Source organism: Phacochoerus africanus, chromosome 11 (genome assembly GCF_016906955.1).
Source record: "Phacochoerus africanus isolate WHEZ1 chromosome 11, ROS_Pafr_v1, whole genome shotgun sequence".
Lineage (NCBI taxonomy): Eukaryota > Metazoa > Chordata > Mammalia > Artiodactyla > Suidae > Phacochoerus > Phacochoerus africanus.
The window spans coordinates 66129067-66700601 of NC_062554.1; the positions used below are offsets into that span (position 1 = coordinate 66129067).

At 47.8% G+C, this 571535-nt stretch overlaps 7 protein-coding genes and 1 long non-coding RNA gene across 31 annotated transcripts; 5 read left to right on the forward strand and 3 right to left on the reverse strand.

Moving 5' to 3' along the window:
• Positions 1-14335: 14335 nt before the first annotated feature.
• FAM72A (family with sequence similarity 72 member A) lies at positions 14336-28357 on the reverse strand. Of its 2 annotated transcripts, XM_047752478.1 has the most exons (4): positions 26835-28299; positions 24422-24499; positions 20168-20292; positions 14336-15528 (listed from the first exon to the last, which is right to left on the reverse strand). In XM_047752478.1, exons 1-4 carry the CDS (start codon positions 26984-26986, stop codon positions 15434-15436), a joined length of 450 nt encoding a protein of 149 aa, XP_047608434.1. In that variant the 5' UTR covers positions 26987-28299; the 3' UTR covers positions 14336-15433. The 2 variants fall into 2 exon arrangements, with proteins under 2 accessions (XP_047608434.1, XP_047608435.1); XM_047752479.1 differs by lacking the exon at positions 20168-20292 and having other exon boundaries at positions 15407-15528; positions 26835-28357.
• A 101-nt stretch (positions 28358-28458) lies between these two features.
• SRGAP2 (SLIT-ROBO Rho GTPase activating protein 2) lies at positions 28459-304692 on the forward strand. Of its 10 annotated transcripts, XM_047752473.1 has the most exons (25): positions 28468-28614; positions 30384-30992; positions 137605-137797; positions 171183-171345; positions 215758-215820; positions 224394-224609; positions 225484-225612; positions 233767-233991; positions 238532-238633; positions 239624-239821; positions 250711-250795; positions 253755-253782; positions 255077-255101; positions 262493-262553; positions 271533-271610; positions 272585-272719; positions 275347-275452; positions 286168-286392; positions 290798-290877; positions 292828-293008; positions 294791-294937; positions 298392-298430; positions 298667-298991; positions 299579-299673; positions 301331-301390. In XM_047752473.1, the coding sequence occupies exons 2-24, from the start codon at positions 30926-30928 to the stop codon at positions 299666-299668; spliced, it is 2961 nt and encodes a 986-aa protein (XP_047608429.1). In that variant the 5' UTR covers positions 28468-28614; positions 30384-30925; the 3' UTR covers positions 299669-299673; positions 301331-301390. The 10 variants fall into 10 exon arrangements, 9 of the variants coding, with proteins under 9 accessions (XP_047608426.1, XP_047608429.1, XP_047608425.1 ...); XM_047752470.1 differs by lacking the exon at positions 299579-299673 and having other exon boundaries at positions 28459-28614; positions 233770-233991; positions 301331-304692; XM_047752469.1 differs by lacking the exon at positions 299579-299673 and having other exon boundaries at positions 301331-304692.
• A 5787-nt stretch (positions 304693-310479) lies between these two features.
• IKBKE (inhibitor of nuclear factor kappa B kinase subunit epsilon) lies at positions 310480-335373 on the forward strand. Of its 9 annotated transcripts, XM_047752756.1 has the most exons (23): positions 310490-310863; positions 311442-311531; positions 313201-313287; positions 313600-313714; positions 314621-314761; positions 315168-315297; positions 316492-316673; positions 317209-317369; positions 318442-318552; positions 318846-319025; positions 319542-319738; positions 320976-321040; positions 321129-321220; positions 321364-321450; positions 322423-322498; positions 322642-322754; positions 325554-325630; positions 329327-329366; positions 330117-330218; positions 331813-331909; positions 332648-332760; positions 332900-332971; positions 334553-335373. In XM_047752756.1, exons 4-23 carry the CDS (start codon positions 313628-313630, stop codon positions 334584-334586), a joined length of 2157 nt encoding a protein of 718 aa, XP_047608712.1. In that variant the 5' UTR covers positions 310490-310863; positions 311442-311531; positions 313201-313287; positions 313600-313627; the 3' UTR covers positions 334587-335373. The 9 variants fall into 9 exon arrangements, 8 of the variants coding, with proteins under 8 accessions (XP_047608717.1, XP_047608718.1, XP_047608712.1 ...); XM_047752757.1 differs by lacking the exon at positions 313201-313287 and having other exon boundaries at positions 313580-313714; XM_047752759.1 differs by lacking the exon at positions 313201-313287 and having other exon boundaries at positions 313583-313714.
• Positions 335374-342795: 7422 nt separating this feature from the next.
• Positions 342796-345346, reverse strand: LOC125110693 (uncharacterized). The gene is made up of 3 exons (XR_007130691.1): positions 345178-345346; positions 344538-344617; positions 342796-343228 (listed from the first exon to the last, which is right to left on the reverse strand). It is a non-coding gene; the product is annotated as an uncharacterized LOC125110693 (long non-coding RNA).
• A 68-nt stretch (positions 345347-345414) lies between these two features.
• Positions 345415-425317, forward strand: RASSF5 (Ras association domain family member 5). Of its 3 annotated transcripts, none has more exons than XM_047752153.1 (6): positions 345415-345937; positions 372293-372414; positions 417966-418076; positions 419894-420191; positions 420930-421045; positions 422934-425317. In XM_047752153.1, exons 1-6 carry the CDS (start codon positions 345481-345483, stop codon positions 423084-423086), a joined length of 1257 nt encoding a protein of 418 aa, XP_047608109.1. In that variant the 5' UTR covers positions 345415-345480; the 3' UTR covers positions 423087-425317. The 3 variants fall into 3 exon arrangements, with proteins under 3 accessions (XP_047608109.1, XP_047608111.1, XP_047608110.1); XM_047752155.1 differs by lacking the exons at positions 345415-345937; positions 372293-372414 and adding exons at positions 389330-389434; positions 390176-390331; XM_047752154.1 differs by lacking the exons at positions 345415-345937; positions 372293-372414 and adding an exon at positions 389825-390331.
• A 3523-nt stretch (positions 425318-428840) lies between these two features.
• On the reverse strand, positions 428841-449573 carry EIF2D (eukaryotic translation initiation factor 2D). 2 transcript variants are annotated; one of them, XM_047752785.1, is made up of 15 exons: positions 449371-449573; positions 448277-448467; positions 446660-446743; positions 445603-445693; positions 442331-442438; positions 439937-440193; positions 439357-439474; positions 437109-437154; positions 436597-436700; positions 436327-436476; positions 435869-435958; positions 434876-434971; positions 433485-433605; positions 430580-430754; positions 428841-429046 (listed from the first exon to the last, which is right to left on the reverse strand). In XM_047752785.1, exons 1-15 carry the CDS (start codon positions 449424-449426, stop codon positions 428976-428978), a joined length of 1758 nt encoding a protein of 585 aa, XP_047608741.1. In that variant the 5' UTR covers positions 449427-449573; the 3' UTR covers positions 428841-428975. The 2 variants fall into 2 exon arrangements, with proteins under 2 accessions (XP_047608741.1, XP_047608742.1); XM_047752786.1 differs by lacking the exon at positions 442331-442438.
• Positions 449574-457147: 7574 nt separating this feature from the next.
• On the forward strand, positions 457148-468454 carry DYRK3 (dual specificity tyrosine phosphorylation regulated kinase 3). Of its 3 annotated transcripts, none has more exons than XM_047753004.1 (3): positions 457148-457465; positions 459380-459491; positions 466628-468454. In XM_047753004.1, the coding sequence occupies exons 1-3, from the start codon at positions 457389-457391 to the stop codon at positions 468200-468202; spliced, it is 1764 nt and encodes a 587-aa protein (XP_047608960.1). In that variant the 5' UTR covers positions 457148-457388; the 3' UTR covers positions 468203-468454. The 3 variants fall into 3 exon arrangements, with proteins under 3 accessions (XP_047608960.1, XP_047608962.1, XP_047608961.1); XM_047753006.1 differs by lacking the exon at positions 457148-457465 and adding an exon at positions 462400-462447 and having other exon boundaries at positions 459469-459491; XM_047753005.1 differs by lacking the exons at positions 457148-457465; positions 459380-459491 and adding an exon at positions 462454-462585.
• A 35479-nt stretch (positions 468455-503933) lies between these two features.
• On the forward strand, positions 503934-551256 carry MAPKAPK2 (MAPK activated protein kinase 2). The gene is made up of 10 exons (XM_047751970.1): positions 503934-504577; positions 544956-545095; positions 545273-545337; positions 545615-545694; positions 546170-546296; positions 547434-547509; positions 547900-548024; positions 548608-548693; positions 548798-548878; positions 549543-551256. Exons 1-10 carry the CDS (start codon positions 504260-504262, stop codon positions 549684-549686), a joined length of 1242 nt encoding a protein of 413 aa, XP_047607926.1. The 5' UTR covers positions 503934-504259; the 3' UTR covers positions 549687-551256.
• The last annotated feature ends 20279 nt before the right edge of the window (positions 551257-571535 follow it).

The window sequence follows — 571535 nt, forward strand, 5'->3', positions numbered from 1 at the left end:
TCCACCCTTTGATCCCTGGGCGCCTTCCACTACCAAATACGCTAAAGGAAGCAAGAGTCTTCTGTTAGCTCTGGTGCAGTGGAATTCAGGGACAACCACAAAGAATGCAGAGGCTATCATTGAGCGCAGCTGTCAGGCAGCTTGTGATGGCAGAAATCATTTTTCCTGGTGATGAGACAAGAAAGGTCTTCATAAAACCAGCAGATGTATCATTTTCACTTTTGAAAGTCCATTTTATAACAGATTTCTCAAAATGGAAAACAGAAATGAGATTTTTGAAATATTAAAAAATTGGATTTCCCGTCATGGCTCAGTGGTTAACGAACCCGACTGGCAGCCACAAGGACACAAGTTCGATCCCTGGCCTCGTTTTCAGTTGGTTAAGGATCCGGCGTTGCCATAAGCTGTGGTGTATATCACAGACGCGGCTCGGATCCTGAGTTGCTGTGGCTCTGGCATAGGCTGGTGGCTACAGCTCTGATTGGACCCCTAGCCTGGGAACCTCCATATGCCGCAGGAGCGGCCCTAAAAAGAGAGAAAGACAAAAAAAATATATATGCTCACTCTCCTTAGAATAAGTATACATAAAAATTACAAGAGCATGCCTAACAGATTGGCAAAAACTTTTAAAAGTGAATAACCTCCTCCACTGGCATTTTAATATAAAGGTGTTAGGAGAATAATTTGCTTAATGGAAGGCAGTTTGACAATATTTATCAAATTTTATAGTGCATAAAGCCTTGGGTTTTGTAATTCCACTTCTAGGAATTTCGCTCATAGATATTCCAGACATGTGCCTCAAAGAGGTAAATATAAAGGTATTTATTGCAGAATTATTTGTGAGAGAAGAAGGAAGGAAGGAAAGGAAGGAAGGAAGGAAGGGAGGGAGGGAGGGAGGGAGGAAGAAAGAAAGAAAGAGAGAAAGAAAGAAAGAAAGAAAGAAAGAAAGAAAGAAAGAAAGAAAGAAAGAAAGAAAGAAAGAAAGAAAGAAAGAAAGAGACGAAGAGGTCCATGAAGACTGGTTAAATAAATTAGTGAGCTAGAGTATATCCGTATAATTTGACACTATTAAAGAATAATTTTCATGATGTGCTGCTAGGGAGTAAGAGGGTACCAGAAATGCATATAGGTAATTCCATTTGTTTAATATTCATAAACTAGAGACACATGTTGCATCTAGGGAAGGAAATTAGAAAACAGTTTTTCTTTTATACCCTTATCCTTCATTGTATACTTTTTTAACCTTCAGATTTTGTACCATCTGTGTGTATATTTTCAAAAGTAATTAAAATTTCAACAGCTGCAAGAGTGACACACACAAAAAATCTATAGGAATAATAGCTTACACTCATTGAATTTTGCTGTATGCCAGGCACTGATTTTCTAAATACTTTGCATGTATTATTTGGCTTAAATCAACCAGGACCTTGTAAGGTAAGTACTAATATTATCTCCATTTCACAGAGGGGGAAAATTGTGGTAGAAAACGACTGAATAATTTGTCCAAGGAGTCCCACCTAATCAGTGACAGAGCTGAGAGTTTGAAACCTGGCACTGCTTTTTTGTTTTTGTTTTGGCTGCCCCATGGCATATAGAGCTTCTGGGCCAGGGATCAGATCTGAGCCACGGCCTCAAACCAAGCCACAGGTTCGGCAATGCTGGATCCTTAACCCACCGTGCTGGGCCGGGATGGCACCCACGTCCTAGTGCTGCCAGGATGGAACCCGTGTCCAAGTGCTCCCAAGATGCTTCCAATCCCGTTGCACCACAGTGGGAGCTCCGAACCCTGGCACCTTTGTTCTAAAACCAGAGTCTTAGCCACTATGTTACACTGCTTCCAAACAATCTTAGGTCTCCACGACGAACTCTTAATTACAGCATAGCCAATGCAAATCTTTTTCTTTTTACTTTTTTTAGGGCTGCACTTGTGGCATATGGAAGTTCCCAGGCTAGAGGTCGAGTCAGAGCTGCAGCTGCCATTCTACACCACAGCCACAGCAATGCAGGATCCAAGCCACATGTGTGACCTACATCACAGCTCACTGCAATGCCAGATCCTTAACCCACTGAGTGAGGCCAGGAATGGAACCCTCATCCTCATGGACACGACTTCTTGAACTGCTGAGCGACAACAGGAACTCTGACAATGAGAATCTTAGAAAACAAAGCCAGAGTCAGATATGCAAGAAAATTTATATTGCCTTTCAATCAACTTAAATCAGCTTCTGGGTCCCCATCCAGCTTTGTGTGCAGAAAATTTAGCCTCAGTGATGATTGGCGGTCCCCATTCCAGGGATTGCATGAGGTCCTGGGGTCTGGCCTGGCAGAGACCCTGCCCGTTGTCAGCTAACACTGGTTACCACAGAGAGATCTACTGACCCAGCCGCAGTGTGTAGTCTTACCTACTCTCATCTCTGCATTTCAAACTTCTTCATATCCTTGGGACATTTTCTCCTTCCCTTTTCCTGCTACCTTCAGAAGCATGGAGACTACTCTCTTCAGTGAACTCAAGTTTTACTCAACGTCTGCAAGATAATTCTGCAGAAAATCTCTAAGGTGAGGTATTACTGAGCGCCTATCTAACTTGCTTAGATCAAAGAGGAAGCGAAATACAGAAAGAAGACAGAGAAGTTCATAGCTGAATAAATGCTCCTGTCACAGGGTCAGAGCCACGGAAAACAGAGTAATTTTAGATTCGGAATTTACCTCCCTCATCATTCCCTTCTCTAAGTGTTTGGATTTGTGCGGTTCTGGAATCATGATTATAATATATAAACAAAACCATGTTTTCCATCGGTCGTATATTTGGACGAAGACACAAGACATTTAACCCCTGCAGTTTGAATGCAAAGGCATACAGAGCGTGTTTTGCAAAAGGGACCAAAAACCTGATGGGGAACTGAGATAGTCCCCCGTTTACACCTTAAAAGTTCTCAGAGACATATCAGTCAAATTCCTGGTCTCTGCTCAGCTAAGCAAGAACTCATAAGTGCAGGGGGTGGGGGGAGACAAGATTGGAATCTAAGGAAGGAAGTATTCATCCAAGGGCCTGGAATCAAAGAGATCCTATTTAAATAGAAACCAGGTTGATACCAGACTTTTCAGGTGGTTATCTCAGGAAAAAGACATATGATCTAAGCATAGGATCTTTGGATTACAGGAGCCTGGGTAAGAGGTCTGCCCCAAATTCCATCTGCCACCAATGAAAGCAGAAAGGAAATATGTAATGAGAGCCAAGCCATGCGGAACATGTCCAAGAAGGGTGTGCCTCTGTGTGTTTAGTAATCCTGTCCAGCTCAGCAAAGCTGAAGTTTTTTCTTCTTTGGATTACTATCCATTTTAATGAGCAAGGAGCATTTGATCTTAAGCCGTCTGAGAAACCCAAATGTCCCCGGGCCTTTGTCTAAGTTTTGCAGAGGAAAAGGAATGGCTGTCGATTCACTTGTGAGGGCTCCTGGCAGCTAATTCCTGGTCCTTTGCTCCACCTAGTGGATTTCAGTGCTAGAAAGTCTCTGAAAAGAGACCAGTGATGAGGAAGGTGTATGTTGTTGATAAATCTGAATTTCAGTCATTCTCTTTTCTTTTATGTGTTTAGGGCTGCACCCGCGGCACATGGAGGTTCCCAGGCTAGAGGGTGAAGGAGTTGTAGCCGCCATCCTACACCACAGCAATGCAGGATCCAAGCTTCGTCTGCAACTTCAACCACAGCTCACGCAATGCCAGATCCTTAACGCACTGAGCGAAGCCAGGGATTCAACCTGCGTCCTCATAGATGTTATTCAGGTGCATTTCCGCTGAGCCACAACGGGAACTCCCAGTCATTTTCTTTAGAGACATTACCCTGTTCCACCCCAATCTGCCTTTGTTCCTATTGAGTGAGCTCTTTCATTTATTTCCATTAAAGCCAAATGTGTAGGTGTGAGTCAGCAGCACCAAATGCATCCCTTTTCTTTCTTCCTAATATAGAAATAGCATTATATGATCAGGAGACACATATCAGCCCAGAAAAGCATATTCCATTCATAATGATTTCCTCTGATGGTCAAACTCAATCAAACCTCGATAGGGTTATTAATTAACTAATAGCTTACCTATTTTGTGTGTGTGTGTGTCTTTTTGCCTTTTCTAGGGCTGCTCCTGCAGCATATGGAGGTTCCCAGGCTAGGGGTCGAATCGGAGCTGTAACTGCCGGTCTACACCACAGCCACGCGGGATCCGAGCCGCGTCTGCAACCTACACCACAGTTCATGGCATCAACGGATCCTCAACCCACTGATCAAGGCCAGGGATTGAACCCACAACCTCATGGTTCCTAGTCGGATTCATTAACTACTGAGCCACAATGGGAACTCCTAGCTTACCTATTTCGCTAACTTCCAGGGGGCTCCTTTGAGCAATAATTCATTAAATAGTCATAGGACTTTTCAAGAAGTCTCATCTTCAATTATAAAAACAGAGGAAAACATTAGAAAGTACAGCAAAGCTAAGAATTTCAGGGACAAAGGGATTCACAGCCAATTCTTACCCCGAATCCGTACATGGAGATAAAGGTTAGTAGTCCTTGTGGATTTAAGCCAATGCAGTGTATAAAATAAATTCAACAGTCTATACTTATTTGCTAGCCGATTGTGCCCCCGTTGGTCATCAGCCTTAGCATCAGTCAAACACTTATTCTTTATTTCTTACCAATCATTGATATTTAATTGCTGTTATGGGTTGGATTGCGTCTTCCCAAATATTTATTTATTTATTTATTTAACCCCCAGTACCTCAGAATGTGACCTGATTTGGAGAAAGGGTCTTCACAGAGGTAATCAAATTAAAAAGAGACCATCATGGTAGGCCCTCATCCAGTACAACTGGTGTCCTTATAAAAAGGGGAAATTTGGGCGTTCCCGTCGTGGCACAGTGGTTAACGAATCCGACTAGGAACCATGAGGTGGCGGGTTCGGTCCCTGCCCTTGCTCAGTGGGTTAACGATCCGGCGTTGCCGTGAGCTGTGGTGTAGGTTGCAGACTCGGCTCGGGTCCTGCGTTGCTGTGGCTCTGGCGTAGGCCGGAGGCTACAGCTCCGATTCGACCCCTAGCCTGGGAACCTCCATATGCCGCGGGAGCGGCCCAAGAAATGGCAAAAAGACAAAAAAAAGGGGGGGGGGAATTTGGAGACAGACAGAGAGAAAGGAAGAACACCCATGAAGATGGAAGACAGCTATACAGAGGCCTGAAACTGATCCTCCTCTTTTTTTTCTTTTTTTCATTTTAAAAAACGTCAGTGAAGCAGAGTTGATTTACAATGTTGTAATAATTTCCGCTGTACAGCAGAGTGACTCAGTTATGCATATACACACATCCAATCTTTTTCAGATTCTTTTCCCATATAGGTTCTCACAGAATATTGACTAGACATCCCTGTGCAAGCTGATCCTTCTCTCACAGCCCTCAGAAAGAACCAACCCTCCCAACATCCTGATTTTGGGCTTCTAGCCTCCCAAACTGTGAGATAATAAGCATATGTTGTTTAAGCCACCCAGATGTGGTGCTTTGTTAGAGCAGACCTAGCAAACTAATACCATTGCCTCTGGCAAATGAATAAGAATCTCTCTGCACAAATGAAATTAATCCATAGGCTGCTAGACTTGGAAAGGATCTCAGAAGACCAATTGCTCAACCCCCCTGTTTTGAAATAAGATGTCTAAGGTCGCTCAGCCAGTTGGTGACTCAGTCACCCTTTTAGCTCAGCCTTCCGTCCTTTCGTCTCATAGTCTGCTGGAGAGTTCAGAGATGGTGGCAAAATCAGTCTATGGTGATGCTTAGTTCCAAAACTTTGTCGGAAAGAATTTCCTTGGGACCACATGCAAGCATAGGCCCTTTCTAAGTATTTGCTGCTGGAAGCACGTGCTAAATAGGAGAATTAATTGCCGGCAGGCTGCCAGCCAGAAGATTGATACCCAGTGGAACAGTGAGACAGGTATCTTGACCTATGGCTGGGCTGATAGGATCCATCATCTCTCCAGACAGGCCCTTGTTTGGGGTAAAGGTCTGCCTGGGGGATGGAGGGCTGCCCCCATCCCGCTGAGGATGATTCACCAGTGTGACTTCATCATCTGTGGGTCAGAAGCTAGGGTCATGGGAGATCCCATTATGGCTTAGCAGGTTATGAACCCCACTAGTATCCATGAGGATCCGGGTTCGATTCTTGGCCTCGATCGGTGGGTTAAAGATCTGGCGTTGCTGTGAGCTGCTGTTGTGTAGGTTGCAGGTGCAGCTTGGATTTGCTGTTGCCGTGGCTGTGTTGCAGGCCAACAGCTGCAGCTCCAATTTGACCCCTAGCCTGGGAACTTCCATATGCTGCAGGTGTGGCCCTACAAAGCAGAAAAGAAAAAAAAAGAAGCAGTTCAGGTTCATGTGCCTGGGGTGGGGGCTGGGGAAACAGAGCCTGAGTAATGCTTCATAGTGGGTGTGGAGACTTGTTCTAATAGTAAGCACGCTATTGATTAAAGTACCTGACATAAGTAATTGCTGGAGCTCCCAAACCAGCCATCACCTAGGATTATAGAGATCCAATCTAATATGAGACAGAAAGCCCAGTTTCAACTCTACAGCAGAAGCCTTTGAAAAGAGTCCAGGAGTAATTGGCATTTAATCAATGCAATCATTCTCCCAGCACATGGCTTCTGCAGCTTTAGGCCTCCTTGCAACCACTGAACTGCAAAAGGGTGAATATGTCCATTTCATTTCACCACCAACATTTGATTCACAGTCCTAGACAAGGGCTAAATGGAAATACATTCACATTTTTATATTTGAGAAACACAGGTTCACTGTCAGCAAGAATTCAGTCTCAAATTAACGACGGTATAAACAGCAATGGGTATTTTCCCTTTACAGAGGCCTGATCAGCATTAATTTTTTGACAGGCAGGAGAGAAAAAGCTGCAGCAGGCTGCTAAGCATTTGCTTTTCATTTACTCTTCTCCAAACCTTCCATGAAACATGGGGAAGGGTATGACGGCTCTTCTTTCCCTGAGATCTGGAAGAACATATGCCCCTTGTAACTAGGGGACAAATAAATATTGATTTTGCCTTTGGTTTTGCTTCATAAAGTGTTATCATTGGGCATCAAATTGGATATTTAAAGGAGAATATACTTCTCTTGGAGCAGCGATACCCTCCCTCCTTTTCCTGGCGGGGTTCGTAGTGTTCACTCATCCTATAGACGGCAACTAGAAAAGAGAGAAGGCCCAACTTTCGGCATCTCACAAGTCTTTCATGTATGGTCTGTAAGAGGAAGTGGGGAGGGAAAAAGAAGTATTCTTGAACTCAAAGACCCATAAATGGGTACTTAGATTTGTTTGTTTGTTTGTTTATGGCCACACCCGAAGCACATAGAAGTTCCTAGACAAAGGGTTGAATCAGAGCTGCATCTGTGACCTATACCACAGCTCACAGCAACACCAGATCCTTAACCCAATGAGCGAGGCCAGGAATCAAACCCGAGTCCTCCTGGATGCTAGTCAGGCTCATTACCGTTGAGCCACAATGGGAACTCTGGAGTCCTTAGATCTATTCTTTTTTTGGGGGGGGGTGGGGGGTCTTTTTATGGCAGCACCCTTATGGAGGTTCCCAGGCTGGGGGTTGAATTGGAGGTGTAGCTGCCAGCCTGTTATCTGCAACTGAACTCTCACTGATACAGAAAGCAACCAGAGACCAAATAGCAGACTGCTGCAGTAGGCCCTGGAGTAGAGGAAGATGTGGGGCGTATTTGAAAGAGCTCCAGCTCTCTGATGGATTGGAAGGGAGTAGGAGAGAAAGTGCAGAAGATGTGAATGATGGAATCAAGAATGATTCTAAGGGGAATTCCCGTCACGGCTCAGCGGTTAACGAATCTGACTCACATCCATGAGGACGCAGGTTCTATCCCTGGCCTTGCTCAGTGGGTTATGGATCCGGCATCGCCGTGAGCTCTGGTGTAGGTCGCAGAGGCAGATCTGACGTTGCTGTGACTGTGGTGTAGGCCAGCAGCTGTAGCTCCACATCACCCCCTAGCCTGGGACCCTCCATATGCCATATGTGTGGCCCTAAAAAAAAAAAAAAAAAGATGAATTTGGGAGCTCCCTAGTGGCCTAGCCATTAGGGATTTGGCATTGTCACTGCTGTGACTCAGATCTCAGATTTGATCCCTGGCCTGGGAATTTCCGCATGCCATGGGCGCAGAAAAAAAAAAAAAAAAAAGATGAATTTGGGAGGATGGAATGAAATTTGGGAAGGGTAGAATCTTCAGTCTTTCCTGCTTCCCATGTCTTTGGCTACCATCTCTCTTTGAGGGCTTGTTCTTCAGAATGCTGACAGCTTGATTTCTCTGGGTAACATCATGCAGAGGAAATTAGCTCAGTATGTCTTCGACCGAATTCCATCTGTAGCTCAATGGTTGAACGTATTTATGAACAAGGCTATAGAGCAATTTTGATAAGACAAGGCAATGTTCCAGTCTCTGAGAATATTTTTCCCCAAAAAACATTTTTTTTTAAAACAATGCCACCGAACAGCCTGGAAATCCACCCACACATGAGCAATCTCCTGCAATATCCAGAAAGCTTTTCAGGTGTCACAGTCATAATAGCAGGTGGTTCCTTTGGGCAGAAAAATTATGGCAAGGATATAGAGACACGAAAGCAAACTGTTTTGATATTCTGGGTACAGCTTTTCCCAAGTGAATCACTCCCATATGCCTACTCTTACCATGGGCCTCTTTCCAGAGGAAGAGGCTTGTGTGAATGGAGGCATAGAGATGCATTCTGGTGGGCCAATTTCGATGGTACTCATGTTTGGCAGATCCAATTAATCTTTAGATATTTGTCAACCCCCTCTTCTGCAAGTCTCAAAAGGCAAACATTGACCATGGATGTGATACCTGTTGTTGCTCTTTCATAAGAAATCCTTAATCTTGTAATGAAGCTTCAGGAATGCTCACTTGAGGCAAGACTGCTTCTGAAATTCCACATAAATAGATTTTAAATACATTAGCATGGCTGAGACTAGAGCAGTTTGCAAAAGGTGATCGTTTACTTCACTTTTCTATGATGACATATTTGGAGACATAGAAAGAGTATAAAGAACAGGCATTTACTCTTTAGTGAACTTTTGTTGCTGGTAAGATAAAAATTTGGACTAGTACAAGACTGTTTCCGTATAGAAATGCAGCAAAGCTGAGTTTTGCATAATTTTTTTTTTTCTTCTCTCTAGTGTATCAGCTTAACATCTTTATCATTTACAGGCGCACCAAGGTTTCCTTACTGGAAAGGGAGATGCTGTTGTTACCACCTTAATTTAACACAAAAATCAACCAGGGAAATATGTATACAGGAAGAGCGCAGATGGAAAACATACCTTTGTTTGGAGGGAAGATAAGTACATTGAAAAACAAAAAGGGAAACATAGTCATTAAGCTCATTAATTCAGGCTTTTCCGCATCTCAGAGTGGTGTCATTTACTAGCTGTGTGATGCTGGGCAAGTTATTATTATTATTATTATTTTGCCATTTTAGGGCCACACCCGTGGCATATGGAGGTTCCCAGACTAAGGGTCGAATCGGAGCTGCACCCCCGGCCTATGCCACAGTCACAGCAACGCAGGAGCCCCAACCCACTGAGTGAGGCCAGGGATCAAACCGGCAACCCCATGGATCCTAGTCAGATTCATTAGCTGCTGAGCCACGAAGGGAACTCCTGGGCAAGTTCTTCAGCCTCTCTACACCACAGTTTCCTCAACTCCATGGTGAGGGTAATTATAGGACCCACCTCTTAGGGTTGTTACATGTAAAGCCCTTAGAACAGGGCCTGGCTACAGAAAACCCTCCATAAATATTAGTTCGCTTTCTTCTTCCTCTTCAACAAAATGTTAGTTCCCAGGCAGGAGCTTTGCCTGATTTAGTTCTGCATCTTCAGTTTCTGTTTTGCTTATAGTAGGCATTCAATAAACATTCGTGGAATGGATTAATTAATGAGAGTAGCTAGGTTTTGAGGCTGTGAATGAGAATTTGTCCTAAGTTTTATAGTTAGTGAGGGAAAACCAGACTTTGGGTTTAAGGTAGGTGAAGGAGGTAGCAAAGAACCCTGAACTAAGATGAGAAGATCAGTTTAAATTCTTCTAACTCTCTGGGTGTTGAGGCTAAGGTTTCTTTCTTGGTTTGAAAAAATGTAACTCTCAAGGGTATTCTGAGCATTAAAATGAATTCGAGAACTCACAAGAAACTTTAAAGGTGTATCAATCATCAATATATACTGTTTATCGATATTATTTATTTATATTCCTCTAAAGTCATATGACTATCATATTATGAAAGCCAGCTAAACTAACCCTCCGTCTTTACGTTATCCCATTCTCTAGGGCCCGCTCTGTAAATAGCAAATTTTAGATGAGTAATTTCAGCCCTAGCCCTGATATTATTAATTTTTATCTCAGTAAATTCATCCATTGAATGACAATAAAATGATTCTATGAGAGTCTTGGAAGAAAGAATCTTTAGCTCAAGATTTAAGTACTAAAAATATTCAACCCCAGAGGTACCACAGACATAGACTAATTTTTTCCATCTGTGCAGTTTAGGGTAGATTTGGCATACACTCAATACCAGGCAAGAAAGAAACTATGGTTTAGGCTGCTTTTAAGGTTTTTTTAAAAAGGCAGAAAAAGAAACTATTTCCTTTTATAAGCATGAATGTTAGAATAGGGAAAGCCTTCATCTAGTAATTCACCTCTGAAGCAAAATTATTTGATCCATATCCCTCCTACTTTCTCCCTCTCCCCATTTTTGTTCTAATTCGTTGTTTTATGCATCATGATTTATGTATTATGATTGCTTCCTCCTCACCAAAGAAAAGTAATATAGATTATTCTTTATCAGCCACATGTGCTTAGAGGTCAAAAAATCAGCTCTTGGTGGGATAAATTTCCTAGATTAACAGTATTTATCTATTTCCTAGATAAACAGTATTTAAAATATTGTGGCTTTAAGATTAAGCCCCTCCCAACATGCCTTAATGGAGCCTGAGTTTGAGGTTGAGGAACTGACTTGAGGAAAACGATAAAGGAGCAGAACAACAACAACAACAACAACAACAACAACAACAACAACCACCACCCTGTAGTGGGTGAGCTGATGACTCACTGCCCCTTCCTCAACTTTCAGGAATGACACAGTGGAGTTGGGGGAGAGGCAGTGCCCCACATCAGAAGAGATGTTCTAAGAAAGACAGGAAAGTCAGAGAACTTAAAGACCTACATATGTTCTTCGGGTAAAGGCAACACACATAATTTCTGTGGTCAAGTCCTTAAGCTCATCAAAGAAAGGACACAGGGAAAACTAAACTTGATTACATTTTGCCATCAGCAGCTATCATCCTAAATCTGATCATTTTATTCTCCTGATTAAAAACCTCAATATCTCTCCATTGCTACTGGATCAAGTCGAAACTTGACAATGGCAGAGAATAATCTTCATAACATGATTCCATCCTGCCTTGGTACCTTCATCTTCTAATTAGCTCTTAATACATATCTTGGAAGGTATAGGGGATCCCTTAAAATTTATTAAATAAGCCAGACACTTTTAAACTCCAGTCCATTTGGGAGTTCCCGTTGTGGCTCAGTGGTTGATGAATCCGACTAGGAACCATGAGGTTGAAGGTTCGATCCCTGGCCTTGCTCAGTGGGTTAAGGATCTGGCGTTGCCATGAGCTTCGGTGTAGGTCGAAGACGCGGCTTGGATCCCTAGTTGCTGTGGCTCTGTCATAGGCTGGTGGCTACAGCTCTGATTAAACCCCTAGCCTGGGAACATCCATATGCTGCGGGAGCAGCCCAAGAAAATGGCAAAAAGACAAAAAAAAATTAAAATTAAAAAATAAATAAATAAAATAAACTCCAGTCCATTCATTTGTTTATACTATTCTCTCTGCCCAGAGCTCTCGGCCCAGCTGGCAAATCCCTAACTGGGTTTCAAAGCCTGGTTTCAAGTATAACTTCTGTGTAGCTTTCCCAACACCTACTCCCTGTGACTACTCAGAAAGATTGTTCTTTCTTCTACAGAGTCATTGAAGTTTAAGCATCCCATGCATTAATAAGACTCATAGGGCTCTATCCTCTTCCAAACCTATTGCATCTTCCATATGGGCAATTGCGCAGTTCTTGTGCACCATAGGAGCTTAATACAGGTCTGTTGAACTGAGTCAAATATTAGAAGAGGATCAAAGCATAAATAGGTTTTCTAGGCCTGGGAATTATGTTAGGACTAGAAGGTGGATGCTAAATCCACATATGAGATTCTGCTTTTGGTCTTACCAGAGAACATGTAACTAACTTTTATTAAAAAACAGTGTAGGAGTTCCCGTTGTGGCTCAGCGGAAACAAATCCGACTAGTAACCATGAGATTGTGGGTTTGATCCCTGGCCTTGATCAGTGGGTTAAGGATCTAGCACTGCCTTGAGCTGTGGGGTAGGTTGCAGACGCAGCTCGGATCCCAAGTTGCTATGGCTGTGGTGTAGGCTGGCAGCTACAGTTCTGATTTGACCCCTAGCTTAGGAACCTCCATGTGCTGTGGGTGCAGCCCTAAAAAGCAAAAAAACAAAAAAACAAAAAAAACAAAAAACAGGGTAATTTTCTCCTGTAAGTACTGTTCTTGCAAATTTGCAAGAACAAAAAACAAATTTGCAACAAAAACAAAAGAAAACAACAAAAAACAGTGCTATGAATGTATTTCTCTAAATGGAATATTTATTAATCTATTTTTGGCTTAGAATTGGCCTTCCCATAATCCAATTAGCCAAAAGTTAGCTGAGTAATTTGAAATATTCTCCAGCTGGAGTGGAATCACATTTATGGCTTGCTTCAATCATTGCATCTCTGTCTTTGCTCTTCAAAGAGCTCCCCAGTCAACCATAGCCTTTGAAGTCATGAGCAGAAAGGGAACCAGATGAATTCTGTTTTTAACTTGCCACATTCTCTATTCTAGCACTCAACTTATCTAATTGAACAAGTTAACTGAAGAAATATATAATGTAGTATCACTTTATTATTTTTATCCTGGCAATTACGTTACCTTGTTCCAGAAAGTCTTTTTTTTTTTTTTTTTTTAGGATTGCACCCACCGCTTATGGAGGTTCCCAGGCTAGGGGTCCAGTCAGAGCTGTAGCTGCCGGCCTACACCACAGTCTCAGCAATGCAGGATCCGAGCTGCGTCTATGACCTACACCACAGCTTATGGCAATGCTGGATCCTTAATCCACTGAGTAAGGCCAGGGATCACACCTACATCCTCATGGATGCTAGTCAGATTCATTTCCACTCAGCTATGACGGGAACTCCCAGAAAGTCTTTAAGAGAGGTTAAGGAGTAAACCCAACTAGTATCCATGAGGATGCAGCTTCAATCCCTGACCTCGCTCAGTGGGTAAAGGGATCTGGCATTGCTGTGAGCTGCGGTGTGGTCACAACCCGGCTCAGATCTTGTATCGCTGTGTCTCTGGTGTAGGCCAGCAGCTGCGGCTCCAGTTCGGCTTGATAACTTCCATATGCCGCGGGTGTGGTCTTAAAAAGCATTAAAAAAAGAGTTTAAAGAAAAAAAAATCCCAGATCCAAAATCAGTTGTTGCCCACTCAACTCTTTGGTGACCTTCTGTCAGTGTTGATGGTCAGGGTGACTTTCGGAAAAGGTTTCCAGTAGTAGTAGCAGCCTTTCCTGAAGCATCTTTTCTCTTGATTTATAGCAGATGATTCTGTCAATACTTTTACCTGAAGATCCAGCATGAGTTTGTTCAACCTTGAAATCAGTCACTGAGGCCCTCACCGTGGGTCAGCTAACAAGGGAGCTGTTATCCAGCATGTGTCCTGACTAAATAAAATCATAGCTGATTCATGCCTGAAGGTACTCCGGGGTACAGCATCAAGATTAAGAGCTGGAACTCCAGAGTCAGTCGGTCTGAGTTGAATCTGGCCACACCTCTGACTGGCTGTGTGACCTTAGACAAGCTACTTAACCTCTTCATGCCTTACCTGTCTTATCAGTTAAAAAAAGAAATAATAATGATACCTACCTCTCATGGGTGCCTTGTGTGGAATAAGTGAATTAAATGTGTAAAGCATTTAGAACAGTGTCTGGTATATGATAAGCATGCAATAAATGTATAGCTCTTATATTCTATACCTTTATGTTTGTAGGCAAGAAAAATGGGTACAATAAGAAATATTTTTTTCTCTATTTTTTAGGTAAGAAAAGTAGGTAAAATAAAAAATTAAAAGAAGGCTGGTCATTTTTAGAACAAAACTTTATTTACAAAACTGTAACATGGTCTGTTTTGATATCGCTGTTGACAAAAGGCCTATAGCTCTTCGTTAAAAGGATACATTAATTTTAGCTAAACATAAAACAGGAACCTAACATTATCCCAGTGTCTTAGTCCCTGTGTAGCTCTGAATGCAGCTCCAAACAAAACAAAATTAAGAAACCCCCCCACCTCTTTACAATGTACAAAGGCATAAGCAAGCCACTTCTTTCCTTTTTTTTCTGTCGAAGAATTGGAACTGAGACCACTCATCTAAAATTTGCTATTTACAGAGAAAGCCCTAGAGGATGGGATAAGTTAAATATGGAGGTTCAGTTTATCTGGCTTTCATAATACACTATCCATATGACTTTAGAGGAATGTAAATAAATAATATTGATACACAGTATATATTGATCATTTTCTGACAAATTTATACATCTAATATCATGCTGAGGAATCAAGAGGGTTTCTTCCGTCATTTTATTTTTAAAGTTTTAATTTATTCTATTTGCTGATTCACAAAGTCTTGTCCCATAGTAACATGGTTACCACCAGTATAACATATGCTAGCCAGTACCCATAGATACTGGACCACGGAAAATTCCCTGTTAAGCTTTAATTCCCCACTGAGCTTCACCCATATATGCCTGCTTAAATGCATGGTTTTACACATGGATTCATATAATGGATTTATGCATGGCGATATGTATGTGGTGGATAGTTATGCTGCTTATTTAGGAATGTAAAATTAACGGCATCTGGCATCTTGTTGTAAGAAAAACTTCCCCAGATTGGGAGATAGCTGAGTGACACATGAAAGAATCTTCTACTGTCTGAATTTAAGAATACACTTAAAAAAAAAAAGAATACAGAATACACTTATACCAAGCAGAGGGATGGATGGAAGAGAGAAAGGCTAGAAGTAGAAGCAGAAGAAAAGAACTACACAGGGAATTCATTCGAGACAATAAATAAATAAATCAACAAATGCCCCACTTTTTGTTTTTGGAAAAAAGAAATCACTGGCAAATTCTCACTAACAATTTAGAAATTGATCCATTAATACATATTTTAAATAGGAAAAAGTAAATTAGATATATATATATCATAATTCTATTCATCTAATACACTCCTCTGCTGAGATATCTAACATGTCTTCATCTGTACTCTCTTCTATCTCTGGCAAGTTGCCCCAAAGTAGGAAGTTTACGCCTAAAAAAAAAAAAAAAAGTCATAGCATTATTTGGTGCTGACTACTGTTATACCTCAGAACATGTTTATACAACCTTGTATGTGGGAGTTCCCTTGTGGCTCAGCAGAAACAAATCCGACTAGTATCCATGAGGATGTGGTTTCGATCCCTGGCCTCGCTCAGTGGATTAAGGATTCAGCATTGCTGTGAGCTGTGGTGTATAGGTTGCAGGCTCGGTACTTCTTGGATCCCGGGTTGCTGTGGCTGTGGTGTAGGCTGGCAGCTGCAGCTTGGATTCAACCCCTCGCCTGGGAACTTCCATGTGCTGTGGGTGTGGCCCAAAAAGCTAACCCCTCTCCCCCCAAAAAACCCTTCCATGTTCATGTTCTTATATTAAACAACAGTATTAGCAGTTAAGAAAAAAGCTATTCAAGAATGAACTGCAAATAAAATATCTAGATATTAAAAGTATCTCAACTACTACTAGATTTAGATACTAGTAGAACATCTAGAATATCTATTTTATTTTTGTTTTTTGTCTTTTTAGGGCCGCACCTGTGGCATATGGAGGTTCCAAATCTAGGGGTCCAATCTGAGCTACAGCTGTCAGCCTATGTCGGCATAGCATCATCGCCAGATCCAAACCGAGTCTGCAACCTACACCATAACTCACAGCAACACTGGATCCTTAACCCGCTGAGCGAGACCAGGGATGGAACCTGCGTCTTTATGCACACATACTAATCAGATTCGTTTCTGCAGAGCTACAACAGGAACTCCTAGAATATCTAGAACACAAACATTCTTTAAACCCTTTTAAGCAAGGGCTTGAGTTCTAACATCTTGGAACTCATCTTTATATTTTTAAATTTTTTTTTGCCTAAAATTATTTACTTATTGTTTGCTGCACCTGTGGCATGTAGAAGTTTCTGGGCCATGGATCAAACCTGTGCCACAGCAGTGACTCAAGCTGCTGCAGTGACAATGTCAGATCCTTAACCCACTGTGCCACAAGAGAACTCCTAAAATCTTGGAACTCTGAAGGATCTTGGGAGTCCATTTGCTCAAACCCTGCCTCCAGCAACATTGTGCCATAATCAGTCTACATTGATAATTTTCAAATCCATTTTAGTGATTTTTAAGAATGGCGATCTCACAAGATCTTTTTAGATTAAGTATCTCTTTGGAGGGTGCATGGGAAAGGCCTGAATAAGTCTCCTCATCTCTTCAACAAGCATGGAAATCGCTGGTACCTTTCTTCTGATTAAACAAAGCGAGGTTTCAGAGCCATTTATAATACCAATGGTAATCCTTGATATACGTGGGGGTTAGCCCAGAGACTGTCAAGGTAGAAATAGAAACTTTAGGACCAGGCTGTAGCTATCAGCACAATAAACAAAGCCTCACTGTGAAAGGACAGTCAGATTTCACATTAAAGAATCCAGTACTGGTATATAATACAAGATCACATATATAGTAGAGGATAATGAGCTGGTTTATTACGGGCACATATGATACTGTAACTGCAAAGCACTATGTTGAAAAAAAAAATTGACCTCTAAGAGAGCCAGGAAGAATGCAAATCTCAAGCTGTCCAGTCATCAGTGTGGGCACGAGGAGGACAGAGCAGCTCTAGATATGCACTCCACACGGACTGAGCTAGTGGCCAGGCCACATGGTGGAATGGAATGAGCCGGGATTTGGAGATTTGACTTGAATCCAGTTTCCACCACTACTAGTACACCATGAATGATTTTACTACTTTTAGTACAAATATATATGCAACTGCAGGCAATATATATTATTTTCTGTGTATTTAATTTTTCTTTGGCCATGCAACTGCAGGTAATTTTACACACACACACACACACACACACACACATAAAATATATATTATTTTTTGTGTGTTTAATTTTTTTTGGCCAAACAACTGCAGGCAACATTCCCTGGCCCGGGAACTTCTGGTATGCAGAAGTTCCCGGGCCAGGTATCAAACCCATGCTACAGCAGTGACCTGAGCCACAGAAGTGACCTGAGCCACAGCAGTGAAAATGTTGGATTGATCTTTAACCCACTGAGCCACCAGGGAACTCCTTGTGTATTTAAAATTTTTTACAGTATGGTATCATATGTATCTCTTCTAATTTGCTTTATTCATTCAAAATTATGTTTTTGAGATTTACCTATGTCCATACATATAGATTCAGTTCATTTCTTTTAATTTCTGTAGGGTATTCCATTGTGTGAATTAAAAAAAAAAAAAAACCCATATATATCTTAAATATGGTCCATCACTCATCCTTTGCTCTAATATTTCCTCTCATTTTGCACAGGGGCCCAAGGAGACATGCACAAGGATGTGCACCATTAAAACAGTGAAAACAGTCAATAGTCTCTTTTGGTTGAGATGCTGGAATTTAATCAGTCAAGAAAGTAGCATCTATTTGATGCATATTCATGTCTATCACATTATTTTCCATAATTTTTTTGTATTTTTTAATTGCTTACAATACAAAACACTCCTCCCCCACCCCCCTGCCCCAAGAATGGATGTGGTTCTGCTTTTGAAGAGATGACAGGCTAGTAAGGAATCACTCGGACAAAATCAAAGGGACAATTCGAACCCCAAAAAGTAAATGGGGAGCTGAAGACAACTTGACTTGGAGGGCATTCGCCAACCCCTGAGCACCTGAACCGAGCTCTCCCAGGCCTCCTCCGGAAAGTCTTGGGAAATCAGCTCTACATGTGAAGGCTGACCTAGAACATAGACTTCTTGGGACCCTTTCGGTCTAGACATTCTAGAATTTTCTAAAGCTAGTGTACATAGTCTTTCGCTGCTCCTCACTCGGATGCCTCAAGGACAGTTCCAGTGCCATGAGCAACCCTGCTTTAAATCAAGCATCCAGAAAATCTTGCTTTAAACCTCAGTATTAGGTTTACAAAGGAGAAGTTTGATATTCTTGGAGTCAGGATTCAGAGACACAAGGGGCTCAGCACAATTGGTTCAAAGGAGAAAAAATAAACCAAGAGCCTGGATCTGACAGAAGCAGCACCTTCCTTTCTCTGTTAAGAAGGGAGGAAGGAAATCCTGTGATACATCTGTTTCTCATGGATTAGATTCAATGCGAATGGAAGAATGCGGGGCTTTTATCTTTGAAAAATTGACCAATACGAAAAAGTAAAACAAAATTGAAAAATCTCCACCCTGTGTTTGGAATTCTATGAAGCAGGAAAAACAGTATCAAAGCAGAAACCTCCTTTCATGTGTGTTCTATGAGGGACACAAATATAAACTGGAGGCTTACATTCAGAGCCTCTCTCTCACTTAGGGAGGTTCAGGTAAGTCCTTGCTCAAAAATGGCCTTCTTAATGTACTAGAGTCTTAAATTAAGGCCTCCAGGAGTTCCTGTCATGGCGCAGTGGTTAATGAATCCGACTAGGAACCCGGAGGTTGTGGGTTTGATCCCTGGCCTTGCTCAGTGGGTTAAGGATCCGGCGTTGCTGTGAGCTGTGGTGTAGGTTGCAGACGCGGCTCAGATCCTGCATTGCTGTGGCTGTGGTGTAGGCCGGTGGCTACAGCTCCAATTCAACCCCAGCCGGGAACCTCCATATGCCGAGGGTGCGGCCCTAAAAAGAAGAAAAAAACAAAAAGGCCTCCAAATAATGGGTTGAGAGCCACAGTCGAATGCCAGGTGATTAAAAAAAAAAAAAAATCAGAGTCTATAAAAACCCAGATGTAATTGGAGGGTTTACAGCCTCTGATGACCTAGCTCACGATTCGTCATCTCTTAGTCTGTGAAGGAAAATCATACTTTAAAAAAAGGAATACATTTTAAGTTCTGAAGAGGACTAAAAACATACATTTGAAAACTTGAGCCTGTGAGTGCCAACTCAGACGTCAAGTTTTTTAGACTTGTTCTCTAAACTGAAGTTCTGTAAACTTCAGTTCCCACTTAAAAATTCCCACAAAGAGCCAACTTAGTGTATTGTGTAAATAGATTTGAGACAATGAGAACATGTGTCCTATAACAAAACTGACAGGCTCCAGACAATACAAAATGTATTACATACATATCTTTTAAGAATGGGTTGTATATTTTCCTACTAGATAATCAGTGTAACATATTGATATCAACTACATCCCCTGATTAAATTTTTATCATAATGTATTAATATAGATGCCAAGATGTCAATTTTTATCCTGAAGCAACGTCATCAAATGCAGAGGTTACCTAGTCATCTTTCCTCCCAACTCCCATAACCCCAGCCCCCCCTCCTCCCTTTTTACACACACACACACACACACACACACAATTGATTATTGACCTAAATTCTTCCCAAATTCCCTGGAGTCATGATATGTATCAAGTCACCAATTTGGAGCAATTAAAGTATTAATTTATAAAGGTCAAGAACTCCACCCAAGAAGTACGAGGTTCTTAAATATGATGATCAAAATAGAAAGGGCAATGAATTTTGGCTAGTAGTTTCCATAAGTAAGTGCTTGGGATGAAAGGATCGAAGGTTTACTCTAGTGAATCCACCCCACTAGAGAAGGTCTCAGTGGGGATCCTGAAATGATCTATGGAGAGGTTCACTCCATATCAAGCACTGATAGAGAAATGCTGTAGAGGAATGCCCGAGTCAATTGGTTCTTACCAGTAGAGTCGAGTCTGTTAATACCATAAACCGCCTGGCTGTGAAATATCCAGAAGTGTCCATTGTTGCAGGAAAGAAGGCAGGAACAACACGGAACAATCACATGATAACCTACAATATTCCCACTAAAAAAGAAAGTAAATAGTATTAGATATAAGGTAATGTCTGGCCATGGAAGCATTTTATATGCTAATGTGAGTAGATAGACCGTGTAAAAATCTCATTTCCTCCTAACAACCTCCATTGCTGGGATCTTTGGGATGGGATTTACTCTGATGATGGCTACAGCTCTACTGTTAAGGGGGAAAATAGTCCTTACGTGAAATAATAGGAATGCATTCTCTATTTCTTTGCTAGTATTGTTTTACGCATGCTCCCTTCAGAAATTAGTTTCCAGATGCCATAAGGTTGTGATTTGTTCTGTAAAGCACCCTAAATTGATGGGCTGGATGAACAAAATCTATGAAATAAACTCAGACCTGTGAGTAAAAGGTTTTTGTTCTCCCCAGGACTGCAAGTTGGATTCTTATATGTTCTAGTTCCATGCCAGCACCTAAAAACTGTTTCAACAGATGGAGGAGTAGGAAGACAGCGTGAGCCCATGAAAACTGAACACAAGCTGGCTGCTCTAATTTTAGTTGTAGTGTTTTTGAAGGAATTCAGAAATGAAGCAAATCCATAGCTTCTCGAGAAAGTTGCAAAAGTTTATTTATTTATTTTTTTTTACTCTCCTCAGGGTTATCTTTCTGATTAGAAATGCTTCGCTCCTCTAGAGGTTTTTGGTTCTCTATCTAGTCACCATTAAATAGAGTGTATACACAGGGAAAGTTTTAGCTGGTAATTTTTTTTAAAGGACAATATGAACTGCTTATACCATGAGTTGTGAAAATTCCTATTATAGCTTGTACCCACTCTGTGAAATATGAGACTCAGTTGTTTTTGTGAGGTCCTATAAGAAATACTATAAAAGATACTGGCCCACTTAAACCATGTCTTCCAATCACAATCTTCTTGATGAGCAAATAAATGAAAGCAAAAGTTGTTTTTGGACTAGGACTGACAGTTACTTGTAAGACTGTATTGCAAGAGTAAATTCTATGCTTTTAATTACCACCCAAATTCATTCATTCACTCAATCATTCAAGGAATGTTTATAGAACATCTGCTATGTGTCAGGGGCTGTTCCAGGTGCTAGGAATACAGCAGTGGACAAAGTCCTTGTTCTCATGAAGCTAACATTGTCGTAAGGACCCATCACACCACTTTGCTCCCTTGTTAAAACCCCTTCACTGGCTTCCCATTGGCCAAAAATGAAAACCAAAAAACCTCTTTATACCAAGGTCTAGATCTGTGCTGTTCAAAACATGGCTCTTGAGCACTTGCAGTTTGGCTGGTCCAAACTGAAATGTGCTCGGGTATAAAAATACACTCGATTTCAAAGACTAAGAATAAAAAAATAGATTGTAAGATATTTCATTAGTAATTTTTTATGCTGGTTACATGCTGATACGATAATATTTTGGCTATATTAGATTAACTAAAATATATGATTAAAATTTATGTCACCTGTTTCTTTTCACTTTGTAAAATGTGGTTACGAGACTTTTTTTTTTTTTTTGTCTTTTTGCCATTTCTTGAGCCGCTCCCTCGGCATATGGAGGTTCCCAGGCTAGGGGTCGAATCGGAGCTGCAGCCACCAGCCTACGCCAGAGCCACAGCAACGCGGGATCCGAGCTGCGTCTGTGACCCACACCACAGCTCATGGCAACGCCGGATCCTGAACCCACTGAGCAAGGGCAGGGATGGAACCCGAAACCTCATGGTTCCTAGTCGGATTCCTTAACCACTGTGCCATGACGGGAACTCCCACGAGACATTTTTAAATGACATAGGTGGCTTGCATAGTTCTACTGGATGTCGCTGCTCTAGATTATCTGGGTTCTGACCGCATCTCTAATCCACCCACATTACTCTCATCCAATACTTGTAATGTCTCAGCCACACTGGCCATCACCTTTTTTATTCCTTGAACATCTTCTTTTTTTTTTTTTGGCTTTCTGGGGCCACACCCGCAGCATATGCAAGTTGCCAGGATAGGGGTTGGGGTTGAAATTGGAGCTGAAGCTTCCGGCCTAACCACAGCCACAGCAACGCCAAGCCGCATTTGCGACCTACACCACAGCTCACGGTAACGCCAGATCCTTAAGCCATTGAGCGAGGCCAGGAATCGAACCAGCGTCCTCATGGATACTAGTCGGATTCATTTCTGCCACACCTGAGGTTCTTCTTGCCTTAGGTTTTTTGCCCTTGCTGTAACCTCTGCCTAGAACATTCTCCCATTGGCTCCTTCTTAACTTACCCTTTAAGATTCAACTGCAAGGTTACCTCCTTATGAGAAGGCATCCCTGACCAAGCTATCTAAAGTAGCTCTTACCCACTCCCGCAACCTCTTATTCTCTATTAATTATTATTCTTTCCTTTGGAGTACTTCCTACCACAGTCAAGATCTTATTTATTTAAATATCTTCCTGACTGATTGATTGTCTTCCTACTAGAATATAATGTCCAAAGGACTGTAACTTTGTTTTCTTTAAAGCTGGAGTTCCAGCCCCTATAACAAGGGCACATGGTAGGACCTCCGTATACAGTTTGAATGAGTGAATAAAAGAAATCAAATGGTCATGACCACATAAGAAGAGTTTGCTAATTTAAATGATTAAGATTATAATTTATAGGAGTTCCCACTGGGGCAGTGGATTAGGAATCTGACTGCAGGGGCTTGGGTTCAATCCTCTGCCAGGCACTGCTGCGGCCAGCACTGCAGATCAGCGGGAGACCCTGGAAGAGGGACAGCGTGGCCTAACAGACCACAGAAGATGCCTACATTTAGAAAAGTGGGGGACCAGGAGGCACTCCGTTCCAAAGAACAAAGGCCTCTAGGTTTCAGCACACAGGCCTTTTATTAGAGAAAGTGACATAGGTTAATGAGCAAAATCAAGTGCAGTTAATGATAAGGCTATCTCTTAGTGGTTGTGCTTTTGCCAAATTTGTTTCCTGCATCATTTAGCAGTTTCCATGGTCTCTAATGAGGCACAGTGGGTTAAAGGATCCAGTGTTGCCACAGATGCGGCACAGATTCAGTCCCTGGCCCAGGAACTTCCTTATGCCACAGGTGTAGCCATTAAAGAAAAAAAGGATTATAATTTATAATCCAAACTCCATTTAAATAGGAAATCTCAATTTTTTCTTTCTCTTAAAAAGGGCTAATAACACTCAAGTCTGTCATCTGCGTTATAATTTATAGTTTATTAAACTTTTTTTTTGTCTTTTGTCTTTTTTGTTGTTGTTGCTATTTCTTGGGCCGCTCCCACAGCATATGGAGGTTCCCAGGCTAGGGGTTGAATCGGAGCTGTAGCCACCGGCCTACGCCAGAGCCACAGCAACGCGAGATCCGAGCCGCGTCTGCAACCTACACCACAGCTCAGGGCAACGCCGGATCGTTAACCCACTGAGAACCTCATGGTTCCTAGTCGGATTCGTTAACCACTGCACCACGACGGGAACTCCGTTTATTAAACTTTTTTTCCCCCTTTTTTGGCCACCTCCACGGCATATGGAGTTCGCCAGCCAGGGATCAGATCCAAGCTGTAGTTGCAGCAGGATCCTTTAACCCACTGTGCCAGGCTTGGAGATCAAATCTGCATCCTGGTGGTGCAGGGGCACCACCAATCCCTTTGGGTACCACAGTGGGAATTCCTATCAAGCCTTTTAACCTTCATAATGTACTTGATCTTTAACAACCCTACAAAGTAAACACAAAAGATATTTTAATTTCTATCTTAAGATGACAACTATAGTCTTAGGATAGAAATTAAATAGGAAACAGAGGTTCAGAGGCTTAGAGGTTTAAGGCGTTTACTCAAGCTAACATAGAGAATAAAGGTAGGGCCAAGGCTCAAACCTGATTTTTATGACTACAAATCCAAGTGTTCTTTCTCCCCCCAAAACTACACTGCTTGTTTCTGAAAGTTAAAGCAGATATTTGTTAATACACTTGGAGAAACTGTAAAATCATATACACATGTAAAGTGCCACGAGACCCTTTTAAAAAACAGTTCTGTGTAACAAATGGTTTTTCAACGGCTCATCGCATGGGTGATAACCAGTGCTTGATGCAGTCCACTGAACTCTGTGCTTTGGTGTCAACATCCATCTCCTAAACCCAGGGCTATTTGGAATATTGCCACAAATTACCATTTTAAACATGCGATGTCCTTCAGTTTACATTTGCAGATTTCAGTGAAATAGCATCTTCCAATGAAGTCCACTGCACTGGAGAGGGAAAAGTGTAGAGATAGTCAAATGTACATAAAAAACATGTTGTAAAAAAATAATACAAAATGTACTAAGTTAACCATTTAAAAAAATATATATTAATTTGCTTTTTAGGGCCACACCTGTGGCATACGCAAGTTCCCAGGCTAGGCGTTGATCCCAAGCTGTGTCTGTGACCTACACCACAGCTCACAGCAACTCCGGTTCCATAACCCACTAAGAGAGGCCAGGGATCATGGCTATTAGCTAGGTTTGTTACTGCTGAATCACTACAAGAACTCCACCATTTTTTAAGTGGACAAGTTCATAAGTGTTAGGTGTGTTCACATTTTTGTGCAATGAATCTCCAGGCCATTTTCATTTAGCAAAACTGAAACTCTGTACCCATTAAATAACAACTCTCCATTTCCCTCTTCCCCTAACCCTCAACCACCATTCTACTTTCTGTTTCTATGAATCTGACTACTTTAGATACCACAGATGAGGGGAATCATGTAGCTTTTGTCTTTTAGTGACTTATTTCACTTAGCATAATGTCCTCAAGGTCCACCCATGTTGTGGCATGTGACAGGCAGGACATCCTTCCTAAGGCTGAATAATGTATCAATGTATGCATAAACCACATTTTTTTTATGAATTCATCTGCTGATGGACATTTGGGCTGTTTCTGCCTCTTGGTTATTATGAACATGCCATTTATTTTCCATTAAAGTGGCACCATTTTATATTCCCACCAACAGTGCACAAGGGTTCCGATTTTTCCGAACCCTTGATACAAAAAGTACTTTTGATTGTGATTTACATAAATTTTGTAAACCCAAAGAGCCAAAAGAGACTCTAAGAGAACTAAAGTATATTTTGTTAAGAGTTAATATTTGTGAGCTCATTATAAATGACAAACAAACCTTCCATGTAAAAAATCTTGTGTGTTCATTGACTCACGTCCATGTTAGCGCATTAATCCATCACCACTGTAACCATTATAAGGAAGAGTAGACAAGGGAAAAGACCTGATTATATTCCAGATTCTGGCCTAACCTTTAACAAGTCACATATCTGAGCCCTCCTTGTGACTATCTTAAACTTTCCACAGGTATTACAAAGACTAATGGGTTAATATTTAAAATTTTTGTTTCTGTATGTGCTACTAAAAAGAAAAATGCTCGATAACAAATCATAGAAACTTGGCAAGAGTAGTTTCTAGATTTATTGTCTACTACTGCTTCTTCTTCTTATAACACATACATACTCACAGAGGTACTTGAAATAATAACCCATTTATCTTTGCAGTAAATGAGGGCCTTTGGCTTTGTCATTAGGCATGACCACATTTAAACCAATGTAGATAGGATTTCAAGGAAGAGTCCACAGCTTTGAGTATATTTAAAAAAATTTAAAGTGTCTATCGTGATCATAAAATCCATTCGAAAGTATTCTGATTATTAGCCTGACTCCTCTGGCTCTGTGTCCAAAGAATAGCTGTCCAGGTATATTTTTGATAATTACTTTTTTGCTTTAATGATAAAGTTTCAATAAAGAGCATAATATTTAAAGTCATGTAAGGGCACATATAAGTTGACTATAGAAAGAGAAAGTACATTTTAGAACTAGAAAAAAGGTATATTTAAAGCAAATAAAATGGCCTTTGCAAATAAGAAGCTAATTCTTAAGGACTACCCAATAATAGGTAGTGACTGAAAACAGAATTTAAAAAGGATTTAAGTATGCAAACAAATACATAATGTCTCAAATAGGCTTTATGGGAGCCAAGGATCATTTTAAGGCTAAGTCTCTATTTCATCCCATGAAAATCAACACAAGTCTTTCTCACTCAGAGAGACAGAGGGAGAGCAGGAAAGAATACTGAATTAGATGGACAATTGATCTGATTTGACATGCCAATTGCAAATAATGGTAGAAAACTAGGGAAAGTTTTTTGGTGTAAAACTTCAAGGATAAAAATGAAAAACTCAAATGACCTCTCTCACCAACAATACAGAAAATCTTGCCTAAATTACCTAGAGTCTGGATCGTGGACTTGATCCAGTGAGAGGATGGTTAGGCAGCACACAGCTGCCAGGGATCCAACTTGAGAGATCACATGACTATAATTGAGCTAGCACATTACATCAGGACTTGACCACTCTGGCTAAACCACAGACTTCGTCCAGACAGTCTGCCCCCTTAGTTACACTCCCAGGGGATCATCAGACTGTTGGGAGTGGCTGGAACACCAAAATGATAACCTCCTTTGTTGACTCCCAGAAGTCCAAGCCAAACACTTTTCCCACTTAGTTAAAGGCTACTGTTGCCCGCCAATAGCATGACTTACTTGGTAGGAGGGATGTCTGTAGAGAAAAGGTCTATTTCAGTGTCGCCCAGCAAAACAGCCTTCATTCCTCTATAGCTGAGCACTTGTTTACAGAATTTGCAACACAGGATGGACACGCGGCGGTCCTTGAAACTACAACAGCTGGTAGACATGGCTTCCGGGGAAGGATGAGATGTAGGATTTTCAAAGTGGAAACAAGAGCTATTCCCCTCCTAGTTTGATGCCCCCAGGTTAAAAATCAAATTGCGAGGCCTTGAGCTTTTCTAGGCCCTAAAATCGAGAAGGGAATGAGTTCCTTTTCGATTTTCCCGTGGGAGGGTATAAGTAATATTTACTAAACAGGGACGGGAGAAATAGCAACTTTGACTTTCTCTTCAACTTTCGGGCAAGGGAGTGGAGAGGAGACAAAAGGCAAGCTGCCTCGGGAACTTTTCTGCAATATTCCCTTACTCCAGTCTGGAAGGATCCTTTACCCTTTAACTCCCGCCCCTTTGGCTGAATTCCCTCAGCTTCTCCCGTGTTTTATCTAAACCTTCCCTCTTAAGCCCCTCCCACGGAGAGCTCCAATTCCTCTCTCTGGGATCGCAGGCTAAGCTTCCCTACCCACGCCTCCTCTTTGGAAATCTTTCTCTTCTCCCCAGAATTCAGAAATCTCCTCAGCTTTCCCACTGGAAGGATCCCGGGTGCTCCTTAGGCCTCCCGCGACCCTCCTCTGTTGTGCTCGTTCGCAGGCCCACCGCTTCACTTCTCTCCCCGCAGCCCCCAGCCCTTAGCGTGCGGGCTCTCGCGCGGTTCCTCTCGCGTCTCCCTCCCCTCGGCTCTCCCTCGTGCCCCCCGCAGTCCCCTCAAGTCTCTCCCGAACGGCCGCTCCAGAGCGCGCGGTGGTATGGGTGGGGCGGGACAGAGGTCGCTTTAGGGGCTCAGACGGCGTGGAGGTCTCTGCCACCGATTGAGGTCTCTGCTACCGAACAGGTCGTTTTTTGCTCCCTCTTCCGCTCTCTGCCTTTCCAACAGGCTGTCAGTTTGAATTGCCAGCGTCGCGCACCGATTGGGAGAACTAGAGTTTGCCCATGTCCCGCATTGGAAGGCTTGGGAGCCTGCCCCTGGCGAGATCTTAGTGGCTAAGAAACCGTACGCCACGCCCCAGTAACGGTGCCTAGATCCACTCGGCTTTCTGGTTGGCGGATCTTGGCAACGCCCCCGATCCCATTGGTCAGCCCTGGGAGGTTGGGGTAAGACCTACTCCCGCCTCGGTGAGAGAAGCAAGGCACGCCCTTCGCGCTTTTTATTGGAAGAGATTCTAAAGGTTCCCGCCGGTCTATACTCTCTATTGGCTAAAACTCTCCGCAACGCCCCTCCTCTCTACCCCGGTCCAATTGGTCGTGCCTTCTCTCTGGAGTATGTGTTTGGCTGTGGGTTCCATTTTAATCCCGCCCATCAGTTCTACTTTGGGTTCGGCAACCCTGGGAGGAGCTTACTCTGTGACCACGCCTCGGTAGTGCTAGTCACACCCCCAAGTTTCGCCAGCTCCTCCTCCTCATTCCAGGCCTCTCGGGATCAGCTATTTCTATTGGCTAAGAGCCCCATCGGTCGATAGAAAACGGGTGGTGATTGGCAAGGGGGTGGGCTCTGCTTCCCGGCGGGGTCCTGCGGAGTTGGCGGAGGCTCCTCCGGGGACTAGGGGACCGATCTGCGTAGAAGCGGGTGGCGGGGAAGAGGGGAGGAGAACTCTGTGTGGGAAGCGGAGCCGGGGGCCTGGGACCCGTCGCGTCAGAGCCAGGTAAAGGCTCCTTCCCTCTCCCCTTTTTCTTCCCGGCCGCGGAGCTGGAGCCCTGACTGAACAAACCCGGGCAGGGGCGGGAAGGAGAGGGCGCGGATGCTGCTTTCGGCAACGCTTTAACATTGTCGCTTGGAATATCTCAGACCCCCTCCCCCCATGACCTACTCCCAGTCTCCCAGTACAGCCCATAATACTACTCAGGACTGCATCTCCGCCTATTACCATACTGCCTAGGACTCTGCGTTGGCTCACATGCAGCCGCGCAGTCCGCACCCAGCCCCTTCCCCAAGTCCTGCACATGGGCAGCCTCGGTCCACCTTTTGGCAACCGTCGGTGGCATCACTTGCAGCCATCAGCTGCCCTCTTACTCTGTCTCCAAGCCCCGGCAGACAGCCCAGTTACAGCTCTGGACCTAGAAGAATGGGTGTTCCGCACTGCTTCCGGGGCTCTTCCCCTGCCCGAGCCCCCAGCCGGACCTGAATGGCTCCTCTTTACGCGCTCCAGTTCCCAGACATATCTGGAACCGCAAAGTTGTTAACATCCTAGCGCTGCGTGTAGCATCGCGGCCCACAGTAGTCTCCTAACTTCCCCCCCAGCCCCTGGGTTATCCTCCCTTTGCCCTCTCCCCGCCTATCAAGCGCGTGCAGAAGCTCCAGTTATCCCTGGCTCCCGTGCAGTCTTAGGACCCCACCTCTCACCCCCCTCCTCTCTTCCTGCCGGCCTGAATCACCACGCCGCTTCTGCTCTCCCTTCCTCCCTCAGTGCGGCCCTTTCTTCAGGCGGGGGAAGTGGGAGACTCCCGGCGCGGAAAGGGAACCGGGCGGCCCAGGAGGGAGAGTCGCCGCTTACAGCGCGTCTTGTAGCGAGACTCCCGGCACTACACTCCGCCCTCTTCTCTCCCGCCTCCTGGGCCTGGGTCGAAGCGGAATCTCCTAGGGCACCTCCTGGTGCGAGGAGTCGGGACTGCTGCCCTCACTGGCCTTGCCCTAACCCCCAGCCTGGGATTGGGTGCGGTATCTGGGATCTCTGGGCTTGGGTGACCAATTAGGGGTGGCATTTAGAGTCACTCTTGTCCCTGACTTGGGACAGGCGGTGGCTGCCTTCCGTCCCCCCGTCCCCCCACCCCCGCCTTCCCGGTTTTCCCGACTCCGACCCTCGGCTCTAACCAGTTTCCTGCTTCTGCCGACCACATTGTTTTCCTGGATGTGTCCCGTGCCGAGCAGGCTTTTTCCTGCAGATCTACCCCCCCCCCGCCCCCCCCGCAACATTTTGCTGCCAAGAGAAGCTAGTAACCAAAAACAAAACAACTGAGAGGAGGGGCGGAGGGGAAGAAAAGTTGTGCCCGGGTGCCTTGTCCCTCCCCGGCTTTGATCTCCTTTGAAGTCCAGGGAGTTGTCCCAGCCCGGGTCGGGGACCGCGTCGGAGGCAGGGCCGGGAGAGTTCCCTCCGGCTGACGCTGCCCAGTTCGGGAGTCCGCCGAGGTGCCGCAGTCCCCGCCCGGAGCCCCGCGTTCCCGCCGCAGTCCCCACCCAAAGCCTTCTAAGGCGGCTGCTCCAAAGTGGTTTTTTTTTTTTCAGCCTTAAAACAAAATCCGGAGGGAGCTTCCTTCCTCCCCACCTCTCTGCGCCGGGCTCTGAGGGCCCGGCGGCGTTTGGCCGAGATGAATGGGCCCAGGCCAGCCTGGAAACGGCGTCCCCTACCCCACCCCCGCAGCGATTAGGATCTGCACTGGGGCTGATCGCCCCCTCCCCTTTCCCCTGCATTTACAGGCAAGTGAACCGGAGCAAACGACTTCCGATCCAGTCTACGCTGCTGCGGCTCCCGTTTGGGATTTGATTTGCAGCATCTTCGAGTCTGTGCAACAAAAAACCGCGAAGCACGCCCAGCCCTCCCCCAGCACCCAGAGACGCACCCGCTCCCTCCCGGGGACCCAGCTGGGCGCGTCCACACCCCCGCACCCCCACACCATGTTGTGCGGAAGGACTTCCACTCCCCGCCTGTGTCGTTGATGTCAGACCCCAGGCCAACCTCCGGGCGCTGCAGTTCTCCTGGCTAATGCTGAGGCTGCGGCTTGGGCTCTAGCACAGGAACCGACCAACGCCGCGCCCGGCCCCAGCGCCCACCGACTGCATGTGCCCGCCGTAGTCGCCTGCCCAACCCGCAGCCCGCGCTCCCCGGAGCGCTGGAGACCACCGCGGGGGGCCCCTTCTGCCCGCCGGAGAAGCGATCTTGGAGGTATTGATTTCGGTGGTTGGATTTTCCCCGTGGATCTATCAATTCACAATTCGAATTTGGAAGAAAGAAGGAAAACATGACGTCTCCAGCCAAATTCAAAAAGGATAAGGAGATCATAGCGGAGTACGATACTCAGGTCAAAGGTAAGGGCTTTGAAAAATAGCATAATGCATGTACTCTGTGGACCATTGAGACCTGTATTTCCATGATTTGCAGGATGTTCATTTCTTTGGGTGGAGCAGGTAGGGGGCAGGTGACCCTAGAGGTGGTTTCTTAGGTGAGTCTGAGTCTCTGAGGGATTGTCCATAGCAGGGGCCACAGGCTCTGGAAATGAATTTTTGGAGTTGGCTTTAGACTTGTCCTAGGGCTGGCCATTATTTTGGCAGTCCTTTCCTCCAGGCTAAGTGGGGTGGGGGAGGGGCAGGAGGTTCTTGGAGAGAGAAAGGCGGCAATTTGCCTCTGGGTGCCTGGGTCTGGTTTCCTTGAAGGACAGCTGAAATCTGACAGGTGTTTGGGAATTTATTTCAGAGGTGGAAGAGGAGTCCAGGCAGGAAAAGGCATACCGTGGAGAAGGTGTACCATTTGGAGAGCCCTGGGGGAGGCAGGGTTTTTTGGGGTTTTTTTTTGGTTTTTTTCCTGATGCACTAGATCAAAACATGACATTTGCTATGGCATCAGACCCAGAAAGTCTGTGGCCACCTTGGGTGGACCTTGTACCTGCCTGGTCTCTGGCTGTCTGCATTCAGTCAGAAGTCAGAGAACAGAAAGAATAAGGTCACTCACACCCCGTCTCCGCCCTCACCTAAACCTGAATGGAATTGGGATGTTGCTGGGTGGTGCTGATTCTGGAGACTGGGAAGACATAATTGTTTAACCCTTCTGTGTTGTCCTCTGCTCCAGAATACATGCTTTTAAAGGCCCATGTCTCTCTCTGCAAAAATGTGAAGGGTGAAGCAAAATGTGGACCTAGAGAAAACAGGTGACCAGTCGGGCATGTCTAGTTGCCTGACCGACTGAATTTGACATAAATCAAAACCTCTTTCTAGATAGCCTTTTTTTTTTTTTTAAACCAGCAGTTCCCATAGAAGGGGTTCCCGCCTGTTAAAGAGCCCCAGCATATGGTTGTGCAAGGTACTGTCCCTTCCTGGCCAGTGACTGGAAAAGCCATGTGGCTCTAGCCCATTGAGACCTCAGCTGGGGGGGGTGGGAGAGGTGGGTGGCCTTGAATGTTACACCACATGGTTGGAGCTCTGGGTTTTCCTTTGTTTCAGAGTACAGAGGGAGGGGCCCCTCCTTCTTTCCCTGCACCAATGCAAGGAGACCTTTTCCTATCATAGAGGACTTGGGAAGGGCCATGTCTTCCCTCTAATGATTGCTGGGAGTGAGGGTGGGGGTAGAGTTTGAAATGGGCAGCTACCTTATCCCTGGAAGGTTGGAAGGTAGTTTCAGGTCCCCATTGTGCCTGTAGGATCTTTTTAATGTCATCAGCTTGGTCAGTGCTGGAGGTGCCCTGAGGGACCTTCTATCCACTTGGCTGCAAATATTCGTGGGTTTATTACAGAGATGGGGGAGTTGACTGACGGATAGTTTTAGTTGAACTGGGGTTGGGAGAGGTGTGGTTGTGAGTTATAATTGAGGTCTTGGCCTCTTGTCACTGTTCATAATCCTGGCTTGTTTTTATAAACAATAGGCTATTGGCCTCAGTGTCCTGTCCAGATGCACTGCATTTTGCTCCTGGAATCCCCCCTGCAGTTTTAACCAGATATGTCATTCTTCTTTTTATGTATCCTATTCTTAACTGTTGCCATAGGGAGTGTTAATAACTTTGACTTTCTCAGATTTCTCTCCAGAAGCACATGCCGTTTGACTAAGGTGCAAAGTGATTTTACATGTTTATTTTTTGGAAGGTTCAAGGCTGATAGGTGTTAATAAAACTGTATCTGCTGATTCCTTATTGGTGAAGGAAATCTCACAAGTGTCTCAAAATTAAACAGTTCTGTGTATTTACAAACATTGTTCATTGAGATGATGTAATGCGCTTGGCTATTTGGGGTTTCTCGTCAACCTTGCCACAAGCAGGGGACTGTTTTGCTTTGCGCGGATGCTTTTTTCATTGACGCTATTCAGAATCATAGGATTTTATCAGTGGCTGAGCACGATGTCTTACTCAGAGAAGGTGCCCAATGAATGCTTATGAAACTGGTTTAGTCCCTCATTTACAGAGGAGGCAAGTACGGAGAAATTAAGAAGCTTGTCCAAGGTCACACAGCTAGCTGGTGAAACTAGAAGCAGTATACCAATTCCCAATTCTATTTTATTCATATTTACTATGAAACATCATCTGACTGGAGCAGGAAAAAAAAATCCTTAAGATGCCCAAATCTGTCTATGAATAATAATAGTATTAGTGATAATAATAGATTACATTTTGGGTGCTCAAAGCTCTCTCCCAAATGCTTTATAAGAATTGTCTCATTTAATCTTCATTTTAAACCTGGAGGTAGAGAGTCCTTCGTCCTCTCTTCACTGCATAAAGAAATTGAGAAGCCATCCCAAGGTCACACAGCCAAACCACGATAGCTGGACTCCACTCCTTTATTCATCAGCTAGTTGTTGAGTACCTTGAATGGGTTCTGGTGACTAGTGATGAAGCCATAACAAGACAAAGTCTCCCCCTCCCCCGCCATGAAGCTTAAATTCTAGAGTCCGTGTTCTCCATGGAAGGTCATAGAACTTGGAGACCAAGGACCTGAATTCTGGGTTGGATCTGTTCCCCCGCTAGCTGGAAGCCCTTGGTCAGATTTATGATGCTTCAGCATTTTATGTGTTGTATGGGACTCATAGGGCTGCCAGTCTGACTTCTCTTACAGATGCTGAGATAAAAAAGAAAATTGCGATTTTGGTCTGGTGGTCAAGAGCGCAAGTTTTTGAGTCAAAGGGATCCAGGTTTAAATCTCAGTGCTTTCACTCGCTTGCTTGGCTCTTTGGGCAAGTCACCGGACTTGTCCCAGGCTCAGTATCTGAATGTGGAAAATAGGCAGCATAACATCTATTTCCTAAGGTAGTTGTGAGGATTCAGTGGGATACTCTATCAAAATCATTTAGCACAGTATCTAGTACTTGTAAATGCTCCATAATTAATAGTCCAGTCTGCTCCTTCTGACTGAATTGGGGTGAATGTGAATGCTGTGTTGTCTGTTCACTCCAAAGTGGCAGCTATAATGGTAGGAAACAAGTCTAGGGATGAAACTTGTGTTCTAGCTGAAGTTCTACCAGAGGGTGGTAGCAAAAGGTTCTTGGGTCAGTTACTGAAACTCTCTAGACCTCAATTTCCCATTCTGTAAAATGAACAGGTAAATTGTTGAATCGTTGGCAGCTGTTCCTCCTCCCACAGCCCTGGGTCTTGCTTTACAGTCAGAATGGTTTGAATCAAGAGGGCTCCCAATGGGCTTTCGACCCTGTCTCGCCTGTGGTTTTGGATTTCCTTAAAACCACCTGCTTGCCTGTGCCCTGAAGGACTTCTGGGGCTGCAGCCCCAACCCTACCCCAGTGTGATTTTATGAGGGGCGTTCCTCCTTAGTCAGCCTGCCTTGGAGCCGCCTTCTTAAAAACCATCATTGTTTCTGGTTTGTGGGTGTTCAGATTCCTTTGAAAGTTCATGCCTTTCAATCTCTGACTCGAATGCAGTGATATTGTGAGTACTTGTACATGTCTCAGTTTACATAGCGCTTCATATACATTAATCTCTGGAAATTCTTGACAGATTCATGGTCAGATTCATGGTCATTAACCTGAAGCCTTTTGGCCTCTCGCCTACTAGTTTCTTTGGGGATTGGAACAGTGGAAGGTGGTAAGGAGCTGGGTATAACCATCGCAAGAGGTGGTGATGGGGCGGTATTCCGGTGAGTTCACGTCTAGGCCCACCTTCCCAGCTCTTGTCCTGTTCTCATTCAAGGCTTCCTTTCCTATACCCTTGCCATACCTTGAGTTTTCCCAGTACTCCCCCCCAACCCCAAGCTTGAGATTGACAGTTAATGCAAATATTCCAGGAGGAATCATTTGAAACAGAGTGGCACTGTGTGCTGAGCCTTCAATTCTCTTTCTTGAGAACATTAGGGGTCTTGTCTTTTTTTTTTTTTTTTTTATGTCTTAGAAGAACAGTGTGTGTGTATCACAGAGCTGAGAAGTGAAATTTTGTAATTTCCATCTGGAGCATTTTGATAGAAAAGCCTCAGGCCTTTGCCTGGAACAGTTTAACCCTTTCAGGACACTTTCTGAACAGGAGATGAAATTGAAAACTCTAGACACATTGTGTGTGCACACGCTGCACTTGGGAGTGCTGATGGCTGGTATTTAAACAAGCTTGTTCCCCCCGAAGGGGAGGTGTGAGCGGTTCTTCACTCCTGCCAGCAAAGGTCTTCTGCGGAGCTTCTTTCCTCCCAGCCCCCATTCCTCAAGGGAGCTTTAAATATAATCAGTTTGTGAAAAGCTGTAGTAAAACAGCTCGTTGGAATCCCCAAGCAGATGCTATCATCTTCCCGCTAGATGATTGAAGGCACCTCTTCCCTTGCTTAGGGAACACGGGACTCAGTGGTAAAGTGAGCTCCTGGAAGAAAATGAAGCTCTTGGAAAAATTAAAGCACCTTGCTCTGCATCCCAGAATTAAAAGGCCCCGGGAGGAAGCTGGTGCACAGGGATACTGTGTTCTGTGCAAAGCAGCAGTAGTTAGAAGCAGTGTTCGTGAGGACTCCTTCGCTCTTCCAGGTCCAGGCGTTCTCTTGGGGAACGGGTACAGAAATTTCCTTCGGAGAAGCCCATCTGGTAGCCGTGGCCACATCGTCATGCACTACACAGGTTAAAAGGCTGGAGCAGCCCTGATCATTTCTCTGCTCTGCAGTTTATGGAGTCTGGCCCTGATATGTAGGGTTCACACCCTTTTAAAATCAGCACGTGCTCAGCCCCTGACTCATAAACTTTTAGATAAACGTGGGCTGCCAGTGCACCTGTCGAATTCTCCTTCCAGAAGAGAGATTTCCTTCATGGGCATTGTGATTACCTTAGACCCTCGACCTCTGAGGGCTTCGTTTGGAAAATATGATGTCATGTGGCAGGGAAAAAAGAAGTTGATATTTAGATTTCTACTGGTAATAAAATTCTAGTTGAATAGTTTTAACCCTGGGTCAACTACAGAATTGGCCTTTTGGGGAGTCTGGGAACGTTACCTTCAGAATTGTTTGATTTAAAAAGAAATTATGAGAGCCCTTAAAAATGTTTTTTAAAAATTACAGAATTAACACCTCTCCTGATTTTACAATAATGAGTTAGGAACTCTCATCCCTCATTTTCTTTAATTGTGGCGAAATACCCATAATGTAAGGTTTGCCATCTTAATCATTCTTAAGTGTGCAGTTCAGTGGCATTAAGTACATTGACATTGTTGTGTTACCATCCCCACCATCCATCCACAGAACTCTCTTCATTCTGCCAAATTGAAACTCTGTACTCATTAAACAATGGCTGCCCCTGGAATTGGAGTTCCTGTTGTGGCTCAGTGGTTAAGGAACCTGACTAGTATCCATGAGGATGCGGGCTCCATCCCTGGTCTTGCTCAGTGGGTTAAGGATCTGGTGTTGCCTTGAGCTGTGGTGTAGGTCGCAGACACAGCTCGGATCCCACGTTGCTGTGGCTCTGGTGTAGGGCGGAAGCTACAGCTCCAATTCGATCCTTAGCCTGGGAACCTCTGAATGCTGCAGGTTTGGCCCTAAAAAGACAAAAGATAAAAAACCCCACAATAACTGCTCCCTCGTCTGTATTTGACAACTCTAGGTACCTCATATAGGTGGAATCATACAGTATTTTGTATTTGCCCTTTTGCGACTGGCTTATTTTACTTAGCATCATGTCTTCAAGGTTCATCCATGTTGTACCTTGTGTCAGAATTTCCTTCCCTTTTAAGGACATTATATGTATTATCCACATTTTGTTTATTCATTCATCCATCCATGGACGCTTGAATTATTTCTACCTTTTAGTTATTGCAAATAATGCTGCTATGAACATAGGTATATTCCAGTTTTTTAAAAATATCCTCTGAGAGTTTCTTGGTGGCTCAGTGGGTTAAGGATTCCGCATTGTCACTGCTGTGGCTCAGGTTAGATCCCTGGCCCAGGGAGTATCTGCATGTCGCATAATAAATAAATAAGTAAATAAATATCCTGTACACCAAAGTTTTACAGGCCTGTGTATAAATTTCTATATAATCCTCTGTCCTCTTAAAAATTTTTAGCATTAAAATTAAATATATATTTTCATATTTTCATGAGTATGTATTTATGTTCATAATATGAACATTGTATACTAATAACAATTTTATCTCTTGGTAATTACATGAATGACTCAACTTTTATTGTATTTTTAACAGCTTTATTGAGGTTTAATTGACATATAATAAACCACACACGTTTAAGGTACATTTGATAAGTTTTGACATGTTATCTACCTATGAAATCACCACCACCAAAATTTCTTCGTAATGTGTTGATGAATGAATAATAATAATATCACATTATAGAATAAATAAGCAAAAGGCAGTTATTACCCGGTTTTTAAATGTAATAAGTAACTAATTATTCAAGCCACCCAGATTGGTCCCTGGCAAATTTATTTAACCTTAGTGAATAAAGAGAAAACAGTCTTCCAGAGATGTCAGGCTAATAACTGTGTCTCAGCTATCATTATGTGTTTAGGAGGGAGGGTAGAATGTAGGGGAAGAAAGAAAGAGAAGAAAACCTTGGCTGTGTTACACGTTGAAGAGTGACAGTATCGGAGTTCCCGTCGTGGTGCAGTGGTTAACAAATCTGACTAGGAACCATGAGGTTGCGGGTTTGCTCCCTGGCCTTGCTCAGTGGTTAAGGATCCGGTGTTGCCGTGAGCTGTGGTATAGGTCCCAGACGCGGCTCGGGTCCCGAGTTGCTGTGGCTCTAGTGTAGGCCAGTGGCTACAGCTCCGATTGGACCCCTAGCCTGGGAACCTCCATATGCCACGAGAGCAGCCCTAGAAAAGGCAAAAAGACAAAAAAAAAAAAAAAAAGAGCGACACTACCTATTTTCCTTTAGTTCTTGCTTGAACCTGTCTCATGCCTCATGCCTCTTGTGAAGGGGTCACAAGTGAGCTAGATGCCAGGGGGAGAGGCTGGGGGCTCCCTTGGGAGGTCTGCTCCAAATGTTATGAATCTGGCTTCTTTCCTGTAATGCTTGATTCCCTATTGCGTGTTGAATAGAGACCAACTTTCTAAGGTGAACATTGCGTGGTCCTCAATCTGGCTGCAACTTACTTCAACCATACTTTTCATTTTACTTTAAAGAGAACTAGAGGCCATCTGGACTATTTGCTGTTCCCTAGACGCATGTACTATTAGCTAACATTTTGCTGTTTGTTTGCGGCTTAATGTACTAGGCGTTATGCTGAATACTCTTCATAGATTATTTCATAATTCTTACACCAACTCTAGAAGGAATATATTGTTATTATCCCATTTTGCAGATGAAGAGAGGTAGGCTATTGAGCCACTCACCCAGGGGCTGTAGCTGGTGAGTGATGGGACAGGTTTTAGAACCTCAGCCATCACCAGAGTGGCATTCTGTGTGCTGTTCATGGAATACCTCTTTCTCCCTGGCCAGCCCCTCTGAGATTGCACCCTCGTAAAGCCCAGCTTTTCTGGGATGCCTGCCTTGATCGCACTGATCAGAAATGACCCTTCTTTCTAGTTCACTCACATAGTGCTACAACATTGATCTTATATTGTCTTAGGGTTTTTGTTTGTTTGTTAGTTTGCTTTTTAGGGCATATGGAAGTTACCAGGGGGTCGAATTGGAGCTACAACTGCCAGCCACAGCCACAGCAGTGGGAGATCTGAGCTGTGTCTGTGACCTATACCATAGCTCACGGCAATGCTGGATCGCTGACCCACTGAGCAAGGCTAGGGATCGAACCCGCCTCCTCATGGATACTAGTCGGATTCGTTTTCATTGTGCCAAGACAGGAACTCTCAACCTTAGGTTTTAAATGTTTGTCTTTCAGAAAATCTTCTCTCTTCTCCTAGACCTCTGGTAGGAATGTTTTGAGCTTGCGTGATGCAATACAAAGAGCATAGGCTTTGAAAGTAGCCCTTAGGGGAATCTTGTCAGTATCACCTCCTTGCTCTATGTCCTTGTTCACTCAACTTCTTTTCCAAGCCTCCTCTTCTGTGATTCCAAGCCTCCTCTTCTGTGATATATAAATAACATGACCTACTTTGCTGGTTTATTGTGAGTATATGTAAAATGCTAGATGCATGTATGGCAAATATTAGAGGCTAAATAAGTAACTCTTATTATGGGGGTCCCTTCAGATAGTAAATATGTCTAGAATAAGTGGTGGCTCTTAGTAAATATATACTGGCTATAATCATGAGTGTATGAATGAATGACCTGGACTACGGCAAATACTTTTTTTTAGAAATAGTCTTAATTTGGACATTATTTGTGTGTGTGTGTATATACAAAAAATATGTATATGTATATCTTGATATATTGTCAAGATAATACTACCAAAGGGATTTTTTAAATGATTTTTATTTTTTCTATTATAGTTGGTTTACAGTGTTCTTTGAATTTTCTACTGTATAGCAAAGTGGCCCAGTCTTTCTCTCTCACACACACACATTCTTTTTCTCACATTATCCTCCATCATGCTCTATTGCAAGTGACGAGATATAGTCCCCAGTGCTACACAGCAAGATCTCTTATCCATTCCAAACGCAGTAGTTTGCATTAACACCAGATTCCCAGTCCATCCCACTCCTTCCCTCTCTTCCTCGTCAACCACAAATCTGTTCTCCAAGTCCATGAGTTTCTTTTCTGTGGAAAGGTTCATTTGTGCTGTGTATTAGATTCCAGATATAAGTGATAGCATATGGTATTTGTCTTTTTCTTTCTGACTTACTTCACTTAGTATGAGCGTCTCTAGTTCTATCCATGTTGCTGCAAATCGCATTGTTTTGCTCTTTTTTATGGCTGAGTAGTATTCTATTGTGTGTATATACCACATCTTCTTAATCCATTTATCTGTCGATGGACATTTAGGTTGTTTCCGTGTCTTGGTTATTGTGAATAGTGCTGCACTGAACTTTCAAGGAAAGTTTTGTCCAGATATATGCCCAAGAGTGGGATTGCTGCGTCATATGGTAGTTCTATATTTAGTTTTCTGAGGAACCTCCATACTGTTTTCCATAGTGCTTGTACCAATTTACACTCCCACCAGCACTGTAGGAGGGTTCCCTTTTCTCCACACCCTCTCCAGCATTTGTTTTTGCAGACTTATTAATGATGGCCATTCTGACTGGTGTGAGGTGGTACCTCATAGTAGTTTTGATTCCTTTTCCCTAATGATCAGTGATGTTGAGCATTTTTTCATGTGCTTGTTGGCCATCTGTATATCTTCCTTGGAGAAATGTCTACTCTTGCACATTTTCGGTTGTGTTTTTGTTTTTTGCTGTTGAGTTGTATAAGTTGTTTGTATATTTTAGAGATTAAGCCTTTGTCAGTTGCATCATTTGAAACTATTTTCTCCCATTCCTTATGTTGTCTTTTTTTTTTAATGGTTTCCTTTGCTGTGCAAAAGCCTGTCAGTTTGATTAGGTCCCATTGGTCTATTTTTGCTTTTATTTCTGTTGCCTTGGGAGACTGACCTAAGAAAACATTTGCGTGGTTGATGTCAGAGAATGTTTTGCCTATGTTCTCTTCTAGGAGTTTGATGGTGTCTTGTCTTATGTTGAAGTCTCTAAGCTATTTTGAGTTTATTTTCGTGTATGGTGTGAGGGTGTGTTCCAGTTTCATTGATCTACATGCGGCTGTCCAGTTTTCCCAGCACCACTTGCTGAAAAGACTGTCTTTTTCCTATTTTATGTTCTTGCCTCCTTTGTCGAAGATTAATTGATGGTAGGTGTCTGGGTTTATTTCTGGGTTCTCTATTGTTCCATTGGTCTGTATGTCTGTTTTGATACCAGTACCACACTGTCTTGATGACTGTGGCTTTGTAATATTGCTTGAAGTCTGGGAGAGTTATGCCTCCTGCTTGGTTTTTGTTTCTCAGGATGGCTTTGGCAATTCTGGGACTTTTATGGTTCCAGATAAATTTTTGGATTGTTTGTTCTAGTTCTGTGAAAAATGTCATGGGTGATTTGATAGGGATTGCATTGACTCTGTAGATGGCTTTGGGTATTATGGCCATTTTTACAATATTAATTTTTCCAACCTGGGAGAATGGAATAGCTTTCCCAAAGGCATTTTTTTTTTTTTTGAACAACCTTATTGTCTGCTAAGGTCATAGCATAAGAAGCCGTTTGCATCCATCACTTCCCATGTACCTTGCTCACACTTTCTATCACCAGAAAGCTAAACTGCCTCTCATTTCCTTACCACATTGCTATTTCATGCTTTGTTCTTTACCTTCTCTTTGGAATAGGTCCTTTTCCTTGAACCTGCAACACTGAACCTTTAAAACCCAGCTCAGATGTCACCACCTCTAGGAAGTCTTCCCTACTTATCCCTGCTCTCTGCATAGTGACCCTGTGCAGGGTCTCAAGCAGGATTCCTCAGCATTGCTCGCTGCACAGGGTTAATTCCTGCACCTAAGCTTCTCAGCAGTGTCTTTGTGTTTACTCCTCTACTGCACTCATCATATTACATTGTAATCTCTTCCTTTACACCTGGTTATTTACAGCTATCTGAGCACTTTGAGGACAGAATTGTCTTTTATTCCTTTCAAGGCCTCCAGCTTCTAGGCACATGGTAAGCACTAAAACACTTGCAAATCGAATGTGAACCTTTTCTGAGCTGAGATTGAACGTGACAGTGCCAAGACGCCTTGCTTCTACACTTCTCCGCCTACTCCAGTAACAAGCCTTCTCCTTATATATTTGAAAAATCAAAGTAGATCAAGCATTGTAAATATTATCCTTCTACAAGGACAAGTGCAAACTATATAGAACGATGGAGGCTCCCCACTGGGGGTGAATTTCTCCTTATTTACCACCCCAACTACCCTCTTTAGAATCGTTGCCCTAGAGTTATGTATGAGTTCTTCAATGCATCTCTTTCCTTGGAAACCAAGGAAAATATTAACTCTGAAATTCAAAGAGTTTAGAACAAAAGTGAGGTCTGCTATAATTGAAGCAAAACACATTCTACATTTGTCCAGGATTTTCATCATTTAAAACAGATTTACCAAGTCTAAAGTTGAGAGAGTTTAGGAGTTCCCCTCGTGGCTCAGCAGTTAACAAACCCCATGAGGACGTGGGTTCGATCCCTGGCCTTGCTCAGTGTGTTAGAGATCCGGTGCTGCTTTGAGCTGTGGTGTAGGTCAAAGATGTAGCTTGGATCTGGCGTTGCTGTGGCTGTGGTGTAGGCCAGCAGCTCCAGCTCCGATTCGACCCCTAGCCTGGGAACCTCCATATGTCCTAAAAAGACAAATACATAAATAAAATAAAATTAGAAGCGGAAAAGAGAATAGGGAGAGAGAGAAGAAAACCTTAAAAATAAATAAATAAAAATAAAGTCGAGGAAGGTTCCTATTTTGACAGGAGTTAAAACAGAATTGACTTGGAAGAGGAAGTGCTGTGATACTTGTTCGAAGCCTGGGTTTGGAAGGAGCTATTGCCTCATTGGAAGCAGCTGCATGATCTGTGGTAAAAGGGGAAGGAAGGTCTAAAGGGACAAACAGAAAAATTCTTCCCTCTGGTTTTTCAAGTCACTGGGTATTAAGTAGCTTTGACTTTATTTATACATTGTGAATGAATGGTTCTGAACTTGAAATATATATTGGTGAGGAAGGAAAAGCAGCTGGGAAGTGCGCCTCCTCCATTTCTGTGGGTATTTTAGGATGCCATCTGTTAGGGAGAAAGGCAGAGCTTTTTTTTCTTTTAACTTTTTCTTCTAAAAATGCACTAATTAGTGGGCAGGTGACCGAAAAGGCATCGTGAAAGTTCGGACCTTGCCTTTGCTGCCTGGACCCGGATTCTACATTCCGAATCCCAGTATGATGGGCAGGGGCTGAGTGCTGTCCCTGGAGAAGGTGACCTCACCAGCCATGGGTTCCACAGAGACGCAAAGCCCAGAAAACAAAGGGATCCAGGAGCATGAGCTGGCTGAGACATGATATGCCAAGGGCTGTAAGAAATACATCCTGTTTCTCAGGAGTTGGCAGCAATTTCTCCAAACATTGAAACCCTTTGGAGATCTGCTTCCTTCTTCCCACTAGACTTTTTTCTTGCACTTATTTATTTATCAATTGATTTACTTATTTGGGGGGGGGTAATTGGGCCAGATCTTATCAGATAATGAAGCTGCTCTTTGTGGAAGCATCTTGATCAAGGTGCCTATTTTGGAGCACTGTTTCTCTGGGGCCATGACAAATGGGGCGAGACTGCTGGATTTGGAGGCAGAATGCCTGGGTTCTTGTTTGGTGTTGCCATTTGCTACTGTGATTTTGAGGCTGCCTCATCTCAGGTCTCAAAATCCCTAGTTTCTGCATCTGTACAATGGGGACAGCGCTTCTTGGCTCTCAGTGATGTTGAGGATGATGGGGGTGAAGATGGCTAGCATTTAGGGAGTGCTTCTTATGTCTAAACTCTGCCTTATGTGCTTTATGTATAGGGTTACCTCACTGAAACTCCCAGCAGCCCTATGAAGTAGCTATTATTATTATTATTATTATTATTATTGTCTTTTTGCCATTTCTTGGGCCACTCTCGCGGCATAGGGAGGTTCCCAGGCCAGGGGTCGAATCGAGCTGTAGCCGCCGGCCTACACCAGAGCCACAGCAACGAGGGATCCGAGCCGAGTCTGCACACTACACCACAGCTCATGGCAATGCCAGATCCTTAACCCACTGAGCAAGGCCAGGGATTGAACCCGCAACCTTATGGTTCCTAGTTGGATTCGTTAAACACTGCGCCACGACGGGAACTCCCAGTAGCTACTATTAATTATCCCCAACGCACAGATAAGGCACAAGGAGGTTCAATAATTTACACCAAGGCACACAGCTAGTAAGTGATGAAGACAGAGTGTGAACCCAGGCCGACTCAATGCTGGTGTGAGGCGCCAATGAAAGAGTTCATTTGAGATGCCTTTGAAGCTGTGGAATGCTGCGCACGTTGGGTTGATTGTGCTCATTTCCTGCTGTCTTGATGCAAAAAGGAGTTCTAAATGTGGTGTTCTAAAGGTCTTCCTGGTACACACCTACCGGATCTGCCTACACCTTGGTTTTCTCGTCTAGGAAATTCAGGGTTCAATTAGGAAATTGTTCCCCAGGTTTTATGGTTCATGACTCTTGCTGATTTAAGACACCGAAGATGACAGTTTTGCCCCTGTTAAGCCAGGGCTACGGTTGTAAGTACAAAACCTGTTGTAGCTTCCGAAAGTCCCTCTCCCCAGTCCCAGGGCTTGTGGGCCAAGTCTGCATGGCTGCTGCACATAGACAGAGGGTGAACCCTCCCCCCCGCTCCCCATCCCCGTCCCCCGAGGTGGCACTGCAGCAGCAGGTCTGAAGATCAGTTGAGGACACCAGGGTCACTGTCTGATAGGCAGATGTACCTCACAGTTGGAGAAACTGAGGGGGAGGGATAGGTCCTTGATGGGCCTGGAGGTGGACTTGTGGCTGGATTCCTAGGGGCCGTAATTGCTCTCATCAGGATAAATACATTCAACCGAGGACCTCCGGGAAGCTCAGAGACTTCCAGAGCGAGACACTTGCTGTTACTGGTGCATGTGGTTTTCCTTAGTCATGTTGGTGGGCCAGAGATGAAACCTGGGTAACTCATGGTATTATAGACATTCATGGTGCGTGCAGAACTTGAATTTTAAAGAAAAAGAAAAAAGAATTTGGGGATTGTCTTTATTTATTTATTTATTTATTGCCTTTTCTAGGGCTGCCCCTGCGGCATATGGAACTTCACAGGCTAGGGGTCGAATCAGAGCTGTAGCCGCCGGCCTACGCCACAGCCACAGCAACCGGGATCCCAGCCGCATCTGCGACCTATACCACAGCTCACAGCAACACCGGACGTGTCTTTACTTTTTTTTAATTTTTATTTTTTTGGCTTTTTAGGGCTGCACCTCTGCCTATTGAAGTTCCCAGGCTAGGGGTTGAATTGGAGCTGCAGCTGCTGGTCTACACCACAGCCACAGCAATGCCAGGTCCGAGCTGGAGTCTACACCCTACGGAGCAGCTCACAGCTGGATCTTTTACCCAGTGAGTGAGGCCAGGGATGGAACTCGAGTCCTCATGGGTACTAGTCAACTTCATTACCGCTGAGCCACAGCGGGAACTCCCATGATTGTCTTTAATTAAAATGAAAGGAGTAAGGAAGTGGGGGGCTTTTAATCCCTGACATCTGGGCTGGGACAAACTGGGGGGAGGTGGCGTGGATGTGGAACTGGGTAAGGTTCATCTAGACAGCTGGGCTGTGGGGTAAGGAACTTTTAGGCTTTCTCAGGATGTAGGATGGCCTTTTGCCTCTTATACGCATTTCCATATGTTAAGCCCTTTGAGAACGAAGGGGTTTCTTTGTGGATTGTGATGAGGTATGTGGTAATACGGAGTTGAGGTTCCAAGGTTATGTTTGTTTTCTTTTCACCTAATGAATAGGCTAAGTAACCGTCTGTTGTCTTAAAATGAGTTCTATTAATAATGATGACAGCTCATATTTTGATCATTACAGCATGTAAAAAATAATCATTCGCAGGAAGGGTTGGAGGGCAATGGAGGGCTAGCTACGTAATGTTGGACAAGTCCTTCCACCTTTGGGATTCTCGGCTTCTCAGCTCGAAAGTAGAAAGATGGATTACGCGTTCCTTGCGTCGTCGTATTTGGGACACATGACTAACCCAAATGGTTATCTTCCAAGTGAGTTGACACCGAGTTTACATGTTGATAACTCTCCTGAGGGACGGCTGGAACCCAGGCAATAGACACCCTAGGTTCTTCCTCTTCATCTCTCCCATTCCTGGCTTCAAAATTTCATCTTTAAATGACATTAATAGGCTTTGTGTTTTAGACGGCCTCGGAGTCAGTTATGCCGTTATCTCTTGATCTCTCTTATTTACTCAGTGATTTGGGGTGATGTAAGTTATCCCACCTCTTTGCTGTCAGCAGTTTTAAACAAAACATCGAAACATTTTGGGTAGGTGCTATCTGTTGCTTTGATTAACGAGGGTGATCTGGATATTTTAAGCGCCGTGACAACACAATTTTAAAACATCTAGTATTCCTTCAAACTACAGTAGCGCTCCCGCTGCAAAAGCCTGAAACGGGTGGGGCCAGTTGGTTCTTTTCTGACAGTAAATGTGTGCCCATAAGCTTGCTTTCCCCTCTTGGGCCAGGGAGCACGACTGCCGATCCAGAAATGCTAGCTCTTCTGGATCCAGCAGCAAAAAGAGTTAATCATCATCCAGGCAGAAACAAACCTCCCGAGTTTTTAACCTTCCAGTGCCCCAAGTCCAAGTCTTTTTTCCCTGTTCCTCAGAGGAGACAAGGCACTTGTGGGCACACAGGCGTGCGCACACACACACACACTCACACTCTCTCTTACAGAACTTAATGTAAAACGATCTCATGTTTATGAGAGCTGGAATTACTTGGGAGCGATACTTATGTTCTGCAGGCTCAGTGATGTGAAAGCAGGGCTATTTGGCCTGTGGAGATGGCAGATAAGAGCGTGATATGTAATTGAGTAAGAATTTGAAAAATTATCCGATAACATTAGGCACAGCAAAGCACTCGCTTGTGCTTTTTTTTTTTTTTTTTTTAATGCCTGAAAACTATTTGGAGGAGGAGTAAGGAGCTAGCATTGTTTTCAGGGCGTGGGAACCCCCTCCCCACCCTGCAAGCCAAATCTGTTTGCCCAGGGAGAGAGCAAGGTCTCGGAGAGATCCTGACGGATCATTTATTTATTTTTTTATTATTTTTATTTTTTGCTTTTTAGAGTCACACCCTCAGTATATGGAGGTTCTCGGGCTAGGGGTCCAGTCAGAGCTGCAGATGCTGGCTGACACCACAGTCACAGCAACGCAGGATCCAATCTGCATCTGTGACCTACACCACAGCTCATGGCAATGTGGGATCCTTAACCCACTGAGCGAGGTGAGGGATCTAACCCGAAACCTCATGGTTCCTAGTTGGGATTTGTTTCCACTGCACCACAACAGGAACTCCCCTGACAGATCATTTTAGAACATTCTTCTGCACCTCCCTCCGGGCAAATTTTCAGGCTAATCATTTCAGGAAAAGGGCTGTCAGCTAACCTTTAACATCTTTTCCAGAAGAGTAACACCACAGCCTCCCTTTCCATCTTGTTCCACTGACCCAAACTAGAAATGGTCAATTCCTTCATTTGCAGAGCTTGAAACAGGATTTAAAAAAAGAAAAAAAGGAGGCCTGATGAATTGAACTCGTGTTTTTGCTGTTGCTGCCACACCCTCTGTACAGACTTTTGCTTCGTTTGGGTTTTAGGTGGCTCAGGGAAGGAGGAGGTAATTGACGAAACTTGTAAGGCCTGGCTCATGGCTGCTGGCCTGTTCCTCCCAGTTCCCGCCCCTCCTCACTGCCACCAGTTGTGGTCCACTTCTCATTGAATAAGGAAATCATGAGCAACATTTCACTCCAGCACCCATTTTTTTTTTTTCCTTTGTCTTTTTGCCATGTCTTGGGCTGCTCCCGCCGCATATGGAGGTTTTCCCAGGCTAGGGGTCCAATCGAAGCTGTAGCCACCGGCCTACGGCACAGCCACAGCAACGCAGGATCCAAGCCTCGTCTGCAACGTACACCACAGCTCATGGCAATGCCAGCTCCCCAACCCACTGAGCAAGGCCAGGGATCAAACCCACAACGTCATGGTTCCTAGTTGGATTCGTTAACCACTTCACCACAATGGGAACTCCAGCACCCATTTTTTTTTAATACCTGCTGTGAGCTTGGTATGCCCTAGGTTGTGCGCATATGGAGGTAAGTAGTGAGGTTTTGGTTTTCAAGGAGCTGGTCTATTCAAAGCAATGGATCGATGACTCAAATACAGAGATAGGACCACAGCTCAGGGATATAGAAAGCTCGGGTGAGAGTCTGACAATGAGTAACGTTGATGAGGCTGGTGGAGGAGGATAGTGATGGCACCTGGCAGTCTGGGAAGTGACTTTCCATACTTTATCTCTTTTAACCTCTGAATGGTACCCCAGCAGAGCAGTGTGATTTCAGGCCTTTTCGGTTTTTGTTTTTGTGATCTTTTGGGAAACATTTTATTTTGAGATGACTATACATTCACATGAGGCCATTAGAAATAATAGGTTTTTTTTTATATATATATCCTTTAATTAGTTTCCCCCAGTGGTTAGCATCTTGCAAATCTCTGGTACGTTATCACAATCAGGACATTTGATTGCATAAGATAGTTTAAATATTTATTTATTTATGTCTTTTTAGGGCCACACCTGCATGGCACATGGAAGTTTCCAGGCTAGGGGTCAAATTGGAGCTGTGGCTGTTGGCCTGTGCCACTGCCAACACCAGATTCTGAGCTGTGTCTGCAACCTACACCACAGCTCATGGCAACACCAGATCCTTAACTCACTAAGCAAGGCCAAGGATTGAACCTGCATCCTCATGGGTACTAGTCAGATTCGTTTCCACTGAGCCACAACGGGAACTCCTTAAATTTTAGTATACTCACATCTATCTGGATTTTCCTTGATTGTTTGCACTTATTTTAAAATGCACATACATATCACCTTTCCTCTCCCATGTGTTCTTCCAAGTTTTAAAGTTCCACTTCTCACATATCTACCTAGAATACATATGGAATTTATTTTTGTGGATGATATGAGGTAGAGATCAAATTTTATTTTGTATTTCATCTGGCTGACCATTTTTTCTGGTTCCACTTATTGAAAGGGGTTGTCTTTTCCCCCATTGATTTGTCATGTCACATTGGACATGTATTGAGTTTCCACATATTTGTGGGCAAGATGAGCTCACCATCATGCTGTGGTGGTTTAACACTGTGCCACCTGGCATGTGTGACAAGGGCCACTGCTGAAGAGTACATGTCTCCCTCCTGAGGTGGGCGGCAGTAGGCTGTCACCACCACTGCAACCAAAACAGCTCTGCTGGCATGTCTGCTCTATAGGGTGTCTACCTAAGATTTTATTTGAAGAGCTTCTTACATGTAAAAAAATTTTTAGGAGTTCCCGTCGTGGCACAGTGGTTAACAAATCTGACTAGGAACCATGAGGTGATGGGTTCAATCCCTGGCTCGTTCAGTGGGTTAAGGATCCGGTGTTGCCATGAGCTGCGGTGTAGGTCGCAGACGCGGCTTGGATCCTGCGTTGCAGTGGCTCTGGCGTAGGCCGGCAGCTATAGCTCATATTGGACCCCTAGCCTGGGAACCTCCATATGCCGCAGGAGCGGCTCAAGAAAAGGCAAAAAGACCAAAAAAAAATTTTTTTTTTAAAAAAGGTTTTAAAATTACAGTTTTAGCAAATTATATGATGGAAAGTGTTTCAGAGATCGACGGGGGTCTTCTCTGTCATCTTGGATTGGAGTCTAAGGGTAAGCCATGCAGAAGTCAGGACCTAGCAGTGGGGTGTGTGTGTGTCTGCCAGGTAAATAAATGGTTTTGTGGGGAGTTCCCGTAGTGGCGCAGTGGTTAACAAATCCAACTAGGAACCATGACGTTGCAGGTTCGATCCCTGGCCTTGCTCAGGGGGTTAAGGATCTGGTTTTGCCATGAGCTGTGGTGTAGGTCGCAGATGCGGCTCAGATCCCGCGTTGCTGTGGCTCTGGCGTAGGCCGGTGGCTGCAGCTCCGATTCGACCCCCTAGCCTGGGAACCTCCATATGCCGAGGGAGCGGCCCTAGAAAAGGCAAAAAGATAAAAATAAATGGTTTTGTGATTGTCAGTAGTCCCAAGTAAATCACTTAGGCCACCAGTAATTAGTATGTAAATTCCACAAGAGATTTAGAGCTGTCTAGAGTCTAGTCAATATCTTCTATGATCACATAAACCAGTGGGGAAAAACAGCCAACGTATACAAAAAGTAATACAAAAAATTTAACCCCTAGCCATACAAGAAATGACATCAGCCAGTGGATGACTGCAAATGAGTAGTGTTTAAGAACTTGAGGAATCCAGCGATGGGAGAGGTGTGGGCCAGAATGAATAAGACCTTGACTTCTGGAGTAGGATTTGGCTGACTGGAGAGTAGGAGGAGAGAACAGAGGCCGTGTGTGCGCCTCCCTCGGCGGTGATCCCACAGCCCTACCATGCACACCCCTCCTGCATCACTTCCTACACCGTAACACAATGATGGTTCTATCCGCCCTCACCCCACCCTGTGCCCCTTCCGGCAGACACACGCCCCCTTCCAGAAAGGCGCTTGTGAGTTCTTCGAGGGTGGATAGCCTTTCATCTCCATGTTCCCAGCAGCCAGCAGCATGTTGGCATGTGGTGGGCACCCCAAAAATGTTTGCTGAATGCGTGGACTCTGGCTGGACCAGAGGAGTCAGAGACTGGGCGGGGGCGGGGAGTGGGGGGGAGTAAGATCGGGCTGGATGGTTTTTGATGATTTTGAGGATCAGCCAGAGTCTGGCTCTGTGCTGATGCGGTGAATAACCAGAGGCAGCCTGGGTTGAAGAGAAGGCCGTTTCAGAGAGGACGCTGGGCTGGGAAGGGAGGCTTGATCCTGCTCACACAGTGTACACTAGTCTGTGCCCAGCCCGGAGGTGGGTGCTGTGAATATGTTGCTAAATGTGACCAATTCTTAGTGCCACCAAGGAGGGAAGTGTGATTCTCCATTTACTGAACAAGCGACTTGTGCTCAGACAGATGATCCAAGGTGACAAGTGACCTGGGTGGCGTGGTGACAGGGGCCCGGCCTGTTCGGCTCCAAAGTCCGATTATTCTTTACTGGTCGGTACCATGTTTATCCATATTACAGCCAGAGACACTCCTAAGGTAGGAAAATGGGCAGCAGAGATGGGTGTGGGAGCCGAGGGCTACGGTTAAGGCAAGAGGCAGCAATGCCTGAGGTTTCTAGCTTGGGGGATGGAGGGGATGATGATGTTTGTGGCAGAAATAGACAAGGGGAAATCACGAGGAGTCGCTGGACTTGGCGAGAGAGGGAGCCTTATTCTAGACATCCTGAGCTGGAGGGGATGGTTCCATTCAGGCAGGGACTGCGTCAGGCGAGTGACAATGCCATCCCTTCCCCACTCCTCCCACCCCACTTTCATTAATTCTGTCATTTTCCTTTCTTCTATATTGGGAATGTCGCAGAGAAACCGTGAAATAGACGACACCTCCTTGGGTACATGCCAGATACCTGACCTCATTTGCAGCTTCTTTACATTTCACTTTGAGATGTAAAGTGAAGGCAACTTACTGTTTGTGTTCAGGAGTTCATAGCGTTTTCTTTCCCCACTGCCTGTAGGAGATGAGCCTGGCTCAACATGGAAAAGAAAACCTCAAGCTGCCCTATTGTCCTATGATAAGCCTCTCTCCGGCCCTGAGACCCAGTTGGAGGCCCCTTCGGAGGGTCAGCCTGTGAATTAAAGGAAAGTGAAATCAAAGCCCCCACCCACCCACACACCTCTGGAGTGCCCCTGGTTGATGCAGAGCTGGCAAATGAACAAGTGATTTTCAAAGCACCCCAGGGAGTGCAGGAGAGGCTGAGTTCAGCATAGCAGGACTGGGTGGTACCCAGTGCTGTTGCGAGGTGTGGAGGCAGGGATGGCTAATTGTCCTAATTTGAATAACTTTGGGATGTGAGATAGAGGGCTTGATTGGAGATTGTCATGTGGGATTTGTTGAGAGAGGAGTTCAGGCTACAGCTATCTATGGGAAAATATATTTTCAATATTGGCCATTGAACCGAATGGAGTCCATCACCAGCCTCCAAAGGCTTTGCATTTTTAGTGTTATTTCTGTTTGGAACAGAATGGCCTCTGATTGCATCTCATCCAATATACTAGATCCAAGGAGACTGTAGGAATTATTAGTCTCCCTTTTTTGTTTCTATTTGAATAACAAAGATTACCCAGAGATGGTTTGGAAATTTTAAACTACCGAATTTTAAGCAATTTGGTAGGGAAAAAACACCCAAATGGAGGTTAGAAGGCTTCCACAGCAGTCCCAGCTTTGACCCTCCATTACCTGGGTAAACCCCTGACCTCTCCTGGCCTCGGCTTCTTCGGATATAAGATGACCATGTGGAGTTCCCCTTGTGGCTTAGAGGGTTAAGAACCTGACCAGTATGTATGAGGATTCAGGTTCAATCCCTGGCCTTGCTCAGTAGGTTAAGGATCCAGCATTGCCATAAGCTGTGGCGTAGGCCTCAGCTGCAGCTCCGATTCTACCCCTAGCCTGGGAACCTCCATATGGTACAGGTGCAGCCCTACAAAGAAAAGAAAAAGAAAGATGATCATGTAAAAAGCCTACCCAGGGGTTGCTGTGTTGATTAAGTGATAGAAGGCTTGTGCATCTGCTTTGTAGATTACACAGTCCAAACAAATAGACGTTAGAATTTTATTTGCTGTGACAGAAGATGGGGGACAGGTCTCCCGAAGTTTATTTTAATGGGACTTGACCTATATAACACTGACTCAGGATATTTGTGGAAGTGAATCACCCAATGCCTGCTGGGCCATACTTGAAATGACATGCCGTGTTATGGTGACCCTCCTTTGCACCACCCCGAGTTTAGGTTGCCTCTTACACAATTTGGGCGGGATTTACGCACACACCCATTTCTTCCCCCATAGGAACAAAACAGCGACTTGGGCAGGATAGATATCAGGAAAGTGGCTTGGCAGGCCAAACCTGTGATTAATCGTGTAGATTTGGCCTCCGTCTATGGATGGGTACATGACAAACAGCAAGCCTGCCAAGTAGAGCGTGTTGCAGAACCACTTGGGCTCCATCAATGCTTGAAGCGTGCTGTGGCCATGCTGTACCCCGGGTCCAACCCATGCATACCAGTCGCACTTATTTATGGGGACATCTTTCCGCCAACTCAACTGTGAGCTCCTTGAAGACAGGGTCTGTCCCTCTTGATGGTTGTTTTTCTGGTGCCTCGTGTGGTGCTTTGGCCCATTAGTGAATGTTTATTGGATGCATGCATGCATAACATGCCTTGCGCCTTTATTCCTTTCAAGGGGTTTTTGTGGAGGGGAGAGATGTGTGATTATTTGTGTTGTCATCTGCTAATTTTTATAGCTGGCTCAACTGTAGACCCTCACTGTGGGGGAGAGACCCATATTTATGCAAAGCTGGGTGCGGCAGCTGTTGCCTCCTTCATCTGCCTCCAGCCAAGCTGCCTCGGCCTGATGGAGCAGTGGTGAGCCAGCGCTGACTCAGCACCTGTGGTCTCGTAATAGAATCATGGTCCTTCCTCAGCCCCCCTCGCCTCTGCCTTCCTTCTGCCTCCGGCTGTCTTTCTCTTACACACGTTGGTCTTCTTCCTCACGCTTCTTCCTTCCCTTCTGTTTTTCCAGTGCTTATCTACTCTTCAAGGAAATCTTTTCAAACCCTTCTTGCTGATGGCATGTTCCTCTTCCCGAGTTCAAACGCAAGGTGAATACCCTCCTCTGACACACCTTAATCGTGGCAGATGAACTTGAAAAGCGCTAGTGATGGACCTGAAAGCAGGAAAGCCCCTCCACAAGCCTCTCCGAGAAATGAAAGCAATAAAGCACCAGGCTGTCCACGTTGAAAGTCTCTAAAATTGCCCCTCAGCCTCCTTTTGAATCCCTCAAAGTTTCCATTTACTTCCTTAGCTTTTGCAAATGAAATTTCTTTTTTTTCTTTTTTTTTCTTTTTTCTGTCTTTTCTGTCCTTCTAGGGCTGCACCCGTAGCACATGGAGGTTCCCAGGCTAGAGGTCTAATCGGAGCTGTCGCCGCTGGCCTACGCCACAGCCACAGCAGTGCCAGGTCTGAGACCCACACCACAGCTCACAGCAATGCCGGATCCTTAACCCACGGAGCAAGGCCAAGGATCAAACCCGCAACCTCATGGTTCCCAGTTGGATTTGTTTCCGCTATGCCACAACGGGAACTCCTGCAAATGACATTTCTTCTTTCTCAGGCTGCAGTCTGAAACAACAAAGCCAACAAAACCCCTCCACACCTATTTCTTATTCAGTTTTGCATCAGTGAAAAGGGAATGGAATTTGCAGTCTGAAGGCCAGCATTAGAGTCCTGTTGCCACTTAGTCACTCTGTGACTTTGAAGAAGTTTCTAGGCTTTCTGTGCCTCAGTTTCCTCAACTGTTGACGATATCACCATGTTCTACCAAATACCACCTGTCCACAGTGTCATGGTGAAGTTTATTTATTTGAAAAACTCCTCGTAGCTAACAAAGCACCATATGTACCATCAGGTATTTCTTTCCATAAACTGGTTTTTCTGTATCATGTTTGCTTTGCAGGGTACTGGGTATTTTAGTTACATTTTGGGCTAAGTCAGTTTTCTACCAGCCTGAGCTGAACTGAAACATTATCCCCTGCTTTTTACTGAGAAGTGTGTTTGTACTTCAAGCACATGTTTACGATTGATCTTATTATGCAACATTATTGGTAAATTGAGGGCTGGGTCTACACTGTTGAGTGTGGATGATGGGAACTCTAATCTGTACTTCTTTTGTACCTGCCCCTGATGTTTTACGTAGTGCTGGGCATTTAACAGGTGATTAAGGCATACTATTGTCAGAGTTCCCATCATGGCTCAGTGGTTAATGAATCCGACTAGAAACCATGAGGTTTCGGGTTCGATACCTGGCCTTGATCAGTGGGTTAAGGATCCAGCTGATGCCGTGAGGGGTGGTGAAGGTCACAGACACGGCTTGGATCCTGCGTTGCTGCGCCTGTGGCGTAGGCCAGCAGCTACACCTCCAATTCGACCCCCAGCCTGGGAGCCTCCATCTGCCGAGGTTGCGGCCCTAGAAAAGACAACAACAAAAAAAGACATACTATTGTCAATAGTTTGATAAGCAAGTTCTTTTTGGCCATGCCCACAGCATGCAGAAGTGATCCAACCTATGCCACAGTGGTGACCTGAGCCACAGCAGTGATAAGACTGGATCCTTAACCACCTGAGCCACCCGGGAACTCCAAAAAAGCAATTTTAATCATGACCTAGAATCATTCTTATTTGCAGCAAGCTCTGTGTCTTGACCCAATGGAAAACTGACTCATTTATTTTAGAGCCAAGAATGGGAAATTGGAGGACCTTCTTATATATCTATTTTGTCTTGCAACCTCTGAAGCTGGATACATTTGGGTGAAGAAAAGCAAATCTACTTGCAAGAATGTTGTCCGGAAGAATGGCATGCATGTGATCTTTTCTCCCCTTATTTAAAAGATGACATTCTTTCTTAATTAACCAAGGGAACCATTTCCCAACCTCTTATCTTGTTGGGGGTGTTTCGGAAACATATCCCAGTGTGAGAACCTGTAAGCATGGAGTTTATTCATCTGCTTGAAACCAGTTTTCCTTCAATTAGGTGACCTTTTATGTCGACCATTGTACTTCTGTCTACAGGAAACAACTCAAGTTTAGTCCTGTCCTACTCAAGTTTAGTCTATAGTTACAACTGAACTGGGCTGTAGCAAGCGGTTGCTCAAGTCCAACTGTAAGCGGTTGAGAGGTAGGATTGACATTAGGCAGAAGCCAGGTGTTTGTGGAGCAATAGAATAAAACTACAATGAAAGTCTGTTGAATACTATGTTTAAGGGAGTTAAAAGAAAAAAATATTTTTTTTTTAGAAAGAGTATGGGATGGGGGTGGCTGTGGGGTTGCTTCAGAGTGGAGGCAGAAGGCTAGACCATAGGATCTTGCAGCCTTGGTTCTGTTTCTGAAGCTTTCTAAATTTGCGCCAAAGTTGTGTAATGACATTCACCACTGTTGAATGTGTTCTTGGTTTGATTTGGTTTCACTGCTCCGAGGTTCCCTTTTTATCTTGCAAGCATATCACTGTGAATACTTAAATCATTAACAACTCATTAAAACTCTTCGGGCCATTTTCATTTTCTACCAAGCTGAAAGCAGGGTGTGGTAGAAACCTGTGCAGGCCTGCTTGGCTGGGCTGCACCTGAGCGGCTCCTGGCATCGTGGCTGTCAAAAGGCCACTGAGTAAACAGCCTGATGGCAATAGAAGAACCGATCACTGGGGATCCTTGAAAAGAAGGATTCGGAAGGCTAGTCAAGGATGCTTCTCTTCAACCTGAAGGACTCTTCAGCAATTAACACTTTGCCTCTCTTTTTATGCAGTGTCTATTTTTTTTCCCCCTTAGAGACCGTGTTTTTTTCTTTTTCTTTTTTTTGTCTTTTTTTAGCTATTTCTTGGGCCGCTCCCGTGGCATATGGAGGTTCCCAGGCTAGGGGTCGAATTGGAGTTGTAGCCACCGGCCTACGACAGAGCCACAGCAACACGGGATCCGAGCCACGTCTGCAACCTACACCACAGCTCACGGCAACGCCGGATCATTAACCCACTTTGCAAGGGCAGGGACCGAACCCGCAACCTCATGGTTCCTAGTCGGATTCGTTAACCACTGCGCCATGACGGGAACTCCTCTTTTTCTTTTTCTTTCAGGGTTTCTGTAGCTTTTTTTTTTTTTTCCCCCAGAGATTCAAAGTGCTTTTAGTTCTCTCATCACTGTCATTTAGTTATTCTCTGTAGGGTCAGGAATTAAGGTGTTGGTGGAGATGAAGTGGTGGTTACTGGCCTGACAGGTCCCTGTTCTGCAGTCAGTGGCAGTGGAAGTTCTTCTAATTACTTGTTGACCAATTTATAGGTAGAGAGATACCTAATACATACATACCTATGTATATGTATATACACACACACATATACATCTTACCTTATTTCAAACAGAATAGATGACAGTGTTACAGTTCAGTGTTTGCTAGAGGAGAATTTGACACATTAGTAATTTTTTGTATTTTTTTTGTCTTTTTGCTATTTTTTTTTTGGCCACTCCCGTGGCATATGGAGGTTCCCAGGCTAGGGGTCTAATCGGAGCTGTAGCCGCCGGCCTACGCCAGAGCCACAGCAACGCGGGATCCGAGCCGCGTCTGCAAACTATACCACAGCTCACGGCAACGCCAGATCCTTAACCCACTAAGCAGGGGCAGGGATCGAACCCGCAACCTCATGGTTCCTAGTCGGATTCGTTAACCGCTGCGCCACGATGGGAACTCCTGTATTTTTAATATCTTATACCACATAAGGGAAGGAAGAAAGGAAAAAAGAGAGAGAAAACAAGAAAGACTTTTCTACTTTTGACTTGAGTTGTTGAACTTTCCTGTCCCTTGGTAAGCTGATCAGTTGCCACTTGGATTGAGGGAAAGCTGGTCCATCAGTCGAAGTGTTTCTGCTGCATTGGCATGCTTTGTCAGGGAAATGAAACCGACAGCATGTTTTTGTCCATTTAAATGAATAGGTTTCCTTCAGATCGATGCCAGAGTTGGTAGGAGAGGTAACAGCCACCAATGCTCGTGATTAATTATGGAAACTCCTGAGGGAGGGGCTTGATTTTACCTCGGGATCTTCGAGATGTATTTCCTTGTTGGCTGAGTGTGTGCCAGCCTTGTCATTTCTTGTGAGTACAGGAGTGACCCAGGACACCATCTCTGTGGAGCCTAGCAGAGGCCCTTAGCCTGTTTTTAAAGACATTCACTTTGATTTGTTTGAAAGATATGAGTTCATTCATCCATTCTTTCATTTATACACCCAACACATGGTGACGATCCGTGTGTGCTAGGTACCAGGCTCTAGTCTGGTACTAGAGATAGAGTTACCAACAAGACAGAGCAACTCTCTGCTTTCATGGAACTGTACTATTAGGGGGAGAAATATATGATAAACTAGATAAATGGATCCATAGGGTAAAGTAAGATAGTCGAGTGTTCTATAGGAAATAGAAGTCAGCTGGTGGGCTCAAGAGTGGCTGGCAGGGGCTTGGGGAGGAGCTTACTCGATTCATGTGTGTGGTCAGGGAAGGCCTCTTGGAGGCAACGCCCGGGCTGACCTTGTAAGGGGAGTTCTGGGGGCAACGGAGCAGCAGGTGCCAAGGTCTGAAGGTGCACAGAACTGTGTGTGTTTGAGGAATAGCAGGAAGTTCTGTGTGGCCAGAGGTAGAGAGCAGATGGGATAGGGCCGTTGAGTGAGGTGGACTAGGCAGGCAGGGCCAGACCACACAACCTGGAGAGCACGGTCAGGATTCTGCACTGGATTCCTGGAAGCCACTGGAGGGCATCTGCAGGTGTGGCACATCTGCAGGCGTGACACATCTGGTTTATTTATTTCTTTAAGATCATGCTGCTGGGAATTCCTGTTGTGGCTCAGTGGGTTCGATCCCTGGCCTTGCTTAGTGGGTTAAGGATCTGGCGTTGCCGTGAGTTGTAGGTCGCAGAAGTGGCTCAGATCCTGAGTTGATGTGGCTGTGGTGTAGGCTGGCAGCTACAGCTCTGATTCAACTCCTAGCCTGGGACCTCCATATGCCGCGGGTGAGGCCCTAAAAAGACACACACACACACACACACAAAAATCACGCTGCTTGCTGGGTAGAAAAGAGATATTAGCGGGTAAAAGGTAGAAGGAAGGGTACTAGTTGGACTCTAGGCAGTAATCACATGAGAGATGATGGTGGCTCAGACTAGGTGAAAAGTGGGCAGATGTGAGACTTGTTTTCTCCACCAAATGAAACCAGAATGAATGGTGAAAAAAAAATGTATATATATGTATGAATGTATATGAATATATGCATATATATTCTTTTTTTCTGATTTTCTCCCATTATAGTTTATTACAAGACATTGAATATAGTTTCCTGTGCTATACAGTAAATCCTTGTCGTTTATCTATTTTAGATATGGTAGCGTGCATCTGTTAATCTCATATTCCCAATTTAATCTCCCTCCCTTTTGGTAACCATAAATTTGCTTCCCATAGCTGTGAGTCTGTTTCTGTTTTGTAAATAAGTTCATTTGTATTATTTTTTAGATTTCACATGTAAGTGATACGATACAATATTCATCTCTCTCTGTCTGACTGACTTCACGTAGTGTGATAATCTCTAGGTCCATCCATGTTGCTACAGATGGCATTATGTCATTTTTTATGGGCTGAATAGCATTCCATTGTATGTGTGTGTGTGTGCATATATACACATCGTGTGTATGTGTGTTTTGTCTTTTTAGGGATGCACCTGTGGCATATGGAGGTTCCCAGGCTAGGGTTGAATTGGAGCTACAGCTGCTGGCCTATACCACAGCCACAGCAATACCAGATCCGAGCCGCGTCTGCGACCTACACCACAGCTCACCGCAACGCCGGATCCTTACTCCACCGAGCGAAGCCAGGGATTGAACCTGCAACCTTGTGGTTCCTTGTCGGATTCGTTTCCACTGCACCACGACAGGAACTCCGTGTGTGTGTGTGTGTGTGTGTGTGTGTGTGTGTGTGTGTGTATTTTTATTCTGGGATACATATATCCCACATCTTCTTTATCCCAGAATAAATGGTATTCTTAAGATGGATTTAAAAGAGCATTTGCAAGGATGAGTGGCAGGAGTGTATGTGGAGCTCTGATTCCCATTCCTACAGGATGGACACACAACATTTCTGTTGCGGCTTAGAGCCCAGGCTCTGCAGGATGATAAGACCCACAACTCTGCAGGCCCACTTGAACTTCTTTGTAAATCCACTCAACTTATCTGGAACAGTCTCAAGCTTTAGTTCTCTGTTTGCCTGAGGCTGGGCAGAAAAGCACCTATTGGGTGTCATTTGGGGGCTCTTGTCAAGGTCCCTGTGGGGGGATGGGCTGAAGACGCCTCTTCCACTATTGGCTTTACCTGTCTGCAGTGGTCTCGTTCCTTACCTTACTCAAAAGTGCTATTTCTTTGTTTATACCTCAGTGTGAAATTGCCTTTGTTTCCATAAAAGGTTTCGGTAAGGGTCTGAGCCCGTTAGATGCCAAATTGGAGAAGGAGAGCATCTTAGGGGAAAGGGACTGTGTACACATGGCTAGAACTAGAAGGTTGAGGCACCTGCAGTTGAACCTCCTTAGCAGTTTTGCTTAGCCTCGAGCTCTTGCCCTCTCCGAGAATATTTTTGAACTTTTATAATGAAGGAGTCTGAGTCTGATCCAGTGATCTCAGGTCTTTTTAGCTAATTTTAGCTGAGTAGGTTTGTACCTAACCACCCAGGCTTCCAAGTTTCTTCCCTTTTGTCCTTCTGTGAAAAGATCCTGCATTGTCTTTCCTTTGTTTCTGCCCGAAGGTGCGCTGTGGCAATGTGTAAAATGCCAGCTCACTAATTTCCCCAGGAAGAGAAGGTTGCATGCTTCCAGAATGGTATCTGCCATGGTGTCTGCATTCGGGCTGGGCAGCTGTGCTCCGTGGCTCTGCTCCATGTTGGGGTGCTTATCTGTGGGGACCAGAAGGGCCTACGTGCCCACAGACTTTTACATGGTGAAGAGGTGGGCAAGTGGAAAAACTACTCAAGTCGAAGTTTTCCAGAGGGAAGATTTTTGCACCATCAGCTATTAAATAGAATGGAATTTCCCTCCACACCTGAAGATCATCAGGAAATATACAGCAAGGAGGTCCCCAGTGTTGGGGAGCAAACATAATTACAGTTACCGCATAATGGCTTAGCATTTTGTGCTTTTTGAAATTAGTTCACATTTATGATGTCACATGACCCTCAAATCCTGTGGGGTAAGCAGGGCAGAAATGATTAACCCCACTTAACAGATGGGAAAAGTGAAGTATTAGGGGAGTTCCTGTTGTGGCTCAGTGGAAACGAATCTGACTGGTATCCATGAGGATGCGGGGTCGATCCCTGGCCTCGCTCAGTGGGTTAAGGATCCGGCATTGCCGTGAGCTGTGGTGTAGGTCACAGACGCGGCTCGGATCCTGAGTTTCTGTGGCTGTGGCGTAGGGCGGCAGCTGCAGGTCCAATTCGAGCTGCCTGGGAACTTCCATGTGCTGTGGATGCTGCCCTAAAAAAAAAAAAGGTGAAGCATTTGGTAGGAAAGTGGCTTGTCCAAGGTCCCACAGTTAATAAGGGTGAATGAGAATTCAGAATGTAGATGTATTTCTTTTTCTTTTTAAAAAATTTTTTAAATTCTTTTGTCTTTTTGCCTTTTCTAGGGCCGCTCCCACGGCATATGAAGGTTCCCAGGCTAGGGGTCGAACCAAAGCTCTAGGCACCGGCCTACACCATAGCCACAGCAACACGGGATCCGAGCCACGTCTGCAACCTACACCACAGCTCACGGCAACGCCAGCTCCTTAAACCACTGAGTGAGGCCAGGGATCGAACCCAAAACCTCATGGTTCCTAGTTGGATTCCTAACCACTGCGCCAGATGTTTTTCTTTTTAAAACAACTTTACTTGGGTATAGTTTATGTACTAGAAAATGCACGCATTTAAAACCTAGAGTTCCTTGAGTTTTGACGAGCATACATACTTGTGTAACCACAATCACAATCAACATATTGAGCGTTTCTCTATCCCTCAGAGTTCCATCCTTCTCCTTTGCATTAATTAATCTCCCCCCAGGATCTTTTGATGTCTCATCCCATGCTGTCCTCACTATCCCACACTCTGATTTGACAGCCTTTTCAGCTCTATCCTGCTGCAGAGAAGACAGGCTGGCAGCCGGCCAACCGCATCGTGTTGAGCTATGAGAGTGAATGGGAAGCCAGTGGGTTGGTTACTCCATTGTTGGTCTCTCCCTTCCTTTCTTTTACCAGCTCCAGGCGACAGAGAGTTCGTGTGGGTTCTCCTTCTCAGGAGAGCTTGGAGAACAGGGCACCCCTTCACCTGTCTGTATTGGCTTCCCTGTAGTCTGCAGCGGGGAGTCGGAGGTGATGGGGTTGGTGGAGGAGACGACCTCTAGAGGATGTCCGGCTCCCCGATCTCCTGCTCAGTCTCCTCCGTGGAAACCAGCTCTCTGCTGCCTAGTTGCAGTTCCCCAAGGCCTTAAGCAATCCGAATCCCACATCTGAGGCATGAATGCCCAAGGGTGTTGAAGATCCCAGCTCTGAAAAATGAGCAAACCCTGAATTTCATAGCTGTGGAGGGTGGGTCTGAGGGAGAATGCTCCCTTTGCACCTGAGCTAGATTCTGAAGAGAGATACTTCCTGCTATGCTGTTCTCACATCCTGCATTCTTTTTTTTTTTTTTTTTTTGCTTTTTAGGGCCACACCCATGGCATATGGAGGGTCCCAGGCTAGGGGTCAAAATGGAGCTGTGGCTGCCAGCCTACACCACAGCCACATCAGATCTGAGCCTTGTCTGCAACCTATACCGCAGCTCACGGCAGCATCGGATCCTTAACCCACTGAGCGAGGCTAGGGATTGAACCCGCAACCTCACGGTTCCTAGTTGGATTCGTTAACCACTGAGCCACAAGGGGAACTTCCCCACATCCTGGATTCTGATCAGACTTGTTTGGCTCATTCCAAAGAGTCCACATGTCTGACCAGGTGCTGGGCCATACCTGCTCCCTGAAGTTGCTGTGAGTGGCATCCAGCAAAGGAAGGGCGGAAGGGACCTGCCTGCCACTTTTTGTAGCCAGCATTTCCCCCAGACCAGTGAGATAGAAGATGGTGTCTACCTAGCTGAACCCCTGGAGTGGCCACAGGGAGTGACCCAGAATGTAGTCTCTGCTTTCTAGGTGACACTGCTCCCATTTCACTACCCAGTTTGGGGACAGCCCATGAGCTGTTAGCAATGATGATAATCCTTCTCTTTGCTCGTTTTGGGCTGTGTGAGTTAACAGGGCTGTTTCCTATCCATTAATGTTCTTCTTGTTCTCAGTAAGTCTGGTACCCTCTGTGAGGGCAAAAGCCCCATCCCGTTTGACTAGGACAGCTGCAAGGGCAGAATGGATTCAGATTTTTCCTCTGCAAGGGCTCATCTTAAATCTGGGACCTTGCAGTACTGATTTTCTTCTAGTTATCTCTGCACATTTCTCTGGCTTTGCTGAAGGGAGAAAAAGTCACCAGGCTGCATGCTTGAGCTTCAGGTTTCTCCTTAGCGGGCAACCTCCCACCAGAAAAAAATTTCTTCTTTAAAGAATTGAGCCTCAGGCACTGGTTTTGCCTTGTAGGTCCTTAAATGTCTAGTTCTCGACAGCTGGTGGCCATCCCTCGCCTCCGTTTTTCGTTTGCCACCCACCTCAGCTTGGTGAGTCCCTTGACCTCGCTGCCCTCCTGCCGGGGCCTCTCCTACTCAATGGCTTTAGAAAACAGTGAGCTTCCTGTGTTTTATCTACTGGCAAAGCTGGCTACCCAAAGGCCCCGGTGACAACGCCGTGTGGCCGACACCAGTGTGCTGTGGGGAAGACAGTGTTAGAACAAAGCCTTAGTTGAGAGCCTCAAGTGTGCCCAGAGGTGGATGGGGTGCAAGGGCTGCTCCCGTCTGCCGAGGGAGGAACAACTCCAGTTGTGCAGAGGTTACAGACTGTAGGGATGCCGTCTCTTGCATTTCCCATTGGAGTTGGCGTTCTCAAGGGCCACGAAGGTTTCATTCCTTTTCATGCCCCGAGAGGGCTCTCCATAGCGATGAAAGGAGTGTGGGAAGCGGGGAGGATTTCAGATGGCCAAAGAGGGTGGCCGAGAAAAGAATGTCTTTAAAGGAACACTTTTTGGAGATGCCCTGTGGATGCTGCTGGTCCCCTGGGGAGGTGTTGGATTTATTTGACCATTCCCATCTTCCATTTAGGCTTCATGTGTACGCTTGTTTGGGAACTAGGGAGGGGAATGATACCCTCCCCAAGGATCTGGGGCTGAGCTTGTCATTCTCGGGACCAAATGGAGCTGCCACAGCTGGGAAGCCGATTGGCTCAGCTTTTTCCAAAGAGCCCAGAGCTGTGTGGTTATTTCCTGCCTTTTTCCCATTGGGTTTTCCTCTTTGGAGTGGGACGCTTCCCCTTCCACAGGAAGTCTTGGCTGCCTAAACCCTGGCTTTCCCTGGGTCTGGATGAACTGCCCTCTCTCTCCTTTTTCCCTCATCAGCTTCATCGCTCCTTTTGTCCTAAGCTTTCTCGGAGGGAAGTAGGGTTTTTGTTCACCCGCCTCTTGGAAAGGCTGCACCCTCCCAAGGCAGATGGCAGCCTCACCTATTTTTATCTGTCTCCGGGGAAGAGATTCCACAACCTATTTTGAAACCTGTTCTGCTGATTGACAGCTCTCAAATTAGGAATTTCTTGCCAATACCTGCCTTCAAGTTTGACAGCTGTCTTTGAAACTCATTTCCTTGGGAAGGAGAGGGATCCTCGAGGTTCTCAGAGCCTACCCCTAATGAAGAAAATTAGACCCACAGATTTCCTGACTCCCAATTGAAAGGGAAAATAGCTCCTCATCCCTCAGTGAGGATCCATCCCATCCGTTTTGGGCTCTGCCTTTGAAAGCACACATTTGGGTGCCATTGGGTGAGAATCAATTTAATTTTCAGGGGGAAAACAAGTGATTCTGGAGTTGCAATTGAAGATGTAGAATGCCTTACTTACTCTGTTTTGTTTCAAGTGAGAAAGTTAAATGATGCTTGTAGAATTACCTTGCCTCTGTTGGCAGAGGGAATAAAAATAAACTCAGCACTCCATATGCAAAGGCTTCCCCAGTTCTTCTCCCTCCTCTTGTACCAGTCCTTCGTCTTTAAAAAAAATAAAGTTTTGCTATTTTTCTCTCCTCCATCAATGGGATCCCCTATGTGAAATATCTCTTTTAAAAATATTGTCAGGAGACTGAAACTCTGCTGAGTCCTCCCTTTCTCCTCAGCTTTCTGCTGCTGCCTTTTGACATGAGGCCCTGCAGTGCCTCCCTTGACAGATTGTATCTTGATGGCATAAAGCTCTGGTGGAAAGCTAATGATGGCAGTTCAGTTTCAGTGCCTGGAACCTGGTTGCGTGGACTAGAAATCCAGCATTCTGTGCAAATGAACAGAAACGTATTAGACTGACTATCAAGGGGTCTTGGGAAGGGATCTCACTCCTCCTTGATAGTAGTTGTGTTTGTACTTGTGTCTTTTCTCAAGAAAACATCACCTGAGATGTGTCTCCTTGCAGACGTGGAATCACGTGCCCGGTTGGAATGTCAGATGCTAGAATTAACCAACAGGCTGTGTCCAGACCTGTGATCAAAGCTGAGGTGGCATTTGAGGCACCCCGCATCTCTTGATCCAGGCTTCAGGCTGCAAGTAGTCAAAGTGCAGCTCATGCTTACGAGGGCTGACATCCCAGTCTCTGGAAATATGGTCAAAATTCAGTATTTGCTCACACTTTGTGTATTTGAGAGACATTTAATGGGTCTTTTTTTGTGTTTGTTTTTTTGTTTTTTTTGCTTTTTAGGGCCGCATATAGAGGTTCCCAGGCTAGGGTTGAATTGGAGCTACAGCTGCCGGCCTATACCACAGTCACAGCAATGCCAGATCTGAGTCGTGTCTGTGACCTATACCACAGCTCACGGCACCACTGGATTGTTAACCCACTGAGTGAGGCCAGGGATCGAACCCGCAACCTCATGGTTCCTAGTCAGATTTGTTTCCACTGTGCCACAATGGGAACTCCTAATGGGTCTATTTTTTTAAAGCCCTAGACCAGCCTTTTTTCTGCTCCCTAGTTAGATTGGATCAAGGGAATACAAGCTTATTTTGCTATCAACCTAAGAGCAACAGGCAGGTAAAGTGAAGATACTTTCTAATCTGGTCAGTAGTTGGTCAGTCAGTCCCAAAAGTCAGTTACAGCAGAGAATCTTTTAAAAAAAAATTTTTTTTTTAGGGCTGCACCCATGCCATATGGTGGTTCCCAGGCTAGGGGTCTAATCAGAGCTGTAGCCACTGGCCTACACCACAGCCACAGCAGTGCAGGATAGGAGCTGAGTCTATGACCTATACTACCACTCACAGCAACACTAGATCCTTCATCCACTGAGCGAGGCTGGGAATCGAACCTGCTTCCTCATGGATGCTAGTCAGATTCGTTTCTTCTGAGCCATGATGGGAACTCCCAGCAGAAAATCTTAAAAAGAAAAGAAAAGAAAAAGATACAGTCCCTAAGCATTTTATTTAAACTTAAAAATAAATAAATGTACATACATTCACAAATCTTTTGATGTGGGCCAGGGCCAGGGCTTATTCTTGAGTGTGGGTCTTCTGAGTAGAGTTCTGCTGATTTTCTTTCATAAATGGCATCTTTCATACATGGTCTGTGATTTCCAGTTTCACTTTCTTTTTTTTTTCCATGTTTTGTTTTGTTTTTTGCCACACCTGCGGCATGTGGAAATTCCCAGGCCAGGAATTGAACCTGAGCCACAGCAGCTTCTGTAGCCACTGCAGGGACAATGCCAGATCCTTAACCACTGCACCCCACAGAACTCCCAGTTTCACTTTCTATATGTGGAATGAGTTCTTTAATACACTTGAGAAATAAAATGCATAACATTTCTAGATTTTTTTAGCTCTACCATTACAGCTTTTTTTTTTTCACCATTGTCTTGTTCATCCGCAATTTTTAGCACCTTGCCTTCATCAAGTCTTTCCAAGGCATTCATTTATTTTTCATAGAAATACCTTATTTTACACTATATTTCAGCAGTTTATATTAATAATATATGACTAAAATGATGAGTATACCTATTATGAACAGACCACTGACCCTGGGGATGCACCGAGCCTGGGCGATGGGGCAGAAGGGAGCAGATATACAGAGGAATGCCTGCTGCTAGCAGTGTAGCCAGTGTAGTGAAATTGAAGTGGGCCAGTTTGGAGTTCCCATCGTGGCTTAGTGGCAGTGAATCCGACTAGGAACCATGAGGTTGCGGGTTCGATCCCTGGCCTTGCTCCGTGGGTCAAGGATCCGACATTGCTGTGAGCTGTGGTGAATGTTGCAGACGAGGCTCGGATCTGGCATTGCTGTGGCTGTGGTGCAGGCCGGCAGCTACAGCTCCAATTAGACCCCTAGCCTGGGAACCTCCATATGTCTCCTCAAAAGACAAAAGACAAAAAAGAAAAAGAAGTAGGTTGGGTAAGATGACAAGTTGGTTAAGGAAGCATTGTCTGTATGTCTCTATCCTTTTTGCATCCATCGTTTGCTATAGGGGATTTTATCATCACATATATAATTGTAATTCCCTTTATTAGACTGTAAGCTTAGGGAACACAGGGCCCATGTCTTAAATGTGTGTGTATCTCTAGTTGCCTAATATGATGCCTGGCCCATGGTAGATTCTTACAAGTATAAATTGTCTTATTGATTCTATGTGTGTGTGTGTGTGTTAACACACATATTTTTTCATCATGTGCTGATTTTTTTAATTTTATTTTTTTATTTTTAAAAGGTTTATTGAATTATAGTTGATTTACCTTGTTGTGATCATTTCTGCTGTACGACAGTGTGATTCAGTTACACATCTACACATATCTATTCTCTTTCGGATTCTTTTCCCACATGGCTACCATAGAATATTGGGTAGAGTTCCCTGTGCTGTACAGCAGGTCCCCATCAGTCAATCATTCCATATACCACAGTGTGCATATGCCAGTCCCAAACCCCCAGCCCCCCCCACCACCTGTCCCCTTTGGTAACCCTAAGTTTGTTTTCAGAAGTCTGTGAGTCTGTTTCTGTTCTGCAGATTTAATTTTATTGGCGTATAGCTGATTTACAATGTTGTATTAGTTTCAGGTGTACAGCAAAGTCAATCAGTTATACATAGAAATATATCCATTCTTTTTATCCATATAGGTTATTACAAATTATTGAGTAGACTTTCCTGTGTTATACAATAGGTGGTCATTAATCATTGCGCACACGTATTTAGTGTAATGCTGTACACATAGTTGGTGAATAAATGGATCAGTATGTGTGTGTCACTGCACATAATGTCCTCAAAATCTAAACACAAACCATTAGAATAGCTGTTGTTTAGATTTTTGTCCTTATTGTTGTACTGGTTCCTTCTTTTTGCGTGAGAAGCTGACATTGACAATGGAGCTTTTACCCTTAGGTTAGAATAACATGTCTTTTGGGAAGGTACTTTCTTTCTTTTTTTTTTTTTTGTCTTTTTGTCTTTTTGCCTTTTGAGGGCTGCCCCACGGCATATGGAGGTTCCCAGGCTAGGGGTCGAGTCAGAGCTGTAGCCACCAGCCTATACCACAGCCACAGCAACGCGGGATCCAAGCCGAGTCTATGACCTACACCACAGCTCACGGCAAAGCTGGATCCTTAACCCACTGAGCAAGGCCAGGGATCGAACCTGCAACCTCATGGTTCCTAGTCGGATTGGTTAACCCCTGCGCCACGACGGGAACTCCCGGAAGGTCCTTTCTTAACAGTAATAATAACTATACTTCATTCTGAGAATAATTAAAATAATATCAATAATAATGTGTATTTACTGAGTACTGACCATTTGCCAGGCACTGTGCTGGGTATATATTCTCGCAGTTAATCCGCAACCCTGAAAGGAGACACAGAAAAGAATGTGTTGTTATTAGTCTTGCAGATGAGGACGCTTTGGAAGGCCTGGTCTTGGAATAGCTGAGAGATGAGTCCAGTTTGTTTTCAGGGCGCTGCTTCTTATTTGAGGGTGTGGGTCCCTCTAGGCAGGGTGAAAGGAGCCCTTGGATTTAAAAGAGCATCTAGAGGGAGAGGCTGTACTTGCTTCTGGCTTTCTGGGAACCCAGGTGGGCACTTTCTGGACTCCAGAGGATGAAAAGGATCCTTGTGACTGCTTAGAGTGTTTGAATAGCTCCTGGCCGGTGGTGAGGAAAAGCCAAGGTGACAGTGAGAATAAGCTACTGTGGGACATTGGATCCTGCTTGTCAGTTTCCTCCCAGGCCTCCTACTCGTTAGAGGACCCTTCTGAACTCCTGCTCTGCTGGTCTGGATGTGTGAGAACAAGTTGCTTGCAGGTGCCAATGCAAACTGTGGGACCCAGGAACCTGGGCTGGGAGCTGGGCAGAGGGCGGAGGGGCTCCTTTTTGGAGCAGTGATGATGGAAGTAATTTTCCTAGCTGTTGGCCTGAGATTGGTTCTGAGCTGAATTTAAGGGACAGGTAGGGTCTTTGGCCTGTCTACGCTTTGGGGGTCCGGGAGGTACCACAAACCTCATCTTCACAAATTCATTGACAGACAGAAGTGAATCTTATTTTTTTATTTTTTATTTTTATTTTTGGCTTTTAGGGCCACACCCTCAGCATATGGAGGTTCCCAGGCTAGGGGTCTAATTAGAGTGCTGGTCTACACCACAGCCACAGCAACGTGGGATCTGAGCCAGGTCTGCAACCTACACCGCAGCTCACAGCAATGCCAGATCCTTAATCCACTGAGCGAGGCAAGGGATTGAACCCTGCGTCCTCATGGATGCTAGTCAGGTTCGTTAACCGCTGAGCCACAACAGGAACTCCAGAAGTGAATCTTAAAAAGTGCTAGTCTTTGAGGCTGTTGTTGGTCAGAGGGCTGGACAGCAACAGCAGCAACAGACAAAACACCCATGGGCTGGCAAACGGAATTTCTTCTCAGGGCCCCAACTGAATGTCTGCTCGGGGACCCCTTTTTTTGTAGGTGAGAAGGAGACAGCATTCAGAGGGCCTCTTTTCCAGGTGCTCTTCTCAAAAGAAAAGCTGTAGCTGATTTTGTGGTTGGCTTTAAATTAATATAAAGACACCCTGGCCTGGAACTTAAGTGAAAGGATTCTTGATGTTCTTTCCAGCTAAGGGCTTTTATGCTGCTGTGTGGCCATTTTCTCTCCTTGGCTGCAGCGATTACAGTTTTTGACAGATGTCTTGACAAGAGTGTAGATTTTGATTGAGGAAGGTGATTTTATTTATTCACCAGGCTGATTTCATGTTAGAATGAATTCTCTGGATTCCTCTTGGGTTACTTGATGTTCCTTGAAAAGGAAGACAGTGACTCGTTTTGGCAGTTCTTAGGTTTTATTCTGAGCTGGATGAAGTTGGCCAACTCAGGGATGCTAGAGTAGGAAGAGAATTTTGGGTGGCATGGGTCATGTGCGTGGAAACGTGCAGTGCCCATCAGGGTGGAAGGCCTCTCTAGTTTGACCTTGAACCCGCAGAGGTGATTCCCTGAAACGCCAGCCTCTTAGCCACGCATGCAAGCGGAAATTGTTGACACCTAGGCCACATCTGGGTATGACTCTTCTTCGGCATTCCATCGGGTTTCTGCTTTCTTGAGACAAAATGACGTCCTACAGGTCCTCACAAAACCACTGGCCTTAAAAGCACCCCAAAACATAATCCTTACCCAAGCCTTGAGAGGTGGGTATTATTATGGCCATTTTACAGAGAGGACCCTGAGGCTCAGAGAAAATCCGTAATGTGCCCAAGGTCACATGGATCCTAGCGACTGAGATCTCTCGGATTCCCATGTATCATTGTCTGTGAAATGTGTAATCTGACTCAAAGTCTGTGCTTTTCCCACAGGGCTTCTGAACTTGACCTCAACCCTTTGCCATTTATGTCGCCTCTCTCATTCCTTGGAAATAAAAGAACTAAAATGGGTGCGAGAGAGAAAAGGAGAAACCTAACCATGGGCGTTCAGGTCGAGCTTGCAGACAGCCAGCCCTGTCATTGTCATTCACACTGACACACTCTCCTCCTCCTCCTCTGCTGATGGCCACTGGGTAGAAAGAAGGATGCTGCTGCACTGAGGAGAGGAGCTAAATGGGGCTTCCTGTGATTTACATAATAAAATTAGAATCTCCCCAAGGGCCTTTTCCTGTCTACTGGTGGCCATGATGGAGTGTGCCACCCTGGGGACAGCCGCACTTAAGGGCCTCCCTGGGGTCATCAGACCCACAAAGGGTCTTGGGATCAAATGTGCAGTTAAATTGATGAGATCAATTCATTAGGATAAAGACTTCCTCTACTTCCAAAGCAGCGTGGTGCTCCAGCCAGTCTCTCTCCTTTAGAAGTGAAATGTATAGATGAAAGGTGATGTGTTGGGAAGGATCTGTGCTGCCCTTTTCCAGGGCTTTGGTTATTTGAAGAGAGGGAAAGACTTCTTGAGCCTACATCAAAATATTCAACTTTGAAAGATGAATTTTTTTGAGGCTTGTTTGCTACCTGCTGTTTCTTTTAGAAATGATTGCGCTATAGGTTTAAAAGGTGACCCAAGTGACTTTTTTAAATCTGGGAGGAGTTTTATAGACATCATGTGTGTGCGTGTGCGTGTGCGTGTGCGTGTGCGTGTGTGTGTGTTACCTCCTTCAACTCTGACCACCTGGCAGTCAGCCTAATGTCTTCCCTCATCTCAATCCTTTAATTCAATATTTAATTACCTGGAGTTCCCGTCGTGGCACAGCAGAAACGAATCTAACTAGGAACCATGAGGTTGCAGGTTCAATCCCTGGCCTCACTCAGTGGAGGATCCGGTGTTGCTGTGAGCTGTGGTGTAGGTCACAGACATGGCTCGGATCTGGTGTTATGGCTGTGGTGTAACCCCCTAGCCTGGGAACTTCCATATGCCGCAGGTGCAGCCTTAAAAACCAGAAAAAAAACAAAAAACAAAAAACCTATTTTTGGTGCCCATATGAATTAGATTTTTTTTTCTTTTTCTGAACTCATACAAGACATTCCAGCCCCCAGAGGGAATAATACCACCCCCCACCCCCGACCCTAGTGAATACTCTTTTCCAAAAGTCAAATGGAAAATGGTTTGGGTTCATCCCATTTGCTTTAGTTCATAAAACACCTTCACTTCCTTTACTGCTGATGGTGTTGAACTTGCTCTGTAAGGAAAATCAATTGGAATCAAAGGATGTTAAATTGAGAGAGAAAAAGATGCCACCACACTCCCAGCTAGAGGCAGGCTTTTTAATCTGTAATTTCAGGCTTGTTTGATTATAAAGTGTAGTGCCCCTTCTCCTTTCCCCCCACCCCCTGCTTTTCTTTCTAGTTCTATAATTAAGAGCTTGCTCTTTCTAGTGTTATAATTAGTAGTCTGGTCTAAGATATAAGAACCTAGGGAGTTTCCATGTGGCTCAGCAGGTTAGGCACTGCTGTGGCTTGGGTCAGTCACTGCTGTGGCGTGGGTCATTGCTGTGGCACAGACTTGATCCCCAGGAACTTCTGCATGCTGTGGGTGTGGCCAAAAACAGATAAGAACATTAAAGTTGGTAATAGGAACACTGCTTACTTGCCTCAGTTTAGAGAGATGCCCCAAGCCTCTGAGTCATTCAGTCACTCAACAAACATCACTGAGCACTGACTGTGTGTGAGAACTGTGCTGGAGGCCAGGGGTTCAAAGACAAAACGAACACTCTTCCTGCCCCTGAGTATGTGTCATCAGATCACGAGGCCCACATACAAACGACCAGCCAAGCTCAGTGTGGGAAATGTTGTAATTGAGCTACATGCAGATTGTGTATTTTTCTATAGAGTAGCAGTTTTCACCCTGTGTTCTTCCTTCTTTTTTTTTTTTGCTTTTTATGGGCCCACCCTCAGCATATGGAGTTTCCCAGGCCAGGGGTGGAATTGGAGCTACATCTGCCAGCCTACGCCACAGCCCTAGCAACAAAGGATCCGAGCCGCCTTGGTGACCTACATGACAGCTCATGGCAACGCCAGAGCCCTAACCCACTGAGCGAGGCCAGGGATCGAACCTGCAACCTCATGGTTCCTAGTCGGATTTGTTTCCCCTTCGCCACAAGGGCAACTGCTCACCCTGTGTTCTATTTGCCTGTTACTCGTGAGCTCTTGAGGACCAGGAATGGTGTTGGATGTGGATGGATACAGATAGGGAAGGAATGAGGGAAAAGATATTTGTTACCAATGCCAAGCCTATCTTACAAGGGGTCCCATAACGAGCCTATAACTTACAGCTTTTAACTTTCCTGAAAAATGTTTTAGTTACTAAAGACTAATAGGAAGGAGTTCTCCTGTGGTGCAGCGGCTTAAGGATTGGATGTGGTCACTGCAGCGGCTCGGGTTGCTGCTGCTGCTGTGGCACCGGTTCAATCCCTGGCCCAGGAACTTCCATATGCCATGGGCGCAGCCAAAAAAAAAAAAAAAAGTCTAATAGGAAATGGTCATGGGTGGAGCTATCTGGGAAATAATGGATTTTGCATTCTTGCTCATTGCAAAATGCCTGATTCGCTTTTTTAGGATTCTGTTAGTTTAAGTCATATGAAATCCTCATTTTGTAGGTAGTTTCATATGGTTCACCTTAATAAAACGAGACCAATTTTATGGCCTTCTGGTCTTCTGTAGGTTTAGGACATCCACAGAGGTGAGTCTGGGCAGATCGAGGGAATCCTAAGCTTGTTGCCACTGAGTTCCCATCTCTGAGTGTGAGTCTCTCTTTGGGGCTTCAGAGAGGAAGCCGGTGCCTCAACCATCCCTGTGACACTCGGTTCTGGAGCGGAGTTCCTCCGGGCAGTGCCTTCTTGAAGACTGGACAGGGAATAAAACTGCTGCTCTGTGCCCACTTAAAAATATTTTTGTTTACCTTGGAAGATATGCAAGAACAGGGTTTCATGCATATATAAGAGAAAACAGCAAGTGAAAAGGATGTGTACACATGGGCATGAATGGTGCGCTATTCTTAGCTGGGCTCTAACCTAGAGAAGAAGAGGAAACAAGATGCTTTTAAATGTGGACTCCGGCTGCCCCAGGCGAGAGCCAAGGGGCTTCGAGTCATAGAGAAACTCCTGGTAGCTGCTAGTGTCCTCCAGACCTTCCTCTTTTGGTAGAAAAGGTTACACTTGTGTGTCCCACGCTGAGATGGAGGAGGGGATGGCTTTTTCTTTGAAGGGACCTAGAGAGAAAGGAGAGAAAGACTTGGGAACCTGTCCTACTTCTCAGAGGGACGATCTGCATCTACGTGGTAGATGGACCAGCCCTTCCTGCTCTGAGTGGTTTAGACTTTGAGAAAGAGGCTCAGGGGCTGCCTTGGCTGCCTGGATTAAACCTGCTGCAAGAACTGAGGTCTTCCTTGATTTGTTGTTCCGTCTCTCACGTTGGGGTCGAACCCGATTGGCCTTTGCAAATTAAAGACTGACTAGAAATGCCTGACGCATGCTAAAGCCACAATGCCTGCTGGCTACTTTCTGGTCACTCAGTGACTACCAGTTGATTTGAATATATCAGGGTCTGGAAGCTGGACCAATCACCCAGCTTCCCTGTCTGAAGGTGTGATTGGTAGGGAGGAATGCTTCCAGACAGCATTTTCCTGGATTCGGATTCGGATGGTATTAGCCAGCATCTGTGTGGTCACTGTCGCTCCCTCTGAATGATCATTATTATAAGCATACTTTGATTGGGCTCCAGCCCTTACCCAGTGCTTATAACCTAATATTGACAACAGCTACAAGTCAACCAAGAGCACATCTTTATTTAGAACCTGATATGAAATGCAAGGAGGATTTCTGCAAGAAGGGCCTGAAATTATGACATTACCTCCAAACCGACTCTCAGAAAGGGATCGGGCCTGGAGAGAAACCATTCCACTTCCTTATTTCCCTAAATGGAACAACAACAAAAAAAAGTCTCATTTCCTTTCTTTCTTTTTTTGCTCAGAACACCAAGGCCATTTAGCCACCCCAAAGGTTATTATGGCCAGGTCACCCCTCTTGAAAGAAAGAAAATTTTCCCTCCTTTAGAGGGATGCACAGGAACCTCAGGGTCTGCTTTTATCTCTCTCCTGATCTGATTAAGATTCATGTGAGATGAGTGTGAGGGAAAGCCCGGCTGGAGACTTTGACAACTGGTTCACAGCATGCTTCTCTTTGTGGTAACTCTGTGCGTTGACTCGCTGAGGTCCCCGAATTTTCCAGCTGTCACACTATGCCGCTGCCACAGGCTAGCCTTCGTAGATAAAACAAGTGCCAGTTAGCATGTCTGATGGGGGGAGGAGAGGAGAGAACAGAATTGTAAGCTTCTCCATGAAAGTGGTGACCCTGTCAGTGCCAGGCCTTGGAGACCTGGCTTGGAAGAGCGTGGAGGTTCCTGTCAAGGGTCCCTGTGGAGACCTCACCATCTTAGTGCTGAGTTTAAGGAGTCCTGCAGGCTTCAGGTAAAGTCATTTCCAGCGGATTGTGAGAATGTGCCCAGCTTGGTTTGGACTGTGTCGCATTTACTTTTGCTGGCTTATCTCCACTACTGATTTTTTTTGCGTGACTTCCCCCCTCCCACTTGCTATTGATGACCCTAGTGTCCATGAGGACGCGAGTTTGGTCCCTGGCCTCGCTCAGTAGGTTAAGGATCTGGCATTGCCGCGAGCTGTGATGTAGGTCGCAGGTGCAGTTTGGATCTGGCATTGCTGTGGCTGTGGTGTAGGCTGGAAGCCACAGCTCCCATTCGACCCCTAGCCTGGGAACTTCTATATGCTGCGGGTGGGGCCCTAAAAAGACCAAATAAATAAATAAATAAATAATTCCAAGAAGGTAACTTTCTCTAAGAGCTGCAAAAGTGAGAGACTAGAGATTTGATCTTGCCCTTGATCTGACGAATTGTGATCAGTTCTGTGGAATGTGGGCTGAGTTGTCCCTTCACATGTGGTCCGGGAAATGTGAGGTCTGACATGAGATATGCACCAGGGAAGCTGGACAGGGAAATGACTTCACAAAGTAAAATAAAACGTTGATGGGATCCCAGAGAACTTGCCTGTTGGGCTTCATGTTTCCAAGGTGCTGGATCTGTCTTCCGTGTGGTCCAGAATATGAAGCCAGCTGAAGCAAAGGGCTGTCTGGACGGGAGAAGTGATGAGATGAAGTGTTATCAGGGGCTAAAGGTCTTCTGTTGTTTTCTGGGAAAGGTTCCTCCGATGTGGAATTCATGTGTTTTGTCTAGCTAATTGGAATTATGGTCCGGTGTCTGTCCCTGAAAGACACTGCTGACGGCCTTGGGTGGCCAATGCTCTTTGCTCACCACCTTGATGACATCAGGAAGAAGGCATGAGACCTCATGTCTAAATATTAGTTTGGTTTTGGATTATAGGTCCCTTGAGTTCGGAAGTTAGCGGAGAGAAACCAAGAGAGGCAGTATGGTGTAACTAGGAACAAACAAAAGCCCGAACAACAAGCTTTAGTGTCAGAGAGACCGGAGTTCAGGTGGTGACTGTGCCATTCTTGTATTAGGTGTGTCGCTTGGAGCACATGGCTTAATCTCCTAGGACCTCCATGTTCCCATTAGAAAACGTGAGCAGGGGGTTCCTGTCATGGCTCAGTGGTTAACGAACCCAACTAGCATCCACGAGGACGCGGGTTCGATCCCTGGCCTCGTTCAGTGGGTTAAGGATCTGACGTTGCCGTGAACTGTGGTGTAGATCGAAGACACAGCTCGGATCTGGCGATGCTGTGGCTGTGGTGTAGATCACAGACATGGCTCAGATCTGGTGTTGCCGTGACTGTGGTGTAGGCTGGCAGCAACAGCTCCGATTCTACCCCTAGCCTGGTAACTTCCATATGCCGAGGGTGCGGCCCTAGAAAAGCAAAAAAGAAAAAAGAAAAAGAAAAAAAGTGAGCAGAACAACTGCCTGCCTTGTGGGGAGGTCGTGAGGTTAGAGTGAGAGAAGGTGGAATGCCTAGGGAGGGCCCAGTGTGTGGGAACACACATCGGCTCCAGCCGTTTCTGTTACTCCCAGGGGACTTCGGAATGTACGCCTCTGTCCCTCCATGCTTGCCATCTCTCCATTTGGAAGATGAACTTGACGGTTGCTACTCAGGGGTTGACAGGCAGCCAGGTGAAACATCTGAGCTGGTGAGGATGGACCCTGCGTCCCAAACTGGGGTTTACAAGTTGCGCTGTGTGTGTACGTTGGAGAACTATATTAACAACATGCTCTGCTCGTTTCCCTGTCTCCATCTCCTGTTCAGAGCACAGGGCTTGCCGGCCTTGTGCTTTAAATAGTCCTTGGAGGGTGACTTGAACAGTAAATGAACACGATCCTTGTGAATCCATTTGCCTGGTGTTCAGGACTTCTATTCTTAGACCACAATCGCCGGAATAGAAAGCCTTTGACCCGACATCCCACCGGAGCCACGTGTGCCTGGTAATGGATTCCTTTGGGAAGCTGGGACAAAGGACCAGGTCTGCTTCTGTCATTGAGTAGGCCAGGTAGGGGGCAGTCCGTGAAAAGCCAGTCTCCTCCTAATTGTCTGGAGTTTATGAGTCTGGCTTACCTGGGACATCTCACGTTATGATCCTCCTGAAAGTTCAGCCTGTTTACTCTGCTCCAGTCAAAGAAAGGGTTATAGGAGAATAAAAGCAGTGAAGATATTTATGGGTGAACCCTTTCCTGTTTCTTTTCTTTTCTTTTTTTTTTCCTGGATATGTGATTAAAGGATTAACAGCACTTGTTATTTATTGAGCAGAGCCCCAGGAGGGAGGAGGGTTTGGGTACTTATTTTGTTCCTTCCATGATCCCTGGCCTGTGCCTGCAACATTTCACATCTTTCCTCATTATTCTTAGCTTTGTAATACAGAGGTGGAAATTGAGGATCAGGACTAGCCCAGGAGTTCATGATCACGGCCCATCTGTTCTTTCATACCTTACACACCATCTGGCCAAATAGGTAACCATGGGGTCAGGTCAGGGAGATCTTGGTGATTTAAAAGCACCACCAAACGGTGTTTGCATGTTTACTGGACACTTGAATGTAGTTATTATACATGTGGGATTGGGTTCACAGTAAGGTCTTGACCTTATCTGCAGAGAGACTGGCCCCAACCCTGGGTTTGGCATTTGAGGCAATAGTTTGGTTGTCTAACTCTGGAGCCATGACTTGGGGAGCCTCCGTAGCGTGGAAGTGTTTCTAAGAGCAGCCTGATCTCTTTAATTATCTTACGAAAGACATTGCCCTCTATGTGTGGACTGTCTTTCTCTAGGAACCCTCTGGGGCTTCCAGAGACAAGATCTCAGCTTCAGAACATCCCTGTCCAAACAGGAGGGTCTGAAATCCCTGCTCTCCTTTACAGGGAGTGGGAAATCCAGGCGCAGATGGGAGACAGAGGCACAGAAGTTAAATAATTAGTCCAAGGTCACATCAAATGATTTCCGACTCAGCTGACAAATCCGCCTCGGACTGGGTCTCCCAAATGTTGCAGCTTCCCTCACCATGTAATTTGGTCTCCGCCACCTTGCATGTCATATCTTTCTTCCTCCTTTTTCTAATTTGGTAAATAAGATGTTTCTCACACCTAGTTCCTGAGTAATGTGGGGTTTTAATTTAGCTCTTCGAGATGATCAATGACTTCACTGAGAAATCTGCTGCCAGAATGTGGTTTATAAACACACCTTTGCTGTTATTTCTCCCTGATGCTGAATCTGTTTTGCACATTGTCAGTTTCTGTGGGTTAAGAACCTTGGGACTCTCAAGTATCACCTTGACAGAGAGAGGCGTCTGTAGTTGGGAACTGTCGCTTTTTTTCAGAGCAGTGCTATGGTGTGGGGGGAATGGGGGCGGGCAAGGGGGTGTCTAGAAATTCCTTTCCTGAGTTTCGAAGAGGAAGGGCAGCACATTAAAGAACAGCCTGGTCTTGTCAGAACAGTGCAGATTGGGCTTGTGTTAGTCCTTGTTGTTGTGATAATGTCATTATTCATAGTCATACCTTTCTAGTTACCCTCATGACTCAGTATTCATGAAAACACATGAGATTCCACATGAAGCGTTTCTCCCTATATTTTAGGTGGGAGGTGCTGAGGTTTGGTGATTACAAATGGCCCCTTATGAAGGTTCCTGTCGTGGCACAGTGGAAATGAATCCAACTCACATCCATGAGGATCCAGGTTCAACCCCTGGCCTTGCTCAGTGGGTGAAGGATCCGGCGTTGCCGTGAGCTGTGGTGTATGTTGCAGACGGGGCTCGGATCCCAAGTTGCTGTGGCTGTGGTATAGCTCCTATTGGACCCCTAGCCTGGGAACCTCCATATGCCGCAGATTCAGCCCTAAAAAGCAAAAACAAAATAGAACAAAACAAAACAAAAAAACCCACAATGGCCTCTTAGAGCCTCAGCTGCATTATGTGAAGTTTTCAGTCTGCTTCAGTACTTCCCACTGCCAAGTTACAAAGGGAAATTTTTTTACAAAACGAGATAGATTCACCCAGGCGAAAGGATCTAATTGTTAGTAAAATATGTCTAGTACCAAATGCTTTTTGTTTCCTGATGACCTATCCGGCTGCAGATGCAGATCTTCTGGCCTCATCACATATTCAGTCCCGCGATTATTCATTCAGCATTTTCTATATACCCCTTCTGTGTCAGGGACCCTGTTGGACACTGGATGATGGAGATGAACAAACACCTAAATCTTAAAATCTCCTGGTGGATGTTGGAATTTAGTGCCGTTCAGCTTCATTAATTCTGTAGTAGTTCCAAGATTTCCCAAGGTCCTGTCCCCTGGTGTCCTATTTCCTTCAGCGTGTGTCATCCCCTGGCGCCTCCCCCGCCCCGGCTGCTACCCTGGGCCCAGCTGCATCGTCTCTCACCTGGACTCTCACAGCAGCCTCCTAACGGGTCTCCTCGCCTCCACTCTTGCCTCCTTCCATCTATTCCTGACACAACAACCAGAGCAATCTTTTATGAAAAATGGAATTCACATCCTGTTGCTCCTTCGTTCAGACCCACTGGTGGTTTTTTCTTTCCAGACGTGATTGGGGCCCCTACTATCTACCTGACCTTGCCTTCTCCTGCTCTCCCCCTCTGACTCTTGTTTCTCAGTATGGGGTTCATGATGTTCCCTTTAATATGTCAACCATCCTAGCACAGTCCTATCTTTGCGCTCTGCTCTTCCTCTCTGCCTGGAACATTTTCCCCCTGGTATCTGCATGGCTTCCTGCCTCAGATTGCTGCTCAGAAGTTACCTGATCATCAGGTCCTTAAAGGACTGACCCCTCTCTATAAAGTATACTCCACCTTGTGCTTACTATTTGATTAATGTCTGACTCCTTCTTCCCCTCACTAGAATATGAACTCCCCGGGGGATGGGATTCTGCCCGTTTTGTTCACTGCTGTATCTCTGTTCCCTGGAAGGTGCTCAGTAAATACTTGGTTGAATGAATGAATCAGCCTATTGCTAAATCACTCAGGGCATGTCCTCCGTAGAAGGGGCTCTTGGACCAGTGGTGCACATCTCTCTGGTGCTTGATGTGGGGAGGATGTGATCAGATTGACTCTATGTGCAAGAAAGTTTTCCTTAGCATAATCCCAGCTGGCTCCTGTTGAACTTAAGCCACCTATTGAGTGTAACCTTACTAGTATCACTTTTTAGTCATAAAGTCAGAGGATGTTAAGATTGGGAGGGATCTGGGATACCCTTCCTTAGGTCTGCTTCTCCCTTACTGATGTAAGAATAAGAGGCTAGAGAAAGTAGGTGAGTTACCCAAACTCATAATGCTGGTCTGAAGTTAGGCCCCTGACCTCTGGTTCCATAATCTTTGCTACATCTGGTCTCCTCTGGCTGAGAGAGTTCACAGGCTTTCAGATTTTTTTTTTTTTTTAGGGCTGCACCCGTGGCATATGGAGGTTCCCAGGCTAGGGGTCTAATCGCCAGCCACAGCCACAGCCACAGCCACAGCAATGTCAGATCTGAGCCACGTCTGCAACCTATGCCACAACTTACGGCAACCACCGGATCCTTAACCCACTGATCGAGGCCAGGGATCGAACACACAACCTCAAGGTGCCTAGGTGGATTCGTTGCCACTGCAGCACAGTGGGAACTCGAGGCTTTCGCATTTGACAGTTTCTCTCCAGACTCCAAACAGGAGCTTTTGTCTGGACGTTCTGGGTTAGCGTAGATGGATAATGACCCTGGAATATGTGGAAAATCCCAAAGACTAACCCATGTGGACGGAAACTACCCCAGATGTGCCGGGAGCACCACAGGCGGGCTCGCTCTTCCGCTGGCAGGAGCTGTGTAGGGCGGAAAGGAAACCAAAATCAAGATCGCTTGCCGTTCCAGTTGCTTTATTCCATGTCACAGTCAGAACGTGTCTTCCATTTGAAATCAGTGTTTTTGATGAATGGCCAGACCAGCTGCAGGTCCTTTAGGACCAGAAGCCTTGATCTTGCCAACTGTTCATTCTCTGGATGGACTTCCTTATTTCAGGCGTTTGTGTCTAGCCAGTCTATTGTGGACTTGTCAGAGGGGTGGAGAGCCCTCTCTTTGCCACAGTCAGTTCCCCCCGTGCAGCATGTGTCCTGAAGCTGGCCTGCCTCCATCCTCTTTTGAAGCGCGTGTGTAGTGTGTGGTCTTTTGTTAAGCCGGGTGAAGTGAGAAAGGACCCTTAAGGAGAGAAAAACTCCTAGCATTTGCTAGCCCGCGTTTGTGATCTAACCAAGCTGTAATTGGGGTGGAGGGAAAAAGGCTTACATTTATTCATTTCTTGTCATCTGTTTTGTGATATGAGGTGCCCCGATTTGAGTTTAGAAGGCACTTTGATCACACATGAAGAATGTGTCATATTAGTTTCACTCTCAGTGGCGTCTTTGACGGTACCTACCAAACATGTGACAAGCCCATGTTTTTGCTGCATCTCGTTTTGCTCAAGCAGAGGCTCTAGACTTTCTTAATTTATTTCAACATACTTCCAGTTAGATGTGACGTGTACTCTGGGGATGCTGATTTCCAGGTAGCTGTTCTGGGGTCAAGGGAAGGTTACTCTCCTGAGTACAGACGCCATTTCACCTAGAAAATTACATTTTGGTTTAGTTACAAATTTTATTTTAGCTTAGGTTTCTTACATTAGGTGGGTAAAACAGTAAAGGCCAGAAAGTTTAGAAAGGTGCTCTAAGACACTTAGCAAAACAATAAGACCTAGAATTAGGAACCAGAGGTTACTCTATTTATAGGTTATTTCTTTTCACCATTGATTTCTCCCTTCTACAGCTTCAGATTTTTTAAGGTTACCCTTTTAGCCCTCTGTGACTTGGGTGATTCTGAGGTTCAGGTCACAGTCACTCGTGGGAGCCCCTGGTCCGGACAAGATGCATCTGGAATGGTGGAGTTCATGTAACCAGGGTGGGGAAAGGGTATTGCTTCTTGCTTGTTGTACATCTTATGATCAAAGAGCTAGAGGGGCAATCTCAAGGTTCAGGGGAACTCACCCTGATGTTTTGGGTTGTCAGGGGTTATGCTGGATTCTTACTTGGGTTCTGTCATCAAACACAGAATGCTCTGATCCTTAGGGGCAGAGGCAGCCTTTCAGCCTGTGGGTTCAATCACCAGGAAATGGAATCCTCCCCCTTCTTGTTTTCAATTAACTATGGTAGAAGTTACACTTTGCCATTTGGGCTTGCCTCTTTCTTCCTCTTTTTCTTTTTCCAGTAGCAGTTTTAAATGGGCGGTTCATTCAGACAAAAGCAAAAGCCTTGGAAGTAAATGTGAACCCACTGAGTCTTTTCCCAGCGTTTCTTTATGCGCGCTCTTGGTAGTATGTTAATTGCATTTTCTCCAGCAACTTCCCTCCCCCCACCCCCACTGTTTCTTTGGCAGACGTTATTACTCGAATTGGAAGAGCAGGTGAAGAGCTATTTGGGGGCTCTCTGGAAGGGAACAGTACAGATGACCGTCTCAGCTCATAGTCGCCAGAGCCAGGGGGCTGGGATCCGCCTGAGCTGGAATCAGTCCAATCGGCAAAGTGCTGACTCTGAGTGTCAGGAATACAAGTGACCACAAAGTGTTAAACGCATCTGGAAAGGGCATCTGACATCATCCCCAGCATCTGTGGGGGATACACACAGCCTGTAGACCTATTCCTCTTTGACCCTTTACAGATTCTTTAAAGAGGAATGCCCCTGAGTGGTTTTCTGGCCAGCTCACCCGCTCATTTATCTTGGAGGAGATGGAAGGAGACAACCTGCCGGTGGGGCTCCAAAGGCCCCAGAGGCAGATGGATTCCGCCTTTGAAAGTGCTGAAGCTAAAAGATCAGGACTTTGGGGGGCCCCCCCGTGTCTCCTTTTCCCCGGCTCATTGTCCCTACAGAACTTTTCCTGGCAGCCAGCACGGCTGTTTAGGTGGGTTGTTCTCTGCTGTTTAAGCTGTTTGGCAGTGGTGTGTCAGGATGCGGGTTTTCTGAATGCTTTCCCAGCTGGTTACTTGAGTGATGGTTAGGGCGGGGCTTTCTGAGCTTTCGAGGCCAGTCTCCCGTCTGGACACGGCTAGACGGGTGGGAGAGCGTCACCTTTATCCTGAGGCCTCTGGTGCTGTGCTGGTGGGTAGGGGTGAGTTGGACAAGGGGTGAGAGGTCTCTTTGTGTTGGTGAAGCAGTCCAGACTACAGGATTCAATGTGACTTTTACTCTTATCCTACGCAGACTTCTCTGCTAGCCCTTGCTGCTTTCCTCACGCCTATGCTTTCCCCAGCGCCTCGTGGTTGAATTTATTTAAGGGCTCCATGTCTGAAACCAAGCTTCTTTTTAGTTCCTGAGCCAGTTATGATGGAAAAGGAAGTTCTGGAAGCAGCCTCCTCTCCATCCCCTGGTAAACTGTGCTGCCCAGCAGACCTGGGATCTGGGATCCTAGATCAAGGGTTGGGGACCTTGATGCCCTGTAACTTAGCAGCTCCCCCAGTCCCTCTAGTTGGCTCAGCCCAACAGGGCTAAAGCTGCTCTTATATCCTGGTCTCTCTTAGAGGCAGAGGCCTTGCCTAAACCCTAAGCTGCTTGACTCCAGTTCTGAATTGCTCTCTTTTTGGTGGTGGTGATGACAGGGAGAGGGTTCAAATACGGACATAAGTTGGTAGGAATGTAAATTGGTACAAGCACTATGGAAAACAGTATGGAGGTTCCTCAGAAAACTCTATATAGAACTACCATATGATCCAGCAATCCCATTCTTGGGCATATATCCAGACAATACTTTCCTTGAAAAAGACACATGCTCATTGCAGCACTATTCACAATAGCCAAGGCATGAAAACAACCTAAATGTCCATTGACAGATGATTGGATTAGGAAGATGTGGTATATATACACAATGGAATACTACTCAGCCATAAAAAGAACAAAACAATGCCGTTTGCAGCAACATGGATGGAACTGGAGACTCATACTAAGTGAAGTCGGAAAGAGAAAGACAAATACCATATGATATCACTTATATCTGGAATCTAATATAAGGCACAAATGAACCTTTCCACAGAAAAGAAAATCTTGGACATGGAGAACAGACTTGTGGTTGCCAAGGGGTGGGGAGAGTGGGATGGACTGGGAATTTGGGGATAATAGATACAAGCTATTGCCTTTGGAATGGATAAGCAATGGGATCCTGCTGTATAACTGGGAATTATGTCTGCTCACTTGTGATGGAGCACAATAATGTGAGAAAAAAGAATGTATACATGTATGTGTGACTGGGTCACCTTGCTGTGCAGTAGAAAATTGACAGAACACTGTAATCGGCTATAATGGAAAAAATTAAAATCATTATTAAAAAAAAACAAATACGGACATAAGAAACATAACGAATCTCTATTTACTCATCACCCAGATAAAACAGTTATCCCCATTTTGCCAGATTTCATCTCCCCCAACCCTTAAACATTTACCGTTATACAGGAAAGACTAAATAAATACTTAATTCCAGGGGGTTCCAGTCATGGCTCAGGGGTAAGGAACCCAACTAGTGTCCAGTCCCTGGCCTCGCTCAGCGAGTTAAAGATCTGGCGTTGCCTTGAGCTGCAGTGTAGGTCTCAGACTTGGCTCAGATCCTGAGTTGCTGTGGCTGTGGTGTAGGTTGGCAGCCGCAGCTCCAATTTGACCCCTTAGCCTGGGAACTTCCATTTGCCTTGGGTGAGGCCCCCAAAAGACAATGAATAAATAAATAAATACATTCTTAATTCCCCACCCCATCCACCTTTTTTTTTCTTTTATAATGATTTTTATTTTTTCCATTATAGGTGGTTTACAGTGTTCTGTCAATTTTCTATTGCATAGCAAGGTAACCCAGTCACATATACATGTATATACTCTTTTTTCTCACATTATCATGCTCCATCACAAGTGACCAGACATAGTGAAGTAAGTCAGAAAGAGAAAGACAAATACTGTATGATATCACTTACATCTGGAGTAAATAATATATGGCGCAAATGAACCCATCCACCTTTTCAAATGGCTTTTCAAAATAATGAGTGAGTGACTTAGTAATCTCCAGTGGCACCCAACAATTTTTTTTGTTTGTTTTGTTTGGACTCTCATTATGGACTTAGGGATTTATTATGTAATTGATGTGCTTCAAGCCATCACATTCAGTATTAAGTGTTTTGGAGGTTCACATTGTCTCATCTTAGGTCAGGAGACATCCCTTTAAATTGATTCCCATGTTCTTTTGACATGACCCCAGTGACCTTTGATAGCTTCCTTGCTTTCTGGCATAAGATGTTCCAGGCTCTATATCCTACACCAGACATGGAATCAGCCATTTCTCCAGGGCGCCTTGATTCCTTGAACACAGTCTGAGCTCTAAATGTATTAAATTTTAGTAGGACTAAATTACTTTTGTCAACCATCAACCTCCTCCTCTGGGACTACCGGCTGCTCCCTGGCTAGTAGCCAGTGTGAGGTTCTTGCTGGAAATCAACAGATCAGCAGTCCCCCACTATGGGGTTCTGCCTTATTCTGGTAAAGATTCATCTCTGAGAATCTTAGGCTCTACCCCTGGTTCTGACACTTTTGCTTCAATCACCCTCAATTTTGCGAGCCATACATATGCTGTGTCTTGGACTGCCAAGCTCTTCTCACTGGTGCCAGCATCCCAGGCTAGAATAGTCATGCCAGCCCATGCCCTATACCCTATAAGCTAGAGTCTGTCTGGGCTCAACTTAACTTCTGCCCTCGTGGGCTCTGTGTTCTACCAGTTCCAAGCATTTCATTCATCTTCAGCTCTCCCTTTCCTCATCAAATCCTTACCTGGTCTTTAAAGATTTACTGCTGCTTCCTAGGTGCTGAAGAACCAGCTCAGGTGTTCCTGTTTCTGTTTGAGCATCTATAGGTCTCTCTCATGAGGTGAGTATCAACCCAGCTAGGATTAGGCACTGTTGGTGGGGTTGGGAGGAGGTGGTTAGAGAGTTGTTGGAGTAGCATGTGCCTGGATGACTTAGTCTCAACTTTTTCTTTCCCCTTGTATGTAATCCATGGTTTCAGCATCCTCAGAGTGGCGTTTGATAGGTTATCCTGTTGCCTTTGAGCCAGGAAGTAGGATGTTCTGGCTCCGAACTGTTGGCAAAGGGATTTGAGGATAGATAATAAGCTATAGTTTTGTTAAGTAGAACAGTATGAGAAGATGGCCTTGTAAAGAGGGTTGGCAGCGGGGCCCATTTGAATGGTCGGGTCTTGGTTTCCATATTGGCAGATCCTTGACAGGGATTTTGAATGGTCCCAAATCTGAAAGATCACTTGTACTTAACTTTAGAGGAAAGTCAGTTATCCTCAGGGATATTTGCATGGTATACTTATCCTGAATGTACTTTTGTGGATCTCTGGCTGTTCTATGTAAAATGATTATATGTACAATCATTTAACTATTTTAGTATAGCTTGTTTAGCTTCTTTACAGGGAGATGATAAACGCAGAAGAGAAGCAGACCTTGGGATTGAGAAAACCAGGAGCCTTGTTCCCTCCCATCCCCTACTGGGGTTCTGTGATTGGACCCATAAGTGAGTAGTGAGGAGCTAGGCTCAAAATGAAAATCCCAGATCTAGCCCTGCTTTGTGCATGCTCGGTCCTCAGTCAGATTTGCTTCCAGCAACTCAGAGTAGCACGTGGAGTGGTCATTCAGGACTGCACTAACTTGCACTTCATTATATATCGAATGGGAGACTCAGTAATTTATAGCCTATCCTTTCTGGAGTCTGGAGATGGCTTTGCTGAAGTAGATGTTATTACATCAGAAGAGAACCTAGCTGGCTGCTCCCAAAACCCAAAGCTTTTAGATGCTAAGTAAAGAGGCCATCTGAGGGGAACTGAATGACTCTGAAACCTAATCCCCCTCACCCACCCCCACACCAGAAAGAGAGTAATAACATTCTGGGTTGGCCTTTTTTTCATTTCCCTTTGATTTTGAGTAATAAATTCCTTCCCTACTTCCCAGCTGAATGGTGTTCGAGTCTGTATTCCCTAGAAAGACTCTGTGCTCACACCCATCAGACTGAATTAGGTGACAACTCCATGGCCTTAATGAATGTTGAAGGATTTCAAATGGCTCATGGAAATCCTTCTAGAAATAACAATTTCCATTCTGTTGGTAAGACAGTTCTGCAGAAATTCCTCAAATGTCTTGGGTTATTTTATACAGCACAACAGCCAGCACTGGGTTTTCTTTGCTAATAAGTGACAGAGAGAATGTGGACATTTGGAATTCATGGAGACTCCCCAAGTTGCATTTTAGGTCAGGTGTTATGTCGCCTTTCCTGACCCTTTTACCAGAGCTATTCAGAGGAAAGAGCATAGATAGATTTGCTTCATTTCTCTCTTTGCCTCCTCTTACCATTCTTTTTGAAAATGGTGAGTGGCTACCTGCCAGGGAGAATCTAGATGACAAAATCCAAAGCTAGATTCAGAATCGTAAGCATAACCAGGTTGTTTACAAAGAAAGAAAAGAGAGTCTTGTACATAGTCTTGTTTCAGCAGATTTACATTGGTACTTATTGAGTTACCCCTTTCTAATCTAGCATTGTGCTTGTTGCTGTGCCCACCCCCCCCCTTTTTTTTGTCTTTTTAGGGCCGCACCCACAGCATGTGGAGGTTCCCAGGCTAGGGGTCTAATCGGAGCTATAGCCGCCGGCCTACACCAGAGCCACAGCAACGCAGGATCTGAGCCGCGTCTGCGACCTACACCACAGCTCATGGCAACGCCGGGTCCTTAACCCACTGAGCAAGGGCAGGGACCAAACCCGCCACCTCATGGTTCCTAGTCGGATTCGTTTCTGCTGCACCATGATGGAAACTCCTGCTGTGCCCCTTTTGATGGATCGAGTTCATGCAGCATTTACGGAGCACCTCCAGAGTTTCCGGCCCTCTGCTGGGCCCCTGAAATGAAAAGTTGAACAAGACATGGTCCTTGCCACCTGAGCTCACAGTCTAATGGGAGAATATCAGAAAGTATGATAAGTCGTCTTGCCGCACACTCTAGGTTTGTACCCTAAAGCCAGTGGGGAACCGTGGGATTATTTTAAGCAGGGAAGTGACATGATTCAGTTTGTATTTATCTTATCTTATCTTATTTTAATCTTTTGACTGCTCCTTTGTCCTGTAGAAGTTCCCAGGCCAGGGATCAAACCTGCACCACAGCAGTGACAATGCTGGATCCTTAACCACTAGGCTGTCAGGGAACTCCCCAGTTTGTATTATAGAAAGATCTCTGATGGCAGTGAGGATACCAGTGATGAGAAGAGGTGAGGCTGGAGGCAGTAACAGTTCAAACAGTGGATGTTTACTGAGCCCCCCACCTAGTGCTAGGCATAGTACTAGCTGCTGGGAACCTAGGGGTAAACAGGTCACAGTCTTTGCCCTCAGGGAGCCCACATTGTAGCGGTGGTGTGAGGTCAGGTAGACAGACAATATACATGCAACAAATGATATTTTTCAGATGGTGACAAGTAATTTGAAGAAAATAAATAGAGCCATGGGAGTTAGAATGGGCCTCGGGGCAGGTGCTGACGTATTAGCTGTAGTTAGTGAGGGCTTCTCTAAGGAGGTGGTATTTGAGCTGAAGCAACTATAGGAAGATGTGGGGAAGAGTGGTTCCAATGGGAAGAATGACACAGGCAGGGACCCTGAGATGGGGACATACTGGCACAGTGTTTGAGCGCCAGGAAGGAGATCTGGGCGGCTAGAGCATAGAAGGAAGGGCAGGCGGTCCCGAAGTGAGGTTGGAGGGCTTGTGGGCCATGGGAACAAATTCGGATTCATTCCAGTGGGTGAGAAGCATGGCAGTTAATTGTCAGAGATTGGCCAACTGTGGTCCATGGGTCAAATCTGACTTGCTTGCTGCCTGTGTCTGTAAATAAAGGGAATTGGAACACTATCAGGCCTGCCCATTGGATTACGAGCTGCCTATGCCTGATGTTACATTCCCAGAGCAGAGCTGAGTGGTTGTGACAGAGAACGTGTGGCCCAGAACCTTTGAATATTTCCTTGCTGGCCCTTTACAGAAACAGTTTGCTGGAGTTCCCATTGTGGCGCAGTGTTAAGAACCTGACTAGTATCCATAAAGATGTTGGTTCAATCCCTGGCCTCCCTCAGTGGGTTAAGGATCTGTCCTTGCCCCAAGCTGCGGTGTAGGTCACAGATGCAGCTCAGATCTGGCATTGCTGCAGCTGTGGCGTAGGCTTCAGCTCTGATTCTACCTCTAGCTTGAGAACTTCCGTATGCCGTGGGTGTGGCCATAAAAGAAGAAGAAAAGAAAAAAAAAGAAACAGCATGACCTCTGAATTCAATGATCTAAGGTTTTTGTTTTTGTTTTTGTTTTTTAGTCTTTCTGTCTCTTAGGACCACACTCAAGGCATACAGGGAGGTTCCCAGGCTAGGGGTTGAATAGGAGCTGTAGCTGCTGGCCTGCGCCACAGCCACAGCAACATAGGATCCCTGGGCCACTGATCGAGGCCAAGGATGGAACCTGCATCCTCATGGATGCTAGTCAGATTCATTTCCACTGAGCCATGGCAGGAACTCCAATGATCTAAGTTTTGAGAAGACACTTAGGGTGCAATATAGAGAATGAATGGTGGGAGAAAGAATATATCTGAGTAGTTCAGAGAAGAAATAACTAGTAAATCAACTATACTTCAAAAACTTTTAAAAATGAAAAAAAAAGCATAGGGAGAATGCATGTAAGTTATATGCAAATATTATGCCATTAAAAAAAAAAAAAGAAAAGAAATAGCTAGATGTTAAGCACCAGAAGGCAGGGGCCAATCTCCTTTTATTCTTTTTTTCTTTTTTTTTTTGTCTTTTGGGGCCGCACCGGCAGCATATAGAAGTTCCCAGGCTAAGAGCTGAATCGGAGCTGTAGCCATCGGCCTACACCACAGCCACAGCAACGTGGGATCTGAGCCACATCTGTGACCTACACCACAGCTCACGGCAACGCCAGATCCTTAACCCACTGAGCGAGGCCAGGGATGGAACCCGTGTCCTCATGGATACTAGTCGGGTTCATTAACCACTGAGCCATAACAGGAACTCCTTTTTTTCTGTTTCAAAGCACCTACCTATCTATCCTTATGAAATATTGTTGAATGAATGATGAGATACAGATTAAGGCAGTGACAATGAAAATGAAGGGATATTTAGGGAGTTAAAAATCAGCCTGCTTCCTGATGACTAGGTGGGCAGAAACAGGAGCAAGGCAGAAAGGACACAGGATGCCCTTCAGCTTTCTGGTTTAGGTATCTTGGTGTCTGGCAGCGCCGTTAACTGAGGCAGGAAGAGTGGAGCTAGAAAGAGCATATGTTACCAGGGAGAAGGACATGGGACCCCCAGGACATCCAGCGAGAGATGTCCAGAAGATCACTGAAAGAGGTCAGGAGCTCTGTGGCATGAGGCTGGGCTGGTAGTGCCAGGGATGTTGAAGTCATCAGCAAACACTGGCTTTTGCGAGAAGAGGGCAGGGCTAGAGCTCAAGGCGTTTATTTCCCATATGGACTTGGATTGCAGGCAAAGCTACGGTGTGCATCCGTTAGTCTGGTCATCTCGTGACTATAGAGTGTTTTTTTGTTTTGTTTTGTTTTGTCTTTTCTAGGGCCGCACCCGAGGCACATGGAGGTTCCCAAGCTAGGGGTCTAATCGGAGCTGTAGCCGCCGGTCTACACCACAGCCACAGCAATGCGGGATCCAAGCCGCATCTGCAAGCTACACCACAGCTCACAGCAATGCCAGATCCTCAACCCACTGAGCAAGGCCAGGGATCAAACCCGCAACTTCATGTTTCCTAGTCAGATTCGTTAACCACTGACCCACGACGGGAACTCCTATAGAGTGTTTTTTTTCCCATGGAGACTGGCAGGTTCCCATGAGGACCTACTTTACCTGCTCTCCTGGATGCCAACCTCTTTCTCTTAACGGAGGGGGTGAGTAGGGCAGCGCCGGGGGCTCTTCCTTTCCAGACTCCCTGTTAACCTGGGAACATCTGTGGCCTTGCAACTCTGCAGTTGAGTCATGTCTGTGTTTATCTGGTTGAGGATCTGGATAGGTAGGAATATCTTAGTTGTCCTAGGAGTTTTGTTAAAGCAAGAACTCTCTGACACCAGGGTTAGACAATGGGCTGCATTTTATTCATTTTGGTGCCAATCCTCTTAACCCACAAAGCTAGATAAACCCCTGATCGGTCCCTCTCCTTCTCCCTTCGTTCTTGTCTGGGGAAAGGAAACCACAGAAGTGATTTATAAAAAAGCCCTTGTATTGAAAGTGGCCTTGAGATTGTTGTAATCCTGGACTTGGAGGTAAATCTCCCCTGTTCCTGAAAGTCCATTATGAAAACTTAAGAAGAAAATCAAGATTGTAAAGGAAGGCAGAGGGCCACTCTCGACCCTTTTCTCCCCCCATCCCCGCCGTTTTTAACACAGTGTCACATTTCTGCTGTTTGCACATTTTTAAAAGGCTGAGTTCACCAGCCTTAAGTACAATGTTCAAATTTTATGGGTCCTCATGTTTGATCAGTTTCTCCTTCTATAATGGGACAGTCAAGTCTTGTTACTCCTCTTACCTAAATTATTACTGTCCTGAGGAGTACCCGTCGTGGCTCAGGGGTTAACGAATCCCACTAGGAACCATGAGGTTGCGGGTTCGGTCCCTGCCCTTGCTCAGTGGGTTAACGATCTGGTGTTGCCGTGAGCTGTGGTGTAGGTCGCAGATGCGGCTCGGATCTGGCGTTGCTGTGGCTGTGGTGTAGGCTGGTGGCTACAGCTCTGATTAGATCCCTAGTCTGGGAACCTCCATATGCTGCGGGGGCAGCCCTAGAAAAGACAAAAAAAGAAAAAAATTATTACTGTCCTGAGGTTAGTGACTTCTAGCAGGCTCAGGTTAGAAATCTGACTCTTGGTCACTTGGTCCCCAAAGTGGAGAAAATAGAGACTCTTAACCCCTACTACCAAGTGAAATAGGTTTTAAATGTACATTAAAAACATGGACAATTATTTTTAAGCGTATATGTTGAGAAAAATTACTCTCATCTCAGTTCTGATCTGCACAGTAAACTGCCTGCCCTTAATTATATGCCATTTGATAGCTCTTATGTATCTGTCTAGTATTTCTTGGAGTAAATACAAGCAAGTAGGAATATATAGTCTTCTCCCCCACCCCTGATTCTCTTATACAAAAGGAAGCATGTTATATAATCTGTTCTGTAACTTGCTTTCTGTACTTAAATGTAAGTCTTGGGTGGGGGGTTGTGTTGATACAGAAGGAGCTTCCTCATTCTTTTATCAGAGCTACATAGTATTCCATTGTGTGGGTGGCTGCTTTTTAGTTTACAGAAGGTCCCTTACAAACGGACACTTGGTGTTGTTTCCAGTCTTTGTTGTTACAAGCAATACCTCAGTGAACAAAGACAGCTTTTTAGAGGCTTTTGTAGCACTACATGTGCTACTTAAAATGAGATTATTGTTCTTCATTCTTAGAATGCTCGTTGGTTTGATTGGCTGATAAATTCCCAGTTACCTATATTCATGAGTGAAATATTGATGATGGGACCGACATCCCTTTCTAACTGAAGAATCGTTCGTATGACTGCCCCTTGGCAGCCTACTCCTCCATTTCGGGTTTATTTTCATAATAAAACCTTTGGAAATTTTAATAAGGAAACCTACTTAAGGCCCTTTGCTCAAGAAGTCTGAATCACTGATCACTGCAATTACTGCCATGGCAGCTGTAGAGCAATTTAAAAGGATAATAGTGAATAAGATAAATTACACCTCGGATGGTTAATGGATTGATATGCAGAAGTATGCGAGGAAAGATGGGGGTGGGGGAGGAGCGCCTTTTGAATTTTAGCACATCACGTTACAAAATAGGGAACTGGGCCACTGTAGCCATTCCTGCTTGGAATGAGTCATTCTTTACCAACCTCTGGGGCTCTGTGGTGGGTAGAGCGTCCTGTTTATTATAGACGACAAATTGAGTTAATTCTCTTTGTTTGTGTGACTCTGTAGAGTGGGTGGAGATTCTAGGTGACTTGCTAATTGTCTTCTTTAGAATAGACCCCTTCCTACTAAAGAATTAGTGTCTTTGGTATGAGAAGAAGGAGGCAGACCAGTTTTACAAATAGCTGCTGGCCAGGGGAATAACAGTTTCTGCCAGGTGAGTGGTTAAAAAAAAGGCGGACTGGAAAAATAACTGTGGCAAGGTAAGTGTTCCCTTCTTATTTACGAGGCTAACATAGTCTGCCTGTGTGTCGGGCGTGGGGGAGGGGATGGATCAGTTAAGAAGTAAGTACAGTGCTTGCTTTGTGTGTCCTTCAGTTTGTGTGTAGGGGAGAAGTGTGGGGATGGGGATCACATGGGGGAGAGGGGCTTTCAGAGGAACCAGGGGAAGCAAATCCAGGAGACTTGGCTGCAGGTCCACACTTATGGACATTCCTTGGCATCTGCGTCACAGCGTGGATGCCTTAACATCTGGGGTGGTATGGATCTTGTACCTTCCTTCTCAGTACAAAAGGCTTAACACCCATTATCTGGTCCCTCCACACCTGAAGCCCTTGGAGCACAGGAGATGGGAGAATGAGGTCTTTTCTTTTTGAGGGTTTCATTAGCAGTAACCCACTGTAAAGTGCCATTGGCTTTGGAGTACTGCTTTGTTCCTATTTAAGCAGACTAAACTGTCTTGGAATGTAGAAAGTCCTTTTGGAAAAAGGATCAGGGGGAGGGCTGAGAGAGCCGGACAGGTAAGGATGCCCCTCTGAGCTCCTCAAATCCTAGTTTCCCCCTTGACCACATTATATAATTAAAAAAAAATTTTTTTTAAATTTTTATTGGAGTGTAGTTGACTTACAGTATTGTATGGCCAAATTATATAACCTTTCATTTATGATCCTTTTAATGTATAAAATAAGAGAATGATATCTACTCTGCAGAATCTTTTTTTTTTTAATGATTAAATGAGATAATAGGTGGGGGGCTGCTGCTGTTATTAGCAGAGAGTCGTCTAAAGGGGCTCCTTTGTAGATTTGGAGAGAAGGAAGGTGCTTTCTCTTGCCTGAGGAGACTGGTACTTCTGGCAGTAAATCAAAAGGACTGCCTTTAAGGTTGGGAAACATATTGACAGTTGGGAGGAAGGTGTTAGTTACCATGGCAACTTGGGAATTCATTTGGAGAGAGTTGTGACTGGAGGTTATCTCTCTATGAAAGTCTGACTGGTGGAGATAAAAAAGGCCCGTCTAACAGGAATGAAATCATGCCCTATATCAGCAGGAAATACCAAGAGACAGGCTTCTAGAGAAAGTTCTATACCTGGGTCAGACTGGTGTGCGGGCTTTCTGCGGTAATGAATGTGTGTGTGTGTGTGTGTGTGTGTGTGTGTCTTTGTGGGTCTAAATGCTGCTGCTAGTTTCTTGCTTTTTTCCACAGGCATTCCTTGGATAATAAATAAATATATGAATGGAATTTCAGTGAGTTTTTTTTTTTTAATCTGAACACACCTTTTCTTACACTTGGTTATCAGTTCCTAAGAAGGTTTCTCCTACAGACAGCAAGAGTACCAAGTGCATCTTAATCATTTAGTTTGTTCCTGAGGTAAATGACGTGATAAATACAGATATTTCCTCTTGATTGGGCAATTAAGATATATTTTTTTTTATAAAGGCTCTTCTGATAATATCACTTGACAACTGAATTGAAAAGCGTTTTTGGTATGATGTTTGAAATGTCCATTGTTAGTTCGATTCTTTGGTGCATCTGTTGACCTTTTCTAATCAATTGCAACCTTGCCCAGACACAGAGGAGTGGAGCAAATGAACCACCTTATAGCAACATGAGTCTAGATCTGCTGTTTAATTCTCCATAGGCCTCCAGTGCTTATATCCACTTCTCTTCTTCCCTTTGCAGTTAGGTGTGGCCATGTGACTTGCCTTGGCCAGCAAAATGTGGCCACATGTGGCACTTCTGAGCAGAAGCAATTGTCAGTGTGAGACAAAGCAATGTTCTCTTTTTCTATTTGTGACCAGGTAGAGCCTCTGTCAATCTGAGTCCTTGAACTACAGTGATGGACATATTCTCCCCTTTTAAATCATGTTGGACACAGAGTATAAGCGAGAAATGAGCTTCTGTTGTGTCAGGCCACTGAGATTTGAGGGATGTTTGTTACACAGCAGAACCCAGCCCATCCTCGCTGCTTCAGTGTTCACTTAATGTATATTTTTTGAATATTTGCAGCAGACTGGGCACTATTAGGGATAGTGAACAAGGCAGATAAACCTCTTCCCTCATGGAGTTTACATTCTGTGAGGGAAATAGACCATAAAAAACAAATAAATAAAGGTAATTATAAATTGAGATAATTGCTATGAAACAAAATAAACAAGTTCATGTGAAAGACAAGTCTCCAGGGCACAGAGAGGTCATGAGAAGGAAATGGAAATCTCTCAGAACCCTGGTTGCTTCCAGAGTAGTTTCACTTGCCTTGGAAAAGAGATAACAGTAGGTGAGAAAGAAATGTGTCATATTGCTTGACAGCATTGTGACAAAGTTAAGTAGCTGGTATATTCCAAAATGAATAGCCAATAGTGATATCAGTTTGCTTTTCATCTTTGAGAACACATTAATATCTCACTGGGTTTACTGGGAGATGAAATTTGAGTTTTGTTTATGTGTTAAGTCCCTCGCAGAGAGCACCCATCTTGAGCGGTCAGACTGTCCCAACATTTGATTGCTTGGTGGACACTGGTCCAGTCTTAGTGTCAGCCTAGCTCTTATCCTGACAAGAAGTAGAACAGAAATGGATTCATTGCATAATCCTTATATCACATCTAATGTAATTTTGGAAGAACTTAGGATGTTGAAATAGATTCCTTAAAATTTCCATAACTGTCCCCAATGAAAATTTTGAGACTTGTTATAATTTTTCTGAAAGAATCATAGAGATCGAGTTCAGGTCTGGTTGTTGAGGGACCTTTGTTTCATTGCCACTGGCAGTGATTTATTTTGTGTGACCATAAGACTGGAAGAGATCTCTTGGTGCAAGAGTGGGCAATACCTATTTTGTTTTGGGGTGAAGAAGTGTGAAAAGTGGTGGTTGGGAGTTGAAATGGGGGAAGGAGAGCTTCATCTGCTTTTGTTTTCTCCCTCTTCTTAGGGACAAACCAATAGGACAGGAGACATGTTTACATGATAGTTAAAAGGAAATCCGACTCATTAGAAGACTTTGGGCATTAGGAGAGTGTGAACTGCTGAATGCTGTGAGCAACTTCAGAAAAATGCTTTTGCAGCCTTCATGAGAAGGAATCCAGACGGCTGTGCATGGTGATGTTTGTCCCTCATCAGTCAAAGTAGTCTTGTGACCATCCTCAGAGGTAGACTGAGCATCTCTAAGCTGGAGCCCAGACATTTTTTTCCATCTTGAATATTTCACTCATCTCATGTTGGCACATACCCTGAAAATCCCATCTGGGTGAAACTTCAGGGAAGTAGGAAAAACGGATAAAAGTAAGAACTGCCCTGCATCCTTGCGAATATATGGGTATGTTGATCTAGTGTAAATTTCTGTGCCAGGAACACATGCCAACTATTTAATGATGTGTATAGCAAAGTTCCTTGTTAGCCCCATTGAGAAACCCTAAAATGAGTTGCAAGATTGAAAGTATTGAAGCCTAAGGCCAAAAACAACTATCATGTTACCTAGGGTCTCATGAATAATTCAGCTGAGTTTAATGCTTTTTCCATGGTGAAAATAAAGCTGAAATATTTGGCACAATGTAAGCAAATTATACCCCCTTTTGGCGGGAAGAATGGTTATGAGGAATGTGAGCAAGGGTGGAGAAAAATAAGGAATCCTTTCATATTTCTTTTAAGCAAATATATGGAATCTCTCAACAGTTCACCTCTAAAGAAGTAGATAGATAAAAATTCAAGTTGGGAGTTTCAAGATATTTCCTTTGAATGCTCAATGATAGCTGAACTTTTGGGTTGGGCTTGAGAAGCACTCTGAAAATTGCTCCTAAAGTCATAGAAGGATGGTCAGAGAAATACCGAAATGGAAGGAATGTCTGATATTGTCGGTGGTACGCAAGCCAAGGAGTGTTGGTCTGTTTCAGGAAAATAATAATAAAATAAGAGTCCCTGAGCATGATCAAAATGAACTTACAGATGTTTTTGAAAGTTGTGTGCAAATTGAGTTACTGTAAATCAAATAATAATTTAAAGGTATTAGGAAAACGTCATGTGAAGACAAGCTGGAAGATTAGAATTATTTTTCATAAAGTCAACATGTTTCCTTCTCTGCAACCTAATTTTTAAATCTAGGATTTAGTATATTGCTTTAACTTAAAATGAGACCTTAAAATAAAGCTCGGGACATTCTGTATCTTCAGACTCCAGCTCTTATCTCCTCAATAGCTGAATTCTCCTAATTTTCCCTACTTTTATCCTAATAAGAAGAAGATAAGTGAGTTAATAGAATCAAAGAATGTTTGAGCTGGAAGGAGCCTAGAGATCATCTAGTGCAAGTCACTTATTTGACAGAAGAGGCTTAGAGAGGTGATGTGACTTTTCCATAGTTTCCTGTTGCAAAAGAGAAGGTGATTTTTTATGAATAGAGCAATCCCCCCAAAAAAAAATTCTTACATATTAAAGAATATATGGAAAGGGAAATAGAACTGGCTGGCATGACCCATGCTCCATGTTTTTTATTGCCTGAAACATGATGTGATGCCTGGAAGTTCGGTTGCCATGTTATGACACAAAGTACTATGCTAATTCACTAAAGAAGAACAGGTGGAGCCCTGAATCTCTGATGACGTCATTAAGGTACTTTACCAGCTGTGCACTTCCTGCCTCCAGGCTTCTTCATAGGAGTGCTTCTGCATATTATGGACGAGGTAATTCCACATAGGCCAGCCAACAAATAAGACAAAATTTTAAAAATCTGTTTGAAATTGTGAAGAGCCAACAAAGCGGTTAAGACATTATGGGATCAAGATCCTGGAGAACAGGAAAACTCAAGAGAGTAGCACTGGGGGAACTTTTCTCTTAGGGGCACCTGGAAGATACAGCCGGAAGGCTGGGAATCTACTAGAAATTTAACTTATAGGGCTAGGGTAAAAAATCGTACTCAGAACCTGCCAAGGAGAGTGGGCTCTAGTAAATATCCTGAGCTTTGTGTTGATACTCTGAAGAGCTAAATTTTAGGATTAAGCATGAACTTTCTAGAAGCCCTCTCAGGGACTGAGGCTCAGCTCCATACCCTCTGACTGCCTAAAATTTTTTGATATAGAATATTCAGTAAACAATAAAAATAAGCAGGTATATGAGATGATACGAGGATATGATTTGAAAACAAGAGAAATAATAGATGACAGAAACAGAGCCACAGAAGATCCAGATTAATGGAACCATCAGACATGGATTAAAAAGTAGCTTTGGGAGTTTCTCTTGTGGCTCAGGGGGTTAAGGACCCAATGTTGTCCCAATGTGAGGATGTGAGTTCAATCATTGGCCTCTTTCAATGGATTAAGGATCTGGCATTGCTGCTAGCTGCAGCAGAGATCACACATGTGGCTTGGATCTGGTGTTGCTGTGGCTGTGGCTTAGGCTGCAGCTGCAGCTCTGAGTCAACCCCTGGCCTGGGAACTTCCATATGCCACAGGGTGGCCAAAAAAGAAAAAATGGGGGGAAAAAGTAGCTATGAAAATATGCTTAAGAATAAGAAAAAAATTTTGATTAATTTTGGCAGAGATCTGAAAGCTATAACCTGGTAAAATGACAGTTACAAACTAAAAAGTGTAACAAGTGAAAGTAAGAATGTATTGAATGGGTCTCATATAGTTGAAAAAAAATTAGTAAACTAGTGATATATTAGAAGAAAATATCTAAAGGAAACATGGAGGCCAAAATTATTTTTTAATATAAAAAAGAGTACTAGAGATATGGGGAATCACACATAGAAATATCTAAAGCACTAGCAGGTGGAGGCCCAGAAGGAGAGGACAGAGAGACCAGGATAAAAGCAATATTTACAGAGAGAGAATTCTGTGTTGTTTCCCAAAACTACAAAATATTCTAACTATAGATTTAAGAAGTTCTATGAAGCATTCAGCATAAATTAAGAAAACCATACTTCTGGCACATCATAGTAAACCTACCTAAGAAACAAAGACGAAAAGAAAATCTTAAAAAAAATATTGAAGTATAGTTAATTTAGAATGTTGTGTTACTTTCCACTGTATAGCATAGTGACTCAGATATATATATGTGTATATATATATTCTTTTCCATTATAATTTATCATAGGTTATTGAATATAGTTTCCTGTGCTATATAGTAGGACCTTGTTGTTTATCTACCCTTTATATACTAGTTTACATCTGCAAATCCCAAATGCCCACACCTTCATCCTCCACCCACCCCTCCCTGGCAACCACAAGTCTATTCTCTTTGCATGTAAGTTTGTTTCTGTTTCATAGATAATGTGTTGTATTTTAGATTCCAAATATAAGTGATATGATATGGCATTTCTCTTTCTCTTCCTCACTTACATCTCTTAACCTAATAATCTCTAGGTCCATCCATGTTGCTGCAAACGGCATTATTTCATTATTTTTATGACAGAGTAGTATTCCATCGTGTGTATATGTGTGTGTGTGTATGTGTGTATAGGAGTTCCCATCTTGGCATAGGGGAGACGAATCCAACTAGGAACCATGAGGTTGTGGGTTTGATCCCTGGGCTTGCTCAGTGGGTTAAGGATCCGGTGTTGCCATGAACTATGGTGTAGGTTGCAGACATGGCTCAGATCCCTCATTGTTGCGGCCTCTGGTATAGGCCAGCAGCAGTAGCTCTGATTAGACCCCTAGCCTGGGAACCTCCATGTGCTGCGGGAGCAGCTCAAGAAATGGCAAAAAGACAAAATATATATATATATATATATATATATATATACGTGTGTATATATATATATATATATATATACGTATATACATATATATGTATATATATGACATCTTCTTTATCCATCATCTGTTGATGGATATTTAGGTTGTTTCTATGTCTTGGCTGTTGTGAATACTGCTGCTGTGAACATAGGGGTGTATGTATCTTTTTCAATTAATTAATAGTTTTTCAATTTAATTAATAGTTTTATCTGGGTATATACTCAGGAGTACAATTGCTAAATCACAAAAAGAAAATCTTAAGAGCAACAAAGGAAAAAAGACCTATTCAATAGGACTGACAGCTAATTTTCCATTGGGAAAAGGAAAAAAACAAAAAAAAGGAAGTCAGAAAAAAAATGGATTGGTATTTTCAAAGTGTTCATGGAGTATAATTTAAGATAGACAAAAGCAAAGGTATAAATAAGAAAGAATAAAAGAATAATGTATATAAACTATATATATATATACTCTGACAAATAAAAATAAAGCAAATAAAAAGGAGGAGAAGGGGAGAAGGGATGTGTAAAAGACAGTATGATTGTCACAAAGTTAATAGATATGAGTCCAAGGGTTCATTAAAGCTGACAAGCCAACTCCAGTGTTCATCGCAGCACTATATGCAAGAGCCAAGACGTGGAAACAACCTAAATGTCCATTGACAGAGGAGTGGATCAAGAAGATGGGGTACATAGACACAATGGAATATTACTCAGCCATTAAAAGGAAAGAAATAACAGCATTTGCAGCAACATGGATGGACCTAGAAATTATCATGCTAAGTGAAGTCAGTCAGACAGTGAGACACCAACATCATATGCTGTCCCTTATATGTGGCATCTAAAAAAAGGACACAATGAACTTTGCAGAACAGATACTGACTCACAGACTTTGAAAAACTTCTGGTTTCCAAATGAGACAGGTTGGGGCGTTGGGGGCGATGCGCTGGGGGTTTGAGATGGAAATGCTATAATTTGGTTGTGGTGATCATTGTACAGCTATAAATATAATAATAAAATTCATTGAGTAATATAAAAAAAAAGCTGACAAGCCGAATAGTAGGAGATTAAGTAAGGAGAAAGGAAGGTTCTGAACATTAAAGAAGGTATTAATATGAAGATAAGCACTAGAACAAAAGTACCTCCTCTCTGAGATAGAAAAAAAAGGCTGTAAAATGAATACAGCATGATAGTAAGTAAAAATAATAAACAGTGTGACAGGGTTGAGACTGAATATGTCAGTGATATAAAAATATAAATGAACTGAAATTCATCTAAATGAAAGAAAAATATTTGCAGTTTGGCTCTCAAGCAAAATACAACTCTTTGCTGTATACGAGAGACATACCTAAAACAAAAAGGATCCAGAAAGACTGAAATTAGCAGGATGACTGAAAGACATGTACGAGAATGTTCTTAGGAGTTCCTGCTGTGGCCTAGTGGGTTGAGGACCTGGAGTTCCTGCTGTGGCCTAGTGGGTTAAGGACCTGGAGTGGCCGCAGTTGTGGTGTGGGTTGCAGCTGTGGCTTGGATTCGAATTCTTGGTCCAGGAATATCTGTATGCTGTGGGTGTGGCCGAAAAAGAAAAAAAAAGTTCAGACTCAACCAAAATGCCCACCGGAAGTAGAGCGGATAAATGTAAATTGTGTGTTTCCACAGAGTGGAATACTACTGTCATTATTGGTAAGAATATATAATGTAGAAGGACATGTAACAGCATGGATGAATCTCATAATCATACTATTAAGCAAAAGAGGCACAAAACGAGAGTACATAGTATCTGATCCCATTTTTAACATTTTTATTCCATTTTTATTTCAGGTTTATTGAGGTATAATTGATACATAAAATCATAATATACTTAAAGTCTACATCATGGTGAGTCGATAGAAGTATACATTGTGAATTGGCCCCCTGTATTGTTAATTAATACATCCATCACCTCCCATCTTTATCCTTTTTTGGAGGGGTTGGGGAGGGTGAGAACATTGCAGTTCTACTCGCTTAGTAAATTTCACTTGTGCAATACAGAGACATGTATGATTAGCATCACCATAGATTCATTCTGCATGCTTTTAAATGTCATATAACATATATTTATGTTATATGTGTAATATGTTATACATAACATGAAACTTCATATATGAAGTTTTTATGTATTTTCATATTATATATGTCTAATATGTAAATATAATAGGTGAAGTTTAAAAGCAGGCAGAACGAATGTATAGTGACAGCGATCAGGATTGTGGCCCCTCTTGGAGAAGGGTAATGGCTAGAAAGGGATGCAGGAGTTCCCTGACGACTCAGCAGGTGGAGGAGTTGGCACTGTCACTGCTGTGGAGCCTGTTCAATCTTTGGCCTCGGAGCTTCTCCATGCCAGGGGTGTGGCCAAAACAACCAACCAAACAAAAAATACAAAAAAATAGAAAGGGATGCAAAGGAGCTTCTGGAGCACTAGGACACTGTTTCTCCATCTGGGCACCAGTGGTGTGGTTTTATTCCCTTTGTGGAAATTCTTTAGGCTAGAATGAGGCTAGAATGTATCCTTTCTATATGTGTTACATTTTAATAAAAGGCCCACACTTAAAAATATAAACTATTTATAGGCAAAAGACAAAGTGTAGGGTAAAGTTTAATGGAATATTGGACTTAGTTGTTGGAGAGAGTGATTTTAAATTCCAATTTATATGAACACTGTCTCTAGGCTATTGAAGCCATTTCCTTTTCCTTAGATACGTAAGGTTGCTCCCTAGGTTTGTTTTTCCCATCTCCAAATTAAAAATAGAGTCTAGAAAAACAGGATAGAGAATCCAGAAGCAAATCTAAATCGCACAGGAATTTAGTGTAGAGTAAACCATGGAATTTCAAATTGGTGCGATGGGAGAGGAGAATTGACTTTTCAGTAGCTGGTTTTGAGACAACTGGTAGCCATTTAGAAAAATTTTTATTGAATTCCTATCTTCTTTATATGAAAGTAAACTTTAGCTAGACTAAAATATACATATAAAAATGAAACCATAAAAATACTAAAAAAATATGGGAGAATAATTTTTAAAACCATGGAATATAACCTAAGCATGATTCAGAAAATTCAGGAGCCATATGAGAAAAGATGGATAAATTTGAAAAGTTCTGCGTGGTTAAAAAATTTACAGTCAACAGGTAAACTGAGAAAAATATCTGCAGCCCAGACCTAGTTTAATTTCTTTTATAGATAACATACTTACAGACAACAAAATGTGAAAAAAATCAGAGTCCAAAAGAAAAAATGAGCAAAGAGCATTTGATTCAAACAAATAAACAAAAATCACAAAGACATTGCAGCATACAAACATACCGTGTAAGAAAAGATGCCCAGATCCCACCCATAATAGGAAAATACAAATAAAATCACAACTACAGCACATAATCATTTTCCTCATATTTGATAAAAACCTTTGCTGGTACATTGTGTTCTCAGGGTACAAGACCGCAGCCACTTTGACCCTGTTGGTTGGGTGGTATCTGAAAGAATTTCAAATGTGCATATCCTTTGACTTAACATTTCCCTGCCAAGACTTTATTCTGTAGCTATTTTCATATCTGCATTTAGAATGGCATTGTTTATGGTGGCAAAACCTTGGAAACAATGACAAGGACCAACAGGAGGGAACTAGTTGAATAAATAAAAGCACAGCCATCCAGCGGAGTGCTAATATGGAAAAACTCCAGGATAACCTGTTAAATGAAAAAAACTCAGTAGGGAGTCAAAGGGGAAAGATATATACACAGATGTTTGTATGTACATTGAATATTGCTGGAAGGATATACAAGAAAATATTAGCAGTGTTTCCTTAGAGGTATAGAACTTGAAGGCAGGTCAGGGATAGGAGGAAAACATCTCACTGTATTATTAGAAAGTGTTTGCCCCAGGTGAATATTATACCTCTTTAGGGAAACATAGGACAAAACTACTTCTTCTGTCCATAGTAATTCTTAGCAAAGATGCTGTTGGCATTTTGAGTGTCTATCTGTCCCTTTGGACTAAATGCTAGTAGCACTTCTCCAATCATTGTGGCAACCAAAAAATGCCCCTGTGGCTTATGAGCACCTCACGAGGTGGAGTGGTGCTGTTGGAGTTAAGAATTTAATTTCTGGAGGTTGCTGTTGTGGCTCAGCGGAAATGAATCTGACTAGCATCATGAAGGTCCCTGGCCTTGGTCAGTGGGTTGAGAATCTGGCATTGCCGTGAGCTGTGGTGTAGGTCGAAGACGAGGCTCGGATCCCATATTGCTGAAGCTGTGGTGTAGGCCAGCAGCTCAGCTTAGATCGGACCTCTAGCCTAGGAACCTCCATATGCTTTGGGTGTGGCCCTACAATAAAAAGTCCAAAGAAAAGGGGGGGGGGTTTCTCTGTGTAGTGTAAACAATGCTGAGATGAAAATTCTTAAAAAAAAAAAAATTTTATTTCTCAGTTCTTAGGTTCTGCTGACCTAGCAGAGTCTTTCTATGGGCAACTATATAGACCTTTACCTAGAGAGGGACATAAAGAAGCATCTCTTCGGTAACTCTGGCTTTTTAGCGCAGAAGAAAAGATACTGACCAGGGCCAGTGACTGGTAGAGGATTGGTTGTATCCCAGTAGGATTGGTCTGTTTTTCTGTGATGCGCTTTTTAGCTTTTTTGTAACCAAAAAATCCTCCTAGACTATTCTCTGCCAACAGAGTTTTTTCTGAGATGGAAGGCAACAGATGTTTCTGTTGGAAATTGGCATCTGTCTCTCCCCGCACTGCAGTGCCCTCCGAGCTGGGCCCATGTAGCACTGAATTCACATTAGAACCTCTCTCAGGAGACTCCTGATGAAGAACCTGTCAGACCCTAGTGTCCCTGGAGGCCACAAGGAGAAGAGAGACTGAGGCACACCTTTGCAGGGGCCAAGACTCTCCCGATATGGGAAGCCAGCGTTTGAGACATTTGAGAATCCTTCAGCCTTTAGGATTCTTTAGTCGACTAGGGTCTTATAGCCTGACTCGCCCAGGGGTAAAAACATCAAGGTAGAAATCTGTCTTCTCAGAACATACCCAGAAATAGTGATTCTCTATTTTGAGTCTTTCCTTGGGCAGCACACCAAACAGGTGCCTTCGGTTATAAATTCAGTTTTTTTTTTACATGTGCACACTAAATGCTAGGAAATTCCCACCCTTTCCCAACCCCCTCGATTGTCTCCTTTTTAAAAAAAAAACTTTCAACTTCCCATCCCCTGTTTCCCCCCTCCCACCCCCTCCCCCTAGGGCACCTCCAGAGACTGCCTCAATGCATTCTGGGTAGTGCTTGTGTGAATTTTTCAGAAACAGTTTAAGTGACATTTATTCCTTTTTTCTAATTAGGAAAGCAACATGTTTCTCATAGACAATCTGGAAAATACAGGAGAGCAAGATGAAGAAGATTATCAAGAGAGACTTAAACTTTTCTTTCAAACTGCCCTTCTCTCCATCTTTGCAGCCACACACTCTTTTGCTCCACATTTTGCATCTCTGACGGTCTGGGACTTGGCACACCATGCCAGACCGTCAGAGACCCGGAACCCTGTGTTAAAAGGGTGCCCAGGAGTTCCCGTTGTGGCTCAGCAGTTAACGTATCCACTTAGGAACCATGAAGATGCAGGTTCGATCCCTGGCCTTGCTCAGTGGGTTAAAGATCCGGCGTTGCCGTGAGCTGTGGTGTAGGTCGCAGACGCGGCTCGGATTCCGAGTTGCTGTGCCTGTGGTGTAGGGGGCGGGGGGGGGGGGGGGGGGCGCTACAGCTCCCTACAGACGTCTAGCCTGGGAATCTCCATATGCCGCCGGAGCAGCCCTAGAAAAGGCAAAAAGACCAAAAAAATAAAAAATAAAAAAGGGTGCCCAGATACAGTGGGCAGCTCCAGCTTGCCTCTGAAGCCTTGCAGAATGGGAGAAAGTACAGCATCCCTGGACGATGTTTGGCTCTGGTCCCCTCCCAAGGAGGGTGGTTGCTGGGAGGAACGACGAAGGAGTGGTGTGTACCACACTGTTGCAGGAGTTTGTCCTCCCCATACCTGGGCAGTTTTTGCTCTCAGAGGGGGGAAGAGGATGTCTGGGGGATGTGTGTTTTCTACCAGCATTCACGCTCTGTCACCTTGGCTTTCCTCCATGACCTTGCCTCTTTAGGGTGGAAGCTCTTTGTTGTGATACTCATTGTTCATGCCGTTGTATTTTTCTGAGAAGAACTGGGATCCAGAGTGAGAATCCTTCTGCCTGAAGCCTTTGCACTTGTGCTTTTGGCTAGTTCCCAGCAGATCATGACAGTAGCAATCAGTGACAGAGAGGTCTGATGTCATTTCAGTTGCTGACCGACCTAGGCCCTGGAGCAGCCCGTCTTGAGGACAGCAGTGTGAAAGCTCAAAAGAGACAGTCCTAGTTTTGATGACCTTCAGACTACAGGCTTCTGTGGGGACTTTTCATTTTCATAAAAACCCTTTTGTGTGGAGTTTCCATCGTGGCTCATCAGAAACAAATCTAACTAGCATCCATGAGGACGCAGGTTTGATCCCTGGCCTCACTAGAGGTTGAGGGTTCAGGATCCGGCATTGCCATGAGCTGTGGTGTAGGTAAAAAATGTGACTCGGATCTGGCTACACAGTTGCCTGTGGCTGTGGCCGTGGCCAGCGGCTACACCTCCCATTCGACCCCTAGCCTGGGAACCTCCATATGCCGTGGGCACGGCCCTGAAAAGACACACACGCACACACGAAAAAACCCTTCTGTGGTTGAGAGATGAGAACCCAGGAGCAGTTCCAATTGATTCTATTTTTGTGACATTAGGTATGTGTTTCTATGAAGAGAATTGGATCTTGGGCTTGGGAAGATATTCATCATGGGGCAGGAGCTTTGCAGAATTCCCTTGCTCCTGGTTTGTATCATTTTTGGGGGGGGGGGTGCGTGGCGATATGAAGTTCCCAGGCCAGAGATTAGATCTGAGCCACAGTTGTGACTTAAACCACAGCAGTGGAAATCCCGGATCCTTTAACGCACTGTGCCGGGCTGGGGATTGAACCTGCATCCTAGTGCTGCACTGATGTGGTCGATCCCGTTACACCACAAATGCGCATGCCAGTTTCTATGATTCCCTCTGAAAATTTTGTGTCTTTTAGAACAGAATAGGGGGAAAGGGAGAGAAACAGGCTTATTAATAATTACGGTAGTTAAAAAAAAAATTCTTGGTGAATAACCTCCCTTGCAGATTGTAATTTTTCAGAGAAGAATATGATGTAAATTTTTTTTTCTACTACCCTCTTGCCAGAACAGGTCATGGAGAAGCATGTATGTGTTCCCAAGTGATGCTAACAGCCATCTGATTTCTCTCTGCTTCTGCCTTGTCCCCTTAACTTACCTCTTTGTCCACTCTGGGGGTTGCGGTGACAAGTAGGTACAAAGAAGCCATTAAGAGTGACCTGGAGGGGAGTTCCTGTCGTGGCGCAGCGGAAGGGAATCCGACTATAGTTCGATCCCTGGCCTCGCTCAGTGGGTTAAGGATCCAGCGTTGCCATGGGCTGTGGTGTAGGTCGCAGATTCGGCTATGATCTGGCATTGCTGTGGCTGTGGTATAGGCCAGTGGCAACAGCTCTGACTAGACCCCTAGCCTGGGAACCTCCGTATGCCTTGGGTGCGGCCTTCAAAAGACAAAAGAAAAAAAAAAAGAGTGACCTGGAGAGAGTTCCCGTTGTGGCTCAGGGAGTTAAAAACCCCTGACTAGTATCCGTGAGGACGTGGGTTTGATCCCTGGTCTTGCTCAGTAGTTAAGGATCCGTCATTGCCGCAAGCTGCAGTGTAGGTTGTAGACGCGGCTTGGATTCACTGTTGCTAGGGCTGTGGGATAGGCCAGCAGCTGTAGCTCTGATTCGACCCCTCCTCGCCTGGGAACTTCCATATGCTGCAGGGGCAGCCCTAAAAAGCAAAAAAATTAAAAGAGTGACCTGGAGGTCGTCATGGGTTCTTTCTTATCTATCCCTAACCGAGAGCCTCTACTAGATTTGCCCCAAGTCCCCTTGTGGTGCCTGAATCAGAGCCTGCTGTGTTGTAGACTCATCAGGGCTCTGACCAGTCGTTTTTTTTTGGTCTTTCCCCACAGGGCATAGTCGTTAAGTGCTCAATAAAGATTTGTGCGATTAAAATGGTTTGCGTTAAATACGATTTGTATGTAATTTTATATTCAGTCTGTTCCCAATCTGAGTTACTTGTCAAATTACATATTGCGGCTCTGAAGATTGGCATTTCCTCAATTTTCCTTCTTTTGTTTTTTTTCATCCACCTGCTTCCATTGTTCCAAATTTAGGCATATTGGAAGTGAGACTAGGTGGGTGTGAAAATATATTCTGGCAGGGGAAGGGAGGAGAGATGGATTGCTAAAACCATCAGAGTCTTTTGTCTGGGGTTTAGGGTCAGAAAGTGGAAACGGCAATAGAGCAGAAAGCCCCAGAGTGACAAGAATACCTTGCTTTGCTTTACGTCTCAGTTTGCCTTAGAGCGTCGTCCATCTGCAGTCTGGGGACACCAGGCCTCCCAGAGACCTTGGGTTTAACACCACAGAGCTCCTGTGGGGCGGGGTGGGTAGGGAAATCTTTCCCTCTAAGGGGCCTTTCCCGGGCCTTCCAGACCTACAGCAGCCCTTTTCTCCTCCACTTTAACTCCTGGTACTGAGTTTCCCATGTCCATTCCCCCCGCCCCCACCCCATAAAAGTGTGGTAAAAAAGCCATTAGCTTTCTGTCTGCCCTGCTTTTGATCCCTTTCCCGGGACAACAGCAAGTGCAATCCCAGCCCCTTTCAGCCCCTTCTATGTGGGTGTTAGACGGAGTGTTTAACTTGTCCTTCTTTATGAAAATGCACATTAGCTATTCAGAGACTTAATCTCCTAATGATTTGTGTATGTTGGTAAAAAGGAAAAGTCATCATCCCTGCCTGGTATACTCAGATGTTCCCTTTGGTACACTGATGGCAGGATTTCAAAAGCGAAGGACCATTTAATTTAATTTTGCAGATGGCAGGAGGTACTACAGGAAGCTTGGTCACAATATGCCCCCTCCTGGGAGAGTGGCTTCAGTAAATTCAGGTTGCCTGAGGGGCTTAGATGTGAGGAAGCTCACCCTCTGCCTTTTTTCTGCCTCTCCTTTGTCATAAAATGTGTTTTGTGGGGGAGGAAGACGGAGAATAAAGAAAATCGCCTGGGTTGAGAAGCTGGTGACTGATGCGAGATTGCCATTTGCAGCGATGCTGCTCTGGACATATGGATTATGACCAGCTACAGATTAACCTGTTCTCTCTTTAATTGTTTTATGGCCTCATCCCTCTTGAAATTGCCCCCTCGTGGCCTGAAATCCTTTCTGGGGCTTTCCTTAGGCTGGGGACTATGCTTGCTGGTGGGAAATAAATCTACCCTTCTTCAGGGCACCAGCTCCTCAGTGACATGGAGAAGAAGACCAATGGGGGACTCTTCTTTTAACTTTCTTTATTTTTAGGGTAATACCTTCCCACAATTGTTATTGCGCAGCAGCTGGGTATTTGCTGCCAAGTCCTGTTAAATTTCAGGGTTGGAAGGAGTTCCCGTCGTAGCGCAGCAGAAACGAATCTGACTAGGAACCCTGAGGTCACGGGTTCCATCCCTGGCCTCGTTCGGTGGATTAAGGATCTGGCGTTGCTGTGAGCTGTGGTGTAGGTCACAGACACAGCTCAGATTCTGCGTGGCTGTGGCATTGCTGTGGCTGTGGCTTAGGCCGGCAGCTGTACCTCTGATTAGACCCCTAGCTTGGGAACCTCCAAATGCCGCGAGCGCAGCCCTAAAAAGCAAAAACAAACAAACAAACAAACAAAAATATATATATATATATTTCAGGGTTGGAAATCCAATCTGTTGGCTCCTAAGCCAGCCCTCGAAATGTTCACATATCACGCATAGGGCCAGTATACACAGCCAAGATCTTGGCTGCTTCATAGTCTGGCCATCAGATAAATCTGATTGCAAATCTTGCCCGAATGAAGGGAAATTATTCTTTATTTTCTGAGCCATATATTAGATACTTATCTGTATTAGATAAGTACACACTGTGTCCGAGTCACTTTGTTGTACAGCAGGAATTATCCTAGCATTGTATATCGAGTATACTTTAATAAAACTTTAAAAATGAAAACAAATAAATTACAAAAGGATAAGTACATACATATTTCTTCATAAATCATTCTAGAGGGAGCTGTAGACGCAGGGACTTGACAAAAACATCTTAAAACTTCTGTTTGTTCCTTCTCAGGTCAAGGTAAATAGAAATAGCTCCGTGGGTAAGTCGTGGCCTTTTAAAAGGTTCTGGTTTTCTATAAACATCTCTCCTTTCTTTGCGCTTGTCTTCTTTTGCGGTGGCTGTCATTTCCTCCTGCAGAAAACTATTGTTCTGTAAAAACAGAGGAGGATCTGATACTATTAATTTTATACTATTGCTTTGACCATTATCCTCCAGTATAAATGATCACTTGGGTTTCAGTCATGCATCTCCATCTGTGACTAGAAGGCCAATCCTTTGGTGGTGGTGGTGGTGGCATTGCACCTTTGGCACAGAAAAATTCCTGGGCCAGGGATCTAACCCACACCACAGCAGGGACCTGAGCTGCTGCAGTGACAATATCAGATCCTTGACCCACTGAGCTACTAGGGAACTCCAGAAGGCCTTGTTCTTGTGTGAGCCCTCACCAGGTAGGTGAAGAAAGAGTTGCCCTAGACTTATTCATTCCTTTATTAACTCACACATCTGTTCATGCAACAGATATTATATTGATCAGCTGTCAGGTATGAGTTACTGCTCTAGGTGCTTTGTTTATATCAGTTAATAAAGCAAAGATCTCCGTGAGTGAACATTCCAGTGGGGGAAAAGGAAGATAAAAATAAACATGATGGAGATAGGCAATGAGATCCTGCGATACAGCACAGGGAACTATATGCAGTCACTTGTGGTGTAACATGATGGAGGATAATGTGAGAAAAAGAATATGTGTGTGTGTGTGTGTATGTATATGACTGGGTCACTTTGCTGTATAATAGAAATTGACAACACTAACTGAACTATAATGGAAAAAATAAAAATCATAAAAAAGAAAAAGAAACATGATGGAGCTGTAAATTACTTAGTATTTAGCCAGTAATAAGTACAGTCAAAGGGGGTCAGGGTAGTGAGGTCAGGTTGCATTTAAAAGCACGGAGTTGGAAGCTTTTAGGTGAGGCCTTATAAAATTGGTCACATTTGTGCTAAGATTTGTGCAAAGATTTGAAGGATGGGAGGGGGCAAGTGGATACTGGGGAAAGAGCTTTCCAGGAGGGGGAACAGCCAGCGCAGAGCCCGTAGGGCAGGGCTCTGAGCCCCAAGTGTGCTTGGTGTATTTGAGGAACAGCAGGAAGGCCTCTGTGGCTAAAGCAGAGTGGTCTGTTGGGGTTGGGGAGGAATAGGAGATGAGGTCCTAGAGGAGGTCCTGTAGGGAAGCTGATGTTTGAGCATTTAGTTGTGTCATGCCATGTAGGCCACTGGCTTTTACTCTAAATATCTATGTGTACATCTCCATCATCTCCATCATCTCCATCTCCATCATCTCCATCTCCATCTCCATCTCATGGAGGTACCAGCAGATCTTATGGTTTTGTATCTATGCCATTCCTTAAGGTCTCTCTAGGAATTTGGGGTTGGGAAGGGAGATTGATTCTGAGGGAAGAAATAGAGAAACTTGCACTAAAACCTGGGCTTTTGGGGGGTTTTTGGTCAGGTTTTGTGGGGTTTTTTGCTTCTTAGGGTCACACTTGTGGCATATGGAGGTTCCCAGGCTAGGGATCCAGTTGGAGCCACAGCTGCCGGCCTACACCACAGGCACAGCAATGCCAGATCCAAGCCATGTCTTCGACCTACACTACCACTCACGCAACGCTGGATCCTTAACCCACTGAGCAAGGCCAGGGATCGAACCCTCCACCTCATGGTTCCTAGTCAGATTCATTAACTACTGAGCCACAACAGGAACTCCAAACCTGGGCTTTTTTGAGATGCAGTCCATTGGTAAGATTCTTCCCTCCCACCCTTCCCTGGCCCGCAGAACAGGAAGTCCACATTTCTCTTAACCCCGCTTCTCCCCTTCTTCTGCTTCAAGAATCTCACATATGATTTTTGGCATATTTGGTATAATTTTAGTTAGTTTATCAAGGTGTTACCTTACTGTTAACCCTCTTACCCCAGAGAGCATTCTGAAACATTTTTTTTTTTTGGCCATGCCTGCAGCATGTGGAAGTCCCAGACCAGTGATCAGACCCATGCCACAGCAGCAACCTGAGCTGCTGCAGTTTTAACACCATATCTTTAACCTGCAGCATCACAAGAGAGCGCCCTGAAACACTTTTCTGTACCACTGGCATGATACTTTCTAATTCTGGACAGGAACTTTCTAGAAGCATTTAAGTGAAGAAATTGATGGGAAAGCCTTTTGAAACTCAGACTCCAGGAAGAGATGGTTAGGCTGCATCACTCTCTTCATTACCCACCTTCATTCCCAGAAAAACACAGCCAGAGCATCACTGTTGAGGTGTTTCACTGGGGGGGACGTAGTTCTCTCTTGGCCCAGTTGGATATTAGGAATATCTGGATCCCGTCTAACTCTGACCTTTGTACCAAGTCCCTCTGTTTCTTTATGCTGAGAAGCCCAGTGATGGCATGGTTTTCCACAGGAAGATTGTGGCGTGGCATAGTTTGTTCTAGATGAGGATTTCATCTTATGTACCTGATTTTCAATGTGTTTTATTTTCAAGAGCTGTTCTGTTATTGCCTCAAATCTCCAAATAGATTTTGAAAACACTGACCAGAGACTTATCCACAGATAGGTTTGACTGTGTTTTTGACTCCCAGATTGTAACCCCTTTACCAAGCAGGTTGTGAAACCAATTCTGTCAACCACTCACTACCTCTTTGGAAATGTAAATAAAATAGCATTTAAAAAAAGGAGGCGGGGGGATAGAAACTATCAAAGTGCATTGGATGTAGAAAAGGTAAATATTGCATCAATTTTTTTTTTAGTTGTGTGTGTGTGTATTGGGTCACAGTGCAACATGTATTGCTCATGATAGGTCATAATCAGAAAAAATTAAAACATTGCTTTAGCCTACCCAAAAGTTGTATTTGCTTATTATGAGACTGGTGAAGAGAGAGAAGTGAGTGCCTTGGAAGGTGCTAGCTTTGTGAGATAGAAGTTGAAGTTGGGGAGTTCCCATGTGGTGCAGCAGGTTAAGGACCTGGCATTGTCACTGTAGTGACTGGGATCACTGCTGTGATGTGGGTTCAGTCCTTGGCCGGGGAACTTCCACATACTTCAGGCACAGCCCCCACCCCCACCCCCGCAAAAAAAGAAAGAAAGAAAAGAAAAAAAGTTGACATTGGAATGACAGTTCTTAGTTAAAAAGGAACCTGGATTTGGGCTGATTATTCTTCTATGAAGTTAGACATTATTGCGCCAGAACATTATGCTGTTCAGGTCAACAGGAACTAAGCTCGTTGTTTCTCTCCACACAAAGAGTTGTGCAATTTCCAGTGGGAACTCCCGCTGGAAGTGGAGAGGGAAGGGGAAGGAAGAGGGGAGAAAGAGGTAATTAGGCTCAAGTCCTCATTGTGAGTCTGGCTGCCCCAGGATCTGCACGTAGTTAACTCTGGGGCTTTGTCGGAATCTGCCAAAGATTCGTTGTGGAAGACAGGGAAAGCATAACTCATTTCCATTTATTTCAATTCAACATTTATGCCAGCGCTGTGCTAGGTGCTGGGATGTAACAATGAATAAGACATGGTCTCAGACTTGGGGCGCTCCTAGCCTGGCAGCAAAGACAGATGTAAATTGCTAATTACCACACATTGTGTTGAGTGTCATAGTACAGACTGTGTGTAAAATGCTCCGGCATAGAGCTTAGGAATTAGAGGAACTGTGCTCCCAGCCTTTCCTATGGAGAACTGTGCCATTTCATGATAAAGAGCTAGAATAGGGGTTTCTTTTCTAAAAGTTGCAGAAGTCACTCTATTGGAAAGGAAAATGAAATTTCTAAGGGAATGGGGATCATCCAGTCAGGCTACTGTGTAATTTCATGTCTTTTACTCTAAACATTATGTTCATATTTTCAAAAATATTTTAAAAGGTAAATTTGGACAGAATCCCTGCCTAAAAGTCTGGAGCTGCATTAAATAATTTAAGGTGATTTTCTAGAATGTCCTTTAAAAACCCTGACGACCAAAACAATAGGAACTGGATGTTTTTCTCGGATAGAACCCACAGCACAATGCTTTTACTTTCTCTTTGATGTTTAAAATCGGCAGTAACTTTTGGGGACATATAAAATCATGACTAATTCAACAACAACAACAAAATACAAAGCGGAGTTCCTGTCGTGGCGCAGCGGAAACCAATCTGACTAGGAACCATGAGGTTGCAGGTTCGATCCCCGGCCTTGTTCAGTGGGTTAAGGATCCAGCATCGCCGTGAGCTGTGGTGTAGGTTGCAGACGCGGCTCAGATCCCCTGTTGCTGTGGCTCTGGTGTACGCTGGCAGCTGTAGTTCTGATTCGACCCCTAGCCTGGGATCTTCCAAAAAAAAAAATACAGTGCAAGTTGCGGATCTAGAACCCCAGTCTCCCAAATGCAGGCTAATTTACTCAGCTGCAGGTGGACCAAGCCTGCCCCATAACTGTGGAAACAGACTGAATCAAGAGCAGAGTTTTAATGTCTTTAGTTTGTATTTTATTTGCTTTAGGTTTTTTGTGTTTGTTTTTTGTGGAGTTTTTTTGTTTTGGTTTTGTCTTTTTTGCCTTTTCTAGGGCTGCACCAGTGGCATATAGAGGTTCCCAGGCTAGGGGTCGAATCAGAGCTGTAGCCGCCGGCCTCCACTACAGCCATAGCAACGCCAGATCCAAGCCACATTGGTAACCTATCCACAGCTCACGGCAACGCTGGATCCCTAACCCACTGAGGCCAGGGATCGAACCCACAATCTCATGGTTCCTAGTCAGATTCGTTAACCCCTGAGCCACAGTGGGAACTCCCTGTTGTTGTTGTTGCTGCTGTTTTGTTTTGTTTTGTTTTTTGTCAGCTGACTTTACTTTGAATTTTGTTCCTGCTGACAAATTGTGAATACACGCCCATCTATGGGTTTGAACAGTGGCATGTTTTTTCAGGGGTGTGCAGTGAGATCAGACGGCCTTTTAACTGTACATTCTGAAGCATTTACTTCTTCTTGTCTGTGGGATTGAGTCAAAGTAGCTGGTAAAATCCTCCCCACTTAATTGTTTGAGACGTGGCCTTCAAACGGTGTGAGGTGGGTAGGCAGAGAATAAATACTAATCGCAGTTTCTCAGACGAGGAAAGTGAAACCCAGAAACCCAAATCTCACTCATGCAGATACCCTGCTGCCGCCTCTCATGTCTAAATGATGCTACAGATCTATTCAAAAGATCAGAGCCGGTGGTGGTTTTTTGGCTGATACTTGGACAGCCAGGCTCTTTGTGTTTTGTGGGGCATTTGCATTTTGCTTTCTTTGGAGTATTCAGGTTGAGGGAGCCATTATATGAAGAGTCTCAGAAGCCTTGAACCCTCCGAAAATAAAAAGTCTCACATTTCCTTTCTACTTTGGCTCTCTGTTGGAGTGGAACACTTAGGTCATTAAAAACACTGTAGTTTGCTTATCTAATTTCTACTGCATGTGTTAATGGTTTCCCATTGCTCTGAGGAAAAATTCCGCTCTTCTTCAGACTATTTGCAGTACTCTCCAGGGCTTGACCCCTGCCTCTTGTTTTAATCACTCTCATCTTTTCTCACCCTCTCACTTAAACTCTATATTCTTTGGCGTCTCTGAATTTCTCATATTATTTCAATTCCTTGCACGTGGCTTTCTCTGTCTGGCCTCTGGGCCTTTGCACATGCTGTTTCCTCTGGGCTGGAGTACTTTTCCTGCTTCTTCCTTTGGTTTACCCTGATTCTCCATGCCCTAGACCAGGCTAGGCTTTCTAGTGCATTTTCCTACTGTACCCTTTCTCCCGATTCTGGGCTCTTCACACTGCAATAACTTAGTCTTTCTCTGAGAGATTAGCTTCCTTGAAAAGGCAGGCTGAGGGTCAAGAGAAATGAAATTGGTTAAAATTACTGGAGTCTGACCCAAAAGACTTCTATATGAGACTAGCATTTTGCAACATTTTCAAACTTATGAACTCCTTTCAGAGTGAAATAATTTGCGAACCTCTTCAAGAATTTAAAAAATAATCTTGTTACTTTTATGAACTATGATAAAGAATTGAATTTAGGTAAAGTGTTTTCTTTTATATCAACATTATTGCAATTATAGTGTACAGTTTATTTTAACATAGACTTAAAAATTTAATAGCCTCCATTATATATAAAGATAATTTTTCCTTTTCTCATTTAGCAAGTGATGTGCGCAATTTAATTTATTTAAATAAATTATGAAAGAAGGCGTGTGATTTGTTAAAACACATTTGAAGATAAAAATATCGTGCTTAATTTGGGACCAACTTCATTAAAATGTGGTTGGAAATTTAATGACTTGCTAATACATTTTTAAAAAATAAGGTGGAGTTCCGTTGTGGCTCAGCAGTTTAAGGATCTAGGGTTGTCACTGCTGTGGCTTTGTTACTACCGTAGCACGGGTTCAATCCCTGGCCCGGGAACTTCTGCATGCTTTGGCCTGGCCAAAAAAAGAGAGAGAGCAACTTGATTTCTTGACCTAATGTTTGGAATTTTTGTATTTTGGACCCCCCCCAAAAAAAATGACTTAAATGTCGTTTTAAAATTTTATTTCTAAATGCGGGATACCATCAATGGTTTTAACTACATATTTCCCACTGCTGCTTCCTTCATCATCACAAAAAGAGCAGAAGAGGTAGGTAACACTGGAGCTGAGCATGTAAAGGCAAGACACTGAAACCATGGCCTGGCTGCTCATACCTTGACGTTGCCATTGGGCCCCAGTGCTCAGTGACAGGGGAGTGGCCCTCTGATCTCCATTTTCCTCAGAGCCTCTTGGGAGTGGAGGAAGCAGTTCATTCCACTTGCTGAATGACACTGCTGGCTGTTGCTGTGGGTTGGTTGGAGGGACAGGAACTTTTCCTGGGGGCATGTGTGTCACGGGTTTATGGGGGCCCTTTATCATCTTCTCACTGGCCCCTGTGATTCTGTGACCCTGATTATTACATGTTCAGAAGTGTCTCGTTATTTGAAAGTGACGTTTTTATTTTCTATGTATGTATTACCTAAGACCATCACGCTGTAGTTTGCAGGATGCTAACAGACTCTGGCATCTAGATTATGGCAGCAATATTGAAAAAGAATTACAGTGGGAAGTGATAGTTAGGAAAACTGTGCCAATTTTCATCTCACTTGGGAGCCTTGCCTTTGTACTCGTTGGTCAGCCCTAGGCAGTTAAAACTTTGGTTCCAGTAAAGTTTCCTCCTAAAAAGTTTCATTAATTATGAAAAATACCCTGTGGGCATTACATTGTGAACTCTTTGGCGGCTCTCATAAATAATGGGGCAAAAACACTTGTCAAAATATAGCAGAGCTGATTAGATAATGCATCCCTCCTTTGATTTTTGCTTGGTTTTCTCTTTTAACGTTTAAAGGAGTAGCTGTGGTTTGCTTATAAAATAGGAAAGGCTCATTAAAAAATCCAAGCAAAACTGAAAAGTACATAGAAGACTGCAATAAAATGCTGCAACTTCCATGACACCAAAAGAGATCTACATGCATTCATTCGATGAATATTCCTTGAGTGCTTTACTATGCATTTGGCGCTATGGCACCAGAGATCAGCAGGAAACAATGTGAAGTCCCTGCTGTCATGGGGCTTATGTTCTGGTGGGAGAATAAGCTGATAAACAAATCCGTAGATAGATTTATAAGTGTCTTAAAGAAAAAGAAAAGGGGCTAAGGGCATAGATAGTGTCAGGGGCTCTTTCAAATGGAGTGGCCACAAAGGTTGCTCTGACAAGGCAATGTTTGGACAAAGAATTGAGTGGAGAGAACTACCCATATGAATGTGGGGAGAAGTATGCTTCAAGCCAAGGGAAAGCATATGCAAGGGCCTTGGGGCAGGAGCATGCTTGGCATGTTCTGTGAACAGAGAGGCCGGTGTGACTGGAGACCAGTGAGTCAGGTGACCATAACAGAGAGGCCAGGGGCTGGGCCAATGTAAGGCTTTAGAAAGGTCCTACTGGGAACAACATCCAATCTCTTGGCATAGACCAAGATGGAAGATGGTATGAGAAAAAGGCTATATATATGTATGACTGGGTCACTATGCTGTACAGCAGAAATTGACACAACACTGCAATCAACTATACCCTAATAAAAAATAAAAATAAAAGCCATCAGCTTTTTTTCTCCAATGTGAAGCTGATGGAAGATGATGCGCAGGGACTAGACTGTAGGGGAGTGAGGGTGGTGGCCGCAGGAACAGTTAGGAAGCTGCCGCAGTAATTCAGAACGAGACCAAACTGAGTCGGACTAAGCTGGGATTGGCAGAGGGAAGAAGAAGTGGTTTAATTCTGGTTGAATTTTGAAGGTAGAGCGAAGAGGATTTGCACATGAATTGGAATGGAGAGAGAGAATACAATCAGTAATAAGGTTCTTAAGGTTTGGGGCCTGGCAGGTAAATGGTGTTGCCAATACTGAGCCAGGGAACATGGGGGAGCAGGGTGGATGTCAAGAGCTCAGGTTTGGGCATGTTAAGATCTAAGAGCCTGTGAGCCGTCCAAGAGGAAGTGTGCTCAGTTATAGGAGGCAGGGATTCGGTGAGAGGTCCAGACGGGAAATAGAAGTGTGGTGATCCACAAGCACCGAACTGGAAGAGATCAACTAGGAAGCAATAGAGATGGAAAAGAGGCCCTAGATTAAGCCCTGGGGTGTCAGCACTTGGAGGCTGGGAGAAGGGAGGAAGGTCCCATGGAAGAGATTGGGAATGTGTGTCCAAGGGTGTATCCGAGAGGGTGGCGTCCTGGAGCCAAGGAGTGATCACCTCTTCCAGTCCCGGTGGCGGTGGAGTCAGCCGGGTCCAGAGAATCGGACGGGCTGGGCAAGGTGAAGGTCATGACTGCCCATCATGAGAGTGGAGAAAGCAAGAGCCTGGTTACAAGGGGCTAGAGAGGAAAAGGGAAGAGAGAACGTAGAGGCAGGGGAGGATGGACAACCACTCTGAGTTTTACTGTAAAGAGAAGAAAAAGAGGAGGGAGGGGAGATCAAGGAAACTGTGTTTGTTTTTTAATTCTACCACTGAACCACCCATGGAGATGCAAACTATTGCATTTGGAGTGGATGGGCAATGAGATCCTGCTGGATAGCACAGGGAACTATAGTCGCTTGTGATGGAACATGATGGAGGATAATGTGAGAAAAAGAATCTGTGTGTGTGTGTGTGTGTGTGTGTGTGTGTGTGTGTGTGTGATGACTGGGTCACTTTGCTCTGCAGCAGAAATTGACAGAACATTGCAAATCATCTATAATAGAAAAAATAAAAATCTTTTAAAAATAAATAAGATGAGGAAAAATTAGCACATTCATTTGCTTATGGGAATGATCCGAGAGCGAGGGAAAATGCTGCTACAGAATGTAAGTGTGTAATTTCAGGAGCAAGGGCCTTGAGTGAGCAAGAAGGGGTGGGTTCTAGGGGGCGGGTGGAAAGATTAACTAGGCTAGGAACTGCGACGGGGAGGGTGGGAGGGGAGGTGGGGGCGGTGGATTTGGTGATGGGCATGTGGACTTTCTCTTCCAGTGCTAACATTCTGCACCCAGAAGCAGAAGGGTGGCTGGTGAGAGTGGAATCATTTTATAAGCATGGCATTGTGCCATATGCACTTTTTATACAAACTTTTTTTTTTTTTTTTTTTTTGCTTTTTAGGGCCGCACCTGCAGCATATGGAAATTCCCAGGCTAGGGGTCGAATTGGAGTTACAACTGCTGGCCTACACCACAGCCACAGCAACATAGGATCTGAGCCGCATCTGCGACCTACACCACAGCTCACGCGAGTGAGGCCAGGGATCGAACCCCCAACCTCATGGTTCCTAGTCGGATTCGTTTCTGCTGTGCCGCATCGGGAACTCCTAAAAATACAAACAATTGAATTGAATTTTCTTTGACTTTAACAGAAGAAAAAGAAACTGAGGCGAAAGTAGAGAAACTGGTGAACTTCAGATGAATGTTTCTTCTCTAGAAAAGCTCATAGTCCTATAAGTTCTCTCTAAGGTGCAGATAGCGCTTGTGAAAATCATTCGGAGGTGGAAGTCATTGCTAATATTTTTAACTACATTTTAAGCTCCATCTTCACTTTTTGACAGACTGGCTGCTTCCTTACCTAGAAATATTAGGAGATTCACATTCTTCACCTCCCTGGTACCTCTCTTTGCCATCTCCCAGTTTTTGCAGCTTATCTGGGTTTTGTTCCTTGACAGTGTTTCTGACGTGTACATTCTGACCTGCATGCTCCCATTTTGGGGGTCTTGGTGTTGTACTACTGTCTGTCCTTTGACCACGGCTTCTTTGTTCCTGTGGTTTGGCTTTGATTAGTCTCCCGGGTGCAGGATTTCTGGCTCTCAGGAGGCACTCATGGGTCTATACAGGCTGAGATCTTTCAAGTTGGCGAATGTCTGAGCCTTCTCCCCATCTGAATGGTGAATCAGCTTGCCATAGTATTCTCGGCTCACCTTTGCTCTCCCTTAGAATCGTCTTAGAACCTGGCTTCATTGTCTTCAGGCCTCAAATGTTGCTGTGAAAAAATCTGGGACCACCTTGATTCCCCCCCCCCCACATTTTGTCAGATAATTTGCTTTTTCTCCACTGATTTTTTTTTCTTTCTTTTTTTTTTTTTGGTCACATCCACAGCATGTGGAAATTCCCAGGCTAGGGATCAAACCCTTACCACAGCAGCAACCGGAGCTACAGCGGTGATGCTAGATCCTTAACCTGCTGAGCCACCAGGGAACTCCACTCTATTCTTCTTCTTTTTTTTTTTTTTTGTCTTTTCTAGGGCCATACCCATGGCATATGGAGGTTACCAGGCTAGGGGTCGAATTGGAGCTACAGCTGCCAGCCTACTCCTCAGCCACAGCAACTTGGGATCTGAGCCACGTCTGTGACCCACACCACAGCTCATGGCAATGCCGGATCCTTAACCCACTGAGCAAGGCCAGGGATCGAACCCTCAACCTCATGGTTCCTACTCGGATTCATGATGGGAACTCCTCGCAATTGATTCTTAAATAATTCTTTCTTTGTCTTTGAAGTTCAGAAATTGAAACACCATGTGTCTTGATGTTGGTTATTTTACGTACTTTTCCTGATGCATAGTCTCCCTTTTCTACTCACAGGTTTGTTTTTTTTTTTTTTTTTTTTTTTTTTTGTCTTTTTAGGGCATGACATATGGAGGTTCCCAGGCTAGGGGTCAAATCGGAGCTGTGGCTGCTAGCCTACACCACAGCCCAGCAACCCGGGATCTGAGCTGCATCTGTAACCTACACCTCAGCCCACAGCAATGCCGGATCCTTAACCCACTGAGCAAGGCCAGGGATCAAACCTGCACCCTCATGGATGCTCATCAGATTCGTTTCCATTGAACCACGATGGGAACTCCTACCCACAGATTTAATTTGCCCTTCATTTTAAGGAAATTGCTCTATATTAGATCTCTGTGTGTTTTTTCTGTTTTGTTTCTCTTCCTTTGCCTTTACTATGAGTCTTTTAAGCCCCTTTTTAAAATATGCCATTAATCATATTATTTAAAAACCTTTAGTTTCAAAAAATTTCAAATATGTATAAAACTAGAAGAGTGTTATGAAATCCTATGTACCCATCACCCTGCTTCAAAAATCCTCAGTTCACAGCCAGTCTTGTTTTATTTCTATCCCCTACTCCCTCCCACTCCCCTGCATCACTTTGAACCAAATACTAGACATTATTCATCCATGAATATTTCAGTATTTATCTCTAGAAGATAAGGACTCCTTTTTTTTTTCCCCAACTTAACCATGAATGTTTTGCCTATTCTGTTTACCATCTGCTTATTAACTGCTTTGTTGTGTTAGATCAGCACCTTCTTTGCTCTGAAGGTGCAATGGGTGACTTGACTTGCTGCACCTCAAAATCAGGAAGACGAAACTCAGCGGAGGAATTCTCCCTAATGCATAAGGATGGCACATTGGCTTGGGCAATGGTAACAGAAGTTGCATAGACAGGATGTGTCCGTTGTTTCCTTGGTGTTCTCTGAATTTCTAGTGTTCACGTGAACTGTGGAGGCGCTGAGAGGAGGACCCAGCATGTAGAGTTCCTTTTCCAGCAAGAAGTGAAACTTAAGCCCTTTCTGACTGAATAATAACGATGAATAAGGAGCCGAGGGTTTGAAGACTCTGTTCTAGTTCTGCCTTTAGTGGTCATGTGGTTTATTCCAGAGCTTTTTAAACCTACAGATTAAGATCTTCTACTAGGTCATGAAATCAAATTAATGGGACACAAGCAACATTTTTAAAAATGTCAAAATATCAGAGTTTATGGCATATGTATTGTTTCATGAAATTTTGTTTCGTGTGTGTGTGTGTGTGTGTGTGTGTGTGTGTGTGTATGTGTTGGCTGGTAAAAGTTAGGAAGCCACTACTTTATTCTATTCTATCACATACTGTACTTTCTTGTCTAGAAAGTTAAAGAATCAAAGAGCCCATAAGACAGACTTGACTTATGTATTTAGCAAAAACATATATAGTACTTGCAATACCAGGAACTATTCTAGTTACTTTACAAATATTAACTCATAAAAATGCTAAGAGGGATTTCCCTGGTGGCTCAGTGGGTTAAAGATCTGGCATTGTCACTGCTGTGGCTTGGGTCACTTCTGTGGTGTGGGTTCACTCCCTAGGCCAGAAACCTGTGCATGCCACGGGTATGGCCAAAAAAATAACCCCAAAAAACAAAAACAAAAACAAAAACAAAAAAACAAAAGAGGTAGGTACCATTATTAATGAACTTTTACACGTGGAAACATTGAAGCACAGAGAAGTTAAGTACTTTTCCCAGGGTCACACAGCTAGTAAGTAATGGAGCTGGCGTTTTGAGCCCAGGTAGTCTGTTTCCAGTTATAGACTGTCTGTTTTCCACTTATTGACAGGGATCAATAGTGATCACAGGTGCCATTCATTAAATACTATTTAATTAAAAAAAAGTATTTTTTGTGCCAAGGAAGCTCATAGAAAGTTGAGTGGAACTCTGATTTTGCTCTGCCACCTCTAGTTGATAGCTCTCTAGGTGGGCATGGACTTTTTGCTTATGTTTCCTTCAAGAAGAAGTGATATAAAGGTGTTTTCCCACTCCACTTCACCACAAATACTTAAACATTCAGAGATAAAGCAGTGAGAATGAGGATTTGTGTTGGAGAAGTTGGAGAAATTCAGGGATCTCTTTTGTTACCCAATCAGTACTGCCAACTTCATCCTAGAACTATGGGACTTCAGTATAAAAGGCGACCAAATGACTCCCTATCGCAGCTGAATTTTTAAAAATGTAGGAGAGGGGTTAAGAGCACGGATTTTGGAATTAAACACACCTAGATTTCGATCCTGTTGTGATCTGTAACTATCTGAGTGACCTCAGGCAGTTAATGAGCTCTCTCAACCTCGGTGGCCACCATCTGCGCAGTGGGAAGAATTATGGTTGACTTATAATGGAATCTGACTGGATACCCAGCATATAATAAACACTTTATCTGCATTATCTCTTCTACTCTTTATAACAATCCACTGGGGTGGCTGCTTTTACAAACTCCATTTTATAAGTAATGGAACAGACTTAGGGAGATTAAGTATCTTATTCAAGGATATACAGCTAGCATGTGGCAGAGCTAGAATTAAAGCCAGGTCTTTCCGAATGCAAAGTCTGTGCTGTTAACCACTCTGCTTTACTGCAAACTTATCCCACTGGGACTTTTCGAGGATTACGTAAGATAATATACTTTTATACGTGAATGTTGTCTCAACTTCCTATGAGTCACATAGAAAGTATTTAGTAAATGGCATCTGTGATCACTATTGATTGTATATGAAACACCTGCCCGTAGCTTTTGTAGAGACAGCTTACCTTTCCACGGAGGACAAAATGTAGCCAACTAAACCAGTTCTCATAACCAACCAAATCACTTCACAAATGCATTGAGTTCTTGAAATAGCATTAGCTCGTCTCCAGGATTTACCAATTGGATACTTTCACTGCGGCATAAATTTCATCGAGGAAAAGATGATCTCTCCAGCATTTAGAACAGTGCCTGGCACATGGTAAGTGTCTTAGTCGGGTTCCCTAGGAAAATAGAGCTCTTGAGGCAAAAGCTTGCACTTGATTTGTGGGAGCCATCGCCAGGAAGCAGGAATTGGGGGAAAGGGAAGTGAGAAAAAGAGGTAAGGAGAGATTTAAGGGCTGCTTATAGGCTGCCCACAGCTTCAAGAGAGGCTGACTCTTTGGGTTTGTGGGATATCGTCAGAGAAAATATGTGAAACCACTACATCTCTGAACGGTCCACCAGGGGAAGGAAGGGGAAGATTTCATTTGCCAGCTCCCGTCTCCTATTAGTCAGGGGTTGACATCGTGGAGCTTCAACTTCCCTTATGCGTCTTCATAGCATGGCTGGTGACTGAGCAGATCCCTCCAAATCTCACGCCTTAGTGGCAGTAGGGAAACCCCCGGGTGGGACTGGAGAGGCGTGCACAGGTACAAGGCGAGACACTGTCAGGCCAGCCCTCCCAACAACTGAAGGACGGGGACAGCCATTGCAACTGGAGCGGTATGGGCTGACCCAGCCCGCCAGCCAGACACTTGTATTCATCTTGGGTGATGTGTAGCCAACTCTCAACTGTGATAGGCTCTTTGCCAAGGTGAGCAAACTCTTTGCCCCACTGTCATTAAGTAATTTACAGTTACACCTTTGTGTAAGTGCAAAGATGTGCACCTTTGTATATCTTTTTTCATTCTCAGTCTACTTCCTGTCTCCTCTTTTGCTTTCCACCTAAATGGGGGTGGCCCCAGGCTTAGGTCTACTCTTTCATGCTACGTGCTTTCTTTAGGCAGCTGCATGCACTTTCTTTCTTTTCTGTCTTTTATTTTGTTTTATTTTATTTTTGTGTGTGTGCTTTTTAGGGCCGCACCAGCGGCATATGGAGGTTCCCAGGCTAGGGGTCCAATCGGAGCTATAGCTGCTGGCCTACGCCACAGCCACAGCAATGCCAGATCCCTAACCCACTGAGCGAAGCCAGGGGTCGAACCCTCAACCTCATGGTTCCTAGTCAGATTCATTTCCGCTGTACCATGACAGGAATGCCTTCTTTCCTTCTTTTTCTTTTTCTTTTTGTCTTTTCAGGGCTGCACACACAGTATTGGAAGTTCCCAGGCTAGGGGTCGAATCAGAGCTGCAGCTGCTGGCCTGCCACACAGCCACAGCAACGCAGGATTCAAGCTGCATCTGCAGCCTACACCATAGCTCACGGCAAAGCTGGATCCTTTAACCCACTGAGCAAAGCCAGGGATCAAACCCGAGTCCACATGGATACTAGTCATGTTTGTTACTGCTGCACCGTAACAGGAACTCCTTGCATGTACTTTCATGGCTAACTCCATACTCCTGTCTAGCTGCTGATGGCTCACAGATGTCTTCTTCCAGACTTGACCTCTCCTAAGAACTCCAGACTGGAGAACAAAACTGCATTTTTCCAACAGGAAGTTCCCTTTTAAAGTCCAGATGAATCTCATGGTCCTCTATAGTCGTCTTCGTTTGTCTCTTTTCCTGACAGCTCATAGGGGCTTGGTCCAGACTGGTGGAACTCAACTTGTGCCAGTGCCATATCCCAAGCTGGGTCCTACACAAAATGAAGTCAGTCCTCCAGTGCCAGCTCTCTAGGGATTTAGGATCTGGTTTTTAATATTGATCTGGTTTATTTGCCATTTTGTTGTGCTGGAGCCTTGAGCAATGCAGAGTTTGCCACGGTCCATTCCCACAGTGGACATGTTTAAATTGACATTTGGTCTTTTCAGGAGTGGATTGGTAGGGAAATCCTTGGGTTTTTGACTCTCCTTATGCTGCCCTTCTGCTTTTCAAGACTATCCCCTTGCTTTGGCCAGTTTATAGAGCCCTTTGGACCTGTGTATCTGACCTGCTCATAGAACTCGGGGGCCCTCTCTTGCTTCTCCAGCCCGCTCTTTCTCTCCATCGTCTTCGGAGTAAACCTTCACATCACCATGTTCTACTCACATATCCTCCTGAGCTGGATCAGCCCATTCCTGCCCCCTCATCTTTGAGGAGCCATCACAACCTCCTTCCTTCACCACCGTAACATCTCTACATCCTCAGACTAACTCAGGCCAACCCTGCTTTACACGGATGGCCTCTCTGAGCGTGGCCATGGCCTGGGAGCATGAATTTGGCTCTTAGCACACACAATCCTATTCAGCTGAATACTTTTGCATTTAGCCTCCTTTTTTTCCCCCAATTGGGTTGTAAGCCCTTTGAAAGCAAGACAGTGTCTTATATTTTCTCACGTGTTCTAATGATTTGCCGCTCAGATCTTGACACAAGTATTTGCTAGCCTTGACGGTTGATGATCACGGTCTTTGGCAGTTGACTTCCACTTGACCTCCAGCAATGCGTCAAGGGCATCAGACTAGGTGACATTTCCCAGAGGAGCTGTTGGTCACCTCATTCCAAACCTTTAGTTAAATTCTAGACTTTGGACCTTGGGAATTCTGTTTCTTAAACATCTCGGGCAAGGCCTTGGAGCTCAGATGACTACTTTGGCGTGTGATGTGGCCAGCTTGTACATTTGGGAGCCTTTTGTCTTTGACTTTCTCTTGAGTCACTTGAAAGAACTGAGGCGCCAGCCAAGAGCAATCCCGATGATTAAAGTTCCCTGAGATACTCCCCCTCACACCCTCTCTCATGCATATCAGCTTTACGAGGTTGCTTTCTGTGCCTTCACTTGGGGGCTCAAAAATGAATGAATGAATGTCCTTTGGAAACTCCTAAGGCCATTTTTCTCCTCCTCCTTCCCCCTGGCTAGTTTCTCTTTGTCTCCAAAGCTGCATGCACTGTTTTTAGGTAGTGTGGAGTTAATGCAAGCGGAGGAAGGGTTCATTCTTTAATAAGGTAGAGGTGACTAACAAAGGGCAGACCGTTTTAGAGATGGTCAAACTTAAAGTGCGACAGAGAGGACTTAGTAGAAGGAAAGCCAAGAGGCCAGCAGCCCAGTTGCCCTCACTCCTCCTTCCTCCCACCAAGGTGAACCAAGGGGAAGGTCTTAGGTTTTGTTTTGTTTTGTTTTGTTTTGTTTATCTTTTTAGGGCTGCATCCATGGCATATGGAGGTTCCCAGGCTAGGGATCGAATCAGAGCTGTAGCTGCCAGCCTACACCACAGCAATGCCAGATCTGAGTCGTGTCTGTGACCTACACCACAGCTCATGGCAACGCCGGCTCCTTAACCCACTGAGCGAGGCCAGGGATCAAACCTGTGTCCTCGTGGATGCTAGTCAGATTTGTTTCTGCTGAGCCACACAGGGATCTCCAGGTCTTACCTTTGAACCCAGTGATGGTTCTTAGCCAGTTTGCTCACCACTGTAGAGGGAGGGATAGCTTGGGCTCACTAGCTTTAGGATCACTGGCTTCAAGGTATGTATTATTCCTACTAATGATTGATGAGTGTTGGTATGTGCAAGGATTTTCCACTCCTGGAATTCTCCCACTCATTTTGACCTCTGTCTCCTTCAGCCTGGGTTGCTCATTCACGCTCACTCCATCTCTTCATTTAGGCCTTGGAATCCATCCAGCAGACCTCCTCCACTCTGATCTTCCTGCAACTCTGTTTTCATCCTGACACGAACTTTCACCAGCTCCATTTCTGGTCTCTTGAAATCCAAACTAGCCTGTTAGCTACTATATATAAAATAGATAATCTGGAGGTCCCATTGTGCCTCAGCAGTTAACAAATCCGGCTAGCATCCATGAGAACACAGGTCTGATCCCTGGCCTTGCTCAGTGAGTTGAGGATCCAGCTTTGCCATGAGCTGCGGTGTAGGTCACAGATGTGGCATTGCTGTGGCTGCGGTGTAGGCTGGCGACTTCAGCTCCAATTCAACCCCTAGCCTAGGAACTGGGAACCTCCATATGCCACGGGTGCAGAAAAAAAAAATATATATATATATATGTACATATATAATAGATAATCAATAAGGACCTACTGTCTAGCACAGGGAACTCTACTATATTCTGTAATAACCTAATGGGAAAAGAATATGAGGAGTTCCCATTGTGGCTCAGAGGGTTAAGGACCTGACGTTGTCTCTGTGAGGATCTCTGGCCTCGCTCAGTGGGTTAAGGCTCCAGCCTCGCCATACCTGCAGTGTAGGTCATGGATGCAGCTCGGATTTGATGTTGCCGTGGCTGTGGTATAGGCTTCAGCTGCAGCTCCAGTTCAACCCCTGGCCTGGGAACTTCCATATACCTCAGGTGCAGCCCTAAAAAGGAAAAAAAAAAAAAAAGAATCTGAAAGAATGTACATGTACACGTATAATTTAATCACTTTGCTGTACACCTAAAACTAACGCAAATTGTGAATCAAACAAAAGTCCTCATTCTCACTGCCCGACCTCTGAATGTTGAAGTTTTTGTGTGGGGCTGGAGTGGGAAAACAGCTTTATATCTTTTCCTCCCATTTTCTCTCTTTATCTCCTTCCTTCCACAAATTTGGAGGTGTACTGTATGCCAGGTATTTAGGAGTAAGTTGGTGACCCAAACAAATAATTTCTTCCTCTTAAGGAGTTTCATCTTTCTCAAGAAAGCTTATTTTAGCAATGATAGTCCCCACTGCTCTGAATCCTTAAGCTTTCACTTGTGTTTGTTCTTAATTTCATTCTTACAGCATATTATGACAGGAAATTTTATATATATTTGTATCTTGCATAAGTAGGTAATATATAAGCAATTATATATTTTGAAATATATATTGTATATAATATATAAATATATTTTTTAATTTATAAATCTCTATTTTGAAAATATATATTTTGATCACGTTTTCACAATTAGATGGTTAGTTCCTTGAGAACAGGGACCTTCATCCTTCTGAATACTTGAGAATCTGCCACACCATCCACTCAGACGCCTTCATTTGCAACGGACCAGAAACCCAAAGCAAACTATTTTAGGCAAACACTGAATCGGTTGGCTTGTGTGATAGAAAGGGCCAGGGATAGGGCTGGCATCTGGCCATGACTTGTTTCAGGGGCTCAAATTTCCTTGTCCCATGTCTTGGTTCTGCTTCCTCCAGGTGAGCTTGATGCTCAGACAGGCTTTGTACTCATGGTGGCGAGATGGCTGCACAGCCTCAGACTGACATTGTTCCCAGGTCTTGTAGCTCCTAAACAGGGCCTGGAGGTAACCACCTTTGGAGAGGCCAGAGGTGACATCTGCTTTATGAAAAGCACAGGGACCAAGAGTGAGGGAGGATATGGATGCAAGGAAGGAAAAAAAAATAACGATAAGTTATATCACATCCACATATTTGGGAAGCTTGGTAGCTATTTGTTGGTTGGTTGCTTGGATCAACTCACGTTTGTTTCTCTGTTGTAATCAGCAGAGCGAAGTAACAAGGAAAAAGGCCATCAATCACACTCTTTGAGGGAAAATATTTGCTGTTTTCCAGTTTACTAGGAGTGGTGTGATGGCTTTTTTTTTTTTTTTGGCATGCTGACTCCTCAGAGATAAGTAATGATGTCGGTCACTGAAAGACATGGTATAGCAGATGGATTGAGGGTGACATGTGCCTCATTTCTCTCTGCTCTCACGACACCGTGTACGTACCTCGTTTATTTGTATTCTTAGTTCATCTGGTTTGTTATAGTTTTTTCGCTTGTTTCTTCCTGACCACTCTGCTGACTTTGACAGAGGACTTTTGTCTCTGTCCTCTCAGAGCACCTGGAAGGGGCTCAAATAAATATTTGCAGTAAGAGTAAGTAAGAAAGAACTTTGGCTTAGGAACCCAGTGACCTGGATTCCAGGCCCCGATCTGCAGCTAAAGAGCTGTCTGACCTCCAGCAATTCCTTTCCCTTCTCCGGGCTTTGTGCCTCCCATCTGTCCCATAACAAAATTGTAAAGGCCCTCCTGTTCCTGAGTTTCTAGAAAGGCAAACCCGCAGGTCAAGAGCAAGACTTGGCAAGCCATTCTAGCATTTTGTTTCCTGGGGGACAGTTTTGAGAGGAGCTGATTACTGTGGCGATAAGAGGTCTTGGTAAGAGATACGGAGAGTGGAGCCTGGTGAAAGACTTGATTGTCTTCTTATATAACACTTGCTGGAAAGGTACAAGGAAGGAATATTCCTGAGATGGCAGAGGTGACGTCATGTGTTTATGAAAGGCTAAAAGCAGGTGAGGCAGATTTTGTGGAAAAAGACTGGCAGTCGGGCCCGGCTCCCAGTGGGGGAGCATGGGGGCCTGATCTCCTGCTCCACGGGCGCTGAACAGAACCTGTGGGAGTGACAGCTCTTGTCCCCTACATGCCAACGCATCAAGAAGGGAAGGACATGCCTGCGTCACTCTCCTGAAAAACTGCGTCTTTCCTGGCCTGCCCTCCTACCCTCACTCTCTCCTCAGAAATGTGGGATTCGTATGACTTAGAGAAAATTCCAGAAGAAGGAGATGAATTTTGAAAGAGGGAAAGGAGAGGGCTAATTGCTTTGGGTTGGAAGCACTAAGCTGAGCAAATTCCCCTAGTACTCTGCTGACTGATGAATTCCCTGGGTGTTCTCTGAGGTAAGGACAGTTTTCCGAGGATTATGTCACCTGCATTGGCAGGTGTTATATAATTTAGAGTCTCCATGATTGTTGCTGTGGCAGGGCCTTACTGTTTCTGTTAAATGATCGGTATCCTGTTAGGTCTAGTTTTTCTTTGAATTTCATCCATTTTGTGACCCTTCAGCATCTTTCTAAAAAGAAAATGAGCCTCTTTCTAACTCCCAGGACCGGTGTAGTTAGGCTCTCACCTGTGGCTACGCATGGACAAGGAGTCAGCACGTCCTACGGGGGGCTTTTCTGGATGTGTCTGCTGATCCTGGATTTGAACTCATGCATAAAAAGGGTCCTTGCCAGGTTTGGATGGGACACCATTTGGAAATGATGGAATGGTGATCTGCTGGTGGAGTTCAATGTCATGGCCAAGCTTTGCTGTCCTAAGGGACAGCTTCTAAAATTTGCTTTGTTCCCATCGTGGCGCAGCAGAAATGAATCCGACTAGGAACCATGAGGTTGCGGGTTCGATCCCTGGCTTTGCTCAGTGGGTTAAGGATCCGGCATTGCCGTGAGCTGTGGTGTAGGTCGCAGACTCGGCTCGGATCTGGCGTTGCTGTGGCTGTGGTGTAGGCCGGCAGCTGTAGCTCCGATTGGACCCCTAGCCTGGGAATCTCCATATGCCACAGGTGTGGCCCTAAAAAGCAAAAAAAAAAAAAAAAGTTTGCTTTAAGAATATTCAGTGCAGAACTGAAATTCAGCCCATACAAGTGGAGAAATGGAAACCAAGAATTCCTTCCTCCTTTTGGTGCCTGTTTGTTGGGCCATTTTCCCTTGAGCTGACAGGAAGGTGCTCAACAGGACATGCTGTTTTGCTGGGATTAAATTTTTTTAATGAGATATCACTCACATACCATAAAATTTACCCCTTTGAAGTGTACAATTTTGGGTTCTTTCCTTTCTTTCTTTCTTTCTTTTCTTTTCTTTTTAGTAGTCTCAAGATTGTGCACTCTCACCAGGATCTAGTTCCAGAACTGTGGGGTTCAATTTTGACTCAACTCTTTGAATGAAATACTAATCAAAGGTCAACTCTGATTTTCAGGAAACTTGTTCTAAAACGTGGGCCCCTTTTTCAAGGGAAGCTGTAGTTTTTATTCACATCATTTTTTATAAACAGGAGGAGTCAGATGACATTGAAATTTTCTCAGTATTTTTGCTTGATCTCTTTTGCCTGTTGCTGATAAGTTCAAAATATTTGGTCTTTCGGTGGGGGCTTATTACCTGACTGTGTTATGATAAAGAATATTTGAAGCAGGAGTTCCCTTCGTGGCTCAGTGGAAACGAATCCGACTAGGAACCATGAGGTTGCAGGTTCGATCCCTGGCCTCGCTCAGTGGGTTAAGGATCCGGCACTGCCATGACCTGTGGTGTAGGTCACAGACCTGGATCGGATCTGGCATTGCTGTGCCTGTGGCAAAGGCTGGCAGCTACAGCTCCGATTAGACCCCTAGCCTGGGAACCTCCATATGCCGCGAGTGCGACCCTAAAACAGACAAAAAGACCAAAAAAAAAAGAATATTTGAAGCAAAAGCAGTAAGACTGTCTTGCTTTCTTTTCCCTCCTCTTCTTGTCAAGTCATGCTTCCTGAGGGCAGGGCTTGGGCCTGTTTTGTCCTCTGTCACCAATACCTAGCACAGGGTCTGTCCTACAGTAGGACCTCAGTAAAGATTTGCTGCATAAATGGGCTGTATGAGGTGCCCGGGGAGCTCATTTTTGACTTGCATCCCTCCAGCATGGCGACCTTTGTACTTGGGCTTTCTAGATGGCCAGGGAATTCATTTGTAGTCCTGAGATGCAGCTGCTTCTAGAAAAAGAGACCTTGACTTCTTCCAGGGAAGTTCTAGGGACAGAACCTACAAAGACCCCATCATCCACAGCTCCCAGAAACTCTCATCCAACTATAAACTGGATTTGCAAAGGCTTCTTGAATCGGCGTGCTAGAGCCCAGTGTGGGTGGCGTGAGTTTGTGTCTTTGAGTGTACACACGTGTGCACGTGCATACTTGGCCTAAGCACGCTGGAACTGTGTGGATGGAACTGTGAGGATTCCTCCATGGTTTTATAAATCGCCCCTTTCTTCTTTCTACCCTCATAGTTTATTGGTAAGCCAGAGTGCACAGGGGCCTCCAGCCTGGGCACATGGCCCAGGCATGCTGGCATTCAGTGGCCTATTGTTTCCTGCCCCTTGTATGCAGGGCCAGAGGACTGGGGCTGGCACAGCTGCCTTCTTGGGGACCATTGTTTGTCTTTGCAACAGCAGTGGTGGCAAAAGCCTGAAGCAGCACATTTTGCCCCGGACAGAGCACCCATTCTGTCTTGGAGCTGCAGGCCTGGAGATGGGGGTGGTCGGACTCTCCGTTCCGTGCATGGGCTCTGAGGGTATGAGGGTGGGAGCTGGGGCGGCTTCTTCCAGGCAGGTTGTGGGGGAGGGGAGACGCTCTGTGTGCTGCATCACACAGTAACCAGAGTGGCAGGTGATATCTGTGAGCAGAACCTCTCCTTCTTCTGGATCCGGGTGGGGATGGTGCAGTCTCACTTCCTCCAAAGCCGCCCTGTGGAGTAGATCTAGGAAGCAGGAAGGGTTCCCGCCTGGTTGTGGACTCGTTGAAACATGGGCAGCTAAATGAGTCACCGGGCTGCTCCAAACTTGACTCTGGGGGCCTGAGTCACCACCCCAGCTGGAAGGTGGGGAAGGGGACATTCCAAGGGTGGGAGCCAGAAAACTATGAGCTCCCCAGAAAGACGCCGGAGACTCCAAACTCTTGTTCCATTTCTCCTGTTTCCTTGCCCCACTGTCAACCTCTTTGACAAGTCAAGGGAAACCTTAATTTGGCTTCAGCACCTCTTGCACCAAATTGTATGACCCTTTTGGTAAGTTACTTGGCGAGTCATGCTTCAGTTTTCTCATCTGTGCACCCAGGATAATTGGGGACACCTTAGAGGCTTGTTGTAAAGATGAAATGAGATGATGTGTATAAAGGCCCATCAAGGAGTTCCTGCTGGGGCACAACAAGATCAGCACTCTCTTGGGAGCACTGGGACGTACGTTCAATCCCCAGCGCTGCAACGTGGGTTGAGGATTCAGCATTGCTGCAGCTGGGCTTCGGTCGCACCTGCGGCTCAGATCTGATATCTGGCCAGGGAACTCCATCTGCCAAGGGGTGGCCAAAAAAGAGAAAAAATAAATAAATGCATATGTAATTAAAGGCCCATGAAAGGTGCTCAGTAAACGGAGGCTCCCCTTCTTTCCTTCCGGGACCCAGAGGGGATGCTTGAGGGCGGGGTCCGTTCGGGTAATGCCACCCATTCATTGAGGCGTCTGAGGAGGTCGGGATGCAATTCTGTGCAGGCTGGATGTACATGGGGCCTTCTTAGATTAATTCACTTATCTTAAAAGCCTCCTAGGAATTGCTTATGCCTCAGACAGGACAGCCCTGGGGTGGCTTCATGGTTGTCGTGGGAGGTTGCTTAGCCTCCCCTTCTTTGGGCAAAGGTGGACATCAACTCTCCTAAAGCATTCCCTTCTCTGCTCCCCTGGTTAGGGAGTTTATTGAGGCAAAGTCTTACATGAATTACAAGTGACTCAGGGAGGGCTGACAGCCCCTTTGCCTGTCCACATCCTCTTGTACATCTGTTACTGACTAGGTACCTGGAAAGCCTTATCACCCCAGACACTCTGATTCTTATTTAATGGACAAGTTGTAAGGAGTATCAGTGAGCCTTGTGAATGGCCTCTCCTCCCAGCCTGCCCACCCAGTGGCTACTATTGCCAGCTACTACCTCTGTCTGTCAAAGATAGAAGTGGGACAGGGAGTTCCCATTGTGGTTCAGTGGGTTAAGAACCTGACTAGTATCCGTGAGGATGCAGGTTCGACCTCTGGCCTCACTCGGTGGGTTAAGGATCCGGCGTTGCCACGAGCTGCAGTGTAGATCTCAGATGAGGCTTGGATCTAGCGTTGCTGGGGTAGGGGTGTCGGCCGGCAGCTATGGCTCCAATTTGACCCCTAGCCTGGGAACTTCCATATGCTGTGGGCTGGGCCCTAAAAAGACCAAATAAATAAATAAATAAATAAATAAATAAATGAGATAAAAGTGGGGCGGATGCCTCCTGGAGGAGGCGTCTCGACAAGGGCTGTTGCCTTTAAGAGGCCCAGAAATCCCTGGCAAGAGCCAGATGCCTGATGTGCCCTCTGCAGATCTTTCCCCCTACACCCTTGTAATCAGACTCCAAAAAAACAGAGAACAAGAGAGCTTTGATGAGTGATGAGGTAGGCGGCTTTTCTGCGCAGCCTTCTGTCTGCTTGAAACAATCCTCCGGTGCTCAGTTTCAGTTCAGGTGAGGTCACCCCAGGCCTGGTTGGCATTGATGGTTGGCCCGGGGGAGGCAGGGGGACGAAGAAGGGGAGAACTACATTTACAGATCACCTGAGATCACCCCCAAAGAACCAGAGGCAGTACATCCTGATATCTGTAAAAAGAAAGAGACAAAAATGAAGACCAGTATGGATGATGGACCCCCAGCTACTCCAAGGCAAGAGTAAATGCACCATGTACCCATCCCTTTTGCTTCATAGAAGGAGTGGTTGGCAGACTTTTCCACATCATAGCTCCATTCCTGGATTCACGTCTGATTTATCCACAGCTCAGAAGAAAACTCTGGATTCTGAGAATTCCTGTTGTGTGTGGATTACGAACCCAACTAGTTAGTATCCATGAGGATGTGGGTTTGATCCTTGGCTTCGTTTAGTGGGTTAAGGATCCGGCATTGCCATGAGCTGTGGTATAGATTGCAGATGAGGCTTGGATCTGGCGTTGCTATGGCTGTGGTGTAGGCTGGCAGCTGCAACTCCAATTCAACCTCTAGCCTGGGAACTTCCATACGCCACAGGTGCAGCCATAAAGGGGAAAAAAAAAAAAAAATCCCACACCCCCACCCCATGCATTGCCGAGCATAGACAGAAAGCATTGTTACAGTTCTGTTACTGGGGAATGAATTTGGTGCGTGCATAAGGAAAGGCATAATAATACAGGTGCTCTTTTTCCCTGGCAGTGGAGTCACTATCACTTCCTATGGTATTGGAGCTGAGCAGGCTTCTGGGGAGAAGGAGATGAAAGAAATGACTCCATTGTGACTCAGATGGAGATTGGGACATAACCTCAGGAAGATATGCATTGCAGGCCTTCCCTGAGCTGAAAAGCAGCCTGGCTTTGACAAGCTGCTTCCTGCAGGTGCCAGGTCTCTTGTCAGGAACAAATGCACTATTGCATTTGAGGCAGATCTGGTTGTATCTGAAGTGGCCACTGCTGCATTTCCAGAGAGGGTGCTTGCTAGTCCGGTATGAGGATGCTGGCCAGCCAGAAAGCTGCTGCGCTAGAGTAACTTCACCAGAAATACTTCCAGCTTTGACACAGCAGAAGCTCTGAGCATCCGTGAGGATGAAGCAACAGAGATATGAGTGATATTTGCTGGTGAAACTATCAGCTTCTTGAAGACTGATTTACATTCAAAGATATTGGAATGGAATCTGATTGACGGTGAGGTTTGCTTGCCTAGAAGTTGGGGGGAGGGGCTTGTTTCATTGTTAATTGCCACTGCCCTTCTATCTCCATTAAAATATCCCGACTCCTCCCCCTACTTAATGACATTGCAGAAAAACATTTTGAAATAATGGGAGAAAGTTTAAAGAGTTGGAGTTTGAGGAGTTACTGTTGGAGTTTGAGGAGTTTCTGTGCAGCAGAAATAAATCTGACTAGAACCCATGAGAATGAAGTTCTATCCCTGGCCTTGCTTAGTGGGTTAGGGATCCAGCATTGCCGTGAGCTGTGTTGTAGGTTACAGACTCAGCTAGGATCCTGAGTTGCTGTGGCTGTGACTGTGGCTGTGGCCGTGGCCGTGGCCGTGGCTGTGGCCGGCAGCTGCAGCTACGAATCAACCCCTAGCCTCAGAATTTCCATATGCCACGGGTGCAGCCCTAAAAAAAAAGCAAAAAAAACAAAACAAAAACAAAAAACAGTTGGAGTTTGGGCCCTTAAGTCACGCTGTGTGGGTTTGAATCCCAGCTCCACCACCTAGTAGCTTGACTTCCTCAAGAGTCGGTTTTCTTGTCTTTAAATTAGGGATGAAAATAGTACCTACCTCCTAGGATGAGAGAATTCATTAGGCGCCCTGCCAGAGGACAGCCCCGATTCTGACACTGCGTTGGAAAAGGAGCAGTCAATTGCTTCTTAAGTGGTAGCTCTGAATATGATTATATCTGATAAGCAGCTTCTCTTAAATGATTTATTTTTTAATTTTTAAAAAATTTTATGAGAGTATAGTTGGCTTACAGTGTTGTGTTAGTTTCAGGTGTACAGCAAAGAGATTCAGTTATACATATATGTATTTCCATTCTTTTTCAGATTCATTTCCCGTACAAGTTATTTCAGAATATTGAGTAGAGTTCCCTGTGCTATATACAGTATCTTTTAAATGATTTAGCTGATCCATGGTGTCATTGTTCTCCAAGGGTCTGAAAAGAGTTGGTGAGTTTTTGGTGATGCTTCCCATCACGTGGCCAGTATGGGCTTGCTTTTGTTTTTGCCTTTTTTTTTTTTTAATTAAAAGCTTTACGTTTCGCAGAGGTCAGGGAACAACTAAATGGAAGGGGTCAAGGTTGGCGTTCTGGTTTTTTCCAGGGATCTCTGTCTGACTGCCTCACCTGGCTTTTATTGCAGAGATCCGCGCTCAGCTCACAGAGCAGATGAAATGTCTGGACCAGCAGTGTGAGCTCCGGGTGCAGCTGTTGCAGGACCTCCAGGACTTCTTCCGGAAGAAGGCTGAGATCGAGATGGACTACTCCCGCAACCTGGAAAAGCTGGCAGAGCGCTTCCTGGCCAAGACGCGAAGCACCAAGGACCAGCAGTTCAAGTAGGGACCTTGGGAATGGGGTCCAGGATGGAGGGAGGCAACTGTATTCATGAAATGGGTGACCTAGTGACCTCACATTGGCTGAGGGTTGGGAGACCTCAAGAGCTTCTCTTTTTCCAGATCTGTCTTACGTGCCGTTTGACATCCTGGAGATATCAGAATAGATGATAAACCATGCTTATAAAATCAGCAAACAGCTTGATAGCTCTTCCTATGTGCCAAGCGTGGTTCTAAGGGCTTTTACATTTATGTTAATTCAATCTTCACAACTCCATATTTAGTTCTTCTTTTATTGCCAGCTAACAGATGAGGAAACTGGGTCATCAAGAGGTTAAGGAATTGATCAAGATACCTCTCTCTCTCTCTCTCACTCACAAACCACACACCCCTAGTAAATAAATACTCTCTCCCCTCTCTCTCACTCACAACTCACACACACCCCTGGTAAATAAATAACAGAGCTGGGATTCAAACCCAGGCAGTCTGGCTCCAGAGTCTGTGTTCTTAACCATTTCATCCATCTGTCTCTAATGGGCAGAAATGATGCTGCAGCCCTTCCTCTAAGTTGCTGCACAGACAGTTGCTGAGCTCTGTTCCTTCCACATTTACAATATTTTATACGACTGGCCCCTTCACTCTATTCTCACTGCCATTGCCCTGGTTTAGCTCATCATCATCTCTGCCTGAATGATTTGAGTACTTGCTGTGTCATCGATAGCAGAGGTTTTCAATCCTGGCTGCACATTAGAATTCCCTGGAGAACATTTTTTCAAATGCTGAAATCTGGGCCCCACTCCAGATCAATTAAATCCGAATCTCTGGGAGTAAGGCCTGGGTAACAGTGTGGTGTAAAAGCTTCCCAGATGATTCTAACAATCAGCATTGGGGACCACAGTCCCCAGCTTCTCCCCAGTCCAGTCTGCCTGGTGCACTGTTATCAGGTGTCATCTTCCTGGAACACACTGGGGATCAGGCAGCTTCTCTGTGCAGTGGCTCCCCGCTGTCTGTATTCTTGATACTCAAGATGTGTTCTCCCAAGATCAGCACAGCCTGGGTGCTGGAAAGGCAAAATCCCAGGTCCTATCCCCAGATCAGCTGTGACAAGATCCCCAGGTGATTTGTGTGCGCAGTTAAGTCTGAGAGGTGCTGCGCTATTCACAACACTGTACACCCCTTGGCTTGGTCTTCAAGCCCCTCTACATCTGGCTTGACTAGCTTTCCAACCTTATTTCCTGTTTCTGCTCCACTATACCATAGCCAAACAGAACAGCAACTCCACTGGGCCTTTGCTTAAACTGTTATTTGAACTGAAGGTGTCCATTCTTCACGTCTGCATGTCTAAGCAATAGTCATCTTTTAATGCATGTTGCATGCATTGCAAATGCAACTTGTTTGAAGAAACTTTTCCTATTCTCCCAGAAGAATAGTCTCCCTCTTTTAAATTCTTATAGCATTTTTGTTATTCTTGTTCTTTGTTATTATTGTTATTTTTGTCTTTTGTCTTTTTGGGGCCACACCTGCAGCATATGGAGGTTCCCAGGCAAGGGGTCAAATCGGAGCTGTAGCCGCTGGCCTACACCACAGCCATAGCAACACGGGATCTGAGTCACACCATAGGATCTGGCCTACACCATGGCTCACGGCAACGCCAGATCCTTAACCCACTGAGCAAGGCCAGGGATCAAACCTGTGTCCTCATGGATGCTCGTCAGATTCGTTTCCGCTGAGCCATGCTGGGAACTCCTGTTGTTTTTTTTTTAATTAGGATATCCAGCAGTGTCTGCCTTATATGACCCTCCCTTAGTGAACTTTGTGCGCTTTTCCGATTTATCTTCAGTCTCCCACAGTGCCTAATGTAATAGCTAATGCATGCTCCCATTGGATAATACATCCAGTGTTGTTGGATGAGTAAACGAATGAGTGAATTTGAGAATTAACGCCAAGTGTATCTTACTTCCCTCTATTTTCTGTTTTTGTTTACGTCCTAATAACTTGGGACACAATTTTATTTTTACAAGCCATCTCTGAGCAATGAATATGGAGGCTCAGATTAAGGAGAACATATGACACTTTCAGTAGAAGCCAGAGTGAGAATTTCTTCCAGATGTTTTGTCCTCAGAGTCCCTTATCTTTTCCAAGTCCTATTCTCTTTATGATAAGCAATCCTGAGAGAATAAAATGTTATTTTAGTATGTGATAAATGAAGGTTTGGGGAAGGAATTATTTGCTTTAGAAAACTGATTCAAAGTTGGATTTATTCTCTTGATAAACTCCTCCTAAGTCTAAAATAGCATTTGATTTTTCAGTACTATAATATATTCTTAGCTTAAGGATATATTTGCTATAAATTAAGGTAGAGATATGCTAAACTGCCCTGATCAAGATGACCTACAAGAAACAGTGTATTTTCTCCAAGGCTGGAAGAACTGATTTCTCTTCTGATAAAACTGGTACCTGACTTCCTTTGCCCCAAACAGCCAGTGAGTGTTTATTGAGAGCCAGCGATGTGCTCCATGTTGTACAAACACCAGAAGATACAAGGCACGTTTATTGTGTGTATTCATAGGGGGCCATATCTGGTGGGAGAGAAAAGATTGTTAATATAGGAAGCAATTAGAGAATAAAGACACTAATGGCCTCATTAAGAGATCATTGGTTTTCTGTAGACTATCGATGTGATAAGAGGTCAGTGATAAATCATCAGAGATAGATAAAGAATCTGGAGTAGTGAGGAGTGTTTTCATGAAGCAAGTGGGACTTAGGTTAGGCTTTAAAAGTAGATTTGTGTGGGAGAGCAGGTGCACGAGAGAGGAAGCAGAAATGTTTGGTGGTGAGGCAGGAGAGGGGCTAGTGGGCGATGCACCTCCATTAAAATGAAGGTTCTTGGAGTTTGCTTGTGGCTTGGTGGGTTAAGGATCCGGCTGTGTCACTGTAGTCGCTCGGGTCACTGCTGTGATGTGGGTTCAGTCCCTGGCCCGGGAACGTCCCCATGCTGTGCGTGGGGCTAAAAAAAAAAAAAAAATCAGACACTTTAACAATTAAAAAAAAAAAAAGGAAGGTTCTTATTCATTCAACAAATGTCCATTGCACATTCCTGAATTCCTTCAGGACAGACAAGTGAACAGTGTCTGGGCTGTAACAGTGAACAAGTACCATCTTCCACATGGCACTATAGCAGAATGAGGAAACAGGCACTGAACACATCACACAGATGAGTCAAGGGTAAGTGTTGCAAAACGAAAGGACAAAGGGCTGCAAGCACTCATAGAGGGGACTTCCTACCCCTTTGGCTGTCATTTTATGGCTAGGTTCCTTGAAGAGCTTCCTGTAGGATCTGATATTGAATAGCAATCTACTTATTCAGCAGACCCTTTTAAATGCCTACTGGGTACTGTGTTCTGTGCTGATTTCTGTAGCAACTGAGATAAGCTCTGGGATCTTGGCGCATAGGGAAAAGAGACATGGAAATAATACAGTGTCAAAAAGGGCTTTCACAAAGGTGTGTGCAAGATATTACGAGAACACGGTATTTTCAAAAGCAGTGGAAGAGAAGGTTTCGATAAGTAGAGAAGACCTCGTAGTGGTTCTTTGACAGCCAAGCAGGGGAGTTGCGATCTGATGTGACAGCATGCTAGTGAGCCCTCTGGGCTCTTGTGTGGGAAAGCGATAAGAGGAAAAATCGTAGAAGAATGTGTTTTTCGGCCAGAGAAGGCCAAGGTGGGGGTTGTGGGTGGGAGGGATAATCCAGGTACAGTGGGAGAGCAAAAAAGAATGGGGAGGAAGGGCATATAGTCAGGAAATATGCAAGACCCTGGAGAGGACTGGGTAACTGGGTAAAGAACTGTAAGGGTCAGAGGTGACGCCATGTCTCTAACCTGGTGACCTGGAAGAATGGGGCCATCTTGATAGAAGTGAGGATGTTGAGGGAGGACCTGCTGTGAATGGGGAGCCTGCTCTGGACAGGTTGGTGTTGGGGCAGTGGGAGGCCTTCACGTGGAGACGTGGTACTACTGAGGTAAGAGGTGATGACTAGGAATGGAGAGCAGATTCTCAAGTGTAGAAGTGATTATGCGAGATATGAAATGATACGAACTCAGGGAAGAGCAGGAAGAACAAAGAAACCAGGACCCAAGGCTGGGGCACATTCAACTTTAGGGAGTAGTAAGTGTTAATTACTAGGCGTTCCTTTGTGGCTCAGCGGTCATGAACCTGATTAGTATCCATGAGATTGTGGGTTCGATCCCTGGCCTCGCTCAGTGGGTTAAGGTCCGGCGTTGCTGTGAGCTGTGGTGTAGGCTGGCAGCTGTAGCTCCTGTTCAACCCCTAGCCTGGGAACCTCCATATGTCGTGGGTGCGGCCCTAAAAACACAAAAGAATAAAAGTAAATAGGAATCCCCATTATGGTACAGCAGAAACGGATCTGACTGGTATCCATGAGGATGCAGGTTTGATCCCTGGCCTCGCACAGGGAGTTGGGGATCTGGCATTGCCCTGAGCTGTAGTGTAGGTCACAGACCCAGCTCGGATCTTGAGTTGCTGTGGCTGTGGTGTAGGCTGACAGCTGCAGCTCCGATTCGACCCTTAGCCTGGGAACTTCCATATGCCGCGGGTGCAGCCCTAAAAAATAAAAATAAAATAAAAATAATTTAAAAAATAAAAAAATAAATAATTTAAAAAATTACTAGAAAGAGAATTTACCAGAAGGGGGTAAGGGAGGGAAGAAGGAGGGGAACCAAAGAAGGCGAGAGTGAAATTTTTTTTTAAGAACTTAAAAGGATGGAAGCTACAAGTTCCCGTCATGGCTCAGTGGTTAACCAATCTGACTAGGAGCCATGAGGTTACAGGTTCGATCCCTGGCCTCACTCAGTGGGTTAAGGATCCGGTGTTGCTGTGAGCTGTGGTGTAGGTTGCAGACACGGCTCAGATCCTGCGTTGCTGTGGCTCTGGCGTAGACTGGTGGCTACAGCTCTGATTAGACCCCTAGCCTGGGAACCTCCATATGCCGCAGGAGTGGCCCTAGAAAAGGCAAAAAGATAAAAAAAAAAAGATGGAAGGTAAAGTAGGATCGTGTTGTCTGATGGAAATGGTGTCTTTCAAATAGAAGATCTGTGAAAGTTAAAGCTAGTCATTCTTACTGGTACGCTCCCATTCTAAGGCCTTGTGAGAGAGGCAAAGATGACTAAAACGACCCTCAAACCCAAGAGCTTTCAATCTGTTAGAGTGAACCATGAGATTGCTCAGTTTGCGGGGACAAAACTGGTCACACAATGGCCGTTTCATGGGGTCCAGCCCAATAGACGAGGCCATGAGACATACACTTTCACCACAGGCAAGGCGGTAAGAAGGTCAGTGGGGGAATCCAGACAGCATCCTACCTTCATACATAATTTATTCCTAAAAACATATATGCGTTTTACGTGGAGTAGGTGGCTTCTGTTACTGTAAGAATATGTGTGAAATTCTGCATTCTCCCTCACCTGATGGTTCTTGGAGCATTTTGTACCTTGTCTTCAATGTTCTTTTTGCCACAGTTGAATCCGTGGTCTGCCTGCTTCAGTCCAGCTAGCATCTGAGGACGCCTTGGGGCTGATGGTTTCTAACCTTGTGCTGTTCATCCAGTGATGAGACTCGACTTCTCAACCTAACACTCGAAGCAGCGCTTGCAGTTTTCCACTGTCCCCTCTTTGTTGTAAGAGGGAACTCAGTGTTCAGGTGTTTGCCCGCACCAACGTTGCTGTGCCCAGACAAGCACGCAGCTAAAGCTGAACTGGCGCTTGGCAGGCTGCACCACCACCAGGCCAAGCTTGAAACATTTGTTAGCAACTGAAAATTAACATTTGGGGCCCAGGAAAGGCTTTTTAGGCATGTCTGTTTTGATTAGGGTATTGGTTTAGCAGTTCTAATAGATCCAAATAATAGTATCCCGTACAAGGTAGAGGTTGATTTTTCTCTCGTGTAATCATCTGGGTCTTAGCCATCCAGGGCTGTGTCGGGCTCCTTATTCCACCCCTGGAGGCTTTCCCTTGTTTGTGTGACCCAAGGTGGCTCCCTGCCACCATGTCCCCATTCCAGCCAATGGGAAAAGCACAAGAGCCAGGGGCAGGTACATCCTTTTCCTTTAAGGGTGCAGTCTGGAAGTGGCACATATGTCCCTCAGCTCACATCTGACTGGCATGCTTGTACTGAGCTGCAAGGGAGGCTGGCTAATGGTGATATTATTCTGGAGACCAGAGAGTAGTTTTATTAATATAGCGGAGGGGGGAACTAGTGGGGGACAGTTAGCAGCCTCTGCCACGTTGTCTGTGTGTGATCTGTGAGAGGGCAGGTGTATGAAAGAGCACTTCATTCCTCCACTTTGTAAAGCGTCATAAATGCACCGAGAAGAGAGGGCTTTATGGGGGTGAAGTTCACTGGATGGGAAATGGAAACATACCCTTCTTACCCTGGTGCCAATGCAAGGGATTGCTTTTGTAACTCCTTTGAGACAATGCAGAAATTGTAGAAGGGAGGGAAAAAGATCGGGAAGGAAGCCGTTGAGGCAGAGAGAGCAGTGTTGATACAGGCACCAGAGTTGCAAAAAACCAAACTGCTAGGTTAAGTCACCTGTTTTGCCAAAGAACAGGATGGTAAATGTGATAATGCCATTAAGCCTGGAAACCTTGGGAGGGATCACATTACAGTGGTCCATGAATGCCAGGTGACAAGAGTTTGGGCTTTATTCTGCAAGCCTGGGGGAGCCATTGATAATTTCTGAGCATCATTATGGATGGCTCTGCTTCGGAAAGGTAACCATGGCAACCGTGCATAAGATCAGCTGGAGCAGAGAGGCTGTAAGGATGGGATGGCAGTGGGCCTAAGGTTAATGTGGGCCGAGACTGCAGTCGTGCCCCAGGAAATAGAAAAGATGGGTCAAACGTGAGGGCAAGAAGCAGCTGAAGTTAAAGAAGCTGGGACAGAGGAAGGGCTGTCGGTTTCCTGGGTTTCTGGAGCCGCAGTTGTACTGTATTTTCATTCAGCCTGGAGAAGTGTGGCCTGATTTTGCTGACTCTAGGGCTGGTCCCTAGAATAGTTCATTCTCTGCCCAGAGCATCTCGGCGGGCACTCGTCACCTCCCCCAGAGCCATAGCAGCTGTTGGCCCAGCAATGCCATGAATTTGTCTCCCTGTGCTGCCAGGAGAGCAGCTGCCAGCGGCAGCCCTGGACAGACGCGTCTCAGGGACATGGAAACTATTCAACTTGGGATGGGGCAGGTTGGCCAGGGCCAAAATTGGTCTACATGGATTCGTCCCACCCTCTTCCAGGCCAGTTTCTCAACCTGGCTAGATTTCAGCCCCTCATACTGGGTTAGGTTGGGTGGCTTTTTTTTTTTTTTTTTTTTTTTTAGTTTTAAGTAACCACATTTAGGGACAAACACTGCTGAATGCTATTTTCATCTTCTCTTGGACAACTCCTTACCCTGGAGGCCATTACCCTGTTGCTCTTTGGCTTTGCTTCCTCTTCTGCTTTTCTCCTGCTCACCTTGTGTCCTCTCCCACACTGTCTCAGTGCAGACACCCTCATAAAGCTCACCCAACTCTGACTCCATTGCAGAGTCTCATCCCGGGTACCCACCCCCCTTTCTCTTCCCCCTACAGGTAGAACTCTAGCAATTATTTGTATCTGTCGTATTCTGCTTTGTTTAAGATGGGTAATAGGGCTTCCTCTGTCCCTTTGAATTGTGGGAGGGCCCTATTAATGTCTGAAATTCTATCTGCCTGGTTTGATGAAGAGCAGAGATATAATATTATGTGAGGGTAGGAAATCTTCCAAGGGAAGATGCTCTTGCATTTTCTTTGGCTCCTTGAAGAGTCTGAATGTATTCCTATTTGTCGCTAAGCCTTTGATTGTCTCTTTTAAGTGGAATCTGTGTTAATATTGCCCAGCAGGACTCTAATTGATAATGCGTTGGCTGTTTTTTCTTTTTTTCTTTTTCTTTTTTTTTCATAGACTTGCTGTAAATTACCTTTCAGTCATAGCTCATTTGGTTTTGATCTCCTGCTTTGAATAACTTAGTTCTTTCTTTTATTTTGAGGTAGGCTTTTTTTTTTTCCTGTTAAGTTTTTAGAGGAATACACTCTCATTTCTATCCCACTGTGTCCCTTACAGAGACCTTATGCTACTTTATAACCCATGGCCAACATCTTTTCTGTCTTTCTTCCAGCTTTTCCTTCTCAACAACAAATATTGGTTGAACTTTTTTTTTTGCTTTTTAAAAATTTATTTATTTATTTTTGCTTTTTAGGGCCACACCCGAGGTGTATGGAGATTCCCAGGCTAGGGGTCAAATTGGAGCTACAGCTGCCAGCCTACACCACAGCCACAGCAACACAGGATCCGAGCCACATCTGCAACCTATACAACAGCTCACGGCAACATTGGCTCCTTAACCCACTGAGTAGGGCCAGAGATCAAACCCAAAACCTCATGGATACTAGTTGGATTTATTTCTGCTACGCCACAATGGGAATTCCTGGTTGAACATTTATTTTTATTTATTTATTTATTTTTTTTTTTTGTCTTTTTGCCTTTTCTAGGGCCACTCCCATGGCATGGGAGGTTCCCAGGCTAGGGGTCTAATCGGAGCTGTAGCCACCAGTCTACACCAGAGCCACAACAACGTTGGATCCGAGCTGCGTCTGCGACCTACACCATAGCTCACAGCAACACCGGATCCTTAACCCACTGAGCAAAGCCAGTGATCAAACCTGCAACCTCATGGTTCCTAGTCAGATTTGTTAACCACTGCACCACGATGGGAACTCCTGGTTGAACATTTTCAAGGTCTTCCTCTAGACTCTTAGAGGAGAGAGATGCAAAGAATAAGACGTCATGTATCTTTCCTGCTTGAGTTTATAATCCAATCAGGGATAAATCATGCCTGACATAATAACACAAATCTTCAGTATAAGGCAAGATGGGGTCAGTACCAAGTATGTACTATAGAAGGTGGGATGCACAGTTGATGAGTCAGGAAACTTTCAGGGAGGAAACGGGATGTGAACCAGTCCTTGATTATGAATCGATTTTTGATAAATGGAGAGAGCAGAAAGGGGAAGATATTATAGTCAGGAGGAAAGTACAAGGCACTTTTGGGGTACAGTTAGGCGACTGGCTTGGTTGGGGTAATATGTATATATGGAGAGACTAGACAAAAGTAGTGAAGACCGTATCATGGCAAACGTTGACTCTTGACTAAGATTTGGGTCTATGCTGTGGACACTGGAAGCTGCTAGGGTCCAAGCTAAGGTGTGAACTCTGCTTAAGGAAGATTAACCTTAATGGTGGTGGTTTGCTCCATGGTGAAGAACTTGAGACAGTGAAACCAGTTGTCACAGGAGGTAGGAAGGATCTAAATTAGGCTGGGAGGGTGGGAACGAAAAGAATAGAAATTGATCCTTCAGTCCATTTAGCAAGTATGTATTGTGCTCTTACCATGTGCCAGACACATGCCCAGCAGACGGATCTGTTCCCTGTGCTCTTGGAGCTTACAGTCTAGGGACAAATGGAAAACACCTGGTGCAGGAAGAGTCTGCAGGAATTGCTGACTGATGGGATTTGGGTTTCAAGTAACCTTGGAGGCACAAAAGAAAGGGCTGCGAAGTTTCTTTTGGACTTGGGTGATTGGTAGATTAATAGGGCCTTTAATAGAAATACCAAAGTTAGGCGAAGGAGCTGGTTTTGAAGGGCTGGAATATGAGAAATCTGGGTTTTGGAAGTTGAGTTTAAGATATCGGAAGGAGGAGTTCCTGTCGTGGCGCAGCGGAAAGGAATCTGACTAGGAAGCATGAGGTGTCGGGTTCAATCCCTGGCCTCGCTCAGTGGGTTAAGGATCTGGTGTTGCCGTGAGCTGTGGTGTAGGTCGCAGATGTGGCTCGGATCTGGTATTGCTGTGGCGTAAGCCAGTGGCAACAGCTGCGATGATCCCTAGCCTGGGAATCTCCATATGCTGCGGGTGCAGCCCTAAAAAGACAAAAAAAAAAAAACAATATTGGAAGGAGATGGAAGCTGATATTTCTGTAACTGATGGAAAATGAAGGGCTGTATTCAGGACAAACGTGTGGATTGTTGAGGTGATGGAGATTTGGGCATATTCATAGAGAGACGATGGTTGAGGCTGTGGAAATAATGGATTTCCCACAGTAAGGGGTTAGGCATTATAAAAGGGAAGTATTCATTGTATCTGTGGTCCTCAGATTGCAGAGAGTGAAAAGGAATTTGAAAGATATATTTATTTGTCCATTCATTCAGGACACACTTGGGGGACCTAATTCTGTACCAGTATTGAGCTAGGTCCTGGGGATGGGAACAAGACAATATCCTATTCTTGCTCACCTTGAATAAGTAGTTTATTAAGGAAATGCACACGGAATGTGAATCTGCTTATCTGGCTGGTTCTGAAGTGTGTAACTATTGGAAGGGATGTGAGGGAGTAGGGCTTAGGTATCTCAGGAATCTGGTAGATGTTCAACCTGCAATACTCCTTTCCAGGGGAGGTTAGGTACACAGTTAATTAAAGAGAAATCCGTGTAGTGTGCACGTTCTTGGCCTTGGGCCCAGTATTTGAACGTGCACAGTCTCTGCAGTTACATCACCTCTCGCGGATGGATTTCTCCTCTGGAAGTGAGTTCAAAGTTGTTCATCAGCCTCCTAGGGTAGCATTAGTTTGAAAAACAAAGTTAGCTGGCCAGGGAGAATGTTATAGCCGTGACTGCCAATCAGGAAGGGGTGGAGGACCAGAAAGTTCCCCTTTGAGTATGGGGTGATTTGGGGGAGGGAAGCAGGAGGAAGCATGAAACTGCCAGAAGGTAGAACCCCTTACTTCCTGGGACCAGTGTGTCACTCATTCATTTGGGACACATTTGGGAGCTGTCTGTCCCTCTGGGGAAGGTTTTGCCCACAATTAGCATCTGGTATTGAGCAAAGCTTGGCTTTCTTTTGCCGTCGCTCAAGCTGACTTTATTTAGAGACTAACAAAAGGTCTGTTGGTGACTTTTTCACAGGCCTGGGCCATATAGAACCTTAAGTGACAGTTGGGTCCTTTTTTTTTTTTTTTTTTTTTGCTATTTATTGGGCCGCTCCCGCGGCATATGGAGGTTCCCAGGCTAGGGGTTGAACTGGAGCTACAGCTGCCAGCCTACACCACAGCTCACGGCAACGCTGGATCGTTAACCCACTGAGCAAGGGCAGGGACTGAACCCGAAACTTCATGGTTCCTAGTCGGATTCGTTAACCACTGCGCCTCAACGGGATCTCCGACAGTTGGGTCCTTTTTGGAAGAGTTGGGCAGTCTCCTCACATGGATGAAAGAGGGTGGATAGAAGAGACACAAGGCAGTTTGGGGGACCATCAAGACAGAGGGGTGGCCTGTCTTTTGAACAGAGAAAGAATTCATTTGAAAGCTCTTTGGAAGGCTTTGCGGCTTAGCAGAAAAAAACTGAGAGCTTTATTCCAGACACATTTGGATCTGCCACTTGCAGCTGTGTGACCTTGACCAAGTCACTTAACCTCGTCTCACTTCAGTTTTCTCATCCGTGAAATGTGGAGAGTCACCCTTGCCTTGAAGAGTGGTTCTAAAGATGAGATATAATACATAGAAAGCATCAGCCTAATGCCTGTAACTTACTAGATGCTCAAAAAAATAGTAGCTGATGTAATTATCATCACTGCAGAAGGTGATTGTCAAGATCACAGGTTCTGGAACCAGATTTCCTGGGCTTGTGATCCTGAATTTTCTACCTAGTAGCTGTGTGAATTTTTTTTTTTTTTTTTTTTAAGGGCTGTATATGGAGGTTCCCAGGCTAGGGGTCAAATCAGAGCTGTAGCCACTGGCCTACGCCACAGCCACAGTCACACCAGATCCGAGCCACATGTGTGACCTACGCCATAGCTCATGGCAACGCTGGATCCTTAACCCACTGAGGGAGGCCAGGGATCGAAACTGCATCCTTGTGGTTACTAGTCAGATTCGTTTCCCCTGAGCCATGATGGGAGCTCCAAGCCGTGTGATTTTAGATGAAGGCTTTTAGTTGCCCCAGTTTTCTTATCGGTAAGTTGTAATAACAGCATCCACCTCGTGAAGTTGTTATGCTGATTACATGAGTTAATGTATGGGAAGCCCTTCGGACAGTGCTTGACCCAGAATAAATGTAAGTAGCCGTGGCAGTTTTTCTTGTCCTCAGGAGTTGGGACCAAATATAGCTATACGAGCTAAAGCCCTGACGAATTAGACTCACCATTTATTCCCCTGCAGAGTTAAGCATTCTTAAGCCTGGCCTTAGGTAATAGAATGTCTGTCTCCATTTTCTTCGGTGACTCCCATGGGACCTCACGAATGACAGGCCCTCTTCCTGCCTCTTGATTTTTCTGATATGGCTGCATTGGGAGGAAGTATGTAATTATGTGACTCTCTATAATTGTACGTCCAGTTCTTAGAAAAACAGCAATTGTGTGTTTTGTCCTCTAAGCGGGCTTAGTCACAAGGTGTCATGAACTACCTTGAACCAGGTATTTAACCCTGGCCTGTTATTTTTAGATCCAGGCTCATCATCGTCCAGAGGAGGTAATTTGTCTCTCCGTCCTCTGATGTCCTTGTCCTCACGGAATTAATAGTTAGTACTAATTGCCAAATCATTAAAGGCACCGTATGGAGGTCCAGAGGTCCCCACTGCACCCTGGGCGAATAAAAGAATACATGTCGTGTTCAGCCTCCTGCAGGGGCCACCATCAAGACCAGCAGGCCAGGGCAGCACAAATCTCAGTGATGAGTCTAACAGACTGTGGTTTACGGGGTTGTTTGTCTCAGGAGGCCAAACAGAAAGCTTCCAAGCTTCTGCGTAAATGGCTTCATATTATCCTTTTAGGGCAGAGAATGATAGAGGGCAGACTGGGAGCAAAACATGCTTTTTATGCACAGTTGGGAGGATGTTGGAGGCTGGGGGCTTCCTGTGTCTCACAGGCTCTGCCGCTGGAATGTCAGCAGACACACCTCAGGCTTTCAGCTCGCGGGAGCCCTGGTGACCGTGTCCCTTAACTACAGTGCTGGGCACAGGGGAACTTTTAAGTATTCATTTCCTTGGCTCTTGTAAGCCCCTCATAATTCCACAGTAGACACAGGAAGCGATGTGAGGCGGGTTTGCAGGATCTTTTCCTTCTCAGGAATTCATAGCCAATTAAGTGAATTGACTTTGATCCAGTTCTCTTTTAAAGGCAGAAGCCATGTCATCTTTATTGGGAGCTGACTGTGGTAAGTGGGAGGGTTTACAAGATAAGAAGAAAAGACAGTCTCTTCCGTGAGGACTCTCATAATTGAAACGGGGAAAATCAGACAGGCTGGGAGAGAATAATAAGCACACATGTGCGCATGGGCACACGGATCTAAAAATAGGACCCCGTGTAAAGCAGGGTTCGGTCGTCACTGGGAAGCAGGGGGAAGAAGGTAGAGGGCTCGGGAGCGCTCACGCTTGGCTCTGCCAGGGGAGGTTAAGGATCACAGTTATGCTCTCTATTAGATTTCGCCCCAAGTTAATTGAAATAAAGACTTTCATGTCTAATTTCTGTACTGCACTGAAGTATCAGGCTCTGAAGAGAAACAGAGTCGTATGCAAAGAGCCCAGGGTTAAGCAAAGACTCAGGGAGAATGAGAAAAAAAGAAGGTTTTGGGTTTTTCAGAGATGAAATCCGTCTCGCCATCTCCTGTCCTGCTATACCCCCAGTGATGATTGGATCAGTGCCCCACGGGTTTTAATTCAAGGAGGATCAATGAGCACAGCTCTCCTTCTTAACATAGTTTGGGTACAGCTGGTTAAAGAACCAGGATTAGAAAATGAATCGAACAAACTAGGATTATCTTCAACGGGAGGATGCTGAGCCGTGTTTGCCGATTCCTGCTTAAGCAGTTGGGACAGGGCATCCTTGCATGAAATTCAGACATCCCTCCCTGGCAGCCTCTGTGTTAAAGTAGAGGTTGCAGAACAAGTCTGGCAGCTCTCAGCCTGAACCCTTGTAAACAACAGATGTTCAGAACCAAGTTCTGGGGGTGGGGTGGGGGTTTCTGTTGATGCTTGAAATTCTTTGCATTTATAAGGCAGCATCTCGAGGATTTAGCAAAGGAGGAAGTTGTGCAGAATTGATGCTGCAGCGTACAGGTGGAAACGATGCCTCAGACGTTTCCTTTGGAGGACAAAGCACAGGCATTGAATGGACAATGAATGGAGATCAGATCCACCTAGGAAGTCAGGCACGATTAAGAAAGATTTGGCTTCTTAGATTTATTGATTTTCTGCTCTTCTCACCACCCCGCCTCTTTATACATGGACTGGATCTGCCAGCCACCTCCTTGCTCTGTTCTCTCTGGTCCTGGGTAGAAATGTGTGCCCTTCCCTACCACCAAGTCCCCCCACCCCCCCACCCCCCGACACACACACACACACACACACACACACACACACGCACACGCACACACGCACACACATGCACTCATGCACACACTCAGGCAGGCATGCCCATGCTCTTCCCGGAGCACCTTCTAAAGCCATTCAGGAATTTCTAATACAGATTAACTGGTATTGTTAGGAGCTTTGTCTTGGATGCTAACCTGATTCTGGTACATTCTCAGTATTGGTCTTGCCAGGTCTTCAATACATCACTCATTGGAAGTGAGTGAAGGTAACATGGCTTATAAAGAATTCAGTGCTGGAAGTTCCTGTGTGGCACAGCAGCTTAAAGATCCAGTGTTGCTGCAGCTGTGGTACAGGTCACAGCTGTGTCATAGATTTGATCCCAGGCCCAAGAACTTCCACATGCCAGGGCCTTGGCCAAAAAAAAAAAAAGTTGAATTCAGTGCTGCCTTTTTTATTAACCCTCACCCCACTCCCAGCCCCCCAATACACATACTGAATTTCCAGACAGAGGATGAATAATTTGGAAATTTACTTTACAGCATGGTTCAGGGAAGCCATATGGAAAAAAATACATGTACATCTCTAGTAGGCTTTGTTTGTTTGTTTGTTTTGTCTTTTTGTCTTTTTAGGGCTGCACCCATGGCATATGGAAGATCCCAGGCTAGGGGTCGAATCGGCGCTCTAGCTGCCGGCCTACACCACAGCCACAGCAATGCAGGATCCAAGCCACGTCTGTGACCTACACCATAGCTCATGGCAATGCTGGATCCTTAATCTACTGAGCGAGACCAGGGATCGAACCTGCGTTCTCATGGATGCTAGTTGTGTTCGTTAACCTCTGAGCCATGATGGGAACTCCCTTAGTAGCCTTTCTTGATACCAAATTAAAGAGACTCTAGAAAAGTTCTAACCTTTTAATCAGGTGAAAAAAGGGATGTATCAGGTCTGGGCCTGTTTTTGAGCCATTCTAGCCAGGAAGAATTGGCTTGAAAATCTTTAATAAGATTTTGAGAGTTACCGTCGTGGTGCAGTTGAAACGAATCCGACTGGGAACCATGAGGTTGCAGGTTTGATCCCTGGCCTTGCTCAGTGGGTCAGGAATCCGGCGTTGCGGTGAGCTGTGGTGTAGGTCGCAGATGTGGCTCGGATCCCGAGATGCTGTGGCTGTGGCATAGGCCAGCCGCTACAGCTCTGATTAGACCCCGAGTCTGGGAACTTCCATGTGCCGCAGTTGCGGCCCTAAAAAGGACAAAAAGACAAAGAAGATTTTTCATCTATTATTTTGGAGGCTAGGAACATCCTTGTGCTATTATTTCTTCTGGAAAACAAATCCACTCCTAGCCCTTGTGTGCATTAGCCTAGGGTTTGGGGGAACACCAGTCCTGGTAGTCAAGGCTCATGTATTCTTTCAGCAAACATTTATTCAGCACTTATTCTAGGGCTTTTCTAGGAATTAAATATGCACAGAAGACTAAGCCAGTGTTCTAGCTTATAGAAATTACCATTCAATGTGAACTAGTTTAAGGTTGTGTATGCATGTGTGTGTTTGTGTGTGTGTGCATGCCCCGCCCCGTGCTCACGTGCATGTTCTGACAAAGTATAGAGTTCAAGACTGAGGAGCCGGAATTGCCGAGTGACCCTTTTAGTCACCTGGATTATATATGATTCAATAATAGGCACTTGGCTTCATCTTCTTCATCAGCAGTGACCAATAGGCTCTGGCAGGCGCTGGGGACACGAAGATTTATGGGACCCTGCCTCTGCCCGCAGGAGGCTTGTTGTGTCATGTGGGAGACAGAAGGTTTATATGAAAAAAGATAACACAAACTAGTATATATTGATTGCCAAAGGAAAATGGAAGAAATGCTTTCATTTTCATCCAGAATGGGATCTTTACAATTTTCTTGGACATCATTTTAGACTTACAGAAAAATTGCAAGAATAGTACCAAGAATTTCTGTATACCATTTACCCAGATTGTCCAAAAATGTTAGCGTTTGCTTTTTATTTCTTTCTCTCTCTCCGCACACAACTCACACACATACATATTTTGTTTTTCTGAAACTCTTGAGCATAAGTAACAACCAGATCCCCTTTAAACTACATACTTCAGTGTGTATTTACTAAAAATAAGGTTGTTCTTGAACCCGATGGTAGTAGAGTTATCAGAATCAGCGTGTTCATATTGACACAATAATATTATATAATTCACAGACTTTCAGGTTTACCATTTGTTCCAAATAGTTCCTTTTTGGCAAAAGAAAGTCCAAGATTCTGCATTTCATTCCCTTGTCTTACTTTTCAGTTTCCTTTAATGTGGAAAGATTTCCAAGTCTTTCTTTGTATTTCATGACATTGACATTTGGGGGGAACATTCAGCCCTGCTGTTTTATAGAATGTTCTCTAATTTGATACTTTTGTTCGTGTCTGACATTTCTTTATTCAGGTTATGTACTTTTGCGCAGGAATACCGTAGAAACGGTATTGTGTTCTTCTGTGTATCATGTCTGGAGGCACTGCTGATGCTTCGTCCCATTGCTGGTGATCAGTTGGTTAAAGTGGTGTCTGACACATTTCTGTACCATCAAGTTATTCTGTGCTTTGTAATTAATGCATAGATTTTGGAGAGAGAATTTGAGACCATGTGGATATCATGTTATTCTTCCAACCTTACACCCAGTAGTTTTTAGCATTTATTGATGGATTCTTGCTTGAGTCAGTTATTCTGATGATGGTTACCAAATGGTAGTTTTTCCAGGTTCCAACATCCCGTCTGCATTTATCAGTTGGGATTCTCCTGTAAGGAAGAGCTTTCTGTCTCCTCCCTGTGTCTGCCTGGTGGTTTGTTTATGTCAGTGTGAACTCCGGGCTTCTGACTTTATTCAACAGGTTATCCTCTTTTACCACCTTTATTTTAATGCTCATATTGTCCCCAATTTGGCTAGTGGCTTCAGGTTGGTTCCTGTGTCCTTTTGACATGTTCCCAGCAATCTTTGAGTATTCTTATACTTCCTGGTGCAACAGGTTATTTTAGGTACGTGTTGTACTTTCTTTGCCTCAGCTCTGGAGCCATTTCTTCAAAGAGCCCTTGTTTCTTTCAGTGAGGAATGATATTTAGAAACCATGGTGCCCTTTGTGACTGGAGTACCATGGTTTATGGTCCCCCTCATCCAGCAGAGGTAGGATATACCTCTCTGCAGGTGCACACACAGACACACACACCCACATACTTCTATATGTATTCCTTTATCTTTCTACATGTTATCTGTTTTGAAGCCTGTGAGATCACATGGATATCTTCCATTGTCTTATTCTCCTTTCTCCCCTTTCTGTATTTGTAACTCTTTTCTCTGAACCCTGAGAAACCTGGTACCCATGACCCATAATAGGTGTATTTAATTGCTCATTCCTAGAGTGTACGCAAAGTAGTTTCAGATTTGCTAACCCGCGCCTCTAAAAAAGGCATGGCTACTACTAATTTGATTTCAAAACTGGTTTGAAGGTCTTGGGTTTGTTTCTTGTTAGCCTTTCGGACCAAAACACAGGTTCAAAAAGCCAAAGTACACACTGAGCACCGTCCTGTGGACATTCCCCCCACCCCTGGGCCTGCCATGATTCTGGGAATGTCACCTTATGGACTGGGACCCCTGCCACTTTCTCCTAAGACTATCCCTTTCCTGTTCGCTCTGCTGATTCTTTTTTTTTTTTTTTTTTTTCTCTTTTTAGGGCTGCATTGAGGGCACATGGAAGTTCCCAGGCCAGGGCTCAAATCGGAGCTACAGCTGCCGGCCACAGCCACAGCCACATCAGATCCAAGCTGCATCTGCGACCTACATCACAGCTCACGGCAACGCCAGATCCTTAACCCACTGAGCGAGGCCAGGGACAGAACCCGCAACCTCCTGGTTCCTAGTCGGATTCATTTCCACTGCGCCACAACGGGAATTGCTATTCTCTCTGTCGTTCTCCACGATTACCTCCGTTGCATTTAGGGAACCATGAATCCAGCTTTCACCTCAGTTCTAGGCTATGGCTGTGAGGACTGTTTACCAAGTAGCTCATGCAATATGCCTGATGTAGGACCTTTGCATGCTCTTGATCTGGTCCCTTGGAGCACTGCTCGCTGACATGTGAACTTGCAGAATTTTGGCCCTGTTTGCTGGCTCCCAGTTCTGAGAGGCTTGCTGCTTCTCCTCCTTGGCTTTCTCACTCAGATGCTCTGGTCTCTTTAATAGCTCTCTTCCATCAGTTCTGACTTGGGCATTTTCTCTTCTCGGTCCAGGGATGGCTTCCAGATTCCCCTTCCTCTGCCCTGTTGAACCCGCTTCCTCCGTCTCCCACACATTCATTGTATGTCTCTCCTTCCTCCAGGCGCATGTAACATGGTCCATGCTGCTGATTCCAGCTGTTCTGAATCTTGCCTACAGCTTAAGTTCAAAAACAGACCAGACCCAAAGCATCCTAGATGCTGTGCCAATATCCACCACATGAAAACAAATTACTGAAAAGCATCAGGGAATTTCGGAATAGTTTTGAGGTTGGACTCTCTGTCTTAGTGTTCCTTCCTGTTCCTCCGTCCCCCCCGTCCCCTCTCCACATGATGCCTGCTACCTTTCCATTTCTTCTCTGAGTGCCTCATTTGGCAAGGGCTGCTCTCTACATCCTTAGTCCCCGTTTTTACTCTCCCTACATGCAGACAGGTTTAACCATTGGGATGAGATGGTGTTAATAATCAGACTGGATTGGAGTTCCCGTCGTGGTACAGTGGTTAACAAATCCGACTAGGAACCATGAGGTTACAGGTTCGATCCCTGGCCTTGCTCAGTGGGTTAAGGATCCGGCATTGCCTTGAGCTGTGGTGTATGTTGCAGATGCAGCTCGGATCCCGCGTTGCTGTGGCTCTGGCGTAGGCCAGCAGCTATAGCTCTGATTAGATCCCTAGCCTGGGAACCTCCATGTGCCGCAGGAGTGGTTCTAGAAAAGGCAAAAAGACAATAATAATAATAATAATAATAATCAGACTGGATTGTTGCTCTTTTTCTAATTGTGTGTGTGTGTGTGTGTGTGTGTGTGTTTTGCTGCCTGCAGTAGCTTGATGTGGCATCTCGGTTCCCAGACCAGGGATCAAACCCGGGCCACAGAGGTGAAAGCACTCAGTCCTAAGCACTAAGCCATGAGGGAACTCTCTGCTCTTTTTGAATCTTCCAGCAAGGGCTAAGGAATTTCTATCCTTTTGGTTGTGAACAGAAAAGTGAGGCTGGGTCTCTGTATCTTTAAATGTGGGTACCTTCACAGGTCAGAGAAGCCACTAACTTGGAAATAAAGTATATGTTTCTCTAATGACTTTATCAATAGGGGTGCCAAAAAGGTGCCACTTCCACAGGCTGTCCCTGCATACTCTAGACAGAGTGTGTTCCTCGGGCAGCAGTGACATCGTGCCTTTGCCATCGGCTTCATCCTGGTGTTCTGTAGAACATTGTTTAACTTCAACATTTCTCATCACCCTGAACATAAGAGGAAGAGAATCAACGTGGTGGGGCCATGCATCTTACAGGTGCATCATGTAGACACTGGCAGTCGTTTGCAGAGCATCGGGAGAAAGTTGTTGGCACAGTCCAGTGGCCATTGGGTGCCTACTGTGACCAGAGTACTAAATGCCAAAGGAACTGTCCCCAAGAGAAGTCCTCAGAGGACGGGCCTCCCGAAGTTCAGGGATCCCTGACTCACGCACCTTAAGATGTGCATATACATAAAAACCTCTTTTCTCTGTCCCTCTATCCCTCCCTCCCTCTCTTCTTCTCTCCCTCCCTCTTTCATTCCCTTCTTTGGAGGTGAATATTTGAAAGAGAATCTTCAGATTCTTAAAAGGGTCTGCGTATGTCATCACCGCCCCCCCTCAGAATATCTTATTTTCCAAGTCGGAATACACACACCAACATTTTTTTTTTTTTTTTGACCTCACCACGGCATGTGGAAATTCCCAGGGCAGGATGGAATCTGAGCCGCAGCTGCAACCTGCATCGCGGCTGCAGCAATGCTGGATCCTTAAACCCACCGTGCAGGGTCGGGGAGCGAACTTGTGCTGCCACAGAGACAACGCAGGATCCTTAACCTGCAGTGCCACAGCAGGACCTCCAGACCTATGTATGTTTTTACAAGAATAACTGAGAACAACCTTTTTGTAGAACAATACCTAGAGATCTTTGCTCTGTGTGATGTATTCTGATATTTTCTACTTTGTTCTGTGTTATGCTGTTCCACTGTTTGCTGTTTCATTTTTGGAGAAATGCTAGCTGGTGACCTACTAAGTTGGCTTTTTTTAACCTCACTAACGGGTTGTATCTCACAATTTGAAAAAATTGCTTTAAGAGGATTTGTTCTTAAAATTTTGGTGCATATAAAATTACCTGGGGGAGTTCTCTTGTGGCTCAGTGGTTAATGAACCCAACTAGGATCCATGAGCTTGCGGGTTCAATCCCTGGCCTCGCTCAGTGGGTTAAGGATCTGGTGTTGCCGTGAGCTGTGGTGTAGGTCACAGACGTGGCTTAGATCCTGAGTTGCTGTGGCTGTGGTGTAGGCCAGTGGCTACCACTCCACTTTGACCCCTAGCATGGGAACCTCCATATGCCACCGGTTCAGCCCTAAAAAGCAAAGCAAAAAAATAAAAAATAAATAAAATTACCTGGGATAAGTATTTGAATTGCAGACTTCTGGAGTTCACTGGTGACTCAGTGGGTTAAAGATCTGGTGTTATCACTGCTGTGGCTTGAGTTGCTTTTGTAACACAGGTTCCATCCCTGGCCCGGGAACATCTTTTGGCCTGGAGCATGGCCAAAAAGAAAAAAAAAAATTTAAATGCAGACTCCTGACCATCTTTCCGCCCCTAGTGAGTCATCAGTCATCCCTGGCAGGAATGGCACAGGGGTCTAGATTTTAAACAAGTACCACAGGGGATTCTGATGCAGGGAGATGTGGGGTCCTGAACATTCACACTTAGGAAAACTGCTCTCCATGGACTAGGATCTTGGCTGCTCAAGGCTTCAGATCACACCCTTGAGTGGAGGTGGTAGATATTAGTGGGTACCCTCTGAATCTAGATTGAGAATCTTCTCTTTATAGAGTAACCCCAGTCTCCCCACCCTCACTCCTGGACTTTTGCTGTCCTCTGATCATCCTCTTCTTCTTCTTCTTTTTTTTCTTTTGTCTTTTTTAGGCTCACGCCCGAAGTATATGAAGGTTCCCAGGCTAGGGGTCTAATCAGAGCTGTAGCCGCCAGCCTACACCACAACCACAGCAACGCTAGATCCAAGCCACGTCTGCGACCTACATCCCAGCTCATAGCAGTGCTGGATCCTTAACCCACTGGGCGAGGCCAGGGATTGAACCCGCAACCTCAGGGTTCCTAGTCGGACTCGTTTCCGCTGCGCCAGGGCGGGAATTCTCCGTCCTCTTCTTTTAATATCTGTTATGGCCCCTGTGAAGGCAGAGAAGGAGTTAACTGAGGCCGCAGAATAGAGAGCAAAGGAACTGAAGGGTCATTTTACAGAGTGGCTAGGGTGTGGCCCAGCCCTCCAGTAGGTGCCCAGAGCCAGTCCCAAATTAGAATAGGGTGGGATTCAGAACTGGTTTTCCTCTTCACTTGCCTTTCATGTGTAACCACATGCAGTGTGTCAACATGCTTTCCGGCGCCGTTAGGCACCAGCAGTTTTGCTCCCTCTGGGTTCATGGACCCTTGGTATTCCTGTTATGTGTTGTCTTAGAATAGCTCTGCGCTCTGGGGCGCTCGGGCAGCTGAGCTTGGTCCATTAACTCTTTCAGCACCAGTGCTTTAGAGATGCTAAGCGCATCTTAGTTGAAACAGAGCAACAACCACAATAAAAGAAGAAAATGATTGTTAATCAGGAGACCTGGATCCTTGCTTTGCTCTGCTTTTATCTTTGTGACCGCAGGCTCCTCAGGGAGCCTCAGTTTCCTCACTTAGAAAATCACAAGTGTGGGAGTTCCATCGTGGTGCAGCGGAAATGAATCTGACTAGTAACCATGATCGATCCCTGGCCTCGTTCAGTGGGTTAAGGATCTGGCGTTGCCCTGAGCTGTGGTATAAGCCAGCAGCTGTAGCTCCTCCGATTCAACCCCTAGCCTGGGAACCTCCATATGCCATGGGTGCGGCCCTAAAAAAAGACCAAAAAAAAAAAAAGAAAATGACAAGTTTGGGCTTGACTCTAGAACATCTTGAAAATCCCTTCTAGCTCTAAAATACCGTGACTCTGGTTTTTGTACCCTCTGGTGCTTCTTTTTGTGCTTTAAAAGTCTTTCCTTTAAAGCCCTTCCTAGGTCTCTCCAAAGGAGATCCACTGAGGCTGGGAATTTCCAGAGAACCAAGATGATAAGTTAATAGCAACAAAATACATTCCTATCTAGTTAAGTGTAGAGACAAAATACAACATTTATAAAGCAAGTTCATTGCAAATGTGGGTGATAAGGCCTGGGAGTTTGGGGCCATGTTTGTCTTTTCAGACATTGTCTAGCTACTCTGTGGGTGTAAATACATTGTACAGATTGTCAGATAATAACAGTTGTTATAACAATAATAACATATGATGATATGATTTGTAGGTATAGAACACTGTAATGTTTACGATTTTTTTTTTTTTATGGATATCACTTTGTTTGACTTCATCTCGATAATAGCCATGTGAATTAGGCAGGGCAGATCTGCTGTCCCCATTTTTTTTTTGTCTTTTGTCTTTTTAGGGCTGCACCCGTGGCATATGGAGGTTCCCAGGCTACCCCAGAGCCACAGCAACGCCAGATCAGAGCCACATCTGTGACCTACACCATAGCTCACGGCAACACCGGATCCTTAACCCACTGAGTGAGGCCAGGGATCAAACCTGCAACCTCATGGTTCCTAGTCGGATCTGTTTCCACCGCGCCACGATGGGAACTCCTTCCATTTATTTTTTTTAAGCAGATGAAGAAAATATTGAGGCCCATGGAGTTCCTGTCGTGGCTCAGCGGTTAATGAATCTGACTAGCATCCATGAAGACACAGGTTTGATCCCTGACTTTGCTCAGTGGGTTAAAGATCCAGCAATGCTGTGAGCTGTGGTGTAGGTCACAGACGTGGCTCATATCCTGCATTGCTGTGGTTGTGGTGTAGGCCGGCAGGTACAGCTCCAATTGGACCCCACGCCTGGGAACCTCCATATGCCACAGGTACGGCCCTAAAAAAACAGAAAAGAAAAAGAAATATTGAGGCCCAGAATGCATCTGTGACTTATCCAAGGTTACTGGCCAGCAGGTGACAGGATTAAGACCAGATCGTAGGTCATCAGCTTGGTTCAGGGTGCTTTCCACAGAGCACCACCTTGCTGAGATGGCATATCATTGTTCATCCAGATTCCTTACACATCTGTAGGACTCAGTAACCTGCTAACCCGGAAATTGACCAGGGCCTCTCTCACTCCACCCAGTCCTTTAAAATTTTACCAGCAAAGTATCATCAAGGTTAATACTATGCTGTAAATTAGAGCATACAAGCCAACAGACATTCACATCCAGTCACTCAACAGCCACCCAGATTCATGCTACAGCCGTTGATTAAGGCAAGATTGATGGAGGCTGAAGATATTAACTATTCATTAAATGAATCGTCTTACAGTGCTCAACACTTACAGGATTTCTGTGGCTGTGGCATCTGTCCATTAGCCAACACTGATTAACTGCCCACCCATTCTTGGTGTTGGATATACATTGACTGTTCCAAAGTCTCCCCTGTCCTCAAGAGAATTCCTTCTGGGAAGGCAAGATAAATATCAAAATAACACATGAGAAGTGATGATGATGCATGCAAGCTTATCTGATGACTCTTTAGGCTTCATTCCATGTAGCTCTGTAGTTTCTTAGAACGAAATCACATTACTTTAGTCCTCCTTTCTCATTGTTATCATGAGCCATCTAAGGAAACACACGGTCCCATTAACAGGTATTCCAATGGGGGAGGTCTGAGTCTTAGGGATACCCCTTCTTCCCAAGCAGCTTGTTGGTACTTGACACGTTTCAGGACCATTTGCCAGGCAGGAGGAGTTATTGGCTGTAGATCCAGCTTCCCTGCTCGTGCCTGGTACCAGAGAGATGCCTTGCACCAAGGTAGTGGTTACTGCTTTGAAAATAAGCATGTGGATTTCTGAGTGACATCATTCCAGTTTGGCAAAGACAGGTATTTATTTTTCTAGAATGAGCTACCAGGAGTGAGCCAGACTGTCTGTCTCAGTCATCTCCCAAGATTCCATTCATTTAAAAAATCTGCTAACACATCTGCGTGTATTTTTTTCCTCTGTATATTTGTCATGTGCGGTAATTACTTACGGGGTTTCTGGTGACATCTTAATTAACTCGAGAAGAAAAAAACTGAAGATATAATTGTAGAGTTGGCCACAGGTTATTCTATGGAATATGTGGATTCAATTGTAAATGTAGATGGTTCTAAAGTCTTTTTCAACTGAGAAATCTGTATTACTTTTTTGGTTTTGGTCATCAGTCATATCTTTGTTAGGTCTCTTGCTCCTGTTATGATATTTTCTTTTAATCAAGTCAGCTCAGACCTTTGATATGATCACAACCTATTTGGTAGAAGCCATCCGGGGAAATTTTAATACATGAGTAAATTTCTAGCCCTTGGCCCTACGGATCATATTGGTGTAGTTTTTGTTCTCCAGCATTTAGGTAATACCCAGAGTACACAGGGAGGGTTGTATAACCTCTTTGTTTATACCTCCCTGAGAATACTAGTGGCAAGACACGGGATGGAAATGAAGGGAACACCCCAGGTCTGCAGAAGCCATGAGTGGGCTGATGGGCAGGCAGCTATTCTAAGTCAGCTAAATCAGGGTTTCACAGTGAGTCATCCACGCCAGGGGACACCCAAGCATCAGGACCAGGGATAGATCTGGGGTATAGCTGATGGACAGTTTAGGAGGAGGAAAGTCCTGTCTTGGGTCCAAAAGGTCTGTGGACATGGGAGAAGCAGGTCAGAAACAAGAATTTTGCTCCCTTTGTCCCTTATGCCCAGAACAGTGCTTGGCTCATAGTAGGTACTCAATCAGTATTTGTTGAATGAGATAAGAAGATAAGATCAGGGGCTCAGAGAAGGAGCCTGGACAATAAGCTGTTAGAAGTCTAGGCAAGAAATACAGATGGAAAAATTCAAATCTTGGGTTGATCCCCTCAATCATGCTTTTTCTCACGGGGTCCCAACATGGGATCTGAACCACGTCTTCGACCTACACCACAGCTCATGGTAATGTCGGATCCTTAACCCACTGAGCGAGGCCAGGGATCAAACCCGCATCCTTATGGATCCTAGTCGGGTTCGTTAACCACTGAGCCATGACGGGAACTCCCACAGAGTTGTCTTGAATGAACCTCTAACCTCCTTTCACCACCATGAATGTGGTTGGGTGGGTGGTGTTTGAAGGGAAGGCTAAGTCTCTCACTTGACATAAATTGATGGAGCCATTTGCATTTAGCATCTGCAGTGGCTCAGATTTCGGAACCACTCCTGGTTCTCTAACCTCACTCAGAAGAACCTTGGTCCTACAGTCATTCAGGAAACAGTCATTAAGATGTCAGACACGTGCTAGTCCAGTCTTCAACTTCAAAGCAGATTCCTAAGCTCCCAGCTCTTGGATATGCCATTATCCAAGGGTGTGGCTGGGCTCCTTGGAACCAAGCCAGAGCCACAAGAATTCCCTTTCCATGCAGCTCTTCCCCCAAACCTGATTATAGGGGACAGTTTAGACTATTTTGAGTAAGGTGGCTACACCACTACTTGAATCCTTTCTAATCATCTGTCTAGGCTACTGAAGACAATTTGTGGTAGTAACTTGTCCCCAAAAATTTGAAAGCTCATTTCTCCATACGGAGAATTTTTGCCTTTGGCCTTTTTTTCTTTCTGACTCCAAGCTCTCCTACTCTGATCTCATTGTTGGCAGAGCTGAAGCTGTAGCTGTGATAAGCCCAGGGAAGTGTGCCTGCCCGCTCCCGCTCCCGCTCCCTGCTTGCTCACCCGCCTGTCTTTGAAAGATGCCTCCAGGCTGCCGCTGTACAGCTGGTTGTCACACAACCAGCAGCCACCATTATAGGCAGAATCTTTTTCAAGTCTGTTCCCACCTTGGTAATTTTTTTTTCCCCGCTCCTTCTTTTAACACCTTCCCCAGCAAATCCTATCCATCCTCTGGCTTATCTGGGTCAGCAAGGGTCTGATTTTATGCATGGCACTGTCAAGCCATAAATCCGCTGCGGCTTTGCCTCTCTATCCAGCCAGTCTGCTTCTGTCAGCATCAGCAAAATGCATAATAGAGAAAATAAGCCAGAAAGGCTAATAACACTCATCTGAATAAAATAATCTCTTTGGCTGCCCCAGTTCATTTCATTTTCATCAAGGTGCCAGGAAGGAACTTCGGTTTAAAAACCAGCCTCCTCCTTGTCACTAGTTTCCTGTCCGACTGTCACTAAATGATCCTTTTTGTTATGCATGTACCTTTTTCTTTAATCCTCCTCATAGCTGGGTACTCAGTAATCTATGTTGAATGATGTATTTATTCAAACTCCATTTGGGACTTTGTCTATCATCACATATACATCTATTTTTAAAAGTGAGAAACCACATTCTGGTTACGTGTATTGACGTTTGCCATCTTGAGATGCAGACTGGCAGGTTTGATAGGAATACTGAGAAAGGGGGACTCAGCAGAAGTTGCAGAAGCATCTATAGTTCTGGCAATCTAGGCTCCCTTTGGCTTCCGTCCTGTCTACCTCAGCACAGTTCCCGTGTGGAACGCCAGACTGATTGTTCCACCTTGCTCCTTAGGGGAAGGACACTGGAAGATTAAATTCTGCTCTCCCGTTGGTAGCTCTCTCACGTCTTCCCAGAGACTTACAGCTGCTTGGTTAATTGCCTGTTGCTGCTGTCTGATCCCAACCATTATTTGCCAAGGGCTGTGCATGTGCAGCAGGCTGCGCTCTTGGCCCTGGCCCAGGGCCGGGTGAGGAGCACGTCGGAAATGGATGAAAGCTGAATCCTGGTTTGTTTGGAAATAAAAATGATGCTATTTCTTCACATTTGTATAGTGCTTTACGGCTGATGTAATTCTTTTGCATCCCATATCTCATTTGAGACACACAAGAGCCCCGAGAGGTAGGCAAGTCAGAGACCACTGGTGCCAAAGGAAATGTCCCTCAGTGGAGCAATGCAGAAGCTCGGGCCATGCGGTCATGCCAGGCTTGTGTCACGCGGCCCATCTGCAGAGCTGTGAACTTAGTAGTTATTAATGAAATGCTACTTTGAGCCAGGAGAGCTTGCAGCGTTTTGCAGTCATGTTTTGAAGCTCTTTTGGGAGCCAGATGTGCAACGACAGGGCATGTGTCCATTTTATAGGTAAGACAACTGAAACCATCCAGAGGAGAAATGAAGAAAAGGGTACTGTTGAGGCCAACTTGGACCTTGAGGTTAACGCTTCACAGTAGGATGTTCTGGAGAAATCCCTTGAAGGATTGGTTGCTAAGTTTGTTGAACGGCCATAAATAGTCTGAAGTTGAAGGAGGAAAACTGAGCTAATGTATTTGAAGCTAATGATTCAGCTGTGCGGGTTTAGCTCGCTCAGTGCATTTATAATGACCATCTCTTCTGTGCATGCATAGCTGGCTCGGGACTTTCTGGGCCTCTTTTTTATTTTTATTTTTTATTTTTTTATTTTTATTTTTATTTTTTGACTCTCAAGCATAGTATTATTATTCTTGATCTTCCTCCTGAAAAAATAAAATGTTTAAGTAAGAAAAATACTTCTGGATATTTTGTCTGCTTTTTAGGGATTAGTGTTTGAGGAGGTTTGCAGCTGTTCAGCACATGCCTAAGGGATGCAGACCCTTTTCGTTAAATGCCCAAGTATTACACAACCTAAGACTCCGGGGGCGGAGAAAGTAAAGAAACTGTGCAAACAAATGATAGATGGAAAAGATATAAAGACAAATTTCAATCTCCTGACCAAATGACGCTCCCTGGGCTTGAGCGGCCCCAAAGAAAAATCAGGCTACAAAGCTGCTGAAGCAGGAAACCACTCTAGCAGAACCTTAATATGCTCCCTATGAAATCACGTCTCGTTGACTTGCTCATTTTCCAGCCCGAAGTGTGTTTCGCCTTTGTTCATGTTGGCGGGGAAAATTGTCTCTGCAGTGAATTTGTCTTCCCCTCCTACATCCCCACACCTCTCCTTCCCCACCACGATCCCAACATAAACAGATGAATTAATTAAAACACCTCCATTGGAAGGAGAAATAAGTCTGAGAAAGCACACAGACTCCCCGAACCAAAAATATTGCATGAAAAGCTGCACTAATAGTAAAAGAGAGTAGGAACCCCTAGGAGAAACAGGCAACAGAGTCTGATACTGTTTTTTCAGGGCCATGGGCTCCTTTTTTAAAATAAAAATCTTACCTGGAACTCCCTATATATGCAGCAGATCGGAGCAGTGCTTTATTGGTGTAAATCTCCTTTTAAAGTGCAAATGTACAAAGAGTACTTATGACCGAGTTAATCGTTGAGAACAATGAGGCTGGGTTTATGAACACAAGATACTTTTGAAGTCCAGATTATGAATCAGAGTTGCAGTTTTATATCTGTTTCAGCATCCGAATTCTTTCAAGTTCTGGTTTGGATTGCTCGATATGGAGAAAATCCCGATTGACATAGACAAGTTGTTCTGAGATCTTTGAAATTGATGTAGACGCTTATGAAAGAAGGAAGTTTTTGTTTTATTTTATTTATTTATTTATTGTCTTTTTGCCTTTTCTAGGGCCGCTCCTGTGGCATATGGAGGTTCCCAGGCTAGGGGTCGAATTGGAGCTGTAGCCGCTGGCCCACGCCAGAGCCACAGCAACGCAGGATCCTTAACTCACTGAGCAAGGCCAGGGATCGAACCTGCAACTTCATGGTTCCTAGTCGGATTCATTAACCACTGCGCCACGACGGGAACTCCCCGATGTTTTTGTTTTAAAGTTGAGTCACTAACCTTACCTAGCAGCTATTCCCTTTCTCCTTTCTAAGTATTAATTGAGTAAATGGAAATATATAATAAGCTTTATAGCCATTGAAAATGAAATGAGACGATATTGAGCGTGTACATTCTCACTACCCAACCGTGATCAACCGTGAACATAGCATAGACCCCTGAGCCTTCTGTGGCGTGTAATCGAACCCGGCCACTCTGTGTCAAATCATGTGCTCCCCTGAACAGCTTTACCCAAGGAGACACCCAGGTTGAATTAAAAACCTAAACCTGTGCAGAGCAACATCTTTTCTAATCAATAGCACATTTTTCAGCAGTTTGGATACACACATTGATTCTATATTATAGAGCTTGCCTATAACTGCACAATGAAGCTCACCTGGGCGGCCAACCGATGAGACATTGTGATGGTGTCTCCTCTAGGGAAGCTGGGTCCAGGTCCCTTACACTTTTCACTGGGGGTTACTCATTTGGGTGGGTGTGTTCTAGTTGTTTGAAATTAAACTGTGATTCTTTGTAATTCCATGCTTTAAGAGCTCCTGCTCACCGAAACCAGTAATAGCCGCCCTGCTAAGGTTGTAAAAATGGAAGTAAATACACGCATGTGGTCAAAGCACTTGTAGCCCCTTAGACGTTCTTAGTAAGTATACATTTATGAGTATCAAGTGATAAGGCATTTGAAAAGAGTCCCACTCCTGCCCATCCTTTTTATTAATTCATCTTTGTTTACTCAAGGGTCCCCTTGGGATTTATGCTCTGCATCCTTTCTCATGTGTCGGATTGGTTTTGCCTCTCCTGCCACCACTTGTGATCTGTGGTGTCCGTGCCTGAGCCTCTTGGCCCTTTGTTTGTACCTCTGATGTTCTGTTATATTATAGGTCTCTGCACACACACACACACACACCCACTGTACTGTGACATCAGGACTTTTATAACCACTAAAGCCTCTACTACTGTACTTTGTTCATTTAAGGTACAGAGGTCTGGAGTTCCTGTTGTGGCTCAGTGGAAATGAATCTGACTAGTAACCATGAGGATGTGGGTTTGATCCCTGGCCTAATTCAGTGGGTCAAGGATCTGGTGTTGTCGTGAGCTGTGATATTGGTCGTAGACAAGGCTCCGACCTGGCATTGCTGTGGCTCTGGTGTAGGCCAGTGGCTACAGCTCCTTCAGTCTCTAGCCTGGGAACCTCCATATGCTGCAGGTGTGGCCCTAAAAAGACCAAAAAAAAAAAAAAAGATACAGATGTTTATACATTTGTAAAATTGAATTGTAGTGTCATTTTTATGTGTGTAAAGTGCTTTGGAGAAGAACCAAGAGGGACCATCAACCCACGTTCACCCACAAGAAACAGATTGAAACCAGTTGTAAAGTTAAGGCCTTTTGAAAAGCAAGTCTATCTATCCCATGCTTACTGAGAATATGGATGTCTTGCCAACCAATAAAAATGTAAACTAAATTATTGAGAATTTTGTAACTGAAACTGATCTGGAATCAACTGGAAAGTTTTCTTACAGTGGAAACTTCAAATGTTGCCAATGCAACAATTGCTCACCATTTTGAGTTTAGGATTGTTTCTGGTTTACTTTTTTTTTTTTTTCAGATGCTAGGCATTTTTAAAGGAATGGAATAATTACATGTATCTCTTACCTTTAGCTAGTATATATTTAATTTCCGTGGAAATCTTTTTTTTTTTTTTTGTCTTTTTGCCTTTCGAGGGCTGCTCTCATGGCATGTGGAGGTCCCCAGGCTAGGGGTCCAGTCGGAGCTGTAGCCACTGGCCTACTCCAGAGCCACAGCAGTGCTGGATCGGAGCTGCATCTGCGACCTACACCACAGCTCACGGCAACCCCGGATCCTTAACCCACTGAGCAAGGGCAGGGATCGAACCCACAACCTCGTGGTTCCTAGTCAGATTCGTTAACCACTGCACCGAGATGGGAACTCCCTAATTTCCATAGAAATCTTTTAGTTTCCCTAGAAAGGTCATCGGATACCATTGTTGCTGCAGTGGTCAGCGAATACATCTTAGGGGTTTTGACCACAGTAGTGTGGTGCCCGGGGTCGGGGGTGGGGGTGGAGGACAGGTATAGAACCGTTCCAATTTGGACTCTAATATTCATTGGTTTGAGGCAGCCTCTTGGTGCTGGTTAGACAGATTTAATGGTCTGGTGTGTTCAGAAGCCAGAATAGGTGTGGCATGATTATTTATTAATAGTTACCTACGCCTGAATTGAAAGAGCCCTTCTAAGTTGAATTCCATGCTCTACAAGTCACAGGTGCCTGGCCGCCACCAGCCCCATGTGGAGGTGGTGCAGACTCAATAACCAAGCTGCTCTCGGCTCACTTTCTTTGCTTTAAGAATCTGACTGTAGGGAAATGGGAACAAACAGGTTGTGAGAACTTTGCAGTGATTTAAGAGCATGCTCTTTGCAATTACAAGGCGTGTTCTTGAATTCCAGCATTGCCACTTTTTAGCTATGTGGCCTTGAACAAGATAGTTCACCTTTTTTTTTTTTTTTTTGTCTTTTTGCCATTTATTGGGCCGCTCCCATGACATATGGAGGTTCCCAGGCTAGGGGTCGAATTGGAGCTGCAGCTGCTGGCCTACGCCAGAGCCACAGCAACTCGAGATCCGAGCGGCATCTGCGACCTACACAACAGCTCACGGCAATGCCGGTCCTTAACCCACTGAGCAAGGCCAGGGATCGAACCCGCAACTTTGTGGTTCCTAGTTGGATTCGTTAACCACTGAACCACGACAGGAACTCCAGATAGTTCACCTTTCTTAGTTCAACTTTCCCCATCTGCTGAATGTGGTTGATAGCCCCCACTTCGTCAGGTTTTGTAAGGTTCAAGTTAAGCAACATGAGTATAGGACCCAGCCAAGAGCCCAGTACACAGTAAGCCCTTGATAAATAGCCTCCTTCCTTTTGTTTCTCTCCTTAAAGAAATCCAACTTGCAGATGTGGAACTTTCTTAAGTTGCTTAAATTAGTGCTGTGAGCTGAGCAGATAATCAATAATCTTTTTGGATCACAGTGTTTTCCTAGGTGCTTTTCTGCTCCACTCAAGCTGTAGATGTCTTAGGAATACACATATTCAGATATGATTTGTGTTCTTGACTGTATGGAGCTTGAGAAGATGGCTTAGTCAATGAAATCTAACCTCCTTAGATGTGTTCTGTGGCACAGAGGAGTTTTTAGGAAATGTTTTCATAGCAGCTGCCTCTATAGTTGTCTTCACTGAATCCTTCAATAGATAAATGTGTGGATATTTAGTCTATAGCATAGATTTTGTCTAGAGACTAACTTTGGCTTCCAACCCTAGACACACATCAAATGACTTAGTGATTGTGGTTATGGACTTTGGAGTCAGACCTACTACAGTTGTTGCAGTCAGCACAGACCTGTGGTTCTAGTCCCTGGCTCCCTCTTACCATCTCTGGGACTCCTTACTAGCTGTGGGCAAGGGACAACCTCTCCAAGGTGTTTTGTTTGTTTGTTTGTTTTCTTTAATCAGTAAAATGGGGATAATGGTAGTTCTTTTCTGACAATGAAATAATGGCACTTAGATGCGATACTGCCTATCATATAAAGCTTTTCCAAAGCTTCTAGAGCAGAGTAGATGTTTAATAGATAATCCTGCTTTTTCTCCTCTTTTCCTTGTCCTCTGGCCTCCCTCTCCTTATTTTCCCCTTTTCTCCTCCACTGAGTTTTTAGAAAAAGGGAAAACTAAAGGTGCAGCTTCGGGAAAGACATCTTTATTCCTGGTTTGGCTCTGATCGCATGATTGTGTGACACGGACTGCTGTCATAGATGTTGGCCCTGCCTGCTTACCAACACTGATTTTTTTTTTTTCCCTTGCTGTTTCTTTGCAGGAAGGATCAGAATGTTCTCTCTCCAGTCAACTGCTGGAATCTCCTCTTAAACCAGGTGAAGCGGGAGAGCAGGGACCACACTACCTTGAGTGACATCTACCTGAATAATATCATTCCTCGATTTGTCCAAGTCAGTGAGGACTCAGGAAGACTCTTTAAAAAGGTAAAGAGCTATTTCTAGTCACTGACACAGTCTTGTAAATACGAAGAAGACTATCTTATTGGCCCACTTAAAATGTTTTTCTTTGGTCATTCCCTACCATGCACTTACGAAGAAAAAAAGTACTGGATTGGCATTTTTTTTATTTCCTCTCTGAGCTAAATTTATAGTAGCCCTGCGAAAGTGACCATTTGCAAGGTACAACCCCAGGTCTTGCAGCATAATGCATAACCTGCATATATTAATAATGAACATGAGTAATGTCCGTGTGTGGTCCATTTCCTTAAATGATACGTGAAGCTGTTGAGATTCGGGGACTTTTCAGTGTCACTTCTTGATTTCCTCTTCTAGTTCATTTACAAATTCAAGTCTGTTTATGTTTGTAGTTTAGTTCTCTTCCCAGGTTCTCATCTGGGCCAAGGTGAGGTCATGAATTTGGTTATTCTTATCATGACTTATCTTTGTCTTTGGGTCCCTGAACGCTTTCTGAAGCTCAGTTGTTTGTCACAATTCCTTGAGTGTATATCAAAAAACCTGACCTAGGAAAAACTCAAAAGTAATTGTGATAGTCTTTTTTTTTTTTTTCTTTTTGCCATTTCTTGGGCCGCTCCCGCGGCATATGGAGATTCCCAGGCTAGGGATTGAATCGGAGCTGTAGCCGCTAGCCTACACCAGAGCCATAGCAACTCGGGATCCGAGCCGCTTCTTTGACCTATACCACAGGTCACCCCAATAATGGATCCTTAACCCACTGAGCAAGGCCAGGGATCAAACCCACAACCCCATGGTTCCTAGTCAGATTCGTTAAACCACTGAGCCACGATGGGAACTCCAATTGTGATAATCTTAAGGAATTTATAGCAAATTCACCTTATCTGTCAGTAGTGGAACTAAACTCTTGGAAACCCAGGAAGCTCCTTTCTAAGCTCTCTCAACCTGAGCTCTTAATGGAGTCATTTATTTGTGACTTTTGGCTACAAATGGCCCCAACCCTTGTCCAGGATATACCATGTCTAACATTCAAGCTTTGGCATCCCCACAAGACTTTTTAGAAGGCAAATAATCTTCCCGCAAGTAACATGTAAAAAGAGGATACATAGGGCTATTTCATTGGTTTTGTGTATAGGGAATTCGTTGACTTCCAGTTGACAAAATCCAATGTTAAAATTTGAGGCTGGGAGAGGATGGACTTCAGTAAACAGGACTGTGGTCGCTAGTTACCTTAGCTCTTGGTCAGTTTTCCAATTCTTTTTTTTTTTTTGCTTTTTAGGACCATACCCACGGCACATGGAAGTTCCCAGGCTAGGGGTCTAATTGGAGCTACAGCTGCTGGCCTACACCACAGCCACAGCAACACCAGATCCGAGCTGCTTCTGTGATTTACACCACAGCTCACAGCAGCGCTGGATCCTTAACCCACTGAGCGAGGCCAGGGATCGAACCCACAACATCATGGTTCTTAGATTCACTTCCACTGAACCATAACAGGAACTCCTCCAATTCTTAACATTAGGAAGTTTTCCAGATCTCAGTAGGTTTGCAGTTGAACCCAGTTTCTTCTGTTTATACCAGCACGGCAAAATAACTGATTTAGAATCTTCCAGCTACATAACTGTGTCTGTAAAGAGGCTTTCCTTGTGTCTTAGAGACAGGACATTAGGGGCACAATCATCTGAGAATGAAAAGAAGGAAGAGAAAGGAGTTCACAGAGCTCACTGGCTATTTTTAGTGGCCCGGCTGTGTTGTGGTTGGGGCCACACTTCATTTAGGGTCGAGGGTATTTTCCACCATCTCCCCATGCTCTCCAGCATCTGCTCTCACTTGCCTGTCATTAACGTGGCTCTGGCGTAGGCTGGTGGCTGCAGCTCTGATTAGACCCCTGGCCTGGGAACCTCCATATACCGCGGGAGCGGCCCAAGAAATGGCAAAAAGACAAAAAAAAAAAAAAAGATGTGGTGTCTTTCCCCACCCACCATGAATGATAGTCCTAGCTGTGGTCTAAGCACTGACCGCCTTAAGCCATGCATTTCTATGCTGAGGGTGTAAGGACGGATTTCTGGTTCATCACAGGACGTTTATATATTACATTTCATTGAAGAAAAGTGCATATATCCTAGGCTTACAGCTCACTGCGTTTTTACAAGCTGAACACACCTGGTAACCAGCTCCCAAATCAAAAGACAGAATATTTCCAGAAGTCCCCTCATGCTCCGTTCTAGTCTTTGGGGGTTTGGGAGGGGTGGTTGCCAACCCCCAAGGGTAACATCAGTCTTGGCTTTTCACAGCAAGAGATTACTTTTGCTTGGTTCCATACTTTATATAAATAGAATCATACAGTACGTACTCTTTTGTGTCTGGTTTCTCTCATTCAACATTGTATTTCTGAGATGTGTTCATATTGTATAGGTGCAGATCATAGGACTCTTCATCTGTATAATGTTCATCAGTCAGATTACAGCTGATTCGAGTTATCCATAGGATTGTTGAATAGCCAATGATTACTACCCCACAGGGTGGAGAGCCTTTTTTCTCTCTCCCCTGGGACCCAGTGTAGGCAGAGAACTCTCAGGTAGAAGCTGGCTTGGCCAATTATAAAAGGAGATTAATTCTATTTAGCTGGGTGAGAGCCTCTCTGCTTTCTAGTCATGGACCAGAGAAGCATTCTTCCTCCATAACCTAGATTTTCAGTCTCTTATGTTTAGAGTGTGTTGCATGTGAAGAATGAGAATCTCACTACTTAGGCTATAGCGATCAGGTAAGAGAACCAAGGAATGTCCCTGGCCGCCCTGACAGTTAGGTTGAAGCTTCATGGGGCTTCCTTTGTACTGTTAAAATTAAAAAAAAAAAGCTAAGGAGTTCCCTGGTGGCTTAGTAGGTTAAAGATCCGGCATTGTCCTTAACAGAGCCCTTTCCCAAGGGACCCTTTGCTAGTAACTCTGAAACTCTGGACAATTACATCTCCTTTCTGGGCCTCACTTCCCTCAAGTTTAAAGAAAAGTGTTTGGGCGCTATGATCTCTGCCCTTGAAATCTAATACACTGTCATTGTATGATGACCAAAGCCTCTTCCACTCAGGGCTTCCATCTGGTTGTTGGGTGACCTTTGTTAAATTGCCGCAGGTAAGCTGTAGTCCCTGAGATAGGAGCTAAGAAAACTGGGTATGGGTATGGAGAAGGGGCCAGGTTCAGCGATTGAGGACCATACTTCCTACAGAATGCAGCATTGTTTCAGATTCTGTTACCTGTGACGGCCAGCAACCAAGAGACGCCACACTGGACTCCAAATATATGAAATAAAGACACCTCTTATTTTACCTGTAAATTTGGTTCCAGTAGCAAAAGGAAAACCCACATTGCTCTGGAGACACAGGCTTCAGAAAAGATCCCTTTATTTCCGGTTCAGCCGTGGACACCTGTGAAAATTTACCAGAGTTTTATGTGAATTTGAATCTGTCACTGGCAAAAATCACCAGTTTTCTTCCTTTAAGAAAAAAAATTTTTTTGGCTGCATCTAGGGCATGCAGAAGTTCTGGACCAGGGCTCAAACCCACCCCACAGCAGTGACCTGAGCCACAGCAGTGACAATGCTTAACCTACTAAGCCACCAGGGAACTCCTTAGCTTTTTTTTAAATTTATAAAACCTAACGATTCACTGGCAAAGGTTTTGATAATCAAAACCCAAATATTCTGAACCCTTTTGTGCCAGGTACAGTGTTAGGCACTTGGTATGCATTATCTTGATCAATCCTTACAGTACGTCTATAATGTCGTTATTACTATTATCCTTATTCTATGAAGGAAGGAATTTAGGCTTAGCGAGATGAAGGAACAAAGAGGTGAGGCCAGTATTTAAATACTGGCATTTGGCTCTAGATCCCAAAGTTTTCCACCTACGTGCGTGTTCTATTAGGCCTCTCTGTATGCAGAGGAAAGGGTACCTGGATTTTCTTGCTCTTCCCTAATAAATCCAGGTATTTCATTTCAGAATTAACCTAACCTTTTCTCTTGCACACAGCCCTTCAAGGGGTAGGGAGTCGTTACACATCAGCATTGGCTGGTTTCTCCTACCTGGTGTCTGGACAAGCAGCTGGAACTGAGAGTGAAATAAGGCGGCATGTTTTTCTCCCCAGGGGCAGAATCTCTAGTAAGAAGGAAACAAAGACTCATTAAATCTGAGAACTGACTGAAAATCTGGCGCACAGCTAACTCAGCTAATTTGGGGATATCAGGGTGGCTGCACAATTGGCCCCTCTATGCTACTGAACCCCCTTAAGGGCTGCTCCCTGCTGCCCTCTGGTTTGTGGTTATGTCTGCTGGGACATAGTTTACATGTTGCATGAAGCCACAGTAGAGATTCCTTTCGCTAAATTTAACATCTAGAGAAAGTAGCCTCCTGTCCACGCTTAGAAACAGGCCCACTTTGTCTGGAACTCAGGGGGACATGGAGCCCATTTGTGTTCCTGCCATCTCCTTTCATGTCATGAAAGCTCAGCCTGTCTAACCCCCGTTGGAACCAAGGTTTGGACAAATATTATTGCTGCCGCCTTCATTTGTTTAATGCGGTGGCTTCAAAACCTGGGGCCAAATACTGCCAACTGCTACTCCCACCTCCATCGCGTCTCTGTGAGAGGCATGTTCTAAAGAATCCCACCAAGAAGAGAAATCATTTTTCTCATTTTCTCCATTTAAACAGAGATAAATTTGGGTGTGCTTTTTCCCACTGGAGAGAAGACAGTCTTGTTTTCTCTTCCTCCCTTCGTGTAGTTGGAACGCACTGAAAGTACCTCCAACTTGGCTGTTCAAGTCACTGCTTCTAGCCCTTGACAGCTGCTCACGCTTAGGCTCGGAAGCCAGGCAATTCAGACAGTCCTAGGACTCTGAATTGCATGCTTCTTTTTATGGTATTTCAGGTAACCGTACTCCTGTTTTATGTTTATTACCCTATGGCAGAAAGTCAGGTTAAATCGAAAAAGCTATAGGTCAGATTCCCAGTAGACCAGTAGTTCTCAGCTTCTTTGCAAGAATGTCACTTGGGAAGTTTTGTTAAAAAATCTTCATGACCTTGAAGAGACAAAGATTTCTTAGGATATAAAAAACATGAAGAGGGGGTTCCCTGATGGCTCAGTGGGTCAGGAATCTGGGGTTGTCACTGCTGTGGTGCAAGTTCAGTCCATGGTCTGGGAACTTCTACATGCCAGGGATGCAGCCAAAAAAAAAAAAAAAAAGAGTCATGAAGATAAAATGGATTTCATCAATTCTTGGACTTTTGCTCTTGGAAACATATTGTTAAGAAAACGAGATACAAGCCACAGACTGGAAGAATATATTTGCGATGCATAGAACTCAATAATAAGATGGCAAAATACCCCAAATTAAAAAAAAATAGGCAGAAGGATTGAATAGACACATCACTAAAGAATATATATATATGTGTGTGTGTGTGTATATATATATAAATGGCTGATGAGCACATGAGAAGATACTCAATCTCTATCATTAAGCATCAGGAAAATGCAAATTAAAACTATAAGGAGATATGCTACATACTCATGAGAATGGTTAAAATTAAAGAGACTGACAATACCAACTGTTAGGACGGATGGAATTCTCATATGTTACTGGTGAAAATGTAAAATGGTACAACTGCTTTGGAAAATAGTTTGGCAGTTTCATATAAAGTTAAATGTGTGCTTACCATGGGACCCATCTATGGTAGGTATTTATCCAAGAGAAATAAAAGTATATCCCCACACAAAGACTCATACCTGGATGTTCAGAATAGCACTTGTTGTAGACGCCCATCCCGAAGACGCCCATGTCTCAATTCCTAGAAATGTGAAGGTTTGCTTTATCCATAAGTCTTTGTGTACGTGATGAATTCGAGGAGCTTATGATGGGATTTTATGCTTGTTTACCTAAGTGGGTCCTAAATGCAGTCACTTGTGTCCTTATAAGCGAAAAGTAGAGGCAGTTGCAGGCGAAAGAGGAGAAGGCCCTGTGAGAGAAGTGGAGGGAAGCAAAGTCACAGACAGAAGATGCTAGGCCTCTGGCTTTGAAGATGGAGGAAGAGGCCGTGAGCCAAGGAATGCAGCTCTAGGTGCTAGAAAAGGCAAGGAAACAGATAGTCCCCAAGTCCTTCTAAGGGAACATGGCCCTGTAGACATCTGATTTGGGCCCAGGGAAATTGGTTTTGGACTTCTGACTTCCTGAACCATAAGAAAATAAATGTGTGGGTTTTGGGGGGGGTTGTTTGGTTGGGTTTGTTTTGGGGTTTTTTTGTTTGTTTGTTTTGTTTTGTTTTGCTTTATAGGTCCGCACCTGTGGTGTATGGAAGTTCCCAGGCTAGGGGTCAAATCGGAGCTATAGCTGCCATCCTACACCGGAGCCGCAGCAATGCAGGATCTGAGCTGCATGGATACTAATCAGATTCATTTCCGCTGAGCCACGGCAGGAACTCCCCCAATTGTTTCTTGCATGTAATCAGGGCCGCCTGAGAACCACTGCTGTGGATGTACTGATTTCCATCTTGGGGAAAACCCAAGACCACAGAGGTACACCCGAAGCCATAAGATCCTGTCTCTCTGGATGTGAGGCATGTTTTCCCCTGTTCCAGACGATGGTGAAGCTTCCAGGTCAATTTGTCTAGGCAAACCATTGTGGTTTCCCTACTTTATTCTTAGAGGGTGACAAAGGGTGAATCTGGCCTCAGGTCAGTAGGTCAACACCTTAGAAAGTGGGAGATGCAAGAAGGGTGCTGAGAAAGAAACATAATGAGGCTCAATTGGTGTTCCCATCATGGCACAGCGGAAACAAATCCGTCTAGGAACCATGAGGTTGTGGGTTTGATCCCTGGACTCTCTCAGTGGGTTAAGGATCTGGCGTTGCCATGAGATATGTGTGGTATAGGTTGCAGATGCGGCTTAGATCCTGCGTTGTTGTGGCTGTGGTGTAGGCCGTCACCTATAGCTCTGATTAGACCCCTAGCCTGGGAACCTCCATATGCCCTGAGTGCAGCCCTAAAAAGCCAAAAAAAAAAAAAAAAGGCTCAATTAATAGTTTTCTCTGGAGCCCTGCGGTATTAAACATTATCCTTTTCCCATTAGATCAATCACAAGAGAATTGCCATGATCAGTCGAGTTTCCTTAGCACCAAGGAAATGGGTCTGACAGTGAAAGAGGATAAAGGCTATTTGAAGTGAAAAGCAGTTCTTGTTATCTCCCTACCTGTATATCCCCTTTGGGTGGGATTGCCTATGGAGTCTTTGAGTCCACGTGTCTGGCATATGTGAGGAGAAAGGATGAGGATTCGGTAAGGAGGCATGTCCTATGGTTTTGTTGTTGTAACTAAGAAAAGGAGAAAAAGTGACCCATGATGCTGGTATAGTTGATTGTCCCTGGTAGGTACCGTAGATTGAATGAATGGAGGAAGAATGGATTTCCAAAGGTTGTGGTGTGCCCTCTTGACAAAGGATTTAACCTGGAGACATCTCTGGGAGAAGGCGTGGACCATCGATTTACCCCTCCCTCTCTTCCTCAGTCCCACCCTCCCCTTGGAACTCAGTATCTGTTATGGATTGACTTTCTTCCATATCATAACATGGGCAGTAGCAGCTGCATTGTACAGCACTGTATAGCCAGGTGTTCCAATTGCCTAATTTATCTTGTTGGTATCAAAAATCTGTTCCGATTAATTGAGCTTTATTCTCCTATTTAATATCTGAGGAAGAGCTCCTTTATGGAAAAATGAATAGGATGTGAAGCTGAGCTTGTTTGAGTAGGGGATGGAAAGCTGCCAGCTACTTCAAAGGTATCTCTGCTGATAAGGGGCGTCAGGTTTGCTGCCAAAGGCAACACGGAGGGAAGCTCTGCAGCTAGTGCCGTGTGCGTGGCGTTTTAGCTCTGGTTTCTGCGACACTAGGTCAGCTGCATCTGTATCCTCCTCCTTGGGGCTGCTCCCTGGGTGGTCCAGTCTTTTTTTGGACTTAGGAAGATCCAGCTCAGAGGGAATGTGCACATCAAAGATGCCTGCTGTCTTTGGCTTAGATTAGCTTATATGTGTATATGTTTGCATTTTTGGTGTTTCAGTTCTCAGGTATCTGTCTGCCTCTTCTGAAACAGCACATGCTATGTTTGGGACATTCAAAGGCGTAGTGGTACTTCGAAATTGATAAATCAAAAGATGATGAAGAGAATCAGAAGAACAATTTAAAAATATGGAGGATGGAAAAGAGAGCTGCAGTGGACAGAAAACAAAAGGGTCCACATGCAACTTTGTACATATTTGTTTGCATTTCTCTTTTTCTTTCTCTTTCCTTTCTTTCTTTCTTTTTCTTTCTTTCTTTCTTTCTTTCTTTCTTTCTTTCTTTCTTTCTTTCTTTCTTTTTCTTTCTTTCTTTTCTTTCTTTTTCCTTTCTTCTTCTCCTTTCTTATTTTCTTTCTTCTTTCTTTCTTTTTTCTTTTCTTCTTCTTGGATTCTTTCTTTCTTATCCTTTCTTTCTTTCTTCTTTCCTTTCTGCTTTCTATCTTTCTTTCTTCTTAGTTTCTTCATTCTTTCTTTCTCTTATCTTCTTCTTTCCTTCTCTTTCTTCTCTTTCCTCTTCTCTGCCTTCTTTTCTCTTTCTATTTCTTCACTTTCTTCTTTCGTTCATCGAGTCTTTCTTCTTTATATCTTCTCTTGTAGTTTTCTTTCTTTCTTTCTTTCTTTTCTTTCCTTCCTTCCTTCTTCCTTTCCTTCCTTCCTTGCGTCCTTCCTTCCTTCCTAATCCTATCCGCTTCCTCTGCCTCCTCCTGCTAAAACCTCTATTCTCTTCTATCCTCTTATTCTTCTTTCTCTCTTTCTTTCTTTTGGCCACACCCTCGACATGCAGAGGTTCCTAGGCTGGGGGTGGAACCCATGCTACATCAGGGACCTGAGCCACAGCATTGACAATGCCAGATCCTTAATCTTCTGGGCCGCCAGGGAACTCCAACTTTGTACATATTTGAATACTACCCTAAACTTAAAGCATGTAGTCAATAAGTATTTTAGTGAAAACTATATATATGCATAGCATTATGCTAGGTGCTAAAGAGAGCTTAAAATCAAATTGAGGCATAAGATTTGCTCCCAGAGAGCTTAGACTTTTCTGTTCTTTTTAGTCCACTTAGGTCTCCCAAAACTTTCTGTAGGAGGAGGAGGAGAGGAGGAGGATGATAAAGATAAATAACAAGCTTTCATAAAATGCTTACTCTAAATATGATACACTCTAGTAGGCTCGAAATGTATTTTCTCTAGTCTTTTCATATATGTTACAAGGGGTTTTTTTCCTTACCTTTTTCCATAAGAGAAAGTGCACATGTTGTAAAGTATATGGGTCAATGAATTTTTACAAACAGAAAACAAGTGTGTCATTATTACCCAGATAAAGAAAAGTACCAGTATTCCATGAGTCCCCTCTTTTATCCCCTTCCATTCATTATCCCCTGAATGCTACTATCCCGACTTCTATACAATATAAGTATTTTCTGTTTTTGAAAAAATATATATATAAATGGAACTATATAATTCTTTCAACAATTCAAATATGCCGTTTTTTTCTTTCCTGGTTTCCAATGAGAATGGGTTGATTTCTCAGAAGAAATCAGCTGTGAGTCTTATTGTTGTTCCCCTGGATGTAATATCTGGGGACCTGAAGGGAGGGTGCTGCTTTTAATACCTTATATTTGGTTTTCAGCAATTTGACTATAATGAGTCTAATTATGATGGTCTTTTTTTTTTTTTTTGGTCTTTTTGCTATTTCTTGGGCCGCTCCCGCGGCATATGGAGGTTCCCAGGCTAGGGGTCCAATCGGAGCTGTAGCCACCGGCCCACGCCAGAGCCATAGCAACGCGGGATCCGAGCCGCGTCTGCAACCTACACCACAGCTCACGGCAACGCCGGATCGTTAACCCACTGAGCAAGGGCAGGGATCGAACCCGCAACCTCATTGTTCCTAGTCAGATTCGTTAACCACTGCGCCACAACGGGAACTCCCTTTTTTTTTTTTTTAATTGACTTGGATAAGTACAATATCTACATAGCCTGGATCTGTGGTAGAGGTTATTCCTCAATTTGGGAAAAATCCTGGCAAATATTTTTTCTGTCCTGTTCTCTCTTCTTGCTTTGACCCCAGTTGCATGTTTGTTAGACTGCTTGATACAGTCCCATAGGTCATCGAGGCAAGCTTTTTTCTCCCTGTGGGCTTCAGTTTAGATGATTTCTAAAGTTTACCAATCCTCTCTTGTGTTGTATCCAATCTGCTTTCATACTATCCAGTGATTTTTTTTTATTTCAGATACTATATTTTTTTATTTCAGATATTATATTTTTTTATTTCAGATATTATATTTTTTAGTTTTATGGTTTCCATCTGGTTCTTTTTTTATAGAGTCCATATAATTTCCCTTCTCTTCACCCATTATTTTCAAAACATATTGTGCAATTATTGAGAAATTCTTATCTGCTATACTCTACATTTACATCATCTGTGGTTCTGTTTCTATTTGTTGATTTTTCTCTTGACCAGGGATCTCATTTCTTTATTTTTCCACATCTACTGATTTTTTATGACATACTGGGCATCATAGATGTCATTATTGAGACTCTAAAAGTGTTTCTCTTACTCTGAAGGTTGCTTAGTTTTTTTCTAGGAGGCTGTTAAACCACTGGTTGATCACCTTGAGCTTGTGGGGAATTCATTTTATGCTTTGTTAAAATGGGCCCATTTTGGTTTTGCCTTCAGTCCTGGAACATATTCTGAATTACTTAAGGTATGGCCTTTCTGGGATTTCCACAGAAAGCCCAGGATGTTTCTGAAGCCCTCGAATCTGGCAGGCTTTGAACTTCAAATTCTATCTCCCATACAGTGTGCAGCAGCTAGAATGACCAGCAGTCCCATTTTGCCTGGGGATGAGGAAGGGGTTCCTGGCATATGAGACTTTCAGTTTTTTCATCCATTCTACTGTTAATGACTTTGGGATAAGTTCCCAGTTTGAGGCTCTTTTGAATAATGCTGCTCTGAACATTATATTGGAAGGTTATTTTTCTTCTCTCTGTAGAGTTGAAAAATTAAAGCTCACACTGGTAAAAATACTCTTTTGTAAGACCAAGAAGGGGTGACACTGGAATTTGAACTCCCATGTCTTTTTCCTACATCACTCTGCCACCCATGTTTCGGGATTTATAGGTGGTACCCTTAAAACGTAGTTATTGCCAGATCAGGTTGTTGAACCTGGTCGCAATCTGAGCTTTAAGGATAGTGAATTCAAGACCTGCTTCTCTCTCTGCCTGTTTCCCTCTTCTCTCCTCTCATCTCCCTCTCCCTTTTCTCTACCTCTTCTCTTTTTTCCTCTCTCTTCCTCCCTGCTCTCTCTTCATTTGAATAATCTTTTAAAATTTTGTAGCACATGTGCATCAGAGAAATTAGGAAATAGAAGAAGCAAAGATATGATAATAAAAAAACAGATTATGGAGTTCCTGTTGTGGCACAGAGGAAGCGAATCCGACTAGGAAGCATGAGGTTGCAGGTTCGATCCCTGGCCTCGCTCAGCAGGTTAAGGATCCGGCATTGCCCTGAGTTGTGGTGTAGGTTGCAGATGCAGCTTGGATCTTGCGTTGCTGTGGCTGTGGTATAGGCCAGCCTGCTAATTTCAGGATTTTTCTACCTGATCCTGCACAGCCCTTAGTTTTTGTTTTGCTTTGTATTCTTCATTGACTCAATGCTCCACAAATCATTTGGGTCTATCCAGCTTTTCCTAGTAGGTACCCACAATGAAACTTTCAGTTATGGGCTAATTTTAATTGTCTGCGCTGATTCTTGCCTTTGAGAGACCATAGGCACTTCCTCATGAACTCGTGAGCTCTTGGAATCATCCTCTTGTTGAGCTAAGTGGTTATTGTTAAGGCCCAGGGGCAAGACCAAGAAGCAACATTTTCTGGTTTTATTTTCTGTTTCCTTTGATTTGGAAACAAACAAAAAACCCTTTCGCTTAGGTTTTTTCCAGTTGTAAAATATGTAATTCATGTTCTTCCAAGACATTGTGGAGGAAACAAAAATAATAAAAAGAAAATAATGATTACTTAGAACCAGTTTAATATTTTGGTACATTTGCTTCTGATCTTTTTTTTTTTTTTTTCTATGCACACTTTTCTTTGGAAAATTTAGGACTACATTGTATATTAAGTTTAGTGTAACTTTTCCCGTTTACCATTTGAAATGAACATTTTTTCCATGTCATGGCATCCTCTTTCAAAACATTGCTTTTAATGACTAGATGACATTCCGTCTGCTGGCCATTCCACAGCTCAGTCATACATTTCTTATGGTTCCTTGGCTATGTTGTCTTGACTCTCTGCTGGACCGTGTTCTGATATGTCCAGAAGCAATCCGGACTCTCCTTGGCATCTTCTCAGAAGTCACTTGTTTAAGCAATGAGATCCTGCTATATAGCACTGGGAACTATATCTAATCACTTATGCATATTATGTATGTGTGCCTGGGTCACCTTACTGTACAGTAGAAAATTGACAGAACACTGTAAACCAGCTATAATGGAAAATATAAAAATCATTAAAAAGAAAAAAAAGGAGATCCCATCATGGCTCAATGGTTAACGAATCCGATTAGGAACGATGAGGTTGCGGGTTCAATCCCTGGCCTCGCTCAGTGGGGTAAGGAGCCGGCATTGCCGTGAGCTGTGGTGTAGGTTGCAGACACGGCTTGGATCCCACATTGCTGTGGCTGTGGCGTAAGCCGGCAGCTATAGCTCCAATTAGACCCCTAGCCTGGGAACCTCCATATGCTGCAAGTGCAGGTATAAAAAGACAAAAGAAAGAAAAAAAGTCACTTGTTTATAGGAAGCCTTGGTGGCCTGTGCTTTCATTTGGAAATACCCTACTTCCATTTGATACAAGGCAAGGAGAGAGGATTTCCCCTCTGCTTCTTTCCCCTTTTCCTCCCCTTCTGTCTTCCTCATTGTCTCCGATCTCAGACCTGGCTGGCTCAGTGGAGCGCCTTCACCATGTTAGGTTTCAGTTTCCTCATCTTTACCCTGGAGCGTGTTAGTCCATGCTCTTGCTCTTCCTTCCCAGAGTGGTGCACGACTCCGTAAAACCTGAGAAGAAAGGGCTCAGCCATTATCAAAAAGCCAAGAGATAAAAAATGTTGGTGAGGATGTGGAAAAAGGGACCCCCTATTCACTGTTGATGGGGATGTAGATTGGTACAGCTGCTGTGGAAAAGAGTACAACACTTGCTCACAAAATTACAAATTGAACTGCCTTATGATCCAGCAATTCCACTCCTGAAGGAATTGAAATCAGTATCCGATCAGGTATCTGCACTCCTGTTTTCATTGGAGCATTATTCATAATAGCCAAGATAGGGAAATAACCTACATGCCCTTTGACAGATGAATAAATAAAGAAAATGTGTGGTGTATGTGTATGTGTACAGTGTGCGTATATGTATAGGTACAATAGAATATTATTCAGCCATGAAAAGAAGGAAGTCCTGCCATTTGTTTTTTGTTTGTTTGTTTGTTTGTTTTTGTCTTTTGTTGTTGTAGTTGTTGTTGTTGCTGTTGCTATTTCTTGGGCCGCTCCCGCGGCATATGGAGGTTCCCAGGCTAGGGGTCGAATCGGAGCTGCAGCCACCGGCCTACGCCAGAGCCCCAGCAACGCGGGATCCGAGCCTCGTCTGCAACCTACACCACAGCTCACGGCAACGCCAGATCCTTAACCCACTGAGCAAGGGCAGGGACCGAACCCGCAACCTCATGGTTCCTAGTCGGATTCGTTAACCACTGTGCCACGATGGGAACTCCAGTCCTGCCATTTGTGACACCATGGATAAACTGGGAGGGCATTATGCTAAGTGAAATAAGCAAATACTATATGATGTCACTTATATATAAAATCTTTTTAAAAAAGTCAAATTTCATAGAAACAGAGAAGAAAATAGTCGTTGCAAGGGGCTAAAGGGGAAATGGAGTAAAGGGTTAAAGGACACAAATTTTCAATTATAGAAATAAGTTCTGAGGATCTAATGAATAACATATAGTTCATAATACAGTGCTGTGTACTTGAAATTGCTGAGTGTAGATCTTAAACCTTCTCACCACACACACACACACACACACACACACACACACACACAAAGAGTTAACTATGTGAGTTCATGATCTTGATCTTGGTAATCATTCTGCAATATATATGTATATCAAATCATCACTTTAAATATATGCAGGAGTTCCCTGGTGGCTCAGTGGGTTAAGGATCTGGCATTATCACAGCTGTGGCCTGGGTTTTCTGGCCCTGGAACTTCCACATGCCAAAGGCAAAGCCGAAAAATTTTTTTAATTATATAGTTATGTTTTTTAATTATTCCTTAATGAAGTTAAAAAGGAAACAAGGAAAGAAAGTGCTCTGCAGGGCTTTAGTCATGGCCAAGTAGAAGAGTGTGCCCCTGCACCATCTCCCTGCTGGGGTGGTCCTTGCCTCTCTAAGCTGATCTTTTTCAGCGATGTGTTATCATGTAAGGTAGCAAGGAAATGCAGAAAGCAAACTGGGAGATCCAGTCTCTAGCTTTAATCATGTTCTCCACAGCCAAGATAATCCAATCCTTCTGCCCACATAAGCATCGCATCCTTTCCTGCCTTGCCGCTTCCCATGACCTTGTTTTCCTTTTGATGTTCATTTCAAGGGTGGAGAGTAGAAAAAAGTTTTCTCTTTTGTGGCTCTGTGAGTCAGTGGCCTTTCTGAGTCTTTGAGTTCACCGGCAGGAAAACTGCAGAGTCCACCTGATTTTTCTTTCAGGGATTCTTTGTAAAGAGAGAGAGATGGAGTTCCCATCGTCACGCAGCAGAAACGAATCTGACTAGGAGGCATGAGGTTGCCAGTTCGATCCCTGGCCTTGCTCAGTGGGTTAAGGATCCGGCGTTGCCATGAGCTGTGGTGTAGGTCGCAAAGGTGGCTTGGAACTGATGTGGCTGTGGCTGTGGTGTAGACCAGCAGCTGTAGCTCTGATTCAACCCTAGTCTGGGAGCCTCTATATGCCATGGGTGTGGCCCTAAAAAGCAACAAAAAGAGAGAGAGAGAGCACTGCTTTTGGAGTTCCCACTGTGGCAGAACCTGACGCAGGTTCCTGCGGGTTAAGGACCTGACATTGTCTCTTTGAGGACGAAAGTTCCATCCTTGATGACGCTCAGTGGGTTATGGAAGCTGCAAGTATAGGTCACATATGTGGCTTGGATTTGGTGTGGCTGTGGCTGTGGCTGAGGCCTGCAGCTGCGTCTCCAATTCAATGCCTAGCCCCAGGAACTTCCGTAATGCCAAAGATGCGGCTGTAAAAAAATAAAGTGAAATAAATACAAGATTTAATAAATACTATTTGATTGTCTATAGCAACTCAATATTCAACATGGTGCTATTAAAGGGCTTCAGAACAAGCCTAAATCATGGTTCGGATCTTAGATTTCTTGCATCTCGGGTGGATAGACAGACCGTAGCCTCCAGAAGCAGGTTACAACTTTAGACAACAATTTAATGAATGGTACAGATAATTGGTTGTCTCTAGGGGTTTGGAAAATGCACAGATTCACAAAAGGTGAGTCAGGCAAGCTTCATACAGGGGAAAGGATCGGGCTGATGTTCTTTTAAGTATATGCTGCCAGTATGCCTAATTATCCATCAATTTTTTTATCTTCTGGAAATATCTTTTGAATATTTCCAAGTTACCTGGTGCCAACTTCCTCTCCTATCTCTTTGTCCCCATTAGAGGTGCCACCCTTGAGACCAGTCTGACAGCAGAAGAGACTTTCTATTGGCCAGCAAGGGGAGGAATTGCAGGGTGAGCATGGCGCCTAAGGGTCAAATCAGAGCTGCGGCTGCCAACCTACGCCACAGCCACAGCAACTCGGGGTCCAAGCCGCGTCTACAACCTGCGCCACAGCTCATGGCAATGCTGAGCTGGATCCCCGACCCACTCAGCAAAGCCAGGGATCGAACCCGCATCCTCATGGTTACTAGTCAGATTCATTTCCTCTGTGCTACAACAGCAACTCCCGAGTGTGGCAGATTTTTTGTTGTTGTTGTTGTTGTTGTTGCTATTTCTTGGGCCGCTCCCTCGGCATATGGAGGTTCCCAGGCTAGGGGTCTAATCGGAGCTGCAGCCACCGGCCTACGCCAGAGCCCCAGCAACGCGGGATCCGAGCCGCGTCTGCAACCTACACCACAGCTCACGGCAACGCCGGATCGTCAACCCACTGAGCAAGGGCAGGGACCGAACCCGCAACCTCATGGTTCCTAGTCGGATTCGTTAACCACTGCGCCACGACGGGAACTCCCTGGAGCGTGGCAGGTTTTGAATGCTAGCTCAGGGAGTTGAAGCCACTGCTCAAAAAGAGGGTTGTTCACATTTTAGTTAGGGCAGGTGAAAGATTGAAAACTGTGGTTTACAGTGGCATTGGTGGCAGTGATCAGTGTGGTTGGGGGTAGAAGAAACTGTTTGGGAGCCTAGTACAATAATCCAGGGGATAATAGAAACCAATTCTTGGATAATGGCAATGGAAATTGAAAGAAGGGGGTTTATTAAGAGGCATAGCCAACGAGGTGTATGTGGTGCAGAGTAACCTGATAGGAGGTGGAAGGAGGTAAGTGCTAGAGAGGATCAAAATTCCTTTAGTCATTCAACCACCATTTGCAGTGTGCTTCCCATGTCCCAGGCATGTGGTAGGCACTGTCATACAGCAGATAGTAAAACAGAGAAAGTCCTTGCCTGCATGGAGCTTACATTCTCGTCTGAGAAATAGACTGCACATATATTTATATATGTGCATATATAGCTCCCTGAGCTAGCATTCAAAACCTTCCACACTCAGGAGTTGCTGTTGTAGCACAGAGAAATGAATCCGACTAGTAGCCATGAGGATGTGGGTTTGATCCCTGTATATATATATGCATGCATATATATATATATGTATTATCCGTTCTTTTTCAGATTCTTTTCCCACATAGATGATTATAGAGTATTGAGTAGAGTTCCCTGTGCTATATGATGGGTCCTCGTTGGTTATATAATAGTGTGTATGTTAATCCCCAACTTCGAATGTATCCGTTCCCCTGCATTTCCCCCTTGGTAACCATAAATTTGATTTCGACACTGCCTGGGCTTTTAAACGTGATTCAATTTCATTGACCCCTGCCCCCGAGGCCACACAAGCCTTTCAAGCACTCGTAGGTCAACATCGGCCCAACCGCAGAGGGAGGTTTTCCGTGCTGGGTTCTCAGCAGTCTTTCTGCTTCAGAGCTGCAGGCTGAAGCCCCAGTGGAGTTTAATTGTGTCCTTCCAGTCCCCTTCACATAACCGTGTATGAAGAGCGGAATGGAAATTAATTGTACCTGCTGGCATTATTAAAGTTATCAGCGCATATCCTCTCCTGGGCCAGGAAGATTAAAAAGGGTGTTGTAATCAGAGCAGATGATTTTTGACACGAGGGATGGGCTTCCTTCCCCAGGTGAGATGTAAGGATGTGATCTGAGCGCATCGCCTCTGGCCTGACACCACACAGCTCGGGGCGATGCAGAATCTCTGCCTCCTCCTCCCACCAGCCTTCAAGGAAAGCCAGGCTCCTGCTCTTTCAGGATCAAAGGTCTCTTAGGTAGGAACCCAGCCCTCACTGAAGGCTGCATATTCCAGCTGTGCTTTCCCGACTGCAAGATGCCATCGGGCATCTTGGTTAGGCCAGGCCTGAGAGTCTCACCTTCTTCAGGTGCAACCAGAAGGAAGGAAGGAAGCGTGATGCTGCTGCTTCCTGGTGATTCAGTTCATTTTTGCCTTTTCTTTCTTTCTTTTTTCTTTTTTTTTTTTTTTTTGGCCTTTTAGGGCTGCACCTGCGGCATATGGAAGTTCCCAGGCTAGGGGTTGAATCGGAACTGTAGCTGCTGGCCTATACCATAGCTCACAGCAACGATGGATCCTTAACCCCCTGAGCAAGGCCAGGGATCGAACCTGCAACCTCATGGTTGCTAGTTGGGTTCGTTAACCACTGAGCCACGAATGGGAACTCCTGATTCAGTTCATTTTAACAAGTGCTTAGTAAATGTTTCCCCAAGCACCATGCCAGGCCCAGTTCTGCCTGCCTGCCTGCGTGCCGTGTTGTTTTGTTGGTTTGGAGGAGGGAGGCCTCTGTTGTAGTTTACAGATCAAAAAAGACCCTGCTCGGGAGTGAGGGTCTTGTCCCAGCTTTCACACTGACTCACAGTGCAACCCCACTTTTTAACCTTTCTAAGGCTTGGTTTTCTAATCTGTTAAAATAAGGGTTTGGATTCATCTTTCTAAGAAATACCCCTGAAATTCTGTAATGAAGTGTAGCAATGTTTATGAAAGTGCTTGGTAAACCATTGGATAGTATATAGATGTGGGTATTATCATGGTTTTAAGTGAAGGCAATACATTCGCTCAACAAATAGTTTTGGAGTTCGGACTCTGGGTTGGCATTGCCAGGGGCTGGGAAGGTGTCATGGCCAGGCCCCTGACCTAAGAGCACAGCATCTAGTGGGAGAACCAGACATGCAAATAAGCAGTGAGAATGCAGCGTAATAACAGGTTCTACAGTGGAGGAAAGCATGAGCTGAGGTTTGCCTTATGAAGTCCTTTGAGCCTTGGGGAGGAGAGAGCAAGGGGCTGGTGGTGAACAGCGATTCCTGGGAGATAGAACAGCTTATACAGAAGACAGGCAAACAGAGTTCCAGAACCCTAAGTGCTATGGGTGAGGATGGCTGAGCACAGGACCCTTGCAGGAGATGGCAGATGATGCAGCTGAAGAGGCAGGCCTGCCTTGCACACCTCACTAAAGAGCTTACACTCTGAAGCCAGCAAAGGGAAAGCCTCATAATGGTATTGTGGGTTTTTTAACTTTTCGTTCTCGGTCTTAGAGAAAAGTTGCCAAAAAGCTGTTCAAAAATTCCTGTATACCCATCACCTAATTCTACTTGTATTAAAGTCTCATATAACCGAAGTTTCCATTGTGGTTCAGCGGGTTAAGAAACCTCCATTGTCTCTGTGAGGATGTGGGTTCAATCCCCGGCCTCACTTAGACGGTTAAGGATCTGGTGTTGCCACAAGCTGTGGCATAGGTGGTGGGTGTGGCTGTAAAAAAAAAAAAAAAAAAAACCTCATATAACCACAGCATAATGATCAATATCAGGAAATGAACACTAGTGCAACACTATTACCTAATCTAGGGATCTAAATTGAATGTTACCAATTGCCCCCCTCATGTCCAGTTTCTGGCTCAGGGTCCAGTTCAGGGCTACCCGTTGTGCTAAATTTTACCATCTCCTTAGTCCCCTCTGATCGATAACTTTTCCCTGTCTTCCTTTATCTTTCATAACTCACACTTTTATTTTTTTTTCTTTTTTTTCTTTTTTTGTCTTTTTGCCTTTTCTAGGGCTGCTCCCATGGCATATGGAGATTCCCAGGCTAGGGGTCTAATCGGAGCTGTAGCTGCCGACCTACACCACAGCCACAGCAACACAGGATCTGAGCCACGTCTGCAACCTACACCACAGCTCACGGCAACGCCGGATCCTTGACCCACTGAGCAAGGCCAGGGATCAAACCCGCAACCTCATGGTTCCCAGTCAGATTGGTTAACCACTGCGCCACGAAGGAAACTCCTTTCATAACTCACACTTTTAAAGAGGGCTGGCCAGGTTTTTTTTGTAGAAGTTCCCTCGATTTTAGTTGGACTGCTATTTCCTCACGATTAGATCTGATTAAGCAGTTTTAGCAAGAATACCTTAGAAGTGATACTAGGTGTTATATCAGGAGCCACTTCCAAATGTCCGTCCGTCCCCCCCCCCCCCGCCCCCCCCCCCCCCCCCCCCCCCCCGTCACTGGTGTCATCATCCTGATCCCTTGGTTAAGGTAGATGTCTGCCAGATTTCTTTACCATAAGTTACTTTCTTACCCTTTGCCCTCCAAATATCTTGTGAAGAGAATCTTTGAGACAATGTAAATATCCTATTTCTCCTCATCTTTGCCCTTGTACTTTTTTTTTTTTTTTTTGGTCTGCCCTTGCAGCATGTGGAGGGATCAAACCTGCACCACAGCAGTGACCAGAACCACGGCAGTGACAATGCCAGATCCTTAACCCACTAGGCCACCAGGGAACTCCTGACCACTACTTTTTAGCCTCTGTAGATGCTTCTTAACTGAAACAGTTCAAGTAATGGGTCACCAAGAGAGTACTATGGACCAATTTGCCTTTGAGAAAGATTACTCTGAAACGTGTGGGTATGAGAGCAATTAGAAAAGCAAGAACAGGAGTTCCCATCGTGGTGCAATGGTTAACAAATCTGACTAGGACCCATGAGGATGTAGGTTCGATCCCTGGCCTCGCTTAGTGGGTTAAGGATCCGGCATTGCCGTGAGCTGTGGTGTAGGTCAAAGACGCGGCTCGGATCCTACGTTTCTGTGGCTGTGGTGTAGGTCAGCAGCAACAGCTCTGATTCGACCCCTAGCCTGGGAACCTCCAATATGTTGTGGGTGGGGCCCTAGAAAAGACAAAAAAGACCAAAAAAAAAAAAAGCAAAAACAGTTATAATAAGACTGTCTCCATTGTTCATGTAAGAGATGATGGGGTCCTGAATGAGGGCAGTGGGAAAAGAGGGGAGAGATATTCCAGCTAGATTTGGACTCAAAATGCACAGGGCTTACAGATTTAAATGCTGGAAAAATTCTGATAGGAAAAAAATTCTCTAGATAACTGCTGGGTTACTCTTCTAAGAGCTAGAGTAGCTGACTTTATTAAATATATTGACCTTATTAAATATATTGTACTCCTTAAATGAAGTTTCGCAAGTTGTTGCTTCTCCTCCTAGACAATGCTTGGACCTAATATGTTTGGTTCAACCCACAGCCGTTTCTAATCCCCAGTGCAGATGTGCTTGCTCTTTGGTTATAGGTTGTGATAAGACGAGGTACTGTTCTCCGTATCTCTGAGGCCGCATCCATTGGCTGTTTCCCCAAATTTCTGCCAACTTAGCTGGTACACTCTTTGGGGTTAGAATAAGTGCTTTCTTCCGAAACATAAAATCCAGGGCTAGAGGCCATGGTCATGATTTGACAGTATCAGGGAAGCATTTCTTATTAGTTTTTCCAGAAAAAGAAAAAAATGCAGATCAACAAAAAGAGGGACAAAGAAAGGGCAGAGGCTCAGTTCTTACCTTTAGAAGCCCCCTGGGGAAGATGTTTGTTTATTAGAGGGTAGTGAAATTTTTTAGCACAGCTTTGCAAGGGGGATGAAAATCATTTCAGTCTTTCATGGCTGGGGGGTTAATTGGGTTTACAGAATTACATGAGAATTTAGGGATTAGCCTAAGCATTTAGGGTTATTCCTGACCCCAGGCCAATTGCTTACTTGATCTAGGCAAGAGGAGATGGACTTGAACTCCAGGGTCTTTTTGCTCCAAAAGCTGTGGAGGATACACCCCTCTTTTGCTAGGTTTCTGAAAATGTCCTCATGGGTTGTGAAACAATAGTCCTTTGACTATTTTTCTGTCCATGGTGATGGGAGCTGATTAAACTGGCAAGCAGATAAATGGAGGGAATGGGTTGTATGTCCCCAGCGGGAGGTCATGACAAAATGGATCTGTGGTTGACGAGAGGAATTTCAACACATACCCAAATCAGTTCCTCAGCTAGGTTGTCTGAGTTCCCCAGGCCTGCCTCATGCCTTTCTTGAAATTGACTCCTGGCCCACCAGACTCAGGTTTCAGAGGCTCAGCTGGGCATCCACACATCAACTCAGGAAAGTGGTGATGAATAGTGAGGCCCCTTTGGGGGAGATACCATAGCCCAGGAAAAGAACCTCGGGATAGGAATCAGGTAACCCCGGGCAGGGACCCAGGGCTCCAGATGGGTTCTTTGTTTATTTTTCTTACTTGTTTAATTCCCGCCCACAATGTTGAGATTCAGTTCTGGCTGTGGTCTAGAGAAGCAGCAGAGAAAGGCACATCTGAATTAAAATCTGGCTTGTAGGTAAGGTTATGGACATTTTCAGATTTTTGCCAAATCATGGGGGAGTGGAGGGGAAACTAGGAGAGAACAAGCAGAAGTAACAGTGACAAGCTCTCTTTGCTAGTTCTGCATTCTGGAAACCGTGCTGAGGCATAAATCCTGGCTTTTTTCTTTTTCTTTGTTTTCAGTTTGGGTTTGGTTTGGTTTTGCTTCTGAGTGTCTGTGTGTTTGCCTAAGAAAATATTTCTCAGGCTCTCCAGAATATTTAGGGTTAATTAGAAATTAGAAGCGTCTGTCCCAAACCTACTGCCCTCTTTATGCCTGGGGTTTACACAGAAAGGTCGACATGCTCTGGCTTGGACATCCTGACCCCCATCCCCTCAACTCGCTGGTTTCAACCCTACATATTTTGCTTCGAAGCCTTAATGCCGCAAAGAATGCGGAACTGACGGGTCCGCTCCATCTACGAGCGAGGACATCTTGATTAAATTAGTGTCAAGGGGGGTGGAGAGAAAGGCGCAGTGACACAAAGGGCGTTTTGAGGAGCCCTGTAGCGCCTGTGAAGAATGAATGTTCTCGTTAAATATGGCCATGACCTGCATCTCCACACATGGCAGAGACACAGCTCAATTGTCCCCAGGAGTTGGGGTGGGGGGTGGGGATGATCAGGGGGAGAGGACAGCCTGGCATGGAAAGGCAGGAATGTGGGGAGGCCCGTGGTTGCTTTCTTTGGGCTCTAACTTCAGCAACTGATTCTTTGATCACAATCCTTGTTTGGGGGAGTTCCCGTTGTGGCTCAGCGGAAACGAATCTGACTAGCATCCATGAGGATACAGGTTCGATCCTTGGCCTCAATCAGTGGGTTAAGGATCCAGCATTGCTGTGAGCTGTGGTGTAGGTCACAGACATGGCTCAGATCCTGCGTTGCTGTGGCTGTGGTGTAGGCCGGCAGCTACAGCTCCGATTCGACCCCTAGCCTGGGAACCTCCATATGCTGCTGGTGCGGCCCTAAAAAGACAAACAAACAAACAAACAAACAAGACAACAATTCTTGTTTTTGGAGTGGACCAAAAAGTGCTTTCCTTTCCCCTGGGTCTTTGAACATTCCCTCTGCTTCTCTCTTCTCCTCCAGCTTCTAAGCCAACTCCTGAAAGCACCCATTGTCTTAAGCCTTCTTTCCACTCCCTTCCTTGGGGTTCCCCAAGAAGATTGCTGCCTGAACTCTGAGCAGTGCCCCCAAGACATGGCTCATTTACCCCCATCCTCATTCCATTCATTCTGAAGCCCCAAGACCAAAGCAAAGAACAGGTAGATCCTGCAAGGCTTCCATAGAGCCACCGCATGGGTGGGAAAGCAGGAATCAGTCACCCCTTGGCTCATTTCTGTCTGCACTGTGGCCAGGGTACTTCTTGAGACAAGTGCTTGCCATTTGCCCTTTGAACCACCAGCCCTCCAAATACAGCAAGTGGATTTAAAGCAAAGTTTTGGATTCTCTCCTTCTAACTAGAATACCCTAGCAGCTTCTTTTTATAGCTCTACCTGTATGATTCTCTTTGCAACAGATGGTATCATAACCTTTTATATATATATACCTGGAGTTCCCATTGTGGCTCAGTGGGTTAGGGATCCAAATTGTCTCTGTAAGGGTTCAGGTTCAACCCCTGGCCTCTTGAGGATCTGGCACTGCAGCAGGCTGGGGCATAGATCACAGATGGGGCTTGGATTCGGGGTTGCTGTTGCTGTGGTGTAGGCCTGCAGCTGCAGCTCTGATTTGACCCCTAGCCTGGGAGCTTCCATATGCCACAGGTGTGGCCATAAAAAGAAAAAAAAATTTTAATATATATATATACACGTGTGTGTGTGTGTGTGTGTGTGTGTGTGTGTGTGTGTGTGTATTGAGGATTTTAAAACCGATACATCAAGGATATTCTTTTGTCCAATCCCTCTCTTTCTTGCTGTGAAAGTTTATGGCCCTTCACCCTCTCACTTTCACTTAGTTATTGGGTACTTACTCTTTGTAAGGCATTGTACAAGATAAGGAAAATACAGATCTGACAAAATAGCATTGGACAGGAGTTTGTGGGTTCAAACTCTACCAAACTAACTCTACCGTTCCGTAGCTGTTTCCATAGACAAATAACTTAACCTCTCCAAGCTTTAGTATCTATACAATGGTGATCATAATAACTACCTCATAGAGTTATTGCAAAGATTAAATGAGGTTATGCCTATAAATGGTTGGCTTACGCTAAGCATTAGGTAAATGTAAGCTACAGTTAACTACTTTTATTAATTACTAATTGCAAAATATAGTCCAGATCCTTCGGAAGCTTAGGCTCTAGTTGAAAGGGAAGAAGACATCTGCCTAAAGAGCTCTTATCAAGGCATCGTAGATTGATATCACCAATCAATCATGGAACTCTTCCGGTTTTCTGTTTTTGAGACTTGAAATATAGATTTAGGAAAGTATGTAAATACATATGTGTATAATAAATGAGTAATTCTAAAGCAAACTCCGAAGTAACCAACCACACAGGTCAATACGTAGAACCTTATCAGTCCCTCAAACGTCCCTTCGAGGAGTTCCCGTCATAGCTCATTGGAAATGAATCCGACTAGGAACCATGAGCTTGCGGGTTCGATCCCTGGCTTTGCTTAGTGGGTTAAGGATCCGAGCTGTGGTGTAGGTCCAAGACGAGGCTTGGATCTGGTGTTGCTGTGGCTGTGGCGGAGGCCGGCGGCTATAGCTCCGATTAGACCCCTAGCCTGGGAACCTCCATATGCTGCGGATAGGGCCCTAAAAAGACAAGAAGGCAAAATAAATAAATAGGAATAGAATGCTAAACTGTTTCCCAAAGTAGTTATTAGTAATTTTCATGTCCGCCAGCACTGTGTGAGTGTTTCATTTTTCTACATCCTTGCCAATGTTTAGTATGGTCAGATTTTTCATTTTGGCTGTAGTGTTACTTTGAACTGTTTTAATTTTAGCTATTGTCACATCGGTTTTAATTTGCAACAGCCTCCTTACTAATGAGTTTTGAGGACCTTTTCTTATTTTTATTGACCATTTAGATGTATTCCTATGAAGTGCCTATTCTGAATATTAATCCTTTCCTTGGTTATTTGGGGAGACGCATATTCTTCTACACTGTGTCTTGTCTTTTTTTTCCCTTTTCGTATTTTCTACTGGTTATTAAAAGTTCATCATTTTGACATGATTGTATCTGTTTTTCTTTATGGTTAGCGCTTTTTCTACCATGTTTAAAAAAATCCTTCCTGCCCTAAGGTCTTGAAGCTATTCCATTGTATTATCTTCTAAAAGTCTTAGAGTTTGGGAGTTCCCATCATGGCTCAGCAGAAACAAATCCGACTAGAAACCATGAGGTTGAGGGTTCGATCCCTGACCTCACTCAGTGGGTTAAGGATCTAGCATTGCCGTGAGCTGTGATGTAGGTCACAGATAAGGCTCGGATCTGGCATTGCTGTGGCTGTGGCTCAGGCCAGCAACTGTAGCTCTGATTGGACCCCTAACCTGGGAACTTCCATATGCCGCAGGTGCAGCCTTAAAAAGCAAAAAGAAAGAAAAGAGAAAAAAATCTTACAGTTTTGTCTTTCACCTTATGGTATTTAAGCCATCTCCATGAAATCAATTTTTATACATAATGTGAGGTAGGACACAATTTAATTTTTTGAAAAGTAGACATGCAATTTTCATCATCACCACTGATTAAAAATTATATCCCCGCCCACAGCACACTTTCTTTAAAGAATATATAAGATTTATCATGTGCCAGGTACAGTGAATGCTTTACATACAGTAAGTAGACAGGTGAGTTTGTGTGTTTGTTTGTTGTCTTTTTGCCATTTCTTGGGCCGCTTCCACGGCATGTGCAAGTTCCCAGGCTAGGGGTCTAATCAGAACTGTAGCTGCCAGCCTACGCCACAGCTACAGCAACGTGGGATCCAAGCCGCATCTGCAACCTACACCACAGCTCACAGCAACACTGGATCCTTAACCCACTGAGCGAGGCCAGGAATCGAACCTGCAACCTCATGGTTCCTAGTCAGATTCGTTAACCACTGAGCCATGACAGGAACTCCAAGGTTTTTAGTGAGTGAAAACGATTTCATAATTAGAGACAGAGAAAGTGAGGAGTTTATGGGTGTGGCGGGGGAGTTAGAGTAGAAGGATATTCCATTTGGACGGGACAGATTTCAGGACAGAAGAGGGCACAGGAATCTGTGAGGACCCTTCCGAGGGTGGTGAGTAAAATCGTTTGGCTAAATCCGAGTGTTTATGAGGGGGGTACTTGAAACAAACCTGAGAAGAGCCCTGAATGTCCGACCAAGGAGTTTGAACTTTGCTCTGAGAGCCTTGGGAACCAAGGAAGATTTATTCACAGGAAAATGATATAAGAGAGCTGCTGTTTCAGAAAGACTGGGCCTCTAATCCAGGGCAGGGGAATGAGGGCCCGCAATGTGGTAGCCTGGCAGGAGCAGTGAAAAGCAGACAGATGTTACATATATCATGAAGGAAGAATCAGCAGCGTGTGGCCACTTACTGGAGAGAGAATCAGAAGCCAGTGCTTATTTTTTTCTCTTTTTATGCTAGTGTCACTTAAGAAAGGCCAGTGTGCTGGTGGGGAATTGGGGCTAGCTGAGGAGCTGACATTTTCACACATGTCCCAGGAACTAAATGGCCAAACCTCCTTCAGGCCCCAGATGGCCCCACAGAAGACTTTGGTATGTGCTCATTTTTAGAGCTTCGTGGGGACTTCCTCCCTTTGGTGGACTTTGGATTCCCAGAGAATGCCTGAGATTTAAATCTGGATTCTCAATCACTAACAGCTAATATCACATATGCCCTTCACATGAGGTGGATTCAGCCCCCTCCTATCCTTTGATGGATTGTGGTTTTTGAAAAGCCCCTAAGGAAGTAGTGAAGAACCATATTTAAAACCTCAGGCTTACTTCTCTCTTATTTTACCAGAATACTTTGGTTACCGTGTCCTGGGAAATGAACAACTTTAAAACACACATGTGGTAAGCCTTCACTTTCACCAATATCCATTTATTCTCTCATACAAAGCATACTAATTGGATATCCAACATTGCACTGGGCTTGGTGAGGGCTATACATAAATATAAAATAAAGTCTGTCTTCAGAGTTTAAACTTTGAGTTTTGCTACTGGAAATGGAAGTTTGGGTCATTCAGACCAGCCCTTCTGCTTCTTTGGAGCTGCTTTTGCCTGAGAGGCATCTAGAAAAGAAGCTGCATGGGGCTAGTAGCCCTAAGGCTAGCAGAACAGAAATTGGAATTCAAGGCCAAGGAATGGGAGCCCTGGTAAACCTTCCCAGGCTTTGGGACCCCACAGGGACACAATTTAGAAGTACGAGTGAATCAGAAATAGACCATGCAGTCTCACGAGGACTGAAACCTAGCTTCAAATTATCTTAATCTCTAATTGCATTAAGTTGATCTAGGATATCTAGTGGCTCTAAGCAAATTTAAATCCTCTCTAGTGGAAGGCACTATTGTCATCCTCGGCCAGTTGTGTGTTTTGTACACGCAATGCTGGTAAGAGAAACAACAGACCTACAGGCATGGATAGCCATTCTATGGATGGACATATAATGTCTGCCAAACTCTAAATTAATTATGTTTAATATATTTACGAAATCAAATATCATAATACCAAAAACTAGAAAGTGCAAAAAAAGAATCAAATAACTCAAAATGGGTCAAAGATATAAATGTAAGAACTAAAACTTTTAGAAAACATAGGCATAAATCTTTGTGGCCTAGGATTAGGTAATTTTTATTTTGTTTTATTTTATTTTTTGTCTTTTGTCTTTTTAGGGAGTTCTCAGGCCAGGGGTCTAATCAGAGCTGTTGCTGCTGGCCCATGCCACAGCCAGAGCAAGGCCAGATCTGAGCCGTGTCTGTGACCTACGCCACAGCTCACGGCAGCGCCGGATCCTTAACCCACTAAGTGAGGCCAGGGATCGAACCCACAACCTCATGCTTCCTAGTTGGATTCATTTCCACTGCACCACAAGAGAAACTCTGATAATTTTTTTTTAGATATGGCACCAAAGATAAGCGGCAAAAAGAAAAAAATACATAAATTGAAGTTCATCAAAATTATAAACTTCTGCAGAGAGTTCCCCTCAAGTTTTCAGCTCACCAGTACATGCATGTAAGCAAACTATTCAAGGACAGGAAAGAATAATCCAGAAGGCTAACAGAGAACAGTACATAGTGCTCCACAGGACTGGGTATAGTGTCTGTTCCTAGCCAGTCTGGAAAGCCTCATAATTTGTGGGGCATTGAATAGAATATTCAGAAGAGTCTTGTGTCTATATTTGGGAGTAATTATTGTTGGACTAAACACATTTGGAGTTTTACCTAACAAATATTAAAAGTAAGACCCCAAAAGGTCAAACTGCTTTTAAATAATTTCATTTGTCCCAGAAATTAATGCTGAAAAAAATGTATGGAATACAAATATATATGGCAGTATCTAACCTGGTAAGCTCATGTCTGGCATCAAATTAAAAATAACCAGGCATACAAGATAATACAACTTGTAAGGCAGAGGAAAGCAGTCAGTCTAACCCAAAACTTGCACGTTTATACAGATGTGAGAATTAGCAGACAGTGACATTAAAAGTTATTATAAATGTACTCCTTATGTTCAAAAGTCATATAAGGCACATAAAAATATATAAAAGACCACAATCAAATTTCTAGAGATGAGAATGTCTGAGATAAAAAATACACTGGGAGTAGATTGGTAGATTGGTAGATTGTGTTGCATGTGGAATGGTAGACTTGATATTGCAGAAGAAATGATTAGTTACCCTGAAGACGTAAAAATAGAAACTTTCCAAAATTATATAATGTAATAATTATAGTGTATTATTAGATTTGTAACATATGTTCAAACAACATTACTTATAATAGCAAAAAAATAGAAATAACCCACATGTCCATGAACAGATGAATGAATAAAAGTCGATATACCCACATAATGTAGTATTATCTGACTGTGGAAAGGAGTGAAATACTGATTCATGCTTCAGTGTGGGTGAGCTTTGAAAATATCATGCTCTATGAATGAATTCAGTCACCAGAAACCATTGTATTATTCCATTTATCTGAAGGGTCCATAAGAAATATATTCATGGAGACAGAAGGTAGATTGTGGTTCCCTAGACCTCAGGGAATGCTGGAGGGAAATGGGGATGACTGCTTTAAAATAATGAGTGTGTAGTGATGAAAATGTTCTAAAAAAAATGTTTTTGGAGTAATGAGAATATTCCTAAATTGATGTGGTATTTTTGCACAGCTATATGAATATAATAATTTAAAAAAAAAAAAACCACTGAGTTTAAACAGAGGAAAAACTTATAAATTCCTGCACTTCAAAGGACATTATCAAAAAAGTGAAAAAAAAAATACCTAGAGAATGGGAAAGAATATTTACAAATCATGTCTGACAAAGATCTGTATCCAGGATATCTGGAGTTTCCGTTATGGCACAGCGGAGGCAAATCTGACTAGGAACCATGAGGTTGCAGGTTCGATCCCTTGGCTTCGCTCAATGTGTCAGGGATCCGGTGTTGCTGTGAGTTGAGTTGTAGGTCACAGACAAGGCTCAGATCTGGCATTGCTGTGGCTCTAGTGTAGGCTAGCAGCTACAGCTCTGATTAAACCCCTAGCCTGGGAACCTCCATATGCCACGGGTGTGGTCCTAAAGGAGAAAAAAGAAAAAAAAGATCTGTATCCAGGATATCTAAAGAAGTCTTACAACTCAACAACAAAAAGAGGAACGATCCAATCTTAAAAAAGGCAAAAGGCTTGCATAGGCAATTCTCCAAACAAGGTATTCAGATGTCCAAGAACATGAAAAGATCATCAACATTGTTAGTCATTAGAGAACTGAAAATCAAAAGTACAGTGAAAGCCCACTTCACACCCACTAGAATGAGTGTAATTTAAAAATAAAAATAGGAAAAGAACAAACGTTGGTAAGGATGTAGAGAAATTGGAACCATCATACATTGTTAATGGGATTGTAAATGGTGCAGGTGCTATGAAAATCAGTGTGGTAATTTTTCAAAAACTTAAGCAAAACTTCAGCATAGAGCTACCCTATGACCAAGCAGTTGCACTCCTTGATATATATCCAAGATATTTGAAAACATGCCCGCACAAAAACTTGTATATGAATGTTCATAACAGCATTATTCCTAATAACCAAAAAGTAGAAACAATCCAAATGTTCATCAACTGATTAGTGGATAAACAAAATGTGGCATACCCCTACAGTGGAATATTACTTAGCTATGAAAGGGAAGTACTGATATATACTATAACATGGATGAAGCTTAGAAACACATATGTGTCCATTTATAGGAAATATCCAGAACGGGTAAATCCATAGAGACAGAAAGTAGATTAATAGTTTCCAGGAGTTGGAAGAAGGGGTCAAGGGAGAGAGGTCCTAATAACAGGTTTAAGTCTTCTTTTTTGGGTGATGAAATGTTCTGGAGTTAAATAGTGGTGATTGTTGCACAGCCTTGTGAATATATTAAAACCCCTGAACCATACCCTTTAAAATGGTGAATTGAGGAGTTCCCATTGTGGCTCAGCAGAAATGAATCTGACTAGTATCCATGAGGATGCAGGTTTGATCCCTGGCCTCACTCTGTGGGTTAAGGATCTAGCATTGCCAGGAGCTGTGGTATAGGTTGCAGACATAGCTCAGATCCCACATTGCTGAGGCTGTGGTGTAGGCCAGTGGCAATAGTTCTGATTCAACCCCAGCCTGGGAACTTCCATATGGTGCGGGTGCAGCCCTAAAAAGACCAAAAAAAAAAAAAAAGTGGGGAATTGAGTATTGTATGTGAGTTTTATCTCAATGGTTAAAAAAAGAAGAATCAAACAGAAATTTTACTATTGAAAAATACAGTAACTAAAAGAGTTCAGTGTGGATTAAACAGCAGGTTAGACAAAGCTGAATAAAGAATTAAAGAATTGGAAGATAGGTCAGGAAAAAAAACCCACATACTCAAGCTTAGAGAGAGAAAAGGGTAGAAAGTACCAAAAAAATAAATACATAAGAGATTTATGGGATATGAATAGGCCTAATATATATATATATTTGAAGTCCCAGAAGAAGAGAACAGAGAGAATGGGATAGACGCAATATTTGAAGAGATAATAGCTATGAATTGTCCCAAACTAAGACTTCAGGAGTTCCTGTTGTGGCACAGTGGTTAACAAATCCGACTAGGAACCATGAGGTTGCGGGTTCCATCCCTGCCCTTGCTCAGTGGGTTAACGATCCGGCGTTGCCGTGAGCTGTGGTGTAGGTTGCAGACACGGCTCGGATCCCGAGTTGCTGTGGCTCTGGCGTAGGCCGGTGGCTACAGCTCCGATTCAACCCCTAGCCTGGGAACCTCCATATGCCATGGGAGCAGCCTAAGAAATAGCAACAACAACAACAAAAAAGACAAAAGACAAAAAAAAAGAAAAGAAAAGACTTCAAGTTACAGGTTGAAGAAAAGAAGGGTTATGAACCCCAACCAGAATAAATACAGAGAAAATTACATGTACATTCATTATAGTAAAGTTGCTGAAAATCTCGACAGAGAGAATTCTTAAAAACTGCCAAAGGTAGGGGGTGGGGGGGAGGCATGTTACCGTCAAAGAAGCAACAGCAAAGTTGACAGCTGACCTCTCAATAGAAACAATAGAAGACAAGAGACGATGGAATGAAATAGCCTTCAGAAATGAAAGTGATTAAGCCCTTGTCTACAAACAGCTTATACAACACAACAGCAAAAAAAACCAACAACCCAGTCGAAAAATGGGCAGAAGACCTGAATAGACATTTCTCTAAAGAAGACATATAGATGGCCAACAGGCATATGAAAAAATGTTTGAAATCACTGATTATTAGAGATTGATTATTAGAGAAATACAAGTCAAAACTACAATGAGGTACCACCTCACACCAATCAGAATGGCCATCATTAAGATGTCAACAAATAACAAATGCTGGAGAGGGTGTGGGGAAAGGGGTATCCTCCTACACAGTTGTGTAAATTAGTATAATCACTGTGGAAAACAGTATGGAGGTACCTCAGAAAAGTAAATATAGAACTACCATATGACCTAGCAATCCCACTCCTGGGCATATATCCAGAAAAACCTTTCATTGAAAAAGATACATGCATCCCTATGTTCACTACAGCACTATTCACAATAGCCAAGAAACAGAAACAACCTAAATACCCATCGGCAGATGAATGGATTAAGAAGATGTGGTATATATCCACATTGGAATACTGCTCAGCCATAAAAAGAGCAAAATAATACCATTTGCAGCAACATAGATGGAACTAGAGACTATCATACTAAGTGAAGTAAGAAAGAGAAAGACAAATACTATATGATATCACTTATATCTGGAACTTAATATATGGCACAAATGAACCTAACAACAGAAAAGACACAAACTAATGGACCCAGAGAACAGACTTGGGATTGCCAAGGAGGAGAGGGTGGGAGTGGGATGGACCAGGAGTTTAGGGCTAGTAGGTGCAAACTATTGCATTTGGAGTGGAAAAGTAATGAGATCCTGCTGTGTAGTATAGGGAACTATATCTAATCACTTGTGATGGAACATGCTGGAGGATCATGAGAAAAAGAATGTGTGTGTATATATATATGTATGTATATATATATTATATAATGAGAAAAATGATAAAAAGAATGTATATATATATAAATATATAAAGAATGTGTATATGTACATATATATATATACACTTATGACTGGGTCACTTTGCTGTACAGCAGACATTGACAGAACATTTTAAATCAACTATAATAGAAATAATAAAATGTTAAAAAAAATGAAAGTGAAGTAGATAGTGTCAGACAAGAAAAATCTAATAGAACTTATCATCAGCAGAATTTGCACTAAAGAAATCCTGGATGGTATTCTTCAGGCAGAAATGAAATGCTCGCAGGTAAAGGCTTGGATATGCTGGAATGAATGAAGAGAAACAATAAGTATATGTGAGCGTACATCTAAATGAATACCAACTTTAAGAAATAATCTCTTATGGGGTTTTAAACATATGTAAAATTTATGTAAATGGCAACAATAGAATCCATGTCTAGGCAGAGATGGAGAAATGGGTTTGAAGGTATTGTTCAGCAAGTGGTAAGAGGATTAATTTATATTAGACTCTGGCAAGTCAAGGATGTGTATTTACTTTAGGGTTTTCACTAAAGAATTAGTATCTCTGCCAATCTAAGAGAAGGGGAAACTTGATAAATACAAAATAGCCTGAAAGATTCTGGTAAAGACAAAGCTATAGGAATGTAGGGCACAGCACTGGCTTTCAGGGGTTATGGGTGGAGGAGAGTTCAGCTACAAAGGGGCAGCCTGAGTGAAGTGAATGATGTCTATGTCTTAATTGTGGTGCTGGTTACACACTTGGGTACATTGGTCAAAACACGTAGAATAAACCAAAAAGAGTGACTTTCACTGAATCTTTTTTAAGTGGAAGGCAAAAAAGAAGGTAAAAAAATGGGAGAAAAGGGACCGTAGAGATAAGAAGAACAAATATCATAAACTATTAAGTGGATTTAAACCTAGATGTATAGGTAATTACAATAAGCACAAACAGACTCATGCAAAATTAAAAAACAGATTTTAAATAAACAAAACTGAAGCTTACATTGCTTATAAAAGTAGTACCATAATATAAAGATACAGAAAGAGTTAAAAAAAAAAAAAAAAAAGGAGTTCCTGATGTGGCTCAGTGGCAACGAATCTGACTAGGAACCTTAGGTTGCAGGTTCGATCCCTGCCCTCGCTCAGTGGGTTAAGGATCTGGCATTGCCGTGAGCTGTGGAGTAGGTTGCAGACGCGGCTCAGATCCTGCGTCGCCATGGCTGTAGCGTAGGCCGGCAGCTGTAGCTCCAATTCGACTCCTAGCCTGGGAACCTCCGTATGCCATGGGTGCGGCTGTAAAAAGCAAAAAAAAAAAAAAAGAAAGAGTTAAAGCAAAATGATAGAAAACGATAGTTCTGATAAAATCAGACCAGATAGATTTTAATGCAAAAAGTATTATTAGAGATTAAGAAGGACATTTCATAATAATTAAAGATTTAAGTTACCAGGAAGAAGTATATACTTAATGCAGCCTTAAAGCCTATAAATCAAAGAATGAACAGAGTTTAAAGGAAAATAGATCATCAACCCCAGTGAGAGATCTAATACACCTGTCTTAGTGAATGATCACACAACTAGACAAAAACAAACACAAAAAAAATGAGTAAAGATTTAGGAGATATGAAAAACAGTGAACAAACCCAGCCTACACGGCACTATGCCTAACAGTTGTAAGCAGATAGAAGTTCTTTGTGGTGTACCAGGAAAATTTATAAAGCTTGAATTAGGAAACATTTGAAGCAGTTAGGTGAGAAAACAGAGCTGGAGTCAGGTCCAAACTCTGGACATCCTCCTTCTCACAATTCAGGGATTTTTCACTTGGGATGAGGTACTGGCAAGGGAGACCACGGTACCTTCCCCCATGGATGTAGATTTTCTTAGTTGTATGTAGACTGCTGGGAGTGACTATGCACATGACATAGCGTGACAAAGACAAGAGGGTGCAGACCACTGTCACCAAGGAAACTGTCCAAGCTCAGAGCACCACCCCAGCCCCTGGGTAGTGCACTGCTCTGCTTGTCTCCCAGAATTGGCTTTATGCTCCTCTGGGTCCAACTGTGGCACCTGGACTGTCAGGAAACCCCATTTTCCCCAGTGGAATCCCCTGGAGCCTCCTTTGCTTTCTGGACAGTGAGAGTCTAAGGGAACTCCAAAAGTACTACAACTCAGTCTATGAACTGACTTTGCTGCTGGGTTCCTCTTTCCTAAAGTATCTAATCAGCGATTTTCCCAGTGCCTCAGGCATTTCCTGTATGGGTGCTGCTGACTGACTTACTTCCTACCAGGCTGCGTGGCTCCTTTCCCTGTTCACGCTGCCAACGTTCAGATGGACTTTATTAACTCTTGTTCTTCCAGCCTTCTCCCAGTCATCTGGGAGCCGCAGGGGTATTCTTCCCATCCCCCATCCCCTGGGAATTCCTTATTGTAGGCGGGCATATGCTTATACACATCCTATCATTCTGGCTTTTTTATTTCCCCCTTCTTGCCCAGTTGCAAGCCATGGATAGGCTGTTGTTTTTTTGGGGTTTTTTTTTGTTTGTTTTGTTTTTGTCTTTTGTCTTTTTAGGGCTGCACCCAAGGCATATGGAGGCTCCCAGGCTTGGGGTCCAATCGGAGCTACAGCTGCCAGCCTACGCCAGAGCCACAGCAATGCCAGATCCTAGCCACATCTGCAACCTGCACCATAGCTCACAGCAACACCGGATCCTTCACCCACTGAGCGAGACCAGGGATCAAACCTTCAATCTCATGGTTCCTAGTCGAACCTGTTTCCCCTGCATCACGCCGGGAACTCCCCATTGACTGTTTTTCTTCCAGAGTTCATTTTACAGCTGCTGAGAGATTTGTGCTTTCAGGTTGCCTGTTTGCGTTTGTGTCTTTTGTCCTGTGTCCCAGTCTACCCAAGGAGCCATGGTCATCAAGACACTGTTTTATGACTTTAGTGTCCTGCCTGAGACACGGGGTGATCACTCATCCTCAATATGACCTCAAGAAGTCCTTGGGCACTGGAGATCAGGGCCTAAAGACAATATTACACTCCCACTGAAATCATTATCCCCAAGAGCTAAAGATGGAAATTTGCCAAGAGAAGGATCACAGTGATGGTTTAAGAAATGGAGCCTCAGACTTGATTGTCTCTTTCCTTTTAGGGATGTTGCTTTCAGCTTATTTTCTTTTTTTTTTTTTGTCTTTTTTTGCTATTTCTTGGGCCGCTCCCACAGCATGTGGAGGTTCCCAGGCTTAGGGGTCTCACTGGAGCTGTAGCCACCGGCCTACACCAGAGCCACAACAACGCGGGATCCGAGCCGCGTCTGCAACCTACACCACAGCTCACGGCAACGCCGGATCGTTAACCCACTGAGCAAGGGCAGGGACTGAACCCGCAATCTCATGGTTCCCAGTCGGATTTGTTAACCACTGCGCCACGACGGGAACTCCTCAGCTTATTTTCTTAGCATTAGAATAGGCCATCCAAAAGATTGAAACAGCCATGGAGGGACATTCAGATGGTTAGAGGACCGTGTTTTAGACTGTGCCATCTAAGGTTTTGGGAGAGCAGAGGGCCTTCAACCTTGTCCTACTCCCTCACTCCCACCCCACCCCTGCCCCAGTCCAGTGGGACTCAGTCTTGTCCTAATCGTATGTTTCCCTGACAAGAGGCTCTGGTCGGTTGGAACAGCATGGTAAGCGGCCACGGGAGGTCGATGTTCAATCCACAGAGTTCACTGTCATGGCAAAGAGTGGATTTTCTCCCAGGGCTCACTTAGCAGTACTGTGGGTGATGAAGTCTGACTGCTCATGCATTCCAGAACTTCTGGGAAAGCCTTAAGGAAATGGCTTTCACAAACACAGGCCCTAGAGGAGAAAGCTCTTGGATTTCATTAAATCAGAAATTAGTCCTGGACATTTTTTTGTCTTCTCTGACCTGAGCAGTTGGGAGCGCCTACCTTTGGACATTTAATTTATGACCCCAATTGAACCATGTCCTGGTTGTGCATCTGAGAAGGATCGTTTCTGTTGAATCTACCCAGAGAGCTAGAAAGGAATTCTGTCCTTTTTTATTTTGCTCAACACACCTCTTCCAGTTTCCTCCTTGTGGCTAAACACCCCGTAGGAAATCTGCATATATCTTACAGAGTCATTGTTACTTTAGTTTTTACTGAAACTGGGGAGGGGACTAGATGGTGCCGCAAGAGCATGAGGAGAGCCAAAGATTCTTCTTCCCTGCGGTTGAGCGAGCCCCTTCCCTGGAGGGAGTTAGCTGCAGTCCTGCCTGGGGATTAACTTCTGGGGGCTCTACCAATTCCACATATCATGATCATTTCATGTTTCGAGGGTACCTACAGAGGCAGCCCAGTGTGGTAGAGCATCCAGTGGGTATTGAGAGACCTGGACCCTAGTATTAATAATAGCTAACATTTATTGAGCGTACCAAGTGCTAGATTCAGACTTAAGCACTTTACATGGATTATCACTTTATTATCCTCTTTTACAGACATGGAAACTGAGGCATAGAATAGTTAGAGATTTTACCCAAGGTCACACAATTGGGAAGTAGAAGCGGGATTCAAATCCTGCTCTGGAGCCTGTGTGTTTCACCCCTCTGAGTACAGTTATGTGACCCTGGAAAAGTTGTTTCAACTTTTGGGGCTCATCTGTGAACTATAACCTGAGGGAGTTCATATGGTTATCTTCTGATGGAGTTTCCACTTTCAATTATGTCTATGAATTAAATGCAGCTATATTATTTTATTCTTGTGATTATGTGAAAGCATAATGTTTCAGCCTAAAAATGTATCTAATTGGGAGTTCCTGTTGTGGCACAGCGAAGCGAATCTGACTAGGAACCTGAGGTTTCAGGTCTGATCCCTGGCCTCGGCTCAGCGGGTTAAGGATCTGGTGTTGCTGTGGCTTTGGTGTAGGCTGGCAGCTGTAGCTTTGATTAGACCCCTAACCTGGGAACCTCCATATGCCACAGCTGCAGCCCTAAAAAGCAAAATAATAATAATAATTTATCTAATTGATTTGACAACTGATTATCTTACACCTGCTGTGTACAAAGCAGTGGACTGGGCACCCTGGAAGATAGAAAGATGCCTTAAAAGTTGTAACCTGTCTCTTTCATTATTTTAGCTTTGGTACTTTTTTTAAGATTCAGTTCTTTAGATAATTAAACTGGAATCTAATGAAGAAACCAATTGTGTTTCAAAAGACAAATTCTGGGACAGGTATTGGGTCTCAGACTGTGTCAGGTTTCTGATATTTTCTTTTAAAATGTGACTCTGGTCCCTGAGAGAATTTAACTACACATTCTCTTCTGAGTGAAGAAGCAACTGGTGAGTTTTTAGTTTTATGGTACTGAGAAGCTCAAGGGATTCTTTAAAAATGAAATGTGATGGCTCTGGGAGTCACTTATACCGAAGCAGTATCATTATCACTTGAAATATCTATTAGTAACTTAGAAAGGCAAGTTCAAAGAAAGGATGTGCTATGTAATAGCAAGATCTTTTGAAATCCCATTTCTGTTTCTGGCAAGCTAGATTCAGCTTGCTCTGGAGTTAGGTTAAGTGTGGAAAGCTCTTGGCTGAGATTGAAAAAGAAATTGATCTTGAACTAGAAAAGCAGCTTAAGAAATTCCATTTCTAGTAATATTTTTGAGTCTGGAAGAGTTGCATGCAGATAGGCTCAAACATCAGCTTAATGTCCATCTTTCTCAGTAGATTATAAACTTTTAAACTATTTTGTATACATCTATATTTTCCATTAAACTGCAAGTGCTTAACACATCATAACGTTCAGTAAATATTTGCCATGGACTTTTTATTGATCACTCCTTAAAATTCAGCATTTCCCCCTTGCCAAGATCTAGTAATTGAACCTGCTTCAAAACATGCCATCAGCCACCTTAAAGGCCACGTTACTTAACACGTGTCTTGGTTGGTGGGCTTCAGTCAGTAACCAACTCTTTTCTTTAGTAATTCCGCAATTACAGTGTGCCCAGTCTTTTGAGGCCTGTGTATAATGACTCATTATTGATGAGTTGTAAAAGGAATTTAGTGAATTATGACTAAATGGAGGAGACAAGAATAGGAAACATCAGAATACAGTGTAAACAAAAAGTACTTTTACTGTAGACACAGATATTACATTGGATTGAAATTTTGAAAGTGTGGGTTTTTTTTCTTTTGTCTTTTTAGGGCCACACCTGCAGCATGTGGAGGTTCTCAGGCTAGGGGTCCAATCCGAGCTACAGCTGCCAGCCTACGCCACAGCCACAGCAACTCCAGATCCAAGCGGCATCTGCAACCTACACCACAGCTCACAGAAACGCCGGATCCTTAACCCACTGAGCAAGGCCAGGGATCGAATCCACATCCTCATGGTTCCTAGTCGGATTCATTAACCACTGTGCCACGATGGGAACTCCTGAAGTGTATTTTTTTTTTAAATCCTATTCTGCCTTATCTTCAGAAGGTAAAAGCACTTCAAATGTCCCTCTCGAGGCAGCTCCCAGCCTACCTTTCTATAAAAGTCTTGCAATTCAGTATATTTGTATTTTATGCTCCCGTGGGCTCCTCAGAGTATATAACTAGAGCACAGGCCTGCTAGAGCCATCATACGCTATCCTTTTTTTTTTCTTTTTTTTTTCCTTTTTTTGGCCATACCTGCAGCATGCAGAAGTTCCTGGGCCAGGGATCAATTGAACCTATGCCACAGCAGTAACCAGAGCCACAGCAGTGACAATGCTGGATCCTTAACCCACTAAGCCACCAGGAAACTCACATCATGGGGATTTTTGAGTGAAAGCGGTATAGAAAGAGTCCCCTTGCATAGATAGAAGTAGCTTGGCCCCAGAGGAATCTAGAAGTCCCTCCTGAGTTTTGACCCGCATGATCACACCCCCTGTACCCCTGCAGCCACATCCTGCACCACCTGTTTGGATGGGCTGAGTTGGGTTGGGGAGGGGCCAGACACAGTGCCCATTGTCACCAAGCACTGACCCTGGTGCCAGACAGCCACTCCTTTTAGCCTCGTCCTGCCCACCAAAAGCACTTCAGGCAAAGCTCCAACTCTTGAAACTTGGCCTCTTTGAAGTGGTGATCCAATGCCTCTGACACTGTCGCTCTACATCTGGTGACACTTCTGCTGCTGCCAGAGCCTTGTATAGCGTTCACGTCTCTTTCCCCTGAAATCTGTAAATGTAAATCCTATTTGAAACTAGGTTTTCTTTCTTAACAGTTGCCCTCAGAAGTGCCTTTGGGGTAGGGAGGGGGTGGGGCACTGGCAGAGAGAGATATATGCCCTTGAAAATTGGATTCTTTTTTAGAAAACTGCTGACACAGGCTAATCGGCAGAGAACTAAATGACCCTACTGTTTCTACCTGCTGACAGGCTCAGCCTTGGGACAGGGCTGAAATGAGCTCTCACCATACAGCAGAGACAGGCCTTCCCCCCCCCCTTTTTTTTTTTAATACAAATAAGGGGTAATTCTGTGCCTGTCAAATAATACAGCTCTGTAGTATAGATGGCCATTAAACAGCCCCTTCTCCCTAACTCGGAAAGCACACGCATGCTGAGCCAAGTACCTAGAGCATCAGATAGTAGGTAATCTCTCTGATGAGAGTTAAAAATGCCTTCATTAGCAGTGTTCTTTGGGAAAAGCTAATAGACAAACCCATCCAAGCTCAGGCTACGTCTCGCTCCAAAGATGAGTGACCAGCCTCGTGTCCCGACATCCTGCTCAGGCCACGGAACCTCACGTTTCCTTATATTTCTGCTGCTCTATCCTTTCTGGGAGTGAGGTGGTTCCGGAATGTGACGGTCTTGGGGAAAGGAGGCTGTGTGTTTCGGTTCTGTCGTCCATTGCTGTTATCTGTTGGAAAAGGAGGGTTCCCTGCCCCTTTGGTAAATAAGCACACAGCTGGCAGGAGCTGTTGCAATCTCACTGCCTTCCGATCAGCCCCGCCCCGGCAGCAGGCAGAGTGCCCCCCACCCAGCCCCCCCACAAACACACTGGCCAAATGGTTGTGGTTAGTTTCAAAATAAAAGCTCCTGCCTGCGCACCCCATGGCACTTCCTCTCTCAGAGAACCAGCATTGTTTAACTGTGCCACATCTCTGGTCTAAATTTAGGCATCTTTTTTTTTTTTTTCCAGGCAAAGATTACTATGCAGACATTTAAGAGCAAAACTTTGCCCAAAGTAATTTTTTCCCTCAACTTCTTTTTGGTTTCCTGCGATGTTTAGATGACTCATTCTCTTCCAAGAAATTTTAAAGAAAAGAGATGCAGGCTGTGTGATATGCATCAAGACTGCTCTGTAAATTCTCTTTCTCTTCCCTGCGGAGAGACCCCTTGCTGTTTTTTATAGGAAGCGGAAAGTCTGCATTGTCATGGACTCGGCCCCTTCAGGTCCTGTTGTTCCCAGGCCTAAATGTCCCCCTTGTCTTTGGGTGGAGCTCCCTTGTAGCTTCCCAGCTTTGACAACTGCTCCACAGCAGTGTGGAAGCCATTTTTGGGGTCACTGGGGCCACCCTCACCCCCAGAGGCACACAGTTCAGGTTTCTGGTGACCTTTTATCCTCTGGGAAAGGAGAGGTACAGACCATTGCCTGCCTCTCTTCTCAGAGTCAGAATTGCTCAAACGCTGGGGGCTTTAGCATAACTGTGACCAGGCTAGCAACACGTGAGTTCCCAGCCCAGCCCTTAGCCAGAGGGAGAATAAGTCAGAATCACTTCTGTAGCCTGTTCAAATAAACAGGGATAATAGTGGAGTCGGTCCTTTTCCAACTAATCAGTCCTCGAAAGGAAACACCTGCCTGGGCTTCATTGCTATTTTATTGGTTATGCTTTTTCTCCCGCTCCTCTTCCCACCTCCTCTGGGGCTAAGGTTATTGCAGTCGGGGCTAAGCAGCAGGGTAGAGGGATGGGAGCTTTCTCCTGTAACCTCTGCCATTTAAACACAGGGAGGTGTAAGGGAGGCTGGCAGGGGGCGCTGGCCTGGAGGCAGGAGGGCAGGGCATTTGGAAATGTTGCTCACGGCCACTTTCTGGCCTCGGTGCTGACTCTGGAGTTGGTGGGTGTGTTGTTTCCCTTCACCTCACCTCCTCGGACCTCTGCTGCTTTAGTGGAGCTCAGCTCTCCTCATCATGGGAATATGAGGTCCTGCATGAGAGGCCTTTGCTCTTGTGGTTTCTTCTAGTGGTTGACGGCCTTGCATGAGAGTCATTTGGGAAGAGTAAATTTAAGACCGGCAAGGGACTCCTGAAGCCAGCCAGTATTTTGTAGAGCAGCTCTGTCCCCAGAACTTGCTCAGTATCTTCTGCTCTGTGGAGGGAGGCCAACCCATGGGACATGGAAGTGGGTGGTATTTGGGTCTGATACAGACTCAAGAAGCCAGGTGAAGGATCACGAAGAATTATGATTGAATGGCAGACGTTGCGAAAGACCCTCGGAATATTTAAGCCGAAGACTTTCATTTTATAAAAGAGAAAACAGAGGTCCAGCGAAATGGCCCAGGTTGTCCAAAGTTATCTTCTTGATGGTGTGAGAGCTGGAAATAGAAGAGTCTTGTGATTGCTGATTCAGGACTCCTTTCATCCCTCTCCACACGGCCAGGTGTAAAAATTCATATCTACTTGCAACAAAGGTCACACATATGTTATGTTCCATAATTAATTCCTCAATAGAAAAACGGTAAAGCGTAAAAGAAAAGTGAAAATGACTGGTTAACATGGGGGGAAAAAAAAAGGTTCGGGCTCCCTAGGGTCAAAGAACTGTAAATTAAAATAGGATACCATATCAAACTGTTCAGACCCAAGAAAAGTAAAAAAACATTCTCATATGCTTCTGGAGGGATTTTAGATGGGTCCATTTTTTTTTTTTTCTCGAGGGCAGTTAATGGTATAAATTAGCAGTCTGACTCAGCAGTGTTACTTCTAGGAGAAAATAATGACAGGTTTGTGCATAGGTTATATACAGAGTAACTAAATACAGCATGTTTTATTATAAAAATTTGTAAGCAAAGTAAATGTCCAAGAATTGGACATTATATCAATGTACATCAATATAATCTATTGTAATTATAGAAGAATAACATGTAGAGAAATGTTCACAATAGACCTCGAGGTGGAAAATTTACAGTGTGTATAATGCGATTCCAATCCCATAAAAATCATAGAGAGATTAGAAAAATGTACAACAAAGTTTAAAAAAAAGAAAAATGTATAACAAAGTTTAGAGTAGTGATGTTTTAGGAGTAGGAATTAAGGGTTACTTTTGTCTTTTCAGGTTTCCTACAGTTTTCTGATGTATGGTATAAACACATATTCCTTTTGTAATCAGAAAAAAGAATTTTAAAGTCACATATCTTTGTTTGTTTGTTTGTTTGTTTGTTTGTTTTAGGGCGGCACTCGAGGCATATGGAAGATGCCAGGCTAGGGGTTCAATCAGAGTTGCAGCTGTCAACCTATGCCACAGCCATGTGGGACGCAAGCCGTACCTTGACCTACACCACAGCTCACGGCAATGCCGGATCCCCCACCCAGTGAGCGAGGCCAGGGATCAAACACGCATGCTCGTGGATACTAGTCGAATTTGTTTCCGCTGCGCCACAGAGAGAACTCCCTAAAGTCATTTATTTTGAAAAAAAGCAAGACCTTAAATGGTTATGTTTCTGATATGCAAAACCTCTTCCTTTCTTTGCCTGGGAGCCGAGCTATAGCAGTGAGTAGCATTTTACCTTCTGTTAGAAGGGCATTGCTGGTATCTGATTCTTAGTAGGAAAGAACTAGAAGGATCTGGCAGAAGATAAAACAAGGGTTTCCCCTCTCAATGACCCAGCGATGCCAATCAGTTTTATGCCCTGCTCTCATGGACTTGGCATTAAACACTCAGTATCCAAGGCGTGGCTCTTATTTCCTTCCTGCTTCCTTGTTCTTCTCTGTTTCTACCCTTCTCCCATGTAGTTAGATGCCAGCCCTGGGAAGCAGCGGTGAAGAACCTGAGAGCCACCAGGGCTTGAGATTAACCAATCAGACACCCCGTAACATATATTATCAGACTCGAGTAACATTAGCAACCAATCAGGATTGAGGTATCACTGCCCTGAGAGTTTGGGGTAGAAATAAAGCAAGTAAGAGGGATAACTTCTCCTTGCTTGGAGATTCTTATGGAGTCAGGTACTTTGAAGTCCTTGGATGTTTACGTACACATGCCTCTCTCATCCTCTTTCGCATCTTACTTCCCTCCGCAGTTCTCGGAATGCTTGACTACGAGGATCCAAGAAAGCTTGTCCACTTAACAACAATTGCTAAGTAGGGTGTGCCTTTCTGGCCTGCTCTTTGGGGACCAGTTGAAAAATCAAAGGCTTCGACCCATTTTCCCTCTGCATGATTTTGCCTTTGCTGGGCTCTAGAAGGGGCCCATTTCATTTTATTAAAGCTCTTTGAGTAATCTGACCATAGTTTGATCTGATCAGAGGGGTTATCTGATTTGCTGGGTTCAATGATGGGCCTTAATTACATCTGTGTTATTTGCGGAGCCAGCACTGCTCTTGCCTTGGTTGCCCCTCCCTCCTCCTTCTGTTGCCCAGTTAACCTTCATTCCTCTTTCTTTGCAGAGCAAAGAAGTCGGCCAGCAGCTCCAAGATGATCTGATGAAGGTCCTGAATGAGCTCTACTCGGTAAATCGGACGGGTTGCTTGGCTCTTTAACAAGCAGAGGGAAGCAGCCTTTGGCAGCTCATGGCCATTGTCACGTCAGCAGCAGAACTGAGCTGAGGTTGAGGACAGTGCATGGTCCCCACTGGGGACAACTCCACCCAATTCTTTTTTCGCCCTCTTATTTTCAAACTGGAATCAGCCCAAAAAAAATGCTTTCTCAAAATAAGATCCCTTTTCAGCTGTGCAAGCTAACGGTGGCTTCCTTTGGGGCGTAATCACCAGGGAGCAGCCAAGATCCTCGATCACCAGCACAACTGACCCTCATTAGCAGCCAACCAGGGACCCCGAGCCTAATGGCAAGGAGCATAGTGTGCATCACTCCGTGAATAATTTGTGCCCAGTGGTAAAGGCGCTGTTGTTCATAGATTTGCATCAGTTCTTGGACTGATGTAGTGGTTTGAAACCAGAGCAGGTGCTCTAGAGGGAAGCACAGAATCCTAAATGCCCCTAACATAAGGGACCAGTTCAGGCAGAGAGAGCCTTGCATCGACTCCCTGGGCTTTTAGAAAGGCCAAGCCTCAGTGAAGGGCCAGGTTTTGGGTTTGGAGAAGAAAACACAATCTGTTCTAAAGTGACTGGAGCTTCAGGCACATGATGCCTGTGGCTGTTGCGTGTTTCTTCATGCACTGGGAGGTAGAGGGGGTTGTTTTTCCCCCAGCCATGTTGCGTTAATTATAATTTTAAAAACACACACGCACACTAAGGAAATTCCTGCTGTCGTACAGGCACTGTTCCGATTGTGCTTCTAAAGCCATTCCAGGGCCCCCTTTTCCAGTTGGGCTGTGCCAGGCCTTGTGTCCTCTCCAGGGTTGCCCCATCCTGTTTTGGAGGTGAAATTGATTTCCTGTGTTTATTTGCTTATGCACTGCCCTTTTTCTTTTTTCTTTTTTTTTTTTTTTTTTTAATTCACAGGAAGACAGGCAGTGGCGACAAGTATCACAGGCATTTGGAATCAGAGAATTCCGTGTTCTTGATCCAAAAGCCTAGGTGTGGCCACTTTGTCCTGGCAACTGTTAAGCAAGTAAATAGGGTCGGGTGGTCATCGGCTTTGTCTCTAGTGATGCTCAGTTTGTTTGCAGTTTCTACTCTGTGACTCTTCTGCTCTGAAGCCAAGGAGATAGATGGTTCCCTTTGGTTCAGCTTCCACGTTTTCATTTCTTTCAAATGAAGTTAAGGCTTTTTAAAAATAGAAGCCTGCTGACGCGAAACATTTTCAGACTGGATGAGTTGCCTGGACCCCCTGGTCTTTTAAATGCTTTACTTCTGCTCTTTATTTTTAGAGCATCTTCTAGGCACCAAGAAGGGCTATGACTCCTTTCTCCTGGCAAATCATTCATCAGGATAGAAAATGACACATGCAGTCATTATACGAATCTCTTTATTTTCTCGCAAGTATATTGGGTCTCTGCTTTTACCATTCCTGGGGAGGAGGAGGGTGGATAATCAGCAAACCTCACATTAGCAGGCAGAGGCAAGCAGCATTTGGCAGCTGCTTCAACTGACTGGAATCCAGTGTACCACTTCTGCAGTGGGACTTGGGGCAGCAGAGGAAGAGCAGTGTCTAGGGATCTGTGAGCTTTCCTCAGAGCCCTAGGTCTCCTAATATGCTGTAATTTTTTTAAATAAATAAATAAGTGAAAAGGCATAATTTGTATGAGAGGAAGGAAGAGAATGCTGGAACTCACTGCTAAGGAGGGCTGAGCGGGCACCTCAAGCCACAGTCTTGAGGCAGTCTGACATTGGCCAGGACTTCACTGGTCACTGTGAGGCCACAGTCAAGGCAGAGCATGGAAGCTTTCCCATCGCTGGGCAAGCTGAGAACTGGCTAGGCATGGTGTCCTCTTCCGTTAGGTGAATTGGCACACACTCTCATAACCTACCCAAGGCCAAGACAAAAATTTGGCATTTTCCTCTAGTAGACAGAGGGAAGAGAATAGGAGTAGAGAATGCTGGAAAGTTCCATAGAAGGCAGAACAGTATGTGCAGTGATTCTCAAGCAAAGTGTATTTTTCATGCAAGGGGCTACCTGGAAACGTGTGAAGACATTTGTGGTTGTCACAACAACGGAAGTCGGGGGTGCAGGAGGTCAGGATGCAACAGATATGGTGGTGCACAGGACAGCCCCCACAACAAAGAATTGTCTGGCCCTAAATGTCCATAGTACCAAGACTGAAAAACTCTGGTATAATGACTAGTCTCCTGAGTTAGGCAACCCAAATTCTACCCGGTCCCCACCAGCTCTAAGATCCTAGGAAATGGGAGTTCCCGTTGTGGCTCAGTGGTTAACGAACCTGACTAGGAACCATGATGTTGCGGGTTCAATCCCTGGCATTGCTCAGTGGGTTAGGGATCTGGCATTGCCGTGAGCTGTGGTATAGGTCGCAGACGTGGCTTGGATCCTGAGTTGCTATGGCTGCGGGGTAGGCCAGCGGCTACAGCTCCGATTCGACCCCTAGCCTGGGAACCTCCATATGCCGCAGGTGCAGCCCTAGAACAGACAAAGAAAAAAAAAAATTCCTGGGAAATGCACCTGACTTCTATGACCCAGGTGTATACAGCACTCGTGTGCTGGTGTCTCTGTGTCCTGGGGGTTGGGGAGTTTGGAGGAGTCATGCTTCATGACATATCAGACTGTCGCTAAGGCTCAAATGAGTTTACAGTCTCCATAGACCATTAGAAAGTTCAGAGGCGGGAGTTCCCGTCATGGCTCAGTGGTTAACCAATCTGACCAGGAACCATGAGGTTGCGGGTTCAATCCCTGGCCTCACTCAGTGGGTTAAGGATCCGGTGTTGCCATGAGCTGTGGTGTAGGTCGCAGACGCGGCTCGGATCCTGCGTTGCTGTGGCTCTGGCGAAGGCCGGCGGCTACAGCTCCGATTCGACCCCTAGCCTGGGAACCTCCATATGCCGCAGGAGCGGCCCAATAAATAACAAACAGACAAAAAAAAAAGAAAGAAAAGAAAGTTCAGAGGCTTAGAAGTATGAATTGCTTCTCCTGGAGGGCGGGGTAAGTGTAGGGCTGGCCCGAGTAAGAAACCATGGCATTAGGATGACTAAGGATCCTGCTTTCCCTAGGACTGAAAGCTTTCCTGGGATATGAGACTTTCAGTGCTGAACCTAAGAAAGTCCGGGGTAAGCCAGGATGATAGGTCACACTGCCTGCAACAGCGGTTTCATAAAATAGGAACTTGGGACTATTGTATACTGGCTTTGGGGAGATAGGTGCTGTATATAGATCCTCTGTGTTTGTGTGTATGTGTGTCTGTCTGTCTGTCTGTCTCTCTTCCCGTTAGAGGAGTTAAGAAGAGAACAGCGGAGGACTTTTTATAAGGGGTTTTTTCTTTGATCTCTATAAGCAATAATAAGGGCCTCTTTAAGCAACAAAAGTTATTCGTGGGCTTGAGATAAAGGAAACAAAGAATGTAAGGAAGCTACCGTATTCAGTGCTCTTACTTGGTATCTGCTCTTAGTGCCACAAATACCTCTTTTGGGAAGACTGATTACCTATGGGTCGATACTTTAGGTACCTTTGACCTTTGAGGATCCAAGGGGCAGGACCCAAATAAAGATGCCTTTGAGCAAGAGGCCTGGACTCTCTCACCATAAATGGCCAGCTGTCCCCTCTGTACCTTCCTTTTTTCTGCCTGAAGGGCCTTTGACTTTTCTGACATGGCACTCCTTGCCAGGGGCCCCCTGCCACAGCTGCTCTTCAGAGAGCAATCCCAGTGAGCATTCTCCTCCACGTGCTTGTACCCCACATTGGGCTGGCCAGTTTGTAAGCAACGGCATAAGTGGTTTTCATTTTCTGACTGAAGCATCAGGAATGCCTTTGAAGTAGGAGCAGGCCGCTGCCCGAAGAGCTCCGGAATTCTCTGCCTCAGTTATGCTCAGAGGCTGTATCTGGAAAAGCCCAGCAAGCTCCCACAGGCAGCAGTGAAGGGCAGGGGGCCCTGAAGTCACATGGATTGCAAGAGAAGAGCCAGGGAACTACATCAAGAACCTAGAATCGAGAAAGAAGGAAGAGGTGTTGGAACCCTGGAGCTATTGTGGTCCTAGTGGTTTTAGGCTTCTGTCCCCTGTGTCCCCTTGATTTGGCACAGCAGCTGTCTGCTTACAGAGCCACTTCAGATTGGAATTTAGCACCTGCTCCCTCGAAACAATGTCAGTTAATAGTCCCCCAACTCTGCCTGCCTGCTTGTCCCCAGCTCTCAGCACTAGGGATACAAAAACATGTAAGATGTCCCCGAACTCAAAAACTAAATGCATTTCATTTTCATAGATGAGACAGAAAAGGAAAGCAGTAAGGAAAATATGAGATGATGACCCTTTTACATGTCTACAAAGATGAGGGCCATGAGGGCAGGCTCCTTGGAGAGATGTTTGCATTGACTCTTAATTGCCGAGAGTTCTTTTATTGTGCTCAAAAATGTTCCTTTTTTGTTGCATCTTACTCTTGTTTCGTGAGGCGATGTCTTTCCTTTCTCATGGGTCTCTCTAAGGATTTTAGTGATGGATTATTTTGGGGTTTTTTTGTTTTGTTTTGTTTTTGTTTTTGTCTTTTTGCCATTTCTTGGCCCACTCCCACGGCATATGGAGGTTCCCAGGCTAGGAGTCCAATCGGAGCTGTAGCCACCGGCCTATGCCAGAGCCACAGCAACACAGGATCCGAGCCGCGTCTGCGACCTACACCACAGCTCACGGCAACGCCGGATCCTTAACCCACTGAACAAGGGCAGGGATCGAACCCGCAACCTCATGGTTCCTAGTAGATTCATTAACCACTGCGCCACGATGGGAACTTCCTGGATTATTTTTGAAGTTTTCTTCTCTCTGTCTACTTTGTTTCCTCTCAATTGTTTTCGTCTTGGTCTTTCATGTTAGATAGTTCCCTTAAATGTCTGGTAAACTTTAACTGCCTGCTTATATTTTAAAGTGAGACACTTTAAAATGAAAAGCTGCTTGGAAATTTCTGTGTCAACTGCGTGTGTTTTACCAGAGAGTGATATGACTGGACTGTGTCCTTGGGGAGGCCTGATGTCAGTATTTATAGGTGTTTGATATCAGGTGAGCAGATTCCCCAGATAAAGCTCTTCTGATCTCCTCCTGCCTATGTCTGGGGGCCAAGTTGCGAAGGGACCTGGCCATCTCAGTATTCAGTACAGAATTGTCAGTTGATCTGCCTGTTTTAAGTTCAGTACCCTTATCCTTATCCTCAGTTGAGCCTAGCGTCCCCAGTCTACAGACCCTCCCCCCAAAAAATAAACCTCTTGTCTTGGGGAGGGGATGGGATCTAGGTGTCTAACTGTTCTTAGGTGCTCAGCATTTTCTCTTGTTTTTAGCTCTGCCTTCATCCCACTGCCACTGATACCTCTGAGGGCTTCTGTGATTTAGGTCTAGTTGCTTCTTGAATCTCCCTACTTTTGGTTTAGGATTCAGTAGGTCAGTTACTATTTGCCTTTCCCCTTTTCATCTTCTGCTTTCATTCTTTTAATTGTTTCTCAGCTTATACCTAAAAAATAATCATTAAAACACTTCTACTATTTCAATGTGGCTTGTGAAGGGAGCCGAGCTAAAGGCATGAATTCAATATTTAGTTTTTCAAAGTAGAGTGAATTTCCATTGTAGAATTGAGAATTTAGACTTGTGAGTTTTTCCCCCTAGTTTGTATTTGCCTCAGTATATGTTTCTCCAATGCCTGTGTTGATTCTCTATTTATCCAATTGTTTTGACATAAATTATTTGAGCTTCGGCCTCAGAATACCTCAGTTTTCCCCTTGAGTTGGAGGATACTAGATATACTTATCCTGTATTTGCACAGAGGAGAGATTAGTGCCATTAAATCATTTGGGCAGCCACATTGATTGTACGACTACCACTGTATACGTGACATATTTCTTAACTCTGGAGAAGAAAGGAGAACCCAAAAGAAGAAGTGTCTTCCTTTAAATATAAATGTATTTCCTTTAAATATAAATTCCTGAGGCATTTATAGCTTCTTAGACGAGATAGTGTTTCATTCTTCTAAAGAGAGTTCTTTAAATTCATTACGGGAAAGGAGCAATATAAATTGGTGATTTTTAATGCCTTCATTTGTTGTCTGTGGACACTATCTATGCCTTTGAGCCCTTTTTTTGTCTCTCATGTTCATTCATAGCATGTCCTCCTTATTGATTATGCATCTTCATGAAATAGAAAATCACTTTCTTAAAATCAATTCATGTTTATAGTTGTTCACTCAAACTGTCGAATCCCTTGGTCACATTCACATGAAAAGAGAAAAAGGAGCCTCCTGCCTACCCTTCTTCAGCGAGGATAATAGGTGCCTCTTTCTTGCTTCTTCGCCAACCTGGAAACCTGGAAGACAGTTTGAATTACTTAGGAAGGTTTGTAACGGTGTCAGTTGTTAAAGATTGCTTCTCTTGTATAGAGAAGAAACAGAGGAGATCTTACACTTATGGGAAATGATGTCAGGTTCAGAATAAGGTGAAGCTGATTTAAAACATTCTGCCTCTAAAATGAGAGGTTATTTAAACTCTCAAGTACATTGATTCTGTCCGTGTCTCAGTCTTCTCCTTTCTTCATCTCCAGCTAACAGATGAGCATACCCACAGAATCCTTCTAACCGAGGATTTCCCAGCCTCAGCACCATGGACATTTGTGGCCAGATGATGTGACAATTAAAAATGTCTCCAGACATGGGTCCCCTGGGGGCCAAATTAGCCTCCTTTTGACACTGTGGCTTTAACTCAATCCTCAAATGAAACCACATTCCCTTTTTAAGCCTCTCTTGACTAAATTTAGCCTTTCCTCCCAAGGAATCCAGCCTTGGTCCTATGCAGAGGAGAGACACTGGTGCCTAGTGGCTAAGAATGTGGACTTCCTGGTCTAACGAACTTGAGTTTGAGTCCTAATTTTGATTCATTTCCTAGCTGTGTGACCTTGGGTGTGTTAGGTAATCTCTTTGAGCCTCAGTTTCCTCATCTTTAAAAAATATTAAAACAGAAATAACGGTCCTTCCTAGACTTGTTGTGACGATTACATGAGGTGACATACAAAAGACTCCTGACACACAGTGCATACTAAGTGGTAGAGATTATTATTAATATTGTATTAGCATAATAATTCCCTGGCTCTCCTCAGCTGTTCAGTGCCCCCCCACAGCCCGCCCCCACAACTTCGACATTCTCTAGTTCTGCCTCTCATGGCCTCAAAATATCAGCACTCTTTGCTTTTTAGGGCCACACCCCTGGTATATGGAAGTTCCCAGGCGAGGGGTCGAAACTGAGCTGCAGCTGCTGACTTCCGCCACAGCCACAGTAGCATGGGATCCAAGCCATGTCTGCACCCTACACCACAGCTCACAGCAACTCCAGATCCCTGACCCACTTGAGTGAGGCCAGGGATCAAACCCATGTTCTCACGGATATTAATGGGATTCATTACCACTGAGCCACGACAGGAACTCCAGCATGTCTGCACTCTTGAACTTCAGCTTTCTTGGTTTGTTATCAACCATTTTCAATTTCCACATAGAAGTAGAGGACCCCCCCACCCCACCCCGCCTCCCCGTGGAAACGGAGAGTGCCAGCGGGAAGGATCAGGCACCTGGGGGCTGGAAATAGTATGTTTGGGAGGAAGCGAACACAAGTTCCAGGATTCCCAACCCCCTTATTCAGAAAAGGGACGAGACTCCCAGACGGTTGCTTTGATGGAAAATTGAAAAACTGTATCCTCTTCTTTGATACTACTTCCTTCCTGTGGCAACTCCAGTTCCACCTGATGTGGGTTCGATTCCTTCTCAGGCTCTTTCCTGAATTTTTCTGCAGGTTTCCAGTCTTCGTAGGGTTGTTGTCTAAATCACAGGATTGCCACAAGGATGAAATGAGGATGTGCTTGTGGGGCGCTTGCCACACGGCAGGAATATACTAAGTGCTCAGTAAATGGTAGTAGCTGTTGCTGTTCTTGCTGCTGCTGTTCCAGCTGCTGTGAAGGAGCGTAGTTGATCTGATAAAACAGACCAGACAGATCCCCAGGATGCTGGGCGGGTTTTAGAGCAGTTCCTCTTCCCCATTTTATATCTCAAAGTCCCCAAAGTCTAGGCTGCTCTGTGGGCTGTGCTGCCCTCTTCAGGGTCCTAGCCAGCCCAGGAAGGCTTTGCTCTCAGGCTCTGCGTGGTAGTGTTGCCCATCTTGTGTTGTAAGATGACTAACTGGTGGAAGTTACTTGGCTAATATGTAAGAGAAATGCTTACCAATGTTCAGATATAGAAGTACATGATACGTGCTGGAAGACATGGAATCATTTGAATAGCGACGTGTGGGCTCGGTTCCAATACTGCTTTCCTGTGTTTTGGAATGGTCTTTAGTAATAGACGGTGTGCTGAACCAAACACGCATTTTGAATTTTGCCCTGAAGGGGGTGGGGATGTCGCTTCAAGGAGGGAGGGGAGGTCCAGCTGTGTCTGGTGGTCTGTAAAGCAGAGAATTGACCCCCTTGGCTTGACCTGTGGGGTGGGGGCGGGGGGTGTCTTGCAGGTCATGAAGACATATCACATGTACAATGCCGACAGCATCAGTGCTCAAAGCAAACTAAAGGAAGCGGAGAAGCAGGAGGAGAAGCAAATCGGAAAATCCGTAAAGCAGGAGGACCGGCAGACCCCACGCTCCCCTGACTCCACCTCCAACGTCCGCATTGAGGAGAAGCACGTCCGGAGGAGCTCGGTGAAAAAGATCGAGAAGATGAAGGAAAAGGTGTGTGTGCTCTGGCAACCGTAGGGGCTGGGGAGGAACCCTCTGGAAGTCGGAACTGATAGGAATTTCCCAGCAGGCACTGTGGAGAGCAGAACTGGGAGGTATGTGTTCCTTTAGGGCCCAATGACTTTTGTTCTCGGCTCTGGATGAAGGCCTAGGTATTGGAAGAACTTGGCCTCCAAGTTTTTCACCTCTAGCAGCGAAGCAAGAAGAGTAAGTCGCAGAGTTCCCTTCGTGGCACAGTGGTTAACGAATCCGACTAGGAACCATGAGGTTGCGGGTTCGATTCCTGGCCTTGCTCAGTGGGTTGAGGATCCGGCATTGCCGTGAGCTGTGGTGTAGGTTGCAGATGCGGCTCGGATCCCGAGTTGCTGGGGCTCTGGCGTAGGCTGGCGGCTACAGCTCTGATTCGACCCCTAGCCTGGGAACCTCCATATGCCATGGAAGCGGCCCTAGAAAAGGCAAAAAGACAAAAAAAAAAAAAGAAAAGAAAAGAAAGAGTAGTTGCCCTTCCCAAGCCCAGGAAGGAAACTGTAGACCTAGAGTTTGGCTTCAGACCTCGGGTGTTCAGAGGGACATGTAGCAACACCTCCTTCAGGCCGGTGGTGCAAGGATGGAGGATGGAATCTGCAGACAGACCCAAAGTGGGACACGCATCGAAAGTAGGGAGCCTCATTAACCTTGCCTGGATTGATCTACATTGCGCCCTTGAATCTCATTAAACAGAATTAGAACCCAATTTAAGGCAGACGCGCATGGGGAGTCGCAGCACAATTGTGGTTCTCGAATGTACTGTACGTTCATCTTTGAGAGAACAATCTCCCCTTTGGAAAAAAAAAGAAAAAGTAAAATTGAACTTGTGTTCTCTTTTCAGCGCCAAGCCAAGTACACGGAGAATAAGCTGAAGGCCATTAAAGCCCGGAATGAGTACTTACTGGCTTTAGAAGCAACCAATGCATCTGTCTTCAAGTACTACATCCACGACCTGTCTGACCTTATTGATGTAAGTGCTTAAAGCAAGGGGCGCAGGGGTGCCTCTTTCCTGGTTTCAGAGATCTGGGCAGGAGGCCCCCAGTTCTGTTGCTCAGGCATCTTGGAGCCTTTTGAGAACAGTTATGGAGATGGAGGCCATGGTGCCTCCGGTGCCTGCCAGGTACCAGGTACCAGGTGAAGCACTTCGGACTTGTTTTTCATTCCGTCCTCACCAGAATCCTGGGAGGGAGGCATTATGACCTCCGATGTTACCGATTCAAATTCAGAGAGTTGAGATGACTTATCCAGAGTCAGCTAACCAGTGAGAGAGGTGAAATTTGTCCCTGGCTCTGATTGGTAAACACACCCAGGCTTATGACCTCGGTGCAGTTCCGTCCCCCAGGAAATATTTCCCTTGATCAGCTACCTGCACACAGAAGTGAGTGACAAGAGCCAAAGGGGTAGAATGTCCTACCCTATGTTTATATAAAGTGTTATAAAGCACTTACTGTTTCTCCATGTTATCTTTTTGGAGTGTCATGTCACCCTTGTGGATCAGAATTACTGTCTCCAGTTTGTAGATAAGGAATCTAGGTGGGGGGGTCTAGAGAGTTCTTGCTTCAAGTTAAACTGCAAATTAGGGTCTTGGTCAGGAAGGTATCCAGATGCCCCTGACACCTGGAGAGAAGCAAGATGCTAAGCACATGTATTTTGCATGGGGGCAGGCACGAGGGATAAGGGTTTGTCTTTGGTCTGATGGGTCAGCCTTGGCCTTATTTCTTCTGCTGCTTCTCCCCACACCTTGTAGTTCAGTCTTGCAATCGTGCTCACCTGCAAACCCCAGTCTGGCCCAGTTCTGAGCCAGCCCTGACTGCAGCTGCATAAGCGGGTCCTTTCTCACCTCTCCCTCCTGTCATCCAAGTCACAGGCTTGGGGCCGGCCGATTTAGCATCAGCCTCCCAGTCTCCAGGGCATCAGGCAGATCCTGGCCAGCCTGAGGCCTGATCTTTGCCTCCTGCTGTCGGCAAGCAGCAGCTGGGTTTTGCAAGGCTCAGGCCAGACCTCTTACACTTGCCCATCTCCCTTGGTTTCTCCATGAGCGAACCTGCCACACGTCACAATATCACGTGTGGTTCTGGTCTAAGATTCACCGTTGCATAACCAGCTGGGTGCTCTGGGGCTTGTCACTGAACTGGTTTGGAACCATTTGCCTCCCCCCACACACCCCCCGCCCCCGGGCGCTACATCACTGATACTTAAATCTGGCCTCCCATCAGAGCTGCTGGGGGAAAGTTTCTAAAATACAGATTGCTGTCTCCCTTCAGCCAGGGCTTTTGGATTCAGAGGTTTCAGCCTCGTCATGCCCTGGTGTCATCATCTCACTGAATAAGTGGGAGCCCTGATCCCTGTTCAGGCACCACTTTGTTCTCTCTGCTTCGTGATGCCAATCTGAACACTGTCCTTCAACGGAGGTCAGAGCCCTAGATGGGATCCTTTCTCCTGCTCAGGGGAACAGCTCCTCATGGGAGAGAGTCCTGTTCTCAAAATGAGGAAGAGAATCACTTCTCTCTTATGCTCAATTTCGGCAATTTCTCTCACATGCATTAAAAAAAAATCAGGCTAGGCATCCACCCTACCTCTGCTACTGGTTTGTCCTTGTCTCTTTCGTTTGCCCTCAGGGCAGCTTTCCCTCCCCTTTGACCAAAACTCTGACCTCGAGGGAAGTGAGGGGCCACTGCTATATCAGTCACAGACCCTCCATCCACAGATCCTCCGTCAGTCGTGCATAGGTGTCTTAAAACGGTCCAAGAAGCAGGTGATTTATTCTCATCATTAAAAGAAAAAAAAAAAAGTATGTTAAGAGCCTGTCTTCATAGGATGCTGGGTGAGGTGCTGTGAAAAAGAGTTCTGCACTCTGCCCGAGCATGGGTCAAGGTCATTGTGAGCAAGTCCAAGTTGGTAGCGTTCCAGGCCACATGGATAGGAGAGTTGCTCTGGTTTTAGTTTGTTTGTTTGTTTGTTTTTCCTGGGGTGAGATTAATTACTCTTTTTATAAAAAAAAAAAAAATGTTTGTAACATGATTCTGCTCTACAAATGTTAAGTATTTATTTGGGATGCGGCTGTGTGTTCAGTCTGTTGGATACAAAAGGAAGAAAGACAGCTCTTTCTCTAGAGACATTCGTAGACATCCAGACAGATAATTTCTGGGTAACTGGCTAACTGCAGCACCAGTGCCTAGAAAGCTGGCCTTAGAACAGTGGTTTTCAAACCGTAGGTCATGATCCATTAGCGGAGTCATAAAATCACAGTTATGGGTTTGACTTAATTTTTTAAAGGAATAAACTAGACTAGGATAAAATAGGTGTGTATGTGTGTGTGACAGCGTATTTCTTACTGTGAGTTGGAGATCAAAAAAAGTTTGAGAGCCACTGCACTAAGAACAGGTCTTTTTAGTCCCTATAAGCTCCATGAGGGCAGGAGCCAAGTCTGCTGTTTAGCTAAATACATGCATATACAGCGCATAAGCACACTTAATACATAACTTAATACATAGCTGAGCACATAGGATATTCATCAAAGGAAGAAAGGAATAGAAGGAGGAAGAAGAAGAAGAAAAATATGATATTCTAAGCCCAGATTGTTTTTCTTTTTTATACCTTGCAATACTGTTTTTTTTGGGGGGGGTTGTTTTTTAGGGTTTTTTTTAATATTTTTATGGAGAAGGTCACATTTTATTTTATTTTATATATATTTTTTGTCTTTTGTCTTTTTTGGGCCACACCTGCGGCATATGGAGGTTCCCAGGCTAGGGGTCCCGTTGGAGCTATTGCCACCAGCCTACCTACCGCAGATCCGAGCCGAATCTGTGACCTACACCACAGTTCACAGCAACGCCAGATCCTTAACCCCCTGAGCGAGGCCAGGGATCGAGCCTGCAACCTCATGGTTCCTAGTCAGATTCATTTCCACTGCACCACGAAGGGGACTCCTGCAGTACTGTTTTAATTGAGATCTAATTTGCACTTAAGTGTGAGATTGAGAGTTGTGATGAATCCTACCCGCTTGAAACCGTCATCTCTATCAAGATGTAGAATTATTTCCATCACTTCAGAAAGTTCCTCTTTTCTCCTCTCAGTCAATTCCCCACCCAGAAGCCACCACTGTTCTGACTTCCTTTACCATGAATTAGTTCTGCCTGTTGTAGAACTTCACAAAGATGGGATTCTTATGTCGTATATACTTTTCGGTAGCTGGCTTTATTTGCCCAGCATGATGTTTTTGAGCTTCATCCATGTTATTACATGGATCAGTAGTTTCTTCCTTTTTCTTGCTGATCTGTCGCCATAAAAATGGCCAAAAGGATGCTTTGGCCATGAACCAACAGTTAGAGCAGGAGTGAGTGGGGAGCCTGAGTACCTTGGCATTCTGATCTGGACAGTATCCAGAACTTGCTTTAAGATGTGGGACGAGGAGTTCCCTGGTGGCTCAGCGGGTTAAGGGTCTTGCGTTGTCACTGCTATGGCTCCAGTTGTAGCTGTGGGGTGAGTTTGATCCCTGGCCTGGGAACTTTCCCATGCCATGGGCATGGCCAAAAAAGGGGGGGAGGATATAGGATGAATCTTATTCCATTCCATTTCCATCTGTGTTATGGACACCCATCTGCCTCCTTCCTGGTGGTGTTGAAGCTCAGTGTGGGCTATGGCACCAAGGGTAATTGAAAGAATTGACTTTTTTTTATCAATGCCAAAATTGACGCAGTTGACACAAGGACTAGCCTTTTTTTTTTTTTTTTTGTCTTTTTGCTATTTCTTTGGGCCTCTCCCGAGGAATATGGAGGTTCCCAGGCTAGGGATCGAATCAGAGCTGTAGCCGCCGGACTACGCAAGAACCACAGCAACGCGAGATCCGAGCCACGTCTGCGAGCTACACCACAGCTCACGGCAATGCCGGATCGTTAACCCACTGAGCAAGGGCAAGGACCGAACCTGCAACCTCATGGTTCCTAGTCCAATTCGTTAACCACTGCGCCACGACGGGAACTCCAAGCCTTTCTAATTTATTTGGATTGTATGATTTAAATTCAGACGATAGGAATCCACGCGAGGCATCTGACACACACCAGGAAAACCTTGACTTCAGGCCAAAAAGACATCCTGAAGCGACTTGAGACAGTCTGAGAACCCTAGGCTCCTTGGAATGTGGCTCCTCTGCAGGAGCGGATGGACGAGTGAGTAACAGGAGGGTGTGAGTGAGGTGTACACGGGCAGAGAATCTGTGTCGCCACGTGCACCCAAGTCAGACAGGAGAGAACTCAGCTTTCTCAATAGGACATTTTATTCAGGGCAGTTATTTCTCACTTCTGTGCAAACTTGCAGTGGGTGATGTGTGATATGAAACATCATGTTTCTTTTCTAGGCCTTCTCTGGAGTCTTTGGGTGAGGCTCTCGGCTGGTAAAGGGTTAACGAGATGTCAGCTCAAGTCACCACACATCTGGATGGGCTATCATTAAATCCTTATAAAAATTTGATTTCCCCTGAGAGAGGTCTCATCAAACATTTATATAACCCAGAAATGGCCAGGGGAGCCCGGCATGGCCACAGAATTCATCAGAAGTCATGGAAAGCAGGCCTTGTCCCCATGGTGAGCAAAATAATGTGTTGCCTCTCCTCACCGGGACTCTACTGGGAACGCAGATAAAATATTCAGATCTTGTTTACCTAACCTTGCGAGAAATTGCATCTTTGCTGAAGCCTCAGTTTCCGGCTGTTGCCCTTTCAGCTGTGTGACCAGCCAAGACCCGGGAAGACCTCATCCAAATCTCCCTGGTTGATTGGAGGCATGGAGGAGCCAGAGGGCACACTGTGAGTCAGACCCCCACGTGCAAGCACCGAATAGCTACAGAGCAGTTATATCATAGAGACAGGGGGCTGGCCTGAGAGAGCCCCGAGCCTTCTGCAGGCCAGCCAGAGTGAGCAAAACAAAAAGCCTCGGGGGCCACATGTGTCCACTTGACTTAGATCAGCATCCATCCTAAGTGGATTATTTCCTGAGAGGCTAGAATCTGTTCTCCTGGCAGCCATCAATCAACTGATGTTCATTAAATGCCTGCTATGAGCCAGGCCTACCTACCGGTGAGGGAGGCAAAGAAGGAATAGGATACTGGCCACATCGGAGCTTGCCTTCTGGTTACAGTGACATGAAATAGCGAGTCACAGAATGAGGGAGGGTGTTCTGTGTGAGGTGAGAGCTGTGGATGAGCATCGTTCTGAGTGGATGCCAAGGTCAATATATGCCAGGGTTGCAGGGCTGGCCGGCTACCCAGAGGCTGGGAACTTGATTTGGATTTTGAAGATGGGGTCCAATTCCAACAGGGGGAAACATTTTAGGAAGAGAGAATGCTGGGAGCTGAAAGTCAATGGATTTGGAGATATTGGTGATTGGTGTTTAGGTGGCTGCATCGTGCCATATATATGTAAATATATGTCAGCCTCACAGCAACCTATAGGACTGGCCTTATCCCCACATGCAGCCCAGAGAGGTTAAGGAGCTAGCTCACCGTTACACAGCTGATTTGAGGCCCATGGTTTTCTAATACTTGGCCCTAAACAAAGAGTATGTCATTGGATTAGAACAGAGTCTGAAGAAGAGAATAGAGGGAGATGATGTTAGATGCTCAGATGGAAGACAGATGAGACTTTGTTCTGGCTGTTGACATTGTTTAATTTCACTGAGCCTCAGCTTTCTAGTCGGGAATTTTAAAATAATACTGGCCTCGCTGGAGTTACTATGCAGATTAAAATGTAGAATGCACAAAAAGCACTTAGCACACTGGCCTATATAAGCCCTCTTAGTAAACAGAGGCATTTTTAAATTTCCCAACTGAGGAAAGCGAATGTTACTTTAGAAAAAAAAATGAGAGCTATTATAGGTACTTCAGCAGGGGAGTAGGTATAACAAAAGCCCTATTTTAGGACAGTGAAGCAGACAGCACTTGTAAGATGATAAAAGTACAAATGGGGGGGGGAAGAGGGGGAGTTCCCATGGTGGCACAGCGAAAACAAATCCGACTAGGAACCATGAGGTTGCAGGTTCGATCCCTGGCCTCGCTCAGTGGGTTTTAAGGATCCAGCGTTAGCGTGAGCTGTGGTGTAGGTCGCAGACGTGGCTCGGATCCTGCGTTGCTGTGGCTGTGGCCTAGGCCAGCAGCTGTCGCTCTGATGCGACCCCTAGCCTGGGAACCTCCATATGCCACGAGTGCAGCCCTAAAAAGCAAAAAGCAAAACAAAACAAAAAGTACCAATTAGGGTAGGGTAGAGATCGTGAGAATGGAGAGGAATATGTAGAGGTTAGGAAGGCTGCAATCCTCTAATTCTCTTCTGCACTGAGCCCTGCCCCCCAGACCCCGCCCACACACTTGCTCATCCCTGTAGGCAGCGTGACTTCTGTTCATCAGACCTACAGGCGTGGAGTTCATCATCAGGGTCTACACAGAGCTAGTCAGGACGGTTTACAGGTTCAAGGGCAGCTTGGTGAGACCAGCAGCATCTCCCAGAGGAGGAAGGGCCGCTGCACGTGCAGCCTCCCAATCAGCCGCTTTTGTCTAGCTTTCATTTGCTCTTCCCTCCCAACTGAATGTAATGCCTTTCCATCATCCTCCGCCTCCAGTGAAGTCGTAACTGCTCTTCTTCCGCACAGCCAGGCACCTGCCACAGCCCACTGGCACTGAATCCAGAGCCCAGCCCCATGGCAGGCACTCCGTCTCGGAACATCTTGTTAGATGCTGGGAGGAGGAGGTGCAGCACGTGCTTATTTGTCCCCAGCAGTGGCTGCTCCCAATGTGATCATGAAGCGGGGGAAAGGCTGGGGGAAGGGTTAATTTGGTGGCTGCTTGGCTGCTTACCAAATGAAGTGGCAATCAGGCAGCGAGTCTTTCTCTATCCATGGGTTCTTCTCTGATATTTCTTCTCAGGTTCTGGACCTCAAAGCTGCTTAAGCAATGGAGGGGATAATGGATGGCCGAGGAATTTGGATCTCTGGGTCCTTCGGGAGGAATGGGCAATAGTGTCCTAGTTACAGAACGCCGTGACTGAAGCGAGCCTCGGGAATTATCTTTAGTCCGAGTATTTTCAGACTTTTTCTCTAGCAGAAGAATTCTTCCTTCAAACCAGGCCTTACCTGGAATCTTAACAGATTAAATAGAAAAAGAGCAGAGTTGGTTTGGGTTGAAGCAGGAAGAGGAGGTTCCAAGTCCTGCTAGTTGGTCTGCCCAGCTACCCTCTCTCCAGAGCAGCCTGAGCAGTGGCCCAGAACCTTAGAGCTCCAGGCCGCAGCTTGAAAACCATGGACCTGGCCAAAGCTGTTCATTTTACAGTCGAGGAAATGGGTTCAGGGAGTGGCTTTTACAAGATTGCTTGACTTCCTGTCTCCAGTGCTTTTTTTACACCGTGCCTCTTTCATACCATTTTTTTCCACTTTACTTCAGAAAATCAGAATCCTTGAAGTGATGTGAATTTTCCCAGGAAGACTTATATTTAGAAATGTTTGGTCTTATAAATGCTATTTCTGTTGAATAGGAACATTGGTGCAAAAATCCTAATCTACAGCTAAAGCCTCCCCTAGAATGTTGGGAGTTTTCAGGGAAACAGGGGGATCGGGGCAGGGGGTGTTGATGACTGACAGCCCCCTAGTCGCTTCTTTTCTCAGCTAGTTTTGAGTCTGTGTAAATGAATGGCTCTTGCCACACCTCTGATTTCTGAACCCTTACTGCTGAAATGGCCTGGCTTGGTTGTTTTGTGGTGACTAAACCACAGTAACCCTGAGGGAGCAGCAGGCTAAATTCTTATTGTTAAATTTTGTTGTAATGGTATCCCTGGGGGACCCTGAGCATAGAAGAAGATTCCCTTTAACTCTCCACTTGCTCAGATTGACTAAATAACATGAATAAATAATTTCATTTTGTCCCAATGAGTCCTCTTCCTTCTGACAACCTTACCGTCCTCTAAGGAGTCCTCCACATCGAACTGGGAGTCAAGAACTGAGAACTCTCACCCAGATCATGGAAGGTCAGCCTTCTTCCTGCTGCATCTCCTTGATGTAGTCGGATCTGCCCTCAGGGCTCCCCTCCATCTCTGCCAGGCCTGCGGCTCTCCACGGTTTGCTCACGCGCCTTCTCCGTTCCACAGCAGTGTTGTGACCTAGGCTACCACGCTAGCCTGAACCGGGCGCTACGCACCTTCCTGTCCGCTGAGCTGAATCTGGAGCAGTCAAAGCACGAGGGTCTAGATGCCATCGAGAACGCTGTAGAAAACCTGGACGCCACCAGCGACAAGCAGCGACTCATGGAGATGTACAACAATGTCTTCTGCCCACCTATGAAGTTTGAGTTCCAGCCCCACATGGGGGACATGGTGAGCCCTCTCCCCATCCCCTAGTCCCCAGGGGGCTTGAGCTCACTAGGTCTAGATTGACTGCACCAGGGCGGTGTTATTCTGGGGAGGGCGAGGCCTGGAGCCGGCTTCCTGGCAGGTGGGTAAAGTCCATTCCACCCATTCAGCTCATAGCTCCTGGTTGCCTGCTGTCCGCTAGGCTTGACTGTAGTTACTTTGGGGATTAGAGCCCTCCGAGGGCTTAGAGTCAGTGGAGCTGAGAGAACTATGCATAGGGAAGGGCACCCGAAGCGACCCTCAGGATCTCAGGATCAAAGGAGTTGAAAAATAGCCCATGTGTTCTCAAAACGACTAACAGTTCTACATGGTTACAAGGGAAAGAAGGAGGTGGAGGCCTCCAAGGGGCGCAACTGGAAGAAGTGAGTGCTGAGATGGGGCCAGATACTAAAGGCTTTTGATAGGGAGGGAGGGCTCAGCCAGGTGATGAAGTGGCCTTTGGCCATTTGGCAGAGTTCTGAAGGATCTTGTTCTCCTGGGTTTAGAAGATTGCGATAAAAGGTGTAGTTTTGTTTGGGTGTTGAGCAAAAAAAAAGTATGGGTACCTAGAGAAAGGACAAGAGCTAAAATGTCATCCCTAAGAAGTCCTGATACTGTCTGCCCAGGCAGGGGTGCATGAACGTGGGGCCCCCATTTCTGACTTTTCACCTCCATTGACTAAAACAAGAATGGCCTAACTAAACTAAAGTGAGAGGAAGGAGAAGCTCTTTGGTTTTCATTACTCTGAATCCTGTGGTTCTCCTTCTGGTGGTTGTATGTACAAATCAAAGCGAATCGTGTCCCTGGGCTAGGAGCCACTGTTTGACCTGTGGGTTAAATCAGTAGGAGGGTGTATAGGTTTATGTGATGGGAGAGCTCAGGGTGGATCTTCAGACCTGGTTGGATTTAGGAGTGGGAATTTTGTCAAAACTCAGTTTTTCTCTCTCTGCTCTATATCCTGTGTTGGCTCTATTCTCAAATAGACTTTCATGCCATGGGGGCAAGATGATTGTATTTCCAGCCTTCACTCTCTGTGGACTGAAATCCCGCAGAAGGGATATTTGCCTCCCTCCTCAGAGCCCCCACAAAAGTCTCATTGTGTCTCCTTGGTTCTGATTGGTTGATATGCTTATCCCTGAGCCAATCACCATGGCTGATATCTGCTGGCAGCTGATTGGCTTATGCCAAGGTCACGCACTGCATTCCTGAGTTGGGGAGTCCCCCATCCAAAGCACATGGCCTGAGTTGTGAGCAGAAGGTTCCTCCCAGAGGACAGTCAGTCTTTATTCCAGAAGAAGGAGGAATGAATGCTGGGTGACCAAAAAACGACAATGTCCTCTCAACAAGGGAATTGTGCTTCCATTAAGATTAGCATCCAGGAGTTCCTCTTGTGGCTGAGTGGGTCAAGAACCCAACATAGTGTCCATGAGGATGAGGGTTCAATCTCGGGCTTCACTCGGTGGGTTAAGTATCTAGCATTGCCACAAGCTGTGGCGTAGCTTGCAGATGTGGCTCAGATCCAGTGTTGCTGTAGCTGTGGTGTAAACTGGGAGCTTCAGCTCCCATTCTACCCCTAACCTGGGAACTTCCACCTGCCCCAGGTGCAGCGGTACAAGAAAAAAAAAAAAAAAAGATAGCATCCAGGAGTTCCCGTCGTGGCTCAGTGGTTAACAAATCCAACTAGGAACCATGAGGCTGCAGGTTCAATCCCTGGCCTTGCTCAGTGGGTTAAGGATCTGGCATTGCCAGGAGCTGTGGCGTAGGTCGCAGACACAGCTTGGATCCTGCATGACTGTGGCTGTGGTGTAGGCCGGCAGCAACAGCTCCAATTAGACCCCTAGCCTGGGAACCACCATATGCCACAGGTGTGGCCCTAGAAAAGGCAAAAAGACAAAAAAAAAAAAAGTTAGCATCCTGACCCTTTTTAGACATCCTGCTCCAGAATGACAACTGTTGCAATGTAACCAGTGGATTTGTTGTCATCAATAGGCCACAGTGGAGAGTGGGACATTTCTATCCTAAAGACAAAAATGTGGAGATGATTTCTTTCCTCTCCTTCTTGGGGAAAACCAAACCCTTTGCAGTTTGTTTGCATCGCTTAGGAAATGTCAGTGTCTGAACAGATGGGGACGGGAGATGACAGCGTGTGCAGTTAGAATGGGGGGAGGGGTGTCACCCAGCCCCAGGAAGCCCAGGTCCTCACCTGCCCTGGCTTCTGGGCAAACCTGCCTCCCAAGCCTCTTCTCCAGCTGCCACAGAGATTCCTTCCCAAGAAGCCGTGGAACTTGGGAAACAGCTGAGTGGTGTGATACATTTTCTGGTGTTGACTGAGCTGCCTTCTGAGCCAAACAGCTTGTCTCCATAAAGGGGGATTCCAAACACTGGGTGCTCAGGCCCCCATCCCAGCTCTGTCAGAGCCTCATTTCCATACTCTGGAGCACAGCTGGAATATATTACCTTGCACCCTGGTAGAGAACCACTGCCAAAGCATGCATCAGCAGCCCTGCTGACTCTTAAAGAAACAAGCGTGGAGGTGGGTTTCCCTCCACTCCTCCCTGCTAGGTGAACGTCACTTTAAGAAATCAGTCGTTCACTCTTCTGCCTAGGTCCTCACTTTGTGTGATGTAGCTCATCGGTGGTGGCTGAGCCAGGCAGGGGCCAGGACCAGTCCTAGATCTTGCAAAGCTTTTGCATTCCAGCCTCGCCTTCACGTGGAGTGGAAAATAAAAAAAGAGATGCGAGGCTGAGGCTTTCTTGGTCCCTGCAGCGGTCTATCCCCATCAGTGAGGGTTGTCTGTAAACTGTGGCGGCAACACGGGGGAGCTGCCTGGAAGTCCTTGAACTAGGGCCAAAGTTCGGGTGGCATTTTGACCGGAAGCCCTGAAATTGGCCAAAGCCCCACGCTGTTTGGTGTTCTGGGGCACTCAGCACATGAACTGATGCCAAGCACTCTCCGATGCACTGGGAGGAGGCGCTTGGCTCTACCCCTGATGCCCCCCGAGGCTTGTGGGGCTCGGGATGCCTGACCGGTGACATCAGGCAGCCAGAGAGTTTCACTCTTGGCACTAACCCATCCTGGCCACCGAGCTTTCTCCATTGTGTCTGCTTATCCAAGAGCCAGAATGAAGTCAGCTCTCTTTAGATCTGAGAGCTGGCTCAGGCCGGCCTCTCAGCTGGGGGAGGAGGTCAAGTCAGTTGAGCGCTTAAAAGCCAATGGAGGAAAAGGTCAAGTCCCAGCCTCTCCTCCATCTGAAGAGAGGTTTTGTCTTTTCAAGCAGGAGAATGGTCCGTGGGCATGTGAATATGCCCACTCGTCGCTGGGGAAGGAGGAGGCCGGTTCTATCCAGATGTCTCTCCACAGACAAGAGGCTAAAGGACACGTGGTGGCAAGGTGACAGAAACGGCCTCCACGTGGTCCTGCCTCCCAATCTGCCAGCCTTCTGTTCCTCATCTGTCATCCTGGGGACTGTAGGTGACCTCATGCCCATGCCATAGCCAGGGCTCCATCAGGAGACGGTGGCCCAGCTGTCCCCTCCCACAGCGGGGGGAGCTTATTGACAGGGGTGCTTGGGGGAAGGGCAGACTTCTCTCCCACACAGATCTGGTGCAGACCTGGAGCAAAATGAGGGCCTTTTGAAAATGCCAGGTTCCACCAGATTCCATGCTCTCTGGGGGCTCTCTCGCAAAGCCCACGGACTTGTTCCTGGCTTTGTGCTTTCTCTCACTGAGTCAGAGAGCTCATGCATGGCCCAGATTTATAAACACACGGCGGCTGCCAACAGCAGCACGTTAGCCTCCTGACCCACTTCTCTCGTGCTTTCCCTCTGGTGTATGATGGGGAATGAAGGAGGGGCCAGAGAGGTGGCCACTTGGACGTCTGGCAGGAAGTCCTCACTGTGCCAAAACATTGTGCATCTGGAGCCCGGGCTGCCCAAGGCCCTCTTCTGTGCCCTAACTCCGGCTTCCTTGGAGCCACAGGCCCTGTGGAGACCTGCCTCTGCAGACCAGGCTATCCCTGTATAGACCAGGCTGGAGATGGGCCCCGAAGAGAGAGACCCGGCCTTTCCAAATAGGTTCCATTTGGAAGCTCATTCCTTTCTTATGCTGTTTGGTTCTGGAAGAGCTCTACATACTTTGACTTTGCCTTTTGTCTTAATATAGAACCTATGAGCTTTACAGCTTGAGTACGAGTTTTTTTATTTTTTTACTTTTTATTATTTTCTTTTTTTAGGGCTGCACCTGTGGCACATGGAGGTTCCCAGGCTCGGGGTCAAATTGGAGCTGTAGCTGCTGGCCTACACCACAGCTCACAGCAACGCTGGCCTACACCACAGCTCACAGCAACGCCTTAACCCGCTGAGCAAGGCCGGAGATCAAACCTGCATCCTCATGGATCCTAGTCGGGTTCATGAACCCCTGAGCCACGACGGGAACTCCTGAGTAGTTTTATTAACAGTAATGGGACCCTGGAACTGACCAAAGAACCGTGTCCTTTTCCTGACCTGATATTGCTTTCTTTTGGCAGGCTTCCCAGCTCTGTGCCCAGCAGCCCGTCCAGAGTGAGCTGGTCCAGAGATGCCAACAACTGCAGTCTCGCTTATCCACCCTGAAGATTGAGAACGAAGAGGTGAGTTTCCTGCTTAGGAGACACAGAGCCACCGTCTGAGTTTCCCTGTTGAAGCTGCTGCCTGTCTGGGAGCAGGTGGAAGGAGCATGCGGAGAATGTCCGGGCTGCTGCAAACATTTCCTCGCCAAATGTAGGCTTGGATTTTCCCCTTCTGCTACATCCTGCCCTTGAACTCCAGGAAGTTGCTCTTGCATTGCCAAAGGTTGAGCTCTATTTTGAGCTTTTGCGAAATGCTTTTCCCCGCCTTTACACTTTTAATCAAAATGGCACTTGGCAGCTGTGTGAACAATATTGTGTCTCTGAAACCACCCCCTCATGCCTGGCTTTTTCCAGCATTTTCAAACAAACAGAGGCCTTTGACTTTGACGCTTCAAATGTCTCCGTCCTCTTAGCAAAGGGGGACTTTCTTCTGAGCCCAGCGTATTTGCTTTCAACAGCTCGTTCACAAGGGCAGTATGATTGATTATCTGCGCCTTTCTTTTGGGCTCATGTGACTTCTTACCTGGCATCTCAGTAAGGCTTACTTTTCCTAGTAAGATCAGGAAAGCCTGGGATGTGTCGCTTCATGTGCAAACAGGGGAAAAAGTTCATTTGTTGAAAGTCATGAAACAGAGCCTAGGGTATTATGGGACTGGGCCCAACATACACTTTTAACTCGCACTTTATATGATGGGGTTGTTTTGGATTTGTTTCATTCTGTCTCCCTTAGCACTTCCAGTATAGCCAAGACCTAATATTAAATGTTTGCATTAAACATGAAATAGCTGAGTCAAGCACGTGGCACAAGGGGAGTGGTGGGTTTTAGGTCCTTACTGGAGAGAGTAGGGGCCGTGTGATGTTCAGCCCTCACTTGACACTCTTCAGTCGGAAGCAGAGCTGTACCTCTGACAGCACCCTCCCTCCTTCCTCCGTCCACTTCTCCAAGCTTCATCATCACCCGCTGTTTTGCAGCCCACCCCTCACGCATTACGTTGGCCCTTATCTCGGCAGGTCAAGAAGACAATGGAGGCCACTCTGCAGACCATCCAGGACATTGTGACCGTCGAGGATTTTGACGTGTCTGACTGCTTCCAGTACAGCAACTCTATGGAGTCCGTCAAGTCCACCGTCTCAGAAACCTTCATGAGCAAGCCCAGCATCGCCAAGAGGAGAGCCAACCAGCAGGAGACAGAGCAGTTCTATTTCACGGTGAGGGGGCTGATGGCCTTGAAAGATCATCTCTAGACACCGCAGCACACAAGGGAGATTCGGATCCCTTGTCCAGTGTTTGCAGGGCAGTCTTTGAATATCCTGATTTGGAGCTGGGCATATCCAGAGACCGTCCCTATACATACATACACATATATGTGTATATGCACAAATATATACAAATTGTATGTCTAACAGGGACCCCAAGAGAAAATAGACCACCAAGAATGCTACCAAGAATATTTTCTTTTGGGAGATCTTTTAACAAGCTAGTAGGCTTTTGTTAGAAAGTTTCCTTCTCAGCCCTAGGGGTGTGAAAGGGGAACCGCATCTCTTGGTCCTTGGGAACGACATCGAAATATTTTGGCTAACACATAGCTTGTTTTTAAAGTCTGCAGTCTCTTCTAGGTGATATGGTGACATTATTTTATAATTTATGCCAATGGGAAATTATTTTTCATAATTATGGCTAACATTCAAAAGGACAGGTAACGTGTAGCGTTGTTGGTTTGCAGAGAATTCGAAAACATTGTATTGTGTTATTCATGCATCTCCCAGTCTTCTTTTAGACAGATGGACCCAATTTTTTTTTAAGTAGTGTTAACAGTCTATTGGAAGGTTGCTGGCTGGTCTTTAGTGCTATTTTTTAATAATTAAGTTATTTTGAGCTTGCCAAGTCGGATTTATTGCCTGAACTAAAATTTATTTCCTAATCTTCTGACGACCAAGAAAGGAGAAATTAAGTTTGCAGATGTGAGATGAAATATAGCCAGTGAATGTGCATACTCATTCTGAATGAGAGGAATTAACTTATTTTTCAGTCAAGGAACAGTCTGCATGTAGTAAATTGAATTTTTCCTCCAACTGGAACCATTTGTTTAATTCTTCTTTGAACGCTGCCCTTTCTCCATTAAGAACACGAGTCATTTGCTGTCTCTCTTAAAGAAGAAATCTGTTTTTTCACATAGTTAAGCTAAGAATTCTTCAAATGTATATATATTTTTTGAATCCTGAAGAAGACTGTTGAAAGGGAATGGTTTCACAGTACTATTCTTTTAAAATAACATTGTTTTGCTTACTATACAAATCAAAACTTGCTCATTATATAAAATTTAGAAGCAAAAAAGAAACTAAACATCATCCATAATCCCAAACACTTATAGAGATAATAGTATTAGAATATGTTCCCTCCTGGGTTTTTTTCTACACGTACACACATATGTGAGTGCATGTTTATAATTTTATTAGAAAAAAATGGGATACTGCTCTGCATATTGTTTTATAATCTGCTGCCTTCATTTAACAAATTATTAATATTTTTCTAAGTCATTTAATTATAATGTCCTTGAAATATATTTATGTGTAAAATACTCAAATCCATACAGAGAAAGACTAGAATGGCATTTTGACTCATTCGTTCATTTTTGTAAAATAGCACATTACCTGTTTTGTAGTGAGTGCTCAAAAATGCTGAAAATTTATTATCAGTATTAATGCATTCAATAAAAAGTAACTTAAATCCGTTAGTTATTTATTAAGGATCAGCTATGTACCAGACAGTGTGCTATAAGCTGGGAATGCTGAGAAAGTAAAATGCAGAGAGGAATGATGGGATTAGGTTTATGAAGGGAGAACTTTTTTTTAACTGTCTATATTTCTAAATAATTACAATAGGTTGATTTTTATAACTAAAAAGATAAATGTAAAAAATGTTAAGTGCATACATGCTCACGTTGAGAAATGGCAACCAGGATGGATGGAGTTGAGGTAACATCACACACACAGTGACTTTTGTACCCATCAGGCATGAATCAAGAGGAGAAGGGCATTCTTGGAGGCAAAAAGCATAAAGGCATGAAAAACCTGGAACAGACGTTAAGAAAACTTCTTGTCTATAATGAAGGTTGTGTACCTCCCCAAGCCTCTGTATCTCAGGAGGTTGTCTAATACTCTGGAGGCTTTTAATAATAGGATTGTCTGGCTGGTCTGTCTGGACTGCTTAGATATAACACTACTTAAATGACCCAAACCTGTTACATGGCAGAGGATTTCCATGTTTGGGATTAAATAAGAATTTTGGACATCCAAATCTCTATTTAAGACTGTCAGAAATTGCTTTTGGGCTTTAAATGAAGCTCGAACATTTGTATTTAAATGACCTTCAGGAGTGACCACATTCAAACTGGTGACCTCTCATATCCCGCCCACCCTTTCCCCTCTGAATGCACTGATGTCCTCTAACTCATTTCCTGTCCTTTGTGGCCAGAGTACTACTTATCAAAATTGTGTGCAAATTTCCTTGGCTAACAGGTACGTTTTTTGTCTGGGCTTGTCTAGTAACAGATTTACAAGAGAGTTCATCCCTTTCGTGATGGGTGTTTGGGATGCGTCAGATAATTCAATTCATGATAAAAGGACTTTTTGGGGGGGTGGCAGAATGGACAGTCGAGGGAAGGGGCTGTGCATGTTCACCAGGATGGCTGCCTGTGCTTGGCAAGCCCGACAAAGCCAACACCTCTGCCAATGTGCTTTTCTTTGTCTTTGGCCTCCACAAACCTTGCCCTTGTGCTTCCCTTTGCCCTTCAAAGACATCAGAGTAGCACATCCTAGAAGTTCCCTTGTTTGGGGAAGGTTGTCATGGCTTTGACCCTTAGCATGCACCTCGTGACCCAGAGGGCTGCGAGGAAAGCTTTTCCACCACTCTCGGCTGTCATCAGATTGATCTGCCCAGATGACATCAAGTAGAAATTTGAAGCATGACCTGGAAAGGTCAGTCATTTGCAAGAGTCCCAGGAAAATAAGCATGGAATTTTAAATCATCTAACTAAACCTTCTTATGTGAAAGATTAAAAAAAAAAAAAAAATTCAGGCGTTCCCATCGTGGCTCAGTGATTAACAAACTAGTTAACCGGCTAGTAACTATGAGGTTGAGGGTTCCATCCCTGGCCTCGCTCAGTGGGTTAAGGATCCTGAGTTGTCCTGAGCTGTGCTGTAGGTCGCAGATGAGGCTTGGATCTCACGTTGCTGTGGCTGCGGTGTAGGCTGGCAGCTGTCACTCCGATTGGACCCCTAGCCTGGGAACCTCCATATGCTGTGGGTGCGGCCCTAAAAAGACAAAAGACAAATAATAATAATAATAATAATAATGTTTTTTAATTTAAAAAAAATCCAAATCCAGTGTCCTCAGCAAGAGCTGAAACCAGAACCCTGGTCTTCTGGTGTCTGGCCACAGGCATTTTCTCTATGCCCTGCGGAGGAAGCTGAGGTGAGGGAAGCCTCAGAAACAGCTCAGCGGCTTTCTGCTCCTCTTTGCTCTCAGTGAGAAGATGTTTTCTGACCTCCTTGGCTTTGCCTCATTTGTCTTCTACCACACACAATCCAGCACTCTCCATTTTTTCCCATTCTCTTTTTTATTGTAAACGTTTTAAGGAAAAGATTTTTTTAAAGATGCAAAGATTACAAAAGAGCTTACAGAAAAAAGTCAGACCTCTACCCACCCCAACCCTCACTTCCTCTCGCCCCCACCAGTGTTTGAGACCAGTTTCTTCACTGTCCTTCCGGGGTATTCTGTGTGGAGACAACCACTGCTGTACCCTTCAACATAATATTATTACATTAGAAATGTAATGAAAAAATATAGAAATGCAAATAGAAGTATACCATTCCTACTGTTCTTCACTTTGCTTTTTTCACTATATTTTATGATTTTTATTTTTCCCATTATAGTTGTTTATAGTGTTCTGTCAATTTCTACTGTATAGCAAAGTGACCCAGGCTGTCAATTTCTACTGTATAGCAAAGTGACCCAGTCATATATATATATATATATATATATATATATATTCTTTTTCTCACATTATCCTCCATCCTGTTCCATCACAAGTGACTAGATATAGTTCCCAGTGCTATACAGCCAGATCTCATTGCTTATCCACTCCAAATGGAATAGTTTGCATCTACTAACCCCAAACTCCCAGTCCATCCCACTTCCTCCCCCTCCCTCGTGGCAACCACAAGTCTCTTCTCTAAGTCCGTGAGTTTCTTTTCTGTGGAAAGTTTCACTTGTGTCATATGTTAGATTCCATATATAAGTAATATCATGGTGTTTGTCTTTCTCTTTCTGACTTACTTCACTCAGAATGAGAGTCTGTAGTTCCATCCATGTTGCTGCAACTTAATTTATTTTGGATATTACCTTCATATTAGTCCAAAAAGATCTGCCTCCTTTTTATGGCTGCACAGAATTCTGTTGTAAGGATAGATGTACCATCATTTATTTAACCAATTCCCTGCTCATAGGCAGTAATGCTCACTGTCTTTAGCTAAGTACTGTCAAATCTATATAGGTTTTGGAGTTCCCGTCATGGCGCAGTGGAAACAAACCCGACTAGTAACCATGAGGTTGCAAGTTCGATTCCTGGCCTTGCTCGGTGGGTTAAGGATCTGGTGTTGCCATGAGCTATGGTGTAGGTCGCAGATGCGCTCGTATCCTGCGTTGCTGTGGCGTAGGCCAGCAGCTACAGCTCTGATTAGACCCCTAGCCTGGGAACCTCCTTTTGCCATGGGTGCAGCCCTGAAAAGACAAAAAAAAAAAAAAAAAAACCTATATAGGTTTTCCTTGTATGGGGGTTTGAGTATGGGGTTCTTGAGTGGAGGATGAAATGGAGAAGGGGGGATTACAGCGATAAAATAAGCAAAGCTAGACTGCCTAAATTTGGAGGAGCAGATTTGGGTAAGAGGTTGGAGAGGAGCCGGTTCCTTGGCCATTAAATGGGCATCACTCTAAGACCCCTAGACTTGGTGTGGTCCACGATCTTTTTTTTATCTTGGTCTCCTCCAAGAATAAACAAATACTAAATGTGTGCTAAGCAGGTACAAATGAATGAATGCCCCTGTCCTGTCAATTAAAATAGAGAGATATGCTTCTCTTGAAAGGTTTACTGTATTATGTATTCTGTCTGACAGCTGTTTCCTGCTTTAAAAATTGACAAGGAGGAGGGGAGATGTCAGCGTGCTTGAATGGTGGGGAAGCAACCACAGTAATGACATCTGGGTGTCTCTGTGCACAGGGCTGGCTGGGCATACTCATTCCTCCCACCCACCCCACCTTCTGGCAGCCGTGGAGGCTTATGGCCCTAGGTTCACAGATTAAATTCAAGGCCTAGGCGAGATCCCTGAATTTTATACCACCAGATAAGACTGCCCGAGGTTGGAAGAGTCAGTAAGTAGCATTTAAAGGGAAGCAGTATTTTAAAATTAAATTTGAAAAGCATTCTTGTGCCTCTTTTTTCTTTAAGCTCCAAAACCTGCTTTGATTGAGCTTTCTTAAATATTATCACAAAGCAAAGAGGCTTAAAGAAAGACTGTTTTAGGTTAACTGAGCAGGTGATTCTGTACAGGGAATAATTTTTTTTGGCCATGCCCAAGGCTGTGGAAGTTCTGAGGCCAGGGATCAAACCTGTGCCATAGCAGTGACCCAAGCCACGGTAGTGCCAATGCCAAATCCTTAACCGCTTAGGCCACCAGGGAACTCCCTAAGGAATACTTTTTGTTTGTTTGTTTGTTTTATTTGGGTTTTTTGGCCACCCTGCAGCATATGGAGTTTCTAAGCCAGGGATCTAATCAGAGCCACAGTTGCAGCCAGTGCCACTGCAGCAAGGGTGGACCCTTTAACCCAGTGTGCCGGGCCGAGGATCGAATCTGCATCTTGGTGCTGCAGAGATGCTGCTGATCCCACTGTGCCACAGCAGGAACTCCCCTAAGGAGTACGTTTGAGCATCGGCGCTATGATGCCAGACCCTGTGCTAACAGTCACAGTCATGCTTGTTATCTTATTTCATCTTACTACCCTTGTGGGAAAACACATTATCCCTGTTTTTCACATGGGAAACCTAGGGCGATGGCAGTCAAGAGACTGCCCGAGGTAGGAAGAGTCAGTTAGTGGTAGGACTAGAATATCCCAACCCAAGCTTCTCTATTTGATTGCAATAAAAATGTCTGTCAGGGAGGGCAGGCTCAGAAAGAAAAAATTTTATGCTAATCCTTTTCAATAAGGAAAACATCACTGACAGTTAATAACCAATTAGGAATTATTAAGAAAGCAATTAATAAGATCATAAAATTGAATTGGGGAGTTCCCGTTGTGGCTCAGCGGGTTATGAACCTGACTAGTATCCGTGAAGATGCGGGTTTGATCCCTAGCCTCGCTCAGGAAATTAAGGATCCTTCATTGCTGTGGCTGTGGGTAGGCCAGCAGTTGCAGCTCCGATTCTACCCCTAGCCTGGGAACCTCCATGTGCCTCAGGAGTGGCCCTAAAAATAAATAAATAAATAAATAAATAAATAAATAAATAAATAAATAAAATGGAATTGGCAGGTCACAATGGCAGAAACCAAACCCGCCCAATAGATGCTTGCCTTTCTTCCTGCTTTTGGAAGAAATTCTCAATTTTGATAATATTGAGTGAAAAATGGGAGGGGGCGGGGCACGGCAGTCAGAGGGAACAGGCTGTGTTTTAGGAATGTAATCTCATTCTGGTGATCTGGAATAGAACCTGAGCCTTTCTTTTCTCCTCCTTTGAGGACAATTCCAGGTTTTTACCTTTAGATGTCTAGGGGGGGAGTAGGGTACAGGGCATAGAATGAAAGGAAATTAATTACTTAATATTGGGATATGGTTTAAATAAGAAAAGTGGAGTTCCCATCGTGGCTCAGCGGTTAACGAACCGGACTGGCATCCATGAGGATGCGGGTTTGCCACCCTTGGCCTTGCTCAGTGGGTTAAGGATCTGGCATTGCCGTGAGCTGTGGTGTAGGTCGCAGATGCAGCTCAGATCCTGCGTTGCTGTGCCTGTGGTGTAGGCCGGCAGCTACAGCTCCTATTGGACCCCTAGCCTGGGAACCTCCATATGCCACAGGTGTGGCCCTAAAAGGATGAAATAAATAAATAAACAAATAAGTAAATAAATAAGGAAAGTGACCCTTATTGCCCAAGGAAGAGTTTTGAGATGACAGTAGATTGTTCTTTCCCTGGCCTCCTGGTCTCTAGAAATCACTGAAAGGCCACCTGTTTCTCCCTTGTCTTCGGCTCTCTCGGCTCCCTTGGCTGTGTGTATGGTCAGCAGCAGCTGGAGCCTCCTAGTTCAGTTCCACCAGAAGAGGCCGGGTTCCCTCTCCCAGCTTATGCCGTACAGATGAGCGCCAGTTTACAGGCAGGATGGGGAAGTGATACACGACATGCCTGCAAACTGTAGGGTGCTTCACCTTCCCGTATCCAGCCTACCTAGATGGGAAACTTCCAACCACTGTTGCCACTCTGAGAGATGCAGGTCATACCTTGACACAGTTTTTGATCCTTCAGGATTGAAAGGAAACTGAAAAGGTAATTCATCATACCTCCTGATCAGATTGCTCTGTATTTTAATGGTGCATGGAGCGACAGCTGGAGTTAACTGGTGAACTGTGAACACGAGTGCAAAAAAAATGATTTCCGGAATCACAGGTGTACACATGAGTAAGAGAAAGGAATTTGCGCCCATCTCCTTTGAATTTTGGCTGTTTTCTGAGCAGTCTGGTCTTATTTGTTAAGGGTTGCAGTGTCTGGGTGAATTTTTCCTCATTAGGAATCCTTTAGCGTCTCCTTGGGATAACTTTCCAGAGAGGGGCCCCTGATGGTTAGGATGTTAGCAGCGGACGTGTCCTGAAGGTGTTTCGCCTCCAGGCCCCGAAGGACCATTCCAAGCCTCACAATTAGGTGTTGGTTGGGGATTATTAGGATGTTGCCCGGGGAAGACTGACAGCAGGTGAGCTGGCAGCTGGAGCAGATGGGACAGGGAAGGTGACAACAGAGCCTCTTTTCATGCAGATGTTCTCGTGCAAAAGCACAAAGGAACTGAGGGAACGGGTTGTAAGTAAAGCAGCAGGAAGGATTTGGCACAGGGCTTGTTTTTGGTTTGTCTTCTCTTTAATTCAGAAAGTAGGGACACACTTGGGGGCTTGGTTTGCAACTTTGGAGGAAGCCTCTATCCAGAGGAGAGTGAGACTGTTTTAATGAGTAATTAATGCTTTACTCATTTTCAAGCATTATTGGAGTGTCCGCTACCTGCCTGGCACAGTCCTAAGCATCAGGGATGCAAAGAAAAATGAATGCTACAGTCTCTGACCATAGAGAATAGAAAATCTGGAGGGAAAGACACAGGAGCAGCAAAGCCTCCGTGACAGGGCTGGGTAGGAAGTGCTTGAAGGTTCACGCAGAAGCATCTAGGTGAACGTGGGAGCCAGAATGAGCATCCCAGAGAAATTGGTGTTTTTCTTTGTTTTTAACCAGAGAAAGAGGGAGAAAGAGAAATACATGCTCTTGGTTAAAAGTTCATACTGTGCAGAAAGGTACAGAATAAAAGTAACTCACATTTTTTCATCCTTTCTTTCTGCTTTTCCCCCAAGTGATAGTAGCCATCAAATCAAAGGCTTGGAGTTCCCGTGGTGGCTCAGTGGGTCAAGAACCCACCATAGTGTCTATGAGGATGCAGGTTCCATCCCTGGCCTTGATTAGTGAGTTAAGGATCTGGCGTTGCCACAGGTTGCAGTGTTGCTGTGGCTGTGGTGTAGGCCAGCAGCTGCTGCTCTGATTCAACCTCTAGCCCGGAATTTCCATATGCTGTGAAAGCAGCCATCAAAAAAGAAAGATAAAAAAAATCAAAGGCTTGACATATAATTATATATTTTTTGGTTAGCGTATTAAAAGAGAGACAGAACTATTTTTATTTTGTTTTATTTATTTTATTTTATTTTATGTTATTTTATTTTATTTTATTGTCTTTTGGGGGCCACATGTAGAAGTTCCCAGACGAGGGCTCGAATCAGAGCTACAGCTGCTGGCCTATACCACAGCCACAGCAATGTCAGATCCGAGCCACGTCTGCGACCTACACCACAGCTTAACCCACTGAGTGAGGCCAGGGATCAAACCTGCATCCTCATGGATGCTAGTCGGGTTCATTAACCACTGAGCCACGACAGGAACGCCTATTATAATTTTAAATGTTTTATCCACTTACTCCTCCAACTACTTCACATATCACCACATATCACCTTCACAGAGCCCACTCCGGGAAACACTGCCATTTGGTCTCTTGAGTTGAGACATGGGCTTCTGACCCAGCAGATGAACCATTGCATTAGGGGACAACCTAGGGAACCCGTGAACAGCCTCAGGGTAGGGTGGGCTGAAGACACTGCGTTGGGTCCCAAGACCTGGGATTCAGACTTGGCACTACCTCTTCCTAGACTGCAGCCATCACCACTTTATTTAATACCCTCTTCCCCTTCTCATCTGTAATAGGAAATACTGATGTCTTCCCTATGTGCTGTACAGAGTGATCACGAGAGCGGAGGACATGCTAAGGTGCTCTCAAAGCTCGTAAATTGCTGCACATATATACAGAATTACTACTGTGAACTTTTGTTCTGCTTCTTTCCTCCTGTTGTACCATAAGAGACAGACAGAATGGGTTATCATGATGGTTAAAAGCACACATTATATTGTCCAGATACGTATGTTTGGCTCCTGGCTCCATCACTCAGTCATCATTTGACCTAGAACAATTTATTTAATCTTCCCAAATCTCAGTGCCCTCTTCCGTAAAATGGGGATCATGATAATAATAGTTCATAGAGTTGTTTTGAGATTTTGATGAATTGCCCAGGGAAATACAGCCTCTCGCTGGACAGACAAGGGTGGAGAGAGGTCAGATCACAAAGTACACAGCCCAGCAATCACATCTTGACTGTCAGAGCCGATGGGATCGTATTTCCATAAACCTCATCTTGCGTTTGGAGCTGCCCAGATGTGTGTGTGTGCAGGTGGGGGGGTGGCAGCCCCTCCCTCTGTGTGCTCAGAAATCCCAAGCTTTCCACAAAGATTCCGTGCAGAATGGAGGAGGAGGCTGATTAAAATACGGTTCAGACAAAGATGCCGTGAGGGCCGTGCTTGCAGCCGAGGCAGCGGCTGAGCCTGCCCTCGACGTCACTCCTGGTGTGAAGGAATTGCTGTGTAGCACGGGGAACTCTATCCAATATTCTGTGATAATCTATATGGGAAAAGAGCTGGAAAAGAATGGCCGTGTGTACATGTAGAACTGAATCACTTTGTTGTACAGCGAAAACGACCACAACATTGTAAACCAACTCTACTTCAATAAAGCTTCAAAAAAATAGAACGAAAGAGGAGTTCCCGTCATGGCGCAGCGGAAATGAATCCAACGAGGAACCATGAGGTTGCGGGTTCAATCCCTGGACTCACTCTGTGGGGTTAAGGATCTGGCATTGCCGTGAGCTGTGGTGTAGGTCACAGATGCAGCTCAGATCCCAAGTTGCTGTGGCTGTGGTGTAGGCTGGCAGCGGCAGCTCTGATTCGACCCCTAGCCTGGAAACCTCCATATGCCGAAGGTGTGGCCCTAAAAAGCAAAAAATTAAAATAAAGAAAGAAAGGATGCACTCTGGGAGGGGCCAGGTAGGGCTGGATGTCACTGGAGGTGTACAAGTGTATATCCTCACACCAAGAAGGCGGGGCTCAGTGAGTCCATTCACCCCCTGCTCTTCTTCCACGGAGCTGAAAGATATGAATGGGGGACTCAGGAGATAGTTTCTGACAGCGGCCGATATGGGGCTCCCAGGAGGGTGTAGAGCAAGATACTAATCCACCAGGAATAACTAACGGCAGCTGCCCCGATGCTCAGGGTTTTCAAGAAATGAAAATCAGACCTAGTGGAAATTGGGTCAGAAACCAAAAGCCCTCTTAGAAAGGGACTTGTACAGCTGAGTGTCTGTGATTTTTTTTTTTTTTCCCCTTCAAGAGTCTGACTGTTCTTTGTCCTCTTCCTCTGTTCCAGAAAATGAAGGAGTACCTGGAGGGCAGGAACCTCATCACCAAGCTGCAAGCCAAGCATGACCTGCTCCAGAAAACCCTGGGAGAGAGTGAGTGTGGGCTCTGCTGGGGATTCGGCCGTGAGGGGACGGCTGAGCCCTGGGCCCTCGCGCTGAGCACACGCCTCCATCCTCAGCCCAGTGGCCCTGATCCGGTTATGTGCATGCATGGCTTTTCCTCGCTTGTCTGACGTGGGAGCACACGCCCCAAATGACTGCTTGAGTGATGGGGAAAGGCCAGCGCTTAATGAAGCACTAATGTGCATCATCTATTTGTTGCAATGGAGCATGTCTGTTCTCCACGCAGCCCCCCTCCCTCGCCTCCTCTGTCACTGCTGGAGCAAAGGAGCTGGTGGGTTATTTACTGTCCAGACACTTTGGTAAAACTCTCAGCTCCCCTGTGGCGGGACTGAGGCTGGAGCAAGACAATGGGAAGCTGTGAGGTGAGCTGCCCAGCAGCTCCAGGGAGAGGTGAAGATTTTCACGGGCAAGGCTGATGGGCAGACTGCTGCTGTCTGTGGCTTCAAGGTGGGGCAGCGGTTTCTTCCTGCTTTGAAGGTTCTGGCGCTAGGAGGTAGCCCTCCCCCTGCTTTGGCCATGCTGGAGCGGTGGTGCCAAATAGACCGTCTCATCTCATAGGATGATGTTAACCAGACCCTGGAAAGTAGCGAGGCAGAGGAACGGCCTGGCCCTCTCAACTTCCTCTCCTTAGCTATCAAACAGAAGGCCAAGGTTGAAAGAGAAGCTTTCCTGGGGTTTTTGGCATCCTGCCCAGGTCTCCTGCCCAGCTCTCAGCATCCTATGATTATGGGGATCCCCAGGTTGGGGGTGCCTCTCCGGCCCTGCCCCACCTCCCTCTGCCACTAATCTCCTCACTTAAAGATGAGGAAGGAGAGGCTGCAGGGAACAGAGAATATGTAATAATGCCAGTAAAAGGCAAAACCTGCCCTCACGCAGAGGCCTGGCATTCTCCAGTAAAGTCTTGAGCCCTCCTTAGACCAACTGCAGCATCTGGGAGAGTATTCAGCGCTCATTGGCTCAATGGCCCCAGGAATCAGAGCCCCACTTTTCAGACCAGAGCCTCCTACCCACCCTTCTGGCCCTGTTCTCCTGCCCTGAACAATTGATTCCCCCAGATGATTAATTCTTTTATCTCCAATGTCTTTGATCTTGTGATTTTTAAGGCATTTTCTTTTATGTGAAGAAAGCCTATTAAGTAACTTCTGTTCTCTTGCCTCCTCACCACCCAAGGGACTCAGGCTGAACAGGTTTAGGCATCGAGATCCAAACTTTGCTGATAGAAAATCTTTACTCTTGGGTTATCAGATTGCTCCGTGGGGAATCGGTAGAAAGCAAGCCCAGAACTATTTGAGGCAGGTTATAACTGTGATTTCTTTTTGCCAAGATAATCTAAACATGGCCCATAAATGAGATGGGAAACGGGGCCTCAGGGAGTGAGAGAGAGAGAGAGAGAGAATGAATGGGTTTGCAACATACATACCTGCCCCAAATGTGCTACTATGATGGGGTGAAGGTTAGTGACCATTCATTAGTGCTGCAAGTTTCATCTAAAGATGACAAGTTCTAGCTATAAGGGGAAAAAAATAGATCTTCCTGTGTGCAAGTCATCATGTCCCTGCCTTCTGTACGTATTTGTCACCGTAACGCAAGAGCCCCTTGTTCTTGCCACAGAGGGATAATTGATGTGTATGAATATTCCAGAATGGAAGTGGGACAGATGTTGGAAATAATGGCTCCGAATAATATTTTTGCAGATGAAAGCTGAGCCTTTAGTAGGAGAGGCTGTTAGGGGTGGGGGAGGGTGTTGCTCAAGATGTGCTGAACTGTAATCAACAATTAGCAACTTTTAAAGGCAAGAAAAAGCCCTGCCCTCCCCCCACCCTTGGAGTCGCCTTTCCAGGAACGTGGATGAGGAGCCTGGGAGCTGATCTCTGCTTCCCCAGCTCAGCGCCTGCTTCCGCTTTCCCTGGTCCCAGCTTGGTTAACTGTGAACCCAAAGAAAGCAACCCGGGTTACATGATGGCCCATGGGCACTGCATGTGTATTTTTTAAAAACATAACAGTACTTCAGATGGATGTTAAAATTTTCAATTCCACTTTTTTTTTCTGACTCTTTAGGGCCTCACCCATGGCATTTGGAGGTTCCCAGGCTAGCGGCTGAATCGGAGCTATAGCTGCTGGCCTATGCCACAGACACAGCAACTCGGGATCTGAGCTGTGTCTGCGACCTACACTACAGCTCCCAGCAACGTCAGGTCCTTAACCCACTGAGTGAGGCCAGGGATCGAACCTGCATCTTCATGGATGCCAGTCAGATTCGTTTCCACTGAGCCATGACGGGAACTCCTCCAATTCCATTTTTGAAGGCTGCCCATGATCCATTAAACTTAGTATTAGAGCCCACCTTGGATTGAGAATCACAAGCTAATAGCAGTATCAGTATTTTAAATCTCATATTTTTCCTTGTCATTTCAGCCCACCTTAATGGGAGTGAGAATTTAATATGGATTTAAAACTAGAACTTCCAGATACATTCCCTCCTCTACCCAAGTAACTATTCCTTCCTTCTTCCCCATCACCCTCAACCATGTGTGTGTGTGTTCACATATGAAGGGCAGGCAAGCTCATTCTTCTCTCCTCACCACACACACCTGGCAAACATACAGGAGAAGCTGAATTTCATCTCTGGGAGGGCTTCTAAGAATTTGTTCTCTAAAGTCTGACCTGCCTCGCTGGTGCTCCTATTTTCCCACTGGGAAGTAGAGTAGGCAAATCTAAGATTTCGGGACACCAGCAGCCCTGAGCTGGGAACAAGCATCAGAAGCAGCACTTGCCCAGAACCCTGGGGACGCTCTTCTTTTAGGCCAGGAAGGCATGATGCTAGCGGCTCCCTGGGGAGGTGGGCAGACTCGGTCATTCCTGGAATCAAGTCTACCCCTCTCACCCCTTCTGCTTCAACATGTGCTTTTTGCCTTTGTCTTTCCAACAGGTCAGCGGACAGATTGCAGTCTGGCCAGGTAGGTGTGGCCTGAGCCAGCCCTGGGAAGGGATACAGAGAGGCCGGCAGGGTAGAGCCATCCCAGCCTGGGAAAGAGCCAGGGAGTTGAGTGTTAGAGCTTTGGATGCCTTGCTGACCCCATCTGGCCTCAGAGGGAAATGGGATTTGCCGGACAGAGCTGAGTGAAGGGAGTTACCACTTGCTGAGATAGTCCCAGAGACTCCCCCAAACCACTGCATTGCAAAGAAATGCTGGATGCAGGAGGAGTCTGGCAACCTAACCTTAGCTTCCAGACTTCAACATATGGGTTTTGAGACCTCTCTGACCCCTAGACGGATGATCAGACGATAGCATTTGACCGGAGGTTTTTTTGGTGTTTTGTTTTTTTTTAAAATACACGGAAAAGATGACAGCCTCTAATTAGTGAGTGTTGCTAGATAATGCAATATTACATTGCATTACTTGCCAGCAGCATTGGTCCCAATCCTTGCCTGCTGTACAAATATGCAGCCCTCCTGATCTTTCCCCACGGCCCCGCCCTCCCCCACCCCGGCCAAATATTTTCTCTCTCGGTCATGGAGCTGCGATGAGAGAACTCGTGAGTTGGTGGAGAGCAAGGCATTCCTCCAGCCAGCGGTTCCAAGATGCCGAAAAATGTGCTGATTTAACTGGGGAAAGAGCCTTAATGGGCCGGACTCCGCAGAGACCCCGGGTTAGCCCATTATATAAACCACTTCTATCTGCCAACACACACAATAATCATGAGGCCATTTACAATTATAGGCTCATTATTTAAAAATAGCTTCATTTGGCTTTCATCATTTTGTCGTTGCGGATTACAATAAAGATCCCATTCATATACCAGTCTCGTTGACGAGAGGGAACCAGGGTGACGGATTTCCGTGGAATATATCTTCTTGGTGGTAAAGTTCACCTGAAGTCCCGTATCTACAGCACGTTCTGTGGGAGGGAAAAGTACTGAGTTTAATTCCCTTACGCTGTGTTATTCACTGTGCGACCTTGGCTGGCTCTTCCTGTTGTCTGACCCATATATATTTTGCTCCACAACGAGCCCGTTCCCTCCGATTCTGCTCTTGACTGGTGGCAGACATTAAAAAGAGACCCCCAAGCTTTGGTGAAAAGCGCTTTATTGGGCTTCGTGTCGAAGGTAAATTAGCAAGTCTCTCAGCCGTTTCTGGGACTGAACGGATTCATAGGACTCGTTTCATTAACCATCTCACAGATTGTTTTGCATCCCATTTCTCCCTTTCTCCTCCCTGTTGCTGGATCTGTCCATGCTGATTCAACCACAGGCGTAGCTCAACCGTGAGGAAACAGGTAAGGGCCCGCCCAGCAAGAGCCAGGCCTGTGGGCTGTGAGAATGGGTCCCTCCCAGACATTTGTGGAACTCCGCTGTGGATGGAGCAGACACTTCTGACTCCATGCCTGTGTTTGCAATGTACCGTATAGTCAGAGTGTGTCTACTACTATGGCACCTTCACTGATTTAGCGGTCAGGGGTGGGAGTTGGTGCATGGTCCTTCTGACTCATTCCTCTACCCTCTTCCATGCTAGAAATCTGCTTTGACTATAGCAGATTGTGCCAGAACTATCGCTGGCACCACTTCTCTACGAGACCCTGAATGAGGCCTCACACTTCATACATCCGTACCAACATGTCAGTCAGTAACTCAAAGCAACGAATCACCTAGACCAAATCTGCGGGTTTTTGTGTGTTTCCGGTGGCATGGTCATCCTAGATGTATTTCTAAGACTTGCTAAAAATGTAAAGCGGAGTCTGGTCTAGGAATGATAAGGAAGGGATGTTGAACTCTGCAGTTTTGTGCCTGATCTTCAGTGTTGTATTAAAATCTGGCACAGCAGTGAGCAGCTAGCTGGCCTGACCCACATGAGGAGGGATCTTAGCGCAGCATGGACAATCCACATCAACGGATCATCTCAACAGCACTTGTGCTTGTTTAAAAAAAAATTAATTGAAGTATTTTCTTCAGTAACCAGTTTGACTTCCTAATTATACATTACATATGGCAAATACTAGAATGGTTTTGTATCCCCTAAGCTCATACCAGCTATGCAGTGAGCAGGGAGGGGGTGGAGAGGGCTCAGAAATGTCTTTGTGTCTACTCAGGGGAAAGCTGATCCAGGCTTTAAAAAATCATTTGGGGAGTTCCTGTTGTGGCTCAGTGGTTAACGAACCCGACTAGGATCCATGAGGACGCAGGTTCGATCCTGGCCTCACTCAGTGGGTTAAGGATCTGGTGTTGCTGTGGCTGTAGCATAGGCTGGCAGCTATAGCACCGATTCGACCCCTAGCCTGGGAACCTCCATGCGCCATGGGTACGGCCCTAAAAAGACAAAAAAACAAACCAAAAAAAATCATTTAGGGTAATTCACAGTGGCTGTAGCCACAGGGAGATGATGGACTGTAGAGGGCAAATGGTTTCTATGGTGGTGGCATACCTGCAAGGGCTTCAGCTGGATGACTGCTTCCACTGGCTGGGCAGTCCAGCCAGGGAAGTTGATAACCTAGCCCTCAGTTTTCTTAGCTTCGATGTCAATATTTTTTCCTGCCTTCTCTCTTTTGGATTTCCTTTTTTTTTTTTTTTTTGTCTTTTTGCCATTTCTTAGGCCACTCCCACGGCATATGGAGGTTCCCAGGCTAGGGGTCTAATCGGAGCTGTAGCTGCAGCTGCCGGCCTACGCCAGAGCCACAGCAACGCAGGATCTAAGCTGCGTCTGCAACCCACACCACAGCTCACGGCAACGCCGGATCCTTAACCCATTGAGAAAGGCCAGGGATTGAACCTGCAACCTCATGGTTCCTAGTCAGATTCGTTAACCACTGCGACAGGAACTCCTGGATTTCCTTTTAATGAGAACACCATCGGATGCAATTACACAGTTTTTAAATTGCAAAAATTTCATTGCAATGCTCTTTCCTCCTGTTCCTCTGTTTCTTTCTTCTTCCCCTTTCTTTCATAATTTCACTTAAAACTAGAGAGGAATGGAGTGCCTCCCCGGGAGAATGTCTTCCATTTAAAATGAATAGGTGGATATCTTAAATAGGGAGCAAGCTTTTTTTTTTTTTTTTTCCTCCCTTCAAAAGTGAGAACAGGATTGAACTTGAAGTATGTTCCTTTTCAGTTTCTGGAATGAAACTGAGCCTCCTATGTATAGATGGAGCCTGAGTGGGAGGGCTTTGCAGCCCCCCTGCTGGCTGCACGAGTGCCAAAGGCCACAGTGTGACAGGTGATATGTGACCCTGGTTGGGCTCATCAGAAAGGAATGACGCCCTCCTGGTTTGCATCATGCTGTGCCTAGGCAGTTGCAGGCAAAATGTGTTTGCCTGGTGCTAGATTTATATAAGAATTCCAGGATGCACCGGAAACTCCAATCAAGTAATGACCCCTTTTTTATTCAGTTTCTCTCCAGTAGATCTAGAAATCTAATGCTGGCTCAGTGAAGAGTTTTTCTAAGATAGTCGGGAAGGTAAATAGTAAGTAATACATAACCAGGAAATAAAATTTGTTTTGGTTGTTTACGCAAATCAGCCAAGCAAGAGGTAGAATCCGGTTTTTGTTTTTGAGGGTCCCTCCTGGGTTCCAGTCATGTTTGACCCTTGAAAAGCCTAGGTTCAAACCACCTGACTTTCCTTTAAAAAAAGGGATGCCTCGGGAGTTCCCGTCGTGGCTCAGTGGTTAACAAATCCAACTAGTGAACCATGAAGTTGCAGGTTCAGGATCCCGCATTGCTGTGGCTCTGGTGTAGGCCAGTGGCTACAGCTCTGATTAGACCCCTAGCCTGGGAACCTCCATATGCCCCAGGAGTGGCCCTAGAAAAGGCAAAAAGACAAAACAAACAAACAAAAAAAGTGATGCCTCGTAGTTCCTATCATGGCTCAGCAGTAACAAAGCTGGCTAGTATCCATGAGGATGGAAGTTCAATCCCTGGCCTCCCTCAGTGGGTTAAGGATCCAGTGTTGCCGTGGGCTGTGGTGTAGGTGGAAGATGCAGTTCGGATCCTGAGTTGCTGTGGCTGTGGTGCAGGCCGGCAGCTATAGCTCCGATTCATCCCCTGGCCTGGGAACTTCCATGTGCAGCACATGTGGCCCTAAATTTGAAAAAAAAAATTTAAAAAGGGGATGCCTCAATTGCTGTTTCCATGCTTTCCCTGCTCCAGTCCAGTCCAGAATTCTCTTTCCTATTACTCCTGTATCTTCTTTGCTAGCTCATCTTTCTCTGTCCCTCAAAATGTACGCATTTCCTCAAGGCTTGGTCCTCTTTTGATTTTCAGCCACATTCTTTCCCTTGTCACTTTTGTTGCCTTAGCTAAATCTGTCTCTTCTCCCTCCTTCCCTAAGCGTCCACTTGTTCTGTGATGCTGTGTTCTGAGTCTTTGGCTCTAACTCCTAACTGATTGGCAGGCAGTCAATGCGCAAGAGTCGAGCTGGTACCTGCTTTCCTCAGCACCCATCCCCTCACCCGCCCCGCCAGGTTTTTGTTTTTTGGCCCCTCCCTACCTTCTCTACCTCTCACGGGGGAACCCTCCATTCTTCACAGTCCTTGAAGCCCTACGTCTTTTCTTGGATGTCTCTTTTTTCCTTGGTACATCTAATCAGGTGTCAAGACTTTAATTTCTCCCTTGGTAAAGACAGAAATTTAACAAATATAAGAGATCAGTACCTGGCAAAATCCCAACTTTCTCATGCATGAGAAATGATGCCAGACAGAGGTGGTTTTCAATCATTATCTGGCTACCATCACTGAACCCCTGCTTTCCTTTCCTTTCCAAGTTATGCCTGCTGCCTTTCTCCCTCTACTTTTGGTTTAAAGTTCCTTTAATCTGGAGTTCCCATCGTGGCGCAATAGAAACGAATCCAACTAGAAACCATGAGGTTGTGGGTTCAATCCCTGGCCTCACTCAGTGGGTTAAGGATCCTGCATTGCGGTGAGCTGTGGTGTAGGTTGCAGACGCGGCTCAGATCTGGCGTTGCTGTGGCTGTGGTGTAGGCCAGCAGATGCAGCTCCAGCTCTGATTTGACCCCTAGCCTGGGAACCTCCATATGCCACAGGAGCGGCCCTGGAAAGACAAAAGGCAAAAAAAAATTTTTAAATAATGAAGGCATCAATGAAAACCAAGACCTCTAAAATAATAATAATAATAAAGTTCCTTTAATCTGATTGAATGGGGTTTGGACACAATTGTCTTTAAAGGCCCCTCCCAACCCTGGGGTTATAGGACCAAAAATATTATGAACAAAAAATTTAACTGACATGGATTCTAACACTGGAGGATGAAAAAAGAGAAAAAGAAAGATCGAGACATGGAGTTCCTGTCGTGGCTCAGTGGTTACTGAATCCAACTAGGAACCATGAGGTTGCAGGTTCAATCCCTGGCCTCACTCAGTGGGTTAAGGATCCAGTGTTGCCGTGAGCTGTGGTGTAGGTCACAGATGCAGCTTAGATCTGGCATTGCTGTGGCTGTAGTGTAGCCTGGCAGCTACATCTCCAATTCGACCCCTAGCCTGGGAAACTCTATATGCCGCAGGTGTGGCCCTAGAGAAAGACCAAAAAAAAAAAGGCAAAAAAAATAAAAATAAAGAGAGAGACAGGCACTGAATGAGAACCATATAGGTACTACTTGGTTAACTATAAAATATTGGTGGTAAAGCGGGGGTCTTTGCCAGGGCACATCCTGAGGAAATGAATTCACTCGGAGCTCAGAAATGTTACAAGGAGAGAGTCTGAAGCCTTGGTGACTTTGCCCAGTTGTGTGTTTCCACTGGACTCTGTCTTAGGCGTCCCTGGCACAGCAGGGACTAGGAAAACATCTGTGCTAGGACAGGTTATCTCTGGCCAACTCTCATCGGTCACAGATCATTCTCTGGGCGACTTCTGACATGTTACTGGTACCCATGGACATACAGGTTAATATCTTTGACTCTTTGCTTTTTGCAGCCCTGCATGCTTCCTTTTAACTCCCATTGCTAGTCCTTTTCCCACAAGTCTAGGCAGAATTTTGCCTTCACATAACTTGTGGAAGCCAGTAACATGTGAATTTCCAACCTCCCTCCCTCTGGGTCTTTATTTTCTATAGACTGAGATCCAGGAAAACTTTAGGAGCCCTCATATCACTGTCCTCGTTATCACTGCTACTACTATTTATAAATGTAACATATAGGCGTTCCCTGGTGGCTCAGCAGGTTAAGGATCGGGTATTGTCACTGCTGTGGCACGGGTTTGATCCCTGGCCCTGGAACTTCCACCTGCCGAGAGCACGGCCCAAAAAAAAAAGAAAAGGAAAGTACAGTAACAATGTTTGTACATATAAAAAAAATGAGTTTTTTTTTATTTTTCTTAGTGGATTCCTGTTTCTTTATTAGTGTATGGAAAAACTGACAAAAATTCCTTCTCTAAGATCAGCCTAGGCTGACTGGTAGAATTCAGTGATAGTAGGAGAGCAGACACTGGCACCTGGAGCTGGAGGAAGCAGATGGGTCTGGGGGTCGTGAGATGAGCATTTGGGTTGCTGAGCTGCGCAATGGCACACTCAGTACTTCCTTTGGCAGCGTCCTGGGTTCCCAGCAGGCTTGGGAGCTAGAGGCCTTGCCAGCTCTCCTGTCAGCCTGGCTTCTTCTTGGACACAGGTGCTTCCCTAAAAGTGGCCAAACACCACCCCCAACCCCACAGCTAGAGTTGAAAATTCAGAGCCAGGAGTTCCCGTCATGGCTTGGAGGAAGCAAATCTCTCTAGCATCCATGAGGACACAGGTTCAGTCCCTGGCCTCGTTCAGTGGGTTAAGGATCCAGCGTTGCCATGAGCTGCGGTGTAGGTGGCAGACACGGCTCGGATCCTGCCTTGTGGTGGCTGTGGTGTCGGCCGGCAGCTACAGCTCCGATTCGACCCCTAGCCTGGGAACCTCCATGTGCCACAGGTGCAGCCCTAAAAAGACCAAAAAAAAAAAAGAGAAAGAAAGAAAGAAAGAAAGAAAGAAAGAAAGAAAGAAAGAAAGAAAGAAAGAAAGAAAGAAAGAAAGAAAGAAAGAAAGAAAGAAAGAAAGAAAGAAAATTCAGAGTAAGGGGAGGGCCACAGGCAGACCCATCCCACTGGAGGACCCAGCCTCTGTTCTGAACATTGAAAGCCCTTTCTAGCTAGATTTAAGGTCATTCTGCCTGATCCCTTTCATCCCTTGGAGTTACTGTGCATTTAGCTGCATTATGAAACCCTGCTGGCATTTTCAGTATTTGGGGTTCACACCTGGCTGTTGCTGAGCTCCTAGGATGCAGTGTGGGTGGTAGTGAGATGCTCCACCTCAGGAAGTCTGCCTGGGTTTGAATCCTGGCTCTTCCACTCATCACCCTAAGCAGCTCTTTCACCTCACTGAGCCTTCATTTCCACATTCATCAAGTGAGGATAAGAACAATACACACCCCACAGCGTTGTTACCAGGACCAGTCCGTCTAAAACACTTAGCACATGGCCCTCCATAAAATCTTTTATAAATGGCAAGCGCTGTGTTCATGTGCCAATAGGAAATATTACTCTCCTCACCACCAAGCCCCTCCCTGCATTATAGATGCCAAATTAAGGCCCAAAAAGGTTAAATTAAGTGTCAGGCTTGTGTGGTAAAATGGCAGAGCAAAGATTGCTATCTGTGAGGCCTGCTTCTTAATTTAGTACCAATTAGTTTCCACTATTCCCAAGAGTTAGGTTTTTTCTTTCTTGCCTTTTATGCCAGACAAATCCCCTTTCTGATGTGCCTATTGATTGATTCCACTACCTTCCACTGGTATGGATTGAGCACCTGCTCTGGGAGGTCACATGGCATATCATGACCAGCACTGGCCAACAAGAATTGACATTGGATGGCAAAGGCAAACGAATATTCATACACCCACCATCAAGGCATAATCAGGATGTGGGGCTGAGTTCAAGGTGCTGAAACCCCATAGACAAGGGCCCCCCAGATCATCTGGGGAGTCTGGAAAGGCACCCCCGAGGAAGTAATACTTGCACTGAGACCCTGGGGTCAGGGGTGTGAGGCGAGGCGAGGCGAGCTTTCCAGTAGCAGGAGCAGCTCATGCAAAGCCAGGGGCAAAGGACGACTCGCTGAGGAGCAGAAAGGAGGCCAGCGTGGCCAAAACAGAGACCGGGGGCAGAGCAGAAGAAGAGGAGCCTGGAGCAAAGGCAGGACCGTGGACACGCAAGGCTATGCACAGAGAGGGACAAGAATCCTGAAAGAGTTAGCCTAAGGAGGAAGCAATGGGATGTGTGCTTTTAAAGAGGCCTGACCACATGTGATGAAAGAAAAACTGGTTTGGAAGAGATGGGGCAGGGGAAGGGGGGGTGGAATGGAAATATTGAGTGATTGGACTAGGTTGGTGGCCGTAGAGATGGAGAGAAATCAGTGGATTTGGGAGGGATTTGGGAGGCAAACTTGACCAGGTATTTCTTGACTGGTGAATTGTATGGCTCAGGGTGGGGAGCTGGTTTGGGCTAAAAGATGATCAGTTCCATCAGGACCTGCTGAATGGAAGGCGTCTGCAGGGTATCCCAAGTAGACTGTTGTGCACATCTGCACAGATGATGCTTCTTTACGGTCCAGCCACTGATCCAGCTGAGACACGTTTCATACAGTTTAGCCTATTTTCTCTGACCCTGGGCTCTCCCTGTTTGCAGATTCTAATCTCATGTTTCTCTGGCTTTTTAGGATTCCAGCCAGGCAATTCCTCTGGTGGTGGAAAGCTGTATCCGGTTTATCAGCAGACACGGTAAGCAGGATTACAGCCTTGACCATATTTGTGCAATGTGGGGAAGAACTTCCAGGAATTCTCTGTAGAGTCAGAATAGAGATTGGCTTCCCATCCTGACATTCTCAGAAAAGGAATACAATCTTATTTGCTCACGTAATGTTTGCTGCCTCAGGATGGCCACGCTTACACAAGGAGCGAAAGACATCATATGTTTTGACCCCAAATCCCATTGCTACTTACCACACTCTCTTTTCTAGCTTGAGAGTAAGTTTTAAATTATAGCTGTTAGGTGATTAAGTCTAGCTGGTCTGATGCAGTGACGGTGGTTTTGCCATTACTCACCGTCTTTGCACGCGTTGGTATCTCCCACTGAACAGCCTGGACCATTATGTCACATTGGCTTTCTGCATCAGCTTGCTTTGGAAACAGACTGCTTTTATAATGTTGCCGTGACTCCTAGTAATATTCACTTTTTTATTATTATTATTCTGGTTTGATCTCACCAGATACAGCATCATCAGAGCTCAGTTAGTACCTGGTCTTAAAATTGTAGCCGACATTCAAGGGTCTGCAGGGGCTGGCTCCTTCTCAACCTAAGTCAAGTTACCTATCTTCTGTTTGGACAAAGCTGAATCTCATAAACTTCATTTGTCACCAGCTTGTCAGCTGGTTGGACAGAATTTAGGGAAAGAGATGAATTGCCAGAGAATCAGTCTCCCACTATAAGCATATATAGAAAGTGTAGATATCTGCAAGAACTGTGAAGAGTTCTTGGAACACGGCATCAGAAATTATTTTTTGATGCTGTTCTGTCTAGTTATAGGAAAAGTGACAGAATGACCTTGGTCATTGAAGGAGGTCTAAAGAGATCTATAGATGATTGTGGGTCTCAATTCAAAAGTAGTCATTCTCAGAGTTCCCATCGTGGCTCAGTGGAAACGAATCTGACTGGCATCCATGAGGATACAGATGTGATCCCTGGCCTCATTCAGTGGGTCACGGATCCGGCGTTGCCATGAGCTGTGGCACAGGCCGGCGGCTACAGCTCCAATTCTACCCCTAGCCTAGGAACCTCCATATACCATGGATGTGGCCCTAAAAAGACACACACATGCAGAGAGTAGCCACTCTCTCTTCCTTCCTCTCTTCCAGTAAACTGGGACATGGCTTGGATTCATTTTTGGAATAGTAATTATTTTAGCATGCTTACATCTTATCCCATTCTAATCAGCTACAATCTTTCCATTGTATCTCCTCCATTCACTAGAAGTAACAGAGTTGTATAGCGATCCTGAACAGTCAACAAATATTTACCAAGTCCCTGATCACGCTGGGCGCCACGCATTGCCAAATAGAAAAACAAAAACAGGGATAATATACTGTTCCTGTCCTTACCTAGTTTTATGGTGCAACTGGGAGAAAATAAATAAGCAAGTAAAAAAGTGAAATAAAAAGAGATAAGCTGTAGTAATTCAGAATAGTAGTCTCGGAAATTTCACAAGATGGTAATGATTAATGGCCAAGCAGTTGGCAAAGATAAGTCCAAACTGAGTTCAGTCCAAACTGAGTTCAGATGAGGAAGAATTATTTGTGCCTAAAGGACAGTAGGCAGAAGAGTGTCTGAACTCTGATCCTTTTATCCAAACATTCTGTTCATTCATTCAGCAAGTGCACATCTTCCTTATAATGGAGTTACATTCTGATAAACCCATTGTACTCTGAAGATATCTTAAGATAAAAATGCATTTAGGTAACAAGTGCTGGAGGGGTTGAGGAGAAAAAAGGGAACCCTCCTGCACTGTTGGTGGGAATGTAAACTGGTACAGCCACTATGGAGAACAGTTTGGAGATATCTTAGAAATCTATACATAGAACTTCCATATGACCCCGCAATCCCACTCTTGGGCATATATCCAGACAAAACTCCACTTAAAAGAGATTCATGCACCCGCATGTTCATTGCAGCACTATTCACAATAGCCAGGACATGGAAACAACCCAAATGTCCATCAACAGATGATTGGATGAGGAAGATGTGGTATATATACACAATGGAATACTACTCAGCCATAAAAAAGAATGACATAATGCCATTTGCAGCAACATGGATGGAACTAGAGACTCATACTGAGTGAAATGAGTCAGAAAGACAAAGACAGATTCCATATGATATCACTTATAACTGGAATCTAATATCCAGCACAAATGAACACCTCCACAGAAAAGAAAATCATGGACTTGGAGAATAGACTTGTGGCTGCCTGATGGGAGAGGGAGAGAGTGGGAGGGATCGGGAGCTTGGGGTTATCACATACAACTTGGAATAGATTTACACGGAGATCCTGCTGAGTAGCATTGAGAACTACGTCTAAATACTCATATTGCAACAGAACAAAGGGTAGGGGGGAAAAATGTATACATGTAAGAGTAACTTGATCCCCATGCTGTACAGCGGGGAAAAAAAAAATAATATAAAATAAAATGCATTTAGGGAGCTCCCGTTGTGGCTCAGCAGGTTAAGAAGATGGGGTTCGATCCCTGGTCTCCCTCGGTGGGTTAAAGACCCAGCATTGCCACAAGCTGCAGTGTAGGTTGAAGATTCGTCTCTGATCTCGTGTGGCTGTGGCTGTGGCATAGGCCTCAGCTGCAGCTCTGATTCAACCCCTAGCCAGGGAACTTTCATATGCTGCAGGTGTGACCATTAAAAAAAAAAAAAAAATCCATTGGGAGTTCCCTTTGTGGCTCAGCAGTTAATGATCCTGACTAGGATCCATGAGGATGCAAGTTGGATCCCTGGCCTTGCCCAGTGGGTTAAGGATCCGGCGTTGCCATGGGCTGTGGTGTAGATCGCAGACATGGCTCGAATCTGGTGGTGTTGTGGCTGTGGCTGTGGTGTAGGCTGCCAGTTGCAGCTCCAATTCGACCCATAGCCTGGGAACCTCCATATGCTGCAAGTGCGGCCCTAAAAATAAAGTCCATTTAGGAGTTTCCCTGGTGGCTCAGCAGGTTAAGGATCCAGTGTTTTCACTGCTATGACTCTGATTACAGCTGTGGCCTGGGGCTGTGGCCCGGGTTTGATCTCTGACCCAGAAACTTCCCCTTGCCATGGGTGCAGCAAAAAAAAAAAAAAAAAAAAATGCATTTAATACACCTAACCTACCTAACATTATACACGAACCTATATAGCTTCGCCTAGACTACCTTAAATATGCTTAGAACACTTATATGAGCCTACAGTTGGGCAAAATCATCTAACATAAAGCCAATATTTTAATGAAGTGTTGAATATTTCATGTAATGGATTGAATGCTATACTGACAGTGGAAAGCAGAATGGTCATAAGTGTATCAGTTGTTTAACCTCATGTTTGCATGGCTGGCTGGGAGCTGCGGCCCTTGCCTGCCGTCCAACATCACATCAGAGTACTAGACCGCGAGTATCAGTAGCCCAGGAAGAGAGCAAAATTTTAAGGAGTTCCCATCATGGTGCAGTGGTTAACAAATCCGACTAGAAACCATGAGGTTGCTCAGTGGGTTATGGATCCGGCATTGCTGTGAGCTGTGGTGTAGGTGGCTCGGATCCTTCGTTGCTGTGGCTACAGCTCCGATTAGACCCCTAGCCTGGGAATCTCCATATGCCGCGGGAGCGGCCCTGGAAAAGGCAGAAAGACCAAAAAAAAAAAAGAGAGAGAGAGAGAGATCAAAATTTTAAGTATCACTTTAAAACCATTGTAAAGTCAAAAAGATGTAAGTGAAACATCCATCATAAGTCAAGGATCATTTGTATACAGTACCTATGGGTTGCTCGTTGTGTGCCAAGAAAAAATGCCTGTCTTCATGAACCTCACTTTCTCCTGAAGGACCAATAAGCAGATGATCTGTTGATGTATTTATTTATTTATTTATTTTTGTCTTTTTGCCATTTCTTGGGCCGTTCCTGCGGCATATGGAGCTTCCCAGGCTAGGGGTCCAATCAGAGCTGTAGCTGCCAGCCTACACCAGAGCCACAGCAATGTGGGATCCGAGCCGCTTCTTTGACCTATACCACAGCTCACAGCAACGCCGGATCCTTAACCCACTGAGCAAGGGCAGGGATCGAACCCGCAACCTCATGGTTCCTAGTCGGGTTCGTTAACCACTGCGCCACAACAGGAACTCCCTGTTGATAAATAAATATACAATATATCCGATGTTGGGGTCATGAAGGAAAGTAAAGCAAGGTGGGGAGATGGAGAATGGAGAGCGGACACTGGTAGGCAGATTATTCAGGGGAAAGGTCTTATGTCACCTAAGAAGGTGATATTTGAGCAGTCCTAAAGGAGGTGAGGGGGTTAGCCATGTGGGTGTCTGAGGAAGGGTGTTTTGGGGAGAAGGAAGATCGAGTGCAGAGGTCCTTGGCATGTGCTGGGACCAGCTGGCAGGATGCCAGTGTGGCTGGACTGAGTGAATGAAGAGGCGAGTGGCAGGAGAGGAAGCTGGGGGCCAGCGTCTTAGGGTCGGCTACGGTCGGGGTTTAGATTGTATTCTAAATGAGTTGGGGAGCTGTCGGGGAATTATGCTCTTCCTAAAGGATCCCAGACTGCTGTATAGCGATCAGATCATAGGAGGAAACACGAAGCTACTGTAGCCCAGGGAAGATGTGGCAGTGGCCTGCCTACGGCATTAGCTGTGGAGTCATTGAGAAGTGGATGAGTTCTGGATATTGTGGCTTGAATGTGCCCGTCCCTGCCCCTCTACTGGCACAGCACAGGAGGAAGCCAAAACTTAGCACGTTTCTGTAGTGAGGCTCTGGAGAAACAAGAAAGCTCACATATTGATAATGGGAATGCAAACTGGTGTGACCCTTTTGGAGGAGAACTTGGCAACATGTAACAAAACTGCATATGCGCTAATCTTCTGATCCAGCAGTCCTTCTGGGAATCTACCGTGAAGATACATCTCCAACAATAGGAAAGTACACATACACAAGATTATTTATTACAGCATCATTTTCAGTTGCAAAATATTGAAAGTAACCTGGAGTTCCCATCTTGGCGCAGCAGAAAAGAATCTGACTAGGAACCATGAGGTTGCAGGTTCCATCCCTGGCCTCGCTCAGTGGGTTAAGGATCCGGCGTTGCCATGAGCTGTGGTGTAGGTCGCAGACGTGGCTCAGATCTGGCCTTGCTGTGTCTGTGGCTGTGGCCCCAGCTACAGCTCTGATTAGACCCCTAGCCTGGGACCCTCCATATGCCGCGGGTGCGGCCCTAAAAAGACCAAAAAGAAAAGAAAAGAAAGTAACCTAAATACCATACATAAAAGAATAGATGAATAAACTATAGTATAACCACACCCTGGAAGACTGCGCAGCCATAGAAAAAGAATGAGGAAGATCTCCATGAAATGACATGAAGAGATTTCCAGGCTATATTATCAAGTGGAAAAAAGCAAAATACTAAAGAGTATCTGTAGCATCCTGCCTTTTGTGTAAGAAAGAAGATGTAAGATGATACATGTGTGTTCTCACTTTGACAGGCAGGATGAATCTGGAAACTAATGTTTGATTGGTTATCTACAGGGACGGGAAAGGGTGAAAAAGAATAGGGGAATGGGAAATGGAGAGGAGTGACTTTTCTCTGTTTGCCTTTTGTGTAATTTTGACTTTTAAAATGACACTGGTGTTCCCATACTCAAAAGATAAATAAACAGATATTTAAAACAAGGATGTGGGTAAAACCCCAAAAGGAATACTAACAGTAACAACTAAACATAACTGAATTACAAGTGAATAACATAGCCACTGAGGAAATGAGGAAGAAAATAATCCAAGAGTCTTTGGAAAACAGTATTTTTGATGATACTCTGTAAGTCTAACACCAAAAAAACCCATGCAAATAAGGTACATAATTTTTTATCACAGGGTTGTGAGCTCGCAATTCTGAAGCCATTTTATATGTGTTGCGGGATTGAGGAAGGAAATGTATTGTTGATTCTAAGAAAGGAAAATAAAAGCTCAGTACATAGTCACTGTTCACAAAATGTTTGTTCAATTACATTGAACTTTTTCCCCAAATAGGGACTCAGGGTATTCCTGAACTCCTTGAAGATGATGGATAAAATGTTTGTATATGTACATTTAATGGGGACGGTGTCCATAACCTTTGTCAGCCCCTAAAAGGTCTGCGGCCAGAATTTACAACATCCTTGCTATCTTCATTTTCCCTGAGAGGTAGATGGGGTATGGGAGGTAGACCAGAAAGCTGAGGCTCTTCTGTAACCAGCACATAGGGATGATGGGGGAAGACTTAAAGCAAGACAAGGGAGGTGAGGAACAACTGAGACTCAGGATGCAAAACCCCCACCCTTCTCATGAGTCACGTGAACAGGGGGCGGTGCCATCATTTCAACAATCCTCCAGGAGAGCAACTCATGGCAACAGTTGAATCCATCCCACAATGGCAGGTTTTGTGCCATTTCCAAATAACTTGGCCAAGTCCGATTGGCTGTATACTTTGATGTGGGTGTGCACTAAGGAAGAATGAGAAAGGTCATGGATGTGTTAGCTTGGTTATGTGAGCTCTTACCTGCATTATAATAAAAAGGAGTTCCCATCGTGGCGCAGGGGAGACGAGTCCGACTAGGAACCATGAAGTTGCGGGTTTGATCCCTGGCCTTGCTCAGTGGGTTAAGGATCTGGCGTTGCCGTGAGCTGTGGTGTAGGTCACAGACGCAGCTCAGATCTGGTGTTGCTGTGGAGTAGGCTGGCGGCTGCAGCTCCAGTTCAGCTCCTAGCTTGGGGACCTCCACATGCCACGGGTATGGCCCTAAAAAGACAAAAAGACCAAAAAAAAAAAAGTCAGCCGCTTTTCCCTTTCACTTTCTAGAAACTGACCACTTATTAATGCTCCTACTTTCAGAATCATCAGATTAGACACTCTACAGAGTCTGGCTATTGAGCAAGAATATTTGTTGGGCCTTCTAAAGCATAGATTCTCAAGGGGAAACAGAAACCAGGCAGAAAGGGATCTCAGGCCTGCTGCCTGATTTCTAGTAAGCTCTCCTCTGATTTCTTCCTGTCCTGGGCCCAGGGTCCAGAGCAGCTTGTCCTTGATGCACAATCTACCAAAAAGGACCCAGATGAGCCTCTCTCAGCAAGCTGTTGGCTCCAGCAAAGACACTGAGTAGGCTGGTCCCTGAGATGACGTTTCCTCATATTATACTGTGTTTTCTGCAAGTCACTGAGTATGTGACTATTCCTATCAGAACCTTGCTGTTTACATGCTGTGTTGATATGACATGATCTGGCTGTTAACATCCCATTGGTAGCTAAGCTGGTGCTGTTCCACTGGCGTCTTAACATTGCCTGCCATTCTGTGAGGAATATTCTGGAGATTTCCTTAGAGGAACAGACAACTTAAGCCTCATTACAAGCCAGGCAGTTAAATTCCCCCTGCTTACTTCTTACCATTGCTTCAGTTGGATTCAGGCTTCAGTCCTGGCCTGTGTGGTTTACTTCAAAAGTCAACTGATAGGAGTTCCCATCGTGGCACAGTGGTTAACAAATCCAACTAGGAACCATGAGGTTGCGGGTTCGGTCCCTGCCCTTGCTCAGTGGGTTGACGCTCCGGCGATGCTGTGAGCTGTGGTATAGGTTGAAGACGCGGCTCGGATCCTGCATTGCTGTGGCTCTGGCGTGGGCCGGTGGCTGCAGCTCTGATTAGACCCCTAGCCTGGGAACCTCCATATGCTGCAGGAGCGGCCCAATAAATGGCAAAAAGACAAAAAAAAAAAAAAAAGACTGATAGAATTGAGTCACCAAGAGAGGAGTCCTAACACAGTGGGCAAAATGTAGCTTTTTTTTTTTTTCTTTTGTTTATTCAAAAAGGAAGTTTGTTTGAAATTCAAAATTTTCAATGGATTGTGCCATGTTGAAGAGACTCTGATCAAATCCCCAAGATTGAGCCACAGGGCTCTTGAGGGAAACTGGGCAGGCCTGATATGATGAAAGATGCTAATTCAGTCAGGCCCCCGGGCACATGCTGCCTGGATCCCTCCCAGTTTGGAGTTGGGCGTGTGGTGCTTTCGGTAACCAAATCCGCATTTAAACTGACAAATGGGATCCCTCCCTCTCGGCATGTTCCCTCCAGGAGTCCCCACAAGCCTGGCCTTGGGGAATGAGTACATGACTTGCAGCCAGGAGGCCTGGGTTTGGGTGCCGGCTCTGGTTCTCGTCACCTACATCACCTAAGGCTGGTCATCACCTACCAATCCCCTCACCTAGAGAACGGGCTGGCCAGTAACCTGTCTTACATGGCTGTAAGCACGTGAGCAGTCACCGCGCCACGCGTGTGTTAGTTTTCTGCTATTATTTTTATTCTAACAAAATTCAAAAAGACAGAGATTTCATGCACATTTTCCTAGGGTGGCATTCAGGCATATTTGCCTTTAGAGTCAAGCTATAGTCAAGGGCCAGTGGCTAGTACCATGCCTGACAGTACTCTCTGGTGACTGATCACCTGTCTGTTCATGTCCTCTCTTTTTCGTAAGCAGTGAAAGCATGGTCCCTAGAATAGCTGAACAATGTTGGAACAGCGAAAGCACTAATTATGTTCTCGGAGCTTATGAAACTCCAATGGTGTCTGACAGCTTGCCTGCCATGCTTCTGGATCGCATCCTTGATCCTGGGGGATGAGAGAGTACCAGGAGTCACTTCCCCCATTGCAGCTGGAGAGAAAGAGGCCCGGGAAGGAAACTGCCTTACAGAATCGGGAGTGGTGTAGGCATCTCTTTCCTTACGTCTCTGGCTCAGTGCTTGCTTTAGGCCAGTGCCTCGTGTTCATTCTAGTGACTTTCCCACCGTCCCTGAATGGGCTCCCCCACCCCACCCCCACCCCCAGACTGAAGAGACAGGATGCTTAAGTACACACTGGCTGGGAGAGGTAGACATTCAGCTGAGCTTGGAGCTGTGGTCACGAGTTTGCTTTTCTGCCTCCTTGATCCCTTCTCCCTGTCTTTCTAGGACTGCAGCATGAGGGAATTTTCCGGGTGTCAGGATCCCAGGTGGAAGTGAATGACATCAAAAACGCCTTTGAGAGAGGTGAGCAAACAGCCTTAACGGGAAGACCAAATATTTGCCAGCCCCCTGGGATACTGGCTCCAGCCTCACCCTCCAGAGGTATCCAGAGGTACCCAGAGGTTATTAGCAAGCCATCTTGCTTCCTCTTTAGCCCAGCATCTTCTCTCTTGTAGATACCCCATCACCACCACCACCACCACCACCACCACCACACACACCCACACACCCCAAACCCTAGATATGCAGGGAGAGGCCAGGGCCCATGCCAATGTCCTCCTTCTCAGCCCCATTCCTGCTGCCTCTCTCCTGCGGATGATCTGCGCAAACCCAAGTTAACTCTGACACCTGGGCCATTTATGGCTGTGTCCACAACCCTCTGTAGCAGGGCGAGTGCGCCTGCTCATCATAAGCCCATGTATTATCTTGTGGGCTATTAAGGTAATGGGCAAGCTTTGGCAGTTTCTGTGGCTGTGATGGATATATATGGTTTCAATTTGAGGCTAGTCCTATCATTAAATCTAATTACATCTGATATGAAATTTTCCATAGGGATCCCCAATGTGATTGTTCTCCTATAAGTGTATGTCCTTCATGGTGGGCAGAGAGGCATGGGACCTAGTCGGAGGGGCTGGCCTCCCCGGCCTCATTTCCCTCCCCTAGGCGCTCAATCCCAGCCTGGCTCCATGATGCTTGTGAGAGAACCAGTGGCAGTGTTCCATCCCCAGCCCACTGGGAATGTCCCAGAGCTAGACTGGCACAAGCAAGTTTATGTTAGTGGACTCTTGTGCCCCTCCTCTGACCCCAGGGCCCCTGAGCCTGAACAGTCATTGCTTTATCTAGTCCCTGGTTGCTCTCCTCATGGCCACCATGCTGGGCAGAGAGCTGATGGACTGTGATAAAGACTTAAAGAGGCCACTTCTTCCCTACTACCTCTGCTCCGACTTATGTGTTTTTACTTCTCTCACTCTTTTTTGCGGGGGGTTGCTTGTCTACAGGAGAGGACCCCCTGGCTGGGGACCAGAATGACCATGACATGGATTCCATCGCTGGTGTCCTGAAGCTCTACTTCCGGGGGCTGGAACACCCTCTCTTCCCCAAGGATATCTTCCATGACCTCATGGCCTGTGTCAGTAAGTGTCATCCTGGCCACAGATTGGCTTCTGGGCCAGAGCACCTCATAGCAACAGATGAGCAATTTCCACGGGCTCTACTGTACGGTTAAACCTCTATTGATCGGCACTATATTTTATTCCGTTTCTCACCCCATTAAAAGTTTCTGGCCATCGCTACTTGTTTTGGAATGGTGGGATTATGAATAGGCATTTGGCCCTATCTTGTGGGTTATTGGAATTGACACCTGACAATTTTACAAAAAGGTGTGTTGTTTCTTGGGGGTTTGTCCCAACTGTATAATTTTGTCATCGTAGTTCCTTTAGCAAATTCCAATGAGTTCTCATAGCCAGATGAGAGTTTGCGTAACCAAACTTAGGATAAGTTTATGACAAAATCATCAAGAATAAAGATCCCAAGTTAATGATAAAAAAAAGTAATTTCCACAGGCTCTTTTATTCTCATAAGCTCTACAGTAATGTCTTCCTTTTTTCCTTGTCCTCAGTGAGGTTCTCGTCCTTGCTCTCACCCATACCAGGCGATGAGAAAGTGACTTTTCAGGAAGAGTCTGGACCACCAGTCAGAACTCATGGCTTTTTTCTTTCTTTCTTTCTTTCTTTGGTCTCTTCTAGGGCCGCAACCGCAGCATGTGGAGGTTCCCAGGCTAGGGGCCTAATCGGAGCTGTAGTCACCGGCCTACACCACAGCCACAGCAACTCAGGATCTGAAGCCGAATCTGTGACCTACACCACAGCTCAGGGCAATGCTGGATCCTTAACCCACTGAGCGAGGCCAGGGATCGAACCCGCAACCTCGTGATTCCTAGTCGGATTGGTTAACCACTGAGCCATGACGGGAACTGCGCTTTTTTTCTTTCTAATCCCCCTTAAACTCATTTGCTTTGCTAGGTCTTATCTTTCTTCAGTCAACTGCATTTATGTCCATATGTAAGACACAGTCCTTTTTAGCTTCTGGAAGCTTATATATTAGTATTTGTGCTTTTCATGATCCAAAAGGAGAATACATAAGTGTTACACACATTTCCTACGTGTTACTTTAAATATGGCATGGTTTACCTGCTAGATGTGTTAATATGTGTTCTTCCAGGAATAAAAGCCCTCTCTGCACATTCAAAATAGGATCTTTTCCCAGAGAAAGACAGTCTCTACTTAATCTTTAGATAAAGTGGATTACCTTAGAGATGCTCTGCCTCTTTCTCCAAAATCTGGGTCTCGGAAAGCTATTTCTGGCCATTTTGTTTAGCTCTTTACACTGGGACACCCGCTCGTTTGCTGTCCACAGAAACTTGGACTATAACATTAAGTCATCCTGGAAGCGGACCCCATTGAAATGCTGGCTTCAGAGGCTGGAGGAGGCAATGCCTTTGAAATTAAGAAAAGCTTTTCTTCCCAGATCAGCCAGGTCTTCATGTCCCCCGAGTTTCCAGTTTGATTGCTTATATGCCCTGAGCACTGTCCATCTCAGTATTCCTTTTTTTTTTTTTTTTTTGCTTTTTAGGGCTGCACCTGCAGCATATGGAGGTTCCCCGGCTATAGGCTGAATCGGAGCTATAGCTGCCAGCCTACGCCATAGCCACAGCAATGCCAGATCAAAGCCACAACTGTGACCTACACCACAGCTCATGGCAATGTCAGATCCTTAACCCACTGAATGAGGCCAGGGATCGAACCTGCATCCTTATGAATACTAGTTAAGTTCATTACCACTGAGGCACAGTGGGAACTCCCCATCTCTGTTATTCTGAGAGAGAGGCCCAGAGCACTCAGGAGGCTCGCTCTCTTGTTTACTGGTTTACCCACTATTTGTGGGAGTCCTGGTGGAAATGAGTTCTGTGGGTGCCTGACTCTATGCATGCTTCGTGCATCCGTGTCTTTTTCCAGGACTGGGCCTAGGTGGAGCGTCCTAAGTGCATGGGGGTTGTCAAGACAGTGCAAGAGACCTTGACTGCCCAACCCTCCCCTTGAGAGGTGCTCCTGATCCAGTACCTCCCATTTCTTTTTCACGTAAAGGCTTTAGTAGAAAATGACAACATCTACCTGCTACACTGTGTAAGTGGGGAGGCTGGCCCTGAGGGAGGCACAGGCCTGGGGCCATACCTGAAATTAATCTGTCCACAGCACAAGAATCAGGAAAGTTCTCCGATTTTCTCCTTAGATATCCTTGCTTACACAGGAGCTCTGGCCACATTCTCCTCATCCCCACTGCACATAAGGGACGGAGAGATAAGCCAGACTTATCCCCAGGGTGAGGTGAGGCACAGGCAGCATAGGACCTGCGCAGCCCCCCCCCTCCCCACACAGCAACCCTGCAAGACTGGGTGTCCATCGGTCACCATGATTCCGGCCAGCTCCTCGTCTGTGAGGCCGTAATAAGAGGATGGTAGATGCCGGGGGGATTATTACCAACCCCTCTGGGCCCGAGGAGCACATAACCTTATGTCCACCCTCGGTGAAGTACCTGGAGCCCCCATGGGCCCGCCCAGGGCACCACGGCGATGGAGCTCCTTAGGTGGACTTGACCTGGCTGCCCTCTGGGATGCACCTGCTGCTACGCAGGGCTCTCTGACCCCCCTACTCCCTGAGATCACAGTCACCGTGGAGGATAACACACAGCTTTCTTCTTTCAGCCATGGACAACCTGCAGGAGAGAGCTCTACACATCCGGAAGGTCCTCCTGGTCCTGCCCAAAACCACTCTGATTATCATGAGATACCTCTTTGCCTTCCTCAATCAGTGAGTAGATGGCCCAGGGAGCCACCGGGTCAGGCCTTGGCTTCGGCCGTGGGATGTTGATATAGGGACCTCTGTTGATTCATCCAGCACAACAGATACTTACTGAACACCTGCTACGTGCTGGGCATGGTTGTCGGATGTAAGAATATATTGTGAAATGAGACAAAAGCCTGGATACCACGCGGCTCATGTTCCAGCAGAGCACACAGACCATAATAGACTCGTCAGGTAGCAATAAGCGCTTAGAAGAAAAATAAAATATAAGTTAAGGAATTGGGGGCAGGGGCGAAAGAGGGAGAGACTCTGCAGAGGGGTGGGCAGCAAAGCCCTCTCTGGGGGGACGTGGCCAAGCAGCCGCCTAAATGAAGTGAAGGAAAGAGTCCAGGGACCATCAAGGCCACCAAGCCCCGAAAGTCATGGCAGCGATGCATTTGGATCTGAAGAAGCCTTGGGAAAGTTGTAAGCAGAAGAGAGTTGTAATCTGATTTTTTTTTTACATGATTTTTATTTTTTTCCATTATAGCGGTTTACAGTGTTCTGTCGATTTTCTATTGTAGAGCAACGTGACCCAGTTACCCATACCTATACACATTCTTTTTCTCACATTATCTCCCATCAAGCTCCATCATAAGTGACTGGATAGAGTTCCCAGTGCTATACAACAAGTGATTTTTTTTTTTTAGGTATTTTTAAAAACCCGCCAGCTGCTTTGTGGGACAAGTACTATAGAGGAACGTGGAGAGAAGCAGGAACACCTCACCGGAGGTTATTGGACGGTCTTGGCTGGGCCTAGTGTGGCTTAGACCTTAGACTGGGGCTGTAATGATGGTCAGGTCTGGGATCTATTTGGAACGGAGCTTCGACGGGCCCTGCTGATGGGGAGGACATAGTATGGAAGGAAAGAGAGGAGTTCTGCATTTTTGGCATGAGCAGCAGGGAAGTCGTGATGCCGTTTATGGAGCTGGGAAGACAAGGTGTGAGGGAGGGAATCAGGACGAGATGCGGATGTGTTAACTTGGGGAACCTTTCCGCCCTCCAGGTAGAGATCGTAAGTGGGCAGCTGATCACAGGAATCAGATGCTCAGAAAAGAAACGTGGGGCGGAGGATCCGTGTGGAGTCCTCCAGTACTGATGGTAGCTGATCAGCCAGGGCATGAGTGTAGCTTGAAGAGGGATCTGAGGACCACAGGGGCCTTGGACCTGGCCAGGGCATTTCTCCCTGGCTAAGCGGTGTGTCCTCACCCAGGGCAGGCATGGGGGTCCCCACGGGACAGCAAGGACAACAGACCAGAACCTGCAGTGCTTCTCCCTTTAGCACCTCTGTCTGTCCCCATTATTTTCACTACAGCATCTCCTGCAGTGGCCTAGCCTACAGTTTATAAACGGGCAATCCAGTGGCCAGGTAAGGTTCATAGATATCTTCCCTTTAAGTCCACTGTCTTAGAAACATTGAAACCTTTGAATATTGGGAGGTTTTACTTTCTTTAAAAAAAAAAAAAAACCTCACTTTTTAGTTTCTCTTGAAAAAAAAAAAATCCCGGAGTTCCCATCGTGGTGCAGTGGAAACAAATCCAACTAGGAACCATGAGGTTTCGGGTTTGATCCCTGGCCTGGAAGGATCTGGCATTGCCGTGAGCTGTGGTGTAAGTCGCAGATGCGGCTTGGATCTGACGTTGCTGTAGCTGTGGCATAGTCCAGCAGTTGTAGCTCTGATTCGACCCCTAGCCTGGGAACTTCCATATGACGGGTGCAGCCCTAACATGCAAGGAAAAAAAAAATCCCTAGTTTTGGCAGTATGGGATTTGCACGCCCATGTGGCTGCAGTTCCCTGTGGAAGAAGGGCTGCTGCCTAGGTGAGGTGGTCAGGGCTCCCCATTTCAGTCCCCAGGTTTCCTCAGAACTCCCCAGTGTCAAGGCTGAATTCAGCTGCTATTATCATCACTCGTGCTTTGTAGTTTTTAATATAGTGGAGGAACATTTCTCCAGACGCACAAATCTATTTAAAAAAGGGAAAACGATAAATAAATCAAGGGACTAGGGTGTTTTAGCTCATATCTTTGTGAAAATGAAGAGTCTTCCTAGTGGACTGGTCTCTAATTCAAAGAAGTACAAATTCAGAGGCCATCTCAGGAGCCTTGACCTACCCTAAAAGCATCTGAGTTAGCAGCCCCCACCTGAGACCTTTCTGGGGCCACCACACCATCCTCTAGCCCTGTGGCTGGCCCTGCAGAGCGACAGAGGGTCCCGGCCCTGCAGCGTGCTGCCTCCACGTGGCTGTGCCTGCACCATTCATCAGCCAAGCTCTGAATAAGCACCACGACTGCCTTTGGTTGAGAGCCCCTTATGACTCACTCACATGCTGCCCAGAGATAAACTTTGGTAATGACTCTCATTCGGTCACCCCGGGGCCACCAAGCCTTGTCTACCTTCATGGATCAATACCTGCCTTCAAAGAGCCTAGTCTGCTCCCCACAAGCGAGGAGCCTGATGGTCCTGGGTAACCAGGCAGGAGAGCAGACAGGTCCTGGGGAGACCATGTTCATAAATAAGCACAGTGGCCTCGTTCTCTTCCCCATGTTTCCTTCCTGCTGAGTGGAGGGGTGGGAGGAGACAACAGAGCAGGCATCATAAGAGCTGAGATCGTGGCCACTATCAAATTGGTGGGAAAGCGCACCAATCCAAATGACGAATTTTGTTTTGCTTTTTTTTTTCTGGTTAAAAAAAAAAAGATGAACTTGCTATCAAAGTATGTCATTGAAAAGATGCAGCATTGATAACCACAGTGTTTCCTAAAATAATCAGTGGGGTGCAGGACACAGGGGATAGGGAAAACTACCTGCCTGCATGGGAAGGTGACGGGTGATAAATATGCACTTGCAGGAAGGTGTAGGCAGAGTTAGTAGGTAGCTCTTTGTGAAGACTCGGGCTGGGCCCAGACTTTTAGGACCCTTCTCCTTTGTTGTTATAGGTCCTGAGGATGTGTGAACTTTATTTCTGGCCATGATCTTTTGGGGGGTTGTACACATCCTCCATCTCAAGGAACCCCCAAAACTCATATATATATATATCTTCCTTATTTGGTGCACTATGTTGCGTGGACCTGACCAGGTTCCTACATATCTTTGGAGCTAGTATCCAATCCACTGTATGAACCTTGGGTATCTACCTGTCCAGCAGGCCTTGTTAATTAGTAACATTATATTTTTTTTAGCATCTGCATTGATTATCAATTTCTATGTAATAAATGACCCTAAAACCTAGCAACTTAGAACAGTAAGCATTTATTAGTATGTCACAGTTTCTGTGCATGAGGAATCTAGGTGCACCTTAGCTGGGGGACCTCTGGCTCCAGGTTTCATGAGGTTGCAGTGAGTGTATTGGGAGCAGGGCTGTGGGCTCTTCTGAAGGCTCAACTGGGAAAGGATCTGTTTCCAAGCTCGCTTACGTGGTGTTGGCAGGATTCAGTTCTCTGCCGGTTGTTGCTCTAAGGACCTCCTTTCTTGGCTGGCTTTTGGCCAGAGGCCTCCATCAGTTCCTCACCACATAGGCCTCACCATAGAGCTGCTTGTGACATGGCAGCTGGCAACCAAGCAGCAGAGTGAGAGAGCAACCGAGAAAGACAGCACCCAGTCCTTGGAACCTCATCGCAGAAGTGACATCCCAGCACTTCTGGCGTATTCCATTCACTAGAAGTGAGTCACTCAATCTAGCCCACCCCCAAAGGGAGAGAACCGCACAAGGGCGTGATTACCAGGAGGCAGGACCAGGGGGTTCATTGTAGAGACTGCCTGCCGCAGCATCTGACTCCCCAGTGGGTGTTTGCCCCACCACCAAGTGTAGATAGCCCCCCTCACTACAGCTGGCTCTGCTGCTTGCCTTTTGCAACCTGATTTCTTCAGATGTCAGACAATACCGTCTAAAATACTAAAAGTCTCTTGCTAATCAAGGGCGGTCCACAGACCAGTGGCATCCACATCTTTTGGAAAAGTGTTAGAAATGCCGACTCTCGGCCCCTCCCCCACCCCACCCCCAATGACCTATGAATCAGAATCTGTATTTTGACCACGTCCCCTGGTGAGTCATAGGCACATGCAAGTCCAAGAAGCATCACTCTATGTCCTCACATATTGCTTCATAATCTAAAAGAGGGACTGAGTGGTGCTTCTCTCATGGTTAAGACGCCCCACTGTTTTCCAGAAAAGCCGAGTCCTTCCTTTAAACCTCACCATCTTAGGTGCCTCCTGGTTTGCAAAGATTCTGTCTGCACTGCTCTCTTCAGACGTTCACAAGGAGGGTTTTAATTTCTATTTGCAAATGGACCAGTAGAATTGTGGCCAGATTATCTTAGAGATCGCAGATGCTCATGCATGTATTCTTGTATTTATTGAACATGTATTTATTAAGCATTTACCGTGTGCTTGGCCTTGTTTTAGTTGCCGGCTATCGAAGATGACACCAAACGGCCAAGGTCTCTGCCCTCATGGAGCCTACATAGCACATAGAATTGGCAGAAGACAGGCAAAAGTAATAAGTACACATGTCATATGTTAGAGGCTCAGGGCTGTGAAGAAAATTAAAGCAGTTTAGGGGACTGAAGAGTGTGAGGGGTGGACGTGGGGGGTTGCTCTTTAATATGCAGTGCTCAGGGACACCTCCCAGAGCAGGTGGCAGTGGGCGGTGGTGTGAGAGAAGGACTGAGACAGTGTTCCAGAAGCCACAGAAAATATTTCAAAGAGGAGAGTTCCCATGGTGGCTCAATGGAAACAAACCTGCCTAGTATCCATGAGGATGTGGGTTTGATCCCTGGCCTTGCTCGCTCAGTGGGTTAAGGGTCCAGCGTTGCTGCAAGCTGCAGTGTAGTTCACAGTCATGGCTCGGATCCTACGTTGCTGTGACTGTGGTGCAGACCTGCAGTTGCAGCTCCGATTCAACCCGTGGCCCAGGAACTTCCACATGCCACAGGTGTGGCCATAAAAGGAAAAAAAAAAAAGTATTTCACGAAGGAGTATGATAACCAATGTCATACGATGAAGGGTCAACTAAGAAAAGGCCTGGATCAGCAACATGGATCTCCCTGGCCTTGAGGAGTGTTGTCTTGCTGGAGAGGAAGGGGGCAAATCCTGATGGGATCAGTTCAAGCTAGAAGGGGTGCTGACGATGGATAAGCAAAATGCAGTAGATCTGTACAGTGGGATAGTAGTCAGCTAAGTGCTGCTGAATCGTGCACTTGAAAATGGTTAAAATGGGAGTTCCCATCATGGCGCAGTGGTTAACGAATCCAACTAGGAACCATGAGGTTGTGGGTTCGATCCCTGGCCTTGTTCAGTGTGTTAAGGATCCAGCATTGCCGTGAGCTATGGTGTAGGTTGCAGACGTGGCTCAGATCCCATGTTGCTGTGGCTCTGGTGTAGGCCAGCAGCTACAGCTCCATTTTGACCCCTAGCCTGGGAACCTCCATATGCTGCAGGAGCAGCCCTAGAAAAGGCAAAAAGACAAAAAAAAAAAAGAAAGAAAGAAAGAAAGAAAGAAAAGAAAATGGTTAAAATGGTAAGTTTCTGGTGCATATATTTTACCATTTTGCGGGGTGGGGGGTGGGGGGAGTTCCCTGGTGGCCTAGCAGTTAAGGACTCAGTATTGTCACTGCTCTGGCTCTGGTTGGATCCCTGGCCAGGGAACTTATGCATGATGCAGGCACACACACGCAAAAAAAAGACAGGGAGGAGAAAGAGAGAAGGTGTGAGTCTGCCGAGGCTGCCATAACACAATACCACAAACAAGGTGGCTTAAACAACAGAAATTTGTTTTCTCACAGTTCTTCGGTCTAGGAGTCCAAGATCGAGGTGGCAGCAGGGTTGGTTTCTGGGGACACCTCTCTCCTTGGATGATGGACGGCCACCTCGCTGCATCCTCACATGGCCTTTCTTCTGGGCACACACTTGGAGAGAGAGCACTGGTCTCTTTTCCTCTTCTTCTAAGGACGCCAGTCCTGTAGGGTTTAGGTCCCAGCCTTATAACCTCATTTAACCTTAATTATCTCCTTAAAGGCCCTTTCTCCTAATACCCTCATTCTGAGGGTAAGGGCTTCAACAAATGAATGAGATGAGCGGCAGACAAATTTAATCCATAACAGAAGGGGTGAAGAAGCAGCAGAAAATCAGGGTCAGCAGGTACAGACAGCCCTCAAAGAATTTTATTACAAAGGAGAGAAGAGGAGTTCCTGTCATGTCTCAGCAGTAACGAACCCGACTAGTATCCATGAGGATGCGGGTTCGATCCCTGCCTTGCTCGGTGGGTTAAGGATCCGGCATTGCTGTGAGCTGTGGTGTAGGTTGCAGACACGGCTTGGACTTCTCATTGCTGTGGCTGTGGTGTAGGCCGGCAGCTACAGCTCTGATTCAACCCCTAGCCTGGGAACTTCCATATGCCATACCTGCAGCTGTATAAAAAAGACCAAAAAAAAAAGGGGGTTGGAGGAGAAGAGAATGGGACAGTAATTTTGGTGTGGATATGGGTTAAGAGAGAACTTCATTTTTAAGATGGGTGGTATTATTGCACATTTGTGTGCTGGTGGGGATGACCCAGTAGAGAAGAACTGATGATGGAGAGAGTAAGGTTAAGTGTTGGAGTGATATTCTCCAGGGGGTGGGAGAAGGTGGGATTCGCCACTTAGGAGGAAGGCAAGCGGGTTGATAGATGCGGGGAGCATAGAGGATGGGGGCGGGTGGCCTTGTAGGCCAGGAGGCTGAGGGAATGCCTTTGAAGGATCATCAGGAAGAGTCAGCCAGAATCCCCTTCCACTTCTTACCTCTTAAGGAATGTCCTGGGGAGTTCCTGTCGTGGCTCAGCGGAAGAGAATCCGACTAGGAACCATGAGGTTGCAGGTTCGATCCCTGGCCTCGCTCAGTAGGTTAAGGATCTGGCGTGGCCGTGAGCTGTGGTGTCGGTCGAAAAAGTGGCTCGGATCCTGTGGCTGTGGTGTAGGCAGGCAGCTGTAGCTCCAATTCGATCCCTAGCCTGGGAACCTCCATACGCCGCAGGTGCAGCCCTAAAAAACAAAATAAATTTAAAAAGGAATGTTTTGAGGAAATCTGTTAAGCCATGGATTTACAGATTCTCAACCCCACATTTCACCTGGGGCCATGGTGAAGAATACAATTTCTCTTCATCCCTTTCAAACCCCAAATCAACCCTGATGCATAATATCTTACCTGTGGTCTATGGGTTGTTGCCACATCAAACCTCTGGGGCCTGTGAAGTTGAAGGTTTTTAAGTGAAATGTCATATGTGTAAAGCAGTCTGTTCAGAGCTTCCTGCTCTCCCTGAGGATTTAAGCTTTTGATGCAGGGATGCAAAGCCCTCAGCATGTTAGATAATGCCTGCCAGGAGAAGATGGGCGGACTCCTGGAAATCAGTGACTGCCAAACGTCGGCCAGCCCTCTTTCCATTCCCTGACTGGAATCCAGAGTCCTGTGTCCGGAGGCACACAGGACATTAAAATGACAGAAAATATATACATTGATCATCACCTATGTGCCGGGCACAGTGCTAAGTGCTTTGCATCTATTGCTTCATTGAATCTTCACAACAGCCCATCACTGCCCCCATTTTTACATTGAAGATACTAGAGAATTAGAACAAAATGGTAGCCCTGGTAAGCCATGGAGCTGGGACTCAAAAGCAGGGCTGCTGGACGCTAACATCTTTGGGGTATTTTGTTTTATCTTTTAAAATGTCATCAAAGATACAAATGTGCATCATTAATAAGTAAAAAGTCCAGAAAGTACATCATGAAAAAACAAGTTTCCCACACCGATCCTGATTTTCTCATTCCCCCCAAAAAAGTCTGTGTTCCTAACCACTGCATCAAACCGTTTTAAGATGCGCAGAAGAGGATGGCTTCGGTCAGAGCAATTAGGACTTTCCTCGTGCAATGGACAGGAACTAAAGGGATAGAGCCCTTAGAGGAGATGGCGTGTAGAGAAGTCAATACCGAAAAACAATTTTTAAAAGAGAGAGCTTAAAAAAAAAAAAGTTCCCATCGTGGCTCAGTGGTTAACAAATCCTACTAGGAACCATGAGGTTGCGGGTTCGATCCCTGCCCTCGCTCAGTGGGTTAAGGATCTGGCGTTGCCATGAGCTGCGGTGTAGGTTGCAGACACAGCTCGGATCCCGTGTTGCTGTGGCTCTGGCCCAGGCCAGCGGCTACAGCTCTGATTGGACCCCTAGCCTGGGAACCTCCATGTGCCCTGGGAGCGGCCCAAGAAATGGCAAAAAGACCAAAAAAAAAAAAAAAGGGAGCTGTTGCCAGTGTTACTCACTTTAGATATCTCCCTTTTTTTTTTTTTTTTGGTTTTTGTACGTGGTTTGTTTGTCTTTTGCTTTTTAGGGCTACACCCACGGCGTATGGAGGTTCCCAGGCTAGGGGTTGAATCGGAGCTGTAGCTGCCGGCCTACACCACAGCCATAGCACCTCGGGATCCAAGCCACATCTGCAACCCATGCCACAGCTCACGGCAACGCCAGATCCTTAACCTACTGCTCAAGGCCAGGGATTGAGCCCACATCCTCATGGATACTAGTCAGATTCGTTTCTGCTGCACCACAACGGGAACTCCAGTATTTCTTTAAAAGTAAAAAAAAGCATTGTTTGAGGTCTTATACTAGGTACAGACTGCAGAGTCTATAAGGATTATTAGTGTCATTATATTATACACAAAATTGTGTGCATTTGTTATATGCTCAATATATGCATTTCTCTGGGGAGAGACGCTTTAGTTTTTGTCAAAGTCTTGAAGGAGCCTGTGTCCCTTAAATAGTTGAGAATCATGGCTTTAGTTCCTAAACTGAGGTGTTCCCACTGTAGAAGGGTAGAGAGAGAAGGCTCTTGGCCTGTGTTTTAAAGGGAGTAAGAAGTGGACCTGGACCCATGAAAAGTGGACTCCACTCCACAGGATCATGTCCTCTCTGGCCCCTGGTCATTGCAGCCACCTAGGAGTGGAGCAGTCTGTTGCCTTGGAAGCCTGGACAAGATTCCTCATCTCACAGAGCTTAGCCTGGGACACTCCAGAGCTGGAGATTATTTCCCTTTGGTCACCAGGCTTCCTAGAAATTGCTGGTTCCCTTCCATGTCACCAAAACATTGTCAGATCACACTAAAGAAACAGGCCTTCCCCCTTCTTGTCCCTCTGTGACACCAGCACCAGCCCAGTCTGGGAAGAGCTACAACTCTAGCCTTTTGGTTTCTCATGCCTTCGCTGCCCCTATTGAGGTTCCCAAGGTAATTTTCTCGCTTCTCTCTCTCCAGGTTTTAATTTGACCAAGAAGTAGGTTGGGAAACGTCTTCCTGCCTTTTCTGAATCTCTGCTCTCTTTTAAGTCAGAAAGGACTTTGAAAATTAAATCATTAAGACCTCCTATGAAGCAGTCCAGCCACTGAGATCCATCACTCACCCCTCGTTGCGATCCTCCCTGCATTTGACTCAATCCAAGAGAGCAGGGAGTCTCAGCCATGGCAATTGCTTAGCTCCTCTGTTTTGCAGTGATTCTCTAAGGAGGACAGGGGACATATCTGAATCTTTATTAGAAGAGAGAATCCTTGAGTTAGAGAGAGATCACCTTAGTCATTTGAGTCTGGATGCTGGATGCACTAGAAATAAACTCTGCCCAATTCTGAAGAACAGCTATGCAGATGAAGACAGCTGAGTCCCTGGCCTCTGGTTCAGCATGAGAGGGCTTTGGTCTCCTTTTAAGATCTGTCAGAATCCCGTCCAGATGCCCCTAAGGGAGGCAGAAGCCCTTGGCAGAGCTCACCGTTCTGCAGACTGTTGGGGGCGGGGCTGTATCCAGAGCTAGCCCTGCCTTCAGTGCCTGGCCAGAGACCAGCGGGGACTCATCACAGAAGGGCTTGCTCGGGTCCTTGGCCAGGGTTGGAGAGATGGCTAGAGCAGCTTCTGGCTGCAAGTGGGGAGTTCCTGGGATAAAACACCCAAGAAGGAACTCAGGCTGCATCCAGGGGAAGCCTGAGCAGAAGCTGAACTGCATGCTGACCTTTTTCTGAATAAATCCTGAACCTAAGAGTAGAGGAGGCTATTATGGAAATGAAAAACAATTGCATGAGCTGTTCCAGAAAGAAATTCACGGGCTTGATGGAATACAAAAGCTCATCAGCTGGCTATTTTTTAAAATAAGTCTAGAGCTTAGAATGGAATAGCCCTAATAATTGGATCATTTTGCCATGCAAGAAGGCACACCACGCACAACAGCCGGGTCTCCTGACCGTGTCATTACCAGGGCAGCCCAAGGAGCTCCGTCTGCTCTGTCAGCCCAGCGGGTTGGTCTGTGGGAGCGTATCCAGTCTGCCGAGTGGCATGTCCTCCAAGCAGGGGGGGATTTGGTGGAAAAGATCTCAGATGTGGGTGGGAATCGGGGGCATGGGGGCTAAGGAGATTTGAACAGGGAGCTAGAGAAACAAGACAGGTGAGACCTGCAGGGAGGGACCTCCGCTTTGCCTTTCCTGGGCTCCTGAGCGACTGTCCTGGCGGTCATTCTCTTCTCTCCCCCCGCCCATGAACTTTTCTGGAAGGGCTCTGACGCCCAGAAAAGCAGGTGGCCATTTGTGGCCCTTCTGTTCATGCTGCCGCGGTGCCTGCTGTAGTTGTGATCACTGGGCTTTTGTGCGCATGCTCCTCAGCTTGCCCCCTTTCCCTCTTCCTCCAGTTTATCCCAGTTCAGTGAAGAGAACATGATGGACCCCTACAACCTCGCCATCTGCTTCGGGCCCTCGCTGATGTCGGTGCCTGAGGGCCATGACCAGGTGTCCTGCCAAGCCCACGTGAACGAGCTGATCAAAACCATCATCATCCAGCATGAGAACGTCTTCCCCAACCCCAGGGAGCTGGAGGGCCCCGTCTACAGCAGAGGAGGGAGCACGGAGGATTACTGGTAGGGGGCTCGGGGCTGGAGGAGGGATGGCGTCACCCACACACCCTGGCATGGGGGCCAGATGGCTAGGCGAGACCCAGGGAAACACCCAGCTCCTCCCTGCTGCCCACTCCGAGCTGCCCAGCTCTGGGGTCACTGCAGGCAGGTCCTCCACCTGGTCCCAGCCTACAGAGCAAATGCCACTTCAAGCCACCTCCCTTTTTGACAGGGGAGTTCTGGGGCGGGGGGGCGGCATACCGAAAGAGGATGACGACAATAACAGGAACCTTAGTAATCTCCGGGAAAGGAAGTTTGTATCGAAGTTGCCGTTCACCAGGCAGCAGCGTCGGTCAGGCTCCCGCGCTGAGCTGGCTCGTGTGAGAGCCACAGTCCTGCGTCCCAGGGAGTTTCTTTCTTATGGGGAAGAGTTCAGATGTGAGGCATGATTTCCCGACTAGGAGTTTGCACAATGATGATTTCCTCATGATCTCGGACACCTGTGACAAGAAAGAGGGGTAAGGTCCATTGGAGGCAGGTGGGGGCCAGTTCTCCCCACTTTCATGGCTTGGCTGGGAACAGGAGTAAAAAGAATCCCTAGAGCACATCTTTATTAGACCTTTTGATGAGACAAAGAACGAATCACTATTTCCCTTCTACAGATCAAGTCGCTGCAGTTCAGGGAAGCCAGGGACAATCGTTGAGGCCACCCCAGTGGTGGGGATTCCAGCCCTGACCCCTTGACTCTCAGTACAGGGCACCACCCACTGCCCCACACTGTCCCCAGTGTGCCACGTACAGGTCATCTTTCCACTGGACACAAAGACAACTGCCTCTCTTACTCCCAAACATCCATACCTCCTCCTCCTCTCCTCCCCTCTTCTCCTGAACAGTGTGTCAGCCTGGGCTGAAAGCATAAGCCATCCCCAATCGGATTCCATCTGAATTCAACATCTGGAACCAATTCGGCCAGCCCCATTGCTATAGACTGAGGTGGGGCAGACAGGGGAGGTTGCTTACTTAATTAGAGGCCAAGTCGGTCCATGCTTCTCCCTGATTCCCACAGAAAAAGCCTCCGACCCAAAGCATGAGGAAAGCTCTTCCCATGAGACGATAAACATTAAAACACCCGTGACATCGCTGGGTTCAGTCTCCTCCACTGGCCTGCCCGTTGCAGCATCTGGGGCCGAGCTGGAGAAACCCAGGCTCGCCACTAGGAGCGCAGGCTTCTGATCACTGACAGATGGCTGCAGGGCACTGGGGGGTGGGGGGTGGTTCAGGGCCCCACCTACTGGCTGGTGGACTCCATCCAGGGAGCTGCCTTAGTGCCTGTGCCTTGAAGGTTTGGAATGTGGAAGAGTGTTCCTGATTCCTGTTTGACCTCCCTTTTCATATATGAAACCACTGCAGGCTCTGGACTGGTTCCGGGACACAGAGCCCCGCCCCACCCCCAGCCCTGCTCCCCCAGTCCCTGCCTAGTGCAGCAGAGCCCTGGCCGGGACAGCTCAACAGGCGCAGATGGGCGGGCACCTTCCCCCCCAGTTCTCTCCAGGGTCGTCTTCTAGCCCCAGTATCAGTTGTGTGTCTAATGTTTATTAGGAGCTTCTGGGAGAACCACAAGATTAGTCAGGAGATGGTGGAGTTCCCATTTGTGGCGCAGCAGAAATGAATCCAACTAGGACCCATGAGGTTGCGGGTTCGATCCCTGGCCTCGCTCAGTGGATTGAGGATCCGGTGTTGCCGTGAGCTGTGGTGTAGGTTACAGACACGGCTCGGATCTGGCGTTGCTGTGGCTCTGGCGTAGGCCGGCAGCCGTAGCTCCAATTCGACCTCTAGCCTGGAAACCTCCATATGCTGCGGGCACAGCCCTAAAAAGACAAAAGATTTAAAAAAAAAAAAAAGATTAGTCAGGAGATGTTGCTACCATAGCCTGGGTGGGAGGCCAGAAACACCCTAGGAGTGAGAGTTAATGACCTTGGGTAGGAGGGACCATCTGACCACTGGGTTCACAGCCACTCAGAAAGCTCCCAACCTCTCCTTTAGGAGAGAGAGAAGTTGCCGGCAAAGCGAGTTAAGACAGATGGAGGAGGGGAGGGAAGAGTAGCAAAGGGGTAGCCAGGACCCAGGGATCCTGGAAATCGGCCATGAGACCAGAAGAGCCAGGAAAAAGGATGCTTTTGGCCTCCCCGCATCCCCACTGCACCACGATTACCAGCCCTGAAACCAGAACCGGGTTTTCCGGGACAGCCTGCAGAGTGGCACGCTGGGCTGCTTCTGGGACCCCAGGTGTCAGTGGGCCTGGGGGCAAAGCTGGAGTGAGAGAAGCATAGGGCTTCAGGGCTGGAAAGGACCTGATAGAGCATCGTCTTGCTTTTACTTTAGGGCAGTGGTTTGCAAAGTGGGGTCTCCGGACCAACAGCGCTTTGCATCACATGGACCAGTTAGGAAAGCAGGTGCTCTGACTCCGCCCAGACCCGGTGAATCAGAGATTCTGGGGGCGAGCAGTCTGTTTTTATCAGGCCACCCAGGGCTCCCTGGAGTTTGAGAGCTGCCACCTTAGTGGACGGCCACATAAATGAACTCAGAGGCCTGGGGAAAAACGACCCTTTGCCCTGCGCACCCCTGGGGCCCTGAGGGTTTCCAGAATGTCACCAAACTCATCAGAGGGCTTTTAGGCCCAGAAATAGTGTGCCCACATTTTTCAATAAAGAGAAATCCCTGCTGATGTTTTCCCATAATATTCTCTGGAGCCTGGAGAGCCTCCTTGGAGCTGACTTGCTTCATAGAGCATGAGTTCTTTGAGGAACTTTCTAGGACTGAAGGGCCCATCCCATGAGGAGGGAGAGGCTTTAGGCTCAAAGGCAGAAACGGAAGCCAGAACATGGGGCGGAAGGAGGGGGGTGGCGAGATGCTTCCACAGAACTGCCTGGAAAGGCTCGCAAAGGCTCGCTTATTAGTACCTACTGCCAGAGGAAGAAACTTTAGAAATGAACGAGGGTTCTCTCTACATTTCAGAAAGTGAGAACTTCCTGGCGATCCCAGGAAGTTCTCACTTTCTGAAGTCCAGGAGTATCAGGTTGAGAAATGACTTTTTTTTCTTTTTTTGTTTTTTTTTTGGCTTTCGGTTTTTGTCTTTTTAGAGCCGCACCTGCAGTATATGGAGGGAACCAAGCTAGGGGTCTAATCAGAGCCGTTCCTGCTGGCCTACACCACAGCCACAGCAACGCCAGATCCAAGCCACATCTTCGACCTACACCACAGCTCATGGCCACACCGAATCCTTAACCCACTGAACGAGGCCAGGGATTGAACCCGCAACCTCATGGTTCCTAGTCGGATTCGTTTCCGCCGCACCACGACGGGAACTCCAGAAATGATTTTTCTAGGAACCCTGCCCATTCTCAATTCTCCACCACAGACCCATGGATGATTTTAGCCTCCATGAATTTTGTCAAGATCTTAAACCCAGCTCCCATCCCCGGCCTCTTGCAGAGTCCAGCCTACAGCAGGCTTTTCTTCCCCTGCTCTTGTTTTCCACTCATTTCTAGACTTGCCTCCCACTTTCTCACCAGTTATACAGACTGACCCACACAGCAGCCAGAGGCCTTCAGCACAATGAGAAAGAAGGAAAGCACTTGCCATTGGTCAGTCCCCTCCTATGTCACTGCATCTTCACACAACCCTGTGAGATAAGATAGACCATTATCTTCAGAGTATAGTTTAGGTAGCTGAGGCCTAAAGAGATGACATTGGAGTTCCCGTTGTGGCTCAGCAGAAATGAACCTGACTAGTGTCCTTGAGGATGCAGGTTCGATCCCTGGCCTCACTCAGTGGGTTAAGGATCAGCCTGGCGGTGAGCTGTGGTGTAGGTCGTTGCTTCGGCTGTGGTGTAGTCCGGCAGCTTCCACTCCGATTCAGACCCTGTCCTGGGAACTTCCATATTGCTGCACCTGCGGCCCTGAAGAAAATTAAATTTTTTTAAAAAAATTAAAAAGAGTAAGTCATTGCCTGGGGTCATGTGGCTGGTTTTCGAAAGATCCACTTTGTGTCTGTTTCGAAAGCCCAGTGTTTCTCTTCCACCACCCTCCCCCCAGGAACTAATTCACCTAGAGAAACAGTCCTTGAGGAGTTGAGTTGTTCTGTATTTTTCAAAAGATTTACAAGGTCCCATGGGATTCCCTTTGTCAGAAGATGTTGTACGTCCTACGTAGTCTCAAGTAGTTTTTGTAGCAAGAGCTGGCCTGGAGAACCCCAGGCACCTTCTTTTTCATTCTGAGCATCTGTCTGTAGTGTGTGATCAGGATCTCGAGAGCCCTGGGATCGATCTCAAGCCCTTGCTCCAAGGAAGCCTTATGAATGAGAAATACAAGAATGTTGGTGAGCCAATGTTGAGGTCCCAGGTCTGTGGCTTCTCTTGCTTCTGTTGCAGTGACAGCCCTCACGGTGAGACTACCTCGGCTGAAGACTCCACCCAGGACGTGACCGCAGAGCACCACACAAGCGATGACGGTACGAGGCCCGAGAGGAGGGGTGGTATATACTGTATATAAGCTGCCTCCCGCCTTCATACCTTCCCTTTCCTGCAGAGACAGCCCACGTCTCAGACAGCACAGTCTCTGTGTTAAAAACCAGAAGTAAAGAGCGGGACCTTAGCCCTTCAATCTTCTCTCCCCAACTCCCTGCCGTTCGCCCACCTCCCAGATCCTGGTGTCATGTGGCCAGCATCAGTCCCCTGGCACAGCCCAGGTGCCGGCCAGGTAGCTGGAGACCCAGGTGCAGGAGAACTCACTTGAAAATCAGGGAGCCCCAGGGAATAGTGAAACTGGGGGCCAAGAAGCTGGCAGAAGCAAGCCAGATGGGGGTGGGAATCAGGACACAGGAACCATATGCCCTCACGCCCGCCGACTGGAAAAATTGACCCTTTCCAAAACCCAGACATGCGCTGCGCGGCCTGGCGGCCGTGCCTCAGAGCTGGAATGCACAGCTGTCGTCCGAGGGCCTCGGCGGTGGCCATGATTTATTAGGGTCCGTCCAGCCAGCACATTCCCCCTCCTTCCAGCACTTCTGCACCTCCATTCCCGGATCACTTGGAAGTCTCAGCAGCTGACAAGGGGCCTCAGAATTTTCTGGGCACGAGAACGAAATGGCAGAGTCTGCAGAGCGTTCCCCGCTCCCTGCCTTGCTGAGACGTCTGCAATCCTAGGCCAGCTTTGAAAGGGGTGGCGGAGGGGGGGTGGAGAAAGAAAGAATTAGGACTGCTTATGTGGCTCCTGAGGTCAGATGGATCAAGATGACAATGTGCCACACTGCAAGAGGGGCAAATTCGCATTAGGTGTTGTCAGAGACTTTGTGTGTCTTCTGTCTTCATCCCTAGTAGAATAGATCGAGATGCTATTTTATAGTTGAGGGAATTGAGGCCCGCGGGATCGAGTGCCAAACCCAAGGCTGTACAGAACTGAAATCGCAGTATTTAGACAGGTCTCCTGTAATGAAGTCTGCAGGGCTGCCCGTTCAGGAGCAGACCTACCACCTCAGTGGTCTAGGCATGAGTCTCCTTCGTAAGCAGGCTTTTCTCTCCACTCAGAATATCTGACTTTAACCTCAGGTTCCTGATGTCCGAGAGCCTTCTTTTTGCTCTCTGACCTCTACCTGTAGACCAGAGCAGGCAACAACCATAATAACCACGGCTGACACATACGCAGCATTTAATCCAGGCCTGGACAGTTCTGAGCACTTTTTCAAATTGTTCTTTATGGACTCCTCATGCCAACTTCATGAAAAAGGCACTACTATTGGTTTCATAGATGAGGAAACGGAAGCGCACACAAAAGTAACACTACATTGCTTTTGCACATCCCTTTGAACTTTTCAGATCACTTCCATGTGCATTTTTCCATGTGTTAGCCCCAAAATATATTTCCATATTTTACTCCTTGGAAAGTTGGTCGGGCAAGTTATTCTCTCTTTACGGAGACTAAAAGCTCGTGTTCTAGTAGGGGGAATGGATAACGTGAATAAATTACTTAAAATGCAACATGATAAGTATTCCACATGAATGGAGTTGTTTTATAGTCAAGAAGGAACTTAGGGTTACAAGTTTGGGACGGCAGGTTCAGGGATGGGGTTGGCATAAAGAGGGACGGCAACACCAAGGAAGTTGCTATAGAAAGCCAGTGATGTTTGAGTTAATGATTCAGTGTGTTTCCTCAGGCAGGTGAGAGAGAGAGGGATTCCAGGGAGGGGAACAGCATGAACAAAGGCAGGGAAGGGTATATAAGTGCTCTTTCAGGGGTTTGCACGGACTGTGTGGAAATTGCCCACTTCACAGATCATCCATGACTTATTTTCACAGAGGTTATCTTCTCACTGCTGTAATTTCAGCTAATTGGCTTTTCCATCCAGTTTCCTGAGTCCGTGGGTCCCAGCAACATGTGTTTCCTTCTCTCTCACTCCTCTCAGAGTGTGAGCCCATTGAGGCCATTGCCAAGTTTGACTACGTGGGCCGGACAGCCCGAGAGCTGTCTTTCAAGAAGGGGGCATCCCTGCTGCTTTACCAGCGGGCTTCCGACGACTGGTGGGAAGGCCGGCACAATGGCATCGACGGACTCATCCCCCATCAGTACATCGTGGTCCAGGACACGTACGTTGGGCCCCCTGCACCTTATGGGTCCCTGGCCATGCTGTGGGAGTGAGACTTTATTTCTGGAACCAGGAGGATGAGGGAGACCAATCCCCAGGGGGTGCCAACGTGGTTGTTGAAGCTTAAGCGTCCTTGAAGTTTCCCCAGATTCAGCGGAAAATATTTTTTTCCAGGTTTTTGTTTTTTGGGTTTTGTTTTTGTTTTTGTCTTTTTAGGGCCGCACCTGCAGCATATGGAGGTTCCCAGGCTAGGGGTCCAATCGGAGCTGTAGCTCCCTGCCTAGGCCACAGCCACAGCAACGCCAGATCCGAGCCACGTCTGCAACCTACACCACGGAGCGAGGCCAGGGATAGAACCTGTATCCTCATGGATGCTAGTCAGGTTCTTTAACCGCTGAGCCATGACGGGAACTCCTGGAGAATTGTTTTTTTAATCTCTCCACTCTCCGCTCCCCCTATCACATCTCCACTACCCTCCCCAACCCCCAGTCATTTTAGAAACTTGCTCATCCACATTTATACCTGATGAGCGATAAAACTGGGTTATGATTTGACCACTGAACCTTTCCTGTCTGGAAAGATCAGGTGGGGAAAGCATTTGGATTTCTCTTTTTTCTTTTGAAACAACCGTGCTCACCCCATCTGGTTGGGCCGCTGATGGCACTTTTCTACATGCAAATGAAAATGTTGAGTTCGTTTTCTAGGAGAAATCCAGTTTAAGCAGCCTGGCGGAAATAACCCAGTTCATTTAACCCAGATGAGGTTGACTTGGGAAAGGATGGGGGAGAGGAGGGGAAAGGATGCTGGGAGCAAGGGGAATGTGGACTGGTCCCAGAAAGACTTCGTCATGTGGGCTGTCCATTGGTTCCCACTCTTTGAAGCAGGATTTCCCCATCAGGAAGGCTTTTCCCTGTGGTCTCCCCAAACCCTCCCCCTTGCCCCCTGGCCCTGCCTCCGCCCCGACTCCTCCCCCCTTGGATACAATGCTGTCAGTGTTTTTAGTCCTTCCCTTAATATTATTTTTTAAAGGTTGATATCCTGAATGAGTCTGCACCCTCCCAGCCTCTCCCCGGCTCGTCCTGCGGGGAAATCCTCCCTCTGTTGATAACATCGCTTTCCTGGTGGCCATCTGTGCGTGGACAGGACCCTCCCAAATTTAGCGTTATGACTTCACTGCAGGACCAAGAGAAGATGAATTGTGGGGGAGAAGGGGCTTTCTTTGTCATCAGTAGCCAGAGGGGCCAGGAGAGCCGTGGAGAGACCGGCTTGGATGCTCTAAGTGGGGCTCGACGCGCTGCGACAGAGTGTGGCAGGGTCCTGCCTCAACGCCGGCAGCTCCAGAGCCACGGCAGAGCGGACTGTTCTTACCCGGCTGTGCTCGGGACCTCAGCACATAAACCGCCATCCTGCAGGAGGTGGCCCCGGCACAGCTGCCCCAGGGAAGCAGCAAGGGCTGGAAGGCAGATGCCTCGAAGCCAGGTGTCCCCTAGCCCAGCTTTCCGGAGGAGCTGAGGACCCCGCAGGACTCAGCAGGATTATTTATTTTTATTTAAACCACCCTCCAAAGGCCTGTAGCTCTCCTTGCCTCTGCTCCCAAAGCTAGCCCAGCCAGGCATCGCTGCCACCTCCAAGCCGTTGCAGGGTTGTGCGCTCATGCGTGTGTGTGTGTGTGTGTGTGTGTGTGTGTGTGTGTGTCGGGGGGGCCATCCTGCCGATTTAACACTGCTTTTTGTGTTGTTGTTGTTTTCCCCTCCTCCCCGCCTGCCTGCCCCTTCTGCCCCAGCGAGGACGGTGTCGTGGAGAGGTCCAGCCCCAAGTCTGACATTGAGGTCATTTCTGAGCCACCTGAAGAAAAGGTGACAGCCAGAGCGGGGGCCAGCTGTCCCAGTGGGGGTCATGTAGCCGATATTTATCTTGCAAACATCAACAAGTAAGCTCTGCTTTTCATTTTCTGCTCCCCTGAATGACTTGCGACACCCAGCCTCACCCTCTGGCCTAACCGCCCCCTCCATTCCTTTGCTGGGCATAGGGCCCCCCTTGCTCCCCAGCCTGACCAGCTTGCATGTGCTCCTGGCTGCTGCAGGGCGGACAGGGCCAAGGAGAACATCCACAGGCCTCGTCAGCAGGCCCAGGTCTCCGGCAGACGGCCGTAGCGCTAGGGACAGCTGTGCCCGTCTGTCCGCTCAGACCTTCCAGGCCGTCTGACCGCTAAGACTTTGGCCAAAGCTTTCGTCACTTCATGCAACTTGGTTTTGTACTGTTTCTCGAGAGGTGCCTTCTCTTTTCCAATTCTGACTCAAACGATTTCTGTGATGTCTTCCTTGGCCCTTGTTTGTCCGAAGATCCAAAGTCTCGTGTGTCTTCTACCAGGTTCATGTTACCCCCGATGGTTTATTTAGATCTCACGTGTCTGTTTCTCCCTCGCCCTGCATTCGCTCCCCTGGAGGAAAAGAGACCACTGCTCCCCACCCCCCCCACCCCAATGAAAGCATTGTCCTGAGCTCTTTATTCATTGCCTAACCCCCGGCTCTCATTTTTCCTGCCCTTTCACACCAGTAGAAATAATGTGCCATTTTTTTCCCCATTGCTTGAGCCCTGTGTATTATTCTTCCCTATGAGTCCCTTTGCAGATTCCCACTTCTGTCCAGCAGGCTGGTAACTCTGCCCCCACCCCCAGCTTTCACTGTGGCTGTTAGCAACATCCTGGGGTTTTCACTCCACCCACACCCGATCTGGCCGTCTAGAGGGATTCCACGCCTGTGCTGCTGCCTCCCCTAGAGACATTCAGGTTACTGGAGAGCTAATCTCATCTCAAGGGGCCAGACACCAAGTCCCAAAGCCTACAGACCTCTTTCCGCCAGACCCTGAAACTTGGCCCAGTGCCAGCAGGATGACAAGCCCCAGGGCGCTCCCGATGCATATGGATTGGAGATGATGTACAGTTTTTAATTCCCCTCTGGCTCTGGAGGAATGAAATGATTTGCACATTGAAAACCTGTTAACCGTAGCCTCTGGACACTGAAACTGGAAGGAGAATAAAGGATGCTTGTTGTTTTTAAACTGCACCAGGTCGCCCAGATCTCTTGGCTTTTTTCCAACCAGACGGTAGCTGGGGGAGTGGTTGGGGCACGTGGCTCTTTTCCTTCTCTCTCACCCTCTAGTCTGTAGAGTAGCTGATTCAGCTGGCGCAGCGTAGTTGTAATTTAAGGCAGACCGGTAAAAAAAAAAAAAAAAAAAGATTGAGGGTTTTCTTTCTTCCCCCCCAGCACAGTGCCCTGTTGGGAGGGCAAGCTCATAAAAAGTTAACTGCGGGCTCATCACATCTTCTTCCTTATTTGCAAGTCTATGTTAATTATAAGCCTGTAATCATCAGGTCGTAAGCCTGTAATTAACCCAGAAACCAAAGGCGAGGTCATTGGAGGGAGCGTGAGCCATCATAGATTTGTTGCCATTTGTGCAAAAGAATCATAGCGAGTCATGGCTGGAAGAGTCAGAAGAGGAACAGGTGGTAGCAAGTCAAGGCAGACCCCATAAACTCCCTGCTTGGTGGTATCAGGATGGGGTCTTGGAGGACATGGTCTGCCCCGGACACCAGCTGGTCGGTGGGTGAGCGACAGCCCCCAGGCATGTCCTGCCGTTAAGACTGCCTTCCAGCCGCAGCTCCCAAACTCCCTCTCTTTCCTGAACGCCCTGGGTCCTCTCCCTCCTGGATCTTCACATCTGTCTCCTCACCTGGTCAGCTCCTCTTCCTTTAAGACTCCATCCGAAGATTTACCTCTTTGGGGAAACCTTTCTGACACCCCCCGCGTTCCTCCACGCTGGGTTAGGTGCCCTTATTCTGTATGCCCGAGACAGTCTCGGGACTCAGGCCGCACTCGGATCCCCCACCAGGCTGAGCTCCCTGAACCCTGGAGGTCTGTCTTCCTCCCTACACGTCCCCAGGGCCGGGCGCACACCAGCCATTCCATGAGCCTGCCTTCTCAGCAGTTTGGGCCTCGTGAGTCAGCCTTCCTCAAGTGGAAAAAGGAAATCAGCAAAGAGTTATTAGGGTGTGGCCCTTCGACTCAATTCCACACATGTATTGAGCACCTACTGTTGTGCCAAGTATTATTATTCAGAGACAAATAGGATGATCCCTGGCCTCGGAGCTCACAGTCAGGCAAGGTGAATACCAGATAGACAGGTGACTCAGAGTTCCCGTCGTGGGTCAGTGGTTAACGAATCCGACTAGGAACCATAAGGTGGCGTGTTCGGTCCCTGCCCTTGCTCAGTGGGTTAAGGATCTGCATTGCCATGAGCTGTGGTGTAGGTCGCAGACACTACTCGGATCTGGCGTTGCTGTGGCTGTGGCGTAGGCCGGCGGTTACAGCTCCGATTCAACCCCTAGCCTGGGAACCTCCGTATGCCGCGGGGGTGGCCCTAGAAAAGACAAAAAAAAAAAAAAAGACAGGTGACTAAAAAGGGGTCTCTAGAGACACTGAAGGAACAGGGGTGAACAAGGCTGCCTGCCTAGGAGGATGGGTGTCAGGAAGACTTTGTAGAGGAAGAAAAGTCGTTTCAGCTGGGCTGTATAAGACTCTGAGAACATCCTTTATCCACTGGAGAGTGGGTGACGGCCAAGGCTAAAGCAGCCGAGCAGGCAGCTTCAGGGCATGGCTACTTTGTGCCATCCCAGACCTGGCCCCAGGGGTATATGCTAAGAAAGCCCTCCCCAGGGAACAGGACTTCGAAGGACATTGGCCCTGCCACAAGGCGGGTGTCCTATCTTCAGGTCTTACTCCTTTCCTTCTCAACCCCCACCTCGGCCTCAGGGGCCCTTAGCAGATTCAAGATCAGAGCTGTCCAGCGGCCACCCCAAACCCAAAGTTTCGCTGCCTCTTAAATTAGGCCCTTTAGGATCTGATGCCAAGAGATAATGAAATGATTCGGCAGCAGACAACGCCCATAGGAATAGGATTCTGCCCAGCCATTTCGTCTGAGAGCCTTCGTGGTCTGAAACACACTGACTCAGAGTCCGGGTTCGGCCCAGTGCTGGGTGACTTAGGGTCACATAGATGTATTTCCCCAAAATGCACAAACCTGGCCCAGATGCTGCAGCCCTGCAGCCTCTTGAAAGATATTCTGTTCCATGTCTGCAGAATAAGCGACAACTGCCTCTTGCCAAAGCCCAAACGAATTAGTCTTGTCAGTGGACTTAGAAGCATGCTAAAATTTGGAATCGTCAACTCTCCTCTTACCAGCAATTCCGCACCTCCTTGGTGATGAGGAGACTTTTTCTCCTACCTGGGGCCTGGTTTCTGTCCCGAGCAGGTAATGGAAGGTGCCTTTTCGCCAATCTGTCTCCCATTAGAAACTTGAGCTTAATCAGACATTTTTCCTGACAGCACCTTACATGTTGAGGACTCAAAGCCCACGACCACCAAGTAAGTATCCATGGCTCCTTTGCCCAGGTCGGGGTGGGAGGGGAACAGAGACGTGGAGGAAGCACGGGAAGGTGAAACAGGAGAGAATGAGAACGTGCTCTGTGTCCTCTCCTTCCAGGCATCCCTGGGGGCCAACATCTGTCCTCTCCACCCCCACCCCACCCCGCCCCGTCATCTGAGTTGCCTCAGAGCCAGGGCTCCCCCATCACCCTGCCCCTCTCTGTTTGTCATTAAAGGCAAAGGAAGCGGCCCGAATCTGGGAGCATCCGGAAAACCTTTCGGAGCGACAGCCACGGGCTGAGCAGTCCCCTGACTGATCCCACCTCCCCGGGGGTGGGGGCTAGCTGCCGCCCGTCTTCCCAGCCTGTCCTGAGCCAGAGCCTCCCAAAGGAAGGGCCCGATAAGTGTTCCATCAGTGGGCATGGGAGCCTCAACTCCATCAGCCGCCACTCATCCCTGAAGAATCGGCTGGACAGTCCACAGATCCGGAAGACGGTGACAGCAGGAAGGTCAAAAAGCTTCAATAACCACCGGCCCATGGACCCAGAGGTCATTGCGCAGGTAACTGGGGGCTCTTGGACAAACAGCTACCGTGGGTCTATGCTTGACATGGATTATGAGCGGACTTGAAATAGAACGGTGCTATATGTACAGTATACACTGAGTTCAGGGACCACTGGACATCTGGACCCAGAGTCTCCCCAAGAAGAACTCCAGGACAGAATAAAACAGTGCAGGCTTCTTGCTCACCTATGGGCTATTTGCAAAGCTATTGTAAGTTTGAAAGCCCGTAGTTAACAGATTGAAGATTTTCGGTAGATCGTTCAGCCCAAGTTTTGCATCTTAAAACCCTAGTAGGTGTCAGCTACGCTGCCCAAAGAGGTGCAGCTCAGAGGTAGTTCTGGCCACATTTTCGTGTCACTGTGCCATGCCCATCATCCCGAAGCCCAATTCCCTGGTCCCTAGTCATAGATCAATCCATAGTCTGCTCCTGGTCTTGAAGACCCTAAAGCACCCTGTGGGTTTGGGTACCAGAAGGGTTTCCAGCCCCAGCCTCCAGAGGCAGTGGAGACCAGCCCCCTGGTTACGGGGTCTTCCGTCCATATATGCACCACACTGACGAGTCTCTGTTTTCCATGAAATATTAGAGATCCAACCCCACCTCTAAAAATCCGACTCCCGGGGCCACTCCAAGCAGTTCACTCAGACGTCTCTCCCAACTCTATAATTTTCATTAGACCAGGTAGGCATTAAGGGCTCGTTGTTGCCCTTTTATGTCTCAACCAAGTTGAGATTCTCCTCACCCCAACCTCCAGGGGGCAATAGAGGCTGGGTGTGGTCTCTATTGGCTTAATTGTGGTGCTCTGCTTAGGGAAGGTGTACCTGGCAAGCACAGTATTAAGCTATGGGCCTGAGATGTCTTGCTTTGCTGGCTAGCCTTCTGTTTCCGTGCCTCTCCTTAAGCGCTCGGCTGCAACTTGCCTTGCACCACGGGAATCCTCCCAACTCCCTCTTTGGCTGGGTGTTAACAGGATGTCAGAGCAGGTCCACAGCTGGGACAGACTGTAGCTGCAGAGCAGGACTGAGGAGGAAGGTGGCGTTCTTCCTGAGCTTTTTTTTTTTTTTGCCTTTTTAGGGCTGCACCCGCGGCATATGGAGGTTCCCAGGCTAGGGGTCCAATCGGAGCTGTTGCTGCTGGCCACAGCCACAGCCACAGCCACAGCAACTTGGGATCCGAGAGGTGTCTGTGACCTGCACCACAGCTCACGGCAACGCCAAAGCCCTAACCCACTGAGTGAGGCCAGGGATCGAACCTTCATCTTCATAGATGATAGATTCATTTCCGATGAGCCACAACGGCAACTCCCTGAGCATTTTTAAGGTGTTTGAGAACATCAGGGGGATGAATGGAATTGAACCACTGACAGCGGAAAGGGTGGCTCACCCTGTAGGATAAAGAAGCCTTAACCAGAGGCCTTTGCTTGAAACATACAGTCTTTCCACATGAGTTTAATCCCAAGGGAGGAGTCCTGTGGCAGTTTGGGGGTGCCAGACTCAGTGTGTGGAGAGGAGGGGAGGGAGCTGGGAGGTCTCCCTGGGAGGCAGCTGGCTGCATACAAAGTCTTTGGTTCTGCCTTGAGCCCCTGAGCTAGGGCTGCTGTTTCCTCAGCTCTGGAGTATTCCGCGGTGACTCACCAGAGATTCTCCTTTATGGGCTCTGACTCCCCCTCCTGGTCACTCCTTGGTCCCCTTTCATGGTGATGGGTAGAAATGGCTTCCCTGAGGGGTGGGGTGGGCTAGGGGTGGGGGGTGACCTGAGGAATCCCTAGGGCCTGGGCTCTCGAACCTTCCCTCAGCCCTCAAGGAAGAAGGACTAACCTTAATCTTTAGCCTTAAAGTCCAAGATGACAAAGGTCATAGTTCATGTCTACTACTTTTGAAAGGGATGGTTTGTTATGTATAGTCTCAGGCATATACAGAAGTAGAGGAAGGTGGGTCATGAATCCCATGTACTCGTGACCAAACTCCCGGCCACTCTTAGTTCACCCACCTTTCCCCTCCCCACTGGATTGTACGTCATTTCATCTGTAAAGAAGTCAGTGATATGTCTAAAACCTGAGGACTATTTGGAAAGCATCTCAACCACACTATCTCAAGAGGAAAAAAAAAAACCCTCATGAGAATCAAAGTCCCTTTGCCCCTCTTCCCTCCTGTTCCGAACAGCCATGTGTTCAAAGATTGGGGCCGAAAGAAATCATCTGGACATCTCTTTCCAGTTGGTTTCTCCATGATTTGGCCCAGGTTGTTGAAATAGCGCCCCCCCCCCGCCCGTCCGCCCCAGGGGGTGGGGGGGGCCTCTCCCCGCGTGAGCCTCACTCCCTCCCTTCTCCTGTCCCCAGGATATTGAAGCGACCATGAACTCTGCCCTGAACGAGCTGCGGGAGCTAGAGCGGCAGAGCAGCGTTAAACACACCCCGGATGTGGTCCTGGATACCTTGGAGCCCCTCAAGACCTCCCCCGTGGTGGCCCCCACGTCAGAGCCCTCCAGCCCCCTGCACACCCAGCTCCTCAAGGACCCCGAGCCGGCCTTCCAGCGCAGTGCCAGCACCGCTGGGGACATCGCCTGCGCCTTCCGGCCCGTCAAGTCCGTCAAGATGGCGGCCCCGGTCAAGCCGCCAGCCACGCGACCCAAGCCCGCTGTCTTCCCCAAAACAAATGCCACTAGCCCCGGTGTCAACTCCTCGGCCTCCCCACAGTCCAACGACAAGTCTTGTACTGTCTGAGGGATGTAATTTAATTGTTCTAGACAAGGGGACTGGAGGGACTGACTGTTATTAAAATCTTCCTATTTAACTAGCTTGGGGACTTCAGTTGAAAATTAGATTCTAAGTTGTTCTTGCAGGATTTAGCCTTCCCGTCACCCCAAACCTTGCGAACGGAGCCCTCGTTCTTGCCCTGCCCTCCCCCTCCCTTCCCGCTGCCCTCTGCTTCCCCCAGTCGTTGTAATCCAGCCAGTACATACTGTTCTTAGGTTAGCCAGAGATAGATTTTTCCATTATCAGGTCACTGTGAAATCTGGCGAGGCAAGTCAGGGGGCAGTGGGCTGAAGCCTCCGTCCCCGCAGATACAGGGGATGCCTAACCAGATGATTGGCTGGGGACAGCCAGCTCTCAGTGGCATCTTGTTTTGGGTACTGATTATAGAGAATCATATACAGTCCATTCTCCGTTTTACACACACACACACACACACAAACACACACACGTAGATTTTTCTAGTCTCTGGCATGTGTAGCCTCTCCTGGTCCTAGATAGACCAGTCTCTTTGTAAGTTATTGTGGCAGTTCACACAGGAGCCACCAGGGGTCTCTGTTTCCGTTACAAATCTTGTTCTGTCTGGGCCAGAGAACCTAGCCTTTGAAATCTCTCCATCATTTGAAATTTAGCAGGATGGGACTCAATCCTGCAATCTGTTTGGGGTTGGGGGCTTCCTCTCTGTCTTATTTCTATCGGTGTGAATTGGTCATTGGTGTTTGCTTTTGCTCTCTCCATTCTCTAGAACTGCAACCCAATCCTACTATGGAACTTCTGAAGTTTTTCTGAATGTATAGACATTTCTCGGGTTTCTATCTTCGTCTCTGATGGACCATTTTCCACTTAAGACATTTTCCTGTATAAGACAATTTTATTTATAGTTGGTTCCTTTTAGGGTAAAGAGTCTTAAGAGAGTTTTATTGTGTTTATGGCAGGCTTGGAAATGGTAAGAAATGGGTCCTTCTTCCTTCCGCTTTTTTGGGTACTTAAGACATAAAATTCATTATCCTATTAAAAATTAAATGCAGCTTTTCTAACCTTAAAATTGTTCCCAGATGAAAATCTACTCTCAGTGGATCCCCTCATTGGGTTAATCTACAGGGTCTCTCTTCAGGGACCAGTGGGGGCTTAGGGAGCCCTAGTTAGATTAAAGAGAGACTTCGCCCCTTAGAATTGGTTTATTTATCCAGACAAGGACAACTAAGAGAACTTTGGCCCCATGGGCTCTAAAGTCTTTCCAAGGACTGAATCGAAGAAAATTAAAAATTGTGCTGAATATTTGGGCCTTCCTTTGGCCTTTTTTTCTGGGTCCTCTCCCAAAAGCAAAAATGACACCTTGACTGCTTTAATTCCCTCTCCAGATCTGAAGCCCATGGTCCCAGCTCTCCTAGCATCATGTGGTCCCAGGAGGTCCAGGGCTGGGACCACTCACACCCCAGGCTGCTGGGTCTCGGATAACTACTTGAGTTAAAAACTGAAATGCATTCCTCTTCTCTGTTTTCTGGTTTTAAAGCTGTGCTTTTTGCCTTATTTTCCACAGTTCAGGAGAAAAGTGGGTTGCCATTCGGATAGGAAACTGAATTTTCTTATCTTTGGCCTAGAAGATCCTTTTTTGGACCAACATTGGGAAGTTGGTAGTTGGCTCTATGGAACACAGTAGAATTTTCCTCATTCTGTGCAAAGGAAAAGAGGAGCATGGTGGGAAGTCACTGGTTAGAAGAGTAGGCTGCAACACCAGGAAAACCATCCCAAGAGCTAAGACGGGGAGATGAAGAACGCCTTCAGTGAGTCGGCCTGTGAGAGGCAACCCACGGTCCTCTGGATTCTTGACTTTTGTTGCTCTGTTGAGTGCCTGTCCTTGTCTGTCACCTGGACTTACACAGGTCCTGAGCCAACAGGGGACTTTCATCCCCAGGGATCTGTTTCCTTGCCGACAATGAAACCCCACCCTTCATCTGACATTCCTTTTGCTCCAACTAGTCAAAATGGGTGCCCATAGCTGCCCTTCTGCCCTTGCTCCAGCTCATCCTTCTTTGAGAAAGGAAAGGCAGGGCTTCCTTAGGGACGCCACCTTGGGTCTGTTCTGTTGCTCTGCCTTATTTCTCTTGCAGCCCTGAACCTGACTTGTGTTCACCGTCCCCTTGGTCAGGGTCCGTCTGCTGATGTGCATCACGAACTGGACAGTGTGTGCGTGGTCACCTGCTACCCCCCGATCTGGGAGTCAAGCTGTCTTCCCACCTCTGGTGCTCCTGCCACCTGTGAGAGGGTCCCGTCCAGGGGACTAGGAACCCCAGGAGGAGAGTCCTTCCTCGGCAGAGCTCATTGCCATCAACTGGAATTGAGGTTGCACACTGTGATTTTTACACCGAAAAGCCAAACGGAGCTGGCCCCCCAGGGCCTAGGGAGACCAGTCTTCCTCCAATATGCTTGCCTAAACCAGCATGATGCTTCAGAGAGCCCCTCTCTGCCCCTAGAGGCGTGGATTCTCTTCCTGATGTGGACTCTGATGGGTTGGTCTTTGGGAGACAGAGGTGGGGTGGGGCTTCCAGCATCCCAGTTTGGAAAAGAGAGGAGTTTGCAGCCAGCAGCCTGGAAACTGGAAACACTGGTCTCAGCCAACCTCCTCAGGGCACACCCTGGTTTCTCCCCAAAGAGTTGAGGAGAGATGACGCCAGCAACAGGAGGAACCCACCACTGGAAGGGCTGGTGTACATGTACTTCATGTTCAGAAGAGAAGTTAGATCTTCCAGGGAATTGCAATGTTGTGGCGTCTGGCTTGTATGTCACGTTTGTGTAAAATGGTATATTCTTTAAAATAGTGTTGATAACTGGAATATTGTATGTATGCTTGGAGATGCTTTGTGTGAACCTAAGACTGTCACTCAACAGATGTTGGATTGGGGAAAATCCAAAGCACAACTTCGAAATAAAATACGTTTTTAGGTTTCCATGCTGCAGTTTATATCCCTTCTCCTCTCCCTGGAATCGCCAATCCAGGAGTCCCGCTGCCCAGGAGGGATTTTGATTCGTCCGTGGTAATGGAGCCCTGCCCAGCAACAGAAGGAGAGATGGGGTGACCTCAGGAGCCAACCATCTCCTCCCTCCCCCAGCAAGACACAGCAGAGGTGCATTTAGAATGTGGATTCCTCACACACACACCCCACCAGCATTTTCATTTAGCCCATGTGGGGAACCTAAGAGATTGTGTAGCAAGTCTTCCTGCTCACGATTGGGCTGCCTGTTGCCATGGGAACCATTTCCTCCACTGAATCCACCTCTCCCCGCTCAGGGAGGACTGTTCTCATTTCTGTCTCTAAGTCAGATTTCCCCACTTGCAAGAGTGGAGCCTGCGAAGTTGCTTGGAAGCTTTGCCAGCCACAACCAAGGGGGACTGATGATTTTCTTTCTTCCACGACCAAGGCCGTGGGTGATTCTGCCCTGGGCAGCCCCCAGCTTCTGGAGGAAGAGCTTCGCCTTGTGTTTATGCTGCTCGCTGGTGTTGAGTATGGGCGTGGGGTGGGGCACAGGGAATGCTTTCTCTCCTCTGGGTTTTGATTCCAGCAGACTCTAAGTTTGAGAGTGGGGAGTTCCCATTGTGGCTCAGTGGTTAACAAATCCAGCTAGGAACCAGCTAGGTTGCAGGTTCGATCCCTGCCCTCGCTCAGTGGGTTAAGGAGCCGGCGCTGCCATGAGCTGTGGTGTAGGTCGCAGATGTGGCTCGGATCCCGCGTTGCTGTGGCTCTGGTGTAGGTCGGCAGCTACAGCTCCGAATAGACCCCTAGCCTGGGAACCTCCGCATGCCCGGGTGGGGGCGGGGGTGGCCCTAGAAAAGACCAAAAAAAAAAAAGTTTGAGAGTGAAGTTATCCAAAGGTAATAATTTGAAGTGCGTCTTGGAACCCCTAGGACCCACACTTATGTTTAGTGGGTTTATTCTAACACCAGAAGCCCCTGGGGGTGGATCAGATGTCTCAGACCCAAGAGAGGGCGCAGAGTTCAATGATAATGGAAGGCGTCCTACCCCAGCCCCAGACTAGACATGTCCCATCCTTCCTTAGGCTTGCCCCGCCCCCGTTATTTGTGTATTTTTTATTCAGCTTTCTCACGCCCTTCCGCCCTGTCATCTCTCCTTCCTCCCTCACTTTATGGTAGAGCTCCATCCTCTTTGGATGGTCCCTTGGTCTTGGCTGAGTCCAACCTGGAGCCATTCTGCCACCCTCTGCCGTGGATGAGTTTTCACTCCTGGGTTTAGGCGACAAGCTGCGAGGTGGAGCTAGTGCTTAAGCTGTGAGCAGAGGACCCCAAACCCCTTCCAGAGAGTCCTAAGGCGAAGGTGAGCCATGGGGGTCCTTTTATCTCATTTCATATATTCTGATGAGATCTTGATGGAATCTAGTGACAATGAACACAGTCAAAACAGACCCACTTAATCCATATGGGAACCAGGAAAGGAGACCAGGTGGATATGAATTTAGGAAATGGTCTTTATGATTCTCTAACCTAAACATTTATCTCCTTAGGCCTATGAAGCTTCCTTTTACTCAGGAGTTAGAAATGCTGGCATATTACAGATGCCAAAGACTCACTTGTTAGTTAATTAAGCTTCACTGTGTGCCGAGCACTGTCATACAGCATTGAACACGAGAAACAGACAATGGAGTTTTCTAGTTTCGGGAAGAATAGATAAATACGCAAAAAAATAGATAAATACTCAAACGGTGAAACAACCAGGCTTCCCGCTGTGGTGCAGTGAGTTAAGGATCCAGCGTTGCCCCGCTGTGGTGAAGGTCGTATCTGTGGCTCCAATTCAGTCCTTGGCCTGGGAACTTCCCTATTCCACTGGTGTGGCCAAAAAGTAAAGTAAAAATGAAACGATGTAATAAGATAGTGCGTGCTTGGGGAAAGAAGCAGTACAATTAGTCAAGAATTCTGCTTATCCTGGTAACGTTGAGGTGACTATTAGACATACAGGTGGAAATAGCAAAACTCTTGGATATATGAGTGTAGAGTTTGAGGGACAGATCATACTTGAAAACAAATTTAGGAGCTGTTACATTATAGATGTATTCAAACTCTGAGATTCCCAGGAAACACTACCAATGGGAAAAAAGCGGGGGGGTGGTCCCCCGTCATTAAATAAACAGCAGAGTTGAAGAAGCCAGCAAAGAGGGTAGAGGGAGCTAGAGACAGAGGTCGGTGGCCAGGAGATCACAGCGTCACAGCAACACAAAGAACGAAAGAGTTCGCTAAGGAGGATCAGTTGTCAAATGGCCACAGGATAGGATGTGGGGCCAGTGCAGAAAGGTAACCATTGGACCTTTCGGAAGAGGGAAGTGAGCTGATTGGAGGGGCTTGGGTAGCACGTGGGAGGGGAAAGGAGCATCAAACTCTCAGCAACTCATTCAAAGACTATGCTTTGCTTGGGGAGCATCAAAAGGGGTCGACACCCCAGTTTCTGTTTTGAAAATGGACAGTGTTGAAATGTGTGTGCTCAAGGGCAGGACCTAGTAACATGAGGGTGAATTACTGAGCAGAGATGGAAGGGAAGGCCCGGGCCAGAGAAAAGCCGCTTCCTCCACCTTAGGGGAGGGGAGGCAGCCAGTGGATGTAGGGTGAGAAGATGAGGGAGTTCCCTCTTTTTTTTTTTTTTTTGGTGTTTTTGGTGTTTTTGCCATTTCTTGTGCTGCTCCCAGGGCACATGGAGGTTCCCAGGCTAGGGTCCAATCGGAGCTGTAGCCGCCAGCCTACACCAGAGCCACAGCAATGCAGGATCCGAGCCGCGTCTGCAAGCTACACTGCAGCTCCTGGCAATGCCGGATCTTTAACCCGCTGAGCACGGCCAGGGATCGAACCTGCAACCTCATGGTTCCTAGTCGGATTTGTTAACCACTGAGCCATGACGGGAACTCCGAGGGAGTTCCCTCTTGATCCCCCCTCTTTAATTTCAGTGAGGTTGAAGGCAAAGCCTTTAGCTGAGGGCGCAGGAGTGAATGGTGGGTAGGCGGCTGGAAGAGTTAGGAGAATGAGCAGAGTACTGGCTTTTCCTTACCGAGAAAGACAGCCACCTGTGGCCTGGTGCTGGGCTCACTGCCCGGGGGAGTGCCAGGTCTTGCTGTAGGGTCGGTCCCTCCTTCCCCATCCAAAGCTCCTGGCTGGAGCTGACCGGTGAAGGGGACAAGGGGAAGAGCTTGGAGACTGAGACCTGGTCACTCGGCCCTTCAGAAACACTTGGGCATCATGAGGACACACTGCCCACCTTCCGAACAGCCACCAGGCCTCATCCTTCTATCCTCGCTCCTTTCACACACTGGACAGGTGAGGCAGCCATGACAAACAGGCTCACGCCAGGCAGAGGCAGAAAAGGCAACTAGTATTTATTCAGGGCCTATCGGATAACAGGCACAGCGTGTCATTTCGTTTTCCCGCCAAATTGATGAGAAGGGTTGAGTGACTTGCTCATGGCAGGTCGTGGAGTCAGCATTCAATCCCCTGGTGGTAAAGCCCTGCCCTTCCTGAGACACCACCCGGCTTCCCTCTGGAGAAGGCAGACATGGGCTTTGTCCCCAGCAGCTGCCATCGAGGACCCCTGTGCCCACCCCCCTGCCTCATTCCTGCCTCTGGTCCTTGTATTACCTCTGAACTGCCACTTCTACGTCTATGACTCCTGAGAGCCACTCAGGAAGATGTGACGAGGCCACTTACCAAACTTCTCTTCCCCCCAGGAGCCGGCCAGTCGCCTGTGCCTCCTCAGATGAAATAAGGGCCGTGCAGCCCAGCTGGGACCAGCAGCTTAAAACCACAGACAAGACATGTGCTCATTTTGTCCACACAGAGGATGTGACCTCACAGAAGATGCCCAGCAAAACTTGGTCACCAGCTCACCTCCCAGCTGTGCATTTTTCCCACAGCCTGGAAGCTCACACCTCTGACCTACCTCCCTCTCAAGCTTGTTTGAGTATCTTTTCTCCTCACAAGCCCTTCTTGGTCAGCAGCACCACCACCACCACCCCCCAGCCATCCCCCTCTGCCAGGTTCACAGAGTCACTCCCTGCTGAAGTATAAACCTCATAACAGGAGTTCCCATCTTGGTGCAGTGGTTAATGAATCCAACTAGAAAGCATGAGGTTGCAGGTTCGATCCCTGGCCTTGCTCAGTGGGTTAGGGATCCAGCGTTGCCGTGAGCTGTGGTGCAGGTTGCAGACGCGGCTTGGATCCCGCGTTGCTGTGGCTGTGGTATAGACCGGTGGCTACAGCTCTGATTGGACCCCTAGCCTGGGAACCTCCATATGCCGAGGGAGCAGCCCTAGAAAAGGCAAAAAGACAATCAATAAATAAATAAACAAACAAACAAACCTCATAACATTCACCATGCTGTCCTGAACAGCTCCGGGGGGTGCCTAGGTCTCCCCTTTGTGTCCTTAGCACACAGTGCCTGCTTCCTAGTAAATGCTAGACACACAGGCTCATCGCCTTTGAGGGTGCCTGAGACCCTAGGAAGGGGATCAGGCTTGCTGCAGAGAGCGCCGCGGCATAGGGGGTGCTGGTGAGCCCTGGGCAGTTTCATGGGGGGTGGGGAATGAGTAGAGCTTTAGCGATAGGGTAAGTTAGGTTGCACAATTCAGTGGCTTAAAACAACAAAGGTTGATGTCTCACCAAAGCAACGTGTCCCCTGTGGGCCAGCAGACGGGTTCTGCTCGACAGGCACTCAAGGACTCGGACCGAGAGGGAAGTCACAACTTCTACCAGAATCACACTGTCTGTGGTGGGAGTGTCTTGCATCAGCAATTAAATGCTTTGGTTAAGAAATCACATGGCCCCGCTGAATCAGAGGGTGCCAAGGAAGTGCAGCTCGATCGTACACCAGGCAAGGGGGAAGCCAGGAAGTCCATTGAAGAACAGGCCTGAAGGATGCTCCTTCTCCTGGGCCTGCTGGGAGAGCAGCTCTGGCTGCCGGAGGGGATGTGGTTTATCAGCCAGTGCCAGATCCGCAAATGTGAGCACAAGGCCATTCTCAACTGGGCTCCCGTTCTGGTGTCACTGTGCTAGGGGTGGGGCTGCCGGAGGAAACCACCAGGTGTGGCCATGGGAAAGTCCCTCCGACTTTCTATTGAAACATGGAATTTCCTGGCTTTAACCACTTCTTATCCAGCTGCCATCTCGGAGCTGACCAGAGCAGGACTGACGGACTTCCAGCCTCCGAGGACACCTGGTTTGGGGCATTGAGTCCCACTGGGAAGCTGGCACACCTGGGTGCCAGCCCCAGCCATCTCTGATGATCATGGGAAAACTGCTGCAGGTGTGTGAGCCTCCATGCCCATCTGTAAAGCTCTTTCCTGGTGCCCGTGCATTTCCAAATATACTGTCCCGTGTCACCCACATGAGCAATAGAGTCAACATTACCACCCTCATGCCTTGGATGAGAAAAAACTATCTGGCAGGGGTCGTGTGCTATGCTCAAGGCCACACTGGAAGCATGGCCCGGGTTCCAGTGCTTGCTCTCAGACCTCTGCAGGCTCACTGGGAAGATGAGCCGGAGCCAGATTCTCCTAGAAGTGGCTGCTCATTGGCTCTGAACCTCCCTGGGGCTCCTGGGGGTGTGGGAAGTTGGTTTTCCCAGGCTGCTCTGCACTTGGATAACTGGCCCAACCTGCTCTGTAGAGTCCAGGCTGAACGCTACACTTCCCTGCTCGGGTGAACCACAGGAGATACAGAAATAGCACCCCGCAGCCCACCACAGCCACTCAGCCTCAGTTCCCAGCCTCTTTGTGGTTCACGCCCTGGTCCTATGGCCTCCACTTGGGAACTCAGAGCATCCTCTTTCTCCTTCCTGCCGGGGGGTGGCGGCAGCCCAGCTGCCTCTGTCTCTTTAAGAGAGAGAAAGAACGAAATCAGGAAGTGTGAGAGAGCTGAAAGCCGGCAGGCAGGGAGCTGAGCCAGTGCTGGCCTTTGCTCCCAGCTCCCCTAGCTCCCCGGAGTGGCACCGAGCCACTTCAACTTCAGATCCCCAGGGTTGGTGGCCACCAGGATGTGATGAGTGCTGCCTATGAATGACAAAAAGCCCTGACATCTCTGCGGGCGCCACGCAGTCCCACAAGCCTGCATGCCCCACAGCCGAGATGGGGTGAGTGTGCTGAGTCCACTGGGGGGGTTGAATGAGGGAGCCTGGGGGGCCAGGCAGCTCAGGGTCAGCACTTAGCAGAGTGCCCGGGTGCTGGCCCTGTCAGCCGAGGCTCATGGCCCTCCCTCCATCTCTCTGCGGCTGCTGCCCCTCCCCCCAGAGATGCCCTGTGCTCCATCTCCGGTGGGTACCCAGACTGCTTAGAGGCCCATGGGGGGGGGGGGTGTGTGTGCGTGGAAGAGAGCTGCTACCACCTACGGTGCTCCTTTCCCAGGCTCGGCTTCCCAACACCTGAAGCCAGCAATCAGCTCTGCCTCCGTACTTTTCTTCTGCTTCTGGCGCCTGCCCTCAACAATCCTGGGGGCCTTCTCACTGGCCCAGGTCTGGGAGGCGGGGGTGGGAGTGGCCAGGAGAATCTCCTAGAGCTGGCGAATTGGGCTGGAAACCCCCAGCTCTGTAGGGGAGGGTGACAAACAGGAAAGGGTTAAAGGGCTGGGGCCGCAGGGGGGGCCTTTGATGGAGGCTGAGAATCACACAGCGCCCAGGGGTGCCTCTCATCCGCCCTCTTCTTTCCGGTGTAGCTCAGCTCCTGGACTTGCCACAGACAGAAAACATAACACACACTCGCCCAGGAGAGTCTTTGCCTGATCCGGGACGGCTCAGAGCACGGGGTAAGTGCTTCTGGCCACAGTAGAGCCTGGAGGAGGAGGAAGAGGGGGAGGAAGGTGGGTGGGGCGGCAGGCTCAGGGCTCCACCACCCACCCTCCTTCATTTGAATACCCCTGGAGGACAGTGAGAGCCCTTGCAGCACAACCGCTGCGGGGCTGGCGTCAGAGAGCACGCACAACTGACCAGCTGCACTGTCCATCAGCTCCCAAGCACAGCAGCAGGGCCAGGAGCAGAGCCCAGGGCATGCTACCCTGTCCAGGACTCTGCCCTTTGTGCCACACTGCCCATGCCTCAGAGCTTCAGCTATGCATCTGCCCCAGTGCAGCCCTGGGGAGGGTTTTGAAGGTGGTGACCTCTCCCCTGGCTGGGCCCTAGGCCTTGATTTCAGGATGCTCTACCTGATTTTACACTGCCAGGCCCCACTGGCTGAATCCTCCCCAGCCTTCGAGGGGAAAACCTCACCAGTTCATCCCTGCAGAGAGTTTCCCAGCCCCTCAGGTGCTTCTGTGAAATGCAAACACTAATCTATCTTCTGAAATTGGAATTGACCTCTGATCTCTTGAAATGACCTCTGGCTCAAGGAGTTGACCTTCTAAGATTTTGATTTTGATTTTATTGAATATTTATTTATTTATTTAGGCAGGCCACATCGGAGGCCTATGGAAGGTCCCTGGGCCAGGGATCAAACCCAGGCCACAGCAGCAACCCGAGCTGCTGCAGTGACAATGCCAGATCCTTAACCCATCACGTCACCAGGAAACACCAAGACTTGAATTTTTAAAAAAAGATTACTGAGGAGTTCCCCTGGTTAACAAATCCGACTAGGAACCATGAGGTTACGGGTTTGATCCCTGGCCTTGCTCCGTGGGTTAAGGATCCAGCGTTTCCATGAGCTGTGGTGTAGGTTGCAGACGCAGCTTGGATCCCGAGTTGCTGTGGCTCTGGTGTCGGCCAGCGGCTACAGCTCCAATTAGACCCCTAGCCCGGGAACCTCCATATGCCGCCGGAGCAGCCCTAGAAAAGGCAAAAAGACAACAACAACAACAACAAAATTACTGAGAGAAGGCTTAAAGCTAAGGAACTGTGGGATTCTAGGCATAGTGACCTGAGGGTTGACAACCTTTAAGATGAGAGAAGAGGCAGCAGCCTGTCTATTTCAGCCTGATTGGAGGGTATTTAAGGGGTGGCCCTTCTTCTTATGCCCAGTCATCCCATAAAGACCAGCCCTCGCCCTGCTCTTCAGCAAAGCGCTGAATTTAACTCCTGAGGCTACATCCTCTGGCCAACTGCTTTAGCGGAACTGGCCTTTGGAGAGAAGAGAATGGGGGCAAAGATGGGGAACAGAGTTGTAGAGGGGTTTCAGATCCTCCTGGAGGCTCCTGAGCCCTTGGATTTGAGGGTCTCCTGCCTCCCCCAGGCCCTCACACAGACACACTCATACACACACACTCACTCACACACACGCACATACACAGCCCTCTCCACAGCAGCACCTTCCTCTCCAGAGCAGCACTGACCTGGCCAGGCTGGCCTCCTGAAGCTCTGTTAGCTCACAGCAGCAGGAAGTGGTGGGCCCCGGCGAGTGGTGGGGAGGCTCCAGGCTCGTGTTGCAATCCTGGAGATTTGTGGTGATGTGGTTGACACGATCTGACCTGGGGCCCTTCCTTCAAGCACTCTTTCTGCTTCCTGGGACAATCCCAGGCCTGGATGCTCAAAACCCAGAACTCCCAGTGCCTGCGAGAGGTGACAAAGAAAAAGGTTTGTCTGTGCAGCCTGGCCTGTCTGGGCAGGGGGTTGAAAGGGGATCTAGGGAGCAAGGCCGGCTAGAATGCCCTGCTGTGGGACAGGCCCAGGCTGCGGGTTCAGGGCCCGGGGGCTGTGGTTCTTTGGGGGGAAGTTACCTGAGTTACATTCTGTGCTTTCTGCCTCCCCTGCCCCCTTGCCACTGGAATAGCCACCTGGAGCCCTTCCTAGGGTGGCCTCGGGCATTGCTACACTAGTCGGGTCACCAGTATCCGCCCCAGGTCAGGGGTGGAATCCTGGACCCCAGCAGGTACTTCTTCTGGGCAGAAGGTGGCCAGCCAGCCGGGAGCAGGAGATGCAGAGCACCGTCAATTACCTGTGGCACACGGACGACCTGCTGGGACAGGGGGCCACTGCCAGCGTGTACAAGGCCCGAAATAAGGTAGTGTGCAGCCCAGCCCACCTGGGCCCCCTCTTACCAGTGGGCATCAAGGGTGGCGTGCAGCTGGGCAGAGCTCTCTGACTTGGCTCTGCACACTCTGAGGTCGAGCAGAGGTGCGGTGACCCTCGGAATGACACTTCTGTCAGGCGGGGTTTAGGGGTGTTGGGGAGGAGGGGAAGGAGATGCAAGCCAACATCCAGGGGAAGTGGCAGCAGATCTAGGGATAGCAGAGGTGGAAAGTGGAAAGTGGGACGTGTTTGATTTATCCTGCCTTTATTCTTATTGAGAGCCGTACTGAGTACATGAGACGCACTGCACAGTATGGAACTTAAGAACTGAAGCCAGACAGAACGGTGCTGCTAAGCCCAGGGAGGAGTAGCAGCCATTGAAGCTATTGGTTTTTTGGTTTTGTTTTTGTTTTGTCTTTTAAGACCACACATGCGGCATACGGAGGTTCCCAGGCTAGGGATCGAATAGGAGCTGCAGCTGCCGGTCTACACCACAGTCACAGCAACTCGGGATCCAAGCCATGTCTGCAACCTATGCCACAGCCACAGCAATGCCGGATCCTTAACCCACTGAGTGAGGCCAGGGATCAAACCTGCATCCTCATGGATGCTAGTTGGGTTCGCTAACCACTAAGCCACAACGGGAACTCCATTGTAGTTATTATTAACAGCAGCAAACCATCCCCTGCAGGGTGTCCGGTGTGCCAAGCTCTTGTCATCTCCTGGTGCCACAGCACCTGCTGGGTACCCTCTGAGTAGGGGGAGGAGCCAGAGGGGGGAGCCCCTCCCCAACCAGGCTGCCTGTGCTTAGGTTGGCAGGAGAGGCTGAATGGAGGCCAGGGAGCGGGGGTGCATTTTCCAGGTCAGAGGTGTGACATACATTATCCCCCTGTGGCAGAAATCCGGAGAGCTGGTGGCCGTCAAGGTCTTCAACACGGCCAGCTACCTGCGCCCCCGCGAGGTGCAAGTGAGGGAGTTTGAGGTCCTGCGGAAGCTGAACCATCAGAACATCATCAAGCTCTTTGCGGTGGAGGAGACGGTGGGTCCAGTGCTGGGTCAGAGGAGGATGGTCTTGACCTTCACAGGCTGGGAGGAGTCAGGTCACATAATAATAGACATGTGGGCACATACTCGCCAGCAGGTCTGCCAGCAGGTCCGCAGGAGCAGCCCCCTGTAGGGAGGAGCAAAGAATGTCAGGGGGCTGGGGACAGGGCCTGGTGGGAAGTGGGGCCTAATCAAAGAAGGCTTCCTGGAAGAGGTGACCTTGAGCTCAGGTGTGTGGGATCAGTTTGAGGACAAAGGAGGGAAGGCCATCTAGAAATTAGAGCCCGGCAGGGCGTGTGTGTGTTGAGGGGTGGTGCTTTGGGCTCTAGGCTGAGCCACCGGTCTTGAAGAAGGGGAGGGGAAGTGCCCTCCTCCCCAAGCCCCCCTCTGTCCCACCACAGGGGGGCAGCCGGCAGAAGGTGCTGGTGATGGAGTACTGCTCCAGTGGGAGCCTGCTGAGCGTGCTGGAGAGCCCTGAGAACGCCTTCGGGCTGCCTGAGAACGAGTTCCTGGTGGTGCTGCGCTGCGTGGGTGAGCGGTCCTGGACTCCCGCCGCGGAGCCCCCTCTCCCCTTCAGGCCCAGAGGGGTGTGGCATTTCTGAAATAAGTATCCAAACACAGAAGAATTCACAGACCTGGGACAGATGCTAACGAACAGATGGAACCCATGTGTCCGATTCCTGCTCCTCAGTGGTTTAACATCCTAGCTTCAGAAACAAATTTAAAATAGGTTGCATGCAAATATTCATAACAACATTATTCACAATTGCCCAGGCAAAAACCACCCAAATGTCAGAGAGAGATGCATAGATGAACAAAATGTGGTAGATACACCCAATGGAATATTAGTCAGCCTTGAAAAGGAAGGAAATTCAGGCTCATGGATGGACCTGGAAGACATCGTGCTGAGTGAAAAACACCAGCAACACAAGGACAACCACTATATGAGTCCTTTTATATGAGGGACCCTGATGGGTCAAATCCATAGAGACAGAAAGTAGAATGTGAATGCTGGGGGTGAGGTGGGGATGGGAGGGATGGTTTAGTAAGATGGACGGTAGTGATGGTTGCACACCAATGTCAATGCACATAATGCCACTGATGTGTACACTTTATTATTATTATTTCGTCTTGTCTTTTTAGGGCTGCACCTGCAGCATATGGATGTTCCCAGACTAGGGGTCTAATCGGAGCTGTAGCTGCCAGCCTACACCACAGCCACAGCAACATGGGATCCAAGCCATGTCTGCGACCTACACCACAGCTCACAACAATGCCAGATCCTTAACCCACTGAGTAAGGCCAGGGATCGAACCCGCATCCTCATGGATACTAGTCGGGTTCATTAACCACTGAGCCGTGACAGGAATTCCTACACTTAAAAATGGTTCAAGTGTAAATTTTATGTTAGGTAAATTTTCCCACAATTTAAAAAAATAATTAAAGAAAGATAGGGAGGAGAGTGACCTCCTCTGGGACGCAGAGTCACCACCCCTCTCAGTTTTTCAGGGGATCTCAGGGAAACTTGACACCCCATATCTTTGGGACCCCCATCCTTTCCTCTGCATGCATCTCTGTTCTGCTATTCTGGTGGCCCTGTTGACCCCTGGGTTTTTGGGTTGTCCCTCTCTGTCCACGTGGGCCCAAGGACAGCCTTCCCCCGAGATGAGTCTCCCCTCTAGGCTGTCCCGGCCTGATCCACTAGCAGCCTTCCCTCTGTCGCAGTGGCCGGCATGAACCACCTGCGGGAGAATGGCATCGTCCACCGAGACATCAAGCCCGGGAACATCATGCGCCTGGTGGGGGAGGAGGGGCAGAGCATCTACAAGCTGACGGACTTCGGGGCCGCCCGGGAGCTGGACGATGATGAGAAGTTCGTCTCCGTCTACGGCACCGAGGAGTACCTGGTGAGTGGATGCAGACCCAACTGAGGGCCTCCCCCGAAGCTGGGTGCCCCTTGCCCTGTGACTCCCAGAGCCCCTCTGAGTGACTCTGTCCAGTCTCCCTTTGTCCAGCGGGAGAACCCTGACCAGAGCAGTTCATTCTGCTAAGGCCAAAAACGCAATGCTACGGCCTGCCCAGACCCCCTTCACAGGCCCCCTGCCCAGACCCCCTGACCAGACCCTCTGCCTAGGCTCTGCTGCCAAGGCCCCCGGCCCAGACTCTGTGCCCAGGACTCCCTGCCCAGGTCCACCTGCCCAGACCCCCCTGCCTAGGCCTCCCTTGTTAAGTCCTTGATCTGATCTTCATGGAGAATGGAGCACAGTTGGTCACCACCTTCCTCAGGGCAGAGGCTGGGGGGCGGCGGGGGGCGGGGGAGGGGGGGAAATACGCTCTGGGTGAGCATGTGCCACACCTGCAAAGGAAATGCATTCTGGTTGTTCCATTTTCACCTCAGGCCCCTTCCCTTCCATGACTGCTCTCTTGCTCCCCCTCTGGCAGCACCCGGACATGTATGAGCAGGCAGTGCTTCGCAAGCCCCAGCAGAAGGCTTTCGGGGTGACGGTGGATCTCTGGAGTATTGGGGTGACCCTGTACCACGCAGCCACCGGCAGCCTGCCCTTCATCCCCTATGGAGGGCCCCGGCGCAACAAGGAGATCATGTACGGTGGGCTTCGGGGCCTTGGGTCCCTGCTGTTTCCTATTTTTTTTTTGTCTTTTGTCTTTTTTGTTGTTGTTGCTATTTCTTGGGCCGCTCCCGCGGCATATGGAGGTTCCCAGGCTAGGGCTTGAATCGGAGCTGTAGCCACCGGCCTACGCCAGAGCCATAGCAACGTGGGATCCGAGCCGCGTCTGCAACCTACACCATAGCTCACGGCAATGCCAGATCCTTAACCCACTGAGCAAGGGCAGGGACCGAACCCGCCACCTCATGGTTCCTATTCGGATTCGTTAACCACTGCGCCACGACGGGAACTCCTGTTTCCTATTCTGATTTCGACTCTATGGTCCTCGTGGTCCAGCCCCCATGAGAACTCCCTTTAGATCCTTGGTTCTCAGTGCCTCAAACAAGAAGCTGAGCCCTGCCCCCGGGCTGTTGGGAGTCCTTGTCTCAGTTCAGGGGTTCCCTAGCCCCGCCCCACCCCACCCCCTATTTGTGGCTCACCCTATCTCAGCAGAGGCTCCCACAGCCTGCGGGGGGGGGGGGGGGGTGTCAAAGGTGCAAGAACCCAACCTCCTGATCCCAAGTTCCAGATCCTTTACTGTGGCTGCTCCCGCTGCGGGCACCGCCCAAAGCAAAAGAGATTTAAGGTGGATTTCAGAAAGGTCAATGCCCCTTCAGCTCAGGGGTCAAGCTGAGCTGTGGTGGAACTGCAGTAGATTAGGGGAAGAAGGAGGAGACTGGCTCAGTTGGAAGCTGGATTTTGAAGGGAGGGGCGGTGGGAATAGTGAGAGGGAGGGGAGGCCCTAGGGGCCAAGCACTGCGCAGGCGCACGTCTGGAGGCCTGGATGTGTGGTGAGGGATTAGGAAGTGGATGGAGACGAGAGCCTGTGGAGCCGAGAGCTGTGTGCCTAGCTGGGGAGTAGCAGGACTGCGAGCCAGGACTCCCGAATTCCATTTTCAGGCTGCCTCAGAGCGGGAGGAGCTGGGTGGCTGGCCCTCCAAGCTGAGTCCGTCCTCCCTTGGAGTGGGATGGGCTGGGGGTCCTGCTGACCTGGCCCTGCCTCCCTCAGGTACCGGATCACCTCGGAGAAGCCAGCCGGGGCCATCGCAGGCATCCAGAAGCGGGAGAACGGGCCCCTGGAGTGGAGTTACACCCTCCCCGTCACCTGCCAGCTGTCCACGTGCGTGGGACCCTGTGGGAGGGACAGACACAGAGCTGCGTGTGGGCCAATGTCCTTTTCTCAGCTGAGGGGTCCCTGGGTGCGGTCGGCTTGGGCACACCACTCTGCCTTTCCCGCCTCGATTTCCCCGCCTGGATGCTGGAAGACCCTCCCAGCTCTTCCTCCCCATCCCACCCTGCCCACCCCCACGGTCCTGGCTCTTTAGGATGTTCTCACGGAAGGACCCCCATCACCTGATCAAGGAAGACGAGGCTGGGCCCTGGCCCCTGATAGTCTCCATGTCTTGGGTGCAGGGGGCTGCAGAGCCAGCTGGTGCCCATCCTGGCCAACATCCTGGAGGTGGAGCAGGCCAAATGCTGGGGCTTCGACCAGTTCTTTGCGGAGACCAGTGACATCCTCCAGCGAGTCATCGTCCACGTCTTCTCCCTGCCCCAGGCCGTCCTGCACCATGTCTACGTCCACACACATAACACGTGAGCAGGCATCAGCCTCCTCTTCCCAAGCACAGGGGTGTGTCCTGGGTAGTGCTCTGTGGGGCATGGAGATATGGCAGCTTCTAGTTCTGATCTTTGTTTGGAAAAATATGAATTCTAGCACGTGAAACAGGCCTCCTTGCTGCTGGACTTGAGAAGTTCAACAAACTTTACAAAACTAATGTGCATAAATCTCCTGAGGGGTGTGTGTGTGTATGTGTGTGTGCAGTGCATTTTCCCAGTGTATTGTTCATAGAACACTTTATTTCTGGAACTAGGGACTAGGTGAGATTTAATGGGAGCATGACAGAGAAAGGTGCAAAGGCAGAGGCTGGAGCTCTGTCCCCACTCTGTCTCCATAAGATACAAGCCTTTGTCTCCCCATCCTGCGTAAGAAAACATCACCAAGTCCCTTCCTCTGAAAAGCAGAGCCCAAGGTCTTAGCTGGGGTTTGGGTCCCCCTAATCCCGTATCCAGCCTCTGACCTGCCCCCCCTCCCCCCTGGCCATTGTCTAGGATAGCCATCTTTCTGGAGGCTGTGTACGAGCAGACCAACGTGGCCCCCCAGCACCAGGAGTACCTCTTTGAGGGTCACCTCTGTGTCCTCGAGCCCAGCCTCTCAGCACAGCACATCGCCCACACGACAGCAAGCAGCCCCCTGACCCTGTTCAGCGTGGCCAGCGAGATCCCCAAGGGACTGGCATTCAGGGACCGTGAGTTGGACCCACCAGGCTGGATCTTTTCTCCTCCTCCCGTTCTCCTCAAGGGGCAGGGGTTTACAATATAGGATTTGTGGGTGTTTCTTTGGGTCCCCAGGGTGAGCAAGGCAGATCTGGGTTCTAGTTCTACACATGCCTCTGAAATGCTATGGGATTCAGACCTGTGACCCGACTTCCCTGCTTCACAGCATCCACGGATCTATGAAAGATACTCCAGGAGTTCCCGTCGTGGCAGAGTGGAAACAAATCCGACTGGGAACTATGAAGTTGCGGGTTCGATCCCTGGCCTCGCTCAGTGGGTTAAGTATCTGGCATTGCCATGAGCTGTGATGTAGGTCACAGAGGTGGCTCGGATCTGGTGTTGCTGTGGCTGTGGCATAGGCCGGCAGCTATAGCTCTGATTGGACCCCTAGCCTGGGAACCTCCATATGCCACAGGTGCAGCCCTAAAAAGACAAAAGACAAAAAAAAAAAAGAGAGAGAAACTCCAGTGGAACAGGGAGATGTGGATTTTTTTTTTCTTTTTAGGGCCACACCCATGGCATATGGAGGTTCCCAGGCTAGGGGTCCAATCAGAGCTGCATCTGTGACCTACACCACAACTCACAGCAACACTGGATCCTTAACCCATTGAGCAAGGCCAGGGATCCAACCCGCGTCCTCATGGATGCTAGTCGGGTTTGTTAACCGCTAAGCCACGGCGGGAACTCCGAGATGTGGATTTAATATGCTCTCCACAGTCCATGATTGGTGGGGAAACCTCTGATAGTTTGAGTTTGAGGCGGGAGCCCAGGCCGTTTGGAGAGAAGGGAAGGTGGTCAGGGGTCCAGAGCTTTGTCCTTCAAGTTCTAGCAAAAATGTCACTCCTTCTCATTTGAATAATGTCAATTTCTGCCTCCTGCTCAGTACCTACAAGGCTGGAAGGGGCATTAACCTTGAAACCCCCAGGCGAGAGGGGTAGTTTGGGCCCCTTTCCTGCTGTTGAGATGGGGCCTTGGGCATGAGGCTGTAGTTCTCCAAGGTGAACACAAGGGGGCAGTGAGGGAGCGCAATTGTAAAGAAGCACAGTAAGTGCATTGAAGGCTTGGAAAGTGGGGGTTTCAGGCCAGTCCGGAAGCTTGAGGTGGAAGATAGGTGGTGATGGCTGAGTGTGAGCTGAGAATAGGAAAGATGAGCTAGACCTTATCTAGGGCCGGATAGGCAGCCCCCTCAGACTGGGTCTTTATCTGCAGCTGCTCTGGACATCCCCAAGTTCGTCCCCAAAGTGGACCTGCAGGCAGATTACAACACAGCCAAGGTGAGGGGTGGCCCCCAGGCGGCAGAGAGGGGAGTTCACACAGAGGAAGGGGGTGCAGGACCTGACCCTGCCCTCCTGCATGTCTCAGGGTGTGCTGGGCGCTGGCTACCAGGCCCTGCGGCTGGCACGGGCCCTGTTGGCTGGGCAGGAGCTGATGCTTCGGGGGCTACACTGGTTTGTGTGAGTACCCTGAGGGCTGGGTGGAGAGGGGGAGGCAGAGGAAAGCCGGACCTCATCCACGCTGCCCTGGGGCTGTGGCCACGGGCATGGGTGCCCTGGGTCCCCTGGAAGAAGGTGGGTCTGACTTGGGCTCCCCTCGGCAGGGAGATACTCCAGGCCACGTGCAAGCGGACGCTGGAGGTCACGAGAATGGCCCTCCTCTTCCTCAGCAGCAGCCTGGGCAACGAGAGGTGGGTGTCCTGCCCAGGGCGGGGGCTGCAGGGATGGGGCCCGCTCAGACCCCTCGGTCCTTCTCTCTGTCTGTTCCTCTCCCCTAGTCTTCCCAAACCATGCATCTTGCCTCCACCCACTTCTTTGCCACGCTGGGAGAGAGGGGGTGCTCCCATCCTGACCCTCACCCGCCCCCCACCTCCCCCTGGTCCTTCACCTCGGGGGGGACAGGCCTGTGGGGGCACTGCCCCTCTGGGTACTGGGGTAGCCTCCCTGCTCCAGGAAGGGGCCTCTGTCTTATGAGACCCCTCTCTGAAGATTTAGATGGCTCACCTGCCCCAGACCCTAAAGCACTCGCACCCACACGTGGTGCCCTGGACTTGACAGGAGGGAGATCTGGGTGGTCTCACCTCCACCCTCCTCCTCCTGCTTCCTCGAGGCCTTCAACTGTCCTCACCTCTTTAGGATTCCCTGCTCCAGTCCTCGGAACTCCACAACCTCCATTCCTCTGACCTGGGCTAATTAGGGGTGATGGGTTGGAAAAAGGGAGAAACTGGGGGAGTTCCCCTTGTGGCTCAATGGGTTAAGGATCTGGTATTGCCATGGCTGTGGTGTAGGTCACAGATGCGCTTCAGTTTGACCCCTGGCCTGTGAACTTCCATATGCTGCAGGTTGGGCATAAAAAGAAAAAAAAAAAAATCCTACCACCCAGAGGTGGGTTGTCACTCTTTAATAGTATATATCCTCCTGGATCGTTTTCTGCTATACGAATGTGTTAGCCAACATGACATATTCTTGGACTTTCTGAGCTCTGCCCTTTCCATGTCAGAACCTTTTCATCCCATCTGTAGGACCCATCCATATTCGAATTTCCTTAGTGACTCTCCACATGTTTTTTCCTAGCTGGCTTCATCCAAACCAGGATCCAATCCCAGACCACACTTGGTGTCTGGCTGTGGTGTCCTCATGTCTGTTTTCATCCTTCTCCCGAGGTCCAGCAGTGTGGCTGGGGTACAGGAGATCCAGGAACTGAAGAGGGCGGCAGAGATGAGGTCCCAGCTACGGACTGTGAGTGAGGCTGGGGTTGGTGGCGGGCTGTCAGGAGCAGAGCTGAGGCGCGGGGGTGGGGGGGGTGGGCAGTGATCCAGCCAGGCCTCCCATCAGAGCCTCGAGCTGAGGACCCCACGGGGGGCTGCCTTTGTGTCCCCCAGCTGGCTGAGGTCCTCTCCAGATGTTCCCACAACATCACAGAAACGCAGATGACCCTGAGCAACCTGAGCTCGGAGCTGATGAAGAACCGGGATCAGGTACATGAGGACAGAAGGTCTGTGGGATTTTCTTCTTGGCCGGGGTGGGCGGAGCATAGAGCGCAAAAGCCCCCAGTGGCCTTCTCGGGAATCAGCCTGCTTTCTCCCTGACCTTGGCAAGGATGCCGAGGCCTGGGGGGTGGGGGGGGAGCGTCCAGGAAGGTCCAAGACCTTCTCGTGGGACTGGCCAGAAGGAGAAAAGGTTACGGGGTCCTGCCCCCATCTGGGAGTTAGAGAACTAATTACAAATATTAGCAGGTGCAGTAGTTCTAACTGAGTGATTTCGTTCCTTACCGTTCCTGAATCCTTGCTCTGTATCAGACCCTTGACTAGTTCCTCTTACTTCTAGCTCATTTAATCCTCAAAACAATAATAACACAACTACTCTTAAGCTCCTTTTCTTTTTTTAAATATAATGTCTGTTTTTATATATATATATTTTTATTTTTTGTCTTTTGTCTTTTTAGGGCCACATCTACAGCATATGGAGGTTCCCAGGCTAGGGGGTCACATCAGAGCTGTAGCTGCCGGCCTACGCCAGAGGCACAGCAACTTGGGATCCAAGCCAGGTACGTGACCTACACCACAGCTCACGGCAACGTTGACTCCCTAACCTGCTGAGCGAGGCCGGGGATTGAAAACTGCGTCCTCATGGATACTAGTCGGGTTCCTTAACCACTGAGCCACAATGGGAACTCCTTATGCTCTTTTTCTAGATGAGGAAGCTCACTCAGGGAGGTTAACTGGGCCCGAGACACAGCCAGTAAATGACAAATGACAGACACAGGGCTCCAAGGTCTGATCTGCCAATATCCAAAGCCTATGTGTTTGGGCTACTCCAGGGATTTACGGCCCTAAATCCCAGTCTTCTTTTAGCAAACATAAAGATTCTCACCCACCCCGCAGCTTGATGTGGGCAGAGCTGCTGCCTCCCTTCCCGCTTTTTTATTTTTATTTTTACTTTTTGGCTTTTTGCCTTTTCTAGGGCCGCTCCCTCGGCATATGGAGGTTCCCAGGCTAGGGGTCCAATTGGAGCTGCAGCCACCGGCCTACACCAGAGCCACATCGACGCGGGATCTGAACCACGTCTGTGACCTACACCACAGCTCACGGCAACGCCGGATCATTAACACTCTGAGCAAGGGCAGGGACCGAACCCGCAACTTCATGGTTCCTAGTCGGATTCGTTAACCACCGCACCATGACGGGAACTCCCTCCCTGCCCACTTTGACTGGGACGCAGTCACGCTCCTCAAACCTACCGCCTTTAGTGCTGGCCTGGAGCCACCAGCCCACGTTCTCAAGTCTGAAGCCAGAAAGCTCTGAACACCATAGGGCTTTTTCTTCACTGTTTTGGCTGCACAACCTGACCTAAACTGAAGTGTAACCCAGGTTTCTCTCCTGTTCTCTGAAGACCGAGGGCAGGTGTTGAAGGGGTACTTCACGACATGGGGTGTGTAGACACAGCTACCTCTCTCAAATCAGAAAACAGTTCTGAATTTGGAACACCTCAGGCCCGGGCCATTTTTTATTTTTATTTTTATTTATTTTGGTAATTACTCAGTGGATTTTATTACACTGATAGGTGTACAACGATCATCACAACCCAATTTTATAGCATTTCCATCCCAAACCCCCAGCCCATGCCCCTACCCCCCATCCTGTCTCCTTTGGAAACCATTAAGTTTTTCAAAGTCTCTGAGTCAGTATCTTCCTGGGCCTTTTAGATAGAGACCGGATGTGGGGTCTTGTCCACCTTGGGTACCAGACAAACAGGGGCCCAGGATCCACAGAGGCCTGGGCACAAGAATCCAGCTCCAGAAATAGCTGAGATGGAGCCACGAGAAGGAGCTGTGGGGAGGAAGTGAAGCTAAAGCAGCCTGAGGATGAGGAAGACTCCCCACCTCCCGAGCATCTTCAACCGAGTGTCTGAATCCTGAAAAGGGGAAGGAAGAAATAATAATGACCTTAAACCCCAGGCCAGGAGGGTTGGGAGGTCGTCTCCCGAATTCCCCTGCCTATAGGCAGGACCAAGAACCTCAATTCATTCTTGTTTGTTTGTCTTTTTAGGGCTGCTTCCTGTGGCATATGGAAGTTCTCAGGCTAGGGGTCCAATCGGAGCTACAGCTGCCCCTCCGCCTACACCATAGCCACAGCCCTTGGGGTCCAAGCCACGTCTGCAACCTACACCCCAGCTCACAGCAATGCCGGATCCCTGACCCCCAAAGCAAGGCCAGGGATTGAACCTGCATTCTCATGGATACTAATCGGTTCGTTTCTGCTGAGCCATGATGGGAAGTCTTGTTCTAACCAAGAGTTGTTGACTCATGTTGTTCCTTCTATGTGCCGGGGTGTTGGGTGTCCTCAGAAAGCGTGACCTCTGCCCTTGCCGGGGGACAGAAGAGAAACTCCTGCTCCGTTCCCACGCGCAGCTGCCTTTGCCAGACTCCCCTGTTTCGGAGGCCAAGGCTTCTTCTGGGAGCCTATTCTCAAGCCCTCTTGTGGAGCAAAGGCCACACTCCTGTCGCCTGCCCTGCTTGGCTTCTTCTCTATCTCATCTCTTATTAAACACTGTGTGTGCGAGAGAGAGGAGAGAGAGAGAGAATAAACATAGGAATGAGAGATGGCTCTCTAGCCCAAAGGTGCCTCACACAAGCTTAGAAACGAGTCACCCCACTCCCAGACTGGCCCCCAGAACTGTGGCAAGGAGGCTCCTTCTGCAGGAAGGGAGCGCCCTCTTCCTACTGCCATCCCCTCCCCCCCTTACCTGTGCCCTTTGACTCTTCCGTCACCTGGTCCCTGTCTCCTGCCCACAGCATCCAGCAGATTCAGTGCTCTTTGGACAAGATGTGTCTCATCTACAAACAGTTCAAGAAATCCAGGATAAGGCCAGGTGAGCCACCGGGAGAGCCAGACACTCCTTGCGCTCTCCCCTCCCTCCTTCCCTTCCCCCTTTCCTCCCTCCCTCATTCCCTCCCCTTTCCTCCCTCCCCCCTCCCTCCCTCCTTCCTCCCCCCTCCGTCCCTCCTTCCCTCTCCCCCTCCCTCACCTCCTCCCCCCCCTCCTTCCCTCACAATAGCTGGTTGTTCCTAATACTTCACCCACTGTTGATGCCGAAGCCCACTATGCAGAGGGCGCTCTGCGGAGCCCCATGTGGCTGGTCTAAGGCAAGGTTGCTGCCTGCAGATGGGTGAGGAATGTGAAGCCCTTTCACTGGTGCCTGCGTTTCCACCTGAGGGCCCAGCTGAGGCCCGCAGGCTGTAGAAGAGGTGGCCTTGAAAAAGACCACTCATCCTTGCAGGGCACTTTACAGTTTAAGGAGTTTTTCTCTACCCGTTGTGTCTCTGGCTCACTAAAATAGCCCAGCTTTCCAGAAAAGGGAGGAGCTGGAGAAATACCTGTTAGAGTCACTGGTCCAGGCACTTTGCCTGCATTATCTACCAGTCTTCAAAAAGACCCTCTGGGCAGGTTTGGGGACAGAAGCTTCTCACTCTTCATTGGGTAGGGGAGGGTCGAACCCAGGGGAGGGCTGGGGCTGGGGGTGGGGAAAGCTTGGGGAGACCCCAGTTGACTTTGGGGGTTGAGGAGCTAACGCACTCCAGGAACAGACCCTCTCGCCCACCCCCACCCCCAGCGCTTCCTAATGTGCAGGAAATCCACACTTAGGTCTTGAGTTTGATCACAAAGTTCTCTTCTATCCCTAGGATTATCTGAAAAACACTGTCTCACATGATTCAGGCACATTTGTAATTTTAAGTTCGCTAGTAGCCAAAATTTTAAAAGCAGAGAGGAGTTCCTATTGTGGCGCAGCGGAAAAGAATCCGACTAGGAACCATGAGGTTGCAGGTTCGATCTCTGGCTCTCACTCAGTGGGTTAAGGATGTGGCATTGCCATGAGCTTTGGTGTAGGTCACAGACTCAGCTCGGATCTGGCGTTGCTGTGGCTGTGGTGTATCTAGCAGCTGTAGTTCCGATTCGATACCTCCATATGCTGCAAGTGCAGCCCTAAAAAGAAAAAAGAAAAAGTAGAGAGAAACAGGTGGAATTAATTTTAATATTTTATTCAACCCAATATATTCAAATTGTTGTTGTAACCAATATGAACAGAACTATTTGAGATATTTTAGATTCTTTTTTGTGCTAAGTGTTCACAAGCCCGTGTGTATTTCGTGCTTTGGCCCATCTCTATTCAGAAGTTAATTTTTTTAACAAAATGAAATGTACTCTTATCAGAACAGAAAGCTGTGTTTGATAGGAAAGCTTAAATTTTTAAATTTCATTGAATTAACTTAATTTAATTAGCCATATTTCAAGTACTCGGCAGCCGTGTGGCCATGTATTGAACGTACAGATTCTAGATTGTCATCTTCTCTCCTTGGGTCGTGCCTCTGGGTCTAACCTTGGAGGGAACACACCACAGGAGACGGGAAAGCAGAGATTCTCCTGTTCCCCAAAGCCAGTGGTGCCTTGGGCTCAGGAGGCCTGGCCTGACACCCACCTTTGTGTGACTTTGGGAGACCTTCAGTGGTTTTTCTGCCTCCATCACTGGGAATCCATTATCCTATAACCACTACATTTCTGAGCATCTCTCATGTGCTGGGCACCATCCCCTGGGCTGTGCGTATTCTTTTTTTTTTTTTTTTTTTTGTCTTTGCAGGGATGCACCTGTGGCATATGGAGGTTCCCAGGCTAGGGGTCGAATCAGAGCTACAGCTGCTGGCCTACTCCACAGCCGCGGCCACACCAGATCCTAGCTGCGTCTGCAATCTACACCATAGCTCATGGCAACGCCAGATCCTTAAACCACTGAGTGAGGCCAGGGATCGAACCGGCAACCTCATCGTTCCTAGACGGATGCGTTAACCACTGCATCACAACGGGAACTCCTGTGCGTGTTCTTTGTTTAATGCTCATGAAACTCTGGACACTGTTACCCTCCCCATTTCAAAGATGAGGAAGCTGAGATTCCAGAAGTTCAAGTAGCCCAAGCGCTCTAGTCCAAGTGCATTTAACCACCCCATTTGACAGCCTCAAAAAGAGTTTCCTTTCTACTGGCCTGCAAGCATCCTTTATTAAATGGGAGTTCCCATGGTGGCTCAGAGGTAATGAACCCGACTAGTATACTTGAGGATGCCTGGCCTCGCTCAATGGGTTAAGGATCCGGGGTTGCCGTGAGCTGTGGTGTAGATTGCAGACATAGCTCAGATCCTGCATTGCTGTGGCTGGGGGGTAGGCCAGCAGTTGTAGCTCTGATTTGACCCCCAGCCTGGGAACCTCCATGTGCCGTGGGGGCAGCCCTAAAAAAACACACACACACATGCAAAATTGAAACTGGACCAGGAAGAATATCACTTAACTGCCAACACCTGGGGTGTTGAAAGATGCTAGTCTGGAAAATGCTTGATCATTTTCAGGGCACTTCCTCACTTTACCCTCCTATCCGTCCTGTGTGTTACATGTGATGGATGAGGCAAAATTACTTGGTTACATCCCCCTGCTCAAGGGAGGCAGGGCTAGACCTTGTCCCAGATCACTTGGACTTCACAAGTCAGCTGGCTGAGCACAGGGATGAAGAAACCAGGAAGGGAGTTCCCGTCGTGGCACAGTGGTTAATGAATCTGACTAGGAAGGTTGTGGGTTTGATCCCTGGGGTTAAGGATCTGGCATTGCCCTGAGCTGTGGTGTAGGTTGCAGACGTGGCTTGGATCCCGAGTTGCCGTGGCTCTGGAGTAGGCCAGCGGCTACAGCTCCGATTGGACCCCTAGCCTGGGAACCTCCATATGCTGCGGGAGCAGCCCAAGAAATGACAAAATAATAATAAAAATAAAATAAAATAAAATAAAATAAAATAAAATAAAATAAAATAAAATAAAGATTAAGCGCTCATTTTAAAAAAAGAAAAAAGAAACCAGGAAGGCGATTCTGCAAATTAAGGGAGTGGTGGGGTGGGCTACAAGGTTAGCCTCTTCATCATTTCATTCTGGGGAAGCCATTAACCGGAGGCCATTCCCTTGAAGCCCAGAAGGGGGCAGCACCTCCCTAGTGCAGAGCGCATCAGGAAGCAGCCTAGGCGGTGAACGATGAAGGCTTCAGCCCTACTGGCAAAAAAAGTTCTCCTTCTGGCTGGACTGAGAAGGGGAGGTGGAGGGCGGAGACCTGGCTTATCCAGCTCATTGCTGCAGAGCCCAGATGGCTCTGCCTGCAGCCTGAATGCTCAGGGATGGAGTCCACAGGCTTCAGGCATCAGCCACACCGGGAGGGATGTTGAAGGGTCCAGGGCCAACTTCACATCCTTCAAGTCCCATCTCATCCACCACTGCCCACCTGACGTGTTCCCTGAGTGCGCATCCCTCCACCCCCTACAGTGCAGTCTTACCTGGCCCAGGTGGATACCCTACTTTGTCAAAATGCAAATGTCTCGGATGCTTGTTCCCTCTGTCCATCCTTCCTGGCTCTGCTGGGCTGTGAGCTCCATGGAGCTGGGCTTGGGCCTCTGCCTTCACCTCTGTAGTTGTCCCCCAGCCTCTTGCACCGTTCTGTTCTGTTCACTGATTGAAGAGGTGACCTCAGCCCTGTCTCTTTCCTTCAGGGCTTGGCTACAACGAGGAGCAGATTCACAAGCTGGATAAGTGAGTGGCCTGTCCCCCGGCAGGCGGGTGAGCAGGAGGGTGGGTGTCATCAGGGCAGAACGAGTCTCTGTGCCAGACAAGAGGTGGGGAAGGGCCCTGATCCCAGACCAGAGCTGGGCAGGAGGAAAGGGGGGTAACTACCTCTGGGGCAGGTGATCTGGGGCTGGGGAGGGAGGTATCTCAGCAGCAGTCTTGATGGACCTGGATTGACTTCCTGTTTGAACATGATTGTAGGAGTTCTTTGCTTAGCTGTCCTTGCCAACTTACCACCTACCACTTCCTGCTTCTGACCTCGGCCTGGGCTCTCCTCTGGGCATCCTCTGCTCCTCTGTTTCCTGGACACGCTCTTCTTCTAGGAAGCCCTCCCTGATTTAATGCTTATTTGAAGACTCACTCCCCGAGTTCTAGCCTTGCCCCTGCACCCTACACACACACAGACGCGCGCGCACGCATGCACATACACACACACACACAAACATATCTCCTGACCTCTGGGGACTGAGCTGGAGAGCGTGTGCGTTCCCTGATGTCCTCCTATCTTTCTCCTACACCCCTTGTTGGAGTATGCTGCACACGGGCCACGCTGAACTCCCTGATGCATGGGGGTGAGAGTCACCCCCTCCTTTAGAGAGGCAGCCCTGCTGTGGACCCAGGGTCTGGGCCTCGGGGTGGTGGAGACTCAGGGAGGGCAGGCTTGTGCACAGGTGGCTCTGGCTGCTCATCTCTGTGCCTCGATTTCTCTCTTTCCAGGATGAATTTTAGTCATTTGGCCAAAAGGCTTCTGCAGGTGTTCCAGGAGGAGCGTGTGCAGAAGTACCAGGCGTCCCTGGTCACACACGGCAAGCGAATGAGGTAACCCTGGCCCTGCCCCCCGAACTTGTGATCCCCAGGACCCCCTGGCCTGGCCCTTCCCAACTTCCAACAGCCCTGGGCTTTGCAGAGCCCCGACTGAGCGGAAGGTGACAGTCAAGGAACAAAGGCAAAGAAATGGGTGGTTTTGTGACCTGGGGTGGACCAGACAGTCTAATTTCTGTACACTAGCCCATCTGACTCCACAATATCCACCCTATGCAGTGGAGACTCTCGCCCCATTTCACAGATGAGGAAAACAGAGGCTCAGAGAACGGGTTGCTTCCTCAATACCATGTCATAAATAGCAGACCTGGGACTAGTATGTGGGTATGACTGCCTCTGAGATCTGGACCCTTTCCATGGTCCCAGGTGGTGAAGTTAGGGAGCCCCCTCTTTGGGGAAAACACAAGGTCCCTCTGGGATGAGGATGAGTGCTCTGGGGAGCAGGGCCAGACAGAAGCCCTTAAGTAGAACCCCCTCCTCCACTGTCCCCTGCAGGAGTTTGGCTTCTCCTTCTCGGACCAACCCCTCCCTCCTTCCCTGCCCCCTCCTGAGACAAGAGGGCAGGTTCCCTGGTGCTGCCCGTTCTGAGGTCCTTGTGACCTGTGGGCTTATTGAGGGGCTTATTGAGATCCTCAGCACTGGAATACCAAGCCGAGTGCCCCCACCCCACCTCACCCCAAGTTCTGATTGAACTGGTCTGGGGTAGGGCTTGACTGTCAGTATTTTAATGCTCCTCAGGGGATTCTAATGTGTTGCCAGGGCTAGGACTCAACCACTGGTTGGACCACCCCAGGACTTAGCATCCTTTTTGTACAGTGGAGAAATATTATTGCTCACTCCCCACCTTAGAAGGGCAGTCGGAGCAGCCTATTGACTTTGATTTGCTCTGGAAGTGGGAGCGTCTCCAGGTCCCATTTTATTTATTTTTTATTTATTTATTTATTTATTTTTTTGTCTTTGTTGTTGTTGTTGTTGTTGTTGCTATTTCTTGGGCCACTCCCGCGGCACATGGAGGTTCCCAGGCTAGGGGTCGAATCGGAGCTGTAGCCACTGGCCTACGCCAGAGCCACAGCAACGCGGGATCCGAGCCGCATCTGCAACCTACACCACAGCTCACGGCAACGCCGGATCGTTAACCCACTGAGCAAGGGCAGGGACCGAACCCACAACCTCATGGCTCCTAGTCGGATTCGTTAACCACTGCGCCACGACGGGAACTCCCAGGTCCCATTTTAAATGCCCCAGGGCCGGCTGTCTCAGCCTCTCGGGAGCCTGGCCCCAGTCCTTGCTAACTGGCATGTGTGATACAACCCGAAATGGCCTTGTTTGCAGCCCCAACTGTGGTTCTGCAGGGACCCTCATAGGCCTGGGTCAGAGTGCTCATCAGCATCCTTACCGTGGGACAGGGATGAGTCAAGGGCATAGCTGGAAGGGCAGAGGCAGTGAGGGAGCCCTCGCACCCGCTGAGCCCACCAGCTCCAGCCTCTGTGGTCTGGAAAGCCCCTCCTGCCTATCTGTGGTGACCAAACTGCTAGGTGGGCCCCGGTGAGAGCCAGCGGGCCCAGCCCTGACGTTTCTCTGCTCTCTTGAGGTTGGTACATGAGACCAGGAACCACCTGCGCCTGGTGGGCTGTTCCGTGGCCGCCTGTAACACCCAAGCCCAGGGAGCCCAGGAGAGCCTCAGCCAGGTGGGGAGCTTCGGGGGCGGGGCTGCCGAGAGCCAGGCCAATCAGGCACCTGGGGGGCATCCGGGCCACACCCCCACCTCGGAACAGAGCTGCCCTAGACCAAGACGAAGCACTTTGGTGTGGGTTGGAGGTCTCTGGGCCACCAGTGTGGAACACACTCCCTGGCATTCCTCAGCCTGAAGGCCACTCCTTGCAGGGCAGAGCTTCCCGAATGCGGGGACATCTTCCTCACAGCCCTGTACAGTCTGGGAGCTTCCTTGAGAGATGGGACACGAACACTCCTTGGTCCTCTGATCTCCTTTCTGCCAAGAGAGCAGCTCGGGCAGCACTGAGAAGCCACCTGCTTTGCCAGCAGGGATAAAGGAGTACGGTTCTTAGATGACCAAGCCCACGTGGTTCCTCCTCCCCGCCCAGCACAGGGCACATCCTTTCAGAGACTGGTGCTGGGCTGTGCCCGCCCCTTCTCTGCAGCTCCTGGCTCACACAGTGTCATGACAGGGACAGGTCAGACACGAAGGGGAGCTTGGCAGACTGGACCCCTAAATGCAAGCACAGACAGCGATGGCCAGTTGTGCCAGCCTGGCTCTCAGGATGAGGGGCCCGTGAAAGGCCTGAGTGTTCTGGACAGTCCAGGGATGTGGCATTTCATCCCCCATTCCTTACCCTTCCCCACGCCTCTGGGCCCCGCCCCCCACATGAGCAGGCTTTTCCCTTCTGACTAAAGTGTGGTTCTTTTAGATTCTTGACCAGCTAGCTCACCAGCTCCTTCAGGACAGAACACGGGGGGCTCAGGCCTCACCACCCCTTATGGCTCCTTATCCCAACCCTGGACTAAAGGACCTGGTTCTACAGTAAGTGCCAGAGAGGGTGTGTGTGTGTGTGGGGGGGGGTGTTAGAGGTCTTGGGGTGGGAGGGGGATCCCTGGGAAAGCTCTGGGCAGAGGGGATGGGCCTTGACCACAGCCGCCACTCTTGCCTTGGCCTTGGACAGCATGCAGGAGCTCTGTGAGGAGATGAAGCTGCTGGCGTGCGACCTCCAGGACAACAACCGCATCATCGAAGGGTGAGGAGTCCCCACTGTGCCAGGAGGCAGGGAGGCTGGTCCTTGGGCTGCCCTCGCTGCCGGAGCACAGGCCCACACAGGTTTGATGACAGGGTCCATTTGCTAAACAGTCCCAGCAGAGCTTCGGCCCTGTCCTCACTGGGTGTAGGCTTTACGTAGTCAGGAGACTATGGGCTGCAGGGCAGTCAGGGATGGGGGCTGGGAGGCGCATGGCCTTGCAGGGATGCCCAGCACTGTGCGAAGGTGGACTCTGCCTGACGACTCCTTTAACCTTCTAGACCAAGGGTCTACATCCAAGTCACGCACCAGGCAACGCAGCGCAGAGCTGGGGCGAGCTGCCTGGGCTGCTGGCCCCATGTGAGAGACTCAGAGTCATCACCTCCTTGGAGGCCCTTCCCAGGGGTGGAGGGGATGCTGGTGGAGGCAGCAGGGCTCACTCAGCCTTTTGGATTTTGTGCATCGGTAAAATTCACAAAAGCATCCAGCTTCTCCAGTTAGCAAGGAGGCACAATTGAAATGGAAGAAAACCCTGATGTCTGGAAATCCCACTTTCTGAGGCGCATTTTCCCACCAAAGAAAAGGAAGGACACAGTCTCAGACTCAAGGATGATCCTCGCTCTGGAAGTCGGGCCTGTTTACACATAAACACACATGCGCATGCGTCCAGGCACCCACCCCCACACACAAACATCCTCCCCATCATCCTTCTGTCCATCGCTTCCCCATTTGGGAACCAGCAGCAGGGTGGAAAGAGTCTGCAGAGATTCTGACAGGATTTGACCCTGATGCTGCTCCTTCCCAGCTGCATGACCCTGTTAGGTTTGTTCAGCTCTGAGCTGAGCAAATAGGCACAGTGACTCCGACCTCCTGGTGTGAATGCAGGGATTAAATAGGATGGGATCTGTGCTGTGCTGGCGAGGGGAGGCTGCACAGGGCAGGTAGGTGTTCCGCAGAGGTCATGCCAGCCTGGGGTGCCAGCAGGTGGGCCAGGAGGTAGGGACGCCAGGAGCGGAGCTCGTGGTTGTCCCCAGAGCTGCAGAGGGCCCTTGGGTTGCAGAGGTAGCCCGTGTCCCACTCTATATCCTCTTAAATAACCACAAAGATGAGATGTGACAGCTTCGTGGAAAGACTTTCCAAAACACCCTCATGGGCAGGAAGTTCTAATTTTAGTGCCGACATAAATTTTTCTTGCTCTGATATGTCGCCTGTTTACAGAAAGCTCGAAATTTTATTTCAGTGCGTTTTTTACTTCCTTGTTCAGAGCTGTAACCAAAAAGCCCAGAGAAACAATTTGAATTCCTTTTTCCCTTCTCTCAACCCCTGGCTGCACTGGAGTCACCAGGGGAGCATTTTGGGTGCGGCTTGGAAGTTGGGGGTTTTTACAAGCTTCCTGGATGACGCTAATATGTAGTCAGAGATGAGAACAAGAGGGCTCTCGTCAGGGGACACAGATGCCAAAGAGGAGAGCTGAGGGCTTGAATGGCTTGGTGCTTCTGGAAGCTGATTGTGTTGGGCCCTGGGGTATGGTCTGTCAGCCTCTTTACCTGGGTGGGGGAAGCTCACCTGAGCCTTTCTTTACAGGTTGAATAGGGTCCCGGCGGCTCCTGACATCTGAGCTCTGGGAGGTACGCGAGGCATCCTGAAGCATTAGACTCCTTCAAACACTGCTTTCCTGTCTACACTGTGGGACCCAACACGGGACGATGCCTGGTCCCATCTCATCAGCCTACCTCCCTCCTGGCTGCCAGCCAGGAGACATCGCCAGCATTACCTTCCATTGCCTTCCTGCAGGAAGCAGCACAGTGGGACCTGGGGCACAAGGCCATGCCCAGTGGGCTTGCAGACCACTGCCTGGGATGACCTTGACATTTCGTGCAGGCTCGGGTACCGCACCTCTGTCACCCTGGCCTGTATGGCTGAACCTGGCCCAGGCCGCTGGGAGAAGGGGCTCCATCCAAGAAGCACCCCCTCCACCCAGCCGCTCTGGTGACAGGGCTTTGCTCCTCAGGGAACAGAAGAGGAAGCCTCCTGGGGTTTCCCAGCATCCTGGGTCAGGTGACCTCATGTCAGTCCTCCTTCTTCAGGGTTCTTCACGCTGAGCACACAGCCCTCTCCCCTCTCTGTTATCGCTGAGGGTTCCCGTGTGGCTCCAGGCATGACAGAGCCTGATTTCCCTTCTCTGGTCTGGCCGAGCCTAAAGCTGAGACAGCGGGTGGTCAAGGCCCAGTGCCAGTGTCTCAGGGATCCTTCCTCCTTCTGAGGCACTGCTAAGTTCAGGGGTTTGCAGGCAGTGGTGCCCACGGCAGCCATGCCCATTAGCACAGGCCCAGGAGTCCCAAATCTGGAAGACGTCAAGGTCCACACCTTCAGGACGTGGAATAAACCTGACAATCTTTTCTATTCTTGAGTGGGTCCGACTGGGCTGTGTCTGGGAGGTGGGAAGGGTCCCAGCTGGGTGTGTGCTTGGCACCCAAGCAGGCACCTAGGCCAGGGATGTGTGAAGAGGACTGGGAAATGGAGAGGGGACTGCTCACTTCTTTTTTTTCTTTTTGCTTTTTTTTCAGGGCCGCACTTGCAGCATATGGAGGTTCCCAGGCTAAGGGTCCAATCGGAGCTGTAGGTGCCGGCCTACACCAGAGCCACAGCAACGCGGGATCTGAGCCGCATCTGCGACCTACACCACAGCTCATGGCAATGCCAGATCCTTAACCCACTGATCGAGGTCTGGGATCAAACTCGCAACCTCACGGTTCCTAGTTGCCTTCGTTTCCACTGCGCCACGATGGGAACTCTGACTGCTCACTTCTTGATTCCCACCTTTCCCCCAAATGGGCCCTGATTTCAGGGAAGAGCCCAGGGACGATGGCCTCCTGTTGGGAGGCCTTGCCTTCTCGTCCTTTCTCTTTTCCTGCTCCCTGTCATTTGCGGAGCTGTGTAAGGAACTTAGGGAAAAGGCTCTTTATTTATTTATTAATTTTTAAACCTCAGACCCAGCATCTATGTGCCTTCCCCCCGCCCCCACTGTCTGTCTCCTAAATATATAAAAGCAGAACCATGGATCCTTGTGAATGTTCCCTCACTTTGCCTAGAAGCTAGCAGGGTGCCTGGGGGAGGCCTTCGGATCTGTGCCGATTTAGTCTTTCCCCTGCAGTATGTCCGGCTCTCCCTTAACCACAGCTGGACAACCCACCAGGCCGAGGGCTGGGGGAAGGGGGTGCAGAAAAGTCACCCCAGCCGGGGGAAGGAAAAGAGTGAGAAGCCATACTTTGTGCTTTGAAGCATGAAGCTAATACTAGGCTTTACCCTAAATCGCCCTAGAAATCCTTCCTGCCCATCTTTTTGAAGCCTCCCCATCCTCAGAGGCTGTTCTGTCTAACGACCCAGCAGGGCAGAGGTGAGGAAGGCTGAATCCTGCAGACGGACATCCACTCCGCTGCTTCTCTGTGCAAAGACCAGCGCCCTCTAAAGACTCCAGGGAGAGTTGCTGGGTTTGCATGCATCAGGCCTAAGTGGCTTCGTGTGTGCTATTTAGGCCTCATGCTATGGATCACTTGAGCCCGGTGGGTTCAGATTCTGGGGCCCCAGGAGCCAGCTGCTGCCCTGATGCTGCTGGGCCACCTCTGGTCTGCTCTGCCTGCAGGAGTTCAGGCTGACACTCCTGGCTCGTCAATGGCCCTGCAGGAAAGTCCCACCATGGATTTTCCCTGGCAGCTACGGCTGCTTCTGGACCCCACATGCTTGGTGGAGCACAGCAAAAGAGCCAGGGGACCCCTGAAAGCCAAATGCAGATTGTTGGGGAATGATATGATCCAGGCTCTATGATCTCATGAGCAAAGCCTAGCTGGGGTCATACTCAAAGGGCTCGGTCTGTTCCTATGCTTCAGAGCCACTGACATGGGTGCCCCGCCCCATAGCTCTGGAGAGCTTCCGATTCCCTCTCAAGGAGGGAGCGAGGAACTGGCCCAAGGTCATGGACCTTGTAAGACCCTCAGGTTGTCTAACGACCTCTATGTAGTACGACACAAAACAAAAAGCCTGTTCAGTTGCTCAGGTGTGAATGGGTGCCCGCAGTGTGCCAGGCCCCGGGCAAGGTGCTAGACTGCACCCAAGGAGCTCACCTTGATGGGGAAGGCACCTCAGCATCACAGGAGCATGCAGCGATGGGGCTGCACAGCTCAGGTGTGGAACCGCATCACCACCATCACTGGGGAGGGTGCCCGGGGTGCCAGGAAGGGGTCAGGGAAGGACTTAGGGAGCAGGCCACTCCCCAGTGGGAGCTTGGCAGGTGAGCAGGTTTACCTGGCAGAGAAGGCATGGAAGGCATGCCTGGTGCTGGGAACACCACCAGCCTAGGCACGGAAGGAACTATGAGTATGTGTGTCACCGGAGAGCAGGTTGAAGTGGGAAGTGGGCGTTGAGGAAAGGGAGGAGCCAGACCCGAAACCTGCCTGTAGACCACGAAGGAACTTGGGCTTTACAGAAACAGGTTTTAGGCTAAGTCCAACTGTATTTTATTTTATTTTGTCTTTTTAGGGCCACGCCTGCAGCATACGGAGGTTCCCAGGCTAGGGGTCCAATCAGAGCTATAACCGCCAGCCTCCACCACAGCCACAGCAATGCCAGAAGATCCAAGCCGCATCTGCGACCGCGACCTACACCACAGCTCACGGCAATGCCAGATCCTGAACCCACTGAGTGAGGCCAGGGATTGAACCTGCGTCCTCATGGATGCTAGTCGGGTTCACTGACCGCTGAACCATGATGGGAACTCCACCACCTGATATTTTAAAGATACAACTCTTTGGCGAGTTCCCATCGTGGCTCAGCAGAAATGAATCTGACTAGCATCCATGAGGATGTAGGTTCGATCCTGGCCTCGCTCAGTGGGTTAAGGATCTGGCGTTGCGGTGAGCTGTGGTATAGCTCGAAGATGCAGCTGGGATCTGGTGTGGCTGTGACTGTAGCTGTGATGTAGGCTGGCAGCTACCCCTAGCCTGGGAACCTCCATATGCTGCCGGTGTGGCCCTAGGAAAAGCAAAAAAGAATCATATGACTCTTGGTTCCTGTGTGAAGGTTGGATTGGAACCCTGTGCCTTAGTTTCCTCTTTTATAAAAGGGGGATGATCTCTTTTAAAGTTATTGGTAGGGATAGGTTTAGTAGTTCCACAAGGGGCCTGAAGCACTGCGTTGGTTCTCTGGGCACCCTCCCAGACCCTCCTCTGTGGCTGAGGCCGATGTGGGGGGGATGAAGAAATAGGAGCTCTTGTCTCAGAACGGCTCAGTCAAGGGTGGGGTCGGACAGATGACAAATACCTGGGAAGAGTTCATGGTGCATTCAGATTTGGATTAAAACAGGCCGGCTCAGTTCAAAAGGGTCTAATTGCAAGGAAGCAGGGCGCTATCCAGCTCCCCAGGGGGAAGTGCAGCCCTGGAGGGCCCAGTGCCTCTTTCTACGCCCTGGAGCTGTAGGAGGGCCATAGTTTTGCATCCCTCTGAGACTATGCAGTTTCCTCTTTATAGACGCATATATATATATATGAATTCTTTTTTTTTTTTTTCTTTTAGGGCTGCACTTGCGGCATATGTAACTTCCCAGGCTAGGGGTCTAATCAGAGCCACAGCAGCTGGCCTAGACCACAGCCACAGTAATGTAGGATCCCAGCTGCATCTTCGACCTATACCACAGCTCACGGCAATGCCAGATCCTTAACCCACTGAGTAGGGCCGAGGGATCAAACCTGCATCCTCATGGGTCCTAGTGGGGTTTGTTACCATTGAGCCACAATGGGAACTCCCTATAGACGTGTTCTTGCTCGACACCCAGATTCTAGGACCCCACTCACCTCCTGATCCCAATCGGTAAGGGTATGGCCCAGGAACCTGCCTTGTTGATGAGCATCCCTGGGGATTCTCCCACAGCTGAAGTTTGAGGGCACCAAGCCAAAGTTTACAATGTCCAGCCCAGGACATGGGAAGGCCCAGCATAGGCCCATGGGCAGTGGGTGGCACACGGGTCTAGGGTCCACTCCCAACCTGAGGATAGGGAAGCTGGTCTAAGGAACAGCCTAGGTACCTCAATAGCCCGGGTTCCCCTTACTGGACCCCCATTTGCTTTCTCGAGGCCGCCTCCCTGCCTCGGGGCAGCTTGGAGGATTGCTACAGTTGCTCATCCGGGATTTACTTCCAAACCGCTGCAGCGATTTTGTAAAGGGTGGAATTCCTGGCTTCATGTCCCTTCATTTCACAGAAACTCCGTAATCAGGCAACCCCGTGGGGAGGTGGTAAGGAATGGGCCAGCGTGACCTGAAGTCCCTTCAGTTTGTTCTCCTTGGAAACTCAGAATTACAGCAGCCACTTGAAGCCATCTGCTTCTTTCCCTGCACCCTTTGCTAGAGAGAGAGAGACAGACAGACAGACACAGAGATTCAGAGAGACAGAGAGAATAGAGCTAGGAGAGAGGAAAGGAGAGAGAGGAAGGAGGAAAGGATGGAGAGGAAGGGAGAGAAAGAGATGGAGAAGGAATGACGATGAGTGGGGAGAGGGCTGCCAGCCTCAGTGATGGGCCCAAAGCTGGCCTCGTACTGGAACGTCCGTGGCTACGGCTTGGAGCCTCCCCTCTGGCTGAGGGCAAAAGCTGCTGACGAATCTGTCTGGAATATCTGAGTTTTTCCAACATGGAAAGAAGAAACATGTACACACACAAACCAATCTTATCATATGCCTGCCAGAGTGGTCGGGGATGGAAAAATTCCATAACTGAGATGCAGAGGGAAGAGGCGCCTCTCAAGGGCTGGAAAACAAGCCCCACTCGCCCCCACCCTGGAGGGTGACACTGCTCTGGGAGCCTTCATGTCCCTGCTTACATTCCCACCCTGGTTTGGCCTTCTGTCCCCCAGCATTGTCCAGGACTTGGGTGACCACCACAGGAGCACTGGAGTTGGGTGGCACAGAAAGCCCATCCCCCCAGAATGGTGCCCAGGAGCTGGTACCCTGCCTGCCCTCACCCCTGGCTGGGTACGAGCACCTGGAGGCAAGAAATCTACCTCAATGACCAGCAACTTTGGAGAATGTACATGCAGCTTAAATGGAGCTTTAAATATCACCCCGCTTCTACCCAGCCCCTGCAGGGCATCTTCTAGTCTCCCTGGACCAGACCATACTTTCATCTCCCCCTCCCTGGGTGAAGGAGCCATGGCTGGAAGGGGTATTAAGAGATCAATCCTGATTAGGTACAGGTTGGGAGCCTACGATTGAGTTCACGTCACTAAACATTCAATGAGCACCTCCTATTTGCCCTGCACTGTGGGATGGAGAAGACCGACAAGCCCTGAGCGAGGGAAGCAAAGACATACAAACATCACGATGTGAGGATCATGGTCAGTGCCAAAAGCCCAAGCAACTTGCTGTGGGAGCCCAGGAAAAAGAGCAGTGAATTCAGCCTTTACTGGGAAGACTCCGGAAGGCATTGGAAGTCACCTGAAATCCCTGAAGCATTTAGGGACCTCCCAGGGATTCTGGGAGTGCCAGATCCTTAACCCACTGAGCGAGGCCAGGGATCGAACGCACATCCTCATGGATCCTAGTCGGGTTTGTTAACCGCTAAGCCACGAAGGGAACTCCCAGGTCTGTGTTTAAATGTCTGCTCCCCAGAGAGGTTCTTCCTGACACACACACCAGCCCCTATCTAATACCATGGCCCCTGTTAACTTCCTACCCCTTACTGTGCTTTGTTGGCCATCATAGTGCATGTGACCCAATGCTCTATTACACTTGAGTTTGCGTGTCTGTTATCTGGCTCGTGCATAAGAAATGTGAGTTTCAGAACACGACCATTTCACTGCTGCACCTTTAGTGCAACAGCACCTGAGATGTAGTGGAAGTTAGACAATCACTTGTGAAATGAATCATTGCTCTGGCCCTTAAAGACGGCAGTGAGCAGTCATGAGCACCACTGGCCAAATATTTCCAGCTCTCTCCCCACTCTGACATGTGGAAGATTGCACATCTTTCTCCCCCTGTGATGAGTGGGCTATGGAACAGGTTCTGGCCAATGGGTTGTGAGCAGAAATGACTGGGGCTTTTCTGTGCTGGGGGAGGTGCTCTGGGCTTTCTTGGTTTCCCTCTGGCACGGTGATGGGCACCATTTGAGGTGGTGGCTGCTCCATCAGCATGGGTCCCTGGGTGACCTTGATGTCCAAAGTCCCCCTGCCAACAGGCAAAGAGCATGGAATGTGAGCAAGGAAGAAGCCCCTGGTTTCCAGGCACTGGGACGGGGGCTTGTTTTTCACTGCAGCATAACCTAACTTGTCCTGACAGATCCAGGGATCCCTTGCAGACAGCTGTACTGTCAGAATCACTGGGAGGTCCCTAAATGCCTTGGGGATTTCAGGTGACTTCAAATGCCTCAAAGCCAAACAAACCCAGAAACTTCCCCTTCAGAAAGTCAGGCCATGTTCTGTCCTCCCCTTTTCCTTCCTACTCGAAAGCTCCCGGAGGGTGAGGGGACGGCCTCGAAACAACTCACCCAACAGGGGGGACCACCTGCCGGTCTCTGGGACTGCCTCGGAAGTGACTTCACACACTGACCACACACTCAAACTCACTGTCATCATCTTTCCCGGTGGTCAAAAATAAAAACAGCACACCCACTCTTCTGGGAGTGAGTCACAAATGGAAAAAAAAGTTAATGGCCCTGAGCCAAGAGGATCTGCTAACAAGGGGGGAAAAAAACCTCCCAGTGGAGGTGTCTCAGCAGCCACTGTGGTCTCACCCTTGTGGCCTGCATGACCGAAGACAAATTTATTTATTTATTTGCTGTTCAGTTTGTGATTTTTAAATAAGATTTCTCAATAGACTGAAAAAAAGTGTAAGGGAAAAAGAAGCAAAAAAATCAAAGGCCATGCAGCAAATACAGCCATGACTTTGATATAGTATCTATCATTCATTTTCACCATCCTGGTGGATTTAGACAAGATTTTTGTAGGAGGTTATACCCTATACAATCACCGGTCAACAAAATATGCTTTTTGCAGAGACTTTTCAGGATTTAGGCTTCTACTGGGGTTAAAGTAGAAACACCAGATTCAGTCCTCTTAAAACTCTGGGTACTTTTGTTCAAGGACGAAGACAACTTAGAAGTTCAAGCATCAGACACGACCCCGGGCGTTGTCTTGACCCTACCACGAGATTAGAGTTTATTTAGTACTTCTTCCCTGGGAAAGGAGGAATGAACTGCGTGTGTGTGTGTGTGTGTGTGTGTGTGTGTGTGTGTGTGTGTGTGTGTGTGAGTGATTGGAGAAGATGCTCTTACAGGGAAGAAGGGGACTGGGCTGGCCAATCCGGCATCAGAAGAGGCAAGACTCAGGCAGAGAACCTCCTACTGGGGTTTGGAAAGTCAGCTAACTCCCTTGACCTCCATTTCTTAGCTCAGGGAGATGAGCCTTAAGATAAACTTGATGAACTTTTTGGATGGGTTACATGAAGTTATGTTATCTCCGTTTTCATCTCTATTCCCATCCCAGAAGCCAAATGGAGGGCTCTGGCCCTGCCCGATCTCTTCCCTGCTTCAGGGCTGAGAGAAGCCCCAGCACTCCTCCAAATTGGAGCTAAAGAGAGAAAACAAAACCTGAGCATTTTTTTTTTCTTTTTGGCTCTTTTATTAAGGGCTGCACCCGCGGCATATGGAGGTTCCCTGGCTAGGGGCCCAATGGGAGCTGTTGCCGCCAGCCTAGGCCAGAGCCACAGCAATGCCAGATCTGAGCCGCATCTGTGATCTACATCACAGCTCATGGCAATGCTGGCTCCTCAACCCACTGAGCTAGGTCAGGGATTAAACCCACAACCCCATGGTCCCCAGTCAGATTCGTTTCCACTCCGCCACGACGTGAAAAACCTGAGCATTTTTTTCTGGACAGCTCAGGAACTGGGAAAGGGGCTTATGCCCAGCTGCTCCAGAGGGTCGTCAGTTTCCCAGGGCTAGAGGAGACACTCATCCCATGAGCCTCTCCATCCTGGGAATCCAGGCTGAGCTTCCCAAATTCATGCTTGGGGGGAAGGGGATAGAGATGGTGACTATTGGCAATTGTTTCACAAATGGCATTTCAAACTTGGCCTTCCAGTGAGACGCTCTTTGCCAGGTCCCTTCTTCTTGCCACACCAAGCTGTCACCAGAGCTCAGGCTTGGTCCACACCCTGGAGCTCACCCAGCCCACTGCCCTCCCAAAGCTGGAGGGAGCAATCTCCGAACAGGTCTCAAGCCTGTGAAGAGATGGATGGATAACGGAGGGTGGATACAAGCAAATGTTTATATGCAATACAGGTTTCTGCAACAACCCTGAGAGAAGTGCTTGCAGAAAAAGTGGAAGCGATGAGAATAAGATATCACAAAGGCAAACTGCGCTTTCTTTTGTTAACACGCAGCAGAAAGTATTGCGAAATAGCTCTCTATTGGGTTTTTCTCTGTCATGTCCCACTGAACTTCACCTGCTTGGGGGGGCGGGGCCAAGGCAGAAAAGCCCCCTTCTCTTATCACCACCTTCCATCTAAAGAAGTAGGGTCCTTGGACCAGCATATCAACACTGTCTGGGAACTTGTCATAAAAGCAAAATCCCCAGCCCCAGATAAACTGGCTCAGAAACTCTGGGGTTGGAGCCCAGTAATTAGTGATTTAACAAGCCCTCCAGGTAATTGTGAGGCACGGCAACATTTGAAAACCACTGATGCAGAGAAAGCAGGGTTCAGGCAGCTGCGAGGCAAGGTGGAGGAGGGGAGCAGACGAGGTGACCCTGGCTCATTCAACCCCATGGCAACTCCTGCTTCCCAGCATTGTGGTGTGGGCTCCTGTGGGCCATTCTTCCCATGCACCCAGAAGCCACCTCACCAGGTGAGGAGCACTGGCCTCTGGTGTGACCCAGGGACCAAAGGACGCTATGATCGCTAGCCCTGCGGGGGAGAAGCCATGGGCCAAAAAGCTGGCTGGGAATTCCCTGGCTGCTAAACTCTTGAAATTTTAGGAATTACCTAAAAATCACCTCCAAGGGGAAAACAAAAAGCAAAAGCAAAGATTCCCCTAGGAGACACTAGGGGGAGACCCATCTCTGGCCTGGGAAGAGGAGGCACCCTCTCTCACGTTTTTCCAAAGCTGATTTACCGGTGACTTCTGTTAAATTAACCAAACTGAACCCCAAGTCTTGAGAGACCAGGCAGTGATCAGGGAGTCAGAATGGTGAAAGTGGAGAAGGTGGGAAAAGCATCCATCTGTCTCCCCACTCCCGGACAATTTAGTTAAGGAAACTGTAGCGGCTACAGCCAGGGTCAGCAAGTCTGTGGCCAGACACACAGGTTCAAAGCTTCAGCAGTTCCGTTTCCTCACCCATGAGAGATGGTCACGGTTATGCAATGTGTGGGACATTGAAAATGCCGACCTTTTGTTCCAAAAATTATTAAGGCTTTCAAGGCGGTGATAGCAGGGCATTAAACTCGAGGGGTGGGGAGAGGTTACGAAGCCTGTCCTGGAAGCTGGTAGAAGGGGATCTCTCTTTGATCCCACTGGGTGAGCTGTCCTTACCAGGTACAAGCAAGGCGTCTGCGGGCAGGGGACAGCTGCGTCGGCGGCAGCAGTATTTCCACAGTGAATTACGATGGCAGCTATGAGGAGAAGAGGGTTTGACTTAGGAAGAAAAGCCCTTCCAACCCACGGGGCGCTGGAGTGTTCTCACAGTCCAGGGCCCAGGAGCGCTATAATTCCCAGCCTTCCGGGAAAGGAATATCCTACCCGACGGGGCTGCTGAGAGAGGGGAAATCAAACAAGAGTGAAAGTGGTGCGCGGACAGCCCTGACGGCCGCGCGGAGGCGGCTTCTCGCCACCGGGGTGGGAAGCGTCCCCCGCGGCGCGTCCCTCCGCGTCACGGGACTCTGCGCCGCCGCCAGCGCGCGAGCGGGAGCCGGGTATCCGCGACCCACGCCTGGCTCTGTGCGCAAGGGAGCGGCGGGTGATGGCGAGCGGGAGGGGGGCGAGCAAGCGACCACCGGGAGGGTGGCGAGCGGATCCTGAGCTTGTAGACATCTCCCTACACTCCATCATCAGCTAGTTCCTAAGCTTCTTCATCCGGTCCGAAGCCCTCCCCTGGGCGCGTTGGGGAGGGTCGGGGTTGGGGGAACTGGTGGGAAAGGGAAGGAGGCAGGGCTGAGGGCGGGCGTCCCCCTACCAAATGTCTCTTCTGAGTTGTCCTGTGTAGAGCTTTTCGCATACGCAATCCTTGAGCTGCCCCAGCTTCCCGAAGACTCCTCTAAATCCACACTCTCTCAGGAGCCCCTCCACCACAACCCCCGCCGCTGGGTCGGTAGGTGGTTCCCTCGGGTCGTCCTTCCCGCCTCTCCGAAGTCTCCCCACCCCCGCCCCGCCCTGCAGGCTGCGGTCCCTTTAAAGGCGCGCTCGGCTGGGGCCGCCCTTCTCTCGAGGCGGACTCGGGAGGAGCGCCACGGCTGAGAGCCGCCGCCACTAACCCGGCATGGCCATGGCGTCCCCGGCCATCGGGCAGCGCCCGTACCGGCTACTCTTGGACCCGGAACCGCCGCGCTATCTGCCGAGCCTGAGCGGCCCCGAGCCGCCACCGCCACCCCCGGGCCCGTCCTCGCGCCGCTGCGCCCCCGCGCCCCTGTCCACTGCGCCTGGGGCGCACGAGGGGCGCGGCGCCCGGAGGGCTGCTCGAGGAGACGTGGAGTCCCAGCCTCGCGCCTCCCGACCCTCTCGCCCTCTCCGGCCTGGTCTGCAGCAGAGACTGCGGCGGCGGCCTGGAGCGCCCCGGCCCCGAGACGTGCGGAGCATCTTCGAACAGCCACAGGATCCCCGCGTCCCGGCGGAGCGAGGCGAGGGGCACTGCTTTGCCGAACTGGCGCTGCGGAGCGGCCGGGGCTGGTGTGACCTGTGCGGACGAGAGGTGCTGCGGCAGGCGCTGCGCTGCGCTAGTGAGTGTGCGGGCAGGGAAGGGCAGGGCAGAGGAGGGGCGCGCGGGAAGACTGCAGTCCATGGGCAAGCCACTGCGAGGGGGCCGGGGCAGGCAGAGAGGGGACATTGCCGTCTCTGGCTCCAGGGGAGACCTTGACTTTGACTGCGGGAGACACTCTTTTCCCTAGTCCCCTGCCCGCTATCCTTCAGTAACAGCCACTGCCCAGGTACGGTTACGTGGTATTTTACGACTACCTCTTCCCTGACAGGTGTGCGCCTCGCACCTCCCCAGACACACACGTACACACACAGACACACACGCAGGTTGGGTTGATGGCTAAAGCTACAAGGTCATTCCGTTGTCTGCTGTGCACTGTCTTGCTTTTGTTGTACGTTCCTGACCATGGGTTGTGAGGCTGGTATTGAGATGATCATTTGACCCTTACTCATTAGGGTTAATGGCAAAATGAATTGTCACCTATGGTACAGGCCCATGGTGCATACCTGCCTATGGTCACCCTCCTACAGGGTGACCTGTTGTGCCGGGGAGGGGACCTGATCAGGCTTTGGATGGAAAGGGGCTGTGAGGTTGAAGAGAGCCTGAGGTGACCCTGGACCTGTGTCCCCTCCTGCCTTCCACCTCTGGTCCCTCAGACCTTTGGACTCTGCTCTGATGTTTTTCTGTGCCCTGCCTCCCCCTCCTCCTCGTCCTAGGTTATAGCACCAGTCATCAGGGTCAAAAATTACCCAACTACTTGCGCTGGCCCTTCTTCCTCAGAGCTCTCGGGTCCCTCCAGCCTCCTCCTGAGCCAGACTCTTCTCAAAGCCTAACTATTAAAGCCCTAGGCATCCAGTGTATAGATTTTTCTGAGGAAATTTGCAGTCTTCTTGGGGGTTTATTATTTTTCTCTTCCAGCAGTTAGGTGTGTGTGTTTCTTTAGTGGATGTCCCCTTCCCACCCCCCACGCCACCCCCATATTTGCCACGTTTGGCAGAGGATATCCCTGCCCATATGTTTATGTGTTTGTATAGATATTCCAGATATTGTATAAATATCTGAAGCAGAAAGCACAGACAGTGATACAACCTCTAGCAAGCATCTCTGGAAATGGCCTGTGGTTTGCATCTTTCATCAAAGGCCCTTCCCAGATGCCAGCAGCCCCACAGCTCCCATCCAGCTACAGCACTGGACAGCAGCAGCTACATCCACATCAGGAAAACCCTACCTTCCCTCTCTCTGCCATCCATACCCAAGGCTGTGTGCCGTGTGTGCCTCTCACTGCAGCTGGCTTCAGGGAAGGAGAGCCCAGACTCTAGGTCAGGGTCAAGTGGAAGAGGAAGATTGGAGGGACAAATGGGTGCTGCTCCGTCCACCACCAGAACTCAGTTCAGGTGCTAATTGAAAAGGAAGGAACACAAGCTGTAAGAGGTGTGTGATGTGGGTGGAGGGCTGCTGTCACTTGGTTAAATGTCCCTGACCTTCCGGGGAATCAGATCAACTTTCCCACAGATGTCTTGGCAGCTTTTGTCCTCTCAAGGGTCCTGGAGTACTTACCTGCCTCCACCAACCCTGGAAACACACAGAGAAGCAGTATCTTCACTGTAATGGGTTTTATTGTGCTGGAATCCCAGGAAATCCGCTTCCCTGGAATTCTAGTTTGTATGAAGACATTGGAGAACTGTATCAATTGTTGAATGTTTGGCATAGAGTTTTATGATTTTCAGAGGGTATTGTTGATAATGGAGTCTGTGTGTATGTGTGTATATGTGTGTGCGTGGTACTCCGTGATTAAGTGACCTGATGTTCACTTCACGTTAGAATTGTTTCCTTTGATTAGTTCATCCATAGGTTCTGGCGGCAGGAAGTCTCAGATGCACAGGCATGTCCTCTGACTCCGTGTGTCAGTTGGTGGCCCCCGGCGAGGTAATTTAATACTGAACGTCAGAGAGGGAGCAGAGTTGGACTCAAGGGGCTACAGGGAGGAATCTCTGTTTGTCGTTATTAATATTTAACTGATTTTGGACCTGTGGCTGGATGGGAACAGTTGAGAAATGTTCTGGTGGCTGGTAGGGAGAGGCCACATTCACCAATCATCTTTCTTTTAGTTGAAGTTCTAATTCCACGGTGGGGTTGGTTTGTTTTACCTTTGTTTTGAAAAGCAGGGGTCATAAACATGACTTTTTTTTTTTGGTCTTTTGTCCCTTTAAGGGCCGCACTTGTGGCACATGGAGGTTCCCCAGCTAGGGGTCTAATCAGAGCTACAGCTGCCAGCCCACAGCCACAGCCACTGCCACAGCAATGCCAGATCCAAGCCTCATCTGCGACCTACACCATAGCTCATGGCAATGCTGGATCCTCAACTCACTGAGCGAGGCCAGGGATCGAACCTGCAACCTCATGGTTCCTAGTCAGACTCGTCTCCCTACCACCCCACCCCGTGCCATGACAGGAACTCCAGAAACATGACTTTTAAAAGGCAATACTCTGCAGTGACAAAGAGAACAGCTTGGAACCAGAAGGCTTGGGCTTGACTCCTGACTCTGCCACGTTGTTCCTGTGTGACCCTGGGCACCTCTGTTGTTCCACTTCCTTGTTTTAAAAAGTGGAGATGGAGTTCCCATTGTGGCGCCGTGGTTAATGAATCCGACTAGGAACCATGAGGTTGTGGGTTCAATCCATGGCCTTGCTCAGGGGGTTGAGGATCCAGCGTTGCCGTGAGCTGTGGTGTAGGTTGCAGACGCGGCTTAGATCCCGCATTGCTGTGCTGTGGTGTAGGTTGGCGTCTACAGCTCCAGTTGGACCCCTAGCCTGGGAACCTCCATGTGCCGTGGGAAGTGGCCCTAGAAAAGGCAAAAAGACAAAAAAAAGAAAAAAAAGAAAAAAAGTGGAGATGATAACATTACCTTCTTGATGATGTTAATACGAGGATTAAGCAAATGAATAGATGGAAAGTGGAGTTCGCTGGTGACCTCCCTGTTAAGGTTTGACGTTGTCACTGCTTGCTGTGGCTCGGGTTCGGTCCCTGGCCTAGGAACGTCTGCATGCGGCTGGCATGGCCAAATGTATCTATGGAAAGCACTTAGAACGGTGCCTGGCAGAATGCAACATAAACATTTCACGCAACATGAATGTTATTATTAGCCCTTCCCCTCTGGCAGCTGTAACAATTGGTTGGGATCCTGACACTTCTTAGGATCATCATTCCCAGCAGTGAGTGCAGCTTTCCAACTCTGCTTGGTGCCAAGCTGAGTGGGAAAGAGGGTGTGCCGAGCATCTTCGTCCGTGTGGACATTAGTGGTCCTATCGCAATGCCACTCCAGCCAGGATGCAGCTGGCTTAGAGGTCACCACCACCCTGGCACCAGGTCTTTGGACCACTTGCCCCCGCACAGAGCACAGTCTCAGTAAGTAGTGGTTGATGAAGGTGGCAGCCTGTTTTTACCATCAAATCTCCCTGCCCCTGGCAGTGAGTGGAAGGGCAGCGAGTATGAGCAGGAGGCTGACACCGGGTGGGAGCCGTGTTAGCGAAATGGGCTTTTGACAAGGGAAACTTTTAGGCACCTTCTGCCTGCCATTTTATTTTATTTTATTTTATTTTATTTTATTTTATTTTGTTTTGTTTTATTTTATTTTATTTTATTTTATTGTCTTTTTGCCTTTTCTAGGGCTGCTCCCACGGCATATGGAGGTTCCCAGGCCAGGGGTCCAGTCAGAGCTGTAGCCGCCGGCCTACACCACAACCACAGCAACGCCAGATCCTCAACCCACTGAGCAAGGCCAGGGATGGAACCCGCAACCCCATGGTTCCTAGTCAGATTCATTAACCACTATGCCACGACGGGAACTCCCTGCCTGCCTTTTTAGTGAAAATCCCTCTAACTTAAGCTTTCCCCGACTTCAAGGTCTGTAACTGAGCTCTGCTTAATGTCGGATTTGCCAACAGGAAAAATTCAAAGTTACTATTAATTTCCAGGATTAGAGAAATCGTGTTTGTTAGAGAGAGAAGGAAATCCAGTGGGGATGGGGTGGGGAGGTGGGGGGGAGAGGGAGTAGAGAGAGAGGTAAATTATATGATTCATGTGGGGCGGGGAGTGGGGGGGTGAGGTGGAGGCCAGTGGCCGTGGTGAGAATTCATTGCCATCATTCCGGAGGTGGGGAGAATGGTCAATCGCAAACAACCCTTGAAACTCTCATGGGCCAGCTTTGTTCTCAGAGAATGTCCCGTATACGTTGTGGACCCCTTCTTCTGCAGGAAGCACCTGGAGTTGATTTTTTTACCTTCCACCTCGTTTTGGTGGCTGTGGTAGCCATCCTGGATCCGGGGATGGTCTGGGAAATGGAGAAAGCCAAGTCCAACTCATCACTCAAGAAGGGGTGCTTGGGCTTGCCTTCCTTATTGCGAATGGGTGTCTGCTCCTGGAGCCGGTTCTCTTGGGAGGGGGTGCTGTGCAGAACTGTGGAGTGTTACCTGATTGGGATTGTGGGATGGAAAGGGGGGGCCTGGGGGCTCATCATCCTGATCTCCCCCTCCTGTGATAGGCTTGAAGTATGTCTTTTCTTTTTTTCCTTTTTTTGGGGGGGGGTCTTTTTTTAGAGCCACACGTGTGGCATATGGGGTTCCCAGACTAGGGGTCTAATCAGAGCTGTAGCTGTGGGCTTACACCACAGCCACAGCAACGCTGGATCCTTAACCCTCTGAGCAAGACCAGGGATCGAACCCACAACCTCATGGTTCCTAGTCAGATTCATTTCCTCTGTGCCACGACAGGAACTCCTAGACTTGAATTATGATATGTGAGTGTTTACTGATGAGCCTGAAAGGATGGAGACAGGGATCTTCTTGGTGAGTGAGGCTGGCATCTCACAGAGCCCCGTGTCCAGCCTTTCTAGCCCCATCTCGTCATTGCACAAGTGGTCATACTTAACCCACATCTCTGCACAGACTGGCCCCACCCATGTGACAGCCAGGATCCTGCAGACCCACCCTCTGTCACGGGTTTTTTGTAAAAGAGGTTACTGGGAGCTTGATGTCGCATCTCCTTGTAGCAGCACAGGAACCTAGGACACATGGAAAGTGTCTTATTTGTCCGGGACACCCAGCAGCACTGAAGAATGTGGCTTGAAGTATTTTCATTGATTCAAGCTCATGCGTGGCTTTGGAGGTTAGGAGAATTAAGTCCTAAAATGGACATTTTTTTCATTCAGGATTGTGGAATCCCCCACCGCCCGTCCCTCCCTGCCCCTGGCTCTGGTTGGGGTCTTCTTCCTGGGGAAAGTCTTGGCGGAGTGTGTAGGGGAGGGAATGGGGGCGGGGGACGGAGAAAGGACCTGGAATGCTTTGACAGAGGCCATCTGAGGTCCCCAAGCTGTATCCTCCGTTTCCTCTCCTCCCTGCTTCCTGTATTTTCAAAAGATGAAAGCGAAAGGATTTAATGTGGCTTTAATTTTTCCCTCTATTCATCAGAGCATGAAATTTTCTGATTATGGAGTGAGAGGGGCTTGAATCCCAGGTACAGTCAAAAATGATTAATGCCACTTGTCTGCCAGCCTAATTAGACTTGGTAATGAACGTGTGTGTTCTCCTGCTGATCCTGCAGCGTTATTAGGTGGAAGTGAATTGACATCTCCCCTCAGCACTGCGGGTTTGATCTGGGATCCTCTCTCTCCCCCCAAGTTTACCAGCGAATTCAGCCGATGCCAAGCCTGGCAGGTAGGCTCTCAGTGACAGGGAAAAGACAGCTCCCAGCCCAGCCCCAGGGCCCTGCCTGGCTGGGAAAGTGACCCTCCTGCCTCAGGAAGCCACCGCCTGTGTGGCAGCTGCATGGGGACAGGGGCCAGAGGCTCCGGAGAGTGGCTGAGGCTCAGGGCAGGCCCAGCCTGGCTCTGAGAATGAGCACAGAAGGATTCATCAAAAGCCCATGGTGCCTTTTTTCTGAACAGCCCAAAGTGTTTTCATGCTGCTGCCACATTCATCCTCAGAATAGCTTCTTGAGGTCGGAATGTGGGGAGGTTTCTGCCCAGGTCTCATGTGGAAGGGGGTTGTCTGTCCATCTGGCTAGGGGCAGGGCATGTTAGAACCTCACGGAGGGCAAGCCCGGCTGGCCTTGAAGCCTGGGCTGTCTCAAGCTGTCAGGCCATTTCCTTCCTTTGGGCCATGCCCAGCATCTCTGGGTCAGAGGCGGGGCCCCCCGATGGGTGGGCCGTGTTCCCAGGATGCTCTCCAAGGACCCTCCCTGGCTCCCGACACCCACCCAGTCTCCCCGTGGAAGGAGCTGCTTGGCCGCTGTAAACATATCCCTGTCCTGATCCAAGGCCCTTCCTGTTCGCATTCCTCAGACGGCAAGGTGAGGATGCTTGGGCAGGTGAGTGTTTGCAGGCGTGTAAAGCATGTGGACAGAACATTCCCCCTCCTCCCACCCCGCCTTCCATCAGCACCAGTGCACGCGGGCCCCGCCCTCCCCATGCTCTCCCCACCCCATCCTCGCCCCAGTGCCCGTTGCAGGGTGCTTTTTGCCTCGTCCTGACTCCCCACACACCTCCCGGCTCTGTCCCGGCTCTCCCATGGCTGCGTCGTCGGGAAGTGCTGACGCTGGGGAGGCCAGCCCTGACTGGGGAGATGGTTGTGCATTTAGTCACTTACATTTTTTTTCCAAGAGTTTTGGCAAGCTTCTCTCTACATGTTCAGGGCCGGATCTCGGGGTTGGGAGGGGAGCTGAGCCAGCTTTAAGGCCCTGGGGAAAGAGCAAGGAGGCCGAGGTGATGATGTCAGGCAGGGCAGCAGGCTCGATTCCCTGCGGGCGATGGTTGAAGTGGAATAAAATCTCTTTTTTTTTGCCTTTTTTTAGGGCCGCACACTCGGCATATGGGGGTTCCCAGGCTAGGAGTTGAATTGGAGCTACAGCTGCCAGCCTACCCCACAGCCACAGCAACATCAGATCCGAGCCTTGTCTGTGACCTACACCACAGCGCGAGACAATGCTGGATCCTTAACACACTGATCGAGGCCAGGGACCGAACCCTCAACCTCATGGTTCCTAGCTGGATTTGTTTCCGATGCTCCACGACAGGAACTTCAGTGGAATAAAATCTTAAAATCGATGCCGGGGAGTAGTCATGGGGAGCACCACCCCAAGGTCAAGACTCTCTTGACTCGGACCTGGCAGGTGATATTTGGGTGTTCTCTGAGGCACCCCAACACCATGCCGAGGAGACATGAGCAGAGCCTGGGGGACCCCGAGCCCTCTCCATGATGTGGTATTGGCCAAAGTGGCCAAGTTCATGCAGGGCCTGTTCTAGCCTGCCTGTGCTTCCTGGCATAGAGCACATTCTTGAGAGATGCACCCACGGGGAATGCTGTGACGTCTGATCCTTTTTTCACCGTTTTTGGAGCAGTAGGAAGAAAAGCAGCTGCTGTCTGTCCTGGCACAGGAGGCCTGTCCCCAGCCTCCTGGTGGGGAGTACTCTGTCTTGGCGGAGAGGTAGTGACCTCGGCTTGCTGTAGCCCATCCCAGGTTTTCTTCAGGATTTTCCTCCCCACACCCCTCGCCCTGGCCTCACTGAAGGCACTGGGGGCTGGGGGAGCACAAACAGACGTGCTGAGGGCTTGTAAGAAGGGTCTGTTCATTCTCGTGTGTCACAGGGCAGGAAGGCAGGTGGCCGGCTATGTCACTCACCTGTGACCACAGCGGGGCCAGGTCATGTTTACCCTTCAGGAGAGGGCCTGCATGCCACCTTTTGCTCCTCCTCCCTGTTTCTTGAACAAATATTTCCAGGGCGGAGCAGATCTTACCCAGCCGTCTGCCATGGCTGTTGGCTAAGGCTGGTACAACATGAAACCTTGGCTTCCATGAACCTTTCTGAAATCAGACCACAGGTTCACAAAAAAAAGTCAGGCCTGAAAGAAGAGTGATGTGCTTTGCCTATGTTTTATTTATCCTTTTATGTTTTGTTTCTACCGAATGCTGGATCTGGGAAAGAATTGGCCTGGTGTTCCCTGAAGATACAAATTGGTGTTATATGAGCCTGCAAGAATAGGAATATTCATGTGGAGCAAGAAAGGCTCATATAGGACAGACTCATGTTTGCCAGAGGAAGGGGGAGGGAGTGGGATGGATTGGGAATCTGGGGTTAGTAGATGAAAACTCTTGCATTTGGAGTGGACGGGCAATGAGATCTGCTGTACAGCACAGGGAACTATATATTTAATCACTTGTAATGGAACATGTTGGAGGATAAAGGGAGAAAAGAATGTGTGTGTGTGTGTGTGTGTGTGTGTGTGTGTGTGAGTTCTCGTCATGGCTCAGTGGTTAACACACCCAACTAGTAATCCATGAGGACGCAGGTTTGATCCCTGGCCTCGATCAGTGGGTTAAGGGTCTGGCGTTGCCATGAGCTGTGGTGGAGGTCACAGATTCGGCTCAGATCCCACATTGCTGTGGCTGTGGCGAAGGCCGGCAGCTGCAGGTCCGATTCAACCCCTAGCCTGGGAACTTCCATAAGGCAAGGGTGCAGCCCTAAAAAGACAAAAAAAAAAATGTGTGTATATATATATGACTGGGTCACTTTGCTGTACAACAGAAATTGACAGAATATTGTAAATCAGTTATAATAAAAATTTTTTTTTAAATGCTGAGAGTGGCCAAGAAATTGTGAGAGCAGAGATAACTTTCAGCTCAAGATGAGTTGGCTATATCTGAAGTGTTTTCTTGGAGTTCCTGCTGTGGCTCAGTGGGTTCTCCAACATAGTCTCCATGAGGATTTGGGTTCGATCCTTGGCCTGCTCAGTGGGTTAAGGATCCAGCGTTACTACAAGCTTCAGCCTAGGTAACCACTGTGGCTCAGAGCTGGTGTTGCTGTGGCTGTGGTATAGGTCAACAGCTACAACTCAGATTTGACCCCTAGCCTGGAAACTTCCATTTGCCGCAGATGTGGCCTTAAAAAGAAATATAAAACTAAATAAAATCAGATAAAGTATCTTCTTGCCTGCTGGCTCTGCTGAGCCCTGCAGCACCCTTGCGAGGAAGGCAGGGCTGGCTGACTCCTGGCCATCTCCCAGACGAGGAAACACAGCATTCAGGGAGTCAGCGGCTTCTCTGAGATGACCCAGATCATTAGCAGCAAAACCAGCTCCAGAATCCAACATAACCTTTTGCCCTATGAGCTAATGCCATTGAACAGGCAAGGTGGCAGAGTTTCCTCATTCATCTGCCTGCCTTCTGCCAATGAATGCTGCAATGTCCAGGAGTTCTCTTACACAAAGGGGGTTTTAAAGATTCGGCATTGTCACTGCAGCAGCTTGGGCCACTGCTGTGGCGTGGGTTCATTCCCTGGCCTGGGAACTTCCACATGCCCTGGGCATGGCCAAAAAAAAAAAAAGGAGAGAGAGAGAGAAAAGAGCCAGAGGATGGGTAAGCCACTTGTTGCAAGCTAGAGGATCCAGTATTGCCTGGATCCTTGAGGTCAGCCTGTTTTTAGAGTTTACTTTGTTCTTCTTCTTCTTCTTCTTCTTCTTCTTTTTTTTTTTTTTTTTGGCTTTTTAGGGCTGCCCCTGTGGCATATGGAAGTTCTCAAGCGAGGGGTCCGATCGAAGCTGTAGCTGCTGGCCTATACTACAGCCACAGCAATGTGGGATCTGAGCCGCGTCTGCAACCTACACCACAGCTCACAGCAACGCCGGATCTTTTAACCCACTAATCAAGGCCAGGGATTGAACCCACGTCCTCATGAATACTAGTCAGATTGGTTTCCACTGTGCCACAACAGGAGCTCCTAGTGTTCAGTTTCTAAATAGATTTTCAGCATGTGTAAATCAGGAGGTCTCTAAACAAAAGGTGAGGCTTTTCTAAATCCCAAAATAAAAGAAACAGGCATGTCTCTCCCCATGCCACCCCACTGGTATTAGGTGTGTGTAGGGGAGTGGGTGTGGACATGCAGACTCAAGATCTTTTCCTGACCCAGGCTCAGAGTGGATGACACAAGACCTGACCAAAGAGAAGTTAGGTTGTGTCTCAGAGGGGACAGCTGTGGGGGAGAAGAGTTGGATCAAGATTGGAAAATAGCAGAAAGCCAAAAAAAAAAAAAAGAAAGAAAGACTGGAAAATAAACAGCTTTGCACAACAGACCTCCAGCTTTGTCCCAGGCAGTGGCGTGGCTGCGTGGGGAACAGCGAATGTGGGGAAAGCCCCCCAGTTCCACCGCAGCTCTGACTGTGTGTCTCCAGGTCAAGCTCCTACTCGAGTATTGTCACTTAGTTTCCTTGCTGACCTGGAGGAAGCTGTTCTTTTCCATCCAAGTTGAATGGAAGCTGGAGGTTTTGTGGTTTCTGTTGAAATAATTATGTCCTTTCTGCAACCCAGGAAAGTATTAAAAATCCAAAAAAAAAAAACCCTCCAAGATGCTTTATTATTTAAATGGAACAAAAGATTCCAGCTGTAACTTGAGAATTTTTAGGAAAAAAGGTGAGGATACAGTAGGTACATGTCTGTTCTGGGGATACATGTTTTAAAGAACCTTCTAGAAAGATCTTTATATGACTCGCATATTTCAAGGTGAGCATCTGTTGTAACCCCAGCGTGTGAGATGGTGAAGCCTGTTCCTTCAAATTATGTTGGCCTTGGCTGGACTCTGTCTTCAGCAAGGAGGTCATAGGGTCAAGGCATAGACAGTGGGGCAGCAGGAGCTCATTGTGTTCCTCCTAAAATATCCCTGCAGTAGAAACTCTATCCAAGTTTTCAAAAGGACAGGAGTGAAGATTCTAGAACTTGCCAAAGCCCCATCGGGTTTCTTGGCCAGTTCTTTCCAGCTGGCTTCCCCCATGGCTTAAACTGTCCAAAAAACCGTCTCTGTGATGAGGAAAAGGAGAAGTGAGACCAGTACATCCTCGAGCCCGAGTGGGGGCATTCAGGAGGGATTTTCCCCCGTTACCCATGACTCATGATGTAAAATTCCCCCGGCATGTGCGTGTCCTCTCGTCTGAGCCTGGGAGCAGGAATGCCGCCCTTGCCTGTGCCCGGCCAGGAGGGAGTCCCAGGGCCCTCGTGGAGATCTTTTGTCCCGGTGGGGCAAGGGACCTGGGCTCCCAACCATGTATGATGCCCCCGGTGTCACTGCAGGATGTGACCTCACTCAGTGGGCCTCGTCTGTGCAGAGCTGTTGGGTAAACTAGAGGGTCAAAAAAAGACCTTTGGCGGAAGTTCCTGTTGTGGCTCAGTGATAATGAGTCTGACTAGGAACCAGGAGGATGCGGGTTCGATCCCTGAGTTTGCTCAGTGAGTTAAGGATCTGGCGTTGCTGTGAGCCGTGCTATAGGTCAAAGACACAGCTGGGATCTGGTGTTGCTGTGGCTGTGGCGTAGGCCAGCAGCTGTAGCTCCAATTCTACCCCTAGCCTGGGAACTTCCATATGCCGCAGGTGCAGCCCTAAAAAGCAAAACGCCACCAACAAAAAACCACCATTGGCACCACCTCTCCCCCAGGAAGCATTAGGGAGATAGAGCCAATGTCGCAGCCTGAGGAAGGGAGCATTTGGGGGCATTTCTATATGAAATAGATGACTTGTAAATAATGGGCTTTATTGTTGCTGCATGGAGTACCAGGGGCCTCAGCAGTGAGGGGTGATCTAGATGGGTCCTCCAGGACAGAGTTCTTGTGAGGGGGCAATGATAGGGGACCCGACCTGGAGTGTCAGGGGCAGCTTGGGTTTGTTCTACCATTTTCTCTCTGTGACCCAAGGCCCTGGCCTCTGGGCTAGGATGCCATGCAGTGTTCTCTGTGCACTCGGCCTTTGTGGTACCTTTCCCTGGGTTCAGGAACAGTGCCCCTCCTTCCTCTGAAGCTGGCCCCCGTGGGCGGTTGGTGGATGAGTTCTAGAACCTCTGGGCAGTGTGGGGGCAGGTGTCCCTCTCCAGTGGCTTTCGTGGAAGGCTCTGCTGCCTATCTAGTGCCAGTCACCCTCTTGGCCTGGGTGACAGGGCCTCCCAGAATGCCCCCACCAGGACTCGGTTGCTTCTGGAAGTCACTGTTGAGGGGATACCCTGTAAGCCCCATTTTAGGGCAAGAGAACAATATTTCTACCTCCTTCATGAGTGACTCTTCTTCTTACTTTTTTTTTTTTTTGGTCTTTTTGCCTTTTCTTGAGCCGCTCCCACAGCATATGGAGGTTCCCAGGCTAGGGGTCCAATTGGAGCTGTAGCCACCGGCCTATGCCAGAGCCACAGCAATGCGGAATCCGAGCCGTGTCTGTGACCTATACCACAGTTCACGGCAACGCCGGATCCTTAACCCACTGAGCAAGTGCAGGGATCGAACCCACAACCTCATGGTTCCTAGTCGGATTTGTTAACCACTGAGCCACAGTGGGAACTCCTGTTCTTTTCTTCTTTTCTCACTCTTCCTCCTGTGCTAGTCGCCTCTTCACTGCTCAGGTCTCTGTTCTCAGATGAATGGTCTGATCCTCTTAAGGCAACACCACTTCCTATGGGTCCGGGCGGCTAAAAGCTCTTCCCCGACCCTGGGCTCAGCAGGAGAGGATGTGAATGAGCCCAGTTGTCCCTTAGGAGCCTGTACTGCTGGTAAAGCATTATTAATCCAACATCCCCAAAGAAATCCATTAACGAGTTCCTGGGCCGGGCATGCAGGGCAGGTAACCGATCACTTCTGTTGTCTGTTGAAACTTTGGAGACATTGATTTTTTAGACTCACAGGCGCTACTGCGAAGTGAGGCCCAGGGCAGCTCTTTCTGCAGCCTGTGCGGTGGGGGCATGTTTATCTTATCAAGCTAAAAGCCCCAAGAATAGAAAGTTTTCCGCTGGGGGAGGTGGAGGGGATAGGACCTCCGCTGGGAAGAGGGGGCTGGTGCCGGCCTCAGGTCCCCAGTGCCATGGCTTCCTTTGGAGGAGCAGGGAGGCTGTGCTGATTTGAGCAAAGCCTGGGTCACACGAGGCCTGGAGTCCTCCTACGGCCAGTGACTGCCCCCTTCATCACTCTGGCCCCGACGCCAGGCCTGGAGAGAAGCTATTGATCTCCTGCAGCCCCGCGGGATGACCGAGGGCCGGGCCGAGGAGGCGGCCTCTGCCTGCTTCGGAACAGTCGCCGCGAGCCTCCAGCGGCTGTTCCGCAGGCTCCCCAAGAGCCACCTGGGATCAATAAAGCTCCAGACCCTCCAGAGGTTCCGCCACGAGGCCCGGCTGGCTCGAGGTAGGTCCCGTTACTCCAGCTCAGGGCGTTCAGGGGATGCTTAAGTTCTGAGGTCTCGGCCTTGTGGTCTTTCCCGTGGGGAAGGAGGTGCAGGAGGCTTCTGGCAGCCTGGAGTTTAGTCCTGAGCTCAGCATCACTCCTTGGGGCTCTCCTGACTCCCCAGGATCAAGGCTCAGGTGCTGCCACCCTGCCAGGTGTAGGCGGAACTTCAGAGGCCTGTGTTGGCCGTGGTTTTAATAGCCATTCCTTCGCCGAAAATTAGGGCCAAGCAGTCATCCTCATCTGGTGGGTGGACAGTAGACGGATGACTTGAGTGGCTGCCGTTTTCCATTCTGCCCATCCTATTGCTCCCGGGGCGTCAGACCTTGTCCAGCTGCTGAGTCAGCCTTCCGAGGACCTCAGAGCAGTGAAATGTCTTAGGCAAGGGCTTCTCGCCAGCATGGTTAGTGGAGGTGCCCCTGGGGCCCCCACAAGTAGGCTGTGTGGGGCTGGACGGAACACAGCAGGTAGTGACTGGGTCGTGGCTTTCTTCCCCGAGCACTAATTAGGGTGAGAACAGACCTCGCTGCGGAAGGATAGCAGGACAGTGTGGGGTCAGTGAAAGATGAGGAGAGACTGTAGCAATGCAATTCTCTTAGAATCATAGGTCATTTACTCCTTTTTTTCAAACAAAGGAGCCTGAGGCCAGCAAAAGTTGGTGGCAGCTCCAGGACCTGGATCTCAGACACCAGCCTTCCTGCTGGATCAGACTATCTACAGCAGCTTATATTTTTGCAGGGCTCTTTTGCTAAAGATCCAAGACATTTATGTTTGTTTGGGGTTTCTGTTTGATTGGGAATATCATTTAGGAAGTTCCCGTTGTGGCATAGCAGAAACGAATCTGACTCGTATACATGAGGATGTGGGTTCAATCCCTGGCCTTGCTCAGCGGGTTAAGGATCTGGCGTTGCCATGAGCTGTGGTGTAGGTCACACACTCGGCTCGGATCTGGCGTTGCTGTGGCTGTGGTGTAGGCCAGCAGCTGTCGTTCCGATTGGACCCCTAGCCTGGAAACTTCCATATGTAGCGGGTGCAGCCCTAAAAAGCAAAAAGAAAAAGAGAGAGAGAGAGAGAGAGAGAGAAAGAGAGAAAGAAAGAGAGAAAGAAAGAAAGAAAGAAAGAAAGAAAGAAAGAAAGAAAGAAAGAAAGAAAGAAAGAAAGAAAGAAAGAAAGAAAAGAAAAGAAATATCATTTATTCCCTCCAGATCCTTGTATGGTGGGGGTGGTAAAGAGGGTTATTCTATGTCACAGATGAGGTGGTCCAGAGAAGTGAGATCCCCTGGCTAAGGGTCAGAGCTGCACAGTCAGGCCTGGAGTCCCTCACTGCCAGGTCCTACTCATCTTAACTGACCTCCAGCTACTTCTCTTTGATGGCTGGATCTTTGCAGCATAGAAGCTTTGCTTGGGCTCCCTGCCCCGTTTGTCTCCTTGTTGTTTTCACGTGCACTCAGGGATGGGTGGGTATCTGGGTGGATCACAGCCCTGAGTTTTAGGGATGGAACCAAACTGAAAAGTCATCTCTGGGCTAAGGTTTTGAAAGCAGACTGTAAAAGGCAGTACCCTCTTAACTGCGGAAATCAAGAGTTTTCCTGAGAACAGTGTTGCATCTTGAAAAGTGGGAATTTTAATTCCACCAGATCTACTCCCCATTTGGAGACATGTAGTCTTTAGCCAGCCTAAATAATTTAGCCTCATCAATAGCCTGATACGTACTGTGACCCTTATGGGAGAGGAGAGCTGGAGACTGAGTTCCTCAATTGAAATGTTCGCTCGTTTCTCCATGTCCGTTCTTTCTCTTCCATCCACCCCCCTTAAGAATTATTCAGAGCATCTCCTGCTCCTTTGCTCTTCAGCCCAAGGAGTTATAGATTTAATAAAATCAATCAGGCTTGGAGTGGCAGCATTAAGTTCAGGGCAAATGCTGCACTGCAGCTACTGCTCGTTTAACTGGTGTTAGCATGTGGATGGAATTGATTGGAAGAGGAGGGGCGAGACAGGATGGGCAAGGATGATGAGAGCCGTGGACTGCAGACCATGGACTCTGGAATAGCGCCTCTTACGTGCAGGACTCTGTGAGCGATCTGCAGTGTGGCATTTGAGAGAATGGGCTTGGATGAAGTTCCTGCTGTGGCTCAGTGGGTTAAGAATCCCAATGCAGCAGCTCAGGTCACTCTGGAGGTATGGGTTCTATCCCCAGTGGTTAAAGGATCTGGCGTCGCTGCCGATGTGGCATACACAGGTCACAGCTGTGGCTCAGATTCAATCAATCCCTGGTCTGGGCCGCAGGGATGGCCTTAAAAATTTTAAAAGAGAACGGGCTTGGAGCCAGGGCACCTTGAGTCTGGATTTTGGATGCCTGGAGGGGAGGCTTTCCTTGGACCAGGTCAACTTTTCTGAGCCTCCGTTTTTCCCAGTGTAAAATGGAGCAAAGGAGCCCTACCTGGTGGTGTGGTGTGGGTGTTAAATGGGTTAAACATGTGTTAATGTAAACCAGCCGCCATGAGGCCAGTCACACAGCTGGCCCCTCATTGGTAGCTGCCTCCAGTAGGACCTTTTTTTTTTTTTTTTGGTCTTTTTGCCATTTCTTGGGCTGCTGCCGTGGCATATGGAGGTTCCCAGGCTAGGGGTTGAATCAGAGCCGTAGCCACCAGCCTACGCCAGAGCCACAGCAACACGGGATCCGAGCCGCGTCTGTGACCTACACCACAGCTCATGGCAACGCTGGATCCTGAACCCACTGAGCAAGGCCAGGGATCAAACCTGCAACTTCATGGTTCCTAGTCGGATTCATTAACCACTGTGCCACAACGGGAACTCCCCCAGTAGGACTTTTAACCATAGCTCCCAGTGGGTCATCTGGGCAAGCCCTCAGCATGCTGTCTGCTCTTGCAACTCACCTAGGCCCAGGTGGGCCACCCACATCTCAGTGAAGGAGATAGGATGTGAACGGTTGTCCAGGCAGAAGTCGAAGAGGGGCATGCCACTCTTAAACACATTTCTCTGAAAATAATTCCTATCACTGAGTTTACCACCCCACTCAATGAACAGGCAGAGATGGATTAGCCCACCGGGCATCATTAGGAGCTAAGCAAGCAGGTTGCCAAGGAGCAAGTCATATATCATTTGAAAGGGCTGCTTGGGGGTCAGCGGGATACAGGCCTGGCTCTCTCCAGGAGTCTCTGGTGGTCCTGGCTACAGGGATCCTGCTGTAAAGGCGTCTTTGTGTGTCTCCCACAGAGAAGGCCTCAAGACGTAATCTGTTTACTTTTCTCCTCGCTGTAAAAGCCTCCTTTCACCCAGTTGGTTGGTGTGCAGTTGGTGATTGGCACGCTGAATATAAGTGACATCAGAGCAGGTGTGGAAAAACCAGTTGGATGCAGCCTGGCTGTCCCAGAAAGAGCCAAACCTCTTGGCCTCCCGTGACCTCCCGGGCCTTGCAGTGGGTGTACCTGTGCTCACACACCTGTGTGTGCATTGCCATCGAAGCTTCATTTGTTGAAGCATTTGTGGAAGCTTCATCCCCCGCCCTGTGGTCTGCAAACGCCCAGGTGGGACTTCTTGCAAAACTCTTTGGCTGTCCTTTTTTCGGGGTCTGTGGAACACTCCTGAAACTATACTCAAGCTTAGAAAAAGGCTGGGCCACCCTTGACCCCCTCTGAGAGGTGGTATTTACTTTCAAAACAAAAGCAAAATCCCCGGGTCCCTCAAGCTCCTTATTCCATTTCTGCCCCTCACTGCTAGATCCATGTCCTTTCTCTGCCAGCTGCCCAGGCTCCTCTTTGTGTCTCCTCAGAGGCCCCAGGGATGGCTGGAGGGGGCCCCAAGCCCAGGGAGGGTGTCCCCACCTGCTTTGTCTCTCCTACACCCAGAGCAGAGTGACACATGCCCGGGGGAGGCAGAGGCCCCTCCTGAGCTGACCTGAGCCGAGAGGGCATCTGGCAGCTCCATGCTGGCTTTGGATCTCATGGGTTTGTTGCTGGTTGTTAAATTCCCTTAAACCCAACTGTCTACAGTGTTTTAAAATAGTTTTTCTTAAGGGGCTCGAGCAAAAGGATTTATTTTTTCCTGTGGTGATAATCAAAATAGGATTTTAGGGACTACCCTGGTGGCCTAGCAGTTAAGCATCTGGTGTTGTCACTGCTGTGGCCCAGGTTCGATTCCTGGCCTAGGAACTTCCGCCTGCTGCAGGCGTAACCAAAACAATTAGGATTGTCATATCTGTATGGCTCTTTGCACAAAGATGTCACCTGCCTGTGTCCAGCTGCCCACCTCGCCAGTCCGTGGAAGGGCCAGCATCTCTGACCTACCACTCCTTTAACCCTTTCTGCTGGTTTCCTGGCTTGCATTCTGGCACAGTCTGTGGTGTGTGTGTGTGTGTGTGTGTGTGTGTGTGTGTGTGTGTGTGTGGAGTCGGGGCTGTGTGGTGGGAGGGGACAGTTGTGTGTCTCCAGGCCGGGGATGCTGGGTGCCTTCAGGAGCGGCCTGTCCTCTGAAACAAGGACCTATATTATATGATCCTGAGAGGACTGTGGTGCGGGCCCCTCCTGGAAACCTAAAGATGCACGTGTCTTGAGCTGGATGCCTGAACCTAGGAACGGAGAGTTTCCATTCTCCTGCTGCCAGCCTCACTAGAAGTTTAAGCAAGAGTATGAAAAAGTTACAGATTGTGTTGATCTTGGCAACAGCCACAGACCTCCAAGCTGGACAAATCCATCTCTCTACCTTCCCTCTCTGCAATATGACCCATCCTCTCCTGTCCCTGCCTCACTCCCCTCGGCCACCAAAGGCAGGGCTGGAGCCTAGGTAGGGACAGGTAGGAGGAACGTGGGTGAGCAGGAAACTTGCATGATTCCTTTTACTTAATACATTGGAATAGGGCCCAAAAGGGAGAGATCTGGGGTCTGGCATGACACATGGAGTCAACAGGAATCCGGGTACGCAGACTCAGGAGTCCCTGTGTTGAAAATGACAGCTACCATCTGTTGAGCACTTTGTTGCAGGCACTTTTGGGTGCTTTATCTACATGCTGTCTCATGTTGGCAGTGAATCTGCTGGCACGGATGATATCAATACTTCCATTTTGCAGGTGAGGACATTGAGGTTGAATACAGATTCCATATTGTACTAAGGTGGAGTAAATTGTCCTGGCATCTCATAGCCCATTAGAAGCAGGGCTTGCGTTCAAACCCAGATCTTTGTGGTTCTAGGGGCCAGATTCTGTCATCTCTGAAGCTCCTGATGAAGTGCTTTGCTGTTTGCACCCTTTCTCAAAGACCTCTAGCGTACAGGATAAGCAGGGTGCTTCAGGGCACCCCACAGCTCATGTCAGGATTCCTGACTTACAGCTGCCAAGTGGGCGCTTTGATGCTCGGAGCCCGTGTCGATTCTGATTGTTCTCCCGCGACTCTCATATCGCCAGCTGATTGGGTAGTTGGCTCTATTTGGTGTCATGGGAAACAGAGTTGCTGAGGCCTCTGAGTGGTGCAGGCTGAGAGCCCACTCTTCATGGACCTTGACCTTGGCTGAAGAGCTGGCCTCTCCGGTGCTCAGGGAGGAGCTCAATGCAGGAACCCTTGGCTGCTGCCTGAGTAGTCGATAGTCTCCCAGAGATGAAGGGATGTTCCCAGGGATGGAGAACCAGTCCAGAGCAGGCGGATGGTCCAGGTGGGTTCTGCAGCTTCCAGGCTGAGGGACTTGGCTGAGCTGGGACTCGAGCTGGGAACTGGCACTTCCCAGGATGAGGCAGGGGCCTTGGGGAGGGATATTCTTGCTGTTACCTGCTAAGGGCAGTGGAAAAACGCCCTCCTCGCCCAAATCTCTTTGACCCATGCTCTCTTTTGGCCTTTCACCCCCCTAACCCCCACCCCTGATGAAGCCTGTCCCTGGCCTCAAGTAGTGCAGGGTAGGGAGGACCAGGACCGGTTTCTCAGAAAACAGGGCTATTGAGAAGCAGCCAGGTGTGATGGATTTCCACTCCCAATTCTGCCACTCACTAGCTGTGAGGCTCTCGACAAGTCTCTTAACCTCTCCAAGCCTCAGTTTCCTCATCATTAAAATAGGAGTAGAACAATGGAGCTGGAAACTCACATCCTCAGGAAAACCTGCGTGCAGATGTTTTATGGCAACTTTATCTGTAATCGCCAACACTTGGAAGCCACCAAGACTTCCTTCATCAGTGAAAGGCGTACATACACTGTGCGCCATCCAGACAATGGAACGATATTCAGACCTAAAAGGAGGTGAGCCATCAAGTCATGAAAAGACAAGGAGGAAGCTTAAATACATGTTACCAAGTGAAACAAGCCAATCTGAAAAGGCTACAGAGTGTATGATTCCGGCTCCGTGACATTCTTGAGAAGGCCCAACTATGGAGACAGTAAAAAAAAAAAAAAAAAAAAAATCAGTGGTTACCAGGGATTAGCAGGGAGGGAGGGGCGAGTAGGCAGAGCACAGAGATTCTTAGGGCAGTGAATCCACGCTGCGTGCTGCTATAATGGTGGAGACATGTCATTATGTATTTGTCCAAACCCAGAGAATGCATGGCACGGGGTGACCCCTCATATAAGTGGTGGACTTAGGGTGATAATGACGGGTCAGTGCAGGCTCATTGGTTGTAACAAATGTGCCACTTTGGTGGGGGATGTTTGTAATGGGGGAGACTGTGTATGTGGGGGGCAGAGCAGAAAGTCTCTGTACCTTCTGCTCAGTTTTGCTGTGAACCTAGAACTGCTCTAAAAATAAAGTCTACTTTATTTTAGCTTTTTGGGGCCACACCCACAGCATATGGGGGTTCCCAGGCTAGGGATCCAATCGGAGCTGCAGCTGCCAGCCTACACCACAGTCATGCAATACAGGATCCAAGCCGCATCTGCGACCTACACCGCAGCTCACAGCAACGCCAGATCCTTAACCCACTGAGTGAGGCCAGAGATCGAACCTGCAACCTCATGATTACTAGTCAGATTCGTTTGCACTGTGCCACAACAGGAACTCCAAAGTCTATTTTTTTAAATAATAGGTGTAGAAACACGTATCATAGAGGCATAGTATGGATTGTGTGAAATCGTGTATGTAAAGTGTCTGGCACATTGTAAGTAGTGACTCGTGACACTCCCCTGTCATCAGAATGTGAGTCCGTGATTTTTCTTTGTTCTCTTTTCCATTTGTAAAGAATATAAGGAGTTCTCGTTGTGGCTCAGTGAGGTAAGGATCTGACATTTGTCTCTATGAGGATGTGGGTTCGATCCCTGGCCTCGCTCAGTGGGTTAAGGATCTGATGTTGCTGTAAGCTTCAGTGTAGGTCACAGATGTGGCTCGGATCCAGCATTGCTGTGGCTGTGGTGTAGGCCTCCTATCTGACCCCTAGCCTGTGAACTTCCATATGCTGCAGGTGCAGCAGAAAGAGAGAAAGAGCGAGAGAAAGAAAGAGGGAGGGAAGGAAGGAAGGAAAGAAGAAAAGAAGAATGGCTATTTATTATAAACATGCAGAAACAATAAGGAGAGGGAAAACACCTGAAATCCCATTACTGAGAGCGAGTGTGTCACTTTCCTTCCAGCTCTTTCTCTCTGTGCAGAGGGTATATGTAGGTATGTGTCTGTTTTTATTTAATTAGGACCAGAAAACGCCACCTTTTCCTCTATCAATGATATGCTTGTGGACATCTTTCCAAGTTGGCCAATCTGCATCATTTTATATATAATGGTTAAATAGTATTCTGTTTTCAAATATATCATAACTGTCACTGGCCCCCATAGATGTACGTGGGATATTTCAGTTCTATAAACAACTGTGTGATGAACCTCTTAGTGGAGATATATTTAGATACAAATAATTATACACAGCTGAGATAAATTCCTACAAGAAATTGGTACCGTGAATAAGGCAAGAACCTTTTCATCCACGATGACTGGTGTCACATGAAGGCACAGGCACCCGGGAGATGGCCCTGTAAAGATGGAGGCAGAGATTGAAGCGAGGCTGCTACAAGCCAAGAAACACCAAAGATTGCCAGCAAGTCACTGGGAAGGAGCCTCCTGCAGGCTTCGGAGGGAGCATGGCCCTGCCAAGGCTTTGATTTCAAACTTCTAGCCCCAGAACTGAGAGACAATACATTTCAGTTTTAAGCCACCTAGTTCACGGTGCTCTGTTATAGCAGCGAGGAAGCCAATACAGCCCGGGTCTGAGGGTGGCCCCTGGGAGCCCCCTCCCTATCCTGGTGCAGAGCTCCTTCTTTGGAGAAAGCCCTTTCTGTGGCTGTGACTCCACCACTCATCCTAAAATTAGCCCCTTCTGTGTCCATAGGCCCCTCTTCCTAAACCTGGAAGCACATTTCTTTTCCTTAAAAAGTCCTTGGAAATGGGGACAGGGCCTGTGGCTGGAAGGGAAGGGTGGGGAGGGGAAGGGATAATTTTGTTTGATAGATGAAAATTCTGAAGTCAAGAAATGCCAGGAGTTCCCTGGTGGCCTAGTGGGGTAAGGATCTGGTATTGTCACTGCTATGGCTCAGGTTTGAACTCTGGCCTGGGAATTTCCACATGCTGCAGGTATGGGGAAGGAAGGAAGGAAGGGGAGAAGAAAGGCCACTTCTTCCTAAGACAGCTGCACTTAGGACCTAGGAGTATCGCTCCCAAGTTTCTCACTGCTTTTTGCTGGGGAGATGCTTATCCTGTGCATCCTTCAATGTCAGAGTCCCTGCCTCCTTTCGGCCCCTGCAATGAGTGACAGAAGCCTGATCCATTCTTCAAGCTCCCCATAGCCTCCTCCACTAAGAAGCCTTCCTGACTGCCATGGCCAGCAGGTGTCTGTGTCCTCAGAATGACCTTCCTAGATCTGGGCCCTGCTCTGGGCTTCCTCTCTTTATAGTTACCTTTTCACCTGTGAGTCCTGTTGGTCCAGCCCACTGGGCTCCCCCTGGGACCCTGTCTCATTCATCCTCACCCTCAGGAGAGCACGGGAAAAGTCCGTGCTCAAGACACCGACGTTGTTGCCAAAGATGAGGTGCTGGCTGTCCAGGGGAGGCTGAGCCCCGTGCCACCCAAGCCCCTGTCTCTGTCCTCATCCAGACTGAGCACCAGCTGAGGGCCATGGGGGACATGATGGGACCAAGGACACGGGTTGGCTTGGCAGCACCTCGAGAGGAGCTATCTTGTGGGAAAGATGGCCCGTGCAGGTTCAAGCACTGAGTCCCAGTGGAATGCGACCCTGCCCTGGGACTCTCACGGGTGTCCCCACTCAGAGCACGTGAGGCGGGGCCTGCCTTTGTGTGCAGAGCAGGGCATGGGGACTCTGACTTCATCTCGGCTGGCCTAAAAGCCCAGGGCTTAGTTAGCATTTCTAGGGGCCGGGAAATATCAAGCCATGCTTCAGTGGTTTTGCAACAGTCTGTGATTACATGGTCAAATGGGACAGACCCACTAGTTCTCAAATGTGCTTTTTATACAATCCCGAAGCACCCCTCTTGGAGTCTTCTGGGTCCTAACTCTGTCCAGCTCAGCATCAGACCTGTTTAAAAAAACAACAACCAAAAAAAAAAAAAATCTCCCAAGGGTTTTGGTGCTGTTTTCAGAATATGTGTGTGTGTGTATGTCTGTGTGTGTGAGAGCGAGATAGACAGACATGGAGAGATTCAGTTGCACAGATGGACACAGACTGCCTGCTGACATGGAATTGAAAGAGGAGACAGGAGAACTTTCTCCTCTCCCCAGACACTCTCCCCTTTGGCAGCTGGTGGCAGCTCTCACTCCTTCTTCCCACTTGGCATCCGCAGAGCATTCTTCATCGCTCAGAGCGCGTCCAGGAGCTGCACAGGTGTGTCCCCGGAGTGGAGCCGGGAACAATGCTGCCCTGTGTGGGTTCTGGCCTTGGCGCTCCCTTATCAAAGCCCTGGCATTTCTGGGCACTGTGGGCAGGGAAACTTGGCCTGCACAACCCCCCGTGCCCTTCACCCGGTGCCTGGGTCTCCTGCTGGGGGCCCAGGAATGCGAGTGGGTGCTGGCAGGGGTGCGGTCCTCCACCCACCCCATCTCCAGTGGGAGCACAGCTTCTCGGGAGGAGAATCAGGAAGCCTAGACAAGGTTGGGGTCAGAAGGAGGGGATGTCAGTGGACTTGACCTGCAGGCACAGGGGAGGTGAGCGGTAGGGCTTCTAAATGCCACCCTAGGAAGGTGGTCAGGACTTCAGACCATTGAGTCAGAGGGTTGCTGGGTTCTGGGATCCCTTCCTGTCCCTGCATTGGCCAGGCGCTCCCCTGAAAGTATTAAGATCAAGAAATGTGATCCGGGTGCTCATCTTTGGGGAGGTAAGAAAGGGGGCAGCTGGGGAAAGTGGGGTTCTCCTTCCAAAACGCTCCAAAAGAGTGGGGAGACCCACCCACTGCCACCCTAAGAAAGACTGTGCTACAGCAGCTTTAAAAAGATGATCCAGGGAGTTCCCGTGGTGGCGCAGTGGTTAACGAATCTGACTAGGAACCATGAGGTTGCGGGTTTGGTCCCTGCCCTTGCTCAGTGGGTTAACGATCCGGCGTTGCCGTGAGCTGTGGTGTAGGTTGCAGATGTGGCTCGGATCCTGCGTTGCTGTGGCTCTGGCGTAGGCCGGTGGCTACAGCTCCGATTCAACCCCTAGCCTGGGAACCTCCATATGCTGCGGGAGCGGCCCAAGAAATAGCAACAACAACAACAACAACAATAACAACAACAACAACAAAAAGACAAAAAAAAAAAAAAAGATGATCCAGGGAGTTCCCGTTGCGGTGTAGTAAAAACAAATCCAACTAGTATCCATGAGGATGTGGGTTCGATCCCTGGCTTCGCTCAGTGGGTTAAGGATCTGGTGTTGCTGTGAGCTGTGGTGCAGGTCGCAGACAGCGCTTGAATCCCTTGTTGCTGTGGCTGTGGTGTAGGCGAGCAGCTGTAGCTCCGATTGGACCCCTAGCCTGGGAACCTCCATATGCCACAAGTGTGGCCCTAAAAAACAAAAACAACAACAAAAAGAGGGTCCCCAGGTGCTGTGGTTCTGGAGCTTGTTAAAAGGAAGGAAAAGAGGGAGCTCCTTGGTGGCCTAGCAGTTTGACCCCTGGAACTTCTGCATGCGGCAGGTGTGGCCCAAAAAAAAAAAGGAGGGGGGGAGTTCCCTTCATGGCTCAGTGGTTAACGAATCCGACTAGGAACCATGAGGTTGCAGGTTCGATCCCTGGCCTTGCTCAGTGGGTTAAGGATCCGGCATTGCTGTGGCTGTGGTGTAGGCTGGCAGCTACAGCTCCGATTGGACTCCTAGCCTGGGAACCTCCATATGCCGCAGGAGTGGCCCAAGAAATGGCAAAAAGACAAAAAAAAAAAAAAAAAGGAAGGAAAAGAGTGTCAGGAGACTGAGCCCAACGTAAAGCTGTCCCTTCGTCCCCAGATTATCCAGACATGTCCAGGCTGTCTCCTGCCACAAGCCCCGCCCACCCCAGCCCACCCCTATGTATCGGGTGACACGGTCTGGCAACCTTCTCATTAAGACTCTGGCAGCCTCCCTCAGCAGGGCCTTCTGGCTGAGCTGTGGCACCTCCAGGGCTGGTGACCCTGATGGGCCCAGCAGCTTCTGTGGGAACCAACCTCCAGCCTGAGCCTTGTGCCTGCTGATGAGCTTGGACGGATTTCTTTCACTGCCAACCTTTTTTTCTCTCCCATCCTCCCTGCCTTCACCCGCTCCAACCTCTCGGCCTCCTGTCCCCTTCAACTTCACCTCCCTTCTGCCAAGGAGGCTTCAGAGAGGGCCCTTGGGGAAGCTGGAAACTGCTTGCAACCTTGGCTGTGCCACTGAGCCGTGTGTCATTGGGCACCGTGCTTTACCTCTCTGGGCCTCAGTTTCCCCATCTCTGAGGTAACCCCCCCATGGTCTGCTGAACGCTGGTCATTGTCTTACTTCCATGGACGTGAAACAAATGTGTGCTTTCCTCCAAAGCCTCATTTGGAATGTTGTCTGCAGGCCATGTCAGCCAAGTTAGAGGAGCCACCTCGCATTTCTAGATGGCACAGTGTCAGAGAGAGGTGACAGCCCTTCCTGTTGGTGATCATGCCTTTGTTCCTGGAGAAACCTTTAATTTGTTGGGGTTCTTTTTGTTTTTTGGGTATTTTTTTTGTTTTGTTTTTTGTCTTTTTAGAGCCTTACCTGTGGCATATGGAGGTTCCCAGGCTAGGGGTCTAATCGGAGCTATAGCTGCCGGCTAATGCCACAGCCACAGCAATGCAGGATCTGAGCCGTGTCTTCGACCTACACCACAGCTCACGGCACGCTGGATCTTTAACCCACTGAGCGAGGCCAGGGATCGAACCCGCAACCTCATGGTTCCTAGTCGGGTTCATTTCTGCTGCGCCACAACACAGGAACTCCCACCTTTAATTTGTTAAGACCTGTTCTCCTCTATAACTGTAATCATCCTTGTGCACCAGGCAGGGCCATTATTACCTGTTTTACAGCCTGCAAAACAAGGCGGGGAAAAGTTAAGTTCTTCCACAGGGATCCGGGCCTCTGATGATTAACATCAATTAGTAGAAAGAGCGCCAGCCTGAAGCCAGATGATCTGCCCTTGAGAAAGTCACCCTAGGCCCCAATTTCCTGTCGGCAAAGTGGCGGTAATCATGGTTGCAGGGTCACGCACAATAATGGAGGTGGAAATGGTTTACATACTGGGAGCTCCCATTGTGGCTCAGCGGTCATGAACCCAACTCATATCCATGAGGATGCAGGTTCAATCCTGGCCTTGCTCAGTGGGTTAAGGATCCGGCGTTGCCATGAGCTGTGGTGGAGATGGCAGATGCGACTTGGATCTGGAGTGGCTGTGGCTGAGGCTGTGACGAAGGTCCACAGCTGCAGCTCTGATTTGACCCCTGGCCTGGGAACCTCCATGTGCCATGGGTACAGCCCTAAAAAGAAGAGGAAGACAAAAACAAAAAGGAGATTGCAAATTCTAAACAAAAACCAGATTGCAAACTGTAAAGCACCTATTCACCTTCCCTACTCATGGTGGTTCAGAGAGAGCGAGTCATTCTCATGGTGTTCTTCCCCCTCCACCGCCCTCCAGGAGCTACATGCCGCCTCCCAGGGCCTTTTTCTGGGCCTCCTGTCTGGCCCCTAATCCCTCTATGGTTCTCTCCCTCCAGACTGCAAATTCACCTGCCACCCTGAGTGCCGCAGCCTGATCCAGCTGGACTGCAGTCAGCAGGAAGGCTCCTCCCAGGACAGACCCTCTCCAGAAAGCACCCTCACTGCAACCTTCAGCCAGGTAGGCGGGAGGGCTTGAGCTCCAGGCTGGTGACAGCCTCCTGAGGTGCCCCCAGGTTCCCCTGTCCCTCCCAGGGGCTCTAGGGAGCATGGGTGGCGAGAGTGTTCCATGTACGCTGGATGTTGGGGGTCCCCTTCTGGCCAGTTGGGGTCCATAGCACACTCTTCGAGTCTGCACCCAGTTCCAATGTGGGGGGTTTCCCCACACCACCACCCTCTGACACCCAGTGGGTGCCCTGTAGTTCAGCTCAGTGCTGCACTCTGCACCCCCCACCCACCACCTCAGATACCAGTTGTAAGAGTATGTTGTCACCCATGCTTCAGACCAACAGGCTATAGGTGGGAGGTTGCCACAGCTCTGTCTTTGGGCTCAATGCATTTGCTAGAGCAGCTCACAGAACTCAAAGAAACATTTGAAACTTACTAGATCACCAGTTTATTATAAAAGGATATAACTCAGGAGCAACCAGATGGAAGAGATGCAGAGGGCCAGGTGGGGGAGGCGCACAAACTTTCATGTCCTCTCCAGAGGTGCCCTCCCTGCTCCTCCCCATGATCCCCAACCCAGAAGCTCTCTGAGCCCCAAACTTCTAGGACCTTACAGAGGCTTCATTATACATACATGATTGATCAAATTGTTGGCCATTGGCGATTGATCCACCCTCCGGCCTCTCTCTGTTCCCCAGAGGTCAGGGGCGTCCATCTGAAAGTTCTAATCCTCTCATACTTGGTTGGTTCTCCTGGCAACTAGCCTGCATCCTTAGGTGGGATCCAAAAGTCACCTCATGGAGTTCCCATCTTGACTTAATGGTTAACGAACCAGAATAGTATCCATGAGGACATGGGCTCAATCCCTTCCCTTGCTCAGTGGGCTAAGGATCTGGTGTTGCCATGAGTTACGGTGTGGGTTGCAGATGTGGCTCGGATCCCACATTGCTGTGGCTGTGGTGTAGCTACAGTAGCTACAGCTCCAATTCAACCTCTAGCTGGGAACCTCCACATGCCGTAGGTGCGGCCCTAAAAAGACAAAAGACAAAAAAAATTTAAAAATAAAACCGACAATTTTAATTTTAAAGAAGTCACCTTGGAATTCCTGTCATGGCTCAGTGGTTAACGAATCCAACTAGGAACCATGAGGTTGCGGGTTCGATCCCTGGCCTTGCTTAGTGGGTTAAGGATCTGGCGTTGCCATGAGCTGTGGTGTAGGTTGCAGACGCAGCTTGGATATTGAGTTGCTGTGGCTCTGGCGTAGGCCAGCAGCTACAGCTCCGATTCGATCCCTAGCCTGGGAACCTCCATATGCCCCAGGAAGCGGCCCTAGAAATGGCAAAAAGACCAAAAAAAAAAAGTGACCTCATTAACATCACAAGAAATCTTTGGTGCTCTCATCATTTAGGAAGTTCCATTGTGCCAAAAATGGAGACAGAGATCAAATGTGTATATCTCTGATTATTAATCACAGTATCAGAGTTCCCGTTGTGGCACAGCAGAAACAAATCCGACTAGGATCCACGAGGGTGCAGGTTCAGTCCCTGGCCTCGCTCAGTGGGTTAAGGATCTGGTGCTGCCTTGAGCTGTGGTGTAGGTCACAGACGAGGCTCAGATCTGGCATTGCTGTGGCTGTAGGCCAGTAGCTACAGCTCCGAATCGACCCCTAGCCTGGGAACCTCCATATGCTGAGAGTGTGTCCCTAAAAAAAAGGCAAAAAAAAAATCACAGTGTCACACATCTTTTCCAAGAGGCTGGGGAAGCGGAATAGCATCGGTGACACAGGGAAGCCTGTCATTATTCAGAAGTGCCCTCCCCGTGGCCCACTCCAAGCACAGAACCTGTTTTGGCCTAACGCTCCAGCCATAGGTGTGGGTATGGTCAATCCCAGAGAAAGCTCCTGGGGATCCTTGGAGGCCTCCGAGCCCTGGGGCAGTGGGGATGCTGGGGCTGAGGCTTCTGGGCACATTGTCCTGCCAGCCAGACCAGATCAACGTCAGAGGGCCTGGACAGATGTCCTTTCTCTGCGTCAAAGGACCAGGAAGTTGATGCCCAAAACAGCTCTTGGTCTGGGCTTTGCCAAGGCACCTGAACCAGGATGTGTTTGATTTTTGATGTCAAGGATTTGGGAGGAAGACAGGAGAGCATTGTTTTATATGTGTGTGTGTATATATATAGATATATAGATATATATATAAAATGATTTTTATTTTTTTCCATTATAGCTGGTTTACAGTGTTCTGTCAATTTTCTACTGTACAGCATGGTGACCCAGTTACACATACATGTATACATTCTTTTTTTTAATTCTTGCATTGAACATTGATTATCAAACACTGGTAAGAGTGGGAATAAAAAATGATACACCACAGTTCTTGTCTTCAGAGAGCTTACATCCTGGCTGGGCAGGCAGAATACAACCAAATAGGACATAATGTGATGTTTGCTTCAACAAACACACGAATCAAAGAGTTTTTTGCTTTTTTTTTTTTTAAGGAAGAATAGGTGATTTACAATCTTGCGTTCGTTTCTGGTGTACAGTAAAGTGATTTAGTTATATGTATATATTCTTTTTCATTAGTTATATGTATATATTCTTTTCACAAGATACTGAATACAGTTCCCTGTGCCATACTGTAGGACCTTGTTATTTAACTATTTTATATACAGTAGTTTGTCTCTACCAATCCCAAACTCCTAATTTATCACCCCCGCCCTACATAAGTGTTTTGAGTATACAGTGCAATTGTTTCTCTTGGGAGAAATCAGGGACTACTTCCCAGAGGAGGTGACGTTTATTCTAAGCCTTAATGTATGAGTCAAAGGTTGCTGGTCAAGGAAGTAAGGACATCATCCAGGTATTTATTTGATAAATATGTTTTGAATATAGACCATGTGACAGGCCCTGGAATGCCAGGGGCTTGGTGATGCAGTAAGGGACTTGGCATCCCTTGGTGATGCCAGGGATTTAGGAGAGCGAGACTAAGTAAACTCCATGTGTCTGAAGGAAAAGGCCCAGGTGCTGAGAGACACATAGATGCGAATGACTGGTTATTTCCTCAAGAGAGCATGAGTGGGCCTGGGGAATCAGGGTCCAGTCCCAAGTCCCCAGACCAGCCATCCCCACGCTTTTTCTGGCCATGAAGTATGAGTTCAACAATGCCCAGTCGCCTGGCCCCGCTTCCCATGGGTGCTACCAGCCTCCTGCTATTCCCCAGGCCTTTTTCTCCCACTGGGAAAGCATTGATAGAAAACAAATATGATGTATGTTTTTATAAGAATGGTAGACATTCCCATCGTGGCTCAGTGGTTAACAAACCCGACTAGTATCCATGAGGACACGGGTTCGATCCCTGGCCTCGCTCAGTGGTTTAAGGATTCGGCGTTTCCGTGGCTGTGGTGTAGGCTGACAGCTACAGTTCCAATTCGACCCCTAACCTGGGAACCTCCACATGCCCCTGGTGCAGCCCTAAAAAGACAAAAAAAGAAAATAAATAAATATAAGAATGCCATTGAATGGGTTCTAAAAAACATGCTTTGACGTACACCCTGACACGCTCTGGAACTGGAACCATTTATGATGTTGCCTGAATGGAACTGAGCCTTTTGGGAGGGGCTTGGCCCCTCCAGGGTGAGAAATGGAAGGGAGACAAATCCGACCCCCCCAAAGCTCTGGTGAATGATGCAGATTTTTGCTGAAGATTTTCTTCAGAAGGTGGAGGAGGGAAATTGCAAAGGCACACCACACAACAACCTTTCCTAAAAATCGTATTGAAACAACTCTTTGTTTTCCCAGCTTTCTCTCCCATTGGGACGTCTCCAGCCTCTCTTCTTTCCATTCGCCTTGACCCTACCCATCTCCCATCCTACTCCTGCCACCTGCATCCTGGATTTCTACTTTAGTCTCTATTTCTTCCTCTAGAGCAGCAGGTCTCAAATGGGGGCGGGAGGGGGGAGCACTTCAGCAATTACTAAAGACACTTTTGGTTGTCACAGCCTTGGGGAGGTTACTGGCAATAGCAGGTAGAGGCCAGGGATGCTCTAAACAGCCTCCATCACCTAGGAAAGTGCCCCCTCAACAAAAAATCATCTGGTCCCAAATGTGAACATTGCTGAAGTTGAAAACCCCTCCCCTGGAGTGGCTTAGCCAGTTCGCAAGTGTGTGGGGGTGGCGAGAAGGCCCCAGAGCAGGGCCCGGGGTTCACTGGCTGCCTTGTCTCATCCTCAGAATGTCAGCAGTGAACCGGTGCTTTCAAGAAGTCTGCGTATTTAACAGCAGAGTGACTCCCTTCTTTCTGCTGGGAAGACAGGTCCACCTTGGACTCTTCTGGCAAGCTAAATCAGGGCTGCATCTAGAGCAGAAGCACCACTGAAATGTAGAAGGAGCTACATAGAAGGAGCCAAGAGTCCTTGGTGGGCATGGAGCCGGCAGTCAGCCTGGAGTACGGGCTGCTCCCGGGCCGGCTGGGTTGGGCTGCTGTGTTTGCCTTGGACAGGCCTGGCTGCGTGCTTCAGCGCAACTGGGGTAAGACTAGCCTTCTATCAATAAAACCTGGGCCCTGCTCCAGGCTCACTCTTGCCTTTTCTAAAAAGCTTGCTTGTGCTGATTTCCGTCCTGGCTGCGACGTTCTCTTGCATACCAGGATGCAGCGATCGTTTACTTGACTTCGTCAGCTGGCCTGAGCTAACCAAACGTGCGAGGGCCATTTTGCAGGGGGATTTGCTCTGGCCCAGGCCCTGGTCGGAGCTCAGCTAGTCTGGGGGTATGTGGCTGTTAGGAGGCCTCAGCTTGGTGGCATCTCTCCGATCTGCTCTTTAAGGAAAAGAAAATCACGACTTTTCCTCCATCCGGAGGGAACCACTGTTAGTTAACATTTTCATATTTTCTTCCTGGACGTGCATACATTTTTCAAAACATGGTTGAGATCCTCCTGTAGATAAACATTGGGCCTCAATCTTTGAAAAGCAGCAATCCCAGAGTCCCCATTGTAGCTCAGCGGTTATGAATCTGACTAGTATCCGTGAGGATGCAGGTTCCATCCCTGGCCTTGCTCAGTGGGTTAAGGATCTGGCGCTGCCGTGAGCTGTGGTGTAGGTCACAGACGCGGCTTGGATCCCACGTTGCTGTGGCTGTGGTGTAGGCTGGCAGCTGTAACTCCAATTTGACCCCTAGCCTGGGAGCCTCCATGTGCTGCTGCCCTTAAAAAAAAAAGAAAAAGAAAAAAAAGAAAAGAAAAGCACCCATCCCAAGGTTCTGACTGTCGTCTCTCTGCTGCAGGAGGCAGGGCGGGAGGAAGAAGGGGCGGCGGTGTGAGGGGCAGGGATGGGCTCAGAGCCCCTGCTGCACTTACAGGGCGTATGGGTCATGCCTGTCTGTTTCAGCTGGAGAAACAGCTGGAGGAAGGGTGGCTGGATCTGTGTGTGCTTTTGTCAAGTGGTTTCAGAGTCTCTCCTATGAGCGCTCCGAGGTCTGTGAGGTCTGACTTTTTCAGACAGGACGTGGTCGCCATTGGCTGGAGGTCACAACATGTTGTCCCCACAGCTGTCATTCCTTCGTTTGGGGACATGCCCCAAAGACTATACTTCGGGTGGTCCTAAGGGTGCCCCTATCCTGTGTCCCCTGTGATGAAAACAATCCCCAGGGGCTCCCCATTGTCCACCCTCAGGATGAAGTGAGACCTCTGCTGCCTTGGTCCCCTCCTTTCCTTGCCTTTGGGGAAGCAGATCCCAAGAGAGGAAGTCCTTGCCCACAGCTGTTGACTCTCATCACAACTCGTGCAGCCTAGGGGGATCTGGCAGCTCTGTCCCCTTGGCCTTTGGTGCCACTTTCTTGGTACATGGGCTGCACAGACTAAAGCATAAGCGCTGTTCCACTCAGATCACTTCAGCCAGGGACTGTGTCTTTTTTTTTTTTTCTTCTTTCCAGTGTTAAAATTATTCTCTTATTTGTGTTAAAGAAAATAGTTATTCTGATGGGTGGTATTTGCCTGAATTCCTTTTGTCTTCTGTCTCTCTTTTTTTTTTAATTAGAGTTGATTTACAATGTTGAGTCAATTTCTGCTATACGGCATAATAACCCAGTCATATATATATATATATATATACTCTTTTTCTTCTTATTATTATTTTTTTTGTCTTTTTGTCTTTTAGGGCCACACCGGTGGCATATGGAGGTTCCCAGGCTAGGAGTCGAATTGGAGCTATAGCCACTGGCCTACACCAGAGCCACAGCAATGCTAGATCTGAGCTCCATCTTCGACCTACACCACAGCTCACAGCAAAGCCAGATCTTCAACCTACTGAGCGAGGCCAGAGATTGAACCTGTGTCCTCATGGATGCTAGTCAGGTTCCTACTGAGCCAGGATGGGAACTCCTATTTTTTTTTCTTATGTTATCTTCCATCATGGTCTATCCCAAGAGACTGGATACGGTTCCCTGTGCTGTGCAACAGGACTTCATGGCTTATCCATTCTAAATGTAATAGTTTGTTCCTGCCAAACCCAAACTCCCTGTCCATCCCACTCCCTCCCCCTCGGCAACCACAAGTCTGTTCTCTATGTCTGTGAGTCTGTTTCTATTTCATAGATCAGTTCATTTGTGCCCTTGAATCTTACATCCATCAGGCCCAGATTCCATCTCCTCTTCCTGGCCCTTCAGAACTCAGGAGCAGCGTTCAGAAGCCAGGCTCCCAGCCACCCCCTATAAATTCCAGTCCCTCCCACAGCAGTTCCCAAACCTCACTTGGGCACCTTCCACACTTAGGATTCTGGCCATATCAATATTCCACCTGTGCTATTATTTACTTAAGATTTCTCCTTTTTTTTTCAATTTAAAAAATGTTTATTTATTTATTTTTATAACTCAGTTTTAATCGATTTTAGTGAAGCAAAACATATCACCTTTAGGAAATTTTTACTACTTAGAACAATAGAATTCAGTATATTTTAGAAATTAAAAATTGTATTTGTCATAAGCTGATTTTATGGGGTTTTTTATTATTTTTTTAATTTTTATTGAAACTTTTTTTATAGCTTTTTTTTTTTGTCTTTTTGCCATTTTTTGGGCCGCTCCCGAGGCATGTGGAGGTTCCTAGGCTAGGGGTCGAATCAGAGCTGTAGCTGCCAGCCTACACTAGAGCCACAGCAACACGGGATCTGAGCTATGTCTGCGACCTACACCACAGCTCACAGCAACGCCGGATAGTCAACCCACTGAGCAAGCAACCTCATGGTTCCTAGTCGGATTCGTCTACCACTGAGCCACGAAGGGAACTCCTGTTTTTATTTTTTTAATAATGATTTTTATTTTTTCCATTATAGCTGTTTATAGTGTTCCGTCAATTTCCCACTGCACAGCAAGGTGACCCGGTTACACATGCATGTATACATTCTTTTTTCTCACATTATCATGCTCTGTCATACGTGACTAGTTATAGTTCCCAGAGCTATACAGCAGGATCTCATTGCTTGTCCATTCCAAAGGCAATCGCTTGCATCTCTTAACCCCAAATTCCCAATCCACCCAACTCTCCCCCCCGCGCCCCCCGCCACCTTGGAAACCATAAATATGTTAAGATTTCTCTTTAAATAGATTTATTTTATGAAACTTAAATGTATGTTAAAGGAAATTTTTAAAATCCTTGAATCTCCTTTGATGTGTTTAGGATTTTTTTCCTGACACACATGAAATTAATATTTAATCTCTAAAATGAAAAGTATGTCTAAGATTCCTTCCACAGATAGTTATTGCACCAGGCATGGTTCTAAATCCTTTCAGGTGCTCTCAGTGGGAAATGCTGCCTCTAGAGCACTGGCCCTCTGATCATCTGGTGCCCTGACTACCCTTGGATCCAGACCCTGCCTGAGGGGCACTGGGAGCAGTGGAGGGAGCTGCGGGGGTGCCGGGAAGGAAATTCCGACCACCAGCACTAAGACCAAGGCGCTTTGCCAAAGGAGGGATGGAATCTGTATGTATTGACAAGGAATAGTGCCAAGAGAGCCACGTCACCCAGTGGTACTACAGGACGAGTCCATGTGTACTTTGTACGTGTGTGTGTGTGTGTGTGTGTGTGTGTGTGTGTTTGTAAATGCAGAGTGAGGGCCCGGAGGTGCCCAGCCAACTTTTGGAAGTGATTTCACCTTGAGAGGGGGAAGGTGGTGACAGAGGTTGAGTAGGAGATCTCTTGACTTTTCTTTTTTTTTTTTTTGGCCCCACCCCTGTGGCCTGTGGAAGTTCCTGAGCCAAGGTTCTAACCGGCACCACAGCTATACCCAGAGCCACAGCAGTGATATCACAGATCCTTAATCCACTGAGCTACGAGGGAACTCCAAGAGCTCTCAACTTCTGCTATTTGCTTCAGTGCTGTTTGAATAACCAGATGGTATCATATGTTTCTGGTGCAATATTTCTTTTTTTCTTCTTTTTTCTTTTTTGCTTTTTAGGGCTGCATCCGAGGCATATGGAGGTTCCCAGGCTAGGGGTCAAATTGGAGCTACAGCTGCCAGCCTACACCACAGTCACAGCAACACCATATCTGAGCTGTGTCTGTGACCAACACCACACAGCTCATGGCAACACCAGATCCTTGACCTGCTGATCGAGGCCAGGGATCAAATCCACAACCTCATGGATCCTGGTCAGATTCATTTTCCGCTGAGCCATGATGGGAGCTCCTAGTGCAATATTTCTAAAAGGCAATGAATCTTTTCCTAAAGAAAAGAGAGAACCCTGGCCTCTCTCCTGGGGAACAGGAGAGCTAGGTTCTAACTCTGCTTGTATAGATTGTATAGATGACATTCTTGGCACGTGACCAGGGACAAGCTTCCTAGTTTCTCTGAACCTCAAGTTTCTCCTCTGAGAAATGGGTATCACGCAGGGTGGTTGTGTGGCTCCAGCGAGATGTATGTGAAAGCATGCCAGTATTGCCGGGTAGCATTCCAGGGCCATCTCTAGAGCCTCCGACAGCCTTACTGGATTTTTTTTTAGCATATATCTTATGACGGCTTCCTAGTACCCTCAGAATCCGTCTAAATCTGGGTTAGCACACAAAACTCTTCATGATCTGGCTCTGCCTGCTCTCCCCAGTACAAGAAAGATGGATTACTCTCCTGGATATAAAACCAGGACACTATGACTTCGTGGTTTGGCGGGCACTTTGCTACAAGGCTTACGATTATCCCCTCTTTTGTGGCCTGAGTTATTGCTCTGCTCTAGTTAAAAAGGCCAGGCAAGACCCTGTCCCCATTCACCAAAGGAACAGATGCTTTCCAGGGTGGATCAGCGTGGCCTGCTGGTGTTTCAGCCCCACAGGTCAGGTGGCTGCTGCCTCTCTGCCTGGGGCCCCCATGGCCACCCCCAGCCCACCCCTGTCATTCTGTAGCAGGGCCCCCACTGGAATCACCTCTCTCAAACCCTGCAACCACCGAGCAGTGACTCAGCTGGCGTGGAGAGCCGAGTTTCCTGGCTTCAGGCCCTGTGCTCCCTCCTGCAGCCACGCCACTGTCTCCTACCAGGGGCTCTGCCTTTCCAGAACCCTTCAGAGGAGGAATTTCCCCCGCTTGTCCAGCCTCATCCCTCAGCCCTCAGCCCAACGCTGCTTGCTGAATCCAGAACGACCACACGGGGGAGCCAGGGAGCCAGAAGGGGAGAGCCTGGGGAACTGGGTCTACGCCTGCAGAGAGGCTGGGCTCCTTAACTATTCTTGACAGATACCTGAACACCTCTCCAGGGATTCTGGTCCTGTCTCCTCTGAAATGCTCAAAAAATGTTTATCACACTGAATTGTGACTGATACCAACAGTAGCGAGTATTTGTTGAGGCCTACCATGTGTTCTACTTGTTTTATCAATTATTGAGAGAGGGGTGTTGAAATCTCCAACTATAGTTGTGGGTTTACCAATTTCTCCAAGTTCTAGCTTTTATTATGCGATGCATAAACCTTTCAAATGATTATGTCCTCTTGATTCCTTGACCCTTTATCATTACGAAATAACCTTTTTTTAACCCTGGAAATATTATTTGTACTGAAATTTACTTTCAGTATATTTCTGATGTTAATATAGCCACTCTAGCTTTCTTGTGATTACCATTAGCATGATACTTCTTTATCCTTTTACTTGTAGGCTATTTGTGCCTTTATATTTAAAGGTCATTTCTTTTTTTTTTTTTTGTCTTTTTGCCATTTCTTGGACCGCTTCCCGCGGCATATGGAGGTTCCCAGGCTAGGGGTCGAATTGGAGGTGTAGCCACCGGCCTACACCAGAGCCACAGCAACACAGGATCCGAGCCGCGTCTGTGACCTACACCACAGCTCACGGCAATGCCGGATCCTTAACCCACTGAGCAAGGCCAGGGATCGAATGTGCAATCTCATGGTTCCTAGTCGGACTGGTTAACCACTGAGCCATGACGGGAACTCCAAAAGGCCATTTCTTATAGAGACCAGATAGTTGGAGCTTGTTTTTCTTAATCCAGTTGGATCATCTCTGCCCTTTAACTGGGTTATTTAGCTCATTTGCATTGAATGTGATTACTGATATAATTTGATTTTAAGTCTGTCTCCTATTTGTGTTCTATTTGTCCCATCTGTTCTTTCATTTTTCTCTTCTTCCTTCTTTTGGATTAATTGAAACCATTTTCTGTCATTTGTTGCCAGCCCATCCTCAGATACCAAAGGGGGAGCCAGGCCCCAGCAGCACTGCTCCGCTCTGGCTCTGAGACAGTAGCTCCACTTTCCACAGATTTGCCTCCACGCTCTAGAAGCCAGAAGTGCTGGCCAAAGCTGTCTAATCGACTCCACTAAACAGCTGCCTCTATCAGGAGCCGCCCTAAGGCCTGTCTGACCAGCTCGGGCCAAGCCAGGAGAGCTCGGTTCTGATCAGAGTTCAGGCTTCCCAACCAGAAGGCACTTGATATCCTGGCTCCAAGGAGGGGCAGGGCTCTAGGGTTTATTCTCTAGAAAGCCTTAAGCACTGGAGACGTTTCTCAGTGCTCTTTACAGCCCCACCCATTCTTTCTATCCTGGAATCAGTGGGTGCCTGAGATGACCTCTAGCTGGGCCAGGTGGTCCTGAGGCTCCGAGGTGGCAACAAGACCCCCTTTCTCTGTGTAATAGTACAAGAGTTGGTCACCTCTCATGCCTGTGACCACAGTATCCTGGCTGCTGGAAGACTGGAGAGGGCCATGTGAGCGATGGGGTTATTGATCAGAACCATCATTTATGATTCACTAGTTTCCTTAAAGGAAGGCAATTGGAAGGCAGATGCCCTGTGCCTGACTCAGACCCAGCGTGAGCTCTTCAGGGCTGATTTCGCCTCCTTCAGTGTTTCTAAGTGTCTGGGCCCCATGGAAGCACTTAGCCTGGCAGTTGAGCAGGAGGAGCGTGCAGTGGGCTAGGAGCCTCAAGAAAGTGAATCTCCTGTGAGTCATCCTAAAGAGTGTGCAGCCATGTACCTCTTACACAGGAAGTCCCCTGGGGAGAAACAGAGCTCTGTGCTGTGCGCAGTGGTTTAATGCTGTCAGAGGCACCCTCCTAAGGATAGAGGGTGACATTCTGAAGATTCACCCCCAGAGAGGACCTTTGGGGAATTTTTTTTTTAATCTTTTTAGGGCCACACCCATGGCATATGGAGTTTCCCAGGCTAGGGTTCGAATTGGTGCTGTAGCCACCAGCCTACACCACAACCACAGCAATGCAGGTTCTGAGCCGCATCTGTGACTTACACCACAGCTCATGGCAACGCCAGATCCTTAACCCCCTGAGCAAGGCCAGGAATCGAACCTGCGACCTCATGGATGCTAGTCAAATTTGTTTCCACTGAGTCACGAAGGGAACTCCTAGAGAGGACCTTTGGGAAAGGCTACTTCTGAGAGGCAGCGGGAAGGTGGGGGCCGAGTGGTCGTGGCTGCTGAACCTCGTGAGTCAGGAGGTGGGGAGGATGCAGGAAGATTTTGACAAGCCCAGGAGACCGCGAGAACAAGCCCACGAGAGGGCAGGGCGGCAGCTGTGAAAGTGAATCCAGTGTGTGTGGCTGTGAGGAGGGATCCCTGATTGTGACTGGAGATGGGCCTGACCTGTTGGCTGGGCATGTGCAGTGAAGGGCTTTGAAGGACCCGCTCCGGCGTTCGGGATATGGCCGTAGGTATCGTTGGGGAGTCACCGGTGGAAGGACAGCTGTGATGGCAAATTTCAGACCCAGAGGCTGAAATGTACCTGCTCCGTGACCTTGGGTAAATGCCCCATCCCGAGTCTCAGTTTACTCATCTGTTAAATGCGTTCCTGCTGGCCTGTGAGGATTAAGTGTGTAAGGAAGTGCGTGTGAGAGCTCAGTAACTCTAATGTGACATCTTATTTCATGTCGTTCTACGAGACTGGATGTTAAGAGAAGGCCGGGAGCATGTCTTCTTCAGGCCTGAACGTGAACCCCGGTCTAGTGCCTGCCACGTAGGAAGGTGCTCAGTGATTATTTGTTGAATAAGTGAGTAAGCTTGATACAAGGTCTTGATACTCAGTCCTTCTTCAATAATTATTAGTTGGAATTCGAATGGAAAGGTTTTATGGCAGAACAACCCTGATCAGATCTTGGTCTGGAAGGGTAACTTTGGCAACAAAGGCATGGGCAGTTTGGAGGAGGCAGAGATGGGAACAGCAGAAACTACTGGAAGGCTTTGTAGTCATTTATGCCAATGGCATTCATTAAGACAGGAAATTCTTTTTTTTTTTTTTGCGTCGTTTTAGGGCCACACCCATGGCATATGGAGGTTCCCAGGCTAGGAGTCCAACTGAAGCTGAAGCTACTCGCCTATACCACAACCACAGCAATGCCAGGTCCAAGCCACGTCTGCGACCTACACCACAGCTCACAGCAACGCCAGATCCTTAACCCACTGAGCGAGGCCAGGGATCGAACCTCCATCCTCATGGATCCTAGTCAGATTTGTTTCCGCTGCGCCACAGTGGGAATTCCTCCAAGATAGGAAATTAAAGGAGGGGGAGCAGGTGGTGGGCAAGGCCAGGAATGGTCAGCTCAGTTTGGACCTGTTGAGAGGGAGGCTGCAGTGGGGAGGGTTGGGTACCCAGCAGGTACAGGTGTCCATCTGGGGCCACCTGGGGTGAGAGAGAATGATGAGACACGAGTCTGTCAAGTGTGGTTGGTACCACTGGCAGAGTGAGACCAAGTTCCCCGGTAGAGCACGGGCACGTGGCGTGGGGGTGGGTATGTGGCTGAACCTTGGAAAACCTCAGTGAGCCAAAGGGAAGAGAGGGGCGTAGGCAGACTGAGAAACCAGTTCCTGACTTGTTTGTGACTGACTGCAATTTTAGGCAGCATGGCTGAGATGGGACATGTACTCCATACTCTGTATGTAGAATGGTCAAGGGCTAGGGTTCTGGAGTCAGACCAGCTGGGCTGCTGGGCTGATTACAGCTCCACCATGAACTAGCCTGTCTGACTACATGCAAGTTACTTAACCTGCCAAAAGCTCCTTTCCTCTCTGTAAAATAGAGATACTGGGAGTTCCTGTTATGGCGAAGTGGAAATGAATCTGACGAGCATCCATGAGGATGCAGGTTTGATTCCTGGCCTCACTCAGTGGGCTGGGGATCTGGTGTTGCCATAAGCTGTGGTGTGGATCTCAGAAGCGGCTTGGATCCCACGTTGTTTGTGGCTGGGGTGTAGGCTAGCAGCTGTAAGCTCCGATTCAACCCCTAGCCTGGGAACTTTCCTATTCCATGAGTGTGGACCTTTAAAAAAAAAAGCAAAAAAAAAAAAAAAACCCAAAACAAAACAAAATAGAGATACTAACTGTAGCTTCCTCAACAGCTTCTTGTAGGGATTAAATGAAAGGATGCATATAAAGTTTGTAGGACAGCACCTGAACACACCGGCTAATACTGATTTCAAAATAGGTTTCAAAGGTGGGTTGGCAGCACACTCAGTTTCCAGCCTCTGAATATGTTGGTCAGTCGTGAGACCCCAGACCTGATTTCTGAACCTCTCAATGGGACAGATGAGGAAGGCTGAGGTCCAAAGTTGCTCAAGATCCCACATCAAGCAGCAGTTAGAGTTAGGACGAGAATTCCAGCTCCCAGCTTCCATTTCTGTATCGCAGCTTTTCTGGAACACAGACCCGCAGGGTGGCTTTAATAAGGGGAGCTGGCCACATGTTGGGATTGCATTTGAGAAAGGAAGAAAGCTTAAAATGATACCTTTTATCATCCGACGCTCTGGGCCAGGGAAGTCGCCCAGCCACCATTCAGTGGGGCTCGTTGAACTGCCTCCCCCCATGACGGTGTGGCTTTGAGGCTGCAGCTTCTGGTCCAGACTCCTCTTCCTGGGACCAGGGATGGGAACAGCCAGTTCCCATCCTTTGTGTGTTCACTTCAAAAGGCTTAAAAGGCTGTTTCTTGGGTTCTTCCCTGCCACCTGCTCCCCTCCCCCAGCCAGGTTATCCCGACGGTTGATTATTCACAGGGCAACGGTACAGACAAGGTCATAGGTGAGAAGAATCCAGCCTTTCTCCCTTTGGGACTGTGGAGCTATGGTCTGGATATTTCCTCCTGGAGGCTTTGTATCGTATATATGATCTTGGCAGAGTTCTTCTAGCCCCAGGGTCCTCACCACCACAGTTTCCGTTTTGCCGGCTTCTTCCTTCCAACCTCAATTCATTGACAGGTGGGATCAGGTAGAGAACAGAGACATATGAGGCTTTGAAAGTATGTAACAAGCTGTGATGGGACATGTTGCTTCCCTCAGTTTCCTCATCTGTAAAATGGGGGTAATACCTGCTCCCAAGCTTGTAGAGCCACCTAAGGGTTACATTAAAATGGCTTTGAATGGGCCTATTCAGGGGTCAGTTTTCACAATATTTGAACTGGCAGGGAGCTGCACCCTAAAAGAACACCGTGTCCCTTAGCGCTTTTCCTAAGCAGGTCTGGCATCTAGCAGGCGGCTCACAGGGAGACTCAAGCTGACTCCTGGGGTGCTTTGGCTTGCTGTTCAAAAAGCTTGTTATCAGCTGTATTTTAAGAGTGCACATTTTGAATGTGTAGCACTGCAGTTGCTCTGCAGAGGTTACTGTGTGACTCCAAGGACACAGTGTGGCCACAGGGACTCTGGGGACCTTTTTTCCCCCTAAATATTGGATTCCCACTGAGCAATGAGGCTCCTTGTATAAAGAAACGTGTGTTCCTTCACTGGCGGGACAAAGTGGGTAGGCTGTTACCATTGGCCCACAGGTCATGCCGAGCCCTGCAGCATTCATCATTCTGGCACTGGCCTTGGAGCTGCCGGTGAGGCCAGTACCAGCTTCCTTTGCCTGGACCACTGTCTCTGAGAACCATCCCCTTGCCACCCCCACCCCCCTGCTCCCACCTCCCACCCCCAACGACCTTTTAAATATTCACTTGAAGAAAAGATCACTCCAGACAAAATTAGAACCTACTTTCAACTCCACCAATGTGAGTTCTTCTCTGGAAACCCCCATAGCTCCTCCAGCCCCCACCCCCAGCTGTTTACCAGCTGTTTAGTATTTCCCTGCCAAGGGAGGCAGCTACCTGTATTGACCGTTCTCCAGAGCTGAAGGCCGTCAGCCGGCTGGAGCCCTGGCTCTCAGCTCTCTCGTGTTCATGCCTGCCAGGCTTCTGGGAAGAAGATTGCGTGGGATGATGGAGCCAAACTGGGCTGCAGTTTGAAGCCATCCTGAGCGCTGACAGATTTGACTGAGGTGGGGGAGGAAGAGGGTTCCACACAAAAGTAGCCAGAGTTTAAAATGGAGTTGGCAGCTTGCTTGTCTGGGGGCTGAGTCTAACCTGCCACTCAGCTTGTGCCCCAGGACTGGACTTTTTTCCAAACTGCAGGAGGCGCAGACTCGGGGAGAGTCCTGATAATCCCCCTTGGCCACTCTCAGGGGCATCCCCGGAGTCCCCCCAGGGATCCCCAGGCCCTCGGACTCCATGAATATGGTACCTCTGGCATTGCCAGTCTCTGGAGGCTCGTTTTTTTTCCCTAGAACTCCAGACCCCGGAGTTCCCGTCGTGGCTCAGCGGTTAACAAATCCAACTAGGAACCATGAGGTTGCGGGTTCGATCCCTGGCCTCACTCAGTGGGTTGAGGATCCATCCAGCATTGCCGTGAGCTGTGGTTTAGGTTGCAGACACGACTCGGATCCCGCGTTGCTGTGGCTGTGGTGTAGGCCAGCAGCTACAGCTCCGATTGGACCCCTGGCCTGGGAATCTCCATATGCCACGGGTGCGGCCCTAGAAAAGACAAAAAGACAAAAAAAAAAAAAAAGAACTCCAGACTCCATTCTACTGAAAGATGACAGTGTGCACACCAAAACAGCACCATCACTCCTGAGAGACGGGACATCCCAGTGGCGAAGAGCAGAGGCTCTAGAATTGGACAGATCTGGGTCTGAGTCCCAGCCCACAGGTCCTACTTGTGTGACCCTGAGCTTCAGTTTCCTCATCTATAGAAAGGGAATAATAATCTCTTTGTCAAGGTTATTGGGAAAGTTAAGTGACAGACTTCAAGTAAATCACCAGGCACAAGCAGTAGTCACTCCAACAATGGTAGCTCTAATTACTATTGCTGCACAAACTGGTCTGAGAAGTTGTGGGGTGTTGCCCTAATTGCTTTGAAAGATTCAGCCCTAGTCAAGGAAGGTGTTCCTTCATCCAGTCCGATGGAGAAATAATTGGACTGTCCTTAATGGGAAAAACAAGATCTGTCAAAGACCCCCCTTGACCAGATTGTTGGGGAAAAGCACCAGTCACCCGGGGGCTGTCTGCAGGCTCCTTTAGTAACCTGAGGCTTCCTGAGGGCCAAGTTCCGCGTGTGGGTGGAAGGGCAGGCTTGCTCTCCAGGTTGCCATAACTTTGCATATGATTTGCATATGCTTACAGGGCCCCTGCAGTTTCTTCTAGCATTTCCGAGTTAAAATATTGCTGCTTTTCCAGGCAGGCCAGATATTGATTTTTCTTCTTCTGCAGTCACTTCTCTAAGCACTCTGATTGACCTGTCTCCTTCACCCAGTGAGTGGGGAATGAGAGGGTGGGACGAGGCAGTGGATGGCGGGAGGGAGGAGGGCTGGTGTCGACCTTAGAGCACATTCTCCTCTGAGACCCGAGCCATCGTGGGTGATGAGAATGAGCTGCTTCCAGGAGGATGAAGAGAGGACAGGAGGAATTTTCTCCCTCGGGTCCATCCTGGTCTATTCCGGCCCCGCATCCCTAATCTGACCCGTGATGCCCTCGGTTCACTTGCCGACGTGGTCCAGCGGCGGGCTGGGGAGGCGCAGGCGTAGGGCAGGGGGAGGGGGAGGGGCGCCGCGACAGCCAAGCGGCTTTGAGGAACCTTGCGAGAGGAAGTGGCTTCCGAACTCCTCTGCGTGCAGTGCGAGGGGCAGGAAAGGCGAGGGAGGCGGGGGAGGTGTCGAGATGGCGCTCTGCGCGCGGGGCGGAGGGGGGAGCCGGCGCGGAGGACCTGAAACCGCAGATGCCGAGTGAGTTGGGGACAGAGGCGCGCGAGGCGGCGTCCAGGTCCGACTCCCCTGTGTAGGCACCCACCCAGGAACAGGTGACCCCGCCGCCCGAGCCACTGGGGCTCCAGGGTGAGAAGCCGAGACAGCTGGCACTGGCTCTGCCCGACCCGGTAACAGACTCGCTCCTGGCGGCGGCGGCGGCGGCGGCGGCGGCGGCGGAGGGGCTCGGAGCTCGCAGCCTGGGGAGGGGTCCCCACCTCCCGCCGCCGCATCCTGAGTCTGGCCCCATCAGATGCGCTGGCTGCCTCGGGCCGGGGCCCCGGGCTAGATGACCGTGGACAGCAGCATGAGCAGTGGGTACTGCAGCCTGGAAGAAGAACTGGAGGATTGCTTCTTCACTGCCAAGACCACCTTTTTCAGGAATGTGCAGAGCAAACATCCTTCGAAGGTAAACATAATAATATAAAAGCCTTTCATTGTGGGAAATAACCTCTGTGGGCTAGAAGAGAAAACATGCTCCTGGCAAGCAGGTAGAGTCGTGTCTTAACCAGAGTGGGTGGGCAGTGGTTCTGAGGACCTTCTTGAACTTGTTGGCTGAGCAGACCAGGGGTTGGATCTGGAGCCCTTCAGGGACCACCGGCCAACACTATTTTCTTTTTAATGCCCTTTTCAACATCTCCTGTCCCTGGACCTTTTCAAAATGGCTCTCTAGGATTTGGGGACAGCTCTGGGCTCATGCTTTGGTGGCATGCTCCCTTGGGAGGGGCCCCCACATTTGAGTTTTGAAGCTCTAGATGGAAAGTGGCTGGCGCGCAGTCCCTCGGTAGGATAACCACTCATAGTTTGACTTCCGTCTCAATGAGGATGGCGAGAAACCATCTTAAAACATAGTGCAGCAACTTTGCAGAAGTCCAGAGTGTTTTTAGAAGCAAACTAAAACTTCTCCCCGAAGTCATTGTCCTACTACCATTTTGACTTCCTGGGTTAGTTGGGGCAACCTAGAGTTTCCATGTGTTCTCTGATGGGGTTGTGTGTGCTAGACACCCAGCTGGCCCGAGTCCCCTGGCCGCACCCTCCTAGCTGTGACCCTGTATCTGCCATGTTTTTTGGTGGGAGTGTTGGCTGAGCTCTGTTTATTTGTTTCGTTATTTAAATGAAAGGGGCTCCCAGCCAGGTCCTTGGAGTGGTTGCACAAAAGGGCCTGTTTGTGGACAGCAGCAAGCTGTTAAATTTCACAGGCGTGTACAGGCTCATCATTGACTTAGCAGTCCTATACCGAGTAGCATTAACCAAAAACTTCCCCATGCCTGACGCTGGGGCCCCCGTGGTTAATAATTTATCTTGCCTGTAGGCCCTGCTTTTGCTGGATTCTGACGTCAAATGCAGTGGACCTTTCCATTGTGACAGGATGCCCAAAACCAGAGGGGAGGTTTTGATTTTAGTGCTTGAAGGAATCGACTGAAACAGGCCCCTGGAACCAGCACCCGTGCTCTGCCCCCCCCCCCTTCTCCAGGCTTCTTGTGGGGTGGGGGCAGGGGTAGAGAGGGTTCATGCAGAAAGCATGGCAGCAGAGGGGAGGGGTCCAGCTCTCTCTTGGGGTTCTTGCCTCACGATGTGGACCCCCCAACACACACAGGCACATGTATACATACACAGAAGGACACTCCAGCTGTCTGTCTGGGGCACCCCAGCTGTCTGGGATTTGTATTTAGACCAGTGGTTCTCAATCTTAGCTGCACACTGGACTCACCTGGCCAGCTTTAGCAAATGTGAATACCTGAGTCCGATCTCCTTGGTCTGAGGCATAGCCTGGGCATTGAGATTTTGAAAAGCTCCCCAGGTATGCTTTTGATATGCAGCTGAGGTTGAGAACCGTTGCTCTAGAGAGATTTGCTCCCGCCTGGGAAGGAAATGGTTCCTGTTTTCAAAAACAAAGTTTAGCTGTTACCCTCACTGTAAGCCCTTGGTCTCAGAAGGTGGGCTTTTTGCCTGATGGGGTAGAGGAAGGGGCGGTTTCTTTCACTTGGCAAGTGAAAAACGTAGCAGTTTCTGGCATTTCTTGGGAGAAAGAAAAATATCTGAAAATATAGTGGGGAGGGGATGCGGGGGCAACTTGTACTTGACCCAAATAGCCTTCTCTCTTCATTCTCCCCCAGACTCCCCTTTCCTAGCATCACTCTTGAAAATACACATTCGGTTGGGCACCTCTTTGCTTTGTCTGGTTCTTGAATCCATTGCTTGTGCTGAGGTCTCTGCAGGACTCCCTACCTTAAAGCCCTCGGATGGCAGAGGGGTTGGGGGTGCATGCAGGGTCGCATCTCCTGGGGGAGCAAGCACTGGGATGGCCCCGACTTTGAAGGGATGCCTGCAGCTGGCTTAGGAGCTTCATCCATACCTTTCAGCCCCTCATCCTTCTCTGTGGTGTTCTGCCCCTAATAAGGTTTCAGCTCCCACTTCTCCCTTGGAGCCACTTCTGGAAAGGGAATCAAAGAGATCGGCCGTATCCTGAGCCCATGCTGACCTGTCACAGTGCTTTTTTCCTACCCAAAGAGAGATCCCATCTGAGCTCCTGGGAGAATTTCTCCTTCCTGTCTCCAAGGAAAGGCCTTTAAGTGTTTCCTGGTCTCTGAGAGACTGAAGCCCCCATTCAAGAAAGGCTGAGCTGGCTTCTATAAATAGCCTTGTCAGAACAACCTGTATCTGCCCCTGGGCAGCGGCTGTGGGTGCCAGGCTGGAGCAGAGCTGCAGGGAAGCCTCCAGCTGATCCTGGAGCCTTCACTGGCCTGGCCTCCAGGGAGTTCTGGAGACCTCTCTCCAGCCCCTTTGGCGGGAGATGCAAGGGTAGGGAAGTCGTCCCCCACACCCCATTCACAGAGAGGAGCCCCTGAAGATGGAGAGGCAGCAGGAGAGGAAGTGGGATGAGGCCTTGGGCCCCAGCTTGTGCTCTCCTTTTAGAAAACAGCAGCTTCCTGGGGCCTTGGGCCTCCTCCGAGAGGAGCAGGGAGATCTGGTTGTCAGTCTCAGGTTCAAGGGGCCGAGGTGGTGCCCTCTGAGGATTTTCCCCTTGGCTGCTGGGCACCATCAGATCCCCTGGGAGAAACCCAGCTTTATGCTCAGAGAAGGGCCCACACGCAGTCACCCAGCCTAAGACATTGGAGTGGGGGTGGGGGTCATTCAAGGTCACATAGCAAGTTCATGAGGGACCCAGAGCTGAAACCTACATCTCTCATCTCCCAGCCCAGAGGTTTTCCTGCTTCAGGCCCCCAAAAGGCAGGCTTTGGTAACATGCAGGTCTGGTGACTGGGACCTCTGGCCATTGCTGTCAGGTGCCCCTCTCTCCCCGTCTGGGATCTGACCCTGGAAGTGACGCCAACTTCTGCTCCCATTGGTTCCCCAAATGCCTACAGGAGGTGGCAGTTTGGGGTTTTGACCTCTGGGCTGGGACATGGGCACTCTGAGCTGTCTCTGCATGTCCCATGGATTCCAGGACCCCAGGACTCTGGAGCCACTTGGGGCGTCGGGGTGGGTGCTCTGGGGACACAGAAAGCCTGCTGCCTGCAGACTGTCAGAGCTGGAAGGAGCCAGCTCTAGCAGCTCACTGTACAGATGGAGAAGCTGAGGCTCCGAGAGGTGGGAGGATGTCACCAGGTTGGCGAGTGGAGCAGCACTCACAGTCGTCAGGGGCACCTTGTCAAGCCCTCTTCTTGGTCTTCTTCACTCAGTGGGTGACTGAGGCCAACTGCAGTCCCTGTCCCCTCAGCATCTTCTACAAATGGAAAGACCAAATCAGCTCAGGTTAGGAAAGGGCTGCTGGTCCTTATCATCCCTCCACTCCTACGGGCCACCCCGTCCCTCCCTTCCTAAGGCGCCTTGGGCCATGGACCTTCACTCTGCTCTTAACACTAGCAGAGGTCCCTGTTGTCAGTCCCAGAAGCCTGCAAATTTAGTCATTTGAAAGTTCTTCTTACGGAGTTCCCGTTGTGGCCCAGTGGTTAACGAATCCAACTAGGAACCATGAGGTTGCGGGTTCGATCCCTGGCCTCGCTCAGTGGGCGTTGCCATGAGCTGGGGTATAGGTTGCAGATGTGGCTCGGATCTGGCGTGGTTGTGGCTGTGGCCGGCAGCTGTAGCTCCACTTGGACCCCTAGCCTGGGAACCTCCATGTGCTGCAGGTGCAGCCCTAAAAAGACAAAAAAAAAAAAAAAAAGGAAGAAGGTTCTTCTTAGTATCTATCTAGAATACTGGTTGCTGTACTCTAGGCCCTTCATCATGTATGCTTTCTTTGTGGATATGGAGGACAGACGGTTGGTTCAATCTGTGGTTAAATATTACCTTGAGCACAGCTGGAACACTCTCCCATCCACCCCTACCCACCCAGCCCCCATACCCTGGCCTTCCCTGGTCTATAGCAACATCCTTGATTCTTGAAAAATTCAACGATGATGGGAAAAGGAAGGGGGGGAGTGGTCTCAGAGGTCAGAGTACGAAGCCACTCCCGCTTCTGTTCCTGTACTTGTCCCATCTCTTGCCTGGCCACTCGGCCCCTCCCTGGACACAGCACTGTAGCACTCCGGGAACGTCATCCAAGCCTGACGGCCCTGGGACCCTCGGAGAAATCCCCATCTCTCTGCCGGCAGCAGGCACACCCAGGCCTCAGGCTCAGCACCTGCCCCTGTTCTTCTTGCCGTGAGGGAAAAGAAAATACTAAAAGCAAGTTAGTTCTAAATATGAGCAATAAAAAGAAAATAAAACCTTTAGAACCATTGGACCACATAACTGCTTTTTTTTAACATGCTTTCTCAGAAGCCTGCCCAGCCCAAGACTCCCTCAAAAGACTCTTTGTGCTGGTGCAGCCACACCACAGCTTTCCTTTGGGGCTGTGGTCTCCACTTCTCCTCTGTGCTGCTGCTTCTCTGGCCCTTCCCAGGGTTGCTTTTCTCTGTGAAGACAAACCCTGTCCGATCAGAACTCACATCCCCATCGGGTGCAACACAATGCCAAGGCGTGGTTGCAGAACAGGCTCTGGTTAAATGCTGGCTGAACTGAGTTGTTACAGCATCTTTTTTGCATCCTATATAATCAGGATGGACTCACTGTTGTAAGTGTTGTTATTTTCGGCCTTTGGGCAAAATAGAAGTTTATGGCCCTCTTTGGGTAAACTTACATGGGCAGGTGGGGCTCAGAATGATACACGGGACATTTTGTGGGCCAGGCCCGGAAGTGGTGTGTTTTATACCCCCGCGCCATTGGCAGAACTCAGTCACGTGGCCACTCCTAACCACAGGGAGGTTGGGAAATGAAGTACAGCTGTGAGCCCAGGTGGACAAGGAAGCCAGTTGTGGTGAACACTTAGCTGTCTCTGCCACGCATCCGTCCTGCCACCCTATTGGCCCAGCCACCTTTGGAAGCTCTGCTCTGCTTTCTTGGTGAAGGGCCATAAGCTCTGTCTCTTTGACTCTGCATTTCTCTCCATCTGTCACCAAGGATACACTCTTCCTGGGACTGGGGGTGGGGAGGTTCTGCCTCCCCCAGCTACACTGGCAACTTTTTGAGGACAGATGCTTTTCCTTACTCGCCACTGCTCTGGTTCCTCTGTGGCATCTGAAGCCTTCAGTGGTGCTCCAAGGTGGCCCCTGGCCGCTGCCATCAGACTTGCTCTTTGGATCACTTTGTGGCAATGGAGGGGCAAGGGCCCCCCTCTAGACTTCCTGGCTCCTGAGTCTTCAGAGATAGGACCCTCAGATCTGTTTCGGTTTTGTTTTTTGTTTGTTTGTTTGTTTGTTTTGTCTTTTTGTCATTTTCTTGGGCCACTTCCGTGGCATATGGAGGTTCCCAGGTTAGGGGTCTAATCGGAGCTGTAGCCACTGGCCTACGCCAGAACCATAGCAATGTGGGATCCAAGCTGTGTCTGTGACCTACACCACAGGTCTCAACAACGCCAGATCCTTAACCCACTGAGCAAGGCCAGGGGTCGAACCCGTAACCTCATGGTTCCTAGTCGGATTCGTTAACCACTGAGCCACAACAGGAACTCCTCAGATCTGTTTTTAAACACTCCCCCCCCCGCCCCCACCCCAGGTGATTCTCAAATGTACTGAAGTCTGGGAACCGCCTGTTTAGCAGTATTTGGTAATTGATGACTTCAGCGGGAATGCATTTATCTCAGATTCCAGAGAGGTTCTTCAGGAAGCCCAGAAGGTAAAAGGATTGGTCCCTGGTCACATAACTGAGGAGAGACAGAACCAAAGACTTGGGGACCCAGGGGCATGAGCTGTCCCCATTACTCTCACCCCAACATGCTGAGCGAGGATGTTGAGTGGACTGCCCATGGTGACTGTGACCAGTGCGTGACCGGTAGTACAAGCAGCACAGAACTGTAAGGAAGTCTTGGCTTCTCATCCCAGCACAGCTCTTCATTGAGGGGATGTGGCCAGGGCGCTTCAACCCTCTAGATGCAGATGCTTCACCTCATCCTTCAGGGAGTGTGATTTGAGCCTGTCCTTTGTTTCTTCTTTCACTGAGAGGCCATCACCCCTGTGCATGGAAACAGAGCCTTTCATAGCAGTTTCTCGTGAGACTGGCAGGGATTTGGGACCTGACTTCCAGGTTCTCTAACTTGTAAGGATGTCCCGAGGGTGGGGTGGGGAAGAGGACCTGAATGGCTGACCTGAGCTCCCTCTGCGAGACCCCCTGGGCTTGACCTAAGAAATCCTTGCCGCCGTGTTCCTGATTCCTCTCTTCCCACCCACCTCTCTTTCTTCACAAGTTTAGACTCTGTGTCCTGAGTCAGCTGGCACTTCCCCTAAAGTGATTCCAGTTACAGCTCAGGGCATGTGCAACAGCCATCCACCCATGCAGTTTAGGGAGAAAGGAAGATTTTATGCTGGGATGAACCCTGAATCCCAGCTCTTACTTCAAGCTGTCAGTCTGGACTCTGGAGTCCAGGCTATGAACCTGACAGGAAGGCCCCTCCAGACCCAGCCTGGGTGCCCAGCAGTCTGTGCTCCATTCCCTCTTCTGCCTTTTTTTTTTTTTTGTCTTTCTGTCTTTCTAGGGCCTCACCCGTGGCACATGGAGGTTCCCAGACTAGGGGTCCAATCAGAGCTATGGCCACCGGCCTATGCTGCAGCCACAGCAACATGGGATTTGAGCAACATGGGATTCGAGCCACATCTTTGACCTACAGCACAGCTCATGGCAACGCCAGATCCTTAACCCACTGAGCGAAGCCAGGGATCGAACCCTTGTCCTCATGGATGCTAGTCGGGTTTGTTAACCACTGAGCCACGATGGGAACTCCCTTCTTCTGCTCTTGATTTGACTCTTCCAGGGAACCTGCCCTGGAGCTTTCTGGCTTTGGGATCCTCCTGGGTGGACTCCGGGCTGTCTTCATCCAGGAGCTCTGTTTCCTCTTCCAGCTGGCTCAATCTCCACGTAAAAGGCATAGGGACCCACTCCTGGCATGACATATTTCTTAGGGACAAGAGGACCAGATCAGTTTGCCAAGAATCAGGAGCATTTCATTTTAAGGCCAGGAGCAAGAAGGGCGCTGTAGTGGCTGAAAACGTCAGGTTTGACTCACTGAGCTGGTGGCTTCTGTCCGTGGTGCTATCCTGGTCCCTCTTTTTTCTCCCACAAACCCTAGCTTTATTTATCACCCTCCAGCCTACATGCCCCATCTCCCCTCTCTTCTTGGCTGTAGAACAAAATTTCTATTGCCCACTGGAGGTCCCTATGTCCTTGAGGTACCTAAAGCTTAACATGTTCAGAACCAACTTCTAGCTTCGCTGTGATTGATGTCTCTCCCTGTCTCTGCCCCACCCTCCTGGTCTCCCACCTTTGAAGCTCAGGGGTCTCCCCCATCCTTCCTGCCATCCAGTCTGTCACTGTGCGGTCTGCCTCCACAGCATTGCAAGATGTCCACCTGGTCCTTTCTGTCCCCTGCTTGTCACCTCTCCCCTAGATGCTCCAGGAGATCACCTAACTGGTCTCCATCCTGCTTCTTCCCCTTCTGGGTACCCTGCATTTGATTGCCAAGGGCGTATCATTCTGGTGCACCAAAGCCTTCAGAGCCTCCCTTTTGCTTCCAGAGCAAAGCCCACACTTGATTCCTTCTTGTTTTATAGCAGCCCAAACCCTGCAATACCTGGCCTTGATCAAGACATTGTTTTTAACTTTCTTACAGCGCTGGGCACTGGAGGCTGGGGATCCAGAGATGGATAACATGCAGTCTCCTTACTTAAAGACCTGTGACCCCAGCCACACTGTGCGATGAGTGTTGCTCCTCTTCTCCATCCATGATGTGTCTGGGCAGAGGGCCCCTGGGCAGAGGGCCATCCAGGGGGAAGACGCTCTGTGTCCACCCAGCAGCCACATGGCTTTTACCAGGACGTGGCAGCAGCTCCCGAGTCAGAGGGGATGGAGGGGCTGGCTCCCAGAATCAGGGAGCTTGGGCATCAATAGCCTGGAAGGGGGCTTGGCACGGGCTGGCAGTGACGGAGCTGCAGCAGCCCCTGGGAGGATTGGAGGAGATTTCCTTCCCCCTCTGAAAAGCAGAGACTCCTAGAGCTGGAAAAGACTGTTAGGGGTCATTACAACCATCCCCCTGTTTCCAAGCAGGGCTGCGATTACCCATTCCAGGCAGGCGGAGGGAAGCTGTGCTTGTTGCCACCATTCTTCTTCGACCCATTCCTTGTCCACGGTGCTATACAGTGTGACTCCAGCATATCCCGGGTTGGGATCCTTGCTGCCTGTGAGGCTACAATCCTAAGCACCCCCCCCAAAAAAAGAAAAAGAAAAAAGGAGGGATGGGGGCGGCAGAGCCTTTACACCTGGTGGATCACACTAGCAGAATTTCTGCTGCTATCAAGCCAAAAAGCAGGCATGTTCAATGAGGTAACATGTGAGAGGGGCTTAGCCAAGGGTGAGGCCCCCACCGCTATGCTCGTCCAACCCCCAAACACCTGCTCCTCCCCCATGCACATGGCATTTGGGTGAGAGCCAAGTTTCAAAAGGCTTCACATAAGCTCAGATCCCCCACCTCTCATCTGGTGAGCTGCCGGAAGGAAGCTGTTTGTCTCCCTCAGCCAATTTCCTGCTGCTAAAATCCAGGCTGCCTTTTCCTGTTCTGGTCCTAAGAGACCTGGGTCCCTCTGCTCTAGCCCACGTCATTTCATCTGCCTCCAGTCCATGAGCCCCGCCTCATCCTTCTCATCCCCTGACTCTCCCCTAGAGTGAGAAGTGCTGTCAGGCTGTCCGCCACACCATCCCCCACACCGTGATGATGTGGGTGACAAGGGAAGCTGGGGCTGCAGGGCCCCAGCCTTGCAGTGGAGAATGTGAGGCAGGGGCCTCTGTTGGCTGGAACACGTGGAGAGGCAGTAGGCGGGTTTAACCTCCATGGCCACACATGGCTGGGAAAGTGTGGGTTGGCGAGGAGGATGTGGGAGCTACTGGGTCTGGGGTGTTTACAGCGCATTTCTAGTTGCAATTTGATGCTCCCTTCTTTGAGCTCCCAAAATACCGGCAGCATCTTTTTCCTATCCCTCATTTTGATGGGCTATACTTTTCTGGATGAGGGATCCTATCTTGTTCATCACTGTGTCGCTGGCACATGGTAGGCACTTAACACACGTTTGCTAAAGGAGGAGTGGGTTTGAAGGTTCTTTCCGTAAGAGGCGGTGGGGGCTCCCTGAGGACACATGCACAGCGCTTTAGGCAAAGTATGTGAAAGCTGATCTCAGCACTGCATTCAAGGGAAGCTTGCTAAGATTCTGGATGCGGAATCAATGGATTTTTCCAGTGACTCTGGAAAGAAAAAAATTCTCACTGAGTGAGCAGAAAATGCAAGGACAACCTTCCAAACAGAGAGCGCCCCCACCCCCACTCCCACCCCATCTGTGATTGCTCAGCTGTCTGCCCTGGAGGATGAGGGCAGGCAGGGCTGGGTCACTAAGCAACCGGGCCCTGGCACCTGCTGGCAAGAGTTGGCGTGGTCCTTCCTCAAGTGGGGCCTCCCCGGGGGCTTGGGGCAGAGGGGCCCACGTGGGGAGGCGGGAGAGCCCACTCTGATGGATTTCTCCTGTCTGCCTTTCAGCCACGGCGGCTGGCAGGTTGAGAGAGAAGGATCCAATGTACTTCTCACTTGTTTCATGTGCCCGGTTTAATTCTGAGCAAGTGAAGATCCCGGTTTGGTGATCCTCATCATTTGAGCATCCTCGGACAGACCAGGTGGAGAGGGCAGGGGCCCCAGACCCTCAAGGGAGTCTCACACTGGGCCTGGGAACCCAAGCCCCAGCTTTCATTCCAAGTGACCTCAGGAAGCATGCTCGATACTCTCAGCCCCACTCTTCTCCTCTATAAAATGGGGAGACGTGCCTCTCCAGTGCAGAATAACTGCTAAAGGAGGGCCCTCTCAGTGCCTCTGGCTGTGAGAATGCGTAGAGCTCTCCTGGGCTTGAAGGGATGGAGGCCATTTCGAGAAAGGCAGATGGGTGTTGAATTGCAATGTGAGGAGGTGGGGTTCTTGACTGGGATGCCTGGAGGTATAAGGCTCTGTTCACAAGGCCAGAAAAAAGGGCAGGAGCTAGGAGTCTGCTGGGAAATGGTTAGAATGTAAAATAATAATAGGAGTTCCCGTCGTGGCTCAGTGGTTAACAAACTTGGCTAGAATCCATGAGGATGCAGGTTCGATCCCTGGCCTTGCTTAGCAGGTTAAGGATCCAGCGTTGCCTTGAGCTGTGGTGTAGGTCACAGACACACCTTGGATCTGGCATTGCTGTGGCTGTGGTATAGGCTAGCAGCTGTAGCTCCAATTGGACCCCTAGCCTGGGAACCTCCATATGCTGTAGGTGCGGCCCTAAAAAAAAGACAATAAAGTAAAATAAAATAAATAGTTAACTATTGGACCTTGATGTGTGCTAGGCGCTGTTCTAAGTGTGTAGCCTCATTTAATCCTCACAGCGGCTCCAGTTGACCCTTGAGCAATGCAGGTTTGAAATACATGTGGCCCCTCACATGCAGATATTTTTCCATAGCAAGTACCACACCATCTGTTGTTGGTTGGGTTGGCAGATGCAGAGGAACCAAGGATGCCGAGGGCCCACTATAACGTTATGTGCAGGTCAACCCTAGCATTGTTTAAGGGTCAGCTGTAGATATGTTTCTATTGAACAGTGAGGAGATTGAGGCACTGAAGGGGGTCAGGTAGCAAGGGGCAGATCCAGAACTTGAGCCCAAGTAATCTAACCCCAGAGCTGCCAGCCCCTCAGCTCCACTGCCTGGCCTGCAGCTCTTTCCAGAGCTCCCCAAGTAGTGGAAGCCCCAGGAGGGAAGCCAAAAGCTGCCCAGAGGCAGCCCCATGTCAGCAGCATTCATCTTTGAGTCACTGAGGACAGTGCACTTTGCCAGGCCATTTAGGGGAGAGAAGAAACCAGATATCCCTGCCCCCTCACCTTTATGACACAGTTGAGAGGACACACACATGGAAAGATTCAGAGCTACTCAGTAACCGACTAAGACATGTTTCAGAGTCACAGAGTAATCCCCAAGCACCAGGGTGGGGTAAGGGTGGCAGGGCAGGCCACACAGTGACCAGAGCCGGGGTGTGGCCAGTGGAGAGGCGCCCGCACCCAGCACCAGCCCAGCTTGCAAAGCTGAAGGCACAGGTGGGGCTTCCAGTTAGAAGGGAGCCCAGAAGTCCCTGTCATGGCTCAGCGGAAACGAATCTGACTAGTATCCATGAGGGAGCAGGTTCCATCTCTGGCCCTGCTCAGCGGGTTAAGAATCTGGTGTTGCTGTGGTTGTGGCGTAGGTCGCAGATGCACCTTGGATCTGGCGTTGCTGTGGCTGTGGCATAGGCCAGCACACAGGGGTCCTATTCGACCCATAGCCTGAGAACCTGCATATGCCACGGTGAGCCCCCCCCCCCCCCGCCAAAAAAAAAAAAAGGAGAAGGGAGCCAAGAAGGACCCAGTCCCCCACCACAGCAGGGAGGCATAGCTGGTGTTCCAGCCACGCCCCTTCACCAGCGCTCATGGGCAGTGCGGGTATGATGGGAGCTGGGTGCTGGCTCCCTCGCGCTGCTCACCACCTCGGAATCCACGAAATCTCTTAAGATGCTGAACACTGTTCGGCGGGAGGCACAGCTGGAGCCAGCACCGGGTGGGAGGAGATATGCCTGCTATCCTAGGGCCCACATCTTGGGAAAGGGCCTGTGATTAGAACACACTAGCTGGACTGCTAGAGCCGCTCATCTCTCACCGCCCAGCAATGCTGCAGGGCTTGACTCGATGGCTCTTGGAGCTCTCGGGACCCCACAGTGAGGCTGAAGAAGCCTGTATTCAAAGCATTCTTGTGCAGAGAGTGAGGAAGCCATTCATAGGTGGGGTTGGAAAACTGAAGGCGAGCCAGTACCCAGCCCCAGCTTGGCAACTTTAATAAGAGTATTCCCACTCTCTGGCCTGCAGAGGAAAGACAGTCTTGCCCCAAATCTAACTTTGCAGCCACAGCCACCTCTAGGGTGTGTGAAGTTGGAAAGCCAGGGTGGCTCCTTGCTGCCGCCTGCGTGATGGGGTGGGGCAGGAAGTACCTGAGCAGGTGGAGAAGTGCCCCCTGCCTGGGCCACCTAGATACTCCGCTTTCTGCAGAATGTGGGTTTTTTCGACCGGTCAGCTTGAGGCCCTTTCCAGATCCCTGAGCCCAGGCTTCTGTGTATCTGAGCTCCCCTCTGGATAGTCGCCTGAGAAGCTATAAGCCCCTCACCTGGCTGCCTCGGCTTGTCTGGGCTGGGCTGTCTGGTCCATCCCTAGGCTTCAGCCTTCTCTTTGTGGACCTGGCAGGAGAGTGTCCCAAGCCTAGAAATAGAGCCTGTGCCTGGGGGTCCCCAGGTGAGGACCAAGTTGCTCAGAAGTAGGATTGACCCCCACTCTCCTGGAATATAGAAAGTAAGGGGCACTCCCAACTTTATGGGAAGCAGATGAATCCAGCTGGTTACATGGCCTCCGGGTGCCCCTGCCCTTGGAATCTTTTTTTTTTTTTTTTGTCTTTTTGCTATTTCTTTGGGCCGCTCCCGTGGCATGTGGAGGTTCCCAGGCTAGGGGTCGAATCGGAGCTGTAGCCACTGGCCTATGCCAGAGCCACAGCAACGAGGGATCCGAGCCGCGTCTGCAACCTACACCACAGCTCACGGCAGCGCCGGATCGTTAACCCACTGAGGCAAGGGCAGGGACCAAACCCGCAACCTCATGGTTCCTAGTCGGATTCGTTAACCACTGCGCCACGACAGGAACTCCTTCTTTTTTTTTTTTTTTTATTGCAATCAAATATATATAGCATAAAGTTTACCATTTTAACCATGTTTAAGTGGCATTAAGCTCTTTCGCATTGTTGAGCAACCGTCATCGGCATCCTCTCCAGAATTTTTATATCTTCTGGACTCCTTGCCCATCAGATATGAACGCCTCATTCCCTTCTCCCCACTGCGCCTGGCAACCCCTATCTTACATCTTATCTCTTTGAGTTTGATTATTCTAAAAACCTCCTATAGGTGGCATCGTCAAATATGTGTCCTTTTGTGACTGGCTTATTTCACTTGGCATAATGTCAAGGTTCGTCCCTGTTGTAGCTTGTGTCAGAATTTCCTTTTTATGGATGAGTAATATTCCATGATCTGTATATACCACATTTTGTTTATCTGGTCATCCATCAGTGGGTTGCTTCCATGTTTTGGCTACTGTGAACAATGCTCCTATGAACATGAGTGTACACATCTCTGTTCAAGTTCCTGGCTCTCACTTCTTTGGGGTATATATCCAGATATGGGGAGTTCCCTTCATGGATCAGTGGTTAACGAATCTGGCTAGGAACCATGAGGTTGCAGGTTTGATCCCTGGCCTTGCTCAGTGGGGTAAGGATCCAGCATTCCTGTGAGCTGTGGTGTAGGTCACAGATGCGGTTCGGATGTGGCCTTGCTGTGGCTGTGGTGTAGGTTGGCGGCTACAGCTCTGATTAGACCCCTAGCCTGGGAACCTCCATGTGCCACGGGTCCAGCCCTAGAAACATACAAAAAAAGAAAAAAGAAAAAAAGACAGATATGGAATGGCTGGATCATCTGGTCATTTCATGTCTCATCTTTTGAGGAATCACCACACTGTTTTCCTAGCAGCTTCACCATTTTCAATTCCCTCCAGCCATGCACACAGGTTATTTTCTATGTTTTTGATAATAGCCATCCTAATAGGTATGAGATGTTATCTCATTATGGTTTTCATTTGTGTTTCCCCAATGACAGCGATGTCAAGCATCTTTTCATGTGCTTGTTGGCCATTTGTGTATCTTCTTTAGAGAAATGTCTGTTCAAGTCCTTTGTGCATTTTTAAATCGGGGGGGGGGGGGGGGGATTGTTGCTTTTTTTGGCTGCCCTACAGTATAGGGAGCTCTTGGACCCAAGGATCAGATCCAAGCTGCAGTTGTGACCTATGCCACAGTTGGAACAAAGCTGGCTCCTTAACCCGCTGTGCTGGGCCAGGGATCAAACCTGCATCCCAGGGCTCCAGAGACACCACCCATCTGGTCGCACCACAGTGGGAACTCCTGCTTATTTATTTATTTATTTATTTATTTTTGTCTTTTTGTCTTTTCTAGGGCCGCTCCTGCAGCATATGGAGGTTCCCAGGCTAGGGGTCTAATCGGAGCTGTAGCCACTGGCCTACACCACAGCCACAGCAATGCAGGATCCGAGCCGCATCTGCGACCTACACCACAGCTCATGGCCACACTGGATCCTTAACCCACTGAGCGAGGCCAGGGATCGAACCCGCAACCACATGGTTCCTAGTCCAGTTTGTTAACCACTGATCCACGATGGAGAACACTGTCCTGTTTATATTTTTAGTATTGAGTTACAGGACCTCTTTATTGATCCCTTGTCAGACATATGATTGGCAATGGAATCCTCTTGAAATTGATTCTAAAAGAGTCAAGTCCAGCCTTTGGAGAGACTGGAGTCTAGGATGAGGCACTGGGACCCACTTACCCTGCTCACCACCCTCCCTAACTCACCCACAGTGCTCTGGCCCTGGGTTCTCTGAGAATACAAAGATGGGAAAGGTACAATTCCTGGCACTGGGGTGCTCATGGTCTAATGTGGGAGACAGGCTCAGACACAACTCATGCTTCTATATACAGGATGAAACTAGTACCAGAATAATTGGGGCATAAGTTGATGTCTTTGGAGAATCCACTAATTCTAGACAGAAGTGGGGAATTGAGACGAGTATCCCCCAAAGATATGTCAGTTCCGGGGGAGCAAATTCTCTCAGATGAGGAGGAAGATTTCTTAGGCTGAATGACAAAACTCTGGAGTCAGGGAGACTGAAATGAGACAGGAAACTAGGTGGAAAACTAACCTGAAAATAGACCTTCTCATGCCTTGGAAACTCTTGAGAGCACGAGAGCGTGCCCCACGGGAAAGGACCTGAGGCCACTGCAGTAGAATGGGTGTCTATTCCCTATTCTGCATAGATTCTCACTTTAGACCCCCTGAGCTAAAAGGGGGGTGGGGGTGGGGGGTGGTTCGCGAAGCTCCCAGGGAGGGAAGAAGGGAAGCAAAAGGGGTTTGCATCATCTACCCTTAAAGACAGAGTACAAGGAGTCTTCTCTGATTTCTAGTTATTGTCTCAGAAGCAGATAGGTGCCATGGACCAGGAATCCTAGAGAACCCTTACCCAATTCTGGAACTTTTAATTTCCCTAGATTTATTTTGGGGTTTTGTGTGTGTGTGTGTGTGTGCGTGTGTGTGTTTAGGGCCACACCCACGGCATATGGAGGTTCCCAGGCTAGGGGTCCAATCAGAGCTGGAGCTGCTGGCCTACACCACAGCCATGCCAGATCTGAGCCACGTCTGCAACCTACACCACGTTCACGGCAACGCTGGATCCTTAACCCATTGAGCGAGGCCGGGAATCAAACCTGCATCCTCATGGTTCCTAGTCAGATTCATTTCTGCTGAACAACAATGGGAGCTCCACTTCTTTGTGTTTTATTCAATTCATTAAAATATTTCATGGTGCTCCTGTGTGCCAGGTGGTGTCCTGGGAACTGCATCAGTGAATAAGGCAGTCTCTGCCCTTGGGAAGTTTATGTTCTGTGACCAAGCTGCAAGGCTGTGTGCTGATCTTGAGAGGCAGCCAGAGCATCTGTGTCCAGGCCACAACCAGGCAGCGGGAGGGGTGCAGGGAGGGATTCTCAGGAAATTCTCCAGGGTAGAGTACAAGGATGCAGCTTTACAAGGACAGAAGAGCAAGCAGTGTCCCGCAGCAGACAGAAAAAGAGAGAGAGAGGAGGGAGTCCATCTAGGACTGAGAGTGTCCCTGGGCCTGTGGTAACCAAACATGCTGGTTTGCCTGGGGCCGTCTTGATCCGGGCACCGAGAGTCCTGCATCCTGAGAAAACTCAGTGCCAAGCAAACTTGGACTGCTGGTCGCCCTACTTGGGACTCAAGAGCTGAAAGCACCACCGTCTTCTCTGTGGGACACAGTAGGCATGTGGTGGTAGGGGCCCACAAAAATGTTTTAATTTCTTGTACAATCAGGAGAAAAGAACTTTTCAGCTGAAGAAAGTATTCGATTTTATACCAATGCTATAAATCATAACATATAATTTCTAATAGTTTTTTTTTTTTTAATGGAAGAAGGGGCCCATAGTCCCAAAGATCAAGGTACTTAGGATGCACAAGGGCCGGGAGGTGACCCAGGCTGAAAGGCCCACCAGGGGTCAAGGTTAAGGCAAGAGGACTCCCACATGGGGTTGATCCCCCCTCAACCAAACTCGCTTTTGCTCTGCCAGACAAATAGCTACTGAGGCTGATGGTGGTGACCGTGGCAGTGCACTAGCCACCGTTTATTGAGTATTTATATGGTGCTGAGCACTTCCAGGTGCGTGATCTCATTCCATCACTGCCATGAATGTATAAAGAAGTCCTTCATAGGAGTTCCTGTCGTAGCGCAGAGGTTAACGAATCCAACTAGGAACCATGAGGTTGCGCGTTCGATCCCTGGCCTTGCTCAGTGGGTTAAGGATCTGGCGTTGCCGTGAGCTGTGCTGTAGGTTGCAGATGCGGCTTGGATCCCATGTTGCTTGGCTGTGGTGTAGGCCAGTGGCTACAACTCTGCTTGGACCCCTAGCCTGGGAACCTCCATATGCTGCCCTATAAAGACAAAAAAAGAAAAAAGAAGAAGTCCTTCATATCTGTATTTTGCAGGCAAAGAAATCCAAGTCTTAGTGAGGATGACTTGCGCGTATTGACGGAAGACCAAGGGTCTGGTGGGCAAAGGCCAACATGTGACCAGCTGTGCGGGCAGCAAACCTACCTTCCTTGCTGAGCTATCACAGGGATTAAATGAAATTGTGACCTCGAAGCCCTGAGAGTGCCTAGCTGTTGAGGTTTCTATCACCATGATGAAGCAGGGCAGGGCCTGAACCTGGCTGCATAGCTCCAAGGCCACAGAAGTCTCCCAGCCTTCTGTGTGGGCCTCCTGCTATGCCAGATGACCCGCTTCTGCCTGTAGACTGAGATGGCCACGGGAAAGATCAAGGGACACTGTACCCAGGCTCCAGGACATGCTGACAGCCCAGAGAGTCCACTAGCTTGACACCCATACACATGGAGCTGGGCCGGGCAGCCTGCAAAGCCTCTGAGGCTCAGCCCCAGCTTACGACGTCCTTGTTCCAGTGTCCACAGCAAGTGTGTCTCTGTCTTCGCTCCTCACATAAGCTGTGGGCTCCAAGGACAGGGACCACACCCCATCAATTTCATGTCCCAAGGTGCCTTTCCCAGTCCTCACCTCATAGTCAGTTCATTCAGTTACTGTTGGCTGACTCTCTGCATTGACCATCTGCTGTATATTTTTGTCTTTGGGGACGTCAGTCTCTTTCCAGTTTCTCAAATGTCCCCTCCCCTTTTGTCCCTGCTCCTCCCCTATCTCCCCCCAAAGCAGCTCAGATGCCACATGGCTCTGCTTGTCTGGATGGCTGCATGCTTCCATCTTTCCTCTGCTGAGAATAACCTAGCAAAGAATACAGGTTAGGAGTTTCTGATTCGTTTATTTCGGGACATTGGACAGCTCCATAGAGGACTGTCTGGGAATCAACACCTTCAGTGCCATGGGCACAGCTGGACAAGCCATTCCAGAACACGGCCCCATCGGGACCAGGAGGGGTCCCTGGGATGAAGCCCCGTGGGGCTTCCTCTTTCCCATTTGGTTGAGACCATCACAGAGGGGCCAGTGAGCCTTGCGCTCTGGGCATCGAGCAGGGAGTTCTGAACCCAGCCCAGATGGACAGTGCCTGCCCCTTCCCTTCGGGGGCCCCTAGTTAGGACAGGCCCAACAGAAATGCGGGGGGCTTGGGGTCAGCCCAGCCGCTGGGCAGCAGGATGGCACAGAAGGCACCTGCAGGTGGTCGTTGTCTTGCAGCGATGCCTGGGGCCTTCCTCCCTGACCGAGGCCTGGAGATGGTTTCCACCCAACGGGCAGGAGAATTGCTGCTGACAGATTTGCTAAGAGCTAAGAAAGAGGAAATGTGGCAAAGGCTCACGGTGACTGGCTTCCGGGGTCGTTTTTGTTTTGTTTTCTTGAACTGTTTGAGCTCAATAGATGTGGACCTACTCGAGCTTGGTGAACGTGAGGTCTGGCAGACGAGTTCAGAAAGCCAGCAGCAAGTAAAAAGAAAAGTCAAATTATAGAGAAACGTCCAAAACGGTCTTAGTGTGTTTTAGGCCAGTCATCACTGCTGCAGTTCAGCCCAGCCCAGCGTCCAGCTCTCCTCCGAGAGGCCCCCTCCCCACACCCAGTTCTCTGAAACAGAAGAGGAAGCAGGAGTTCCCATCGTGGCGCAGTGGTTAACAAATCCGACTAGGAACCATGAGGTTGTGGGTTCGATCCCTGGCCTCACTCAGTGGGTTAAGGATCCGGCATTGCTGTGAGCTGTGGTGTAGGTCGCAGGCGTGGCTTGGATCTGACATTGCTGTGGCTGTGGTGTAGGCCAGTGGCTATAGCTCCGATTAGACCCCTAGCCCGGGAACCTCCATATGCCACGGGTGTGGCCCTAAAAAGACAAAAGACAAAAAAAAAACAAACAAAAAAACAGAAGAGGAAGCAGTGAGGAAGGAAACTACCCTATCCTATCTTCTGTGTAAAACCATAGAGCTGCAGAGGGCCTTCGACCTTCTCTGGTCTGGCTTCATGATTTCACAGATGAGGAAACTGAGGCCCTGAGACGGGAAGTGACTCACCAGAGGTCACAGGTCATTTGATGGTCTTGTGTTCATTCTCACCAAGAAACTGCAAAGAGCTTAGCCAGGGAGTTGGCTTCCAGCCAAAGCCCGCAGCCCCACACAGCCAGCAGCTTCTCAGTGGCCGCCCCTTGGGGTACAGGTCAGTGTGAAGTGCCCTTGGACCTGACTGGTGCCCATGCCAGGCTCTGGGCTGAGAATCACCCAAGCTGGTCTGCCCTTTCCCTGCCACCCAATCAACAGTTTTTTTGTTTTTTTGGTTTTTTTTTTTTTTTTTGGTCTTTTTAGGGCCATGCCCGCAGCATATGAAGGTTCCCAGGCTAGGGGTTGAATCCTATAGCCGCTGGCTTACACCACAGCCACAGCCATGCCAGATCTGAGCCTTGTCTGCAACCTACACCACAGCTCACAGCAACGCCAGATCCTTAACCCACTGAGCAAGGCCAGGAATTGAACCTGCAACCTCATGGTTCCTAGTCAGATCCATTCCCGCTGCCCCAGGACGGGAACTCCTCAATCAGCCGGTATTTATCTGACACATCCTTGCAGGTCAACCCAGTACTCACACATCCCCGCAGGGGGTGCAAAGGAAGCGCAATCATCAGATATCACGCATGACTCCCCTCCAGGGAGCGTCTTATTGGGGAGATGGAATTAACACATGTGAAACAATAATTAAAACAATAAAAGGCAGCATATAATTAGATGCTAAATGTAGCTGTTCAGGCTGTGAAGGCACCTCCATAGACCCTTGAAAGCGTGGAGGTAACTAATGTTAGCAGGAGCTGCAGAGGTCCATGGCCTGTGGGAGTTTGCAGGAATCTGAGGCTTTGGGGTTATGGGGCTTTCGTTTGGGAGTGAGTCCCTGGGCCAGTGAGTGAGTCTGGCTGCCCACCTGCATCCTTCCTCGGCCAGCTTGTTGTCTCCTCCTTGGGGAAGGGAGGAGAGAAAGCAGAACTCCAATGAAGCTATAAAGCCTTTGTCTATTTGTGAAAAGTATCTATTAAGAGATAGCAAAATGGTGCAGCGGAAAAGTATCCATTCAGTGAGAGTGAAGTTAGGAGTTCCTGTTGTGGCTCAACACTAGTGAACCCGACTACTATCCATGAGGGTGTGGGTTCAATCCCTGGCCTTGCTCAGTGGGTTGAGGATCTGGCATTGCCATGAGCTGTGGTAAAGGTCGTAAATGTGGCTGGGATCCCACATCACTGTGGCTGCAGTATAGGCTGGCATCTGCAGCTCAGATTCGACCCCTAACCTGGGCACTTCCTTATGCTGTGGGTGCGGCCCTTAAAAGACAAAAACAAAGCAAAACAAAAAAAATTTAGAAAAAAAAAAGTGAGAGTGAAGTTACCAAAGGCCCATCCACGGGTGACAGGAGGAAATATACAGGAAATATCTGATTCTTGAGGCAAGCATGCTATCAGGAGAAAGGCAAGGACCAGTGCAAACCTGTACATACCTTTCTCCACTTGGGAACTAAAATATCAGGTATCTAGGAGGTTAGGAGAGCAGAGAATGAGGGGATTGCTGTGGGCCAGAGAAATATCATCAGGAGATTACACAGGGAAGGTGGAGCGAGGGAGAGGGGGGCTCTATGTTCTAGGCAGAGAAACTGCACAAAGAGCAGTGTAGAGCAGAGGTGAGCAAACTACTGTCCATGGGCCAGTGTCCATAAATAAAGTTTTATTGAAACACAGCCATACTCATCCTACAGTCGCTCTCTGCCACAATGGCAGCTGTGAGTCGTTGCAATGGAGACTGCCTGGCCCTTTACAGAAAAAGTCTGCCAACCACTAGTGTAGAAAGAGGAATGGATAAACCCTGTGGCAAGAGGATATAAACCCTGTAGCAGAGGAAGTGATCCAGGAAAGTGAAAAATGAGATTAGGACTTTCTGTGCCTGGAGTGATGGTCACAGTACCTGCCCACTCTCTCATGCGTCCATCCTATGAGGCAATAAAGGATTGTTATAGATGAGGAAACTGAGGCTTAAAGACATGATCTGACTCTCAAGTTCACTTAGTTGGTAATGGGGGTCAGACCCCAAACATAGGCTTCTGTTCATCCTGCAGGTCTTGCCTGAACCTCTGCCAGGTGCCTGGCTGGACTGGGGCTCTGGGACTCCGTGGTGGACCAGACAGGTGCTCCTCTCCCAGAACTCAGTCCAAACTGGAAACCCAAGACTCACTGCACTGTAATTGCTCGCAGACAGGAAGACTGTTTTGCTCCCCCTGTAAGCAGTGGGGGACCGTGGAAGGTTCCTGAGCACGCATTTATTTTCTGCTTCATGCTCAGAGCCACCAGGCTTAGAGAAGAGAGGGAAATACAGTCTGAGTCATTAAGGAACTTCAGTCTGGTTGGGAAGAAAAATCTGGGTGGTTGGTCTGCTTGGAGGATAGTATACATAGATGGATATTGAAGTGTAGGATAGTTGAGTGTTAGCTTTAGATATAGGTTAGCTTTAACCTCCTGGGGCTCCATTTCTTCATCTGTGAAATGGGCATAATTAGTACATTCCCCATAAACTTGTGGTCAGGATGCAATGAACTAATACATGCTAAGTGAGTAGAAGGGTGCCTGGCGCATAGTTAGCCAGTAAATAATAAACGGGTCATTGTCATCATTGTTCAGGGCTGGGGTGGTCAGAGAGGCCTTGCCAGATGAAGGACCTCAGACAGGGGGACAGGAGTAAGGTGAAAGCAGTGCAGGAAGAAGAGGCTGACTCGTTTAAGAACAGGGAGAGTGAAATTTCTGGCAAGAAAGAAAAAAAAATGAGGTTTGTGTGCTGTAGGTCCAAAGAAAACTGGGCATGAATGTATCTGATGGTTCCTGCACAATCTCCTCAGCCCACTCGTCACCCTGGGGGGTCCCCCTCATTGCTGGGGCTTTTTGGTGGGCTGCCCTGTGCTCAGGTGAGGAAGTTAAAACCACAGATCATGGCACAGCGGAAACGACTCTGACTAGGATCCGTGAGGGCACAGGTTTGATCCCTGGCCTCCCTCAGTGGGTTAAGGATCCAGTGTTGCCATGAGCTGTGGTGTAGGTCGCAGACACGGCTCAGATCTGGCGTTGCTGTGGCTTTAGTGTAGGCCAGAAGCTACAGCTCGATTCAACCCTTAGCCTGGGAACCTCCATGTGCCGTGGGTGCAGCCCTAAAAAAACAAAACAAAAACAAAAACAAACCAAAAAACCCCACAGGCTTCACTCAGAGTCTCTTTTTCTCGCTCCTTGGGTCACTCTCCAGTGACCCAAATTAAGACTACACATGTCCTTGATTTTTTTCTTTTTAATTTTTCCTCTTAGGGCCACACCTGCAGCATATGGAAGGTTAGGGGTCAAATCGGAGCTTCAGCTGCTGGCCTACACCACAGCCACTGCAATGCCAGATCTGAGCTGCATCTGCAGTCTACACCACAGCTCACAGCACTGCTGGACCCTTAACCCACTGAGTAAAGCCAAGGATCAAACTGGCATCCTCATGGATACAAATTGAGTTCTTAACTCATTGAGCCACAACGGGAACTCTGCCTGTCATTGATTAGAATGCAGAATTAATTCGCCAGTGTTTGGGGTGTTTTCTTAAAGTATTATTCAATCTAGGGTAAATCTTCTCTGAGACAGACCTGGGGCCACAAGAGGATGGTTCTCTTTATTTGGTGCAATGGGTACTTTAACTGAAACGTCTGAAGATCACTGTTTCAGGGGGCATCTCTGCTCTGGCCCTTAGCACCCAGCCTCTCCACTTGGCTGTACCCCAGGAACCCTGAGAGTGAAGGGAAGACATAGCCCTTTCCATGGCTTAGGACCTGGGAACACAATTCTGCTTTTCACCAGTGCCCTAGATGCGCTGGGTGCATTGGGAACAGGTCAACCATCTGCCACCCATGCCAGGGGCTGAATCAGAGCAGATGTAGCCCATGCCAGATGCACGGAGGTGTGCCAGCCTCCTAGGAGAGACACCTCAAGGCCAATGTCTATATCTTTACAATCATAACATAGTGGGTTCTCCATTCTGTCTCCATATTGGGCCACCCCAGAAGACAAATCTCCCCACTTTCTTTTTTTTGTTGTTTGTTTGTTTTTGTCTTTCTAGGTCCGTATCCGAGGCATGTGGAGGTTCCCAGGCAAGAGGTCTAATCAGAGATGTAGCCACCAGCCTGCGCCAGAGCCACAGCAACATGGGATCCTTAACCCACTGAGCGAGGCCAGGGATCAAACCCGCAACCTCATGGTTCCTAGTCGGATTTGTTAACCACCGAGCCACTACGGGAACTCCTCTTCCCGCTTTCTAGCTCTGTACCTATAGATTGAGGACTTGGAGGACTTGAAAATCTGGCAGGGGAATACAAATCAAAGTCTTTGACTTATCCTCTGAAGATTACCATATTAGTGATCTGTTCACACCCTGGGTACTGCTTTCTCAGTAAAACTTTGGGGCAGGAGTTTCCGTTGTGGCTCAGCAGAAATAAATCCGACTAGTATCCATGAGGACGCAGGTTTAATCCTGGCCTCGCTCAGTGGGTTAAGGATCCGGCGTTGCCATGAGCTGTGGTGTAGGTCGCAGACTCAGCTCGAATCCCAAGTTGCTGTGGCTGTGGCTGTGGCCGGCAGCTACAGCTCCAATTCGATCCCTACGCCTGGAAACTTCCATATGCCGCAGGTATAGCCCCCCCCCCCCCAAAAAAAGGAAAAAAAAAACTTGGGGGCAGTAGATATCTGTGGGTGCCAAAGTGTTAACTCTGCAGCCAGATGGGGAACCCTCAGGTCTGAAACTGCTGGGCGGGATCTATAGCAGTTCTTCTCAAATGTTACTGCACATTACAATGATCTAGGAGATTTTTTTAAATCCTTATGCCCAGGCTGCACCCCAGACTAATTAAATCAGACTCTCCATGATGGAGCCCGGGCATTGCATTGCTGAAGATCCCCCGATAAGTCCACGTGCAGCCAAGTTTAAGAACCACTGGCCTAGATTTTCTACCATCTCTTGGACGGGAAAGGCTTAGCAGGCTGCCATGGCTGTGGTTGGCTGGCTGGCCTGCTTTGGAACGTGATTCATTCCGTCCACGGGTCAGATCTCGTCTGCCAGATCTGGTGTGGGCAGCAGCCCGGGTGCTGCCATCCCAGGGTGAGAGATGCACTGTGGTGGCCAGAAGGGCTCCTGGCACTGCCCTATGAGGCAGAGGTTGGGATGGTTATCTGCTATGTCAGTCCTGCAAAGGGTGCCCACCCATGCTTGCGTCACTTCCCCAGGTTTGTGGTGGGAAGCGGGAGCAGATGGGTTATCTGCTGAGGAAAGGAGAACAGGAAGAAAAAAAACCTTAGGTGAAAGCAACTCTAACTCTTGCTGTTTTCAAAACCAGGCTGGGATCCTGGCCTTTGAGAGCCATGACGCAGCTGCCTCTTATAGGGAAATGGCTGTAGCTCACTTGGAAACTATGAGAGATCTTCCAGGAGCTTCTAGAATGTTTTCTCCATCATTTAACTCTTTCTTATTTTTATTTTTTGTCTTTTTGTCTTTTTAGGGCCGCACCCGCGGCATATGGAGGTTCCCAGGCTAGGGGACCAATCAGAGGAGCTACAGCTGCCAACCTAAGCCACAGCCACAGCCACGCCAGATCCGAGCCATGTCTGTGACCTACACCACAGCTCACGGCAATGCTGGATCCTTAACCCACTGAGCAAGGCCAGGGATCGAACCCTCATCCTAATGGATACTAGTCGGGTTTGATAACCACTGAGCCAAGATGGGAACTCCTTTCTTTTTTATAGATGAGCATGAGAAAGCTATCAACTCCTAAGGAGTAACAACCTGCATGCTTCAGAGAGGGACAGAATGGAGTGGTTGTAATAGTAACTGGACTCTGATCCTTCTGACTCGAAGCTCCCAGAGGGCAGCAGGCATGTCTGGTCCCATAGAGGTGTACCCAGCCGGGTGGGGGCTGGGAGGGAGGACGAGGAATGAGAAGCTCCATTGTGAGGGTCCCTGGATTAGTAAACCAACAGCAAATGAAGACAGTCTGGGCAGCTCACGCCACTTGCTGCTCATCTCGAGGGGACGGGAGTACTCCCGGTGGCTGGTCCCCATGGAATCAGGATCCTATTCCAGAGACTTGAGTGGCCATGTAGGACAAGGGCAGGCCCTGCATCTTGGTGGCTCTCTCCCCCCTCAGAAGGTTAGAAGTCCCTCCTTGACGTTTTTGTAGATGACACCGTGGCCCCAGGTCCTGAGGCCTCTGGGGACCCACCGATCAGATATACCTTGGATGAACATTTCACAGGTCTCATAATTTCTAGGCCTTGGTGTGATGGCTGCCCATCCCAGTCCCATGGCCTGTAATTTCAGTGACCACTCTGGGAGTGGCAGGAGCGGCTGTCCTAGGGTGGCCGCATGGTAAATTGAGAAGAGTGTGGTCTCCAGGCTTCCATGGACTCGGTTCCAGACCAAGCATCATGCACATGCTCACTAGCGGTGGGACCACATGCATGTTTCTTTTTTTTTCTTTTTAGGGCCGCACCCACGGCATATGGATGTTCCCAGGCTAGGGTGGAATTGGAGCTGTAGCCGCTGGCCTACGCCACAGCCACAGAAATGCAAGATCTGAGTCGCGTCTGCGACCTACACCATAGCTCACAGCAATGCCGGATCCTTAACACACTGAGGCCAGGTTTTGAACCTGCATCCTCATGGATGCTAGTCAGATTCATTAACCGCTGAGCCACGACAGGAACTCCCACATGCATGTTTTTAACCTCTCTGAGCCTCTGTCTTGTAGTCTGTAAAGTAGGAATAATAGGAGTTCCCTGGTGGCTTAGCTGGTTAAGGGTCCAGCATTGTCACTGCTGTGGGGGGCCATTGCTGTACGATCCCTGGCCTGGGAACATCTGCATGACTTGGTGTGGCCCCCCAAAAAAAAACAAAAGAGGGGATCCTGTTTTGGCTCAGCAGAAATGAATCCAAGTAGCATTCATGAGGACACAGGTTCGATCCCTGGCCTCGCTCCGTGGGTTAAGGGTCTGGCATTTCTGTGGCCAAAGACATGGCTCAGATCCTGTGTTGCTGTAACTGTGGTGTAGGCTGGCGGCTACAACTCTGATTCAACCGCTAGCCTGGGAACCTCCATATGCTGCAGGTGTGGCCCTAAAAATAGGAAAAAAAAAAAAGAGGAATAGCATACATGGTGTCTAAGAGAAGGTCTGTGAATGTACAGGGCTGCTCTGATCAGGATCCTCGAGGAGGACCACAGAGCCCAGCTGACAGGCCAGCGGAAGATGCTGTGATGGAAAAAGGATGCCTGGTTTCCAGGCTGAGGAGCAGGGTAGGGGGGAGGCCACAGCAGCCACAGAGCTTGACATCTCATCGGCTCTGTGAGATGGGAAAGGGGGAGGAGGAAGTAAAGGCAGACTGCTGAGTGTGCCATGTCGCCCACAGGCGGGCTGGAGGGACGGAAGCCGGGTGGTGGTGTAATGACGGCATGGCTGTGAAATTCCCCAACCAAACCAGGCACCCATAGGACGGTGTTAGGTGGTGTCAGGGAAGCGGCTCAGAGGACGCGATCGCCCCTCCCCAGGGTGGGGGCGCAGCTGTGAGAAGTAAATCGTGATGTCATGGGAAGAACACAGCAGAACGAACTGGAGTCGCTTTCCGTTCTGCACAGATGGACTGGGGGACTCTAGGCACGTTCCTACACTCCTGTTAGTCCCGGTTGTCTCACCCGTGACGTGTGGTAATAAACTCTATCTTGCCGTTTGGGTTCTGAGGATGAAATGAGATAGTGCGTGCCAAACACATGGCATGGGTGCTAAGTAAACAGCTGTCCCTGTGCTGCAGCAGAGGTTTGTCCCCTCGATTAGCCGAGCAGGCTGCAGCCCCCTGCCCCCACCAGTTCCCGCACCCATTTGATAAATATCTATATGTATGTGTATATGTGTCTATATGTTATTATGTGCAAAGCGCTGTGGCCAGTGACGTGGGGCCTGAACGGATGTCCATGTGCCCTTGGTCCTCTTGATCTGGGAGAATTACTGTCAGTCCCCTCAGCAGATGCTGGGACCACATGTACATGTCTGTCTCTCCAGCTCTATCGTTACTTCTTGAGGATATGGACCATGGCTTGCATTTCTTTGCATCTCCCATAGCACCTTTTTTTTTTGTCTTTTTGCCTTTTCTAGGGCCACTCTGAGACACATGGAGATTCCCAGGCTAGGGTTCCAATCACAGCTGTAGCTGCCGGCCTATGCCAGAGCCACAGCAACGCGGGATCCGAGCCGCGTCTGCAACCTACACCACAGCTCACGGCAATGCCAGATCCTTTACCCACTGAGCAAGGCCAGGGATCGAACGCGCAACCTCATGGTTCCTAGTCAGATTCGTTAACCACTATGCCATGACGGGAACTCCTCCCATAGCATCTAAATGCATCTTTCCATAGCCACCCTCCTTAAGCAAAACAGCTCTCCTCTTTCGCCAGATTCATACCCAGTACCTGTGTGCCAGGCCCTTTCACACGCATCCTGCAACAAGCCTGGGGGTAGGTCTTACCCCCATTGCACAGGTGAGGAGACTGAGGCTGAGAGTGATTTAAGTGACTCCCCCAGCGTGGCTGGCTAGGCAGTCGCACAGCGGGATTTGACCTTCGATTGTTCATAGCCTGAGTCCATTCCTTTCACTGCATGGGGCCAGTGCTCGCCTCTTCGTGGTCAGAGAGGCCTTTGGGAGGACAAGGTCCATTCTCTTTCTCATCCTGAGAACCACTGCACGTCCACCCTCACATCTGTGTCTGTTGCAGAATGTCTGCAAACCCGTGGAGGAGCCGAGGTGCCCGCCCACGCTGCAGGAGATCAAGCAGAAGATTGACAGCTACAACACCCGGGAGAAAAACTGCCTGGGCATGAAGCTGGTGAGCGGACCTGCCCCCCTCCCACCTCCCCACTGCCATCCCCCTCTCTCCACCCTCTCCTCCCCAACCCTCCTCCTGGGTTCTGGGGCCACCCCCTGGAGCTCCCACCCCTTTCTTCGGGCCTCTGGAGGCTTCTGGGTTGTAGGATTGGTGCCAGGCTGGGAGCCTGGGCTCTCAGAGGCTTCTGCATGCTTTAGGGAAATAGAATGGGCTTTATTTATTTTTTCTTCTTTCCCTTAATTTTATTGAGGTATAATTGACATCCAGCACTGTATACAGCTTTAAGGTGTACAGCAAAATGTTTTGACGTACATAACATCAGGAAATGGTTATCACAATATGTTTGGTGAGCATCTATTTGGATACCAAAGAAAAGAAAAAGTCACCACACATGAAGATTTCATTATTATTGACTGTAGGCCCCGAACTGTACATTTCTTCCTTGACTTTCTGTAGTTTGATAGCTCATTTCTTTTTTTTTTATGAGAGTACAGTTGATTTACAGTGGTCGTTTCGATTTCTGCTGTACAACAAAGTAACCCAGTCATACATATATATGTGTGTGTGTATATATTCTTTTTCTCATACCATCTTCCATCATATTCTACCCCAAGAGACTGGAGTAGTTCCTGTGCTGTGCAATAGTAGAGTGGGTTTTAGAATATGATCCAGAGGACTTCCCATCTTGGCTCAGTGGTTAATGAATCCGACTAGGAACCATGAGGTTGCGGGTTCGATCCCTGGCCTTGCTCAGTGGGTTAAGGATCTGGTGTTGTGGTGTAGGTTGCAGACGCGGCTCGGACCTGGTGTTGCTGTGGCTCTGGCACAGGCTGGTGGCTACAGCTCTGATTAGACCCCTAGCCTGGGAACCACTGTATGCCGCGGAAGTCGCCCAAGAGATGGCAAAAAGACAAAAAAAAAAAAAAAGAATAAGATCCAGATCCAGTCTCTGGCTTTTCCTGGTTTTAACCTGTGGCTTTGGGAAACTTTTGTAACCTCTTTGAGCCTCACTGTAAGATAGAGATATCAATTCTCATTTGTCGAAGCGCTTGCGGCGATTACATGATACACTAATGACTCAGGAGCCCAGGAAGCCCTGGGCAAGGGGAGCACGCAGCTCCTCCTCGCTCCCCTCTTCTTACAGCCTGTGATTGCACACTTACAGCCTGTGTCTGGAGAAGCCTCCTTGGACCGTACAGAGCCCAGAGAGGGGAGGGCACCAACTTTGTGCCAGGTTCAGGAAGACCATCTTCAGTAGAGAGAGGAGAACCCTGCCCCCTGCTGGTGGCTGGAAGCAACTGGCTTCTTGGGGCTTGGGCCGGATGGAGCTCCAGAAAATCCAGTTGCGGGTTGAAGTCTTGCAGGGATGAAGACTTTGAAAAGGGATGCAGGAGGAGATCCAGTGTGCTGGTTCTCCAGGGATCTTATTACACAGCCTTCCTGCTCCTTCCTGGTTTGGAGGGGCAAACCAGACACCAGGCCTCTCCAGACACCACTCTGTGCATGGGGACTCACCTAGGGCAATAGAGCATTTGGGACAAGCAGCCCCAGCCTCTCAGAAAGGGAAGCCACAGCAGCGTCACGTGTATGTAGCTGGGTCCTGGGGGCCTTCTCCTGGTCCCATGGAGAGGAACAGGGTCTCCTTTCTCCAGCACCTCCAGGTCAGCAGAGGCAGGAAGGAATTCAGGGAGACAGGTGAGGGACTGGGTTGTGGTGACACCACGCCCCCTGGATCTGAGGCCATGGGCCAGAGTGGCAGATAGGAATCAAGTAAGACAGACCCGCCCTGACCCCACATGACCTCCCCCCACTGGCAGAGTGAAGACGGCACCTACACGGGTTTCATCAAAGTGCATCTGAAACTCCGGCGGCCAGTGACGGTACCTGCTGGGATCCGGCCCCAGTCCATCTACGACGCCATCAAAGAAGTGAACCTGGCGGCCACCACGGACAAGCGGACCTCCTTCTACCTGCCACTCGATGCCATCAAGCAGCTACACATCAGCAGCACCACCACGGTCAGTGAGGTCATCCAGGGGCTGCTCAAGAAGTTCATGGTCGTGGACAATCCCCAGAAGTTTGCACTTTTTAAGCGGATACACAAGGATGGGCAAGGTATGAGAGAGCAGAAACTCCCTTTCCTAATTCTGTCTCTGCTCCCCGACTGGACCCCTGCCACACGTAGGTGGGAGGAGTGGGCTTCTCCTAGTGCCGCAGTCTGGCTGTCTACGTGGCATCAGGTCCGTGGAAAGGCCACACGCCCGTTCTGCTCATTCCTGTGCCCCTCCCTCTGTGTGTGACTTCAGGAAAACCACACCCTGGGCTCTCACTTCCTAATCTGTGGGATGGAACAGAAGCCACCCCACCACTCCTACTAATCTTTTGGGGGAATGACGTGAATGGAAACATGTTTCAAACACTAGCAGGTTCAAGAATTAGGTTGAGGAGTTCCTGTTGTGGCGCAGTGGTTAACAAATCCGACTAGGAACCATGAGGTGGCGGGTTTGATCCCTGGCCTTGCTCAGTGGGTTAAGGATCTGGTGTTGCCGTGAGCTGTGGTGTAGGTTGCAGACGCGGTTCGGATCCCACGTTGCTGTGGCTGTGGTATAGGCCGGCGGCTACAGCTCCGATTAGACCCCTAGCTTGGGAACCTCCATATGCCACAGGAAGCAGCCCTAGAAAAGGCAACAAGACAGAAAAAAAAAAAAAAAAGAATTAGCTTGAAAGGGTGGCTGCTTCCAGTTAGAAGCACCCACCTCTGCATTTCCAGTTGGTCCCACCCATCCTGGGCCCCTCCCCCCCTCCGGCCCTTCTTTCCCAAGACAAGCGCCCAGCCCCCTCTCTTGTTTGCAGTGCTCTTCCAGAAGCTCTCGGTTGCTGACTGCCCCCTCTACCTGCGCTTGCTCGCGGGGCCTGACACGGATGTGCTCAGCTTTGTGCTAAAGGAGAACGAAACTGGAGAGGTGGAGGTAGGCCCGGGACCCTTGCCTTGTTGCTCAAACACACACCCACTGGGTGGGCGCGGGTGGGCGCTGGTGGGCATTGTCTTCACCACTCGGCAGAGGTGGGGGCTATGCAGCAGCAGCAGAGCAGGAAAATGACTTGAGGAGGGTGCAGTGGGGGGAGTGGCAGGCCGAGGTTTGGTATTTAATCCAGGATTGTAAGCGACCTGGGGGAACAAGTCAGGGCCTGTGTCTGGCAAGGCCTGTGGAAAGACAGGATTTTCATGTGCTTTATTTCTTTTCTTTTTTCTTTTTTTTTTTTTTTTGGTTTTTAGGACCACACCCGCGGCATATGGAGGTTCCCAGGCAAGGGGTCAAATCCGAACTACAGCTACCGACCTACACCACAGCCACAGCGACACAGGATCCCAGCTGCGTCTGCAACCTATACCACAGCTCAAGGTAGCGCCAGATCCTCAACCCACTGAATGAGGCCAGGGATCGAACCTGCAACCTCATGGTTCCTAGTCGGATTCGTTTCCGCTGTGCCACGACGGGAACTCCTCATGTGCTTTATTTCTGAAAACTCAGGGTGGAGGGGTGCTGAGAAACTCCTTGCGTTCTGGCCTGAGTTCTTCTGCTTCAGGATGGCCTGAGGCCCAGCACGCTCCCTCCTTGGGCTTACCGGGTATGGATAGTTTTGAGCCAGTTGTCTCTCCTTGGGTCTGAAAAACTGACCTCGCTCCCCCAAAGGGAGCAAACTGTAGTCGTCTTTGGAATGGAGTGGGGTGAAACCAGGTCACTGCTCCCTGCGGCCTGGGCCGTGTGGGAGGTTGGGTCATGGAAGAATGACCAAGAGCAGGGGTGTGCCTGTTTGTCATACTGCATCCAGTAGAGGCCTGGGGTTTGAGGGAGCAGTCTTGGGAGTCACTGGGAAGATTTGGGGGATCTAGGCAGGTGAGGCCCTGTCTTTTTCTGCTTCTACCAGGCAGCTCTGCTTCCATCTGCTTTATATATTGGAGTGAGTGGAAGGTTTTATTTAGAAAAAGGATCCCACTAGGAAAATGTTTGAACACTGCTGGCCTCTTGAAAACTCACAGGGCTGGGGATTTAGAGGTTCTGGTTTTGCTGCTGGAAGCTCTGTGACTATGGTTATGCCATCTCCCCTCTGTGGATTTCAGTGTTATCATTTATAAAATGTGAGGATTAAACTAGATAAACCTTAATATACCTTTGTGCTCAAAGAGCATAGCAGTCAAAATCCCTGGCCCCACAGGAGCCGAGGCTCCTGGGTCAGCCTAAGAGAAGTCAGATTGCCTTCTGTCCCAAGAGGCCAGGTCCCAGGGGGCAGGCCCAGGCCCGCAGGCTCTGCGGAGCTGTGCAGGTGACTCAGTACCTGTTCTGCCAGCCCAGGGAGGCAGGTGCCCTAATTCCACGGCAGATGAGAAAACAGGCTGGGAAGCGTGGAGTTATGTACTCAGGGTCACACAGTGGAGTCAGGCTGAGACCCAGTCTCCTGAGTCCAAGTCCAGCTCTCCTCCAAATGCCAGCCTGAGGGGTCTGCACATTGGGAGCCTGTCACTGATCACCCCAAAGCAGGCAGCTGGAGCAGATCACCAGGGACCCCGGGCAGCTCCAGCGTCACTGCTCAGATCTCAGCTGCTACAGAGAAATGTAAGATTATTGATTCTCCAAAAAAAAAAAAAAAAAGTGGCTCATGGACTAATAACTCTTGGCCATGAGATGCCAGGATTTGAAATTGTGTTGCTGGTATGACATGGAAACTGGGAGCTTGGTTCATCACATGTGCCTATTTAGCAGCAAGTGCAAACTAGCAACAAGGCCCCTCAGATGGTGCAACTTGTAACCTGTTTCCTCTTCTGTTTTTCCCTCCAACCTCGCTCTCTCCTCACAGTGGGACGCCTTCTCCATCCCCGAGCTCCAGAACTTCCTAACAATCCTGGAAAAAGAAGAGCAGGATAAAATCCAGCAAGTGCAAAAGAAGTACGACAAGTTTAGGCAGAAGTTAGAGGAGGCCTTAAGAAAATCCCAGGGCAAACCTGGCTAGCCGGTCCTGCCTCCCCTTCTCCCAGTGCCCGTGGATTTATTTTTATTATTAATTATTATTTTGCAACAGACACTTTTTCTCAGGACACCTCTGGTGGGTGCACATGTGCCCGCCCAGCAGTTCCAGATTTCTGAGGAACACAAGTGTGTGCACGGGGTTGGGGCCTGCCCGCTGCCCACTGTGCCCCCTACACCGGAGCAACCCTCGTGTGAAAGAACCACCACATCCTCTGGCCATCCGCAAGCCTTTCACAAACCAAATAGTTGCCTCTCTGGTCACTGAACTGGAACTCTTCACAACCAGCCGTCAAAGGAAAGAGAAAACAGTTTAGAGATACATGTTTTCTCTGGGTTTTGTTCTTCAATTTCTCTCTTTCTTGCCAGCCATAGTACCTTTATTTATGAGTCCAGAATGGTAGCATATTCCTTTAGCAGGTGTGAGCTAAGCCCTTGAAAGCCGGACAGTGCTCCAAAAAGGATGGTACCTCCCTGTCCCCAGGTGCCCATTGTTCATGCTTAAGGGAAGGTCATAAAGCCACTGGCCCCAGACGCTCAGGTCAGGGAGCAGCAAACCTGAGGCTGCCTGAGAGAATTCCAGAGAAGCTGCAGCTAACCTTGCCCTGATTGCCCAAGAGTCTGTGCACGTGTAAACCCAAAGGTATATATATATATATGTGTGTGTGTGTGTGGTCCTCAGCCACATCGTAGTCAACAACTGTTGGTTTTTAAGTTGCAACTTTGAATGTAATGTTGCCATCATCCTCATGTGTTTCCACCAAAGGGAAACCAGCCATTTACCATTTTTAAAGTCTCCTGCTGAGTGTGGAAATCAGGCAGTGGAAGCCAAAAAGTGTTGCAGATGAACAAGGCCACGTTGTCTTCAAGCCTTCCCCGGGCTGGAGCAGGGGAGGCCTGGCTGCCTTGGTTTTCCCCTTGGCCTTCAGCACTGCCTCTCCCTCTACCCCGGGACTCCGGGATCTCCTGGTGCTGCCAGAGGAGCTGCCTCGATTCGAGGGGAGAACCTCCAACTCAGCCCACTTGAAGTCCTTGGGTGTTGGACGTGTGCCCAGCCTGCTGTGCGGTGAGCCCATGGGCTGGCCTCCCGCTGACCTCAGTGCCTTTTTGTTTTCAGAGAGGGGACAGGAGCAGGTGCAGGGCATTTGCTGGAAGCTCTGCAGCTGGCTTGCTCCTGCCAGGAAGGGGACCGCGGTGGTGTCAGGGACAAGGCCAGGAGAGCCTTCCCTCCAAGGGGGGGACGAGGGTCTCGGACCTCCTTCTCCACTAAGGTCCTGGGCCCTGCCTTCCAAGAAGGGAGCCCAAACCACCTGGATGGGGGGGATCAGATTCCCACCTCTACATGTGTACTGCCTCCTTGCTTAGGTTCAAACTTAAACTTGCCAAACCATTCAAGCCTGTAGCCAGGAGTGCAGAGGGAGGACTTTCCAAGCAGGGCCAGCTTTCCAACCCAGCCTCTGGGAGACCCTTTCTTTTTGCTGTCCTCTGCCTCCCCAAGTCCCTTGGGTGGGTTGGAGCCGGTGTGTCTTTGTGTAGCCTCAGAAGTTCCCTCCCTGACCCTCGCTGAGTCCACACTGCCCCTGATCCCAGAAGGGATTAGGACCCCTCTCATCAGGCAAACCACTTCGTCTTCAGAGCTGCAAACACAGGACAAGCTAAGCAGCCTGAAGATTTTCAACATCATCAAAACCCCAGTTATCTGCCATCTCCAGCTCAGCCTTATCACCTCCTTCCCTTGAAAAATCTCTCCTCCTGCTGTAGAGCTATGCGGTGGGTGCAGAGTCCTCTTCCCTTCACGCTGCATGTCTTTAACGTGAATAGAAGGCACGGCTCCTGCTGCAACCGCTGTGAATGCTGCTGAGAGCCTCCCTCTGATGGGGCGGCTATTTTATTTTTGAGAAGGAAGTCATGTACATATATACATAAAAGCATATCGCTATATATAAAGAGATAGGGGTGTTTATGAAATAAGAAGACTATGGGGGAAATTCAGACTCTATCTAAAGCACAGGACCCAGACGGAGGTCCGAGCCTCCGAGATGGTCGTGCGTAGGAGCGACCCTTCCCTCCGGGGTGGGCCTGACTGCTGGCAGTGCCTTCTGTTGTTGTGTTGCCCACTGTGGAAGTGTTTGTTTTGAGGATATTTTCTTTTTAAATGTCTTTCTTATATGGGTTTAAAAAAAAAAAGGAATAAAAGCTTGTTGCAAAACTGATTCAGACGGGAGACGTGCTCCTTGAACTTGGCCCTGCTCATAGAGATCGGGGGCTGGGAGAGGGTGGGAACAGAGGAACGCGCACGCTTCGTGGCTGAGTCAGATTTTCGTTTGTCCACGAACAGGGGGATGAAGGCGACGGACTGTTTAAATCATTTTGAGAAAACCATTCAAAGGCATGGGCTGGGGTGCTCCCTAACTAGGTGGCTGGTTACTCCGCACCCCCAGAGCAGGAGGGGAAGGGGACTTACTCAGAAACGAGGAGGTGCTTTCTGGAGCTGAGGATGACGACACTCCAGGACAGGCTACTGAATTACGCAACCATTCTTCTACTTCTGGAATTATTTAAAAATTAGAGGAGTTCCCGTCGTGGCGCAGTGGTTAACGAATCCGACTAGGAACCATGAGGTTGCGGGTTCGGTCCCTGCCCTTGCTCAGTGGGTTAAAGATCCGGCTGTTGCCGGGAGCTGTGGTAGGTCGCAGACGCGGCTTGGATCCTGAGTTGCTGTGGCCCCGGTGTAGGTTGGTGGCTACAGCTCCGATTGGACCCCTAGCCTGGGAACCTCCATATGCCGCGGGAGCAGCCCAAGAAATAGCAAAAAGACAAAAAAAAATAAATAAATAAATAAAATAAAAATAAAAATTAGATAGGAGGGAGTTCCCGTTGTGGACCAGCGGTAACAAACCCACCTAGTATCCATGAGGATGCAGGTTCAATCTCTGGTCCCACTCAATGGGTTAAGGATCTGGCGTGGCCGGGAGCTGTGGTGTAGGTCGCAGATGCAGCTCGGATCCCGCGTTGTTGTGACTGTGGTGTAGGCCAGCAGCTATAGCTCCGATTGGACCCCTAGCCTGGGAACCTCCATATGCCGCGGGTCTGGCCCCAAAAAGATTAAAAACAAAAAAAATAGGAATGCATTTGAAAGTTTAAAATCATCTCACCTGGAGGAAGGGAGCTAGATTAGATGACTGCAAGAGCCCTTTCACTTTGACTTCCATCAAAGGAACATCTCAGCAATCATGGCCATAGCCACATCAAAGTTATTGAAAAGAAAGTCCCGCCAGCCTTCCGGTATTGATCACACAGGGTGCAGTGAATGGGGGCCCTCAGAGCGCATCCAGTCCACACCCTGCTTCTCAAGGAGAGCACACCCTGCCCAACAAATATTCTTAAAAGTGCCCAGGAATGGGGCATGTCTGTAACAGTTGCTCACCTAGACTGCCAAGAAGTGTATCTTTCAGTAATTGTGCCAAAATCCAGAAATGAACCAGTTTCTGCTCTTTCCTGAAACTCACTTGGTTGCAATATGGGATTAAGTTCAAGGTGTATCTCTGACCTTGATATAGATATATTTAGCTTAGTACATAGGAAAAAGAACCTATTGCATAACTTAACTCTCCCCTGCCTTCTCACGTGTACCTATGGTCTTCACGAGGAGGAAAGGGACGATGAGTCAATGCAAATGTGTTACCATTACTGGAAAAACCATTCAAAGCACAAAACTGTATCACAGCAGAGTTCTGGGTCAAAACACAGTGACAAGGGGATGTTCATTTCAGACCCAGCCCCACCAGTTACTGGCTTGGTGTTTTTTGTTTGTTTGTTTGGTCTTTTGCCTTTTCTTGGGCCGCTCCCGAGGCATGTGGAGGTTCCCAGGCTAGGAGTCAAATCGGAGTTGTAGCCGCCAGCCTACACCAGAGCCACAGCAATGCGGGATCCGAGCCGCGTCTGCGACCTACACCACAGCTCATGGCAACGCCGGATCCTTAACCCACTGAGCAAGGCCAGTGATTGAACCCACAACCTCATCGTTCCTAGTCGGATTTGTTAACCACTGAGTCACGATGGGAACTCCTGGCTTGGTGTCTTTATCAGGGATTAACAAGGCAAGACACCACCTGTCCGATCTGCCAATCCCTCCAAGATTGTGCAGAACAAATCGTGGTTGTGAAAGAACTTTAGAAAGTACTACATCTTCTCGATGTTCATATGTGGACCACACTTCATGATTACTGTACATACTGTGACCCCTCAGATCAAACGGTCCGTCCAAGGGTTCTGTGGTCACAGGAGCTGGTTTGGGGTCAATTTCTAGAAATCCCTCTCTCAGTTTCATATGCTTATGTCAACAGAGAGTGGGTTGGTAAAATTAGGGAATTACAGGGAGTCACCAGTGAAAAGGCCTGTTATTCAGGGCCTAATAACAAAAGGCAGGGGGGCCTCACGCACATATTTTCATACTCATCCATTTCTTCCTTTTCAAGTTCCAGATGGGGTACTTGTGAATACTGTGGGTATTTTCAAGTCTCTTGTTTTTTTTTTTTTTAATACAATGAGAAAAAAAAAAAGAATTGTAATTGATTTTTTTGATGGTAAAACCAAAGAACTCTGAAGGAATTCGGTTCAGCCCTCTCTTTCCCACAGCACATGACAAGGAGGCTCAGTCCTCTTCCTGCTGCACAAGGAGGGCTCTGGTACAGAACCGACTGCCACGAACTGAGCAGGGGTTCTGGACCTTTCTGGCATCATGTGATCCCGTGGGGAATCTGGACAAAAGCATGGTAACCTCTTTTAGGAAAAGGATCATACAAAATCTGCACACCATTTCAGAGATGTTCAAGGATTCTCAGAAGACCAGCTAAAGACCACTTCTCTGAGCCCCAGGTGAAGACGAGTGAGACTAAAGAAAATGTGTGTTGGCTAAGACTCTTCACGGTAGCACAGCCATCATCTTGCAGCTGCATCACAACTTCTGGCTACTAGTGGCGGCATGCCAAAGTTGGGGAAAATCACTGTCCTATGGAAACCCACGTCCTAATGTGCCAAGATTGTTTCTTATTTCTATCCAGCCTCAGCTCTGCTACAGCTTATAGGGCCACCCTTCCTTCTTTTGCCTTGATTGATGACAAATATAAATATCTCTAGGGAGTTCCCGTCGTGGCTCAGTGGTTAATGAATCCGACTAGGAAGCATGAGGTTGTGGGTTCGATCCCTGGCCTTGCTCAGTGGGTTAAGGATCCAGTATTGCTGTGAGCTGGGGTGTAGGTCACAGACGCGGCTCGGATCCCACGTTGCTGTAGCTCTGGTGTAGGCCGTGGCTACAGCTCCAATTGGACCCCTAGCCTGGGAACCTCCATATGCCGCGGAAGCGGCCCTAGAAATGGCAAAAAGACAAAAAAAAAAAAAAATATATATATATATATATATATATATATATATATATATATATATATATCTCGCTATAAATAATCCTTTAGAGATCTGAAGGAATGATTTTTGGGCTATGAGGTTACTTAGATAATAATAGCGAAAGGCTGATGACCTTTAAAAACAGGAAGGCCCCACCTGCCTGAACTCAGGATAGGCTATTTGGCCTTGAAAGCAGAGGATACATAAAACTGATAGAAACCACATGAATGGAAAAGAACTCCATTACTGCCTCTAGTGTCCATTTTAAACGGCTTCTGACCTGAAAACTTAGTACAACATCTGAAGCTAAGTGGAGGAAACAAGAGGGGGAATCAAATTTAGATGAGAATAAAAATTTATTTTGGTAAAGAATTATATATTTTTTTAATTCGCAAAAGCTCAAAATACTCATATAAATTACCAGGCCAGAGCTTGGATTTCCACTGGATCGACCACATGAAACAAGAGTCTGTCATTTCTTCTTGCCATGTTTGGGGGCCTTTTCCAGGCCTTGGATGTATTTTCGAGGAAGCTGATACTCATCTACAATCCAAAAGGTAGAGACTCCTCAGTGAGGTCTCCTCCTGCCCTCCCCGCCTTCCTCTCTGCCTCACCATCACCCTCCTTGGCCCCCATGCTTCTGGTCCCAATCCACACAGCTACCTCCCAGCCCCCTCCCGCCACTGTGTGCTTGTTCCTGCTGTCAAGCCTCAGTTCAAACCACTTCCATCAGGAGACCTGCTCTTCTACGCCCAGCTCAAACTCAACTCCTAGGGGAATGGACCATTTATCCTCACACCTCGAGGCTCAAGTGTGTATATCAGCAACTTTTCCATTGATAGCCACTTTCTGATGCATTTCAGGCATTTATAATGTTCTCACAAGAGAGAATGTGTGAGTATGTGTTTGAGTCCAGTCATGTGCTTATCTTTTTTCCTCTGTATTTCTTCTGAGTACCTCATATGGGGCTCTTCATTTAAAGGGGCTCAACTCTACAAGTTAACGTGTACTGCCTGAGACCATAAAATGCCTGAGACCATAAAATGCCTTTGCTTATTGAGCATTTACTATGTGCCAGGCCCTGGGCATGAAGCAAGGATTAAAAAGGTAAGGTCTCTGATTCAAGATGCTCAGTCGAACAGGGAGTTCAGACAACAGAATAAATCAGCCAAGCTGTAGATACTAACCAGAAATATTCACACAATTGGAAAGTGTAATGTTAGCAGTTTTTAAAATGTTAATTTAAGGAAACAGAAAAAAAAAAAAAGGGACATGTTCTAAGACAGGCTTCCTGTGACCCTGAGCTGGGCCAATGAGCCTTTTAAGGCTGTGAAAGGCCACATGACACAAAGTGAGGGGACAACAGGGAGGAAAGCACCCAGGTGTGGACGTGCAGGTGCACGTGGGCCACAGCAAGAGGACCTGCACGGTGGAGGCTTGGTGTGGGGGTGGGTCAAGGACCCGCCAGAGAACCCAGATGGAATACTGGGGCTGGACGGGGAGGGTCTTTTTATTGAGCTTATGAGTTTATTCTGAAGGCACTGAGGAGGCGTAAAAAGTTTTTTAGAGAGGAATGATGTGACCACATTTGTTTTAGAAGAGAATGACTCAGGCAGCTTAAACTGAGGACACCCTGGAGGCTGGGTGACTCCAGGTAGAAAGAACCTAGGCTCTGGAGTCCGACAAATCAAAGTTCAGAGCCCAGCTGCAGCACTCAACAGCTGGATATTGCAGCGCAAAGTACTGAACCTCCGTTTCCTCATCTGCAAAATATGCAGCATCATTACGATGAAAAGAAATCGAGCCTGCGAAAAGTCCAGCAAGGTGCCTGGCCCAGTGTGGGTGCTCAGCAAAGGTTTTATAAAAAGAGGAAACCAAGAAGAAAACTATTTAGTCTGGTGGAGAGAACATGGGAATTGGGGGGCGGGGGGCGCTAAAGGATTTGGTTCCAACATTAGGTCTACCCTGTGCTGGCTGCTAAAAACTAGAGAGACCATATAGAGAGTGAGTTTCGTTGGTGGGAAGATCTTTGCCAAGTTAGACCAGTGTCTCGGCTTCCTCATGGGGGATGCTCACCAAGCAAGAGCCGGCCGAGGTGGTGGACCTGGTTTCCCTGAATCTGGACCTGCAGGCTGTCCTTGGCCCCAGGGGCAGGAGTGACAGTGGTGCTAGCCTGGCATCGCTGCTGGAGGATGGCTGCCACTGAGTACGGGTCCAGACCGTAGGCCTCCAAGTTCCTGACCACGGTCACCTGGGGGACAGAAGACTGTTGGTAGCACAGACCACATGCCCTCCCCTCCAGAAGCCTTCGGGGGCCTCGGCAGCTTCCTCAGCCCCTATAGTCAGCATCCCTACAACCATACCTTTTCATTCAAATACTTACTTTTTGTGCTTCTACATTGATTCTTTCTTTCTACCCCATCCAAATACAGGCACACCTCAGGGATATTGTGGGTTCAGTTCCCAAGCCACCATAATAAAGCAAGTCACATGAATTTTTTGGTTTCCCAGTGCACATAAAAGCTATATGCACATGGAGTTCCCGTCATGGCTCAGGGGTTAACGAACCTGACTAGCATCCATGAGGACGAAAGTTCGATCCCTGGCCTTGATCGTGGGTTAAGGATCCGGCGTTGCCATGAGCTGTGGTGTAGGTTGCAGACGCGGCTTGGATCTGATGTTGCTGTGGCTGTGGTATAGGTGGGCAGCTGCAGCTTCAATTAGACCCCTAGCCTGGGAAGCTCCATATGCCGCAGGTGTGGCCCTAAAAAGACAAAAAAAAAAAAAAAGTTACATGCACTATACTGTTAAGTGTGAGATAACATATGTCTTAAAAAACAAAGTACATACCTTCATTAAAAAACACTTTATTGCTAAAAAATGCTACCCATCATCCAAGTCTTCAGGGAGTTGTAATCTTTTTCACAAAAGCGATATCAAAGATCACTGATCATAGATCACCATAATAAATATAATAATAATGAAAAAGTTTGAAATATTATAAGAATTACCAAAATGTGACACAGACACAGGAAGTGAGCAAATACTGGAAAAATGGTGCTAACAGACTTGCTTGTCAAAGGGTTGCCACAAACTTTCAATCTGAAAAAAACCCATTATCTGTGAGGCACAATAAAACAAGGTGTGCCTGTATAAGTTACATATTAAGTGAGATAGATAATCTCACTCATTGATAACACATGCTTTTCAAAGTTTTTTTTTTTTTTTGGATAATTTAAAGCATAAATAAAAGTATGGGAGTTCCCATTGTGGCTCAGTGGAAACATATCTGACTAGTATCCATGAGCACACAGGTTCGATCCCCGGCCTCGCTCAGTGAGTTGCAGATCCGGTGTTGCTGTGAGCTGTGGTGTAGGTTGCAGACGCGGCTCGGATCTGGCATTGCTGTGGCTGTGGTGTAGGCCAGCAGCTATAGCCTCGATTCGACCCCTAGCTTGGGAACCTCCATATGCTGTGGGTGCAGCCCTAAAAAAGACTAAATAAATAAATGAAAGTAGACTAGCATAACGAGCTCCCATGTAACCACCACCAATTTCAACAATTATCAACTCATGACCAACCTTGATTCAGCGCTCTCTCCACCCACCCCACTTCCATATTACTTAAATGCAAGTCCTCCTAGATATCACATCATTTGGTCTATAAATATTTCAACATGTCACTCTGAAAGATAAGGGTTCTCTCCTTTTTTCCGGCTGCACAGAAGTTCCAGGGCCAGGGATCTAATCTAAGCCACAGCTGCAACCTATGCCACAGCTGTGTTAACATCAGATCCTTTACCCACTGTGCCACAGCGGGAACTCCTTAAGGGCTCTTTTTAATATAGAGATGAAACCATCATCACACATACGCACACATTCAAGAAGCAGGATTGTTCTTCACGTTATCATTATCAGTTCTCATTGATTGAATGTGTACCTGCCAAGGACTATTCTAAGCCCTTCACCTTCATATACTCCTTCATTTGATCCTCACAGTGCCTTTTGAGGCAGGTATTATCCCCATTCTTCACATAAGGGAACTCGAGCAAATAGATGTTAAGGAACTTGCTTAAAGTCAAGCAGCAAGACAAAGGCCATATTTGAAGCCAGGTCTCTAATCTCAAAGCCCACGCTCATAACCAGGCACTGGAAGGTTATTTTGAACCCAAGTCTGTTTTCTTGGGATTTCTATCCAATAATCCTATTTCTGTCTTCTCAAGGCATACAAAGTAAGCGCACTCCTTTTCCCAAGGACAGCTTTTCACATATTTGAGGACAGCTGTAATCTGTTCCCTATGACCGTGTGTTGCCAAGCTAAACGCGCTCGGTTCCTCCAGAGATTCTTTACCTTCTTCGCCAGTTATTTGCATTAAGCAAGGCCCAGGAGGCAACAGAGAGTAAGAACTGAAAGACCATACCAAAGTTCTAAGAAAAAAAATAGAAATAAGATCTTGTTTACTTTTGGAACAGGTTCTAACAAGTTCCTTAGCACAAAATCCTAGAGGACACTGAGGAAAGGGGTCAGCTGTACCTGTTTTACATAGGGCCCAATCCGGTCACAAACATGGGTGTTCCAGAAAACAACTTTTGAGGTGTTTGATGCCAATCTAAAAACCTCCAATCACATTAGAGAGACTAGAACTTAACAAAGACATTAAATCACCAAGTTCGTCTTATAAAACATACCTTTTTGGGAGTCCCCACTGTGGCTCAGCGGGGTTAGAAACCCGACTAGTATCCATGAGGATGTGGGTTTGATTCCCAATCTCATTCAACAGGGCGAGGATCCGGCGTTGCCGAGAGCTGTGGTGTAGGTTGCAGATGCGGCTTGGATCCTGCATTGCTATGGCTGTGGGGTAGGCCAGCAGCTATAGCTCCGATTCGACCCCTAGCCTGGGAACGTCCACATGCCTCGGGTGCAGCCTTAACAAGCAAAACAAAATAAAAATTAAAAAAAATTTTAAAATACTAAAACATACCTTTTTATTAGAAGCTCTCTGTGCTAGTGTGATGTCGATTGGGCAGATTTTGCCTTTCTTCACAATGGGCTCTTGTCCCGGAAAGGTTACTCGATAGGCAGGCTGCAATTTTTCCAAACATCTGAAATGGGAGTTAATGAGCTGGAGACTGATAAAGCCAACAGCAAGCACATCCTTATCCCCCACTCCCAGCAGGCGGCTGGGCGGAAGCTGATCTTACAGGCAGTGGGTTGCCTTTGGCTGCACAGTAGAATCATTCAAATCACTAGGGGCTGCACCCCAGACCAGTGAAGTCAGAAACTCTGAACAGGAAGATGTGCAGCGACAGTCAAGACCCCCTGATGCAGGGAAGGGAGCATCAATGACTTGAGCCCCTGGGAACTGTTCCCTGGCTTGACCTTCTAAAAACCAGCCCAGGCAGCCTTGTGGAGTTTACTAACAGCCTCAAGACCCCATCTTACCCAGAATAAAGCGCTGCTTCACCTTTCTGATAGGTTCCAATCATACATCCTTTACAGACACACTTACCACAAGGAATTTCTGCCTTTTGTCCAACCAGATTTTCTTCTGCTATCATTTATATTGGGATTGACAAGCTTTTTCTACAAAGGGCAAGATGCTAAATATTTTAGGCTTTAATGGCCATATGGTCTCTGTTGAAACTACTCAACTCTGCTATTTAATTCAGCACAAAAGCACCGAAGACAATACATAAACGAATGGGTGTGGCCATGTGCCAATAAAATCTTATTTATAAAAACAGGTAGCTGGCCAGATTTGGCCCAGAGGCCGTAGTTGCTAAATAACTCCTGATATAAATTATTTTCAGTTTTGGTTATGTGGAAAAGAAAGGGTATAAAAACAATTCTTTTGTTCCTTTTTGTTTGTATATCTTTTTGAAGTTTTTTTTTTTTAAGGGCCACACCCACAGCATATGGAGGTTCCCAGGCTCATGGTGGAATCGGAGCTGCAGCTGCTGGCCTACGTCACAGCCACAGCAACGCAGGACCTGAGCTCCATCTGCGACCTACACCACAGCTCGAAGCAATGCCAGATCCTTAACTCACTATGCGAGACCAGGGATCGAATCCACATCCTCATGGATACTAGTCGGATTCATTACTGCTGAGCCACGACAGGAACTCCTGGAGTTCTTATTTTTAATTAAAGTTCTTTTCTCTCTCCCTCTCAAGTTCTCCTATAATGCATTGGCTCAAATTGTTCCAAAGACCTTCCACATTAGAATTACCCACGCTTGTGTTTATATAGACATGGTGTGAATTATGGAAAGAAGGTCAGAGGCAATGCCAGTGACAATTCTGAAGTCAAATATGACAGACATTAAGGGGAAGGGACAGACACATTGGAGAGGGGCTGCCAGTCCCCACTACCTGCTCAGGAGACTGTCCCATGGAAGCTTCGTGACTGTGTGCTGTTCATTTTTCTCTAAGATGCAGTCACATAGGATGGGATCCAATTTCACCAGACTAAAGGGAAAGAAGAGGCAACAAAGAAATCCTAGTCCCACCCCTTCTGATCAGGATTCATCTTTTTTCTTTTCTTTTCTTTTTTGGCTACCCCGTGGCATATGGAGTGCTTGGGCCAGGGATCAGATCTAAGCTGCAGCTGTGACCTACACCGCAGCTCGGGCAATGCCAGATCCTTCACCTACTATGTTGGGCCAGGGATCAAACCGCGTCCCAGCGCTACAGTGACACCACTGATCCCGTTGTGCCACAGGGGAACTCCAGGATTCATCTCTTATGTGTTATTTATAGTCATTCAGGATTATCAGGACCAATTAGGGACCAGAGTCCATGAAGCAATGTACCCTCGGGATGGGAGGTCACACATATGTTTTCCTAGAACAAAGAAGCAGGCGGGGGAGGGGAAAGTGGGATGGGAAAAATCCCAAGACTGGGTTCCCTGGCTTAGTTCTGCTACTAACTAACCACAATTAAGCCAGTAGTTCCCAACTTCTTGATCATGAGGGTGTCTTCTGAAGTTAAAAAATTAATGGAACACTCTTCATTTAGTAGCTTGCCTTCTGCATCCACTTACTAAGAAGATAGAGAATACCAAAAAGCTAAGATGACTCTGGTAAAATTTTGTAAAGGTTGCATTTTATTCCTCACAATAGCACCTGCATTTGAAAATCAGTAGTAGATACACACGAGACGATGCTCCCTCAGGCTCCGTCAACACTGACAGTGAACGTGGATCTGAAGACCCTAGGCCACAACTCCGAGTGTTTAGAAACCACTGGCCTCGATTATTTCTCAAAGGCTGGGATCTCCTGCGCCCTCTCCAGCCCGGCCGCCCCCCTCGAATGTCCGCATCTGCTAGAGGCGAGCTCGGGCAAGCTCTCCTCCCCATCCACTCACTTCTTGTTGCCTGCATCAACCAGGTCATGTTTCTTGGCGTAGCTGATGACGATCGTTCGGACCTCGCCGCCCTCCAGAATGCTCCCCTTCCTAGGTGAGAAGGGACCGGGGCGGTTATTCGCGTTGTGCCAGGGGCGGGGGGGTAAACTGCAAACACCAAGACTCACTCCCTGCTCGGCAGGGCGCCGTCCTCGGCTTCTCCGCGTTCTTCCCTTTTCCTGCCTGAGGCCAGCAGGGCCATGTGGAGAATAATTACAGGTAGAAAAGGGAGACCTACTCTCTCGTTCATTTAGTCCAGAGACACTTCCCTGGGGAAGGAGGCTTGAAGCTGGATCTGGGGGGAGGGAGAAGAGGGGGAAAGCGGGTGGTGCCAGTCACAGGAGAACACGACTCGGGCTGAGAGGACTAGAGGCCGGAACACCAAGCAGGCAGAGAAGGGCTGCTCTCCAAAGACTCACTTGTGGCCAGACTCCTGGAAGAGCAGGGTCATGCTGGCTGGGACACAGTAGAGGGATTTTATATCTGGAGGGTGATAGGGCTGTTCCCTGCTACCCTCCTGGACTGTCTGAGAGGTCGGGGAGGGCTCGGGTATGACGAAAGATGTGATCCTAAAACCCAGCAGAAGGAAAGAAAAAACACATTTTATACTCGTGCCTCGGTGACTCCCGGTCCGTGGCCCCGGTGCCCTGGGGCGGGCTGAGCTGCGGTGACCAGGCCCCCGCACTCACCTCGGGTGCTTCCAGTCCACAGCCACAATGCTCTCCACCCCTTGGCTCAGCTCCTTCACCTGTATAATCTGCTCCTGCTGCATGTGCTGCAGGAACTTAGAGAGCTAAGGGAGAGAGGGCCGGTGGGAGGGACCTCGTCGATGGCGCGCACACACTGAGCACCTGTGACGTGCCAGACACCAAGCCGGGAGGGTCCTAGGGAGGGACGTGGGACGGTCCCCGTCCTCATCCAGCTAGGAAGTGGGAGGCCCCCACCCTGAGGGTCAGGGACTAACCAGTGAAGCCTTTCGGGACTCTGATCAGACGGACGGGGGTGGGAAGGACAGAGGGGAGTTGGCGCCCACCCAACTGCCTCAGCCCAGGGAGCTGTCCTCCCCCGCTATACCTGGAATCAAAAAGCTTAATTCTAGCCTCAGCCCTGTGGACAGGGCTTTCCCAGTGTCCAGCCAGCTCACGCCATGTGTGCCCCACACAACTCTCTGCATGGGTGTGCAGAGCAGGTTCCCGCTTACCTTTTTGTAGCTTGACTTCTTTACGTCCAGCTGTCGTCCCTCGGGGCTGATGGCAGATGGAAAAGGCGAGTTAAGCTAACACGGCGGTAGTGGCGGGGCCTGCCTGACACTGAGAGGAGGGCATCTTTCTCAGCCTTCCTCCTATGTGTTTGGAAAGAAGCCGCTGTTCCAGAACTCTCGGCCCAGTGGCAGCACCAGAGAGTGATAGAGATGTCAGGACACTCTAGGTGCTTGCTGTCTGATAGACCTTTCCCTAAAGATGGAGTGTTCTCTGCAATCAAATGTGGTCGCCACGAGCCACACGGGGCTATTACGTACTCAAAATGTGACCAGTGTGACAAAGGAACTGAACTTCAAATTGTATCCCATTTTAACTACTTTAAATAGCCACACGTGGCTCCTGGCTACTGTGCTAGATACAGCTTTAGATTCCTCTCAAACTAAATAACCTCCTGTGGCCTCAAAAGCTTCACCAAGCTCACTGCGGTGGTCAGGCTGGAGCAGAATTTGGCAAACTACCTCCTGCAGGCCGATTCCGGCCACGCCTGTTCATCTGCAGTCTACAGTTGTCTTAGTGCCACAAAGGCAGACTTGAATGGCTGCAAGGGATGGTAGGGCCTGAGAAGCCTAAAATAATTACTAGCTGACTTTTTTTTTGTTTGTTTTTGTTTTTGTTTTTTAGGGCTGCACCAGAGGCATATGGAGGTTCCCAGGCTAGGGGCTGAATCAGAGCTACAGCTGCCAGCCTACACCACAGCCACAGAAACACGGAATCCAAGCCTCGACCTACACCATAGCTCACGGCAACACCAGATCCTTAACCCACTGAGTGAGGCCAGGGATCGAACCCACATCCTCATGGATCCTAGTCGGGTTCGTTACCGCTGAGCCACAAAGGGAACTCCTAGATGACTCTTCACAGAAAAAGCTTGCTAATCCCTATCCTACCCTCCTGGTTTCGGGGGTGAGGTCCCTAATGAAAGCTATGGGCATTCCGTCTCCCTAGAACGGACATCTTTTCTCAAATGTGACAAGCAATAGCAGTGGGATTCACAGGGAGCCCTTCTAGAACCCACCCTAGGTTAGGAACCTCTACCCTGGAGAGTATTCCAGGATCCCTTTTGTTAGTTACTTGTGGCCCAGCAAGGTCAGGACAAATTACCAAGTAACCCTGGCACATACTTCAGGCCCCACACGTGTATAGAAAGCCTTAAGGAAGCTCACATGTAAAGAGGAAGACAATTACATTAAAACTACTTTAAAAAAAAAAAAAAAAAGAGCAAAACTCTCAAAAAGAAATAAGTTCAGATTTCAAGTAAAAATCAATGACCAAATCTCCTGACCTGATAATATTTACGGGGTGTGTATTAAATGTTAGGTTGTTTGATCCTAACAGCAATCCTTCAAGTGTTGGAAATTAGGGCTCAGAGAAGCCTGGTGATGGGTTCAGATCTGCCTTGCTCCAGCACCCTGGGGAGCTGGCATTGAGCCCTGGTGGCTCTGTCTTCAAAGTCAGGTTTCATTTACATGTAATACTCCCTCTCCCAGTGGCTTCTGTTTGGTAGGAAGGGGGAGGGGTTCACACTGATTTTTCCTCCTGATACAACCTAATCTGTCCCACTTATTCTTCAGAAGAGTATGAGGGGACTGAACAGTCCAGAGGAAGCCTCTGGACAAAGAGGCTGCCCGGGACTCTTCATGGACAGGACATGCCTCCTGATTCATGAGCGAGCCCAGAATCGCCACAGCAGAAGCAGTACTCAGAGCATCCTGGGAACCTTTTTTTTTTTTTTTTTTCCTTGTCTTTTTAGGGCTGCACCCTCGGCACCTGGAGGTTCGAAGGCTAGGGGTCCAATTGGAGCTGTAGCCGCCAGCCTACACCACAGCACAGCAATGCAGGATCCTAGCCACGTCCATGACCTGCACCACAGCTCACAGCAACACTGGATCTTTAACCCACTGAGCGAAGCCAGGGATCGAACCTGTGACCTCATGGATGCTAGTCGAGTTTGTTAACCACTGAGCCACAATGGGAACTCTGCATCTTGGGAATTTTAACCTTCATTTCCTCAACATCCTTTCACTGCCTAAAACTGAAGTTTTTAAAACACAGTATTAACCAGATCAATCCTCCATTTCACTCTTTCCTCATTATGTCCCTCAACAGCCAACGCCCCCATCAGTCTCCACCAAAAGAGCAAAAGAGAGACCCAGGCCCCGGGCTCCGCCCACACCACACCTTCCATACCAGCAGGAGAACATGTGGCTGCCCAGGAGAGTGCTGGTGAGTAAAGGGAGGTCGGCCTTTTTGAGTCGGCACTTCAAAGCATGCAGGAAGCATCTCTCTAACAGTTCGTCCATTTGCTCTGTAAGGAAAAGGCAAGAACCACGCCCTTCCTGAGGGATGCAGAAGACCTGCGTGACACCATAAACTCCCCGGGTAGCCACAGCCCGACCTCACCCCTCAGCTCTGGAGCAAGCCCATTCCCAGACACCAAAGCTTCCAGACTCTCTGGAACAGAGCCTTTTCGGAGGAGTCAGGCCACAGGGTCCCACCCCGCCAGGCGCACATCCTTCTCTGGTAGAGAAGTCAGAGCCAGAAGAAACCTGAGAGGGCTGTGTCCAAATGGTGGGGCCGATGGGTACCCACGGGACAGTGACTCATGTGGAAAAGACGGTGGGAGGGCAAAGGGCTGTCGCACCACCCCCACCAAAAATAAGGGCTTGGCCCTTCCCGCCGCGCCAAGCCGCGGTGCTGCTCTAGCCAGAACACGTCAGCCTCCTGCACGGAGAGGAGATGGGCCCTTCTACTACTCCCAGAGCTGTACCTTGAAGGGTCTTGCCGTCCGTGGGGTCTGGGTTCAGGCCCCCGACACTGGGGTCTTCTGCGGCTTCTGACAGGGACTTCTCCGCACACCTCTGCTGAACCTCCCCAACCTCCTCCTCCTCTCCCTCCAGGGTCAGGTGCCTCATGTCTCCCTGAAGGGCAGCATTCGCCTGGACAGACCCCTTCTCTTCACTGGGATCGGGGGGATCCAGGGCCAATGGAGCAATGGATGGTGGAGAGGACTTTTCTCCAGATCGCCTGCAAAATCCTCAGGTCAGAAACACTGAGCTGCAGCCACAATATTCTCCATCCCCAGCCAGGGGGTCAGTGGGGGTCCAGAGAGAGTAAGAGCCACAGGCAGGGGTGTCAGGAGAGGCCAGAGAGCTGGGGTGTGCACCTCAACTCTGTGATTCTGGGCCCAGAAAAGTCCCATGCCTCAGTTTCCTCATCTCTGAAATGGGGAGAATATTTCTTGTCTCCTCCTTATCCAAAGAAATAATAATGCAAACTACTGCATTTGGAGTGGATAAGCAATGAGATCCTGCTGTATAGCACAGGGAACTTATCTAGTCACTTATAATGGAACATGATGGAGAATAATGTGAGGAAAAAAAGGTGTATATGTGTGTGTGTGTGTTTGTGTGTGTGTGTGAGAGAGAAAGAGAGAGAGACTGGATCACTATGCTGTACAGTAGAAATTGACAGAACACTGTAAACCAACTATAATGGAAAAATAAAAATCACTTAAAATTAAAAAAAAAAAAACAAAGAAATAATATTATTAACAGAAATTCAGGGACAGAGAAACCTCCTTCCCAAAGTATTCCTCTCAGATAAATTAAAAACCAAACTGTTTTGAATTGACAAAATTTAGATCCCAAAAGCCAGTTTGGTGAAATCAAACCCAAGGCTCAGAATATGTAACAAAGTGCAAACACCTAGATTACTCAAGATTACAAAATCAGTTGCTTCTGTGTTAAATCAGAATGCAATCTAACGTGGAGTAGAGCTGACAATGCTTTTATGTCACAAAGCCTTGCGAAGACAGGAACAAAAGTGATGCCACATGGCAGAGCAGGCAGAGTAGTGAAAGCAAAAAGCTTTATCTTAGCTAAGGCTACGTAAATCTTTCTTTCTTTCTTTCTTTCTTTCTTTCTTTCTTTCTTTTTTTTTTTTTTTTTTTGAAATTTAAGGCTGCATTCATGGCGTATGGAAGTTCCCAGGCTAGGGGTCCAATCGGAGCTGCAGCTGCCGGCCTACGCCACAGCCACAGCAACACCAGATCCAAGCTGTGTCTTCGACCTACACCACAGCTCACGGCAACGCTGGATCCTTAACCCACTGAGCAAGACCAAGGATTGAACCTATTGTCCTCATGGATACTAGTTGGATTCATTTCCACTGTGCCACGATGGGAACTCTAGATTATGTAAATCAAACTAAGGTTTACTAACAGCGGCAGCAAGGCTTATTAGTATGGCTAATAGAGAGGCATGAGTGCGTGTTTAGGCTATGCTGATCAGATAAACACCATGAGTATTTTCAAAGGGTGGGAGGAGGGGAGACTGAGGCAGCTTCTGGTAAAACAATTTCTGACAGTCAGAAAACACGGTGCTGGGAGAACGTCAGTGAGCAGCCCTCAGATGGCTGCTGAAACCCAGACTGTTGAGGCTGTACCTCCAGAGAAGCAGGGTTTGACCAACACTTGTAAAATGAGTAACTCCAAGACTGACTAAAAATATAAGGGTAAATCTACTGACAGGCCACAATACTTGGCCAAAGGATCGGGTAAAAAGAAAAGCACTATTTACTATTTTGGTTAAATGACAAGAAAATAACCATAAAATAAACCGGCACATAGCTCTAGAGAGCAACTGTCACAGTGAGAAAGTGCACCTTCCACAACGGGGAGCAGATCTGGAATGTGAAACCTGAATAACAAGCAAGGAATCAGGTTATCACCCTGGTGCCTGAGAAGCAGCTCTACTTTGATTTGGATTCAGATGTGAGAATTTCCACGAATTGGTCACAGGGCCAGAAGATGTCTAAATGTCTGTGGCAGAAAAGGCCTGATTGAATAATGCTGTAAAGATAGAGGGCATCACTGTACTGAGAGGCAGAGAAGACAATCCCTAAGGGCTTCTCCCAGGCCTAGGAGTCTACAATTTACCTAGAAAACAATTAAAAGTTCTCTGCAATTTCTTCACCTGAATAAGTAAAATGAAACAAAACACCCACAAAACTTTTCTCCACATTTAGCCAGGAAATCAGTGCCTCTCTCAGGTCAGCAATTTGCCAGTTGGCACAGCAAGGGCCAAAACTCTCACTTCTGAATCCAGGCTCTCTCCACCCCACCCCCCAGCTCCCTGTAAAACAGAAGAAACACTGAACCCACCACAAGTGGTCCTGGTAGGTGTGGAGCACAGAGAAGCCCCTTCCCTTCAGACCTGAGGTCAGCATCTCAGCCGTGGACATGGCAGCGACTCCGATGGCAACGGGGGCTCTGAGGAGGAGGCCAGAGACAAGGGTCAGGGAAAGTCTTCCAGGAGGGCACATGTCAGGACCAGCTTCCTTCGCATGTGCTCCAAGCACCCTACTTGCCAACCTGAAGCATCCACTTGTAAAGCAAAACGAAAACTCAGTCTGGTCTCGGTCTTCTTCAAGTTAACCTATAAATATGACTTTCCAAAATCCCTTGACCAAATACTGCCTCTGTGTAAGCAACTCCTCTACTGATGTTATGACTGTTTGATTCCTATTATGCCTCAAACCCAGGCAGAACTTGGAAGGATATTTAAATTTCCCTTTCTCTAATTTCAAAAATATAATTTTTTTTTCTTTCTTTCTTTTTTTTTTTTTTTTTTTTTTTAGAGCCACACCTGTGGCATATCAAGTTTCCAGGCTAGGGGTCTAATCGGAGCTGTAGCTGTTGGCCTATACCACAGCCATAGCAACACGGGATCCAAGCCACATCTACAACTTTCACCACAGCTCATGACAACGCCGGATCCCTAACCCACTGAGCGGGGCCAGGGATCGAACTCGCATCCTCATGGATACTAGTCAGGTTCGTTACCGCTGGGCCACAATGGAAACTCCCAAAAATATAAATTATCTTCCCTACCTTAAAAAAGGCATAGCCATCCTATAGGGAAGTTCAGAAGGGAGGCCATTCACAAGCCATGCATCAGGCTGAGGGATACCTCAGGGAGGAAAGAAGAGAGATACAGTGGTACCAAGTAGGGAGGTTCCTCCTGCGTTGGCTCTTTATAAATAGGGTGATGTTCTTTATCACAGGCTGGCTCTGTGTAACTACCTTTCTAAGAACTGGATGTGTGCAGAGTATCAAAAACCATCACATTTACAATAACTACAAAAAACTTCCAAAGCCCAAATGGGAAATCTCTGTCAGCTCGGTGTTACTCAAGCATGGAGGACACATTGCCTGTAAGGATCCCTGTCCAGCTGGCTAACGGGAGGGGATTTGACAAGCCAGGCAAAAGTTGCCTGGGCCCCAAAAGAGAAGATTCAAGGACAGAGTTCCCAACATTGGAACTTCAGAAAATGTTTGTTAATCTGGTGGCTCCACTTACTGTCCCCAAGGGTCAGTACCTGCCGCAGAATCTTTGAGCCTGGCTTCTTTCCCAGCTCCTAAAAGAGAGGTCTTTGTCCTCCACCCTCGGAAGGGCCAAGGTTCAGGAACTTCAGCCTTGAACATGGATTGCAGTTTCAATAAAGGGTCACTTGTACCCTTATCTCCTGCTATAAACTACCTAGGCTTCATCTCTACATACGCTCTAAAAGCCAAGCTGAGCAGACCCATTATACATTTATGTAGTTTCCTCCTGTTGTGGACAGAATACTGGGGGGAAAAAACAATAATATCACCATTGTTTTCAACTGCAAGTTTTGCTACAGGTGAACAAGGAAGGAAACACTTCTAGTGCTTGGTTCCAAAAGGTTCGAGGAAAATAGGGGAATATGAGCAGCAAAAATAAGATCTTAAAACACTGACCCCAGTACCACCACCATGCCTACAATCTCTCTCTCTTTCTCTCTCAAAGAAGCAATGAGTAAAACAATGAGATGTCATTTTCCACTCAGGATGACACCAATGAAGATGATCCGTCATATCCAATGTCAGTGAGTGTTTATGGAACCTGGCACCATGGACCCTGTAGGTAGGAGTGAAAACTGCTACAGAACTTTTTAGGACAACAGAAGATACACGATCTACAGCCAAACAGTTCTACTTCTTAGTATCTACTTTAGAAAAATATTGGCACCAGTGTCCCTAGAGACATCAGGAAGATAGTGTTTGTGACAGAGTGGAGGCAACCCCAATGTCCACTAGGAGAAGATCTTTTCCATTAGCCCACAGCCAGTAAAAATATTCAGCTTACGGAGTTCCCTTCATGGCTCAGCAGTTAATGAACCCAACTAAGATCCATGAGACTTTGAGTTGGATCCCTCACCTCACTCAGGGGGTTAAGGATCTGGCATTGTGTGTAGGTCGCAGACACGGCTCGAATCCCGAGTTGTGGTGGCTGTGGCATAGGCCGGCGGCTGCAGCTCCAATTCAATCCCTAGCCTGGGAACCTCCATATGCCTCAGGTACAGCCCTAAAAAAAGCAAAAAAAAAAAAAAAGATTCAGCTTATGTGTGCTTGCTGACACAGGAAATGTCTGCACCATCTTAAGTGAAAAAGAAGTTTAATTCTGTTTGTCTATATTTTTTAAACATACACACTCCATATCACACATTTTGTATGCACATGTACATATGCATTGAAGAAGGCTGGCAAGGACATGCATCAGAATGATAATGGTTGCTTCTAGGAGAAAAGGATGGTGGGGTGAGGGGGCTTTTGATTTTTCAGAATTGCTCATATGATCACTTCCTAATTTATTTTAAGAAAGAAGCAGTGGTGATGGCTGAACAATTCTATAAATATGCTAAAAATCACTGAATTGTATGTTTGAAACAGGTGAATTTTACAGTATGTAAACTATATCTCAATAAATCTGTTAAAAATAATTAAAAGATGAGGACAATGATGTGGATGCTGGGAGGAAAAAAACATCAAAGTCATGAAAGACAAAGAAAGACCAAGGAAATGTCACAGACAGGAGACTAAGCAGACATGACAAATAAATGCAATGTGGCACCCTAGACTGGGTCCTTGAACAGAAAGAAAAAAAGACACCGTGGGAAAACTGGGGAAATACGAATAAAGTCTATAATAGTGTTAATAGGACTGTACCAATGTCAATTCCCTAGTTTGGGTAACAGTACTGTGGTTATGTAAGATGTTATCCCAGGAAGCTGGGTTAGGAGTATATCTGAACTCTGTACTACCTTTGTAACTCTGCTATTATGTATATGTGTGTATATATATATATATATATATATATACACACACATATATATTTAATTTTAAAGGATAAAAGAAAAATTTTAATTCTAAAAAGGAGACGCTGCAGCAGGAGCAAATACTCTTGACCCAGATGTGTCGACAACCCTACAAGCAGCTCACTGCCATTCCCCACTCTGATTCTTACAGAAGAATCTGGTTTTTCTTTTAATCCTTTTCCCATATGCCATGGAGCTGTCATTCCCACCCCTCCTAAGTTTTTTCCCCAAAAGCGCAGCTGACTGACACAGTACCTGTTCCCCACCAAGGCAATGGCACAGAGGTCACCTTTCTGTACCTGAGGCAGACCAGCAGGGGGCACCACTAGCCCTGGCAGCATCAAATCTGCAACAAACAAAAGCATCACAACTAATTACAGTTTACTCCATCATTGAGCCATTCACTCAACAAACATTTATTAAGTATGATAATTATTCATAATGAAAATAAAAAGGGGCAACCTGAGCATTAGACTTTTTCCCTTTGGGAGGCTAGCAGTCAAACTTGAGCACCAAGCTGAGGGCCCAATTCCATGATCTAGCTTTTTCTGGTTTCCTAAATGTAGCTTATTAATAAAGTATAGCATATGGCAGTTCACAAAGTACTTTTTTTTTTTTTTTGTCGTTTCTAGGGCCACTTCCACGGCATATGGAGGTTCTCAGGCTAGGAGTTTAATCAGAACTGTAGCCACCGGCCTACGCCACAGCCACAGCAATGCCAGATCTTTAACCCACTGAGTGAGGACAGGGATTGAACCCACAACCTCACAGTTCCTAGTTGGATTCGTTAACCACTGAGCCATGACGGGAACTCCCACAAAGTACTTTTATGTCACTTAGCTTATTTAAGCCCTACAACAGGGTCAGAGAGGCCCACAGAGCTTATGGAAGCAGCCAAGTGAGAGAAACAACTAACATAGGAGGAAAATTCCACTTTTTAATCATATGAATGCATGACATGGGTACATTTATTAAAGTAGTCAGCCTCAGAGTTCCCGTTGTGGCACAGTGGTTAACGAATCCGACAAGGAACCATGAGGTTGCGGGTTCGATCCCTGGCCTTGCTCAGTGGGTTAAGGATCCAGCGTGGCCGTGAGCTGTGGTGTAGGTCGCAGACACAATTTGGATCTGGCGTTGCTGTGGCTCTGGCACAGGCCAGCAGCAAGAGCTCCGATTAGACCTCTAGCCTGGGAACCTCCATATGCCGCGGGAGAGGTCCTAGAAAAGACAAAAAAATACAAAAATAATAAAGTAGTTGGTCTTTACTAAGTAGGTTTCAGCCAGCATCCAGAATAGAGGAAAACACTCTCACCTGCTCCCCCTACCAGTTTCTCGAGCACCAGAGGCCATGTTGTAAACGTTGGTAGAAGATCAGGATAAGACCACAAGGTGTACACTGTCCAAAAAGAGAACCAGAAAACATTTACGGCCAAAAAGTCAATCCCGTGGGGACCTGGCAAAGCCAAACAATATGGTGACTTCTTGAGAAGTGACCATTTTTACTGGTAGGAAGACACATGAAGAGTTTGTTTAACTGCCAAAGTTGGATATTTATGAGTAAAGCTACAACTAGTATTAAGTTGACTTCTGCTTCTGCCTGTCTAATATCCCTTTCCCCTTCTCTGGGAACCAGTGCCCCTTTGCCTGTGGGAAGCACATTCCATATAGTTTGCATGGGGCTGACTCCCTTCTCAAAGAGGTTGCAGTCTTGAAGAAGGTAGAGACTTAAGAAACTGGATGTCACTTGAGACTTGGAGGCACCTATGGTTCCATCTAGATTACAGCAGCAGAAAATGGCCATGGCGAATAAAAGTGGGGAAAGAGATCCAATGAGGATTCCATTTATGACCTCAGCAGCAAATAAACCAAGAACAGGGCGCCAGCCTGTAAGAAATTTTGAAACTTTCCCATGTCTATTATTTTTATTCCCTCTGTTTCCATAGTGATTAGTAATAAAAACCCTTAGATTGGAGTTCCCATCTTGGCGCAGCAGAAACGAATCCAACTAGGAACCATGAGGTTGCAGGTTCGATCCCTGGCCTCCCTCAGTGAGTTAAGGATCCGGTGTTGCTGTGAGCTGTGGTGTAGGTCACAGATGCGGCTCAGATCTGGCATTGCTGTGGCTCTGGTGTAGGCTATCTGTTGTAGCTTCCATTAGACCCCTAGCCTGGGAACCTCCATATACTGTGGGTGCGGCCCTAAAAAGCAAAAAAAAAAAGAAAGAAAGAAAGAAAAGAAAACCCTTAGATCAAAAAGGACTTGTCTTTGAACAGCAGCACAGTGGGTGGGGATAGGGATGGGCTGGTGGAGGAGACTGTACTGCACTGCAGCAGCCAAGCTGGAAGAAAGAAAAGCCCAAAATGACAAGGCAGGTGTCAGCAGCCACAGAAAAGGAAAAAGACACAGACTCTCTAAGATCTGTGACAAATAAAGAAAGAAAAGAATCCTGGGAGACAGGCAGAGTCTAAGAAAGAATCCCTGGGAGATATCTGAACCAACATCTCACTGAGACAGCTGGGTATGGAGTTTAATTAATCCAGCTTCTTTTCTATGACAGTATCTCTTCAGTATCTTAAGAATATTCCACTGGTGACAGTTTTAAGAAATATTTTCTACATGCCCTAAAAGTCCACCTTTTTCAAGATCTCTGCTCCATCCCTATTTAACTCACTAGAGACCAGTGTTTCTTCATCTCAGAATTTCCCTTGGCAATCACTTTCTTTCTGTGTTAGCTGTTTTTTCCCTCCCTTCTGTAGCAATTTCCAGTCTTGAGACTAAATTCTAGGTACACTAAGTCCAAAAAGATTCTTGGGGATGATGCTGGGAGATTTTGCACTTATTTAAGAAAGACAGGTTAATGGAAGAAACAAAGAGAAACAGATATCAGGCAAGGACCACAGTAATGGCCATCTCCATCCTATTGCCATACCTGTCGGATATAGGTTTTTCTCCAGTTCAAATAGGATGGGGTTACCACCACTCACGTACACAGTCACTGCGTCCCCTCTGTGAGCATACAACCTCACAATGTTGAGCTCTTCCTTTCCAGGTATTAACTCAGAGACCTGATCCGTTCCAAGAGTGGGGAAAACAGCTGTCACATCTGCACGAAGCTTTCTCCTGCAGAAAGCACACATACCTGGTATGAATGCTGCCTGGATGGATTTTAATAAATCTTGAGGACTCAGACCCACGGGGGCCAAGGAAAAGACTGGTTTACAATGCCCTATTCTAACACATCTTACTCTCTTTCTCATCCAGTGTCTCATCTGTTTTCATATGTTCATGGGGCACATCTTTCCATTTTGTAATGAAAGAAGAAGGAAAAAAACAAAAACAAAAACCTGAAACGGGGAGCAACCCAAGTTAGTCTGCCACTGAAAACTCAACCCTGCCTTCCTGACTCCATGCATTGCATAGCTCTTAGACCCACTCATATGTGGTGGACAAATCTGTCAGTTCAGGATTAAACAGCTATACTAGGACACCAAAATGACAATTATAGAACACTGGTTCCAAAATCCCCAAGGTGATATCTGCATTTGCAACACTGAACAGATACAGTTGTTACCACATGTGCCTTATCCTTTCTTACTTCACCCTTCATCTTCTGCCAGAGGGAATCACTAGCCACTTCTCATATACTTACAGTTCTCTGTGCTCCACCTAATCTCTCCTAAGGGAACCTAAGCTCTTGAGAGGGCAGGGACTCCTATTTGTCTTCATTTTTGCACCCTCCACACCTTAAACAGACTGCAGTGAATACGTGCTGATTGAATTACGTTTTATTTTAAACCCACTAGAATATCCAAAAGACAGCCTGGGAAATAAATCAGGCCTCCTCTCCATCTTCACCTTCAAAATGTGTCTAACTCACCCTTGCCCCCTGCAGGCCCTTCTCAGGCCGATCCCTCAGTCCCCACCCCAGGTCGGCTGATTGAGCCCGGAACGGGCTGTGAGCCAGCCGGGCTTGAGAGATGTCTGGGTGCCCTAATGGGCACAGCAGGCCCCTCTTTCCCTCACCTGTCCGACCCCTTGATGGCCGTGTTGGACTTGACCCGAAAGGCCTTGGCAAACATGTCTGCTGGAGTGGGCTGGGGAAGAGAAGGAGACCACAGAAGCTAGGGACTGTCAGGAAAGAGAGAGCACAGCGGCTTCCCGACACGCAGCCCTGGGGGTAGCCATGCTGGGGCCCGGCTGTGAAAAAGGCCCGGCTGGAAACCGAGGCCGCGCAGCTTCGCGGCCGCCCCTAGTGGCAATGCCCGGAATTGAAGCCCGGAGGGCGGGGCCGGAGAAGGCGGGGCGGACTCCCGCGCTGAGAGGGAAGCGCCACCCTCGCCTCCTCGCCGGTGGGGCCGGGCTCTGCGCCTGCGCGAGCGCCTCTTGCTGGCGGGTAGGTGAGGACATTCGGTGCCCACGCGGTGCTGTTGGTTTCTACTTGGTCAGCGTTACGGAGTGTTGAGTAGGAGCTCTGTTAGCTCCCATTCCATTCAGGTTAGTTCATTTCCACAAAATTAATTGAACTCTTGTGTTTTATTCGACTTGCAATCCTCCTGAATGCTTTTCTTAAGGACTCTTGTTTATCAAGATCTTTACATTTAATTGCCCACTAAGGGCCTCAGCTAGGATTCTCTCCAAGATTTTCTCCTCCTGTTCTTTAATTTACTTGGGGTGATAATGACAATAACGGGGAATCCACTCTCGTTCCAGGTACTATACAGATAATCTTCAAATGTGTTATTTAAAATATTTTTTGACTGGCAGCGAATGGAAGTCTCTTGGCCAGAGATTGAATCTGAGCCCCAGCTGCTGCAATGCAGGATCCTTTAACCCACGGTGCCAGCCAGGGGGGATCAAAACTGCATCTAAACAGGGACCCAAGCTGCTGCGTTCTGATCCTTAACCCACTGTGCCACAACAGAAACTCCTGGACCCTTTAATGAATGTTTTGTGTTCAGACATTATTTTGGAGGTTTTGTCTCCAAAGTAATTAAAGAAATTCACAGTGCTTATAAAAAAAATTCATGATACATCACAAGATCAAATTATGGCTTGACTTCTCTCTAGCAGTGTGATCTTGGGCCAATGGCTCATCCTTTCTGAAACCCTAATTTTGAACTGATAAAGGAATGAAATGTGAGGGGACTTGGGGAAGGAGTTCATATGTTCTGCATGCAAGAGCCACATGCAAGACAGTAGATCATGGCAGGCAGACTCGGAGAGGGTTCTCCATGGTCGTCATGTCTTTATGTGGTCCCCTCCCACATAAGACCAGGGCTGATTCCTGTAACCATTAGTATATGGTCAAAATGACAGTGTGTGACTTGACTCTTGAGGCTGTCATAAAAAACCCTGTCACTTCTACCTTGGTCTCTCAGATATCTTGCTCTGGGGGAACCACTCATCCATCACCTTGAAAGGACACTCAGGAAGCCTGTAAAAAAGTCCATGTGGAAAGGAACCCACCTCCTGGCATCACCTCCCCAGCCATGAGATTGAGCCACCTTGGAAACATAGCCTCCTGCCCTGGGCAAGTCATCCCACCCCACATATTTTCAAGTCTTCCAACTGAGGCCTCAGCCATCAAGGAGCAGAGACTAGTCATTCCACTATGCCCCATCTCAGTTCCTAAGCCACAGAAATCATGAGATGGTAAATAGTTATTGTTTTAAGCTATTAAGCCTGGGGATGGTTTGTTATGTGGCCCTGGATAGCTAATACAGGAACACAAGCATTTCTCACCCCCGGTGCCTCCACAGATAGCCCATGGGTCCATGTCACTGTGACAGAAGCCATAGCTCTGTGCAGTCCAGCTGCTCTCCCAGGAAATCATCCTCCACTGGCTCTTTTGCTTACAGTGTAAACACTGAAAGCTTAAAAGCCTAAGCCATTGAACTCACAATATTAAAGGGGGACACAGGAAGCAAAGATACACACATCAGGCGCTTGCACTTGCAAAATAAAACCACAGGCAGAGCTGAAGAAGGCGGAGCTCTACCATGCCCAGCTCAGCTCTGCTGTGTGGCCAGGTCTTCTGCACTAGGTGGGTGCCAGCCAAGACCAAGGCACCCAGTCCGAGAAGAGCCACAACCACTTCCCAGCTAGCCTGCCCCTCATGCCCTTGGGAGCCCCCAGCTGCCCCCTACTTCAGCAAGGTGAAGTCTTTCTTTGTGAATATGATGCCCATCTGTCCTTTCCCTTTTCTTGGGGCCGCTCAGACTAGGTATTCAGCTGGGTTTTTAAAACTCTCCTCTTCATTGCCTCCCTCAAACTCATATCCCCAAAGCTAACAGGGTTATGAGTTTGAGGATCCCAGGTGAGTCGGTAGAAACCCTCAGACACTGGTGATTGGGCAAAACAAGATTTGTATAGCTGGGAGTTCCCGTTGTGGTTCAGTGGTTAATGAATCCAACTAGGAACCATGAGGTTGTGGGTTCAATCCCTGGCCTTTCTCAGTGGGTTAAGGATCCGGTGTTGCTGTGAGCTGGGGTGTAGGTCACAGACTCGGCTTGGATCCCACATTGCTGTGGCTCTGGTGTAGGCCAGCGGCCATGGCTCCAATTCGACCCCTAGCCTAGGAACCTCCATATGCCACGGGAGCAGCCCCAGAAAAGGCAAAAAGACAAAAAAAAAAAAAAAAGATTTGTATAGCTGCTCAGAAGTGCAATCTTTTACAGCTCAGAAAGCTACAGCTTTGGGAGTTCCCGTTGTGGTTCAGTGGACTCGAACCCGACTAGTATATATGAGGATGCAGTTTATCCCTGGCCTTGCTCAGTAGGTTAAGGATGCCACAAACTAACACAAGAGAAACTGACACAAGCCCTGTGAAACTAATATAAGAGAAATAAAACACATGCTCACAAAAAGATCTGTACAGTGTTTCTAGGAACTTTATTCATAATAGCTCCAAAGTGGAAAAAACCCAAATGTTCATTGACAGTGGTAAATCCACTCACTGCATTCCTAGACCTTGATAGAAAAGAATAAATTACTTAGATATGCACCCATAAGGGCAAATTTCAAAAGCAACTTGTTAAGAGAAAAGCCAGACACTAAGGAGTACATACTGCATAATTTCACTTTTATGAAGCTCACAAATAAGCAACACTAACCTACGGTGCTTTTCCCTGCATGAGATAATTAACTGGAAAGGGGCAGGAGGGGACTTTCTGGGGTTATAGAAGTAGTCCGTGTCTTGATTGGGGTGTGTGTTTCACAGGCGTACACATTTGTTAACTCATCAAAATATACGTTTAAGAACTGTGCATTTTACTGGGTGAAAAATTTGCTGCAAAAAAATTAGTAAATAGGAGTTCCTGTTGTGGTGCAGTGGTTAATGAATCCAACTAGTATCCATGAGGACAACAGTTTCGATCCCTGGCCTTGCTCATTGGGTTAAGGTTCTGGCATTGCTGTGGCTGTGGTGTAGGCCAGTGGCTACAGCTCTGATTAGACCCCTAGCCTGGGAACCTCCATATGCCATGGGAGCAGCCCTAGAAAAAGGCAAAAAGACAAAAAAAAAAAAGAAATTAGTAAATAAAAATAAATCCAGGAGTTCCCATTGTAGCTCAGCAGGTTAAGGACTCAATATAGTGTCTGTGAGGTTGCAGGTTTGATCCCTGGCTTTGCTCAGTGGGCTAAGGATCTGGCATTGCTGAGACCTGTGGTGTAGGTTGCAGACACAGCTTGGATCCCGCATTGCTGTGGTTCTGGCGTAGGCCAGTGGCTACAGCTCCGATTACACCCCTAGCCTGGGAACCTCCATATGCCTCGGCAGCGGCTCTAGAAAAGGCAAAAAGACAAAAAAAAAAAAAAAAAATCCAGCATTGCTGCAAGCTGCACTGTAGGTCACAGATGTGTCTGGATCAGGAATTGCTGTGGCTGTGGTGTAGGTTAGTAGCTGCAGCTCCAATCTGACCCCTAACCAGGGAACTTCCATATGCCTCGGGTGCAGCCTAAAAAGCAGGAAAAAAAAAAATTTAAAAATTAAAAAAAAAATAAATTTACCCTAAGCTTAGCTAGCCCTGATCATGTACAAAACTCTTTTCTCGGGGTTCCTTTTCCACAAAGCTTGTATAACTTTTCTGTATCCATATTAGCTTTTCCTTATTTAGTTCCCATCCAGAAACAACCAGCTCTAGGAAAAGAAGACTTTCTTTTCCCCTAACAAAATTCAGTTCCATTCCTCACAACTTCTTTTACTGAAAACACAATCCTACTTTGCAACTATATACGAAAATGTTTCCTTTATTATTTCTAGTAGCCTAATTTATTTATTTATGTAGTCTTTTGTCTTTAGGGCCGCACCCATGGCATATGGAGGTTCCCAGGCTAAGGGTTGAATTGGAGCTACAGCTGCCTGCCTAAGGCACAGCCGCAGCAACTCAGGAACTGAGCCACGTCTGCAACCTACACCATGGCTCATGGCAACACCACTGAGCAAGGCCAGGGATCAAACCCGCAACCTCATGGTTCCCAGTCGGATTCATTAACCACTGAGACACAACGGGAACTCCTTAAATTAACATATTTAAGTTAGAACACAAAACCCTTAAAACCTTCCTTTCCGGTGAAGATCATGAAGTAAGCAACTAAGAACTGTCATTCACGTTAGCATTCTGTAGATTGGCAAATATAAATGCCAATAATAACTTCTAAAAATGTGCATTTTATATAAAATATCTCAGTGTGGCACCAAACATTTATTAATTGTTGTAAATGTCTGTAGCTTCTCAGTAAAAGGAGGCCAAAGCTCAGTAACAAATGTCTCTTTCTTTTTTTTTTTTTGATGATTTTTAAAGACCCTGGAATAGTCTTCAAAAAACACTTTTTGGGAGTTCCCGTCGTGGCGCAGGGGTTAACGAATCCGACTAGGAACCATGAGGTTGCAGGTTCGGTCCCTGCCCTTGCTCAGTGGGTTAACGATCCGGCATTGCCGTGAGCTGTGGTGTAGGTTGCAGACGCGGCTCGGATCCCGCGTTGCTGTGTCTCTGGCATAGGCTGGTGGCTACAGCTCCGATTCAACCCCTAGCCTGGAAACCTCCATATGCCGCAGGAGCGGCCCAAGAAATAGCAACAACAACAACAAAGACAAAAGACAAAAAAAAAAACACTTTTTGGTTCATTTGTTAGAGGGTCCTTATTTTGCAGATGTATTAGTACTGGCTTCAAGAAGCAGGCAGGTACCTTATATGGTATTTGGCTAATCCATGATAGGTAAATCTGGCTTTAGCTACATTGAGCGAGACAATAAAGATTGTGAACTACTCTTGAGTGGGACTTGGGAGTGTAAGCAGATAGGGTTGGGAGTCCCCAGAGAAAGAGAACTAGACATGGCTTTTTTGACAGAAAGGAAAGTCATTTTTGACCTAGGACATTTTGTGATCTAAACCTGGCTACAGTGCTTGCCCTTGAATGAGTCTCAGTAATTAATTATCTCAAGGGAAGAAAAGAATGTAGAAACATTGTCTCTGATCAGGCAAGAGAAGTCACAGACTCCCGGCTCTGTTTCAATGGCAAAGACTGGTGCCCTCAACTACCATCAACTGGAGCCTAAGGGATGATGATGTTGACATCTGATGACCCTCCTGACTTAAACCAACTAAAACTTGAACTCTGTCAAGCCCCCAAGCCCTTTCATGAATACGCATATACCCTTAGCTTTAAACTTTTCCAGTCTGACTCTTCTGGGAGATACTGCTTTGGTAAAGATCGGCAGTGTTCTGCTTACTTGCTGTGAGGAATTAATCCTTTCTTCTCTCGCTCTTTTGACTTTTGGCTCAACACCAAGAGTCGAACTCAGTTCTTTGATAAGGGTGTTGGAAAGAGCATAGTCACAGTCTTTAACCAGGCGGTAGCCTTCTGTAGCCCCCTTTGCCTGGCAAAGCAATAAAGTTACCTTTTTCTCCTTTACCCCCTCCCCAAAAAAAGAGCATAAATGATGTAGAAGCTGCTTAGAAGCTGGAGAGCATAGAGGGTAGCAGTTCAGTGGGGGTATAGGAGGCTCCTGCTAGATCCCTCATTGGGCTTTGATCCATCCTCACTGCTATGAAACAGGGGCTCTCTGAAGAAATACTGGAAAGTACTTGGGTCACTAAGGTCAGAGATTCATGAAGCTCCAGCACCCTCACTCAAGTAATCCTTGATCCCTTGACCTTGGGACCAGTAGGCTAAAGACAAAGAAAGGCTCTGTGTTTTCCCACCTCAGGGGCAGGAAGGGGAGCAGGAAGGAATGCTTCAAGTTGGCTTATGTAGATATGTCTTAAGACAGACCTGGAGGAAAAACAGTGATTCAGAATGAAGTAAGGAAACTTGTGGGGGCAAGTCCCATTTGAATGTTTAGGGCAGTAAAATGGTCTGAGGTGTCCACATAAGTACTAAGAACAATGATTATTTAATAGAATTTTGCAATCTTAGAGCTGGAAAGGCCCTCAACCTTTTGTTGCCAAGGAACTCTTCCTTCAAACAAAAGCTTGCACAGGAGTCCAAATACAAATCCATATGAAAGCAGGATTGCTCTAGTTGGGCAAGCGTGGGGGAAGGGCTGGGTGAGGTTTTAAAAAGAGCTTATTGATAAGATTAGAAAAAAAATTAGATATCGGGGAAGAAAACGTTTGAATTTGTAGTTATATCTTAGGGTAAAGAAACACGGATCACAAAGAATAAAGTTTCCCAAAACCGAAACATTCTTAATTTATAAAGCGAAGAGCCTTTGGATTTTAAGGACATTTTTACTTGAAGGTATGAGAACAGGGAGTATGACTTTTAGTCACACGGAAATGAGCCTTGGATGGAAATTTTCAGATTTATGGACAATGCTTTGCCGAGTTGGGACAGTAAGTCCCCAATCCCCACCAGGTGGCGCCCATGTTCAGCATTTTAAGAACATTTCGTTCTCTTGGTCAGGAGGCCTGCCTCGTGCTTTGTAAATGTAGAAAATCCGACTGGATGTCACACTCAAGAAAACAACACTGGTATTCTTTTATTTTAACCTCTTTCTCTTTCATTTCAGATATGGAAATCCGCTTAACATTGGTGCTGCCGAGGTACCTTAACTTTTCAGAAAATGAAGAGGGAAAACTCCCACCCATTCCAAGGAAAAAGGAAGAGATTTCCAGGGGACCTGGTGCAGCAGAAGGGAGCCTGGGAATTTGGAGACAGCTGGCTCAGGCTTCGCCAACTAGATGATCCCGAGGAAGCACGGCTTCTCTGGCCTCGGTTTTCTCATCCGTAAAATGGCTCTTAGAGCCCTACCATGCGTGGGATCCCATTAAAAGGAAGTCAGACAAACCTCAGCTTAAATTCCGGATCCTAGTTAATTTAAATCTATAAAGGAGGGATGCCATCTGGTATGATTTCTGAGGTTAAATTAAAATGTTAGTAGCGCAGGTAGTGTCACAAAATGGGTTATTATTGCTCTCCTTCGTTATCTCATTATTCTCCGGAGGGACAACTCCTCGGTGAGCAAGTCTGAAAAGTTATTTATTTAATCATATTCAAGGCAGGTTTTAGAACGCCTGGCTGCAACCTGCTAAGGGACAGTTGACCGTGAGGGGCGGACCGCACTTCTGTAGCAGAAATCCGGGACTAACTGCTCTTTCACAAACCCGCCTTAGGGCCTGTCTCCCTCCCGCGCCGGAGCCCCCCGGCCTCAACCTGCGGCCAAAGAACCTCCGCTGCCCGGACAGCAGAATCTGCACCTCCGGCCTCCAGGAGCCGGCTGCAGCATCGTACAAGCTCACCTCATGTTCGGGAGAGGCTTCAGCCCCGCCCTTGTGCGTCAACGCGTAGTTGCGCAGAGGCGTTTCCCGGGGCGTGCCGCGGTTGCTAGGCGACCACTCCGCTCCCCCTCCCGCCCTGCTGCTTGTCTTGCTGTTCCCGTCCGGGGCCAGTCCTGAGCAAAGGCGCGTGGAGCTGCAGTGTCTGGACGCGAGTTCCTGGGGAAGCGTCGCGTTCCGGGAGGCAGCCGCCCTAGTGCAGGTGGACTGCCTGCTGGATCCTTCAACCGCCGCCCCTCCCCCCCGGGGGTCCCGAGCTGACGGATGGGAGGCACCGCTCGCGGGCCCGGGCGAAAGGATGCGGGGCAGCCGGGAGCTGGACTCCCGCCCCAGCAGCGGAGGTAACGGCGCCGCGGGGTAACGGGCTGGGGCGCCCCAGTGAGCAGCCGGCTCTGGCAGACGAGATCGGGGGGTGGGGAAGAGCTGGGCTGGAGATTGAGCGAGACCCCCACTCGAGGGATGAGGCGAAGGGGTCTGACCTTCTCCTAGGGATCAGCCCACCCTCTTCCTCTCCATCAGCTCCCCTCCCCCCAGCCCAGCGTGGGAGGGGGCTAGAGCGGAGTTAGGGAAAGGAGAATCCCCACCTTCTCCGGACTATCCCTGAAGCCTAGATTGGGGGTATATGGTAAGGAACTCTTAAGAAGCTAGGACTTTTTATGAGGCATTTTAGCAAAGTGGAGGAGACAGGGAGCAATACTTTTCAAAGTCCTGTTGCATAGAGCAGATTACCAAGGGCTGAACTCTATGGGCTTTGCCGCGAGGGGTGCGGTCTGACTCCGGATGTGCAGGTGAGAGGCTCAGCCGAGGAGGGCTTTCTGCGGATCCTATTTTGAGAGATTCGCCACCTTGCCTTGTGTTTTTACACCACAATGGAGAGTAGGAACCCCCCCCCCCACACACACACACACACTTCATTTGCATGGAGACTTCCTGTGGGTAATTTCCTTTGGCTATTTATAGGAAATCTTGTAGACCTTCAGTCTTTTTCTTTAAATGTGTTCGCCTGTACCATTTTGTTTTGTTCGTGCTGTTGGCAGAGAGTCACATCTAGAATTTTTCGTTCTTGTCAATGAAGCATTTCTCGTTAAAGACAAATAATTCTATCAGAATGTGAGCATGGTTTTTCAAAAGAGAACATTCCAAAAATATTTGTAGTAGATATTTTGTTTGTTTGGTTTTTGTTTTGGGGTGGTTTTTTTTTTTCTCTTGGTATTCCTATAACACATCGATTAAGAAAACACTAGAACTAACTTTAGAGAACAGTTTTTAAAAGAAACTAAAATATTCCAGCATCGTTTCAAAGATTTAAAAAAATTCTTCGCTTGCAGCTAGGTCATTATCATTGTATTTATATCATGTAAAAACGATACAATGAAATGCTGATATGTGTTACTGGGAAATGCACGTTCTTGGTGACAAATGAAATACATTATTCAGGGCCATCTTGGGGATTAAATAAATCCTCTCCATCTTTTGTGTTCCCTTATAGTGGTGGAGACACTGTGTTAAAGAACAGAGAAATGATCCTTGATCATTTGGCATTTAGCTTCCACCAGCCACACAAAATTAAGTGGGTAAAGACGTGAAATTAGTACATTTTGTAATAGAATCCCTTTAGTATTTGCTGTAGAATTCACTGTCTTTTTCTACAAGTTAGATAGATGTTAAGTAGGTAGATGAATGGATAAATAAAAATAAGACAGCTCTAAGAAGACCTTTTATTTCTTGCTTGTAAGACCCAGAGTAAGTGGACTGGAGCTATTCTTCCCTTTACAACATGTGGAAACGGGTTCAGAGAGGAGGGTAGTGTAGCCGGTGCTGGAGCTGAGATTAGAATCCACGTCTCTGACTTGGAAAATGCAGTTCTCTGCCTTGTTTGTTTGTTATGGTTAGCTTTAGGTTTCAGATATAAACTAACCTTCGCTTTTAAGTCATAAGTTAAATGAGATCCTTCTGATAGTCCCTGGTGTTAACAACATTCAGAAGGTAAGACTTATTTTCATTATTTCAAAATACAAAGCTGGAAATGCCGTCCTTTCTATAAGAACAAAACAAAGGAAGAAAAGTTGAGTTTCCTCTCTTCCTCTGCCAAATACCCCAGTGGTTTGTGCTCAGTGCCAAAACACAGTGTGGACACTTGTTTATGTTCATTATTCTTTGTAGCAGATATGAAACAGTGAAATACTGGGTGTTTGGAAATACACATTTATGTCGTTCAGTTACTGACAGATTTTATCCGTAATCCTTTCAACTAGATTGGGGGATGGTGTCTATGATACCTTCATGATGATAGATGAAACCAAATGCCCACCCTGTTCAAATGCACTCTGCAATCCTTCTGAACCGCCTCTACCCAGAAGACTGAATGTAAGTAAATGAAGTCATTCTTTGTGCTCTAATGGCCCTGGAAAAGAGGAAGTACCACTTTAAATGCTCAAAGTACAGTTACATCTCACTGGTAACCCAGACTTTCTCATTTCTATTTGGTTTCTCTTGGCTCTGAAATAATTTCTGTGGCCCAAGTTTAGCTTTTTAGAATGATTTTGATTTGGAACCCAACCTCTTCCTTTCAATCACTGGGGGAAATATATGGCATTGGTGGGGGGAGGAATGCTACCTTTATCTAGACAATTTTTTTCCTTTTTTTTCTAGGGCCGCACACATGTGCAGCATATAGAAGTTCCCAGACTAGGGGTCAAATCGGGGCTGTAGCCACTGGCCTATACCACAGCCACAGGGACACCAGATCCGAGCCACATCTTTGACCTACACCACAGCTCACGGCAGCCCCGGATCCTTAACCCACTGAGCGAGACCAGGGATCAAACCTGCAACCTCATGGATGCTAGTGGGATTTGTTACTGCTGAGCCACTACGGGAACTCTGATGTTGCGTTTTTTAATAGTGATATATACATTATATTACGATGGTTCATTTTAACAAAAGCAAGGAACAAAAAATACCCCTGAACTTAGAGATCTGCAGATCTTTTTTCCCAAGCCCTCACTTAAAAGTACACTTAGGAGAACATTTTATAGATCATAAATAAGGCTTGAACAGTTCAGTTTGGTTTTGATCCATTTAATCATTTTGAAGCTTGCAGACATTTAGCTTTTGACACCATTTTACTCAAGATAATAAAAAAAAAAATTTAATTCTCATTCCCTCAGCCTGCCTAGAGTTATAAGGAGAGCAGGGTTTGGGTGGCTTCCATGGCAGGGAAAAGCTGTCCTGTGACTTTAAAATTTGCTGCATTATCATCTGATGAACAAATGGAATAGTTGAGTAGACTAATTTATCAATATTTCTCCTTCATATACCTAAAATTATATTTTAGAAAACTGCTTTCATTTTTCATATTTCCTTCCAACTTTTTTGTCAATTTTGCTATTAAAATCAACCTTTTCACTACTTTCAAGGCTAATAATATTACAAAACATGGGCTAAATATATTCGGAATGCTGGTTACTCTATTTTTAATCTCCCTTCCAAAGTACAGTAAGTTTCCTTTTCATTTTCTGCAAGCTTATTTCTTTAAAATGTAAAAACCTCTAAGAGTTCCAGAAGCACATACGTACTTCTTGTGTTGACTATCAGGTTTCTTGGTTACTTGCTGACAATTAGCATGTCTCTATAGGAAACTTTTGCTACTGGTTGTCAGGTGACTTCAGGTCCATTTTAACTTTAGTTTAGAGTTGGCCGGTGTCACCTTCTTCTTTAATATACAAACTAAATTGTATATTTCAAGATCAAACTGAGTTTTTCACTGTATGGTATTCAGAATAACACAGTTTGGGAAACATAGGATTTTAGATTCTAACCCAGTGGTGTGTTTGCAAACTTTGCTGAAAAAAAGAGTTTTTGAGCTCTTAGTGACACTTCTAGTTCATTATGCTATGACGCCATCCCAGGACCCTGTTGCTCATTTCACAAAGTCCTTTAGCTTCATTGTTTATGCAAGATACCCTTACATTCTCATTGTAACCTATAAACCATCTGCCCTGAGGCTTTTAGCGGGTTGGCTTTGTGTTCCAGAGATTTAGGGGCAAGAATGAGAGAGTGGGTGGTGGTTTATATCTGGATGAGAAGGAGATTCCTTTTTGGAATCTCTCAACAAGCTCTGGTAAGGCTTGATGAACACAGTTGAAGATTCTGTTCAAAACATCAAGAGCTCTCCAAATTAACAGCGCATGGGAAACATTCTTAAAGAAAACAGGATTAATCTGGCTTTATCTGTCTCTGTGGACATAATTACATAGTTAAAATGTTTGAAGTCGATGTAGACATTGCTCAGTTATTGTGATTATAACCCTAGACTAGAAACACAGTGTTTTCTAACTATTTGCCTTTAACATACATGAAAATTGTAGATTCTCCTAGAACAATAGAAGGAAGATCTTATTTATAGCAAGTCGACTTGATACATATTTGATTCAGGCCAGTATTTGAGTTATTTACAGGAAAGGAAAGAAAGATAAGGCGAGAACCCCTCCCTGTGTAGAAAAATTCCTTACTGGAATTCTGCCAATTCGTTGGAGATTGAAACCTGGACAATCCATAGTGGACCAGACCCAGAGTGCTGTGTTCTGTTCTGGGAGCCACACTTGCAGAGAGAAAGTACAGCCTGTGTTGAAAACATGAGTAGGATATGAAAACATGAGTTGAAAACATGAAAACATGCGTAGCAGCCTGACACAGGCTGTGTGAGGGGAGGATGTGATAAGGGCAACAAGCTAGAGAAAAACGGTGGGGGCAAGACAGCCCCTCTGAGGTATCTAGCTGGCTTTGGCATAAAATTTGCATACTCCTGTATAGATCTAGAGGTCAAAATAAGACTTAGGGAGTTCCCATTGCAGCTCAGCAGGTTAAGAACCCAATTAGAATCCATGAGGATGCGAGTTTGATCTCTGACCTCGCTCAGTGGGTTACAATCTGGCGTTGCCAAGAGCTGCGGTATAGGTCACAGACTCGGCTCAGATCTCAGATCTTCTGTTGCTCTGGCTATGGCTGTGGCTGGCCCCTGTAGCTGCCATTTGACCCTTAGCCTGGGAACCTTTGTGTGCCGCGGGTGCAGCCCTAAAAGACACACACACCAAAAGACTTAATTTGGAGAGAGAGAGAGAGATTTAGGCTCACTTGAAGGAAAAACCATGAGTCAGGAAATCCACATGACATCCTTAATCTTATTGTAATAGTCTATGGAAATTCCGTGTCTGTTACTACATCTGTTGTTATTAGTGTTCTGTACCTGAGACCCTCTCTTTATCACAAACAGAGACGAAGACCTCCAGAGCCAGCGCAGCCCTACATGTAGGCAGAGTAGGTGAGATATCCCAGGGATGGACCCTGGACCACAAATACCTTTCCTACCAGCTTGTCATTGATGACTGCAGTTCCTAGAGAGTCATTCCCTGGGGTTAAGGCATTGATCTTCTGTTCAAGTTCAAATCTCTCTGGAGAGGTAACACATTAAATTGTATAGCAAGTTGGAAGCAGGTTTTTTTAGGTGGGGGAGAAAGTGGGGGAGGTGTTCCCATGCAACCTAAGGGAAGGTGAGTGGTGGGAGCCTTCGTGGAACAGAAGCATATTTAATGCCACACATCTAGTGGAGGACGAGTCTGCAGCTATGGAGGAAGGTGCCAACAGAGACAGAAGAGATGAGCTAAGAAGGGGAAGGGAGGTGTATAGGAGTTTAAGCCTTAATATATTTAGTATTAATATGTTGAATTTTGCCTAATTGTTCTCAGTATTTTTAACATGCTTCCTAGTTTGTAAAGTTCTTTCGCATATAGTGTTTTTTTGTTTGTTTGTTTGTTGCTTTTTTAGGGCCACACCCACGGCATATGAAGGTTCCCAGGCTAGGAGTCTAATCGGAGCTGAGGCTGCCAGCCTACGCCAGAGCCACAGCATCGCCAGATCCGAGCCCACGTCTGTGACCTACACCACAGCTCATGGCAGTGCCGGATCCTTAACCCATTGAGCAAGGCCAGGGATCGAACCCGCAACCTCATGGTTCCTAGTCGGATTCGTTTCCGCTGCACCACAATGGGAACTCCTATATTCTTAGTTATAATTTGATTCACAAAACATCTTGCAAGGAGATATCATTATCCACATTTTACAGATAAAAGAAACCGAGGTTAAGAAACTGGGCTAAAGGTTAAGCCTGTCCTACACCTTTTGATCAGTGTAACTAGGACCCCAATCTAGGCCATTTGACTGTGTCCCCAAGAGTTTAGTAGTCAATGTTTAGATGCATTTACGTTAGGTAGTAAAAACTTGAAGGGAAAACTGGCTGAGATGCATGCAAATGTTTGATTTTGTTATTTAAATCTACCTAGTACCAAATAATTATAATTCCCTAGTTCAGCCAACTCTTATTCTCCTAATAGATTGTAGTGCCTTGAAGCCACTTTTTTTTTTTTTTTAGCACTTTTACAGTCGTGAACAATTAGTGTTCATATGAATGGTAGTTGAAAAGGTATTTAGGTTCTATCTGAGGCCTGTTTTATTTTCTTGAATATTGATAGTTGCCTATTTTGGTATCAGAGATGTCTCCTGGTCTGTATCTTGCCTATTTATTTATTTATTTATGTCTTTTTAGGGCCTCCTGCAGCATATAGAGGTTGCCAGGCTAGGGGTCAAATCAGAGCTGTAGCTGCCAGCCTATGCCAAAGCCACAGCAATGCCAGATCTGAGCTGCTTCTGTGACCTATGCTGCAGCTCCTTAACAAGATGTTTAACCCACTGTGCAGGACCCGAGATTGAACCCACATCCTCGTGAATACTAGTCAGGTTCATTACCCCTGAGCCACAACCCGAACTCCCTTGCCTCTTTATTTAAAAACCCAGTGCCAAAGTATGGGTGCGTTTGTACTGGCTGCTTTACTTACGTGTAAGATAGTGTAGTACCTCATTTTTGTAACTGTAGTACTCTATAAATGTTTAAATTGATTAAATGACCTAAAAGGAGCAGGCAGGAACTAATGTCCTGCTTTTATAACTAAATGAGGGCTGTCTAAAGTATGACAAAGCTTAAATATTTTTTATCCTCGTTTTTTTTGTTATTTTAATCTTTTATATTCTTCTTTATTTAGATGATAGGTCAGGTGTTGTTTTCTTAGGTTATATTAAAATTCTGTTTTTTAGGATTTACCTTCTGGTACAGTGGGTTAAGGATCCAGCGACATCACTGCAGCAGCCCAGGTCACTGCGGTGGTGTGGGTCCAGCCTCTGGCCCAGGAACTTCTGTGTGCTTCGGGCACAGCCAAAATAAATTAAAAAAAATAAAATTCGGAGTTCCCGTCGTGGCGCAGTGGTTAACGAATCCGACTAGGAACCATGAGGTTGCGGGTTCAGTCCCTGCCCTTGCTCAGTGGGTTAACGATCCGGCGTTGCCGTGAGCTGTGGTGTAGGTTGCAGACGCGGCTTGGATCCCGAGTTGCTGTGGCTCTGGCATAGGCCGGTGGCTACAGCTCCGATTCAACCCCTAGCCTGGGAACCTCCATATACCGCGGGAGCGGCCCAAGAAATAGCAACAACAACAACAAAAGACAAAAATAAAATAAAATTCTATCTTTTAAATGTTTGGCCACTTTGAATCATCACCTAATCTGTCCCCTGTTTTAAGAGATTGTAACTGTAGCTCAGAGCTCCTCTGGAATTACATACCCCTGATCATAGAGGCTTTCAATCAGTCAGGTTGGAAGTACAGTTCTTCAGGGTCCATTAAGAAAGGTAGTCAGGAGTTACCATCATGGCGTGGTAGAAAGGAATCCAACTAGGAACCATGAGGTTGTGGGTTCAATCCCTGGCCTTGCTCAGTGGGTTAAGTATCCAGTGTTGCCGTAAGCTGTGGTGTAGGCCGGCAGCTATAGCTCCAATTCGATCCCTAGCCTGGGACCCTCCATATGTTGCGGTTGCAGCCCTAAAAAGCAAAAAAAAAAAGAAAGAAAGAAAGAAAAGAAAAATTGTTGTTCTTTGAAGCATCTCAGAATTCTTTTTTTAAACAAAAGATTTAGCATTTTTTTCATCTTTCCTTCTAGCACCTTCTTATATTTTTCTTAGTAGTTTTTTTAGTGTTTGGCTTTTAGCTTCTCTTTTCCTGCATCTGATTTCAAAGGCTCTCATGTCATTTCAGAGGTATTTAATAAGTAGAGTTTTCTTCCATGGGTTACTATTTACAGAAAAAGATGATGTAGCGTCAAGTAAAAAGAGGAGTATCCCTGCGTCACGTAGGCTCTTATTGAGGGAGAGTAGTTGTGTGACTGTGTCTGTGAGCAAGAGAGAGAGAGAGAGGGGAGGCGGTGCTTTGTCTTGAGAGTTTTACAAGAAACACCCCGGGGGCCCTGTATTTTCACTGTTATTCATCAGACACTTAAAGAATCAGTCTCAGTGATCTCAAGAGTTCTCTCTGGATTAGAATGTTTGTGATTCAATGAACTGAGCTAGAAAGATGCAATAACTTTATTGGGGACCTGGGAGTAGACAATGAGGCTTTGGTTGATTCCAGGCCATGGTTAGCATTCAGCCCTCCTGGAGAGGGACAGGACTCAGAGAACCTAGTGCCAAATTCTGTTTTGGACTGGCCTTCAGAAGACCTGGGTTGATATCCTGCCTCTGTCCCTTAACAGTATTTTATCATTGATGGAATACTTCTATATGCATTATTTTGCTCCTGCTATATGCCCTTAAAATTTGGGAAGAAGCTTGAAATAACAACTAGTAAACATTATAAGGCAGTTTTGTGTGTGTGTGTGTGTGTGTGAGTGTGAGTGTGTGAGTGCCAGATTATGTGCTAGACTTGAAAAGCTAAAGTTAGGATGTGAATGGAGCCATAGTTAGTATGGGCCCAAAGTAGTTCCAAATGAAGAGAGACGACTAGACTTGGGCTTTGAAAGAGTGTAGGATTTGAGTGGTTGGGGTGAAAAGAGTCTCAAGAGGAAGACATACCTAATAGAAGGAACTAGCATGTTTAGGGGATGGTAACAAGACCATCTTGTCTTAAACAAAACAAGGCAGGAGTTCCCATCGTGGCTCAGTGGTTAATGAATGAATCCGACTAGGAACCATGAGGTTGTAGGTTCGATCCCTGGCCTCGCTCAGTGGGTTAAGGATCTGGTGTTGCCATGGGCTGTAGTGTGGGTCGAAGACACAGCTCAGATATGGCGATGCTGTGGATCCGGCAGCTACAGCTCCAATTAGACCCCTAGCCTGGGAACCTCCATATGCCGCAGGAGCGGCCTTAGAAAAGGCAAAAAGACAAAAAAACAAAAACAAAACCCAAAAACAAAGCAAGGCATATACAGAGGGTTAGGATAGCCATAACAGTTGGGGAGTCTGAGGATTAGGGTAACACAAGTTTCTAGAGACTTCTTTTCTTACTTTTGGGTCTTTTAACTACACACCTGGACATGTTTTGTTTTGTTCAGTCGGGGGAGGGTTCTTTCATCCTTCCATTGCTTTTAATGACTTAAACATAGATTCGTTTCTCTTTGCCGTAGATCCCTACTGAGCATTTAACAAGAGATCATACCCAGCGCTTTCTGAATGGAGGTGAGATGAAGGTAGAACAGCTATTTCAAGAATTTGGCAACCGAAGATCCAGTACTTTTCAGTCCAATGGCATCAACGACTCTGAAAAATGTTCTCCTACAGCTTCTCAGGGTCAAAGTTCGGATAGCTTGAATACAGTGAAATCCAGCAGTTCATCGAAAACATCCAAAGTGGTGCCCCTGACTCCAGAACAAGCGCTGAAGCAATATAAACACCACCTGACTGCTTATGAGAAGGTGGAAATCGTCAATTACCCGGAAATTTACTTTGTGGGTCCAAATGCAAAAAAAAGACATGGCGTGGTCGGTGGTCCCAATAACGGGGGGTACGATGATGCAGATGGGGCCTATATCCATGTGCCTCGAGACCACCTAGCTTATCGATATGAGGTGCTCAAAATCATTGGCAAGGGCAGCTTTGGGCAGGTAGCCCGGGTCTATGACCACAAACTTCGCCAGTACGTGGCCCTGAAGATGGTGCGCAATGAAAAGCGCTTTCATCGTCAAGCTGCCGAGGAGATCCGGATTTTGGAGCATCTTAAGAAGCAGGATAAAACGGGCAGCATGAACGTCATTCACATGCTGGAAAGTTTCACATTCCGGAACCACGTTTGCATGGCCTTTGAATTGCTGAGCATAGACCTCTATGAGCTCATTAAAAAAAACAAGTTCCAGGGTTTCAGTATCCAGCTCGTACGCAAGTTTGCCCAGTCCATCTTGCAGTCCCTGGATGCTCTCCACAAAAATAAGATCATTCACTGTGACCTGAAGCCAGAAAACATTCTCCTGAAACACCACGGGCGCAGCGCGACCAAGGTCATTGACTTTGGGTCCAGCTGTTTCGAGTACCAGAAGCTTTACACGTATATCCAGTCTCGGTTCTACAGAGCTCCTGAGATCATCCTGGGAAGCCGCTATAGCACGCCCATTGACATATGGAGTTTTGGCTGTATCTTGGCAGAACTTTTAACAGGGCAGCCTCTCTTCCCTGGAGAGGATGAAGGAGACCAGCTGGCCTGTATGATGGAGCTTCTAGGGATGCCTCCACCAAAGCTCCTGGAGCAGTCCAAACGTGCAAAGTACTTCATTAACTCCAAGGGCCTACCTCGTTACTGTTCTGTGACCACTCAGGCAGATGGGAGGGTTGTGCTTGTCGGGGGTCGTTCTCGGAGGGGTAAGAAGCGGGGCCCCCCAGGCAGCAAAGACTGGGTGACAGCTCTGAAAGGGTGTGATGACTACTTATTTATAGAGTTTCTGAAAAGGTGTCTTCAGTGGGACCCCTCTGCCCGCCTGACCCCAGCTCAAGCATTAAGACACCCTTGGATTAGCAAGTCTGTGCCCAGACCTCTCACCATTGAAAAGGTGTCAGGCAAACGGGTAGTAAATCCTGCACATGCTTTCCAGGGTCTGGGCTCCAAGCTGCCTCCAGTTGTAGGAATAGCCAGTAAGCTTAAAGCTAACTTAATGTCAGAAACCAGCAGTGGTATACCTCTGAGCAGTGTCTTGCCAAAACTGATTAGCTAGCAGACAGTGATGTGCTTGGAGATGTGTATGTGTGTATTTTTAATTACCTTGCCAATCTGAAAATGGGAAAAAAAAGAAAGAAAAAAAAAACCCAAGCCCATTGGTGGATGTGTTTTTGTTAGACTAGATTTCTTTTTTTTAACAAGGCAAAACATTTTTATATGATTGTAAAAGAACTCTTCAAGGGCTAATTACCTAACCAGCTTGTATTGGCCATCCTGGAATATATATTAAATGACTTTTTATAGGTCAGTGCATCTTTTGTTATTATCGTCAGAGGTGTGTCAACTGATGTATTATTCTGATGGTTCAAATCCCTTTCTCAAGGTGGAAGAGATGCCGGAAAGTATATCCTGACCACTCACTTCTAGTCTCCCTCTGCATCTGTTCCAGAGGGTTCACTGGGGACGTGGCTGTATTCTGGGCAAGAGCCAAAGTGAGGTCTCTCCCTAGCAGGTGTTCCAGGGCTCATGCTGGGTGGAAGGGCTCATGGCAGATGTGGGGTGGGGGAGCTCCGGGAAGCTGTGGGTCACATGGAAAAGTTGAGTCACTACCTCTCAGTGGCTCCTGTCTCTTCCCTTCAATTCTGTCACATATGGTGTTTTTATTTTACGTTATTAGTTTCATTGGTTATTATTTTGCTGTTGAGTTGTTTCCTGGGCACTCAAAGCATTTTACTGATATCTCGCCGCTTCACAGAATGCTAAGACTTAATCAGTGAGGGCTGCTAATAAAACTACTTGCTCGGAGTTCCCGTTGTGGCTTAGTGGGTTAAGACCCCGACTGGTATCCATGAGGATGGAGGTTCAGTCCCTGGCCCCACTTAGTGGGTTAAGGATCTGGCATTGCCACAAGCTGTGGTGTAGGTTGCCAAGGCAGCTCACAGCCATTGTTCCTGCGGCTGTGGCATAGGCTGGCAGCTGCAGCTCCATTTCAACCCCTGGTCCAGGAACTTCCCTATGCAACAGGTGTACATATGGGAAAACAAAAAACAAAAAAAAACTACTTGCTAGCTAACTGCCTTACTCAGAAGGGTGGAGACATAACTAACTCGCTGCTCCTGTTTTTATTTTCCCCCTGCCCTGTCTCTGCTTCCTCCCTCCTCTGAAACAAGAGTCCACCCGAACTCTGCCCTGACAGTATGCTCTTGAGAGTAGTCCAGGGCTTTCCACAACACTTATCAGGATGATCCAGTTCCATTTTTATTTTTATTTTTATTTATTTTTTGCCATTTCTAGGGCTGCTTCCACGGCATATGGAGGTTCCCAGGCTAGGGGTCGAATCGGAGCTGTTGGCCACCAGCCACAGCCACAGCCACAGCAACTTGGGATCCGAGTAGCATCTGCAACCTACACCACAGCTCATGGCAACGCCAGATCCTTAACCCACTGATCAAGGCCAGGGATCGAACCCGCAACCTTATGGTTCTTAGTCGGATTTGTTAACCACTAAGCCACGACGGGAACTCCTGGTTCCATGTTTATTAATTTAGTCTCTGCAGATTCCATAAGATGGGAAGGAGGCTGTTTTTGTTGAGCAGCACAGTCACAAGAAGAAAAATGCCATGGGCCTATTACTTAAGGACCTTTTGCCTTATCCAAAAGTGTTTGTGATGGCCCCCTGCACAGGCTGTGAGAACAGGTGCCCAGAGCGTGGCCCCAGCCTCTCAGGTATAAAGACCACAGGGCATGACAGGGTTCAGACTGAGACCTCGGCCTCTGAAAAGAGGCAGGTGACAGTCCTTCTGGGGACTGAGCCACTGGACTATTTAAAACCTCAAATGATTTCTGCTACCCCTGATTTACAGAAGGCAATGGGATATACAACTCCTTTCAGCCCCTCTGATGCCTGCTGAGGCTCTCAGTTCATGGAGACCTTGTGAGAGACTCCTGCATTATCTAGGCAGAGCATATGGGGATGTAGTTTTTCCAGTCATTATCAGTGTGAGAGACCTGCGACCTCAAACGCATCTGGCACACTCTAGATTTCGAGGTTGATGTTGTCCATGAAACACCTCCTAGGTCGTCCAGCACCGGGTGTGACTTGCAGATGTGACTTGGGAGTGAATGGAGCCTGGGGCTGAGGTTGGCATGTGGTCTGCTGATGGACCATGAGATTACTGATCTTGGGCCGGGATATAGACAACCCATGACACTACAAATTCTAGAAAGCTCTGGGAAGGTGAATGGATGTGTTTTTGGCAAAATTTGGCAACTGAGAGGGTGACGCAGAGCAGAGTCATTCAAGTTGGCACACCTGTCTCCTGATGCCCAGTTCAAGTTGGGGAGAGTGGGCTGCTCTAAAGTGTGGCGCTTGTGCCAGATGGATTTGGGGAGGTTTATGAGTGCATTTCAAGTTCAGGGACAATTGCAGTTCTTAGCAGCTGTCACCCTGTGCCCCCTTTTTCTCAGCCGCTGTCAAATTTTTGCTTGGATTCCCGCCCAGCCATAGCACTGAGTGAGTAATTGGATCAGAGTTAGTACAGTGGTTCAGGCTGGGTCTGACAGTTTCTAGAATGTTCTTTAGCCTTTTTTGTCCTTTCAATTAGATAGGTCAAGTTGGTTGACTTCCTTTATTGGTTTTTATACTGACTTTATTTTTTAAAACTTTTTATTATTATTTTTTTTTTTGCCATGCCACTACTCTAACTAAATTGACTTTAAATCAACTGAGTATGCAAATTGTTACTGGACAGTGAAGAGCTGCGTAGGAATTTTTATTTCGTTGCTAAAGTCATGTTTTTCTTTCACTATGGAAAAATGGCTAATCCAGATAATACCTGCTCATCTTCATAGACTCCATCCTACCTCTGCTCTCACAATGATCGATCTGTTCATTGATCATGTGCTGTCACAAGTTCTTGTATTAGAATGCAAGCTTCAGAGAGTTCCCGTCGTGGCTCAGAGGAAACAAATCTGACTAGCATCCATGAGGACGCAGGTTCAATCCCTGGCCTTGCTCAGTGGGTTAAGGATCCAGCGCTGCTGTGAGCTGTGGTGTGGGTTGCAGACATGGCTTGGATCCCACGTTGCTGTGGCTATGGCATAGGCTAGAGGACCCCTAGTCTGGGAACCTCCATATGCCTCGGATTCAGCCCTAAAAATAAAATAAAAACTAAAAAAAAAAAAAAGAAGAATGCCAGCTTCAAGTGGGTAGGCCTGGCTCTTCCTGAAGCTCTGAGTTAACCTGTTGTGATGCTGTTGAGCATGTGCAGATTTTGGAGGTTCCCTCCAGGTACTGGGGGTGTGCTCACTTCTTTTCCTTTTTTCTTTTTTTCTTATGGCTGCACCCAAGGAATATGGAAGTTCCCAGACCAGGGATCGAATCTGAGCTGCCACTGTGACCTACATCACAGCTGCAGGAACGTGGGATCCTTAACCCACTGTGCTGGACCGGGAATCCCACCCATGTCTCCACAGCAAGCCGAGCCGCTGCAGTCAGATTCTTCACCCATTGTGCCACAGGGGAACTCCCACTTATTTTCTTTCAATTTGACCTGCACAGTCAATCTCTGATCTCTTCTTTTTGAGAAAGGATAAATGCAGAAGGGTAAGGTGAGGCCACCAGTTTCTGGCCAATATTTGACACTTGATAATAAAAAGGAGAATACAGCCATTATCTAACTATGGTATAAAGATTCTGCTTCTGTCCCACAGGGCTCTGGGAAAGAGGCAAGAGCCTAGGCTGGATCTGCCTTCCCAGAGGAAATTGACTTATAACCACAGTAGCATGCTTTATTCTTAGGTGTTTTAAGGGGGGTTGGGACAGGCAGGTTAGCTGACCAATGTCATTATATTTTAGTTTTCATGACATTTAATCTGTTAAGTGGGTTTAGTGTGTGATCAAAAAATAGAACAAAACAAACGATTTAAAACTTCAACTGTGGGAGTTCCCGTTGTGGCACAGTGGTTAACGAATCCGACTAGGAACCATGAGGTGGCAGGTTTGATCCCTGGCCTTGCTCAGTGGGTTAAGGATCCGGCGTTGCCGTGAGCTGTGATGTAGGTTGCAGATGCGACTCAGATCCCGCTTTGCTGTGGCTATGGTGTAGAGTGGTGGCTACAGTTCTGATTAGACCCCTAGCCTGGGAACCTCCATGTGCCGGGGGAGGGGCCCTAAGAAAAAGTAAAAAAAAAAAAAATTCAACTGTGAAACAGTTTGGAGCTGTAGCAGCTGGTCTTGTGGGAACATTCTCTGTTTTGCTTAATTTCTACCCGGGCATGATTAAGTTAAATGCTCAATTTTAGGTAGTGGCTGATTAATGGGTCTAAGCTGTCCCAACTAACAGAATACTCCTACTGTGGTGAATCATGGAAAACTCTTTCTCATTGATTTTTAATTATTTTTCTTGCATCTGTTAGTCAGTGTCATCAACACAGAAGTTGGAAAAGTGACAATGATTGTTTCAGACTGCATCTCTCTGCTTTTTCTCCTTTGAGAATTAAGGAGACATGCTTATCCTCCGAACCAGGTGGAATTGCCAGAACATGCTGTTCTCTCTCCTCAGTCTCACCAGAGCTGACAAGTCGGTAGAGCCCCATAACCTCCTATGCATAGAGCCTTGCAAACAGTCTTCCAAACAAGGAGAGAACCATGGCCAGGGATGGACAGATCCAGGAATTGTCATCCTCTGCCAGTGATTGGCCTCTCGGTTTAAATTTTTCTTTTTTTTTTGCTGTTTTTTTTTCTGCCACACCCACAGCATATGGAAGTTCCCAGGCCAGAGATTGACCTGCGACCTACGCCAAAGCTGCAGCAACGCTGGATCCTTAAGCCACAGCACCAGGTGAGGGATTGAAATGACCACCCCACAGAGACAAATCACATTGATAACCCTCTATGCCACAGCAGGAACTCCTTAAATGATATTTTTAATATCCTCTTTCAACCTACCCCACTGTCCTGTTCAACCTGTGCTTCCTAAACCCCAAGATTTTAAAAAGAATTTACTTCCAAATGTGGCCTTCAACCATAATGTGATTAAGGCTAATCCCTTCCAAGTGTCTGTCAAATTCTGCCTGCTCATTGCAGTGAGGAAAGTTTTTAAGAGCCATAGCGGCAAACCCATCCATGTAAGGACTAAAAGCTCTCGAGAGCCCTAACCCCTGAGATAAGCCAGAGCTACAAATATATCGTCTAGACTTTGAAAGAAGGGATGTGATTCTTAATATAGCTCACCAACCACTAAGCCAAGCCGAGGCTTTCATAATTTTTCTAGAACAGGAGACGCCTGCCTGACCATTGACTCAAAAGCGTTTCACCTCTTCTGCTACCACACAAGTGAGAAAGAAGGGACTCCCCGAAATCATGCCAGATGGTGACCTGTGGCTATTTCAGCTCAGGATGTCATCCTCTGAAGCATCAGATTTGAATCATTTGGTATCACGAGATTCTATCATTGTTCACTTGAATCTGCTGACAGGCTTCCTCTGGAAAGTGCAGTTTGGCATGGATGAGTCAGTGGTTTTTTTTTTTTTTTTTTTAGGGTGTTTGTTTTTTTAAAAAATAAAAATTTCTTTGAGAATTTTTCAGCCTCTCGTGGTTGCATGAAAACCGAAACTGAGATTTTCCCAGCAGGACCCGGGTGCTGTACTCTGAAGAGATCCCAGTGTGGGGGGTAAGTACCAGGCTCTGGATTATTAGGGCTGTGCTGGGGGTACAGACACTCTTGGTGACAATGACAGAAAGAAGAACATGCTCAAAAAAGAAAAAATCAGGATGGGAATAGGAGTGGGATGAGAAACAGCCTTGGAGAGATTCAGCCGATAAAATCCTGTTAGCTCTCCAGAGCATCTGTGCATAAGCCCTGGCATTGTTAAGAAGGGGGATGGGGAGTTCCTGTCATGGCGCAGTGGTTAACGAATCTGACTAGGAACCATGAGGTTGTGGGTTCGGTCCCTGGCCTTGCTCAGTGGGTTAAGGATCTGGCGTTGCCGTGAGCTGTGATGTAGGTTGCAGACGCGGCTCGGATCCCGCGTTGCTGTAGCTCTGGTGTAGGCCGGTGGCTACAGCTCCGATTCGACCCCTAGCCTGGGAACCTCCATGTGCCACGGGAGCAGCCCAAGAAATGGCAAAAAGACAAAAAAAAAAAAAAGAAGAGAGGTGGGCAGTTCCCTGATGGTTCAGTGGGTTAAAGATGCAGCATTTTCACTACCGTGGCTCAGGTCTGACCCCTGGCCAACAACCTCTTGCATGCTATGGGCATGGCCAAAAAACAAGGCGGGTGGGGAGTTCCCATCATGGATCAGTGGTTAACAAATCCAACTAGGAACCATGAGGTTGAGGGTTTGATCCCTGGCCTTGCTCAGTGGGTTAAGGATCTGGTGTTGCCGTGAGCTGTGGTGTAGGTTGCAGACGCAGCCCAGATCTAGCATTGCTGTGGCTCTGGTGTAGGCTGGCGGCTACAGCTCTGATTAAACCCCTAGCCTGGGAACCTCCATATGCTGTGGGATCGGCCCTAGGAAAGACAAAAAAAAGGGGGGGAAACAGGTGTCGTAGTCGGACGGCCATCCTCTGAGAGCCCGAACTATCAGCTCTTCATCAGGAATGAGCCCATTGATCTTCTGGCAAACAGCTCAAGGAATGGAGCTTATCTGGGAAATGGTGGTGGTTTTTGTCTGTGAGTAACTTAAAGCTTGAGGGAACTGAGCAAATGGAAAGGAAAAGAATGTCCTTAGGGGACCTCAGGCACCTTTGCTCCTGCCTGCTTCCACTCTGGCCCTGAGCCCTTACTGACCTGGCCACGAAAGCTAAGCAGACACTGAAGGACTGCCTTCTACCACCCTTGAATTATCACCCAGATTCTTTTTTCTTTGCTTTTTTTAGGGCTGCACCCGCAGCATATGGAGGTTCCCATCCTAGGGGTCGAATCAGAGCTGTAGCTACTGGCCTACACCACAGCCACAGCCATGCCAGATCTGAGCCTCATCTGTGACCTACACCACAGCTCACTGCAATGCTCATCCTTAACCCACTGAGCCAGGCCAGGGATCAAACCTTCATCCTCATGGATACCAGTCAGATTCCTTTCTGCTGAGCCATGACAGGAACCCTTCCTCAGATTCTTTTTTTTTTTTTTTGTCTTTTGTCTTTTTTGTTGTTGTTGTTGTTGCTATTTCTTGGGCCGCTCCCGCGGCATATGGAGGTTCCCAGGCTAGGTAGGGGTCGAATCGGAGCTGTAGCCACCGGCCCACGCCAGAGCCACAGCAAGGCGGGATCCGAGCCGCGTCTGCAACCTACACCACAGCTCACGGCAACGCTGGATCGTCAACCCACTGACCAAGGGCAGGGACCGAACCCACAACCTCATGGTTCCTAGTCGGATTCGTTAACCACTGCGCCACGACGGGAACTCCTCTTCTTCAGATTCTTGAGTGGGCTTCCTGGCTTCTGACAGCCTGGCCTTAAACTAGAAAAGCCCCTCCCCATGCTCACACAAAGCAGCTATGTTAGAGAAACTGTGGTTGGACAAACTTCAGACCAGTGTTAATGTAGTTATTAACATAGCTGTTCAAATTTCCCCATGATCTAGTATACCCCCAGGCAGGACAGACACTCCATTGACTTTCTGTACCACTTTTTTTTTTTGTCTTTTTGCCATTTTTGGGCCGCTCTCGCAGCATATGGAGGTTCCCAGGCTAGGAGTCCAATTGGAGCTGTAGCCACCGGCCTACACCAGAGCCACAGCAACGCAGGATATGAGCCACGTCTGCAACCTTCACCACAACTCAAGGCAACGCTGGATCCTTAACCCACTGAGCAAGACCAGGGATTGAACCCACAACCTCATAGTTCCTAGTCAGATTCGCTAACCACTGTGCCACGATGGGAACTCCGACTTTCTGTACCACTTGAGACAACAGCTCTGAGTTCTTACAGCAGTGAACTGGCCATAAGAACTTGAGGTGTGCTGTCCACTGCTTTTCAAGGTCCAGGAAGACAGGACTGCAGCTGGACCACACCAATGTCGAGGGCCGCTGGAGCATGTGCTGGGCTTGTTGTCAGAGGCTGCCCAGCCCTGTTTTTGCCAGAGGCTGCTGACAGTTCTCATGCAGGAGCAGACCCAGTGCCTCCAATCCAAACCATGCAGAGAATTCTTAATCATGCCCCGCAAAAACTAAACTCCCCTCTGCCCTGCTGAAGCCTGTCCATACAGGCCTTTGTGGGTGTGTGTGTTCTTTCAACAGTGACTTACTAAGCAACTGCCACACGTGTGAAAAAAGAGCTCTCTAGTGGCATTTGTCAGGGATGGGGCGCGTCAGCAGTTCTGCAGAACGTCTGTTCAGAACTTCACAAAAGCCAGGCAGCAGGTTTAGAGAAAAAACACTGTGTTATCTGCACTCTGTTCTGGTTTTAAAATTTGTGGAAACCTGCAAGTGAATGGGGTGGGAAGAGGAGATAGAACCTTCTTTTCTGAAACAGAGTCTCCCCAGAGCCAGAGTTCTGTGTATTGAGGGGAAGGCAGAGGAGAAAGGGTGATAGAGGCATAGAGATACGCTCGCCACTCACTACTTGGCTCTCCTGTCCCTCTGTTTCTGAACTTGAAGGTGAGACGGGGTCACCCTCGGGGTTCCTCCAATCCGAGTTCAGGTGGGGGATTTGGTTTTTGCTGGTCCCTCCTCAGACATCAATTCTGTTTCCAGTTCTCCATCCAAAGCAACAAGGGCGGAAACATCAGACACCAGGCTTCTCCACCTGTCTTCCCTCTCGCTCCTTTATTTCCCTCAATAATGAGCAGGCTTGGAGTTCCCGTCATGGCGCAGTGATTAACGAATCCGATTAGGAGCCATGAGGTTGCAGGTTCAGTCCCTGGCCTCGCTCAGTAAGTTAAGGATCTGGTGTTGCCGTGAGATGCGGTGTAGGCTGCAGATGCGGCTTGGATCCCACGTTGCTATGGCTGTGGTGTAGGCTGGTGGCTACAGCTCCGATTCGACCCCTTGCCTGGGAACCTCCATATGCCGTGGGAGCGGCCCCAGAAAAGGCAAAAAGACCAAAAAAAAAAAAAAAGAAAGAAATAATGAGCAGGCTTGCACTGCTGTTTTCTCAGGTTGCTAAATCAACATCGTTTATTTCTATCCCATCATCCAACATGGTCTGAGCCAGAGATCAAGGTGAAGACATGGGATGGAGTCAGAAACTTCATCCCTGAGATCCTTTCCGAAGTTTTCCAGCAGCTGTCCCATGTTGTCTCGGTGCCAAGCCCTCTCGGGAAACCCTCTTCATCCAGGAGTAAACCCAAGGTCACCCTCTGCTTTAAAATGTCAGAGAGGAGTAACCGTTGTGGCTTAGTGGGTTAAGAACCTGACTAGTCTCCAAGAGGATGTAGGTTCAATCTCTGACCTTGTTCAGTGGGTTAAGGATTCCGAGTTGCCACAAGCTTTGGCTTAGGTCACAGATGCGGCTGGGATCCTGCGTTGCTGTGGCTGTGGGGTAGGCTGGCAGCTGCAGCTCTGATTGGACCACTAGCTTGGGAATCTCCATATGCCGTGGGTGCGGTCCTGAAAAGAAAAACAAACAAATAAATAAAAATGTCAGAGAGATATCCAGGCAAAGCAGCATAAATGAGAGGGAGAGAAGGCTCCAGACCTCCCTGGGGGACCACAGGTGCTCCTCTTGAGCCTGCTAAATAAGGGTCAAGGGCTTCCGAGGTGGTTCTTCCTGCAGGAACAACTGTTTCCCAACTGCTGTGTCACACCTGCCGCCCCTACTACCTCAACCTGGCAGCTGCATTTCAAAGAGAGACTAATCCCTCTGTTCTTGATTTATTCACAGCCTTCAATTCCACTACATCCAGAGGATAGAGCTGCAGCTGTAGCTGGGAAAGCCTGGGCGGGGGCCGTGTTTGGGGGAAGGTGCCAAGGCACCCCCCCCCCCCCGCCCCAATCACAGTTTATAAAGTCAGAGCCCTGCTCTGGGAGTGTCCACTCCCCGCCCCCAGCTGCACATTCTGCAGGGGCTCCCCCAGCGGGCCCAGGTCCCACCTCCCACTTGCTCTGCCCACTCACTCTCTATTCTTTCAGTAAATGCCCCACATCTTCTGTGCCAGGCACTGTGCTGAGCAATTCACACATGGATAAGACTTTTACCCTTGCTTTCAAAATTCAGTACGAAGTTCAGCTCCGGTGAAGAATGACACACAGTGGGATACATGCCATGGCAGACACAGATCAGGTGCCCTGGGAGTCCACACACACGCACACGCACACGCACACACACACACACACACACCGAGGAAGGGTAGGGATGGAGGTCAGCAAAGCGTTTCTGTGCTGACTGCCCCTTCATCCCTAGCCATGACTTTCATGCACTGACCACCCATTTTACTGTGCCTCCTGCCTCAGAGATCATCGGTGAATGGTGCCCAGGCTCTTCCAGGTGAAAACACAGGAGACTGAGGCCCAAACTAGAGAGATCAAATGCCCCCATCCCCGTGGTTGGCAGCAGAGTCAAGGTGTGGGGCCAGACTCCACTGCTGCTATGGAAAAACCCTGCCCCATTCAAACCCCATCTCCAGGCAGTGTTTACACCGCCTTCCCAGCAACCCTTCTTCCCCGTCCCCATCCAACTCCCCAAAGGTGCCAACATGGGGGGGACGGTATTTTTACCAACAGGGTTGGGAAACAGGGCAAAGGCTGAGGCTGGGGCAATTCAGTGGCGCCAGTTGAGGCTTAAATACAATGAAAAAGCCCCACCCTGCCAGCTCTGCCTGAAGGGAACCCAGCAGGAAATAAATAGCGCTGTGTGCCTTGCCTGGAGGGCTGGCCTGCATATGTCTGCCTGGACCGAAGCCAGTCACATGAGCCGAAGCCGGTTAAAAAGAGCTCCGGTAATCTCCCGGCTCAAGTGTCTCCTCTGGCGTGAGGAGCTCTGTGGGCGAGGGTGCCAGCTCTTCTTCTCGGGGCCGGGTGGACAGGGAGGAGCAGTGGGAAGGGGCAATTCGGGCCAGGGAGAGAGAGCCAGTCAGTGGGGCCTGACCCCAGGCAAAACCATCAGTCCCCAGGTCCTGGCATGGGGACAAGGGTGATCAGCCTGGCAAGGGCAGTCGGGGTGGAGGACTTGAAGGCAGAAAGCTTGGCAGGAGTCCCCTGAATGAGTCTTCATATGGCCAAAGCCCTTGTTTCCAGCACACCCCTTCCCAACGCCCCCGGGGTGTGTGTGCACCCCTCCCCCAACCCACCGCCTACCTTTTCTCTCCCAGAGCTTTATTCCCCTGCATGCAATCCTGACCCGCCTCCAACCCTCCCAGCTCAGACTGTCAGCATCCATCTACCTTCAGCAGTGCACCTGCCCCTGCTCCTTCCCCACCCTGTCCTGTGATGCAGGCCAGCGGCTGCTTCGCCCCTGGCCTCAGTTTCCCTGGTTGCAATTTCGAGATCCGGCTCTCATGGACCTGCAGGCAAACTAGGGCAGCACGCAGACAGAGGTTCCCAGGAGAAGAGTTTTTACTGTGGAACTCATCTTTTTTTACTGAAGTCTCGGAACTAGGCGAAATGATTCAGCACGCTCAGGACCTCTGCGTTCAGATCTGGGTGCCCTGAGATAGTGGGGAAACTTGAGCCAAAAGATTCACTTGCTTAGATCCTCTGGGTGAGAAAAACATCTTGCGTAGAATGGCTGGAAGCCGCCAAACCCCATGGGCCGGTTCGCTGCAGTGGGCTGGCCGACAGCAGCCTGGGCACCCCGGGAGACACCCACTCTCTTGCAGGACCACACAGTGCTGGGGCAGAGGGGGTAGTGGCGGGGGGGATAATGAGGAGGCCAAGAGAGCAGGGGCCACTCAACAGCTCTGTAGATTAGTTGTTTTTTGTTTTTTGTTTTTTTTCAGGGCCACACCCATGGCATATAGAAATTCCCAGGCTAGGGTTGAATCGGAGCTGCAGCTGCCAGCCTACACCACAACCACAGCAACACCGTATCCCAGCAGAGTCTGCGACCTACACTGCAGCTGACGGCAACACCATGTCCTTAACCTACTGAGTGGGGGCCTGGGATTGATACTAGTCCAGTTCTTAACCTGCTGAGCCACAGCGGGAACTCCACTGGAGATTAGTATTGACCTGATGGTTGTTGTCCAAGAGAGAAATCGGGACCCCTCTTCCCACTCCCCCCCAAAAAAACCCCACTTCAAGTTAACATACCTAACTGGTCCAGAAAAACACTGAACACACAGGATCATGTGTGATTTCAAAAACTATTCTGGAACTCTAGCCTCCATGGAGATGCTTCCTAAGGTGGGAGACAGATGCCCACTTTCTCTGGCTGGAAAATTTATGAAACCGGCAGGGGGTGGGGAAACCTAGGCAGAAACATCGAAATTCCTGTAAGTTCCTGTGATGAATACGTTTGCTACTGAGCCAGTGTGAAGCATCAACACGGAGCGGGCAGCTAGAGAACGCTGGCAGGCGCAGAGCTAGACATGAGGGTGGGACAGTCTCCTGTGGATACTGGGTCCAGTCCACAAGCAAAATGGAGGAACTGGGGAGAGTCTGATGAAGAGGACACTTACAAAATGTGGACAGGGTTACAGGAGGCTATTACGGGACCGCGAAGCACACAAGTGATAGCCTCACGGCTGGGAGAAGGGACTGGCTGCTGCAACCTTAGAGCGTGGACGAGGTTCCAGGAGAGGGCCCCTCTGAGGACGCCCTTGGAGGAGAAAGGCCCTAGGCCAGCAAGGAGGAACTACAGGGACAAATATGCTGCCATCTCCTCTTACTCCCAGCCTCCATCAGCCAAACCTAACTGAAAGCCAGAGGACAAGAGAGGCTGATTGGCGCAGTCCCCAAAAGCCAACTTCCCGGGGCACAGAACGCGGTGGAAAAGGCTGGGCAGTGCATCCAGAGGGGCAGAGTAGGTAAACTGTCTCCATGACCCCAAGCAGGCAGTTTCCTTCGCATCAATACACATTTTTGGACCAGCAAACATGCACCGGCGCTGGGCTGTTCACTGAGGGTGAACAGTTGCAGCTGGGGAGGCAGAAACATTCAGGGAAGGCTTCTCAGAGGAAGTGGGAATGTGAGATGGGGCTTGGAGGACAGGTGAGAAAAGGGCTGGGAGTGCTTTCCTTCATGGTAGCAGAATGCCACTTAGCAACTGGATCTGTCCCAAGGTCAAGTTTCAGGTCGTCCAAACCTGAGATTTGACATCAGAGTCATGGCCAAAGACACCCGCCTGACCAGGTCTGTCTGAGTCCACACATCTCATCTCCCCTGGGAAGGTTCAGCTCCCACTCAGGGTCTCGGAAGGACAGTTTTTTCAAAGACTCATGTCCTAATTTGTCAAGCAATTCATCAATAAAAATTCACTAGACACCATGCTAGGAGTACGGGTAAATAAGACACACTCCTTGCCTTCAGGAACTCATTTTTTACACAGAACAGAGACACAAAAACATGCATTAAAATGTATTTGGAGTTCCCTGTTGTGGCGCAGTGAAAACAAATCCAACTAGTATCCATGAGAATGAAGCTTTGATCCCTGGCCTTGATCAATGGGTTGAGCTGTGGTGTCTCAATGGGTTGAGCTGTGGTATAGGTCGCAGATGTGGCTCGGATCCCATGTTGCTGTGGCTGTGGTGTAGGCCTGCAGCTGCAACTCTGATTCAACCCCTAGCCTGGGAATTCTATATACTGTGGGTACAGCCCTAAAAAGAAAAACAAGCAAACAAAAAATGTGTTTGATGAGAGGTGTAATAAAGATATGATCCAAGTTCTAGGGAAGCACAGCAGAGAGAGTGACTAATTCTTGAAGGTGTTTTTTTTTTTCTTTTTTTTTAAGGCTTCAGAGCAGTAACATTTGCTCTCCAAGTTCATTCATGAATAGACTTTGTTAGGAGACAGAGAAGGGAATTCCTGGTGGAGGACTTAAAGTGTGTAGAGCTAGCAAGAGGTGAAAAGAGCTGGTGAAAAATTCAGGATGGTGAGAGCATAGCATGGCAAGAATTGAATCTGGTGGGGGAAAAAAAAAAAGGTTTGGTCTGGTTTAAAGGAACGTTATGAATACAGTTAGGAGTTTGTCAGTTAGGCAGACAAATAAGGAACCAAAGGATGTTTTCATGCAGAGGCGTGATATGATGAGGCTTTGGATTTTTTTGTTTTTGTTTTTGTTTTTGGAAAGAAAGTAATTTTCTAGAAGGACACAGTTGTTCAAATGCAAGTAGTAGAGTGTGAACTGAGGATTGGGTACTTCTGCCCCCACCCCTACCCCCACCTTACATCCCAACACCCGCACCCTCCCCCTCTCTTGTCATTCTTCTGCTGAGAACAATCATTATTTGGAAATTGTTGCTGCTCTGACTTTGCAACAAATAAGCCAAATAAATAAGCTTGTTTCTTCTTTGGGGGGTTGTGGGGGTGGAGACTACCCAAGGGACATTTCCCTTTCCTCCAGTTTTGAACCCCAAATTTGATGACCCAGGAAATGGGATGGAAACTTAACTGGAACAGCCAGCCTATGGGACTTAGGACCTGCCAATCCTAGAATAACCAGCCAACCCCAGAGGTTTTCACTCTCCCTGTGGTTCTTTCCAAACTCTGTGGCTCTTCCTTCAGGTCTTAGCTGAAAAAACACCAAAAATAGGCCAGCTCTTTTCAATTTAATTAGCCATTCCTCTGAGGACACCAGATGGAATGAAGCAGAGACAGATGCATTGGGGGCAAGGAGGGGTGGGAGTCGATTCTAAATGGGGTTGTCTCATGAGCCCAAACTCACCTCCACAAAGGGTCTCTCTTGGAGGAAGGAGCCCAAGGGGCGGATGATGAAGGGGCTCCAGGCTTCCCGCTCACAGGCCAAGGGTCTAACTGTTGCTCTCAGGCCTGGTCTGCTAAGGGGCCAGACAGAAGCAGGTGCCTGGGTCTCCTGGGCAGGAGATGGAAGCTATCTTTCTCCGCGGAGGCTAATGCGCGGTGGCCCAGCCCAGGGGAGTTTATCTGCCCTCACCTGGCTCCTGTCTCAGCGGCTGTGGGCAGCCAGCAGCCCACCCTGAGAGCCTTGTGCCACAGCCCAGCAAGGTGCTGGAGTCTATTTCTGGAGCTCTTTGCGGGGGAGGGAAACAGCCAGCTGCCTGAGACCAGATGATCCCTGCAGTGCCTCCCTTATCTAAAACAGGGTGACATTTGCTAAGTAAACACAGGCAGCACTGGGGCAAGGCAGAGCTAAAAGACCCTTAGGACTTACAGGGGTCTCACCCTTCTAAGTACCTTCTCTGCCCGGCAGAGAGACCACCGATGTGGAGCAACTGCCCCCTCTGGTGGTGAATACAGGGATAAAGTTACAGAGGAGCTGCTGCTTTGTCCGCTGTGTTGGTCCTGAACTCGCGGAACAAACAAACAAGACTGTGTTTCCTTTGAGTCTCTCTAGCTTCTTCACTGATTGCATTTATGGCCCCTAGCCAGGATCCTCTTTCAATTTTATGGATGGACATGTAACATGTAAGCACTGGAGCTCTGCGGTGAAGAGCAGCCTGGTTCCAATGAAAATATGGAGTCCCTTTTCCTTTTTGCACCGTGAAGGATGAGAAACTACCTGTTTGAGTATCTTTAGTCAAGCCTAGCTGTTTCCATATTTATAAAGTGGGGGTGATGGAGGCACTGCCTGCCCCTCAGGGCTGCCACTGCCTCTCCCAGTGCTGCAGGTGGGCAGTTCCTGATGCCCAGTGGGGAGTTGCTGTAGGTAAGGGGGATGCTTCCTGATCCTGGGACCCCATTAGTCCCATTGCTGGGGAGGTCTTCCCTGATAGAGGCTGGCATTGCTGTCCCTCAGCCTGGATCAGAGACACCCCACATGTCTCAGCCCCTTGAGGCTGCCAGGCTCTTTGCATCCTGTCTGGAAGTCACCTTTTCCAGCTGCCCAGGGCTGACTGCCAGGGAAGGTCAGAGTGACCTGGTGATCGTAACGCTCAGGCTGGAAAGACAAAGTCCTGAGTCTAGTTTGTTACTGCTGCTGGTACTTAGTCTTTATGATTTACATTTATTTTTAGGCACCTTACTGGACAATTTAAAAATGCGTACTGTGACGCTATCAGACACTGGATGCTATTGGTGGGAAACAAGCCAGAGAACAAATTCTTCTTCTCCTTTAAGGAAAGGCTTTGACTAGGATCATGAGTCTTTCCTCATGTAAATTAACGGAGCTTTTGCCACTGTTTCTTTCCTTCCTTTCCTCCCTCCTTCCCGTCCTTCCTTCTGCCTGAGACCAGATGATCCCTGCAGTACCCATTCCTTCCCTTTTGCACTGAGAGCTCAGAATGAAAATGAACTGAGTGCATGAATGCTCTGAATGGACAAGTCTTCGGATAGGTGTACATTTAGGAGCAATGCTGCACAGGGTGTTTCAAAATTATTTTCAAGAACTTATTTTGCTGAGTGTACTTTAAATTTTCATTGTGGGAGTTCCTGTCGTGGCGCAGTGGTTAACGAATCCGACTAGGAACCATGAGGTTGCGGGTTTGATCCCTGGCCTTGCTCAGTGGGTTAAGGATCCGGCGTTGCTGTGAGCTGTGGTGTAGGTCACAGACGTGGCTCGGATCCTGAGTTGCTATGGCTCTGGCGCAGGCCGGTGGCTACAGCTCCGATTAGACCCCTAGCCTGGCAACCTCCATATGCCGCAGGAGCAGCCCAAGAAATGGCAAAAAAGACAAAATAAATAAATAAATAAATAAATTTTCATTGTGGTAAGATGTATATATCATAAACGTGACAATGTTAAACCATTTTTAAAATTTTTTATTATAGTTGATTTATATTTTTCTGTCAATTTCTGCTCTACAGCAAAGTGACCCATCTACACACAATGAGCCATGACGGGAACTCCTGTCATATTATCTTTCATCATGTTCTTTACCAGTGACTGGACATAGTTCCCTGTGCTATACAGCGAGACCTCATTGTCTACCCATTCCTTTTTTTTTTTTTTTTTCTTTTTAGGGCCACACTCATGGCATGTGGAAGTTCCCAGGCCAGGGGTTGAATCGGAGCCACAGCCACTCAGGATCTGAGCTGCATCTGCGACCTACACCACAGCTCACAGCAACACCGGATCCTTAACCCACTGAGCGAGGCCAGAATCGAACCCACACCCTCATGGATCCTCATTGGGTTCGTTAACCACTGAACCATGAAGGGAACTCCCATTGTCTATCCATTCTAAATGTAACAGCATCTGTGTTAAACCATTTTTTAAAGTGCATAATTATGGAGTTCCTGTTGTGGCGCAATAGGATCTGTGGCATCTTGGATCTGGTGTTGCCATGAGCTATAGTGTAGGTCATGGATGCGGCTTGGATGTCAGATCCTGTGTTGCTGTGGCTGTGGCGTAGGCTGGCAGCTACAGCTCTGATTCGATCCCTAGCCTGGGAATCTCCATATGCCATGAGTGTAGCACTAAAAAAGCAATAAAATAATAAAATAAAATAGTAAAATAAAAAATCCCAGTTTTTCTACAGGTTCTGAGATGCAAGGACAGCCAGTGTTGAAACAAGTGTGGATGATTAGCGTGTAGTTCATAAGAGTTGCGGCTTGTCTCACAGGCTTGCTGTGAGTTTTATACGAGCAGCTATGTGTAAAGAGCTCAGAACAGGGTCTGGCACATAGTGACTGCTATGTGCGTGTTTGGTGTTATTATTATTCCCTCCCTGCGTGGATTCATCATCTGCCAGCCCCAGGTTGATTACTGACAGGCTCACAGTTAACTTTTCATTTTCACATCATCAGCCTGGCACTCAGCATCCAGCCCCAGGCTTATGGTGTCCTTTGAGGAAGAGATATCTGACAATAAATATCACAATAAGTAAACGTGTAATATCGTGTCCTCTGAGCCTTAGTGTGGTTAGGTAGCGCTTCAGGGTGTGGGGTGTGTGTCTGTGTGTGTCTTTGTGTCTTTTTTAGAAAGAAGCTTTCGTTTTTAAAAATCTTAAGCCAGTTAATTAGGGGCTCTCTCTGATGGTTTTAATTTTTTCTTTACCTGCCTTTTTTTTTTTTTCGTCTTTTGTCTTACTTTTTAGGGCTGCACTCAAGGCATATGGAGGTTCCCAGGCTAGGGGTCGAATCAGAGCTACAGCTGCTGGCCTACACCACAGCCACAGCAACATCAGATCCGAGCCTCGTCTGCGACCTACACCACACCTCATAGCAACTGCGGGATCCTTAACCCACGGGGCGAGGCCAGGGATCGAACCTGCAACCTCACGGATCCTTGTTGGGGTTTGTTAACCACTGAGCCACCACAGGAAATCCTAACTGCCTTTTTTGTTTGTATGGAAAGGATGCTTGAACCACCTGCTTCCCCATCCCCCCACCACTTATCCTCAGATCCCCAAGGGGAGGGCAGGACCTAAAGAAAGGACCACCTCACTGTTGTCATCATGATAATGGCTCCCCCCTTCACCCTCCACTCCCATCCGTGTCCCCGGAGCCTGTAAAGTGCTCAACCTTTGTCCTCAGAGCACAGCTCCTTTTACTGGTGGTAAAAAATTAAAACAGTGGGCTGATACTTCCATTCCGTGAACCCTTGTCCTGATCAAAGTCTGGAGGCTCTTCCCCCTACCCCCTCCTAATCTCAGCTGGTTCCAACCCATTCCCAGTAAGGACACCCTCCCTCTTATTGTCCTGGGGTTTCAAGTCTGCAGGGGAATGCATATTTTTTCCTTAGCAGAAATAATTGTGGTTTTTTCCTAACAACTTTGCAAGTTCCCCATAGAGTTGGAAATTCCCTTCTCGGTTACAGCTTTTAATGGATGCAAGAAGGCTGGTCTGGACCTATCTTTCTGGCTGACTTGCTGTGTGACTCTAGGAAGTCAGCTTAAGGTCTCTGGGCCCCAGAGCACAAGGATTTCCTAGATGGGGATGCATAAAGGTTTGGGGGAAGGATTTATTTTTGGAGGACCCTGGGAGAAGGGATTGACAAACATCTCTAGGGGGAGAAGAGCCATTTGGGGAACTACCAACCCATTTAGATTCCTCTTCTTGAAAAAAGAAATGAGTTGAATACTTTCCACTGTTCATTCCCTTACCCCCACTGCCTGCCTCCACCCCCAGCTGTTGATTAATAGAGTCGATAAACCATACTGTCCCCCTCCCACTCATACACACGCTTCTAGGAGGCCCTAGATAAATAGGAGGCAGAGGCAAGCCTGAGGAACTATTATTATCCTTACGATGATGATTATGCTTTCAGCATGAGAAACAGGAAGTGAAACTGACGAAAATGCCCCATGATAAACGCCTAGCCCCATCTTCTGCACCAGACCTAAAGGCAAAGAAGCCAGCCAAAGAAGACAGAGGCCCAGCCACAGGCTGTGTGTGTGTGTGTGTGTGTGTGTGTGTGTGTGTGTGTGTGCGCGCGCGCGCACGCGCGCATGAGTGGTGTGTTTTACTTGTGTCTTTTTTTTTTTTTAATTTTATTTTTGTTCTTGGCTGTCCCGAGGCATATGGCATATGGAGTCCCTGGGCCAGGGATGGAATCTGAGCCATGGTTGAGACCTACACCACAGCTGCAGCCCTGCCGGATCCTTAACCTGCTGTGCTGGGCGAGGGGTCACACCTTCATCCCAGTGGCTCAGAGAGGCTGCTGGTCCCGTTACACCACATCGGGAACTCCAAGGAGTGTCTTTAAATAACTAGTTTCCAGGACTTATGATTTTTTTTTTCCTTTTTCAGCTACACCCACAGCTGGGGATCAAAACGGCACCTCCACAGAGACAAGCCCCATCACTAACCCACTGCACCATGGCGGGAACTCCAATTTTTCAACTTTATTCTGATGACGTGTTTCTTCCTCCGTGTGCCCCTCAGGGTTCTTCCTTACCACTTCCTTCCCCATTTCCTAGAGAGAGCTTCCCACAGCTGGCAGACGATGTTTAAGGACAGGTCCAGTGATCAACTGGTTCTTCTCCACACACCTTATCTGCTGAGGTCAGGTCTGAGCCTGACGCCTCTCTCTGGAGCCTGTTTTGTCCCCACGGCAGATATTCCCAGGGCCGGATGCCTTTCTTCCCTTTTCTTTCGGGGAGCGGGGAGCTGTGCTTTCTCTTCTGGCCTGACCCCCTGACACTCCATCTGCTTGGCTGATTATTCATATCCTTCGTCTTTCTCAGGAATCGATGCATTTAACAGTGGTGAGAAAACAGGGCGTCAGGGCGCGGTCATTGCCCCATGTTGACATTTCCATTTGCGGCACCACAGCCCCTGGAAAGTCTGAACAACAGTGGAAATGACCTGATTTTCAGACTGCCTTGTTAGCTCAACTTCCAGGGAGAAGAGAGCAGACCGTTGTGTGGGGAGTGAATGATGCAAGCTGGAGTTTCGGACATAGCTCCGCATCTGGGCGACATTCGGGAAAAATGCAGAGGGAACAGAAGAGAGAAAACATTGAGCAGGGAGCAGAGAGAGGAAGAGAGAAGGGGATGCTGAGCTCTTGTTCTCATCCCCCACCCCCCACCCCCTTCTTTAATGACTTTCGGTTCAAGATCTTGAGCCAAATGAATTGATGATTGGAATTTTGGCTGGGGAAAAACATAACCATCAGAGTCTCATTTTTCTTTTTCTTTCTTTTTTTCTTTTTCTTTTTTTTTCTCTTTTGTCTTTTTAGGGCCACGCCCAAGGCATATGGAGGTTCCCAGGCTAGGGGTCTAATCGGAGCTGTAGCTGCCGGCCTACACCAGAGCCACAGCAACGCCAGATCCTAGCTGTGTCTGCAACCTACACTGCAGCTCACGGCAACACCGGATCCTTAACCCGCTGAGCAAGGCCAGGGACCGAACTGGCAACCTCATGGTTCCTAATCGGATTCATTTCTGCTGCCCCACGACAGGAATTCCTCACTGTGATTTTTTTCTGAGCCTGGAAAAGGGACCTGTGGACCCCTCCCAGGGTTGGGATGAGGGTGAAGTCAGCAGGAGATGTCATGGGAAGAGAAACTCTAGGGTAAAATATTATGCCCCAAGCTGTCTTTGGGTGGCCCCACACCTTTTTTGTCTTTTAGGGCCACACCTGTGGCACATGGAGGTTCCCAGGTTAGGGGTTGAAATGGAGCTGTAGCCGCCGACCTACGCCACAGCCGAAGCAATGTCAGATCTGAGCCACACCCCCGACCTACACTACAGCTCATGGCAGCACTGGATCCTTAACCCACGGAGTGAGGAAATGGATCGAACCTGTGTCCTCATGGATGCTAGTCAGATTCGTTTCCCCTGAGCCATGACAGGCATGATGGGAACTCCTGGGTGGCCTCTTTGGGTGGTCTGCTTGGTCCTGCTCCCTGCTCAGGGGAGCACGGTGCTTAAGAAGAGAGGGTTGGGTCCCAGCTTCCTGCCTTCAAATCCCAACTCCAGTCCTTACTTTATTTTATTTTTAGACTTTTTTTTTCTTTTTAGGGCCATACCTGCGGCATATGAAATTTTCCAAGCTAGGGGTAGAATTTCCAAGCTGCTGGCCTGCCCCACAGCTGCAGCAATGTGGAATCCGAGCCATGTCTGCAACCTACACCATAGCTCATGGCAACTCTAGATCCTTAACCCACTGAGCAAGGCCAAGGATCGAACTCACATCCTCATGGATACGAATCAGGTTCTTAACCCGCTGAGCCACAATGGGAACTCCTCCAGTCCTCACTTTAAATCACTTAAATACACTGGGCCTTAGTTTCCTCTTCTGGGCCCCTGGGAGGATATTAGCAACACCCACCTTGCGGGGTTGCTATGGAAATTGATTAACACAGAGCAAGGGCTTAGAACCTTGTTGGAAACCTAACAAGTGCTTGATAAATGGGAGTGATTACGGTGACTTTTATCCACCATCCTCCATTCCATCCACCCAGTAGGCACTGGGGAAGTACTAGGGAAGGATGCGAAATTTGCAGGATGTAGGTCTCCCTAGAGACTTCATGGCCTCCCCGGGCTCTCTGTTCTTTCTTTTTTTTTTTTCTTTTCTTTTCTTTTTTTTTTGTCTTTTTGCCTTTTCTAGGGCCGCTCCCATGGCATATGGAGGTTCCCAGGCTAGGGGTCTAATTGGAGCTACAGCTGCTGGCCTACGCCCCAGTCACAGCAACGCCAGATATGAGCCGCGTCTGCAACCTACACCATAGCTCATGGCAACGCCAGATCCTTAACCCACTGAGCAAGGCCAGGGATCGAACCCGCAACCTCATGGTTCCTAGTCGGATTTGTTAACCACTGCGCCACGACGGGAACTCTGGGAACTCTTCCGTTCTTTCTTAGCAAAATAGGTGGTGTCCTCTTGACTCCAATTCTTCCTGGTTCTTCGCCCCTGGTCCTCACCTGTTCACCTTCCTTTGCTTCTTCTGCTGTCCTGCTCTTACTTTTCTCAGCTCTGGTATCCCGCCAGGCCCTTCTCTGACTGGTCCTGGTGAGGAAGCCTCTCTGGTCTTCCCGCTCAGCATGTCTCCCTTTCCAAGCCCTGGGCTTCCCCCACCCCACACTCCCTGGGGAAGCTGGGGGAGGGCCACTCGGCTCTGTAATCACTACACTTCTTGGTGGTAAACAAGAACCAGATTCTTGGGCAGTGACGCGGGGCCGGAGCGCAGTGGCCGGGGCAGCTGTGATTACACTGAAACTTGAAGAAACACCTCTGCTCGGGGCCTGACCTGTCTGGGGAGGGCCCAGGGAAAGCCGGCCCACACAGCCCTCTTTGCTACCCTTCCTATCATTCTCCGTCTGAGTGGCAGGGGTCTTTGCCCAGATGGCTCTGCAGACACAAGGGGCAGCCAGTTGGCCCAGATTCGGAGACCTCCCAGACTCAGAACTGGGGAGCATCGCCCCATCTTTTCCTCCAGGATGGGTCTCACCCTCTTCCCTGCTCCTATACCAGCTCCTGCCCCAGGCCATCATCGCCTACTTCCCTCACCGATGCCAGGAGAAGCCTCACAGGAAGTTGCCCTGATCCCAGGAAGCCCACAGTAAAGGCTGCTCTGCAGGCTGGCGTGGCCACAGGCTCTTTTAATTTTACCCACAGGAGTTCCTATCGTGGCGCAGCAGAAAGGAATCCGACTAGGAACAATGAGGTTGCGGGTTCGATCCCTGGCCTCACTCAGTGGGTTAAGGATCCAGCGTTGCCGTGAGCTGAGGTGTAGGTCATAGACACAGGTTGGATCTGGCGTTGCTGTGGTCATGCTGTAGGCCAGTGGCTACAGCTCCGATTAGACCCATAGCCTGGGAACCTCCACATGCCATGGGTTGCAGCCCTAAAAATACCAAAAAAAAGACACACAAAAAAAATTTTTACCCGCAGATGCCCTCTGACTTCTGGGGTCAAGGCTGGTCCAGGGCTTCCCTCTTGACCTTGTGATTTTTTTTCTTTTTCAATTTAATGATTTTTATTTTTTCCATTATAGCTGGTTTACAGTGTTCTGTCAAATTTCTACTGTCCAGCAAGGTGACCCAGTCACACATACACGTATACATTTCTTTTTCTCACATTATCATGCTCCATCCTTAGTGACTATAGTTCCCAGTGCTATACAGCAGGATTCCATTGCTTATCCACTCCAAAGGCAATAGTTTGCATCTATTAACCCCAGATTCCCAGTCCATCCCACTCCCTCCCTGTCCCTCTTGGCAACCACAAGTCTGTTCTCCATTTGACTGTGTGACTTTGGAGTTTAAGATCTGCTGTCCTGAGATTTAGGCCAAACACAATCTCTGCTGATTCCTAAGTGAAATGTTGGTCTGGCTCAGATACCTCTGGAAGGAGGCACAAGAAAACGGGGTAGAGAACTGGGCATGCGAATGTATTAAAGATACCAGGGATGGGGGTGGGGGTGGGGGAGAGACTGTTCCGTAATTTTGTGAATCTTCTACATGTTAAACATAGACAAGAGTCCTTTGCCCTACACCTCAGGGCAGAAGGGACCATGAGGCAATTGCACTGGGGAGGCCTCATCTGGGCCTGACTTCAGGCTTAGAAGAGGCTGTCAGAGGCAGGTGGCTGCTACGGCTTGAGATTTTCCAAGTGTCTGAATAACCTGGAAGCTTGTGCCAAAGTGGATGCATATTGCTGAGTGCAGTGCTCCAGGAGGGATGAGGGAGGACCTGCGGCCCCTCCGGGCCTGGAAGGCCACACTCCTGTCTGGTGGACAGTTGAGCCCCTCCCTACCAGAGAGGTCGACCGGGGCAGGCCATTTGTGCTGCTCGGTTACCTTCAGACTTGGAGCCAACAGAGAGGGGCTGGCTGGTGCCAGCACCGGGGGACCCAGAGTCCTCTCTGCTAGATGCCAGAAGCTGCCTCCAATTTCCAGGTACTGTGTATTTACCTTAGTACATTGTTTCTTTAAAAATATTTGTCTTTTTTTTGTCTTAAATTCTTGCATTTATATCATATGTTGAAATTGGCACAGCATTTTCATATACTTTACCAATGGCTCCTTGTTGCCCAAAGTCCAAAGCCTAAGTGGAATGGCGAGCCCTTAAACCTGTTTTGCTCTTCATATCTGGACCCTACATTCCAGCCCATGCTGACCACCTGCTTCTTCTTCTTTTTTTTTTTCTCGTCTTTTTAGGGCCGCGCCTGCAGCATATGGAAGTTCCCAGGCTAGAGGTCAAATCGGAGCTGAAGCTGCCTGTCTACGCCAGAGCCACAGCCATGCCAGATCCGAGCCACATCTGTGACCTACACCACAGGTCACTGCAACACCGGATCCTTAACCCACTGATCGAGGCCAGGGATCGAACCCACGTCCTCATGGATGCTAGTCAGACTCATTTCCGCTGAGCTGCATTGGGAACTCCACCACCTGCTGCTTCTCAGCAAGCTGTGTAATTTCTCATCTCTCTCTGCTCCATTGTTTAGCATTACTCCTTTCTCCTTCTCTGTCTGGAGAATTCTTGCCCATCTTTAGAGCCTTAGGTCAAATGTCATCTCTTCAGTGAGAACTTTCTGGAAGACTATCTCCCATTTGTGAGCCCTGGGATCCCAGGCTTAAACCCTCTCAAAGCCATACCCATGAGGATGGCTATTACCAAGACCCCAAACCAAAAAACCCTGAAAAATAATAAGTATTAGCTACAATATGGAGAAACTGGTCCAAAGGGGAATGTGAAATGACGCAGCTGCCATGGAAAATAGCATGGCAGTTCTTAAAGAATTAAACACAGGATTACCATATGATCCAGCAATTCAACTTCTCAGTATGTACCCAGAATTGTAAGCAGGGACTCAGATATTTGTACACCCATGTTCATAGCATCATTATTCACAATAGCCAAAGGGTGTAATAAAACCAAGTGTCCATCAAAAGGGATGAATAATAAATAAAAAATGACATATACTTACATATATGTATACATACACACACACACACACATAAAAAGAAGGAAATTCCTTTTTTTTTTGTCTTTTTTCCTTTTAGAGCCACACCTGTGGCATATGGAGGTTCCCAGGCTCAGCTGTTGCTGCCAGCCTACACCACAGCCACAGCTACGCCAGATCTGAGCTGAGTCTGTGAACTACACCACAACTCACGGCAACACCGGATCCTTAACCCACTGAGTGAGGCCAGGGATCGAACCCACAACCTCATGGTTCCTAGTCGCATTCATTTCCGCTGCGCCAAGACGGGAACTCCAAATAAGAAGGAAATTCTGACACAAGCTACAACATGGATGAACCCTAAATACATATGCTAAGTAAAACAAGCCAGTCATAAAAGGATAAATATTGTATAATTCCACTTAAATGTGAGTTTCCTTGAGTTGTCAAATCCATAGAGACAGAAAGGAGAATGGTGGTTGCCAGGGCTGGGAGGAGGATGGGAGCAGGGAGTTATTATTTAATGGATACGGGGAATTCGTTTGGGAGGATGGAAGTTCTGGAGATGGATGGTGGTGATGACTGTACAACAAGGTGAATGTACGTAATGCCTCTGAACTGTACGTTTAAAAATAGTTCAAATAGGAGCTCCTGTCGTGGCGCAGTGGTTAACCAATCCGACTAGGAACCATGAGGTTGTGGGTTCGATCCCTGGTCTTGCTCAGTGGGTTAAGGCTCCAGTGTTGCCGTGAGCTGTGCTGTAGGTCATATGAAATTTTTGAAAATAAAAAGTAGGGGAGTTCCCGTCGTGGTGCAGCAGAAATGAGTCCGACTAGGAATCATGAGGTTGCGGGTTCGATCCCTGGCCTCACTCAGTGGGTTAAGGATCTGGCATTGCTGTGAACTGTGGTTGTAGGTTGCAGACTTGGCTTGGATCCCACGTGGCTGTGGCTCTCCCGCTCAGGCTGGCGGCTACAGCTCCGATTTGACCCCTAGCCTGGAAAGCTCCCTATGCTGCGGAGCGGCCCTAGAAAAGGCAAAAAGACAATAAATAAATAAATAAATAAATAAATAAAAATAGTTCAAATGATAAATTTCATGTTATGTGTGTACCTAACCATTGCCATGTATATCTATATCTATGTCATTTCGCAAAGTACCCAAGGCCCATCAGGGTCCTCAGAAACTTGGCCCTAACTGGGTTTCAGTCAATGTTTATGGATGTGAAAGGGGTGCAAAGTTGATGGCAGGGGGCAGGTGCAGCCTGACCCGGCTGGCCCACGTGCCAGCTTCTCTCTTGCAGCATATCCACTTTCCCCTGCATCTACTGCTCCAGTGGAGGGGACTCTAGACCTTCCAGCACCATGGGTAGCCCCCTTACCAGCATGAATGAGTGAGCTTCCAGGAATGAGAGGGACTTGTGGCCTGTACTATATGGGTCATACAAACGGAGGAACTTCCTTTTGTGGTACAGTGAGGCACCAGAAGTTCTGAGAGCCTAAAGTTTTTAAGGTCACACACCTACTTGTCTAGATGGAGGTGTGGTCTTTTGAGGAAGTTGATAGATCAGATGATTTCCATAGGTCCTTTTCATCTCTACCATCGCATTGTTTTCATAACCTAGAGAGAAATGTGGGGGAAAAAATAGCTCCTACCTCTGTCATTTCATGAGCAAAACCGAAACCAAATGTGGGCTCTGCCACATGTACCTCATATATTTATGTCCTTATTTAGGTCCTTCCTCAAAAGTTCATACATCCTAGTATAAACATATGCATTCTGTATATGCTAGGATCCCAAATTCATTAATGCTTTTCTTTCTTTCTTTTTTTTTTTAATTTGCTTTTTAGGGCCACAACTGCGGCATATGGAGGTTCCCAGGCTAGGGGTTGATTTGGAGCTACAGCTGTTGGCCTACACCACAGCCACAGCAACGCCAGATCCAAGTTGCATCTGTGACCTACACCACAGTTCACAGCAACGCCGGATCCTTAACCCACTGAGCAAGTCCAGGAATCGAACCTGCAACGTCATGGTTACTAGTCAGGTTCGTTTTCCACTGTGTCACAACAGAAACTCCTTTTAATGCTTTTTAAATTTTAATTCTAATTTATTTATTTCGTCTTTTCTAGGGCCGCAGCTGTGGCATATGGAGGGTCCCAGGCTAGGGGTCTAATAGGAGCTGTAGCTGCCAGCCTATGCCAGAGCCACAGCAACATGGGATCTGAGCCACATCTGCAACCTACACCACAGCTCATGGCAATGCCGGATCCTTAACCCGCTGAGCAAGGCCAGGGATCGAACCCGCAACCTCATGGTTCCTAGTCGGATTTGTTAACCACTGAGCCACGATGGGAACTCCATGCTTTAAAAAAAAAAAAAAAAAAAATTATTGTAGTGAATTTACAATGTTCTGTCAATTTCTACTGTACAGCAAAGTGACCTAGTTATACATATAATACATTCCTTTTCTCACATTATCCTCCGTCATGTTCCATCACCAGTGATTTGCTATCGTTCTCTGTGCTATCCAGCAGGATCTCATTGCTTATCCCCAGATTCATTAATGCTTAAATGACTTTATTCATTGTCTTTTAACTCTCTGTCTTAGATGAAGAGTAAGTTTCAGGTTGCAGACTGTGTTTCCTTCTTGTGAACCATGCACACAGGCTGGGAGGGCCCCCCCAGATTGGCCTGGCAGGTGTCAGGTAGCTGGACCACTTACAGGAGCATTTAGGACATGGACACCGACATGTGTGGAAACAGCATGAATCTGAATTCCAGCTCTTCTGCTCTGGTCTGATGACTTTGGCTGGTTATTTAACATTTCTGAGCCACAGTGTTTTCGAAGGTCAAAAATGCAGAAATAATACTAAGCACAGCCTTGTTGTGAAGATTGAAGGAGATGATTGGTAGGAAAGTACTTATAGCATAGTAACAGCTCACATTATAGAGGGCAATTACTACGTGTCAGTAACAGCTCAAAATGTTGGGTGGCTATTTAATCTAGGGAATACTACCCCCGCTTCCTTATACAAAAAGAATGCAGGGGAGTTCCTGTCCTGGCTCAATGGTTAACGAATCTGACTAGGAACCAGGCGGTTGCAGGTTCGATCCCTGGCCTTGCTCAGTGGGTTAAGGATCTGGCGTTGCTGTGAGCTGTGGTGTAGGTTGCAGATGTGGCTCAGATCCTGCATTGCTGTGGCTCTGGCATAGGCTGGCAGCTACAGCTCCGGTTAGACCCCTAGCCTGGGAACCTCCATATGCTGTGGGAGTGGCCCTGGAAAAGGCAAAAAGACAAAATAAAATAAAATAAAATAAAATAAAAAGAATGCAGGGGTGCAATTAGTATAATAGGAAGTGGGGGAGATGGGATTTGAACTCAGGATTTGATTCCTCCATCCTCCGCAGCCTCAAAATTATGGTCTCGTGGGGAACTGTTTATTCTTATACCCTTAGGAAATCACTACCCAGTCCACATACACACTCACATCTCTTCCTACCTTTCCTACCTTCCCACTCCCATTTACTTTTTGTCTTTTTGGGGCCGCACCTGCGGCATATGGAAGTTCCCAGGCTAGGGGTCAAATTGGAGCTGCAGCCACTGGCCTGCACCACAGACACCGAGACGCAGGATCCTACACCACAGCTACTGGTGACACCAGATCCTTAACCCACTGAGCGAAGCCAGGGATCGAACCTGCAACCTCATGGTTCCTAGTCAGATTCATTTCCACTGCGCCACGATGGGAACTCCTCATTTACTCATCTTAAGTGAGGGATGGAAAAAAATTCCAAGGGTTAGCGCATCACCAAACAAAGACCAATGATCTTTGGGTTGATATACTCTGGTTGTGGTCCTGGATGGCAAGTCCCCTTTACCTTTCTCCCCTCTCCATTTCAGTATCCAGGCTGAAAGCTCTTCTGAAGTGCAATTGACATTCCAGATAGAGTCCAGACTGGAGAGGCAGAGTTTTCATAGGGGACAACAGGCTTGGTCTGTCTTGAATATGGTGGAAGAGTTTACCTCTTTTGTCTCCAGTTCTCATAGTGGCACGGCATTTATAATTAGGCATCCCGTAGTCTTAATTAGTCCCATTTGTAGTCCCTTTGGACCAGGTTATGTCTGTGGATGTGCAGAGGCTGTTTCTGTTCCCCCTTGGGTACTTCCTTCTTTCTCTTCCCATCCCCATTCTTCCCCTTGCTCCAGCTGCTCCCCGCCACAGCATTAAACAGTCAAAGGACGGGTGTGCTCACAAGGGCACTGGCGTGGGGGCAACACAGCATTTCTTCCCCTCTGAGATGTCCTCCCACAGGGCATTGCCCACATCCTTGGCTTTGGGTAAAATTTCTTTCTGCGGCTCAGCCCCTAGTAGTTTCAGAGATTTCAGAAATTTTTGTGACTAATGATTCATATATATCTGTCATTTTTGCTTTGGAGAATTTCTCAATTGCTCAAAGAAATACTAGCCTATGACATGAAGACTGCTTATCTCTTCCTGGCCTCGAGGCATTTTCCTTTCCAAGAGTGGGTTTTCAGCAAACAAACCTTTTCCTGTGAATCATACACTCTTCTGCACTATTTTTGGTGCCTTTCTGTACAAGCAATAGATGCAAAGGCCACTTTATCTGTGTGCATGTGTGTATCCAAAAGTCTAGTGATGATCCTATCTTATCAAGAACGTGTTATCTGAAAATTTGTAAGAAACTCACTCTGTCATCCATTCATAAAGCTATATCACATAAAATAGGAAATGTTTACACTCTGATGATGGGAAGGCAGAGTAGGGGAACCCCGGAGAAGAGAGATTGTCATGGATTCAGGATTAACCTCTGATACCACCCAGCCATGCAGATTAGCACAGACCTATACTCTGTAACAGATTTGGTCAAGATTGGTGGACCCCAGCTGGGTGCAATGGATTAAGGCTCCCATGATGCAGCAGCTGTGGTGTAGGTCGCAGCTCTAGCTCAGATTTGATCCCTGGCCCGGGGAAGTCCATATGCCACAAGGCAGCCAAAAAAGAAAAAGAAGAAGAAGGAGAAGAAGACGGAGGAGAAGAAGAAGAAGAAGAAGAAGAAGAAGAAGGAAGAAGAAGGAGAAGAAGAAGGAGAGGAGAAGAAGGAGAAGAGAAGGAGAGAGAAGAAGAAGAAGACGAAGAAGAGAAGAAAGAAAGAAGAGAAGAAGAAGAAGAAGAAGAAGAAGAAGAAGAAGAAGAAGAAGAAGAAGAAGAAGAAGAAGAGAAGAAGAAGAAGAAGAAGAAGAAGAAGAAGGAGGAGGATGTGATGTAGGTCTATGTCTGCTCAGGATTTAGAGTGGGGGCTGTGAAAATGGACTTTGGGTCAGAAAGACCTGGGTTCTATGCTTTGCTAGCTGCATAACCCTCGGAAAGTTATTTAATTTCTCTAGGACTCAGTTTTCTCATTTTAAAAATAGATAAATGAGGATAACAGTACATGCTTATAGGGTTGTGTAATAGTTGGAATGGGATTTGTCTGTGAGTGACGGACGGCATAAGAAGTCAGTTATTGAAATAAAGACATTTATTTCTATTTCACAGAGAAGTCTTGGATATGTTGTTCCAGGCAGTATGATGGATCCATGCTCCAGCGTCTATCCATGCTCCATGGATAGAAGGACATAGGCTCTCCTTCTAACCCTTTGCTCTGTCATCCTCAACTTGTGGCCTCCACTTCATGATCCAAGATAGCTGCTCAAGCTCCAGCCATTAAATTTTTATTCCAGGAGGAAGGTGAAAAGAGGAGGAGAAGGAGGAGGACCTACCTCTTCCCTTAACAGCTTCCATTTATAAGTCAGGAACACAACCAGTTGTAATGGAAGGCTAAGAAATGGGTTTTATTCCAAGCGGTCATGTTATTAACTGAATATTGAAGATTTTTACGATGAAGAAGGAGGAAATGGATCTTGAGCAAAACAACTAGCAATCTCTACTACAGATCCTCATGAGATTTTAACGGGACAATGGGAGTTCCCGTCGTGGCGCAGTGGTTAACGAATCTGACTAGGAACCATGAGGTTGTGGGTTCGATCCCTGGCCTTGCTCAGTGGGTTGAGGATCTGGCATTGCTGTGAGCTGTGGTGTAGGTCACAGATGCAGCTAGGATCCTGAGTTGCTGTGGCTTTGGTTTAGGCTGGTGGCTACGGCTCCCGATTAGAACCCTAGCCTGGGAACCTCCATATGCTGCGGGAGCAGCCCTAGAAATGGCAAAAAAGCCAAAAAAAAAAAAAAAAAGACAATGGAGGGCTGAGCACAATGTTGGGCATAGAGTAAACACTCCATAATTGTCATCATCACCCCCATCACTGTCATCATCATAAGGCAGGGAATACTTTGAAACTATGACAAGATGTTGCCTTATTTTAGCCTCATCTTGCTGATAAGTTCACCCATATCCACCTCCTTTTTATGACACTATGAGATTACCTTTTATCATGGTCAGATAACTATATGTTTAATGTGTCCTTATAAAATAAAAGTACGTGAAAGGAAAGCAAAGAAATGATGAACATAGGATTCAAGAGAATGGTTATCTTGGCCAGAGAAAACAAAGGTGGGTTGGGGGTGAATGGAGAACCACTTATGTTAGATGTATGCTGTTGTCAAAGTCCTAGCTTTTTTCTATTTTTTCGGGTTGCACTTGTGGCGTATGGAAGTTCCTAGGCTAGGGGTCGAACTGGAGCTGCAGCTGCTGGTGTACACCACAGCTACAGCCACGGCAATGCCAGATCTGAGCCACATCTGCAACCTATGCCACAGCTTCTTGTGGCAATGCTTGATCCTTAACCTACTGAGCAAGGACAGGGATTGAACGCATATCCTCATGGATACAAGTTGGGTTCTTAACCCACTGAGCCACAACGGGAACTCCCTCAAAGTCCTAGTTTTATGTTGGGTAGTGGATTTACATGTGTCTACTGATTATTAAAAAAAACTAATAAGAAATTAAATAAAAGCAGAGATACATGGACCAATGGTTCAATGGTGAGGGTACCTCAAGAATCGAGGATTATAATTGTATTGGATATTAATCCAATTCTATACACCTAGGTCTTTAAATTGTCTTTGTGTGTGCAGCGTTGCATGGCATATGTTTTTGCATGTCTATAGCAGAGAAGATAGTACTTTCTATTTGCCGAAACTTTTCTTTTTTCTTTTTAGGGCCGCACCTGAGGCTTATGGAGGTTCCCAGGCTAGGGTCTAATTGGAGCTATAGCTGCTAGCCTGTATCACAGCCACAGCAACATCAGATCTGAGCCGTGTCTGCGATCTACACCACAGCTCATGGCAACTGCGGATCCTTAACCCACTGAGCGAGGCCAGGGATCAAACCTGAAACCTCATGGTTCTTAGATTTGTTTCCGCTGTGCCATGACCAGAACTCCTATTTGTAGAAACTTTTAATTTATGAAGTGCTTCTACACATCCATAAAAACGATGTAAGGAGTGCCCGAGTGGCTCAGCAGGTTAAGGATTGGATGTTGTCACTATTGTACACAGGTCACTGCTGTGGCTGGGGTTCAATCCCTGACCCAGGAGCTTATGCATGCTGTGGGTGCAGCCCCCCAGAAAAGTAAACAAACACACAAACAGACTGTTTAAGTAGTTGATTACAGATGGTTGAAAGCATGGTAATATACAAATAGGACTTTGAACTTCTGTGTCCTAAGAAAAAATATTTTATTTTATTCTTATAATAGATTTACAAGGGAGGCAGGAGAGATGTTATTGTCACTATTTGACAGATAGCAAGAGGGAACAGAGAGGGCATGGGACTTTCGTGAGGTAACACAGCTAGTTAGGCCTGGAATGGAACTTAAGACTGAATCTCTCGCCAATCTAAGGCTCTTCCTTTAGTCCATTTTACTCCCTAGCTGTTATTCATCCATTAGACATTTATTTTGTATTTTTTACATGCCAGCACATTGTGCTTATGTGTTGGGTTTGCATACGTGTGTTTTCTGGGTGCTGTGTGCGCAGGTTATGTAATTTCTTGTGTACTGTGAGTCCTTGTGTGCCCCCTTGGCTTAATGGGTCCTTGTAATTCCAGGAGGAAGCCCCAGCTGGGGTTTCAGTTGTCTAGTTATTCCTGGGTCACTGGGCTGCAGCATCTCCCCAGAGCCCCAGCTAGATAGGAAGGTGGCTTTGATATCAGGGACAGATCCCCAGGCAGTGGGCACAGAGCAGAGGAACAAGCCGGCAACGCCTCAATAATGATACCATTTACTATTTCATGATCATCTATAGTTTATGAGGCGTTCTCATGAACACTGTCTCATTTAATTCTCACTCAGCCCTGACACTCGATTTGATTATTTTTCTCTCTTTTTTTCAGATACAAAGAGGAGAGACTTGAATTCAGGTCAGTTGTCTCTAAATTCTATTCTCTTTCTACTTTGCCTTGCTCTGTAAGGGCAAAAAGAGTTCATCCTCTTTCTAGGCTCATGGAGAGAAGCAGGTGAAAGCTCAGTGCCAAGCAGTAGGAAGCCCCCTGCAGAGGAAAAAGGATCAACTCCCAGCTCTGAGCAGCCCCAGTCCAGCTGAGACTGTGCATCGGATGCTTCTACCTCCTCATTCCTGCATCCTTCTCTCTCAGTCCTTGGGCATCCGCCGTGTGTGTGCCTTTAGGAGGTGACAGCAGTACTGTAGAACGGGTGAGGTGTTTTTCAATCTCTGTGGCCGCAGGCCGCCTTTTTATCTTTGAGGAGTGGGAAGAATGGGGAACTGTCTAACCGTGTCCAACCTCCAGCACAAGAGGAAACTCCAGCTCCTACAGATAGCTGAGAATCCCTCTGCCTTCACCTCTCAGACTTGCTTCATGCTACCTGCTGGTATCTATTTCCTTTCCCACAGATTGGCATCATCCACTAGGGCAAGGCTGAGCATGGCACTTTGCAAAGTCAAGGTGTACACTAAATAAACAGCTCAGAAAGCGGGAGTACTGGAGTTCCCTGGTGGCTCAGCAGGTTAAGGATCTGGCGTTGTCATTGCAGCAGCTGGGGTCGCTGCTGAGGCACAGGTTCTATCCCTGGCCCAGGAACTCCTGCAAGGCCCAGGGGTGTGGCCAAAAAATTAAAAAAAAAAAAAAAAAAGAGCTAGTATTCCTGTTAAGCGAACTGTTTTTCTCCTTGGCCCATGCAGCAAGCCCTGGGGTGAGTCCAGGAAGGGGTTGTGCTGGGAGGGTAACTTCTACCTTTCAGAATACCCCTCGTTCCTTCCCTGGAGCTCCTTGCCTGTCTGGGCTCCGTCTCCAAGGGCACCTGTCCTTAGGATGTTCCCTCCTCTGCTTCTCCCTGAGCTGAGTTTCTGCAGACAAGGGGGCTCTAGAGGGTTAGGGAAACATGCCAGGGGCCACAAATGGCCATAGGTCAAATCACCTTCTCTAATTCAGCCTTATCAGTAATTAAGCTGAGGTTTTGTCTTCCCCTGTCTGGTTTCTTTGTCTTATTTCTCAACTGGTCCACTAGTCCGAGTGGGCAAGAGGTCAGCAGTGGCGTATTTGAAGATCATCCCCAACCACCCATCAGAATATGCACAGAACCCCCCTGGCAGCTTATATGTAGGGCCTCCCCAATCTCCTTTCCTAATTAGGTCCAGCTAGAGCCTTGCTCTCTTCCACAGAGACATGGCATTACCCTGGACTAGAACTCGGCTTCTTCAAAAATACCCACTTTGGGGTCTTTTTTTCACGTTGGAAATCAGGACCTATTCCTCAGACTTTCCCTTGTTGGTACATGGTTTCCTGGACTTCGCCCCACACCCTATTCTTCCCACTGGGAGAGGTGCGCTGGCTTGCTCAGGATCCCACAGCTGGTTAATGGAGAGGCTTCCTGAATTCAGGCAGTCTGGATGTCTGTCCATCCTCTTCCTACCCTGTACCGCTTTTAAACTCATTTACATGAAAAAAGAAAAAGTTCAGAGGTATAATTACTAAATTGCTTATATTTAGACAACAGCAAATCTTTACTGAAAAACAAATTTATGAGAAAAGAAATGTAAAATTCATACGAAAGTGTCCAAGTGAAGAAATATTCCGTATTCCTAGGATGAATGGCCTCTGTAACTCCAGCTCACCCCGTGGTCTCGTCTGGCTGATTCTTACTAGTCATCTCTCGCCTTCAAAATCCACCCCCCAGCTGCTGGTGTCTAGAAGAGCCAGACAATTGGAGAAAAGTCGATTTTCTATCTGATTATGCAGCTGCTTTCATACGCCTCCCCCTTCCCTTTGCGTGGCCCTGATTAATTAAGAACTAGGATTTCTCGGTCCCCACTCCCTGCCCAGAGCCCCAGTTCCCAGCTCCCTTCCTCCACGCTCCGGACGCCTCTGGTCCTCCCCTTTAAGGCCAGCCCCTCCCCCACACCCACACCTCTCCGGCTCCGCCCCGCCTCCCCAAGCCCTGCCCCCTCCGACCCACCCCTTTAAGGACCGGCCCCGGACGCAGACGAGGCTGTGACGCGGCCGCCGGCCCCCGGGCTGGGTACTTTGTCGCGCGGCGGCTTCCCCCCCGGCCGGGCCCCTGCCATCCCGCGTTCTTCCGAGCGCCTGGCCCCCGGGGGGAGGGTGGGAGGGAGGGAACTGGGCCGGTGGGCGCCTGCGGCGCACGGCGGGACCCACGGAGCCCCGCGACCCGCCGAGCCTGGAGCCGGGTCGGGGCGGGGAAGCCGGCTCCAGCCCCGAGCAAACTTCGCAGCCCGGCGGGGAGTGGCGGGGACCCTGTCCGGAGCCGGAGGAGGGGCCGGCCGCGAGCCCTCCTGCCGCTGCTCCCGCGTCTCCGGGCACCATGCTGTCCAACTCCGGTGCTGTTCCCCAGCCCGCCGCCGCCGCCGCGGCCGCCCCATGCTGTCCAACTCCGGTGCTGTTCCCCAACCCGCCGCCGCCGCCGCAGCCCCCCGCCCCGGCCCAACCTCACCCGCCGGCCCAGCCGCCGCCGCAGCCCCCGCAGCAGTTCCCCCAGTTCCACGTCAAGTCAAGCCTGCAGATCAAGAAGAACGCCATCATCGACGACTACAAGGTCACCACCCAGGTCCTGGGACTGGGCATCAACGGGAAAGTTTTGCAGATCTTCAACAAGAGGACCCAGGAGAAATTCGCCCTAAAAGTAGGTTTAGGGGCCAGGGGAGGAGTGGACGGGCGGAGGGGGGCTCCCGGGGACGACCCCTGGCGTCCCGGAGCGGCCGAAGCGCCCGGTGGCTCAGCAGGATCGCCGCGACGCTTGCCTCTGACGGGCGTCAGGGCTGCGGAGGAGTGGCCGCGACAGGGCTGTCCATCCCGCGCGCGCGAGGGGTTCCAAGTTCGCGGCAGGGGGGGCGAGGGGCCGCAGGAAGGTCAGGTCCCGGCGGTCCATGCCTCCCGAGATCGAGTTTCCGGTCACCTCCGGGTGTTAGTGGCGGGGACTCGAGAGGACTCGTGAGGACTCTGCCATTTTGGGTTTGAGCGGGATCCAGCCGAGTCGCAACGGTTTGGCTTCGGGACCGCTTCAGCTCATTTCCCCCCAGTCTCAAGGAAGTGATTTTCGGGGGTGGTTGTTCCCCATCCTCTTTTCCCTCCTTTCTTTCTTTCTGCGGGCACAAAAGGCCCATTACTCATTGAGTTGGTTGGTCGGTTGGCTTGGAGAAGTCGGATCTCAGAGGTTTATTTAGCCTCGCTCCTTATTTGGGAGCCGGAATGTGTGATTTCACTTCCCTGGGCCTCGCGAGCGCGGGTGAGCGGCCTTGGGGCGCGCCGGCCCAGGAGGTGCAAGGCTGGAGATTCCGCGGGGACACCGCACCCCCGCCTCACCCCGGCGCGGGGGAGGGATTGTTTTGATCCGAGAGCAGGCCCCCTCCTACCTTCAGTGCCTGTGAGGCTCCAGATGGGAGGCCAGCAGGCTCACGCGCAGTGTCTGCTGTTTCCATAGCTCCATTGATCATTGTAAACCGGATCTGTACACCAAGGCTTGGCCCGCGTGCTGATTCCGCAAATCAGAGGTGGCCACTTGAGTCCTGGACATGGGCGATTGGTGGACCGTAGGAGGGAGCATTTTCCTTGAGCTGGGGAAAGCCACCCTCTTTTATTTGTTTGTTTTCTTTAAAGGGTAGTGGGGAGAATGGAGAGTTAAGTGAGAATATCTACGTGAGAAGTTAAACAGAATGGACTCCGAGATCTGATGAGACAGATGGGTCCTCAGTGCCATTGGGAGCCAGTGTTTAGGGTCACTAAAAAGGTTTTCCCCTCAGAGGGCTTTCAGATCAAACCACATCTCTAAAGGTGACACATAATGCCTGTTTCCCCTGAGGTGTCTCAATGATTGGAGGGGGAGAAAAATACTTCCTGTGTTATATTTTCTCTTCCCCCTCAACCCCTACGGCTACCTGTGTTTCAGCTATTCATACAAAACTCAGATATGTGTTAGGGGTGGAACCGTTGGAATATATAATTAGATGTAATAACCCTGGTGCTTGGGGATTGTAGAAGGCAAGTCTGTCCACTTGACAGATTTTAAGACCTTTAACCTTCTTTTCTTGCTGTTTTCCATCCTCCTTTTGGGGGAAAGCTTCAGCGAGCCCCAATACTGTCAGATTTCTTTGGTTTTTACTATAAGCTGTTACTGTGGCCCTTTGGTTGTTTAGTGTTGACTTTCGGAGAAGGAATATGTCAGTATCCTGAACCCAGTTTGTGCCTTAGACTGCTCTTTCCCTACTCATGACTGGGGGCAGGGAGGGAGAGTGGTTGTTTGACCGTGGCTTTGACCTTGGGGAGTGGAGTAGAGTGGATACTGTTTGACCACATTTAACCTGTACTGTTGAGGAAGTGACAGACATTCTTTCCAGGAGAGTTTTCTGTCCCCTCTGAGACACCATCTGCCTTCACCCATCAGCAGTTTGGGGACACTGGCTGCTTATTTGCTTGGATAGATGAAATATTGTATAAAGACTTCAAAACAAAAGCTCTCAACTTCTGCTCCTTAATTCCATTTAGTAGACACACAAAACCACCCTCTACAGTGCTTTTGGGTGGCAATCCAGATTTCTGTTGTAATTAATAGGAGAGAGATTTGGCTATTTTCCTCCTCTGAAGAGTTTTGACAGGAAAGATCCAGCAGTATTTTAAATAACACTCCTCGTTTGTCCTTCTCAGGTTAGAAGTGGGTGAAGACTGAAGTCAGAGTGTGTTTTGACAGGCAGCCTTCTCCCAGATCTTACAAGTTGACTCAACTGTTAAATGGTAGATTTCCCACACATCTTTGTGTAAAAACTTAATAACAGAGGAAGAAAGAAGGGGCGAGGCATTCAGAGACTGACAGCAGTGTCAACAGTGCTTCCATATCCAAATATCAGCTAAGACTTAATTACAGCTGTGGGGGAAATCCGGTTCGAGAGAATCCTGTTCCAAAGACACACGCCAAAGAGATTTCTAGATCTTGAATCTTGATGAACTGAACAGTAGGCGCTGAGTAGTGAAATGATTTTCAAAACCAGGAGTCTTTTGATGCTTAGGCAAGGGAGGAAGATGTGGGGCAGGAGGGATTGCCCCATCAGGAAGGTGCCTGAAGAGAGAGGGAGGAGACCTCTGCTCTACACAGGGTGTTAGGCCATTCCTGGGCATTTAGGGCAGAGAGCGATAGGGCAGCAGCAGGGCCTCGGGGAGTCCTGCGTTGGCCGCCTCACAACTCTGAGAGTGGATGGGGAGGTCGCGGCCGCCTAGACGCCCCGGTCACTGTCTGTGGTCTGATGACCTCTTAGTCCTATATATGCAATCGGTACTTTCGAAAATAGTTGCAGTTCGCCTGCTTCTTCTTTGCCTCCACCTGAGAGATCTGCCATCTAAATGCCTTTTGGTGGGTGGCTGTGACCTCATCTCACCGTCTCTCCTGGCCACTTTTGTGAAGTTCTGAGTCATATTTGTACTTCAGAGTCGGAGGGTACTTTAGATGTCATCTCGTCTAGCCCCCTCATGTCGCAGATGAGAAAACCTAGACCCAGAGCAAAAACGTGCCTGAGGTATACAGTCATGCACTTGGCAGAGACAGGATTAGAACCCAAGACGGCTGACACTAGGTCGTAGGCCTCTCCCACTTGGTAATGGCAGGGACATCAGCACGCTTGGACCTGGGACCAGCTGCTGCTCCAGAGCCCCTGCAGCCTGAGGAGCTGCTCTCCGGACAGGCCCTCCGTGACTGTTGGCCAGGGGGCTTTGGGGGAACTTGGTGCCTCGACAGCAGGGATCCCCAAGGCTGGAGGCGCAGCTTATAAACCAACTCAGCAGCTCCATGAGTTTTTAGTCTGTAGTAACAAGCTCACAAGCTCTTTTTTTTTTTTTTTTAAACCCACCCCTTCCCCCTTTAAGGAGGTGTTTGCTGGGAATCTTATTATTTTCTGTGCAAGGGGAGAATTCTATTCACTGTTTCTTTGGTAGGGATGCCTAGTCTCAATCCGCTTGTGCAGTAATTGGTCCTATTCCCTGTGGGGTTCCTCAGCTGCTTCCTGCTTCATTGTGTCATGGTGACTCTTAGGTATCAGCCGAACAAATTTAATTAAAGCCAGCACTGTTGTCCCTCTCTGCTGTGTGACTCTGATTCGGTGAAGCATGTTATTGCTTTACAAAATATAGAATGTGGTCATAACTTATCTCTGTTTGTCTTTCCGTTGTGTGGTTTAGAGGAAACAAAGTCCTTCTCCTTTCCTTTCTCCAGCGGTCCTCCCTCTCCAGGTGACTTTGTGTCACTGCCATGTGGCTTCCTTAGTGTTCTGAGGGGGAGCTGATCAGAACTTCCGATGGCTGGTCTGGACACTGTTAGAGAGAGAGCCAGGCCTCCCACATCCTCATGGGGCAGGGAGCATCCATTCCAGCACAGCTTATGCTGTGCACCTGTCAGGGAGGGAGAGACTTAGTGTGGCTGGGTGAGGGGCCGTGTCCCAAATCGGGCTTTGCTGGATAGAATCACAAGGTGAGGAAAGTTTCATTCTGTATCCACTGTGGTTACAGGTAGTTAACAATTTGCTGAGCATCCTACCATATGCTTAGTTGTGTGGAAGATACAGATAATGTAAAGTGATCTTAAAATTTTGGAGGTCAAGGAGCTGATTGGGAGAAGGTGAAATTAACAAATACAGATTAGAACTGCCCCATCTAATATGGTAGCCAATACCCATGCAAAGCTATTTAAATTAAAGTTACTTGGGAGTTCCCCTTGTGGTGCAGCAGAAATGAATCTGACTAGGAACCGTGAGGTTGCGGGTTTGATCCCTGGCCTCGCTCAATGGGTTAAGGATCTGGTGTTGCCGTGAGCTGTGGTGTAGGTCTCAGACTCGGTTTGGATCTGGTGTTGTTGTGGCTGTGGTGTAGCCAGGCAGCTGTAGCTCCGATTAGACCCCTAGCCTGGGAACCTCCACATGCCACGGGTGTGGCCTTAAAAAGACAAAAGACCAAAAAAAAAAAAAAAATTAAAGTTACTTAAAATGTATTAGGTTAAGTGAAGTTAAAAAATCTGTTGCTAGCCACATGTCAAGTAGCTACATGTGGCTAATGGCTACTGAATTGAACAGTGGAGAAGGACTTTTATATTTTGGTCTTTTTGTCTTTTTTTAGGGTCGCACCCACGGCATGTGGAGGTTCCCTGGCTAAGGGTCCAGTTGGAGCTGTAGCTACCAGCCCACGCCACAGCCGCAGCAATGCAGGATCTGAGCCGCACCTGCAACCTACACCACAGCTCACAGCAACTCTGGATCCTTAACCCACTGAACGAGGCCAGGGGTTGAACCTGCGTCCTCATGGATGCTAGTCGGGTTCGCTAACCGCTGAGCCACTTTGGGAACTCCGAGAAGGACGTTTTTGTCCTTGTGGAAAGTTCTGCTGACTTTGCTGGTCTAGGGGTTAAACTGTGTGCTTGGGAATAGAGGAGCTTTGAAAGCGGGAAATCTGTGAGGACAGAAGGAGCTGAGTGGCCTCCTCGTTGCGTGGCCTCTGAGGAATGGGCACATGGAGGTGATGGTGGCCTTGTTCTGGGGAGAGCTGAGGGGAACTTGGATCAGGTAGGGAGAAAGCAGGGTTGGCGGCTCAGAATTGAGCCCAACCCATCTTTGTGTCAAAAGCAGGTTTTAAAGTGTTAGAGGAGCATAAAGTAAACTATCACGATGTTAGAAAGAAAGGTTACAAATCTCTGAGGTTGAGGCTTGTGGTTTTTTGAGGGAGGGTCTAGTTTCTGGGTTCAAAGACCCTGTTCCTCTTTTTGGGCCCTGCCCTGGCCCCTGTCAACTGCAGCGGGGCTCTTGGCATCCGCTGAGGCAGGATCAAAGCTGGGTCGGCTCACAGTTCTTTCTCATTCGTGAATTCTGGGCTTTGGTAGAGCTTGAACCTAATCTCCAGCTAAGAAGTGGGATCAGTGACTGTCAGAAGGGGGGAGAAAAACAGCCCCAGGCCTTGGGACCAGACCTTGGTGGGTGTCTGGGAAGTGAAGGGGCTCCTTTTTAGAGGGTGAAGGTATTGGTATTTGTGATTAAGATGTTTTGACTGCTTGGAATCTGAGGAGCTGGACCATCACCAGTTCATGATTTTACTTAAGTAGCAGGTGCAGGAGATTCAGGGAGAGGCCTGGAGGAGCCAAGCGTCAGGACTGCTGGAGGCAAACTTAATCCCTGGCCACATCCTGAAGGTGGGGGGGAGCGTCCCCCTCCCTGGCAGAGCCCAGGGGTGTGCGGAGTCTGTGCCAGCAGGAATGTCAGCCATGGTGGGGAAGGACAGGCCATCAGCATCTGAGTCCTTTCACGATTCCCAAGAGGCCCTCCTGTGCCCCAGTGCAGCTTCTCCCTGGTGGTTTGATGTCTGTGGCACAGGAGTCATCCTCTCCTGCCTCCCTCTCCTCTGCTTCAAGCCTTCCCAAGGGTCCTGTGGGGGCTCCTTTTCCCCTTCCTCCCTGTGCTTCACCTTTCCAGGTGTTTCAGTGTCCTGGCCGGAAGTGGGTGGGCAGGACAGAGCTGTTCTTTGTGTTTAACAGGGCCGTGGCTGCTCTTGGTAATGGTTTAAGGCTCAGTGGTAAAGGGACCCACACCCCACAGCTCCTTAGAGTTCACAACACTCCCTTGATCATCTTTCTTGACCCCTTCCACCTTACCGAGGAAGGGGCTGGTGAGTCCAGAAAGCTTCACCGGTATATCCAAGGTCTTATCTGGTGTCAGCATCAGAGACTGTCTTGGCACTTGGTTCGCTGGCACCTCCCCTTGGTCTGGGTTTCTTTTGTGTCTTGGTTGCTGGAGGTAGAAGTACTGGCATTGTGGACCTGGCAGTGCAAACCTCATCTCCACTAACTGGTCATTGGGATCTTTCCACATCAGTCCCCTTAGAAACTGGGCCATTGGCAAAGAGACGGGGCCACACCACCGAGCAACTTGATGTATACCAGGCATGTAACTAAAAGTGGATCTTGTACCTTTTCTAGTCTTTAGGAGAATACTGCTATTTTGTAGGGATATATATGGATATGAAGATTTAGGCGTGAACCTGTGACAATGGGTTATGTGCTAGATGGGAAAGAAAGAACAAAGATCCAGTCTTTGTGCCCTGCTAACTAGTTTTATGACCTTGACTAGGTCGCTTAAACTTTCCAGGCCTTAGTGCACACATCAGAGGGTCAGGCTACCTGTGGATCCTGGGACGTGGTAGTTCGGGTCAGTGGAGGGCTGTGCTGGAAGCAGGAGGCTTGCTGACTTGCTCCATGTCTGACCATGAGCAGTATCTGGGCCAGTGCGGATGCCCTTTCGATAGGCTTACTGCCGGGCTCTGGGGCAGCTTCTGTCCGGTTAATTAATAATCGGCACTGACCAGCTGCTCCTTCTCATGTGTGCACACTTGGTGAAGTGTTCCAGCTAGTGCCTCAGCACGGAGGGCGGGCTGTGGAACTCAGTGAGGTGTGAATCTGCTCCTTCCCTGAAATCAGAATCTTAGTGTCGGGGTGGCTCAGGGTAGAGATGGAAACTCTTGGTTTTCTGCATCTGACACTCCTTCCCATTTGACGTTGTGGGGCCAGGCGTGGCCACTGGGGTTGGCTGTGCAGGTGGTGCCCTGCACACAGCACCTGACTGACCGAGGAGTGAGGGGCTCCGACCCAGCCCACCGTCCACTTGTCAGGCTTTGCCTTGGTGGGTGGCTGGGTCTGTGCAGTTATAGGGTGGGCTGGGGCTGTTCTGAGGTGAAAGCTGGGGACCGATTCCCAGAGCCGATGGGGAGCTTGGGAGGTCCATTTGGCTACGACTTCTCATCTATGGGACTGGGTACAAGGAGGATGAGGAATCCGAGGAGAGGCGGGTGTCTGGTGATGTCTCTTCTCTTTTCTCATCTTCTTGCCCATTCAGGGCGAAAGCAGTGGTTTCAGCCCTGGAGCCCTGGACTGAGTGCCGGGCAGGAAGATTTGGTTGGAGGAAGAAGAGATGCAGTGAAAAGAGGGATAGGGTTGTGCTCAACCTCTAGCAGAATAGAGTTCTTGGGGGGGGGGTCTTTACTCTCTGACCCGATAAACACCTTTGTGTGCCATCTGACAGGTGGTAGAGGCTGGGACGGGGCTCCAAGGTCAACCTTTATCTGATGTTCCCTTCTCAGACTAGCCAAGCCGTGTGTTTATTCCACCAGGAACCTGAGCTGTCTAAAAGGGTCATATGAAAGGCCAGTCTTACTCTTGAGGGACGTTTCCAGGCATCTCCATGGCCAGTGTCCATCCAGGACTCTTCCTGGGAGGTGAAGAGTAGTGACTAAAGCTACAGGGTCGCTGTTGGAAGCCTTGTCTGTTTCAAGATGAAAGGAATGGAGGGGGCTGTACCTTTGGTGCCCGCTTCTCTGTTTGGCTTATCTCTGTGATGGTTCTTTTGAACCTGAACCTGAAGCAGAGGTGAAATCTCTCCAGACCCTCCCCTGACTGTTGCTCCCCTTTCATGCCCCCAGGGGCGCCTCACCCTCTCAGCCCCTCCCCAGGTGATTGAGTTGTTGGCTTTGCTGCCTTTTTGATTATTCATATTGTTACAAGGCTCCCAGCCCACCCAGGACATTTGTAACCTGGCCTCCTGCCCAGGGCCCAGAACTGTCACTCAGCCCCTCTGTCCTAACAGCTAAAAATAAACCGGCCACTGGTGCAGTCTCCCCTGGCAGCCAGGCCCTGACATCTGTCCCAGGTCTTCCTGCTGCAGGCTGAGCTGTTTCTCAAACTCACCGGCACCCCTCACCCCTTCTAGCCTGAGCTTGGTGGGTGGTTCGGGGTTTTGCATTTCTGTTTCTGCATGCTCAAGGGAGTCAGAGTTGCTGCTTCCCCAGGAGATTCATGTGCTGAGGCTCCGTGGAGCTAGGGGAGGGGGGCAAGCGGGTTTGGCAGAGTGAGACTTTGTGTGCTGGCCTCTAGCTCTGGCTTCTGCCATGCTCCATCCACGAGCAGGCCTCCCCGCAGAAGGCGTGTGAGGATGCGTTGGAGCCCGCACGAGGCCGGGCAGAACCCTCACCCCCACCGCCCTGTGACTGAGGGTGCTGCCTGCCCCAGGACTCCTGCCCTGTTGCTAAGTGCTCTCCACCACCTCCGGGGCTTCAGTTGACCACGTTCAAAAGCGTGACCTCATCTCGTTGGCTTCCAAGAATAACTGGGCCCTGGCTCTCAGGACCTCTGTCATGAGTCAGGCTGTGGCCCCTCTGGCCCTCCCAGCTCAGCCACCTGCAGGATGTCACAGAGAGCATGGGTCCTGTCTATCTCCTGACTGTGGGGGGCAGTGTGTCTTGAGGTCCACTGAGGTGGCCCATGGATCCTGGAGAGCAGGTGAACAAGGCAAGGAGAGGGGCTCAGGAAGCTGGGATTCCTGCTTAACCCAGAGATAACTGGGTCATTATCTGACTGGGTTAGATAGAGTATTTCCTTTAGCTTGACTTTGACATTCTCTTGTTGATTTTTCTAATCCCTGGACAGGTGTTGGTACTAACCATGGCACAGGAGGGTTCTGTGTCCATTTTCTGGGGTTAGGGATGATTTGGGAGAAGGGGTGCATGGGGGAGAGTGATCAGAACGTGTATGGCCCCTCTGCCTTTAGCTGGAGGTACGTACTGGGACCCTGTCTCCACGGCTGCCCACTCCTGCCTGTTCCCCCTGGGGCCTCATTTCCTCTGCAGGGAGAGATTTCTCTGCCAAGGCCCATTGGCCTCTGGAGGGGAGGAGTTGGGTGTAAATTGCTAAGAGTTTATTTTTAACTCTGACAGAAGGAGCTCCTGTCCTTGGAGTAGCCATGGCGTCCCTCTCCGGTCCCTGTCCTGGGCCTCCTTGCCTGGCTTCTGTAATTCTTCGAGGGCGGCTCGGAAGCATTTTAAAGGCCAGGCATCACAGGAGCCCATAGGTGAGGGAAGCCTTTCTAAGAGAAGAATCTGCAGGTTGCTTGTCAGGCCCCGATTTCTGCAGAGTTCAAAGTGTGGGGGGAGGGGCGGGAGGAAGAGGGGGAGCCCTGGGCCCTTGAGGCCACGTGTATGGAACTTGCAGCATCCTAGGAATGCAGGTGGACTGGTGAAGAGACCAGCCTGCCCTGGAGCTTGCAGTGGGTCTGCTCTGCCTGGTTTGCTCTGCTGGGCTGGCCGGCCCGGGAAGCAACACGAGTGTGTAGCGGAACCTGCTTTGTAAACTCTCACGTTTACAGAAATGACAAGGGTTCTTTCCTTTGGCTGCCAGGCTCACGAGCACCACATCCCTTCCACTGGAGCCTGTGTGGCATTCTCAGGGACTTCACTGCCTCAGTGTCCCCCTCCCCCTGGCAGTACTTCAGGCACCTGTGCTCTTAGGAGGACGGAGACGGGGTGTGAGTGCCCCCTCGCTGCCACTCGACTCCCCCCAGTTTCATGGACTTCTGCTGGCTACCTGGCTGTAGATTTCTAAAGAGAAAATAAAATTGAGCATGAGGTGGCATTAGAGAAGGAAGGACTAGAGAATAGAGGAGGCGGTGGGATGGGCAGTGGGACACTTGGATGACCTTGAGAACCTTGGCCTCGGAATGAAGGTCTTGTCTCTTCGGTTCCTTGGGGAGCGTGGGGATTAGTGTGCCTAAAGCCCAGCTCTGATCATGGAGCATCCCAGGCTTAAACCCTTCTGTGAGTTCCCTTTGCCCACAGCGTACAGGAGATTCCCAAACCCTTCTCAGATCCTGAATCCCATCTGCTTTTTTTTTCTGAATGTACGTACGCTAAGCTTCAGCTTAAGTGACTTCTATATGCTGCTTCCTATAGGACTCTGCCTTCCAGCCCCCACACCTTCAGTTAAGTTCTGTATCCCATTTGTCCTCTGTAATCTTTGTCACCCTCCCACCCCATCCCCACCTCTGACCCTATCTACCCACCCCGCCCTGGACACATGCTGCTCCTTCATGAAGCCAGATGCGACTCTCCTGCATCCCTGCCCATCGCACTTGCTGAGATACTCTTACCTTTTGTTTCACATTTTAAAATGTGTTTCTCCATGTGCAAAGTGGAGATATTGTAAGTTCCTTGAAAACCCACATCTCAATTATTTTCATAGCCTCATGTTTTTGTTAGTGACCATATGCTGTCATTTAAAAAAAAAAATCAGGGAGTTCCTATTGTGGCTCAGTGGAAATGAACCCAGCTAGTATCCATGAGGACACAGGGTCGATCCCTGGTCTCGCTCAGTGGGTTAAGGATCTGGCATTGCCATGAGCTGTGTGGGGTAGGTTGCAGACTCAGTTCGGATCCCGCGTTGCTGTGGCTGTGGTGTAGGCCAGCAGTTGCAGCTCCGATTTGACCCCTAACCTGTGAACCTCCATATGCCATGGATGCAGCCCTAAAAACAAACAAACAAACAAATAAAAACAGCAACCAAAAATTAAAAAAAAAAAAAATTCAGAGTATTTCTGGAGTTCCCACTGTGGTGCAGTGGATTAAGGATCTAGCATCGTCTCTGGTTGTCTCTGTGTGTTTTGATCCCTGGCCCAGGAATATCCACGTGCTGCAGGTGTGGCCAAAAAAAAGTAAATAAATAAAAACAAAAATTCCAAGTGTTTTGGCATTGTGTATTATACCTAGCTGCCTCATATAGGTGTGATAACTGAAAAATAGTGATGCTTCTACCTAAGTATCAGGTACTAGTGGTGATCCTCAGGGTTGAGGGGGGTGCCTGTGGGTCAGGGGCAGTGTTGGCCTGGGCTCAAGTCAGGGGCTGTGGTGAGTGTTCCCCTAAGTGGCCCTCCCTGATCCTCCTGGCTGCTAAGAAGCCATTCTCAGGACAGCCTTCTGGGCACTCTTCCCTTTACCACTCGGTTGTGCTGACTCAAGCTGGCACCTTGTCTTTCTGCTAACGGAGTTCTTGTTCTGGTAAGGGCCCTGACCACAGTTTCCCATTGATGCCTCTCCTCCTCCTCCTCCCCATCCCAGAGTCCCCCCTCCTCTTCCTGTTGCACTGCGGACATGTCCCTTCTGCCCTTTGGAGAACTTTGATGGAGGGAGGGGCAGACGTGGAGCTTGCCAGCTCTCCCACAGTTCTTGGCATCTTCTAGGCAGCCCCAGACACAGCAGAGACACACAGATGCAGTCCCAGGTGATCTCTCTGCTGGCCTTGCTCCTGTGTGTTGCAAGAGGACCAGCACTGGGCACGGTGTGGTTGGAACTGAGGTCAGAGGTTTGCACCTTGGGGGACCACTTAATTCCGTGCCACAGGTTTGCAAGGGAAGTAGGACTGGACTGGCATCTGAGAGACCTACCTGGCCACGCGGTCCTCCGCAAGTCCTCGAACCTGTCTGGACCTCACTTAGTTGCTTCATTCGTAAATTGAAGGGCTCAGACTTGACCTCCTGAATTGAAGTGCTTTCTTCATTACTGTTGCTGCAGCCCCACTGCTGGGAACACAGCCTGCTGCTGGGAAAGAGGTGGTGAGTCCAGGTTCCAGGGATCCCCGGCTTGGGAGCCAGCCCCTCTGTCCTCAACTTTCTGCCGGCCGGTGTTCTTCACCCTCCTCCTGGCTGTAGTATTTTTATTCATTCAACCATTCAGCCAGTGTTTATAAACATTAATTCTTCTCTGTGCCTGCCTCCTGTCTTCCCTGCTGACTGGCCATCAGGAGGCCCAGATGGCAGGATTAGCCTAGCAGGGCAACTAGTCAGGGTCACCCCTTGGGTTCAGACCCCTGTAATACCTCTGCTATATGAGATGAGAGGGATTTAGAACAATTCTTTCTAGCCGCTTAGACTAGACCCCTGCCTTTCTAAGCAGGATTTGCCTCAGGGTGCCTTCTAGCCCCCCTGCAAGCAACTCACCACTCTAGAAAATTAATTAGCATGCCAAGAATGACTCTTGCAGCCTCCCTGAGGATACATCAGAACAGCAGCATGACTTTGATACACACAGCAATCTTCTGCCTTCTGTCTTCTTCAGATCACTGTTGAAAGTTTAGCAACACTGTGAAGGTTCCCCGATTAATCAAAAGTCTTTATTGAGCAGCTATGATGTATCAGGCATTGTTAAGTGTTTCACTTACATTCTTGTTAATCCTTAAAATAATACTGCACAGTAAAAGCCCCTCCCCTTCTTTGTCTTTTGTCTTTTTTTTAGGGCTGCACCCATGGCACATGGAGGTTCCCAGGCTAGGGGTCGAATTGGAGTTGCAGCCACTGGTCTATACCACAGCCACAGCAACACCAGATCCGAGCCATGTCTGTGACCTACACCCCAGCTCATGGCAACGCTGGATCCTTAACCCACTGAGCGAGGCCAGGGGTGAACCTGTGTCCTCATGGATACTAGTCAGATTCGTTTCTGCTGAGCCACAACAGGAACTCTAGTCCTCATTTTATAGAAGAGGAAAGATGCTCAGAATCATTCATTCATTAGCAGTTATTTATTGAGCACCTACTACTAAGTGCTAAGTGTTGTTTCAGGCTCTGGAGAGGTAGATCAGTATACCAAGCAGATCCCCCCGCCAAAAAAAAGTCCTGTCTGCATAGAGCTTGCATTCTAACAGGGGGAGACAGACTAAATGTAATCAGATAAATGATACAGCTTGTCAGAGAGTGATGGGTTCAAATGAGAAAATAAAGGAGGGGAGGCAGCACTGGAATGCTAGGAACGTGTGCTTGGTGTCGAAATTTTAAATAGGGGCTCAGGGAAGGCTTCCTTGCAAAGGTGACCTTTGAGTGATCCCTGGAAGGGGTAGGGGCAGGTACTAGGACAACAAGTACAAAGCCCTGAGGCTATTAATGATGGGTGTGTCTAGCTCTATAAGTAGTTTGCAATACTGCCTCTCTTAATAGTTCTTCTGTGACTCCACTATAATTCAGTACTTAGTTGATCCAGCTCTTTGTTTTCTCATCAAATATTTATGGAATGCTTATTTTGTGCAAATTGCTACCATGATAAGATGGGAGCCCTGCCTTTGGGAACCTCTGTGTATAAAAGGAATGCCCCCCCCTCCCCCGGCAAATTCGGACAGTGCCCTCATACATCTTCCCGCTCTGACAGGTGGTACCTCTCTGATGGAGGTCGGCCAGGTGGTCTGATTCTGATTTTACCTGTCCAGAGGTGCCGGGAGCTGGTGATGGGAAAGTGGTGGTGTCAGGGCCCCTAAGGATACAAAGACAAGAGGTTCCTCAAGGCCACAGAGGTCAGAGCTGGGGCCACCTTTGCCTGGTCTGGGCTCACACCTGTGCCACGCCCAGGGGCCACTGCAGATGGAAATTTGGCCAGTGGAGGGGAGGAGCGGGAGGGACTCTGCTGAGACTCCCGCCGCCTTCTGTTGGCTGAGGAGGGAAGAGGTCTCAACCCCAGGGGTTTTTTCTGGTAACGGGAAGTGCTCAGGATTACGTTGACCATCCCATGGAGCCAGGGGAAGGGGGTGATGAGAAAGAGCTAGCCGAGCTGCAGCTGCGGCTGAGGTTCTTGTCTTTCCTGTGCTGAGCCTTCCAGGCAGGCTGGTGGGCAGGGCACGTGGGGTGCTGGGGGCTCTCTGCACCCCAGCTCTGGCCATCGTTGCCTCCTGCCTCTTGGGAACTGGGCCAACAAAAGTCAGGGCTCAGGATGGTGCTGGCCGTTGGTGCAGATGGGAATGTGAAGCAATGGATTGGGCCTGTTTTTTCCTGAGCATGTGCTGTGACAAAGGAAGTTGCAACATTTTTTCTTTCTTTCTTTTTATAGAGCAAGGGGGAAAAAGTCTTCCAGTAAACGTCAGAAAAAGTATTTGGTCTTTGATGGATGTGGTCTTTCTCGCATCCTTCCTCTCCCATTCATCCCTGCCAGGGTGCTTCTGAGGGCCTGCCTTGCTGCAGTTTCTCTCCCAAGTCGACGGACGGAGGGAGGGAGTTGGCAACTTGGCCTGACGAGGCCTTGAGAAAGCATCTCCATCCACTGCCCTCCAGGTGAGAGACCAGCCACACCAGCTCCTTCCTGGAAGGTTGCCTACTGGCCTCTCGCCCTGAGAGCGAGAGCTGTTTAAATACGGCAGGTGCTTCCTGGTCCCCACCTGGCCTCTCTCGCGGCGGCTTTGGTCTGTGCATTTGGTGCCCCAGAAGGTGTGAGGCAGGACTTGTGTCTCGGCTCAGATAACCACCCTTTTTGGCCGATTCAGAGCATGTGTCTGGGAAGATGCTGGGAAAGGAAGCCCGAAATGTGGAAGCAGCAGTCGAGGCTGGAAGACCACCCAGGGGAATCTGGAGTCCTGGATCAGGCTTGAATTTGGCCTTTGTGCTGTACCTGGGCAGGGATCCAGTTGTGTTTTTTAGTGTGCAGATGATATATCTTCCTGCTGAAAACTTTTCAAGTCTGGAAAAGTAGTGGGGCTTTTTTGTGTGTGTGAGTGTTATTTCTTCTCCCTTGAATTGCTCTACCCCAGAGCAGCTGCCAAGTTCCAGGACCAACCAGCACTTTGAGACTCCAGCTTTTGACAGCTAAGGGATGTGCTGGCTTATCCTTGAGAATGAGGTCCACTTGCTTGGATGAAGCTGGGTGCTTGCACCAGCCAGCTGGCCCTACTCTCCGGGATGGCGTGATGGCTGCTGACACCGCTGGTGTTAATTGCTCTCCTCAGCAGAGAAGGGCGAAGTCCTGTGGGCTGAGGAGTTTTGCTCAGGCCCTTTGTTCTCTGTACCTGTTGTCTCTGGTACAGCTGACACAGAGCACCTCCTTTCCTGTTGTTTTCTTTGAATTTAATCTCTCCCTCATCAGTTGTGTGTGTCTCTCTCTTTTTTGGGGGGGGGTCTTTTTGTCTTTTAGGGCCACACCCACAGCATATGGAGGTTCTAGGCTAGGGGTCCAATCGGAGCTGTAGCCGCCGTCCTACACCAGAGACACAGCAACGTGGGATCCGAGCCTCGTTTGCAACCTACACCACAGCTCACAGCAACGCTGGATCCTTAACCCCCTGAGCGAGGCCTGGGATCGAACCCATGTCCTTGTGGATGCTAGTCAGGTTCAGTAACCGCTACGCCATGACGGGAACTCCCAGTTGGGTCTCTTTAAGCTGGAGGTGAGCTCCAAGAAGTGGTGGAGGCAGCAGAGTTAGAATTTACTTGTTTGTGTGAATCTTGGGGTGAATACATAAGCCCTCTTTCATGGCCAGCCGCCCTGGCCCATCCAGGGGCCACCAGCCACATGTGACTATTTAAAATTAAAAATTAGTTCCTCCATAGCCCTAGCCACATTTCAAGTGCTCCAGGGTTGCATAGAGCCAGTGGCTTCCACGTAGAGCAGCGCAGATGGAAACCATGCCATTATCACAGAATGCTCTCTCAGACGGCACCGGACTCTGAGGTCATCATTCTACCCCCCGATAAAGAGTTAGCGGAGCCTGGAGGGGATTTGTGCAGGAACCTGAGGAGAGGTTTGGAGGCCCGGGTGAGAGTGTAAAAAGCAGGTGGGTCATTTAGAAGGGACCTTCGGTAGTGTTTGGTTTGTCCTGTCTAGGGCTCCATCCCAGCAGATGGTCGTCTAGCCCAGTGGCTCCCAACCAAGTCAATTTCAGAATCACCTGTGGGTAACATTGGAAAATACAGATTCCGAGGCTCCCTTCTTTGTATCTTTTTGAGTCCAAGACTACAGAGGTGGGATTCAGGCATGTGTATTTTTGCCTGTGATAATCATCTGTGTTTGGCAACCCGTTGAACCTATTCTTAAATTCCTTCAGTGACGGGGGAGCCTCCCCCGTTCCAAGAAAATCTTACTAGTAAAACATTTTTTTTCCCTGTTTTTAAAGTTTTATGTTTATTGAGTCACACTTTGGTTCCCTGAAGTTATACTATCTCTGCTAGTGGAGTTTTCCATAGTCTCGCAGATGCCCCAGGCCCATCGTCTGCACTCAGCCTGCTGCAGGTACCTGTGCAGAGCTGTGAGTGCTCTGCCCCCCATTTCAGAGCGCTCTGCCCCCCATTTCAGAGTGCTCAGCTGGCCAAGGCCTCTAGAGATGCAGGGATGTGACATCCTTTCCAGGATCCTTCTTCTTTTTTTTTTTTTTGTCTTTTTAGGGCCGTACCTGCAGCATATGGAGGTTCCCAGGCTACGGGTCGAATTGGAACTGCAGCTGCCAGCCTACATCACAGCCACATCAACGCCAGATCCAAGCCGCTGTCTGTGACCTACACCAGAGCTCATGGCAATACCGATCTTTAACCCACTGAGCGAGGTCAGGGATTGAACCTGCGTCCTATGGATGCTAGTCAGATTGATTTCCGCAGAGCTGCGCATGACAGGAACTCCGGCTCTAAGCTTAAATGACAGTCGCTCCCATGTCCTGCCCTGCTAGATTCTGAGCCCCTGAGGACAGAGCTGTGTCTTCCGGGTTTGGTATCCTCCAGTGCAAGCAGAGTGCAGGCACTTAGCTGAGGTGCACTGCAGCCACAGAAACAGGTGAGCTTCTTGCCTGCTTGACTATTGGATTCTGAGGCGCCTGCCACAGGCAGGCAGGGAGCCCCCTTTCCAGCACCAGCATTCTTACCCCCAGTGGCCTCAGGCCTCATCAGATTTGAGAAAAGTGCTGTTTAGCAGCTGATAATTAACACGCAGTGTGTGGCGCCCTGGCTGCCTCAGAGGCAAAACTGGTATTTAAACAATAAAGTTTTTCCAATCCAGAATTAAAGTGTCAGCTTCAGAAGCAGCTATGTCCAAACACAAGCCCTCCCAGTTCAAGAAGATAAGTGGAATGATGGAGCCAAGGAAGCCTTGAGGAGCCCAGGGTGGGGAGAGGCCTGGGGGCGTGGGTGCTGGCAGGAGCCAGGGAAGGGGCTTTTCTGTGTCTGCTCCCTGGGGCGGGGTCTGGGATGGCTTGGGGGAATGGAAGAGGGGTGTTTTACTAGGAAGGGCTGTCTGAATTCCTGTTCATTCCCAGTTTCTAGAGAAACTGGGCAGGTGGGCAAGAAGGGAAGTTTTGGAAACATAGGGTAGGAATAAACTCTGGGCCTTTGCCTAAGATGACAGAGCATGCATGTTTGTATTTGGTGATAAATGGAGACTTCACGACCACCTCGTGGTCTCTCATCTTGCTTTCTTCTCCTGCACTAGGGCTGGGAGGGGAGGGCTGACACAGGGCCTCCTCCCTTCCTAGGTCGGAACAGAGCACGAGGAGTTCCCCAGCCTCTTGGTTGGTGCCCAGATAGTAACCACAATCTCCATCTCCACCAGAGGTGTTCTGAGAAACAGGCAGGCCAGAAACAGTCCGTGGCCTCAGAGCAAGGGCAGAGGCTTTAGGAGGCAGAGGCTTCCTGTGTGAGGCGTGGGGGGCTGGTGAGCGCCCTGTAGCTTGTCACGGGGCTATGGGGGGCGGCTGCCTTTGTGCTGGGCTGCAGAGGTCAGTGGGAGACGCCCTTTCAGAGTCTGTTTTATTGTGGATGAAGTCGAAAGCCCGCACCAGCAAACCAGAGAGGCCGCCAAAGGGGCTTTTCTACAAGTTCACCCCAGGGTACTCAGCCTCTTTTTTCAATGCGTAGAAGGGGTCTGTCCGACAAGCGATTTTTTTTTTTTTTTTTTTTAAGGGGAGGACTGCTCCCAGGTTCCAAGAGATAATCTGAGGTATACAGTTGGAACATGAAAATGTGGAACTTTCTGGGAGACGTTGACAGTCAATGCCACGTCTGAGTGTCTGTCACTGCCATGCTGGGAGGAAGGCTGGGTGAGAACTCTTGCTGGTCAAGCTTGGTTAGCCCTGCTGTTCCTTTCAGGTTGCTTTGTTCAATTTAGCGGTATTAATGGGTGAGCTCAGCCAGACCACGTGGGATTCTTAAGGTGGTGACTGCTCACTGACCACAGGTCAGGTGTCCCACTCACTCCGATACCCTTGTAGCCAAATGCAAACCAGGTGGGGGAGTCTAGGGGGGAATCTTGGTAGGGGAATAGAACCAGCTGGCTCATCTGGAGTCAAACCCTTGTCCGTGGTGACATAAGCGCAGATGAGTCACACAGCCAGGGTTGGCTGGAGTGTGTGTAGCAGTTTGGTCTTTTGGTTGAAGGTCTAATGGTCCTTGCAGAAGCTTTGTCGCTGGTTGAACTGAACTGGGAAGTTCATGAATCTGTTGGCTCATCTGATCACTGGAAGCTTATTGAAGGGGAAACACGTAAGCACAGTACTCCTTATATATTCCAAATGGTAGAAGAGCTGTGTCCTGGGACTGGCTGAGCATGAAGGAAGAGCCACTCATTTCTCCAGGCTCTGGAAAATCTTGGATGTGTTGGTGGAACACCGGTCCTGAGATGCTCTGTGATCAAATGAGTCGGGAAAACATTCCATGATGCACACTTATATTCTAAAGGCTCTGAGAAGTTCTGTAGTAAAAAAAAAATCTCTTTGACTTTGTATAACCTGGTGAGTCTGATATTTATAGGGCCCTGTTTTTACCTTTCACTTATTAACATCCTACTGAATACTGTTTGAGAAATGGACTTATAGCCTCTCTGCTCTGGGAGAACGTTCCAGTGATTCAGAGAAAAATTCACCTGACTTTATGTCAGCACAGGTTTGAGAGGCTTATAGAATTGTGTATGTGCACACGCTTGTGTGTGTGTGTATGTGTGCATGTGCGCGCGTGCTGCGGGTGTGCTAGGGAAGGGCCCTGGGCAGGTGGCTCCTATTGAAGTTGGCCTGTCTGCATTCCTGCTGGCTTTGTGCTTCTGGAGAAGGCTTTTGTCTTGGCCTGAGTGTGCTGAATAGCAGTTACATCTGTCATGCCTGGGAAGCGACAGTGTGCAGCGTCGGGGGACGGGCCACAAGCAGACATCCCGGCTCGAGGCCCAGGCTGCTGAGGGCTCTTTGCTTGGCGAAGCGGGGGGGGGGGAGGGGGGGGCTGGTGACCTGGAGGCAGCTGCTTGCTGGTCCTGGAGTGTAGGGGTGCAGGAGTTAGCTCCCTCATCTCTGGGCCTCCTCCTTGGCTGGTGGGGGGTGGGGGAGATAGTGTTGAACCTTGAGGTGGCTGCCAGGAGGAAGCAGGTGGACTGGTTGTTTTCTCCCCTCCCCACCAACTAAGGGGCATCTGGAAGGTGGAGACCAAGAGGAAAAGGCACTTGGCTCTCCATCACCCAGGGGACCCAAGACGAAGGCATTTTGGGTTACATTAAAGGAAGAATTCTTTTTTTTTTTTTTTTTTGTCTGTGCCCGCGGACAGACATGGAACCTGCGCCACAGCAGCGACCCAAGCCGCTGCAATGACAACCCCAGATCCTTAGCCCACTGTGCTGCAAGAGACCTCCCAAAGGAAGACTTCAGAAGTGGGAAGTGGATTTACTAAAGTTGGTGGAATTTTCACATTCAGGAGTCCCAGCTAGAATTGTTTTCAGACCATTGGTGACAGGAGGTGGATGTCAGTGGGTCCCCCTGCGGCTGGCTCCTGAGGAGAGTCTGGGTGGCCTCACCGTGTTCTTCCCTTGGAACGAGCCCAGGCCCAGGGAGCGGTGGAGCCCGCTGCAGGGCCCGGCGCCATCCCGGTGCAGCTTTGCCAGGAGGCCATGGTTCTTCACAAGGAAATCAGCCACAGAGGGAAAAGGGGTTGTCGATGGGAATCAGGGGATACCTGGGGATTGTCCACTTTCTACATAGGTAGAGCTGAGTGTCACGAAGGCAGGCCCAGGATTTCCTGTCTGCTTGTATGTATGTGTGTGTTTTTATTTTTTACGTTGTGTTTCCTTTTCTGACTTTCCCGGGGGGACGGGAATTAGTTTGTCCTCAGGAATGAGGGTGAGCTGTTGGCCGCCTCCCTGCCTCTCTGGCCATCGCCCTGCCTTTCCTCAGCCATAGCCACAGTGGCCTGGCGTCGCTCAGAGGGGGGCGGAGCAGACCCAGTCCTTCGGAAGGCTGCCTGTGTCGGTGGAGAGAGGGCAGAAGCTGCCCTTGGGTCCCCCGAACAGGAAGTCTGGGTGGGCCGGGCTTTGGTTTGGGAAGCAGGAGTCTTAGCTGCTGCCGCCAACTGGGGTTATGTTTGCAGACTCCCAGGCTCCGGCGTGCCCAGAGGGACCAGCGACTCTGACCCCCACCCTCCCGCCCCTAAGGCTGGTGGCTCCCAGGGAGGGAGCCCTGGCCAGGAGGCTCTGAGTGAACTTGAGGTGGACGAGGCTGGGCAGTGGACAGAAGGGATGACTCTCCCTCCCACATCAACCTGGACACATCACCACTGCTGGGAACACGCTCAGGCCACTTGTAGGCAAATTGGTCATTAGGGAAATTCTTTCTTACCCCAGGGGGGAGCCTTCCTTGTTCAGAAGGATCTTCAGATGTGTTCTTTCCAGGTTCTGGCCACGAGGACAGAGTCATTTACCTACTCCCCGCCTCAAGGTTGGAAGGCAGGGCAGTGTCTGAGCCCCATTCCTCCAGTCTCCCTCTTGCCATCCCTTCACCTGTCCCCCTGTCTTCACCTGATTCTAGCCTGGTGCATCGTGGGCACGGATGGGGGGAGGGACGGCACTGCACGCCTGCCGTTCCTGTTTCCCACAGGTCTCAGCCTTGTTGGGTCTCCATTTCCTGTCATGGCTGCCCTTGCAGCTGGGGCACATCTGGATCTGGACGGGGTGTCCTGTTGTCCTGTGTAGTGAGGATTCCAGATTTCTCCTAGTGATTGGTCACAGTTGTTCCAGGGGAGGAGCGGGATTTCTCCCACCCTTAGGCACTCCAGAAGCTTCCTTCAGGCTCCCATTGGAGTCTGCACCTCTAAACAGCCTGCCCCCACCCCCTCCCCCAAGGAGACAGGCGGGAAGGAAGTCCTGCCAGAAGTTGTTTTTTGGTTTGTGAGGTAACGGTCTTTGGTTTGAGAAACACAAACATCTTCCCCTCTCCTCTAAGATCGGAGGCCGGAAGCCCTAGATTCTCTGGTTTCCAAGGAAACCAGGGTGGATAAGGCAGAGCAAGAAGGGTCTGGTGATAGGCGCTGAGATCTAAGAGGGGCTTCTAGGTCCCTGTGCTATTCCAGAGACTCTGCATGCTCTACTCAGGGCTCTGGGTTGTAGCCCTCACTATCACAGCCAGCTGTGGGACCTCGACAAGTGTCTTAGACTTTCTGTATCCTCGTTTCCATGTGCCTGAAGTGAGAATCATGTCAGCTCCACCTGGATTGTGGCTTTCAAGGGCTATGGAATATATACAAATTAAACATATTTCCAGTTGTGTTACTTACCTAAGAAGAGAGAATCATGTCAAAGAATTTAGCATCAGAAGAAACCTTCGACCTCAGGTAGGCCTATCCTGAACTCCACAGAAGGGGAGACAGTGCACGTGACTCGTGTGCAGAGTCTCAGCCAGTTGACTGTAGACCTGGGTCGGACATCTCTTTCTGGCATCTCCTTCTATCACTTGACCCCCTCCAGGATGCATGTCCTCAGGGTAGAGAGCTGTAGAGTAGATACGTCATGCCACAGAAAATCCGACAGTCTTGTATGCAATCAGGTTTAGGTGGTCTGTGCTGTTGTGGGCAGGGGAGTGGCGATAGTTAAGTCATCAGATTATTGACATTGGATTTTTCAAATTATCAGTGATTTTTTTTTTTCCTCCAGCAAATATACCTCCTTAATTCTCTTGGGAGCATGTTCTATGTCCATAATGTTCTACATCCCAAGAACTGCTGTGCGTTGGGAGGCAGGGCGCTCCTTCCTTCTCATTGATTCGGTGTTTGCTGTGGATAATTTATGACGTGGGTCATTTACATACAGACAGAGCTAGCTGCACCCAGTCCTTTTCTTTGAGGACACATGGGTAGGACAGTAACCTCCTTGCTGTAGGAAACTCGCCTGCAGGATGTGGCTGGAGCTTGCTGAAGCTGAAATTGCTTCTCTGCATTCTTTGGCTCCTGTCTAGAAACATGGCTTGCACAGACACAGTGAATAGTGGATTGTCAGAGCTGGTCACTTTAGTGTCCAGGGGAAGGTACTAAGGCCAGACTGGGGCAGGGCTAGATAGTCATGGAGCTGGTCCCATGGGAACAAGAATTAACAACAGCAAAGGTCTGAGCACCAACCTCACATGTGCTCCTTCTTGGCCAAGACTGCATGTCCCCAGGTCAGCCGGGCCTTTTGCAGTTTTGCCCTTGAGTGGCGCCTTTGTTGACTGAAACAGTCCCTGTTCTTCCACTCGCTGCTCTCCTCCCATGACCTCCCAGCCACCTCTTCTTTCCCTTGTGCTCCCTACTGGCTGTTACTTCCTCCACCCCCACTTTTTATTATGAAACACTTTAGATAGGCAGTGATAGATAGGCAGTGAACTTGAAAGGATTAAAGGATTGTCTAGTGAACACCCATATACCCAGTGACCTAGATTCTACCATTAACGTTTTACTCTACTTTCTCCTGTCTTTCTCTGCCTTTCCTTCTCTCTGTCCATTTATCAGTCTATCTTATTTGGGAATGCATTCTGTATAGTAAGTGGTAGATATCGGTGTACTTCACCCTGAAACATTTCAGCATCCATAGGCACTAGTTAGAGTTCAGTATTTGTTCGTGGGTTTGTTTTAGTTATTATTATTTTTTTGGTGGTAAAATTTATAGAACAGTGAAATGCTCAGATTTGAAGTATATCATTTGATGGGTTCTTATAAATGTGTCCATCTGTGTAACCCAAACCTCTGTCAAAATAGGAACAAGGGGAGGGATGGACTCGGGGCTTGGAACTGGCATATGCGCACTGAGGTATACGGAATGACTGGCCAACAGGAACCAGCTGGATAGCACAGAGACCTCTACCCAGAATGCTGTGATGATCTGTGTGGGAAAAGAATCTGAAAAAGAATGGATGTGTGTGTACATGTATGACTGACTTGATTGTACAGGAGAACTGTTACAACGTCGTAAATCAATTATAGGTCAATAAAACTTTAAAAAAATGAAAAAGAAAAAAAAGAAAAAGAGAACAAAAATTTTTGTTTCCCTAGTAAGTTCCCTCATGCTTCTTCCCAGACAATCACAATTCTGGTGTGTTTTGTTTTGTTTTGTTTTTTCCCCCACTATAGGTTAGTTTTGCCTGTTCTGGAATGCCATATAAATGGGATAATCACAATGAATTTTTTTTTTTTGTCTTTTGTTGTTGTTATTGTTGTTGTTGTTGTTGCTATTTCTTGGGCTGCTCCCGCGGCGTATGGAGGTTCCCAGGCTAGGGGTTGAATCGGAGCTGTAGCCACCGGCCTATGCCAGAGCCACAGCAACTCGGGATCCGAGCCACGTCTGCAACCTAAATGCCGGATCGTTAACCCACTGAGCAAGGGCAGGGACCGAACCCGCAACATGGTTCCTAGTTGGATTCGTTAACCACTGCGCCACGACGGGAACTCCCCCATCATCTCATTTAATTTTTGTCTCTCCTTTATGAGAAAGGTGCTGTTAAAAAGAACTTAATAAAAGCCGTTTGGTTTAAAACGGGGCTTGTCGGCTTTGACACTAGACTTTTTGGACCAGGTAATTCTTGGTTGTGGGCATTGTCCTCTGCTTCTTAGGGATTAGTATCCTTGGCATAAGGATCCCCGTGCAACCCTTTCTGGGCCCCCCAAGGTGCGACCATCGCAAAATGTCTCCAGACATTTTCAAATGTCCGCTCTGGGGGAAAATCATCTCAGGTTGAGAACCATTCCCAAGGCATAGAACTTAGTCACTGGAAAGAAATTTAAGTAACAGCTTTTCCTGAAGGGTAACTACTGTTACTCTTTAGTAAAGACACTTCCCTATTCCGTCCCTTTTACGGGCAGTCCTTGCTTTTCACAGTTACCACACGCATGAATTTCATTTACCACAGCTCAGTTCATTAACACCCCAACAGCATGGTTCAAGTTCCAGTTACTGCGGTGTGTTAACGCTGAGTAACTGCAGAGAGGACAGACTTTGCTACTAGCTGCCCACAAATGACTCTGTCCCTGACAGATGTTTGTGACGATCAGGGACCAACCACATCTGTTTGGAGTCTGTTAGAGGTGGTTACTGTCCCTCTGTGGTTGAGTTCCCACAATACACAGGCAAGTGTCCCGTTGTGGTGTTGTCTCCTTGTTTCCTAGCGATAAACTCATGGGACATTTTACCAGCATGGGTAACTGGAAGAGGAAATTGCCCAACCATTAATGAAATTTCAGCAAAGAAATAAAAGGGGATAATGCTAGAAATTCCATAACTGAGCATAAGTGGACTTAGAGAATAAATAGCCTATTTTAGGAATGCCGACATGGCCACAGTCTGAGACTGCGCGTGCAGCCCAAGGAACTCAAGTGAAGGCAACCTCATTGACATAGTGGTTGTGACAGTAAAAGGATGAAGATGTTCCAGAGGAAGTGACACTGGGAAAAACTTCACATGGAAGGCACTCTTGGAGGTATCTTGCAACATTGAAAGGGCAAAGGATAAAGCATTGGAAACGGATCCAAATTTAGAAAGGAGTGTGGCAATTTGCAAAGGCGTGCGAAAGATGCTTGCTCTGTATTGTGTGTTGAACACGGAGAAGGCAGGCAGTGTTCATACTGTCCTGGATGAGTTTTTACAAAGAAATAAAATGCTCATCCTCAGTGTCTCTAACATTTTCTAGTTACAGTGTACTAACCAAATATTAGCTTTACTGTTTTTTTTTTTTTTTTTTTTTGCTATTTCTTGGGCCGCTCCCTCGGCATATGGAGGTTCCCAGCTAGGGGTTGAATCGGAGCTGCAGCCACCGGCCTACACCAGAGCCACAGCAACGCTGGATCCGAGCCGTGTCTGCAACCTACACCATAGCTCACGGCAATGCCGGATCGTTAACCCACTGAGCAAGGGCAGGGACTGAACCCGCAACCTCATGGTTCCTAGTCAGATTTGTTAACCACTGCGCCACGACGGGAACTCCTGTTTTTTTTTTTTTTTTTTTAAATTTCTCGTTTTATTTATAACTGAACATAAAGTTTTTAATATTTTGACAAAAATGTCTAAAGGTCATGAAACACTCTTCATTTTCCCCATTGATGATTAAGATTACTTTGCATGGTCATTTGTAAGGTTCCATGTTACTAAGCAAAGCAAAGGTTGTCTGTATTTACAAAAGTGTGGGTGAACACACACACACACACTGTCTCTCTCTCCTGCTTTTTCAAATCATTTTACAAAAATGGGACCAGACTATATGTATCAGTCTGCAGCTTGCCTTTTTTATGGAAGAATATCTCTTTTGGAGAAATTTTGATCTCAGTATATCTACATCTGCCTCATTCTATTTTATGATTGTGTGTTATGTAGTACACCGTTATGGATGTACCATAATATATCTGACCAGTTTTATTTTATCTCTCTCTTTCCTTTTTTTTTTTTTTCTTTAAGCTGTTTGAAACACACTTGACCCTTGACCAGTGTGAGGGTTAGGGGCACTGACCCCCATGAAGTCAAAAATCTGCATGTAACTTTGTAGTCAGCCCTCTGTATCTGAAATTCCGCATCCGTGGATTCAATCACCTGGGGATGCTCTCTAGTCCTATAGTACATATTTTGGGGGTGGAGGGGGATGCATTTGAGTGGACTCGTGCAGTTTAAACCCTTGCTGTTTCAAGGGCCAACCGTAATGCTAATGTGAGCGGCTCTGACACGAACTATCATTAGCCCCATTTAAGGGATGAACACAATGAAGATTAAAAACTGAAATAACTGTCTAAGGTCAGGAAGCTCCTAAGCTTAGAGCTGGCTTAAATTTAGGGCGGTCTAATTGCAGGGCCCTTGCTATTAACAACAGTGCTTTATAGTTTCTCTTCTAAGTGGCTTTTAACAACAGCAACAACAACATCATCGACAAATAATAATAAAATTTATTGAATTAGGCGACATTCTAAGTGCAAGTACATTATACTTATTGTTAATTAAACAATAACCCTATGAGATAGATACTATTATTATTGCTGTCTTACAAGAAGGAAACTGGAGATAGAAGGTTAGAAAACTTCCAGTATCTCGTGATTAGTTAATGAAGAACTGGGACTCACCCAGGAAGCCTGGCTTTAGAGCCTTTGTTTTTTTTTTTTTTGCTTCTTAGGGCCACGCACCTGCGGCAAATGTAAGTTCCCCCGGCTAGGGGTCAAATTGGAGCTACAGTTGCCGGCTTGTGCCACAGCCACAGCAATGCCAGATCCTAGCCATGTCTGTGACCTACACCGTAGCTTTTGGCAACACTGGATCCTTAACCCACTGAGGGAGGCCAGGGATCGAACCTGCATCCCATGCATCCTAGTTGCTGAGCCACAAAGGGAACTCCTAGAGCCTTTGCTCTTACTCATCATGTTGTATGGACTGATCTGATGGTCTCTCTCATCAAGTGCTATTATAGATGACTTTTTTTGAGCCATATGTTAGTATGGCTTTTTTAGGGGGTTAGTTTTAGCCCATATTTCCCCCTACTATGCTCTGTTAAAAATCTGTTACCTGGCATACTCCTAATTCTTTTGATCACTTGAAAGTTTGATGCACTTGCTGTCCACTATGTCGTCAACCGGCTTGTTGGTAAAGTATTAGGTAAAGCCAAAGATGGCATTCCTTGGTCTGTCACTGGAAGTGTTCTCTAGGCTTAGTCAACAAGCAAAATATTTGTGTATGGCCAAAATGCCATGTATTAGGCCCAGAATTAGGAATCAAAAGGTGAGCAAGACATGGCCTTCGTCTCTAAAAGGCACAAGGTCTGTACAGCAGAAGGAGGACCAGTCTTGGGAATAATACCAGCGAGGGCTGGAGTAAGAGTTTAACAAGAATCTTGTGGGAGCAGAGAGGAAAAAGGGCCCGACTCTGCCTGGAAGTCATCAGGGAGGCTTCGTACAGGAGCTGCCATTGCCCTGCACTCAGTAGATGCAGAGACACGGAATCATGACAAGGCCTGCCTTGTTTGAGGACAGTGAAGCTCACTGTAGCTTAAATAGAGAGAATGTTTTGGGAGATGAGGGCAGAGATATATGGGTAGGAGCGAGGGAAGATCAAGCCAAGGAATTTGGGTTTGCTCCTGTTAGCCGGTTGACATGTTTAAGGAAGAAAATGTTCTGCTCAGATTTGCCTTTCAGAGGTTGATGCAAGATGTATGGAAGCAGAGCAAGTCTACTATCTAGAAATCAGAAAGCACATGAGAGAAAATGGAACCAAGCAAGTGGCAGCAAGATTAGAAAGGGGGAAGTTCCCTTTGTGGTGTGGCGGACACGAATCTGACTAGGAACCATGAGGTTGCGGGTTTGATCCCTGGCCTCGCTCAGTGGGTTAAGGATCTGGTGTTGCCGTGAACTGTGGTGTAGGTCGCAGATGCGGCTCAGATCCTGCTCTGCTGTGGCTCTGGTGTAGGCCGGCAGCTGTAGCTCTGATTGGACCCCTAGCCCGGGAACCTCCATATGCTGTGGGTGCAGCCCTAAAAAGCAAAAAAAAAAAAAAAAAAAAAAAAAAGACTAGAAAGGGGGAGATAGATTTTGGAGATTTTTCCATAGACAAAATTGAATTGGTTCTGTGGGTGAGGGAGGGAGCGAGGCTGAGGATGACTGCTCAGGTTGATATCCGGAGCCTGCCTGCATGGTGATGTCACTGTCATTTACTGGCACTGAGCAACAAGTCAGCGGGAGCAGTGAGTTTGATTGGTGTGCGGTCAGCCTGTCCTAGATCCATTAAATGACACTTTATTGTTGGTCATTTGCGACAATTACAAATACTATCAAAATGCTTTGTCATCTCACCCTCTCTTTCTTTGTCGTCCTAAAGGTCTACCTTTAGGACTTTGAGGAGACTTTGTCCATATAGGCTATAGAAGGCAAGGACCCTTGGACCTATTATTTCCCTGGTCTATAATTCAGTAACCCTGCTAGAAAAGGTAACGAGACCAGTGAGCCACTGCTCCTCAGGGAACCAGGCTGGGTTGTGATGGCCCAGCTCAGGATCTGCTCTAGAGCTTTGCCAGAGACTGATGTGAAGTTAAGTGGTCCTTTCTATGAACAATTCTGTGTACATTTTGTTTCTGTTTTCCTTGACTCGTTTCCTTCTCTAGACTAAACTCCTTGAACTCCTGAGTGTGGCGTCTGGTGCCTCTAGCAGAGTGGGTACTGAGGGAATGCCAGCTGCCAAAAAGCAGGACATTGCCAGTTCTCCCCCAAGTCCCCCTGAGCGATGGCCACCAGTGGTTTGGGAATCAGACCTGCAGGTTCCTTCTGCATCCTGGATGTGATTCTTCTTCTTCTTCTTCTTTTTTTTTTTTTTTGTCTTTTTAGGGTCATGGGTGTGGCATATGGAGGTTCCCAGGCTAGGGGTCCAATCAGAGCTGTAGCCACCGGCCTACTCCACAGCCACAGCAGTGTGGGATCTGAGCCTTGTCTGCGACCTACACCGCAGCTCATGGCAACACCGGATCCTTAACCCACTCAGCAAGGCCAGGGATTGAACCTGCATCCTCATGGATGCAAGTCATGTTCACTAACCGCTAAGCCATGATGGGAGCTCCTGGAAGTGATTCTTCTAAGATTTGCATCTTCTCACTCATCCTTGGGTGATTATGAATTAGTTCTTGGGTGAGCTTGGATTGGAGGTTTCCCTTAAGTATGTTCCAGCTTGAGGAAGACTCTCCTTGAGAAAAAAGATGGAACACGCTGGCCATGAACATCCTGCCTTCTCTGTCCCCTGAGTAGATTAGAGCCTCTGTGCCCATGAGGGGCTCACTTCCTCCCTGGTTCTTTGTACAGCTTTGAATGGAGCTTTTAAGACCCATTTCTAGTAATTCTTGCATTTCACCAGCTCTGCTCATGCTGTTTTATGAGCCCACACCGCTCTCTTGGTCTCTCCTGGGTGTGAGCAGTTGCTTGTGTCTCTGGGCACATCTGCAGGCCCCTGTGCCATTGGCCTTAGGCCTGCCTTGCCATTGGTGGCTGCTTCCACAGGGGTTCCTTTCTCAGGGGTTATTGTGCTTTAGATCAGAATCTCCTTGTTGGAGACCACGCCTTGTCTTTCACAGTGCATTCTTTTTTGGGATCTCTGCCTTTGTTGGTTTCTCTGGAGGTTTAGGCTAAACAATTGTTTTTGTCCCCAGGCCTTTTCTTCCCTCCTTTGAACTCTGAGATGACAAGGTTACTTCTTCCCAATGTGGTATTCTTGTTCTTGTTGGTTTTGCTATTTAAGTTTTTTTCTTGTTCTTTTTTTTTTTTTTTTAGGACCGCACCTGTGACACATGGAAGTTCCCAGGCGAGGGGTCGAATCAGAGCTGCAGCTGCCGGCGACACCACAGCCACCGCAACCCTGGATCTGAGCCACATCTGCAACTCAGACTGCAGCTTATGGCAATGGTCTGGATCCTTAATCCTCTGAGGGAGGACAGGGATTGAACCTGCATTCTCATTGGCACTATGTCGGGTTCTTAACCTGCTGAGCCACAATGGGAACTCCATTTTTTTCCTTTTTTTCTTTCTCTCTTTATTTTGGCCATGCCCACAGTATGTGGAAGTTCCTGGTCCAGGGATTGAACCCACACCACAGCAGCAACATGAGCTGCTGCGGTGACAATACTAGATCCTTAACCCGCTGTGCCACACAGGAGCTCTTTTTAAAGCGTACATTGCTAGCCTTTGGTTTCTAGTCAGAATTGAGTTCTGGGTTAGCAGTTCCTTTGCTGCATCTTCAGCTGTATGAGGTGTGTGAATCTTTTTTTTTTTTTACTTTTTTTTTTGTGTGTCTTTTCTAGGGCTGCTCCTGCGGCATATGGAGGTTCCCAGGTTAGGGGTCTAATCTGAGCCATAGCCACTGGCCTACGCCAGAACCACAGCAACACGGGATCTGCGACCTATACCACAGCTCACGGCAACGCTGGGTCCTCAACCCACTGAGCAAGGCCAGGGATTGAACCTGCAACCTCATGGTTCCTAGTCGGATCTGTGAACCACTGCGCCACAATGGGAACTCCAAGGCGTGAATCTTTAGCAAGGCAAGACAGATTTATCAGGTACCCTGTTCCTAGCAGAAAAAAAGGCATCTCTCAGATGTCCTTGTGCTCATGGTGGGTGATTTGAGCTCTGTCCTGCATCTGGGCTATTTGCTGTGTAGGAAAGAGCAGTTTCTCTTCTACCACATATGCCCCATGTGTTACCACAATAACTGCCTAACTTCTTGCTCTTTTTCCTTCTTTCTTCAGCCAGCTGTCCTCCTGTTTTCAGCACGTGGAACTGTGAGATTGTGTTAGGGGTGGTATGTGTGGATCTGTGTATGGCTCTTGATTTTAAGACTCTACTCCTCTCCTTTCTCAACTCCCTCCACCTTCCATTAGACCTGTTGATTGAGATACACATGCCTTGAATCTCTTTCCACTAAGGTGGGGTGATGAAGGAGAGATGGCATTTGTCGCTTCCACTTATGACTTTGTATTTGCTTTGCTGGTTGTACAGGGTCAAATTGATGGGGGCTGTGTGTTGACCAGAGCAGAACTTGTGATCTCCTTTTGTCTTAATTTTTCTTTCTTTTTCTTTCTCTCTCTCTCTCTTTTTTTTTTTTTTTGGTCTTTTTGCCTTTTTCTAGGGCCGCACCTGTGGCATATGGAGGTTCCCAGGCTAGGGATCTAATCGGAGTGGTAGCCACTAGCCTACACCAGAGCCATAGCAATGCAGGATCCAAGCCACATCTGCGACCTACACCCCAGCTCACGGCAACGCCGGATCCTTAACCCACTGAGCAAGGCCAGGGATCGAACCCGAAACCTCATGGTTCCTAGTCAGATTCGTTAACCGGGAACTCCTTAATTTTTCTTGATAGTTTGTCCGTCTCTGTGGATTTCGTAAAGCCATACATACATGCTACAAAGAACGTGGCATTTTTCTCCCTGCCACTCAGCTCCCAGCTTACAGGCAACCTGAAGAGTTTAGAGTGTTTCCTTCCTATCCCCGCCTCCCCTGCGTCCGGGGGAGAGACGCCTTGCATCCTGTTGTGAGCAATGGGCCTGGGGAGTTGTTCCCATTTAATCAGTACGATTATGTTGCAACTCCCCCTGCATTAAGTTCTTGCTGTGCCTGATAGAGGCAGAGATAAATGCGGCTGACCAGCAAACAGAGCAGGAAAAAAAGAACCTAGGGTTAGAGTCTAAATTGGGTTGAATCCTGGCTCTGTCAGTTACTGGCGCTGGGACCTGGGGCATGTTACCTCTCCAGCCCTCGATGCCACATCTGTAAATGGAGTCTGCAGTTGACTCAATTCCAGAGGCTGTTCAGAGGCTTAAACATAGCATGTGTTCTATATATAAAGTGCACCTGACACATGGTACAGTATACATGCAAATTCCTCTTTCTCTTTCAAAGTCCTGATCATCTGCTGGAAGACACAGAAATACCTGTGTCCCCCAGCCTTTCAGTTTCCTCCCCAAGACTTCAGCGTGGTGACATGGTCGCTGTGTGCAGGGCTCATTTCCATGTAAGTCGCAAGTGGTTAGCAGTGGAGTCTGGGCCTCAGCCTGTTCTTTATCATGTTTGGGTTATATTCTCTGGAAAGATGCCAGGGCTTTCCATCACCAGCATTACCCTCATCCCCTGAGTTCCAGCAGGCCCTTCTCCCCCAAGCCCACCTCACCCGGTGGCTGGCGTGGGATCTCCGAATCTACTCACCTCCTGCTCTAACAGGAAGGTTGGCTTGCTGAGGACACTCAGGCCCTGGGGCAAATACAAGACTGAAGCATACTGCACCTCAGAGTCTTTCGACTTAATTTTATTATTATTATTATTATTATTATTATTATTATTTTGTCTTTTGTCTTTTTTGTTGTTGTTGTTGTTGCTATTTCTTGGGCCGCTCCCGCGGCATATGGAGATTCCCAGGCTAGGGGTTGAATCGGAGCTGTAGCAGCCACCGGCCTATGCCAGAGCCACAGCAACGCTGGATCCGAGCCGCGTCTGCAACCTACACCACAGCTCACGGCAATGCCGGATCGTCAACCCACTGAGCAAGGGCAGGGACCGAACCCGCAACCTCATGGTTCCTAGTCGGATTCATTAACCACTGCGCCACGACGGGAACTCCACCTCTTATCTTTTTGTTGAAGCTCAGTCCTTTGTGGCTGCCCAGGGAAAGTCCTGGACAGCGAGGGCCGGAGTGGGGGCCAGAGGGAAGGTTGTGCTCACCCTCTGGGCAGTGTGGTGCCGTGTTTTATAAGGTTTTTGGGGGAGTTCCCTGGAGGCTAGCGGGTTAAGGATCTGTGGTGTAGGTTCGATCTGGTGCTGGGACTTCACATGCCTCAGGCTTGGCCAAAAAAGAAATAAAAAAATAAAAGGCTTTTGGTACTGGATTCTCCTTTGTAAGTTTTAGCCTTGTCTTGGGTCGGGGTTTATCCCCGTCACGTTAGTGAAAATCAGTAAACAAATAGAAGACCTGGTTTACCTCCCAACCCAAATGCTTAGGAGTGTATGTGGAAGACTCGGATGATGTACTTCTGTGTATCTTTCATTTCGGCATGTTTCTAAGATTTAAAAATCTGCGGTTAGATTTGTGTTTACATCAGTTTCTAGGGGAGACCGTCAGTTGCTCCTCTCTGAGCTTTGCAGAGGTTCTAGAAGGGGGACATACTCTTTTTCCTGCCTATTGATGTAGAGCAAAACCATCATTTCAATCAAGATTTATTAGGTCTTTTTTTTTGTTTATTTGTCTTTTTAGGGCTGCACTGCAGCATATGGAGATTCCCAGGCTAGGGGTCGAATGGGAGCTACAGCTGCCGGCCTACACCACAGCCACAGCGACGCCGGATTCTTAACCCACTGAGTGGGGCCAGGGATCAAACCTGCATCCTCATGGTTATTAGTCAGATTCCTTTCCGTTGAGCCACAATGGGAACTCCTAAGATTTGTTATGTCTTATGTTCCTGAGCTGGGCTATATAACAAGAGACATGTGCCACCTCCCTCCAGCCTTTCAGGGTTCTCTTTAATTTGGAGGATGAAGGAGATTCTCCCTCAGCACCACTGCCGCTTTTATGGCAGCAGCTAATTTATGTCCTTTACAGCACAAATCACCATATGTAACTAAAAGTTTAAAAAAATTCCTTGTTTATTGTGTGCTTCCTGTATTAAAATGGAAGTTCCACAGGGGCGCAGGCCATGTTTGTCCTATTCTCTGTTATATCCTAGCACCTTCCAAATCAGCAGGTGGCATGTGCCGGGCACTCCACTTTTGCTGCGTGATGGCAATCTGGGCAGGTGCGGTCAAGTGCTGTGGGTACTGCCTGTCCCTCCATCCCCTCAATGGCTCCAGATCCAGGGACAGGAGCTTGGGAGGGACCTGGCTCTTTAGAGAGAGAACACATGATGCCAGGGCAGCATGTCCTGGTTCTGCAGCCTCGTGAACCTCCTGTTCACTGTTCAGGGACTGTTCCCCAGGTTTCAGGCTGCACGAAGAGGTCCGGTGATTTTTGAGCTGGACATAGATGCTCCACTTCTAGCTGGGGAGCTGGGGAGGCTAGGTCAGGGTCAGGTGGGGCTGGAGTAGGACAGAGTGACTGCATAGGTAGCTCTATAGTTCTCCTTCTCTTCCCCTCCTCTTAGCAGAGGGCTGTGCAGCAGCTGACACCCTCTAGGCATGAGCCGCTCTTGCTCCAAATGACAGAGGGCAGCCCCTGGTCTGTGGCTAAGCTGCCCAGCAGAGTTGCCTGGAAGCCTACAGCCACTGCTCCCCCACCACAGGGTCTGGGGGTATGGGTGACAGACTCTGATTAAAATTTGGAAAGCTTGGAGTTCCCACTGTGGTGCAGTGGGTTAAGGATCTGACTGTAACAGCTCCAGTCACTACAGAGTCTTGGATTTGATCCCTGGCCTGGCTCCGTGGGTTAAAGATCTGGTGGTGTTGCAGGCCTGGCACTGGTTGCAGCTGCAGCTCGGATCCCATTCCTGGCCCAGGAACTTCCATATGCCATGGGGGCAGCCAAAAAAAGAGAAGCTAAGCTTTTTGTTTCTTTAAAAATTATATGTGCTGGGGGTTCCTGTCATGGCTCAGTGGTTAACGAACCCAACTACTATCCATGAAGTTGCAGGTTTGATCCCTGGCCTCACTCAGTGGGCTAAGGATCCGGCATTGCCATGAGCTATGGTCACAGACACAGCTCAGATCCTGCTGCATCAGCAGTGCAGCTGACAGTGTCAGTGTGGGCCAGTGGCTACAGCTCTGACTCGACCCCTAGCCTGGGAACCTCCATATGCCACAGGTGCGGCCCTAAAAAGACCAAAAAAAAAAAAAAAGTATATTGCTAATTGTACGTCACCTAGGAAATAAAGATACAATAAAGAAAAAGTCACCTGCAGCCCTGTCTTTCAGATACGTAGTTATTTACATGTTACTGAGTTAGTATCATTTTACTGACTGCCCTTCCTGTTTTATATGTGTACACACATACACATACTATATCCATCTGTGTACCTATACACACACACAAATATACATATAGAACCATACTGTGCATAAAGCTTTGTAGCTTGTTTCTTCACTTACTATCAGATAAATTTAAGGAAACTTCAGATGGGGATTTGTGCTGCAAAAGAAAAAAAGTGCTGCCACCAATAATGACAGCACTTTTAGAATTGTGACTGAGGAGTTCCTGTCGTGGCGCAGTGGTTAACGAATCCGACTAGGAACCATGAGGTTGCGGGTTCGGTCCCTGCCCTTGCTCAGTGGGTTAACGATCCGGCGTTGCCGTGAGCTGTGGTGTAGGTTGCAGACGCGGCTCGGATCCAGCGTTGCTGTGGCTCTGGCATAGGCTGGTGGCTACAGCTCCGATTCGACCCCTAGCCTGGGAACCTCCATATGCCGCGGGAGCGGCCCAAAGAAATAGCAAAAAAAAAAAAAAAAAAAAGAATTGTGACTGAGACATTTAGAATTCATTTCTCATTAAACATTCTTCTGAAATATTTTTAAAATTATTAATTTTATTTATTTATATGTTTATTTATTTATTTATTGCTTTTTTATTTTTAGGGCTGTACCTGCGGCCTATGGAGGTTCCCAGGCTAGGGGGTGAATTGGAACTGGCCTACGTCACAGCCACGTCAGCTCTGAGCCTCGTCTTGGACCTACACCACAGCTCATGGCAGTGCCAGACCCTTAACCCACTGAGCGAGGCCAGGGATTGAACCTGGGTCCTCGTGGATGCTAGTCAGATTTCTTTCCGTTGAGCCACGACGGAAACTCTTGAAACATCGTTTTAGTGATTGACAATTACATAGATAAACTCTTTTTGAAAACACGATCTCCATGGCTTGTTGATGGGCATTTGGTTTCTAGCCATTTCTAGTTAAGGTAAACAACTCTTGGAATATATTTAGCCTTTTAATCACATCTGTGATTAGTGCCATGGGGTAAAATTCTAAAATTCTGGAATTTGGAATTTCAAGGTTAAAACGGTTGGTTTGCACTTTAAGGCCCAGGTACATTTGCAGCCCCTGTTTTTGGCTGTAGGTGTCATGGACAGTCTTGGGCAGATGTGCCCACCGCTTTCAGGAGGTGGTGGGCAGGGGGCTTTGGGAGCAATGAGAATGGGTTTTAGATTCCAGCTCAGAGGCCTTGAACCAATTCCTGAGCTTCTCTGAGCTCGTGGGATTTGTCCTCATTTATAAAATAGGATGCATCTTTTAGGGATGCATGTGAAGGCTCCTGTGGGACGTGCTTAGCAGGTATTTAACCCAGAGCACTCCCAGGAAGTGGGGGCTCCCTTTCCCTGCTCCTCTGGGTCCTCTAGACTGCTGCTTGCTTGCTGCCAGCTCTCTGCTAAGGAGGTTGCGGGGCTCCATCCCCCAGCATCTGCCCTCTTTCCCACTCCCTCCTCTTTTCTTCTGGCCCCACACAGCACCCAGGTCAGCCTCCTCTGTGGAAGGGCAGCGGGTGGGCCTGGGGGGGGGCTGGTTGTTGGTGCCCCCCTGCTGGGAGTGCAGTGACAGTCTTGTTTACCAGCTTGCACCACACACCCACACGCTCCGCGTCCACAGGGTCCGATTCATACTTCTGCATCACTCTTGGCAGTGACTCAGTCTTGGGATGGGACAGATGGCTTCCTTGTCTCAGGACGGCGCCGCCTTGCCCCCTCGCCCAGCTGTACAGGTTAGGTGTTGTAGGGAGGGAGAGGAAGACTTGAGGCTGGGGTTCCGAAGCTCACTTCCCTTCCAGGCATCCTGGGTCCTTCTCTGCCCAGCACCTTGGAGCTAATAATCGCACTTCAGATGAGAAACGAGTGAGCAGGATCCCAGCTGCCCACCCCAGTGAGACCCTGGCACAGAGGGAGTTTGGGGGCAGAACAATGACTGCAAACACCAATCAGTGCAGACTATGTGCCAAGCCCCGCTCAGAGTAGTTTATACAGCGTACTGTGTACTAACTCGTTTAATAACTCAGGTACTCTTATCCTCTATAACACATAAGGAAACTGAGGCACAAGGGGATTAAAAACCTTCCCAAGTTCACACACTTGGTATATGGTGGAGCTTGCGAAGGAGGTGGTCCCTTGAGAGTTGGGGTTCATTCCTTCCTGTCCTGTCCTTGGGGCTGCCTTGCTGGTGGGCAGTGCCTCAGGGGCTGCCCTCTTTTCTTTCCTCTTCTCTGGCTCATCTAGGCTTAGGATGCTGCCTCCTCCCAAGTCCTTCCACGTGGCCCCATGAAGGAAGGTTTGGTGGGGGAGGTGGGGGGGCCATCCTCTTCCCTCCAGTTTCTGGCAAAGACAGAGAGACATGGGACAGTATTTTTTTTAAAAAAGTTTACAAAATCACAGCCATGTGATTCAATTATACATATACGTATTTTCCAGATTCTTTTCCATTATAGGTTATTATAAGATACTGAATATAGTTCCCTGGGCTATACAGTAGGCCCTTGTTTATTTTCCTTTTTTATCTGTTTTACATGCTGTAGTTTGTATCTGCTCATCCTAAGCTCCTATTTTGTCCCTTCCCCTCCTCTTCCCCCCTTGGTAACTATTTGTTTTCTATGTCTGTGAGTCTATTTCTGTTTTGTAAATAAGTTCATTTATATCATTTTTTTTGGATTTCACATGTAAGCGATGAGATATTTGTCTTTCCTCATTTGATGTATTTCACTTAGTATGATAATCTCTAGGCCCATCCATGTTGCTGCAAATGGCATGATTTCATTCTTTTTTATGGCTGAGTAATATTCCATTGCATGTGTATGTACCACATCTTCTTTATCCATTCATTTGTTGATGGGCATTTAGGTGGTGTCCATGTCCTGGCTCTCATATATCCTGCAGTGAACACTGGGGTGCATGCATATTTTCAAATTAAGAGTTTTCATCTTTTCTAGAGCTATGCCCAGGAGTGGGCTTGCCGGATCATATGGTAATGGAACAGTATTTTGGGAGAGCTCCTCCGGCTCCCTCGTTGCCACCATCACCCAGGAGTTTCCTCCCCAGGCAATGGGCTCTGTGGCCTGGTCCCTGGCCCCCACCACACTTGATATGTAGGTGACCTTGCTTGTATTGCCTTGCAGTCTAGCACATACAACAGTTAACCTTCTCTACAGAGCAAGGGAATTTCAGACACAAACTGTGGGGTGGGGAGTGGACAGAAGCAAGTCACCGTATTCATTCCAGGCTTTGCACGAGATGGAAATATTTTACAGTCCCTTTTAGGCATTCTTTGTCTCAGGCCTCTGGCTTTTTGTTGGGAAGACCCTTCCTTCCTCCAGACTTGGGCCCTTTGGCTGCCACTGCCTTTGTCCAGGTCAGAGAGGTAGGAGCCTTTCCCACGTGGCTCCCGTGGCTTCTGGTTGAACCTGCCTTGGACCTCTGTGGGTGGCCCCTGGCCACACCCCAGGAATCCTCTTTTCTCTCCCTGACTCTTCTCTGGCTTGGAACTCAGTATCTCGCCTGCTGTTCTTTACTTAGCCTGATACTCCGAATTAGCACATTCTGGCCTTCCTCTCTCTGGCTCCCGCACCCTACAGCTGTCCGCACAGCATCTTTGGCTCTTCACTGTTCTGCCCCTGTGACATCAGCCAGCCTGTCTGTCTGACCGGGGTGAAAGTCTTGCTTTCATTTGTGTGAGCTGGTTTTTATAGCCATTCTGGGATCTCTGATACATACATACCTGGCTGCCAATTACCAGTCTTCATGGGAAGTTCTTATTATGTTTCTCTTAGAAATGTAAGATCCTACTCTCTCAATTTACCGATGTTGCTAAACTGAATCCAGTTTAATAGATGAGAAAGCCCTTTTCAGAAAGGTAGACTGGCTTGCCTGACACAAGCCAGGAAGTACAGAACCTGGATGCCAATTGTGTGCGATTGCCAAGCCAGGTTTGTTGTACTAGGTCAGTCTGGTTCCTCTGCCAGGTGTGTAAGCTTGGAGGGGAGTGTGACCCCAGGCTTTCTGGCTGCAGGTTCTCTTTTGTTTAATGCTGCACATGCTAACCTGTCTAAGGCAGAGAGAGCAAGCAGAACCTTTAACTCAGAGTGCGTGCTCTGAGCTTGGCGGGAGGTGGGGGGTGGCTGAGGAGCATGCACTGGGGTTTGGGCCTTGGTGTGTCCTCACTTAGCATAGCTGTGTCTGGTTACAGCTTGGAGCTGGTTTTCATGTGGTGCTCACAGGCTGCAGACAGAAACCCAGCCTACAGTCTTGCTGGTGACTTGCATATGTCAGGGTGTCTTGGTTATATCAGGGTGTTCCAGTCTCAGCTCAGAGGTAACGGAGAGTTACACTGTGCTGTGGCGGTTATGCTGCTGGTTTGCAGTGGTGAGTGCCTTTCTGATAACAAAGCTCTCTTAGAGGTTATTATTTCATTAGATACTTGCAATGGCTCTGTGAAGGAGGGGCTAGGCAGGTATTATAACCCTAACTTATAAATGAGGAGCAGGCTTGGAAAGATCATGGCCTTCCCACGGCTCTGCAAGCCATAAATTGACAAATTCCATTTCCAGGCCCAAGTCTCTCCTGATCTTACAGCCTCTGAGCAGATACGACAACTTTTAATTCTTCCTTTTGGCTTCAGTTCCTATGTGCCTGTAGGGGGCGATAGAGGTCTTTCTTTTTTGGCTGCTCTGAGAACTTTTGCTGTTGAACCCTTCAAATTTATCAGTCTTACAGCACATTATCTTGCTGGATTATAAGCATTTTCTTATAACCTCATGCCCTCCCATCCAAATTCTTTCAAATTGGGACTCTTCTATTTGGTCTTGACACCTAGCACTATGTGTGGCTAGGAGGAGGTTGATAAATGTTTGTTGAATAGAATTACATGCAAATGAAATTGGCCAGCATCTCCTCCTGCTCCTCATAGAGAATGGGAAAAGAAGATAACCCTTTTCCTTGGTCCATCCAAATGAACGAAGTTAAAACAACAAATGAATGAAGTTGAGTGGCAAACTTAGGACCCATGCAGTGTCCTTAGATGGCCACGAGGTGGCAGTGTGAGCCCACAGCAACCTTGTCTCTGCCTGCTCCCTAGGAGACAATTTATCTGAGCACCTGTTGGGGAATTGCCTCTGCAAAGCCAGTTTGCCTTTGGTGATCTGAGACTGACTGGCTTAGACTAGTTAAGATTCGGTCTTTGAGGCAGGCAAGGGACCCAGGCTCACGCGTTAATAACTTGCTCAGGGTTGTAGATGCAGGAAGAACCAGGGTTCAGATAACATTGGGCTGACTCCGAAGGCCATGGGTTGGTTAGAAGGACATTGCTCCGGATTTGGGTTGCGGGTTTAGGGGTCTTGGAGGTACCTTTTCTAATTGATCTGTAGTCTCCTCTCTCTCTTGGGTTTTCCTGATCTGTCTTTCTGCCCAGGCCTCCTTTGCCCTCTGTCTCCCAGTGCTCCACTCTGCTCGCCTTCTGGAATGACTCTGTGCCCTTAGCTGGGGAGAACGGTCAAGGGTGGTCTCAGTGTAGCTGTTGAGGCCCCATGAGGGGTCATCCTGAGGTTTCTTTGAGAGCAGATAGGGGACCTGAGAGCTCTAAAGCAGGAGAAGGGGGTGCAGTGCAGGGAAAGTTCCCTAGGGGGGGCTGGTGGTGGAGCAGCGGTATGGGGAGGTGATGGTGTGTCGGTGGGGGTGTCAGTGGGTGCGGGCCAGGCCCCAAGCAGGCCCAGGTGGCGTGGCAGCCAGCCACCCCTGCAGTCTCTCAGGAGGTGTTTGGCTTGCAGATGCTTCAGGACTGTCCCAAGGCCCGCCGCGAGGTGGAGCTGCACTGGCGGGCCTCCCAGTGCCCACACATCGTGCGGATCGTGGACGTCTATGAGAACCTGTACGCGGGGAGGAAGTGCCTGCTGATCGTCATGGAGTGGTGAGCAGCCCTTTGCTTCATTCCTGGCCCAGCGCGATCCCACTCCCCACTCCCCACTCGGGCCCCTCACCCTTGGAGGGGCGGCCCCGTGGGGACTCTGAAGCCTAAAATGTTGATTTCTTTGGGGGAGTGGTGGTGGAGAGTGAGAGCCCGCTCTGACGGTGCCCTTTGTTTCAGTTTGGATGGTGGAGAACTCTTTAGCCGAATCCAGGACCGAGGAGACCAAGCATTCACAGAAAGAGGTAGAAAGGGTCTGTTGTGAGGACTGGGCTCGGGCAGGCAGGGCAGTGGGGTGTCTCTTGTGGAAGAGGCTAGGGCCCACTGCCTCCTCCAGCTGGCTGCTGGGCTTGCTTCCTCAGCTGAGCCAGGGCTGCTCCTCGTTTCTCAGTTTCTGGGGTGGGGGGGGGTGGATGTAGGGAGCCTTAGGCTGCACGGGGGGCACTGGTATCTTGGGTTTTCGAACCTAATGACACCTCTTGTGACTTTCCTTCTGTCTCCCACCTTCTCTGTTCTTTGCAGAGGCATCAGAAATCATGAAGAGCATTGGTGAGGCCATCCAGTATTTGCACTCAATCAACATTGCTCATCGAGACGTCAAGGTACCCGCTATTCTTCTTGGCCTCCCCCATAGCCCCCCAACTCAGGTGCCATGGAGGCTGTGGGGGTCAGGGTAATGGTGGCCCTAGCAGAGTCCCCAGAATTGTCCTGCATCCCCGCAGCCTGGTTCCCAGGGGTAGGGGGGCAGAGTGTCACTCTCCGCCCCACAGGCCCTGCCCTCTCTGGGCAAATCCCCTCCCCAGTGAAGGCTTCCGAGGCCACGCTCAGCCCTGTGGTCCTCCTCAGCCACACCTCACCATCACACCCTCCGTCTCTGTGTCTCTGTGGTGTTTTCTTTGTGTTAATCACGTATCTCCATGCACTGTGAGCTCTCGGGGGGCTGGGAGCTGAGGGTCCTCCCAGTGTGCAGACTGCAGGGGCTGCTGAGGAAGGAAGGGTGGAATCATGGCTGATGGCATTTCTGATAGCCCCTCACAGCTTCAGCAGGGCTGTCACCATGTCTGTGTCTCTCTCTAGCCTGAGAATCTCTTGTACACCTCCAAAAGGCCCAACGCCATTCTCAAACTCACCGATTTTGGCTTTGCCAAGGAAACCACCAGCCACAACTCCCTGACCACTCCCTGTTACACGCCGTACTATGTGGGTAAGTCCCAAGGAGGCCCAGGGAGCTTGTCTTTTCCTGGAGGTTTTCTTACACCCTCCTGGTGCAAGTCTCAGGGCCATGGGTCCGAGGAGTGGCGTGTTCTCCAGTCCTTCCTAGCACCAGTTCTGACATGACCTGGGGTAGGGCTCTCGGAGCTCGTTGGCATAGAAGCAGCCTAGGAATGATCTGCCTGAGGAGCGCCCTCTGTGGCTCAGCGGCAATGAATCCAACTGTGGGTTCGATCCCTGGCCCTGCTCAGTGGGTTAAGGATCCAGCATTGCCATGAGCTGTGGTGTAGCTCACAAACACAACTTGGCTCTGGCGTTGCTGTGGCTGTGGTGTAGGCTGGCAGCTGCAGTTCTGGTTGGACCCCTAGCCTGGGAACCTCCATATGCTGTGGGTGCGGCCCTGAAAAGCAAAAAAAAGAAAAAAAGAAACCATCTGCTTGAGGTGATGGGCGGGATTTTGTGCACCTGTGCCCTTTTGCTGGGAAGAGCTGTCGTTCCCATCAGATTCCTGGTGGATCTGGGATGCAGATTTGGTTCAGGAGCCCCAGCTGACTGGCACAGAGTCAAATCTCAAAACGTGTTTGTCAAATTAACCAGCAGTCTCGGAGTTCCCGTGGTGGCTCAGTGGTTAACAAATCCGACTAGGAACCATGAGGACGCGGGTTTGATCCCTGGCCTTCCTCAGTGGGTTAAGGATCCAGCGTTGCCGTGAGCTGTGGTGTAGGTCGCAGACGCGGCTTGGATCCTGAGTGGCTGAGGCTCTGGCGCAGGCCGGCAGCTATAGCTCTGATTGGACCCCTAGCCTGGGAACCTCCATATGCTGCGGGTGTGGCCCTAGAAAAGGCAAAAAGACAAAACAAGCAAACAAACAAAAACCCCCAAAAATCAGGCAGTCTGGAAGGCTCTTGCATTTCAAGCCTTGTTTCATCTCGAGATTCTAGCCTGAGGGCTCCTTTGGTGGAGGGTCTTTCACTCTCCTCTGTCCAGCCCGGGGCCTGGGCCGTGTCCGTTCCCCTCCCAGCCCAGCCGTGGTCCCGTCGTGACGGGAAGCACACCGTCCACAGAGGAATGGGGGCAGATCCCCGTGTTCCGAGGGCCACGCCCACCCACGTTGACCTTTGGTTTGCAGCTCCAGAAGTGCTGGGCCCCGAGAAGTATGACAAGTCCTGTGACATGTGGTCCTTGGGTGTCATCATGTACATCCTGTGAGTGTACAGGGAGGGGCGGGGCTGGGGCAGGGGTGGAAGGAGGCCTTTACCTCCCCAGGATGCGAGGAAGGGGCAGACGTGAGCATTCCCCTGCAGGATGGGAGATGCCCTGGGAACCCCCTGCCTGCCCTCCTCTCTCGGTGTCTAGTGGACTCTGGCAGCTAATGAGTGCTGTAAGTTAGCTGACGGGCAGGAAAATGGGTGGTTTAGACACTTGCCATGTTGGATTCCTGGGCCCTATTCTTGACTTTATATATTGCACCCAAATTAGTGAGTCCCGTTTCTCTGACCTTTACAAGAAGAAGCCTCTGTCTCACCGACGTCCTGGCCCAGGACCCCTCAATAACACCAGCTCTGTCCCTCTCTTCCTGCTTCCTCTCGGCTTAGGCTGTGTGGGTACCCCCCCTTCTATTCCAACCATGGCCTCGCCATCTCTCCCGGCATGAAGAGTCGCATCCGAATGGGCCAGTATGAATTTCCCAACCCAGAATGGTCAGAAGTATCAGAAGAAGGTAAAGAGCCTGCATGTGAATGTGTGTGTGTATGCAGGGTGGTCTCCGTGTGTGGTGTGGCTGTGGGTTACTCGCTGGGTATGGCCCCCATGTGAAGGGCCTGCCTCAGGGCGGGGCAGGCTCCCAGCTGGTGGTACTGTAATGGTCCTCGGGTCCGGCTCCTTAGGCGGTCTGCCTCCATGCCCCCTTTCAGTCTGGTTTCTCCCTGAAAATTGCGGCAAGGGAGTTCCCGTCACGGTGCAGGGGTTAACGAATCCAACTAGGAACCATGAGGTTGCGGGTTTGGTCCCTGGCCTTGCTCAGTGGGTTAAGGATCTGGCATTGCCGTGAGCTGTGGTGTGGGTCGCAGGTGTGGCTCGGATCCTGCGTTGCTATGGCGCTCTGGTGTAGGCCAGCAGCTGCAGCTCTGATTCGACCCCTAGCCTGGGAACCTCCATATGCCGTGGGAGTGGCTCTAGAAATGGCAAAAAGACAAAAACAAAACAAAACAAAAAACAAAAAAAAAACTGTGGCAAGGAGCCAGAGCAGGAGAGTGGCCCCTGAGCTGCCTCTGTCCCCTGCCCACGCACTGCTCTCCCCACAGTGAAGATGCTCATCCGGAACCTGCTGAAGACAGAGCCCACCCAGAGGATGACCATCACCGAGTTCATGAACCACCCCTGGATCATGGTGAGCCTGGGGGGCCCGAGGGACCTGGGTTCAGGGGGACTGGCCTTTGGGACACCCCCCCCCCTGCCCCCAGCTTTCACTCAGACCCTCTTCTCTCCCCTCAGCAATCTACGAAGGTCCCTCAAACCCCACTGCACACCAGCCGGGTCCTGAAGGAGGACAAGGAGCGGTGGGAGGACGTCAAGGTGAGGGGACCAGTGGCCCAGAGGGGCTCAGGGGTGCTCACTGGGGTACCCGGGGGTGAGAGGTGGTGCTGGCCTGGGGATTGGTCCTGTGTCCTCTCACCACAGGCCATGTCTGTTACAGTAGGACTGGTGACACTGAGCCATTTCCATGAGCGGGTTGTGGGCATAGGATGCTGTGTTGGGTCTAAACTTGGTCATGGCTGTTTCCCACAAGCCCGCTACTTGAAAGGCCATCTGGGAACTTCCCCTGTGGGACAGCGGGTTAAGGGTCAGACTGGCGTTGCTGCAGCTGTGACACAGGTCGCACCTGCAGCGTGGGTTCGATTCCTGGCTGGGGAACTTCCACATGTGTAGGTGCAGCCCCGTTCCTGCAAAAGAAAAGCCATTGGTACCATCTTCTCATTTTGCAGATGAGGAAACAGGCTGGGGGGCAGTGACGCGTTCAAGGACACGGCTAGTGACTGTCTTGGCAGACGGGAACCCAGGTCTCCTGACTAGTACCCTTTCTGCCCTCCTGTGGGGTCTTAGGACAGATCTAGGAGAGCGGTGGCAGCACGGTGGCCAGGGTCTTTTGACCCAGCCCTGGACCCACCACCAGCCCCATCACTGTCATCCTTGCCCTTGCTCTGTCACCTCTCACCTCTCTCTCGGTCACTGCCCCCAGGAGGAGATGACCAGTGCCTTGGCCACCATGCGGGTCGACTACGAGCAGATCAAAATCAAAAAGATTGAAGACGCGTCCAACCCTCTGCTTCTGAAGAGGCGGAAGAAAGCTCGGGCCCTGGAGGCCGCGGCCCTCGCCCACTGAGCCGCTGAGCCCTTCCTGCCACACTGGAGGACAAGCAATAACTCTTGACCTGGATATATTTTTTAAATGAAGAGACACAGAATTGTCCACTTCCGCCTCCCCTCCTCCTTGGCTGCATGGAGCCCGGACCTCATCGGGGCTGGATTCTGCCTTTGGATCTGGCCGCCTCCTGGAGAAGGAGAGGCTGGGAGGCTGGGAGGGCTTGGTGAGAAGGAGCAAGATGCTCTTGAACCTGTGCTCATTTTGCAATTTTATCAGTAATTTGACTTAGAATTTTTATGAAACTTCTTCTATTGTTCTTGCCCTCACTCCTGCTCCTCTCCCCCAAGCCCCTGCCTCTCTGAATCCTGCAAGGGTTTGGGGTTTGTTCAAGGGGATTTGTGGAAACCGTTAGAGGGGGTGTCCCCGTGTCGTTCCACCTACCCTCTGATTTCCCCACCACAGCCCGAGGTCCCCGCTGGCTGAGCCATTCCCAGAGCTGTGGGCCATGGGGGGCCGGGGCCAAGAGGGCCCCCTGCCTCCTCTGCTGAGCCCACCAACATCCCCCCTGTGTGCCAGACGGATAGGAGTGAGTGTGGTCGTGTGTGTGTGTGTGTGTGTGCGTGTGCGTGTGACCGTGCACCTGTGCCTGGATCAGTGCCTGGGCCTGGGCATTTGAGGGGTCAGGGCAGGCAGGGCTGCCGAGGGAGGGGCTCTGCCGTGGCTCAGGAACCTTCTCCCCCCTCGGCCTGCCCTGCCCGTGCTGGGCCTGCCAAAGTGCCTGGGAAGCCTGTCCAGGTTCTGAGCCAGGCCATCCGTGCCTGCCTCTGTGAGCTGGTTCTGGGAGGTGGAGAGGAGTGACTTAGCCTTGGACTATGGACTGGAGCCCCGCCCCAGGACCCCCACTCCCCACGCAGGGCTGGTCCTGACCCTCCGAGGCGCTCATCTACCAAGTTCCCTCTCTACTTCCCCTTCCTGCCGTTATTAACCCGTTGTTCTTGTTTATTTTCTTACGGTTTGAGCTACTTCTCAACAGGCTCCCTCAGGGGGGTGAGCCTGAGTGGTTTATGAGTGACATGGCTGCTGCATTTCATGTGCCTCCCTGGGGCACTGGCCAGCGACCCCTTGTGGGCAAAGGCAGCACCACTTCTGTGACCCTCCTGCAAATTTCCATCGTGTGGCCTAGCGGGTGGTGGTGGTGGGGGGGGTCTTTGCACCAAAGATGTCCTGACTCTGCTCCTTCCCCGTCAGCCACTTCACCCCCACCCCAAACAACTCAGCAGCATGTGTCCCGGCCAGTGAGGGGGGTGGGGTGAGGTGGGGAGGGGAAGGCCCTCCCCCAGTGTTAGCTTGGAGCAAGGCCGGGAAAGGGCCTCCGCCAAGGTCCCTTGGGGCAGGGCTGGCAGTCATACTTCAGCTTTCATCTCCCTCAGGGGCAGAGTTGAGGGGGGGTCTTCTCTGGGCCTGGGAGGAGGGCTCCAGGGCCTGCAACACCTCCCTGTCTCTGATGGTGTGTCCAGCACTCAGATTGTTGTAAACTCTTGTTGTTTTGTATGAGCAAAATTGTCTTTACTAAACAGATTTAATAGTTGGAAGGTTTCCTTCTTCTTCCTTCATGGGGCTCAGCCCCTTGACCCCTATCTCTTCCCACATGTGCAGAGTGGGTCTGCGGGTTGGGAGGGCAGAGCCCAGGTGCCCTGGGAGAGGAGAGGAGAGGAGAGCCTTCTGGGTGAAAGGGAGCCAGCGCCCACCCTGCCAAGGGCCTGGTCTGGATGTGTCTGCTGTGGGGACCTGAGGAGCAGGGCTGGTGCCAACCACGGCTGGGGAACCCGAGTTCTTTTGCCAAGGGCTGAATCAGGAGCCAAGCTGCTTCTGAGCCCAGTGCTTTGACCTCTGTAGCCACAGCCAGGCGTTGACACCCTCAGCCAAGGGGGCCGCTGGCATGGAGATCCATGAAGTTGGTGAATGGGTTCAAATTCTTGGGAAAGAGTCCAGAGGAACAGGTTGGTGTAGTTCCCAAAATCTCCAGGAGGGGGCGATAGGGGTCCGGCAGAAACCAAATCCTTTGCATCAGACCTGGAGGAGGCCTCGGGGCTCCTGTGACCCATTCTCCTCAATTCACAGATGAGAAGACTGAGTCCCAGAGCTGGGATATCCGAGGTCACACTGTCAGTCGGGTTGCCGTGGGTCCTGGGGTGGAAATTGGTCTACTGACCCCACTGTTGTCCCTCTCAGTCAGATGGAAACATAGTTGGAGACAATTTCACCTATGTTTTCTCAGGTGGTCCTCATAACTGTCAGGGGAGAAGGGAAGATGGGATTGTCATCCCTGTTTTATGAGTGAGAACCGAGAGGGTGAGGGGGTGTGCTGGGGGCTGCACACCTGATCGGTTTGGACCAGAACTCAGGGACTGAAGACCTGGGGGGGGTCTCGTCCTTAGACCTGGCCTCCTGCCCATCCTGTCAGTCACCAGACTGAGGCAGGGCATCCCTGGTGGCCCCCACGACAACCCCCCTCCCCCGTAACTCCTGAGGGGGTCGCTGTGAAACTACCCATCACTCTAGAAACTATTGCTCAAATGAACCAGCGTGAGGTTTTGCTTTCAGAGAAATCCAGTCATGTGTCTGTGCTTACGTAGGTATCAGAGGTGCTAAGAACTAGGGGGAGAGGGAATAAGGGGCGCTAGGGGGGAATGGGGTGCCAGGGGAAGGGCTGTTGTCAGAACCCTCCCGTCTTTGGAGGCTGCATTAATTTTCTGTGGTTGCTGCAATACATTTTGTAGCTTAAAACAGTGCAGGAGTTCCCATCATGGCTCAGTGGAAGCGAATCAGTTTCTCCTCACTTAGCGGGTTAAGGATCCAGTGTTGCTGTGAGCTGTGGTGCCTGGATCTGGTGTTGCTGTGGCTGTGGTGTAGGCCGGCGGCTACAGCTCTCATTGGATCCCTAGCCTGGAACCTTCATATGCCACCAGTGGTGGGGCCCAAAAAGACAAAAAAAAAAAAAAAAAGATTATACGTTAAAACAGCACAGATCCAATACAGTTCTGAGGCCAGAAGTCTGATGTGGTTCCCTGGTCTAGAGTCAAGGTCTCAGCAGAGCTGCATTTCTTTTTGGAGGCTTTAGGAGATTTCGTCACCTTGCATTTCCAGCTTCTAGAGGTTTCCCCATTCCTTAGCACGTGACCCTCTTCTGCTGTCTTCAAGGCCAGCAATGTGGCAGCTCTCTGACCCTTCCATTGTCACATCTCTGACTGAGGCAGGAGGGAGTCTCCACTTTTGAGGACCTGTGTAAAGATTAGACTATGCCTGCCCAGAGAATCCAGGAGGCCCTTCCACTTAATCCCACCTGCACAGCCCCTTCACCACGTAGGCAAGGTGTTCACTGGTCCAGGACCGGGATGTGGGCACCTGTGGGGTCACTGCTCTGCCATGGCCTGTTTTGTGCCTTCTCATCCTCTTGCCCCACATGTGAACAGTTCTGTTTTGCTTCCTCCTCTGGCTGGGTCAACCCAGCGCTTCTTTTTTTTTTTTCCTCTCTCTTTTTAGGTTGGCACCCGCGGCAAATGGAGGTTTCCAAGTTAGGAGTCGAATTGGAGCTCTAGCTGCCGGCCTCTGCCACAGCCATGGCAACACCAGATCCGAGTCACGCCTGCAATCTACACCACAGCTTACGGCAACGCTGGATGCTTTAACCCACTGATCGAGGCCAGGGATCGAACCTGTGTCCTCATGGATGCTAGTTGGGTTCGTTAGCCGCTGACCCATGATGGAAACACCAGCCCAGCTCTTGGTACTGGGTCTGACACTCAGGGAAGATGGCTGGGGTGCAGGGCAGGAGGGGCGTGGCTTGGCGAGTGGGGTTTTGCCGCCTGTGCCTTTCCTCTCTCTCCAAGCTGCTGACCTTCCATGGTGTGACCCTGTCTCTAGAACAAACTTAACCTCCATCTGCTAAACTCCCAGGTGGGATGGTGGTGGAACTTTCATACCTAAAGGCAGATGCTGGCCTGCATGGTCGCAGGAGGCACCAGGACATGATAATTGAACACACTTAAGTGGTGTGAGGTGTCAGGAGGGCTTATGGGCACTCAAGAGGCACTGATGCTGTGCTGGGCTCTTCCCCTTAAAATCTTCACCATCATAAGAGCCCTCTAAGAGAGTCAAACTAGCGTCCAACTTACCTGTAAGGAAACCCAGCCTCAGAGATGTAAAATGACTGAGCCAAGGCCTCACGACTGAGCAGAGGTCAGTCTGGCTTGGATCTCAAATTTCGAGCTTCTTAAAACCCACCGAAGTCCTCTTGCTAAGGAAGGCGAAAGGGGGAGCCAAGCAGGGAGATGGCTGGCCTCCCTTTCACGGAATAGAGTTTCCTTTTCCATGGTATGGGGCGGGGTGGGGGGGAAGTGTGACACTCCTAGGTCCCAAGGCTATTAGAGGAGGACTGCAACGAGATGATGGATTTAGGTGTTTTGACAGGTGGCCTTATCACTGTTAGTGTCCCACCCTCTGGTGGGCTGCCCCAGGTTTGGAGCAGGGTCAGCAGGCTGAGTCCCTGTTCCTGTCCTTAGCCTGAGGGTGTGGCCCCCGCCCTGGGGTGAGGAGGCAGTTGGGTTGGTAAACAATAACAGAAAATTGGGGGTTTTCCTTTGACTGGGTTGGAGACAGGAAGCGCAGGGGGGGGCTGTGAATGACGAGCGGGTAGATGGAGCCCGTGGGTAGAGCGGGCAGGCCTGGCCTGTGGGGTATGTTATGAAGGAAGTTCGGTTATTCGGGGGAGGAGGCTGGGGTTGGCGGGCCTGGGGAAAGTGCCATCTCACCTGCCTAGATGTAAACAGATCTGCTGGGTATCCTCCAGATGGACCTGGGGGCGGGGGTGGGGGGGGGGTGGCGCTCTGTGCCCTCAGTGCTGGGAGTACAGCCCCTCCCTGCCTGTCTCTCGAAGCCCACACTTAGGGACCACCTCCCCGGGGAAGGCTGGCTGAGTCAGGGAGCAGCCTTTCTTTGGGAGGGGCTCCAGCCTCTGTCTGGGAGGCCTTTTGGTGAATTCCTCTTTCTTTCCCTGCGCTCAGCTGGACCCGGCATACTAAGTTCCTAAATAAATACCCAGGCACTCTATAGGCTGCTTTGGGAAAACACAAGCCCTGGTTCCGGTGCTTAGTCACCTGGTCAGTGAGAAACAGAATCCCTGTGTGACCATCTGAGGCTTCCTTTGCATCTGCTGTCCTGAACGCCCTATTCAAAACTGCTCCAGATTTCCCACTGTGGCTCAGTAGTTAATGAATCCTGACTAGGAACCATGAAGTTGCGGGTTCGATCCCTGGCCTCGCTCAGTGGGTTAAGGATCCGGCGTTGCCGTGAGCTGTGGTGTAGGACACAGACGCTGCTCGGATCCCGTGTTGCTGTGGCTGTGGTGTAGGCCGGTGGCTACAGCTCCGACTAGACACCTAGCCTGGAAACCTCCATATGTCACGGGAGTGGCTCTAGAAAAGGACAAGAAGACAAAAACAAAAAGAACAAACCTGCTCCAGTGAGGGGTGTGCAGTCGAAGCCCAGGTGGCTCGGGGCTCTGATTTGGAGACTCGAGGGAGGAGCGAGGTCAGGAGATCCAGATCCTCGTCCTCTGTTGCACGAAGCCCTTGGTGCCTGCTTTGCTGGGGATAATCAGGTCAGGACAAACCATGGCTATGCCAGGACTTGGGGAGCAGGGTCACACCATCCGGGTGTGAGGGGTGAGTCCCCTCTCCCAAACAGGCCACACTAGAGTCAGTGCCTCAGCCTCCTGGGTGGCTCTTTGAAAAGACCCTCTCCAGGATAGAAATGCCAGATTCTTTTTTTTTTTTTTTCTGGGCACTCCAAGGCATATGGAGCTCCTGGGCCAGGGATCAGATCTGAGCCACAGCCTCCAAGTAAGCTGCAGCGGCTGCAATGACGGATCCTTAACCTACCACGCTGGGCTGGGGATGAAACCTGCATCCCAGCGCTCCCAAGACACTGCCGATCCTGTTGCGCCACAGCGGGAGCTCCCAAAAATGCCAGGTTCGGATTCAGCTTTGGAGCACCTGCCGTGCGCCACACCCAGTGCCGGGGACTCCGGGAGCCACAGCAGAGTGAGAAGTGGATCTCGCCCTCCCAAGACCCAGTCTTGGGGCAGAAGCGGGTGTTGAACAGGCCAGAGGCAGGGAGAATCAACACTTTCATGAAGCAGGGTTAAGGATCCGCTGCTGCTGCTGCAGTGGCTCAGATCACCCCTGTGGCGTAGCTTCCATCCCTGGCCCCCAAACTTCCACGGGCTGTGGGTGTGGCCAAAAGAAAAAAGGTGTAAAACAAATAAAAGAAACAGGGGGCTGAGGTGCGGAGGGTGGTGCTCTTCTGACAGAGACTCAGGGGCCCTTGAGGCGGGCAAACGTGACAAGTCAGTTTGTAGAAACTGAGTGGACAGCGTGGTGGAGACGCTCCTATCCGATTTCCGCTCTGGTTTCTGCGGAGTCAGCCGGCGCTTCCTTTCTCTGAGTCTGGATCACCCCCTCTGTCTTCTGGTCTGAACCTCTGCCGGTTCATGGCTTCAGCCTGACCTTAGGCCATCGGTCCTCTGACAGGAACCTGGCCTTACCCCTCAGTGGAGCATCCTCCGTGTTTCTGTCCGTTTTCTTTTTTCACCCGCTTCCGCCTGGATTCCCCCTTCACTGTGTTTGTTTCCCTCTAAACCAAAATTTGGGAACATAGCCCAACAGGGATTTCTCCCACATATTCTTTTTTTTTTTTTAATTGAAGTTTAGTTGACTCACAACATTATGTAAGTTCCCAATTTTAAAAGGTTATACACCACTTATGGTTACAAAATAAGCTGTATTCTCTGTATTGTAGTACATATCCTTGTAGCTATTTACTTATTTTAATTTTTTTTTTTTTTTTTGCTTTTTAGGGCCGCTCTTGTGGCACATGGAGGTTCCCAGGCTAGGGATTGAATCAGAGCTACAGATGCCAGCCTACGCCGCAGCCACGCCAGATCCAAGCCACGTCTTCGATTACCACAGCTCAGCACAACGCCAGATCCTTAACCCACTGAGCAAGGCCAGGGATTGAACCTGCAATCTCATGGTTCCTAGTCAGATTCATTTCTGCTGTGCCACGATGGGAACTCCCTAAAAATTTTTTTATTATAGTTGATTTACAGGGGCTTTTTATTTTTTCCATAGTAGTTTGTACCTCTTAATCCCCCACTCTCATCTTGCCCTTCCTTCCTCCCTCACCTCACTCCCACCTATTCTGAAGTTTATTAATTTTTAAAGAATCCTTACAAGGTTATATGTTAAACTTGATCTATTTTCAGTTAGGCATTTTACAAATCATTAGAGAAAAGGATACCATTATGTGAGATTGGGGGGTCCTTGAAAATGGGGATGAAATTGTCAAGGGCTTCCTTGCTCCTCTTCCCCAAGAGTCACTAAAGAGTTCTTTGCAGGCCTTTTATCCCTGTTCACTATAGTCCCATGGAGTTCCCGTCATGGTGCTGTGGAAACAAATCCGGCTAAGAACCATGAGGTTGCGGGTTTGATCCCTGGCCTCGCTCAGTGGGTTAAGGATCCAGGGTTGTGGTGAGCTGTGGTGTATGTCGCAGATGCAGCTTGAATCTGGTGTTGCTGTGGCTGTGGTGTAGTCTGGCAGCTGTAGCTTCGATTCAACCCCTAGCCTGGGAATCTCCATATGCTGTGGGTGCGGCCCTAAAAAGCAAACAAACAAACAAGAAAGAACCTGTCCCTGCATCGGTATTAAACCTGAAGCCCAGGATCTCCCCTGTAACAAATACAAATTTTAATGTACCTAAGTGTCCATGCTTTTTGTCACACACCAATATCTCAAGGCTGGGGTTCCCATGGAATATCTATCCATCTTCTGGAGGGAATAATTATTTCTCTGAAGGGAAGTTACTGCCCCGAGCCCCTGGTGGAAGTCTTGGCTGTCAAGCCTGCAGGATCTCAGGTGGGGCTGTGGGGCTAGTGGTTGTCCTGAGAGCCAAGAACCTGTACGTTGGTAAGTCATTTTTAGGGGCCAGGCTGCCATGCAAATGCATTTGTTTGCATAACTTTCTTGCTCTAAGGGACAGTGAAGTTTCCTACCCCATCCAACACCCCTGCCAGGATTTGCAAGTGAAATATTGGGACTGGCTTTCCCCCTTTGCCATACCCCCTCTCCCCTAACTGAGTTTTGTTTCTGTCGCCCAGGCCCTGTGTGACCAAATACCGGTCTTGACCTCTCTGATCCTAGGGGAACAGTGTCCCTGGGCCCTGAGATGCAAAGTACAGCAAAGGTCATGCAAATGAGCCCCCAGTCTTCGTGACTCTGGCCCAAGCCCAGGCTAGTCACTGGCTCAGGCCGGTGCTGTCTGGGACCATGTGAGACGTGATCTTGGTCCTTCCGCAGTTTGGGCAGCTGCTGCTCTTTTGTTCCTCAAACAGCTAGAGCCTCCTGGGACTACGAGACCTGAAAGTTAAGAAAGAGTGGAGTTCTCCCCACCTCTGGTTTGGAGACCTGTGGTTCTGAATTCACCAGGTAGAGGTTTACTTTTCAAAGAAATCAGTCTCCTCTGACTCTGAAACTAAGATCTGGGTTAGTTGTGACTAGAGCCTGTGGTGCAGGGAGGGGGTCTCATGTTTGCAGTAAGACCTAGAGGGGGGCCGATGGTTTTCGGGCACTCAGCTGTCTCCTCTTCTGGTCAGAAATCTGCTTTACAGAAATATTCCTCATAATGAGACTCGAACCCTACCTTTCACCCCACCCACCCAACCATCCTCCCACACAGCGGGATGACGGCAGGCCATTCTCTGAGCCAGTCTGCGAAGAGGGGGGAGAGGGAGATGAGAAATCTGGTCTCATCAGCCTATTCCAGATTCTGAGAAGAGCGGCTGACCCAGCGAAGGGGCACCGTACCTGCTGGAAAGACAAATGCATCTGAAGAACCATTAACACAGGCAATTCCAGCCTCAGATACATTCTACACACGTAATTAGATATGCATGCAGAGTGAAATGTGAAAATTTCTCTTTATATCCTCTTCTCACCCAACTAAGCCAACTGCCTCTTCAGAAATAACCACCCTTAACAGCTTGATTTTATTTTGATTGTACCAAAAACCCTACCTCTTACTTATCTTCATCCATATATGCTTAGAAACACAAGTGAAGTATTTCTTTGAAGGTTATAACAAGCATAAATGGACTCATTAGACATATTGTTCTGCAACTTGCTTAAAATTGTGAAATACACATAATGTACAATTTATCATCACCACCATTTTTAAGGGTAGAGTTCAGCGAAGCTAGGTATAGTCACATTGTTGCCCAGCAAATCTTCAGAACTTTTTCATACCTTTTAATCTACATGCAATTTGCTTTTTTTCAGTTAGCATCTCTTAGTGGGTGCTTGTGACTGAACTCAGAACCATCATATTCTGTTTTAAAAGATGCAGAGGGAGTTCCCGTTGTGGTTCAGTGGTTAACGAACCCGACTAGCATCCATGAGGAGGCAGGTTTGATCCCTGGCCTTGCTCAGTGGGTTAAGGATCTGGCGTTGCCGTGAGCTGTGGTGTAGGTCACAGACATGGCTCGGATCCTGCATTGCTGTGGCTGTGGTGTAGGCTGGTGGGTACAGCTCTGATTGTACCCCTAGCCTGGGAACCTCCATATGCTTCGGGCGTGGCCCTGGAAAGACAAAAAGACAAAAAAAAGCTGCAGTGTATTCCATACTGTGGATGTGCCATAATTTGTTTATCTGCTATTGATAGATGTTTCATTTTCGTTTCTTTTTTCTTTTTTTGGTCTTTTTAGGGCAGTACCCGAGGCATAAGGAGGTTTCCAGGCTAGGGGTCCAATCAGAGCTATAGCCACCAGCCTACACCAGAGCCGTAGCAACTCGGGATCTGAGCCTCGTCTGTGATCTATACCACAGCTCACCGCAACACCAGATCCTTAACCCACTGAGCGATGCCAGGGATCAAACCTGCCTCCTCATGGATGCTAGTCGGGTTCGTTAACCACTGAGCCACAACGGGAACTCCTCTTTTTTTTTTTTTTACTGTTAGGATTAATGTTGCAAACACTTTGGACAGTATCTTTGCGCACATGTGTAAGGATTTCTACAGGATAGATTCCTAGAAGTGCACTCATTAAATCCAGGCAGGAATAGTGAGTACCGACACGCATTGTAAGACAGTATCGATTTATGAATGAATGCACTTTGCATATTGTTTTCTGAATGAGAGGTCCCCGAAAGAATCTGCTGTCAGCGGTGAGGCAATCTGGGGATAGAGTAGATCAGCTGAGAATAAGAGGACATTTGAAACACTTCCTAAAACCAATAGATGCATACCCTTGGCTGCATCGTGGGCGACTGGAAAAATCAGATCTGGAGGGGGCAGGGGATTCCTAAAACCTCTCCCCACATCAGCAGCTCTGCTCTCTCAATTACAGTTATTTGCATAAATTTTGGGTGTGTAGGCAGAATGGCTCAAAGACAATTCTGAGTTTCAGCCTTGTTCAGCCTCCTCCTGGGGTATGAACTTTGAGCAGGTTACCAGACCCACTCCTCAGACTAGGAAGCCAGTGTCCCTGGTGGGAACATCAAGGAGATGACAGTGTGCCGTTGACTTTGACACAAGAAAGACTGGTGGGTGCTGTTCTCAGAGTGTGGCCCAGAGTGCTTGGGAGGTTGGGGGAGGGATGGCCCCTCGGATCAGGGACCCTGGGGAAAGAGAAGCACCTGGCAGAGGAGACGGTTCTGACTCAGGCTGCTAGGTGTTGTGGGGGACACAGGAGATGTGCAAACAATTCTTTTCTTTATGGAAGCTCAACCATATCCCCCTTCTCCCCCTAAAAAAGCCTCTTTTGGGGACATTGGTTGCGTACCCAGTCCTCTGTTGATTGCCAAACCTGAGAGCAGACTTGTGACGCGGTGGTCTATTACTCAGATGAACACTGCACAGGACAGAGCTTTGGAGTCATACTCCCCTGGGTTCTAACTATGGATAGGTGCTGGACCTCTCTGAGCCTCAGTTTGCCAACCAGTGCAATGGTGCTAATAATTGTGGCACTCTACAACTATTAATATTTATAATACTTAATTGTTAATTATGAAAATGTTGCCTCACAGACTTCCAGTTCCAGCATGATCATCCAGGGGGCCCCAGTTGCTGGCTCTGAAATCCACTGTTGCTTTTGCACCGAGGCCATCCTCCCTCCCCCTGCCACAGCCATGACTGGGCACAGCAGGGAGGCCGAGGCACATTGGTCTCTGGGCAACTCTAGTGACTTTGGCCAGAGGATGCCCTGGCAGCTCTGGAACCTCCAGGAGCCTATGCCCAGCTTCCTCTCCCTTGCTCCTCAATGGATGGCAGTCAGTCTCTTCCTGGCCCCCCTCCCACCCTTCTTTCTCTCATAAAGGCATTTCCCCTAATCAAATGCTGGCGTGGTTTGTTTGTTTGTTTTTGTTTATTGCCACATCCATGGCATATGGAAGTTCCCGGGTTAAGGATTGAATCCGAGCCACAGCTGCAACCTATGCTGCACCTGTGGCAATGCCAGATCCTTTACCCCACTGTGCCAGGCTGGAGATCAAAACAGCACTTCCGCAGTGACCAGAGCTGCTGCAGTAGGATTCCTAACCCACTGTGCCATGCTGGGAACTCCAAACACTTTCATGTTTAATCCTATTTTGTCATCTGCTTCTTGAGAACCCAAACTAACACAATAGTATCATTGTTGTGAGAAACAAATGAAACATTGTGTAAAGGTCACCCGAAGTCTGGCTTGCGTTCTGATGCCTGGCGGATGCCTGGTGCACAGCGCTCGTTATTATCATATATCCAAGGAGGTAGTCTTAGTATTGTGTCAGTGTGAGCAGATTGACTAACCTAAAAGGAGAGTGTGCATTTGGGAATCTAGAAATGTGTCTTCCTGCCCTCTTCCCTGTTCTGTTTTCTCCTGAGTCCCCTCTCCCTTCTGACCCAGGACTTGGCTAAACCAGTGGTAGTAGCTGTCTCTGCAGGTGTCCTGGGTTGGCCCCTGACTGCCCTTTGCTTGGGAAAGGTGGCAACACCATGCGGCTTTGGTTGAGAAAGGCTGTGATAAGGTCTGCGGTGGGATTTTTCAGATCAGTGGATCCGTGGCTCTTTGGCCCGGCAGACAACCCCGGCCCCAGCTCATGCTGGGAGGCCCCAGGCATAGCCGGGTGGTTCAATGGGGAGCGTTAGCAATGGGCAGAGTTGGAGCAATGAGGCCCAGGGAGGATGATGGGAAGACGGTGTACCTTTGAATGAAACAGGGTCCATGAGAAGCGAGAGTGAGTCACAGGGTTCCTCTCATACCACCCTGCCTGTGGTATCTAGCAGGAGCCGAAAGTGGAGTCTGCCAGCCCCTGCCTCAGCCCCAGTTCTAAGAAGGCATGCCCTCCCCCCATTCAGGCCCCTGACTTCAGAGGGGGGTGGGTGAAAACCACTGGGTTCTATCCCAGCATAGGAGGCCTCAGAGATGAGGGCTGATTGGAAGGAAATATGAGAGCAGCGGTGTCAAGGTTGGGTTTCAGAATCTGGTTCTTTCTGCTCATACCAGCAAAGAAAATGTGGCTTGAGTGATTGAGCAGGAGAGGCGGGGCCATGTGGTGTGGGCTGGCGGCCTGGCCTCCCACAGATCGGGGTCACGTTTGGGCTCTTCCACCTGCCAGCTCAAGGCCTTCAACCTCTGAAAGCCTCAATTTCCCATCAGTGAAACAGAGCATCTTTGTCATAGTGTTTTGTGAGAATTAATAGCTAATCATGTGAACTCTTAGCCCAGTTCCTGGCATGGAGCGAATGAGAGTACCTCCCAGCTCAGCTCGGAGGCCACATTCTGCTTTGTAACCTTCTCTTCTGTTGTGGCTTTTGACCTCCAACCACCCTACCAGATAGCGCACTTATCACCCCATTTTCTAGATTTGTAAATGGAGGCTCACCTGAAGTCCTTAGAAAACCACCTTTTTGTGGTACAGTATCCTGATGTGTTCATAGGTCGCTTGGAACACCTCACAGAGGCAAAGAGGCGGCCGTAAAGTCATCGGAGGCTCAGAGAGGCTCATGGCTGGTTGTCATTGGCAAGCCATGGCACTCGTGAACCCCAGGGTCTTGGAAGGGCACAGCGCAGGTCCCCTGTCCCAACCCCTCCTTCAGATGTCTGCACAACTTATTTCCTTTATGTTCTCTTTGCGTGTCCCTTTTACAATGGCACCTATGCCTAGAGTTCTAGTTCAAGCTGCTGGTTTCCTTCCCACCCCCAACGCCTCATGCCGGGTGCTAGATTCCCCTTATCTTTTTTTTTTTTCGGTCTTTTTGCTTTTTCTAGGGCCGCTTCCCATGGCATATGGAGGTTCCCAGGCTAGGGGTCTAATCAGAGCTGTAGCCGCTGGCCTACGCCAGAGCCACAGCAACGCAGGATCGGAGCCACGTCTGCGACCTACACCCCAGCTCATGGCAATGACAGATCCTTAACCCACTGAGCAAGGCCAGGGATCAAACATGCAGCCTCATGGTTCCTAGACGGATTTGTTAACCACTGCGCCACGACGGGAACTACCTTGGTTTTATCTTTCAAAAATCATTTTTATTGAAATACAATGTACATACAAAAAAAAAATACCCTACTTAGTCCCCCCGCCCCCCCGCCTCCCGTAAACTCACCCCCTAAAAGGCTGTATAACTTCCTTATAATGCCTGGGCTGTAAGCTCCACAAGGGCAGGAATTCGTGTATGCTTTATACACAGATACATCCCTGGTGCCTGGCACACATCGGCCTTCTAATATTTGTTGAATGTTGATGGGAACATCCTAGTAACGTGTAAAAGACGGAACCCCTGACTCCCCGATGGTTTCGAGGAGGCAACGCCAGGCTCTGTATGACTAAGTGCCAAAGGGTGTGGCCGAGACAGCAGCACGTGCCAGGGCCAGGAGCTGTCCCCAGAGGAGGACCCAGGGACGGCCTCCTGGAGGAGGGCAGCTGACACTGCAATCCTTCCAGCCTGCCTGTCACCTGGCACAGCTGCTCCTTCCTGGATAGAGGGGGAGCCTTCCTTCTGTCAAACCCCATCCCTCCAGCTGCTGTTTCAACCCATTTCCTCTGTGCTGCCCTCAGTGGGTCCTGTGGCAGTAACCACACTAACCGTTCCAACCTATCTCATTCCTCAACCTGACGGCCTAGCGGGCCCTGCGGGGGCTGCCACAAATTGCCCACAGACTTGTGCAGCCTGGGAGGGGCCAGCCTGAAACACTCTGCCCCTGAAGTAGGGGGAGCGCCTGGGGGCTCAGTCCCTGGTACCCATCAGAAGGCTGAACCATAGGGGATGCTCAGTATGTGTCAGATGAGTGAATGGATGAAGCCGAGGGTTAAAAGATGCCCCGAGAATTCCTTTTAATGACCTAGCTTCTGTCTAGATTTCAGCAGCTACATCATTTAAACCATTTTTTGCTTATCATTTCACTTTATTATTTATGTTTAGTTTTATATTTGTTTTATTTTATTATTATTTTTCTTTTTATGGCTGCACCCGTGGCATATGGAAGTCCCCAGGCTAGGGTCGGACTGGATGCAGCTGCCGGTGTACACCACAGCCACAGCAACGCCAGATCCAAGCTGTGTCTGCGACCTACACTGCAGCTCACGGCAACGCTGGCTCCTTAACCCACTGAGCGAGGCCAGGGATCGAACCCGCAGCCTCATGGATACTAATCGGGTTCTTAACCTACTGAGCCCAAACGGGAACTCCTAGTGCATTTTATACCACTTTTCTCCAAGTAGAAGCTTCCCAAACTGTATTCGTTGTGCTATAACAGAGCTGAATAAAAACAAGTAAGAAAATCAAGGGAAACGAAAGTAAAAGCGGGAAGGTCGGAAAGAGAACACCCCCCGGCAGCTCTCACCCAGCTCCACCGGGTAGAGCTGAAACCCAGCCATTTAAAGCCCTACTGTTGTTCACAGGGAGAGTGGAGGGTCACAATGTTTATGCAATCCTAAGACCCCGTAAAACCTCTCTGGTTTGTATCACACGCTCCTATCCAGGCTGAGTGATGAACATTCTGAGGGCAACCCTATGTCAGAGACTGTCAGGGCTAGAGGCTTACACAGGGATACTGCTGTTTTCCAAACTTGCTGAAATCGAAGATCACCAAATACTATTTTTTATGCCTCACCTCTATCAACATTTTACTTAAAAAATATCTCTGCTCTGGAGTTCCTGCTATGGAGCAATGGGATTGGTAGGGTCTCTGCAGCACCAGGACACAGGTTTGATCCCCAGCCTAGCACACTGGGTCAAGGATCTGGTGTTGTTGCAGCTGCGCTGGAGGTTGCAACTGCAGCTCAGACCTGATCCCTGGCCCAGGAACTCCATGTGCTGCAGAGTGGCCCAAAATAAAAATAAACGAAAATAAAATCTCTGCCCCAAACCACTGAAAATAGTGACTTACAGAACAAAAACCAAAGGGAAGTAATTTCTTTAGGGATTGTGGTCTCAAGAGGTAACATTTCATCTGTTGCCACTAACAGAAAATAATGCAACAATATTTAACCCTCCGCCCCCAATTCTCACAGCACGTTTACCATTGTTTTCATAGGATTTGGACTAGAGTTCCACGGATTCTGTAGCTTGTCACCAACACCAGAGTTTACTATTAACTCCTCCCTTGAAGGGGTTTTGAAGCCATTCAGACCTCTCACTTCTTTCTTCTTGGTTTGTGTGACCCTGCAGAGTGGTGAGTGGTGGCCGCTTTAGAATCGTCCTAGGAGGCCTTTTTAGTGAAACTAACCAGCTTCAGCTTCAAAGCCCTGACTTGGTATCTGCAACTTTTAATTTATTTTTTCTTAAAGACAGCCCCACAAAGCCTAGATATCTAGCTGCTTGCAGTCCCCTGTGGCAGAAAAGGCTAATAGCTCTACACTCCAGATTCCTTCCTCTTCCATCTTTGTTGCTGGAAAGCAGCTGCCCAGCCATGGATTCAAACTTTTCAGCCTCTTGGGATTTTAGCTGACCTTCAGGGTACTGGTACCCTAAAAACTTCTGTAAAAACCACCACAAACTGGGTGGCTTAAAACAACAGAAATATGTTCACTCACAGTTCTGGAGGACAGAAGTCCAAAATTAAGCAGTCAGAAGGGCCATGCTCTTTCTGAAAGCTCTAGGAAAGACTCTTCCTTCCTCTTCCTAGGTTCTGGTGGTTGTAAGTAATTTTTAGTGTTCTGCGCTTTGAGGCACCATAACTCCCATTCTGCCTCCGTCTTCACATGGGTAATCTTTTCTGTGCTTCTATGTCTGTCTCCAAATTTCCCTTGTGTTATAAGGACACCAGGCATTGGATGGGGGCCCACACAACTCCAGTAGAACTTCATCTGAATTACATCTGCACAAACCCTATTTTCTCTTTTTTGGTTTTTTTTTTTTTTTTTGGTCTTTTGAGGGCCGCACTCGTGGCATATGGAGGTTCCCAGGCTAGGGGTCTAATCGGAGCTGTAGCTGCTGACCTAGGCCACAGACACCGCAACGCCAGATCCGAGCCACGTCTGCGACATACTGGACAGCTCATGGCAACACCGGATCCTTAACTCACTGAGCGAGGCCAGGGATCGAACCCGCAACCTCATGGTTCCTAGTCGGATTCGTTTCTGCTGCGCCATGATGGGAACTCCAGACTCTATTTTCAAATAAGATCACATTCCAGGCCTGGGGGCTTAGGACTTGAACAGATCTTTTGGGGAGACACAGTTCAACCCACAATACCCAGGATGGCCAGGCGTGTGGTGCAGCTGCCGTTGAAAGAGCTGCAGGACGGTGGTGAGGATGCATCCTGATAGAGAACCCTGGGGAAGCAGCGTGGTCCTAGCCTGCCAGCAGGCACAGCCTGAAGATGCTTGGCAGTACTTGGTCCTCCTGGTCCCCTTGGCTTCCATGCATCATGCTCCGTTTTTTTTTTTTTTTTTGTACTTCTGGCTCTTCCTCTTTGGGCGCCGTTTCTGCTATCCCTTCCTCAGCCCTCTTCTGAAATGACTGTATCCCTTGGTGCTTTAAACCTTCTATTTTCATTCTACGTATTTTTTCGGAGTGAGTTGACATCCTCTCCCACAACTTCCGTCAGTATTCTGTGCCAGTGTCTCCTGAAATCGAATTAGACATCTTCATTTCAGTATCTTCAAGGATCTCCACGGAATATATCCCAAACTGGGCTTTGTGCCTTCCCCCTTTTTAAAAACCTGGGCTGTTTCCAGTCTCAGCCTATGGCACCACTCGTCTAAGAGATCCTCCATTTCTCCCTTACCTTCCCTCCCCACATGCAGCCAGACATCACATCTATTTGACGCTACATCTGAACTATTGCAAAAATGTGTCTATGTAATTTCCTTTTTATTTCACTGCTACTACCTTGGTTCAGGCCACTGTCTGATTTTTTTTTTTTTTTTTTTTTTGCTTGGATGACTGGAACAGGTTTGAATTGGTTTCCCAGTCTCTGGTCTTCTTTTTTCCCCTCTGCTGAAACTGTGGTCTATGAAAGTTCCCAGGCCAGGAATTGAATCTGAGTCACAGCTGCAACCTGCACCACAGCTGGGGCAGTGATGGATCCTTAACCCACTGTGCTGGGCTGGGGATCAAACTCACGCTGCTGCAGAGACAACCCCAGATCCTTAAGCTGTGTCACAGCAGGAGCTCTTCCCAGTGGCTGGTCTTATTCTCAGCCAATCCGCTTTCCACACAGCAGCCAGAATTCAAATATAATCAGGTTATTTCCCTGCTTAAAACCCTTCAATGGATTCCTGCTTTCTTTAGGATATGAGTCAACCTTCCTAACATGGCCTAATAGAAACTGTAGGCCTGACCCCTGATAACTTCTGAAGTTTCATCTATCGCTACTGCGTCTTCTTACTCTCATACCTACCCCCTTCATCTTCTTCTTCTTCTTCTTCTTCTTCTTTTTTTTTTTATTGCCACACCTGGGGCATATGGAAGTTCCCAGGCTAGGGGTCCAATAGGAGCTGTAGCCTCTAGCCTACGCCACAGCCACGCCAGATCCGAGCCGCGTCTGAGATCTACGCCACACAGATCATGGCAATACCGGATCCTTAACCTACTGAATGAGGCCAGGGATTGAACCTTTGTCCTCGTGGATGCTAGTCATATTTGTTTCTGCTGAGCCGCAATGGGAAATGCCTTCACACCTTCCTCCTTCTCCTCCACTTCTTTGTACCTGCTGTTCCCACAGCACAGCACACCACACTGTTCCTTTCTCTGTTTGCCTAATTAACTGACCCTCCTATTTCTAGTTTCAGTTGAAATGCCCTTTCTCCTAGGGACGCGTTTTCTGATCCACTGTTTGCTGCCCCCATGAGTGACTGGTCTACCACATTGCACAAGGCCAAGGGCTGAAATTTGTATCATATTATGTATGAAAGGTGCCCCCAAAGTTGTGCAATGCAGTGACCAGGCACACACACGTTGTTCCTCACTGTCACTGTTTACTTGTCTTCCCTCCTGGGACTTCGAGCTCCGCATCTGAGTCTCTGCCATACACCTGGCACATAGTGAGAACTCAGTCAATACTCGTTGAATTAATAAATGCGGTTGGGAATTCCCGTTGTGGCTAAGCGGTTAATTGAATCTGACTAGGATCCATGAGGATACAGTTTCCATCCCTGGCCTTGCTCAGTGCGTTAAGGATCTGGTGTTGCCGTGAGCTGTGGTGTAGGTTGCAGACACAGCTCAGATCCCATGCGGATGTGGCTGTGGCTGTGGCTGTGGCTGTGGCTGTGGCTGTGGCTGTGGTGTAGGCCACTGGCTACAGCTCCGCTTCAACCCCTAGCCTAGGAACCTTCCTATGCTGCAGGTGTGGCCCTAAAAAGCAAAATAAATAAACAAATAAATAAGATTGAAGAAAGAAATGACTCTTTTAATGAGTGCATACAAGAAAAAATATGGGAATGGAAAAGATTCTGGAAACCATAGATTTTACAGTATAATGTAAATAACTGAAAATAATCAGCTCAAAGAAATTAAGACCAGAACAGATATAACAGCTGCCTTTAATATTTGAATAGTATCCATGTGAAGATGGAATGTGTTTTTTCTATTTCTCCCAGAAAATATAGGTGAAACAGCTGAAGGCAAGAATAGGGAAGCAAATTTGGGCCTGATAATAAAACTCAAAGAATTTTCTATTTTTCTTTCTCTCCCTTTCTTTCTTTCTCTTTCTCTCTTTCTCTCTTTCTTTCTTTCCTTCTCTCTTTCTTTCATCCTTTCTTCCTTCCTTGCTTTTTAGGGCCGCATCTGTGGTATATGGAAGTTGCCAGGCTAGGTGTCAAATCGGAGCTATAGTTGCCGGCCTACACCACAGCCACAGCAATGTGGGATCTGAGCCGTGTCTGTGACCTCCACCACAGCTCACGGCAACGCTGGATCCTTAACCCACTGAGCGAGGCCAGGGATGGAACCCACATCCTCATGGATCCTCGTCGGGTTTGTTAACCACCGAGTCATGATGGGAACTCCTCAAAACCCTTTCCGATAACGAGAGCTGTCCTGAAATGAAACAGCTGGCACACAAAGTTGTTGCGGAAACCGCAAAAACTGTGGCAACGGAAGGAGACAAACAGCACTTGGAGATATGGAAAAGCAAGGTTTATTCAGCACCAGTGCGGGCTCAGAGGAGTCACCTCCAGAGTCTGAGCACCAGGTCTTTGTTCTCAGTAACTTTTATACACTACAAGGTCTTGATTTTCCCATGTAAGCATCCCGGACCTCCCCCATCCCCAAGCAGACAGTGTTCCTCCCTAAGAAACTGAGCAAGCAAGGCTACAGAAGCAGAACTGATAAGCAATGTTAGGTACCTAATTAGCAGGGCTGCTGGCCTGGACAGAGAGCACACAGTTGTTACATTATTACAAGAAGGGTGGTATAGCCACGAGCATAGCCGGAAAGGCCTGCAGCTGCGTTCTTAGCCAAGGGGGGGTTGTTCTTTAGTTAAAATTCTATTTCAAAGTAAAGGATTCTGCTTTATTGCAAACATCGAAGTATAAGCTTGAGGTCCATCTAATCTATTTGGATCATTGTGGTGGCCAGTTGGGCAGTTGGACCAGAGAGCGTCTTAGGGTACAACTCAACATGTTTGTGATTTTATGACGATAGAGGACGTTTTCCTTTTTGTTGAACTCAAGCATTTGTTAAATACCTTCTCTGTGCTTGACACTATTGGGAATATTGGGCAGCAAGACCCTGAACTCAAAGGTTCACAGTCAGGTTTGAGGAATAATGTCCAGCCCATGGGAAATAATCAGAAGACAGAATCTTTCAGATTATCACTGATTGTCTAAATGGGGGGTCCAGAGGTTGGGTCCATGAGAAGAGATCAGAGGGTGGTCTTCCATTGTGGCAGAAGAAATCATAGGACGGGAGTCCTCTGACAAGGCCCTTAGAGGTTGAGCAACCCTGTGAAGGAGGTGCCATCTCAGGAGAAAGGGGGTGAGATGGTAGAACACTGAGAGAAAGGCAGACGTGGGCCAGATAAATAGAACAGGTGCTCCCCACACATTTCATTCACCACATCAGAGCTCACCCTTAGCCCCGCAGAGCTCTGGACCCCTTAGGCGAAAGCCAGCAGAAGGTGGGACAGGGCCTGGCCCAAGCATTTGCTGAAACTCAGCATTCATGTCCCGTGGTGAAAGGGAAGGAACTCCTTGCCTATCCTGAACTCCCTCAAATAGTGGGGTTCAGTGAATGAGTTGGCGGTGACTCCGTCACCCAGAAAGAGGAAGAGGTAAAGACAGCCTCACGATCGAAGCGGCCAGATTGTTTATAGCCCGAGTTCACCCATAGTTTTCACATAGGCTTTGGGCTGCATATAACCTGAAGCCCAAATGACAGTGTGTGGTCAGAAGGAAAATTATTCTCTCACATATCAAAAACACTGAAAGCGTGCTCAGAATTTGATTGGTTAATGGGCTGGTTAAATCATGGGTTTAATAAAGTCATCAAGAACCTATTCTTTCCAATATTCTCTTTGCTGTTTTTGTTTGTTGATGTATCCTCATAGGCTGGGACAATTCTTGGTCTCAAGGAGGGCTCAGAGAATTCCAGGCTTCATACATGGGCAGACAACAATAACAACCACAAGACTCGGGAGTTCCCTCTGTGGCTCAGTGGTTAAGAACTAAACTGGGGAGTTCCCGTCGTGGCGCAGTGGTTAACGAATCCGACTAGGAACCATGAGGTTGCGGGTTCGGTCCCTGCCCTTGCTCAGTGGGTTAACGATCCGGCCTTGCCATGAGCTGTGGTGTAGGTCGCAGACGCGGCTCGGATCCTGCGTTGCTGTGGCTCTGGCGTAGGCTGGTGGCTACAGCTCCGATCGGACCCCTTGCCTGGGAACCTCCATATGCCGCGGGAGCAACCCAAGAAATAGCAACAACAACAACAACAAAAAGACAAAAGACCAAAAAAAAAAAAAAAGAACTAAACTGGTATCCCTGAGGATGTGGGTTTAATCCCTGGCCTCCCTCAGTGAGTTAAGGATCCAGCATTGCTGTGAGCTGTGGTATAGGCTGCAGATGCGGCTCTGATCTGGCATTGATGTGACTGGGGCGTAGATCAGCAGTTGCAGCTCCAATTCAACCCCTAGCCTGGGAACCTCCATATGCTGATGGTGCGGCCCTAAAAAAAAAAAAAAAGCCTAGTTTTCTTGCTCTTAAGAGCAAGAAAAACATTTCCCAGTAGTCCCTTAGCCAACCTCTCTGTATCTCTTTGACCAGGTTTTGTCACAAACCTTTTCCTAAGTCAGTCACTGGTCAGCAGAATAGAATTATCATGGGAGGAGCCCAGCT

What these genes read in the sequence shown, in the direction of transcription:
- FAM72A (XM_047752478.1), bottom strand. Translation starts at nt 26,986, where the DNA reads ATGTCTACCAGCTGTTGTAGTTTCAAGGACCGCCGCGTGTCCATCCTG. An exon ending in ACAGACATCCCTCCTACCAA is followed by an intron (nt 24,500 to 26,834) that starts GTAAGTCATGCT and finishes TTCCCTCTCCAG; the next exon opens with TGCAGTGGACTTCATTGGAA. An exon ending in GACATCGCATGTTTAAAATG is followed by an intron (nt 20,293 to 24,421) that starts GTAATTTGTGGC and finishes TTTCTTTTTTAG; the next exon opens with TGGGAATATTGTAGGTTATC.
- SRGAP2 (XM_047752469.1), top strand. Translation starts at nt 30,926, where the DNA reads ATGACGTCTCCAGCCAAATTCAAAAAGGATAAGGAGATCATAGCGGAG. An exon ending in ACAGATTGCAGTCTGGCCAG is followed by an intron (nt 253,783 to 255,076) that starts GTAGGTGTGGCC and finishes ATTCAACCACAG; the next exon opens with GCGTAGCTCAACCGTGAGGA. An exon ending in TCAAAGCCCACGACCACCAA is followed by an intron (nt 298,431 to 298,666) that starts GTAAGTATCCAT and finishes TTGTCATTAAAG; the next exon opens with GCAAAGGAAGCGGCCCGAAT.
- IKBKE (XM_047752756.1), top strand. Translation starts at nt 313,628, where the DNA reads ATGCAGAGCACCGTCAATTACCTGTGGCACACGGACGACCTGCTGGGA. An exon ending in AGCAGCCTGGGCAACGAGAG is followed by an intron (nt 321,451 to 322,422) that starts GTGGGTGTCCTG and finishes CCTTCTCCCGAG; the next exon opens with GTCCAGCAGTGTGGCTGGGG. An exon ending in CAGGTACATGAGGACAGAAG is followed by an intron (nt 322,755 to 325,553) that starts GTCTGTGGGATT and finishes TCCTGCCCACAG; the next exon opens with CATCCAGCAGATTCAGTGCT.
- RASSF5 (XM_047752153.1), top strand. Translation starts at nt 345,481, where the DNA reads ATGGCCATGGCGTCCCCGGCCATCGGGCAGCGCCCGTACCGGCTACTC. An exon ending in GCAGGCGCTGCGCTGCGCTA is followed by an intron (nt 345,938 to 372,292) that starts GTGAGTGTGCGG and finishes CTCTCCCTCCAG; the next exon opens with ACTGCAAATTCACCTGCCAC. An exon ending in ACTGCCTGGGCATGAAGCTG is followed by an intron (nt 418,077 to 419,893) that starts GTGAGCGGACCT and finishes CCCCACTGGCAG; the next exon opens with AGTGAAGACGGCACCTACAC.
- EIF2D (XM_047752785.1), bottom strand. Translation starts at nt 449,426, where the DNA reads ATGTTTGCCAAGGCCTTTCGGGTCAAGTCCAACACGGCCATCAAGGGG. An exon ending in GAAACTGGTAGGGGGAGCAG is followed by an intron (nt 445,694 to 446,659) that starts GTGAGAGTGTTT and finishes TGTTTGTTGCAG; the next exon opens with ATTTGATGCTGCCAGGGCTA. An exon ending in TTCCAGGAGTCTGGCCACAA is followed by an intron (nt 435,959 to 436,326) that starts GTGAGTCTTTGG and finishes CTTCTCACCTAG; the next exon opens with GAAGGGGAGCATTCTGGAGG.
- DYRK3 (XM_047753004.1), top strand. Translation starts at nt 457,389, where the DNA reads ATGGGAGGCACCGCTCGCGGGCCCGGGCGAAAGGATGCGGGGCAGCCG. An exon ending in CTCCCGCCCCAGCAGCGGAG is followed by an intron (nt 457,466 to 459,379) that starts GTAACGGCGCCG and finishes CCTTTCAACTAG; the next exon opens with ATTGGGGGATGGTGTCTATG. An exon ending in CTCTACCCAGAAGACTGAAT is followed by an intron (nt 459,492 to 466,627) that starts GTAAGTAAATGA and finishes TCTTTGCCGTAG; the next exon opens with ATCCCTACTGAGCATTTAAC.
- MAPKAPK2 (XM_047751970.1), top strand. Translation starts at nt 504,260, where the DNA reads ATGCTGTCCAACTCCGGTGCTGTTCCCCAGCCCGCCGCCGCCGCCGCG. An exon ending in AGGAGAAATTCGCCCTAAAA is followed by an intron (nt 504,578 to 544,955) that starts GTAGGTTTAGGG and finishes TTTGGCTTGCAG; the next exon opens with ATGCTTCAGGACTGTCCCAA. An exon ending in TTGCTCATCGAGACGTCAAG is followed by an intron (nt 545,695 to 546,169) that starts GTACCCGCTATT and finishes GTCTCTCTCTAG; the next exon opens with CCTGAGAATCTCTTGTACAC.